The sequence below is a fragment of the Athene noctua genome, chromosome 1 (assembly GCF_965140245.1).
Source record: "Athene noctua chromosome 1, bAthNoc1.hap1.1, whole genome shotgun sequence".
In the NCBI taxonomy this organism is placed as follows: domain Eukaryota; kingdom Metazoa; phylum Chordata; class Aves; order Strigiformes; family Strigidae; genus Athene; species Athene noctua.
Window position 1 is genome coordinate 178,625,866 of NC_134037.1, and position 472,539 is coordinate 179,098,404.

At 39.2% G+C, this 472,539-nt stretch overlaps 4 protein-coding genes across 18 annotated transcripts; 3 read left to right on the forward strand and 1 right to left on the reverse strand.

Annotated features, from left to right (window-relative positions):
• The first annotated feature begins 6,035 nt into the window (after positions 1–6,035).
• BCLAF3 (BCLAF1 and THRAP3 family member 3) lies at positions 6,036–39,923 on the forward strand. 5 transcript variants are annotated; one of them, XR_012633669.1, is made up of 12 exons: positions 6,036–6,100; positions 14,244–14,316; positions 16,289–16,867; positions 17,211–17,876; positions 20,126–20,304; positions 20,986–21,100; positions 21,296–21,359; positions 22,164–22,282; positions 24,157–24,271; positions 30,302–30,397; positions 34,891–37,727; positions 38,901–39,923. XR_012633669.1 is itself a non-coding variant. In XM_074906320.1 (12 exons), the coding sequence occupies exons 2-12, from the start codon at positions 14,276–14,278 to the stop codon at positions 36,873–36,875; spliced, it is 2,160 nt and encodes a 719-aa protein (XP_074762421.1). In that variant the 5' UTR covers positions 6,036–6,100; positions 14,244–14,275; the 3' UTR covers positions 36,876–39,923. The 5 variants fall into 5 exon arrangements, 4 of the variants coding, with proteins under 4 accessions (XP_074762421.1, XP_074762400.1, XP_074762430.1 ...); XM_074906320.1 differs by having other exon boundaries at positions 34,891–35,046; positions 36,846–39,923; XM_074906299.1 differs by having other exon boundaries at positions 34,891–39,923.
• Positions 39,924–45,218: 5,295 nt separating this feature from the next.
• Positions 45,219–280,301, forward strand: SH3KBP1 (SH3 domain containing kinase binding protein 1). Of its 5 annotated transcripts, XM_074906362.1 has the most exons (20): positions 45,219–45,774; positions 73,052–73,209; positions 127,548–127,671; positions 160,840–160,946; positions 172,276–172,399; positions 177,702–177,776; positions 188,360–188,556; positions 212,510–212,585; positions 223,222–223,316; positions 244,140–244,241; positions 245,326–245,331; positions 247,747–247,798; positions 252,259–252,339; positions 254,786–254,948; positions 260,039–260,124; positions 270,846–270,955; positions 272,292–272,417; positions 274,740–275,011; positions 276,414–276,477; positions 278,505–280,301. In XM_074906362.1, the coding sequence occupies exons 1-20, from the start codon at positions 45,771–45,773 to the stop codon at positions 278,544–278,546; spliced, it is 2,064 nt and encodes a 687-aa protein (XP_074762463.1). In that variant the 5' UTR covers positions 45,219–45,770; the 3' UTR covers positions 278,547–280,301. The 5 variants fall into 5 exon arrangements, with proteins under 5 accessions (XP_074762463.1, XP_074762444.1, XP_074762453.1 ...); XM_074906343.1 differs by lacking the exon at positions 245,326–245,331; XM_074906352.1 differs by lacking the exon at positions 245,326–245,331 and having other exon boundaries at positions 73,052–73,203.
• Positions 280,302–292,312: 12,011 nt separating this feature from the next.
• On the forward strand, positions 292,313–382,988 carry MAP3K15 (mitogen-activated protein kinase kinase kinase 15). 2 transcript variants are annotated; one of them, XM_074906406.1, is made up of 29 exons: positions 292,313–292,783; positions 320,132–320,271; positions 323,628–323,651; positions 331,841–332,034; positions 334,470–334,638; positions 335,913–336,019; positions 348,769–348,939; positions 350,035–350,147; positions 351,176–351,335; positions 351,944–352,094; positions 352,479–352,586; positions 353,933–353,982; positions 356,919–357,014; positions 358,622–358,709; positions 362,502–362,635; positions 363,257–363,384; positions 365,126–365,256; positions 365,538–365,643; positions 368,902–369,059; positions 372,775–372,958; positions 375,505–375,682; positions 376,397–376,571; positions 378,283–378,468; positions 379,204–379,309; positions 380,393–380,603; positions 381,427–381,548; positions 381,724–381,785; positions 381,900–381,976; positions 382,456–382,988. In XM_074906406.1, the coding sequence occupies exons 1-29, from the start codon at positions 292,468–292,470 to the stop codon at positions 382,571–382,573; spliced, it is 3,963 nt and encodes a 1,320-aa protein (XP_074762507.1). In that variant the 5' UTR covers positions 292,313–292,467; the 3' UTR covers positions 382,574–382,988. The 2 variants fall into 2 exon arrangements, with proteins under 2 accessions (XP_074762507.1, XP_074762497.1); XM_074906396.1 differs by having other exon boundaries at positions 381,427–381,539; positions 381,688–381,785.
• Positions 382,989–383,119: 131 nt separating this feature from the next.
• On the reverse strand, positions 383,120–399,613 carry PDHA1 (pyruvate dehydrogenase E1 subunit alpha 1). 6 transcript variants are annotated; one of them, XM_074906439.1, is made up of 12 exons: positions 399,447–399,609; positions 397,665–397,679; positions 396,252–396,320; positions 394,496–394,669; positions 391,716–391,842; positions 389,292–389,383; positions 388,822–388,914; positions 387,245–387,400; positions 386,955–387,026; positions 386,018–386,085; positions 385,081–385,189; positions 383,120–383,569 (listed from the first exon to the last, which is right to left on the reverse strand). In XM_074906439.1, exons 1-12 carry the CDS (start codon positions 399,510–399,512, stop codon positions 383,405–383,407), a joined length of 1,206 nt encoding a protein of 401 aa, XP_074762540.1. In that variant the 5' UTR covers positions 399,513–399,609; the 3' UTR covers positions 383,120–383,404. The 6 variants fall into 6 exon arrangements, with proteins under 6 accessions (XP_074762540.1, XP_074762519.1, XP_074762549.1 ...); XM_074906418.1 differs by having other exon boundaries at positions 399,435–399,609; XM_074906448.1 differs by lacking the exon at positions 397,665–397,679.
• Between the last annotated feature and the right edge of the window lie 72,926 nt (positions 399,614–472,539).

A 472,539-nucleotide genomic window follows, 5' to 3' on the forward strand; every position in this document is an offset into this window, starting at 1 on the left:
CATTTATCTTATCGGTATGATCTCCTACAGCTGAAGAGTAGGTGATGCTCTTCATTCAGTTGATCGATTGGTCTGTTGAATCAACATGTTAAGTGTAAAAGCTGCTAAAAATGCAGGCAGAAACAAGAGAAAGAATGTTTAACCTTTTAAAATAATTATGTAAAGTGTAAGAAAATGGTTTCTTAACCACCAGAATAATTTTTGACACTGATTTTCTTCTTAGTTACCTTGTTTGTTCTCCAGTTTGTGTACATATTGGAGCATTTCTGATGATTCAGGACTGAGGTAGTAATGCTTTTAAACTAGGTGTTTGGTGATTACCTGAGGCCTGCAATTTTCAAGATCAAAATAAACGCTCTGGAAGCCCGTGTGTGATGTTCACTTGGGAGCTTTACAAGAATAGATGTGTATCCCTACTGAAATCAAGCCTTAATGATTTCCAGAGAAAAAACAACTATGATGCAGAAGAGGTTCAGTGAATAGAAGGAAATGGTAAGCAATGTGCTACATGCTCTACGAAGTCCTTGCTCTAAGATTAAGTTTTTTAAAGAGTTACATAAATAGCCCAAGCCAGCAGCTTTGCATTACCACTTTTATCTTCTTGCTGTGTCTAAAAGGAATAACTTGAAGTCAATCGCAATTGTAGGTGATTGATGTACAGGAATTGGACCCAAGTACATAAAATTACATAGCTGGAGAAAAAAATGAATGGGTGTGAGAGATGTTCACAATCGGGGAAATTACTCAGAGTATTTCCTCATTTTTTTCTAGAAATAACAACCACTCACCAAATTTAATACACAAGCAGCACAGTAAGCAGGATCAGGGCACTATTTGTAACATCGTATTAACATTATGTTCATACATCCCTTTTCAGAGTAACTTCTCTCTTTTAAAATAAAATGGCAACACTGTCTGAAATACCATTATTAAACCTTAAATAGACAGAGCTATGGGGGTTTATACCAATAAATACTATGGAGTTACTCCTAATTTCCCTGGAGTGAGGTCTCAGTCAGGAACAATTTACACCCCTTCCTATTTTTTCTTTTTCTTTTCTAAAACCTCTTACGAGTTCAAATACACAAATCCAAGACAATACAAATTCTGGTGGTTTCCTACTGGAATTTGTTTGTTCTCTGGACAGACTCTCTGCACTACAGCTGGCAGAGAAACAAAAAGTCCAAGGAGTCTTTTGGAGACTGAATGTGTGCAGTAGTGTGTCGGGGACAGCAATGAAGCACCACTGGCATGGGCAATGAATATAATCCTGGTCAGAAATGGCTAAAATTTCCACAGGTGACGACTGAGTCAGTTGCTTTACTTCTGGCAGGAAACATTTGTATTTCTAACCTAGGTTTTTACAAGATTAATTTATGCTGATGTTCTTGGGCCACTGGTCGGGTTTTAGGGTAGAGAGTGTCCTGTAGCAAATGAAACTGCTGGTGGATTTAGCAAATAAATGTTAATGGAATGAGGGAGGGGAAGCAGAATACTTTGTACATACTTACTACCACATAATTACTATTAAAATTCCTAAGACAAATCAGTCATGTCCACAACGTCTGTCAAGCTGGACAGTTTGAAATTTGATCTCTCTTCAGACTTCCCATCCTGCTGTTTCACTGCCCTTTCTCCTTCTGTTGCCTTTCCAAGATGTGGCTCTTGCACAGGCAAAGAATTGTGCCTCTGCCTTCCTCCTCAGATCCATCTGCCATGGCCTCTTGGGTGATAAGCCTATTTCAAAGCCTTTGCTTTTAAAATCCTGTCACTGTATTTATGTCACACGTTGGTGTTAATTCACACACTGAGATTGTTTTCACTGGTATTTCGCCAAAATCCTACCAAGTTTACGCGGGCTGTATGCCTAGCGGCAGCAGCTCATTTTCACATGTTGTTACAGGAAAGTCATGATAACCTCATAAATAAAACATAGGGGCATCATTACGTCATGAGAGCCCAGCCTTGCTAATGGCTCTCTTTAAAGAGTAATTTGGTGATACTATCAGAGCCAAGTCATGCCATCAGTCATCCTCTCACATTCCTCCAGGTTTTAATTAAACAATTACTTTACAGCTTTCCTTAAATTTCAAAGCTAAATAATGTAGGACTTATTTCCTCAATTAAGGAGGTAATCATTATCTGTTGCTCTGAACCGAGAATGAAAAAAATACCACAGTTTCACAGAAAGCTGTTAAAGTTCATATGACTGAATTTGTTTGGTTTTTTGCTTTATTCTGGACCAAATTCTTGCCTTGTCTGGATGAGGTGTTACAGATCGTAAGTTACTTTTGCATGCAACCTTAGGAGTTGACCTAAACACCAGTATCTCATTTTTTATAAAGTAAGAGAAAGAGTTGACAATCCTTTGCTGGGGATTTAGAGGTTTCGCTAATTTTGTTTCACTGAATGATAGAATTTTTTTATTATTATTATTAGAAGCAGCAAATAAGTAATGTTGCTGCAAAGAATTAGGCCGCTCGCTCTTGTTTCAAGACAGGAGATAATGCTTTATGGTTTGGCAAAAGTCTTTTGATAAAAGAAAAAACCACCTGGTTGCGCTAAGGAGTAGGGGTGGGTGAGAAGTGGAAGAAAGCATAAATATGAAATTCTAAAAGCAGAGATCAAAGTTAATGAAGCCATGTAAATCTTATCAGGAGACATAACAAGATCATGAAGTACAAACAAATCATTTCCCTTTAGATATGATGAGAGGTTGGCTGATAAAACCATGATTACCCTTGGATGGCAGTTCTTGATGGTAGATCGTACCTTTGCAGATGTTGACTCTGCCAAACCCTTTCTCACTGCTCCAACATGCTTTTTCCCCTTTAAGTATTACTGTCTATGGGCTCTGTCTGCAGACGCCAAAATGAATTGTTTATGACAACCGAGCTAACCTGCTCCCTACAAAGAGCTTTTAATTTCATTTATCTGCCCACCTCACTGGAGATGAGGCGTTCAGCAGCTGCTGCTGTGGCGGTGAGCCCTGAGCCCAGCAAGTAGGAGGGCCCAGGCAGCACTCTCCAGCACAGCTCAGGCTCCCTTGCTCTGCCTGCTTCTGTGCCTGACCTTGCCAGGGATCAAGGAAAGTTTCATTTCCACTTTTTCAAAAATTATTATTATTTAACATAATATGGTTTGGCAAAGTTCAGTGCTAATAGTAATGTTTTATGTGGAAAACAAAATGCCTCCTTGAAAGAACAGATAAGCAGGATCTGCCTGCTGTCGAGGGCTAGTTTCTGTCTCTGAATTCTAGGTGACTTCCATTCATCATTTCCAAGTATTTAGCATGCAAACCACAGCCAAGCTCTTTCCAAAGGGAATGTTTACTAAATGAAACATTAAAGGAATATGAAAGCTATTCTCTATTCTAATGACACTTAATTAGAAAAAAACATGGAAATAGATTAAAATAATTAGTCTTAATAAGCAGTAATTGCCAAGTCTTGTGCAATAGAATAGCCTTCACAATTTAGAGATGGGGAATAACGATGCTGTGGAACTACTAATAGACACTGCTTTGAATATTAATTTAATTTGCAAAGTGTGTTCTTGTTTTCTTAGACTACACGGTCCCAACCATTGAGACCCTTGTATACTTGCTATCCATCAGGATAAATGTATCAAGATCAAGACCATCGGAGGCAAATTTGAGTAAATAGGTTAATAATTAAGTTTAAAAATTTAGTTTTTGTAATGTAGAAGTTTATCATATGCATGCAGAGGTGGGTTGTCTGTGCTTAGTGCTTTGGACCAGTTGTTGCTTCAAGTGAGGTGTCTGCTTAGTTTTAAGTTTCAGGGCAGCGCTGTCCCTCCTACATGAACAGGCAAACCGCTACACCAGCTGAAGTAGGGAATAAAACCACATCTTTTTTCTCTTGGTTGGACTTTCCTAATCTTGGGAATGAAACTGTAGCTGCCTATAGGGTGATTATCCCACGTATTGTAAGAGGTATGCCGGACTGGTACTGGACATTATCTGGTTGAGCCCTCAAGTCTGGCGCAGTTTTCTTTGGGAAAGCGAAGATGAAAGACATCTGGTCACTTCAGTCTCACTTTGTCGACTGGAAACTCACTCTGGCCAGTTCTTACCCCGAGCTCCTGTAAACAAAAATATCAACATGGTAAAGAGGGAGCAAGCACTGTTCAGTACAACTTGCCGCTGTATTTCTATGCCATATAGTTCAGCAAATCTTTTCCAGTCCCTTCTAACTGAGAAGGCACTACCACTAAACTTAATCTTATACTTCTATATGCTTTTCTTACGAGAATTTCAAAGTGTTTTGGTGAACACAGGAAACTATTTTGTATGGCAGTCATGCGGGGGTCCTTGCGTTTGAGCTTGTCTATTAGAAAGAACCGAGCAGGATCCTGCAGACAAAGACAGCAACTAGATTTGTATCTGTGATGAGGGATCACTCAGTCCCACCTACAGCAACTCTGCCAAGGTTGAGAAGATGGAGATCTGAAGATAATGCTCTGCTAAAAGATCAGCCCTATAAAATGAGGGCAGGAAGATGTCAGCAGCTAAAAGTCTGAAGGACAGCCAAAGCGGGCAGCCCGTGCTGGTACTGGGAACATAAGGAAACTGAGAACACCCCTTTGAAGTACATCTAATTAAGGGGCCAACAGTAAGCAACCCTTCCTCACCACTCTTTATCCAGTGAATATAAACATCTAACTTCACCCTGTTATGCTGCAGTTTGACACAGAGTAAATGCAGCACTATGGCTCTGATCTGGATCAGAAATTTCAAGGCTGTGTAACATAGAATGCTGACTCTGGCTCTTTTTTAGGCTTAATTTGTTTAAAAAAGAATGTTGACAGGCTAACTCGGTTTTGGCAAGCTTTACACCACATCCGATATCGTCTGCCTCTGCTGCTGTAACGACACCGTATCAGGTATCGCCCCTCTTTCTGCAGCTACTGTAAAAATACAAAACCATCGCTAATTCTGTGCGTGGGCTAAAACAAAAGTCTGTGTCTGCACTGATCCGAATCAAATTTTTATTGATGAGTTGATCTGACAATGCACCAGATTAGTATTCACGATCCTTGACCAAGAGCCTTGGATGCCTACTGTAATCGATAGCGTTGGTGTCCCCTTTTACACTTGGCTTCGCCTGATCTTTAAATCTATTTCTCGGTGTTTCTCAACCATAAAAAGATCCTCTGTTTCCAGAGGGCTTCAGAACGTGTCCGTGTGCGCTCCTGCTGTTTACAGCTCCCGAAGAAAAACCTGCCTGACTCAAGCGCCGAACCTGTTAGGCCCGCTGGGCACCCCGACTGACGATCCAGGGAGGCATCCCAGTGGCCTGGAAAGGAGACTTCGAATGGCGGGGGTGGGTCCTGCCTCCCGGGGAAGGAGAGCGCTGCGGCGCCGCAGCACACGTTCGCCCGGGCACTCCAGGAACTTGGGAAGAGCCCTGGCAAGCCCACCCAAGCCTCGCTAGCGGCGCCTCAGGCCCGGCAGCAGCACCCCGGCAGCAGCAGGCCACGGCCTCGTGCGCGGCCTCCGCAGGCACCCCGCGGGCTGTAGCGGGGGTCTGACCCACCCGGCTTCTGGCCAAGCCCGCCCTGTCCTGCCCGCCCCGCCGCGTCGCAGCACAGGCCGGCGAAAGGGCCGGGACGGCACCCCCCACCCCCTCCCCCCGGCAAACCCCCGCGCTTCGGGCCCGACCCGCCGCGGCCGCCCCCGGGGGGGTGAGGACCGGCAGCCGCTCCCCGGGCCCGGGTGGGCCGCGGCACGGGAGAGCTCAGCTTTTCACGGGGCTGCCCAGCTGAGGGGCCCCTCGGAGCCCCTCGGGCCCCCCGTCCTCTCTACGCGGCCGGGACCGAGTGGCCGGCATGAAGCTGCCCGGGACGGGGCGGGGCGGTGGCACCGGGACGGGAGCGGCAGGGGGAGGTGCCGCCGCCGCCCGGCCCCGCCCGGCCCTCCTCTTCCGGGGCGCCCGCCCTCCGCCCGCCCTTTCTCTCCGCCGCACCCGTGGGGAGCAGCTGCGGCCGGCGCGGCCCGCCGGGACCCGCCCCGCCTCTTCGCGGGGCACCTGCTCGGGGCGGAGCGGCGGCGGCGGCTCCGGAAGCGGCCCCGCTGGCGGTGAGTGCGGGGGCCGGCGGCGGGGCCTGGTCGGGCCCGGCCTGGGGGGGCGGGGGCCTGGCCGGTGCCGCGGGCAGGGTGAGGCCGGGCGGGAGCCGGGGCCGGGTGCTCGGAGCCCGGGGGCGGCGGCGGCGGTCATTGTCCCTGCCAGCGCCGCCTGCGCGCCCCGCGCCGGACGGGCCCATCCCCCTCCCGGCGGCCGGGCGGGAGCGAGCCGGGCCGGGCCGCGGCGGCTCCGCCGGGCCAGGGATCACGAAGCTGCCGCGCCCATCGTAGGGCCCGCCGGCCTGCCCTGCCCGCGGGCGGTCGCGGCCGGCGGGGGGTGCCGCTCTCGTTCCCCCGCGCCGCCCCGGGAGGCGTGGGCCGGCGGCGGGTGCTGCGGAGACGGGAGGTCAGCGGGGGCTCTGATGAGCCCCCCGGCTCTGCTGGTGCCCGGGCAGCCTGGAGCAGCGGCCGCCGTAACCCGCCTCTCCCCGCGGGCGGACCTGTGTGTGTACGTATGTAGAGGTCCATGCGTGTGTGTTTTGCGGTACGAGGCACGTAGCTCAAGCGCTCGGCGAGGTTTGTGAGGGCCGGGAACAAAGCAGGGGGCAGGGGCCGCCAGCGGCCGTGGGGCCGGCGTGGCCCCGTGTCTCGACGGTTCCCGAAAACCGGGTGTTGCTGTGACCCGGCCGGGCCGGCGGCCCAGCGCCCCACAGCGCAGCGGGCGGAGATCGCTGCGCGCTGTTACTCTAAGGACAGCGTTTTCCTCAGAGGTGAGCAAGGCATCCGTAGCAGCAGTCCTTGCTTCTAGTAATTTATGTGTTGTCACACACAGATTTACAACCGTTAGTGTGTTTATAATATCTTAAAGCTGCACATGTTTCGTACAGCAACCATACCTTAATTTTAGCGTGTCTTTGGTTTAGCTTAATACATTTTCAGGATTGAGTTAAACCATAGCAAGATGAATTAGTGCTGATTTGACCCAGTCTATAGGGTTTTGATACTACTTTGGTTGATTTGGTCGATTATGCCCAATTATTCATACACATCTGAGGGGGCAGTAATGTCTCAGGAGGAATCAGTGATAGCAATCTCCTTGCTTGGCTCAACTCCATCCAGAACAGCAACACCTAATTTTTATTGCAGTTCTTAAAATGCCCCAAGTCACTTGTAAATATAGTTTAGGTTCCTGAATTACAAGGGTTTAAAACAAAGGCTACTCAGATTGCTGGGAGATTTTAATTACCTGCTTATGTTGTGTGTTTCTGGGCCTCAAGTAAAAATTAATCTTCTGTGAAAGTTTTTGCTGGGTGTGGATAGCTGAAGGAGGAGTGTGGAAGAGGATGCCAGAAAGGGAGGGGAAGGGAAGAAACGTGTCGAAGGCATGGAAGGATCTCTTCCATGGGTAGAGGCTACATTGTGGCAGGCTGTGAGACACAGGGCTGGGCAGAGAGGGGCAGAGAACATGGATGACTAAGTCTTTCCCCTTGTTTTCATCTTTCAATAAGGACTAATCAGAAGCTACAAGAATTTTTCTGTTGGGTTTTTTTGATACTGGTGTTGATGAGGTGAGCTGAAATTAATTAACTTCCTTTAACGACACACCCTGTTATCCTGATAAACAGCTGTCTGTCTTAATGAGTGTCCATGTACTCCTCCACATCTGCCTTCAGCAAAATAACTGGTATTTCTGCCACCGCTTTTGTAAGAGCGATCAAACCATCTCTCCACCCGCCTGAGCTGTGCTGAGATGGGCTTGATTTCGGTGCAGTTTTGCCTTGTGGGTGTTCACCTGTCAGGAGGTAAAGGTAGGCTGGGTTGGTGTCGCAGCAAGCTGGCAGGCGATGTGGTTGCACTCGATGAGGTTTGCTTTTCCTCTCAGGTGGCAGCAGGCGCTCGCTGTCTGTGGGGAAGGGAGGAAGTGTGCTGGGAGTCTTCCAGCAAGGGCTCATTTCTCCGGTGTGGCTGGGGAAGGCAGCCTGGAATTTCCGGCCTCCTGGCAGTGCTGCTGTGTGGCATTGCTGATTCTGAATAACTAAGACGTTTCTTTTGGTTTTCTAGTGTTTTTGTGGCTAAAGGTGAAAAAGCAAAGGTCTCCATTATGGCTTGTACATGTTGGAGAGCTTTCAGTAGGCAGGAGGTTGTGGCTTGTCTCTGGGACTGTGATGGGAGTGGATTTAACATGTTTTTGGTGTCAGCTTAGAAACTGGTAGGCAGAAGCAGCTGGGGATGCTGCTGTGACATTTAAGGCTCTGTAATAGATGGGTGTTAAAGGCCATTATAGAAAAGGCTTACCAATACATTTATGGGTTGCTTTCTGTAAAACACAAAAAATGTATGTTTGAGAGTGAAATACCTGATTTATTATGTGATACAGATTTATCCTGCTCAGTCTTTCCAGGCTGGTGTTGTAATCTGTTTTTCCGCAAAGGTGAGGCACCGCCTGCTAATTAGTGCCGTTAAATGGGTTAGTTTTAAATGAGAGCACCCTGTGCTTAAGTTACATGCTCAGATCTGCTCAGTTATTTTTATTCTTTTGGTCAAATGTGCAGGGGAATAATTTTTGGGTATCCCAAGGAATTGTTTAAAATTTTAGTGGTCTGTTAAGAAGTATTGTATGCTTCAGCTGGGCCTGAACTTTCTGTAACAGGTCTTTATCCTACTGGGAGTGTAAGGGGAGCAATGTGTTTATTTAGATAGATATGCTGTATGGCAAGCAGAGGGGAATGGTGCCTGAATGCTGCCACAGGGTGGGATGGTTACCTTTGCTAGCATGAGGTCTGGTTGTCTGTTAACGATCCTCAGTATTGGGATACTACCTGCGTAAAGCCTGCCTCCCCCAGCTTGTGCCAAAGAAAAATGATAAAGCTGAGGAGGAGGATGACACAAAGTTCACTAAAGCTGCAGTGACTCTGGTTTCAGGAGACCAGAGGGGACACTGTTTCTCAGCAGGCAAACTGGAGCATTGGAGCTCACCTCTCAGGTGGTGGCACACTCAGCAGGAGCGTGGACTTGCGGTGCTGCCTCCTGCCATCACTGCCCACTGTTCCCAGTCACAACTGCTTGGGGAGATGCTGTGGACCCGATCAGGAAACTTGGTAAGCATAGCTGGGGATAAAAAGATAGGATAAATCCTATTTATGTGGGATAAAAAGAGTGAAATAAAGGGGAAGAAGAAAAAAAAGGAATATCCCTGTCATCTCCCCGGTGGTGTCATCTCCAGGCTGTGTTGCCAGTGCAGCTGAGACTGCAGCGGTCTGGGGGTGCTTCCAGGCCTGCTACAAAATATTTTGGAGATTCAAAGCATGACCTTGGACATGTGGAAGGTGCTCTGAGAGTGATGGGAGAAGGGATCAGAAAGAATACTTGTTGAGTATTGGAGAGCTGAGAGGAAACCGGAGAAAGAAATTTGAATCTTGGTCATTTGTGTTGATCTCTTACCTGCTGTGTTGTCTAAGAGGGAATGGTTTAGAAATACCTAAGCCAAGTTTCATTTGCCTCAGCTGGGGTGCATGTGCTTGAGGTAAACAGCTGTTCTAGCTCATAGTTTTCTGACCTGTCACATGCATCCTGCCCTGAGGTGATGTGCCTCGAGTCAAGAGTCTATGGGCTGGCAGAGCTGTAACTCTGCTCCAGGCATCTCTCTGGTGCTGGGGCAATGATGCTGGAGCGTGAGGTAGGGTTGTGCTGCACATGTCATGACACCCTTCCTCCAGCCCCTGCAGGGTTGGGGGTGATGGATGAAAGTGCCAGTTGGGAGCTGTGGTTTTGAGGTTGAGGGTGTTTAGTAGAAAAATGGTTGAGAAATGGGTGTATCTGTGGCCTAGCGTGGCACTGGGAGCCACTGGCTGTGATAATGGTACTCAAACTAATCTGGGAAGCACTGAATAAAGGAGATTTGAAGTCCTGTTGCAGGTTCTCAGTTGTTTTTCTGGGAAATGTTTCTCTGTTTTTTTTCCTGGTCATTTGCTGTTGGAGTTGATAAGATTTGCCTGGAAGCTGGATGGGCAAGAACATACCAGGCTTGTGTCCTGCTTGGACAGTGGCTGGGGTGGGAACTGCATGGAATGGCCTTTCAATCAGCTATAACTTACCTACTAGAAAAGTTACCAGTTCTTTATTTTCTATTTAAGGATAGGGTAAACAGCTTTCTCTAATTGCAGGCTTCAAGATCTTTTATTTTTTTGGTCTGGATTGTAGCTGAGCTTTTAATTTGATTTGTATTTCTGTCAAATAATTGGCTGGATTGGTGTTTTGACTCTCAATTCCTGGTTTCTCTTTCTTGATAGACGCTGCATCAGTAAATACTTCGGTGTGTCAGTTGTAGCTTCTAATTCATCCCCACCTAGAAGTCAGTCAGTGAAAAGCTTTCAGCTACTTCTTACCTATTTGTGCAGTGAGAGTATCAGGGTGGTTTCTGCAGCAAGGGTCAATGTGTTTCTTCCTGTCGACTGTGTGACCCAGCCTATGAAAGACATGCTTATCCCTTCCTCTAAATGATTTGCAGTTGAGCAGTCTCTTAGAGGGGTGAGGAATGACATCTTCGTTCAACTACAGATGAAATGGCAGTTGAAGAACAGGTCCTTGATGGTGAGCACTGCTACTGTTGACCTGCCCTTTGTGTGTTCTGCATTGGGTTTCTTCCATGATCTGTTGTAGATGATGGAAGGCACCCAAAAGGTGTGTAAAGCAGTCCACGTATTTATGGTCTGTTTACAGGAGAGTTAACTATGTCTGTTCAGTCTGTGCTCTATCTGCAAGGTTTTAGCTGTTTGGGGCTTGCTGGTGTCGGGCTCTTTGCGTTAGGAAGAGCTCCAGTTCCCCTCCATTTAGCTAGATGACTGCTAGAAATTTGTGATTTCTTGTATTTCCTGATGGGAAAAATCAGGGAGATTGAAGATTGCTCTGTTCAGGAGAGCAAGTTGTTAAAAATTCATAGCCTTTCTGAAAGAATGTGTATTCAGGTTGGCACACCCATAAAATTTCTGGTCGTTTTCAAGATACTCTTTTCAGGTTTGTAGTTGATAGATACTACAAAACTTCGTACTTGTCAAAGCACTCATCTCTCAGGGGTGGAATCAGAGGGGAGCTGGCAGCAGTTTTGAGTCCATTTGTCTCGAGAGGGAAGTTGTCTGATTTCAATTCCAGAAGTCAAGGAAAAGAAAATAAAAGGTGGGGTTTCCATTAATATTTAAAAACTAAGCACAGATACTGATAACTCCTCTAATGAGTCCTTATTGTTATAACACAACAAACACAAGCAGCTCTATAAACCTAATAATAATTAAAGTTCTTTGTGTTTTCATAGTCACAGCATCCCATAGAGTACAGCAGGACGATTTGATGAAATTCAGAACACAGAGCATAGCAGGTCCTCGTACCTCTGCTTCAACATGACTTGGCCTTTCAGAAGCATCTGGATGGCTGACTGAGGAACCATAGCATTCAAGTAATTCTGCTATAGACAGGCTTGCTGCCTGGTACCACCCTACAAAAAAAGCTTGCTTTTTGATTTGCTTGTTGATTTAAAGCTGAACTTAGCAATGTTCTTACAAATTCTGTATAGATTAATTTTTTTAATTCTAGTATTACGCTGGGAATCTTGATTGGAGTCAAGTGTCCGCTGCCTTCATATGCTGCCTATTGCATCTTGAATCTTGCTGTGAGGAAATTGTATTGTGTGGGTCACTTTTTAGGAGGTGCATTGCAATAAACGAATGCTTTTCTTTCCACTAAACAAAAGGAGTGTCTTCACTGGTGATTACAGTACTCCTCTTTATCCTAAGCCAAGATCTAGGACATGCTGTCACAGTTTTGATGCGTTTAGTATGATTGTTTAGCCAGTCTTAAGGAAAAGGAATCTCTCATTATGTATGTACAGTTTCTAGCTTGATCGGTCTGCAGGGAAGAGATCCTGGCATATCGGGTCCTGTACGATGGTTGAGTGGGATTTAATGGTACTTTTGTCTTTTTGGTGTTTTACATATTCACTTGAAAATGAAGGACAAAATTCAGAGCTGTGAAGGGAAGATAGAAGGAAAGAATTTGTATGGCATATAAAACACTGTCATTTTTTAACGTTTACAAGAAGAGAAGGTAGTAGTGAAACTTTGAAGCTTGAGGGACGTGCACCTCTTTTTGAAATGTATTAGTGTGTGTGTGTTTCTGAAATACTGTTCAGTTTGGTAAGGTGTGTTTTTATGCGTGAGAAATAGGAAAGTATTTTGGTCACAATATAACTCTTCTTTGAAAAATAATATTTGAGTACTGGCATTGGAGTGTCATACTTAACTTTGGCTAGTATGATCTTTGAATAAGTAAAGGGCCTGAAATTAATTCACGCTATGTAGTCCTCAGGTACATCCTTTAGGATTTAAGAGGCAATGCTAACTTCAGATTTGAAAGTTCAGGGAACAAATACTATATGTTGTCTTTGGGGTACTTCGGCTTTGGTGGGTTTTTTTCTTCATCTCTTGCAGCACTTCTTAAAACTTCTTACCTTGTCTCTTGGAAAGATTAATTGCAGAGCAAATGGTTTTATAGTACAGGAGATGTGACATTTAAAAAAAAAAAAAAAATCAAGAGATTTCTCCAGAACTAAGCTATTGCTATGTCTTGCAAATAATTGTCTGGTTAGCTTATGGTGCAGCTTAATGAGCAGGAAGTGAATGTTTCCAGAATCAGTCTGAAATGTAGTAGATGGCTTGTGTAACATTCACCTGTGGTGGTAGGCATCAGAAGTTTGTTGTACGTTCTCCTCTAAAATACTGCTGGTTGGGCCATGAGCTAATTGTACAAAAAAATCAGATATAGCCAGATGTAATATTTTATTTGACCAGTTAGTGTGATGGGGGAGCAGGTGGCACTGGGTCAGGCATGTGGGTGCTCACCTACTTCTCCAGGTTTCTTGCATACCTTAAAACTTTCTGGTTTTTCTCCCCTTTTGATTTTAGTTGGTGAGGTGAGATTGTTAAAGAAATTATTTGAGCACTGGGAGTGTCAAAAAGGCCATACTTGGCCAGTCCAGACTAGTTTTCTGTCTCCATGAGTATCTGAGCAAATACTTACAGAAAATACCAGAGCATGTCTAGAGTGACATTGACCTGGGTGTATTCTTCCAGTTTCAAGTGTCTGGTTGTTTATTAATTTCAGAGCTGCTGTTGGATCTGCTTTTGTATATATTTCTGGCCTTTACCCATGCCTACAGCTGCTAATTACCACAAGATGCTGTATGTAGTTCAAATTCCAAATTTTAACCTGTTACCTGATAATTTCACTCTGCTTTAGTCATTGTGTTTGCTAAATAATGAATAATCATTCCATTCCTATTCACCAGTTATGTTACTGGGTGAGTTCATATATCCTTTCATCACGTGTTTTCCAAGTTCCTAGTATCTTTTTGCAAATAAGAGCAAGAAGGGTAGATTCCACTGATACTTTTATCATTCTTCTATAGCTCTTAGGAGAAGGGGTGCCCAGAGCTATTTCCAGGATTCAGGAGCGGTGCCTTCTATCATAGTGCATCCATTGTGTATTTAAATGTGTGTCTAGGTAGTAAGTTATTAACAAGTTAAGTATAAAAATGAAAAGTAATCTTTTGTACATGGATTTATTTGGATGAAGTGTGTGATGATACAGCAGTTCAGATGTGCTGGAACAGTTAAAGCTTGCAGGAGGTCTGTAACCATGTAAAAATGCCAGTGTATATTACAAATTTGAAGTTCAGAATGTAACTTGGTGCAAAAACATTTTTTCTTCATAAACTTGATTTTAAAGCTGTCTGTTTCTCCCCTCTGTTATCTATAGCATTCAATACATGCTAACAAATACAGCATTTTTTCAGTTGCTGCAGCTTGCTTGTGAGATTAGCATTTAAAAACAGAGTGAATAGGCAACACAACAAAATGGAAAGAGAAAAAGGGAGCAGTGGTCAAATATTTAAATCTTTATAAAGAAAATAAGCTGTATTTTAAGAGCAGCAATTAGGAGAAAAGTTATTTGCTTTAATGGGAATTGGAGGTAAAATGAAAACATCCTAAAAATATGCCTCACCCCAACTTTGAAGCATCTAATACTATATTTGATAAAAACAGCTGTCCCTGTTGCAATTTGTAGTGTGGTTCTGTTATCAGATTAGTAAACTGTATCATTTTTACAGCTTCAAGAAACTCATATAAAACGTGAGAGAAGATGACAAGGTCTAGATCAAGATCACCACGATGGAAACCAAGGTAAATATTTATCTATAACTTGTGTTCTGAAATGTAGCTCTGTGTGAGAATTATAATTAGGATTTAAAACTTGTGTAAAAGAAATAAAATTGCATCCAGAATTGCAGTTTGTAAAGTGTATCTTATAAATTAGAATTTGTTTTCCAAACTGAATACCTTCTGCGATTTCTTTACCCAACTCACAATTTTATTACAACTTCTAAGCAGGAGGTGTTAAGATTTTGCTGTCTTGTCAGGAGCCTTGTTCAACTTGCATGACTTGGAGCTACCCTAAGCACAAAATACAAGCATCACACTAGTTAAGATATTATTTTTACTCAAGCACCACTGGGTTCATTTAATGTCTAACTCACTCCTGTTTTGCCTTTTGGCCTACAGGGAGGGCCAGATTGACTGTTACAAAAAATACTTCTGAGTTTAAACACCACAGAGGCTTTCCGAGCCTTTGGGGCTGATCTTTAACATGGTTAGATGTGCCTTGCAGCATAATGCAAACTAAAAACACGGGAGTTAGTGCCCTTCTTTTTGGATACTAGCCTAGAAGTGTGTCATTGATGCTTGTCACCAAAATAACATCCAGGTTACTTCATGCTGCTAGTTACCTGCCTGATTTTTAGGACTTGGACTCTAAACTTGAGATGTTAAACCTAGGAGGCTGGAATACAATTTTAAGCTTTCAAGAGCTTGAAGCTACTTTTCTGATGGTTTTGGGTTGCTTTTCTAAACAGACTAAGTTGTGATGACCAAGACCAAGGGAGTTTGTTGGATAACACAGAAAAATGTATGGGGGTTTTTATTCGTTTTTAAAAAGAAATCCTATCTGCTTCCATGCTAGATTGATAGTTGTGAATATGTCCTTTGAGTGAAGGGCAGGGAGGAATGCCTCAGCTCTTATTAAAATGCAAGCCCTATCCAGAACAACGTGGTGTGGCAGCAGCAGTATGGGTGCTATTGGAAGTTAGCCATTAGAGTTTTATGAAGATCAGTGGTTCTGAGTTTGAACTCATTTGCAGAAATAGAGCAGGTAGTTACACCAAACTGTACACTTACAATATGTGTACAGATGTGACTTCCCTGCACTTTTTCAATTTACATTTTTTCAATGGTTTTATTAAAAAGTGTGTTGAGGTGTAGAGTGTATATTTGAATATGATCAGAACTGTTATGTCTGGGATTACTTTCTGGTTCTTCCTAGTGGCTTGTGCTGTTTTTATTTAAGGAAATTTTGTCTGAAATAACTCTTTACGGTTTGCTTTACTTTTTGTAGCTGTAGGTGAAAATGCAAAGCTGAGTGTGATGCAATTGGGTAAATCTTAGCAACTGAAATTTTTAATAGCAAAAGCTGCGATAAGTGTGGAAGTGCATATGTGTACATGTGACCTGTGCAGACAATCATACAAGAAGACCAAAACATCTTTCTTGAACTTGTTTTTTTCTGCAGGAAAAAGCCTACCTGTGTGACATTTTAAGTAGGATAATTATAATGTTTTCAATCAGGTTTTGGGGTTGTTCTGACATGCAAAGAAAACCTGAAAAGGTTTTTTTCTTTCTTTTTAAATTTTTTTTGGTGGTTCTTTACATGGTTTTTTTCCTTCCCCTTTTTTCTTTTGGCACTGAAAAAGATAGAGAATGCTTGAGAAGTGTGAAAATGTTTCTAACAGTTGTTTTCAATGTAGTGGAAACTTCATATACATGAAATTATTTTTAGTTTTACATGGAAAAAATGCAAAGAGAAAAATCATTGACTTACTATTGAGTGGGTAATTTTACTATGAAAACTTCCAGCAGAGTGAAAGTAAGCTTGATACTCTAGCCAGTCAAGTGACACTTTGAATATTCTGACTTGTGTTTTTATTTTCTTTATCAGTTAATTAAAATTGTATACTAAATGTTCCTTAGGGAATAGAATTTCTCATGAAGTGGTTATTTCAATTTTATGGGACTACTCAAAGTGAATTTTATTTTTCCTTAGGTCCTTATCTCCAGCATTTAGGAGTCCAGAGCACCATAGGCAAAGGCATGCTCATATTAATTATGACTGTGAATATAAAAGCTTTCGTAAGGACCCAAAGAAACCTATGCCTTGGAGAACAGAAGATGAAAAATATGGACAAAGCAATTCCAGGTTTGCACCTCATGGAAATAACCACCAGAGAATATATGAACGTAGGTCACCTTCACCAAACCTGAAAAGAATTCCCCTGGAAGATACTTACAGTTATAAACCCTACAGAACACATTCATCTGAAAGAACTGAAAGCAATAGGAGATGCCAGTTACCACCAAAATACTCAGAAATACCATATAAAGAGCATGATCGTCCATTTTACCAACACAAAATGGAAGAAAGATACATGTTTGAGCACTACAAAGTCACTGGAAATGAAAAAGGAATGAAACCTTTTCATAGACCATTAGGGGCTTCATTTAAACTTGAAAGAAAATGGCATGAAGATGGCTTGAGGCACCAGAGGTTACATGAAGAGAAGTATGGTCAGTCACCCAGAAGAGTTTCTGATGAATTTACGGCCAGGAGCTCTTTACAGAAGAGGTATAGGAATAAAATAATTAAAACCTGGGTATTGTGGTGTAAAGCCTCAAGTGAAAGTCTGTTTTCATTATAGTTGAAGATATCCACCTTGAAACACGTTGGCCACTTTGTAGTTTAATTATGGGCGACTGGTAGTAGTGAAGTATTTGTCTTTTAAGTAAATCATAATGATGGCTAGAGTATGAAAGGATAATATTTCCCTCTTAAGAGCCCCTGCACATCTGTACCTTGGCGTGAGGGATTATGGGTTAACTTGCCACGCATTCTGCTGTTCAACATTCTGCACATATAAGTTCTCGCTTTCTTCTCTAGTGCAAGTGTAAATTGCTTTATGTCAACACAGGTATCCTGAAGATCACGATTACAGAGAATATGGGCACACGTCCAAAAGGGCTAAAGAAATGGAGAGGTATGACGGTGGAGAAGTAGCAAGAAATTCCAAGTGGAAGCAAGAACGTTCTTTTCCACTGTACCAAGAAAAGGAGGAGCAAAGAAATCTGGGTGCCCAGTCCCACCGATCGGCTGAAAGGGAGTACTCGGAGGGTTCTGTCACAAAGATAGCCTATGAGTACAGTCACAAGCGGCGCAGGCATCTGGATGGGGAAAAGCCTTTTTCAGATGATAGAGCTCAGAAATATGTGAAGCAGGAAGACCAGAAATATGGTTCTTATAAGGGTGTCCGGAATAGCAAAGAGTTAGATTACTTTAGTGGTGGAAGAGCGAGACGGACTGAAGAAGGGCACCTTGAAGTACCTGTTAAATATAGTTCAAAGAAGGTCTGCAATGCTTGTGTTAACTCTTCCAAAATGGAGGTTGATCTGAGATCTTTTAAAAACAAACCGAAGGAAAGAGTAAGGAAAGAAGGGGAATTCAGGCAAAAAGTAGATTCCTCCGATAGCCAGCATGATTCAAGTCATACTGTTTCAGATGTGAAAATGTCAGATGTCAACTGTAGGAGGGAACATCTCACAATCAAAGTGGATATGAAGAAAATGGTGACCAAGTACAGGTATTGGTTTCCCCTCACCTCTTCTTCTTTCTTCCTGTTGCTCCACAGTTTATAAATACTGGCGGGAAGCCCAGTTTCTTTAAGTGGTAACCAGGACAAACTAAGGTTGTACCTTTAAAATTTTATTTCCTTTAAAAAGTTGAGTTGCACAGGCTGGAAACTTACAGCCTACCTCTATCAAAAACAAACCAAAAAAAATCCCCTAGCTCATTTCATGCAGCTGTAGTAGGAAATGCAAAGAGTACATATGCCTGAAACAAACCTGTACTTAAATGTTGCTTTTGATAAGAAAATGTATTACTTTTATTTAAAACCAAAACAATGAAAGCAGAGAAGCCTAGTCCTGTACTTTCTTCTGGAATATGATGTCATTTTTTTGACTGAGTTTCCTCTAAAAAACAGATAACATTTAAATTACATAAATCTCAAGCACATATTCAGATGTTCAAGATCTGAAGTTCAATAAAGCTGTCAAAAAATTAAGAGATCCATGGGTTATGTTGTTTATTGTTGTAACAAATGAAGTGGCAATCTGCTGATGCATCAGAACTGAAAAGCAGTAGAGTCTGCTTCCGTCTGTCTTGTGTAATACTTGTGGTTCCCTTTAGCATTCCCAATGCTGGCTGAATTGGAAAAAAGTGGCAATATTATGAAAATCTAGATGATGGATACATGGCAGAGGGTAAGCAGCTTGGCTTGTGTAGATTTTTGCAGGCTTTTCTGGTTTGTTACCTTGCTGTTGCAGGCAAGAATGTCATATAATGACAGTAATCCCTTTTGGGGATATCTTCATTTTGAAGGTATTTTGCCTTTTGTCCTAAAAACATCTGTATTAGTTTTTTCCCTTTCTGGTATTTCAGATACCTGTAATACAATAGTGTTACACAGACAAATTACTGTCTGCACATAAGGGGCTAATAGGAAAGACAGAGGAAAGGAAAGTGGAGTAATGCCTGCCCCCTCTCCTGTCTAGGACATGCATGTAACTTTTTCAATGACAGTTTAAGGAAGGTAATGTTACTTAATTATTATTGAGTTCTGTTGCAAGCCCACGGCTGATTCCTGTTATCTAGTAGCCTCTCGCTACTGTTTTCGAAAGCCTTGCATGATGAACATGGTAATTATTTGCAGACTGAAGAAACCACTTGTTGGTTACAGCTAATGTAATGGAAGGTTTGCTTTTGCAGCCAAAAGTGCTAAATACTTATTTTTTTAAAGACAAAACCACTAATTTTACAGAAGCTGATAACTGGAAATATTTGTGCTACCTACTTTAGGCATTTAACAAACACCTGACTTGAAATGAAACAGCTGAGAAGAATACTTTCTTTACACACTTGGGGAGCAGGTAGATAATTCAAATCATCTACAGTTGAGGTTGTTTGAGTTCCCTCTTGCATGCATTTATTTCCAGTTTACTGGTGGCAAATAGATGACTTCTGCCACCTGTTAGAGGCTATTACTGATACCATTTTTGTATGAATTTCTAGTCTTGTTTGCTTCAAATACAGGAAGGTCAGGCACGTAATCACTGCGGAATGCACAGTAAACAGTCTTTATCCTAAAAGCTTTTATGTGGGCTGTTTGAGTCCTCAGTTTATCTTTCCAAATGACAAGCATTTTTCTTGCAACAAGAACAGCAGGATTTTTAAAGTGTTAGTTTCCTTGTCAAAATAATTCTTAAGCAGCAGTGCAACCATTTGGGGCGTAAACTTACTTAGAATGAGTAAATTCTGACAAAAAGATGCTAAACATGTTCTTAAGTTCACACACTGCCACTGTGTAAAGCTGTTTCACTAGGCTCAAGTGATGATTCAGTTCCCAAAGATGCTGTGAGATTTTTACATCTCTGAACTGTTCTTGAACATTATCTGGTAGCTCCTTATAAACAGACACACACACAATTGCTTTCCAGAATTATACCGAAGTAATATATTAGGATCTTCATTTGCCTGTTTTATTTCTTAAGCTAGATGAATTAAGTCTAAAATTCAGATTGTATTGTGTACTTCACTGGAACAAGGATTCCTAAGAGTGTAGTCATACCCCTTTGTATTTTATCATAGCTTTTCTACCTTATGGCCTTATGAGGTTTTTTAATTTAAAAAAACCAACAAAATGAGGTTTCAGTTTCATCATTTATTCCTAGAATTAACTTCTTAATTTATGCCTTTATTCTACTTGTCTATTTGAAGCTTTCATATATAGTGAATTATTTTAAAGTTAATATCTGCCAATTTTTATTCTAGGACTGCCTCTAGTCATACTACAGAGAGACAGATGTCCCATGATCTGGTTGCTGTTGGCAGGAAAAATGAAAATTTTCATCCAGTGTTTGAGCACATGGAATCTGTAACACAAAATGTTGAAAATGACCCATCAAGAGAATTTACTCAGGAAATAATCACCATTATCCATCAAGTTAAAGGTGGCTGTAATATTTGGGGTATATGTATGTGTTTGCTTTTAATAATTACAAATACATAAATTTAATGAATTAGATGCACTGTCCTTGTAAATCTCAGGTGTTTGCCTTTGGCTTCATTTGTATTTTGACTTCATTCTGTATTGTTTAAGAAAATGTAGGTTGAGGATTAGACGGGTGGATTATGATAGTAAGATCTCAGTCCATAATAGAGGTGTAGTTGTGGAGTGTTAAGGTCAAAAGGATTTTATGCTAGTACTACTTAAGACTAACCTGCTTGTTTAGGAACAAGAGAGGAAAAAAGGAGCTTTGCTCCTTTAACTATGAGGTCACAACTTCCTAGTTATATGTAGTTTCTCTAATTTTTCAATTAGTGTTTAGACTGTTGGACCATGTTCAGTATTAAATTTTATTTATAGATTCTAGTCATTTGAGTACTACCATAACAGAGCTGACAAATAGTTAACACTCTAAATGAATTTTATCTTACTAAATAAGAAGGATGTCTGATTTGAGCTGGCCTAATCTTTCATATGTGAATGTTAAACTCCAAATGTAAACAGTTTGAAATTTAAGATCAGAAGTTATCTTGGTGTCCTCAAGAGTTAATCTTTTAAGATAGTTTCCCATTGTGCATTTCAACTACTACAAATAAACATTCTTATGTTGAATATCTCTTCACAGCAAATTATTTTACATCTTCTGACATAACATTACATGAACGGTTTTCAAAAATTCAGGATAAACCAGTTGCAGATATGAATGAAGTTAAAATATGTTTGGATCCAGAGATTCACAGGTAATTGATGTGCTTTTTTGCCTTAATGTATTTGCATTAAAGTAGTTAATCTTCAATAGACTTTACACAATGTAAAGTGTTTTTTCACTCTAACCTACCTGCCTGTAGTCTGTAAAGAATTCTGTGGTTGGTCAATAATGCTTTTGCTATTTATAGTGATGGCACTTGTATTTATGTAGTATTTTTGTGTTCCAGGAGGATTGACATGTCTCTAGCAGAACTTCAGAACAAACGAACTGTGGAATCTGAATCTCCCCAGGTATCTTGATTACTTTTCTGGCAAACAGTAAGTTAAAATTATACAGATGTAAACATTTTCCCTTGCTATTGGAACATCATTTTGACATGTTTTGAAGACCATTAGTAATTCTGACTATTTTGAAAGAAATGCACACTTGAGCATATTTACTGATAGCACAGTGGTGCAAATACACTCTGAGTAAAACGTGGACGTGTGTTCTCCAGAGTAGCTGGACTGTGGTTATTCCTGCTGCTTGGACCACTATTTGTTTTTAAATAGTGTAAACATTAAGTAGGTGACTGACATGTGGCTTTTGCACTCTGAGATTAGGAAAAGCCTCAGTGTCTACCCTGATGTTAGAATGGCCTGCCCTTCATGTAACTCATCAGAATGCTATTTTATCCCATGCTCTCATCCAGGGACTTAAGATTTTTTTGTCTTCCCCTTTCAAGCTATGCTTATTGTGATTTAGTTACCATTTTTTTCTATAGTACGGGTATGTGGAGATTCAATGTAAGAATAGTAGAACTTTAAGATTTATTGTGTTCAGAGAATTCATGTGACTCTTTTTGCCTTGGCAACTCCACGTGGAATTCCAGTGCTCTGTTCACTGTTTGGACACTTGTAAAAAGGCAGATAGTGCAAGAAAGTAATTTTTTGGGACTACTCTTTGTTGTTGTTTTGGGCTTTGGGTCCTTGGATGTGCAGATAGTTGAACTACTTTAACAAGGTTATATACCAGATGTAACCCTTGAAGGACAGAATCACATCAGTGTTTAGTTATTACTAGCTAACTTGACTTTAACCTTTCCTCTTAATTAGAACATGATGAGAGTGTTAGAAGATCCAAATGATCTACGGCATGATATAGAAAGAAGAAGAAAAGAGAGACTGAAGAATGAAGATGAGAGAGTCTTTCATGTAGATGATGTAACTCCAAGGTAATTGGCAAATAACAATCTTGTTGGCCAAAGCCTGTAGTTCTTTTATATGTTCATTTCTTGACCCTTTCACAGTTATATTCACATGTGTTGTGGTTCTTTTTCATAGTTAGTTCTTGTAAGTTTGACTTGATCTGAAATTCAACTAATGTACTTTGCAAACTACTCTAATGGAGTGTTACCTTGAAAGAGTTTAAACTGTAGTGGGGGAAAAAATATGAAATGAAAAGTTCAAGCTGTAGCACTGAATAGGAAGAGGGGAATAAATTAAAGAAGCTTAGCTGGTTTTGAACTCCTTGATGTGCTGTGTAACAACATTTTCTTGGCGTTTTGTAGTTTGGTAAAAGTATTCTAGGATTAATACATTGTTGTGTTGCCCTGTTTTTTTTGTAATGTCATGTGGAATATCAACAAAGAGTTGGAGTTTTTCTGATTCTTGGAGAATTTTATGAAGAAAAGCTAGATTGTTGAAATGGCTCTTTACTGCTATGAATTCCTCCAGCAGGTTTGTTAAAGGCATTTACCCCAGAGGTGTTTGCTAACCTCAGTCACCCTGTTTAACTTTTGATGTTGTGAGGTTGATTAGAGAGATGACTTGACTTAATTGTGTTAGAAATGTTGATTAAAGAATTGCTGTAATGTAATGAAATGTATCTACACTGTAGTCATGACTTGCAGATCACTTTTAATATGCTGCTGTTCATTTTAAATGCAGTCTATAATGGCAGATAGTGGCAATGCCCACATAGTTGGGAAAACTGACTTGTGAAGATGCAGAAGAAATATTTCTTGTATTTGGGATTCTTTAAACAACAAAAATAAAAGTTATGATGAGGGGGGAAACAGTAAAATATTTGTCTGTTGCATATTGCCTTTTATGTACCTGGGGCTGCGTCTTTAGTGTATGTTTGGCCTGGTTATCTGGGAAGGGTGGTTTTTTTTGCCACTTCTACAGTTACTGTCCTGCTTACCTTTTGTGTATGCTGCTCAAATTTCTCTAGTAAGTGTGGCTGTCATGGAGTTTGTGATGAGGGGTTACACTGTCAGAGTAATGTGGGCTAAGGTCAGTAATGGTATGAATGATTGGTAAGATTTTTTGAGACCAGGAATTTTTCATAGTTTACATATGTGATACACTCAATGCCTATAAGCTAGTCCAATATGCCTCTATTTTTGCCTTAGTAATTTATTTTGCAACTATGAAAACTATTTCTGTATGTTTTGTGAACTGAACTTCTGGTGGTTACTTTTCATAGTATGTTTCATTTAGAGGTTTATGAACATACTTGTATTAGCAATGTGCTCAGTTTAAAAAATGAACCAAACAAAAACACAAAACAACAAACAAGCAAGCAAGAGCCCAAAGCCAAGCACCCTTCTTGCTGAGGATGCAACTGGAGCATCTAGCTGTTTATCTGAGCTTCTGTCCGATTTGGGATTTCATTAAATGGAAAGTACTATAGAACTTTAAAGATAAAACTGCTGAAATGCAGAAAGCATTTCAACCGCCGGAGGGCAGCAACGACCAGCCATGCAGGCCTAGTTGGGTGAGCCAGGGAGACCCGATTTTCGTAGCAAGGATTTCAAGAAAGTAGAGTATCTTTTACGTTTGTCATTGCATAAGAGAATGCAGCTTACTATATAATTTTGTGCAATTTAGCATTAAGATTAATCGGAGAACTAGTGATTTGTTGAATGTCCTAGAAAAAAATTATTTAAAAACAGTCACTTTGCACTTCGAAGTGATACAGATGCTAGTCTAAGGTTATTTAAACCTATATATAGGGTTAAACCTATATTATACAGGGTTTTGATATGCTATGGCTTTAGATGTTAATTGTTCTCTTTCTTTCTCTCTCACACATACCCATCAGGAACCATCAAAACTGCAGTCTTTCAAAATTACAAAACTCTCAATTTGATGGCTTCCAAAAGCCTATGAGGTTCATTAAGCCACCTTTCAGGAAATTTATTGGGAAACCTTACCTGGTAAGCTTAAATGTGGAATTAATAACTTTTTAATTTTTTGTTCTTATGAATTTTTTTCTGCATTGTCTATGCTGATGTAAATTTAACTACCTGTGATGTCTTGACCTTTTAAATTTCAAGTGAGGCTTCATTATCTTTGGACTTTGCTCAACAATAACACTACGCATAATTTCACAAGTCTAGTGCAAGAGCACTTACTCAGATATTTGTTGAAGCATAGATTAATCCAAGTGAGCTAAAAACACTTTTATGACCAAATGCTGATACAACAAAAATAATTATTTTGCTTTTGCATACCTGTGCAGTACTCCATAACAACTTTGCTACTGCTTTTTATATCCTATCAGCAAGTTGGCTGTGGATGTGTTGCTTCAGAAAGCTAGTTTGGATTGGTATATTGAGTGAAATTAAAATATCTTTTTTTAACTAGTCCAGAAATAAGGTGGTCAGCTTTTGATCTCTTACTGAATAGCAGAAGAGGTCAAATTAAACTTTTGAACTAAATTTTAGATTCGGAATGACTGAACTTATATTACTTGTGGCTTTTTAAAAGAAGTTTGTACCTAATAATGCATTTCTTCCACTTACTGATGTACTACCTAAACTATAAGATAGAAGGCCTTATTATTGAGCAGATAACCTGAGATAATATTGAACACTTTGAGAAGAAGAATATTCTGCTGCATTCTAGTTGTCAGTGGCTGGAAGGGAAGATGTGAATCTTGTGTGGGTGGTGTTGTTACTAAAACAGTGTTTCTCATTATGATAAACGTTCTGGAAGGCTTTATTTTAAAAACAAATAAAAATGAGAAACAAATCACAGAAATAAGTGTTCCTGAGAATGGACTGTTACACAATAGAATAGCTTATCTGTGTTGATACTGTGTTTATCAAAGCTAGTTTGGGCACTTATTCTTTCTTACTCTGTCTTTCTGTGATGTACTTTTAATACTGAAATGGGCAAGATGATTATATTAGGTTTGGTAGAAATAAATTTCTCTTTTGAAAATTCGAAGTAAATGTAGTCTTATTTCCAAGTGTTTGTGTTTGTTTAACTTGGGGAAGGGATGAGATCAGAAAAGCTTTATTAATGTGTGCAGTATAATTCTAAATATTTTTCTTCTAGAGGAAACTAACATAAATTGTTGGGTTTTATATGTTGTAATTAATACCCTATGGACAGAATTCCAAAAGACCATGGAACTTCTCTGAGGTCCACCAAAAGTAGCTTTTATGTAGGCAGTTCTGACTATCACTGAAATGTAGCTGCCTTGCGGATATAACAGTGCATCTTTCAGTGTAAATCAGCACAAGTTTTTAATGGTAAGAAACCTACTTGCTCAAGACTTGAAAATGAAGTCCTCAGAAACAAGTAGTAATTGCTCATTAACTGTGTTGGGTCTGAGTTGATTTTCCCCATAGCAGTTCTATGGAAGCAAGTGTGGAAGTAGCTAGAAAGGTGTTGATAACACACTAGTGTGTTGGCTACTGCTGAGCAGTGCTCGCACAGCATCAAGGCTCTCTACCCAACATTGCCCTCTCGCTGGTAGGCTGGGGGTGGGCAAGGTCTTGGGAGGGCTTGGGACAGCTGATCCAAACTGACCAAAAGGATATTCCATACCATATGATGTCTCCTCAGCAATGAAAGCTAAGAGAAAGAAGGTGGAGGGGGGCATTTCTTATTGTGATGTTTTATCTTCTGGAGCAACTGCTACACATGGAGAAGCCCTGCTTCCTGGGCAGTGTCTGGACATTGACTGCTGATAGGAAGTAAATAATAGATTTTTTGTTTTCCTTTGCTTTTCCTTTAAACTCCCTTTATCTTGATCCATGTGGGTTTTTTCATCTTATTTTTTCATCCTCTGTCCTGCTGAGGAGGGGAGTGAGTGAGTGGTTTAGTGGGCACCTGACATCCAGCCAATTTCAACCCACCACAGTAATATAGTAATTGCAACGAAAAAGGGGGTTAGGTTGATATAGAAACTGAGTTATTGTTAGATGTCCTGAAGCTCCAGGAGGACTGCATTTTGATACCTTAATAGCGAACTGCAAAGATGCATTTTTTTAGTCCTGCACTGCAGTGAGGAGTAATCAATTCAGAACCAACAGTAGCTGTGAAGGATGGGTGTTACAAATGCAAGGCATCCTAAAGAAAGAATGACTCTTCATGAATTCAGCCATGCAGGAGCTGGTTTGCAGACAAGTAGGAAGATAAAATACTTTAGTTTGCTGTCCACATTTGTCAGTAAAAATGGAATTAATCAATGCTCACCACCTGGCTCAGAGGGCTTACAGATGTTTTGCAAATGTGCCTGCAGTACATTAATTGGCACTTCTTAATTACATACCTTCTTCTGTTTTTGTGTTTCTCTTCTTGTCTTTTAAATCTTATTCTGCTCCCCTTGTCTGTTTTCCTGTTTATCTAATGCTCAATATACAAAGTAATGCAGAACGAGGGTAACTTTTCCTGAGCAGAGCAGATCACTACTAATACAGCTAACTCATATCTGAGGCAGTACAAATAATTCAGCTGAATAAGCTAGCTTCGGTAGTGTGGTACTTCCTGTGACATGTACGTGTTTATGTGAGAATGTATGGTGCTCAGAATGCCTTTCCTTGAAGGAGTTCTTCAGGACTGGGTGCAATTGGAGAAGAGCTTATCCCGATGGGCAGTAGCTCAAGCCAAATCTCCATATGTGTAAGCTGGTAGCACTGATTTAATATTTGGTGGGGTTAAGTGGAGTGGCACCCAAGCAGCCAACTGTAATTTCAGCCACATGTATCCTTTCTGTGTTGAACAGGCATAATAAATTCAGAGCTGTGTGACTTTATCCACTACTACTTTGTTTGGAAATGTAATATTAGGAAAGTTGAAAGAAAAGAAAAACAAAAATGAAGTAAAAAGCTGCTTGTAGCTGCTTTCTGTGAGAGGGCAAATATTTGGAATTTGCCATTCAGAGAGCCTTGTATCAGAATAGTACAGTTCAGGTTTGAGCTCTGCTGAGCACCTTGAAAAGTGTAAGGACCAGGTCTAAAAGGCAGTGTTTCTGAACAATGCCTTGGGTTTAAGAAGTGGTTTGATGGATCACCAGAACACCGATGCTGGGTTGACCACACCTTTTTAAATAGGAAACATCCTAAAATGTAGGATATATTACTGGGGTGCAGCAACACGGGGGAAAAACTGAGGGAGCATTTGAAGTGTAAGCCAGAGCTAAGAATAGTTGTCGAATATGAAAGTAAATTTTGTAGTTTTGCTTGGTCTTGCAGATACTCAGGTAGATGTTGGTTCCACAGAGCTTTCCAGTTCTTGTGGGAAGCTGTTTTATGCTGCAGAAGAGGTGTAGTTATAGCACATTGTATTTGCAAATTTGTAAAGGTATGGGAAAACACATGGAAGAGTATGCAGCAGACATCTCTTCCCATTTTTACAGCTAAAACTCTCCTTAACGATTTTAAAAGCAAAGCAGAGGAAATCCAGAACAAAAACTCTAATCTTCAACATTCTTCTCAGATTGGTTTGCTCATGTTTACAGGTAAATATTGAGAGAAGTACATCAGAGTGCCAGGTTTCAGATGACAAGCATAATAATGCCAAGGCTCAGAAAATATGGTAAATATAACTTTAAAAAAAGAGCATTTGATAGGAAAAACACTGAAGCATCTTAAATTATAACACAAGATTTTAAAAATGTAATTTATTGAATGACTATTTGCATGTTTTTGTCTTTGCTAATAAAACTTCATTGAGGTTTTTTCACTGCTTGAGGAGCTGTGTGTAACAGCCTTGGTAAAAGATGGATGCTTGAAAACTGAAAGTCTGTTCAGCACATCATATCTGGTGCAAGAATGTTGCCTAATGTGAAAACAGATAATGTATTGGTCATGTTAAAATGTCCTTACATTAAACTATCAAAATGTGCTGTCAGCACCACTTTATGCTCTTCTGTTAAATGGATGATGCTAGTCATGTGGGTTAATATTAAAAGTGGAAATGGTTTTGACTTGGTTGGCCTACTTTTGGTATCTCATAATTAATTAATATGAACTTTTCAGTGCAAGGTATGAACACCTTTTACAGCAGGCCAGTGAAGAAGAGTGTTTCTTGTGGTAATATTCAATAATTGGAGGTTGAGCTTAAACTTGAGAAGAACTTGTGCCTTGAAGGTACAAGTGTCTGTCTAGCCTTTATTGTAAGAAATGTCCATCTAGCCTCGTGCCCTATTGACATAAAGAGATAGCTAAAGAGTATCTATTTGTACTTCCCTTTTTTTTTTTTTCATTTAAAACCTCTGATTTAGGAATTTCCTGAGAAGTAGACTGCTCTGTCTTGGCATCAAGTAGTTCTAATGTTTTTTTCCATGGCTGTACTTTAATCTTGAGGGAGGTGGGGATGGGGAGGAGTGTATCCATAGTTAGTTAAGACAAGCTGTGTTTTAATTCCAAAAGGTTTATTTTTAACAGGAAAGTTTCATTATTTTTATCTTGCTGAATTCTTATCTTTGAGGAGTGTATTTCAACAGGGAACTTCCTGATTTAGTTGTGTGTTCTATGGAGAAAGTTAATTTGATTTCATGGAGTATCTTCATATTCTTTGAATAAGAAGGGAGCTTGGAAGTTCCTGACATTGCTTTACCTCTGTGTTTAATTTTCCATACCTCTTTCTTCAAAAAGCCATTTTGACTACTTTATCAGTTCATAAAGTCTTACTTCCTCTCTTTTTATTCTGCTGAATCCCCTCTTGTCAGGGCAGTTTAAGATGTTAAATAGTAGGCAATAATCTCAAAAAAAAAAAGCTTAAATACCAGTTAACTTTTAACTTGGATTCTAACACCGATCTGTTGTGTTTATAGCACATACCACCACCACCCTCAGTTAGTAACAGTGTTAGAAAGTATATCCTGAAGTGTTCCTGCCACTTGAAAGTTTTTGCACTTTCTTAGAGAACAGAAATTCTGTAAACAGTAAAGCTTGTTTGCATTTATTATTAAATGGTAGTATATATAAAATTTAATGAGAGTTCTCTTAAGCTCTTTTAAAAATGTATTTGAAGCTGTTAAAATTTCCTTTTGAAAAGAGTTCAACAGCATTGAAACATTTGTGATTATTCAAGAATCGACCATAAACAAAGACTTAATTTGATTGCTAAGAGCTCATTTGGAAGTCTGTTCTGTCTGCATTACATGACTTTAATGTAGTATATAACAGTATGTAATGCTTCTGTAAATTGTATTCAATGGCGGAAGAAAATATTTTAGCAGTGTGCGTCCTCTAGAGGTAGCTGTCATGGGGGAAAGTTGGAAAGGGGCCCAAATACACGGGTAGGACAGTGGCTGGAGTAGTAGTCTGTTTTAGGCAATGATGGCTGTTTGACTGCAGCTGTTCAGTGTGGTGACACACAACAATTTCAATACCACTTGTCTATCTGACTTTTGAAACTGCGTGTTTGTGGCAGACAATCCTCAAAATGCTCTCCTGTAATACAGAGTTAAAAGTAGAATCTTCTAAGGACCAATGTAATGTGCTACATGTTTGGTTGCTGTGGTGGTGTGTGTAGTAACAGTGTATGTGTCTGCTCTAAAATACGCTAACTTAAGATGACCATATGCTAACCAGGGATATCCAGAGTACTAATCTCATTGCCCTTATTTCTGACTCAAGGGATGACTGCTATAGCAGCCTGTCTGCTACACTTGCTGCATGGAGATTGAGGCATCTGTTTGGGGGGTGGGGGGCAGGGGTGAAGAACCTTAATTGCATTGTTACCTGCTTAGATCTCTCCAAGAGGATAATATTCCAGTAGGATGCTCTGTGTCATCTTTGGCTGCTGTGGGTTCTGCCATCACTTCAGCCAGCCTGGACTCCAGGCCCCATGCTCCTGTTACTCTGGTTCCTTCAAACAGTGTCATTGTGTCAAATGCTACAAGAATGAAATGGTTGCAATATTTGTTAGTGTAACTTGGGAACTTTTTATGTTTTCTTGAATAACTTAATAACAATGGGCTAATAACTGTCTGTTTTTCCTACTAGAATTCTTACTATTCTTCAAAACCACGTGATACTTACCCTCACCGACGCATTAGAGGACACCTTGAAAATGCAGGACCCACCAGAAGGCACTTTAAGGTATGGATCAGCTTTTAGCAGATGTTACACAAAATGGCGATTCAATTCTGTTAAGTTCAGTAGCAGGAGACACATTTTTTTAAGGTATTAAATGCAATGAAAACTAGTGTTGTCATAGCCTAATTGTTTCCACTGAAACAATGGGAGGCTTAGCTTTCAGTAGGTAAGATGGCTTGCAATGGATTGAGCAGGGTTGTCCAGTATTACATCCATGCAGTTGAAGTAAGTTAACTGAAAAGTTGAGAGTGAGAATTGCAGAAATTGGACAATGACTAGAAAGCTCATCTATTCAAAAGACCAAGCTGGTCACTTTTCTTTCCTTCACTCAATGCATGTGGAAGCTCAAACTGTTTTGCAAGACAAGGAGATGTGAATTGTATTGCTTTCAAAATTGTGTTACTGCTATTAGCCCTTTGCTATAGGAATTTCTGGGGAGATAATCTCTTGTGTATACCCTGCATACTGCTATCTATGCTTTTTTTAAAAAAATTTAAACTGTGAAGCTTTATTTTCCAGGCCTCAAGATGGTAAAGGGATGGGCAACTGTGCTGCTTCTCAGGGTAGTGCAGTGGCTTTCTGATGCCTTTTGATTGTAAAATGTACATGGGTTCAGCAGAGAAGACAAAAACACTTTCTTCCTTTCCTGCAGACAGTGGCATGCTATGCATGGATCCAGTTGGAGCTCTTTATATTAGAAAAGTAGAACAACTACTTTGTTCAAATCTAAACCAACTTACACTAATTTTCTACCTTAAAATTATCCCTGCTTATTTAACAGATATGTTCTTAGGGTGAAATAACACACAGAGAAGATAGTAATCTTCCCTGTTTTGTAGATAGCGAAGTTGAAGTAAAGTTTTGATGGCTAAGTTAAGTAGCTGGCATTTTTGGATGAAATTGGGGGGGGGGCACTGTAGGTGTATGTGGTTTTGGTCCCCCGTCTCCCCCCTCCATCCCCTGACTAAACATAACTGTTGGATAAAAAGGCTTTCAGGCTCTCCCATTTAGGTGTGCTTTGCCCGTCAGTTGTAGTCAGATAGCTAAGCTAATGCTATAAAAAAATGTTAACTTTATTCTGCTGAAAAAAGTCTTTTTCCAAGATGAAGATAACAAGTTTAAGTGTCAGCCTGATACAACTATTTTAACATTTAAGGACATCATAGCATCTTAATCAGTATCTCCTCTGTCTTGTCAGCCTATAGGAGATGGAGGGATCTTTAGCACTGGCTGCCACGTCATTGAGGCAGTGTTAGTAGTTGATGTAATATAAAGAAAATGGAAGACGGCCTTCATTTACATCAACCTACAGTTCTGGTGGAGATTATGCAAGCTTGAAAGTGTCCACCTAAGTTGTCATTGTGCATATATATGAATATCGTCTGAATATTGCTGTATCCAATGATCTGTCCCATGGTGCTTTAATATTGTAGGGAAAATAGCATATGCACTCGTATGGCAGTTTGCTTATGTGTATAGCACATTTATCAGTGCCATGGAAACAGCCGTGCTGATTGACTTAATTTCATCTTTTTTTTTTTTACATTTCCTCCTGTGTAACATTCTTCCTTCCCATGCTGTTGCTGAAACCTACTTAGGAAGGTGATTTGACTATCTCCTGCACTCAGGAGACTTTCTTGGCTGATTATTTTAAAAAAAGCAAGATACAAACAAAACACCAGAAAACCATACAGAGTCACATTCCCTGCTATCCTGTCCCCTCAAAAAACTGCAAATTGCACCACATTTCTTCTTGCTATATAAAATGGGGGCATTTTAACTTAGGAAGCAAAAATGGAGATTTGCTTCAAGTATTTTAAAATCACATGTTTTTGCAGTATGTTAAACTTACTGGAAAAAAAAATTAACACATAGTTCTAAAGGGTTTGGAGAAATCTTATGAAACTTTAAAGGTCTTTTTTTGTAATGACACTTTGCAATGAATCACTAAGCCAACCTTTAAGTGGGTACATGCACAGTAATCTTCAATTCTAAACTTCACTCACTGTTTAACACAGTTCAGTGTCTTAATGGCTGTGCTGGGTTCACCCCAGCCAGCAGCTAAACATCACACAGCTGCTTGCCTGTTCTCCCCTCAACTCCCCTCCACCCCCAGGAGGATGGGAGAGAGAATATGGAGAGTAAAAGTAAGAAAACTTTTGGGTTAAGATGAAGACAGTTTATAAACTGAAGGAAAGAGGAAGAAGAAAGCGATGCAAAGGCAGTCACTCACCACCTCCAGCAAGCTGACTGATGCCCAGCTGGTCCCCAAGCAATGGCTACCTGTTCCAAAACCCTTCTCCTTAATTTCTGTTGCTGAGCAGGAGGCTATATGTCACGGAATATTCCTTTGTTCATCTTAGGTCAGCTGTCCTGGCTGTGTCTCCTCTTAGCTTTTTGCCACCCCCTACCCCAGCCTACTTGCTGAGTGGCAGAGTAGAGGAAGAAGCAGCCTTGGTTCTGTGCAGGCACTGCTCAGCAATAACCAAAGCACTGGTGTCACAGATCCAAAACACAGCACTATGGGCTTCTGTGAAGAAAATGAAGTCCATCTCAGCAGACTCAGTGCAGTGGCATACATTTGCTCATATGGACTTATTTAAGAGCTTTAGGCCATTGGTGCATAGGCATTGTCATTAGCATTATTTATAAAATAGTCTTAATGTAAAACTGGATGGCACTTTAGCAGATTTCTTTTTTCTTACTTTGAGACCAGAAGTTAATGATGTTTTCCACACGGCTTAGATTACCTCATTTTGCTCTAAGCTATGTTCGACTGCAGTACCTACATACCAAATGTATATATAGTCTGTTAACTTTGTCTACAGCTGATTCTGTTCAACATGAATAATACCCCTATTCCCCTCCCTGCCCATTTATGGAATATGTAGTACTTGAGGTGAAATTCTTAAACTGTGTGTAATCTCATTTTCAATATCTTGTACCTTTCCTATCTCTTAGTCTGCTCCTTTGCTTGTCATACAAATACAGTGGCAGACCACTAAGACCTCCTTTCTAGCCACCTCTGCCAAAGCAGAGAACCACAGCAGCTGGGGGGGAAATGGGAATGCTTAATCTTAACTATGTTCAGGGGCTTAATCCATCATTATAACTGATTAAAAATAGGTTTTCCCTATGGTAGGCATATACCTACTTCAAGAATTTACTTACACTTAGTTGTATTGTGCCTGGACTCTGATACTATTTCAGGAAAGGACACAGCCTTCTGCAAGTGTCCTCTGCCTACATGCACCATAAGAGTAACCATGAGTTTCTGATGGGGCCAGTTTCTTAGTAATCTCCTGTGCAGTAGGTGGGTGAAATGATTTAGGAAGTAATAAAACCTCTGCATTTGCATAGAGGAACCTCTGTTCTGTACAGTTCTTTCTAGGCTGTTTACCAGCCACACAGTGGAAAACAGTGGAAAAACTGATCCTAAACTTATTGCAACCTCAGAGATGTGATTTTTTTTTTTTTTCTTAAAATGATCCTTTTATCAAAAGGAGACCAATTTCACCAAAGTGATTAGGTCATGCTCAAGAGGGCTATTTCTGTGATATCTTTTGTTCTTTCCTACACTTCTGTAAAAGGTGTTTGTAAAAGATAATTTTATAGGGTCAGGAGGCTTTCTCTTTTTTTAGCTGGAAAGCCATTGTGTGTTTAAATTTAGCAGGGGTGGGGAAACTTGAAATTTAAAGGCTGAATGTATACATGAATGCTTTATGTCAAGACCACATTGGAAAACTTAAAACAACAGTACTGCAGAACTGAGACATTATGATACACTGGATTTTTCTTACTCTGAAGACTTTTACTGCCTATTTTGTTGGAGGTGTGAGTGCTTAGAAATGAAAATCTTTTTATAACTTTAACTGCTGTGATCAGTGTTAATCTTTCTGTATTCTTTCTGTATATGTATAATGCCATTCACCTGTAAGCCTTTTATTGTCTCTGTGGCCTCTGCTCCTGGTCCCACACTTGCTTAGTTTACAGTATTCCAGTCTGGAGGTAGCAAAGGCATAGAGCAATGAATGTAGGTTCAGAGCATAAGATCTCAGAACTATAGGAAAAATATATATACTGACTTCTGTTTAGTATGACTTTTTTAGACTCAACATGTGTGCGTACTGCAGGCCTGATATCTCTGAATTTGTTAGCAACAGTGAGATGTTGTCTTAAACTTTTTTGATGGTGGTTTAATTTCCTTAGTTTGAAAAAATGTCCAGATGTCGTACAATACATTTACTTTGTTGTATGAGGAAGATAATTTCATATGTTTTAAATAGTAAGTATAATACAGCAGTTCTTTGAGCAACATGGTGTAGCTAGTGGTCTGAGGAGTATTAAAAAGGGAAATAAAGGAAGGGGCTCTACACTCACAAATACATACTTCCGTTCATTGAGTACTGTTTTACACATGCAAACTGTTAATATAAACTACTGAGTTTTGGTGCCCTCATTCTGCACTTTTTTTCTTCCTTCTCCAACTCTCACAGAGCAACTTTGCAGATGGCCGTTTGCAATCCCATTATAAATCAGGCTTAGTACAGAAGGGTTTATATATTCAGGCTAAGTACCAGCGGTTGCGTTCTGTTGGTGTAAGGGGATTTACCACTAATAAATTCAGAGATGGATTTTTGAGGAAAGAAAAGGTAAGTTGGCTTAATTTATTTTTCACTAAAGCCATTTATAAAATGAATATTTGTATGATCCATTTAAATTTTTAAATCCCTATGGAATAACTTGGATGGGATTTTCTGGAATGTTGGCTCTTTGTACTTTACAGGGAAAGCTGGTTCTCCACTCTTACTTCCTTCCATGTTTGTTCCATGAAAACTTGCTGAAACTTCCTTTGGGTAATTGCAGATTAGAGGTGGCCTCTCAGATTCTGCAGTTGCATGTGTTTCAGTATTCTTTCCTTGAGTTCAGCTGATCTCTCTTCCTATTTACAGGAAGACAAAGTGGCCCTCTAAAAATATTATGTCCTCTTAGGCTATGGCTTTACAACTTGAAGGGTATAAATTTTAACTATGTCTGTGTTTCTCTTTGTTATGTTACCTTAAGTTAATCATGTGCCTTAAAGTACACACTGGAGTGCTGTTCTGAATAAAGCATCCTACAATATATGATGTCTGTGTAAAATGGTTTGATAGGCTCAAGGTGAAATAATTAGGTGCATCTGTTTTATGACACCTTTTGATATGTGGAGTGTGGGACAAGGATAATCTCAATCTGCAGAAAAATTTTTGAACCATATAAAATGCTACAGCTTTTGTCAGTAGTGAAAACATTCTAAATCCTTTATTAGAATTGATCAAGTATGATCAAAGTAGTATGAGGTTACTTGTGACATCAGAGAATTGGATTAGATGACCTACACAGCCCCTTGCAGTTCTGTGTTCCTGTGCAAATTCTTATTTGTTTTGTAATTCTGTGTCCACCTAGCTACAAGTAAATATACTTGCATAACTATTTGTAGTTGGATTAGAGTTCACTTCTTAGAGCATAGAAGCATAGGTTCTTAAGAGCTGTTTTCAAAAAACCCTGCAAGTTTACAGCCCCAGGGTGGGGGGTGGTGGTGCTGGTAAAACACACACCACACCCTTCCCCCCCCAAATCTAGCACATGCATCACATATCCCCCCCCCCCTCCAAAACCTACCAAAAAATACAAACCAAAGACAGACCACAAGGAAGAAAACCAAATACTTGTTAAATGGACAACTTGAGACACTTGTTACTGAAGTACACTGGTGAATGCCTTTTGCATTTGCATGGACTTGGAGAAATATGATCTCTGAGGGCTAAATTGAATTGGAATTGGTGGGAAATAGATGGAGAAGGATTTTTTCAAAGATGGTGACTTTGTAAAATGGGCATAGAAGTGCTGTAATTTTGTTGTAGTGAGATTTTCTCTAATTTCCAGTGGTTTTCTATAACTGGGTATTAAGGTTCTTGTCTGGAACCTATAAAGCATGCTTAATACAGTCTGGCTGCTGGAGATTAAGATTTGAGTTAAAGAAGTATAATAAGATCTGAATATTGATTTTTAGGCCCAATGAAGAACTTGAGTATCTTTGAGTTAAAGTAAAATAAATCCTGAAGAATAAGTATGACAGCCATTTTCTTAACAACATACTGATTGCTGGTTGGCTAATTCTTCAAAAACAAAACTGTTCCTGAGACTGTGGCATTTCCCTTATTTTGCCTGATGTGAGGATTAAACTCCTTGAGATTTGTTAAACTGGTCTTTGAACATCTTTATTTCACCCTTTTGAAATAATGATGCATATGCATTCTTTAAGGTACGATTTTTATACCTGGACTTTTTCAATCAATAATTGAAAGACTCTTGTATGTTACATACTATAATAATACAGTACTTATGAAAGCTGGGAGGCTTTATTTTCCACTGCTACAACTTGAAAGTAATGTTATTTTTCTCTCTGTAGGGAAACTTAAATATTGCCACAGAAACCTGAACTGAGGTGTGATCCTGAAGTTGAAACAGATAACACATCAAAGGGAGCATCTGTTCATTTTTTGACAACTTTGTCAAGACTTAAAATAGGATAAAGGAACTAACACTGTAACTTTCTTGATTACAAATAACTTTATTTTTCAGTAGTGGAATGCTGCAGAACTTTTTTACAGTTTTAATAATTGCTTTTAAAGTACAGTATTCAACTGAAATGTTGTAGTATGTACCTTTAGTTCCTCTTGCATACCAGTCTCGAGTAAAGAAGTCATTGAAGGGAGTCTTATTTATTGAATACTTTTTCTTCCAAGCATGATGTTACAGATGGAACTGGAGTTGTTATACCCAGAGGTTTATATGTTGAAAGTTTATTGCTTATGTAATAAAAAAAGGAAAAAAAAAAGTGCCTGAATTGTTTGGTAATAGCACATTAGCTCAGGATTTTCCAAGTAATGACCTTCTAGGTTGTGCAATAGATTTTACACCTCTGTTCAGTCATTTCTGTAAAACAGTATTTTGTATAAGTTTAGTTTAATAGTCTACTTGAGTTTATGTATATACATTTGTAAATTGTTAGAATGTTGAGAGAACTTTCAGTATTTGATTAATGAATGGTAACAGGCAGGTATGTAATGTACTGTAGCAGTAGCTTATAACTGCACTGAAAGCATGCTTGGATTGGTAGAGGATTAGTTGGTCTGTATTCAAAATTATTCTGTATCGTTATATTTTTTGGTGTATGACATTCTTGACCAAGCCACATGTTCTCTAATCTTTTTCGTCATAAATGACTTGGTGATTTCCTGGATTCTGAAATTGGGGCCTGAAGTATTTAATTACAAGAAAAACAAGAAACGTAAGTTTTTATAAGCATGTCTTCTAACAAGGCTATTCATAACAAACTGCTTTAAATGCAGATAGTTTGTAATTTTTTTCAATATCCCAGTAATTCTCTGAAGTTTACTGCAGTAGTTATGCTGTGTGCAAAACTCAAATGGCCAGACATGTTTTATAAGCAGCTATAAACAATGTTGTGCTTATTTCCTGTTTATAGCCTTTGCCTTAATATATAATATATGATAGGGTTGTGTGTATGTATTACAGATTTGTTGAGAATTTTTGTTGCTGTAAAATTAAAGATGCATAGCAAGTAGCTTTCAGAGATCTTCAGTAAAAAAGCTATTCACCATATCCAGAATATATGCATGCTAATCTATTTCCATCACTTCCAAGACAGTGTTAGCAATACCGAATGCAGACTAGTCTCTGTTTTGGGTAGTAGATCAGAATTCTAATACTGGGTAGAGGTATGTTCAGAGAAAAATATCTTTTTGGGCAGGGAAGGTCAGAATATGATTTCTGCATGCTTTTTTGGTAATGTTTTTTCCACAATGCCTTCAGTAGAGAGACTACATGAAAGTGTAGTTATGGTTCAGAACAGCTAAATAGTGTCCCTTAAAATTTTCATATCAGTGGTACGTGTTGCTTAGTGTTCACAGGGAATAAGCAAGCAGGAAGTGTGCCACATTCATTGATGTTGTGGTCATTCGAGAATAACACCAGATGGTTTGTTTCTAAAACCCATGTTCTCAGTTTAAATCATGATCTTTAATGATTCAGCTAGTTTTTTCAGTAACTTTGACACGCATCCACAAAATTGGAAACTAAAGGAAAGTAATTCCCTGGTCAAATAGAGGCAGGCACCTTTCTGCAGATAAGAAAATGTTTATTTACTGATGCTGTCAGTGATTAATCTGGAAAATCGTTCTGTGTAGATTTACTGGGAGATGAAAATAAGGAATTGAAACAGATTAAGTGAGTCAACCCAAAGCAAATGTGGCATAACTGCAGCTGAGCAGTCTGCTGGCAGGGGATTGCTGCATGTACCCTGCAGATGAGGGCAGGTTTACCCTCTAGCTGGCAAGCTATTCACGCTGCTCCTGAATGTGCTAAAGCACTGAAAAACACATAAGTGAAACTTTGTACGATACAGGACAAACTACTGAAGCTATATTGTCTTATTCAACAGGATACTGCTGTTACTGTAAACTTCCTGCAGTGTTCTTATTAAAGCCTGGAAGAGAACTCACTGAGCAAATGGGAAAAGTGGATACATGAAGAAACTTCTGCCATGGCAGTTTTGCTAACACTGTTGGGAAGTAATGCTGAAGTAATCAGACTTCAGTTAGTTAATGCTGCTTTAAACAGGTTTAAAAGTGTGACTGGCTCTGACTTTGTGCTTTCTCTTTTTTTACCTCTGCATGACTAGGTATCTGTAATTTATTTCTACAACTGTGAGCAACATAGTACAAACATTTGGGGGGTTTTGGCATGCTTACTGACCTCTTTTTTTTTTTTTTCCCCTTCCTACCTTTGGTCCCAAGATGAATGTCATGATGAAAAGTAGTCACTGTTTCAGTTATTTTACCATTTATTTAAGGTGATACCATTTGTTCAAATAACACTCTTTACCAGTAGCTTCACTAATTTGGGATTCTGTCATGATAATTTTCCTATTTTATAAAATCCATACAGAAATTGAAATCTGTGATTGACTTAGGTGCTAGAGGCACCTACTCTGATGTTACCTGGTGTGAGACATTACTATGTAGATATCTTTGTGAATTAGAGACTTGTCTACTCATAAATCATCTTATTTGTTCTTTTAGCACAGAAAAGTTCTGTTGTACTGGAATATAGTGTATTGAAGTTACTGATTGGGTTGTGAAGGCACAAGAAAAAGTGTTAAGTAGAAGAAAGGTCAATTTACTTGAATAACTCGGTGCCTTTCTGTATTGTGACTGCATTGTAGAAAACACCTGTACAAAGACTTAAGTAATATACTGATTATTGCATTGTTTCTAATGGGAGCACGGACTGGTAATTTGTTTAAAAAAACACTTTAAATGTGTAATCCTCAGCAGGAAAACAGTGTCTGTTGTATTAGTAAAGTCTGTCACTGCATTTGCATTGGAAGGGCAAGTTAAAAATGTGATTGTCTAAGAGCTTTCTAGCTTTGTTTTATACTTTGAAAATATAAATGTGAATTGCCTTTCTTTTGGTTGACTTGAAATGGCTGTTAAATGCTCATGTCATTCTCAATTTTTCACATGTGAAATTGTTTTTTTAAATGGATATCCAAAATGCAATGGATTTATTATGACTAGTCTTCCTTATAAATGTCTGAAATAATAAGTTGTTGTGATATTAGCATTTATATTGGTGATCCATTTAATCTTTCCATAGATTGGTTAGAATCCTCATTTTAAGCTTTGTGATGACTGAGTTCACATAGTTAACAAAATTCTGGGGCTAGTAAGAAGCAACACCTTGCAAGGCTTCTACAAGCCTGCCTTAACTGTAATAATTACATGTTTAAAATCACCTTACCTGATGGATTTAGATGGTCTTGAGACCTGGACATAACTAACTCAACTCAGGTAACTGATAGCAGAGGATGGGAGTAAATTCAGCTGATTGCCAGTTGTGTTAATGGTTTACCTGCTGCCTTTCTCTCCCAGAGCCTCAGGGTGAAATGCTGGTTTTTCTTTATATGAACTTAGTTGCTTTAAAAACAAAACAGAAAACAAGATTACACTTTCTTGTGGCATTATAAAGGGCAGGGTTCTCAAAACTTGCTTGTTACATGTTGTAATTTTCTGCCATGTCTTGGAAATGGATAGTGAGAGTTGCTTGGAGAAGATGATTAACGATTATAGCAAACAGACTTGACTTCTCGGTGTTCACCTTACAAGACTGTAAACACAGGGAGGTCTGTAACTTCTTGCTTTCTGAAGGGATACTTTCCCATGCTGTGTAGAAACATGCCTCTTGCCTTTCTTTAAGCATCTGAACAGCTATCCACAAAGTTCTCTATGGGAGAGCTCTCTAAAAGAAAGATTTCAGACTTGCATCCTAATGAATATGGAGGGAAAAAAAGGATGTTTCTGCGTGTAACTCTGGCCCTTGACAGACTTAATTCCATCGCTGCAGGATTGGGAGATAGGAGGTTCTTTAACCTCCTTACAAAGGAGGAAAGAAGAAAAAAAAAAAGCCATTTCAAGATCTTTGAAAGCCTACTTGTAACACTTGAGTCCTTAATAGACCTTAAGGATAGTGATGAATGTGTCTAAGTGTTCTGTTGCAAGCTTAGTGAGTGTAAATTTTCAGTGTTAAGATCAGAGAAAACTATTGTCATAACATGTGCCCCTTCCTTCTGTGCCTGATGGTTTTTGTCATTGGAGGGGTATTTGAGTAGTTATTTAGCCATGTGGTTTAAGAGCTCTATGCTGCCTGCCACTTTAATACGGTTTTCTTCTGTTCACTGTTCATTGCTCTCAATTTTGTCTAAGCAGTCTAAATCTTGTGGTTTTTTAATATTTCATTTTCTGTAAATAATGTAGTAGATGGCTTTTATTTTGTGACTGACTTCTCTTTTGTCTTTATTGTTGAGGGAAGAGACAGGGTGGAAACCATTGCTGTTCAAGTACACTCTTCATGGAATTAAAAAAGCCTCATTGTTTTGTTTTAAGAATAGCAGGACTTCCCCCCCACCCCCAGTTGAATGAGGATGTGGACTAATGTCCACTTCTAAGAAATATATTAATGGTGACCTTATTTATACTGTAGTTTCCCAAGGACCATCTGATGTGTTATGTACACATACAAACACAATATTTGAAACCTTTAATTATTTCTAAGTGTGGATAAGAAATGACATTTTTAAACTACTGAAGATGGAGTTAAATGCTAATGCATTTTAAGTCTGTAGTCTTTGGAGTATACAACGGTGCTTTTGACAATGTTATCCCATATTTAAAAGCCTCATTCATAAGTATATATTAAGATGTAGGTATGTTTATATGTATGTTTAACATAGTTTATATAAAATCAATGTAAATTTTGTTTCTACAGACAATAAATGTTTTAACAAAATTTTTACTTAAATTCAGTGATTTGATTCAGTAGTTAATGTTTGGTGTCATTTTCAAAGTATTTTTCTTGATTTGTGTAGCCACTGAATTTTTTTATATAACTGTTGCTTCTATATCTTTTGTTGCTTCTTTCTGAAATGATCCACATTCTAGGCACACCTTCTTGGCTAAAAGAAGCTCCCTTTCCAAAGATGCAAAATATGAATCTCCCCTCATTAGTAGCACAAAATAGATGACGTTTAAAACAAAAAATGAAAGCACATAGGTCCATCTCTATAGCATTCAAAATACTTAGCATCTCTGCCATATTTGGATTCTTGTCCTATAAAGGGCCAGAATGGGGGAAGGCATACACTTGCTTGGTTAACTTTACCAAAGTTTACATTCAATAAAATAGTGTGCATTTTTAAGAATTATCTTAATACAGTATCATCAGTCTGAGGTGAGAATAACCATGTTAATACACAGATCCCCTAATTCTAAGAATGAAGTGAAGCTAGAAGAATACACTTGCAGTGTTTAAAGGAGTTAATTTCCCCATTATTTACTTGTCATAATCCAAATCTGTTTTGATCTTCACTATATGTAAATAATCTGGTCTTTCTTTTGGTAACTCCTAATCTGGTGGTTATGCTTGAACTGGATAGTAAAGCAAAACTTCATGTGTCATAAATCTTCTGTGACAGAGTAGCTATGGGCAGGACGCGTTGTTACTTTTTTGCTCTCAGGAAGAATGCTTAAATAATACTTGGAGGGATATAATCATAATGCTTCCCAGCTATTAGACTACAGTCTTCAGAATTGATGTGGCTGATCATGTTCTGAAGTGCATGTCAGTTGCTGATTTTCATTGATACCACTTTAAAAACATCTCTTTAGCTTATCCAAGCAGTTCCTTAACAGGTAAAGAGAAGTTTCTTTTCTAAATGCTATCATGATTAGTATTAATTCAACTTTTTTTCCCCACAGAGGTAAGGTATCCAAATAATCCATTTTGTAATGTTAGTCTGAAGCCCCAGCTGAGGGGTAGGCTCTATAGGATCACAAGATCAGTCCTACAGAAATTCTTTGGCTTAGGAACAATGGGAAGCTAAATCTTGGAGTTACTACCACAGTGCTCCCCCCAGTTTACAATGAGTTTTTCTTATTTTCTGGAAGGGATGACCTGCTGTACTGTGTAACTGCTTTACTTGGGAAAGCAAAAAAATTTCCCATAGATTAATACAGCTGAAATTGGCAGTCTGTTTGAGAGCACCATCAAATTAGCTTTCTCCTATGCATTGTAAGACTGACATTGTGACATGACTACATTGTGTTATTCCTTGTCACTTTTACTACCAGCCCTGAAGAGCTTACAGAAGCAGTGCTATTGATATGTACATGCCAAGCTAAATTACTGTTATACCGTTTACTCCACCTTAAGCTATGCAGCTGCAACACTGGAAAGTCAAACTTCATATATTATCATGCTAGCAACAGAAATATCTTCCTTCTCAAACCAGGTTACCTCAGTTCTACTTCATTTGACATGCTTTGTTCTGATTAACTTTACAATTTCAGCTAGTTTGTCATAATACTTAAGTAAACACTGCTGCTTCTTATTTTGATAATTTCCCAGAATTAATCCTGTAAATTTTTCAAGTACTAGAGGTCAAATGCCATTCTGCAATGGGGAATTGTGGATTACAAACCAGCATTGTTTTGTTAAAGGTGTGTATGAATGAGTGAATGTTTGCTTTCTGGTAATGTGACTGGCTAAAAGATGCTCTTTGTATGTATGAAGATAAAGTGCTTTTTTTTTTTTTTTTTTCCCACTTTCCCCTTCTCCCAAGTCTTAGAACTCTGTCAGTGGTTTGTGACTTGGTGTCCCGGTATTCCTGAAAACCATACTGAGGGTGGTTCAAGTCTTTGACTTTTCAGTGAAACACTGGACTGGATGGAGGCTGTCTGTACCTAACCTCTTTCATTGCATTCCTTTTCATAGTTGAACTTGCTTTCCTTTTTTTCATTATGTTTAACAGTGATTTTTAAAAAAAAAAAGTTTTTATCTCTGTGAAGGTTTTAGTGAATCACAATCATTTTTTTCCAAAAGATTAGAATTGGAAAAGACAAACTGCATTATTTGTGGTGTTCCATTACTCCTGTGGCATGTAAATCAGTAACTTCAACCACAGCTATCAAAACTTGCTTTTGTTTTTCTAAAAAAATAAAAGTCAAGAATTAGAAATTCAGTGTAACTGCTTAAACCTCTCCTGTGTTTAAACTGTTCTAATTTTCTCTCAAACACTTCACCAGTCACAATTCTAAAAATGTGGATTTTCATAGCCAAGACCCCAGATGCTACCTCAAAAGACATCTATTCCCTTACACATGTCCAACCTTCAAAAAACTTTTTTCAAATGGACTTTCTTTGTATCTGGTTGGGAGCAGGGGCAGGAAGAATACAAAAATCTTATCCCTTACACTAGTGGCAGTGTTCTGTCTTCATAGTCTAACTACCTGAGGTTAGAACAGGCCTTTTTGCTTAACCTTTTCATTAATAGTGAAGGTGCTTGTGCTGTAAAAGATGTTACCTATACTTTCATCGTTTTATACCAGATTATACAGTTTTTAACTTGCTCTTCCCCTCTGCTATTAGTGTATGTTTTCTCCTGATGGTCTTTGCCTGGGCAGAAGGCTCCCCGCCCTCCTCAGGTGCTTTTCTGTCGGGAAGTGTTGCTGATCTCTGCGAACTGCTCGCTCTATTGCTCAGTTTCATCGTAGGCTGCGTTTCACATCTTCCCACACTACCCGAAAAGAACAATCACCTGCCACTCTGCTTTTTTTTTCCCTTCCGTCCCTCCCGGCCTCCAGAGTCAAACCTGTGAAAGGGCGGGAGGGAGTGTGGCGGCTCCCTCCGGTGCGCCCCGGGCCGCCGCTGCCCCCCTTCCCCTCACGGCCAGGGCCCGGGAGAGACGCGGCGCGACGAGGGGCACCGGCGGAGCTGCCGTTGCATTTCCCCGCCGCCCTGGGGGCAGAGCCCCGCGGGCACGGCAGGGCTGGGCCGGGCCGCGCCCGGCCCGCAGCAGGTGACGGCTCGGCGGAGGGGGAAGGCGGGTGGCAGAAGCCTGCGGCCCCTGCCTGTCCCGCTCCCTGGGAGCGGCCGCCCGGACCCCGGAGCGCCCTCCCTCTTTCCCCAGCACCGAAATAAGGCGACCTCCACCCGCCCGCGTCCCCGCCGCCTGCCCCTGCCCGGCCGCCGATTCCCGGCCCCAGAGGGCGGGAGCGACCCCCTTCCCGCCGCCGGGCGAGACGGGCCCGGGGCGCCGCGGCACCCCGCTCCCCCGACCCTGCCCCCGCCGGGGACCGCCGCACCGCTTCCTTCCTCCCCGCCCTCCTTCCCCCGCCGCCGCCGCCGCTCCCGGCGGCCCGAGGCGGCGCAGCGGCTCTGGCGCAGTCTCGCGACACTTCCCGCAGCGCCGAGCCGCGCCGCTCGCTCCAGCAGCAGCAGCGGCGGCAGCACCGGCGGCAGCCCGCGGCGGGGAGACCCGGCTGCTCCTCGCACCTCGCCCTGCCCTGCCGCACGCACCGGCCGGCGGGGAAAGGCGCCGGCCCCCGTCGCTCGGCAGCAGCCGCCTCTGGGCGCCCGGGCTCGGCCGCGCTTTCCGCCGGAGCTGCTCTGCCCGGCGGCAGCGGGGAACCGGGTGGCTGGCAGGAGCTGAAGACCGAGTCCCTACTCTCGCCCGATTTTTCTTTCTCTTTTTTCTTAATACATACGAATACATATGCTGCGAGCAGGACGCAGAATGCAGCCCGGCTGCAGCGGGTGCTGAGAGCGGCGGCCGCCGGAGGAGGGAGCGGCTCTGTCAGCAGCCTCTTCTCCTTCCCGTGGCGGCGGCTCGGGCTGTCTCGCTCCCTTCGCCGCGGCCAGCCGCCACAAACTTTCAGCCTGTTTCCGCCGCCAGGCAAAGCCCAGCTCGACATAAATGGGTGAGTTCAAACCGCCAGCTCCGAGTTGGCGGTGCTGGGGGGCCGGCTGGGGCTCCCGCCCCGGCGGGTGGGGTGCGCGCCGCCGCCACGGAGGGCCGGGGGCGGCGGGGAGGGAGCTGGCCGCCGCCGGCCTCCGCTCCTCCGCCTCATGGCTTTTAACTTCTCCCCTCCCCCGGCCGAGTCGGTAATTGTTTTCATGTGACAGGCGGAGGGTCGGGGTTTGCGGCGGCGGGGCGAGGGCCGGGCGCGCCGCGGAGCTGCCGCGGAGGGGGATCCCGAGCGGGGCTGCCAGGGTTACGAGCCGCACGGCCTCGCCGCCTTCGCGCCGGGCACGGCCACCCCCGGCGGCGGGGGGGCGGCGGTGGTGGCGCCGGGCCGGGCCGGTCGGAGCGGGTGGGGACGACACGAACACCTCCGCCGCGGGCGCGCAGGTTGCGCCCCTGCGGCCGAGGGGCTGCCGGCGGGCGGGGGGATGAAGGGGAGCGCGGGGCGACCTGTGGGGACGGGACGTGCAGCCCCGCCCCGCCGCACGGGGGCGGCCTTGGGGGCCGGGGTGCGGGGCCGCGGGGGGCGGTTGCGCTCGGCGGCCGCTGCCCGTGAGGTGGCTCCCGCGGGCTTCGGGAAGAGGCTGCGGCTGGTTGCCCGTCCCGGGGTGGGCAGCGCCCGCCACCTGTGCGGCGCGGGAGGCGCGGGCAGCGGGACGATGGGGGATGAATCGTCCCATTATGCGGGGCGAGGCGGCGGCGGCGGTGCCAGGCGCGGGCAGGCTGAGGGACGCGCCCCGGGGCGGCGCTGGTCCGCGGATCCCTCTGCCCAGCACGGTGCCCGGCGGAAAAGGACGGGTTGGAGGGAACAAAAGAAACGACCGGCCGTTGGTGGGCAGCCCCGGGTGGACCCACCGACCGGCGTCTGAAGGCGGCGGCGAGCGGTGCTCCGAGGCACCGGTGTTTGGCCGTCCTCAGGCCCCCGCTGCGCTCACGGTAGCGGCAACGCTGATGGACGGTGGGGAAGCCCGAGAGCGGTGTCACTAAACCGGCTGAATAGAACGCGTTTTACGTGGGCAGACATGTTACACAATTTTACCTGGTTTAATACAGTGATGATGGGAATAGAGGAAAAAGCCCCGTCCCTTTGTTCTTTGAGAGATCAGTTTGTGGGGTACTGCTAGAGTGCTGCACAGCTGCCGTACCTGTACGTTGCAAGATTAAGCGCTGGCTTTTCACTATTGACTTCCAGTTAGTCCTCCGAGTCAGGCTGAAATGCATTCATCCCTATGCAGCTCATCCAGCTGTATTGATCTGGGTGAACTCTGACGCTGCTGACAGTAGGCCGGCATCCCAGAGCGCCACGTTTAATTGGGTGCATTGTAGAAGACCCTGCGAGGGTTGGTTTGCCTGCCTGCCAACACAGCTCTCAACTTCTGTCCTTGGCAGCAACAGATACGATTTTAAACGTAGTGCTGTAATAAGGTGTAGGGTTTATAACTGCTGAATGGAGCAAAATACGTCTTCAGTAAGACATGTCACAGGATGTAATTTTAAAAAAATGTTTTAGTTTTCTTATCTTCTCTCGGTGCATTTATTTCTTATTAACTTTGTATTGTGATAGTCAGGTTTTTCTGAGTTCTGCCGAATCCACAGTCCAAATATTAGCCTCTTTTTAGCTTCACAGTACAAAAGATTAAGGAAAGCGATAAAGGTCCAGTGAAGTAACTTGCGCTGATAGAGCTCTAGAAAGGTTTTTGAATACTGTAACTTAGCAGTGAAGGCCATCTTTTTTTCCTTTTGCCCACCCTTCCCTCCCCTGGGCTGGCCATGATCGTTTGCATCTGGCTCCTTTAAACTTCACTTGGATCATGACTTTGCCAAAGCACTGTGATTCAGTCAGACTTTTCTTTGCAAAATGGGAGTGGAGGGAAGGTAGATGTGTTTTTGTTGTTGTTCATATCTTTAAATGCTAAGTGATCCTTGTAGTTTAAAAACCAATAAAAAAGTTGTATAAGAAAGTGAAGATATGAGTAGCAAAATATGAAAGCAAAATCTTTCTAGGAGATATCAGATGAAACCAGAGTCTTATTAAAAACATTTTTAACATTGTTAGCATTTTTGGAAGGTATTTTAGATGCGGAATAGGTAGATTCTTTATGTGTACTGCGCTGTTAAGATTCCTAATGTTTTATTTTGAAATTACTTGTATGCCTTCCATTTTAACCATTTATATTTTCTGTATGGCACTACATACTGTTATTACTTCAAGCCTGTGCATGTATATATATGTGTATATTACACATATGTGTATAGTAAAGTTCAGCGTATGGCCCCAAGATTTTTTACAGAACGTATGCCAAACCTTGTGAGAAATAAAGCTTTATTGAGGTTTTATGAGCTCCTCTATGACATTATAGTTAGAGTATTTTAAAGCGAATTAATTTTCACTTGGAATTGACTTGTCAGGAGAGTTGAGTGAAATAATGGTGGTATAGTTCTCTAAATGTAAAAGGTGGGTAAGGCAAAGACTTTAAAGGTAATTGTGAATACAGTGGAACAAGCTCAGCCCCCGTCCTTTAATGTGAGAAATGGAGAGGTGGTGTTTTGGGGGGATTTCTGTGTGAGTGATTGTTGTTTGTTTGGGGGTTTTGTTGGGTTTGTTGTTGTTGTTTTAAAGAGTACTTAGAATTGCATATGGTTAGAGAACTTCTCAGTCTCATTTGCCTGTGTCTCTCATTTGTGGGCTTTGCATGCCTACATCAGACTGTCCTCCTGTTTTGCGAGTTATTAGGCCTAGCATAAAGGACATGGCCAGCATAAAGATGAACCAATAACCAAATTGTACTTGATACAACAGGGTCAGTACATGGGTGAGCACTGGGGGTACAAACAAGTCAGATTATACATAATTGACATCAATCCCACTGACCCCAACAACACCACACAGTCAACAATGAGTGGAATAAATGGTGAAATGTAGTTTCCCATAGAAGGAACAGGAGACAACTGAGTCAACAAGCCAAATACATAAGAGCAAGGAAGCCACATACTGAATCTCTACACAGCCCACATTTAGAAAGGCCAGACCTGGCTGGAGCCCAGTTCGAGGGAAGCAGGAGGTCCTTCCTCAACAGCAAATTCTGCAAAGTGCATCCCCCTTATAGACAGGCACTGCCCCTTCCTGCACGTGGTCCCAGCTTTTATCCCTAAGTGGGACCCCTGACCTTTGCTTACTTAATTTAGACACCTGGGGCTCATTTACCCAATGGCTCTCCCTGCAAGGCCGCAGCACCCTAGAAGGAAGCTTAAACGCAAAACTCACCACCCCTTTGTGAAGGGCTGTGGGAATCACCCATATGTCAACCTTAATTTGGGGCTTGGGGTTGAAACCCCGGCATTTCACCTCCTGAAGCTGGTGGTCCAGAAAGCAAAGTAAGAAGAAGGTATGGTAGCTACTTGGGGAAAAACTGGTTTGAAGTGTACTGCTTATCAAATTTAGAAAATGCAGGAGTACAAGTCTCATTCTAGAGAGCAGTGTTTAACTGCCATCATCACAAAACAACTGATGTGTGCAGTTCCTTGTGTCATCTGGGACCTTCCAACTTCTGCAGCTGAAGGAAGATCCTTTTTTCTGTTATGAAGTCTTTGCTCATCTTCAGACTACAGACAGTTTAGTGCATTTAATGGGGTATGTGTTCTATATAATAATACTGCCATGACACTAAGCAGTTGAAGCCTTCATCATGGTGCTTGTAAATACCAGCTTAAAAGTAAACACTTTCATCGTCAGTATTCAAGGTGTTGTTAAAGCTTTGCTGTTGGGAAAGAGAAATAGAGGATACATTGCTTTTGTTTCTGTGAAAACACATTGATCACCTCTGCTATTGCCACAGTTAGGAGTTTGGATCCACAGACAGTCTTGTGCCCTTTGAACCAGTTAGATTAGTAGTGCTGGCAGACAGCTGTTGCCTGCATGGTTTTACGTTAGTGGTTGAGGAAGGTGCTTTGCTGTGAAATACCGCAGCTTGTTTGTACACACCAAAGGGATGTTACACCAAGAAGTAATGTAATAATAATAATAAAAAAATCTATCTTAGAGTCTGTTCTGTACTAGTTGCAATCCGTTTTCCTGTCTTTTTCCCCTCTCTTATTTTTTTTCCCTTTCCAAATTCTCCTCTATCCCCTGCCCTCCAGTTCAATCCTGCTTCCCTTGTAACCCCCTACGTTTTTATCTTTTTTCCCTCTCTCTACTTCTCTTTACGTGTTTCAGACATGCCACATCCTCCTTCTCCTTTTCTCTTATCGAAGCATCAACAGAGGGAGCACTCTGAGCACATTTCCTGCCTTTGGGGCCACACTGACCTCCAGCAAGAGAGCTCCGCTTGCATCAAAGCTTCTGCTTGGCCCTGTGGGTGTGGGTTGTTGAATGCTCACTCTAACGGGAGGCCTGGGGAGTTTCGCTGGTCAGCTCTCTAGCAGCTCTGCGCTTTTATGTAAAGTGAAGCGTTTTTGAGGCCTGAGCTTAGCAGAAGTTGTGTAAATTTCCTGTGGAAGGTGGTAGGTGTGTTTGTGGTTCTTGACTAGTCTTTGACATATTTTAAGTTCTCTCTCCAAAATGGTGGAGGTTTGGGAGCCTTTCAGCAAAATAGCTGTCAGATGTTTTTAAATAGGAATAGCATGCGTCATTCTTGTCATCCTTGAAAACAGTTGAACGGTTTCAGTTGAAGAAGGAAAGATCATAAGAAAGATGATTAGCATGATTTTTTTTCACTTTGAATTTTTTAATAAGGTTTTAAGCATCTGTAAAGTGGTTTTACATAGGATATGCTGTGTAAAAATCTTCCTCAACCTGTAAAAAGTCTTTATTCTCCTCCCTATATGGGGTGTTACTCATTTTAATTCTTTTGTTGTTGTTGGTAGGTTTGTTTCTCACAACAAGGCAGTTGCACTGGAGTTGTTCAGGATCAGATTTCCAGTTGTTTGGTGACAATATTTATACAGCCTGTGAATTTCACCATGGTCTGAGTTCAAGTGGAGTTTTCATAAAGTGTGATAAAATATTTTCGGTAAACTATATAAAATTTCATACAAAGCTAGCTGGGACAAAGCTCTTTTTCTTAGAAAACAAGAGCTAGTGACATTTCTGTCATAAAAGGTTGTCATAGATCAATATAGGGCTCTGAAATCAAGGAATATAAATATATGTGTATATGAAAAGATGATGGATATAATTCCTGACTGCACAGTCTTTTTTGTATGTAGGTATCTCTTCTGCTTACTTCTTTCAAGTAGCTCTTCTTTTCTCAGTGTCTCCAATATAGTGGTTTGTTTTGGGTTTTTTTATATTAATTGTTGCTTTTAGCTCAGAAAGTGTGATAAAGAAGAGAATACTTAAAATAGATGCTTTCTTAAAACAGAAGAATTATTCCTCTTTTTGTGCTGATCAAAGATGCATATGTAGAAAATTATGTTAGAGCTGCTAAGAAAAGGTATTTTTTCTGCCCGGGTTTAAGGAAGTATATGTAATAATTGCAACACTTTCTCAAGAAGCAGTTTTCTTTTTATATTAATGCTGAGCGCATACGTATTTCTGTTTAAACTGCTACTAATGCAATATATACAATTTATCTGTAATGTTATTCACATTGCTTCTTTTGTAATTGCTATTCACTAGAAGTTAGAAGGGGGCTTTTTGAGATACTGCTGGTAATCCTTCTACCAGCAGTGTATCAGAATTCATATAGCAGATCAGCATTGACCTTGTAGATAATGCCTTGACTCCTTCCCCACTTGGAGGGGAAGGGACACATGTGTTAGGAGGAGAAAAATGAGAGCTTGGTAATGTGAAATGAGCAGCTGAAATTTCAGGTCTGAAATGTTAGAGGTCGCTGAAGTGCTGAAAGCATGTTAGCCCTGGTGGGATCAAAGGAAAGAAAACGGCCACAGAGGTGGTATCTGTTGTTTTGTTCTGATGCTGCTGTTACAGAGCAAGCTCATAAAAAATGATGGATTTTGAATGGTTACTATCTGTGTTTTTTCTTTAAATCACAGAATGTGAAATCCTGGACCAGGGAGTGGATGTTTTCCCTGGATGAAAAAGCAGGAAGTTGCTGTAGGGCACATCTATATTCCATACACTGAGGAATAATGAAAGAATATATTAGGGGGAGGGGAATGAGAGAGGAGGTATCGAGATTCAGTAATTCGCCTAATGTAAAAGTAATTGCTGACAGTCTGCTTCACATGGAGAGGAAACACAACAAAAGCTTTAAGTCTCTGTGTGTGAGAGAATATGCAATACTGCAGTTAGTATTCATGGATTGTATTAACAAATGGAGTTTACTTCCCCCCCCTTTTTATTATTGATAGTTGAGAAGCATCAGTAGAAACAAACTCTTGAGAATGCAGTAGTAAAGTCCACTTAAAGGTGTATGGTGAGATGACTGTTGCGATGTCTCAGCTATGCTTTGTTCCTAACATAAGTTTGCCTTAGAGAAAGGAGTATCGTGGATGATGAGCGGTGGAGAGGGAAAGGATGTCTTTGTTCTCATTCTTAGAACAGTTTGCATTCCACTGGGGGTGTCACTGAGAATTTGTGCTTCTGTTTTAGGATGAAGAGTTGTCTAGAGTTGTGGATCAGAAATTATGTCTGTGCTGAAACAATTCTCTTAGCAACAAGGATAATGCAGTATAGAAAGCTGAGCAGTTATGTGAGGAAAATATCTCTAATAGTGTCAGTATAAAGAGGTGCCTTTTGAACTCCACCTCTGAATTTCACTAGAAGTCTTGTACAGAAGGAAAAAGTTCTTATTTATCTCCTCACTTTTTCATACTGTGCAGCTATATCACTTCTGATGATTGAAACCAGCTCACACGAAAACCACACCAAACCTTAAATTAACTTATTTGAAGACCAAAGTCAGCACTGGTGCACAACTCCCCCGGGGAGTTAAAAACTAACCAAACCCGGCAAAAAACCCCCAGCAAAATAGAAATCCCTAGGACCTTTTGTCCTCCACTTGCAGTTTCCAGGCACTTGCTTGTTAATTTCCAAAGCAACATGTTGGTGCTTTTTATTGATAACAAAGCCTCAAAATGAACACACACAAAAAATCCCTTCAGGGTGTTTGATTTGGTTTGGTTTTGTGGGAAGAAGTTCTCGGAGGTCGGTGCAAGTGCTGGTGCTATTCCGTGCTGTATTGACTAGCGATGTCAGCCTGGTTCTCTTTGTATGTATCACTGTCTTTTCACATAGCTAGATTTGTAAAGGTTTTATTTAAAGGTAGCAGAAGTATTAGAGCATAAATGATACAGATACTGAACTTTTCATTGTTGAGCCAAATATAAAACCATTCATTGAGAATTTTCATCTCAGGTTTAAATCAAATATGTCCTCTATCTGTGGTTGCTGATTCATCCTTGCCACTGGCAAGAAACATTTTTAATACTCCGGTAATTTGGCAAGTGGGTTTTTTTGTTGTTGTTTTGTGGGGTGTTTTTCTTTTTCCTGTGATAGGTTTGCGCAGCATTGAAAATTTGCTATCCTTGTGGCAGATATAAAACTGGCAAGCAGCAAGACCTCAGCTTAATTTTTCACTGTTTTTCTCATTCCTGCTGTTCTTTCTGTGAGGTCTCACCGAGCTCTTATTAAGTGTTAATGCTCTTCTGTCTATTTCCCACTGTAAAAGGGCACACCAGAAATTCCAAAGTGTGTCCAGAAAAAGACGCCTTTATTTTGGAGTTCATTGTGACAAAGTTTAAAAAACTTTCTGCTGTCAAATTCAGAATGTATATAGAAAAGTGGCTTGGCCCTTATGTTTCAAAATGTAAGGATTAATGACTTGCCTTGGAAGAGTGGTGATGCTTATTTATAAACAGTATTTGAATGTTTTATGGATGAATATTGATTACCTAGATATTTTTCTCTTTAATCAGCCATTTCCTATGACTGTGTCCTTATTGTCATCAATAGCTTTATGGAACAATATCATATCGAGTCCTTTCATTCTGTGCAAGACAATTTCCTATGAAATAGTCTGAGTACTCTATTTCAGAGAGACCAGAGAACTGCAGTCTTTGTTGGATACAAGTATCCAATTTTTCTGCTTAAACTATCAGATTAAAACAACACCACCACACAAACCAGCCAAAACGCCTCAGATAACTTCTACCAGAAAAATTAAACCCTAGAAGAACCTAGCTTTGTTTCCATCAGCTTTTAAATGACTGGGTGAAGGGAAGGAGAAATGGGTGCAGAGAAGAAAGCCCTCTAGTTTAGGTTAAGCTTGAGAAGCCTTGCCTTGAGTGCATGATCGAAGAGTTTGTGCTAGTGGATATTTCTGAACATCTGAGAGTAAGTACCAGTATTTCCAGGCAGGTATGGTCCTATTAACTGGGAAAAGAAACTTGCACCATGTGAAGACTGTCCTGGTAGCAAGAAATGTGTGTAACTTCATTTGCTGATACAATGGAAATTTAAAATCCAGTTCCAGAAGGGTACAAAATATCTCCACAAATTTGAGAGTCCTCATGATATTAAAGATTTTTTTCCTTGTTGGCATGCACCATGCTTTATTCTTCAATTTTAATTTTTGTTCAAGAAAATATAAAGCTGCCAACAGCTGTTGAGAGCACTGGCTTGGTAGTTTACAAACTTCGTGATTTTTAGATTGCTTGTGGGAAAGGAAAGGTTAATCACTATGCAATCTTGAAATCTAGAGTTGGTTCAGACTTAAATATTTTGATATTGAAGTCAGATGATTTAAACTGGTAGATCTGGCTGGTTTTGATACACTTCTGCACTTTTGTGGTTTTGTTTAATGAAACGGGCAACATTTAAGTTTGACCCTGTTTTAAGATTCTTAGCCATTTGCTGCATTGAGCTGATCATTTAACTAGTTCAGTCATTAATCTCGGTCTGATACTAGATCTTTTTTAATCTTGATTTCATTGTTAATTGCTGTATTCTTAATGTTGGGTACATGTTCTTTTTAGCTATTTTTGCTAGTAACTTTAACAACGTAGTTAATTTTTCCAGTGACACAGAACTAAAACTTTTTGTGGATTTTGTTGTATTTTAGCTAGTTAGCTTATACATTTGGCCAGCTTCTCAATCGCTTCTTTCTTTTTGTAGCCATCTGTGAGTCTTGTTGGTCATAGTGAGGCAGATTTAGCTAACTGTATAAAACTGCTCCAACTTCATAGAGGTAGCGTGTATTTAATAGAAGGATTTCTGAGTTTAGTTTACTGCTGTTTTATTGATTGAAGGTCTTAATACAGTAGAAAAAAGTACCTTCTGTGACTTCTTTCTTGCTTGACTGAGTGCTGCTGAAAGCTTGATGTGGATGTCCTGTATGATGAAAAGAAACATACCTTTGAACAGCCGTCTAATTTGTACAAGTAAGATCGTCTCTTTCTGTGGCAAGAAACAGCCTTTCAGTGGGGAGAGAAATGTTACTGCTACTGTTGCTGTCGTCTTTTGTTACAATTGTTTTTAATGTTCATCTGCCTGGACAGCTGCTATTTCCTCCTCCATCCAATAATCCCTTCTAAAGTGAGAAAGATCTTGATCTTTATTTTCTTTGAAATGTTATATTAAAGACCCTTGTATCTGCTGATCATTTCATTCATCAAATGCCTTTATTTAGCTGCATTGAAAAACGGTTGAAATACACTTGTCAGTTTTACTTTGACCACTGATGTCAGCTTGAATGGTCTTTGTTCTGTCACCTCATACTGCCTTTCAGAACTGCTCACTTTGATTTGCATTAAGCATGCTACTTATTTTAAAGACTACAATTTGTGTGTGTGAAGCACCTGTAAGCAGTGCTTTTGATTAGCTGACATCTCATCTCACTGCTGTTCATGGAAGATTGAGATAAGATGCCATCTAGTTCATGGTGAACTATGGTCTCACCATTCAAAGTCATCTGTGCTGGTTCCAGAGTCATGAGAGATCTGTTAATATATATTCCTCCATGGTATATTTCATAGTTTGTTCACAGTTGTGCAGAAAATAGTCTTGTTTGTTCCTGTGTGTTTCTCCTTCCTTCACCCCATTCTGTCAGAAATCAGTTGCTCCACTTCCTGTCACTTAAAGAAGTACATATATGCTTCTTTCCCCTTGTAAGTTGTGTTTTGTTGTTGGTTTGGGTTTGTTTCTGTTTTTAAATAAATCTACACCACTGTTTCTCAAGAAAGATGCTCTTCACCCATTTTTTTTGGTCTGTTCAGACACCTGATGCTTTGTTATCTTTTCATACATACTTCCTTCAGATTAATCTTTCCTTCTCTTTCATCTGTCTTTCAAGTGCACTACTTCTCTTTTTAGGAAATTTCCTTATGTACTTCACTTACACAGTCTCAAAACTCCCTATATTAAAATGCAAAGATATACAGAATTCTGAAGACAATCTGGTGTGGAATACAGCAAAATTGTGGGTGGTCCTTTATGAATTTTGCTTCAGAATTAGGGAAACAAGAAGCATTCAGCTGGTTTCCCATAAATACCATGTCAGGAAGGAGAGGGACTGGCTGTCTTTTAGAGATTATTGCTTTAGTCAGCAGAGTTTTTTCAGTCAGAATTGGTACCCTGGAAGGTAAATGCTTACATGTGTGTTATGTATTGTGTTTTGCTGGCCACATTTTTGGTATTTTCTGATGAAAGAGGGGTGCTTCTGGTGTGTGGAGAAAGACTGGTTGTGGAAATCAGCAAAGCCGAATTCTGAAGTCCCAATGTTTTTTAATTTGGAGAACTTAAAACCGGGGTGTTGCTGTTTTAAGTAGAATGTTAGTTCCTGTCTGTTCAAGTCTGTCAGTGTCTCTCTCAAGAACCAAACCCAAAAAGCTCAGCCTTACGAGGCAGAGATGTTAAATGCAAGAAATGTTGTTTCCCTCTCTAGACCCTCTGAAATGTAGGTTTGTATTAGTTCAGGCTTCTGATTTCCTTAGCTCCAAGAGCTTGTATCACTGGAAACCAGGGAAGGTCAGTCAAATTGATGGAATCCAGAAACCTTTTTCTTAGATGAGGGAGAAGTAGAGCTTTCTGCTTAGTCTTCGAAGAAGTGCTCAAGGTGGATAACATTCAGTGACAGTATTACCTCTGTCCTCTCTGGTTCTCTCAGTTGTATGGTTTTAACCTGCATGCTGCCTCCTGGATGCCATAGAAAGATTCTGTGCTAGCATCTGAGGAGGTTCTACTCATCTCTAGTAGAATCTGTCGTATTATTCCTTCCTTGTCCACATTATTTGTTCTGTTCCAGACAGTAGCAGTGTTGGTAACTGGGGTGGATGGGAGGAGGAGGTTTTCAGAAGAATAATTACTTATAAAACAATAAGGTTCATTGCTTATGTTTACTTGGGTTCCACAGAGTTCCATCCTGCTGCTTCCTCCCCTTTCTCCCTGCATCCTCAATGCAGCAATGGGCTCTTCTGTCTAAATGCTGGTTATTGTTTGTGCTTTCACTCCATAAGCTGCTCTGCTGAGCATTTGCACTGAACCAGTGCACAGTGGCTCAAATGCCCTATTGGAGCAATGCTGTCGTCAGGTCACAAGCTGTTCTTGCTTGCAATGAAAGTCAGTGACAAGCTTTCAGATGTACTGGTTTGGACTGCATCAGTTTTTGCTTTCAGGATTGTTCTGAGGAGGAGCTCTGTGTAATATCTCCTTCTTGGAGGTTTATTCTAGTCATAAATGTTAAAGAAGTTCTCTTGGGAGTGAGAGTTTCTTCAAGTGGAGGAGACTTCTTGAGGTCTTTAACCTGCTACTAGAGATACCTGTTAGAAGAGCTGTGTCACCTACTTGCAGCATAACCTCTGCTTTCTGAAAGGCATTGCCTTGTTCAAAATGTAGGTAATTTCTCTAAAAGAAAATTAAAATATAAAATGTTAATGGAAGTGCCTCCTTGCCCAGGCCTAATTGACACGTGGCATTTTGAAAAACAAAACAGAGAAGCTAATGGCTGTGATGTGAAAACATTTCTGTTCATAAGAGCAAAAAGAAGTATATTGGTTTTTGAATTCCATTTATTGTGACATCCGGAAGAAATTGCCTGCAGAAACCGATTTGAGCTGAGAAAACAGAGACATTAAAGATACCATCTAAATCTTATTTCTCCAGAATTGCATCCTGAATTCTAAAATTGAAATTTGAAAGCTTTTTAATGCACAGAGTCAACACATGTTTTCTGATGTGATTGTTAAGTTTGTCTGCCCAGGGGTTGTCTGGAACTTGTGAATATACACAGTAATATGTGTTCCTAAACTAGCATTATTTTTTCAGCACTATTTCTCCCTCAAGTGATGGTAAGAGCATAAAAGAATTTCATGTAAAGAGACAAGTTGCTAAGGATTATGATCAGCAGTCTTATAAGACTTCATTATTAATCAAGAAAAAATATGATATTGCTGGGTGGTAAAGGCGTTATTTTAATCAAATGTGTCCTTCCTCCAAACACTCCTACCCTACCTTCCATTGCTGCTCACATAATTGAGCAAATTAAGGGGTTTTTTTAACACCTTAGGTGGGTTTTAGATGGGTTTTTAGCATGATCCAAAGGTTAGTGGAGATCGTTTAATGCTGGCATGTAAATCTTGTATTGGACCGTAGTAGTGAAATGCAAATTACTTATGGTCTGAGCTCTTGTACATAGAGCTATGAGCCCCAGCACATCCATAGCTTTTATAGCTCCTGTAATGCCTGACAATCTTTTGTATGTGGAAGCATGATATTAAGTGTCTTTTCATTTGGCTTATAAATTATATATATTTTATATATATTCCTCCTGCTGAGGAGTGCCATACTGGGCCTAACCTTCCTCTAAATGTAAAGTTTTGTAGATGGAAATGCTTGGATTTATACAAAAGAGGGTTAGAACTAAAAAAAGAAAAAAGCTGATTATTTCTTTTCTACATCTTGTCCAGGTTCTCACTGTTGTACAACACATCTCTTTGTGACAGTTTATAATACATTGGTTAAAACATGGTGCTGGTTTGTAGTCTTAACAGTTGACAGGTTGAATCACAAGAGCTGCTGCTAGGGTAAATATTTTGCAACTGTTGTCTTTAAAATATTAGAATTCCATGAAACTGAGGGAAGACAACATAGCTTTGAAATTATTATAAAACACCATGTTTGTTTGCAGCTGGCATTGCACAGCAAAGGGCTGTAACACAGTCCAAGGATTTTGGCTGTATCGAACTATTGCTGCTAGCATTCTCTTCTTGCAGAAATTGTCACTTAGAACAGCAGAAATACCACAACAGGATGTATCTGTGCACCACTTTTCAGTCTAGTTACTTAATGTAAACCCGTTTTTATCAGTACTTTAAGCAAATGTGGTTAAAATGCAGAGGAGTATGTCATATTCTCCCCATCCTCCTCCTGTGCAAAAGGGTTGCTACTTTTGGCAAAGATGGGTGGTGATAGTAACAGTTTAGGCATCTATAGTAAAATCCTCCAAGCTCATCTGAGATCATATTCATAATTACACTCATGCTTCTAGTCTGATTGTAATGATGCTAGGTGACTGTTACTGTTCTAGAAGCTCTGAAGTTTTAGCAATTAAATGCTATGAAGTACACAAAATTAAGATTGTGAAGAAATTGTTGACAAGATCTTCTCGTGTTCCAGGGAGTTAAATGTCACTACATCATATTACTGAAAAGGTAATTGTTCCCTGGCTTTCCAGTTTTTTTATTTGTTTGACCTTCCACCTCAGTGCATTTCCATCAGCATCTACAAATGTTATCAAGGCAACTTTGGGACTAGAATCACGTGGCAATTATACTGGACTAGTACTTCTGAGTAATCTTCAACGGCAGTTACCTTCATGGCATCATCTTTTCTATCCTGCTTCCTTGTTATGTTGATATGTTCATTCAGTAGCAATTCTCATTAATTTAGCCAAATGGTAATTTTATATATAGTTCTATCTGTATTTAGGTATAATTGTTCTCCTTTTTGTTCTGAAGAAGTAACTAATATCTTTCCTAGCTTCTCAGTTGTCTGAAAATGTGATTAGAAACCACAGGAGTACCATTGCTAATAAGTTTTTATGAATATATAGTTTGTCAAATGGGAATTATTTGTCTTTGCTTAGCTTAAGTTACAGTCCTCTTCTCCTTTTCTATTTATTCCAACAATGGTTATAATCCTTTATACTTTTCAGAACTTTGAATTATTTTTATGAATAATGGAGGAGGCAGAAACTCATGTTAAGGTGATGTTAAATGTTTCCCTCCAAATTGAATGTCTTCCATTTCTTCTGGATGGCTTCTTATGTGCATTAGTATCTGAGGGGAACAAAAATATTAAAACAAGTGGACCAACTCTCAAGACAATTTTGCCTCTAAGAGGCACTGTATTACTTCAGTTACAGGTTAACACAATGTGCATCATCTATGAACTTGGTGACAGTGTGAACCAAAAGTAAGTTTGTTTGCGAATGATATATACTGGGAGCATCTGCTGTAGTTGAGGGTTATCTGGTTGATAGAACCAGTGAATTACAGTAAAATTAATCTCTTTCAGTAGCAACAGTCAGATTCTAGCAGCTTGTCTGAGGCAAGGACTGCTTTGCCCTGCAGGAAAAGATGAATTAATTTGTGGAATACAAGTGCTTCTCAGACTGCCAGCCACATGAGTGCCAAAGATTGTCTATGCAATCTTGCTCTTTAAAAAGGGTTAAGAAGACTTGGACCAGTAAAATCCTAACATGTATTGTATCCAAAATGGTATCTAAGGGGGTCTTTGGGACTACAGATGTAGCTGCTGCCATTTAGAATTACCACAGTGATCTTTCCTTGTTTACTCTGTAGTTGCATGTGCATGAACATCTCTGATGATCAGATGTGCTTTGGCATATTGTTTAAAAGTTTGTATCAGAAATACGAGTGTGATGTAATAAATTTTGTGAGAGGCAACTACTATGTTATGCCTAAGAAAAGCTTAACAAATTCGTAGTGTTTATTAGAAGTACCTGCCAGAAGTTGTATACCACGGAATAGTTATGAGGTGCATATTTTATATGGAAATGCCCCATGTATGTACAGAAATACAAACGCACTGACTTACTGTTGTTGTTAACCTAACTGTAAAGATTTTACCTAACTGCAAGATTTTTGTGATGAACTGTGGTCATACCAAATGCCTCTGCTGGAGTATAAAGTATTTTTTGTCCTGCTGGGTGAATTCCACTAGAATAACTGGGTGTTTGTGTTTTTTAAAGTTGGAACCAAGCGTACCGATCCCTCTTTGAAAAACAAAAAACTAGCTCTCCTCTTTTCCTGGAGGACAGCTCAGGCATTGTGTCAGCTGGAGTGGCTTCAGCTCTGCTGCTGCCCAAGAAGAGTCACATCAGGACAGCTCTAGACCAAGTGTTCACTCTGTCCTCCAAATTAGGTTTTGGTTGTGGTCCTCTGCACAGCTCCTTTGTTTCTGTGCCTCTGTGTGTGTGTATGTGTGAATTGCACGCAATGGGTCTTCCTCTCAAATGCTTTTTCCCATCTGATCTAAGTGCTCCATGCTACCTACTGCATTTCTCACGAGTGTGCAGACTGGGTGAAGAGACTTGTGGCCTGTGGGAGGGGACTGGGACTGTAACATAAAAAGGTCCATGTGCAGTATGACTTCAGTGGCCTCTTCTGTGACTGTTCTGCTCTTTGACAGAGTGATCCAGTGAAGATACTATTCTAGGACTATGACCTTTAGCTCCACCTCATTGTTTTGGAAGGGGAAATAGGAATGTACAAAGTAAACTGAAAGTTGTCTTAACAGAGGAGTTGCTATAGCATGTAGCATGGATTTAACCTCTTGAAGATTGACTAGTGCAGGTTTTCCTTCTGATACTCTGTCTTCCTCCCCTTCAAGCTTTTCTTTTTTATGAAGCTAAATCCTTGCAGATACTTTTAGCAGAGAGTATTACTCCTGGTAGTAAGTGTTGCAAAAGAAAAAATGTTAAAAAAATGAACAAAATTTGGAATTCATATTTCAAGAAAATTACAGTTCTTCAATAATTGCTTGCAATCAAGCAGATACAAAATAACGTTTGTTAATTTTTTATGCCACAGATGTGCTACAAAACTAAGAGCTCAAGCTTTCTTAAAAATCTCAGTTGCAATCTACACTTAAACTGTAAAGTGAATGGTATATTATTATTATTATTATATTGGGTTTTGTGTGCATTTCAGAGGCAGCACATGGCAACAGACATTTCCATTTTGGTAGAGTGATGCATCAAAGGGCTATTTAGTGGCTCCTTTATATAGAATTATAAAGTGCAATGATGAGATAGTTGAGTCTTTACAAACTACAGATTTTGTTCTCTTGTAGAAGAGCCCCACCTGAACCCTTCCTTCCCAGATGCAAACAAGCATTTAGTTACAGTCATCATAGAGAAGTTACAACATGATGCCTGCAATAGCTGTGTTGGTTTCAGCTAGGAAGGACTTTTGGAGCCCCAGGTGGGGTTCAGTGGTTATGCTGGTGCATTCCCCTTTCATCAGTGCTGTGCCATCTGCAGTAAATCCTGCCAGACCTTATATGAATCTGTCTTCCTCCTCTTCCCTCAAACATATTTGTACCACAGCATCCCACATACGATTGGCCTGCCAGCTGCTCAGTGTTCCTGAAATGAACAGTGATCCTGAGTCCAGAAAACAACAGTCTTTTAGGTCACATTTGACTTTCAGGCCTTCTAGCCCTCCACATCTAGGAAAGCAGTGCTACTGAATCTTTGAGTTTTGGTTTGTTGTGTGGGGTTTGGTTATTTTTTTGGTGTTTTTTTTGTTTTGTTTTGTTTTTAAATTTGAGTTCAGAATGTAAATCATGCTTTGTGATTAGATCTAATAAAAGGTACTGATTTTTTCCACCTAGTGGCTCCTAATGTTTTATGAAGAATTTCATTGCAATCTGCTGTCTAGCAACAATACTGATTTTTTTTTTTTTTAAGTATGCCCATAAGCACTGAAACCGTAGTACATTCGTTTATACCTACGTCTCTCAAACAGAATAGAACATTTGAAGGAAGACCTTGTCTAGCAAGTTTTGAGGTAGATGGAATTTGATGGCCAGATTGTTAACCCATTAGAAAATGTAATTAATGAAAATGTTGATAAACTAATAAGTATTTGCTACCAAACTATTCTTTGTAACTGTTTTATAAGAGAAATGTCATGTAACAGAAAGGCAGCACATTCCAACTTCTTGATTAATAGGTTCTGATAATTGATCAATTTACTGTAGGTGGTAGAGAACATGAATAGTCACTGAGACCTTCCTGTAGAGGCTTATGCAGTGTGACATAGAGTAGGATTGTTGTGTGATGCCTGTTCATGCTGTTAAGTCTTTGTTACTTCTGAACAGTTATCTTTATGCAAAAGAGAAAAGCCCTGTTGTACTCTCTTCTGAGGAAATGTAATTTGAACTTTTAAATTAAAGCTTTAGTGTAGAATATTTGAAGGTAGTTTGTCTAGTTTCAGTTCTGGTTTTTTGGGTAAGCCAATGCAACACGTGTTTATCATTCTCATGAAGCTGAGTGACTAACAAAAGTGAAAACATGAAACTTACAGTAGAGAAGCTCTTAACTCTTTGACTGCTGTGTCTAACTATACACACTAGTTTTAAGCTGTGCGTTTGTGTGTGAAACCATGCTGCTGCAGAAGGTGGTGTTGCCATATGGATGCTGTTACTTGGATGGAATAGTGCCAAGGACATTAATAACATTTCCATTGTGCCCACACATTTCAGATGTCACCAGGAGCTGATGTAATGTAGCTTTTGTTGTACAGTAGCCAATCTCTGTTTCTTTTCTTGATTCATTTTGTAATTGGAAAGACACTGTACAGTACTTGAAAATAGCATGAACTGAGACAATTCTATCTTCAAATATTGGTGGTGTTATTAAAGCAATGCTTATTCTGACTAGGTCAGTTTTAAGAGATTACATTTTACTTGTAATTTAAATGTGTCAAGGAAGCAAACTAATCAATGGGAAAAATGTATGTAATTATCAACAAAATCTTTTTGTTGATATATATGCAAGATTAATTTGGGGAATGAAAGGTGGGAATAGTTAAACTTTTAATCAACAGGGCTTTTCCCCGATATGCTTATTTTAAATATAGCTGAGAGGTTACATTTCAGTTCCTGGTTCATAGCATTAACATTTCAAATTTAGTATTTTGAACTCAAACCACTAAGTATTAAATTAAAAAAATCTTTGTCCCTGACATTGCAGTAATGAGTTGTACTGTGCCAGTCTCCAACAGGGTTGGTAATAAGTAGCTTTAATTCTCTTTCATGAGTTCTTATGTTACAGTTTGGATTGATGGTAATACAAGGCTAGGAATAGCTGATTGTAGAATGAACATTCCCCTTTTAGATCAAAATAAGATGAATAGCTTTTGATACTGGATTTCATTCCTGACATGAAAAATGCCTTCTTCCAACAGAAAGTCTAACAGCTACAGTTTGCAGGCTGGGGCAGGCTTCTCTTTCAGGCATCATGGAGTACAATATTTTGAAGAAAAATGCACCAAAAAGAGAAGCCAGGTCTGTCTGCCTCAATTTTGCCATTTTATTTTGCTGTTGGCTTAAAAGGGATTTGGGTTTTGGCTGTTAGTGTAACAAGCTGCTTACCTTGGCAGAGTTGGGCCTAAGACCAGCCTTTGTTGGTTAACAAATAAAATTAGTTTGAGCTCACTGTCCATGGAGTGTTTTCTCACATCATAAATCATTGGCCAGACTGGGACACTGTCTTAGTCCAGTCTCTGAGGAGAATTCTAGCACAGCACTTCAGGAATGAGGTATGTTGTACTTGCAGATGTGAAACAAAACTCAGATATGCTTTTTTCTTAGCATATCTAGATCAGTGTCTCCAGTATCAATCCAGCTTCCACGAAGACAGATTTCACCTCAAAGGAAAACAAAAAGATGAGGTTTGGCAGAATGAATTTTTCAAAACAGTTTGAGAAGGTGGCATGGTTTAGCATGCTTTAGAAAATAAGCTTGATTTTAAAACTGCAACTGCATGGACCTATAAATTCTAAAGCACTTTTAGGCTGTCATATGCTCTACAAGCTTCAGTAGTGTGATAAATGAGAATTTTGAGTGATCTCAGAAGTACCTTCCTGTCAGTTTGTCACAATCTGCACATGTTAGGTTTGCTCTTACTCCTCTTTCCAAACTGTGTTCTGGGTTTCCTTTGAGGCACTTATAAACATCTTAATTGTGTGGTCCATTTTTGGTGACTCATATGTCTCTAACAGTTTACACACACTTATGTTACAGTAATCAAATTCTCTGAGAGGAGACAGCTTTAAAAAATATTTATATGTGTTTTTTAATAAGTGGAAAATTTTATATAGAGAGAAGAGCCTGCACAGTAAAGGGGTTTTTATTTGTTTAATTAAACTTCTAGTAAAACAAAAGTGGTTGAACAGCTGCAGCTGTCTGTATATGAATTAGTGCAAAGCAGTCAGACTTCAGGAAGACAACTCCAGTGCCTCCACGCTACCCAAGCAGCTGTAGAGTCAAATCAACATCCATCTCCTTCTTGCCTTTTGGTCTCTCCTCATAAGAGAGAGAACATAATTAATAAGAAAACAAAACTATCAAGAATCATGTCAGTCTTACAGCCTTCTTAGAGCAAAACTGCAAGTACAGCAACAGGTGTTTTAAAACATGGGACTTGGAGAGTGGGAGAGTTGTTTGCCTTCCTTCAGTATGTCTTGCTGCAGTCTGAATGTTGAGGAGTGTTTGAGGAATCAGTAGTTGAAGCCAGCCTGAATCCCTACTCCGTTGCCATCACCCCCTTACAGCGCTCTAACCACCTTCTGATTGCTCTAGGGAGAACTCGGAGCAAAGCAGTATGTAATTGCATCCACAGCAAATGAGAATGGCATTTAAAAGCTTCCTACGTAGGAAGTAGAAATGACTTGCCATGTACAAAAAGCAGTGTATAAGCTGTGAGTCCTGAGAGCAAGTGCATCCTAGTAGACTGCTTAAAAATTAAGGGTACAGGGCCTTGCTGTCAAAAGATCTTTCCTGGGACTCAACGAAATTGGCAACACCCTGCTAAATAGTCTGAATTCTGCTTTTTTTTAGCCTGAGTGCTGTTGTGTTCTGTGGAGATTTTAAATTTTAAAATTAAAAAAAAAAAAAATTTCATTGATGTGAGACTTGGTGTGTGTACCTTGGTGCCTCTGCCTGAATCCAGTAGTCTTTGGAGAGATACTGTGTAAATACAACTTCTGAACCAACTTTACTGGTTTCTCTGGGGTAAAGTAGGCATATGTGGATAATATTTTTAGGGACTTTTGTTCATATTTTAGACATATGTCCTTTTTTTTTTTTTTTTTTTTAGTATTTTTTCTAAACTGGAATGGTTAGTTCAAGTTCAACAGATTCTCTAGTTATGTAACAGTTGTCACAGAAGGGTTCCAGAAACTCTGCCAGAGGTGGTGTGGAATGGCTCAGTAGTGGTGGTAGTATGCTGCAGGGCAGCTAGGTGGGTTTAAAAATTGGTTGGATGATTGAGCTCAAAGGGTTGGGCCTTCCAGATCTTCTCAAAGTCGTTGAGGCTTCAAGAGCCCAAACCCTCGACTTCCCTGAATGAATGGCAGGCAGTCTGTGTCTGTTGGGGTGGGATTGGAGATTCCCAGAATGACAAGTCTGGAAGCCTGAAGTTTCTTACTTCTGACACCAGGAGGAAGGCTCCTGCTCCATCTCAAGATCTGCAATTACATAACAGATTCAGTGCTCTTTTAGATAATGAGTCTGGGTGCTCCATCCAGTGACGTGCCCAAGCTAGCTAAACCTGAGCCGTGCAGGGGCACCAGGAGAAAGTGGGAAGTGATAATAGCAGGCAAATTCCTCGCTGTGGGGGATGGAGACTCCCATCTGCTGACCTGACGTGTCATCTAGGGAGGCTTGTTGCTTGCCAGAGACTTGGATCTGGAACATTGTGGAAAGACTGCCAAGGCTTGTCTAGCCCTCAGACTACTACCCCCTGCTGCTCTTCCATGTAGGCTTCAGTGATATTGCCAGGAATGATCTGGAAAGTATCAGTTGTGACTGTATGGCTCTGGGGTGATGGTCAAGGGCATGGGAACCTGGGTGGTTTTCTCCTCAATCCTTTTGGTGAGAGGAAGAGGTGTTAAGAGAAGTGGACAGATCCTGTGGGTAACAGTTGGTTGCATAGCTGGTGTCAGCAACAGGTTTAGTTTTATGATCATGGAACCCTCTTTGAGGATTGCATGGAAAAGATGAGATCCACCTGACTAAGTGGGGTAAAAGCATCTTTGCTAACAGGCTGGCCAACCAGGTGAGAAGAACTTTAAAACAGTCATGATGAGGGAGGGAGAGGATGACCAACAATCTTGTGAAGAAGTGATGGACCAGCCTGGCAAACAAAATGTATGTGGTGATGCAAACAGTAGGGACTGTGTAATCAACAAAACAGGACTGAAGGAGACCCTTCCCAGGCATACCTGTATAAACAAGGAACTGCCTTTCAGAATTACAGGGAAAGCTCTTGTACTCTTTCTGGGAAATCAGCATGGTTGATTGCCTCTCTGAAGTGTCTGTGCTCTCATGGGGTGTGAAGAAGAGGAATTACATGTCTGCATGGAGTTGCAGTGTTATGATTTCATTGGGATCATGATGATATGATGGGATAGCTCACATGACTGGAGTGCTGCAATTGATGTATACAAGTTCTTTGGGAAGGACAGGCTAGGAAGACGAAGGGGAGGTGTCCTTGATGCATAAGAGCTGCTGAAACACATGGAGCTCTGCTGTGGGACAGATGATGAACCACCTGAGAGTTTGTGGGTTAGGGTTAGAGGGCAGACCAATGTGGATGATGTTGTGGTGGGTGTCTCTACAAACCACTTGACCAGGAAGAAGTAGCTGATGAGGCCTTCTTCAGACAGCTGCAGTAAGGCTCATGTTGACAGGACCTGGCCCTCATGGGGCATTTCAACCATCCTGATATCTACTGAAGGGGTAGAATAGTTTGCATATGTCCTGGTTGTGAGCAATCCAGCAGGTGTCTGGAGCATGTTGACTGCTGGATCTCATATTTGCAAACAAGGAAGAACTCTTGGGATCTGAAGGCTAAGGGCAGCCTTGACTGCACTGACCCATGAGATGGTAAAGTGGAGGAGGGGGAAAAAAAGCAGAAAGCAAGATTGCAATCCTGGACTTGAAGAGGGAAGACTTTGGCCTGTTCAGGGATCTGCTTGGAAGAATCCCACTGGAGACAGTTATGGAGAAAAGAGGGATCCAGGTGAGCAGGCTGGTTTTCAAGGATCATCTCCCCCAAGCTTGATAGTGGTCCATCCTGACAAGCACGAAAACAAGCAGAGGTTGCAGGATGCTGTCATGGATCAACAAGGAGCTTCTAACAAAAATCAGACCTAAGAAGAAAGAGTACAGGAGGTGAAAGCAGGAAGAAGTGACCTGGGGTGAAGGTAGGGTATGTCTGTGTATGCAGGGATGGGGTTAGGAAAGCCGAAGCCCACCTGGAGTGGAATGTGGTGAGGGATGTTGCTGTGGGTTAACCCCAGTGGACAGTTCAACCCCACCCAGCTGCTCCCTCCCTCTCCCACAGTGGGATGGGGAAGAGAGTTGAAAGAGTAAAAGTGAGAAAACTCGTGGGATAAGATAAAGACAGTTTAATGGGGAAAACAAAAGCTGCTCATACAAGCAAGGCAAAATAAGGAATTTATTCTCTGATTCTCATCAGGAAAGCAGGGCTTCATCACATGTAGCAGTGACTTGGGAAGACAAATGCCGTAACGTCACATGTCCCCTCTTCCTCCTTCCCCCCACCTTTTATTGCTGAGCACAACATCATATGGTATGGAATATCCCTTTGGTCAGTTGGGGTCAGCTGTTCTGCCTGTGCTCCCTCCCAGGTTCTTCTGCATCCCCAGCCTACACACTGTTGGGGCAGTGTGAGAAACGGAAAAGGCCTTGAGGCTGTGAAAGCACTGCTCAGCAATAGCTGAAACGTCCCTGTGTTACCAACACTGGTTTGGTCACAAATCCAAAACATAGCACCATGAGGGCTGCTGTGAAGAAAATAAACAATCCCAACCAGCATAGATGTGAAAGACAAGAAAGGCTTCTATGGGTACATGAGTGACAGGGAGGAAGACCAGGAAAAGTGTAGGCCTACTGAATGTGACTGAGAGCCTTGTCACAGAGGTACTTAATGCCTTACCCACCTCCATCTTTAATAGTAATACTGGTCTTCAGCAATCCCGGGCCCCTGAAACCAGTGGAGAAGTCCAGGGCAAGGTATACCTACCCTCAATGGAGGAGAATCAGATTAGGGAATATTTAAACAAACTGGACATGTGCAAGGCCATAGCCCTGCTGGGATATGTGTTGAGGGAGCTGACTGATATTGGAAGGCCACTCTTGATAGTCTTTGAAGGGTCATCAGCATTGGGAGAGGTTCCTTAAGACTTGAAGAAAACAAATGTAACTTCTGTCTTTAGGAAGCAGGAAACCTTTTTGCTGAGAACTATAGGCTGGCCAGCCTCATGGTAACCCCTTGGGAAGTGATGGAGCAAATAATCCTGGAAGCCATTTCCAAATTTGTGAAGAACAAGAAGCTGGTTAGGAGTGATCAGCATGGATTTGTGAAGGGGAAGTCACATCTGACCAATCTGTTAGCCTTCTATGATGAGATCACTGGGGAGGGCAGTGGACGTTGTTTACATTGACTAGAGCAAAGCTTTTGGCACTGTCTCCACTACCATCCTCATTGCCACACTGATGAAGGGCAGCCCACGCGAGTGGACAGTGAGATGGGTTGGAAACTGGCTGAAGTGCCAGACGCAAAGGGTTGTGATCAGCATGAGGTCCAGCTGAAGGCCGGTCACTGGCAGTGTGCCGTAGGGGTGGATAATGGGCTTGATGCTGCTCAGCATCTTCAGTGATGAGCTGGGTGACAGGACAGAGCTCACTCTCAGCAAGTTAGCAGATGATGCAAAATTGGGAAGAGTGTTTGAGTCATGAGAGGGTCGTGCTGCCATTCAGCGAGGCCTCAACAGGCTGGAGAAATGGGCTGACAGGATCGTCACGAACAAAGGGAAATGCCAAGTCCTGCACCTCTCGGGGAATAGCCCCTGGCACCAGTGCAGACAGGGGCTGAGTGTCTGGAAAGCGGCTTTATTGAGAAGGACCCTGGGGCTCCTGGTGGACACCAAGTAGACCGTGAGGCAGCAATGTGTGCATGTGGCAAAGGCAGCTCCCAGCTTCCTGGGCTGGTTAGGCAGAGCACTGTGAGCCGGTGGAGAGAGGCGATCCTTCTCCTCTTTTCCTTTTTTCTGGTGAGGCACGGGTGGAGTGCTGTGTCTGGTTCTGTGTTCTCCCGTACAAGAGAGATGGAGATGGGGATACTGGAGTGAGCCCAGCAAAGGGTTATGAAGATGGTAGAGGGATTGGAGCATCTGACCTCTGAGGAGAGTCTGGGAACGATGGGACTGTTTATCCTGGAGAAGGCTCAGGATGGTGTTATGGATGTGTCTTGAATATGTGATGTGGTGAAATAAGAAAGTGGAGCCAGACTCCCCTTGGCAGTAGACAGTGAAAGGAGGAGAAGCAGTGGGCACAAACTGAAATACAGGACATCCATTTAAACATACGAGGAGCTTTTTAATCTTGAGGTTGATTGAGTACTGGAATTTCCATCCTTAGAAATGTTCAAACTTTGGCTGCACAAGGCACTGAGCAACCTGTGTTTTAGTTGCCTCTGCTTTGAATAAGGGCATTTGGACTAGATAGTCTGCAAAGGTGCCTTCCAACTTCAAATGTTCTGTGATTTTTGTTGTAATTAATGGGTACTCTACCTGCAAGCTGATAATAAATGGATTATCACCTGGGACGGACAGAAGGCCGTGGAGTACACTCTCCACACATCTGTGGTTGATACCAAATTGGTGGAACAGTTGATGTGCTATAGACTGGAGGGACCTGAGGCTAGTGGAACTCTGGTTGTCTAGCCTGGAAAAGAGAAAACTTGGGAGGGCCTAATAGCAGCCTTACAATACCTACAGTGAGGTTATCAAATAGATGGAGTTGGGCTCTACACAGTAGTGCATGGTGGGATGACAAGACCAATGGATGTAAACCGAAACAAGAAAGGTCCCAATGGTCTGTAGAGAGAAAACTTTTTTCCCAGAAGTGCAGGCAGGCAGTGGAACAAGTTGCCCTATGTGTCTTACCTCTCTCTGCAGAGGTTTTGAAGACCCATGTGGACAAAGCCCTGAGCACCCCGGTTTGGCCGCAGAGCTGCTCCTGTTTTGAATAGGAAGCTGAACAAGTGACCTCCTAAGGTCCCTCCTTGTTGGGATTCTAGAGGACTTTCTGCGAGAGAATGGACATGTGAGCAATCCTGCGTGAGAACAAGACTGATAAGAGCCTCAGCCGAGCAAGAATGCGATAAGGATGTGACCCTGAATGAGGGGGGAGAAACTCGACAAGACAAACAACCATCGGAAGGGGTTGGGACAGAAGAAGAAGTTACACGAGGCAGGAAGCCTGGCAAGGCTGATGTGGCACTTTGTATCCAATCATAAGAAGGTTTAAAGCGCGGGCTAAGTTAACTGTCCAATCTTGAGGACTTGTACTGCATGTTACTCACGTGTGCGGGAGAACATTATAAAAGGGCTTTCTTAGTTGTAATAAATAGGCATTGCTTGATCACATTGGTCGTGTGTGTGCTCAGCTCTCCTGCACCTCCTGGCCTGAATGACTGATTTTTCAGTTAAGTTCCAGGGGTAAATTTTTCAAGTTCTGTTTGCATGTCAGCTTGTAATGTGTGGTAGCACTCTTTCTCTTTTGCTCTTCATTATGTAGTTTAGCAGGCCTCGTGTGAATGGGTTTTATATTGTTTATAGGCTTCACAGAAGAAACAAGAGAAGAACATTATCAGCCATAGCCTTATGTCTGGGATGTATCCAAAAGTCAGAACACTCTTCTAGCTATGACTTGCAGGCTCTGGGTGAGGGAGATGTTTAGAATTGTGACTGTGTGACATTTTGGGGGTGGAGTGTAATAACTCTGCTTTTCTGTCAGCTTAATTCGATTTAGTGTGCAGGGCTTGTTATCAAGGGAGAACCTTTTTGTTGCCTGTTGTGTACTGGTTAGCTTTACTTTGTGAGGTACATTGCCTCTTTGCAGGCCAGATCTTGCAGGGTTTCCATAGCACAGTCATTTGTGCAGAAAGCAGATGCCTATTACTAGTTCTCATTTTGCTGTTTCAATGGTTGAAGTGTTAAATGTTTGCTGGAACATCCTGGGGCATGGCTTTCTACTACAGAAATCGAGAGTACAGCTTTATAAATATAGCTATCCTTGACCTTGCCAATCATGCTTCTCCTAGTAGATGTTTGATGAACCACTAAATATAACTATGACTTCCATATTTGAACACCCCAACTCTATTGATTTTGATTCTCCAAATGATTTTTTTCTGTCTTACGACTTCCCTAATTCTCTACAGTGACTCTGCAGGATAAATGGTAGGCTACAGGGACTTTGTGTGTATGGTTTCAACGGATGATGGGTTTCTCCCAGGAGAAGACAAAGACATGCCATATGGTAGCAAGCCTATAACACACCTCTGTTTGATAGCAGACGTTCAGAAGAGTAGGAGCATTTAATCTTCAGATCTCCTGATGCAAAATCACAAGTGAAAGTAAATTTTTCTCCCATTGGTGAAATGCTGTGAGAGCATGTTCATGCAGCAAGGCTCTGCATATCTGTATAAACAATAGTGAAACTCAGCATGATGCAAAAAATTCTTGATAATTACTCTTTAAGTTAGTAGCCATGTGTTTAGCAAAGTAGATGCAGTGGCTTGGAATGCTTACGGATTTGAGAACCTTTTGATAAATAAAATGCTTTAGAAGTCCTGTGAGCAAAAGGAAAATGTGGTCCAAGAAATAAAAATAAACTTTGTAATGCTGCCAGAGTAGATACTGCCAAAGCATCACAAATTAATTTCCTTTAAACAGTAGAGAAAAATGTGTGCCATTTGTTGCCTTAGCCATGATGGGCACTCCTGTGTTTTGTTTTTTTTTTTTTCTCCTTTGGCTTCCTCACAGCAATTCTCCACAAAATGTTACTACTACATGTTGCCTATTTGATATGCCCTCTTGGTTAAACTGAATATATGAGAATCTGTAATTGGATTGATGATTTCTTATTCTTTTCAAAGGCATGGAAACTTAAACATAGTCAATAATTATGCGTATCTGTGTTTCTCTTTTAGTGGAAGCAGTAGTGGAGTTTGACTACAAAGCTCAACATGATGATGAGCTGACGATCACTGTAGGTGACATAATCACCAATATTAAGAAAGATGATGGAGGCTGGTGGGAAGGACAGCTCAAAGGCAGAAGAGGTTTGTTCCCTGACAACTTTGTAAGAGTGAGTACAAAGTGGAACTGTTCTTGTGTGTATATGTTTTGTGTACTGTGCTATTCAGGCTAAATATCAGCCTTTATATCATAATATTTCTTATGTCCAAACCTGTAATATGTTACAGTAGAATGTAATGTTGAGGCACTGTTACAAAGAGAAGACGACATTATTTGCAAAGACAGTGTAGTTTTGATAGCCTGAAAATAAAAGTATCTACCCCTATATTTCTCTGCTGTTCAGTGATTACATTTGACTGTGGTCTGGAAACAAAGTGTTTCTTCTAGAACATCTTATATGTCATGACATTTGCATTATTTGCTCTTTTGTGTAAATAGTACTTCTTCTCCAGAGTGCTTTTTTAGGTTTTATAGAAGATTTTTGTGAATGCTTATTCCTGGCTCAATTAGATAAGAATAATTAACATGGATTTTTCCAAACAGTTGTGGAAAAAAAATCTTGACTTTGTATGTCATGTAATGCACGAAACCTGCAGTAATACTGATTTTAGGAAAGCTATTCGAAGTTTTAGAAATATATATATATATATATATATATATTATCTGTTTTTTCTTTATGGGGCATCTGTGTGTATGCACGTATGTCTGTACATATGAGACTAGCTATTAGTACCTCTGGGCCTCAATTTGTCATTGGAGACCTAGGCTGTTAGTTTCTATAAACCTCCATAAACTTAGCTCTCTGCTATGGAAAAGAACTACAATAAATTACATAAATAGGTTTTATGTTAATCTGTTACTGTAGCTTCAGAGGATCTTTGGGACTTTCCCCTTTCCAAGGGTATAAGGGTTTTTTTTTTCCTCCGTTTTCTTCTGTGTGAGCCTATTGTGTGTTTGGACATATGCACATAATGAAGTTACTTCATTTTGCTTTACTAACGCTGCTTATGTCAAGGTACCTTGGAGAAGTGGTTCAGAGGCAAACTTACTGAGCCCATAGCGGGGCAACATGGGAACCTCAGATGTTCCTGTGGGGGCAAACATACTCGCAACCTAATCCTTGTTCTTGTCGCTGCGAAAGAGAAAGAACAGCTCTGTGTCTGTCAGGTGGCAACAGTTGGGAGGAAGTAACAGCCTTAAGAGCTGAAAGGGAGTGGAGGAGGAAAATGAATACCCTGTTTCTTGTTAACCTCTGAAAATCTACACTTTGGGTTGAGGGGAAGAAACTGTTTTGGGACTTGTTGTGTATTGTTAATATTTTTCTGCTGGAACTCTGATGAACTGTGAAGTTCTGTGGGACAAAAGCAGACTTTCTCTAAGCTTTCTCCTTTATGATATTTGAAATCTGCTGATGATTTTAGGAGGTTAGGATTTAGTGCTAAATGTGGCCTATGAATTTCTGTTATGAAAGTATCATTAAGTATGAAGGCTTGCAAGTTCTCCCTTAGTACCTAATTTTTAAGGCCTCTCCAAAATGCCTTCAAACTGTGGCATCCTGTCACATAATTAAAAACTTTTTCTCAGTAGGAAGTTCTAAACCAACAAAAAATGTTTTGGATTTTGTCTTCTCATAAAATATCACTGCCTGCTCTTTGCTCCACTCCCTTTCTTTCTTTTTTTTTTTTAAATCAGCATCCAGGGCTGTTTTCTAAAGAACTAAAAACCACATTAAATTCTTCCTCATTCTCAGCTTGAACGCAAAGCCAAATACATTTTTCATAGTTGAGCATTCCCTCTCAAAATTAGGTACTGTGGAGTGGAAGATACAAACTTCCTAAAAGAATAGTTAGTTTGTGAATATCTTGAGTGAAAATCTTTATTTTTCTTCATTTTTTCTTGCGTAAATCTCCTTGTAAGTGGAGAGCTATAGTCAAACATAACAGCAGTCTCATTAGAAAGCTTGTTGAGCGTAACGATCCCGTCCACTAAGATTCTATGTAAACTTTAATTTGTGGAAAATTTTTTAACACTTGCATGCAGAGTTGAGCTCACCAGCAATCAGTTCATGCCCCATAGCTGTTCTCTTGTCAGCAAGGTGATTGAGGCAGGCAAAAAGGGATGTTATAAATGAGTGGTGGAGTTGAATGCAACTCCAAATTCCCATTGCTTATTAGAATTGATTGTAAAAGTAGTTACCTGAGAAAGTTACTCAGAGCTAAACTAACTAAATTCTTGAGATATTTTGCATTCTACCTTCAGGTGGAGGGAATAATTTCTCACAGAAAATATATTTTTCTTCCTGTGATTTGTTTTTCTTTCGAATAAATTCATTATGACATTCCAAAGAAACTGGTGAGTTTTGGAAAAACTGAATGTTGGGCTGAATTGAAACAACTGAATTAAGACAGTAAAAAGGCTTGAGTGGTCTCAGTTAGCATGTATGCATAGATTCTGCAAGTGCGAAGAAGAGATGTACAAATCAGAAATGGAAAAAATAGGAAAATGCAATATATTGAAATGTTTATGAAAAGATACTACAAAGTGTTACTCAGAAAACTAAAAAAAAAACTTTTTCAAGGGAGTACTAGGCTGTGAATGTGGAAAAGACTTTTGGAGTTGACTGTAGCAAAAGTGATTTTAAATTTCACAGAATAAATACAAATTAGGAGGCTGTTGAAGAGGAGCTGTCTGAAGACAGGTATAAGAAAGAAAGAGGAAAGGGGAGGTAGCAATGATATGTATGCAGTACATGTGCAGTTATTTTTTTCAGGGGACTTTCACTGTGAAGTTGTATCAGAGGTGCTTCCTGTGCTTGAATCTGCAAAACAACTGCGCTGAGCTTTATATATTTTTACACATACAGACACAAAAACCCCACAGATTCATACCCTTCTTATGCTCTGCAATTCAATATGCAAGGTTATACAGAAAAGGTATTTGCAATTTCTTTCTCTTTCTGTTTTCACTGCCTATTAGTCTGCAGCTATGATCACTTGGAAGATTTTGTGGGAGAAGTTTGTCTAAATATGAGAAAATTCTTTAGTCCCTCTTTAAGATTTAATTTATCTCTGTCAGCCTTGTAGATATCTACATTTGTTAGAGATACTGATGCTGAATTTATTGTAAGAAATGTATGAAATGCGTATCTAGTTTTTGTCTTTTTCTGTTTTCTTTCAGTTTTTCAGGTAGAGAAATTGAAGTATGAGTGGAGAATTACTTAGTGTTCCTAGTTGTCTGTTTACTCCTCAGTTACACAGTTGAAACAGAGGACATGGCAGGTGTGATTCGGTGGTGTTCATTTCCATTGTGTAATGTTGTTTTTCTGTATCTTTATAGCTTCAAAACTTCAACTTGAAATACAAAATCCTTACTTTATAACCAGAAAATAAAATAAATGTGCATGATGTGTAGTGTATTAAGGTGGTTTTTTTTTTAAATGCCACTAAGAGACAGGAGGCTTTTCACTTTTTCTGGTCTTATTTTAAAAATTTCCTTGACTAACCATGCTCTGCAGTGTAAAAATGTATGCAAGTGTGACAGCATCTGAGACAGTTAGATTTTGCTGATAGAAGATGAAGATGTAGAAAGCAGGAAACTGTGGTACAGAGCCTTGCTTGCCAGTTTTAATTTATAAACCCAATTCTGTGTGGGATTGAATAGTGTTATATAGTGCATTTTCTGCATGTGACAACCTTGAGGCTCGTCTGTACTCCAGAGGAATTGCCAGTATTGCTAGCTGAATTGGGGAGGCAAATTTATTTTAAAATTAGCAAGAAATGTGGTAGTAGTTATTTTTGAAATTGTGGTGTATAACTTGGGTTTTAGGATTGATGAAACAGGACAGGGGCTTTGTGTAACTGTACTACTGCCTCATATCAGAACAGCATCCTGGATTTCTTGTTATACAAGCAGAATACCATCTTTAAATAGTGTAAATTGTAGGATGTCAGGGATGTGCATGCTGAATCATAGGTATATGGTACAGATCCTTAGCTGTTGTTTGTAATTTAATTTTCTAATCTATATGTTTTGTTTGATTGGTTTTAATCTTCACAACCGGCCAGAGGTTGCAGGGGATTGTGAGTGAAACACAGGGTGATTCCTTGCTGAGACTCTTGTGCTTTTTACACACCCCACACACCCCTACCCGTCCCTACTAGTGCTTTCCTAAAACCTTTCGTAAGATGGGGCCTGTGCACATGCAGGGGCCCTTTACAGCCATAGGCTGGCTCCTGGGAGGGAAAAGAGCATATTCTCAATGTCCCAGAACACTTTGGTTCCTGCAGTACTTTCTGCTTCCCCGGCCCTCCAGCTGCTGCTTGGTACCACTCCTGTTGTCCTTCCCTCCGGCATTGCCACTGCACTTTCTGATACTCTGATACCGCTGCGCCTGCCTTTGCTTCAGGGCTTATAAGTCCTTATTGCCTTTGCTGCTCTCCTAAGTACTCTGAATACTATTAATTAAGTGACACCTGGGCCAGCTTTGCCTAAGTAGCCACTTCAGAAAGTTGTGACATCTGCCGAGGCACTGAAGTTATGTGCGGACTAGGGAAAACAGTGTTATTTTTGTCTATACCTGAAAAGGTAACTTGCTTTATGGGTCAATGAATTGTTATGGTGGTTTTTTACATGTCTGGATGGAATTTGCAGTACAATTACTGAGATTTTTTTTGTTGAAAACCTTAGTAGAATACTGTCTACATATTTGTTCTTAGGTAACGTGGGATCTTAGATTGTGGGATCCTAACTGTAATGAGAGCCAGGATTACTAGTTTCTTATTCCAAGTTCTGGGTATGGCCATTAAATTTGTTATGGCTAAATACAATTGGTGAAAGAAACTTTCAGATAGATGATAGATTCCATCCTATGAAAATACTGTCTCTGAGCTTTTGTTTCTGTCAACAGCAAATAGGATTTTGTGGGGAGAAATATGTGTTATTATTTATTATTGTTGCTGTTATCACTGTTACAATGGTGAACGCAAAACTAGTAAAACAAAGTCTTTCTCCCTCTCCCAGCCCACCTCCCTGACAAAGACACAGATCCACCAGCATGGTCTTGTACCAGTCAATAGTCTCTGACTTGTCAGCGTTTACTCTCAGGGAATTTAGCAGAGCAGCAGCAGCACTCTGGGCCGTCCTGGATGCCAAAGGCATGATTGAAAATAATGTCATGCCTCAACCTGTTCGTCTGGCTTCAGAGGCGGTAGGGTAGCTCCCAGTGAGGCAGCTGCCCTGAGTGTTTGGACTGGAAGTGATGTGAGACTCCCGACAGTGACAGCGGCTCTTTCCCATTCCCGGTCACAGGGAACGGGTGATATTCTCAGCTGGATGGGAAGGGTGCCCTGCTCATCACAGTCAGCAGAATGGATCCTGTATGTTTGTCATGGGGGCAAGTGTGGTGTTGGCTGTCCTGCGGTGATCAGTTTGTTTGATATGCTTTCATGCCAGGCTTTTAGGGGGGATTACTTGGAAGGGTGTGGAGGTGTGGAACAGAGAGGAAAGAAGGGTTGCTGTTTGGGGCTGTCAGCTGTTGGATGTTTTGTGGGAACCAGCATGTGCATGTTTTGTGAACGATGCAAAAGTGAGAGGGTTTTTAAATACATGCAGCAGTCATGCAGTGGACATGGTAATGTGAAGCTTCAGTGTTAGGGTTTTTATCAGCTTTTAGTGTCTAGTACTTTGTATTGCAACAAGTTATTAATAAAAACTGTCTGAAAAGGCAGTGGCTTAATTGTAATTATGTATTGGTAGAATTGGTGAAAAATTAGGAGTCTGAAAACAAAATGTATTACTTTTTATTCTTATGCGTGGTAATTGTTGATGTTTTTTTAAAAAAATTTCTTATTTAAATACATACTGCTTCACTGATAGAGTTCAGAGTAGGTAGTATAAATTGGTGTACTAAGGAGACTCAATTATTTCCTCTTTTTGCTCAGGTTTGTCTTTTGTGTTCTTAAAAAAGTCCCAGAGTATTTCTGTTTAGAATATGCTCATGTTTAAACTGTAAATTTTAAGAAAAATGCTCCTTTTTTTTTTTTTCCCCCTTCCTGAGGCTCCAAGCCAGGAGGAGGAGGAGAAACTAATCAGAGATTGAAATGAGGACTGAATGTGCTATCTAGAAGTTATATTTTCAAAGATACAACTTTTTTTGAGCTGTAATATCATAATTCTTTAAAGCAGCTTCAATTTCTTCAGAATTTATTTATATATTATTTGGCATGTGTGTTATACAGGGCAGTCGATGCAGTTTTGGCAATAACCTGTTAAAGTAGTTTCCGTAAGGATTTATAGAATTGGCAGGATTAGATGGTTAACAGTGTTTCTCCAACCTAGTCCTAAAAGGTTGGGAGGCAAAGAAAAGGTGTCCTGACCTTACACTTTCTCTTCCCTGAAGTCAGTTTCTTTTTTCCTGGCAGCTTTCCAACCTCCGGATGTTTTTATTTTCTCTGTAGCTTGTTTATGTGTGGGTGGGTATGTTAGTAATCCGTGTATTTTGATCTGATTCAGTTTTACACTTGTTTTGGCAATTGTTTTACTGTTGAAGCAAGCTAGTGTGAGAAACTCTTCTCTGTAGGTAAAGTCTGTAGAGGTGCTTAGCAGCATTTGCATACGAATGTAATGCAAAATGTACTTCTCCGGTTTGGGATTTACAGAGACTACAGCTGTGTATCTGATTTTTCCTGACAAGACTAAAAACCTCATTAGAATTCTTAAAACACAGTAACAGAAAACGCAACCTCCTAGAAACTGAAATTACAGTTCAGTCCCGCTGCTGTTTGAAGCTAGCATGAGAATACTTGTTGATATTTCCACCTTTCTTGCAATTTTATTATATAGCCCTGAGATGGATTCCCTCAACTTTAGGAAACATTATCTGATTTTGATGTTTTTAATGTTTGTTTGAAAAAAGGGTATAAGAGAAACAGTATTCTGGATGCCTATGGTGTAACTACAGCATTTAATAATTGTAATTATGAAAGGTGGTGCTTGCATTCAAACTCAGTTTGCCAAATATTCCATTTAGTTCATCAGAATGATCCAACCTGTATCTGGACTACATCTACTGATTGTCTTTCAGTTTGTATCACTTACTGTTAATGTTAAATAAGAATGAACATGAGAGCAAGAGGAAGATGTGGGAAAAAGGAAGCTATTGGGGATAAGACTAGTTGTTCTAACTGCTGCTGTCATGACTTAATGATGCTGTTTACTTCTCAATACTTCTGTCCTGGTCAAACCTGTAATTTATTAACAGTAAGTATATGTGTGTATGTTGGGGTGTTGTTTAGTGGTGTTGATTTTTTTGTTCAGGTTTTCTTTATTGGTTTTGGGTTTTACTTCTATGTACATGTGTTGTTTTCTTCTGAAGTATCATGCATTGACCATTTAACAGCTTTCATGCTTTTATAAAGTCTTTACCAGCTGGGATCGCAAAGTATTTGCATTATTTGCTATTGGTAGTAGTAGTTGACTAATTAGGTATCTTTGTATTCAGTGTCTGTAATTTCATCCTAGAATCTTTTGGGAAGCTGATGGTGGAGACAGAGTCCTTAAAGGGTGCCCCATGTCCTGCTATCACCTAATTATTCACTCTACTAGAATTTCACTGGCACTGTTAGTAAAATTAATATGATGGAATATATTAGAGCAGTTTAGGTTTACGATCAGCACATGTTGTTCTTTTCAGAGCTGGAAAGAGACAAGTACGTGTGAGTCTCTTAATCCTCATTTTTTGGCCGTTTAATACAGCCATATGAAATACATTATTGTTTATATATAGACACTGTGGTCATTCAGTTACCCTTGGAAAAGACAAAGGTGCAAGTAAACTACCATCATGTAATAGGATGAGTTAGTTATTCACTTTGACTTCAGACTCCTTCTTCGGTGATGGATACCTACTGCCAATAGTTGTGATGGGAGGTGTAGGGGATGGAAGGGAAGAAGCAAGTAGAGCATATATTTTTAAAAATAACATTGGTACCTCTCCCACCTAGGGAGAAGGAACAGGGCAAACGTGTTATCTTTACAGAAGGTGGTAATGACTTCTGCTTTTATTGATTTACTTTTTTTTTTTTTTTTTTTTCACTGGGAATATTGAGAGAAATAAATGCATCACAGGTCATTCAAGACTGTGCAAGGTATTGAGTGTATGTATCTGCTGCTTCACAAAACCTTGATTTCTCAATTTCCCACTGCATGGGGACTCATTGCAGCCTTTGAAAGATTTATTTAGTATTTGTTCTTCCACAGAACTTGCATTCACCTTTCCAGAGGCTATAGGCCAGTATTATCAAACACCCTGATTAAAAACACCCTTACAGCAGAAACAGTCTCTAAAACAGAAACTTCTTTCATAACTTTCGTGATTGCTTATGGTTATAAGTTATTGCCCTCATCTTGGCTGGTTCATGATAACCAGCTTAGCTAAGGCTTGGTTTCCATTTTAGACGTGGTTAGGTGAGTTTAGGTGGTCTGATTTATCTGTCAGTATTTACTTATTAATTGATAGCACAAAGCAAATGAAACTCCTTGTTATCATTTTAGTTGAAAAATTCTTCCTACTTGTAGCCAAGAGCATAGTGTCATCCAGCTTTCCTTTTGCAACCTGTGTTTATCGGCTTTTTGGCTGCTCAGGGGGTTTTCTTGGTTTTTGTTCCCTCACCCCAAGCTTCCTTATCATGCTGCCCCCAGGACCCTGCCAGCATGTGAGCAGGCTGCCTATCTTACTACAAGCTGCATGTTGTCTGCACTACGTGGCCATGGCATTTTAGAGACATGGTTCATACACTGTCATTAGCTGTTGCCAAATCACTGACCCAATGAATGCCTAGTAGTTATAGATAGAAGGTAAGATGAAAATCTTACTGTTTTCTTTATTCTTCCCTAATGTCCTTTGTCTCAATTTTATTGTACTGTCAAACACAAAGACAAAATGTAACCTGCTCCTCCTTTAAAAGTCCTCCTAAGAAGACCTGAGTTATTCTCCTTCCAGGTTGAATTAGAGAAATATATAGAGAAAAATACCTGTAATTCAGAACTACCATGTTAACTGTGTTTCATAAAAAATATCTAAAATTCACCTACCAGAAACCTACATACATGTCTCAATGTAGCTTTCAGCAAATTTTTTAATACTTCACTTTTCGTTTAGTGCAGTTTACTTCTAAAATACAGTTGAATATTTTCTATACAATTTGTTTCGTGGAAAAAAGTACTTGTAAGTGGAAGTACTTGAAGTGTACTGTTGTGCATGTACAAAAGGGCGTGTACGTGGGCAGCTTCTTCATTTTGCAATCTTCAGCCAGTTCATAATGCTCTGTGGTGTACTTTTATCTATTTACCTTTCTTTGACTCTGTGGAATCTGTACTCAATCTGAAAGCACCTGAAGGCCTATGATTGTGAATTTGAGTTGATCAGTTCTCATGAACAGATCGCCACAAATAATGATGGTTAATTCAAAGCCTAAACCTGTTTTGTTACTGATGTGTTATAAATGTACAGAATGCTAAAGCTATACTAAAGTCCTGGAAGGAGTTAGGATTTGTGTTAGCTTGCTGTGAGATATCACCAGTATTTTCCCTGCAGAAGGAAAGATTATTATGTACTTTGAAACATCCTTAACTGAACAGCTGAGGGCAAATCCTTTAAAAACTATTGTACAAAAGTAAATTCCCTGTACAAGTAGTTCACTGAAGTTAATGGAATGACTAGGAGCATACAACTGCTTGCATGCACAAATTCTTGCAGGGCTGAGCACCGCATTTCATACTCCTTAATTTCTCTGTGGTTCTGTGTTGAAAGCTTCCCAATTTCTGTATTGTCTGCCTGTGTGTTTTCAGTGGGTCATTTGAACTTCTGCAGCCTCTCAGACTGTGAAAATTTTTTAGAGAATCTATGCAAACTGTTTGGTGGACATCAGAGGAAAAGATTGAATAAGTGGAGGGAGAGGAATGCCTCATTAACTGTAAAATAAAAGCTCTTTTTAAAAAATATAATCCTTTTCAAAATGTTTTCAGCAATACATATGTGTGCATGTAGTAGACATGCATAATGTGTGTGTCTGGTATACAGAAATAAACACTAGGTCTAAAACCAGAACATACAAGTTAAGGTATCAGAAATTATTTTTAAAGGTACTTTTATTCAAAATAGAGAGAAAAGAAATATATTATTTGGTCTCATTCGTTAATTCAGCCTTTGTTTTTCCACTAAGCAATTGTACAATGCTGATCTTTTATATCTGAAACAGTTAACTACAAGGAAGTAGAATGTGTGTTTCTCACCATTCTGAACCTTGGTGACACTTGCAGAGATGTTCTGTAATATTGACGCTATCTCTTTGTTCTGGGATTTTTACCGCTTCACTGTTTCCTTAGTGAGTCTTCAGATATTTACAAAAGGGTAATTTTTATTTGGTTTCTTTAAAGTGAGTATACTCTACTCCCCAGCAGGCTTTTTTAAAGTTCATGTGTTTCCATTAGAGACTTCCTTTCTCTTCTCACTCTCCCACCCAGCAGCTTCTGTGTGGGTTTTATTTTCTCATGAAGCTGAAACTGGGCATACAAGTTACGGGGTTGAATAACTCCTCCAGGGCTTCCTTAGTTATGCCTGGAGTTACTTGTAATGTGCTGGTAACCAGCCTTCCCAGTCTCTGTACCATGTCCTTCTGCTGTCAAATTGCAGCTCCATGACACTGAGCACTATAAAGAATGAGAGAAAATATTTATTATAGCTGTGTTAGTGTTTTTTATTTGAAGACTGGTTATATTAGTGGAGGCTTTCTCGTCGTGCCTTTGAGCCTGTCTGTATTAAAATGAGCTAGTCAACTCCTGCCATTGAAGAATGTGTGTGGAGGGACAGACAGGGAGATGGGATCTGAGTTTTAGCAACCAACACCACCAGCATTTGCTAATAAGTTCTAACAGATGAATTTGTTTCCTAGTGATGTTTTCAGATGTCCATAAAGCGAAAACAAGATTTACAGGGAGAGGCTAAATTACTATCTCTTACTAGATTGCATTGTTGGAAAAATTGGTTAGGTTCCCAGACTCTATAACCCCACATCAGATCTGACAACAAGCAACAAAATTAAAGATAAATACTGGCTACAGACAATTATTTTTAGTTAAGGCCAATTAATACTAGCTGGTTAGACTGCTTGAGAGAAAAGGGAAGTTTGCATCATTGGACCATGGTACATAGGAGTGGGAGGAGACCTGAACTTGAAAATGCATTATTGCTACTGTGCTGCCAGCTGATACCATAATTTTATTGAACTTTACCTCAAAGTAGTAAATTTTTGCATTCCTGCTACTCTCAGGAAAATGCACATAAACAGGGCTTGTGAATTTGTGTCACAAATAATAATTCAATGAAAGTATAGAGTGATTAATTGTAAGTGCTTTTCTAGGTGTGCAAAAAAAAAAAACCCAAATAATGTAATTGTCCAGTAAAAATCATTTGGTGCCACCAACAGAGGTCCTTGACTTTTGTGATGTTAACAGCAGCCACTTAAAATATTTTTTTTTTTTTTTTTCTCTGAATGTGTGTGCCTTTCAGTGAAGACATAGCATGGTATGTAAATATTATCTGTTGTAAAAATACATACCATAAGATAATACAAAACCAAATTGTTCTTTATAAACATTATGGATAAGCAACCTCACTCATGATAGGAACCTGCATCTGTTTCTCTCTCTGTACCATTGTTCATTCATGGTTATAAGAATGTTAGTATAATGTATTGTCAGAGAGCTGCTGCTGTGAAGCAGCTATACAGCAAAAGTTTGCTTTAGGGCCATCTAGTAAACCCTGTACAGCAAGCAAATAGGCTATACCAGCAAAAGCTCAATGGGTTGAACCAGTTTAGCTAGTTCAATTAAGTCAATGGTGTAGGGGCTTCTGCCGGTTCAGTTACAAATCACACCTGCCATCTTCCTGCTCCAGCTATGCTGGCAAAAGTCTGCAAGTAGGTACTGTTTTAGGAAATTCCACTTTAGTTGTTTCTGACATGCTTAGTACATTGTTGCAGTGTAGTCTCTTCCCTTTTTCCCTTCCCCTTTTTTATCTTTCCCCCCCCCTTTTCTTCAAGGAATTTAAAGATATGCCTCTTGGTTAAATGTAGCTGCTCTTGGATATAGTTATTAGCCACCTGCTTCTCTACCTGATAGGTTTTCTGCATTCTGGGAAAACAGAAGTGAAAGTTAAGTTTGTATTCTGTGTGGGGGAGAAACAGAGGGTAGTTAGTATCCAGATTTTGGCAGATGTCTTAAGTTGTGCAGGATACTAGGATGGTATTTAAGATCCAAACTATTGCTTTATCATAAAGCACTAGCATTAATTCTATTATTGTATCCACTGTTAGCAGATGAGACAACTAGAAAAATGTGATTAAACAGTTTCTTTAGTGTTTTTTAAGTGAGTGGGATACCTACAGGGTATCTGGAAAAGCTTCTTTAAAATGAACCCATAGTAAACTAACTCCACTATACAGACCATCACAGGAAATGTAGCTAGAGCACCAAATGACATTTTTTTAAATGTTAATGAAGCATTTCCGTGCACTATAGAAACCATAGCTGTGTTAACACAAAACTGAGGTTGTGTTCAGTGGTGTGTGGCCTTGCAGCTTCTCTCTGCTGGGTGCACTTATGTGCGGAGCAAAGCTGTGCAGCTTGTACTGCGTTAGATTGCTTTTCATGCAAGCATTAAGGATGGCGTGACTAAGCAAAGTTTGAGGAAGCACAAGTTTGATCATGAAAGGAAGAGAATAAACAGGAAAAGACATGGCAGAAATGGATGCAGGACAAACCACTTAAATTCAGGCATCTCTGACAGCGTTGGAAAAAGCAGTGCTCTACTATCTGCCAACAATGTGGTGGATTACATGGGAACTTCTCTAGAACCTTGTTAACACCTCACTCTTAGCCTGTACCATTTCCTTCCTTTTGCTGTTTCCAGATTAACCTGTTGGAAGCTGTTCTTGGAAATGACATCAATACTTGAGTTTAGGAGAGGTAACTTCTCAGGTAAAATTCTGCCACACTGCCCTGCCTTGTGTTAAAGGTTGGTGTGTGCAGATTATGGTTCTTGCCAAAAACTGCAGTAGCATAGCTCTTCACAGGAAGGTTGGATGCTCTTATGTATATAATATATGGTCACTTTTTTTAATTGAAGCTGACAGAATGTATATGTTTTTCTAAAGAATACATTTTAATCTGAGAGGTGGCATTTTAGTTAATCATGGCTGTCTAAGAATGAGTGTTGGAACTGCTTGAATAGTTATGTCTTACATGACTTCATTTCTTCACCTTGCCCTCACATGGATACTTGGTTTGTGTTACAATTGATTGCAAAAGTAAATATAACTTTATTTACAGTGTTTCATTTTTGGGAGACCCATTTTATTCTATCAAACATCATTCAGTAACTCTAGGCCATATCTGCTTCCACAGTACAAAGCATTCTCCCCTCTCTGTCATTGCTGCAACCCAACCTGATATCTGAAAAACAAGTTCTAATTCAAACAAATTCCAATTCAATTCTAATTCATACATCATAAAGGTAGAGTAGACAGATCTGCTATAATGCCTAACTCAGAAGAAAATCTTGGAGAAGATTAATTCCAGATGGGAAATTGATCAGCCCTGGGAATGGCTACTGGGAACTAGCAAAAAGCAAAAGTAATTCATGTTTTCAAGAAGGAAAAGAGGAGAATTTGGGGAACTCAAGCTCCCATTGACCTAGAAGCCTTTTCCAAACCGAAGAAGGACAAGAAGCTGGTTGGGAGTGATCAGCATGGATTTGTGAAGGGGAAGTCACATCTGACCAATCTGTTAGCCTTCTATGATGAGATCACTGGCTTGGTGGAGGAGGGGAGGGCAGTGGACATTGTTTACATTGACTTGAGCAAAGCTTTTGGCACTGTCGCCACTACCATCCTCATTGCCACACTGATGAAGGGCAGCCCACGCGAGTGGACAGTGAGATGGGTTGGAAACTGGCTGAAGTGCCAGACGCAAAGGGTTGTGATCAGCATGAGGTCCAGCTGAAGGCCGGTCACTGGCAGTGTGCCGTAGGGGTGGATAATGGGCTTGATGCTGCTCAGCATCTTCAGTGATGAGCTGGGTGACAGGACAGAGCTCACTCTCAGCAAGTTAGCAGATGATGCAAAATTGGGAAGAGTGTTTGAGTCATGAAAGGGTCGTGCTGCCATTCAGCGAGGCCTCAACAGGCTGGAGAAATGGGCTGACAGGATCGTCACGAACAAAGGGAAATGCCAAGTCCTGCACCTCTCGGGGAATAGCCCCTGGCACCAGTGCAGACAGGGGCTGAGTGTCTGGAAAGCGGCTTTGTTGAGAAGGACCCTGGGGCTCCTGGTGGACACCAAGTAGACCGTGAGGCAGCAATGTGTGCATGTGGCAAAGGCAGCTCCCAGCTTCCTGGGCTGGTTAGGCAGAGCATTGTGAGCCGGTGGAGAGAGGCGATCCTTCTCCTCTTTTCCTTTTTTCTGGTGAGGCACAGGTGGAGTGCTGTGTCTGGTTCTGTGTTCTCCCGTACAAGAGAGATGGAGATGGGGATACTGGAGTGAGCCCAGCAAAGGGTTATGAAGATGGTAGAGGGATTGGAGCATCTGATCTCTGAGGAGAGTCTGGGAACGATGGGACTGTTTATCCTGGAGAAGGCTCAGGATGGTGTTATGGATGTGTCTTGAATATGTGATGTGGTGAAATAAGAAAGTGGAGCCAGACTCCCCTTGGCAGTAGACAGTGAAAGGAGGAGAAGCAGTGGGCACAAACTGAAATACAGGACATCCATTTAAACATAAGTAAGAATGTTTTATTGTGAGGCTGGTCAAACAGTGAAACAGGTTATCCGGACACGTGAAACCTTCACCCTTGAATGTAATTAAAAGTCAGCTGGTCACAGCCTTGAGTATCCTACTTTCTCTGTCCCTGCTCTGAGCCAGGTGGTTGGACTAGGAGATCTTCAGAGGAGTCTTCCAACCTCAAATGTTCTTTGAATCTGTAAAAAGAGTTAGTTTGATTACAGTACTTTGGCTCTATAGGGATTGCTGGACTATGGAGTAGTAAACAGAAGTATTAGTTTGAAGTATAGACGGTAAGACTCTGGGCCCACCTAGAGGCTATATCTTGTGAAGAAGTGATGCTTTTTCTGTATAATCCAGTGAAGTGTTGGTTTTAGTTTCCACTTTTATCTTTTAGTGAGCAGAATTTTTCATAATTCAATTAAAAATATGATGCCTTTCCCACTGGTTACACACACAGGCAGTTATGCCAAGGGTAAAGAATGAGGTTTTAGCAACATTACAAAATTGTGATTCTTGAAACACTTGAATAGGCTGAGTGAACTCCAGTGCCTTTAGTTGCTGGGGGTTTTTTTTCAGTTCTAGGTTTCTGTGGGCCATACTTTTATGTGTATCCCTTTCCCTCCTTCCTCTTTTTTCCCCATATCCCAGAACTTCTGAAGTGACATATCCACATTCTGTGAAAGACAGCAATATGAATTCAAGGCTTGTCTGATGTAAAATAATCAAGGGTGAGGAGTGTTTGGAGGGAACTGCTGGAAAAAAAATGTGTACAAGAAAGTACAAATAGCAGAATATTAATCACCTACAAGAGACAGATGTTACTCTGAGTAGCTTCAAATTACTTGTAGAGGGGAAAAAAAGTGTCTGCTTAACATGGGGCTGTGTGTGTGTATGTATAGATTTATTTATGAATGAGAGAGCAAGAGCATGGGTTGAGTTTGGAAGGTATCTCTTAGTTCATAGTTCCAGTCCTCTTACTCTTGCGGGCCCTGTATTTCACATTTATGAAGCTTCATTGTGTTGTTGCTGTGTCCAGCAAATGCTGCTTGAGAATCTCTTTACTCTCGTGGTTAGAAACATTCTTTTACACTTTATCCTAAATTTATTAATGGTCAGTTTTTACCACTTGCTGTTGTGCAAGCACTCTCCTTGTGAGTTAAGATGGCTTTCTGTGTTTTCCCCATGGTGTTTCATCAATCCTGTTTGCCCTTTTGCTCTTAAACAGCCCTTGAAGGTCTTTTCTTTGCTAGAGATACTGATGTAAGGTAGGCGCTCATTCTCTTGAGAATACTAGCAGCACTTCTCTGTATTTTATTTACAGCACATGTTCACATGCTGGACAGACACAACATGATAAAGTATTATACATAGTATTCCAGATTAAGCCTCAGTGTTGCATTGTATATTGACTTTGACCCATCCATTATCCACTTAATTTCCTCTCATTTTCACTAACCTGTAAATCAGTTCATGGATTTGTCAAATGGACTCAAAACCATGTGAGAAGCAAAATCTGCATGTTGTTTTGAAAAACATAGTAATTTTTAATATCTTTTTCTAGCTAGTCTGAATTGCTGTAACTTTCTCAGAGCTTCATCTCATTATAAGATGGATTTTTTTAGAGCTGTACATTAATGATTATTTTGGATTTATTCATGCCATCAAGATTGCTCTTGTCTCATTAGCTACTAGACACATAGTTTGGTCTTTTCTCCAAAACCGCTTTTTACTGGCTTCATTGTGTGCTTCTGTGTGTTAATTCTTGGGCTTCATCTGTCGGTCACTGAGCCACCTGCATGCTCTCTGGTAAGCAAGATGCAGGCTGGGATGAGTTTTGTTGAAGAAGTCGTACACTGAAGTGAGCACCAGGTTTTTCAGGTATCTGAAATAGCCTCCATTTCACAGTTCTCATAGAGCCATCTTTTCTATAGAACCCTCTTTCTTTTACTGCTAATTATAACCCTCTCTTATGAGTGCTTACAGTCAGAGATTTCCTAAACTGTAAGAGGAAAGAAGGATTTAATAATTTAGAGAAAAATGATTGAGTGAAAGGGAGGAGAAAAACTATTGTGGAAGACAATAGTTGTGATGTGTATGGGGCTTTATATGCCTTTGTGGAACAATTAAAATAATTTGGCTGCCAAATGAATCACACTCCTCTTTTGTCATTCATGGAGGGATCTGCTGAGATAGAGCCTTTGTATGAACAAGATCTTTCCAGATTAGAGCATTTGAGCAGCCTGTTTTGTCTTGAAGTAAAATTTATTTTCAGCAGCCATATTCTAAATGTGTTGTACCTTTGTGAGAGAAGTACAGAAAGCAAAAAATCTTACAGCAGAATTTTATCCCTGAGTTCAGTGACACTTTGCAGAGGTCAGGCCAGGATAGAAAATTATCTAGATTACATTTGAAAATGGAATCTTTGCCCCTCAGATTTTTAAACCTAGGACAAACTTGCAAGAAACTGGTATTAAGTTAGTATTAGATTTAAGTCAGGCAAATAGAGGAACAGTGAAATTGTGGTAGAGAAGCTGAGGGAGAATATTGTAATGACTGGGGCAAGCTTGCTGTTCTGAAGAGTTAAAACTGATGACCACTGTTAAAATAGGTAGAAATTTTAAAAAAAAGGATGAAAAAGAACAGAGTGCAGTGTTAATATTTCTGTTGAATTACTAACAAGGACTGAATTTGAAAAAGGTGATTGAAAGTGATTGAACCTGTGAGTTGGGGTGAAAAGGCTTGGATAGGGCACCATAGCTCAGGGTAATATGCTGAAAAATCTAAGTGTTGTGAAAAAAACCCAACAGTAAGATGAAAGTGGACTGGAGGAAATGCAGAGTAATGTTCAAACCTGGCATAACCTCTGCTGTGCTTCCTTTTTTTTTTTTTTTCTTTGGGGGTTTTTGGGGGTGTTTTTTCTTGTATCTTGTTCCTCAGTTATCACCCCTGTTAATAAGAGTGTCCCTGTGGCTTTCTCTCCAGACCATAAAGACTGTCTGTAAACCACCTCTACTCCACCTGTTTTACAGAGGTTTAGTAGTAAGAGAGTAGCAAAGCGAGTGAAAGTTGAGAACTGGGACACTGAGGTCAAGCAGAATGGCTCTTAAGAGCCACCCAGTAGGGCCCTCTGTCTATTTGTAGAGAGGATACCAGAGTTTTAATACAAGCAGTGAAGAGATCTTGGATTAAAAAATATTTTAAATTATATTAATAAGAATTAATTCTGACTGTATAAGGACAAAACTTTCAAAGTTGAATCAGTAAGATCTGTTCTGTCGTTATTAATGTGGGGTAGCAGAAGATAGCTCTTACATCTTTTACCTTTGCAGAGACTGAGTGTCATTCTGAATTCTCTTTTCCTCTCTGTGACAAGAGTGGTATTGAAATCATCTTCCTTGGTCGCCTCTATAGATCAGAGTTAATTATGACTACTGTTTTGGATAGGCATCTGCAAATGGTACCCTTGGAACGTACTGGAAACCTTTGTTGTTCAGGCTGATGAATCTCTGTGCTAGAGTAACTCTGCGTGCCTTCATTCCACAGCTAATTATAAATACTTCAGGCCTCAGGGCTGCAAGTACTCTGCATGTTAAGAACTGAGCACCTGTATTAATCTAACCTTCTTTGTCCTGAATACCTGGTTAATATCTAATTAATGACTGCATTATTTAGAATAGTGCATTTTTGTATCTTTGCCTTTAAAATGTTTAGTAATACCTCTAATACTCGCTTACAGTGAAACAGATATGTACATTCAAGAAGGACATTCACTCTGAACTTTTGCTAGGTGTTTAATGGCTGTTGTAGTGGCTTCTCTGATACCAGCATTTAACCATGCTGGTTAATAGTGTTTGGTGACACTCTGATCATAAAAGATGCTAAATAAAGCTTAATGTTCTGCAGTACAACACTACCAGTGCAGATGGCAAACAGCAGTTCACATTCTTTGTGAACTTGGACCGCTTACATAGTGTTTGCATAAATTCAAGCATGATGTGTGATGCAAGGAGAAATAACATCTAGTTGTCTGTTTTTAGAGGAGCATGCCAAAAGCAAAGCCAGTTATTGACAATGTGTTTCTGATTTGAGTTTCAGATATTTTTTTTTTTTTTTGGTAATACATGAATGATTCAGCTTGTTTGTGTGAATCTAGTGTCCCTAAAATGATCACATAATTAGTGTGATCAGAGGATCTACTCTGCTAGCTTCATGGAGCTTGCAGATGAACTAGAGCTTTTGGTAAAGAAGAAAATGCTACTTAATATGGAAACTATTTCACCCTTTAAAGTGGGATTGCAACAATTAGGAGTGACCAACAGTTAGGAAGATACTGTCCTACTGAATTCTGCTGCAATTAAAAAGAGGTACTGTCATCATTTTGCTAACCTTCTTGCAAGCCTTGTAAAAAGAACTGTGGAAGGAAATGTGACTGCTCTCTATTCTTGAGAAGATGCTGACAAAAGCAAGAAGAATGATGTAAAGGCTGCAGCAGTTTATTGCAGAAGCTATGTCTACATCAGTTTTGTAGCCATTCTGCTAAAATGGGAAGAGTAACTATTACTGTAGTTTACTGTCACAAAAAACCTAACCCAGAGGACTTACACATCTCAAAGAAGGCAGCATATTTTGCAATGAAATCTGGTAGCTCTTAAGGTGGTAAGATTCATCATATAGTGTGACAGTGATCATCTTGGATGAGCATCTTATTTTCTGTAGGAATTCTTAGAAGTTACCTTTTGTCAGGAGCAAAGTTCTTTTCTGTACTCTTTCATTTCTTGTAAGAAAAAAAAGGAGTTTCTGCCTACTCAGATAGGATGACCAACTGACTCACAAGAGCATGAGACTTCACTATACCATGTTTATTCAAATGATAGCCAGTCATATCAGACACACTTTCTCCACAGCATATTTCTACTTTAAAAGATCTTTAGTTAAATAAATGAAATATTTTTAAAAAATAATTTAGAATGACAGATGTAATGAAGAAAATTATCTACTTGCTTTTTAAAAACAGAATAAATCTGGAATAGATGAATTGACATCACTGAAGCCTGAGGCATAAGTTTAATTAGTTACTGGCATAGCTTCCACTACAGCTATTATGCCGTGCATACCTCAGGAAATGTTTGTCTCAGTGGATTTATAATGTCTTATGCTGCATGGATTTATCTTACCAATGTTAAAGAAATGAGAGGAAGTATTAAGGAAACTTTTTTCATTAATTCTTGAACTTAATATAACTGTGGCTCATCATCTTCATACTTTTTTCTTTCTGCACTTTTTAGAAAAGGGCTTTTGAATCTTTGCAGAGGCTTTAGGGATTTATTACACTTCTTGAACAAAATCCTTCTCAGGTACCAGAGCAGTTGTTTGTTTTCAGAGGAAGTATCTGCGTCTGTATGAGCAGGAATTTAGCATGGGTACGAAGCAGGAATCTGGTTTGGTTTTGTTTTTAACAGAGTGAACCTAAACCTGAGGTTTTTAGTTAATCTGAAAAATGCTAGTTTTTCCCCATTGCAGAATGGCAGCAGTTACCCTTGTGCTTTCTTGGGTCTGAATGTGTTTCAGGTTTCAGAGGATGACTGGGACTTTGCTCCAAAAGTAGTCATAGCAACCTCACTTGCAGGTGGGTTCCTGAGCACCCTGATGGGTGCAGGCCACTGAGAGTCTGCCTGGGAGCTTGTCCAGGCCCTTCACAAGGCTGCTTCTTGTGCAGAGCCACAAGCTGCGTTCTGCATCTGCACCCTGAGGAAAATGACCACTAGTGAGTCTGAAGGAATGGATTCTCTAATGGGTACTGTTTTATCAGGACAAGAAAGTGGTTGCTGGCATTCAGTCTTCCCAAAAGATTACATTTCCAGCCCCAAAATTCAAACTTAATTACGGCTAAAGTTTTCTATGTGCTTGTGCAGAATGTTATGGTCCTAAAACTGGAAGCTGTAGTTTCAGATCATATCTGTGATGCCAACTTGAACATACGAGATAAAAGGTATAAAGTTTCCTATCCCTGGGACAAAGGGGAAGATGAGATAATGTTAGAGAAGTATGTGGATCTTATGGCACTAGTTAGAAGGGGTCAATAAAGTAAAGTATCCTCTCTCTTCTGATTTGGTAGAACATGGAAAACTACTAATAGTTAGTAGGCAGTATTGTGGATTTTCCTTGTTTTGAAACTCCTTAAAACCAGCTGTAAAGAACACATCTTGAAATACATGGTTTTGGAGACTCTGTGTAACTTCCATGGTTTATGACTTTGCCCTTGACTAAGAAAGTCATGAACCCTGGAAGCCACCTGTTTGCCTCTTACTTCTTTTGAACTGTTCCAGTTGCACGGAAGTGGCAAACATCTGCAAGTCGTCAGCTACTCACAAACCTTGCTTTCACAGGGTGTGCCAGAGACTGTGATGAAATCTAGGTGTTAGTTGTGTTATTAACTACATTTAGGTAGATGTAGCCCTTTCAGGGTCTTGGACACCTCAGTCAATTTTGGCACAATTTTCCCCCCCAATCTGGCTGCTTTAATTGTGTTCAGGGAGCTCAGGCAGTTGCTTGTTTGTCTGCCACCTTTTTTTTTTTTTGACTCCTGAGAAGCAGCTGAAGGAGTCAGAGTTGTACGTTTCTCTGTTTTTTTTTTTAAAATGACTGTTCTCTTGCTCATGTTCAAGCTGAAGCTACTCTTCAGAGATCAAGGAAGACACAGATGAGTCATTCTCCCTCCCTCTGCAGTGCTGCAAGAAGTTACTTCTGGCTGATGGCCGAGCTCCTGAGACTAAGGAGAAGCGATAGGAGTCAGCTGGAGAGGCAGTCTTTTAAAATAGATCAGAGTACTTAAGTTTTCCATCAATGAAAATTAATTAGGAAAAATTATATTTCTAATATATCTTCTGTTAAAAGTCACAATTTTAGAGCACTGAAGGGCTAGAAAACAGTGGTTCAGGTTTGGGGATTAAGTACTAAGAAGATAGGATCTCTCTTTGGTCTGTGAAATTGTTAAAAAACAGTTTCCAGGCCTGGAAAAACTACTATTTGATATCATGGCTGCAATCCTGAGTCTCTAGATAGGAGCAAGCATGTATTTCATCAAGCCGTATGAATGTGGATGATCACATCGCTGAATGAAAGGTTGATTGTTTTAAAATAATTGTCAACAACCTTGTGACCTCATCTTTTGGTGTGAAAGAAGCCAAGAGACTTTTTTTTATTATTCATTGTTTTTCCCTAAATGCAAATCAAACAATAAATATTTCAACATGTAGCTGAATAAAGAGATGCTAAAGATTCAGGTGAATGAAGAACACATGAAAGATAAAAATAGAAATAAACATGGTCTTTCCTGTTGGGTGGCTTTGAATGCCAGTTCTGTCTAATGTCTTCCATGGTGGAAGCAAGAGAGAAGAGGAAAGAGAAAGGTAATCTGTAGATGTCTCGAAATCCTCAAAGAACCTGACATCTATAGCTATTATGCAACCATAGTTGTGACAGCTGGTCTTTGGGGTAGAGTTTACTGTAAGAAATACCTTTGCATTGTTTTGTTACTCCTGTAGACTAACCACATCACATACTAAAAGTAAACATAACAATTTAAGCTGTACAAACATCTTTGTAAAATGGTCACATGTGCCATGTATGGTTGGTATGAATTACTCTCCTTGGCTAGCTTCTTGTAACCACTGTAATTTACGGCTAATGAATGCAGTTCCTGCAGGAGGAATACCTTCTCTCCCTTGTATTTAGGGACATAATATACATTTTAGATTGATGGCATAGGGATCTAGTTGCTAAGGGGTGATTTGAGGGGCTGCAGGAAGCTCAGACAGCATGGCTGGGTGTTGCCACAGGAAATTTAAGTTGGACTTTAGTATTTAAAAGGACATGGCCATGCATCTTTATGTCCAAGGCAGTGTTCCTGAAGAGACAGCACTGTGACTGCAGTGGTGGACAGAGAGTAGGTGTACCTGGAGTGCTCTCATCCTCCTGTTGCCTTATTGAAGTTGTGACCTAGGCCTGATGGCTTCTGGAGCCTGCTTTATGTCGGGCTCACCACCACCATTGTCAGGTGGCGGTGAGCAGTGACTGTAACATTTACTTGACCTCTCAGCTTGGTACTTTTTGGTTTGCTGAAATTTATAGAGGTTGGTTCAGAAGTTTGTAGAAACTCTCTGAGAGTGTTATCTCTACATTTGCAAACTGTGAGAGTTCCTTGTCTTTGCTTCTTCCCCTTCTCACTTCCTTCTCCTCTTCCTCTTCTTGTGCTCTAGAGAAGCCACTCCATTGGGCAACTGTTTGAAATCTGCTCAGTGTGGACTGTCAGCTATAAGCATGGAGCAGTTTGAATTGAACTTGTAGTGAGAAAATGAAAATACAGCCTTATGTTTATCACAGAAGAGATGGAACACTTGAATGCTGCTTTGTGTCACGTTGAATATCTGTACAAGAGAGAGCATTCTGGTTCCCACATAATGGAAATGTAATAGATTGTAATTTTTTATTTTCTTGCTAATTTACCTACTTGATACACATTTTCATATTTTTCTTAAAAAGCAGTGCAGTGGTTAAGAGATAATGGTGTTACAGACAGGGATAAATCTGCAATTAGATTGGTGCTTTCAGCTGTGCTTTAAACTGAACTGTGCCTTTTAGAAAAGCACATTTTCTATTTTTTGTTTGGTCATAGAGAAATCAAAGTAATTTCCATTGATGTTGGGAAGTGTGTCTTTCTAATAAGTATGAGTACATGTATTTCTCATCATTTGCCAGGAAAGGAGGACCTTTTGGAACAGTTGAACTTATGAATTCCAAATTTATTTATTTTTTTTTTTTTTAAGAGAAGAAGCTATACTAAAACCTGATCAGTGGTGCACTGATGCAACTCAGAAATACTGCTTTTTTTAAAAAAAAAAAAAAAAAAAGGGTGTGTGGGAAGTCAGCAAAACAGCCACTGAGGATAGTCTTTTAGTGTAGGAATGTTTTAAAGAAAGTGAGGACAGTGAGACAGGCAGTAGGTCCTGGTTTCAGCTGGGATTGACATAATTTTTTTTCTTAGAGGCTCGAACCCATGACACTGAGATTAGCATTCTTGCTAGGGCATAGGATCTTGTGGTGCATTTTAAAGGATTTAATCTTACTGGGACTGTATGGAGGACTCGATTTAAGCAGTTCATTCCCTGTTCATACCAGCTATTCTTATTCATTCACTTCCTTATTCTTATAGTGCTGGTCTGGTTTCAGTGCGCTTCATGCAAGAGGTGGAAGCTGCCCTGTGAAGGAGGGCATCTCTCTGGGTGCAGTTGGTCTTGGGCATTCTTCTCCCACCCTCAGCCTTTGCGGAAGCAATGTATCAGAAAGGCTTTGCGATCAGTGGAAGTTAATATTAACCTGTGGCAAAGACACATGAGTTTGGAGTAGCCTTTGTCAGTGTATCTGTATATGCAGGTGGGCAAAACAACTGGTTAAGATGGGGTCATGCTTTCAAAATTCTCTTTGCAGGAGAAAGGAATAATCAGTCTTGAACAAAACCTGAGATGTGGGTGTGATCAGAGCTGAAGCCCTTTGTTTGGGGTTGCAGGGCATCTGTGAACAATGTGAATTTAACTGAAAATATTTCTATTTTTCACATAAATAACATAAAAATATCCTGGATGTCTGGGAATCAAGAGTTAGGGCAAAAGGCATGTGGGTGGCCTGGAGTCTGCCTGTGTTGGAAGATGGATTAGCTGGAGTTTTTATTCCTGTTTAAATATTTATTAGATGTCCTATAAAAAAGACCTTTTGAAAATAATTACGCAGACTAAAAGTATTCATTATGATACTACCCACAAAATGACATATATACTTAGCAGTGGAATGGCTTTGTGCCTTTTTTTCACCAGAAAAGTGCCTAGTAACTACTGAATGAAACCTACAATTAATCAGTTGGTTTGGGGAGTTCTCTGTTGTGGGGACTGGTGTGTCTTTTTTCTCAGCAAACAAATGATGAATTACTTGTGGTTAATTTCTGGATCATTTTGCTTAAAGGGAAGTCTGGTTGTTTTGGAACCACTTTGGTTAAAAATTAAATGTTTTCAGTTGTGGTATGTTGTACCAGCTTTTCTCCTGAATGGAAAGATTAACCAATTGTAACTACTTCATTCTGTAGTTTCAAGGTGAATTTTTTGTCTAGAGTAAAATCCTAGTCTCCACTCAAAATAACACTATAATACCTATTTAATTCAATGGAAACAGGACTTTACCATTAAATATGAGTAGATCTACTTAAAATGCAAGTAGGATGGTGATCAAACAGCAGTTGAAAACAGAACAAAGCCTAATGTCAAAGTAGATAACGTGTGTGTGTTATTTTGGATTTACTCTGGGTCCCAGAATAGATCCAGAATTCTTGTTATTTCAGTTTCCAAAAACCATTCAGCTAATGCTGCTTTCCTTCGACTGTGGAGTTGTACACAGAGATATCAGAAGAGCATTACAGATGTTTCAAAGTCTGACAGAGTACAGAGCTTAAAAAAAACCCAAAACAACAAAACACTGTCTTTGTGTGATGGTCTCAGTAAATTGTGGTTTGCTGGCTCCCTGCTTTTGGCTATAGCCATTGGAAATTAAGAAGCTAAAAGCAAAGCTGGCAGAGAGAAGAACCATGTGTGGTTTTTGTCTTGGAGCATGTTCCTGGCTCCAGTGCTGTCAGGAGGGGGTGAAGAAAAGCAGCTCTGGCGTAAGGCCCTGTTGGGCAGGGTGTCCAGGTGAGGGGCCTGCTGCTCTTGCACACCTCTGAGGGCTCTTCTTATCAGCTCAGCAAGTTCTGCTCTAAAAGATGTAAAGGTGGTAGTTGAGGGGTTTTTTAGAGGGAGGGTTTTGGCTTGTTAGTTTGATAGGTTTTTGCGGTTTTTGTGCATTTAAAAAAAAATATTTTCTCTGCTTCTTTTCAGATGTTATTCAAGATACTGCTGGTATGATTTAAAAAAAAAAACCAAAACAAAAACAAACACTAAACACCAAAAAAACCCAACAACAAAAAACTTCCTTCCTTGTTTAGCATAAAATTATTCCTGGCAGATCTTAGCTTATTTATTTCTCTTGATTTATATTTCTGATTAAATGGTTCCTTCCCTTCCTGTTATTTTATTATTCCTTCCCCTCCGATGTATTTTTAGAGAGCAATCATATATGTTTTCAACCCAGCAAACAGGCCAAGCTCTTTTGGTTTCCGCTTTCAAGTGTCCTCTCCTTTCCACTGATCCACCCAGCTCTCTTTGCTTTACCTCCGTAAGTGTGATTAGTCCTTTCTTTATAGCAGAATTGTACGCAGCACTTCAGGAAAGGACAGCTTACCTAGGACATAATATTTCTTTAGTCTTTGATTTACATGGTAACAGACTATTTTTCTACAAGGCTTCTGCCTTACTCCAGCCTTTTCTTTTTTAAATTCAGGCTCCTTATCTTGTTTCAGTTGCTTTCCTTCCCTTCCTCTTGGCTCTTTCTGCTTAAGCTTCAGCCAGTTCTTGATGTTCCCATCCTTGTCAGGTATGACTCCCCCATCCTCACTCACAGCTCTAGGGGTTCTTAAGCTTGTCATCCTTTTTCAGCCAGGCCAGGACTCCTCCTCTTTCCCTCCAGCTCTGTGTTTCCTTCCCCTCTTCCCCTCCTTGCATCCCAGGTCATCACCCTGAATTTGCTCTTCTTCACCCTTCACTCAGCCCCTTGTTTCCTTCCCCAACAAGTTATTCAGATCTATAAATGCTTTTCCTCCCTCAGTATTTTTGTTCCTCCAACTTTTGATCTTCAATTATTTCCTTCTGCTGCGTACTGCCATGGAGCCACTGGAAACACAGAGCTAAGGCTTAGCTTTGGTGTGAGCTTCTATGCTGGGCTTCAACCCTGCCTGACACAACTGAGAGCTGCCCTGAGAGGGAAATTCTTCCCTTCTCCTTGCAGTAAATGCACTTGAGCATCCCAGCATGTGCCGTGTGGTTTGCTTTAGGCTTGGAGAGAGGCTCCAGTTTGGTCAGTGAGGGTGAAATCTGTGGAGATTTTAGCAATTCTTTGTAAATCTGTCAGTTGTGTACTTTAAAAAAAATTTTCAGATTATTATTTTTTGCCATATCTGTCAGATTTTTATCTGGAGACTAAAAAGCATATTTCTTGTATAAATATTACCCATGGTAATATTTAAAGGCATGGTATATTAAAACATGCCTCAGAGTGGGTGTTTTCCAAAGGTTTAGGATTTTAGGATAGTTAAAACTACTTTGTCCTAAGCTATTTTCTAGAAATTGGTTCTTGTGAGAAATTAAAAAAAATTTTTTGATATTTCTCTTTTTAAATCTCATTTTGTTTTACAGATTTTTAAAAAACTTTGTCAACATAATCACTAGATAAATACAAGTTTTACAATAGGAAATAATTAGCAATAGTGGAGAGTACTACTTGAATCCTGTGCAGTTTGTACAAGGAAAAGTTACATTTTCAAAGGACAAAAGCAGGTCAGTTTTGTTGTTCAACTTGGTTTTTAACTTAAAACATAGCTTTAGAGAAATAAGAACCAAAGAAAACAAGTATTTGTACAAAATAAATATTTCCTTATTTTTAGTTCTAGCAAGGTATTAAAAACCCATAAAATTATCACTGCTACATCAACCAAATTATATAGCTTTGTCTTAATCCATGATGCATAAAATAAAATAAATTAAAAGAAAGAAAAAAGATCAGGTTCCAAATACAAAGTACCAACAAACAATTAAAGTTAATTGGATTTTTAGCTAGATATTCATTTATCTGTATAAAACTTATAACTAGTGACAGGCATAATTATCTCTGGGTATGATCTGTGTCCACATGCCAAAGAGTATTATGTGTTTGGTTAATAACAATTTATTCTACATTTGATTCTTCTTGTCTTATATTTATACTGTTCATACTGCGAATTAAGTAAAATATTATTTCCTAAAAATACTGTACTACTTGTCCTGTTCATGATGTAGTTTTTTCCCAGTTCATGCAGCATCATGTCTGTTAGCTCCTGAGTACTAGGGGTCCAGCTTGAAATGCAAATGGTGTTAGTGATGGAAGGAAAAAGAATCATGAAACAGCAAAATGTATTTCCTTATATGCTACACACACACACACAGAGAAATCTCCTGAGGTAACAAATAGATACAGTATTGACTGAAATATCTAATATCTGCTCACTGCTTGGCAGAGGTAGTACTGAGCTACCCTTACATAATTTGTACTGCTCCAGAGCCCACTAAATAGATTTAGAAGCACATAACTACTATGAGGGAAGTAATTCCATTACAAATATCCTGCTTCAATTTACTCCTTGGTGCAAACAGTTTAAAGATGTTATGAACAGCAGAAACAGCGATGAAAGCTAAAATTAGGAATTTTATGTGCTTTGGAAGTTCTGTATAATGAGACTGAACCTTTTAAATTTCAAATAAATAAGTATGTTAGTGTTAAAGGTAAACAAAAAAAGTAAATATGCTCATAAACAGATGAAAGATTTCATTCCACTTTTGGCAGTATTATGAATCCTTTTTTGTTTCTCATCAACATGGAGCCTAAGGTAGGGCTCCATGTTGATGCCCAAGCACCTATTTGCTTGCGCATCATAAGGACTGGTACAGAAAAGGGACTTAAGGGTCACACTAAGCTTTTTCTTTATGAGGGACTTCCCCTTTGGGAAATGGAGGCATATTTTTATTTCTTATTTTCTTTTCCACTCCAGTTGACATGCTGTCTGACCTGGCAGTAGCAGGGTCCTGAACTGTGTCTTGATTCAACCAGTGCTGTTAACTGCTGGATCCTTCAGTTAGACTTGGGGTGAGCTTCTGTCCGTGTTCATTAGAAAGGCTCTGCATGTTTATTAGAACAAAATGGTGCAAACCATTTGGGGTGATGAGGTAGCAGTTGACTGACTTTTTGGTGGTGGTGATAGGTTTGTTTTTCCCTTGAGATGGTGAATGGATCTGAATCACCATAATAAAGTGCTTCAGGGTTGTTTCACAATCTGTGGTTGCTTTCTCACTGCACATGAAAATAGACATTATTGTTGTTTCCATGTTCTTACAGTTTCTCAGGAGTCTGGGAATGCATTTGTCATCTCCTACACAGTTTTTTTTTAACCATTCTTTTTAGTTCTGAGGCGTAAGAGGTACTAAAACCCCCACATTTCTTTAGGCCTTCTTCAGTGGCCTCTGTCACTGTCTTTGCCATTTAATACAGGGTATGTAAAATCTACCATAGAGTACTCAAGATAGGGAATGGAGGATCTGGGTCTGGGGAAGGAGGAATTGTTCTTGCTGTAACTCAGCTGGGAGCTGAGGTGTTGTCTAATGAGGCATGTTAGTAATGAGGGAGACTGAAAGCAGAAATTCTTTGCATCGATATGGAATATTAACTTACCCATTTAACTGGAAAAAACTCCAAGATAACTGTGTCAGCACTAATTTTTTTTTTTTTTTTTTTTAGTATATAGGCTGATGTTATGAACTAGTATGTTAATTCTATTTTATGTTACTATTTACAGGGACATTTACAGTGTATTTAAAAGTATGTAAGTTGCAAAATACCAATATGAAGTGTTATTATGTTACATACACATAACCAAAATATTTGCAATGTACTCTGTGTCCCAAAGAAACAATTATTTCTCATCCTATGGACTCTCTAGTGACGCTGGAAGGACAGATGAGGCTTTTCTTTTCTGAATATTTTCAGATTAATGTGGCAAAGCCAAAGCTAATATAAAAAAGAAGTGGTAAATGTGTCAGCTACATACACACTAGTCTCCTTCCTGAAAACTTCATTTCTACTCCCACTGTTATTTGGGAAGGGGTTTCTGTGTAAAAGGCAGAAGTAGTTTATTTGGCCAGAAACCAGTTTGCTAGCAGGCTTACTGGGAGGCTGCTGTCTCTGTGGAGTTGGTGTTTCACAAATTATTTCTGCCCTGCACTTGCATTCCCATTCCCGCTGCTGCAGCTCACCCAGGTAGCAGCCACAGAGCTGAGACGGCGTGGGAGACTTTCTCCAAAGATCCTGGGTGTGTACTTGGGCTGATGGCACATGCAAAAACTGCGTCACTTGTCTGGATTTATGTGCTAGGCATATTAAAGTGGTTCAGGCGTGCTAGTGTGTGGTATATTTTTGTTCTGCTAGACTTTGAATGACGGTAGTATTTGTGGCTGTGGTGGTATGGAAGCTATGACAGTGCAGAATATGTAGTAGGGGATGAAGAGGGGGAGATACACTGTTTAAGCTGCATAATTTTTCCTTTTTTTGTAGTCTAGCACAATATGCTACATTCATATAACTTCAGAAAAAGGAAATTTGTTTGAAATTTTGAAGAAAAGGTTGCTCTATTCCTGAACAAAGAAAACTTTGTGGTAATGAACTGTTCTTGTGGATATCTTATCCACTCTTAAAAAAAGTATTTTCATAGTTTTTACAAAAAAATACATATTTCTAAAAATTTGGAGTTGTCTGTTTACTTAACTAAGATTCATTACTCTGAAGAAAACTAATTTGCTTGTCTTTGAGACAGTATAGAAAGAATCCATTAGGCATACTCCATGGTATTTCTGAAAATAATTTAAAAGGAAGAGGAGGAGGCCTACCTGAAGCAGCCTAGTGTTAACTGTAAAGGTCTTGGAAGTGATGTAGCTGAGCAAGATCTGTCAAAGCTGTGATGAGTTAATAGTGAAGAATATAAGTGATGAAATGCATTTTCTGTTGGTTGACCTTTTAACTTATTTGATATTTCTTCTAGTGTTATTTTTAAATGAGCCTTCCTTGAAAATATGATGCCAGTATCTTACTTAACTTTGTTTCACTCCACCTTCATCCATTTTTAGTGTTAGCTCCCCTTCTCCTCTTCTTTTTAACTTTTTTAAAGCATTTGTCAGATGACTAAATGCTGTCAGGATTATGAAGCAGAAACAGTGAGATGTCCCCTGTTGTGCCTCAGATTATTCAAAGTAGAGTAACGGGGGGGGGGGGGGGGGCAAGGAAGAAACCGGGGATAATATCCTGAAATATATCTTAAGAACAACCTGAAAGGATGGGCCATAAGTTTGGTGTCTTCTATGCTTATTTTGGAAGGGTTCTGGAACTCCATATAGTTAAGCTTCAGGTGATTGTCCATGTGAGATTCCTATTCTGCCCACACTACAAGTTTTTCCTTTCTCTGTAACTAATTAACTCTATAGCTGGTTCTATACATGGTGGTGTTCGCAGCCTGCAGAGTTAAAACTCTGTTAGTAGCTATGGCAGCTAACAATGATCCCGGGTGTCTGGCAGCCTTTCACCAATTCAGCAAATTTTTTACGCTGTAGGATTGGGTTCCTGGGTCTGTGTTAGCAGTTTGATTGTCCCTGCAGCTCCATTCCTAGCGCAGTAGGACAGCTTAGAGTGCATTTCCTAGTAGATTTAGAAATTTTTTTCTGTGTGGAGCCTGAACCTCCATATCTAGTAATAAAGCTTAAAAAAAACACACCCAAGAACTGCTGAGTGGAGAAACCCTAGCCCAAAACTTATTGCATGACTAGTTGTGGGTTATGGATACCTTGGAGACCAGCGGAAGAATCTCTGGAGTACTGCTTCCTATTACAGCCTTGATAGTAAAGTGTGGAGACTCCTACTTCACAAACATGGCTCCGTTTGGGTCTAGAGGAACCCACTGTCCTGGTTTTGGTTGGGATAGAATTAATTTTCTTTTAGTAGCTGGTACAGTGTGTTTTGGATTTAGTGTAGGAATAATGCTAATAACACACTGATGTTTTAGGATAAATGCTACTTAGCAACAACTAAGTTAAGGATTTTTCAGTTTCCCATTCTCTGCTAAAGAGCAGGTGTACAGGAATCTGGGAGGGAGCGTGGCAAGGACAGCTGACTTGAAGCAGCCAAAGAGATATTCCATACCATAAAGACATCATACTCAGTATATAAACTAGGTAGAGTCAGCTGGCAGGGTGGATCACTGTTCAGGGACTGGCTGGGTATCAGTCAGCGGGTGGTGAGCAATTGTGTTGTGTATCACTTGGGTTTTTTCCTTCAGTTTTCTTTCTCCTCTTTTTGTTATATCCTTTTTCATTGTAATGATTATTAATATTATTATTATTGTTATTGTTATTTTATTTTAGTTATTAAACTGTTCTTATCTCAACCCATGAGTTTTACTTTTTTTCCTATTCTCCACCCCATCCCGCTGGGAGAGGGGAGGAATGGGCAAGAAGCTGCATGGTGCTTACTTGCCAGCTGGGCCTAAACCACAACACTCACTTAATGCCTCATGGAAAAGAGAAGGGCAGGGCTCTCCTTTTGACTGCTGCTTGTATGCTTGGAGAGCTTTGGCATGATGGAATAAGAAATTACTCTGCAGGTTTTGAAAGGAAGCTTTAAAATGTATGCTCCAGTTTATGGCTTACCTTTCATCTGTTGTGTTGCTTGAGCAGCTGGAGAAGGCAACAGCTTATTAAATCCAAATGCAAAATATCTGGTTAAAAATATATATTTTTTTCATTACGCCAATTGAAGTTCCTTTCTATGTGTAATAGAGGGGATTGTATCTCTTCAAATTAGCAGTGATCTTATTTCTCACTTCTTTCAAGATCATTTTGAAAAGCAGAGGGCTGCCCTGGCTTTTAAAAGCCTGTTGCAAAAGTACTGAAAATACTTAGATAGCAATTGTATTCTTGCATAAGACTTGCATTGGTGAGGTAGTGTAATAGGACTGCCAGTGCCATAGACTTGATCTTTTGTAGGTCACCAAAGAAAGTACAGGTTACTTGCTTCAAATCAGTGCATGTAGGTGATAAGTACCATCATTCCTATGTGGAGACAGAGGTTACACTTTAAAATGAAGGAGATGCTGTAGCAGTGGTCTGTCTTGTCTGGTGCCCTGTTTCCAGCACTCAGCAGTAAGGGATAGTTGAGCAGAATAGGCAGTAGACACTTCTGAATTAACCCGACACACTAGTGTTTCTTGTTACTTCTCAAAATTGGAGTGTAAGACTGCCTTTAAACCATTTTTTTGTTTTATATATGATAACTGTATAACCTGCCAGTTCTGGGCTTGATGCTTTGAAAATTGAAGTGCTTTGAATATCTACCCCCAGTGGCCATCTTGCTCTTTCTTATAAGATGTAATTGCATTGGTTGAGTAGATAGATGTAATCTCTTTCTTTTATTTGTATGAAAATTGAGTTGTGGTCTAATTGCACTGACTCCTGGCTTGATCTCTTTTGCTCAGGAAAAATCTTTGAATTTTCAAGAAAAGAAAGTCCAAGCTCCTCTGCCTCATTTAAATTTCCTGTTGTCTTTGTGAAATCAGGTTTTCCAGCTAAGCTGACTGTCACTTATAATTTAAATGTGACAGAGGAGGTGGATTTGTTGACTGCTGAATTGCATTTAGTTTTATTGCCTTGAGAAATTGTAGGACAAAACAAAATTATAGCGATGGTAGGTTGGCACCCTCCAATCCGTAGGGTGCGTAGCATCATGTCTCCGTTTTTTATTACATCATATGGGAATCACTGAGTTGATGTTCACAACCTACCTTTTAGTAACATAAACTTCTAAATCCTGTAATTTGGATGATAATTTGTTTTCCTGAGCCATGGGTTGGGTGGGTGGGTATGTGTGTTAGATGCATATTACAGTTTGTACTTAGTCTTTTGCAAGTCTGTTCAGAAGAGATGCATTTCTGTTATTGAAGGAGGAAAGTTCTGTAGAAAGGAAGAAATTATATTAGTGATACTGTTTTGAAATGTAATAATATGCTAGCATTAGTTTTTCCAAGGCAGTTAAGTATTTGTGACTAAGTGGGCAATATATGCTGATAGAAGAAATGTACAGATAAAAATAATAATTAAAAAAAAATGCCTGTTGAAAAAATAGTTTTCAAAGAGTGAGCTTACTGAATTGGTAATGCCAATGAGATCTTTAACACTGCTTGGCCTGATAGAAAGTAATCTGTGCTGCTCATTGTACTTCTTAACTCCCTGTAGCTTTGTTTTCACAATTAATCACTTACAGAATCTATACATCAGATTGAGAATAGTCTATGCATAATCCTAGGAGAGAAATGCCGTGAATATGCCTCTCCTGCTCATTGCAGTACTGTGCTGTAATGGAGTTGAACTTTCCTCTGTTTACCACTCAGAATCGATACATACAAAGCTGCAGGTGCTAATTATTCTTTGCAAGAATTAGGTGCTAACTTTAATTTGCTGCTGTCACACAGTGCTGTAACTGCTGTCCTTTAGGACTCCTCTCAGGAAAGTGACTGGGCAGAGGTAGAACAGTTTATAATTTGTCCTTCATGAGCAATTTATATTTTATGTATTTTTAGACAAATAAATAATTTGCAAATTCACTCCCTTCTCCCTCAAAACCCTGAGTTCATCAAACAATTGTAAATAATACACTGGGTTTTAGTTTACCATTGTCTGCTGATTTATATGGTCCTGCTGTTCTAGACCCAGCGCTTAGTTTGTCTGACTTCTGGTTCCGTTAGGACATGTTTTGTATTTAGCAGCCTAATCTGTGGACTGGCTTGATTTTCAAGGGAGAGAGGAAAGGAGTTTCCCTTTCCACAGCCAGGTCTTTGACTGGAGCTGATGCCAAACCTGCTGGATTGTTAATTCCTGTTTCAAAGTGCCGAGTTCATTTTTGCATTACTTGAGTTCTTTTCCCCACTTTCCCTCCTCTTAAGTCTTGGTTGGTATAGAAATAGTGAGTTTCAGTGACAAACTTTTTTTTTTTTTTTTTTTTTTTTTTTTTCTCAAGTAACGCATATAATTAGGTGAAATTGTTAGCAGGATTATCGTAGACAAGCCTGTTACTGTAGGATTGGTGTCTCAACAGCAAAGCCCTCTATTGTCATAACGCATACTTACTGGCTGGAAAGGGTCTGTTAGAAGGGTGTTCATAGGGCTCTGTTGTAGTCTAAGGCAATTCAGAAAACGTGGTTCATAGCCTTTGCCAGTCACCAGCTTCTCTGGAAGCTTTCTTGCATAGTTACTCCAGCTGTGAATTTACAGGAGTACTTCAACACACCAGGGCAAAAACGAGTGGACTCCACTGGATACAAGGTGGCAACTACCCTGTACAAATGTTACAGTTTTTGGAGGCTTTCTTCCCACTCTGCTAGACTTGGATCTCAGACATTTTCCTTAGGTTTTGGATATAATTCAGCACATGTCTTTCCTTTTAAAAATAAACAGGACTTTATTTTCTTACCAGGTAGCCTCTATAGTTTCAGAGGGTGGAAGGCAGTGCACTGTGTGGGAAGACAGAAGACATTTATGTTGAAGGGTTCTTTGACTGCACTGCATGTTACCAAGTTTTCTTTTCCCCCTCATTTCTCTTCATTCCTATGTCCTACCCCACCCCCATTTTGAGGATTCCTCTGCTTTTTTGCATCTCAGCCAAAACCTTCCGGGCTTTCATGGCTGTCCAGTTAACCTAGCAGAGCTGATTTCAATCCCTTTAGGGCATCTAGCACTAAAAGGACAGTTGCACAATGGGCTTTTCTTCTGCCCCCAAGCAAACGGCATAGATAAAAAGTAAAGTTTGATTATGTACAGGCTTTGGAACTGGAATTTACACCTTTGAGCTCTTAATTTCAAGCTATTCAGGACAAAAATATTTTAGAAATTATCATCAGCTTGATATGGATATATTGTGAATAAAACCTGCATCTTCAAACCTGTATCTCAGTTCTTGAGGCTTACTTTTTAGTTGACAGTCTGTACAAAATGTTAAAATGGTAAACAGTGTTTCAGCCGGGTACATACACATCCAGCATAAAAGGTTATAAAGCTAATGACTTGATACTACACTGGTAAAGGTGACATCACTGCGACAGGCAAAAGTGACATCTGGCTGTGGTCTTGGATTTTGTTCTGTTTTCTCTGACATCCAGACGCTACAACTCTGGATTTACTTCCTCTGAATAACAAAAAGACATGTAATGTGCTTTTCTGCTATGAAAGTCCTTACAGATATATAGAGCTAACTTTCCATATGTAAAGTGACAGGATGAGAACTACCAAACATTTTTTCTTGCTGCTGTTAAACTCTGTGTTGTATCATTGCTCTCTGCCCTGCAAATAGAAAACTTCTCAAATCCTTCAGCCTGTTTTTATGGCCTGGTTGGAGTTACAGGTGATGTAGGTGATGTGCGTGATGTCGTGTTGCTACTTCTGCTTCAGACTGTGTGTGGAATTGAGTTCAACATTTTAAAATCTAAATAACCGCTTCCGTATTTTGTAGCATTGAAATGGGATAGCTTTTTCAAGAAAAAGATGTGAGAAAATCTGAGCAACTTTCACAGGTTTCATGACTCAGCTAGATTTCCCAGCTTTGTTTTACAATCCATTTGGACAGAATTTCTACTGGTCACTTTTAAATAATAATAATTTTCTAATGTATCCAACAGACACCCATTCAAACAGTGACTGGGGAATAGGATTGAAAGAATCAGAGTGTTCTTTGTTTAAATAATTAAATTAAAGCATCCACTTAATTGGGAAAGATTAGATTTATGAAATAAAGCTTACAAAATGAAATGGAGTGTAGATGAGTGTTAACTGAGTACTGTCTTGCCTTATACATTGTCAGAAGGATTTTGCATATGCCATGGCTTTTTTTTTTTTTTGTTATTTAATACACTGAACAGTTACACAGTTTCGTTTTTCATTTATACAAAATAATTTCCAAAGACACTATTCACTGTAGAACAGTGGAGACTGGAAAATATTTTGAATCAAAATAGTCTTTATGACACCTTTACTTTTGGACATCTTGTTAAAATAGGGAAAGAAGTTTAAAAGAAGTGATGTGAGAAGATGCTGGAGGTAAAATTTATCTGTACTCTCCAGCAGGTACTTTAAAAATTGCTGATGTTTAGAAACGTGCTGTGAAGATTGATACTAATTTTCTATGGTTTTATTCAGTTAACCTTATTGTCTGTGAGATACATATGTGTTGTATATGTCAATTAAGAACACAAGACAAATAGTTATGGTAATTCTTGTAATTTAATAGAATTTCCTCACTTATTTTAAAACTATGCTATCAGTTTTGGAGAGCTGGTAGAAGTATTTGATCAGAGATTCTTTCTGAAACCAAATTTAGCAGTATTTTTGTAATACTTACTTGAAAATGTAATTTGTGGCCAACTGCCACAAATTTTGAGTGAATGAAAATAAATATCCAAAGACAAGGACAGAGTTATGATTCTGTGAAAAAGAAATAGTATGCTTTTCCAGTTTTTCTTGCACACTTCAGAAATCTGAGTAAATATTTTCAGGTGCCACTGATCTATCAGGAAACCCAAGTAACTAAGTGAAAAACAGTTTTATTTTCTGGCCTTAGAAGCTTCTTTGTATAGAAAATGACTTTTGAAATTTAAATTCTCAATAGGGAGGACTGCAGAGATAAACTAAGACAAATAAGTAGATATATAGTAGTTCCTTGAGAATTGCATATGTGTCTTGTAAACATATTTGAATAAAAAGAAAATTAGAAGTGTGAGAGGGAATTTCATGTTATTGAAAACGGAACTGCTTTATTTTTCATTGCTGATCTGTGAAACTGTCATGCTGAAGATGGTGTTATGAGGTATAGGAGAACCTGATAGAAGAACAGAATACTATTGCATGTGGTAAAGAGTGAGAAGGGAGAAGCTGAAATACTGGTTTTGATTAACTTTGTCTTCAGCCTTTGTTTTACAAATGGTGAATGACTTCCTATTAAGTTGCTAATGGTATTAATGTTAAGAGGTGCTTTGTAAATAAATGGAGACCAGAGGATTCCTTTTGACTTGCATGTTTATGTAATAAATATTTAAGAATTCAGGAAACATGGAATTGACCATTACACGGTCAATACAGCCCTATTCATGCTTTTTTTGCTTTTTTTATGGCTGCTTCCAGTTATTGCACGTTTATTTGAGTGGGTCTGGCCACAGTGAATGTGAGATAAAGCTTATCTAGCTGTGGAAGTGAGTGATTTAAAAAAAAAAAAAAAAATGAAATAGATGATAAACATGATTTTAAAGGATTTAATGTGCTTTAAAATTATTGACTTTAGGAGCTTCTTGTAGCTGTTAGAATTGCAGGCTTTAGCAGATTGACTAATAATTACCAAACATGTTTGATCATACCAGTTACTTCTCTTCCCACTTTATAGATGAAGGCTCTTGCCCCAGCACTTCCATCTGTTCAGTGGGTTCATGTGACTCTTGTCACTGCTCACTCCCTGTTCAGTACTCTAGAAAAAATGAATTCCAAAGCAAATAAACTCTTTCCTTGTGCCCTGTAGTCTGTGCCAACTTAAATTTAGTGATAGCATAGATGGTAGATAACAAAATATGTGTTGAAAATGACTAGGTTTAAAATTACTGGTAAATACTTACAAATTCAGTGAAGTAGTCAGTGACTCTGCAAAACTCGTGTGGTGGAGGGACAGAAGACATATGAAAGGCGGTCAGCAACAAAATGTAGGATCAACCAATTCTCTTTAAAGGACTGACGGCTAAATGGAAATATTGTAACAGGCATGTATGAGTTTCATCTCCTTAAATGGGTACTGGCTACAGCATGCCTAAGTTTGTTTTCATTACTAGCAGGTGTACTGATCTACTGACATTTTGCCTATCTTCCACATCTTTACATTTACCACCACTTACAGATTAGTGAATGTCACCTTTGCACCTGAGCACTTGTATGTTATATAGAACAGTGCAGACACATCCAAACTGGTTTGTGTAGCACAAGCTTATGACTGCCTGCCCCCCTCCCCAGCTCTGTGTGGGGTTTCTTTTCAGCTGTGGACTTCAAGCTGCTTGCCAGACCCTTTGATTTAATGACTGCTGCTTGCTTGGTCTGCATTTGTGTTCCTCTTCCTCTAGTAGAACACCCTCAACAAGCCTTGTTTCTTCCCAGTTTCATATTGGGATTAAAAAGGATCACTTCTCCTTTTATGCTTTTCAATGTAGTATGGTGTGTATTTATCCCTGCTTCCTTTTCAAAGATCTCTGTACCAAGTCCAACACTCCCAGTTCTGGGAAGTGTCCATCACAGGCCTTGTCAAGAGTGGTTAATTACTTTCCTGAAGTAGTCTGTTAGTTGATTTGTGATTATAAGCATACTGTTAACAAAGCAGAGCACACCTTTGTTTTTGGTGGGTTTTTTTAAACTACTGCTATGCAAGTTCTCCTAGATAATATTTGTATTTTTCAATATTACCCCTTCTAGTCTAGGTCACAGTGGGAGAGGAACAGTGCATTGACAGCATAAGAAGTGCTGACAGGCTTTGGGTCTTGTTTTTCCTGAGGAATGAGCTTTTAGATATAGCTCGTTCAGTACAGATTTCTTAAACCACAAGTTGAGGTTCTTTTACTGATGATGTTCTGCCCTTTCCACAAATAAATGAGATTTTTTTTTTCTTTTTAGTTTCTTATACAAGAAGAATTGGAACCATACAACTCAAAGTTATGAGTTATATGCTGAATATGAATTGTAATTTGAAGTGGCTATTATGGCATATGTAGCATAAATATTTGCTCCTTCCTAATTTTATTCTGATCAGACAAGTTTTAATAGGCTATCAAAATTAAATTGAGTGTGTGTGTGTTTCAAATGCTTGAATATTCAATAAATTTTAATACAGCCTATGGAGAGTATTTTACATACAAGTATGAAGTATCTGCTAGTTATCTCCAGATAGAGCTAGGAGAGGGAGTCAGTGAGGGAGGTGGTTTCATGGTATGTAAGAGCTACATCTTAAAATGTCAGTGATTCTCTGTTTTCATTAATCTTTTTATAGTGTGATTGGGTGATTTTTGCTAGTCAATAGCCAGCCACATTTTTCTAATTAATTATTACACAGAAGACTGAGTGTTACTAGGTTTTGTTGTTTCCAAGGGGCAGAGGAAGTTACCCTCACTTAAAATGCCTAAAAAATTTACTGCATGACAAGGCCTGTTAAAATCAGTAGAATACCTCTGTCTAAAGTATACTACTTGACCTGGAGTAAACATGTCAAGAAGGGTTCCCAGTGAAAACAAAGGAACTAAGTGGTTTCTACTCTGAGTTGTCAAAGTTAATACTGTAAAGGTAAAAAAACCCAAAACCTACACCTGAATTTGAAGGTGCTTGCAGTGTAGGAGTTTAAATATAAATACATCTGGGATATCCTGTAATTCTAGAAGTCGTCAGAGTATCTGGGGGAAGAATTAAGTGTTGTTTTTTGCCTTTTCAATAAGAAATACAGTTCCGGAACAGGATGGACGAAGAATCCTCTTATGAATTGCCTGGAAAAAAAAACTACTCAGCTTTGCCTACAACTTCTTGAGTTCAGTCTTTGTCACAAATGGAAGGATGCTCCCTTCTGCTAAATGAGATTCCACCCTTTTTTTCAAGAGATGTTTGTATTTATATTAGTTATCCAATGATTTTTCTGATGGCTTAGTTTTCTCTGGTTTGTGTTTTGTATACAGACACATTTATCTTTTAGAGCAGAGAGCTACTTTCAAGGTAAGCTGCTGTAGGAGAACAAAAGCGACGTCATATATTTTCATCTATCCTGTCTTCCTGAGAGTCGTGTAAGTCAATATTTAGCAGAATTTCAAGGCATAGTTCTGCATATATATAATCGGAGACACAGCAGTTTGTTAGTTAAGGTTATGCGAAGTCTTTACTTGAAATGTAGGTAAGCCCTCCAATACACAGGAGTAACATTCAGTGTCTTCCCTCAGCCTGCAGCACTCACAGACCAGGAGTTTATCAACTGTTTTAAAATGTATTATTCTTTTCTTGATAAGTTGGTCAGCAAAAAGCCCAATTATAAAGAATTGCTAATGCTTAGATGAACTGATAGGTCTTCCTTTCACATATAGCATATGAATTTTTTTCCTCTTGATTCTTGTTTAAATTTAAAAATAAAACCTTCTGTATTAAGTTTTTAAATTAAAAAGTACTTAGAGGCAATTTCCATAGGAGTTTGTGGCTGCTGAAATCATGTTGTTTCTGCTTACTGAGTCAGTCTGCGTCATCATTCAGTGATGCTCAACAAGGCAAGTAGATTCAGAGGAGCCAGTCCTGGAGTTTATATATGGCCAGACTGCACCATTTCTTCATCCTTAATGACTCCTATGCACCTACTCTCTGCTTGCTTTCATTTAACTCTCACCTTCAAACTTTCCTTTCCCCTCAGCAGAACTATGTAATCGGTACTTTCATCTCTATCTTATTTATAAAGTTGGAGTTTTAATAGCAGTGAGCCTCATACTGGTACCACATGTCACATTAGGAAACACCATAAAATGGCTGGCTCTGCTTGGAAGGAGACTTACCCAAACAAACATCATACTTTCTCATGCAACTCTTCTTATCTGTAAACAGGAATCTTGCTGAGTGTGCTAGGGAGATACACATCAGTTTTTCTCATGTGGACCTAACCATAGTATATCCTCTACTTCTTTTTTAAATACAAGGTAATGAGCCTGTGTGGCTCCGATATCCATAAGTTTGTTTAGTTTCATGCTGGCTGAATAAACACTACATTGAGAAACTGCAAAGGTAGTTTCAGTATGATGCATTACTTCAAAGGTAACATGCCAATCTCTTTTGCAATCTTTCAGTAATTATGGGATTGAGTAATTTCAGGTGAGGATCATGGTCACCAAATCATCTCCCATCTGAGATGCTAGGCTGCACCTCTCATACAAATACCAATGGCATTATCAAACTCTTTCAGGCAGTTGTAGCACTTATCACACCTTTTTTAGTCTTGAGCAGCACTCTGCTGTTCTGGGTCAGTGTTGAGCATGGTTATTTCTACTGTTTGCATTCTTTAAACCTCCTTTCTCTTGGATAAGACGAAAATGTAGAAGGTTGTTCTGTTTGAATAGATTGAGCCATGCATCTCCTTTTGCCTGCTTGCTCCTTTTTCACTGCTGTAAAAGAGCACACAACATAAGGGCCTAGAGGTTCTACCATGGAAAGAAACCTCCACTCTACTAAGAGAAAGTAGTCTGAAGTGTACATGACAGCTGCTGTATTTCTCCATGTCAGCCATGGAATTTTTGAGACCTATTGTTTCAGCTTTGGGCCAACTTTCCCAGCTCTTAAGACTTTATGAATAGGGCTATCTTTTCTAAGTATCAAGTCTTTAGGATTAAGTCTAATACCTCCAAAGGAACATGTGACCTACTTTTTATAAATGGATTTCCATGGTTCTGCAATATCTTTTAATGGGGATTATTAAAATTCTTGTTCTGAATCTTTTCAGTTTCATATCTTTTCTTTTTTTTCCCCCCTCAAAAATGACCTTTTCAGTCTTTGAAGTAAACTTTTGCATACCAGACATACTAGAAAGAGAACCACCACTGAAGATGAGGATATCGGCAACATGAGAAGGAACTCAGAAAGCTGTACTAGACAAAAAGGAATCCACAAGGTGTATGGCCCCATTCCAAACTCAAGTGAATTAACCTGTACCTGTTGTAATGTTTGCAGGAAGCAAGGTGAGATTAAGAAGGAAAAGAATTAAATAACAAATGTTGCTTGACAGCTGTAAGCGTTGTAAGATTTGAGGAACATGGCTGTCAGAGGTGCTGAGGAACTGCCTCTGCCATCAGTTCTCTCTTGAAATTTTTGGTTCTTAGCACCAGGAAAAACTGGAATCATAATACATTTTCTTGTTAAGCTATGGCAGGTGGATGCCAGCAGTATTTATGAAGAGACCTCTAGCCCTAAACTGTCAGACTGCAGAAGGAAGAGTTGTTAAATTCTAATCTCTGATTTACAAATCTGGCAGTGCATACTGTTCACATGGTGTGTGATTTGAATAATGATGTGTCTACTCCTGATCTCATTAACACTGATTTAATCCAGGATCTTATTTCATTAATGCTTGCTAGCTTTCATACAACTGGTTATGCAAACAAACAAAACCCTAAAAATCCTGTAACACTGTAACTATCTTTCCTGATAAATATTTTCATGAGCCCTTTTTTCTTCTTGAAAAAAGTCTCAGCTTGTCTGAGGGAACTCTTTTAAAATACTGATGCATCTTCAGGAATCTTAATTTTAATTTTACATGCAGTGGAATTGCACAACACTAGCCCTGTCTACATAGATTCAGTAGACTTCTCTGCATAACCTTTATAGCTGTGTGCTGTAGAGGGCTGAGTAACTGGGTTGATTTAATAGAGTAGCATGTATTTGAAGACAAGTCTATCAAAATTGCGATAGGAATTTCTGTAATTTGCCCAAACCTTTTTATGGTACAGTTCTTCATTCTCTAATGTAGAATTATGTGATTAAAGACTTCTATAGGAATTCATACAATTTTTCCTGACTTGTTAATTGGAAAGAAAAATGGCTTTTTGGACCATCACCAGGGTTTTTTAAAGTGTGGTTTAAATGAATATTTTGAAATTCTGTGCAGCTGTATTTTCTGTATTTTGTATGTTTTGCATAGCACAGTGACTTTCATTCGGGTTTTGGGGGTTATTTTGTTTTTCTTTTTTGCTGTACAACATATCATTTAGAGAAGATAAATCCTTTCATTAAAAAATTCTTCCATATGATTTTAAACAGAGAATGCAGTGCACTGAATGAGTCAGTTAATGTTCTCATTAAAAAATCCTGCTGTTAAGGATCATCTGGTGCGTGACAGGATTCTGCATAAAGGATTTGTTCTACTTTGTCTCTCTCTGAACCTGGCTGTGTCATAGAGAGAGTTTACCAGGTTATCTAACACATTACAATTTGTGATAATGTATCACATTGCTTTTTTTGTAAGAATGTAGGTTGTCACTTACTTCAAACTTTATGGTTGTGAGAAGGAACAAAGATACAATCCTGGAAATTCATGGATTCAGGTAGTTTCTTGTATATCGTACTAACCTTGCTTTACGTGGTAATATGCACAGGGCTTTTTATACTGACAGCAGAAATATTTCTGCTATACAAAATATCCATTTTATCAGTCTTTAAAACTGTAGTCTGTTACAGCAGACCTTTTTTAATATAGCCAGGTGCCTGTGGGGGGGAAACCATTAACATGCTCAATTCTGGCATATCCCACTCTCTGCTCAAAGAAATGAGGAACAACATTACACTTTCAAGAAAAGTAATAATGCTTCTAATAGTTGGATGAAAATGGAGCCTTGTGAAAAGAAACTTTATTCTGTTAAAAACTGAAATTGCTTGAATAATTTCACTCTGCTGGAGCTGGACTAAGGGGAAGCTGGTTGAGAAGCACCTTTTGTGCCTCCCCACAGTACCTTGCCACAGTACTCACAGATGCAGGGAGGAGCATGCACGTGTTTCTAAGCACCTGCAGAGATATGTGTGTCTGTGTGTGTGTACATGTGTTGAGACCATGGGGCAGCTGAAACCCATACAGACTGTACTGTGCTATTGCCAAACACAGGTGAAAGGCAGGAGATCCAACTGATGAAAGCCTGACTGGCCACCCATTGTCATGAGGGTTAATGAAGATGTGAGAGGAGGAGGAGGGCTCCAGCTGAAGGGGCTGGTTGCCAAGCATCTTCCCCATAGCAATCCCTGCTGCAGCAGTGCCTCTTGCCCCAGATCTCACTACTCACATGTGTTGCTAAATATGTAAAGCAGAACAAACTCAACCCCAGGTTAAAACTGGGGAGGAGTGTGTGCAGCAGGGGTTCACTGGTGGGTGCTAGCAGACAACTTGGTGTCAGGTCAAAATAAGGTCACTTCCAGGTTATGAAACCCGCTGCAGCCAAACAATATGATTCTCTGTAGTGTTTCAGAAATGCAAAGCCTATATGAGCTCTATGACTTGTCCACTTTAATTTTTAGAGTCTTTTGGCCACCATCTCCTAAGTGCCTCATACATGGATGATAGGACTGTGTACCCCTGTTCTGCTGGCGAGGTGACAAGTTCTGTTTTCCACACCTATTTAATAAATTTAAAACATGCTTCTGCTTTTGTACTTCTCACCTACCTGGGGAACCTGCACATAAAGATCCACAGATTTACTCGCTGTCTTTCAAAGACTCCTTAGAGGTGTCATGTCACAGTGCTTACAAAATGCTGGTAAGTGCTTATGCACCTGGCCCATGCTGATCACTTTTGCTTCTTCATGCTTCTTGCTATCTGATGTTTCTGTTAATCAGTCATAATTTTTCTTACACCTATTTTAGATTGTAACATCTCAGGGAGAGGTACTGTCGTTTTTTCTGCTACCAAGGTGTAGGACTCATAGGTGCTGTTAGAGTACCTGATAGAGAGGAGATCAGGAACAGAGCATCAGGCCTGGAGCACTCTCCCCGCCTCAGCATGCCAGTGTTGGGGTCAGGATGAATCAAGTGTCTTGGAATGTCATCCAGCACCCAGCATATCATCTTTCTCCTATTTGCCTTTTTTAATTGCTCTAATTATAATTTTCAGCCTTGGTCTGTTAAGCGCATTAAGATGTAATGAATTGCTTGTCCTGGTGTAGTGAAGCTAATCACTGCTGTAGCCAAGCACATCTCCAAAACCCAAGACATAATGAGGAGAGGGTGTATTCTTTTTTCCTTCTGCCTATCTCTGAGACAATTGGTGTTATATATTTGGTACACATTTTTTAGAAATGTGCTCCCCGCTTTTCTTACTGTTGTATTCCTTGCTGTTTCTCATAGTCCCTTTTCCCTCTTTCCCCTTTCTTTTATTATTTTATTTTAATTTTTTTTGTAATTAAAAAAAACCAACACTAAGATGATAAAGGTGAATATGAGCTGTCTCCTTTTGAACCGAAGAATGAAGTCTGAGGCTAAGGGCATGGAAAAAGGAAATTTTATTGATCTGAATGGATGCACACTCATGCTCATATAAAAACAGAGCTGAAAGATTACATAAGACTTAAGAAATCTGAGATTTAATTTTATTATAAAACATGCACTCATCTTTCTAAAAGCACAAGGCTTTCTACATATGCGAGTGCATATCTTATCTAGAAGACCTTTTATTATCAGAAGTATGTACAAAAAATGTAACAAAGCTGTATCAAAAAAGGAAGAATGTGGAGATGCTTTAAAAGAGGAGCTCTGGTTTGTGTAGCATACTGGGCCTTGGTGCGTAGGAGAGGAACAGAGGAATTCAGGTGTGGCAGTGTGGCCTCCTTAGAGCTGTGGTAAGGAGGGCATCATAGCACAGGCATCTCAGGCTCGGGTAAACAAGGAACGTTCAGCCACAAATAGCACAGAGAAGTTTCAGCAAGAGCTGTTTGTACTATGCCTCCAGTGGCACAGTATTTTTGCCGTTAATGTGGAATACACTGGATGTAAGAGTTAATTTTCTTTTGTAACAACTGTTGCTTTGTCATTTCATAGTAATTTTGTTTGTTGCAAATTGTTTGCACTAAATCCAAACTATTAATTTTTTTACATACTTTTATGTGACCCAATACATTGACCCAAATGTTTGAGGTATTGTCTCTGTATTAAGTAAAGTTTATAAATAAAATTAAAAATAGCATTAATATTTTAACTCTACAAGAACAATACACATGACAGCTAGGCTGTGGAAGCCTTTACTTACAGCTATGTCATGAATTTATGGTTGTGCAGGCTAGGTTCTAGATGCCTACGTAAATAGCTGAGCAGTGCCCTGACAGGAAGCTTTGCAGCGTTCATGAGACCCTCCATCTGAGAAGCAAGGGCTTACCTGAGCAGCACTGTGGGCTTACCTGAGCAGCCGTGCAAGCAGCGCTTGTGACAGTATGTGGATGGCTTTCAAGGATTTTTGTTGCACCTGGAGGGAGCAAAACAGAAGATTGCATATTTTTTATGGAACACAACAAGAACAAAAGGAGGATAAGGCATTTCAGAGCCTTCATCCTTAACATCCTTTATTCTGAATATTGCTGCTGTTACTACTGGAATAGATAGACTGCTCAGCATGTAAAACTCAGTGAACAAATAACACTTTTCTCTATCAAGCCATAAATCAGATAGAAGTCATGTGAGACTCAGAAATAGGCTTGATTTTGAAAGCTAGATACAGAAACCAAAGAACCCTTTGAGAGAGGTTTAGGAGGCTGTGGTTTAGAAATAACCCCAGAACTAGGCAGTACTGCACAAAACAGGAGGCTCATGAGCGGCAACCCTATTTTTTTTCAAAGATTATGTCACATCCATGGCAGGCAGTTGCGAACAAGTTTCCTATAAACTTGGGATAAGCTGATAGTGAAAAGAGCAGAGAGGATGTGGAGTCCTGTAGTGAAACAAGAGCATAACTTTTGTCATGAGCTCATATGATGTATGTGTGCAACAGCAGTATGGGATCTGTGCAGCTGCTAGAAGCTGGGTGTCACTGCTGGGGAACACACTCTCCAAGCTGTCCTTCCTTCTCTCTTTGTTGATAGAGCCACTGATAAGTGTCTCCTGTCATGGACAGCTCATGGAGAGATCTCAGTCTTGGTAGTGGTGCTTGAAGGTCCCATGTTCTGCCTCGGTGTCTTAGAGCTGGTATTGCCCTAGAAAGGAGAAACCAAAGACTAGTGAATCTCAAGTAATACAGAAGCCAGGAAAATAAAAGCTAGGTGGTTTCTTTATTGTCTTTGAAAGGTTGTCATTTTGCTCTTTATGGAGTTTAAGGCTAGTACTATGAAGGCATAGTGGATTTTAGTGCTGCTACCATCTTTCTGGTTGAAAAGAATTTTCACATTGATGGTAGTTCAGTTACTGGGAAGGTTTGTTCAAACCTTGCTGCTGGATACATTGTTTATTTTGTAGTAGAACTACAAGAGTCTTGACAATACCAGAGTTGCATTTATTATCTAAGCTCATTTATAATTATTCAATAACTCTTAACTAGTTTTAGTGGAAGTGTCACAAAAAATTACTCAGAATGACTATTTCTTTGATGTACTCTGCAGCAGAGTTACAATTTGAGGTTTTAAGGTAAGTGGGTAATTGAATTCATATATTGTTTGAAGTTGCAGACATTGTTTGCAGGAAATCATGGTGGCAGTTGTTTCTTGAAATGTAAAGTATGATTTTTGAGAAAAGAGATTAAAGGAAAAGCATTCTGTATCTCAGAGGGGTCAAAGCGCTTCTGACGTTTCCATTGTCGTCTTTTGATAATTCAAATGTGTTGCGTGGTTTCCCCCTGGCTGCATATGATTCTGGGTTCTTATTCTTGCTCCAGTATTTTGCCTCAAGCAATGTACAGGCTGTAGATTTTTGAATTGTAAAAGCCTCATTATTTCTCAGCTTTTAACTCTTTCAGTATGCTTGTGTCTTGTTTTCAAAAAGCTTTGATTTTGTTTAAACCTCTTGCTTCTAGTATGCAAGAACTGGTTTTGCCTTTGCATGTAGAAGCCATAGATAAATCATCTTGTGGTCTGATAGTGATTTTTCTCGTCATTTCTCATGGCTCCCAACAACTATGAGGAATGTAGTGTTGGCTGTAGCATTTCATACCTACAGCAGCACAGAATAGTATTTCATTGACTTTACAGTCATGGAAAGGGTTACAGCAATTTCCTCAGATGTTTTCAGCTGAGTTTCCTGTAAAGGTCAGAACTGCTAGAGTAAAAAAATTCTCGAAACTTTGGTGTAGTGAAAATGGCAGAAGCTCTTGTACTTTCCTTCAGATTTGGTAACAGATACTAACTGTAACTTTTGTGACTGACCTAATTCAAGGATTTGCTGTAAGTTAGAGGAAGCTTTTTGATAGATGAGCAGAAACTTTAGCAGGTAGACACACAGATATAATAGAATTTTTCCTTGAAGGGTAATGAATGATGAAATCCTGAAAGCAAAGCTAGGTCTTGCAAACAATAGTAGAAAAATGGCAGGTGAGCCTAAAACTTTTCTCTTTGTAAACCGTTGACCACTGTTTTTGTCTCTCTCCAGCTTGAAAAGGTGTGTGTCATGTCAATGAGTAACAGCTTTTTAATTAAAAACATATGAAAGATGCTTAATTTCTGGATTTTATAGATTGAAACAGCCATTTAATAGGGTACAGGTACACTTGAATATGTTGTATTTTGCTATGTGATGGAGTTTCATCACACTATATAATTTGTTGTTAATATTTGATCATGTAAAACTCACAAGCTTACAAAAAATGTCTTACAAGTTTTCTGTGGCTCATACTGATATAGGATTGGATTAGAGAAGATCCAAATAAAAACAGCTGAAGTATTCTCTAGTATTTTGTGTTTCTTTGGAGAAACCATATTTCAGAATTTTCCAGAAGAAAATAATCTTTTCATGGTGATTTGGCTGTATGGTTGAAGCCTAGTTACATTATATTAAAAGGGTATACAAAGTGTAAGGGCCTGCAGAGTACTCTGAAATATGCTTACATTCCCATAATGTCTTTGAAATTATAATATTTCATCAAATCAGGCTTAAAGTTTATTTTTAAAATTTCGTTACTTTTTTCAGTATTTCTCAGATCAAGGATGCCTCTTCCAGGTAAGAACTGCTTATCATATTGGAATCACTCTGAAACCCGCATATACAAGAGGTGGAAGCTGTCTTAAAATCTATGGCGTCAAGGGGACCTGGTTTAGATTTAGTGGTTGAAATGTGAGGTCATTCACTTAAGGGCTGGGTTCCTGAGGCATAGTCCCTTGCAAATTATCTGCTAATAACCTGCAATTATCTTTGTGTGGGCTAGGAAAAAATGCAGCATTTTGACCAAGGAAATTTATACCAGGCAAATGTCCCCAAATCAAGTATCAAATAGCATAAAAAATTAGGTTTAGAGATATTTTTAAAGCTGTTAGCACTGTGAAAGCCTACCTCTTTGCAGGCAGGCTGTGTCTGTGAGACAGCTGCTCATTCTGCAGAAACATCTACAGATCGGAGGAGTAGGTGAGACGCTTGTGGTGAGGTGAAGAGCCAAGCGCTGCACTTGGGGATCCGTTTGTGCCCCTTCTCCTGAGGCTCTGTGCGGGGGTCTCCATGGGCATTTGTGAACTTGGTTCTGGAAAGGGATCTCTAGGTCTTTGAGTCTGGTCCAGCTAGTGTCACTGTGGGGATTCCTAGTGAAGGTGCTCACATGGTGTCCTTTTGAGGAGATTCAGCATGCCACAGATGTCCTGCAGTACTTGTCTGGTCCTCCCTGTCCTACCCAAGGGCAGATTGGCCCACAGTGTGTGGTGGTTGTATCTGATCAGGGTGTGAGTATATTTGCTGTAGTCAAAATACCACCAGAAGCCAGTGCAAGAATCCATAGTCAGGAAGTACACTGCAGTCCTTGCTAGGCAGACAGCTAATTCTAGGTTGATTTTTTTTCCAGTATTTTAGAGCATTATAATGTAGTAAAGTCTCTTGCCTTTCTTGTTTCTCCTCTCTTTTCATATACAAGATCCTTCTTCAAGAAACAGCAATCCCTGAGCTCACAACTGGATTATTAGTTTCTGTTCATCCTCCTCTAGTATTTAAATTCAGCTGTTCTTGAACTACCCATGGCAGCTTGGTGACTTCCCGTCCTAAGTGAAAGTTTGCTTTCTACTTCTTTATGTACATAGTATTTCTTTTAAAGAAGAAATTCCATCTGAAACTTCAACTTGAAACCAGAACCAAAAGTGGATTTTGCAATACACTGGGGAAAGTTTCCAAAAGCCACCTTTGGTACATGTGGGTTTGGAAGCTTTGCCTACTCTTTCCTCATGTGGTGGGCTTTTCCTCCGTGCAAATCTAGAATGAGGGGGTTAGGTAGAGAGATTTCTATAACAATTACTGATGGAGCACCAAGCTTTTAGGGCCATTGTAGTTGCATCATTTACCAAATATGCAAGGTAGTAATTTTCAGTGGGGTTTTTTTTGTGAAATAAAGTGAGCTGGCTTGGTGGCCAGAGTTGTTCGTGTTTGTTTTCACTCAATTTTTCAAGCAGAAATGCAGTTTTCAGTAAGGCATTATAGTGTTTCAGAGTAATGACCTTTTTTTACAGCAGGTAAGTGTAGGGATATGTATAAAGGGCTGTGTCAATATTTCTGAATTTAACAGCATTAGGGTCCCTTTCTTTGTCCTGAGGATAAGAGGCATAGCTCATCTCGGATGGCAAAACCTTCTGTCCTGCCCTTTGTCTGCCAGCTCACCTCTTCCACGTTGCCTGTTGGGAGCAGCCTGTGTGCTGGGTTATTCACTGGGCTGTGCCCAGGCACTGCATGGGAAAGGGCTTCGCAGTGTGGACCAGGAGGTGTATTAGCAATGAAGGTCATGGACAAGGCCAGTGCCCTACCTCTGTTTGGGCCACAGCTGAAGAAAAATCCCAAAATCCGGAGGTCCCCAAGGGTGAGCAGTGTAGAAGAGAAGTCAGTGCTGAGGCAGAAACAATGTACTAGAGGGTTGAGGACAGAGGGTATAATATTGGCACTAATGTTTGCTGCAGGCTGCAGCAGTGAGTCTGCTTAAGGTATGGGGCTTTTGTTTGGTTTTGTTTGTATGTTTTTAAATCTTGTGCCGTAGACTAAGACCAGGACTGAAAAGGTGAGCAAGTGGCTTAAAGCTGGCGTAACTTCTCTACTGCAGAATGTGTGCTAAGCTGCTTAGATATGGGCTTCCCATAGGGTATTGCTAAGTGTGAGTATGTTTCTGTTAAGATTTCAACTTAGCTGGGCGGCATTGGCTTTTGATTGATTGATTTCTGTTTTGCTGTTCAGAGAATTTTCCACTTTTCTTTTCAATTCCCTCCTGGATCTGTAATTTCATGCTGCTGGGGTTGATCACATTATATTACTGTGGGTAGTAGCTAGGAAAAATTATGACCTTTCTCATGATCATCAAAGGAAACAGTGCTGAAAAATCGCCCAAATCAGTACTAGAAAGGTATGAAAAAAGCAATTCTTAGATGATTTGGGTGACTGCAAGGTGCTGTACATTCTGTATGGATTTCGGCTTATTGGACACTCAGCACATGTGTCTGTCTTTTTTTTTCTATGAATAGTGGACAAGAAAGGAAGTCTAAGACTTCCCACCCTACAAACAAATGCCAGTGTTTGGGAGTGGCTTGTTGTATTCCTGTTGGGTTTTTTTTCCGGAGTCAAAACAAGGCTTCTTCAAAAAGCTGTCAGCAGCAGCAAAGGCACTAGAATCATTCATCTGGAGACTTGAGGGTACAGCACTTTCTGTTATAGCAGATAATTTTCTCTGTCACTTTTGAAGTTGCAAAAACTTTGTGAGTTTCAAAAATTGTGAGTTGAGGATTTAATTACTTTCTGACATAAAGAATGGGAAATAACACACTAATGACACACAGGAAGAAAGTTCTGGCAAGATGGGGTCTTCTGTAGGCTGTTGTCCTGTGGTCCTGTTCACAAGAGTGCTGTTTGACTCAGAAATTCTGTTTAAACTGTAGATAATTTTTTAACATACTCTAAGTTTGTCACCTAGCTGCAAGATAAATTTAAAGCTTCAATACAACAAGCTTCAGGTGGACTTATTTATTATCTGCTTTAATTTTTAAGTCTGTGAAAAAAAGCTTGTGGAATATTGTATGTATTAGTTTAGTCCATTTTTTAGAAAGCAATGTAACATTTTCTTCTAAATGCATGCAATGTTCTTAAATTATCATGTGGTTCACTTTTATACAAGAACTGCATGCAATCTTCTCAGACAACAACTTCAGAAACTTCAAATAGAAATTTGCTTTCTATGGTTTAGTGCTCATGTCTGATATGTTGGAAACCTAAATAAGATCTACAGTGCTTCCTGTGTGTGGTACAGTGCTGTGGGATGGTGGAAGTTGCTACTGCATTGGGATGTAGAAGAGTACAGTGAATGTATGAAAGTTGAAAGGGAGGACAAGAGTTAGAGGTTTTTACATGGGGAAGAATTTGTCTGAAGCTATCTCCTGTCCCTGATACCTGCTCAATGTAGAAGATCTTCTCGAATTTGCAGATGACACCAAATCATGGGAGCAGTCGACATGCTTGAAGGCTGGGCTGATGTTCAGAGGGACCCAGACAGGAACCTTAGTAAATCCAGCAAGGGCAAACACCAGTTCTGTCCATGGGAATGAGGAATTGCTGGCAGATCAGGACTGAGTCCTGATGGGTTTGAGAGCAACTCTGCTGAAAAGGACCTGGGGGTCCTGGTGGGCAGCAAGCTAAACATGACCCAGTCTTGTCACCTGGCATCAAACACAGTCAACAGCATCCTGGGCTGCATTAATAGCCTGCAGATTGAGGGAAGTGATAATCCTCCTTTCCTTGGCACTCATTAGTCCACATCTAGAATACAGCATCCCATTTTGTGGATGGGATGTGGATTTTTTGTAAAAGAAAGACATTGATAAACTGGAACAAGTTCTGTGGCTATGGAAGCTGGAGCACGTCCCATGACCTTCCAATACATAGAAGAAGGTTATCCGAAAGACAGAGCCAGGCTGTCCACAGTGGCACCTGATGGGAAGAACAGAGAAGAGATGTTGGGACTTGAAAAGAAAGTTTCAGACTATGTATAAGGGAATTTTTTGTCACTATAAGGGCAGTCAAGCAGCAGGTTGCTCATGAGCTTGTGTGATCTCTGTCCTTGGAGGTTTTCAAGATCCAACTGGGCAAATGGCCTTGAACAGCTCGGTCTGACACCAGAGGTGGCTCTGCTTTGAGCCGGAGATTGGAGTAGAGACCTCCTGAGGTCCCTCCCAGCCCATGTGGCTCTGCGATCCTGTCCTGGGACAAAGCTTGGTGCCAAAACGTAACTTATTTTCCTTATTTTTTGGTACATGCTTACAAACAAATGGTTTTGCCTCTAGTGCATCAACTACCTGTCTATAAAGTGGAGGTAATGCTACTTGTCTAGCTTAGTGGTGTTTCAAGATAAAATATATGAAAGGCTATGATATTTTGGATGCTTTGGCAAAATAGATACAGACAATGAAGCAGTTCGGCCTTCAAAGTCTGCCTAAGAAGCCGATACAGGAGTATTGTGCATCTTCTCAAGCACTAACTATGAAGTCCTGGAAAGCTGTTTTCTGTGGGTTTACTTTCATTGAAATTCTTTGTGTACTGCCAAAGAAGTTGATCACCTTAAAAGATAGTCAGCTGTGTCAAAATGTATTAGTGTTAGCAACAGCTCTGTCAGCAGGCTTTCTATATGCTTCTGCCAATTACGGTAACATTTGTCATATTTTCCTAGCTAATATTTTTCTTCCTGCTATCATTGTTTCTGGGGGCTTCTTGACAGAGGGGAAGCAGACTTAAATGCCTTTACATCAGGAGCACTGTACCTGGTTCTGCCCTGTACATCAAATCTACAGCTTATTGATGGATAAATTGAGAAGTTTTTTTATTTGTTTTACATTTTTTTTTACTGCCTATCTTTCAGCTTTGGTGATCTTTAGTAAGAGATTTGCAAAGCTGTCCTACAATTTTCACACATAAATAAGGAATTAACCTCTTTTTAAAAGAAACAAAATAATATTCATTGGAAGATTTACTGAAAATTAATTTCATTTTGTAGCATTTCAACTTACAATATGCAGAGGTGTATACACAGAAGTTTTAAGAAATCTTTGGAGCTTGAGATTTAGAATATTCTAATATTCTGTATACCTTTTTTTAACTGTTTCTTCTTTTTCTTTTCACTCTCCACCTGCCTTTTTTTTTTTCTGCAGGAAATAAAGAAGGACATGAAGAAAGAAAATACTGCCAACAAACCACCAGAGAAGCCTATAAATGAAGTTTCCAATGGAAGCCCTTTATTGTTGTCTGAGACAATTATTAGAACCAACAAAAAAGGTATAGTATATGGAAGCTTAAATGCAGATTAAGTTCAGACCTCTAAAAGAACAAAGTGTAAACCTTCCTTGTTTCTAGAAATAAAGCTAGAGTCTAACTGTAAAGGCATAGCAGGAATAATTTAAAAAAATTTAAAATCTCATTGTCCTCTTAGACTGGTATATAGATGCATGAATATGTCTAATATTTCCACATTAATTTGCACAGACATCCCTTTCTTAAGGAAATCCTTCCTGGATACATTTAATTAAGAAAAGCTGTATAAGGAGATTACTAAAGCTTATTAAAGTAAGAAACTGACAGCTTGCATATATGGAGGTTTTTGCATAGTGATGTCATACATTTATGTATTCATGTTCTATCTGGGACAGAGACTGGTTACTGACAGAGAACTTTAAAAAAAAAATAAAAAAAAAAAAGTGGAAAACATAAAGCTTAATGCATTAGTTTCCTGGGAAGTGTCTATCACTGTCTTCCATTTCAGACTGGAATGTGTGTTCTTCGTGTCTGGCTTGATTCCCAATGCAGATTCCTATGTAGGGTTTAGAGCTGCTAAAATGAAAGCCTCCAGATCTTCTGTCTCTTTCCCTAGCTCCCAGTCCTGCTCTCAGAAATATCAGAACAAAAGAAAAAACTGGCAATAGAAAAGCTGGATTTTTCTTTAGGTTATGTCTATGCTCCCATTTGTGGGAGGACAATTGTCTGTGTGCAAGAGATGGGCTGTGTTTTTTTTGTGTTTTTGGAGAATTCACTGGATGGTTTCTTGATTGCTGTCTTATACAGAATAATCTGTTGTCATTAATCATTGCTGTAATGTAATTTTCATTTTGGCATGTCTACTGTATTGTTAGGACTATGCATATGGAAATTTCCGTATTATCAGCAAATACTGTATTTGAGCTGCAGTTTGACTAGAGGTCTTAAACCTAAGGTTTGCAATTGCAAGTGAGGAAGATTTAATAATTTCTACAGAATGTATGACTTCCTTTAAAATGTGAGGGGGAGTAATGCCCACCTCTTTTGTAAGGATTTATGTCCTCTGAAAGAAAAAATTGGAAATAAATTTCAGAAAGCTTTGTCTTTTGAGTTTGTAATGTCATCTTGAATCTGGAGGCATGTCCAACATTTCTGCTTTGGGTCATAGGTTTTTCAAACAACAGCAGAATTAAATTACCAAGAATTACTCTTTTTCATGGCTGGTATACGGAACCATATGAGGAGTTGGGAAATTATCTAGGGACCAAGTCTGTTCCATATTGCTTCAGCTGCTATTTGGAGAAGGCTAATAGCTGTGGCAGATGCAGAGATTCGGTTCAGTCACAAGGGGATAACACTCCAAATATGATACTTAGAGCACAGACTTTCTCCTCTTCTTTCTTCCCTCTAGCTCAGAAGCTTTAAAGGATTCAGGAGATGAAGAAGTTTTCTTTTTATGTCTGTAGCTGGAGAATACAAAGCTTCATATTTATTGAAAGGAGAGAAGCAAAGACTGACATGAAGATCTGTAGCTTGAGGAAGGGGTTAGGTTTGGAAACAGCAGATTTCATATTAGGAAGTTATTGCATTGGATTTTGTTGGTGGGGATTGCACTTCTCATGGCTACCTCTACACAGTGTCAGGGTTATTAAACTTTTCATTTTGGCTGCTTCTCCACAGCTGTTTCCATTGCTGCAGAGAAAGCAGTTGCAGCATGCTGTACTCCAGCAGTACAGCTAAAGATGCATAACAAGGCCAAGAGAAATTCCCCTCTTTTTTCCTGGGGTAGGTTTGAGCATGGTGCCAAAGCAACCTTGTTTGATGACACAGTAATACAGAATCTTCTAATATCTATGTGGCACATCTCCTTGTGGAAAGTGTTGCAATATTTTACTGAAGAGGGAGCCTTTAAAGCCACAGGGATTATTTTCTTTTGAGTGTTCTTGTGCTGTGATTTTTATTAAACCCTATTTCAATCTGTTTACTGATAACTGAATGTGACCTGACCTGAAAGAGGAGGGTACTTTTCTTTTTTTTCCTCCATGTTGTTAGAAAGTGAGGAGAGGGATGCATTATCAAGGTCTTTAGTCACTCTTCAGCAGTGAAAACAGTAAGCAATATTATTTATTTGCTTGCGCAATGTAATCTTACTGCTTGGAACTTCAGAGCAGATCCAGTGGTGTAGGAGTGAAGCGTTCTGTGCTGGTCCATTGTTTTTATTACCAAGATGATGCTAAGCGCTTTTCTACTGCTGTGGTGTTATGTTGCGTAGCTTAACTGTTTAACTTGTTTGACCTAATTTAAGTGGCAGCACTTTAGCAGGCATCTACATTTTGCGCAGAAGAATCTTGGCCTCTCAGGCTTCTGGCTTGTAGAGAGTTTTTCCTTGAGGAATACTGACAAGTGTCCAACAGTGGTATTAAAGGAAAAAAGCTAAATTATTTGTAAGAAACATCTAGGTAGCTAAGAGGAAAAGAATGGATTTCTGAACAAAAAAGATATTTAGGATCCAACTTTATATCTTGTTTGTGCTAATTATTTCTAAGTACTATATTGAAATTAGGGCTTCTTATAATAAAATCAGTGTAAATTGAAATGTCTCTTGTAAAGGCTTATTTCGTCAAATAAGTAATGGACATTACTACTTCACTGGTAGTAGCCTACCTGGGTTAGTACTTCCATTACATAGTGAGGGTGGCAACTGATTTTTGTGTTATTAGTTGTAGATCACCATCTGTGAATCATTCAGATTTTTGTTAGAAAGGCAAGGAGAAGATGGAAGGATTTGATTTTGTCTGCTTTTCACTGGAGGCAGTAAAAACTGGAGTTCTCGTTCTTTAATGTTTCTTTGTTGACTACAAATACTAGTGACCTAATGGAAACAAAAGGTAGAAAAGGCTGCTTTGGTGTACATAGTTTAGGAAACTGTTACACTTGGCCTTAATATATTTGTGAGAGTTAATATTTGTAGGTATTTCCTCCCTTCACAGGGTTGTAAGTATGATCTAGAGGTTAGGGCTACACCTAAAAAATAATGGGTTTATTTTCTAGGTCTGCCACAGAGTTGCATTGTAACTTTTGCTAAATCACTTAAACTCTGTTGACCAAATTACCTCGTTTAATTTCTAAGATCAGGTATATTAATATATATTGATTTTTTCAGAGGGAGAGGTTTTTTCTTCTGATTTATTGCAATGGTATATCCAAGTTTATTCATAACTTCAAAATATTTCAGGTGTCTCTGCCTCAGGCTGCCTATTGGCAAAACCTTGGTTTACACCTGACTCAAAGATGTTGAGATCCGCTATAGCATGGTAGTGATGGCAATTAATATCTAGGAAGGTGAGCATTTTAATATAGTATTCCAGTGAGTTCATGCTTCATCTCTGAAAGGCTCAAAAAAGGAACGTTTGCTTGAGTGTAGAGGTAGGGTTAGGGAAATATAAAGTCCTTGTGCTTTCCCTGATAGTTGCCTCGGCTGCAGCAGCTCTAGGCTAGTTTTGATGGGTGCTTCAGGAGCTGCATTATCAGCCCCTGTCTAGGGAAAAAGGCCATGGCACTGCGCAATCGTTCTGAAGCTGTATGAATGTCAGCTGTGGTTGGCTTGCATATCCTTTGCCAGAACCTGAGAGGGATTATTTTTTTGCTTCTTCCTATAGTTCATATGCCAAAAAAAAATCCTTTCCTCATCAGGTGTGGGTTTTTTAGTGTATCTTTTGACTGCTTCAGAATTTTTGGTTGGCGTATAAGACTATTGTTCTAAAATTTTTGTAAAGCCGACTTAAAAAAAAAAATCCTTTTTTTCTATTTAGGATTGGTATTATTGCACCCTAGTAATAACAGGTTGGGAAAAGCTTTTCTTCCCTGAGAACATTTTCAGATTGTTTAAAGAAAGCAAAATTACTGCTATTGTTACTATTATTTAGTAATGTAAGAAAATTACAGTCAGGTCTTGGAACAGGAAAACACTGAAAGATAACTCTGTTTTTTCCTTAAATGCTTTTCCAACATGGTGAAATTCCACCTTTTCTAAGTTGACTTTCAACATCTAAAACCAGATCTGAAGTTGTGCAACTGTTTCAGATATGTCATAAATTCAGTACGTTCTTCATCCAGGTATAAAGGGACATAATGGAAACTTGCATGCAGTGAGCTTAAATGTTAAATGGCTATGGATTATTTTAGGGTAGTTTTGTTCTGTTTTTTAAGTATTCCGTTCATTGTGCTATTTTGTGTGTCTGGGAATAGGAGACCACTTGCATAGGCCAAATTGCAAAACTGGAGTAGATAGGCTGTATTTTGTGAGTAAACTAACAATTGATCTACAAGTAAACATATTTGAGGAGAAGAGATACTGCCTTGCCAGATGTGTTTGTTTTATATAAACTGTAAATGCAGTCTGCATTGCGGTTATTCAAGCCAGCAAATCTGGAACAGTTCATCGTGTGTTACATGTTCTTAATCAGAGCCAAACACTGCAATCAAGAACATGTTTTTTCTAGTTCTCCTGAGAATTATATATTTTACCTTCCACCCTACATTTAAATGATAAAGGGTGATTTGCATCCTATCCTAAAAGGGAGAGTTTTGTGAAAGTAGGTTTGATGATATAATAGGTTTATATTAATAACAAGTCTGTTGTATGCAAAATTGAGATTTGTGTCTATTTTTGTAAATTAGAGAAATGGGAAAAGTATTTTACCAGAAAAATGCTGCATCATTTGGTTCAATACTTTTATGATTATTTGGATATGAAAAGACACCCTATTTATTAAAAAGACAAGCTGTTGATAACTCGACATATGAGTATGTCAACTCTAAGCTACGATTCTGGTCGTATTTTTCAACAGAAAAGCAAACCTCAAAATTTCCTTCCTAAAATCTTTTCTTACTAAACCTAGTGCAAATGACTGCCCTAGTTGTGTGCCAGTCATGCTTGATGAAGTGTCTGACCCTCAGTATCCTCAGCTTTGGCTTTCCTTTCCAACACAGGAAGTTTGAAGGCATTGATCTGTCTTTTGGTTGGATTATCTTTCTGCTGTTTATATGTTCAGGCCTTCTCCACAGACAGGCTTTGGTGTTCCCTTGCAAATACTGCCAACTTCAGAGAAATTATAGCTAGCATGAAAAAAAAAAAACCAACCTTTTCGCTTTTAAGATCAGCTAATTGGTGTATAATCAGTATACAGTTTACACAAATATGCACAAGAACATACTTCTCAGCCTGTTAAGGTTAAATATGCACACAACATGACACAAACCCAAAATGAGACATAAAAAATTAATGGCACGGGAAACTCAAATTCAGCAAAATATTTATTCTTTGAGTTTAAATGCCATATCTGCATATGCATAAGTAGCGTCTCAGATAATACATGTTTCCTTTAAAGGTAGTTTCTTGAAAACAAGTACTTGGATAATTTTTATGCTCCGGTAAGCTACGCAGTACTAAAAGGTACTGCTTTCAGTTCAGAGAGGCGGAAAAAGACACTGGTTTGTGTTGGACATGTGGATGACAGCCAGAAAGAAACTTGGTGTGTGTGATGTGTGATCTGTGGGGGTTTAACAACTTTTTTCTGGATGCATGAGAGAAGGACTCTAATCCCTGCTAGAGGAAAGATCTCTACTTGGTGAAGTTCCCTTCTGATTATTAAAAACAGTATATTATTTTATACATGCCACCTATAGAGAATACATGAAAAAATTATTCTCTCTAGCATTTCAGTTTCATGATTCTCCCCTTTTGATGAAAATTAATTCTCAATTGTGAAAGTGAGGGGACACTTAATGTGCATGGAATATAGCTAATCTTGGAGCTGCATTTAGATGAGGGGTAGCTGTTTAATGTGTGAACATCCTTCCGTGCATCATGGGGCTATGCTTTTGGATTCAGCATCCTTTCATATAAATGAATTTATATAGTAAGGGAAATCATAAAACAGTGCAGTTTAAAATTACTGCGTTATCTGTCTGATGCCATGAGTTTAGTTCTTTTGGGGTTTGTCTTGTAGTTGTAACTATACTGTGAAATCTGCCTAAAATAGTCTTAGCCAGTAAAATAGGAATTTAGAGATAGGTGTTACAGTTGTTCGAAATTTGAGACTACTCTGTCGACCATTTACTTTTATTTTTGTCTAGAAGAAATATCTCAGTGTTGTGTTCATGGCAAAAGTGGAATGGGTGCTCACTCATTCTTTTCAAGCAGCTCTTGTTTACGAGTCCTATTTAAATAATGATTTAATATATTTAAAATCTAAACTTTTTCTGTTATGGTCATTTTCTGCCCTAGTTTTCAGTTAAGGTTTCATTATCCAGATTCCAATAGCTTATTCCAGTGGAAGAATTTATTTTCCTGATGTTTACTGTGCAGTGCCCCCATTATCTTTTTATCTCAAGTGCCTCCCCTTTCTTTTCAATTACTCTTTCCTCCTACTCTACAAAATGCACAAATGATGCACCCTGATGTAGCTTCTCCAGTTTTGCAGAGTTGAGTCCAGCCACTGGTGTGGGATCCAAGTGAGTAGCATGAGGCTCTGTGTAGGAGCAGCCTGTAAAAGTCAGGTGTAGAATTCCCTCTTGGTTTGAATTGGAATTCTAAGTTAATTCTATCCTCTGGGCTACTTCCGTTTGCCCAGATGGCTATCTTCTTGTGTATCATATGTTTAGCTCTAGGAATTCCATTATGGACTGCACTGTAAAAACAGTGGACAAAATTACAGCCACTGCATCAAGGAGCTAACTATATATACACCTGTGTGTATATACATATGTATGCAACAAGGTAACAGATAACCAAAAATAGAATACAAGGAAAGATGCATGATTTGGATGACTGCTAGCAGGCTAACTGTTTTCAGGTTTCTTGCAGACAGAGGACACTTGTTTTAATGACAGGTTTAAATCTGGACCTGTGTTTGGAAATTGGGAGGAAGGTATGAAAAAAAAGTGTCACAATGCTGGGTTTAAAATTTAATAGGCACTACAGGATGCTGACACCCAGAACAGAGAAGAAGCAGAAGATGACCTTTTCATATAGAGTCTGAAGAGATGTGGGAGAGCAGTCACTGATCAGCGTTCTGAGCAGCTTACAGATGAAACAGAGGGAGGTAGTTATGGAGACAAATGAAGACATGAGTTAGGTTTGTTGGTTGTTTTTTTTTTTTAAAATGTAGATCCAGAAGTATCAATGGGAAAGGAGAGATAAGTGAGTTTTTAAGGAAGAGAATGAGACGAAACAGGTGAAGGGGTGGAACAGGGCTACAGGGACAGTTGAAAGAACAAGGAGAATAAAGTCTTTTTACAAGTAATTTATGCAAATTATCTCAAAAATGCTTCACTTGAAGAAATAGTTTATGGAGTTGCATTTTCTCTTTTCTGAACACTTATGAACTTTTGTTTAATCAGTTTGTTTCCTTTCTAAAAGCTTTGCAATATGTTTTACACATCTGAAGTACAAAATGAAGTCGATATACCTTCTAACAGTTCTATGAGAATTTGATTGTTCACTCTTATCACAGTATATGATAACTGTCCAAAAGGTACTAGTCAGGAACAAATGTGTTGTCAAATTCAGGTGTAAAATGTCTTTCTGTTAGCAGTTATATTGAGATCTCCTTTAATGCAAGCCAAAACCAAATAATAGTAAATGCTAGAGCCATTCTTGTTAAAGTAACAACAGCAATGAGTTTGAAAGTTGCTCGTCTTAAAACTAAGTTTCACCATCACAAAAGAGACTTTATTTTTCCACAAGCTTCTTCAGAGAATTGTCTCCCTGCTGCCAGCAGTTCCCTCCTCACTGCGGTAGGATAAGTCCCTTGGCATCTAGCAAGGCCCAGCTGCCTTTGAGGTCTATCCCTGACCTGTCTCTTGATGGTAGTTGGCTATGTCTGTCTTCTTTAGCCTTCCATCTGGGTGGTGTGGGATTTTCAAGAACAGAGCAGCTAACTTGATTTGAAAATTAGCAAACCAACCTTTCACCCGTCCCCTCTCACAACTTTCTGTGATTAAAGAATGGCAGAAGGATGGGCAGGGTGGCTCATCTGAAACTTAGCCTTGGAGTGAGTCACTGGGATCATTTCCCAGTGCTTAACCGGGGGTATTTATGCCTCATATCTGGCAGCTGTGATAGGAGAGAGTCAGACTTCCAATTCTGTGGTAGAGACAATGAAAGCAAAGGAGCAATGCAGGGATACCGTTGTGGAATATAAAATATAACACTATCTAGAAGGAAAATTTGGGGTCAAGAGAGTATTCTTTGACTGTGCAAGCTAATATCTTTTCCATTAGCTCTGAAACTTTGTCGATACTTTAAACTGAGTCAAGAAGGCTTGTCTTATTCCTGGAGTTAATCTTGATGAAACTGTACCTGCTAATTTAAATACTCCCATCTAAGTGTGCTCTCACAGGCACAGGCAGATCCTTAGCTCAGTGCTACTTTACCTTTGCTTGCTGGGATGGTGCTGTGTTGCTTTTATGGGGACAGGGAACTGGTATTAGCCTTCCCTGCTGTGCTGGAATTGGGTCTGTGTGGCTGTTGACATCTTTCTCCCATTGCCTGTAGGTAGTGATAAGAGCCAGCCGTTCTATGGTAAGTTACGGTACTAATCAGTGTACTGAGGCAGTTGCAGGTTTCTGGCTCCTTTTGACAACCATAGAAACCTTTGAATGGTTTCTGGGGTTGTAGGTGAGAAGGAGGGCCTGTCAACAGCTCCCTTGGGTCTCCTTCAAATTGCTGGGTCACGTGACATGAATTGGAGACCTAAACAATTTATATGGATAATTGGTCTGAGAATTTGTTCTTAACCCAATAAGCACTCCTCTGTGAAGAAGATTTTTGAATGTATGTGAAAGTTAATGTAAACATATGCCTTTGCTTTTTTTTGTGATTGTATTTTTTAAAAACAGCTCCATACTTGTGGTCTCTGCACTGGAATAGTGACTTGTTCTGCTGCTGCTGAATCACTTCAGTGCAGGAAACTTTTTGACTTCTGTCTACTTGGATCAGAAGGAAACTACAGTCATTACTCAAGACCTTCCTCTTCTGATGAAATGGCATTTATAAACCCAAGTTAGGATAAACTTCTGCAGACAGTGGCAAGAATGTACACAGCAAAAATGAACCGTGCCTTCTGGTAGGAAGGATCATCACTGCTTTGGTGGTTTAGGAGAGCTGAGCAGAGAGTTCTGCTTAGAAGTATGCTGTGGGAGGGACCTCTGTGAACCAGCTGCCAGTCCGGGATTTGGTTAGGAGTGTGTGTCTGTGGAGGTGATTTAACTCCGAAAGCTCTTTGCACAGGCATTTTTCACCTGTTGTCTTGTCCTACCTTCATTTCCACCTGAATGTATGCAACATCTTTGCTGCTGGCTGCAAGTGACAAGAAACTATACGAAAGTGTTGCCCGTAAGGCACATTGTTTGTGCTGGTTTATGATCTGTGATAGATTCAGTGAGACATGTTGCTTCCAGAAGTTGATATAGGCTTTAAAATCTTTCTTCTGATAAAGTGACATGCCTGGAGTGAACTTGTCACTGCATTAATTTTAATTATTTTTCACACACAGTGTGAAATACTTCATCTGATTAAAAGCTTCTGAAGTTAGGAGTTTGTTTTGGTGTAACTAGATTTGAAATACACATAGAGTCAGTGTTGATAATGCATGACTTGGATTGTTCTGAGTAGGATGGCATTATTAGCTATGTAGGCTCTCAGTTTTCAGATTCATAGAATCACAGTATGGTTTGGAAGAGACCTTAAAGATCATCTATTTCCAGCCCCCCTTCCACTAGACCAGGTTGCTCAAAGCCCTGTCCTTCCCAGCCTTGAACACTTCCAGGGAGGGGGCATCCACAGCTTCTCTGGGCAACCTGCTCCAGTGCCTCATCACCCTCACAGTGAAGAATTTCTTCCTTACATCTAATCTAAATCTCCCCTCTTTCAGTTTAAAACCGTTACCCAGTGTCCTATCACTACATGCCCTTATAGAAAGTCCCTCTCCAGATTTCCTGTAGGCCCCTTTTAGGTACTGGAAGGCCCCTATAAGATCTCCCCAGAGCCGTCTCTTCTCCAGGCTGAACAACCCCAACTCTGTCAGTCTGTCTTCATAATGTGCTCCAGCCCCCTGATCATCTTCGTGGCCTCCTCTGGACCCACTCAAGCAGGTCCATGTCTTTCTGATGTTGGGGACCCCAGAGCTGAACGTGATGCTCCAGGTAGGGTCTCACAAGAGCGCAGTAGAGGGGGATAGTCACCTCCTTTGACCTGCTGGACATGCTGCTTTTGATGCAGCCCAGGATATGGTTGTCTTTCTGAGCTGCAAGTGCACATTGCTGGTTCATGTTGAGCTTCTCATTAACCAACACCCCTAAGTCCTTCCCTGCAGGGCTGTTCTCAATCCACTCATTGCCCAGACTGTATTTGTGCATGGAATTGCCTCAGCCCATGTGCAGGACCTTGTATTTTGCCTTGTTGGACTTCATGAGGTTTGCACGGTCCCACCTCTCAAGCCTGTCCCGGTCCCTCTGGATGCCATCCCTTCCCTCCAGCGTGTCGACCGCACCACACAGCTTGGTGTTGTCAGCAAACTTTCTGAGGGTGCACTCAGTCCCACTGTCTGTGTCACCAACAAAGATGTTAAAAAAATGTCTATATTATGTAGTTGCAGTGATTTGAGTAACAAGATACTATGCCTGTAAAGGTATATTTCTTGTTTCCACTGGCATGAAGTTTCCTAAATTTTATTCATTGAATACTTCATGTGTGTTTTACCTTAATTGAGAATTTTCTTCTTCACAGTCTACTCCCAACATTATCAAGGTGCTCACAGCATGGGAAGTTGTGCTGTTTAGTGGTGTATTGTACTATTTACCATATTTTTTATGGTTATCTCGCTGCTTTGCAGTGTTATTTCACAGTTAAGATGTACTGGTATTTTGTAGTAGCTCCTGTTCTATATCTTTCTGTATTCCCTTTTCAATTATAAATACATATTTGTGTCTGTTTCTTGCTTGGTATTAAGTTGTAATATCATCATGTTTAAAAATTCAAAGCATGTTGCTGATTATGGTTAGTTTCCAAGCTCATTGGTAGGGTGGTGGTGCTTGACAGGGGAGTGAAATATGGAAGTGCTGACAAGTGGCTGATTGCTGATTCTTGGCCCCAAGCACAAGATTGTGATACAAAAGATTATTATTATCTGTCACACAGCAGGAGCCGTTATTTCCTAACTTCAGTGCTGACTTTATTTAGAAACTGAAGCGGAGACTGGGCAGAGGTCCTCATGGTGAGAAGTAGCTCCCTGCAGATGCCCAAATTAGCTGGGAATGAGTTTTGAAGTCAGTGGGGGTGTAGTGCCACTAGCATGCTCCTCTGCCTGGGCTGCATCGCCCCAGTGAAGTCCCTCATGGTTTTAGCTGTTACTATAGCATCTGCTGGGGCTGCATCTTCATAAATCTGTCACTCTGTGCCACATACTATTCCCAAGAGTACTGGCACCTGCAAGAACCCCAGGTCACCAGTGGCAGCTCAGGATATATCTGCTTTCCCCCAGCAATACTTAACTGCTCCAGAATCTGTTTCTGATACGCCGTTTTCTCTAGGGACCAGATTTTGTCAGCTTTGTACCTGTATAGTGCTCACCCTGGCACTGTATTCATTGCTCAGGTTTCTTGAGTAGTACCCTACAGTAGATGACAGGAATAACACTGTTTAGTGATCAAAGAGGGTATAGTAGTGTTCCAGCTGTCCAGTAGCTTGAATTTAAGCCACCATATGCATTTAACCTGCTCTCTTCTCTAGGTCATGTATTTTCCTATTGACTGTCATCCTCTGTCACGCATTCATTATGGATATTTCAGTGGTAAAATAACCAAGTACCCTCACACAAGCTTCAGTCAATAGCACCAGATATTCCATTCACTTTAAATAAATATAAATGCTGTAGGTTTGTATTTCCCTACTTCATTTAGTACCACGTGTACCTTGTAGACTTCTGTCAGACTCTTAACCAGATTCCAGATGACCCTCATCTATACAGTCTGGTATCTAGCTCTGCAAAAGCTGCAAGATGCAATATCAGCCATTATTTCTTAATTTTGCAACTACAATCATAAAGCTTGGTATTTTTTCAGGCCTAGGAGTTCTCTGTTAGACTACTGACTCAGCACAGTGTTAACCTAAATTAAACGGGTCATGGTTACTTCTGGGAATTCATAAGAGGTCAGGAAGTGTACAGGAAATGATTTAAATTTAAAAAAGCTCCAGTGACCTAAGGAAAACCAAAAGATTCACTCACGTGCCTGGCAGCTATTGAGCAAATAGAGTAGCGGAAAATAAAAGTAATGAACGTTGAAAGGTTAGCCTGAGGCTGTAGTTTCAGAAACATGTTAAGCTAGCACTGCCACCAAAAAAAGAGCGGTCTTTCCTGTTTTCCTTCTTCCCATGTTCTGGTACAGATGTATGGCTGCATGGTGGGTCAGATTAGAAGAATTATCAGAGTTAACATTAAACTACCAAGAAAAATGCAGTGTTTGTTTTTAATAGCGGGTCAGTTCACAGTCTACCTCCTCACACTGCTTCATAAGCACTTGATCTCACAGGATGGCAAGGAGTGTAGCAGGAGCTGGGAGAAGCAGAGAGAGCAGCAGTGCTGCCTTTTATTTGGCTGCAGATGAAAATCATTCTAAAAGTGCTGTGAGGGTGTGATGACTTTTCAAACTTTTTCAAAGAATGTTCATGTTCATTTGATTAAATCAACTGCTAAAGAAAACAGATGCTCTCTTCTCAGTTTGTATGGTCAACTGTTGTTCTTCACTTCTCTCTTGTACTGGGAAGGTATATGGCTTGGTCAGTGTCTCCAAAAAACAACATTGCCACTGTATATAGAACCCTTCTTATACAAAATCCTTCTCTCCACCCTGCTGTTCATGTTGTAACCACAGAACCTTTCTGGAGATGGATTTTGACACAGCTGGCTTGAGCCAGAGGCCTATTTATTCACAGCTTTTAACTTTGAGGAAGTAACTTCTCATTCATGTACCAAGTGTAATGGAAAAGACAAGAGGAACTCGACAGCTATTTTTAGGAAAAGATAGTGTTTATCTCAGCAATGTTGAGACATTACAAAATTTAAACCTAGACAGATTATTTTTTTAAAAGGTGAAGGAGTTCCTTTTAATATATACCTCAATTGCCCTGTCAGTTCAAGTAGATTTTTATTTCTATGCAGAATGATACTCTCCTGTACATTGTATGAAAAACACACACAAAAAAATGGAAACTGCTAGTGCCATAAAAATAGTGAACCAGATAAAATGCTTTCAAAAGCACAAAGTGCACTTTGAGCACTTTTTTATTAATTTTATTTTCACAAATAACAGTAATAGTTTTACAAATAGAAGTAATATTATTGCACAAATGCATCATCATAACACCTGACACAGTAGTTGTGTAATAGACTCTGTATGATTTAGAAGGAGAGGGTGAGCAGATAAGTAGTGGTGGGTGTGCAGATGACATCAGAAGGGTTATCAAGAAGACAAGGTATGAAACCAGACTGTTTGCCTTTGCTGGGATCAGAAGTCTGGAAAACTCTGTTACAGGAAAACAGAACAGATAAAGAGAGGGCCAGTAAACTATAAGAAATTGCTCAGATAAAAAGAAGCCTTAGGCAGTGTCCTGTTGCTAGTTTATGAAGGTGGTCCAGTGCTAAGACACAGTGATAGTAGTTTGTGTGAGTATTACTGTGGGGTAAAAAGAGAAATATTAGGGAAAGATTTGGTGGCAGGTTCATTAGGGGTTCTTGGATGCAGGTGCATCCTTGCATAGAGTTAGGAGAGCTGTACAAATGATTTCAGGAATTAGTTAATTTGGCAAGAAGATCAGAACTGACATGAAGCCATCACTGCTCACAACATGTTGTCAGAAGTGGAAATGGTTGTGGCCCCATGGGCAGAGACGAAGGGGTATTAGAGTGAAAAGTCACCCATGTATGACATGCCCAGTTGTATCGTGGAGGGGGGAATCCAGGTTAGCTAATGGGTGAGGGAGGCTTGCAGCAAGCAAAGCAACAGAAGTGTTTGTGCGTATGGCTTAGAAGTTGGCATTTGGTATTATGTAGTAAGACTGTTATTTCTGTATAGGAGTCTTTCAGTGTCTAATTTAAAACCCACTGTAAACTAGCAAAAGCCGAAAAGACAAGGTAAATTAAAATCTTTAGAAAGATGGTTGGCAATAGATTCCTTGTTAGGAGACAGAATGTTTAATTTGTTAATCACTTACTATTCTGAATTTTATATGGGGAGTTAACATGCCACATGTAGAAAACAGAATAATGCAAATTAAAAGGCAGACAAGCTTTTTACAAGGACACAAAACCCAACAAGCACATATTCTGCAGTCAGGTTGTAAGAGGTTTTGTGCTGTAAAACTGGGGATACAAGTGTGAACTGACTGTCTGGAAGGAGGCAGAGTGATTAAAATCCAGCACATAAGCTTGGCTGAAGTATGTGCTGTGTTCTAGGGCTTCCCCACCATTTGTGCAATGAAATTCATTGCTTAATGCGAGAGTAGCACACTGCGCAAGTGGTCATTTGAAGTTCATTTGGAAACATCACCTTTGGGATCAAAGGATATTTAATGTGGGAGCAGACACTTTCTGGCTTTTGCAGTCTGTGCTGTAGAGGAGGCAGCTCTTCAGTAGCTGTCTCATTATGTAAAGTATTGGAGTAGATTTCCACCTAAGCTTTTCAGTATAAATACTGGTCCTAATATAGAGAAACTACTATTACTCTGAAGAATATTTTAAAAATAAACTCAGGGAAAGCAGACAGCTGGTTTGCACACAATACAGAAAGCTATGAGGATCTTGTTTTCTTCCTTAGTCTTCTTGTCTAGTTCTTAAACCCCAGAATGTAGTGTGGTAGATAGAACTCCTTTTGAAATAAAAAAAAACCCCTGAGTCCTTGGAGAGAAAAAGACAAATTTGTCTTAAAGAGATTCTTCCTAGATGCCATATATGTTAACGAAACCTTCCATTTTCAGATCCTATAGGAAACCTATTATAAAACTCCTTCCAGAATGTGAAGGCTCTGATGTAATTTTCTGAATCACATTTATTTAAAGTATAAAATTGGTTCTGTCAATATCCCTGTGTTCTGAGAAGATTGCTATTTGCCCTACAGGCCCATTTAAAGGAAGAAAGTGTTAAGAAGTTTAGTTTCTGCTTCAAGCTATACACCCTTGACGAAGAGGGTAATTTCAGTTCCCAGGAGGCAGACAGCATTCAGGGAGATGGGGAATGTAGCCTCCGTGTTGCTATTTCAGGTGCCACTCCAGGGAAGCCATCTGCAGAGACAGGCATATGCCCTAACCCCCTTCCTTAGTTTAGTGCAAAGGATCTGAGCTCAAATACTAGTTTGCATATGAGGGAAAAGAGTCATATTGTTATCATGTAGTAAAGAGAGTGTTATCCTGTGACAATCTGAGTGCCTTTGCTACTAGGAGTTTTATTCCAGTTTCCTAATGGGACAGATCTATTTTGAGAGCATCTGTCCATTTGCCCTCTTCCTCTTGATTTTTCTGAACCCTTTGGACATTACCAGCTAGAGTTGTCCAAAGAGTAGAGGTCTTTAATGCATTTAGAGGAACATAATAGTTCTTTTAAATTGAAAGCTGAATAGAGGAATATGACAGAAATTAGTGCTCCTAACTGAATGAAAACCTCCATTTTGAGGGGCAGCAGCCAGTGGCCAAGTCACACAGGTGTGTTGGCCAGTCAGTATTTATTTTGCTCTGTAGCAGTCCCAGCATCTACTATCATTTTCCAGCTGTACAGGTATAGGATACAGGTGGAAGCTGGGGCAAGGGTTGGTGGGTGTGGGTAGAGGTTGAATGGCACTGAATGTAAATCCATGGTTCTCCAAGCTTCATTAATTCTTCTGCTTATGACACAACTTCTAGAGTCTTTTGGCTGCCCTGTTCCTCATAAAAGCTCGTATAATTTAATAATATGCAGATATACATAAAAGTTTTGCATATTTCTAAGCACGCAAAACAATTTTTTTTCCACTCATACCACCTTTGTCAAAATACAAAGAGGAGTGACAGTGCTGAAGTTTATCATCCTGATTTCTCTTTGAGGTTAACATTAAAAATAAAGGAGTGGCTCTGGAGGATTTTTGGTACAATGGTGAAGGCTTCATTTTCCCTTGTATTTCAGTTACCTGAATGCAAGTCTTACAAATTAACAAGCAAGAGAGGAATGAAGAGCACTGAAGAGAGGCTGTCTGCAGCTCCCTAATGAAATGCCAGTCCTCAGAGTCTGCAGTTCTAGTATTTGCTGTTTCATACCAAGTGACATACAGTGCAGATAAGATCATAAGGGCGTTCAGTTCAGCCTGGTGAGCTGGAGGATGGGTTCTACTAACATGAGGTCTGTAAACAAGAAAAGGCATCAATATATGAAAACAAGTTTCTGCAGGTTTGCCAACAGCTCACACCTAGTTGCAATATTGTACTTTGCTCTCAGCATCTTCACGGGTCAGAGGCTGACTCACAGGAAGGAGAGTGCCTCAGAGCAGCTTGGTTGGATTTTAGCAATCAAGCTGTAGACAACGGAGATTAATAACAGAGAAATAATATAGAATCATGGGGCACATGGGGTTTAAAGTGTGGCCTTAAAATAGAGTGGCAGCATAGCTGAGGTTGAAAGACACCGGTGAAGGCGATCTAGTTCAACCCCCTGCTCAAGCAGGGCAACCTAGAGCCAGTTGCCCAGAACTGCCAAGTTGGGTTTTGAATATCTCCAGGGATGGAGGCTCCACAACCTCTTTGGGCAACCTGCGCCAGTGTGTGACCACCCACCTAGTAAAAACAAACAAACAAACCACCAAACAAAAACCCCCATTACCTATATTCCATTAACAACTTGAGATCCTGGCCCAGTCCAGTGAAATCCCTGCTTTCCTACTTTTATGATTGCTGGCCAGACAGCAAGACAGGAGCTTGTAGTCTTAAATGCTCAAGACACAAGTTTTAAGTTATTGCACAATGAAGCCACACCATGTCTCAGTGCAAACATACTATTCTATATTTACAAAGACTTTTTGGAGGAGAGTGCTCTAAAAAGTGCCATTGTACATGAAAGAAAAAGGTAAATGTGGACAGGATAAGAGGATGTCAGGAAAGGCTGGGGGGAGTGTATGGTGGATAGGGTGAGAGCATGAGTAGAAGTTGGCCATAGAGTCCTTTAGCCAATGCCAAAAGGCTGGAAGGTCAAAGACATATTGTTATAATGCAGTGTCAAGCACTGCTCCAGTGTGTCTGCCTCTCTTTACAGTGCTCTCCTATTAGAGCAGCATCTCTAGCATAGATGGCTCAGATACTGTCATGTGGTCAGCTGGTCCCAGTAATTCATTGCATCCTTTAACTAGCAGCTTTAAACAGAGAAGCTTTTGGAGGCTTATATGTATTACCTTTAACACCACATAACTCCTGTGCTGGACAGCCCTGGAGCACTTTTATTTTCAATTGCCTGTCTTGAAAAATTTCTTTGTGTGATCATGCTATCAGTCCATTTCTCATTTTCATTGTACAGTAGTCATTTAAAACAAAGAATATATGTATGTACACCAAAAATTAAAACAAGGAGAAAACTGAAGATGTGCAAGGTAACTAAGAGGTAAATACAACACTGGAAATAAAGGCAGGTATCATGAATAGAAGAAAACAATCAGTTAATGTGTGTTCAAAATTAGAAGATATCAAGGGTGCCTTTTATAAATAACCTGTTCCTGTATCGTTTGAAATCAGAGAAGCAGTCAGGAGGAGAGAGGGCACATGATAAATGATTCATTTGCTTGCCTCCTCCTTCAGGTTCTTTTCTTTGACAGCTTGAGATAACAGATGTCTTAAAGATTATTAATTCACAGGAAAATAATGCAAGATAATGGGCAGCCAAGACAGTATTCTGGTAGTCTAAATATTTTGTTTCTTATATTTTATTGCTTGTTGGATCTCAAAATATAGAAAAGCTTTTATATCAATGAATGACTTTGCTGACAAACATCTTGGTTCAGTGAGGCTTTCAATGACGAGAAGAGATTGTTCTGTATTAGGACTGTAATCTTCTGTTCATTGTGACTCAACCTTTTGTTACAGTCAACTGGGCATGGGGAAACGTGAAGACTGATTGTTGTGCTATACATTAAAAATAGTGCTTTTTGCAGAACTTTGTGATCATTGGTGAGAACGAATTTCAAAGGATGCTTGTCTTTAACTGTATGAAATCTTTCAAAGTTACTTCAGAACAGCCTGTATTTTCAGCTTCAGTAGGGGGCCATTTCTCTGCAGTCACTATTCACTAAGTTCTTGCCTTAATATGCTAATCTCTTCAGGGATCACTAACTCCCCCCACCCAGGCCTATATTGAAGATACCGAAGAATACTTTAACCTGCGACTTGTTACAGTAAAACTTTTGTAACCCAAACCAAACAGGACTGTGTATTCTTTGTGGGTTTCTACATTGAGAACACGCTGCGTTTAAAATATTTGAAGCAGAATAAGATGTGAAGTCATTATTCTGAGTCAGAAATGGGGTATTTATATACTCCCACTTGAAGAAAAAGGCTAGATACATTGCTGAATGTGGATTTCTATGCTAACTGAAGTGAAAACTGAAGGACTGACAGTTCTGCAGCATTTGCCAGTACTTTGTACTGTAAAAGAAGGGACTGTAGTCTCACAGTGAAGACCAAATAGTCACAGAATCACAGAATCAGATAGGTTGGAATGGACCTTTAAGATCACCTAGTCCAACCATTAACTTAACACTGACAGCTCCCAACTACACCATATCCCTCAGCGCTATGTCGACTCTACTCTTAAACGCCTCCAGGGATTGGGACTCCACCACCTCCCTGGGCAGCAAGTCATCAGATTTGTTGTCATCCCAGCTTCAGGTTAAACTTGATTTGTTGAAAAAGGAGATGAAACAGTGCTGTGTTTGCTTTTGCCTATTGCTATTGAGTCATCATCCTACCTTATCGCACTCTTTACTGAGTATAAATACTTTCTTTGTCTTTTTAAAAAGATGTTTAAATTGGCGTTTCAGTGCAGGCTTCAGCTCTCTTAGTGGGTTTTAAGGTACTGAACGTCTGTGACCACAGCGAAATAATAAAACAACGAAGTGATCTAAAAGCAGACAAAGAAATGTAATTTACTCAAAAAACCCAAGATTGACTTAATTAATAAGTTACAGGGATATTTCTGTAAATAAAAAAAGTATGAATTACCTCAGAGACAAATAAGTTAGCAGATGTTTTGCATGCTTCAGCATCTGTCTTCAGAGGCAAAAGAGTGAATTACACAGAGCTCTACATATATTTATGAGTCTTTCTTTGCAGCACAAAGATATCAGGTATCTTTTGTGTGGTGCTTGATTTAAATTTTGTCTGAGATATGGAGTCCTAGATTTGCTTTTGTTATTTCTTCATCTCGGGTATTGATAGAGTTTTCTCTACGCTTAAATAAAACTTTCTGTATTACTGAATTTCCTTACTCTCTGATTTTCAATAATGCAAACAGCACACACTTTATAAGAATAGCCAGGGTTCATATTAGTTCCAAGGTGCTGCTTGTTGTGAAGATATTTAGGCTGATATTAGTAGGTGATTTTATATTTACACACAACGGTATCAGGATATAGTGTAGCTCATAGCAGCTCTTTAAGAAAACATGCTGCTGCTCTTCATAATGTGCAGAGTAATTTTAGCCCTGAGGACAAATACAAGCCTGGAAGTGGAAGTTGTCTGTGGCTGCAGCTGTGCTGTGGGGATGTGTGTGAACACCAGGCATGACTGAGAAGCAGCCAGGGGAAGCAGGTTGAAATTCTTTGGTCGTGCAAGGGCTGCCTATGGAAGCTTCATACTCTTCCTGTTCCCCTTCTCCAAGCAACATCAAAGATTAACCAGAAAAAGCTGCTTTTAAAGCAAGATTCTATCAGGTTGTGTTGAACCTTTAGTTCAAAATCGTGGAACCTTTTGTACTGAGGGAGTCACTGACAGCTGTCTTCCCTGTGAGCACGTCTTCTTTCAATTGCTTTTGTGCTCGTGTGCTTTCCTTGTGTCCCTTTTTACTCTCTGTCAAGAAGCTCCCTTAGGTAAGACCAACTTCCAATATCGTAGCTTCAACATTTGAAGAGGTGTGTGATGGCACTGGAGTATGTACTTGGGCCTCTCTAAACAGATGTAAATACCATATTGAGACAGCAATGTTTCTGATGACTGATGAAGCAATTAAAACATCTGACTGTTGCATTTTTTGTAATATATATGAAAGTAAAGGTCAAGTCATGAATGATCAGTGGGCTGAGATGGCAGCAAGGTTTTCAGAGGCTTATGTGTGCATAGTACTTAAATGAGAAGCAATTTTATACAGGTTCTTCCAAACTGATGGAAGAGAATTGTAGGCCCATTATGCATATCTGTCCTGGTTTCAACTGGGATAGAGTTATTTTTCTTCCTGGTAACTGGTACTGCTGTGTTTTGATTTTAGTCTGAGAATAATGTTGATAACACACTGATGTTTTAGTTGTTGTTAAGTAACGCTTATCCAAAGTTACCCATGCTCTGCCAGCGAGCAGGTGTACAAGAAGCTGGGAGGGAGGCGTGGCCAGGACAGCTGGCCTGAACTAGCCAAAGGGAAAGTCCATATTGGTCAGCAGGTGGTGAGCAATTGCACTGTGCATCACTTGTCTTTCCTTGGGTTTATTTCTCTTTCTTTATTATATGCCTTTTCGTTCTACTACTACTGTTATTGTTATTAATTGTATTTCGTTGTTATTGTTATTTTAATTATTAAACTGTCCTTATCTCAACCCATGAGTTGTGCTGCTTTTTTTTTTTTTTTTTTTTCTCCTCATCCCTTTGGGAGGGTTGAGGAGTGAGCAAGCAGCTGTGTGGTGCTTAGTTGCTGGCTGGGGTTAAACAACAACAATATCTGTGACCATATACACAGTTGGAATACAAGGTTAAACCTATGACTATGTTATCCTACTGTCTTAATATATATAGTGGATAATATTAAGGAATACAGAAGAGGAAATATGTTGCTGGAAAATTATATACTAATTGTAAATCTTGTGGGTAATGATGTGCCAGGAGTATATTTTGAAAAGTTGTTTTTGGTTTTTTTTAATAGTGGTTGATGTTAGTTATGGAGAAGAAGTTACAGCAGAATGTTTTATTATATTGACATTTTTAAGCATCATGATTTGATGCATTAATCACACAGTCTAATGATTGTTCAGCCCTCACAAACATAGAGTGTATCCACAAAACACATTCAAGTGTCCTTGTTTTTTAAAATTGTTCTATTTCGTCATTGTAAAGACAATAATGCATCCCTCCAGGATTTCAGGGGTTATTTCTGTGTGATGGGTTGACCCTGTATAGATGCCAGGTGCCCACCAAAGCCACTGTATTACTCCTCTCCTCAGCCAGACAGGGAAAAGAAAATATAATGAAAGGTTTATGTGTCCAGGTAAGGACAGGGAGAGATCATTCACCAATTTTCATTAGCCAGTCTTGACTTGGGGAAAAATTAATTTATTACCAATCACAACACAGTAGGGTAATGAGAAATAAAACCAAATCTTAAAAACCTTCTTCCTGGACTTCCAATTTATTTACCTCTTCCCCCTGAGTGGCAAAGGGGGATGGGGAATGGGGGTTGTGGTCAGTTCATCACACATTGTCTCTGCCGCTCCTTCCTCCTCAGGGGAAGGACTCCTCACACTCTTCCTCTGCTCCAGCCTGGGTCCCCCCGGGGTCACAAGTCCTGACAGCAAACCTGCTCCAGCGGGGCTGCTCCCCTCAGGTGCTGACAGGAGCCTGCTCCAGCGTGGGCTTCCCACGGGGTCACAGCCTCCTTCGGGCACCCACCTGCTCCGGCGTGGGGTCCCCCACGGGCTGCAGGTGGAGATCTGCTCCTCCGTTCACCTCCGTGGGTGCAGGGGCCCAGCCTGCCCCGCCATGGGCTGCCCCACGGGCTGCAGGGGAATCTCTGCTCCAGAGCCTGGAGCACCTCCTGCCCTCCTTCTTCCCTGACCTCGGGGGCTGCAGAGCTGTTGCTCTCACATTCTCCCTTCTCTCTCCGGCTGCAATTGCTGTCATTCAGCAACTTTTCCCCCTGCTTATTTCTACGTTATCCCAGCGGCGCTACCACCGTTGCTGATGGGCTCGGCCTTGTCCAGTGGCGGGTCCGTCTTGGAGCCGGCGGCATTGGCTCTGTGGGACACAGGGGAAGCTGCTAGCAGCTTCTCACAGAGGGCACCCCTGTAGCCCCCCCACTATCGAAACCTTGCCATGCAAACCCAATTTATTTGGTCATTCAGGGAAATGAAATATTACGAGAGTAGCGTATTGTATAGTTATGAGCAACAGTGTTTGGACCGATCATGTAGGGGCCAGTTGCTGTATCACTTTGTACTGGCATCTTTTCTTGAGGTTGTAAGATGCTCCATAGTTTGGGTTTTCTACTTATGCTAGACCAGCCCCTGTTCTCTGGTGTCCTGACTGAATCTGCCTTAACTTTGAGTGACTTTCCCTTTTTACTTCTCATAAGGCAAGTATTTGGAGGCCCTTTTTGTCTCTTCCTTAATGTTGAGCAAGTCCTCTTTTTTTTTTTTTTTTTTTTAATGCAACTCAGGATTGTAACATCATGTAATTTGTTGCTGTCCGCCTTGGATACTTACTTGCAATAACAACCAGCTTTGTGTTAAAAATTTAACTGTGGAAGAGATTTTCAAGAAGTACTTGAAAGATGTAAAAGCAGGTGTCTTTCAGAGACAACTTAACCTTTTAGGTGCCTAAATATTTAAGTATGCTTGCAAACCTTTTCCATGTTATTACCATTTAATTATGTTGCTTGTTATGACAAAATTAGGCCTCTGGGGTAGACAAACAGGAATCTTAGTACTGGAACCAGAGGTTAGTCATTTGTGATAAATGCAGCAAGGGAGATCAGGTAGTAACTAAGAAGCTATTGGAAGAGACTGTAACTATTATTGAAGTGATCTGGGTGTTCTGCATATAAAAATATATTTATCTTTTGGCAACAAGCCTTTTGATTATCTTAACTATTCTGCCAACAATCCTGCCCAATTCTAGGTGTTCTTCAGCAGTGAAATGACATACCAATGCATGTGAAAGTTGAATTAAATGAAATTATATGAAATTAAGTTAAATGAAATGAAGATGTAGTCATAAGGGAGGAAAATGCTGCTGACATGCCAGCATCTGGATCATAAATGAATCGACATAGTATAATTTAAAAGTTTGGCCTGTAGTGCCTAGTAAGTTTTTTTGTAATAAAACTCAGTGACTGTTAATTTTAACTTTCAGTGCTGAGATACCTTTTAGGAAGCATGACTTCTGCTCAGCTGTCATAGAGCTAGTGGTGTCTGGGGATTCAAAGGGCCAGCAGCAGAAAGAATAATTGGTTTATTTCATTTTATCATATTTATTTATTGCTCTTCTGAACATGTATTCATGGGCACTTGTGCAACCCTCAAATAACAAAGTATAGCGTGACATGCACTTTAAAGCTGCAGGTTATTTTGGATTATAGCATTTTCATGATGGTAGCTGAGAAATAATAACAAATCTTAACACAAGGAGTGCAATCGAGGGCTCCTCCTGTTGTGTTTTCCTTTTAGCAGAGCTGAAGGACAGGTAGTTGTATAACCTTGCATGCTGAGCCTGGTGCATGTCAGCAGCCCAGTGAGCAGTCCTGCCACAGTTCTCTGCAAGGTTTTGAAAATGTCGCGGCTTAATTGCCATGGGAGAGACATGCCTGAGTGTTGCTGACCAAGTGACCACTCATTGCAGTGTAAATGTTGTAGATTCAGACCCCTTACACCAAACTGGGTGAGTCATTTTCCCAGTTTACCAGGACATCTCCTAGCTTCACGCTTTAGCTTCCTAGAATTTAGGATTTGTCAGGGCTTGTGTTCCAAGGCAAATTTAATGTAGTTTCCTAGGTTTTAGGAACACTGCTGAACAGGAAAATGAAATGTCTGCTCTGTCTGTGGATGTGTTAATGTTTTTTTTTTGTTTATCTTTGCTGCCTTTAATAGCTTCAAAATTGATATTGAAATTGTATAGATATTCTAGAGGAAAACAAGATTCTAGGTTAAAAATCTGGCTGGTGTTCTAAGCACCTAGTATGAAAGACAGTTTTGTTTGTTTCTTAAGTGTTGTTGATTTATTGCATGTGTTCATTGTGTAATAGCTCTCATGAGTGCAGCACTCAGAAAATTGGTTGCTGTATTTTTTTGCATCTTTTCAACATTTCTTGAGGTATTTGTTTAACATATATTGCCTGTTGGAGTGAAAATAAAATCTTCACAATGTTGGTTTTGGTTTTTTTTTCCCTGGTAAGAGAGGCTTACTTGAAACTGATGTAGCAGAGGTCAGAGTAAGACCTTCAATGTAATGTCATTACAGGGATTGAGAACCTGTCAAAAAGCACTGATACTCTGATAGCTAAAATATAGTAGCATAGCTGTTAGCATTCTTTAAGAAAAAGGCATACTTTTAAAGCTGTTCTGGAATTTATTTTTTTAGTTCAGTTGAACAGAAGTCAGCTTCAGTACAGAAAGCTGGTAGTACAAAGTTAATATTTTTGGAGATTACTGTGTAGGAATCCATGTGGTTTGGCCTCAATGCCTTTATTTATAGAGAGGAGAACACAAAGTAAACTGAATGTGCGCAGTGGTTCTTCAAATTCAAGCTATTTGCTTTCATTTACTTTATGTTTTGAAGTGCTACTGCGCATAGGCAATTTAAGCAGTGTGAATTATGTGATGGAACCTAAGTGGGAAAGATGAAACAGCAATTTATGTTTAGTTTTGGTTTATTCAATTGCTTTGTCTAGAGATCAATACAAAAAGCAGCAAAGAGCAATTATTTCAAAACCTGGCTAAGGGGATAATATTTTGGGATTATCCCATGACAACATGAGATGTATGCAATGAGAACAGAAGGAGAAAAGACCTTTTATGGGCCATTTGCAAATCTTGTTATGTTTCTGTTCTTGCATTTTGAAACTTCATCTGCCATCCAAAAAACAATATTTCAGGTTTCTGTATCTCCTCTTGTTCTTCAGAAAAGCTAATTTATTGCGACAGATATCTATTGCCTGCAGTATTTCCTAAAGCTCCTTATACAGTAATTTCATATCAATTGTATGCTAGCCAGTGTAACAAACTCTTTTTGTAATGTCTCCTTGCAAGTCGTCTTATGAGTATAAGAAAAGAAACCAAATGTACAGGCAAGTGCAAGATCTTGTGTTGGGTAATAGGCTTCCTCATGTCAACAGGTGCTAATTGCATAAGGGCGGGTGGAGAACCCACTTGCCAGGCAGTGGGACCTAGTGCATGTGGCAGTGAACTAAGTCCCAAAGTCAGGGATGACCGGGGCAAACCACCCTGTTGAAGTACGCCTTGGCTTGCCCAGCATGACAATGAGGACAGAAGCATTTACTGCTCCTTGGAATGTACTGCTTGTGAAAGGCATTAGACTAGAGCAACACATTGTTATTGTTGCGAATGGGCAAGAGAATTGGTCATTTGGCCAAAGCTGGTGTAAAGGCACCGCTTGCCACTGAGGAGTATTTTTGCATCTCTGGAAGCAGGTGAGAATCTGAGTCAGCTTGTCCAGTCTACCAGGACTGTGTAACTGCTTTTAAAGTACAGTTTAGAAAGCCTGTTTGAAACCCTATCACCAAGTTCAATTTTCATCTTGTGGTGGAGCATTTCACCTGTAGTGCTAATCCAAAATAATAATTTACACTGTGAAGTTTGAAAGATACAAGTACTAGAGCTAATAGGTTTGATGAACATACACATTTCCTGTTCTGCATGTGGTTGAGTTAATGTGTAGTTTAATACTGTGTTTTACACTTTCCCCCTAAAATATGGAGTATAAAATATGCAGACTGTATGGCAAGGACAAAGGTTCCTGTTGGAGTTTGGATTTGCTTTGTCTAATTTGCTGTGATGATTTGACAACATTCTTGATGTTGCACTTGCAGAAGTTTCTACTCCTTTTATATGCTTTTTTAAACTTTCAGACTCAGAAAGGAAAATATTTTGGTGGTGTATGGTTAACCTGTGCAAGTGTCTTTTGAGTTAGTTTACAGTTACTTTCCTGGCATTTCCTTCTGCTTTGGATTAGGCTTAAATAATGATCTTGGCTCCATAGTATTTCAGTTCTGTCTGTCAAATGCACAGACCTGGCTCCTGCTGGGGCATACAGAAGTGCTCCACTCTTCAGTTAATTAATGGTTTTCTCCTACAAGCACATGACCACTAGTACTATGTTGTTGCTGTACACTGCTTCCTGTAATTACTGCTGTTATGCAAAAGACTCATACATGACAAAAGGCTTGAATATTGCAGCATGTTTTTATCAAAAGAATGAATTCATTGAACAATATGAGGTTTGCTGTTATTCTGATGGTGCATAAGTGTTAAAACATAATGGTGTCTTCCAGGCTTTCAGGTTCCTCACAGACAAATTTTGGTCATAAAATTCAGAGCAGCTGCCAGATGGCTGAAACATGGAAGCGTTGCTGTGGAGTCTAGCAAGAGATAAACCTACTCCTCAGTAACAGTAGAACATTAACACTCTCAGAGTAATGTACTACTAGCAGTGATGGCATATTGCATTGTGGCTTAATTGTGTTTAATGGAGTCCTGCAATCTCCGCGATTCAGCTGCACACATCAAACCAGGGCACTTCCCAGTTCATCTGCTTGTAGGAAAACACAGTAGCTTTACATAAGCCCTTTGGTAGACTACTAGAAGTACCTCTGATATTCCATCTCCCCTCACCCCTCCTTGCAGTTTATCTTTCTCATCTCTGGTATATGAATGACACAAATTAAAAAAAAAAACAAAAAAAAAAAAAACAAAAAAAAACCACAGAAAAAAACCCACCTCTTACTCACCCTTCCTCCCCCCCCCCCCCCCCCCCCCCAATATTCACACCCAGCTTGCTTCTGTTTTCTGCTAGACAGGGAACAAACAGACCTCAGCAGGTGTGTTTTGTCATCTGTCCAAAAGCATTCACCCTTCTAACAGCATGAGAGTGTTGGAATTGACATGTCACATCCCAGGTCAGAAAAACACTGTCAGAATCCTCCAGGAAAAGAAGGAAATTGCATCTTGACAATTCTGGTGCCTTTTAAGATCAGAATTGTATTTCTGCTAATGGGTGGGTGTGAGATGGTGGAGTGCTTGTGTTGTGGAAGGTAGTGACAGAATCCACATTAGGATTGAGTGTAACTAAGACTTTATCTGAAGTCTCTTAACATTATCTTCAACAGACTTTTAAGAAAGCAATTGAAAAAGTTAATATTTTTAATTCTAACTAGATGTTTGCTCTTCTCAAAAACATTACAGAGGGTAGTGATTTTAAGATTAGTTTTTCTCAGAAGTAAGCTTGTAGCTCAACCTTTCTCTTAACATTTGCATTTTAATATACACAATTCAGTGATTTATAACAAAAAAAAAAAAAAAAAAGGTGATACAATAACCGTCTAGTCTGGCAGTCCAAAACTATACCAGAACTCCATCAGTACCATTAAAATCAGGAACATATAACCTAAAGGCTTATACATCATTTCTTAGTTGTCCAGTAGTTGTCTTTTGTCTTTTTGCACATTAAATTTAGAACTGGTTCTAGCTGAGTTATATCACAACACATCTTGTCTAACTGGGAGACACCGTGCACTGACCAGTTTTCTGCAGTTACAGACAGAGCTTTGAAAGCTGGGAGGATGGGAAATGCAACTGAGGCTGATGGGCACATGGTGTCTTACGCAGGGGAACCAGAAATAGAAGACAGGAAACTTTTCCTCTTATTTGTCATTTTCCTCCTAATAGACTTGTCTGAAAGGGGCTTTCTTGCCAAATGGTATTACTGAGTTCACTCCCTTTGCATCTACTTGAAGGGTGGCTGAGTGGATCTCAGTTTCCTTCCGTGGTTCCCCTGCGGCTGCCCAGCATGCCCAGAGTAGAGGGAAGTCCATGTGTCTGCAGGAGCTGCTACGTGCTTTGGTGTGTGTGAAATTTTTTAGGTGTGAGAGAAATGTCTTTAGGCTCCTCATGCTTCAAACCTTGACTTAGTTCGCAACATAACCCATGCAATTTCCATAGCAACACTCCTTTATTAAAAAACAATCATAAAAGAAATCCAGGCGCAGTTGGGTTGGATTGTTTGTCTGAGCTATGATGATATCGATATGTCTCTTTTTAAACCAGATCCAGTTGCAAAATTGTGGAGTCTAGTTTTGAAGAGATTGTCAGCCATTTAGGTCTACCTTTTGTCATCAGTGGGAGGGATGGACACTTGCTCAGTGGGTCTGTTCTCTGAAGGCTTTTATTGAATACATTTTTTTGACGCTGCAGAACTGTTTTATGAAAAGGATTGCTGTACTTGTTCACTTTTGGTGAGAAAAAAAGGTGGATTAGTATGTAGAGTTGATGGACCTTCTGTTAGTGACGTTAACCATGTGGTTTTCACTGACAGGACAGGCTATAAAGACATTGGCATCAAGTGAAAAGTAGAAACCACCATTCACACATGCACACATTTATATAAACATCTGTTTCATGACAGAGGTTTTAAGTTTAAAAAAAGTAGTTTGGATTTGAAAATTCCAGTTCATTCTGAAATGGTTTAGTTCCTATCTATTCTGCTGCTGCCGTACTTTTCATCTAACCCCACGTTGTCAGTTTGCAACATTTCCTGGGTCCTATGGCAGCATGGAAGTACCAGTGTGTCTTGTGGAGTGTTGCCTCAGCTTTTGGTACCCCTTACAAAAGTAAGCATTGAATGCCAGTGTGTTATCATTGTCTCTTGTCTTCACTGCAAATGCCAGAGGGGTGTTTAAATGTCTAGAAATCATGCTCTCTGGAGGAAGCCCCTTTATGGTCTCCTGCTGTCACCAGCAACCACACCATTTTTAAAATCTGATCAAACAGCACTTTGTAACAAATTAGTTTTGTGCCCTTGAAGATCTGTTTGTTTCAAGTTTCTAAATACCTGTTCATTCCTTTTTCTATCTGACCTAACTTTAGACCTTTTGAAATTAGATGTTGAGGTCTGATCTAGCCACACCAGTAGAAAAAGGCACTTCCAGAGAGTCATTCATCTGATGTATGTTAGTCTTCTGTTTTACAGTGACACTAAATACCCTCTGGAGGTATTAAGTTCTGTCCACTCCTGAATGATAGGCTCGGACTTAGACATCAGATTCAGGGGCACCTACAATGAGATAGGTAAATCTTAAGTTAAAGACCAAAATGAACTGGTTTAGCAAAGCCTGTTTACACTGTAAGCTACCAAGTTTTGCTCTGAGTGAAAGTGTTTGGGGAATGATGGGAGAAGCAGTTCACCACTCAGGGCAGGGGGAAGGTAGCCGCAGGTGGGGTGAGCAGGAGTTGGCAATCAACAGCTGCCGTAAGGAGGCAGCCAGCATTCCTCTTAAGGTGTTTGGTGACATGACACCTTTCATAATGCATGCAAGGTCCATTTTCTTTCCTCCCTTGCTCGATCTGCAGGCACTTTGTAAGGGTTCGGTGCCTTTGGCACAGTCCTTACAGGGAGCGGAGCTGAGTCAGGCATGCCCTGCGTCACAGTTGTTGAGATCTTGGTGCCATCAATTCAGATGCAATATGCTCTGCAGTCACTGGCTTCTTAGCCCCCTTGTATGTGTGCAGCAGATTCTCTCTAGCTGCCTGGTTTGCTTTAAGAACTGACTGCACCAACTAGGTGTGATTTTTTTTTTTTTTTTTCCTTGGAGGTTTATTGTAACTGTGTAAATGAGAGCCAGTACTTTATTACAAGGGTGACTGATGTTACTTCTGTATGATGGCTTGTTCTGAATACAATGTAGCTCAGTTAGTTTCTGACCTGCAGCTCACAGGTGCTAATGTTGTGCCACAGCTACCAGCCTAAAACTGCAACCAGCAGTCAGAGCGCAGTGTGGTGTTACCTGCAGAAGGTTACTTGCTACAGTTTATTATAAATTGCCCAGGAAGAGTTCACCGATTTTTGTTGTTGTTGTTGTTTGTTTGGGGTTTTGTTTTGTTTGTTTGTTTTTTGTTTTTTGGTTTTTTTCCCTTTTTTTAAGCCTTTCAACTCAGTGAGGATTTTGTAGCACACCTTTTCTGATTTTAAAGTATTGGCTTTATTACCTGCCTTCTCACCACACAGTAACATTTCACTTGCAAGTAACTCAGTTTATGCTCAAGTGTGGAGAAAACTGCAAAAAAACCTCTTACAAAATATTGTCTTCATCAGTTTGCAAGTAAGAAGAAAATGGATGTGATTAGAAAGTATCTGCAGTCTTCACTGCAGAATTGCTTCCCTATATGATTTAAAATTAACTTTACATCAATTTAGTTGAATTACTTATATTTTAAAGTCACAGTGTGCCATTTCATTCTCAAGTAACTAGCAGTTAAACCATAAACTGTGATAATACACTGCAGCAAGTGATAATAATAGCAAAAGGGGAAATGGTGAGAGAAAACCAAGACTTCAGAACTGCTTGTTAGTTGTCCCAGTTGGTCCTTCTGGTTCCTGAACATGCTGCCTTTAAGAGACTTTGTGCTAGTTAAGAAACAGATACAAAATTGATGATACTGAGGTGGGAGTATTGCATTTGCAAAATTAGAGTTTTTCTTTACTAAATTTTTGTATATGCACAGCTTGGTTACTCTGGCTTTTCCTATTAATCAGCTCTGTTTTCTTAGAAAACTCATACTGCTGTATTTCCCAGGTTGCTTTAGTGTAAGAAAAAACAGATACCCCTTGGCTGCAGAGCTCTTCACCCAACTTGTGCTCTGCTCAAGTGCTCCAAGCATTACCATGCATATGGAGTCCAGCAGCACCTTCTCCTTAAAACCAAGGGAATTGCTGCTGAATCTGTTGTCTTGCGTTAAACCAGAGAGAGGATCTGGTTGGTACATAGAGTCTATGCCTGTTGTTGGCGTGCTACTTTCTACTTAGGTATTTCTTTAGAGAAATATTTGGGATGAGAGAGAAAGCAGTGAGACAACCGTGAAGCTATTGGAGATAAATGCAGATTTTTACTAGGTTTTCTATACAGTAGTAAAAAAACTTTATGGGGTTGGGAGGGGGAAGGATTAACACAGGTCTATTATTAGCATCCAGAATTGTGTTTACTTCTTACTCTCTTAGCAATCTCAAAAATATTCTCCAGGAGTCCCACAATATTGATTATTAAATAGGGTGGCAACTGACATCAGGCAACATCAGCACATTAGTTGCTACTTGATGTTAGAAAACATAGTGGGAATCTTATCTTTAGGGAAAGTAGCCAGCGTCTTTTACACAATGAAAAAAACGCTCAGTAAGGAAGGTATGTATTATATTTAAGTTATTTTGAATGCAGCTGCGTAAAGTTGTCAATTTAAGACCATTTTAGTTTAGATGGTGAAGAATGAACAGTCATCTGTAGGTGGAAAAAAGAGCCAGTTTGAGCAAGTTTGGTTGCAGTGCATTAAAGCATTAATTTTAACATTCCAAAACCTGACACTCATGCATGATTGCAGTGGCTGTAAAAAATGTTGTCAGAAAGCCAAATTCAATGGCTTCCTTTCTCCCTTCTTTCTCTAGCTTTAACTAATAGATTAGGAAAAAAAAAAAAAAAGTTCTGTAACTTTATATTACTGCTCACCCTCAAACAGGGTTATCAAGAAATGTTACAGGGGAAATAATAGATTGACCGTAAGATTCATTTCTGTAATTTAATGTCAGATTAAGTCTCTTTTCTTGAACATTATTTACCTAACTGGTTTTGGTGTGTGTTGAGCATGTTTTGCAGTTAAGAGAAATAGCATAAGAGAAAGTACATTTACTTTTGTAGAGTGTGTACATATGTTTGTGTGGATATACGCATATAAATAATACAAAATAGTATGGTTTATCCATTGCACATCTTCTAGAGAAGAGAGTAATCAGTGAATCCTCTCTTCCTACTTTCTCCCCCTCCACCACATTCCAGCATGATTATGATTCATGTCAGTAAGTTGTCCTTCAGCTAATAGAGGCTGAGCAGCATGGTTCAGCAACTTAATTTAGGGAAGTTCTCTGATCTTTGCTACAAATTTTACACTATTGTATTTATATGTAAACCAGTGGGTCTGGCAAACAAAAGCTCAGGAACTGAATCTTTTCATTTATCTGCCTGTCTTAAAACTGTGGTGGCAGAAGGGTCAAGTAAGGGGTCTTACTCTTAGCCAGAGCTATGAATTTCCAGTCATGCATTCAAAGATGCACCCTCATTCTAGCCTGGACATCCAAGCTGAAGAGAAAGATGCGTGGTGACATAGTTTCCAATAGCTGGTTGATTATCAAAGTTTGCCTGTCTTAACCACACTAACCCAGTGACACACCTAGCTTTGGTGTCCTTTGAGATGGGTTTTCCTTCTTTTCTCTTTAATCTGATACTAGTGCATAAATATGCACCTTACAAATATGTGTGTATATATCCATACCTACCTATATATCTGTATGTATATATATATATATAAGTAAAAGAATATATATAGGAAAAGGTTAGTGAGATCTTTGTACACCTGTGAAAGAATTATGGAGAAAAAATACAGGACAAAATAATTAGTTGAGAGCTTATTTTCATATGAGCAAAAGCCACAAGGTTTTGGATCCGTCCCTCACCCCTCCAGTTTCTGGATTTGCCTACACCATGTGTATAGAGCATTAGTCTAGAAGAGAAGGTGTAGCAAATATACTCTGGATAAAGCTGTCCGTCCTGTCACTAGGAAGCACAGTCTATTAGTTAAATTTTGACTCTTGAATAATATTACAGAAAGGAAAAAAATCTCCACAATTTATTTTCATTTATTAATTGCACTGAATTATAAAAATGCTTGAAAGAAATAATATGCACCAGAAATCTTTTCTCCACCCTCTTTTTGTAAATTAATTTTAGGCAGATATGCTAAGCATTGCAAACATTCAGATTCTTTTAATAATGCTCAAAGAATAATATTTCATCTTTAATCATTTCCCCTGTCTTGTGTTTGGCATGAAATTTTGGTTTTGTTTTACAATTTCCCCATTTCCTTCATTTTCACCAGGAGAAAGAAACAGAAGAAGAAGATGTCAGGTGGCTTTCAGTTATATGCCCCAAAATGAAGATGAACTGGAATTAAAAGTTGGTGACATCATTGAAGTTGTGGGAGAGGTGAGCACATCTTTAATGGAATATACATACATGCAGTTCTGACATCCTGTCTTAGATACTGTGCAATTCTGACATCCTATCTTAGATACTGCGTATTTTGAGACCTAATTTAAATCAGACATTTTTCTTCTCTGGTATATTGACATGTCTGGTTTGGGTTTCTATTGGGGGTAAGGGGATGTGGTTGATTGCTTATGGATTTCATAAGGGGGTTGTTCGCTCTACCACTTCTACTGGTTTTACTTGATCAGTTGATGTTTCTGAGTTCTGTTCAGGGACTTTGTGCTGCAGGGCTATTGAGTTTATATCTCTGAAGAACCAAGGTTATAGCAGAAAAGATTTTTCCCAATTTTAGTAAGACAGCCATGGGGAAGAATTATCTTTATGGAGTTAAACACATTTAAGAAATTTACTTGAATCTCTCAAGTTCAGTCATGACATTCTCCTTTTGTCATCTTTAACAATTTCATTTTAGTCTAATCGGTTTAAAAACAAACAAACAAACAAACCCCAACAAATTCTTTAGAGACTCAAGATGCACTTATTTTGGGTGGAAAATGAATCCACATCTCTTAGAAGGAATGGGAACAAATTACAAAAACCTGGACAGAGGTACAGAAATTTTCTTTGCATGGGTGAATCTGGTTGCAGGAGCAAGGAATGCTGTTCACTTCAAATACCTTCAGTTTTTTTCTATTAGAGATTTTAGAAATATCTTCTTGAGCCTAATAGCACATGGACCAAAAGTCAAAATAATAGCATGAATCCTTGAAGTGGAATGCATTCACACTCATTTAGTCTTTACTTAGTTAGCTTTAAAAAGACCTTAGTCTGCTCAAGCAACCAATAAAAGGTGTGTTTCAGCTTGTATCATTTATTTGTAGGATTTTTTCTCTGTGACTCAGCAGCTGATAAGTCAACATTTATTTTTGTGTCAAGGATATATGATTATATACCTTTGTTTTCTTTTTCCTGCATATGTCACTTAAGAAATCAGTTCTAAAAGAATATAAATTCTATTGCGATCTACATGACATCCAGTGTTTTCTTATGAGAGATGAAATTCTCACATCTGAGTGTAAGAAGCTTAGTGATCACCGGTTTTCCTTTTACCTAGCTGTGCAAGCCAGCTCTATGCATTGTTCTTCCTGAAATCAGAGATGATGTGTCACTTAACTAACCTTATTCTGTCTTTAAGCAGAACTGTGTGGGGGATGTCAAGGTTGTAAGATATTTAAGAGCATATTTTGAAGACAGTGTAAACCCAATATTATATAATGAGTTTCACAGCAGCCCATGAGCTGTTTTCATTGCACAATTTGAAGTATATTTGACCTCACATGGCCACACAAATATATTCCATCAGTTGCCCTACTTAAAACTTTTAAGTCTTTCTCTTTCGAGCCATAAAGTGATGGAATAAAACCCCTTCCTAGTATCCAGCCAACAAATTAACTCTACCGAATGAATGGTATGATTAAATAATTTAGATGAGGCACTGGTCTTCCCTTATGAAAAGCATCTCTTGTCTTCTTATAAATTTGAACAGCTTAACTATAAATAACAGATTTTTTTTTTAACCCAAATGAAACTGAAAATGTTTGCATCAAAATTTAAAGATGTAGAACTTTAGAAGTGAAACATTACTGTACTTGCATGTGTGTGCTTATAGTTAAGGCCATGTTTTTTGAAAACCACTTGAATTGCTGATTACAGACTTTGTAGTCTTACACTCATAGCTGTACTTTGAATTGCTACTGTCGAAGAAGGCATTGACAACTTGCTGATTCTAAAGTTTAAGAAAATATATTGTCTAGGGCTGCTTTTTTCAGTGCTAAAGAATGTCATACTGGAATTAGTTTTACTGTAGTGTTGAAGAGGATTTCTCATGGCTGGCTTGAACAGTTGACCATAAGTAAAAGCTGAAGAAGAACAGCTTGACACAGGTGAGGCTGTGCCCTCTCTGACCTTACAAAATAGCCTGTTCTGTCAGCTACTGAAATAGAAGCTCTGCCTCAGGCATCGTCTGGTGCATTGATGCGATCCAGGACATTGACTCTTCTGGGTAGAACTAGTTCAGCTGGTGGAAGAGGGAAAAGAAAGGAATTTAGAGAAAAAGTTCTCAGCACCTCAGGAAGTGTTTTTATTTTCAGTCATGGTGCATACCAAGAAGTTGATGTTGAATACTTACTGCTATTACTTCCTCTTCTGCCCTTATCATAGTAGTGTTAATTCCTCGAAAAAGTAGGGCAGAATTTTTCTTTTGAAACAGGAAATTTACTTGATACAGAAAGCTGCACCAACCAATGTACTGATTTTGCTGTTTACCCTTTTGCTTATAGGTAATGCTGCATAAAGACTCCTTGCATTTAAATAGGATTCACACTGTTTATGTCATTATATACTCCTTATTTCAAATTATAAATGTTTGAACATATTATTTAAAAAATACAGCTTCCACATTTGTGAAAATGGAGATTTTTTTGCAAGGACCAAAACCATGCTGTGTTATTGTACAAACCCCCCCAAACAACAGAAAAAAATCCTCCCACACAGGCAACAGTTGGAGGCAATTATCACAAAATATCAATTTTGTTTATCATTACTCAAGATGAAAAACTGGACTATAGCATCTTCAGCATTATTTACAGTGGCTCAGTGGCTAATTGAAAGATTAATGGTCATTCACTTTCCATTTCCAGTTGCTTCTTTCTCTTACTCCATCTTTTTATTCATGAGTAGAAGGTCTCAGATTCCCACAGGTAATATTTTATTATATCCTGCTAATAAAGTTGCACCAGTGAATTAATTTGTTGTAAATTGACTTAGATTAATATTTTGAAATCTCTGTGGATTTCAGTTTAGTTGAAAAGAAATTGATTCCTAACTGACTTATAGGAAACTAAAATGGATATTGTTTATATCAAAATATCTATATATCTTTATGTGGGTATTTAACAAAAAATGTGTTTAAAACGATGCTTACGGTTGATAACTCATTAAACTTTTCCTGTTTCAAAGAAAAGCTAGTTCCTATTGTACTGTACTAATTTGGCTCCATCCTTAAAGAAATGGGTTCTGCTCATCCTCGAACCTGTTGAAGATCACTGTCTTCATCAAAGGGTTGACAGAAGGGAATGCAAATCTTCACCTTAGCCACCTCCATCAGTGCCCAAGTGTGTTTTCCCCAACCCCCAGTGAAAATGGGTTACACTGATATCACATGGTGACATGCTCGGGATGAGGATGTCTTCCCTTCTCCCACCTCTGCTTGAGGGCCCTAACCAAAACCTGAGGTGTAGTAGCATCTAAAGCTGCCCCAGATACTTCTTTCTGGTGCTAACAGATTGGATATTTTTTTAAAATGTTTTATGTCTATGGTAGTGATAGATACTATTGGAAATTCCTGTCGTGGCAGAAGTGGTTTGGGGCTGTACAGGGGATTGAAAGCCTTTAATAACAAGACTAGTTTTACTGAGGGAATCCAGCTTCATGAGCCACAAGACAGAGACTAGGAGAACAACCCTCCCGTAATCCAGGAGAAGATAGCCAGTGACGTACTACATCAGATAGACATACACAAGTCTATGGGTCTGGATGGGATACACCCGAGGGTGCTCACCAAGCCGCTTTCCATCATTTACCAGCAGTCTTGGCTGACCGGGGAGGTCTCGACTGATTGGAAATTGGCCAATGTGACACCCATCTATAAGAAGGGTAGGAAAGATGATCCAGGAAATTCAGGCCTGTCAGCTTGACATTGGTGCCTGGGAAGCTGATGGAGCAGCTCATCCTGAGTACCATCGTACAACATATGCGGGACAACCAGATGCTCAGGCCCAGTCAGCAGGGGTTTATGAAAGGCAGGTCCTTCTTGACAAACCTGATCTCCTTCTATGACAGGGCAACCCACTTATTGGATGAGGGAAAGGCTGTGGATGTTGTTTACCTTGACTTTAGTAAAACTTTTTACACCGTTTCCCACAGCATCCTCCTGGCAAAACTGGCTTTTTGAGGGTTGGATGGGCACACGCTTTCCTGGGTAAAAAGCTGTCTGGATGGCCGGGCCCAGAGAGTTGTGATGAACGGAGTTAAATCCAGCTGGTGGCTGGTCGTGAGTCGTGTCCCCCAGGGCTCAGTGTTGGGGCCACTCCTGTTTAACATCTTTATTGATGATCTAGACGAGGGGATCGAGTGCACCCTCAGTCAGTTTGCAGATGACACCAAGTTGGGTGGGAGTGTTGATGTGCTCGAGGGTAGGGAGGCTCTGCAGAGAGAACTGGACAGGCTGGAGCCATGGGCTGAGGCCAACTGGAGGAGTTTCAGTAAGGCCAAATGCCGGGGGCTGCCCTTGGGCCACAACAACCCCCAGCAGCGCTACAGGCTTGGGGAGGAGTGGCTGGAGAGCTGCCAGTCAGAGAGGGACCTGGGGGTGTTGATTGACAGCCAGCTGAATAGGAGCCAGCAGTGTGCCCAGGTGGCCAAGAAGGCCAATGGCATCCTGGCTTGTGTCAGCAATAGCGTGGCCAGCAGGGACAGGGAAGGGATCTTACCCCTGTACTCGGCACTGGTGAGGCCGCCCCTCGATTCCTGTGTTCAGTTTTGGGCCCCTCACTACAAAAAGGTCATTGAATGACTCGAGCGTGTCCAGAGAAGGGCAACGAAGCTGGTGCAGGCTCTGGAGCACAGGTTGTACGGGGATCGGCTGAGGGAACTGGGGGTGTTTAGTCTGGAGAAGAGGAGGCTGAGGGGAGACCTCATGGCCCTCTACAGCTACCTGAAAGGAGGTTGCAGAGAGCTGGGGATGAGTCTCTTTAACCAAGTAACAAGCCATAGGACAAGAGGTAATGGCCTCAAGTTGCACCAGGGAAGGTTTAGACTGGATATTAGGAAGCTTTTCTTTCCAGAAGGGGTTGTTAGGCGTTGGAATGGGCTGCCCAGGGAGGTGGTGGAGTCCCCATCCCTGGAGGTGTTTAAGAGTTGGGTCGACATAGCGCTGAGGGATATGGTGTAGTTGGGAACTGTCAGTGTTAGGTTAATGGTTGGACTGGATGATCTTCAAGGTCTTTTCCAACCTAGATGATTCTGTGATTCTGTGAAACAACAGCAAGTGTGAGTTTTTGAGATGCTAGGCTTGTCACCAGATAGATATCCTTGGAGGCTGTATATTCAGAACTCGCAGTACCTTCCTATTTGTTCTAAATAGTTATAAATAATTATAATAAGATCAAACATTCGTCGCAATAGATAAAATGCTTGTTGTTAAACTAGAGGTTTCCATAACTACGCAGACAGTGATACCCATGAAACATTAATTAACAGACTTAAATTAAAAGTATATTTGAAACTAACAAGAAATGCATTTTCATCACTGTTTACATTCACATTTAATGTGTGATTGATAGCTTTTTGCTTGTCATTTTCCTAGTTGATTAGCTATAACTAATTACAGTTGTCGCAAAATACAAGTGTAACTAATTGTCTTATTAAATGCAGATATCTGAATTGCAATTATGTTCCACCCTTAGACTTTCATGGGATGCCAGAAAATTAACCTGTAGTATTAGAGTAAGGTCATTTGGCATGTCATTCAGCAGTTCCGAGCCTGCTTTTATTTGGGATTAGTCTGCCGTCGTGATGCTATTTACTTTGTGGCCTCATCCTGCTGAGAAGTCAGCTTTTTGGCAACATGTATTGCATGGTGTGAAGCTCACAACTAAGTCTTTGACTGAGACATGCTGCAATACCACTGAGCTTATTCTTTGACTTTTAATTATCATTGCCACATATTACATGATCAAATCCTATCAGAAATTTGAAATTATAAAAGTGCACACTGAATTTTTACAAATCTGTTGCTCCTTTTGGGCAGGGTTGGTGGGATTTTGTTGTTGTTATTGTGAGATAAAGCGGCTCAACCCATTTCCAAGAACAGGATAAACTCTGGGGATTGACCTGGACTTTCCTTACAGTAACTTATTTTGACAGCTGTAGAGTTGAAAGGGGAATATTTAATAGTGGCAAGGGGATGGTCTGTGCCACAAGTACAGAACTGTATAATACTGCAAGAGAACAGCTGGGAGTGAATGCTGAGGTTCACATCCCTCAGTTACTTTTCTGTGAAATGCTGTGGTAAGGTGTTTTTCCTGATCTTTTTCCAACAGGTGGTTCACAAGGACTTCTATGATTACTGCTTGTTTGGTTAGTTCATGTGGCAGGAGGCTTTTTTGTGGCAACAAGGATGCAAATATCTCTGACTTTTTATAGGGTCATGTCAGTATTATGTGATTGCTTTTTCTGTCCCTCAGTTTCTTACTTAGAAGATGATGTTAAAAAAAAAAAACCCACACCAAAAACAAACAAACCCAAACCACAGAAACAAATGAAAAAAATCCCAAAGTACATTTTGACATTGTAAAATAAAGAACTCTGAAGCTGGAAAGATCCCCCAATACAAGGTACTTGTGCAGTTTTTAAATCTTCCCTTCTGCACCAAACAGTTTCCAGATGTGCTGTAGCAGAAACCCAAGGGCTGGTTCATGTCTCATGGGTATGTCTCTCTCTGAATGCACTCCCAGAATAAGCCATCAAGTGGCACTGTAAGCATCATCTTCTGTTGAGGTCTTGTTTCCAAAATTTCTTTTCCCGTTGGCAGTAAATATAATTTGTTTATTTTGCTTCTTGGGAATATATGTTTTTCATTTCCTTTCACCATACAATTGCTTTTGTCCTTCAAGCTCAAGATGTTCCATTAGAATTTATAAAATAAGGGATTTTTTTCCTTTGCTTTCTGTGTTCTAGTTTTCAGTAAGCAAAAGAAAATTTGTTGACCTTGGGCTTCTCTCCTTCCTGTTGCCTGCCTGTGGCATTGCTGTTATTCCTGGGACTGTGTTTTAGTTAGACAGCCCAGAAAGACTCTGTTGTGATCCAGGGAGACCTTCTTCCACCTGAAACCTTTCCTGAGTCAAAGCCTCCCTTGTTTGCCCTAGCTGAGCTGTAGGTAGTCTGTCAGCCTAACAGGCAAAGCTACCAGCTGTAGAAAAGCTTGTGGAACAGGCGGATACAGGAGTTCATTGGAAATACACTTTCGGGCAGTGATTCTAAAGAGCTAAACATTTTAATCAGTTAACGACTCTAGCCTATTAACTACATAGCGAGGTGTAAGCAAGCAGCTGTGGCAGTCCTATGTATTCTGACAAGCAATTGCTGGTAGTTGGCCTCAGCATTTCCTGCTCTTTTTGGGTATCCCATCCTGTAGTTATTGGCATGGCCATGCAGTTCCCTCAAGGGAAGGTACTTCTAGCAACAAGGTTTGTTGCACTGCAGGTCAGGCTGATGCTCCCTCTGACGCTTCTTTCTTTAAAGGGGAATCTTGCAGATTGTATTGGCCATGGAGAGAAAAACCTAAAGAACATTAAAAATAACGTTTCCTCACTTTTGGTATATCTTTATCTTGTAGTCCTAGTGTCCTGCTGAAGTGATTTTGTTTTCTTTGGTTGCTTTACAGTTACAGAATAAAACTGCATTCCCTATCTTAAATAGAACTATTATGTTTGCCTGAAGGCTTGAACTGCTGTCATATTTCTTTTTTCTATTTTTTTGTACATTAAACATGGAAATAGGCTGATTTCAATAAATTTTTGTTGATTTCTAATCAGCTTAATGTCCTAGCATCTGTACACCCTTTTGAGAACTTCTTGTTTGTGTGTCTGAATGTCTCACCCATATAATTCTCTGTTTATTTTCCTGTTTGTCCACTTCCACGGTATTGATTTTGAGCACTTCATTATTATTTCTTATTTATATTATTATTAGTAAGTAAAATTAACTACTACAGCATCTTACTCTCTTTCTAGTCTGAGTTGTTATTGTGTGCTAGGATCTCACAGTTTGATGAAACACTCACTTTCTAACAAAGTAAACCAGTATATTTTGAATTATTTTCATCTGTATTTGGTTTACAATTTCTAAAAACCTCATTCACATCAAAAAAGGCTCTACCGATCGAGTAGTTCAATTAAAAACAAAATACAAGTATTCTTTATTCATTGAAAATATTTAAAAAAAAAGCTCAATGATACTGCAAGAACATTTGAATGTTGCTTAATTATTATATAGATTCAATTTCCCTTTAAAACCCAAAGGCAAGGCTCTTTAATGGGATGCATTTCTCAAGAGAATATGCACCATTCTCTGGCGATATTGTTGTTCATATCTCATCCAATCACATCCAGGTGTTGGACTGCATATAGCTGACTGCTGTTGCATCTGTCTCTGCTCCATGAATGGCATTTACTGAGTTGCAGTTGGGTGCATTAATACCTCCCTAAACATATGAAGTGGAGTAATGAAGTATCTTCAGTCACTTTCCTGTATGTTGTTGCTCTTCAAATGTGGTGTGACAGCAGTACTGGCAGCCTAAAGGCTTGGCAAGATGAGGATGTGCCATGCCTCTCCGAAAGGCAGTGAGCAGATATAACACACTGAAAACACATCTTAAAAATACCTCTAGCTGTAGCCACTTATATTTGGCAGATTGGAAAGATGATGCTTCTAACTTAAAAACAAAAACTTCATTTTAAACTTCATTTTCAGGCTGAACTTAACAATTGGTGTGTCAGATATTATGAATAGTAGAACTTTTTTCTGCCATAGGGACACAGACTGCTGAATGAAATCCTCCTCGGTTTAGATTGTTTGGTTCAGCACATGAATGCTGGGCATAAATCAGGACCTAGATGTATAAATCCTGAAAGCACTTTGTTGTAATAATGTACTATGAGAATTTTACTGAGTGCTCCTATCTCCACATGGATTACCCCCATAAATAATGAATTTTCATTTGTAAGGCTTTATTGGCTGGGAATTATTGCAACATTTCAAACCATATGGTAATGGATTGCCCCAATTTGGGATAGCTAAATCCTCGGGGTATTTTAGTGTCTTAGTTTATTGTATGGATTAATCTCTAGCTGGTGTGTTTTGAGACTTAAAGGTATGTAGCATGTAGCTATAGTGTTTAAAAATACTTAAAAGGTGTTGATGCTTTTAATGAAAATTTCCTAATAAATCTTCGGGAGGCCCAGTTTGACCTGAATCTCTGATGTGTTGATAACATGCTTCTGCATTTTCTTGTGGAAAAAATCTGGGTTTTGCTTTAGATTTTTCTGAATTTGTCAAATTATTGAATGCCATGTTATTTTTAATTCTTGCAACAGCTGGAAGTCTTGCAATAAGCTAATGAATGCTGTGAGTATATTCACATTCAGTTTAGATTTACCTGTCTAAAAATATTTGAATATTTGTATTTCTATATATGTATATAGGGATCCATACATAAATATGCCACATAAAGAGTGCTAATGTCAACTTGTAAGAAAACTCTGAAGTAAGCAGGAGAAAGTTACTTGAGGGAAAGATGGAACTGAGTGATACTGATCACCTTATTTCTGTCAAGTAATCTCAGCATCTTGCAAATCAGGGGTCTTGGGAACTGTGTAATTCCCCTGTGGTTAATCTTCTGGTCAATCATCTAATGCAGTTATGGTTTAATGTTTAGCTCTAATCAATAGAGTGACCTGGGAATGCTGCATTAGAAATATTGAAGTATTTTTATAGCTCAAAGATTCTTGGCCATGTTGTATATTTTCTTTGTAATTATAGATCATATATAGGTATTTAGAGATATAATTTGTAGAGTCTACTAAGTGTGTGTCATGCAGTTTCAGTTTTCTATATGGTTTTTAATTTGTGTGGAGAGAAGAAAAGGAAATACTACCTTTTAGAGATTTTGATACTATAATCTGAAAAACCTGCACTGAAGTGATCGAGTGGTTCGTATGTATTCTATCCTCTGAAGTAGCAACAAGATAATAGCCATTGTTCCCAGAGTTGTTCTTGATTTGACCAATACTACTGATGCATTGGGCAGGAGAGGGGAAGCTTTGTCATGGGCAGATACTAAGATTAAATGAAAGTAGCTCTGCTGGTCTGAAACAAAAAATCAACCCAGGAGGAGAAGAAATGTGCTAAAAGGGTTGAAGATGGAGAGAAAGCACAGGAACCACTTCTGAAGTAACAACAGTTTTCTTTGTAGTAAAATTGTACATGCAGCTAAGTTGAAAAAAAAAAATCAACAATTCCTCTATAGTTTGAGGAAATATTTGCTTGTATTATTAAGAGATTTGTTTTCTAAGAACTTGAGATTTTAATGGATAAGTGATAGAAACAGACTTCTATAATAATTTAGTACCATTTAAGATGTGGGGTTGTTTTTTTAACAGTAAATGTGAACACTCTCAACTTGTAAAGTTAGCTTTCAATTTTCATAATTTTTATCGGGGGGCAGGAAGGAGATGGGTCAAACATTACTGGAGACTGTTGTGTCACAGATTGACCCTGACCTCCTCTGTCATTTTTTTGGTGAGTAGTGTCTGACAGATGAAAAGTATTTATCTGTTAATCATGTGTTTAGCTGATGCATGTAAGAAGTAATTTCTTGCTGTCCCATTACAACCTAAAGGCATCTGGTTTCTAAGTGCTGTCATTTCACTCCCTGACACCGCTGTTCAATCCTGAATGGGTTATAAAGGAGGGAGTTTGTAATTTTAAAGTACTATTTTCTCTTGAGATTGGGCTAGGAAGTATATCTCCTCCTTCTGACCGTATCATTATTCTGTATTTCAGTAGCTCTTCGTAAATCTAGAGTCAAATACACATTAGTAGCATTCTTTGTTCTCTGTAGATTTCTTACCGTAACACATTAATGATGTTGCAACATTCTTAATTTTTAAAATAGAGAATTTCTCATTTTGACGGGGAAGGCAGAAATACCCACATGATTTATCTTAAGATACCTGGTTTAGACTCTCTGAATAGCCCTTTGTAGGCATTTCTCTTTTGCCATTGATTACTTAGGGAAATTAAACTCTTATAATCTGCAAATCACATCCATTAAGAAGAAGGTCATGAATAGGAGCACAGTGTTTCTGAAAATTTAGTGATTGAACTGATAACCATAAAAATTGAAGTGTAGAGACACCATGTGCTCTCTAGTTATTCTTTTATCCTTTTAGTTAATGCTCATCCATGCTTCTGACTGCTGTCAGCACTGCTGAACATTTCCAGATGGGTCTAAGCACCTTTCTGGTTTTTACTTGGAAAAAAAATATGTTCTGGCTTGGAGCCTGTGCCATGTGCTCCTTACCTGAAATTAATACAAACTGTTCAAAATCATTACTGTCACTATTATTGAAAATCAAGTACATAATGTAAGTCTGTAAAGTGTTGCTTATGTTAAACCCCCTTTTTTATTTTTGTCTTGGTGCAGGTGGAAGAGGGCTGGTGGGAAGGTATACTCAATGGAAAGACTGGCATGTTTCCTTCCAACTTCATAAAAGAACTGTCTGATTCTGATGATGTTGGAGTAGCACAGGAAGAGCAAGTAAAGCCAAGTAAGGAAAAAAATATTATCCATGTTCTGTATATATGTCTGTGTCTTTACCCTGAACACATTGGTAAGGTAGTGCATTCTTACCTCTTGCTTGGAAGTGTTTATAAATGCCATGTTCATCATTTATGCTGTGAAAGGGTCGGATGGTGATGATGTGTGTACTTGCAATGCTACCTGAGTTGTAATATTGGCAATGCTCCCTGAGCTGTGTTAAGACTTGCCAAGCTGCAACAATCAAGAGGAGAGAAGGCAATGATGATGACTGGATTTGTATTCCAAAATAAATTACAAGCGTTTTTCTGGTTTTAGATGTGGAAACTGAGCAAAGTAACCAAATATCTACAGAGTGGATGTGCTTATTGAAACGAGGGATTAAAGTGCCATGCCTTCTATAATGACTCCAGTAGATTTAAGGATTCATAATTATTGGTGTGGGACATGCGGCACTTTTTCCCTCCAGGTGCTGAGCATGTTACTATCACCTCCGTCACCCACTGCCCCAGCAGCCAAAGGGAAAAAGGCCAGAACTGGGACATGGACTTTGTTCTCTCACTTACAGTGGGCCAGTACTGCTGCAGGTGAAAAGCATGTTTGGTAACTAAGTTTGCAATAGTATAAGCATGGTAGTGGGTTGTCCTATTTATAACATCCCTTGGAGAATAACGTGAACCAAAAGTATGCTGTTATATGAAATAGACGCTTGTTGGTCTTCATGGTTTTTCTGTTCTTCAGATATTCTTTTTATTTTTTAATTCAGTAGTCAATTCTGAATCTTTAGTGAAAAGGAAAAAAGTCAATTGTATTTACATATTTCAGGCTAATTCCACAACATCTGCCAAGGTCTTTCTGTTTTCAGCAGTGCAGATATTCATTACTATGTAGTGTTCTTCTGAGATCTCTGAACAGGCAAAAGTTAAAGGACTTCCAAGATCTTTGTAAGCTTATTTCAGCTGAAATTTACCAAAGCCTTTATAGTTGATTTTGTCAGTAAGAGGTAGAAAGTTATAATACTTTCTCTTTTTTTCTTTTTTTTCTCTCATTTTTCCATTTAAGGCAAATTTGTCACCTTTATTCCATCCCACAAGAAATAAGATCCTAAAAACCTGACTTCTGCATTGATGAAAATTTTTCATACTGTTTTTGTAACGGACTACCCATTCGTGTATAGTGGTACTGGTGACCTAGTTTTGTTGTTAGTGCTGCTAAAGATATTTACAGGTAATGTTCCTTCAGAGTGGAATGAAAATCTTAAAGAAGTTAACAATTTTGGTGTGATGGAAAGGAAAAAGGGGTGTTAAGTGAAGTTGCATATTTCAGTGAGATTGAAAACTGCTTTCTATAACCTGTGTATGCTACCATGAATTTTGTTCATTATAAATACAGTGACTCTTGGAAGAACAAATTGTGTAGATGTAGTTTCAGCTCTGGATTCTGTAGTGTTTGTTACTCTGTAAATGAACAAGGTAAGTGATACTGTTCAGGATGAAATAACTCAATTTTATCCATATGACTGAATGAATAGTGCTTTCTCAGGTAATTTACTTTATATTAAGCATCCTTAAAATGTCTTTTAACAAAAACATACACTGGTGTGTGTAAAAGCAGCCACAAAGCATTAACTTGTTTCATCAGCATCCATAATGACACGTGCTTAGTTCAAACTCAGTTTCGTGTGCTGGTTCGACTGTCAGTGGAACCTAAAACTTGTGATACTTGTATTGAGAAGATATTGGAAACACAGATACCACTTTTGTCTCTTTAACCAAATTAAAGATAACTATAGTTAAGAGATGGGTTTTCTTCTTTTTGTATGTAATCTACATCTTTTGAGGTGCTTTGTGGCTAGCTAAGATGATGTTTTATCAGGAACTATTTTCTAAACAGCAATGTATCTATAAAACAAAAGAACACTGTAAACCTCCTCAGAGGGAGACAGGGATTCAATTAATGTTGAGATTCTTATGGGGGTTTTACTACTTTTTAATTTATTTCTCTTAAAGTAAACTCATCAATTTAAGAACTGCATTTCCCTAGCAGTATTATGGGAAATACTCATCAACTCAGTTCTTTCTGTATGGTTTATATAATTGTTACAGGTGTTGGTCTCTAACACATGGTGATTTATGAGGCTCTATTCGGGTATACTGACTATCTGGATTTGAAAATCTCCATAATGAGATTGCAAAAATTTCAGCAAGTTTATACGGCTGACTAGGAATGATAATCTCATTTCAAGTATCTGTGCTTAGTCTTAAAACATAGCAAAATAAAACCTGAACAAGTAAACCCTGGAAGATTTGGACATCAGGCTAACATTACTGTTGAAATGCTCTGAATAACATCTCAAGGGTACACATTCATGCCTCTAGATCAACTCTTTCCTCTGTGGATGACAAGATATGGCAGCACTTAAAAGCTGCAGTAGCTCCTTTTTGTTTCTCTGGAAACATTGTTTGAATATGTCTGTATCACAGGACTTCGTAAGGCCGAAACCTTGAATATGAAATCTAGATTATTAAGTTAGCACTCAAGTGTGAGGAGCTGTACCTGCACATTGAACTAGAACCTTGGGTGGTCACTGAGGTTCCACACAGCTTCTAGAGTGGCCTAGAAAGGCTTGGGGTGTGGCTCTGCAATCCTGAGCAGCAACCTTGAACTCTTCAGCCAAGCTTGTAAAATGGATAAGGTAATACTTGGCAGGTTTACTTTAAGACTTGGGAAAGAAGCATGGGATCATTGGAGAAGGGGCACTGTGTAAACACAAGAGTATTTTTGAGTTAATAGTTAAATTTAATGCTTTGGTGAAACTTAGCTTGATCTTTTAAACACATTTTACTGACCCTCTCTAAAGAGAGCCTTTTTAGAAGGGCAAATGTAATTTTGGTTAACTCAAAGTGAAAGACATACAGAAGAGAAAAACAATGTAACTTGGCTTTTTAGGAATAAGATTAATAAAAATGCATATTTCTCCATCCTTCATTATGACCTACACAGGCCCAATGGGGAGAAAGGTGTTGTCTGATTTTACTGGTTTTGTTGTATCCATGTAAATTTTATGGCAGATCAGAGTAAATGGCAAGAAGGAATTATCTTAGTTTCTTTTCATGCTCTGCCATAGAGTAACCTCAGAAGTTTCTTCAGAACAAAAAGCCCCTTTTTTGCAAATGTCTGAGACTAGTTTTGGAAGTGCCCAAATATTTCTGAATACTGACAGTGGGACTTAACTTTGAAAGGGTTGGGAACCTGTGCTTCCCTTCAGATAGTGGGTGCTCAGCAGATTGGAAAGTTAGACTGTTACAAGATCAAAAGATTTGTGGGTTTGGGGGTTTGTTTGTTTTTAAAGTATTTGTCCCAGCTGTAAGGTGGCTGCCAAATTTTTTGTCTTCAAAGGCACATTTCAGAATGTAAGTATGGACAGGATCAGGTGGCCTTAGAGTAAATAAGAGTTCCTTGTTCTTTAAAGCATCCTCTTAAATTAAAACATTTCTTTGACTGACTGTTACAGCATAAACAGGAAGTATACATTATAATTTTATTACTATATGAAATGGATACATGAATTATCATATTACTTTCTAGATTTCTCAGATATCTAGTATTAATTTTAAGAATATTTTCAATACCACAACTTGTTATTACAGTCTGTTGAGAAGCAAAATTTGTCATGTAGGAAAATAAGTCGTGTCTGAGAGAGTCACAATATTAAGGTGATTATTTCAAAAGCATTTTAGTATGTTCCTGTCATTTAGAGGTGGCCTTTTACATCTTGCTGTCTCTTGTATGTGTCTGTTCAGGATTGCTAGGCCTATCAATCAATATTTTTAGAACCTGTTAGTGATGGCCACTGAGAAGTCATGTCTGCTGGAGTTAGAACTGATGATAGACTCATCAGCTGATAGTTCAGTCAGGCAACCTCCTGTATTTTGAGTTCTTAAAACTTCAGATCACCATTACTGTCTCTGGCTTTCCTCATTGTCATGAGGCTTAACAAAACTTTCTCTTAGCAATTTCTTAATTGTTGTTTGACTGTTTTAATAGCATTCTTTTAATGGAATTTTGTAAAAACAAGGTGGAAAGATGGATTTGTGGCTTTTTTGCTTCCTCATTGTGTAAAAATAAGGCAAGGAAAAGCTTTTGTTATTAATTAAACGGCAAGAACAAAACAAAAAACCAGCTTTTTACAATACGTAAATGAGTATAGGTTTTTATTTTCTGAAAGTCCAACAGAATGATATGCGGGGGGAAAAAACAGACATTTTAGGTACCAAAATGGGTGTGATGCTATGTTGGGACAATTCACACGTAGTAGCTATTTTGCTATAAAATTTTACTGAAGACATTAATTTTTATGATGGTATACCTAGGTAAGATTGGCAACAAGCTAACACTGGTATATTCTTGGGCTTGCCTGGGTACCTTGGGTTTAAAAAAACCCCTACAACACAGAAATTACTTCAGCTGCTCATGCTTTTACTTTCACTTGAATTTCATATCATAAATATCAGAGGATGAATTATCTTGATAATAAAGCTGTTACATTAAAGATCTAAGATGAGAAGCGGAAGTTGTTGGGGTGTTTTGTCATTTTGTTGTTTTCTTTTTAATTTTAGTATTTTGTTTTTGTTAATGTGTGCCAAGTCAAACACCTGATTAAGGTATTGGCTGAAAAACTGGTTTATTCAGGTTTTAGTGTCATATCCCTTCAACTAAGCATTGTTTAAGACCACTTCCATGTCCAAAATGTTTGTAATAAGTCATCTTGGAAAGATGCAGTATTTCTGATGCTCACAGGACCCTGGCAGATTAAAGAAATGTGAGTATTTCATTGCCCTGTTTGGATGTCAGCTGTGTTTGTTCGAGTGCACTACATTTGCATCAAGAGTGTTGAGCCACTGTGAGTACATCGTTGCAGTAATAATTTTTTTCAGGCTTCCCCTGTGGTATGTGAGGAGGCTTAATAAGACAGACAAATAATTTCATTTGCAAGTCTTGCAACTTGATGGACAACAGACAAAACCTAAAGAAAATGCATTCTTGTTGGACATTGTAAAGAACAGCTTTAGCAAAAACATGAGATTCTTTTATCTGACATACATGCAGTAAGAACATTTTAACTTCATGTACAATCAGATACTTTTGTTAGTACTCTCGTTGTTTTGCTAATGAGGCTTTAAACATGCTAGTGACTGAAAATACAGATTAAAACTTCTTCCTTTCCCTTCTTTTTACCATCATTCGATCTCTTCACCCCCACCCTGCCCCTTCTCTTTTTTTTCGTTTTTCCTTCTCTTGCCTGCTGTCAGGAAAATCTGCCTTTGAAGGGACAATTCTGTACAGAGTGGCACCGGCAAAGATTGACAGCTACAGACGCTATAACAGTGAGTGTGTTTCAAAATCAACAAGCAATAGCTTTAGTCCTCTGTATTTGTTTGATTTATCTACACTTGTAAAATGTGCCACCGCTACTCACTTATGGCTACTCTACATGCATATATGTCTGTAAGCTAAAGTCAGTTTGCTGCTGCTGAACTGCCTCGCCTTAATGCGATGAGAATGCCCTCCTCCCTTCTGTGCATGTGTGTGTTACTTGTCCATATAAGGTATGTGTGTAAGCCCACAATAAATCGTAAATTACACTGGATATTTGGGTCTCAGCTATGGATTGAAATTAAGCCCATTTAGTCTCATCATTTTTGCTGCCTGAAACATGAAGACTGTTGATAATAACCTCAAATCTTGGAATTAAAAGTCCTTCTGCTCTAAAAATAAAAGTTCCCATTGTGATTGCTGAATTCATAAAATACGCTTTGCTTTTCTTAAAGAACATTGTAGTATTTTGGGGTTTTTTGTTGTTGGATTTTTTGGGGGGTTTGTTGTTGGTTTTTTTTTTAAATTTACTGCATGCTCTTCATTTGGCATTCTGTCTTTGACAGCTATTACTCACAGCATTTTGGCTGATACGTTTTTTCTGCCAAAGAGGATAAAAGATAAAAAGCTACTTTCATTTCATGTTCAAGTTTTTGCCTTCCGCATTTTGGAAGCAGGGAACATGCTGCTTTTCATACGCTTTTACTACCCTGTTAAGACAGGATGTAACCATCAGATGCCAGACAGAGGAAGCAAGGAAGACAGAAATCTGTCCTTCCACCTGCTTCCTCATCGAGAAATCTAGCAGAAAGAGATCCTACTGAGTCACATTCAGTGTGACTAAGTACAAAGTGTTCAGTCCTGTCCTCCGGTGAGCAGGATGTTGTGCTAACTTTGGCATCTGCTTTCGTCCCAGACAGTTTTCTCTTGAGAAGATCCAAGCTGTGCTGCCCTTCTTCCTCCTTTCTGGGTGGGGGGTGTTCTATCTTGTACCGCTGAGTACTTCTGTCTTATGCATGTTCATTGCAAAGGATGAAGCAGTTGAAGTGGTAGTATTCTATTCTGATAACTTGCACTTACACTTTCTTTTTTTAAACAAAAGCTGATCTTTTTTTAACCACATTTGTGGATGTGTGCAGCTCTGAGTATTTCCTCATGGAGAATTATCTCCCTGTCTACCAGAATTCATCTCTTTTCTGCAGCTCTTCTCAAGATTCCAACTAAGCTCTTGCTCTGGCTGGAGCAGACCATGTGGCTGGTGGTTTTCACATTTTTCTGCTGCTACTCACCTTACAGTCTTCATGACTGCTTGTGCATCAGTCAAACTGCATGCTTCTTGCAGAGTTCTTAGACCATCATGTCCTCGAACCCACCTATCTGGTGAGCATAATAAGGATTTATGAAGTACATCTCCAGTATGCTTGACTTCTGACTTTAAGATCTAGCTTCAAATCAGATGCAAGGTCTGCCTTTGGAGACTTTAATTTCACAACATTAATCTTTCTGGGCAATGTTGCCCTAACATTACCTTTCACAGTTTTCAAGAAACCCGCTCTCTGTGCCCAGTCAATTTTCCAGTAAGAGTCAAATGGCCCTTCTCCTTTTATCGAGTCATTTAGGGTGAGCCTAAGTGAAGTCAGGAAGAATTCAGTCACCTTTCTAGTTGTGCTACAGCTCTGCATTTAGTTCTCCTTGTTAATAATACTGGCCTGTGGCTGTGCCATATCATAAAAAATAAATGTCATCAAACTGATTTGACAAAGTGCAGGATTGGATAGCTGTCTACAGGTATGCCTGATACCCAGCTGGAAGAAGACAGCTTTACGCGCAGTAGATTGTCTCACGTTGCTCTGAGCAAACACCCATCTAAACTCTATTTTTAAAGCTGACAAAAGAAGTCTTGTTTAATACTACCTCCTTTGGCATTTGGTTGAGACTTGCATTTTTTTTTCATGCTGCAGAGATGTTTTGCTTTCTCTGTAAAACTGCATCTCAGAAGATCAGATATCCAGCTACATTTGTGGCCTGTTTGTTGCTTACTGGGTTCAGAACTGAAACTGAAGTGGGCAATACACAAAATCAGGTCATCCAGGAAAGTTTTAAGCAAAATGATGGTTGTCATGGTTGATACTATCAGAGATGTTATCTCATAAATTAACATACAAAAGAGACGGTTTCTTTTTCTTCCTGCTACATCTATTGGCAGCTCACTTCCTGCATACTCCCAAATGTTCTTCCCAAAGTGTTCTTCCCAAACAGGCCTACTGAAAGGGTGGCCAGCTTCTTCCATTTCTTATCTGACCTGCGGTCCTTATTTTTAGACAAATATCTATGCACCTGTATTTTCAGTGAAAATCATTTGGAGGCATTCCACAGAATTATTTTCATTTAGGGATGTCTGTTTAAAACAACCTACAGCTGCTTTTATTTCAGCTTTCTGATTCCTTTATAAATTAACCTCAGTTCATAGCTTTAGACTACTTATGCCCAAAGGGTGCTTGGATTCACCTGTATCACATTGCATGAAGCATTGCTCAACTTCTGAAGCAAGCTTAGAGCTTTTACTTTACAAACACATGCTTAGTGCTAAATACTTTTGTTTTGAAAGTTGTTTTGCGACTGCTGTGTTTAAGAGAAATTTTCTTACTTGACCAAGGCCTGTAATAGCTAAACCCTGTTGAATTAGTGTGTAGCTGCTTCTAGAGATACCTTCCACTGAAATAAGCAAGATTGTCTCCTGCATAAACCCTCAGCCTTGCCTTCATACGCTGACATGGCTTTTTTGATCATTTAGTATGCCAGGCTTTGCTCAGTGATAATTCCAACTCCTTTGGCATTCTGCTCATCAACCTGCTGTCAGAAAATCTTTGCTACTGCGTATGCTGGGCCAAGAGAGACACACAGCAACAAAAAGTTACTTATTGTTTTGTTGATCCACAGCCCTCTTTTCTCTCATCCTGCAACTTTTCTGCACCTCCACAAAAAAATGCTTCTTGGGTTTCTTTTTTTTTAATTTACTGGTTTAATTTCTCTTTCTTCCTTCCTTCGCTTTCTTTTTCTTCGAAGATGCTATAACTGAGGAACAGGGCAGATACAATGCTTGATTTGACAAATATTTGCCTCTCTTTCCTTATGTGTGGATCCACAATGCTGTCAGTAATAGATATTAGATATAATGGAAGAAGATGAGACAGGATCGTTGAAACAGAAATATTCGTGAGTAATCTTAATTGTGTTTTCTATTGCTTCACCAATTTTATTTTATTTTTTTTTACCCTCCCTCTAATCTTTGAGGAACTATGGCTGGTGATAGCTCCAAGAAATCAATATGGTTGATGTATTTATGACATTATTAATCCCTTTTAAGTGTCTGAATGTGAGTGAAGTTAAATGAGAAACCCAAATGTGATTTTAGCAGTTCTGAAGAGAAGACAGTTACAATTTTTTATTTCACCTCAACTTCTTATAAATTGCTTACAAAGAAGAACATACATTAAATGCACAGCTGTTACAATGAAAAATGACATCTGAGAAGGAACAATGCTAAAATGGGGTGAGGGAAATTTTTATGATTAAAAATAAGCATCATGTTTTCTGAAGAATGAATGTATCCTTTGGGCAACGCTTTGGGGGTGGTGGGTGGAAGAGTATGTTGATTGGGGTGAAACACATTAAATCCTTCTGTTGATTTGGACTCCCACTACCAAGTGGTTTTTCATGAGTCTCACAATAGACCGTTTTTTGGTGAGTGGCAGGTAAAGAATCCTTTTGGCTGTAGTTGCTTACCCATCCTTTATGTGTAATAACATGTTCCTGTACTTGGTGAGAACAAGGGTGGTGAAAAATAGTTCCAAAATAAAGATGACAATGGTACAGTTGTAGAGCTCCTGAAAGAAGGAATGATTGTTTCTACTCACTCTCCCAGTATTCGAGGAAATGGCTGGGGATGAGGTGAAGCCACCAACTTCCGTATTGATGGCTCTGTATTCATGCTGCAGAGGGTGCTTGCGCTCCATTGCCCTTAATGCATGCTGCTACGTGGTGCTGGACACCGCTCCCCTTTTCCCTGCATGATTTCTTGTGCAAGCGTAAAAATTTTGGAGCTGTTTCTTATGTGGCAAGAACTGTTGTGCTAAGGCGAATGAACATGCTGAAAGGAAATTACAAAATGTTTAGATTTCACGATTACATTTTTTTCAAGGAATATAACTGAGAATAATAAATAATGACCAATATTGAGATAGTCTGCCTCAGCCATTTGTACATGTATACCTACTCTTGGTAAAGAAGCATAAATTTGTTTTTTGAAAGCATGAATTTATTAACCTTTAAACTATGAAGAATCAACATGGCTTTGTTCTACAGTAATATTTAAAATCAAACTTCCTTTTCTGGTTTATGATTTTTTTTATGACACTATGGAATGTTGTTGGATATGGCTTCAACAAAATACAGGACTTTGACAGAAAGGAAGCTCAAGATAAATACCTTATCGGCTGTGAGTATTTGTTCTGCCTTCACCAGTATGTGAGGAAAAGGAAGGACAGTTCCGGTTTCGTCTACTGCAATTGCCATGTACAACTTCACCTTCTTTGTCATTCAGATCAGTTATTTGGGCGTTCCGTGCTGTCATTCTCTAAATAGAAGGAAAGGACATATTTCCCCTCACTTTCCTTACTTTCCATAAAAGGCAAAAATTCCAATAAGCTCCATTTACACAGTTCTTTGTTCCATTAAACACAGTTGACTGCGTTTCTCTTTGGCTGCCAGACCAAATCAGGAGATCCATTGCATCGTCTCAGGTGTGTGTGCCTCTGAACAGCTGATCACTTAACAGAGCTAGCCTGAGAAGTGCTTAGAGCCAGAGCATCTGGCATAGTGGTCCATCTTTTGCTCAGTGCCATAAATTGTCTGCAGAGAGAACAATCCAGAATAAAGAACAAAAATCAAATTGCTAAATAACAGCTCGAAATAGAAAGCTCTGTAAAGCTCACAATATAGTCCCCCTTTTTCCTGCCATTTTAAGCTCTTTAGAAACAATCCGTTTCCTGCTTTGAATGGAGTTAATTTTATCACAGCTGTTTATTTTTGTTTTAACAGCTTTAGTTTACACAGCCCTTTATCATCCCTAAATATCTTTCTGATTTAGAATCTTGGTTTGATGCCAGCGCAGCTCTGGGGCTGTTGGTGAATTAAATCTAATGTTGCGGTCGCTTTTTAATCCCTGTTTGAACTAATCTGTTTTGGTACATTTCAGAATGTTACTCTCAAAAGACCCATAACTGGCATAGCAGGAGCGTGGTGTGTTTGAAATGTCTTGAGAAAACTAATCTTTCTTATATACCCATAGAGGAAAAAGTGTGTGTGAAGTGCGAAATTCCTCCAGACAGTGTTGTGAGAATTTAATCTTCATGAATACTAAATTAGCTTGCATTTGTAAGGAGCATGAAGCAGCACAGAATCTTAGAGCTCTAAGTGTTTTTAAATAGCAGTATGTCAGTAGTCCTGTATCTTCTCCCAGCCAAAAGGTGGGTAAGGTTGGCTCCTGGGAGTTTTAACTTCTTGCTGCTGATGCTGCCATTGTTCAGATTTCAAGGATCTTACTATAAAAGTGCACCCAATGCTCAAATTTGCGCTCTACCTTGTGGTGCTACAGATGATTCAGCAACAATAAATCTAGGTAAAAGAATAGTGTGTTTGCTTGTAGAGCCAGAAATGGGAGGTGACACCCCCAAAAGACTTATGTGCTGAGAAATTTTAAAGATCTGAAAAATTTTCTTACTATTAGGACTGGTGTGGTAGTAGGCGTGTTAGTGAGCACCTTGTTGATGTTATGTTCTTAGCTTGTCAGCTCTCCAAACGCTGACAGAGAGCTGGCAGATTCTAGAAAAGTTGCTGTTAAAAAAAAAAAAAAAAGTGGGAGGCCAGCCTCCTGCGGTTTTTATCCCATCCTAGCTATATTTGAAGTATTTAATAACTAGACTTAAAGAAAAGCAGGATGTGCTCAGTGTTTCTGTGGATAGCAGTTTACTGAGCTGCTGGCCTTACCTTAGTGCTCAAGTTCATAGCTCTGCCACAGCTGGTTCAGACTGCGTGGGTGTACCAGTGAGCAGCAGCAGATGACTGCGCCAACTGAAATGTTACCCTGCTTTTAATGTCCATGTAGCAACTTGACCTCCCTGCTAACTCTAGCTGCTCTTGAAGAAAATTTCATGTTTAAAGTTCATAATCTGACATATAGGTCACTGAGATTCCTGCTTAGTTCCCAGCTGTATCCATGGGCTACATTTCGTCTTTTGGGGAAACTATCCACCCAGCTCTGTTCTCCTACTAAGCTGTTTGCACTGCTGGCTAAAAAGGTCATGAAAAGCTGAAAGAAGAAAAATGTGGATTGTTGGAAGAGTAACATTTTTCTGGTTTATGAGGAGAGATCACTTCAGACATCCCTTTCTTGTGTAGGCAGGGCTGGGGACGCCAGTGCAGCCTCACTTGGCAAGATTGCTCCGAGAGAATTGCTGACATATATATCTTGAGATATATAGATATATCAGGGAACAACCCAATGAAAAATAAATGAGAGGAGAGAACTTGTCAGGCAGGTGTGGATATAGTGTTGCAAATCCTTGCTTGCAAGTTCTTTATCTGTACAAATCAGAGGTGTATATCTCATGTACGTTTAGAGGAAGGTAAGAGAGTCTCCTTAGCACATCTTTAAGAGTAGAAGCATGGTAGGTTCTTCTTTGTAGGACTGTTCTGTATTTAAGCACTGCACAACTGTTACTTAATGTTACCATAGATCTTCATTTTATCTAAATTGTTCTGTTTCCACTGCATATAGTCCTCCTCTTCTGTCAGTTTTACCTCTTGCCATCAGTCATGAAGCGATAAGAGCAAGAGCAGACTAGTTCTTGGAAAAGACAGGGATTTTATTGTTGCTTATTTGTTTAAGTTCAGAGGGCTCCTCAGTTTGTGTCAGTCAAAAAATAATAAATTATGTCATTTTCCCAGTTGATCAGGAAGAATTATTTTAACTTTGAAAGAGCTTTGTAAAACTGACCTCTGTATCTGGCCACTCAAATGCAGTTTAGTTTGGACAAGCATAACTTCAGTCCATTCTGTCCTCATTTTTAAAAAAAAAGCCAGACAAACCTGTTATTTCCTATGTTGCTTTCATTATGAGGACTGTATTCTGAGACAAAGCACGGTGACAGCATAGAGAATGAAATGATTCTTGGATTATCATCAAGCACAGATGGGTGATGCTAGGGAAGTCTTTTGTAAGCCTGAGGTGAGGTTTCTGATAGAAGGTGTGATGTCTTATCATAGAAGAATTTCATAAAAGATGAAGATGTCATTATAAAAAACAAGTGATGACCCAGAAACTAAAGCCTAATTCTTACAGGAGCCCCTTGGGGCTTCTACTTTCTCTCTCATGCAGGCTTCAAAGATCTGGAAGTCCATGTGAGACTTCTTGAGTAATTCCTGTAATTACTTCCATATTTTACTTCCATCCACTGGCCAAGGTCCAGGTCCTCTTCTCCCACAATTAGTGATGCAGAAAACCTATTTTAATTATTTATTTTAGCTTTTCTGTTCATTTCAGGGAGTGGCTAAGAGCAGTCGGGTTTCTATCAGTTAAAATTCAGTTACTTGTGGAGGGAGGTCTCTGCACTGCTCCCTCCCTCCATCACAGAGTAGTTTGAGGAGATTTTGACAAGGATGAAAGAAGGAACCTTTGCCAGAGCGTAATTTTCCCATCCCATATCAAGAAGATCTTTTGTTCTACAGAGAAACAGTGATCACTGTGATTTGTTTGAGTTTTTTGAATTGTAGATGTTTTATGATCAGAAATATTATTTGCAACTCAGTATAGTCGACTGGTGACCATTCTCTTTGCATTTAGAAGTGGTAAATAAAGTTGGTTCTAGCCTCTGTCTCAGCCAGGGCCCTAGTGACTGATATTTTGCAAAGCCAGGGAAGGCCTAGCTAGTAGAACTTGCAGCTTCTGTTACTGCGCAAGGCACAACAAGGTGTAGGAATAAGAAAGAGACAGTGACTTTGCTGTCTTGCCTGGAGAGATTTATACCTCTCTGGCTTACCCTTGCACCTCTGAGTGCCCCTGCATTGTGGAATGGCTTTGCTACAGATAACCACTCCCCTCCTGCCAACCACATCACAAAGCAGGGTTGCAGCGAATGATTGAATTCCCTGATTATTGCTTTCATGAGTTCTGGAAGAGAAGGAGCACAAGGAATTTACTTTGTTGATGGCAGGAATACGACTGTTCTTACTGCTATAATAAATGAGTGAAACCAGACTCGAAGTTTTCCCCCAGGCCCATCTTGGACAATAAAAAAGTCCAAGTAGAGAGATCAAGACCCCTGCATATTTAAGATAAGAATTGTAATACTATTATTTAGTATTCTTTTGAATTCCAGGGCTGCACAGCTTCTGGAACAAAAAACTTGTTCAATGGTATCTAAATTGAACACTCAGAGAAACAGAAAAATCACTTGTGTTCAACAGGTAGATGTAGCAGCCACTCAGAAGGCCAGAGGACCTAAGCATTTTGTTTAGTCTTTAGTCTTTTATTTGTTTCTAATTGGGATCTTCCTCTAATTCCACATTTATACTCCTTTCATGTTTCAGATACAGCAAATCCCAGAGCAGCATAGATAACTTTTCTGCTTAACGGTTTTGTTAAAAATCCTATCCTGACACATAATTTCTAATTTCATTTCCTAGCAGCACCCTGGTGTTGAAACTAATTTAACAGATGAGCCCCTTGCATCCTGGATCGTGAAGTTGTGCCTGTAGGCCTCAGGACTTGCACTGGTTTCTGTGGTTCACTGGAAAAGCTTAAAGTAGGCCTTGAAGAAGATGCCATGGTTTACTGGGTAGTTGTGTTGCTCAGCAGTGAATTGCCAGGAAGACAAGAAGTCCCCCCCCCCCAAAACAAGTTGCTGCTCACTAGCATGGCAGAAAGTTGTTGGATGGAGACTGTTAAAACCAAAGGCATCACTTGATCTGGGGAGGCAAAAGCAAAGGGTTCAAATGGTTAATATTAAAAATTTTATTCATAAAGATTTTAATTTACTTCAAAATATTTTTTTCTTTAGGTAATTCCTCTATTTGGTTTTGAAGGGTTGTTCTAGTGTAGGCTAGAAATTATATTCAGATGCTTTCAGCTCAGGAACACTGCTTCATTCTGTTTGTGTTGCTTATACACATCAGAGAACTGTAGAAACTGGGGCACGAGGAAGATTTTTTAAAACTTGCCACATACTCCACAACTTGCAGCCCTTTTATAGGGATCCAGTAGACTTTGCCTGATCTTAGTGCCATTTCTTTCCTTTTGGCAGAAATACAGATAGTTTTGGTGTAACATTACTTGCTTACCAAAGGGAAGAAGGAAAGAGTTTTATGTATAATCTCTACTTATTTTAGGTGTCCAGGTTTTAAAGAAGAATCTTTCTTCTCTACTGGCAGCCACTTATTATGAAAATCCATTGCAATCATTTTGTGGACATTGATATAAAAATAGTTAAGAAGATAAGCTTACTTGAAACTTTTCCTTCTTTGACTTGTAAGGTCCACATCTGTGGCACCACAGATGCTTGCAAGGGGAATGTGAGGATTTGAGTTTGTTACTAGGTAGAATTAGTGCTGTAGTAGCAGCAATTGCTTTGGTTTTCCTGGAAACATAGTTAAGTCAATCTATAATGCAGGAAGGAAGATTTAAATGATCCAGGGGACTGTTTCAATTGGAGGAAGCTTCAGTGGGTCACACTTGCTGCCAGTGGCTGGCCTGATTCTGCACCATTCTGTGAAGTGGCTGAAATATCACCATATTGCATCTGTGGCCTCTCCTATTCAAACAGCAGATATTTTCAGATAAGTGCAGATAAATTTTCCTATTCACTGAGAGAAGTAATGCAAATCAGAATGTCAGTTTTGATTTATTATGTTCCTAGAGGATAGTGTGCATGGGTGCTTTTCTTGTGAGGCTGTCTATGCTGCAGAGATTTCATTTTCAGCTGGGAACATATTATGCAGCTTATTTGATTGCAAATTTGTTTGAACAGCTTTCAGCTTTATATTTCCCAGTTAGGTAATGTACCTTTAGATACTAATTGCATAATTGGCTTGATTTGAGTCACACGGATTAAGGTACAGTGCGCCTGGTCTGACTGCTTGTTAGCTTTAAGTGGCTTTATACAATATATGTACAACTGAATTTAACTCTTTCATTTATTGACTTGTCTTCCAAATAATTTTTATCTGAGGAAGAAGGATTTTCTTGGTACTCAAAGAATGGCCGTCTTCATTCATGAAGTTTTGATGCTGGAGTATGCATGTTTTGTGGATTGGTGTAAGTTCTAACTGGTACACCAATGTGATGAAATAAAGTGATTTTTAAAACTTGAAAATGAACGCATGGCACAGAGAGCATCTTCTCTACTTCTCTACCTGTTTCTTGTGGGTTTGTTTTCCTTTAGAAGATGGTGGGAGGGATCATTTTCCAGTCACAATCTGTTTTGTAAATATTGAGCTTCACACCTAAGATTCCTTCTTTTATCCTTCCATTTCACAGGCCTAAAAGATGCTACAGGCTCTGAGAGTGATGGTGGTGACTCTTGCAGCACAAAATCGGAAGGAGCCAATGGAGGCACGACAATCCAACCCAAAAAGGTCAAGGGTGTTGGCTTTGGAGATATCTTCAAAGACAAACCTATAAAACTACGGCCAAGGTCAATAGAAGTTGAGAATGACTTTCTCCCAGTAGATAAGGTATGTGTCATTTCTTAATTCTCTCTTGGTGTTGGTTTAAAGAACTTTTCATCCTAAAGTTCTAAATTCTGTCACTGGCCAAAACTTGAAGGTTTATGGTCATTATTTCCTAATCTTTCTGTGGATAAGATTCTGGGTTTTTTTCTTTTGCCATGCACCAGAAAGTGAATTCCAGTGAGGTTAGTTGCCAGCAAGAACTGTTACTTTGCTTAAAGATTTACTTCTCTGTTCATAATTCCATCTGTTTAATTGGCTTTTTTTTTCCTAAGAAAATACTACTTTAGAGAACAAGACTGGAGAAGCTTTTCAGGCTTTCAGTTACTCACATTATGGTAAAAAAAAACCCTGCTAATTCTTATATAAACTAAGAGGGAGATACTGTCATTGTGCCATTAGTTTGCTTAAAAAAAGAAGATGCTTTGGGAAATACCTAAATATCTCAACTTAGTATTGGATTTGCTGATTTAAAGGATGCTGTTTGTTTAAAGGGATTAGTAAAAGAGAAAGCATATTTTGTATGGGTTTTTTCTATATGACATTAAAAAAAAGTCCTGAGATTAATGTTTGGCAAAAAAATCTACTTTCTGACAAATAGAAACAGACCATCTTTTAAAAGAGCATTCTTTGTTCCAAAGCCTCACTAAGTAAATTAGAAATAGAGAGAGGCTAGAAAGCAAAATGATACATTTCTAATAAACTGGAGGAGGTTTTAAAAAAAAGGAAAAAGGATTGATCACTCTAAGGTATGTCCATTAGAGAAACAAACAAAAAATTTGCATTTATTTCTAATAAAGTAACAACTAAAGAAAAATCTGTGAAATCCTTCCTATAAGTCAACAGTTAAATTTTCATAGGGTTACTGTTGTGCTGAGAAGTGTTAGGAGGCTTCCACAGCCTGGAGTTGGGCTATGGGCATAGTTAATGTGATGCATTTTCTTTGGCTCCACAGTGATTTTAAGAAGCTTTTGGGCAGCTGCTCTTGTTCCCTGGTGCAGCAGCTTCTCACCCTTTGAGTTGTGCTCGTCCAGTTGTCTGTAGAACCAGGTACTATAGGAATTACATCTTTTGGCCCCCAGAGCTTTTATTTTTTAACCTAGATCATTTCAGTGACCACATTTGTAGCACATCGCCTACCCCTACTTCCACCCTGAGTGGTACAGGAGAAGGGGAGATCTTGCAGTGACATGGTGGAAACCTTTAAGTTTATGCAGAGGGAGATTTGGTTAATAATTCACAGGTGACTGCAGTTTGCATTCTGTATAAGGAGGGTAGTGAAGAGCTGGGATAATCTAAGTAAAGGAAAAACCTAGATTGTATTACTGCTTGACCATTGTTGACTTCTTCAAAGCCTGCATGGTACCTTGCTTGCCTTCTGCTTCTGGGTGGGCTTGTTAACTCATGTGTGAGGCTTTGTTAATGTGCAGGGCAGGAGCAGCTGAGCTGTATTCCAATGGCACCTCATCAAAGAAGCCCCCCTGGGATGCAGATAGGGACAGGTCAGGCCTGGTGGCGTGCACTGACCTCCCTCCTTCGAGATTCAGGGAGTGGGGTAGAGAGCAGTGAAGTCAGCTTTGCATAGAGCCATCATGGTGTCTTTCTGCAGCATGGTTTGTTCATGACCCTTACAAACTGCCAGTGTTTAAGGTGCGAGAGTGGGCTTTATGAAAGCCTTCTAAGTACACTGAAAAAGAATTTTAGCAGAACGTGAACTTGGTTAATAAAAGGTTTCTTTCTTCTTTTTTTTAACCTCATTTTGGAGGATGTTTGTTGTTATAATTTGATGGCTGCCTGCAATCTTGTACTTGCAAGTCTTCCCTTACAAGTCCCATGTAAGGAAAATTGCTTTGTATATAAGAAGCACCTGATAGCAGGCAGACTTAAACTCATGCATAGCCATACTTAAACCTTTTTTTCTTTGGACTCAGGACATCCTGTAGCATCAGGAAATGTGTATTTTAGTAGTACAGTTCTACAAGAGACGAGTTTTAAATTATTAATTTCCCACATCTAGGTATGTAAAGGAAATACGTGGTACAGGAAAATCAGCTAAGGTAAACACACTGTTGTCATTTACATTATAATAGTATTTATAATTGGTGTGTAACATAAGCATTCACTTGTCAGGGTGATGCATATATAGGCACTGACCAGAATTCAAGTGTTGCACAAAATTCAGTTATTCCAAGTCTGATATAGGCAGATTAGGATTTCCAGTTGATAAATCCCTGTTAATGCCACAGGATGGATTTCTTGTGTTTGCAGTTTACTATAATTGTAGCAATCTCTACAGTAGTGATTGTAAATGGGAACTAATTAAAATAAATTACATATCCCTTGAACTCTGGAGTCCCTCCTTTTAATGTGAAGTGTTCGCAAAGTGCTTATGAAGTGGTCTTCATTCCCTGAAGGGGAATCTTACTCTACTGTATACTAATGAGAAGTTTTACCTTTGTTTTTTCACAAAGAACAAATGGTTGTGCAGCATAAGTCATTTGTTACCCAGCTAAAAATTAAATACAGAATTTTCTGAAAATTTCTAAAATTTTCCATTCTACCCGCACAGCTTCCTTCCTGTGTCTTCAGATTTCACTTAAAGTTGGTATGGTTAGTGGAAAACAGTGGATTCATTTTTGTAATCACAATCCCTTATTTGTGTTTCAAGTACATAGATAACTAGAAGCAATGCTTCTTTGCTGTCATTGCTTTTTTTGCTCTCTAGGGTCAGGATGGTTAAACTTTGAGCCATGCGATTCAGAGGCTTCAGCACTGTGGTCTTTGCCTGCTCACAGCGCCAAAACGTGATTCACTCACACGACATTTGGCTATGACTGCAAAACATTAACCTCCCAAGTACTTCTCCTGGCTGCAAGAAATTCCTTCCTTGTCATTGCCATGTTCCTTGACATTTAATGCCGTCCGAGAGCAAGAGAATCCTGGCATTGTTTGTCATTCCAAGCAAGGTCATATTTAGCTTGAGAGCTCTGCATACCAGATCAAAAATGTTGCAATGTATGATGCAGAATGCCAAATTAGTATGAACTTTTCTCTAGCAATGTATTTTTTTAAGGGATCTTTGTCCTGGTATGTGCTTTGCTTATTTACAAGTAGCCTCAGTTTTTCAACAATTTGTTCAAATCTTTTGAAGAGGCAGAAACAATGCTTTCTTCAAGTCCTTCTTTTTCTTTCTTCAATACTTTCTGAAGTTTGGAGACCCTAAAATGCTTTCAGTTGCTTCTCCTTGATACAGTTACAGATGAATCATGGTATATATTACTGTAATGATACTGTTATCTTTTTGATTTAAAATATTTAATAACAACTACTGATTTTCCTTAAAGCATCGATAAATTAGTGTGAGGATTTTATAATGTGAGATTACTTATATCAAGATAATTCCCATGGAAACTGTCAGTCCCATTTATGGAAGAATCAACAGGGTCTCATTTTGTTGCCATTATCCCTTTGTGTTCTAATGTGTTTTCAATTTCATGAATCATAAATTTAGATCATATTTCATGCAGAGGTGATATGAACTATTGGGGTGTTAAGAAGGCTTTTACACAAATACTGGTAGGAGTATGAGGGCAGAAAGGATTGCTGCCAGTGAAGCAGAAACAGATGCCATTAGGCTCTCCTGTAAATCACCAGGCAGTTTGATGTGCTTCAGGTGTTTGGCCGGTGGTAACAGTGGAAGATATAGTTGCCCTTGTCTTTTAAGGTGATCAATAAACTCTAAAGGCAAAAGTGAGGAATTGTGTGAAACCTCACTGGTTTTCTTGGTGTGCAGAATTCATTGCTTTGCTGTTCTTCGTTCTAAAAATCACAGAAGCAGATAATCCTAGGGAAATTAATGATGCAGTTGTGAGAGTTTCATTTGAGCAGTGCCATCAGAGCTGTGCTTGTTTTAAAAAAATACAGGAATCAAATATTTATGCTTTATAGTCCTTTTCTTTGCCTGTTTGTGTTAATAAATCGACCACTAATGTATAACTAGAATCAGGTTCCTGAGGCTTGGCTCTGTCAAATTCCCATTCATGATCGGTGTAAGTGAATTAATTTACAATGCTGCATGTGGCTGAAGACATAGCTTGCTGACAGATGAATTCTTAGAAGAAATACAGCATGCATGTAGGTATGTTGTGTCTCCTGAAAAAATTCAGTGTATCACTGTTAAGTAACACAAATGTTACGGTCAAATGGAAATGCCTGATTCACATGTTCTCCTTCTACTTGTGCAGCTCTGAGACATTTAAATAGGTATTTATGCTTATTTCTTTTTTCCTTTTTCACTTTGTAGTGTGTCAGCTTGTCTAAAACTTCTCTTTCTAGGTTGGACTTCCTTCCAATATGATCCATATGTGTTTCCATTGTTCTAACAAGCTATCACCTTTTCCTCTCATATATCTAAAAATAAACCTCTAAAAGCATAGGAAAGTTAATTCACACAATACTTTCCTTAGTCTGAATTTACTGTAGTGGGTTGGTCAGTGAGTTGAGGCTTCAGCTGAAAATGCTAAAGGATGTAATAGGTGAATATAAAATAAAAAGTCTTTAAAAGCCATTTTTATCTTTCTGAAAACTGCCTTTACTTCAGAAGAGACTATTATTTTTTACATTTTCCATTTGAGGTATATTTACTGTTTTCTTCAGGCAAGACTTTCATAGTGGGCTAGCAGTGGTGCATTTGAGCAGAGCTACATTTCATTTCATTTGATGAGGTCACATTAGTGTTTGCCAGAACTTAATGTAAATTATATACTCAACCATCAAACTGGGGAGTCACTGTAATGATTTAATATGAAGGGGGAGGCTATCATGGCTCTAGGTCCAGCAACTTGTAAGATCTAGTTAACTGGTGTTTAGGGATCCTTCTCACTGCAGAACACTGAATTTATACAGAAATCTTTATTTCTGTATATATTTACTATGCTGGGAGTGGAGAAATGGAGAAGAAATAATGGAAGTAGACACAAGAGCTATAAGGCCTAGAAGCTCATGTCAATTATTAAGTCTACCTGTCCTTTGTAATAAGGTAGAAATTTGTAAACTCCGAGACTGAGAGCTTGCAAGGTCTGAGTTTCTATTTTGAGCTGGTGAGCCAGGGACCCAGAAGCTGCGGTGGATGTGTTATGCTGACAGTCACGTCTTTGCCATATCTGTTCTATCAGTTCCTACCTGGTAGCTTGTAGAAGATGTTTCCCCCCTTAATTTTCAGTTGTCATTTAAAAAGAAATCTTCAAGAGGTGCAAGTCAGAGGCTCCTCCTGGCATTTTTAAACCGGCTAATGGTGTGCCCAAGCTCCAGCAGCACTGCCCAGCAGCACCCATGGTGCATGGCCAGCACTGGCCGCAGGTGCTGCACGCATCGGTCTGTGCTTGCCTCCATATCGCACAGCTGGCTGCTAATTACTTTCCCCTTGGATGCCTTTAGAGGTGCTTGCTCCCCTAACAGAAATGTTGAAGCCAATGTTCGAAATACTGAGATAATGAAAAAATAGATGTGAGCAAACTCACCTGGTACTGAATACGTAGGCTATTAAAAATGCTTGCTAAGGCAGAGAGCATGTGATACAAGTATCAAATGTGTGTAGCGCTTAACACTTGAAAACACAGGTTTCTGGCATTCATTTATTCCGAGACAGCCATCAGCGATGGCAGCGGTGATGGCAAGCATCAGCAGTATGCCAAACTCTTTAGAAAAAAGGGGAAGCACTCAGCTGTTCAAGCAGAATTTGTGTTTTGCTTTCAAGTTGCTGTCTCATATAGTCTGGAATCCCTGCCCTTACCTTTATTCACATGCCATCTTGTGAGGAAAGCTACAGGGGAAAAGAACCCTGACCCCTTCTGCAGTCGTTATGAGAGCCAGGCTGCCTCTGGCGGGGGCTCACTCCTCACTGGTGTAACTTTCCATTCCTTCAGTTCAGTGTGGAAACAGGATTTACGTATTTCTTGCAAAAAATTATGCAAAAAAATAGCACACGTTTGCAAATGCTGGCTGATGTTTATGGGGCGCTGTGGATGTTATATGGCATATTGTTATCCTTTCTGGAGTAACTAATTCACAACTATTAAGAAGGAAGGGAAGGGAAAATATGGCTGGCTTGTGAGAGGAGAGTCAAAAAGCAGCATGCCCCTTTTCGGGAGGCTGGCTCTCAAAGCAAGATCTGTTACCAAGGAAATAGAATGGGAAATGGAAAATTAAGCTTGAAGGGAGGAACAAATGTGATAACCTTGGCTGGCAGCAAGTCTCTGCTGGGTCACTAAACTGTGCTACGTGAGCGAAGCGTGACTCCTGATCTATATACTTCCTGCCCTTCCCTGCTATCCTATTAGATTTTTGTGTTTTCTCACTTTGATTTGTAAAATGTTCAAGCTGTCTGAAGATAGTATTGGTGACACATTTCAGCTTTTACATGAGTCTGAACTAGCAGTTTTTGGTGGAGAGGTTACCCCCACAATGGTTTGTGCTGCTTGTGACATTTTTTAGGTTTTTGTTTTTAATAAAGACTCTCGATAAATGCAAGATAGTTGTTTGTGCCACAAGACTTTACATGTGTGTTGGTAGTCTTTATTCAGAAAAGATTTGTCTGTATGAAAGAAATACATCAAGCATATGCATGAAAACCATTTTCAACTTATGTTCCTGACTTGAGCTACTTGAAAAACATCTAAAAACAGAAGCAGAGTGGTGTAAGAAGCATTGATAGTACCAGAAATTACTCCTAAAAGTAACGTGGAAGATCTGGTCTGATCTCCTGGGGGAAAGCACTGGGGTTCTGCCAGAATGAGTACTCTTGGAAGAGTGTTTTCTGGGAGGGAATACTCCTGATTTTTCAGTCATGGTTTTGATTAGGAAATCCTAGGATGCTTCAGTCTGAAAAACAGGATGTGTAGGTTTAAGCTAATGTAATTATATTTCATAATAGGGACAGAATAGAAGTATGTATGTTGTAAATTGCTGTGGATCAGCTGATGACTGATTGTTTGCTAAGCACAGTAAATCTCTGAATTTAGGTTGAGTCTGTATCATTACCAAGCCTTATACCCCCACAATTTAAAAAGAAGAATTGTTAAAAAACCCAAAATGCAGTGCCTTAATAGTTTAAAATAAAGCTAATTTCCTGAGTGCAATAAAGCTGATTTCCTGAGTGCAAGACATACTTGATGGAGACATAAACTGAATTTGTAGGAAAGGTTTGTCTCCTATTTCAATTTCATTGTGGAGAAAATGCTTCAGAAATTAACAGTACTGACATGCAAACTAGCTTTTTTGCTGTCTGATGAGCTTTGAGAGAATTGGTTCATGAATTACGACAATATAGTATGTCTAACAATAGCAGTAGAATCTACCTAAGTAAAATCTAATTGATATAAATTGATATAAGAAGATTTAAATTAGTGTGTTCAAGACTTCAGGAATAAACAGTTTTATAAACTGTGTCTTAGTGTTTCTAAGTGCAGTGATTTTTTTTTTCTTGCTCCACTTGGATTTTGTTAGATGATGTAACTTTGATTTTTAATTGCTGCATCTGACTTGTTAAGTTTCTTAAACTTTGAAAATATAAAAATTGTAATGAGATGACATTTGATATTCTTAGCACACATGAACTATGAAAGTTAAAAAAACAAATACTGTTATACAAAAAAAAATAAAATAACCCATCGGACTTTGGAAATGACATAAATAACTTTCATGCTTTCTGAGATACTAAAAAGATTAATGAACATAAACCAAACTGTATATAACCTGTAAACTACCAAGAGTAACATTTATACATTAATCCTTTGTTTATCATCTATTTAGCTTCATTAGTTTGTGGAATTTTTCTGATTTTTTAAAATCTTCCATAATCAGGGATTATTTTTAAAAGAGTCATACCTGATTGTAGTATTTATGCATTTATATACGCTCAAATATTGTATAAATTATAAATGTGTTACATATTATTCTTCTCTCTTAAATTAAGTATCAATAATTGGGTGTTTTCTGGAACTGATAGTGATGTACTATCAGTTATATAATAGTTATAAGTTATAGTGATATAAGTTTAAAACAATTTGTGGTTGGAAAGCAGAAATCTTCAGGAAGAAGATTGCTGGCTCACTTAGGCCTTCAGACTTTGCTCTGAATCACTCCTGAACCTGTTCTGCAGCATAGTGCAGGCACGGAGAGAGCAGAGATGTTGCCTTTTCTGTGAGCCATCATTTCTTGCTCATTTCCATTCTTTAAAATGTACTGATGTTTTTTTCTGGAATCTGTACTTGCAGTGATAGTCCTACTCAGAGATTTGCTTTCAGTATAAGGCCAAAGGGGACCTCAGAGATCATCTAATGCAAGCCTCTTGGCTGGATTAGGACCAAATATATATAAATAGGCCCTGGGGATGGCTGTTTTTTTTAAAAAAAGCATCCAGTAAAGAAAATTGTGTATCCTCCCTATGTTCTTGTATTTCACTGTTGTAGCAGAAAATATATTGTCATATCCTGGCTCTGCAAGTTAAGCTTTTTCTTGTTCTTTTTTGTAGGAACAGAATGTTGAACAATTCATTGTTCTCCTCTTTAAAATCTACATACCATCTAAGTTTATCATGTCCTTCCTTACGCTGGTTCTCAAAACTAGAGAGAAACTTTTTTTTTTCTTTTACCTTTTTAATGTATGAGTTCAGAAGCTTTTTTCTTATCTCATAATTGTGTTGGCACTCCCATGAGAATGTCTCTGTAGAGAATGGGCTGTGTGTGTATAGGGAATGTGTGGAGTGTGCATAAGTATGTCCTGTTTGGATGCGTTTGTGTGTCTGAATAGTATATAAGGGCAGATGGAAGTGAGATTGTATAGTGTCTTGTGGCTTGCTTAAATAGAAATTTTTAATTTCTCCCAAATTATCTGAGAAGCCCATTATTTCCTGTTCCTTTTCAATCATTTTAAGGTTGTGAGGAGGTAGTGTTAAGAATTTGTGAGATTTTCATGGAACCGACTATCATCCTAATGATGTTTCCATTTCTTGATCATATTCCTTTAAAAAGCAAAAGCCAAAACAAAGGTATAAATGACATGAAATGTCAGCTTTTTGTTTGTTTGGGTGTTTTTTGACAGAGAGACCAATACATTCAGAATTTGTCATAAGCTTATTTCCCTGTAGTGTTACTTGCCAGGCTTTCTGTCCGCGCTGTTCACAGAAAGGTTGTACATCCTCACTCACATTGCCTTTCCTAGCCGCCGGTCCCAAGAAGCCAGGAGAGACTAGGCTGGCTTGGGAAAGGAGGAGAAACTTCTTGTTGCAAGCGAGCAGAGGTAGGAAAAGCTCCAGATTTCCTGTGAAATAAACAAGTGGAACCTTTGTTTCCCCGGGATGGCCCGGAGTGTGAGTCAGTGTCAGGGCTGGGCTCCCGCGCTCGCTGAGCTGAGCTCATGCAGGGAAGGGGCAGGACTCCAGCGCTCTTCTTGGACACTTTGAGCTGCTGAAAGGCAGCTTGGCTTCACAATGGGAGAGGAGGTATTTCTTTTACTATTAGTTGGGGTTTTTTTCTGTGGCTGTTTAAAACTGTATTGTAATATATATTTGGCAGAGCACAGGGTTCGACTGCAGGGTTCTTTGGTTCTTCTGCACACTTTGTAGATGCTGGGTAGGTAAAAAGGAATGAAGGAAAAAGAGTGCTGGGGATCCTGAAGTCCATTTCTGCTATAGAGGACCCTATTAGAATAGGGGGTTACTTTCATGTGAAAACATATTCTGTCCTGGCTCTGCTTAACTTTTTTTCCTTTCAGAACGTTTGGCCATTAAACTTGCACAGATGTTTTTTATTTCTATATGATTTGGTTTCAATTTTCTTACTCTAAAGGATAATTTAACTTTACAGTTAGACAAGGCTAGCTGCACAGTCTTTAGGATGTGTTGTTCTCTCAAATGTTTGCTTGGTAAACAAAAATTCACACACGCACCCCCTTTTTTTTTTTTTTTTCCTTCCCAAATGCACTAAGAAATCTACACTTCTTCTTTTGGGCAGAAAAAAGAGGAGGGGCTTTACTAATTCCTCTTCTGAGTGAGGTGACATTTGGAGTCTTTTGTACAAATGAGGAAAACTGATATGAATGATTTTTGGAGAAAATGATATTGGGAAAATAAAATCTAAATGGAAATTATTCTTTCCTTCAAGAAATTACAAGGAAAACTGGAGTCAGCTGATGCTTGTAAAATTTTATAGAAAGCTGGATGGAGACACACCAAGTAAACTGTTTAATGATTTGCAGATACTTTGGGGACTTTTAGTAGAAAAATGTAAATTTATCTCAACTTTGGCTTTTCACAGCTGAAGTCAGTGAGCTGTGTGCAGAAATGAAGCTACAAGTTTTCTGAGTTGCTTTTTCTCATAAAACGTGCCCTGTGTATTTCTTTTTTTCTGCCTTAAAAAAAGAAAAGAGGAAGAAGGAAAGGAGTAGTGCAAAAGGATTGTAGACTAGCCAGGCACTTGGTGGGATAAAAAATCTGTAGGCCAATTTCTACATTGCCTTTTTAACTCCTTGTTGCATGTGTTTCTATAGGAGGTCAGTGGCATTTTGTGTTTCTAAAATAGTTTTAAATACTATGGACGTGAGCTTATATTATTTAGTTGACTAAGTGCTTCTTAAAAACTTCCTAATAAAAGCCAAGGAGGGAGAAAGGGACTTAGCTCCTGGGGAGGAAGTCCTGATGCAACAGTAACTGGTAGCCAAGTACGAGCTGCTGGTGCCTGCTTTCTGCTGGGCACTGGGCTACTTGCCACACACTGGCCACCCAAAGAGCAGTAGACCAGCATATGTACAGCTGACACTTTCTTCTCCAGCAGTCTCTGTACCTAAAGCACTTGTTGAAAAGAAAAGCTTAAACACATATTAGTCATTTTCCATTTGTGTTTTGAGTTTCAGAGCTTCATTCAAAGGAAAAGAGATGCAATTCCAGTCAGCTGAAAGAGAACTGGATGGGGAAAAAAAGCTAATGCAGTTTGCTTTGTCACTTGTTGCTCTGCAGTTTTCCCTGTAAGCCTTTAAAATAAAAATATTTCCTTGTTTTGCCTCAGTAACTTCTGTCTTGATTTCAGTGATGCAAGGTGGGGAAAACAAAACCACCAAAAAAAACAAAAACCAAAAACAAACAAACAAAAAAAAAGATAATCTGGGGAGAAAAAAAGAAATATAATAGCAAAGTGGAAGAAATATTTGCTTCAAGCAGTAAGTCTGGGACTATCTGCATGACAGTATGGGTTTAGTCTTTGTTTTAAATCATTGAATTTGGAAAATACAACTAAACAGCTACTTGGCAGTATGTTGTCAGCATCATAACTTCCACAAAAGAGGAAAGAAATATCATTGCCACTTTAAAAAAGAAGATATTAAAGAAGGCCATTGCGTGTTTATTGTTTTCCTAGATTTTTTTTTTTTTTTTGAGAGAGAGATGAAAGTAGCTGCACTGCTTTCCTTACTGCTGCAAAAGGAAGTGGAAATCCATGTAGTGGTTGTAAGGTTCATTAATTTTTGTACAAGAGACAGGTTTCATAACAGCAGTTTCTAAGCTGGATGGTACAATCTGGATCATGCTAGTTACTGGCTGCAATCTAGACAGGCACAGTTCTCCTGGGAGAATAGGAAGGAATTTCATTCACTCAGTGCAAACTGACTTAAGGATTCTTCCTAGATGAGATAGAAATTAATTGTGTATTGCACCTGCAAATGGTAAAATTCCTGGCAAGAAGTGCAAGGGGACATGATCCTTTACTTTTTTGTGAGCCACAGTCAGTAAAAGGGGAAAATAAAGCGGTGAAGAAAGAAGACTTACCTGCTCCAAAAAATACTTTCATTACAAAAGCACATTCTAGCATTGCAAATCTGCAGCTTGAGGAAGAAAAATGAGCTTGGTCGTACAGCTCATTTTGATGTACATGCTTTCAGTGCTTTCAAATGAGGCAGTTGGGAGCGTGCTGCGTGGGTTTAATTCTGTATTTGCTTTTTTTTTTAATTTAATTTGCTAAACTGTTTTTACTCAACAGTGATTCTGATATGTCTTGCTCTGTTTGTTTCAGTAGCAGGTACCTAATCTAAACTCTTACATTCACTTTCTCACCATTAACCTTTCTAGAAGGCAGATTTTTAGTTAATTAATGGTTTGAAATGGACAGCCTGACAGCATCAAATGTCAGGATTCCAAATTTTACAGAAATATGAATGTTATAAAGTGTATAAGTTAAGATACATAGGTTTCTCTCCTGCACATCAAGTATATTGGTAGAAAAAAGCTTCTCCACTCCCCTCCTTGCCCATAATTTGAAATTTTAAGAACTTCTCAAAATACCAAATTACAAAGCTAAAGCTTTGTACTCATCTGCTGATAGAACAGATTTAACTGTGGAGAATAGTGATATAAAATGCAAAATGTGCACTATTCTGCTCTCCAAGCTACCAGAGTTTTGATGAAAGTGACGTTTCACTGTTGATATTCATTCGTGTATTTGTTCCTACCTCCTTTTCCATCTAAGTAGTTAAAACAAAGATTTTGCATTGCATATTTTACCTACTTATTTCTTTGACCGTTGTTTGAGATAGCACATATTTCTCTGGTGACTTGCATAATGCTAATGAAGATATTCTTCATCTGTGGTCGGTAGACTGCTGGTGGTCTGCTGAACACCTGGTAGTTGTAGTGCCTGGATAGCTGGATGGGACATTTGGTGCTGGCTCAGGTCATTTCTTAATGGAGCTCAACAGCTGGAAACAAGAACTAAAGTAATTTTCCATTTAAGCAGTTTTGAAATCGCTGAAGAAGTGTTTTGTAACTGTAAATGGGAAGTTAGAAATCTGTGAAAGTCTCTCTAATTAGATGTCTTCCCCACTATAAAGGTTTGAGACTCTCCTTTTAATGCAAAAATCTAAATCACATGAATGTGGAGGATAGAAACAGTTATAGCACAGCATAAACATCAGTATCATCACTGAACAGGCAGTGTGTATTCATCCACTGAAATACTGAAATACTGTGTGGCTGAAGACACCTTAAACCTGTAGGACTTTCTCAAAGAAAGAGGCAGTTAAAACCTTTTCAGACTGCTTCACAGTCACATTTATTCAGGAGGTTGGGAGTTGTTACAAATGCTTTGCTGATAGTGTTGTGGAAGATGTAGTCCATCTTACCGGTCAGAAAAAGGTTGAGATGGCTAAACAGGAAATGCAGATATCTATTTCTGTACTGTGGGTTTGTCTTTTTCGTTACAGTAGCCAACTGGCAATCAAGTGTTTGCTTTTTATAATCTTATAGACTCATAGTGGGTTTCTCTGTTTCTGTGGGAACTACAAAAGATAGCCCAAGAAAGCAGATATACCTGCCATAAAGCATTTTCTCCATTGAAAATTTTTGTAGTGGCTTACAAACCAGGGGATTTAAATTAATGTGTAAGAGTTACTGCTTTATAATTTTGAAGAATTTTCTATTTTCTCCACATATATCTTTGTTATTCCTATGGTTTTGTTTCCCTCGTGAAATCAGGCAGTCATGTTTTCATTGCACTTTAACATGTTAGGATGTGTAACTCCTGTGAAAGAGTTTCACTCAGCTGGATCACATGCTGTGGGAAGGAGTTACCTCCCTTTGTTTTGAATGTAGTACCTGCTAATTTAATCTGATAGCCCTTGATTTTTCTTACTGGAAGAGATAATGAGTTGGTCCTCCCTAACTACCTTCTTGATGTCCTTCCCGATTTTTATAAACTCCTGTTAAATCACCTGTATCTTTTGTTTTGATCATTCTTGGTGACTTTCTATCTTTTCCAGTTCCTTTAGGGGCTGAGGTGGGTTATGTGTGAGAGGGAAAGGAGGTGAGAATGGCACACAATCTAGGTGTTAGTTGAATCTATACAGGATTTTGATAACACTTTCCATTGCTCTTTATTCCTTTTCAAAGTATTAACAGCTATGTGTTTCAAAATCCGTAATTTCTATCTAAAGATAGCAGTTTTCGTCCACATGTCTGATTTTACTTCCTCTGAACTGAGTTTCTATCTTTCGGCCTTTCTGGATCAACATGTGGAAAACAAGAGCCTTGATCTAGATTCCTGTGGGACTCCACTGGTCACCATGATGAAATCCGGCCTTTTGTTTCCTGCCTTTTAATCAGTTACTTATCCAAGTTAATCTTTTTAATAAAAGAACAGTAAATTCTTTTCAGTCTGTATCTCAGTTTTAGTTTTCAGTGAGCACTTAGGTCACAATTTCAATCTTCTTCAAGAGTCAGGACCAGCAACTTCTTTGTTTGTGTGTTTTAATGAAAATTGCTGTGATTTGGCCATGCAAAGTGGAAAAGATCATACTGGATTTGCATGAAGACAGCATTGTATTGCTATAACACCGGTATTTATGGTTAGATAGCTGGGTTTATACAGATAGCTACAAAGATAGATAGATAGATAGATAGATAGATAGATAGATAGATACATACATACATACATACATACATACATACATATAGGTAGATGGACACATATAAATAGATACATATAGGTAGATAAAGGTAGTTCTATAGAAAGATTAGCTGGCTGCTGTTCTGGCAGGTAGTATGCATGGACTACACAACATATTTAAAAATAGCTATCATGCGATTCTTTTGACTGAATTTAGATGTCTGTGATTTTGCTAGTTACTCAAGGTTTTTCCACAGTCTGTAGACTAAAAGACATTATTAGGACATGACCCTTCTTATCCCAAAGGAGAAGTCCAGATCAATTGCATGCTAAAAGGCCTGTTTATCTCCAGTGACAGAAGTGAAGCCTGCACTGACTAGCCCATAGGTACACATCTGGCTCATAGATTATGTTTAATTGAAACAAACTCTATCTTGAATAACTATTTCAGAACGACAACATACTGTCATTTTACACCTCCAGGACAAATCCAACTGTTGTACTGAGAAGTATAACCAGATCAACACAGCAGAAGTCAGGGTCTGTATGAAACCCTACATTTTAAGATTTCCTAGATTTTGACTGGCTAAGTAAGGAGTGTGCTTAATATCATTACAATAGTAAGTAATTGTGAATAACATATCAAATAGTTAAAATTTTATTAATGCAAGGTAAAAACAATAATATAAGTTTAATTGCAGCATCTCGTGCTTTCTCCTAAAAAAACACACACCCAGAAAATCTACCAAAGAACTTATTTAGTACTCTGATCGTTGTTTCTTACTTATTCTTCCTTTTTCTTTTAAATAACTCTTCCCAGGAGAACAAAATAAAACATTTAATTGTTGTTATCAAATAAAATGTGAAGGAGTAACAAACTTTGAGCCATCAAGGAATGTGGACATACATTGATAAAATCATCCTGGTCTTCCTTTCTCCCTCCCCTTTCTGCTGTATGTAATCCTTCACAGTGGTATGCCAAAGATAGTACAGTCTTTATTTTGCCTTGAACATTCAGAACTACATAAATCACTCCTGTCCTGTTAAGTGATTTTATAAGTCTTCTCCGTAAGTGATTTCCAAATACTTTTTGACTTAAGTAAAGCACCAGTATCTTCTGTCGTTAAATATTTCAGAAGTTAGTTATTTTGAAAAATAAAACAGTTTTTAATCAAAGCAAATGCCTGAAGAATTCAAAGCACTTGTTCTTAGGCTTGATGTAGTTTAAGCAGTTTAACTGATGAGAAGAAGCAATTTGCTTCTTTTGTCAACTGTGAAAAAGAAGTACATCCAAAGAATAAGCATCTATGATGAATCAGAAAACAAAGCCCCAGCAAAATCATGTTTTGTTCTAAAATTTCCCATCTTCGGGGACCTCTGTACTGTTTCCTTTGCCCTGTTTACTTTCCTGCTTGCTTGTCTGCTTGGATTCCAGTGCCGTGACAGATACAGCAGTTGTAAGATGCTCTGACATTCAGTACTCTATTTCTAGGGCACCAAGTGATCTGACTGTGGTGTAATTTAATCACAAGCTGTTTACCATTCTCTGGAATGAGAATTAGAGTATTGTAGTAGGATTTACACTGACATGCTATTTTTGTCCCAATTTTTTTTTTCTTTTGCATTCAGGCAGTAACTTTTATATTTGGTAAAAATATATCAGTTTCTGTGAGAACACTGAAAAACATTTTTCCCCCTTTAGTTTTTCAGTAATTCCAAAAGCCTTTAACATTCAAGCAGAATATATTTTTTGACTACTTGAACATTGTTTTCCTCTGAAGCAGTGCTGGCATAGTAGCCAGTTCCCAGAGGACTGATGTTCATGAACAGTTACAGGTCTTCTACCTCCTCACTTTTGACTTCAGACAACTTGTCTGCTTTGTCTAAACTTGTTAATTGTGGTAAGAGTCATGCTGATGGATGAAATGTTAATTTTCAAGGAGCTCCAGTGCGATGAAGGCTTTGCTCTTTTGCCTTGTAGGACCAGGATTTTATTTGGAGGGACATTTTTTATTTAGAGTTTTGTTGGTTTTGCCTAGACAGAAAGAATTAAGGTGCCAGTGGTTCATATGCCTTTCTCAACATGTAAATACAGGGTTTTGCAACCTTGTTGTAGAAGAGTAAAACCTTTCACAGGTAAAATCTTTTTCAGAAGAAAAAAAGGATTTATTTCTTTACAAAGATAGGCTGTAATTTAGAAGGCCTATGTTCCTCCAAGTCCAAAAGTCATCTACTGTAGACATCAGTTGGAAAAAACTGACTTAAGTCTGCTGCAATATGGACTAAGTGTGAAAATGTGTTTTTTTCATGCTGTCTAGTAGAAGGTAATATAGCTTGACTATGTGCAAAGAAACTATAATATGAAATTTAAAAATATTTTAATTGCTTTGTCATCTGCATTCTGTGAAGTATTTGTCAGACATCCCAGTAAAAAAATTTTGTGGGCATGTGCCACATCTGATCCTGTGATCAGGGTGCCCATTCTTTATGGAAGCATCATCTGGTATGTAGAGCGGAGTACTTGAGTGTTGTTTGTATTTTATCTTTTTAATGATGTAAAGGCCAGCACTACCACAACCTTTCCTTGGGTTGCCCTGAGCATGGTCAAAATGTGATATTCTGGGCCCAGGAATTATTAAAGCATGCTGTGAGATGCTCACCATGTGTTTCCGATGAGCTTAAGCTGGTATAAATGAGCACTGCAACTGAGAGTTGCACCTTACCCCTATGGCCATAAATTTTCCTGCCTCAGTTCTACCCAAATGTTTGTACAGCTGTTTAGTGAAGCAGATAACATGAATACTCTCTTTTGTTCTTCCTTCCCTTCTGCAATACTTTTTATCATGGATCAATTCCCTCCTTTCCCCTGGCAGATATGCTAACATCACGGCAGAGGGGAGGAGTGATGTCAGGAATCCGAAGCCAAGGGTGGCTCCTTGGGCACATGTCCACCTTTGGTGGGTGGATTTGGGCAGCGAGTGGGCTATTCCCTTTCTCTTGCTTACAGCAAGGGAATTGTGAGAATCCAGTTATGAGATGTCCTGTCTCTGGTTGTACTCAGAGTAAACTAGGAGCAGGAGAATAAAAAGGATTTTGTGCTTGCGACAGACTGCTTGTAGTTGAGGACCTGATGAACACTTGTTTCCTGTCCCATTCATTTCCCTAACCTAGTTTTAAGGAAATTGCCCTGCTTTGTGGCAAGAATGTCCTCATAAATTATGTCAGTAGGAATGCATGCAGCTTGGGCAACTGGGGCTCTCTATATTAGCTGGGTGTGCACTGGGCAGATGTACCTACCTGGTTGGTATTAAAGAATATTAATAATTGTAGTTCAGGAGCATATGGATTTCTACCAAAGGATAGCTGGGGAGAAGGTAGGTACAGAGAAAGAAGCTATTTTAGATGACTAAGACAAATGCTCAGGTGGGTGCTTAATCATAATTTCCCTAAAGAATTTTTGTTTTCTTTTTAAAGGTTACTCAGAATTTCCATTACCCTCTTTGAAGTGCCATGCGGTGATCCTTTAGGAAAAGTGTTAACTCTGTCCTTTTGGGAAACCCCAGGATAGCAATACTTGATCATGCTGTCACAGAAAGTACTTTATATGGAGTTGAATGTTGGTATCATGGGAAAAACTGAAATCCTGGACATTTCTCTTATTTTGTATCTGACAGAATAAGGACATTTTGACATCTGAAAGCCTTTGGGGTTTTTATATTTGGGCTCTTCCAATTTTTTTTTAATTTAAGGTAGACCAGGTGGGATGGATAAAGGAGATGATGATAATCCTTAAGCACTTGAAACATATTAGAAAAAAAGAAATTAAATTGGCTCCCCCCCTCATAACACAAGCATTATACATAGTGAGAAGCTTGTTTATGCTTCCATTAATCCAGAGCTGGAAGAATCTGGTGACCATTTCTACTTCTTTGTGAAAAAATGTTCTGTTACAAAATGGACCATCAAAATACATTAAAGGATACAGCTTTTGTATTGTCACTAATAGTGGCCTTGGATTTGCATGTAAATTTATAGATTAAAAAAAATTCATGCATATAAACAACATTCAAAAATACTAGTTGAATGGTAAAAGGAAGTATTGTGATTAAAGAAACATGTCATGGTTTTTCCCCTGACCTAATCATTGAGGTTTTCTAAAATTCTAAATGTCCTCAAGATACATAACTGTCTTTTCCTCCCCTGTATAAAACAGTGCATATTGTTATATTTTCACTATTCAAACTGACAAATGATGTTAAACTTTAAAACATTATCTGCTCATACAGTCCATTTTTATGACATCTTTAATGTCTGATATATTGCTTAAGAATATCTTCATGGAGTTACATTTCAGTAACAGTTCCAAAATATTTTATCTAGGGTAAAGACCTCAATACACTTTCCAGAATAAATACTAATTCTGAGTAAATATTTTTTCCTTATTCCTCTAAATGAACTGTTGCTTCAAGAAGCCTATTCTTTGTTAACAGAGAGTCAAATAAGTGTGTTCCTTTAATGCAGAGAAGGGTAACAAAATCTTCTGTATGAACCTAACTGGTGTACAAGTGAATTCAATTTGAATTTTCAGATTAAATGTTCTAGAGACACAAGACCTGAATAACAAAAGTAAATAGATGAGTCAGTTTTCAAGACCAACAGATAACCTTAAAATATCATGAAGGAGGAAACTTGATCACAGGTCTACTTTTCTTCCTCTGGCCAAGGTTGTATAATTGTAAGGAAAGGCTGTAGTGCCCTCAAGTGAGAAAAACTTACTTGTATACTGCCCATTACGTGCTCTGCTTCTCTTGCGGTATTCTCTGCTGTTACAGGGATTGCAGGCAAGCCAAAATACATAAATGAAAGGAAATGAAACTGTTTAGATTGTACCATGACCTCATTCACAGGACTCTATGTGCCACCTCAACCACTTTTGTAATCACTGTTAATTCAGTATCAGAGGAAACTGGTCTGCAGTGATAGGGATTTGCAGTGTACCAAAATGCCATCTTCTGCTAACAGAACCTGTTATTTAATGTTAGACAATCCTTCTGTTGGCTTCATAAAACCAAGTGTTAATACTGGCAGGTTGCTGCTAAATCTGTCTCATCCCTCTGAGTATCTGTACACCAAATCATGGTCATTATTCATGCTTTTATCAGCTGTTTCTGCAGCAAGAGGGCACTTGATCCTCTTTCATCTTTAGGATTCGCTTGTCAGGCGATTAGGGGGATTTGTGTCTGACAGCTAAATAATCTAATTATACTCGCCTTGCAGAAATAGTATGATCAAAATCAAGTGGACACAAGTTATGTTCTCTTGTGTGTTGGGAGTCAGCATAGGCTTGGAGTCAGAAAATACGAACTCTGTTTCCACCACGTGTTTCTTGTGTGACAGGACTAAGCAAGTCAGATATCTGCAGAGTAATGTAAGTGGAATAAAGCTGACTGCCACCATCTAGAAATGAGATTTATGGTAATCCGCATACTGGAGGAGGGTAAAGGAAAACTAAAATGGTACTGTTCAGGAGTGTCTCTGAACCACCAGGCTAGAGATGCAAAAGCAGGGAGGAATGTGCTACCCTTTTTGCTGGTGCTGAAACCATTTTGCAGCCAAGAATTCAAGATATACAGGGCCAGAGAGAAAACACAGAATTTCCCTTGTCTTTGCACCCTGGCAATTAGGACAGTGCTGGGAGGGTGTTATTATGGGTGTTATGGTTCATGCTGCAGTGACACTTTATTGCAAACATTATTGACAGAATGATAGAGTTAGGTAAATGAAGAGAGAGGGTTTATGCTGGGAGATGTCAGGAGATGCTGACAGGGTTGAGGATCCTACTCTTGGATTAGGAGTGTCTAAATTCCCCAAAAGTCTTCAAGTTCTAAATCTTGGTTTGTGCCTGTGTCCCAAAGGGGTAAGATCTGCTTGCTTCTTGGGAATATTGAGCCTGATAGGTAGGAATGAATTGGGTAAAAGACTAATGTGAAAGCAGCAGCATAGATCAATGTGTCTAGAAGGGCTTAGAGGACTTTTTTTAATGAATTGACCTTCTTATGTAAAGGAAGAACAGAGGAGGAGAATTATATTGAAATCTTCAGTTCATCCCAACTAGAGCGTTTGCTCCTATGTTTCCCCTTTTAGAAGTAAAGGTTTTGATAAATTATGCTGGCCTTCACTGGAGAAGAGACCAAAATACGCTATAGTAACTGATCCCTTAGAAGAAAAGTCTATGTTATGGAGATGTGTGTTGGATCAGCAGGAATTTAAGTTGGGCTTGCTTGGTTCTCCTGGCTACTAGTAAATTTGGTAGATATTTGACCTGCATGGGAGTATGAGTGATGTAGAACAGTTGGAAAGTCAGAAGGAAAGATTCTGGCTCATATGGGAGGAGATATGTCTGTCTCCCATTTCTCTTGTCAGAAAAATTGGTAACCATGATAATATTAGTTGATCTGGGACTCCCATCACACAGATCTTAGTTGTACTTGAGGTTTTATCCCATTAAAGCAGAACCATCAGACTTAACAGATCATAGAGGTCTCTTAGAGGGAGCAGTTTCTTACATGTTTGCTAATGAACAAATGGGTATTATATTACATTTCATGGAACTGTTTTCAGAAAGTAGTAACAAATGTTTTCCATGCATATATATGAATCAGTGTAGACCAATTGTAAACGTAAATCATAATTTGAAAAAAAATTCCTTTAGTACCATTTGCAGGAAGAGTAAAACATCTTGGCAGTGCAGGTCCACCTGAAACCGGTCTTGCATGGTTATCCATTTTTTTTCTTTTTTTCCTGTCAGTGGTGCTTGTGTCACCCCTATAAATTCTTGAGTGCAATCCCCTTAAAATTAAAGAATACCTGTTCCACTTTCCTTCGCCTGTCCCTGTCCCACAACAAATTCAGGGGTCTTTCCTCACTGGAGAGGGTTCTGCATAACCCTCATTTAAATTGTTTGAATTAGGACTTTCTGTATCCTTCTAGTAGATATAGACATTCCTTCCACTCCTTATCGCCGAATTCTGGGACAACTTTGCTTGTTCCGCAATAAATGATCTTTGGATCTTGTAGGTCACTGTGATCTTTCAGCACATTCCATGTGCTACACCAAATTTTGCACTGCTCTTCTTCTATCCATAGATCTCAAGCTATTTCTGTATGTGCAAAAAGAGTCATGTGTTCAGCCACTTTGCTCCCTGGGCTTTCTACCTTCTCTTCTGAACAAACTGCGACTCATGCAAAGACTGCTTTCCAACGTGTCTCATAGCTCCCAACAAAAGAACAGCCTTGTTTGGATGGTATTCTTTTTTCTGTTCACAAGGAGTCAGTTGGTTCCCCATGCTGATTTATCACTTGCATGGGCATTCCTTCTGAATGAGCAGATGAATGAATGTTTTCAAGCATTGCACTTGCATCTGCTTTATATAAATCAAGAAATTACATTGCAGCATGCCCTTCCCACTGCGATGCACTAGTTTCTTCCTCTTTGCCCATGACTCTTTTGCTGTGATTTTTAGCTTGTTAAATGTTAGCTTCTTGTGGGTTTATCTGGGTTTTGGTTTCATAGCATGGGATCAAAGATCCATACATGATAAAGCAATTACCAAATGTTTTCCTTTAATTCATTGTTCTTGAATAACAATTTCATCTTTAAAAAATGAAAAACTCCCCTAAATTAAAGGTTTTGGATATTCCTTTAGTAAGCATTTCTTTCTGAGTTAGATAGCAGTGCAGTTTAGAGAACATGCTTTCATCATTATCCAAGCCATTTTATGAAGGAGAACTGTGAATAAAGGTTTGATCATGAATGAGCATGTACTGAGATGTACAGCTATCTTGAACTGCTCTGTTTGCCTTTGAACCAAAAACTGTCTTCCTGGTCTTGCTTTCATCTTGAAGGCATTCTGTGCTTTTATCTGTATAAATGCCCGGTAGCTTCAAATTCTTCTTTATATCTTTTCTAGTACAATTTTTATTGCTTTCCAGCTAGACCTGAGAATCAGCTCTTCATCATCATCCTTCTTGACTTTAAGCTTCTTCAGCACAACCAAGTCATGCTTTTTTCTTCATTTTTTCCTCTCCTGATTTGCAGGAGTCCATCATCTCCTGTTTTTCTGTTACCTCTCTGATCACTGCTTCAGATAATGCTTCTCATCTCGCATTCCCACCTCAGCAAAGAAGTTGTGAGGTTCTGTAGAGTTTTGTTGTTGATCTCTCTTCTGCAGCAGTTTGCAAACTCTGGATTGTAGGTAGAGTTGCAAGCTCATCAGAAGGTCAGTTGTTTCTGCTGCCACCTGCAAGTTAAGTTGGAAGAGGACACTTTTGGGGATTGCAGTTCATAGTTTATCTTACTTGTCAACATAGATTCGATGACTGTCTCGTACACAACTCAAAACTACCTCTCTTCCAGAGATGCTCTTTTTGCCAACCTAAAATCGCTGTGTATGTATTTTACTCCTCTTCATAGGTGAATTTTGACACAGTTAGTGTACAAAATTACTAATATGGAGCTTTTCATACTCTATACACCTTGAAATTTTTCAAGTACTTGAAGCACGGTACTCCTATTGCTTCATTTATTGACCAGTATTTTTCTCATCGTCCCCAAGAGGTCCTCAGTGCCTTCAAGACTAAATCTTAGCTGTCTTTTCTCTTAGCTTTTACTCAGAAGGTCACTGGAGTATGAAGGAGGTTCTGTGGTGTTTATGCATACCTTACCAGAAAAGGATGTTGAACTACAGGTAGGGCTTTTAGGTACTCTTATCTGTATAAACAAGTATTAATTACACTTAACGTTCTCAACTACACATGGATGGGATTTTAAAGCTAAACAGCTTTCTTGATAGGGAGAAGAGCTGAGTGAGAGAGGGGATAGCATGCATATAGTAATTGGTGAAGATACATAAAGGTGAAAATGACCAATTTTATTTTATTTTGTTAGGGGCAGATAATACTTGTTTATTGTTCTTTCGGCTTACCTGTCTGACACTGATTATTGTAGTACTCCTCTGTAAATTAGTTATTTTTGCTCAAAATAAATAAAAATGGGAACCATTTGAGGAGACGTTGTCAACTTAAAAATCACACTCAGTCTAGAATGACTGAAAGAATGCTCCTTGTATGGACAGAAGTCAAGGGGGTTTTTTCCCCCACTCTTCTTTCCATTTTACTTTTGGTACTGAATATCACCTTTCCTTAGGTAACTTCTTAACATACTCAGTCCACCAGTGAAACTTCTGTAAGTCTTCCCTGAAACTGTGTTAAGAGGATATTGTATAAAAATGTTAGTAAACATTTTTTTAAAGGGAAAATTTGAGGATCACATTTTACGAATTCTTTATCATTTAAAAACGAATCTGACACCCCACCCCACCCCCAAACTGAAGTATAGTTTCATTTGCCTCTGTTTCTTTACTGTCCTTTTTCTACTCCTCTAATTTGTATTTCTGCTGCAGTTTTTTATGTTGTCCAACTTTTAACTGAACATGCAAATTTTAAAGGAGAATAATTTTATTTTTTTTTTTCAGAGTGTTGGGAAGAAATTACCTCCAGCCACAGCAACTCAGGAGCCAACAAAAATAGAAGTGGACAGCAGAACAAAAAGTAGGTTTCATAATATTTTCTTCTTTGCACTTTGTGCTATTAAGACTCTTAAAAACAAGCTGAACACTTTTCTTTGGTTTTGACTAGAAGAGTGTCCTTTATATATGAAAAGCGAGGATGCAGATATATTTAGGATAAACTTTGAGTAGGTGATATATAGATAGAATGCTTTGTTTCACAGAATCCTCTAAGTTATTTTTGCTCTGATAATCCTACCTTGAGTTTTCTGCCACCAAAAATCAAATTAAATTACATGATCAACTGTCAGCCTTGAGGGTACTTTGGAATTAATCAGGGTTGAATGAAATCCAACTTCAGGCTGTAACTTGTAGGTAGGTCATAGAAATATATCCCTGGTTGTGAGTGTCCTTGCTTTTTTCCTCTTCTTTCTTTATGTAGCAGAAATAATCGGTGTGGGTGGTATACTTTGTATGGGAAATAAACAGTGTCCAAGAACTTCAGTTCTGTTTTCATCACTACAGTGCTCAGGAAACAAAAAGCAATAATTAAATCTTCTAGGCAGGTCTCAGGACTGTTCTAGGGAGGCATATGTAACTAGCTTACCAAATAACTTACGTATATATTCCCTATCATCTTTTGATTTTATTTATATAAAGTTACAACTAAATGTTATGGATTCTGGTAGAAAAGAATATGAAGGGAGAGAACATAGTCATACCTTAGAAAATAAATTGAGTATAATATGAAGTGTTGAGTTTTTAAGTCATGTACAGTCCTTCTCCTTCCCTGATGTGTTTATCCTTTTAGTTAGCAGATAACATTTTGTCTCAGAACTGAAACACATGCAGACATAGGAGGGCAATCATCTGGAGCATCAGAACAGGGGCTGAGAGAAGTGTATGGTTACGACCCGGTTTACCACATGTTTTCAGCTCAGAGTTGCAAAAGCAGCTTAAAGCAACTTTTAGTGAGTTACTGTCCATTAGGTGCACCACACTAATTGACTTGCTGTGTCCTCTTAACTTGTTCCCCTTGTGGCACCAGGCTGTTAATGGTAAGTACTGCAAGAACAAAATTGCCCTGAGGAGATGAGAACTTGAAACACTGAACAAATGGGCGAACTGATAATGTAGAGCAGGGCTCCTGAACCAGCATGTTTTGGAATTACCTTTCCCAGCCTCCAGCTTGAGCAGGTTAAGCTGACCTGAGTGTGCAGGTGCCATTAGAAGGGGTGGTCCTATGGGCTTTCCTACCTGCAGCACTAACCCTCATGTGATAAGCCAGCCTGGGAGACAGGTGCCTCTTTCCACATCAGCTCATACTTCTGACAGCTGAAGCTGATCACTATATCGCTTCCCAGCATACTGGGGTTTCATATTTCACCACTTATAAATGAATGTGGAAACCTTCTAAACAATGATTAGAGAACTGTACCTTCTACAGTGACACATTGAGCTCAACTTGGCACAGAGACACTTCTCCATCAATGCTTTTGGGCTCTGGTTGGTTCTTCTTTCACCTATTTACTGTTTCCCTCAGACATACCTTTTTGGTCAGAAAATCCCTCTTGTTCTATTGCCATCTATTTTCACCATGGTTGTGTGCAAACATCATTCAACATCCCTTTTGCCAGAACTGGTGAGAAGGGTGGTCTACTTATTTGTGCAGCATTTTTGCATGTTCTATGAATTTTACCTAAACTTTACTATTTAAGACATTTTACCTTTCCTGGAATCTCTGGGGCCTCAGTAGAATTTTTAGCATCCCTGTTCTTGCTTGGGAAAGAGAAGCATATGTGTAGGATGGTCTGATATAATGTAGTTATATATAATTGTCTTAGCCTCAAATAGTATCGTAGGAGATACTTTTCAAGCAGGTGAAGTTGTCCTTCATTTAAATTGAAAAACCTTTCAGTGAAAATGAAACATCCTTTAGTCTGGTTTGGTTTTTTGATATAGGCAGAGGAATAATTTTTTCATAGTACAGTTAATGTCTGATAGTCAGATGTGAGGAGTATGATCAGTCTGGCATAGGACTATGTTCTATCTAGTATTTGTGATGTCTCCAAAACTTAATTTTTGCTTTCTCCTAAAAATTTACCACAAACAATCTTGAAAAAGCACTGTCTCCAGGAAAGTTTGCCGTCTCAGAAAACTGGTGAATGTTCTAATTGCAGTGTTCAGCATAAAAGTATAGTTTCACCTTGGACCTCAGCTACTTTCACTTTTGCATGGGATGGTAGTGTCCCAGTTTTCCTTGAAGTCTTTAATTGCTGAGCAAAACAGATACTGTGCCATTATCCAAATAAGTGTCAAGAAACAGAAAAATCCATAGATTAAGCCCAGTATGAAGAGGGGGCTTTTGGATATATGATGTAGATTCCCTTGGGATTACTGTTTAAGATGTATGCTGCAAGCAAGAGAGAAATTACATTGGTAGAGGAATAACACAATTTTTCATTTTCCACCTATTTCTTTCCATGACTGGTGCTATTATTTCTTAGTCTCAACTGGATAAAAAATGCACTTGCACTGTTAAAGAGCCTGCTGCGAGAGGAAATGAAGCAGTAGCATCTTCCCTCTCTGCCCAGAGGGGCTTCAGCATGGAGTGTTGGTTGCTGACTCTTCCCACATCTTGTTTTGAGTCTGCTTTTTTCCTATAGCTTTTCCGATGCAATCGGGCAGTGATTTGCAGCAGGGCCCTTGATGTGCTTACCATTAGTACATGCAAGATGGCCTAAATTCTGCAATGGGATTTGGTGAGAGCATGACACAGATCTGTAGGTTCTATAGACACATCTTGTATCCATATGCCATGTAAATCTCCCTAAAAAGAGGACTTAGGATTTAGTGGAATAAAGAGATGAATCTTCAGGGCCAAAGCAGACAGACATTTGGCTCAAAAGGAGAACACAGTGAAAGCACAAATCTTTACAGAGGTTGAGTGGTCCCTTGGAAAACATCACTAAACTTTCAGGAATAAAAGAATGCATCTTTGAATAGAAGAGGGGAGAGCTGTTTGGTTTAGATCTATGCGTGTCTAGAGTTAGAGGGGAATTATTCTGCTGTTGAATTTCCATCTCTCTTGTGTAGCTGGGATGGCACATGCATGCATGTGTGTTTATATTTCTATCTCTAGTGTGAGATATATTGTTTTTTCTGTGAGGTAGCCTGCTTTTAGTTTAAGTGGCTTGTGGTGAAAAAGCTGTATTGTAGAAAATATATATGTTTTTAAGTAGCTCTGCTGGATTCTAAAATTCAACAAAGCAAAAATATCCACAATGACTGAGAGCACTAATGCAGATTACTGAGATTGCATAAATGGAGTATAAATAATCAGACAACAAAACAGCAAAGGCACTAAATCACAGAATGCATTGACCATGGCACTTAATTTGATTTCTCCACTCACTGTTTACAATTTGTGTTAACCCATTGCATAGGAATACCAAAGCAAGCAACCAAATCCTAGCAAGCAATTAATCTTTTTGTATGATAGTAGAAGGTATAAGGAGTAGCTGAGTCTGGATTAATGGGGCTCTAATTTGTTCTGTTTCTATTTTTTGTTTGATGAGGTAGTGTTTTGACAGTTTGCATTTCATGAAGTTCTGTGAAAATATTTATTAGTGCAATCCATTTATGAGCCTTGAGTGTAGCAATTATTAGTAAAACCAAATTCTACTGAATGTAGCGTTTGGATTATTTTCATCTGGTTTGTGTTTTTTGTAACGATGATGTAATTTTTCACTTGATTTTGTACATTTTATTCCATTTCAGAAATGTTTTATGAGTGATAGTTAAAGAGAGGAAGCTTAAGCTCAAGGAATACTCCTTTAATGGTGCTCGTTTTCTTCCTTAGTATTACTGTTTATGTCCACATTGATTGGTTTATGATATAGACTTCACCAAGGGGAAAATATTTAAGCCTCAAAATTCAACTATACAGATCTGTTGTTTGTTTAACTAAAAAAATAGAGTCAATTTCCAAAAAGTTAGAAGAGTGAATCCAGTCCAGTGGATGTGTTAGCTGAGATGGAAATCTTGTGATGGAGTGCAGCAGTTCTTGCCTAACAATAAGGAAGCAGTAGCAGAGGTAAGAGGAGGAAATTATGTCATCCTGGCCTAAGAGGAAAAACAGATTCCAGAGTCACTGTCCCCTGTGAAATTTAAGCTTGGAGGTGTGTTTGTGGACTGCTGTCTTGACTCATCATAAGAGTCTGGCAGGAGAACAAATAGAAGAGGCATGCTTTTAAAGTGAACAGGGTCCACTGATATGGTAAATGGAGTTTGCTCAGTTCTGGTTTGAACAGTATAATATTTAACCAGGCTCTCAAAATACAAACAGATTAATTTACCTGTTATAGTACTTCAGGGCCCCAAGTCATATAGAAGGTCTGTACATTGACATCAGTGGTTTACACTGCAACTGTAAATACATATTGAGCCACTGAATTCTGTGGGTGAAATACAGTGCTTGCGACAGCCTAGGTAATGAAGCAGCTGTATTCTGTAGGAAGGCTATCTCTTGCTGTTGTTCTCCCTCTTTGAGGCAATGATGGGGGGGTGGGGGTGGGGGGGTGGGCTTGAGACTGTATTAAATAGGCTACATTTTGAACTTGGAACAGACTGTGGGACATAAGGTGCTGAGCAGAGATGCGTATTAACTGCCTCTTTGAAACATCCAGTTCTTTTTAGAGGATAGCCACTTTATAGTGTTTAGGATGGTCCTGAGACTTTTTCCTCAACAAATTGTGGGCAGTGACAGACCACTTGTGATAAATATCTAGTTCTTTGCTGCTGTTTTTTCTTCTACCTTCTGAGCTATAAGGATGATGCTGGGAAGGAGAATTACATGTCAACCTGGGCCCTTGGAGTCTATCAGAGAAGCTATCAGTGGGTTTATTCCTCCTTCCAAGGGACAAGAAGAGGAGTGACATAGAGAAGATGCTTATTGTTGTGTCATTATCTGTTGGAAAAGTATAGTTCAAAAATCACAGGATGTAGGCAAGGGTACTTATTTTCAAATGGGATTATACTTAGCGCAAGCTCTCTCAGTTCAGAATACATTGGGCCAGAAGCTGAACATCCTGACTTAGATCTAGCCTGAGTTGTAAAATATGCTGTAAGGTTTATCTGCTCATTCAGTTCCCTGAGCAATGCCCATTGCCTATAGCAGGTTGTTCTCCTTTGTTAGGGAGGAGCTATGAGTTTGCAGGGAGAGACTCTGTGGTCTGACAGAGTCAATTATTGCTGAATTAATAAATGAGAACTGAATAGCTCACGAGTATAATCTTTCTTTCCCCTCTAATTGTTTCCAAGATGTCTGCTGTTGGCAGTTTATTAGCAGGTATATTTTTAAGATGTCTTCAGGTCAGACGGAAAAAGAGAAGCTTCTGGAAGAACCATCTGTGATGTATAAACCCAGCCTTGGATGTCAAATGTAAAAATGAGATTTATCATCTACAGTTGAGAGATGCTTAACATCGGTATCTTGGTTTGAAGCTTCATTTTGGCTAAGCCTGTTTACCAGGCTTGTAATAGGATATATTATTTTGACCTTTAGGTTTCTGGTCATTTTTTTTCACTTGGAAAATCCCCAAATTCAGCAAGTTCCAGTGTGGTCTCTACAGTGCTGTATCTCAAATTAGTATTTCCTTTTGTCTTGTCTTCCTTCCTATCTAAACACAATTGTTGAAATTGAATGCTTCAGCATCCTCTTGTGGTATTGTGCTCTGATGAGTAAGGACAATTTTAGTACTGAAGTGACATAACCTATTAGATTCTTCTCTGCTTTTATTAATCTGATTTTAAAGGTTCATATGATTTTGAGTCCTGTTGGCTTTACTTTTACTTACTCAAATCACGTTGGTCTACCATTCCCTTAGGAGAAGTTTGAAAGCTGATTTTGTCCAGTCAGTTACATTGTTCCAAACTGTTTTGCTGATTAAGGGTACCAATTAAACTCAGACACCAGAGTGAAAAGAGCAAGCGTATTTTACTAGAAATAACTAAATAATAGAATAATACAGAAAACATACAGTAAGAAAAGACAGAATAGTGCACTTAAACAAATAGGAAAATACAGGGTAATGCATCAAATCATTTCTACCTGAGAGAGAGGGAATAGTGATTAAGAAAGATACATCAGCATTTGCATATGTTACCATCACCCAGATCCACAGTCGCTGGGGAGCCCCGGTTACAGCGAGGATTTTGGAGAGCCTATGCCATCTACATACCCAAAAATCAGCAAGCCAGAATAGCTGGCACCTTTGTTTTAAGCAGAAATACCTGGTTTCAATCTCACACTAGATTCCCCCAGAGCCTGGCCAGGGCTCAAGGGAGAAGCTAAGGGAGTTTCCCTGCTTATCTAATTGGATTATGAGCAAGGCCACACATCAGGTCACAGGGCCAGACAATGGTCTCCATGACCCTGTTGTTTTATCCACACATAAAGAAAGATAATGATATATTCAAGACAGCTACATCTTCCATACATATTTCACTAATGATTACATACTGAGTTAGCAGCTTCGGCTCAGGGCCTGTTTTTCATGCTTCAGTACTTCCAGTTTTACATCAGAATAGGTGGTTTGTTAGTATAATACCTTAGTATAATATCAGATACTTAGTATACTTACTATAATACCTATTAGCACAATGGTTATCAGTTATAAAATATACAGGATTCATCTGTAGGTCACCTCTGGCTTGGGCTTATTGTCCAAGCCTTAGCACCTCACAAACTCATCCATGCTGCTGAGACCTAGCAATGTTGCAGCATGATCCACAGGGTCCTTGTTAGGCAGATGAATGTATTGATGTAGTGTATGTCAGTGCAAATTGCACTTAAGGAGTCTGAACTTCTACTGCACCTAAACCTTGAATATTTTTCCATGGCTGTGCCTTTACCCTGTGTTCTTGTGCCAGACTTCAGAGCACAGGGTGGCCATGACCCTCCTCCAGCTCGCTCTTACGCCTCTCACAAGATTGTCTCCTGGCTCTTTGTGAACTGTACCAGTGTGTGGCTGAGTTTAAGATCTTTTTTTTGACATTTTTCTCTAGTTTAATTCCTTGTTCCTCTGCTATCGGTGTATTAAAAAAAAGATAAGAGCTTGGTCGGGAGGACAGACAGGTCATGCAAGAACAGAGTTCTTGACATCAAAACTAGAAGACAAAGATGCGCAGCCATTTGCTATGAGTGAAAAAACTATTAGTTCTTTGATTAAAGTGTTGCTGCTTTTGACAGCCACTTACTGTGAGATCCACATTCATATTTTAAAGGAAGAGTTAAAAAAAAGAAAAATAGAGAGCATTTATTTTCCTGATTATCAACTGACTTTTGTCAGATGCTGAAACCACAGGCCTCTCTCCACTCTTGTCTGTCAGGGTCTTTATCTTGAAAGATGATTCAAATTCACAGTCTTCAAATAGCAAGGGGGAGCTGAGGGAGGATTGCCTGTTACAGGACTCAGGAGACATGAGCTCCCTGGACACTTGCTATTCAAAATATTCTTTAATCTGGGATTCATCCACACCTTGGGTGAGACCTGCACTGCTGTCATCCTTTCAGAATAGTGCCATTACTGTGGTGTAATGGCTGTTCTCTGTTGATGAGCTGTGCATTGTGCTTGGCTTCCCACCTAATCTTGAGATTACAGTGTTATTGAATGAAGGAACAATGTATGTACTTGAGAATGGACATTCAAAAATGATCCTTCTTGGGTCCAGGTGGTGTTTGCCTCTGAGAACCCATCCTGGCTTCTGTTCGATGTCCCCAAAAAGAAGTACTAAGCTGTTTCCAGTAACCAGGGACTTCCCTGAGTGTGAAGCACTCAGCTTCTTAAGTACAGTATTATATCTGCATCATCTCTGTACTAATTCACTCAATCTGTTATTTAGCAAAGCTGTTTTTCAGGATGTGGATACCCTCAGAATAGGAAAAAACACCCCCATGATTATTTAAGGGAGAATACACACTGAAGTGTAAAAATGTGCTGAATCTCATGTTTCTCTTACATGCTTCTCTGCATCTACCTGACCTAGGTCAGTATGTGTCAACTTTCCACCAGCTTTTATGTAAGATGTTATTATACTGTCTTGAAGACAAGATAGTGAGCAGATGAAACATCCTAGCTGGGTCAATGAAGAGAGATCCAAACCCTTCATTCACAATGCAGTAAACTAGCAGCTAGACATCCCTTTCATCACCTGAAATCTGAGTTGTGACCCGGTGGCTCTCACATGCCCAGTTGTTTGGCAGTGTTACCAAACGTTTATTTGACAATGTTCCCTGCTCTCAGAAACAGTGAAATAGGCTTATATTTCCCTTGCTCATATTCTTTTCAAAAATCGTATTTGTTGTCTTCATCTGACTCACTTCTTTAGAGACATGAGAGGGGGTATGGTGGATTGACCCCAGCCAGCAGCTAAGATCCACCTAGCCACTTGCTCCCTCTTAGAGGAGAGAATAGGGAGAGCAAAAGCAAGAAAACTCATGGATATAGACATTTTAAAAAGTGAATGAAAGAGCAAGAAAAGAGGCAATGCAAAGGCAATCAATTACTACCTACCATGAGTAGACCAATGCGCAGCCGGTCTCCAAGCAATGGCTACCTCACAGACCAACAACCCCCAAGCCCACTCTTTTTTATTGCTGAGCAGGAGGTTATATGGCACGGAATATCCCTTTGCTCAGCTCGCATTAGGTGTCCCAGCTGTGTCCCCTCCCAGCTTCTTGCTTGGCCCTGGCCTACTTAGGGGCAGAATGGGGAAAAAAAAGAAAAGGCCTTGGCGCCGTGCAGGTATTGCTCAGCAATAGCCAAAGCATTGGTGTGTTACCAGTGCTGTTTTAGTCACAATCCAAAACATAGCACCATGTGGGCTACTGTGAAAAAAATTAACTCTATCCCAGCCAGACCCAGTACAGAGCTGGACCAGAAAACCAACTGCTAATAATCATGGATAAATTTAAATTTTTGTGTTCAGGACAATAAATCTGTGAAGCCTAAGAAATTCTTGTTTACTTGAACCAGCAGCACATAAAATTCATGCCGTTTCTGAGTGGCAGTGCGTGAACTGAAGAGCTTTCCTCTTCCCCATTAGTACTGTTTCATTTCCCAGGCTGATTGTGCTTACAGACAGCAACCCTTCACATGCATGTTATTTAAGGCTGATGTTCCTGTCACTAAACTTCAGCAGTTGGGATGCAGCTTCTGAGTCGGAGCCCTAAGTTTTGGTTTATTCATGTGAGCTTGGTGTCTGGTCTCCCATGGGTCTCAGTGGAGATCTGTCAGTGGTGTCCAGGGAGTTCAGAGTGTGATCCAGCTAATCAAATGTAGGTGTCTGCTCTTAGGGTGAAGAGCTCTCTGTCTTAGGGTGAGAGCAGCTCTCAAGGCTTCGCTCACTTTAGTGACTTGATCTTTATCAACAGCAGTGCAACCGTAGGCACTGACATTGTTGTTTTCTAACATCAGGTGCCTGAATCTGAATCCAGATATCAGGCTCAAGTAGCCTGAATCTGGAGCTGTTTGAGATACCCCAGGGTATTTTGGCTTGCCTCCAGCTGCCAGGCCAGAGGGACCTGGCTCTCCCCTAGGTTGTGCATTGTATCTGCCAACCACGTGGGTGTCTTACATACCCACAAGTGTCTGAAATGGCACTTAGTGTCTGCGCAGCTGAAATGACCTCTCTGGTGAAGCCTTAAATACCCGCAAGTGTGATAATGCAGGTTCTGCAAGTACCTGTTTCTCTGCATCAAACGTGACAGTTGACTAGAGGTAGAGGTCATCAAAACTGAGACATCTGAAGTGAGGTGAACACTTCTACAAAGTCACATGCCCTTCTACAAAAGGTCCAGTAATTTCTGTGTTTCTTTGGTCTTTTTAAACCTGCTGTCTTAGAGTATCACATATTTTTATACATTATTTAACAGCTGCAAAACGTATTCCCTTTTTATTTGTAAGGCACATCGACATACTTGTCTGTTGCACAGCAACATATTGTAAGTAACTTCTTTTTATGACAACTGCTTTTTATGATTTCTGAGTAGGAGTGCTGGCTCCTGTATTTTCCAGATGAAAGTTGAGATGATGCCCTTATTTATAGACAGTAAAGGGAAAACGGAAGAGGAAACTTTAGACTGATATTCAAACCTCTTTATGTTGAGTGTACAGAAGGTTTAGTTATTAATGCCTTTACATTTATTAATGTATTATTTATTATTTTATCATCTTTATAGGTTCAGAAACATCTCCTTTCTTGCACACCAGGGGATAGATAAGCAATGTCAACCTACTGGGTCCTTTATGCTTCCAATTTATGCAATATGGTGGAAGGCTGTACCAGAGGAACTATTGAAGCAAGTGTCAGATACAGTCTTACTCCAAGGGAAATGGTTTAAGGCAGGTTGATGTCTGGAGCAATTTTATCTGAGATAATTGTTCTAGGGGCTACAGAGCTGACTTCCTGGATAAAGTGTGTGGGAATGCTTATCAGTATGCAGTTTTTAAGGTATTTCATACTGTTTATGAAGGTCTAAAATACAAAGAGAAAGATGGCAAGAAAATAAAGCAACATGAAGAGACACTTGTGGAACATTTTATGAAGATTTTCACCCTTGGATAAGCAGTTGCTATAAAGTGAGAATTTATCACAATGAATGTTCTTCCTTTCAGCTAAGGAGTATTGCAAGGTGATATTTCCATATGAAGCACAGAATGATGATGAACTCACAATCCGAGAAGGTGATGTCGTCACACTTATCAGTAAGGTAAAAGAAATATTTTTCTCCTAAAAGCAAGGATTAAAATCGGCATCATTCAATTGCCATAAAACCCCTATTTGTGCCTTTGACAGTGTCCTTCCTCTTGTGCTTTAGAGCCGTACCTTGATAGTGTTAAGTGAAAAACAGCTCTTTAGTATACAAGTTTATACAATTAATTTTAATTTGAATCTGCTGGCAGATCTACATAAATTGTAAATTCATTTCTGTAACAAACATACAAGCCTAGAGAATAAACTGGAAGACTCAAGAAAGCAGTGTCTTTGAGCATCTCTGTTAGGTAGATGAGTTATCTTTCTTGTAGAAATTGTGAATTAGACTTTTTCTGGGTTAGGTGGAGATAATGTACCTAAATTAGCTTAATGGACTAAGTATTTATTTAAAATGTAGCCACCCTTAACATTATGATAAAACAGAAATTGAATTAAGTAATTTTAGATCTGTGTTCTTTTCTTTAAAATTACTTGAAATTAAGATTAGAAATTAAAAACCAGTGTCAGGATTTATACTAAATATCCAAAAATTATACAGTAAGATTGTGAGTAAACAGTTGGTTTTCTTTTAGAAGAGCTGTGTACCATGTTACAAATTGATTTTGTTACTTGTACATGTTACTAGAATGGATTATAGTTTAGGTGCACTTAATTTCCTGATCTTGTTTAAAGACTTCACAGTTTGTTTAAACGTTTTTGACTGCTGGACATAAGTATTTGGGGAGAAAAAGCTATGAACTAGAAGGGACTATGGATTTTGCATGATGAAGACGAATTATAATGACGTGCACAATATTGCTGATGTTGTTTGTGCTTATATGAAAGTAAAAGAATGAATTCTATAATTGATAAATTTCATAAGAAATTATTACTAGACTGCAATTTGGCACCTGGGTGGAAAAACCCCAAAACCTTGGGAAATTCATCTGGGGCAGTGTTTGCTATATACTACGCCATTTGCAATCCTAGAGGACATCTTTGTCCTGAAGAATATACATGTAACTGAGGAAAAATAATCAGACGTTTTGTAGGAAGAGAAGCTGCACATGTAAAAAATAAATTGTGTACATTAAATATCCTTTAATGACTTGCCCTCAATTACTTTTTTGTTTACCTTGTCTTGAAAACTGTTTGACTTTGCCTGTTTTTAGAATTTTTTTCTTAGAATTTTTTCTAAGAATTCTAAGAATTTTTTCTAATTCTTAAATTAGAATTTAATAGTGTCTGTGATCATGGAAATTGCTTTTAAGATGTTGTTCCTGTCCAAGCTTTATTGCCCAGGTTGGTTTAACTCTCTGAGACAGCTGGTCTTCAGTGTTCTTCAGTGTAATAAAGAGACAATTATTTCATTGATGTTTCAATATGAGATTTAATTTGCTTACTTTTTCCCATTTTCTTCTTCCTGCTGCCTCTGCCCCCACAATGGAAGGATATTTGTCTTTGATAGTAACTGAGCTAATGATTTGACTGAATTAATCAGTTTTCCCAACCGTGCAATGAGAAGTTTGTCAATATATTCTCTGTCCTTTCTACTCTCTAGCCTGATGGTATCAAGCCACCGCAGACATTTTATTCACTTTTCTTCATTTTTCTGTGGTATATCACATGTCTCTGAAAAATTACATAAAACCATGCCTCTAGAGAGTGGGGGATCTCAATGCAAAAAGGCTTGGAATTTTTCCATGGCTGCTTTTTTATGCTGTGTTTGAACTAATCTGAGATACTGAAGAAACAGTGCTTAACAAGCAGTCACTTTGCAGGTCCTTTTGTGGTTTGCAGACCTCATTGCAATCAGACTGGTGGGGTTTTTTCATCTGTTTTTAATATATAGTTTAAAAAATAAAATTCAAGTGATGTGGAATCAGGGTCCCTGCTGTAGAGTTCTGAAAACAGTGGGGTCTCCTTCATGCTCTATCATGTAATATAGTAACTCCATTTTAGTCCAAATCATCTGAAGCAGGTGTCTGTTGTAATATTTCTTTCAGTCAGCAATAACAAAGTCAGCCTCACCTTTCTGCCCACTAATGGCTTCTGCTAGAGAGTTTCCTTTTACCTGAAGTTTAAGTCACCATGCTTAGAGAGTCCTTTCCATAGCCAGTTAGTGATCCATACTAAGAGGAATTAAATAGAAATGTATGGAGTACTATTACTATGTTTTTGCTTTGCTATCAGATTACAGAGGGCTTTTTTAATCTGTTGGCAATAAATTGTTTAGCAGGGTTTGCTTTCTGTGCTGGAGAGGATTAGACAGAATATATTCTTCCCAGTTAGCTAGACCTAAAGAGAGAAGATTGTTACCTTTAAAGGAGATGTGTGTCGTAGTACTTCCTACAACCACAGATGCATTATCATAAAATAACGTATTTTGTTGAAATCACTAAAATCAGGAAGTGATATAAATTCTGGGTATGAAAAGTCCATTGCTAGGCTAATCTGTTTTCACACAGTCATATCTATAGGAATGTTGAAGACTTACAATTTTAGCTTGTACTGAATTTGCATTTAATTAAAACAACAGCATTGGTGAGAATGTGTGAAGTGGTTGAAGTAATGAGTGAGTGACACAAGACTGGGAGAGAAATCTCATGAAAATAATGTAAAATGCATTACAAGAATCTTAAAAGCATGAGGATAAGATAGGACTTGATAAGTGCTAAGAGGAAGGGAAATGACCTAAATGAGCTAAATGGTAAATTACTAGGAAAGCCTGTGTATTTGTGCACACAGATGTGAGAATATATGCGTGAGGAAGCTGTTAGTCTGATATGCATCTTAAAATGCTAAAACTTTATTTTGTCGAAAGAATTACTAAGTAGTATCAGTAAATGCAGAATTCAAAACCACCATTTTAACAGTGCCCTGCAGATAAAAGGGATGAGATTGTATCAGATCCCTCTCTTTTTTTCAGCTAAATTAGTTATAAAAGTCCCTTTGTAAAATATCTGTTTAATATACAGAACAAACATCTTTTTTCTGTCATGGCCTTTGCAGAATCTGTTTCAGGTTCTCATTCTGTTTTGATGGATGTAGAGGTCTTGAATCAAAAGCTGATCGGATCCTTCCTATAGGCCTCTATGATAAGGGAATTTGAATATCTGAGGTTTTTTATGAAATAGCCAAAGCATATTTTGAATGGATTTGCTGAATCACAAGTGACTTCCCTAGTGACTTGGAGAATGTGCTGGTAAGTTTTGTGTAAACACTGAAGTCAGTCAGTAGAGGCTGATCATTTACTAGTCAGAATGGTATGTATTCTGGGAGATATAAGGGGGAGAATGGCATTATGCGAGGATGTTAGCCAAAAATAATTGCTGATTAAACAGCATATTGAGTCATTTTTTTATAAACTGCATAGGCCAAAATCATGGAAAAGATACATGATGAGTCCAAACATGTGGTGGTAACTGTTGTTTTCTCAGAGGTTAAAATTTACCTAAAAGACTAAAAGAAAAGTAGAAACAAACTTCATATAAATGTATTGCAAAAATTTCCCTAAAAGCTTTGTCTCTCCCGATTTTCTCTAGTGAAGCAAATATCCTTGTAGATCCATAGAAGAGGTTTTATTTATTAATTACTGGAAATTAAATTGGACAAATGGTAGTACTTTAATTCCTTTGTGTAAAATATTTAAAGATAAAAAAACAGATAAAATATTGCCCAGAATTTTAAGGGAGGATAGAAAGTTCATCTTCAAGGCAATAAAACAGTAGCCGTGGTAGCTCTGCTTTGCAAAAAGGGGTCTAAGAAAAATACACCTTTGGAACAAAGGGAACAAAAAGCAAAATACAGTGATTTTACTTGTACAGTTAAGGCGATTGTTGTGCAATTTGATGATAAGATACATTCATAAGCTGAAAGGTATGAATGGCAAGAGGGCATGAGATTGACCCTGTAGGTTAGTTTTGGTAACTTTTTTAGTGTCTTCAACATGTTTCTGACAGCGTTTGGATAAGGACCAGAACACTGGTAGTGACTGCACAATGCAGCTGAAGGAGAGTGGCAAACAGATGTTTTATCATGCTCAAATATTGATTTTGGAGATTTTACTTGTAATAAGTAGAGTTGCTTTTAAGCAACAGAAGATTCACGTGACATTTACAACTGTCATCTTGAAACTATTTTAGGATTTTTCATTCCAGCACTTTTAAACATAGCTACTGTAGGCTACTTTCCAGTGTTAATAAAGACTCTTCGGGCAAATACTACAAATTTCTTAGTAGCTCTCATAAATTCTGACAAAATGCATAGGATTCTGGAGTTTTCACTGGCATACAAAAAATGGCCTCTGTGAGGAATCAATAGTACTAGCTACATAATTTCAAAGCAAATACGTCAGGTACATACTGGCAGCTGTGCACTCATTTGAAAGCAGATTCACTTGCAAGAATGTGAAAGATTTGACTGCACTGCATCAATCTACCTGAGCTCTAGGCAGTAAAGTCCACTTTGTTCCCAGGAATTAAAACAGTCTGGATCAATAAAATTAACTACTTCAGAAATCATTGCTAATTTGAAAAGCTGATAATTATGGAAAAGGATCCTTACCTGAAGCCTTACTATCAGAGTAGGTAGCAGAGGGCAGTATCAGTGGCAATTCTGGTAATTCTGAATTTACAAGGTATTGAAATTGATAGCTATCAATATATCAACTGGAATAATAACCTTGTGCTTTGCTCTGCATATCCCACCTGGCTTTCTCTCAGCATCCACCTACCTGGATGGCAAAGCCTTTCTTCTCCTGCTACAGGCTAAGAGCCAAATATGTGACATTAGTGGTAAGAATGTGTTGCACTGAAGTGATAGATGAACTTAGTAGGGGGTCCTTTCTGATTCTGCAAAAGAGTTTTCATGAGGAAGTGAGTTTCATGAGGAAGTGAGTTTCATGGGGGGCGTCCAGTCTCCTTGTGTGTTCATCAAAACTATCTGAAGGATTAATAAGGTGAAAAAGAAAGCATCAGTGAGATACAGCCTTCCAAAATCTTGTGGATGCTTTTCAAATAGTACTGGGAAATCGATGCATTGATATCATGAAAGACACAACAAGGTAACGCCTGTCACTAGTGAAAGACTTTCCTGACAAATTATCTGCTATTTAATGACAGTCCAATTTTTAGTGCTTCTGTGTTGGGGTAAAAAAGATCTATAAACCTAGTTTCTAAAAATAAGCATAATGGCAATCATTTTTTGCAAACGTAGTAATTGCTTTTGGTGTTGTTATTAATAATTTACTGTGAGTTTTGTGGTTCAAAATGCTGAACATTTGGTGATTCCCTGCCCCAAAGTACATGCCATCAAGTGGTAAGACAGAGAAGTATGTACAGGCAATTAGAACAGTATAAGGAAACAATGAAATGGAGTTCAGTCTTGCTAGTCTCTTTAATAATGTTGTGTTTTCACTGTTGCAGTGACTGCTCTGTGTGTTTGACAGTGTTAGAGTATGGTGGAATCTATCCTTACGCAGAGCGCTTAATATTTTTCAATTCTTAGGATAGTTGTTAGGCACTTCATTTCACTCTCATTGTATTTCTAGACAGTTGCCCCAAGTATGGCCTTTTTGCCAAGACAATTCTTCCAGTTTTGTCTCTTATGACACCTTTAAATGCTCATCCTGGTGCAGGACGTAATTGTCCAGAGCACTTTCTTGAGCTGAGTGATTGCCAAGGTGAACTTGGCTGGGTAGGGTTGTGAAGGAAAACAGCTGCTCCGATGGATGCAGGAGGCTCCTAAAGGGATGAAATTAGTAAGTGCTATGTACAAGAGCCTTGCCAGTGGGTTGAGGCTGTGAGCAGGGGAAGGAGCAGTAGCTGGACAGTGTGATAGAGGAGGACACTAGCTGATACTTAATTGGACATTTCACTAGGTTGTGATGTCACTAGGATAGAAATTTATCTGGTGCCTGCATTTGTTTCTGTGGGGTTTTTTTTTCATTGCTGAGTTGTTCTGTATGCTTTTAATTGCAGGTGGCACACACAAATTTTAAAGCCCTTGGTTATAGAAATATGTGGGGGAATTAGAAGAGTTTCAGTTTTTCTTTCAGTATGACCATTTGCTTGGTAGACAGTATCAATCATTTTCCATATTAAGATGAAATTTTTGGTATTTTCCACTCTATGGGTAGAAAAAGGAAGTGATAATATTTGAGGTCATTAAAAATAAAGCTAATTGGCCAAGAAAACAGAAATTTTCAAAGCAGAAGCATGGTGGCTTAAAAGAAGGGAAGAATTTAGTCATATTTCATTATAGTCATTCTGGTAATTTTGATTTTCATTGATAGCTAAAAGCTTTTATCTCATTTTCAGAAATGAGTCTATTAATATAACAATATAAAAAAAATTAGGTTATGCAAGGGAAAGTGTAATCTGGTTTAATAACAGATAAAAATGGGTTTCTGTCAGAGCAACACAGTGGATTTTTGTTGACACTAAATATTTGGTCATGCAGATGCCCCTATTTGGGGTTTTAATACAAGATATTTTGAGCATTTGCAACTTCTGCAACAATGTTGCATATAGAAACTGAAAGAAATACAGTAAGTAAACATCAAATAATGTCCAGCTTGCTTTAAGAAAGCTTTTATGATGTTTTCTGTTTAAAGAATAGCATGTAAGCAATAAAGGCACTTAACTGCTTGCCTTTGGAAATGAATAGGTTTTCCCCTCAGAGAGAACAATACCATAAAGGGTCTTGGTGCATGCCCTTTTCTCTCCTGAGATAACCATGAATTATTCAACACATCTTTGGCCAGACCTAATAGCCATACCTAATCTGCTTTCTATGTTCTTGCCCCCTACATTGTGCTCAGCACCAGTTCTTCCCCCAAGACATCCCACCTCCTTAGCTGATTGAGAAACCTGCTCATACCAAAGTTGCTGATTTCATACAAGAAATTATTTTGCGAAGTGGCCATGCTGAGGGTGCAGTTTTACATGATTGATAGTAGGTGGCTGCTGAAAGGGGTGGTTCTGCTCCTGCCCTTTTGCCTTGCATCTGCCAACGTTGCCACAGGCCATGCAGGGATATGTGAGTAGGGAAGGGTGATACAAGGAGCAGGACTGCCTCTTCAGTCAGCAGCCTGCCGAGAGACTGGCTTAGCAGTAGGGTCACTATTCCCTGACCTGAAACCTTCCTCTGAAGGTTTTGACCCCATGGAAATGAGAAGATTTGGATTTTTGTGGGGTTTTAAGCCACAGTGCCGTGTGGGGTGGTAGCTGGAGTAGGTCCCGCAGAACGAGATGCTTTTGGCACGCTGCTAATGTGTGTGGCAAGTGCTTGGGGGTAAAATTTGTGTCACTCGATAGGATCATGACTGTTTCCTCATGTAAGTGACATAAAGCCGTTATATAAAACTTGTGGGGACGCTGATGATCAAATAAATATGTTCATTTTCTAAAATTATGTGATACATTTGGTAAGTTATAGGGAAAACAGACTGTGAGTAATTGTCCTTTCATTTTTCTTCTTGTCTAGACCTTGTCCTTGGCCAAGACTTTTAAATGTTTATAAATAAATTTTTAACACTTATTCATATCTTGCAGCATTTCTTGGCTGCTGTGGTTGGCAATGGGGCGTTAAGTAAGGTCTGTGTAGAGATAAAACCTGACAATATGTTTAATAAGGTATCAGGTGCAGCTCACATTTCACTGGTATCTTTAGAAACATTACTGAAACACTAATGTTTGAGTGGAGCATTTAAATAAATTGTGTATACAGGGGAGAGGGGAGCAGCTAGCACTTAAATGTTCTTCTTGTTAGTATATTTATATATTATTTTTTTAAGTATGCACTGAAGTTCTCTTTTCCTGTTCTTGTTATCACTGATAATAGTGCTACAGCAGTGCTTTCAGAGGAGGGGATTCTGTTGTTCCTGGGAAGTCCCAAGTTTGAATTTTGACAAATGGAAGGTCATGCCACACTAAGCAGGTGAAGTTGTAGGATCTCCCATGCATGCAGTGCTTCAAGATTTGCATTATTTGAAAAGAGTTGGGTTTATTTCTAAGTATGTTTAATACAGCCAAGATAATCTAAAAAGGTGACATTTTAAGATAAAAAAGGAAAGATTTTTTTCTGCCTCTGCTTACAAAAGATATGACTGAAATGCTGAGGTGTCTGGAAAACTGTGATTATTAAGCTCACAATGTGGGCATTAGGCTCACTGCTTAGCTTCATCCTTTCTTTTATCCTGAATATTAGGTTCACCTGCTGGTTTGATGGTATTATCTGAAGTCCAACCTTTTTGGGGTAGGGAGAGCTATTTAAAGGGAAACTAAAAATGCACATATAGTGCCAAGTAATTAGTAATTGTAATTAGAACCCGGGTCCTAAGATGTCTGTGATCTAAGTAGTAATAGCATTAAATAATCCTTCAAATGTTTTGTTCTATGTTTTTATAATCTTTCTAAATACAAAAACTCTAATTATGTAAATATTGTATCTTGGATCATCAGAGGCATAAATTATGTCAGTTACTAGCACTATCTTTCATTTTTGTGTTGGCTAATTTGGTTTTAATTTGAATATTGAACTGCTAGAGTTTTATGACATGGAACATATTTATTTCTCCATGATATTCTGCTGACTAAACATTGCAAGTGAAGTGAATCTCCAGAAGAGATTGTTTTGTTCAATGAGCAACATAATTTTTCCTGTTTGTACAAATATTTCATGAAAGCATTTCAGCTTCATTACCGATTAAACTATTTAGTCACAGAGTGTAAAGTCAAAAGGTTAGATCTAGCCTGAAACAGATTTAACAGACAAAATGTATCTGGTCTGCTAGATCCTCTACTCTAACATCTTGGGTACTGTAGGTCAGTCATTATTCTCAGCCAGTTTCTTTTCTGAAGGGCCCAATAACCTGGACCAATTCTTGAACAGACTGTGTCTTCTGGAGAGAGGTATTTTCTTGTTGTGCCTTCCAGTAAAAAACACTGTCTGGAAAGAGTAGTGTAACCACAGCTGAAATAATGTCTGATTTCTGACAGTCTCCCATTTCCTTCCATAGAGTGTTGTTAGTAAAACCTTGGAGCTTATGGATAAAGAAAAATTTAACTCTTTGACTTCTTAAGCATTAAAAGATGCAACTGGTGTTATCAGATATATGTCCCTATGGCTTGGGCATGAGAGCTGACAGGAGCTGGGAAGGATCTGTGCAGAATTTGGGGCTTTTGGGACATAGGCTGAGGTCCTGAGCAGGATAAATCCCTGGGTTCAGGGCCAAACAGAGCCAGTCTGGGAGGTTTCCTCTCATACTTTTCTTTCAGTATTTCATAATCTATGAGTACTTGCAAGAAGGTATATGTATGGGGAAAACAGGTGTTCTCCAGGACTGCCTCAGAAGACTAATTTATTGTCTATGGTACTCTCTTTTATCTAAGTGATCTTGGATTAGGTAGTTGTTGAGAGATTCATTATACTTTATTGCCAGATTTTAAAATTATGTTTCTGCTGAGGAGTACTTGATTACTAAGTAGATGCTTTAAATAACAGCCATTTTCTTCAAAAGTATTTGAAAAATTTTGCACTATACTGTAAGGTCTCAATCCCAATAACTAAGTTTAGGAAGTAACAAAGCTTGATCATTTTGAATACAGGCTTAGGTAGCACAAGGTGGGTATAATGTATGCTGCTGGAGAGATGCTTTCCTTCATCCATAGGTATTTTATCAAGCTTTGTAAGAATTTATGAAGACTCTAAAATTGTTTTCTGACTTTTAAAATAAAATTGAATTTTGAGAATATGCCTTGGTTTCAGCATCATGATACTGAATGTAGTAAGAAATTTTAAAGAAACATTCCTGAATATTACTAAACTGCTTTTTTCACCTAGCTTTAACGTGATTTTGTTGTTTTCCCACAATGACAAGGTTGTATTAATGAAAATCTGACATGGTGTGAGGTCAGGTTTTGTTTAGTTCATTACAAAGTTACTAAAATAATACTGATCTTTGACACCTAACCATATATTTAAATCAAGGCAGTTACTCAATAACAGGGTAAAAAAAAGTAGAAATTTCCCCATACATTATTGGTTTTGCTCAGTGATGTTATACACCAAATTTAAAAATCCCAGACCCTGTCCTGTGGCCTTCTCCAGCATTTGTGAGAGTTGGGACCTCTTGGCCCAAGCGCTGCAGTTGAGCCTGCAGTGCTTCCGCACAGGTGCACTGCATGGTGTGCTGAATGACAGAGCACTTGTCCTTCAGATTTGTCTTTCTATGAGGCCTTTAATCCCCAAATTCAGAAGCCTTTATGTATTACCTATATCTCTGCGTGTATGGTTGATATCTTGAAAAGTGCCGTAGACACATTTGTTCACATTAAAGCTGGTTTGTTTTTCTTTAAATTATGAGGTTGGCTATCAGTTGTTGAAAGACTGCTACAGACATGCTAACAGTGAGGGTAGTAGCAATTTAATGTCTTGCTGCCAGCATAGCGGAGTTCACAGAATCACAGAATCGTCTAGGTTGGAAAAGACATTGAAGATCATCCAGTCCAACCATTAACCTAACACTGACAGTTCCCAACTACACCATAATCCCTCAGCGCTATGTCAACCCGACTCTTAAGCATCTCCAGGGATGGGGACTCCACCACCTCCCTGGGCAGCCCATTCCAACGCCTGACAACCCCTTCTGGAAAGAAATGCTTCCTGATATCTAGTCTAAACCTTCCCTGGTGCAGTTTGAGGCCATTCCCTCTTGTCCTGTTGCTTGTTACTTGGTTCAGGAGACTCATCCCCAGCTCTCTGCAACCTCTTTTCCGGTAGCTGTAGAGGGCGATGAGGTCTCCCCTCAGCCTCCTCTTCTCCAGACTAAACACCCCCAGTTCCCTCAGCCGCTCCCCGTACGACCTGTGCTCCAGAGCCTGCACCAGCTTCGTTGCCCTTCTCTGGACACGCTCGAGTCATTCAATGACCTTTTTGTAGTGAGGGGCCCAAAACTGAACACAGGAATCAAGGTGCTGCCTCACCAGTGCTGAGTACAGGGATAAGATCCCTTCCCTGTCCCTGCTGGCCACGCTATTGCTGACACAAGCCAGGATGCCATTGGCCTTCTTGGCCACCTGGGCACACTGCTGGCTCCTGTTCAGCCGGCTGTCAATCAACACCCCCAGGTCCCTCTCTGTGGCCCAAGGGCAGCCCCCGGCATTTGTCCTTAGTGAAACTTCTCCAGTTGGGCTCAGCCCATCGCTCCAGCCTGTCCAGTTCTCTCTGCAGAGCCTCCCTACCCTCAAGCACATCAACACTCCCACCCAACTTGGTGTCATCTGCAAACTGACTGAGGGTGCACTCGATCCCCTCGTCTAGATCATCAATAAAGATGTTAAACAGGAGTGGCCCCAACGCTGAGCCCTGGGGGACACCACTCGCGACCGGCCGCCAACCAGATTTAACTCCGTTCACCACAACTCTCTGGGCCTGGCCATCCAGACGGTTTTTTACCCAGCAAAGCGTGTGCCCATCCAAGCCATGAGCAGCCAGTTTCACCAGGAGAACGCCGTGGGAAACTGTGTCAAAGACCTTCCTAAAGTCAAGGTAAACAACATCCACAGCCTTTCCCTCATCCAATAAGCAGGTTGCCCTGTAGTAGAAGGAGATCAGGTTTGTCAAGCAGGACCTGCCTTTCATAAACCCCTGCTGACTGGGCCTGATCATCTGGTTGTCCCATATGTGCTGTGTGATGGTACTCAGCATGAGCTGCTCCATCAGCTTCCCGGGCACCAATGTCAAGCTGACAGGCCTGTAATTTCCTGGATCATCTTTCCTACCCTTCTTATAGATGGGTGTCACATTGGCCAATTTCCAATCAGTCGGCACCTCCCCAGTTAGCCAGGACTGCTGGTAAATGATGGAAAGCAGCTTTGTGAGCACCCCAGCCAGCTCCTTCAGCACCCTCGGGTGTATCCCATCCAGTCCCACAGACCTGCATGTGTCTATGTGATGCAGTAGGTCACTATCTCCTGCGGAGGGTTCGTTTTCCCAGTCTCTGTCTTCTGGTTGAGGAGGCTGGATTCCCTTAGTACAACTGGTCTCGCTATTAAAGACTGAGGCAAAGAAGGCATTAAGGACCTCAGCCTTCTCCTCATCACTTGTTACCGTGTTTCCCCCTGCATCTCCCTGGTCTTTTTTTTTTGCTACTGACATAGAAACATTTCTTGTTGTCCTTGATTGCTGAAGACAGATTGATTTCCAGCTGGGCTTTAGACCTCCTGATTTCCACCCTGCATAGCCTCACAGCCTCTTTGTAATCACTGTGAGTGGCTAGCCCCTTCTTCCAAAGGCTGTTAACTCTCCTTTTCTCCCTGAGTTGCAGCCAAATCTCCATGTTTAGCCAGGGTGGTCTTCTCTGTTGCCGGCTTCTCCTGCAGCACCTGGGCACCGCCTGCTCCTGAGCCATTAACACTTCCTTCTTAAAGAGTGCCCAGTCTTCCTGGACCCCTGTACACTTCAGGACAGTCTCCAAAGGGATCCTGTCAAGCAGGTGCCTAAACAAGACAAAGTCAGCCCTTTTGAAGTCCAGGATGTCAATTCTGCTTCCTCCTCTCCTGGCCTCTCAAAGAATAGAGAACTCTTATTTTGTGATTGCTGTGCCCTTGTCATCCTCCAACTGCCACATCATCCACCAGTCCTTCTTAGTTCACAAAGAGGAGATCCAGCAGGGCACCTACTCTGGTCGGTTCACTCACCAGCTGTGTCAGGAAGTTATCTGCCACATTCCAGGAATCTCCAGGACTGGTCCCGCTCTGCTGTGTTGTATTTCCAGCAGATGTCTGGGAAGTTAAAGTCTCCCACAAGAACAAGTACAAGCATTTGTGAGATTTTTCCTAAATGCCTATAGAATATTTCATTCACCTCTCTGTCCTGGATGGGTGGCCTATAGTAGACTCCTACTACAACATCTGCCCTGTTGGCCTTCCCCCAGATTCTAACACAAAGACACTCCACCCTGTCTTCACTACATGAAAGCTCTTAGTGCAAGTGTAAGAGGTATGCATGGCTTTCTGAATAATGTGATTTTACCGGCTCAACATTCTTCTGAATGAGAACCAACTTTACAAGGGCACAAGGTAAGCAGACATTTGATGAATACAACTGCCAACTGCTGGGATTTTTTTTTTTTTAATTATAGAAGGAACTGCGTATTCTAGTGGAGATTTCTGTGAAAATGTGTTATCCTACCAAGAAAATTTCACTTTTTCAAACCCTGCACCATTACAGTATATCTCAATACTCTGAATAGTCTGAATTTTTACTTTGTAAATTTAGCTTGCTAGTTGTATATTTTACATTTAGTAATCTCTAAATCTTAAATTAAAAAGATAATTCTCATAGACCAGTTTTTTTAGGATGTAAATGATGACTATGCATCATGAGCATAAAACTTGTTATCCAAGAGTACGCATTCCAGAATATGTGCTTTGCAGCTACCTTTCCTGATGACCTGCTTGTTCTTGTTCTTGACATTGCCTTCTATTCTAGCTATAATGATGACATCTGGATGGTGAAATGTTTCTGTATCAAAAACTTTTAATCAGGAAAGCTAAAAATTGAGCAGTTATGGGTTGATGTTAAAACCATGGCTTCATATTTTAGCAGTATTACAAAGTAGCAGCATGTTGAGAGGACCAGCCCATGCAGTGATCAGCTCCCTCAGAAAAACAGAAGTTGTATTTATAGATGAGAAGATTGGCCTCTTCAAGGGTTTACACATCTGCCGTTACAGTCACGGATAGAAGAGAAAATAAATACATAGCTTGTTACTTGCTTTGGGACCTTGGGGAATAGGAAGAACTTCTCATTTACTTTTACCAACAAAAGCCTTCTGCTTTTCTAGGGGCAGCTTGGAAGGTAGGTTAGGGAGGGGAGAGATGAATTGGTGCCACAGCCCTCTCTGAAACGGTCAGTTCTAAAGGCAGCAAGGGATGAGGGTGCGGGTGCTGCCTTGAAGGCCTGGTTGCTTTGGAGGAAAAGGCAGGAAACATCTTTGTCCCTAAAATAAATGGAAAACATGGCTGAAGCAGTGGATATTACCTGCCATAAAACTGTTCCTGCATCTTTTGCAACCTTTTGTTACGCCCCTTGTGTGCAAGCTGTGGCGGTGCTGTGCTTCATGGAGTGACTGAATAGGTTATTTAGGCAGGCCCTACCAGCCTTGCTCAGGTGCTCTCAGGTTTTCCATCTATTTTGGTAAGCTGCAGAAGTTGCTCAGTTTTTGGTAGATTCCCAGTGAGTATCAGATGGCTGCTGATGCTGGAGAGAGCAATCTTGAGTGCATTTGCAGCTGGCTTCAGCGATGATCTTGATACAAGCCCAGTGGGTTCCTGAACACAGACAAGAGAAAAATTATAATTGTAACTGAATGGAGAGCCAAGTAGCTACTGTTTTTTATTTAAGTGATTAAGAACAGTCTCGTACTACATAGTAACTCTCCTGTAAGTGGCTTGAAGGTAAAAAAAAAAGTAAAATAATGCATAGTAATTGGAAGAAAGCATAGATTGGTGCCTGTCCGACATGTAAATTATAGTAATCTTCACTGATTTTTAGAAAAATAATGGAAAAAATCCACATCATGAGTTTTTATTATAAATATGTTCACAACCAGAAGTGCTGCTTTCCATTTTCAGAGAAAGTGTTGGTTGCCTTTGTGATCCTTTCATCCAGCTAAGTCCTAGAGTGCAAGTAGTAGTGTGGGCTAGAAATAAACCTATCTGTAATAACCAAGCCTGTTTTTTAAGAGAAAACACTTTTTATGAAGTAAAAACCCCCTCTGTCTTTGGAGTATGTGTAACTTTTGCCTGCTTGGAGCAGAGGGAAAGGTTGTGAAGTCATGAGCTTTTTCGGGATGGAGAGTTCATTCATGTTTGCATGACCGGGCAATCTATCATCATCAGGCTCATAGCTGGGATACAGCTTGGCATGAGAGAGATGTCACCTGCCAGGTGTGAACTTGCATCTTTTAATTTTGTTGTCTTTAATGTGGTATCAGTTAGTAAAGTGAAGACCGAGTTAGCAAGGGACTGACTGACAGCTCTGCCTTACCAACCTCCATTGTCATCTCTTTTACCGCCAAAGAAAACCAGTGATGGTGTTTGACTGAAGAGAAGTTTGTGTTCTTGTCTTGCGACCAGCTGTACTCCTAGGCTGGGAAGATGACTAGGGCTAGCATCTTGTCAGTAGTGTCTGTCTAGGTAGAGCTGCTTCTGTGCTTCTGAGTGGAGTATTTGTAAGACTACGTAGTGTAAGGCACCTTATGCTGGAGCTTTTTGTTCAGTCTCCGCCACAGTCTGCCTTTTTACAGTTGGATTGAGAGCACTGAGGGAAGGAACGGCACGATGTTTGTTCTAATATCAGAGCAGCAGTTTTGCTGCTAAGGAAAACTATTAATATAGGATACTGTGTGCATAAGAGACCAAGCAACGTTGTGATTCTTTCACCCAGAAGAGGAGGAAGCACGACTTGGGTGTTCTTTGACTTTTCTTAGCCAATATGAGAGTGACTATAGGATCACTGCAGCTGCTGAAAGGAAACTAAGCCATGATCTTATACTGTCAACCCTACTTAAGTATTTCACTGTATTTCATTACATTCAGTAACACTATGAAAAATCTGGTGCTCCAAATGGAAACTTTCTTTGCCCGTATTTTAAAATATCTTTGCACGATTTTTATCTGGTCTCTCTAGTCATGCATCTATCTCTCTTTCCCCACCCCCACCCCCTCTTTTAGTCACCACAGACAAGTTTCAGAGTGAAACTGTGTTCTTATCTTTCTTATCGTTGGTTTAGGGTTTGTGTTTTATTTTCTTCTTTTCTGTTGTTTTAATATTCCCTTCTGCAAAATGTCTGTTTTTTCCAGATGATTCCCTCCTACAATTTTCTTCACAGCTTGACTGTCTCACTTCTAATTACATGAAGGATGGTTCTCTCCCTCTTATTCTTTGTCAATAAGAGGACTGGTGTTTTTTAGTTCACCTGTGTATACCCTTAAAATTGTTGGCAACATGTTGACAAAAGCTAGTTGTATTCTTGTTTTCTGGTAGTTGCCATTTCTCCCATGCTTGCTCTTTCATCTTACAGTATTTTTCTTACTTACGTAAGAATTCCAGCTCAGGTTGGCATTTTAGTACCTTATGCTTTGTGTAATATTTATTTCTTATAAAGTTTTAAGAATTTTTAAAGTTTTATATTTTCTTATAAAGTTTATTCCTCAGTACCTCTGTCTTTCTCATCAGTATGTTTTGCCCAATTCCTTACCCTAATACTTATCACCAAATTAATGTTGCTAATAAATCCGGTGTATTGAGTTTATTACCAGTTATTTGGGACCTGCTGAGCTTGGAATTAGAATGGAAGTTCATTCCACCATAGAAGAGCTTTTCAATCCTCCTTTCATTTTGCCTCGCCTCCCTCCCTTTACTCTGTTCTCTAAAAAGTAATTTGAATTAAATTCATCAGAGACACAATTTTGGAACAAAACTACTTCACTGGAAATGAGGATAAAACCAAGATTTGTGTTTCAATGAGAAAATGCTAAAGTTTCCCTCTAGATTTTTTTTTTTCTCTATTTCATGAATCTGCCTCTGCCTGAACAGTGAAAACAGGCTTGGCGATCTTTTTGAATATTGATACTGGATTGTAATAGCTTGAGACCTTTTGTATAAAATCTGCATATTGAAATTACAGCCATTTTGCTGACCTTCAACACATGAAGATATATTAAAAAAGACAATATGATTAGGATTACATGGCTGATGGAGATCTAGGAGTACTGGAGTAGCTTTAGCTCAATGTTCACAGGCAACCACATTGTTTTAATCATGTTGCCTTGATTGTGCTTCATAGCTCTGTCATTTGTTAGTGTTTGAGGCAGCTTGTGCAGCTGTAACTCAGGTGTCCTTGTGTGGTGGTCTGTCTCATAATGAAGATGTACCTGCTGCCCACATTGTACATGGGCTTCCAGAGGTTGCTAAAGCATAGCAAGCCTGCAGTTGTGAGTAGTAGGAGGGCACCACCACTGAGATTCTTCACCAGATCTTTCAATTAAATTCTGAGATCTCTTTCTATCCTTTTGCTCAGTGACACAGAAGCCTCCTCTGGTAAATAAAGTAAGTGAGAAAATTAAAGAGAAACTGCCTAAATATTTACTTACTGTATGAAAATCCAGTGTGGTGGTTGGCTGCTTAAGCCTGAGTGACAAGCTGGAGAGCAGAAAAAAGCAAACCTGCAGCTGTTTGAGATTAAAGAACATGTAACACAAACAGCGTCCTCATGAAGACAAATGAGTTTTTAAAAAAAAATTGGATACAAAATTCATGTGTGTTAATAAAATGAAGAAGTAGGAGTAAGATCTGTGTTTCCTAAGAACATAAAAAAATCTGACCTAAAAAGAATATATGTGATGTTGTATGTTGTTTAGTCAGGATTAATAGCTAGCACTAAGCTGTGCTATCAGTTGAAGCACAAGCTTTTGATCCCTGGGCACTTGAATTATTCTTAATATTTTTCAAAATCTAAATTGGGTCATAAATGTTTTGGCAATTTCAGATTAGTGGCATAGGGGATGGAGGGCATTATAAAACACGCCATGTGATAGAACAGTTGAGTGCACTGATTACTAGGCTGCGCAAGTAGATAGAGCCAAGTGGCAGGGTGCCTTCACATCAGGAATGAGGGGCGCTGGCTCTGCGGTAAGAGTAATAATATCCTGCACAGTGCCTGCCTGTGCCATGCATGACTAGCTGATTATCTTGGTCCTTCATGGAGCCCGGTATTCACTCAGCAGATATTTTGAAAACATCAGCTAGTCAAGAATCAGTCCTGTTCACTAACAGAGGTCTGACAGTCTAACAGAGCTGGTAAATACCTCCTAAATAATGCCTGAAAAGGTCTAGAAAAGGTAAGAGTCCTTGGTGAAGGTGGTCACCCTGCAAAAGAGAAGGGAGAATGCAGGAGAAAAGCACAGATTGAGCATGAGAGAAAACAACTAGAAAAAGAATGAAATGATTGTTCAGTGCCTGCATTTGTAGATCAGGAACAGAATACATCAGAGTAGAACTGAGATATGAGGGGGCGGGGGGGAAACCAACACCCAAAACAGACGTGATATAAGAAGCCAGGCTATTTAGCTTGTGTATTTAGTTAGTGCATACTCTATCTCAGGAGGTGAGGTGGGCTAAATAAGCTAAATAAAAAGCCTAGAACAGAAAAATAACTAAAAAAAACCCCACAACAAAACATAAAAGCGATGATCTTTAATGCTAGTCTGTTTTCTCTCAAATATCATCCAATGTTTATGTGTTATAACTTAGAGAAAAATACCAACAAATACAATCATTGTGCACAATATTTTTAAGACTTCTCTTGGTATTAAGTACACCTCATTATGTTAACTTGCATTATTCTGTCATCCCTGTAGCAGCTGAAACAAATTATTTCAATGGAAATGTAACAGTAAGGCTATTTTGCATGCATGTATTATCGTGCAATCTTTTATTGCCCATTCACATTCAGATTATTTTCAGTAAATTCCCTCTCCTATTTAAACTACTGTTTACCTCTAGACAAAGGAATACTCATTTTCACTTACTTTTTCCCCTCTGTACTGCTGCAGTGTGCAGATGCTTTGTAAGCATTTATCTTCAAAACTTTTCTAAAACTGTGAGAGCATGCTATGATTGTTCCTAGGCAGATGATGAAATGAAGATCAGAGTGGCTGTATTTTAAAGTCTTTGCTCATTTTGGGTACTCATCTTGAAAAACAGACCAAATCTGTCTTTTAATGAATATTTAACATTCTGTTCCCCTATACACATGGCTACAACAGTGACTGATTTGACTGTGTGATGTTTTTAACCCTAGAGCTTTTACATGTACTGAACAACAGGTATGCCTTCACAACCAAATCGTGTAGATAAAAAGTGTTAAGACATGCAGTTTCACTAGGTGTTTTTAAAGCTATTTTCTCACACCACAAGAATGCTAAGCTTCTGTACCCCTTGATTCAGTGCTGTTTGTGGAGAGATGTTGCTTCATAGCATATATGAAGCTTGTAGTCTTTGGCCTGTTTCATTTGTTTCTGTTCAATTTTTATACCATTGTTCTCTGCGAAAGTGCATGTTTTTTCCTCTGCCTTTTTCCTAAACTGCCTGCCCACTCTTGCCTACTTTTGTTATATTCATACTCCTCTGTTCCTTCCTGTCCCTGTATTCTGGTGTTCCAGATGCACAGCTTTTTCACTCTCTCACCTTACTGAAAAGCAGGAAGAGACAGGTGATTGTAATGAGCCAGCTTTATACATTATCATGCTTTTTTCCACAGCCCAAATCAAGTCTTTGCAGGGAAAGAACCACTCAGTTTCTGCAGTAGTGAGTAGTGGAGAATCCTCACTGCAGGATGACCTGGAACAGTGACCATGCCCCAGGCTAGAACTGTTAGACCTACGTCAGTACCACTGAGTTATTCAGAGAACACAGCTGCTAAATTTTAACCGATCTCTTCTGAACAATGGTGAAATGTGATTTTTTTAAAAAAAAAACAAAAGTAAATTAAATCTGGGAGAGTTTCCACAGGGTTGTATTAGAAATGTTGGAATAAGAACATCCAACGTGTTGAACTCTTCAGCAGTTCCGTTGTGGCTCTGCTACCAGGACAGCTGGATATACCTGACAGGTGCAGACGGTTTGGTTAGTCCAGATCTGTAGCTGTGGAAGCAGTGATGCTTAAGGCTGATGTTGCCAGGTGATGTGAGATCCAAGCTGTAAACCAACCCTGTTTAGCCCTGGGTCTCATAGAATGGTGGGATCCTTGATGAGTGTCGTGTCCAACCCATGCACTGTTTGTGGGATTTCACTTTTCCTCATGTCTCAGGTGTGTAATATTTATTGTATGACTCTGAGACACATGAAGATTTAAGTCTACTGCTCAAGGATAGAAAGGTTGGCCAGCCTGGTGCTGAGAAAACTGCCGAAATTGGCTGAAATGGTTTTAAGACTGAGCAGACAGTGGGTCACTTTCCCATAATTGTGTTTTGGAATTGGTTCACCTACAGCTTTCAGGGTAAAAGAATGTAGAAAATCTCAACTGGAAGTGTTCCCTTTAGCAACACAAAAATAAGTGAACATAGAGCTTAACATCCAGGATTTAAGAAACAGTTTTAACCTTCTCTAAAATGATTGTGGATTCTGTTACTATTATTATTCATTACCAAAATAACTGTACTATTTTTTTCATCATTTAGACTCACTGATATAGTAGTTCACTTATTGCGAGCATTTAGCTGTACGTTGTTTTTCTACACACTGCGTTGTGCTACTCAAAAATGCTGCAGAAAAAGGTGATGCTGTTATTGATCAGGTTTATAATGCCTTCTTAATTGGACTGTGATTAAATTTAATAATTCTAATGTGTCAAGCTTTTCTTGAAAGTATGGGAAATAAACGAGCATTTTTACCTCCTGGGATGTACGGTGCTTAATTAAGTTATTTTCTTTCTGTGAAATGAAGTCAGAGAGTAGTATCATACATGCTCAATATGCTTACCGGTTTAATAGATCAAATGGTGAAACAGTGTTTTGCTTTAAATACAGACAAGCTCTTGAGCTCTTAGAGCATGTTTATTGTTCCTTCCTAGCTGCTCCCTGTGATAATGTAATGCAGGGTGATTACTGGAGTTTTATCTGGTAGATTACCCTGTTAACCTGGCACTCCAGTAAATTGTCATGTTCTAGCAAGAAGGCAGGACATTATGCAAAAGAGCACTTCAGTATACAGATCTGTTCAGCACACAAGCATATCGTGGTTTTCATTTTATTTTACTGTTTTTTAGGATTGCATTGATGTGGGTTGGTGGGAAGGCGAACTCAATGGCAGACGAGGTGTGTTTCCAGATAACTTTGTCAAGCTTCTTCCTTCTGATTTTGAAAAAGAGGTAAGCAAGGTATTCTTTCCTTTTCACTGTAGAATACAGAATGAAAACGAAGTTCAAAGAAATTCTTTCAGATATGTGATTTGACAAAGTTTTACTTCTAACTTAATAACAAAAGTCATTAAAGGAAACAAATTTCAGGATTACAAAGCATCCATGAAGAGAACATGTGGCACTCAAAGTTATGGAGTTTCTTTGAAGGATGTGGTTGGCCCATCCAGTCAGCCTGCCTCCACTATGTTGCTCTGAAAGTCCTCTGTCCTGTGTTTTAAGTTTGAGAAAGAGAGGAACTGGAGGTCCCAGGGTAATTTACTGAGTCAGGTGATGCAGTGATGACCAGAATTGTTAATTCTTCTCCATTGTTTTTGTGGTGGAATATGAAAAGTTAGTGTATCATCTGCATGCTGATGGACAGCATCAAGCACTGTTCCAGAATGAAAATGGTAAAATTTTAACTGTGAGATTTGAAAGACAACAGTGAGTTTTTGGTATCTCAGAGGTATGTTTCCTTACCTCTCTCATAATTATTAAAAAAGAAGGTATAAAATCAGTGCAGAAGCCTTTTCAGCTTCTATTTATTTGAAAGAGATGGCATTGTTATTTGCCAAATATTTAGAAATCCTGTGGCTTCCTGGAAAAAAGTAATGGATTACTTCTCCCAGAAGTCCATTCCATTTTTAGGAACCTTTTCAGTCGTCAGTGGGATATTATGAGCTTGCTGTCAGGCTTTTGTTGAGTATTTCACAATGACAGTGCAAGCTGTCTGTGATAAAACTGAGACTTACTGACACTGGGCTTCAATCTTTGGTAATAAAACTGGATGCCAGAGGCAAAAATTAAATAACTTAGAAAGCTTAATAAAGCAACTATTAAACATCTAACAGAAGCTAACATGATAATTATTGAAAATGAAGTTAGAAAAGCAGCAAAACCTCTGGGAGATGAAAACGCAATTTCATAATAGAGTGTATATCCTGGCTTTAGGCCTAATAATAAAAGAAGGTGATTTCCAGAAGAGGCAAAAATCATAACATTGTGTGTCTATTATATTAGAAAAAAATCTTAGTCTTAACCATATTTTTCACAGGGAAATGTATTCAGTCTTCTTTAACTTATAAATTACATATCATAATTACATTACATACATTAATTACATACTACATTACATTACATAGAAAGTGTTTCTTTCTTCAGAGTACAATGAATATAACTGGTAGAAAAATACTCAGACACATAGAAATTGCAGCTAAGTTTGCTGTAAATGTGAAGAATAAAATTTTATAAATTTTTAAAATAGCACAGATCTGGTGGCCACATGAGTAAGTAACTAGTAGGACTATAGACTGTTGGTCTTTGCTTGAATCTGTGCTAAAAGGGAAGGAAATAGATACTTTTCCAGTGTTTTTTTCAGGTATTTTCTGATGTGATCCAGAAACCTTGGATTCCATCCCATGGTCTGAAAGTATTTGTTGAAGTATTTCTTCTGCTTGTTGAACAAAAGCTTGGGATCTTTTCCTGTCTCTTTGTTCAGTCCCCAGTTTTCCAATCCTGATTCTTTTCCACACATGGCTGTTTGTCCCAGGCCTTTTCTATTCACTGCCTGGTCCCAGTCTCTGCCTCTCAGGTGGTCTCAATTACAGAATTTTCCCCTGGGCTTACTACCTGAGTCTAAATCACCATCTGGATTTACTTTCTATCCCTACATCAAATTTTTTTTATCCAACTTGTTTTCCTCTCCCCTCTCACTCTTTGTCCCTGCTTGATATTTTTGATCTCTTCTTTCCCAACCAATTCTGGTTTCCTTTCTGTTGGCTTCATTTCTAGTCTGTCTCCATCAGCTTCCTGGTTATCCAGCCACAGACCCTTGTAATTTCTCCCTGCTTCTCCATGTTTCCCTCAGCAGTCTTAAGGCTCCTTCACACTACCTCCTTTCTGATCTTTGTCTGCCTTTTGGAAACAATGTATTTCCCTCATCAGCCTCCAGATAAAGCCACATTGTCTAACGAACTATAGGATCCTTTCTCCTTTGTCTTTATCTACATTAGTGATTTAGTTTTAATCAGGAGTGGGATTTGTAGTGAATCTCTCACTTGTCCATCTGCATTTGCTGTGCTTTGGTTTGCCTCAAAGACAGCTCTCAGGGGACATGAACTAGATCCTTTCAGATGAAAACTAAGCCAAAAGATGTGTGAAAGGAGTGCACCTCATGTATCCCAACTGCTGACCTATGGGATCAGGCTCACACCACTCCAGAATAAACCCCCAAATGTGTATATTGCGCCGTTGGATCCTCAGGACCAACTATTTCACTCTGCAGCCATTATCAACCAAACTCCCAATTGCTGTCACAAGACATTTGTTGTCCCTGTCTCCTTTCCACATTTTTCTGCACTTTTCTTCATTTAAACCTTGAACCATGCTACCTAAATTCTTGAAGAAGTGTCTCTGAGTGTGTAAGGTGTACTCACTGTTCGTGGATGATAACCCACCTCAGCCAGTCTGGAGAAGATCACTCTGCACTCCTCAGTTCTTGGCCACAGTTTTCTCAGGTTAATGACAGGAGGTGGTCTGGTTAGGATAAGGTGGTAGGAGAAAACCGAGGCTTGAAGGATGGCAACTTCAGAGATTTAAGCTGTTAGACTTACTCAGTCTGTGCAAAACAGGTTAATTTTTTTTCTCCAGAGATTAAAGCATTTGCTAGATTTGAGAGAAATTGCCAGGAAGGGGGAGTGGCAGGGTCTTAGCCTTCATAAAAAACCTACCCCCTGTCAACATTCAGATCAAGACTTGAGAGTTCTAGGGCAGAGCCTGAACTGAGCCACTCCTCCACTAGCCTGCAGGGGTAAGAGAAACGGTTCTGGTGCTGATTTGGGGGTCATGTTTCTTAGCCATACCATTGCAGATCTATTAGGAAAATAGGCATAACAGATAAAGTAGAAGTAAAAAGAACAGATTGGTTGGAATTTATTTCATTTCACCAAACATCTAAAACTCTTGATAACTGTCTTTCACAACTGGAGGTGTAGAAGTATCATAGTGAGTGAATACACTGTAACCTTTGCAGCATTTCCTGCGTTTTGCGTTTTTGCTATTTATGAGTCTGAAAAAACACTTCAGGTTTTGCCACAGCTATCTGTTTATTTGTGTTTGTTTTTTTCCAAAATAGGCTGGAATATTTACAAGGTTAAATCTCAAATAAATAGCTTTACTGATGTAAACCAACATTAATGTATTTCTCTAATCTTAAGGCACATAAACTGGACTTTTTCTTTACCCTCAGCAGAACATTTCAATTGCTAAAGTAGAAAAATGTGATTTTATTTGTCAATGCTATTTTCTCTCTTCAAATTTATTTTAATGAAGTTATTTCAGGGGAAATATGTGACAGATCTGTAGTCTCAAGACTTGTAATTATTAATGCTAAGCAGTGTATGATTAACTCCAACCTTATGAATGAGATTTACAGGCATTTTGACACAATCTGTTTTCTTCCCTTATTAAATTTTAGAGACCGAAGAAACCACCACCTCCATCAGCTCCTGTCATCAAACAAGGATCAGGTGAGGTACAGCTGATTTTGTACAGCACGTGTCAGTGAGAACATCTCAATCTAAATTAAGTGTATTCAAATTTATATAGAATTCATTTGTATCAAAACTGATAAGCAGAAAGTGTCTAGACAACAACTAATAAATCGGATTCAAATGGCAAAAGGTGATAACTCTGAAAGACTGTGATGTGCTTTTAAAATTTATTGCAGGCAGCCATCGGCACCATTTTAAAATAACATATTTTACCCCTTCAACGTGTTAAGTCAGAGCGAGCAAGATACTTCGGTTTTTAAAAGTTCTCTGGTTCCATCCCTTGACTGAAATTGGTCGTGTGCATGTCTTTGCAGTATAGACCCAATATGTTGGAGTCTGATAATACTTGCAGGAGGAAACTGCATTCACTTTACACCTACAGATCTGATTTATTCCAGAGATAAAGAGCTTTTTTGCATATCTATAAGGTAGTGTCAGAGAACGTGGCTGTAATACAGTGGCCCCATCTGAGTTGCAATCTAAATCTTACAGATGTGCATGAATGCTGGAGCTGCCTGCCTGTCTCCATGTTCTGTGCCATAATTAGATTCTTGGTTTCTGATACTTTATAGCCGTAACTATAAAACTAAAAGGAATTATCCTGAATCTGGTTATCTAGATAATGGTGTTGCAAATGTATTAAGGAATTTATTATGTTTTCCAAACAGATGAATGCTAGCAAAGCTGGTTTTGAAATATGTTAGACTGAATCATGTATAAATCCAGAGAGATGACACCACTTCTATTTGTACTTTTAAAACAACCTCTCAGTACAAACTTTCAAAAGTGCCTGCGCAATTTATTCTTTCTGTGAAACTTAGAAACAGTTAAAGTATCTATGCACTTGAAAGTTCTGACCTCAGAAACCAAATTCCTGTTCCATTCATGTAAAATCACAAGGCATGGGATACTCTCAGAGTTTTCATTCGTATTGTAGTTGTGGTGGAAGCATAACTATGGCTGGAATTCTTTAATCCCTTAACTCCAGTCAGTTTGTTAAAATTCTGCAGCAGCACCACCTCTTCCCCCACTGCTGGCACACATTAAAAAACCAAAACGAACACATCCAATCTAGCAAGATTTTTTTTTGTCAGTGTGGTCTGTTCCAGCTTTCAGTGCTTTAAAAAGTAAATTTCCCTCTCCTACAGTCTTGATCTATTAATAGAGGAACAAGTTAGACCAGCGTACAATTTACTGTGATCAATAGGCTATAATTTAACTAGTTTGAATTTGTCAAGCAGTTCTTTGACTACAGAATCATGGCTATAAATATTTGGTTTGCTTATTGACACCATGGTTTATTCCTCATTCTGTCTTGAGACTCCTAAAACCACAAATTTTAAGATCTGTGAGTAACAGTGTCCAGAGAGAGCAGTATAACTTTGCCATCTAGTGGTGGTTGCATACTAAAGATGTCTTAGTGACAGCTGGTTACAGCCTGACATATTTAAGAAAAGCTCTATAAAACATTATGTTTATTTCAATTTATACTCCTATAATTAGAGGATAATACTTTTAATATGTTTGTACCTGTTTATATCCAACGCATTAGCTGTGTCACCATAGCAGGATAATGTGCCCATTTTCAGAAGGAAAAATGGATGCATAAAGGATGCAGACAATTTGACTAAGACCATCTAAGTCTATGGCAAAGCTAAGGCTATTGCTGTTCTTTGTTTTCACACTCAGTCTTTGACAAGTCCTGGCTGATTATACACAAGAGTTTCTTCTGATATGTATTTAGAGGTGAAAATCATCCTGTATTACCATCCTGACATCCCCTACTTTGTCAAATTACCACTTTATTGAGAGGTTGTGGTTTAACCCAAGACAGCAACTAAGAACCACGCAGCCACTCACTCACTCCTCACCAGCCTGTGGTGAGATGGGGAGGAGAACCAAAACCAAATAAAACTCATGGGTTGAAGATAAAAACAGTGTAATAATTGAAATGAAAAATATAATAAAACCAATAAAAATAAGGAGGAGGAGGAGGAGGATGAAATGGAAGATAACAAAAAGAGAGTGAAATAAAACCCAAGAAAGACAAATGAGGCACAATGCAATTGCTCACCACCCGCTGACTGATGCTCCAAGCGGCAATCTGCCCCCATCTCCCCAGCTAACTCCTCCCAGTTTATATACTGGGCATGACATCATATGGTATGGAATATTCCTTTGGCCAGTTTGGGTCAGCTGTCTTGGTTGTGTCTCCTCCCAGCTTCTTGTGCCCCTCCAGCCTTCTTGATGGCAGGGCATGAGAAGCTGAAAAATCCTTGACTTAGCATAAATACTACCTAGCAACAACTAAAACCACAAGTGTGTGCTATCAACATTATTCTCATACTAAACCCAAAACTCAGCACTGTACCAGCTACTAGAAAGAAAATGAACTCTATCCCAGCCAAAGCCCGGACACAAGATCTGTATTTTATACATCCCCATGTCAGGCCCTACTGTTGATAGTAGGTAACAACTTCCAGTAATGTTTCTGCATATTTAACCAGTCATAGTGTGATAAATAAATTGAGAACTGTCAGTTGCAGCCTAAATAATTAAATATCAGTAGCTTTTGATGCAGAGCATGAAATCATAGCAGAGAATTAGAATTGGTCTTTGTAGTACAAAAAGCACATATGTAAAGGAGGTGTCCAGTTTGTATTATATAGCTGGAAGTTTGGCTGTATTTCCAAATTCTGCACCACAGTAGACTGCCAGGGCTGTCTGCACCGGACTGCTTTACAAAGTAAGGTGAAAACTGAAGAACCCAAGTTTGGAGCATGTGTCCCTTACATAGTCATTGAAAAGCAGTAGGCTTTCACTGGGTAGCTGAGATAAGCAGTACACCTGTGTCTAGACTGGAGTGTGGGAATGCACTTTTGAGTCCCTCTGGGAGCTGGTGTGGAGTTCACCAGAGCTTCCTTGCAGGTGACCTTCTCCTGGGAGCTAAGGCAGGATCATGGGGCCTGCCTGGGTACTGGTTAATTTGGGGATCACAACCCAGGCAGGGAGTACACCTGAGCCTGGGAGCTCCTCAGTGTTTGTAGGCTCATTCTTTTAGACATGGGCTGAGAATGTCCTTCTGTATGTTAATGGCGGCTGTTAATCTTACTGTAATTGCGTATATAGACTTGTGTCTCTTTTTGTCTTGAACACAGTAGTATGTGCAAGATTATCAATATGTTGACTTGTGCTTTGCATAACTTCTGTTTAGAAAGGCTTTAATTGGTTTCTAGCAACAGTTTCTCCTCTCAGGAGTGAAGCATTTTTCATAGAATCATTTAGGTTGGAAAAGACCCTTAAGATCATTGAATCCAACCATGAAATGGCAGTTCAGTATTATTTACAAGTGATACAAGTGTTGCCTGTCCAGCAGCGCAGTTATATAAAAAAAATGGCTGGTGATCACCACTGATGAGTACTGATTTCTAGGAACCATCTGCAGAAGAGAACTGCAGCAGCGTATTCAGAAAATGTAAATGTGCTTGAGAACTGCATATAATAGAATAGTATGAAGCAAAAAATTGCCTTGTGTTCCCTGCCCTGCCTCCTCTGCTTTTCTTGGATGTCGTCTGCTGTAATTTTTATTTAAATACTAATAGTGTTACCTAAAGTAGTTTTCAACACTACTAAGTTGAAATGGCATTAGCACCTAGTAGTCAGCCAGTGCAACAAAGCCAATATAAAGTATTTCTTATAATACAGGAACTAGAAGATTGCATCTTGCATGTGCCAGGAAATTTTTGCAAAATCTTCCCATTGTTGGTGCCACAAGTTCCCATATTCCTTGTAGCAACAGAAGTCAGTATGTCAGGGTCTCTAGTACAGAGTCAGAAGGCAGCAGAGGCTTACACCTCCAGGCTGAAGCTGTCAATTAAAATAGTCATGCAGAGTACTGTCAGTACTACTATTCTTATCCTTCTAATATGTGGACGTGAACAGCTATTACTAGAGGTGAAAAAGAGGGGGATTTTAACTTAATGTAAAATAAGCCCTGTATATTAATCTATATTAAGTATTCTCTTGGCAGAAATGCCCAATTAATTGATTTATTCCTAATGACTCTCTGCACTGTTGAATTGCTCTTCACTTAAATATGTTGACAATGATAAAGGATCTGTCCACATTTAAAAATCTGTAGTTACTGAATTTTATTTTACTTTTATTTTTCACAGAATGATCTCTGAAAGTGTCTATTCTTTAGACGTGCATGCTTTGGTAACTGAACTTGACTGTGAAAACATTAACATCCAGTTGCTTTTTTGTCATTATGGTGTGAGCAAATACTTGAAACTAGATTTATGTTCAGTTTTAGCAAGACATTTTCAAATTGGAGAATGTAAAAAGCCTTAGAAATGGCAGAATTAAATCTTACGTGGCCATATATGCTGGTCTGTTGATTTGTTCAGAATTCCAAATTTTCCTTTCTTTGTCAGGTACCACAGATCGAAAGCATGAAATCAAAAAGGTACCTCCTGAAAGGCCAGAATGTCTTCCTAATCGAACAGAAGAAAAAGGTATGAAATGTGCTTTCCTGCCTGCTCTTTGCAGAGAGATGGGAAATAGAACCAATGCACATCCTCATTTCCCAGTCTATTTTCATCAAGTGTATTGTTTGGATCTTTGTTTCCCACTCTGGTGGATGTGTGATGATAAGCATTTTGGAAATCATCTCATTGTTGCTTTTGGACTAAATTCAGCATATTGAGTTGTGCCAATCCAGAGCTGTTAAGTACTTGCAGCTTCAACTGAAGTCAAGGGGAGAGATGCTCTCAATACTTAAAATGCTGACTAAAAATCTCTGTCCTCAGTAAAACCCTTGATCAACTAAGATACCCCAGATTAGTATGTACTTTTTTCTTAACATCTATATGCCTTGCTTCTCTATTTAAAAGCAAGGTTGGTGGTTTTCCTGCGTTACAGGGGGGTTTTGTGAAGATATAGTCACTAATGCTTATGAATCACTCCATTATCATAGTCACAAAGGTCATAGGCAAGCCTATGAAGAAATGGAAAAAATCTGTCTTTAAAGACAGGTTTGAACAAGAAATGGGTCACAATACCACACAGAGCAGTGACAAGCAAATTTTATGGTTTCATTTAATGGTTTCATTGTGTTCATTGTGCATTCTGAACAGTCTGAGGAAAATAGTTACACTGATTCTCTAATTGAAGATGGTGTCAAGTTTCATACATTTAAGTGGACTATTAGATTGTACAGATAAGTTTGTGAGATTTCTTAACTTATAAGTATTCAAGCTTGCAGTCTTTTAAAAGGAACGTGTATGCACATGACTAAATGTGTAATACGCAGTTATAATTTAGTGACAGGATATTCAGACTTTGCAACAAGATCTGTTTCTGGATATATCTCTTAGCACTCTGACAGCAGTTTTGTCTACGTATGTTTACTTTTGGTTATGTGCACTACTTCTCGTGGTTTTCACTATTTCTCATGGTTATCTTAACAATAAAACCATTTGCTTTCTGTTTCTGGATTACAAAGCCAGCTGTCAAAATGGTGGAAGAAGTTTAAATATGTTACTGTCCCAGGGTGTAAATAACTGTAACTTTCCTAAATGTTGAAAAGAGGGCTTAGGAGTCATGCCTACATTTCTGGAGTACTGGGGAGTGGCAGAAATTTCTTGGTGTGAAGTGGCAGCAGGGGTGGCACAGGAATGTTCTTTATGCCATATGTTGGTACATCACCCAGCCTTTCCCTCGTACATTGTTTAGATTCCTGGACACTGACATGGTATAAATTGTCATAGGAGTAGGTGTGTAAAAATGACACAATACACTGTAAAAGTTTCAATGTTGCAGAGGACCCAACGATTACATCACCTGAAAATGTACTGAAAAAGGGCCTGTGAACAACAGTCACTTGATTATTCCAAACCTAATGTGGATTGTATTTCTGGTGATTTATTCCATGTTCCTCACAGACTTGAAACCTAGAACCCATTAATCAGTACCCTGTAACATTCCCAGTACCTCCTACATATATACAGAGGTGTAATATTCATGGCATATCATCGTGTTGTCAAGGGAAGTGAGGTGTTGACATAGTAGGATACACAGAGAGCGAAACTTCAGCCCCTTTGAGAGTTTTGTCCTTTCTTTAAGAAGAATCAGGTTTCCTATGGTGTGGCAAATGTGTTTACATGTTTGTTTTGTATTATGAATTTAGAGCATATTATTTGCAAGAGTTAATTATGTGTATTGTACTTTACACACTCACAGGCATTATGTGTTTGGCATTGGATATTAGTATTGTGGAACTTTCTAACTATGCATAATCAGTTCTGCAAATGATCCAGTTTTTCACTGGCAAGCTGAAAAATTCAGCATGTCAGTCTGTGCTTACAAATATAAATAAAAGGTCTGATTTTTCTGAGGGGTTTACATCCTGCCAAACATCGCTAAATTTTAATGCTTGTATTTTCATTTAACTGTAGTTCACTTGAAACACAGTTCCCCCCCCGCCCCCCAAATGGTATTTCTTTGTTTGTTCAAGAGATGTTAAGAATTCCAGCATAATTATTTTTGTGACCTTCTAACTTAACATTGTTTCATATTAGAATTTGATAGATAGAATTTGTGTTCATGGGAAACTGTTCCATGTGGTATGTAATTTTTTGACATTCTTATTTTAGAGAAATAAAAAATAGCATTTCCATTCAGACACTGCACACAGATATCGGCCATGAGGAATTACAGGCAGAACAGTCAGGCAGAGCAAAGAACTGATTTGTGGTAAACATGTTACTTTAAATAAAGAATGATTTAGGGCAGAAGTGGAAAGGAGATAAGCTTTTTCTTTGTATACAGTGTAGATTTCATATACAGCATAGTCTTTGTATATAGTTGAAGATCTCTTGTTTAATTGTAGACTTATGAGTGCAAATGAATTCCACTTAATAATATCTGTGTTCTTTTTTTCTGGAAATAATTGATTTAAAGAAAGATCAGAGAGAGAGCAAAAACAGTTAGACTTGCAGAAGCCTTCAGTTCCTGCTATACCTCCGAAGAAACCTCGACCACCCAAAGCAAACTCTGTGAATAGACCTGGTACCTTGCCTCCCAGACGACCAGAAAGACCAGTTGTGCCTGTGACTCATACAAGGTATTGTTTTTCCTCTGTCCAGTGCTTTTGGGATTAGTGGAAAAAACACGCATTCAAAGAATTTAGATTTTACAGTGAATGTCACAATTGATGTCATGGTAAACTATATTTAAAGAACAAACAAAACAAAACGAGAAAAGCTTTCTAGTTATCTGGCTGGATCATAACTATCTTCTCAGGAGTAACAGTCTTAGACTGATGAACACGTTGTTACTGCAACATCACAGTTTCTACTGCACAATATGTGGGAAATATCTGCATCAGTATATTGTGCTGATGTTGACTTTCTTATTTTACCTCAAATTATTCCAGTTTAGCTGGAGCACTAAGTCAGTGCAAAAGTTTGGATTGTACCAAGGAACAGCATTAGACAATCCACATTTCATATACTGTCAGCTTGGTTTCTGTCTGTTTTCTTTGATCATTTTAGATCAATTTTTAGCAAAATACATGTGTTTTCATAGAATATTCTTTAAGCTGGTGCCACTGCAGAATACTGCTGTCAAGTATTATGTTCAAATGTTGGTTGTTATTCTATAGTTACACCGTGCTCTTCATCAAAAGTGGTTACAACCTTTGAGGAGCACTGAGAAATTGGATTTACTAACACAACTCCCTTTAATCTCTGCTAGAGCTTGGAAAGGCAGAGGTTGCAGAAACTAAAGGCCTTGCCCATAGTCCCAATCAAGTCTAGATGGCTACATTAGTCATCAGGATCCGAGCTGTGCACTATAGACTTCCTTTATGACTAGTGCATAGAAATAGGTGAAAATCGGAAAAAAGCAGTTGCCTAAAACGGACAAGCTGCACATCTTGCAGAAATACTAGAATATAGGCATAGAAATAATTTTACCATTGTCGTGTTAGAAAAAGTAGCTGCCATCGAAATACTGGAGTTCAAGTATAGTAACGGTGAATTAAATACCAGAATGGAGTATAGGGTAGAATGGAATAAAATACAAATCCTAGACATTGGTTCCCTTCATTCGTCCACATATGGTTCATTAAACAGATGCTCTCAGTGTGAAATCTGAGACACATAAAATACAAAAACGGTGCCTTCCTTGCACTGCCAGTTTCATCTGACTGACGTGTTTTGGCTGTGCACCTCTAAGAATTTAACCCTTCTATCCCGGTGCCACTGCCACAGCTTCTTTTGGACTTGGCTTTGAACATGCTTGTCCAGTTCATCCAAAACATAGTCCACACCTGCTGGGCACTTGGACATGCTTGGAAAAGGAAGTATTTGCTATGATTTAGCTAAGTGATGTTTTCTTGATAAGACCAATACATACACTAATGTTCAGTTCACTGGCTAGGCATGGAACAGGGTAGCTATTCTTTTGTTTTGTTTTTGCCTGGAATATTTTAAACATATTACAGATATTTTTAACATTTAGAGTTGTGGAAGGGTGTTTTATTGCTCTTCTGTTTTCCTTTTTTCTAAGTACAAAATTATATAAAGAAACCATGCATTTTTAAATATATTTTAGTTTTTATGTTAAAGTAAAAAAGCAGATCTAAACAGTACCCTGTTATGTTCTTAATTGTCCAAACTCTGCTATGTCTAGCACAGATAAAAATGCTTCATTTTTTTTTTAATCTAACACCATTATATTTGACAGAATTTTAGTTGTAACAGTAGTTAGATTAAAACTTAGATGGAAAGATTATTTTTAAGGTTATTACGATGCATGTTGATGATCACAGTGCTAGCAGTTTCCCTATTAATTTCTTTATCAGATAAATTAATGGATTTATCTCATATAGCTGTTCTGCCTGGTAAGCTCTAACTTGTTAAGAGTGCCTTATAGGAAGAGGGCAGAAAGTTCACATAGTGAAATAATCCATGGCACAGACTTTAATTACCTAAATAATTAAGAAATGAGAAACTTCAAATGGAAGCAGTCACTTCAATAAAGGTAGGGGGTTTTTTAATCAGTTCAGTTTAGTAAATATTTTTAAGGCCTTCTGGTATGGATTTCCAGAAACAGCATACCTAAGACAATTAGAATAAAGAGAGGTTTTGCTGACATGTAGTTTAACCCCGGTGGGCAGCTCAGCCCCACGCAGGCTCTCACTCATTTGCCCACAGTGGGATGGGGGTGAGAATCTAAAGGGTAAAAGTAAAAAAATTTGTGGGTTGAGATAAAGACAGTTAAACAGATAAAGCAAATGCTGCACGTGCAAGCAGAGCAAAATAGGGAATTAGTTCACTGTTTCCCATCGGCAGGCAGGTGTTCAACCATCCCCAGGAAAGTTGGGCTCCATCACATGTAGCAGTGACTTTGAAAGACAAATACCATCACTCCAAACATCCCCCCCTTCCTTCTTCTTCCTCCAGCTTTTATTGCTGAGCACAATGCCATATGGTATGGAATATCCCTTTGGTCAGTTGGGGTCAGATGTCCCAGCTGTGTCCCCTCCAGCTTCTTGTGCACCCCCAGCCTACTCACTGGTGGGGCAGTGTGAGAGGCAGAGAATGCCATGACATGGTGCAAGCACTGCTCAGCAAAAAGGAAAACACCCCTGTGTTATCAACACTGTTTTTGTCACATATCCAAAAGATAGCACCATGTGGGCTGCTATAAAGAAAATTAACTCTATCCCAGCTAAAACCAGTACATGATCCTGGGGTAAAAATTGCTGTAGTTATGAAGTGATGCCTGTGAGATTTCCTTGGCAGCTGCTGAACAGAAAAGGACTTTTTTTTCTGTCTGAGCAAGTGGCTTGCATCTTATGTATCTCACTGATTTCTTGTGGTGATGAGTTTTTCCATTTAAATATAATCTTCATTCCTTGGAGGCAGGTTAGGGCTTCAAGGGCAATAGAAGAGAAAAAACATGTGGGGCAGAGAATAGCTGTCAATTTGCTCCAAAGGCTTCACAGCTTATTTAGACATACCTTTGATTATACAATTTACAGATGAGTCAATTCTCTGGAGTAGGCAAGCCATAAAGACCTACAGAAAGTGCATTTTTACAATCAGTCTAAACCAGTCTGTGTCCATGATGCTGCTACAGGGGCAGGTTGCCCCTCCTGGCAGCCTGTTCCCACAGCCTCCTGTACATTAGCACCAGCATTTGCGCAGCTGGTCAGCCATATGGGTCAGGGAGTTGCTCCAGATGGCAATTAATCAGTTTGCAGTGGGTTTTCTATTAGTGTGGGGTTTCTTTCAGGCTGATCATCTGTCTGATGAAGCTGACAGCCTATCTGCATGAGCACGAGCCGAGGGAGAGAGATGCTGTGTCCAAGAAGGAATGGCTCCAGTCCTTTCACAACAGTATGGATGTAGATTGGCATAATAAGCCTGTTGATTCTTTCAACAACAGAGTTGGGGTGTTTTATGGGGTTGTTGTCATATATCTTGGTATCATTTGTAGTGAAATGATAAATGTTGTGACTTTCAGCCCTAAATCACACCATCCTAAGAATCTCCTCCAAAAACATACTCATGCATTTCCTAGACCGTTTCCAAGTCACATTAGTGCTCTCAGTTTTCTGGGAAATATATATGTGCAAAACAGAGTACGCAGTCAGATGCTCATTGCCCAGATAGCCAGGAAACTATGTTGCTTCTTACAGATTTACAAATATCTAAACAATTTTTTAAAAAAATTTTAAAGACCAAAAGATAAGAAAACTAATTAATCAGGTAGATCACTTGGAGAATAACCTTAGTTACCATCTTGCCAATTAATACATTTTTCTAGGAATGTGTTAAATTTCTTCTGTTTCCTTCGTGGTACAAACTGCCTGCCATATTGATAGCTGTGTAACACTAGTTTGGTTTTCAAGTCATAAACTGGTTGTCTATCTTTTTTAGTTGATAGAACACTTGTCACCCTACCACTTTGTTTAACAGGATGTTGTTCAATTAATCTGTGGCTTCCTCCATTCTTTAACACCAATTTTCAGGCTCTTTATCACAGCCTTCCTGAAGTCTGAAATAGGGTTTCCAGCCACTTTGTGTTTTGCTCATAAATGGCTGTCATGAGTTGAGGTTCAGACCATCTGTCATCAGCTTATGGCATCAAAAGCAGAGACAAATGAAAAAATCAATGAGATTCAGGAGCTTGCTATGTATTTGACTGTCAATGGCTAATTATTGCTGTTCATAGAAATGCACATCTGCCTGGGTTGCTGGAGGAACAGATCTATATTTTTACCCATAATTTGGGTACCTTATGTACATCATAATTTTTACAGCACTATACTGGGAATAGTCATTGTGGAAAAACTATGATATTTGTTAGGTGACCTGCTAATGATGGTAAGTACAATTTATTGCGTCAATTGAACAGTGCTTATCACAGTAAATGTCACAGGGGTTTGTCTTTGTGACCTGTGCAAAGCCGAGCTACTTGCCTGCTGTTGGCCCTTTTTTAATTGTTTCAGTAGTCAGATTATTTTAGTAAATTTAAGTAGTTGTGGGTCAGAGAGTTCTACGAAGAAAGAATAATCGCGTTGCTTATGTTTGATCTGCTGTTTGGTTTAAAAATAGTGCCTCTGTATAAACTATCACAAATCTTGACACTTGCCTATTCCAAAGACATTTCAGATAGATTGGTTCTTTGGACCTATGGAAACAATATTTATAGTCTAATCTTGTAAGCAATGTGCAAAAACGTGGTGGAGGAGCTGCATTTATGAGTAAATATTAGGAACCACTGAAATGCATGATGGTAGCTTGAAGTTTTCTTTCTTTCTGCATTATTCTAGATAGTCCGTCGCTGTAGTTTGTGCAAGCCAATTAATTATAAAAAAATAACAAGTAAGTTGTTGAAGAATGTCCCTTTGCCCTTAGGCTTCCTTCATGTTGAGATGCTGTGAACATCTGAAGAATTATTCAGGACACTACGGTGTCTAAAATAGGCTTTTTTGACAGGTGTTAAGGAGAAATGAGATAAGGTTAATCCATACACCATGTCTGCTTACTGGACATTGCGCTCTCTGACATACTGCTATTACTCTGGTGCTACAAAGGAAGAATATTTCACTCTCATTATTAATTGCAAGTTAGCAATCAATTTACTGTAACCTACACAAACACCCAAATAAAATATCTCCTCTTCTTGATCCAAATGCAGGAGTGATAGTCCAAAAGTGGAATTAGTGGGCAGTACAATATCCAGCACTCTAGAGAAAGACTCCTCTGAAAGAAGCAATGACATCGGTAAGTTATAGTGCTTTTTATAGTTTGCCTAAGAAATTTATGGTGTAAATGTCTGCTTTTTAGTGACTTTGCTATGATCCAAAAGGCAGATTAAGGATTTGGCAATGAATGTGAGTGCATTTATATAAAATTTTAGCTGCAGGATTAAAGGATCATTTCTGCTTGACTTAAAAAAGTTTTGTTGGGGTTTTCTGTTCAAATAATTTTTGAAAAAGAAAATATGGAATGGTGAGATATTTTGAATAGGAGGGATTTTCTTATTTCTGTTTAAAAGTCTGAAACAAGTGAGAAGGCCAACAATAATAAGTCATAAGTGTTTAACAGATGTAATATTAGTGCTGCCATATGTTTAATGCTGCAAAAGATTGTGGGTTCGGTGCAGTTTGTAATCTTTACACTTTCCAATAAAAAGGAATAAAGACCAAATAGAGACCAATCTGAAAAGTTTTACTGAAAACACCAATGAAAAGAAGTCTAAATTTCTCTTATTTGTGTTCCTGCAACACGAACAGTTTAATCGGGAAATCACCTGGAAAGGAGTAATGATAGGTTATTTTTCTCTCTTCTCTCGCCCTCCTTCCTTCTCAAGTTTTGCAGTGCAAGAGATGTTTGCTGGGGTGGGTGCTGCAGTAAGTGGCACTTGTAAAGCAAGCTGCTCTGACTTCTATTCCAGGGCTGTAAGCAAAAGCGGCCACAGCCATCTTCTACCTCCACTCAGAAATACGCTTGTTACAGCTGCTGCTGTCACTTTCCTCCGCAGCCGCAGCTGTGCTGCCAGAGACTGTTTTTGTAAAAGGCAGAACCAGGGTACCTTGCATGTGTAAGCGTTAATACTTTTCACTGGTGGCATTAAATGTTATTTTGGTGCAGTGATTTCTACCCAGACTGCTTTATAAGTAAAACTTTTCTGTGAAATAGTATACTTTCAACAGTCAAACCTGCCTTTTCTTTAGACTTGAAAGTGGAGGTTTAAGTTATAGATGGATTTTAATTGCAGTGTAACAATGAAATGCTAAATTGATTTCACATAGGTTTATGAGCTTTTCACCATCCATATGTCTGCTTTTTCTTAATCTTATGCTGTTGCTATGGTTCATGATAGTAACATTCTTCTGGAAAAGCAAGTAGTGTGTTTTTCCCAGATTTTCACTTGGGATAAACATTGGAAAGCTAGAAGCTTGTGATAAATTGCATGAACATTTTTATTGTAGAGATTAATATCAAGGAATGGTACGGAAATGCAGTCAAATGCTACCATTTAGTGTTTGTTACCCATGTTTACAAATTTGCTTCAAAGCATGTAAGCCTTTGTTTACTTGAAAGATAAAGCTATGACTGCAAATTCCATATAGTGGTGTGATGGAAGTAAACTTTTAAAATCCTTGTTCTAGTTGCCTTGGAATCACTAATAGGATAAAAGCTTAGACTGTTTTGTATTTTTTTGTTGTTGTTTTTTGGTTTGGTTTGGTTTGTTTTTTAACAACCTGTTAAAGGTTAGGTAGGAAATTTTATTTATAATAATTTTTTTTCATTTCCAGAACTTGGGGGGTGGGGGTGGAGTTGTGTTTGTTTGTTTGTTTTTAATGGAGAATAGGAGCCAACAAGAGTCCATAAACCAAACCACACAGATATGTTGCAAGGGTTTAGTTGATGACCTCCTGCTACCACTAACAAGGGGAACCTCTTGAGCCCGAGGTTAAAATAGTGTGAATACTTACAGACGTATAACTTGATAGGGTCAAACCAGAATGGCATTTACAAGGGCAGATCTTGTCATTCTAGCCTGTTAGACAACTCATTAAAAGAAATAAATAAATTATTATTTTATTATGAAAGTGTACCCAAAGATCATAACTGTTAGAAATTTTCAGGAGGCTTTTGATGGCTCATGTAAAATATTGTTAAAGAAATAAACAGCTTTTTAAGAGCGGGTAGAACAATAAATTAAAACTTAAGCCAAAACAATTCACGGTGGATTAATGTAATTTACTATGAGGAGAGGTTTGGAGTTCAGGACAGTTTATGGGGCAGTGTAATTGGAAAGATTTATGATAAATGTGTTAGATGTTTATTTATTTACAAAGACAAGAATGAGTTGGAGAAATCTTGTGGCTAAATGAGTGGTTAGTAAAAATGATGGATGAGCAAGTAGAGTTGTCCAGTGTATTCCAAAACACTAATGGATCAGGCACTATGAGTCCAAATAATATTTAACTGTGATATGCGTTACCAGTGTTGCCCCAGTGTCATGGACTGTGTGGGGAGGACAGCCTCAGCTTCTACGAGCTTCATTCTTCCAGTCAAAATGGATCTGATTAAATCTACCATTTGATGTCTTTTCAGTGATCCAAATTTACAGAACAAATTGGAGTGAACCTATGTGGCAGACAAGGTGGGGCTTTGCAGTAGCCTTTGAAGAAAATGGAAGTTAAATGGCCTTTGCAGCAGCTCGGGTGTATGACCATTCTGGTTACTGGGCCTCTCTTTATTCCTCCATTAGTCTCAGGCACTTAGAGCTCTTGGGGAGGGCAGAGGACACAGTAGCAGTCAGTTGCAAGTTGCCTCACCCTCTTTCATGCTTATGCTAAGTGCTGATGTTGAGCCTTGGACTGAAAATGAATACTGCAGCACTCTCTTGGCTTTTTTGCACTAGCAATATTAAGCTGGGTAAAGGTTGTCGCTTTCTCAGTCCTATAGCCAGTCTGAAGCTCTTGTTCCTTCATTCAAAGCAGAGATGTACAAAAGCACTGGAGAGACAGTTTTGATTATAAAAGCAAATCATACTAAAGCTGGATAGAGAGCAGTTTTCCATTTTGTGAAACCTTTTTAAGGATTTCTAAGTTTGTTCCTTTATCATGACGAGACCAAAACCTTTATGACAAGGGAAGAGAAGGTACGAGGTCCTTCCATATGCCATCTCCCAAAAAACAAACACATAACCAGCAACAACAAAATCAGTAATTCTATCAACAACTGAGAAGCAATATGCAAAGGGGAATTGAGGAATCCAGGTTCAAAACCTGTATTCTGTCTACGTCCCCTATTCTAAGTCACTGTCTTAAACATTGCTTGTTTCGGAAACGGCATTTTTCTGTTTATTTTCCAAGTAATATTCCCCCAGTGGATCAGTGTTTTGTAACCAGAAAATGACACACCTTTAAAAACACATTTAAAAACATTCTCACCCAACTTTGCAGGACAGGAAAGTCACAAATGCTTGAACCAGGCTGAAGTGATGTGTAATACTTAGCATAACAGTGTCAGTTGCATATATAAAAAGTTATTTTTATGTAGATGTTAGCTCATGGCTTGATTTCACTAATGTGTTCTGCAGAGTTGTGACTTGACATTTAAATTGCCTGTTGATAATACAGCACTGATTACAATTTTGCAGTCTGTACTGACAAGAGCAAGTCCTATTCGGCAACGTTGCTGCTGATTGTAGATATAATGGCAGCTTTTACTACTGTTGTTCATGCCTTTGCTTCTTTCCACAATCCTTACAAAAACCATTGGAAAACTAGTCTTCAGATTATATTACTTAAGAGGAACCATTCCCCATTCCTCCTCACTTCTTTTGTTTTCTTTTTCCCTGTTTTCAGTGATGCCTTTATTTTACTTTCCACACATCTTTCATCCAACTTTTCCTATTTACATCTCTTTGCCATGGGTAACTCTTCTTCATTTCATGAGGGTAAGGCACTTTTTTTTCCATTTATTTTCTGTCCTGTCTTTGATTAAGTTGACAATACATAACCAACAAATACAAAAAGAAGTATTTTGTAGAACACCTAATGTATACATGGCTATTACAGGCTTTTTTGAATTAAAAGTTAAAATTGAGTGTACTGTGATAGAAAATCTTACACCGTAGCATTGAAATGAGAAATCATTATTGTACCATAAGAAATTTTAGTGAGATAAGTGACATGTACAGTTTGCACATGTTTTGTCAATGCTGCGGTTTCATTAACCCATTCTTACAGAAGATGGAGTCATTGAAAAGTTTAATGCACATATTTCAGTCATGTCCTTACACATTACAAAACAAAAATATGTAGCAACATGCTAGGATGGTTCTCTAGTCTGAAAGAGGCAAAAAAACCCAACAAAACAAGGATAGAAATTTGAAGGGCACTTACTGTCTCTCAGTAGAAAGTGCACAGTCATGTCACCCAAGACTTTGTCTCCAGTATCACTGTGGTTGAATCACATTAGTTACATCTGTTGTAAAGTCTCATGTACAAGCAACTGTTCTGGATTGACAGTGGCTTTTTGAGCTTAGTTTAAAATGCTTCTAGAGCCGCATAAGCTACACTGAAAGTAAACCCTGTTCTATCAACAAAAGAGCAGTCCTTGTATAGAATTACACTGATTTCAACAACTTAAATTCATGCCTTGCATAATTTGACTTTTGTTTTTTCAGATTACACGTTTCTTTGTGAAATTACCATGAAAAAATGTTGTATCTGAGGATCAATGCAATGACAGGAACATCTAGCACATATAATAGCTTACGGGATCAAAAACTAATGCTTCCAGAAAATTACTGAATTATTGTAATTAATTATTGGTATTGAGTTATTTCTGAAAGTCAGGATTAATCCTAAATCTTTTGATTATATATATACACACACACTTTAGAATCCTACAATCCTGAAACAAGTCTTGTCTATCCTAATTGTGCTTGCTTTGAGATCATCTAACATTGAAGATCTTATGGATTTAAGCTAAGTGATTTAAAGAATAAGTCAGTAAGAAATAAAAATGATACATCTACTGTAGAAATGCTCGGTTAATCCACATGAGAAGCAGTTTCTGTGCTTTGCAAAAAAGACTGAGTTGCACAGGTGCTTCCCACACAGAGCTAAGTGGACACATCTTTCCAATATTTTTTTCTGGCCCCTTTACACTTTTTACATAGTATTTATGAAAGCAGTTAATAACCTTTATCAGTGCTAACATAAGGCACATCTGCCTTCATTGATTCCTGCTGAAACATATAGTGTTGGTATGAATTTTCTTAAGAGATTCCCTGAAAGCTGGATAACATGAGTCCATTTTTCAGTATTTCTTCAGACTTGAATCTTCAGAGTATTTGCTCTGGTGGATCATAGGGTACTGGCCAGACCCACATTATTAGCTATACTCTTTTTATGTCCAGCCAAGGGACAGAACTTGCCTGGAAGGGTAGTTAAAAATACCCTACTTGAGAATATCTAATATACAAACAAATTTTTAAAATCTTCATTGTATCATGTTTCCTTGAGCTGCATTTGCAGTTTTTCTAGAGCTGTAATGTGCTCATATTTCTTAGGGGAGGTGATCGCTTCCTCTGACTGGAAGAAAAAGTGATCTAATGAGATTTGGCCCATGCTAGGGAAAAAGATGAAGAATATTTCCAGTAAAAGGTTGTAGAATGGAGCAGGTTTGTCTTTAAATCACAGTCTGTAATACTGTGAGACATTATAATTATTTTGCCTGAAGGCACAGAGCAAAAGTAGGAAAAAAGCAAATACTGATAAATATAAGGGTTGGAGGACAAAATGTGACTCATATAATGAAGACTGAAATCTGCCTAAACCAGTTATTTCTTTCTGTGCTGCTGTTCATGTTCATTTTAATAGAGCGAAGCAAAGGAGCAGAATTACCCAACTGAGTTGTTATAATATTTATGTCACTGAATCAAAATCACCCATAAACATAGTTGAGAATTGTAAATATCGTAATCAGGGATATGTTAATGGTCCATTACATAAATTAATAGGTCTCTTGCCCTGGAGAGTCCAGGAAAAGGCAGTAAACCAGAAATTTAAATCATTCTCCATGTGTGTCAAGTTGAAGTGCCTCAAAACAGCATATCTATTTCTTCTAGCACAGTGTTCTTGACCTTTCAGTTCTTTCTTGGCATCTTCTGAATTGTTAAAAATAAAATCCTTATGAGGGCACTGGCAAGTGGTTAGCAAAGCTCATTACGGCAACTTTCTACATTCAGCTATTGAAGCAATAAAAGTCAGGGTTGAAATGGGAAAAGGTGATCGTATACTTTAGGAAAGGTGACTGTCCAGTGGCTGTCCTGGGAAGCTGGGCAAGCTAAGTTGTTTCCCTCCAAAGCACAGAACCGTGCAGGCAGGCCTCCCCAGCACACTGCTGTTACACTTCTGAACACAGTAACCCTGTAGCCAGGGAGCCCTCCTGCTAGAAGTGTATTACCCAATCTTAGAAAAGAGTCTGCAGTTCATTATGGGTGAGATTCTGCTGCCCTTGACACTGGCTAGGAACACGGCAGTGTTCCTGGAAGGGTACAATGCTGTTCTACGTGGAGAGAGTAGTAGATTCTGGGCATTGAGGTAGTGAAAATAATTGTGGTCTTCTGAAAATTCCCAGTGATATTCAGATTACTATTTGAGTTGTTTTTTAATTAGTGCTGTATATTGAATGGACATTAATTCAAAAGATGTCATCTGCAGTATCTCTGTCTCATTTGATAGCTCTCAGGATTGTTATATTTGAAGAGAGTGTATATACCATTTCACAAGCCTCTTATCAATCTTTTAAATGAATTGAAGATGATTATGAAATGAAATCTATCTCTGTGGCTTTTGTGACATTAACTTCTTCAAGTGAATTGCATTGCCACCTTTGCCTCATTTCTTCCAGACCTGCTGTATTTCTGTTCCATGAAACCTCGCCATTAGCATTCTGAATGTCTTGATTCTGCCATTATCCATCTCTTTCCATTTCATTTTTCTCAAGGTGAAATCACTCTGCTAATTCAAAAAGCTTTCTGTCCTCATTATGTATAAATGATGTTGCCCAAAGTCTAAAATACTTAAACGTAAGATAAAGTTAAGGCCTAGCCACATTTTGTGCTAGAACAGTCAGTGCAGGAGGGGGAAAGGGATAAGGAAAGAAGTATAACCATTTAGCCTTTTCTTTGGTTTGGGGATTGGGAGCGGGGAGGGGGGGGTCAGAATTGAAGGTTATTTTCCAGGAAGGTACAAGTCTAATGAGCTGAAAACTTTTTCCTTACAAGATTGTTTTCGTGAATCCAGCTATTTTTTAAAAAAAAGACGAGCATGTTGTTTTAAATAACCATGTCTTCAAATGAACACAGCAGTGGGGAAATACATCCTATTCCGAACTAGCTTGGAAGGATACCAGGGAATAATTGCACAGCTAACATTTTTCATATTAATTAAATAAGTTTGCTCAGTAACCTGGACTTTTTATTGTGTGTGCTACACTAGTATATTAGACTTACTCTGATGTCTTTCCTCCCATCTCATGAATTACCAGCTTCATCAGTCAGACAGTAATAATGATGAATGCATCTATTTATAGAACAAATATCAAGTATTTTTTAATTAGGGAGTGGCACTGTTAATTGATGGGTGCCCACTATGTTCTGTGAGTTCAATGCAACCTTCCTTACTGTTTGTTATTATAAGACACAGAGAAGGCTGGACCAATGCAGAGTTTAGGTTGGTTGGATGCTGATGCTGCCTTACTGGCAATTAACAGGGCTGTGAATACAGTAGACTGGACTTTATTTTTAACGGTGTTCCATTTGTCCAGGTCAGGAAGGTTTTACGTTTTGCTTAGTATGTAAATTTGAACTCCCAATTCCTGATAGCTATAGAAATACAGACTATAATAAAATCTCTGCTTTTAATGACATCAGTGAGTATAATACACCCATATAACCTTGCTTACCATCAGCAAAAAATAAACAAATAACCAGTACGAGTTGAATGCATTACTGAATCAACAGTATAGATGACAGTTAAGTCAGAGATCTGTTAGTGCTTATGTTCCTCATTTTACTAGTTACCAGTTTACTAGATGGGAATTTTCCTGAATGAATACCTCATGGGTGATGACCGTGGAAGGTGGTAATAACTTTAGATGCAGAGCAGATTTGGGTGCGAGAACCACATCTAAATAAGGAGAACGGAGAACAAATGGGGGAATAAAGGGCATATGGAAGTACAGGGAATGGATTTGCTATTTTGCATTGCACCAAGTGTTGGCCCTTACACTTAAACAGAATTTCATTTATAGTATCAGCTGAATGGCTGTGACTTCACTAGTTTGGCTGTGGAGCCTTTCAAACCTTCTCTCTGCTCTTTTTTTAAAAATTCAGTGCAGGTTTAGGCTGCTTTAGTTTATTTTTCTAGCTATCAGAAATGCATTCAGAAGTGGAAAAAAATGAGGATTCCCAGTATTTCTTGATAATAGAAACTTTGCACAGGAATGTTCATCTTTCATGGTATTCATAAAATGTGTGGAGCAAATTTTATCTGCAAGTGCTCATGGGTCTCAAGGACACAAATTCATACACTTTTTTTATCGATACATTTTACAATTTAAACGTGAATATTTGATTATTGTGATCGAACACAGAACTCTAGGTAAATACTAGTTTATTTAAGTCAAAGAAACACATTGCCTTCACTATTTTTTTTATTGATGGTTTTTCATATTAGTGTACCTATCTTTTATAAGAACAGAGGAAGGGACAGTGGCATTTACTATAGAAGCAACAACACAGAGAGGGGAAAGTCATGCACTGAGCCTTCCTAAACTGCAAAGTAACTTCAGCCAGTTTGCTGCCCCCCAAAGCAGTAGTCTGCTCTTCCTCTAAGTTTTAACAGCTTGTATCAGTCCTCTGGTGCTGCTACTGATCCTTCCTTGAGCATGGGTATTTGTGTGGCTGGGCACATGCTGTTGGAAAATGAGCTGGATTAAAACTAGCTCAGGAAAAAAAAATAGTAAAAACAGTTAGGTGGGAAAGCGTGGCTGGGACAAATGGAAGGATTGCTTCAGCCTCTGTTTGTACTCATGTGTGTGACCTTCGTTTTTATAGATGAATGTATGGTTTTGATGTCAGTATATTCTTGCTGTGCAACTTAACAAAGTAATGTAGTGGTGAAAATGAAGACAATGTATTAAAATACATCACTGATTTGCTGTGTGATCTTAAGCAAGTCATTTAGCCATCTCATGCGTCAGCTTCAAACTGGGTATTACTGGAAACCAGCTTTTATGTTTGCATGTTTTTTTTCACCAGAAAATAAATTTTACTTCCATTTCTCCTCTCCTGAAACACCAGAAGTTCTGTAGGACTCCAGATGGGTTTTGTGCAGTCTGCTAATGTTAGGTCATTTTTAGTTTAAAAGCACTGTAGCCCCATCTGATACATTGGGATAAAGTTGAGGCTTTGGATTGCCAAATTTGCATTGACAGAGTGGATGACCTACCTTTGCACACAGGCTGCAACAGTCAATAAAAGAGCAGTGAGACAAATACATGTAGAGGACAGTGGGGTCACTGGTTATATATAGGAAGAGTTGCTCCAAAAATAGAGTAGTATTTGGAGGTGAATAACCTTAGACTATTTCAGGACTATTGAAAGAGGTCTCTTTTTTTCTTCTTCTCTCCCAGAGATGGAAGAATACTGCTGAATAAGGGATGTCTGATCCCATTTACTTCCTATATGCCAAATTATGAGTACTTGGAATCAGTTTAAGTGTCCTTCAGTGCATATAGTCTACTGAACAGACCCATTAATTCATTTGTTTTTCCATTGTGTAATTTTGTATGATGGTTGTAATACAGCAACAAAGCTAATTCTTCAAGGATTTGTTGTTCTGTAAGAGTTCTGAAAATTAAGTGCCCAGTATATGTATTAACTTAAAAGCTATTCCTTCCTACATCTGTGCAATGAAAAATAGTCTCTGAGTAATGGATATCATTCCAATGTTTGATTCATGTCTGAAAGTAATTTTACAGAATTTTCATTTATCTTGTCTGAAGTACCTCTTGTATGTTGTCTGACTCATTTCTGCTTAACGTATGCAGTAGTGCATTTTGAAATGGAGGTGAGTGAAACTGATCTAACCCATAAAATAGATGAATGGTGTTAAGCCAGTTGGTTCAGGCATGTAATCACAAGCTGTGGTATTCCTTCAGCCTTCGCATCATTCTTTCACGTAAACATGCTAACACGTGGCTGGATTCAGGAAACACTTTCCCTGTGCCTTTCACTAAACATGGAGACAGTCAAGACTGCATTCCAGCAGGCCTGTTTTTCCTGAGCTCAGTGCCACTTCAGGAGCCTGTTGGAGTTTTTAGTTACCATAGCTTCTGGACTACTGGAGATCTACCTCTCACCTATAGCTACTGAAAACTATGCTGCCTCCAGCTGCAGGTGTCTGGGAACCTACAGATCACTTCCAGCGTGTTCGTTCTCTTTCTGTGCTCCCCTAAGCAATTACTGCAGGTGCAGTGCTGACTGTACAGTTCTTGAGACAACCTGTGCACTGTCGTATGTCTCCAGTTATTCAGGGAAAAAAATTACTAACCCCTTTAATAACAAGATGGAAATTTTGAAACTGTTTATTCCATGCCATAGGACCCATGTTGCCATTTAGCTTTCACTATGCCAAAAACAAAGCCAAAGGCTCCTCTGTGCATTCCCCCTCTGCTTTTATTATGTTTGAGATGGAAGGGTAATTGTGCTTGGCAAGGGTGACTGGATTACAGCTGCCTTTGACCTCCAGGTATTTAGTGCCATCATGATGCCTAGACTTGTGCAGAACACTGTGACATGGTGGGGAAAAGGGGATTTGACTTCTTTGAAATTAGAAAAAAATGGTGATTCTTTCACTTTGAGGACAATTGCCAGAAAAACAAATCAATTCTATTTTATTTTTAAGACTTGGAAGGTTTTGACTCTGTAATACCAATTGCTGAGAAGCTTAATCATCCAACTACAACCAGACCAAAAGCTACTGGCAGGCGACCACCCTCCCAGTCTCTCACATCTGTAAGTTAATTTTTCTTTTCTTTTGAAAACACTTTTTTTCTGATCTTTTTTCCCTCCTATTTGTGTACCCTGGTGTTTTTACTACAGTTACACAGCCACTCTTTCACACGTACAGCAAGGCAGCGAGATGGAGCTTGGAAAATGAGTGTCAAAAGGCTGCCAGTGTTTTGAATACTGATGTTTAAAACACTCCCTCCCTTAAAAGATTTGTACCCACTTATTTGGGTGCTGCCAAGTATTCCTCGCCAACCATGACTGAGGCCAGAAAAATCCTTTATACAAGTCTTTGGAATAAACTAGATTGTGCTAAGTATTAAGGATTTTGAAAGTGTTTCCCAAAAGAAGCATCTCCCTTGGTTTCTCTAGGACATTTATCAGATTTCGAGGACAGACAGTTTCAGCCTTCAGCAGCTCTCCTTGAGCCATCATGTTTTTCTTCTCATTAAGCTCACAATTGTAAATATAAAGGTGATTTACATTTCACTCTCTAATATGTATCTTTAGACAAGTTGATCTCATAAACCATACTTTGGAAACCACTGCTTAGTTTTCCAGTGTCTTTGCGTTTGGGACTTTGTTTCTGTGGTTTTTTGCATTCTGGAAGATCAAAATGAGAGCAAGTACTGATGTTTACTCAAGTTCATGTTGCTGAAGAAAAACAAAGTGGAGGGAAGGAAAAACTATTATTGTGAAACTAATAAAAAACAAAAAAATGGGGAAAGTTTTCAAAATTGACTATGTACATACATGCAGAAACATAAAAGACAAGATCAAAGATCTTTCTTCCCTGGTCAGATCTATGGGGAAAGGAGCAAGGGGTGGGAAGAACCTTCCCTGTTTGCACCTTTTACAACGAGGCCAAGCACAAGGCAGCCCTGCAGTGCCAGCAGTGTGCACAGGCAGTGGCAGCGTGGATCCTCTGAAGAGCAGCAAAGTGAGACCTGCACTGAGCAAAGTCTTGACAGAGCTGCCCAGGTGGCAGAGCTGGCATCCCCACAGCACAGTGCTTGGCATCCTAGCCAAGTCAGGTACAGCTCTTCTTGTGGACAGGAAGGTGCCTTCATCTTATGATACAATGCAATGCAAAGATGTATTGTTCAATTCAACTCTTATTTCATAAACACTTTGAAAGCATTCTAGCCTTGAAAACACGATGTAAAAAAAGAAGGGGGGTTGAGGGAGAGTCCTTATTCTAAGTATTGCTACTTTGAAAATGGTAACTAAAAATAAAGAGTCATCACATACATGTTTTTCTTCTTCGTTTGTTAAATTCTTGTACAATGAAAAGACCTGCATTTTTCTTCCTCTCTTGGGGTGTGTGTGTTTGTCTACATAGTCGTCCCTCTCAAGCCCAGATTTCTTTGACTCACCAAGTCCTGAAGAAGAGAAGGAGGAGCATGTTTCCATTACAAACAAAAATATTGAAGTGTCAAGGAAATCAAGAACTGTTACAATATCACAAGTAAGTTAATTGGAATATCTCTGCTTAACCTTATCATATGCATCTTCATTTTTGAAAACAGTATTCAAATACTTATTTTTCAAATTTAATTCATCACCTGGTAACTGGCCCTTTAGAGAAGCTTAAAATGGCAAAGGTTACTAAAGGCTGTTCTGTGTTTGAAATGCAAGTCTAAAGTGAATTGCACAGTTAAAATTTCTCCATAACCATACTGTGAAAAAATCCTTCTAGTGTAAATACGTCACAGAATCGGAGAAGCTAGGGAAATAAATTTTAGAAACAAAGGCCCTTTCTTGCAGCTGTAAAGTAAGTTTATGTTAGAAGAGTCTGTGAGCAGAGAAAATACAACTCTTTGACCCACTCCAATAGTATATGAATTTAAATTTGCAAGTGTAATCACTTTTTATACTGGTAAAATTGTATTCATTTTGTAGGCTTGTGCCATTCTTACTGCGTAGTGTTAGAAAACTGTAGGATAGTCAGATATTATAAAAGGAGTATGTAGATCAGGCTTTAGAGGTTGGAGCTATTTTTTTTAGTACATAAGGATACTTTAATAAGACAAATATTAAATTCTAGTAGTCTTAAAAGTATTTGAAAGATGAAGTCATGCCCTTCTATGATCAAGTTAGAAGGATCATGTTTTGCTATATAGCTCCCTCTTCTGGAAGCACTTTTGTTAAGAAATGCTCTTGGGCCAACATTCATAAATTATATGCTGGATGTAGATGACTGCTATCAGAAAGGAGCGCTTGAGGCTTTAATGCTGATAGCTACATAAGATTTGGAATAAGGTGTTCAGTGTGGACAACTCTAGTTGTGCCTTGCTCACTTGCTCTAGGTTTGAACTCAGACTGACATCTCTTTTCATTCCAAAGGAAACTTGCATCTACTGATAAAAGGATTATTATCTATGAAAGATCTGTTTATAGGTACACATTACTCAAACACATGCACATATATATATATAAAACGTTAAAAGAATAGTATTAAGGTCATGAAGTCAAGCATTCAAGACACTGGAGTGATTCAGCTTTCTTGTGGTTACAACATCATTTTTATTTGTATGGTCACACTGTTTTTTCTGCAGAACACTTTTTTTATGTGGTGCTTGCCCAGGACAGATTCTGTTCTCAGTCATGCTTGTGTAGCGGGGAAGGCTGTTTTTTGCAGGACTCAGTGTATTCTGCTCTTCCCTCCCCATCACATTTTCTCCTAATTTTCATCTGACCACCAACTTTTCTCTCAGTTACTTTGTCCAGCTAATGCCACCACCCAAGTCCCCAAGTCATCACTTACAATGTCTTCTTCCATTTCCCTACCATTTTTTCTCAATATCTTACCCTATTTGCCATTCAGCTTCAATATTTCTTTTCCAAAGATAGAGTTGGAGGGCTGCCTCATGCTTTTTCTTACTCTTGGCCAAGTCAGATTTTCAGGTACTTCTGGTAGCTGTCATATAATGCACACGTTAACATTGCCAAATAACAATACGATAAATAATTAAGGCTCATCTTACTTGCCATTGTGATAAGACATTTGTTCTGGCTATGCAGTGAAGTCATGTATCGTAGGTGGACTTCAGATTTTCTATAGCTTTTCTACTAAGTAGAGCACTGGATTGCAATTCAAGAAGCATGGGATCCTTCTGAGCTAGCGACATGGTTCCAAGGTTAATGCTGAGTTTTTCTGTTAAGTTCCTGGAGGAAAAAAGAGCCCATTGGTAATTATGGGGATTCAGAGAAGCTTCAGAGGACAGTACAGTACATCTACTTCTTATTAATGTATTATAATTTTGAAGCCAGAGGATTTTGTTTTTATATCATACTAACAAGCAAACTTAAGGAATATTTTGATGGTTTTGTAATACTAAGGGCGATGTTGGGTGTTGAAGATTCCTTCAGTTGTTAGTTGATGATTGTAAATTTAATCTGAAAAAAAGTCAACTTGGATTCTTGGTCATGCAGTTTTGTGCTCTGTGGGAGATGTCCATGGATGTAGATATGTTCTTACAAACTTCTGAGAAACATTGAGCATCTATCCCTGGTTCATTTCACTGCTAGGTCTGAGGTCTTGGAAATGCTTGTTGCTGACTGTAGCAACTGCGGAAGGTCTTACAGAAGCTGTCTCAGCTTCTGCATCCCTCCGATGTACATGTACAAGCATAACGACTGTTATATTTATCATGCTTTGGCCAAAACTATCTATGTTTGTCTATGGACCTTCAACATTACTGAAGAGCAACAAAATACTTGACATTTGTTAAAGGTCTGTTTTTCATAAGCTTTCTCCAGACATTAAATGTTACTCTTTTTGTTGCAGGTGTCTGATAATAAAACTTCCTTGCCTCCAAAACCAGGAAGTTTGGCTAGTGGCAGTAGTGTACAACCTTCACTATCCCCTTCACCGTCACCTGGATTTCACTCAATTGCTATGGGAACAACAGGCCACAGGTCAAATTCCCCATCCCTGTTTGGTACTGAAGGAAAGCCAAAGACTGAGCACTTGAGCCAAGGTCAGACTGCCCTGGAGGAGCTGAGAACACAAATCAAGGAGCTAAGAACCATCATTGAAACCATGAAAGACCAGCAAAAGTAAGTACTACAAATAACAGCTGTAGGTGGGATGCATCTGTTCATGCATGGTGGTGGCATTTTCTTCTTGAGCTTGACATCATGAATGTTACTCTACACAGTTTGCCTTCGTGTTTGAAGGTGATTTTCATCTGACAGAACATGTTTGGGGTGAGAAGCTCAGGAAAAAAGACTGGCACTATCCATCTGTAACACCTTTTATTTTTCCTGTATTATAAGCAGATGTTTATGGAGTGTTTGAAAAGTTAAGTTACAAGCTATAAGCAGTGAATAAGGTTCTTATGTTGTTTTATTTGCCAATAACTATTTGGGAACTCATGCAATAATCTTAATAAGGGGTGCATTTGTTCTGGTTTCAGTACCAATTACTATAAGCTCATAAAATTATTAAATCAATTTGGTGTTTGATTGTTAGCACATTTTCCTGGTAAACTCATATTACAAAAGAAGTAATTGAATTGTGATTAGGACATTTAAAGACCTTTGTATTTATGACCCTGAATCTTACTATTTTAGTGTTGGGCATCTTTATTTTCTATAAGCTGCTCATTTTTTAGGAGAAGAGAAATGGGGGCCAGCCTGTAGCTTTTGCTATTCCTGAGAATATTTAATGTTTTGGAAGCTAAACCTTCACTTACTTTGTCAGTTGTGTGTAACCCAGGCAGGAAAAAGAAAAGGGAAAGCAGCATGCAGAGTCTGTGGCGGAACAGAGGTGTGCAGGGATTTTGGGAGAAGATGTGGGAGGGCATGATTCAAGCTGGATCTAGCGAGTGAGCCCCACAGCTTCACCTCTTAGGCAGGCCCCTGCTCCTCTGGTCTCCCCGGCCCTTCTTGCAGGGGCTGCTTCCACCTAATGGTTTCTGTCTTAAAGCTGAGATCACTCAGTGGGAACCTGAGAAGGTGTCTGCTCCTTACAGCTCTGTTCCCCTTTCCCCCAAAGAAGGGTGACAGCAAATCCATATTTGGGATCATGAAGTCTTACAAGTGAAGCCATCGTATTGCTGGCATAAACAGCTTTTAAGTGGCTTAAGTATGTGATAGCACAGGCAGGATTTGTGTTACCAGTTCCCATAACCCACCAACAGCCAATCCATCTACATGTTTTATGGAAAAAAAGGGTGTTAATACAGCTAGTCAGAGCAAAGGCTATGGGTGCAAGGCTGTTAGGAGCAAATGTATTATTCATTAGCCATATGGGGTGTGGAGGTACTGTCCTTTTGTAGAGAGTCTTCCTTCTCTGTAGTATAGCATATAGTATACAAGAGTATACTGACTGTAATGGTTGTTCAGAGGAAAAAATGTAACAAATGAAGCAGGGAAAATATGTTTCCAAGAGGTGATCTTTTGTATTTTACTAGTTTAATCATTTCCATTCCAAGATCTTTTTGCATTCTTTTAACAGAAAAGAGATTAAACAGTTGCTGTCTGAGTTGGATGAAGAAAAGAAGATCCGTCTACGATTGCAGGTACTTAAATTATTTATAATGTTACGGAAGTATTGTTGGGTTTGATTTAGCCTCAGGTATGGGACATAAAACTCTTCTGAGATGCTTAGATTCCAGTGAATTAAAAACTACTGACATTTCTGAAAAGGATATATGTGTTCCCTTCACAGTATTGCCAGTCTGTGTCATATATATTGCAATACCAGCTTCTTACTGAAAAGCCTGATAATTATCTTAAAAATTCATCAGCACAAGTAGACAATTTTTTTTCTTAAATTAAACACAATATAAGATTCAAACTATGATATTTTTTAGTCTCAGTTTTAATGGTTTGATTTTGTCACAAATGAAATCATGTCTTTTCTAAATGCGTTGTGCTCTCCTAAAGCTTTATATTTTGTAGTAGGCTTATCTTAATGTTGATATGCTTGGAATATTATTTCATATAGCAAGATTTTTATGTCTGCTCTACAGGTTGTACTCAGGTTATCTTTACTAAAGCATCCTAAACAATATAATTGGAGGTGCTCTGATTAAGAGCCCAGTTACTGCTACCACAGTTTGTGTAGTGCCTTAGCTCTAGATGTTGTCAAGTGCACTGCCCTGCTTGTGTGAGTCATGGAGCTGGGCCTTTGCGGGAATCATTGACTGTGCTGCTTTGATATGGAATGACATTGAAACTGCTTTTCTGGGTTTCTGAGAGTGATTTGGGCAGTGTCCTTAACAACGTGCTTTAACTTGATCAACCCTGAAGTGGTCGGTTGCACTAAATGATGATTGTAGGTCCCTTCCAACTGAAATATCCTTTCCCAAAGTGGTTTAGTATTTATTATCTTTTATATTTTTATGGTATAGGTCAACTGTACTTCTTTTTTGTACTAGGGAAAGAAAATTGAATTATAATTTCACTGGGCTATTCCCGCTCAGTAAAGTGCTTGGAAACATGACAGAGGGTGGCAGAACTGGGGACCATAGTATCTGTTCTTCAGGGCTGCCTAAAAGGGCTTTCTGTGTGCAACCACATAGCAGTATGGCTTCTGGTAACACACAATTCATGTTCAGCTAAAATTGAAATTTATTCAGATAAAATCAATGAACATATTTAACAGCGGTAATTGATTTAGTCTAACAGGCCAGACTGTTCAGAGCTCTGGAGTCTACCTCCAAGGATGGCTTTACATCTTTATACAGAGATCTGCATTGATGGTTTTAAAATTACAGTCTTGTAGCTGTATGCTGTTCCTCCGGTTCGAATGTTGCTTATCCTGGTAAACATTCAGATGCTAGCCAAGGTGGCATTCTTAGCTTTACATGAAGATGAGAGTTCAGTAAACAAGAGTTGCATTAGTTTAAGAGTGCTTTGATAGTCATAGCACAGCTCTCAGTCCATGTATTAAAGAAGACTGCCTTGATGATACGACACAGTTGAGCACTGTGGGTGTGTTCGAATAAATCTAATAGCCCTGCCTCAGTGTTTCCAGCATCTGTCAGAGGGACCAGGTGTACAGCTAGGGCTGATGATGGTTTCAGCCACATCCTTTTACCACATGACTGTACATCCGTCAGAGCCCTTAAGGTGCCTGGATGCAGGCTTGATGGGTGTAGAAGGCAACCGCCATCCCTATAGTAGAGAGGCAATGGGTTTTGTTCCTCAGCTACCAGTGCTCATCGTCAACAGTTCAATTTACTTGTGCTGGGTGTAAGCGCAGCAGCTGGTGCGTGGACACAGTGCTCATTCTGCAAGTAATTTCTGGCAGCAAGATGCGTGGCTTGTAAAAGTTGTCACTTAAAGAGTTTGAAAGGTCGTGCAGTATATTCAATGACTAAACTTGTCAAGCTCTGAGAGGAGGAAGCCGTGAGTGGTCATCTTATGCAGCTGAGGAGGTCACCTCAATTTGTGAAATCTGTGGAAATAAGAGTTTGTGTAAAACCCATACTCGACACCTGTGGACAAGATGGAACATGTGGTTTTCAAGGGGCACCAACTGTGCCTCAGTTTGTTAAAGCATCTAATTTCATCACAAATATTTCTGTTTGTTTGTTTTCAGATGGAAGTTAATGACATAAAGAAAGCTCTTCAATCAAAGTGAATACTTGATAGATGGAATGTTGCATTATTCTTCATGACTGAGACTCAAATTTATGCCCCAGCCAAAATAACTTTGTGCCAAATGATTTAAGAATTGCCTCAACATCCCTTTATTTGAAGGATTAGCACAACAGTTTTTGATAGCACAACAAAAATACCACCAACGAGGACAAAATTCCCACCCGAAGCAGTGCTGTGCAGCACTGGTTGTGACTGAAATTGATCTTCTTGTGCTAAAGGCTCTCTACTTCAAGATCCTAGGTGAAATGAAAACTCAGGCAGTTTAGTCCATAGTGGTACTATTTTGATGATATTTTTCCATAAATAAAGTGTATTTCAGATTATCTGTTTACAAGCTTTATGATTTTGACTTTTGGTTTTTAATTGTCTTTTGTCACAGATTTTAAAATGTTTGTACTGCATATAGCCAGGAATGAATGTTACTGTTGGGGCTGGAGGGATTATTTTTGCTTCAAGATAGAACAGCCTACTTTTTGTTATGGTTTTAACTTCTGTTAAATATGCAATTTTATGTCCCCAGATCCCCTACAATTTAAACTTACGTTGTGTACAGTAATGTATTTACAAGAAGGAAACAAACCAACAGAAATCTGGTCTTTGCAATGATTTGTGCCTTTCTTTGCCACACACTGACTGGAGCCGGTTGCAAGCCGGGTCTCCCTAATGTAGCTACCACGACAACTCCTGTCCCCAGTGTCCAGCGGAGGTCACCTTCTCAGTGTACAGCTGCTCAGTCAGTAAAGCCAGGTTTGTGCGAGGTGGCAGGACAAAAGGGCACAGCTGAGAGCAGCTTTGTCTTGAGCAGCTGTGGCTTTTTAGCTTTCCTGGTTTTGATAGGCCTCTTCCTGAACCTGAATGTTCATCTCCGCTTGATTTTCATTAGATGATTTAAATGCCCGCCTCTGTCCCCAGTTTTGCACAGAGTGAACAGAATATGCATTATTAAAGCAAAAATAAATAAAAGTAATCTATAAAACATGAATAAAAAGTTGTATTATTTCATGCACAAGGTTCTCTATCGTGTGACATTGTTTCATTTGCTGTTTACGTGTATTGTTTTCTACATTATGTTGTACACTTATAGACTGATACACTTTGTAGTCCTGTTTTTGCAGCAGGACCTTCTTTTCATCATTTTATTGAACCTGATGCTTACTTCATTTCTTCCAGTTTCTCTGTTTGCTTTCATCCTTTCAAAATAAGGTCTTCCATTTTTCTGTTTGTGTTTTCGTGTGTTCTTTTACTAGCCACTGAGTATCTCATACCTCATCAGCAATCTCTGTTGAGTTTATACAAAGTGTTTAAATAATGGATATTTTTGCATAGCGTGGAGTGAGTGGGTGAGTGATATTGGTGATGCTTCGGAGTGACAAAAAAAAACGCACAAAAGATCTATTTGTCATCTCATTAAATGCTGGAGCAGGCTCCAGCCAGCATATCGTGTATCACAGCTAACCACCCTGCCTGTCAGAAGCTGGATGAGATCTAGTGTTCCGTTGGCAGGTCACATTCACACATGCTTGGCAGAGTTCCCATAATCTTTTTTGATACCCACAGATACATAAAATACACACTCCACCATACCCAAGTCTCGCTTTATGGGTCTCAACTGGCAATACAGAACCTCTCTGTCAGAATGATTTCCTCCATCATAGCATCTGCTTCCATTGTAACAGTGATGTCTGAGATTGACAAGTCAGATAGTGAAACCTGAGATTTTTTTAAAGTCCCAATACGTTGCTCAGTGTACTCAAACAGAAGCACTAATAAAATATTTTAGCACTGAAATGCTCTTACTTAACATTCCTAAATAACTGCATTAAAATATTTTTGTACAAAGAATGGTAGTCCCACTGTAGCTTTCCAGCAATAAAGATTTCTAGATTACTTCCATACTTTTTGTGAAGTTAGTAGCAGAGTTAAGAGAACACGAGGAAATGAGGAATAAGAAATAAGAATTCTGTTTGGGTTTGTAGTCATACATTTGCAACATGTATCCAGAGATGAACAGCTATGGCTTCCTAATTGCATCCTGGAAAGAGATAAACTATTGTATCTGTAGTAAATAAGGTATTGATTCCTGAATTGTACCTCAGAAATAAAAGAGACATCTCAGAAGTGTTCCCATTTTTTGGAAAAGAAAGTCTGATTTTTGCACAGTTTCCTTATATCAGACTACATTTTATTTTCCTCCCCTTGAGATGATAATTTGTCATTTTATAAATCCAAGTTAGACGTCCAACATATCATGCTTTGTAAAAGAAGGTTAAATAAGGTTTTGTTAAAATTCTTTGTTTTGAAAATTGATTATTCTGAAAGAAGATAGTTTATAGAAATACAAGCTCTTCTTACTGCATTTCATTATAATAGTAGAAAGTATTTCACATAAGACATGGATTTTCCCTTTTTAAAGAGGATCAATTATGCATTAAACCTGTGCATATAAACTGCTACTTTTTAAAATGTTTGGGTTTATATTTAAAGAAAAACAGAAAATGCTGGTGAGCTACAAAGTGATTTTGATGTAAAAATGATTAAATATTGTTGCTTGAAGAGTTGTGTAAAATGACTTTTCATTAATATGCACACACTGATCTTGTGACAGACTTATGTGTAAAAGTCAGGTGTGAAACATCAGGCTCAGGCCTTTGGATGATAATATGTAAAATCTTGATTTGAAAAATCTAGGTTATTAAGAAAACAGTTTTATGTTCTCTTTATGTTTTTTTTTTCAACTAGAAGGAGTATTTCTTAATATGAGATCATATTACTTAGCACAAGAGTTCTACATGGATGTAAGATGGTAAATATTCAAAGTGTTTATTAAGTTCTCTTACTTAAATTTCATCTTCTGTATTTTTCTTATTAACAATCCATTTGTAAATGATCAAAAGGGTTAGATGAATCTGTTGTTATGCCAGGAAGTCAAAGGATTGAACACAACTATATGCAGTAAAATTTTGTTCCTAGATGTATAATAGCTAGCTGCCCAGTAAATTTTGTGAGCTACTTTGCGTATGAAACATCCATAGGAGTGCCGTACTCTGTGACAGCCAGGACTGAAATCTGCACCTGTGCAAGCAAGGTGAGAGAGCGCTGTAAAACACCCTCAGAAATTCATATTCTGCTGAAGCTACAGAATTGTTTGATATGTCTTGTGGAGTTGACTCACATGCGAGCAGGCCCCGCTCTCCCCCTGCTCACCCTCCACGCCAGGCTGCCCTGCTGCAGGGGCGGCTGCCTGGGGGCCGCATCGTTACCAACCCCTCTGCCCAGCACCCCGTGCATGGAGTCTGGGCCAGCACAAAACCACGTTTGCTGCTGCAGGGCTGACATGGTATGAAGATAACCGGCGTTCCTGTGAATTCCTTGGCCGTGCCACATTGCGGTCATAACTATGCCAGCAGCTCTCACACTTTTAGCCTTGCTTTGGGGCTTTTATGGTCCTATGGGCCTGCCTTGGGAGCAGGGGGAGGCTGTGGCAGAGGTGTTGAAGTTCGTGGGTAGCACAAATACCGAAGCGCCAGAAGCCAAAGAGAGAGTACAGCTGGGGTGGGGGTGATCTGCCACCCGCAAGAAGGGCCAGTCAGCAGCTTCTGCTGTGGTGCAAGAGGTGGGGAAGAGATGGGCGGTGTCTGCTTTGCCTCAGAAGAAAGGTCCCTGGGGCTGGAAACAAGACAGGCATGCGTTGATGAGGAAGATGTGAAGGCTGGTTAGAAAGAATATACCTTTCATGCAGGCGGGCTGTGGTTCAAAAGGAATACTGCTTAAAAGTAGAAACAACCAACCATTCTGCAACTTCTTGCATTGAGGAGGCCTTTCGACTGTATCGGGGTGGCAGTGCTGCTGGGCAACTGCAGTTCCCATAGGCTTTGGCAAGGAGCGGGTCCTCCAAGCACTGATTTCTTTTCAGGGCAACCTCTGGCTTAAAACAGAGCCAGAGAGGGTGGAGCTGAACTCCCCACACTAAACATCGGTTAATTGTATCCATGGTTATTAATACCCTTCAGCCAGAAATTGGATTTCTCTTGGCACCTTTGGCCTCAGCTGACTCTTGAGCTGGCCAAGGGATTAGCAGCTGGTTGCATGCCCCCGGTCCATTCATCCCTGCTTCCTGCAGCTGCTTCCCTGCTCCTCCCCCCCCACCGTGGCCCCTCCGCTCCTGCCTTCAGAAAATAACCAACTTCCTTAGGTCACTCAGCCCTGAAGGTGAGGGGGTGCCAGAGCCTCTCGGCCTGGAATAGAGCAGCTGAGGAAGCAAAAGTCACTTTTCAAACATCCGTGGGAAGCTGTGGTGGTGTGTGCGCTCCCAGGGACTGAGCGGCCTCAGCACCTGCCAGCCTGGTGCCCGGCAGGCCAGAGCTCTGGGCTGTGCTCCCCTCCACTTTCTACTCGGTTATCAGACCCACTCAACACACTGTTGTTTGGTGTTAGCTCTTTTAATTAAAACGATCTGCTGGCACAAACTTTTATAGGTAGCTAGTGTAAACAGCTGGCAGCTCAGGAACAGATGCTTGAGAGACTTTATGCTGCCAGTTAGGCTTTTCATCAACCAGCGATGCAGCTGAGTTTCCCCTTTCAGTGCTCACAGTTCCACTGTTCGACACTGTGGGCGTCTGGACTGCAAACAGCTAAGCTAACAAAATGGCTTAATGCTCTTGTGCATTTTTTTTTAAGTATTAGAAATTTAAGCACATCTTTGAATGTGTTAATTCTGTAAGATGAAAAATTTAATATGTAAATTAATTTTGTTGAAATTTTTACCCTGCAAACTGGAGTGCTATCTTAGTGTATTTTAGCAAGTTAATTAACTGTAATTTTAGACAAATCTCTAGAACCATGAGAATAATTGTTCTGACACATTGTAAAGGTTGCAGTAGAGAGGCAGGGCCTACCAATCTCTCACCTCCTCAGATAAGTAGGTTCTGAACTCTCTTACCGTCTCTTTTTGTGTGTAGGAAAAGCAACTGGAGAATGTAGATGATGATAGTCACGGGAAAACAACTGGCTTTTATCAGTATGATCTTTAAAATTGTAATAGCCTGTTCCTCTTGGAGGAGAAAGCTTGAAAATTAGAGTGACAAAGCAAATTAGATAAGAATGACCAGTCTCCACAAGCAATTTTGAATATCAGAACATTAAGGAAGTATCTGATTTAAAAACTTTCTCTAATAAAACCCCATTCACTTCACTGTGCCCAGACCTGGCATTTTCATTTGCTGGGAGATTGTTTTCCTCAGTACCACAAGCTCTTCCCTGCATGCTTCATCCCAGCTAGTGAACAGCAATCCCGTTTCCACAAAGGGACCCATCAGGCTGCTTTTCACCTCCTTGGGTCACATCAACAAAGAATTTGGGATTTTGTGAGAGCACTTGTGGGGCTCTTCTTAGAGGTAATGAAAATTAAGCCAGGCAGCTGTCCCTGCTCCAGGGTGACCCACCACCTGGGTTTATCCCCTTCTGGGGATGGCTTTTGTTGTGAAGGGCACAAGTGCAGGAGGTAGCACAGTTCACAAAATCCGTACACCATGCTCTTTCTCCTAGTACAAAGTACCAAAAAGCAGAACAACAGCTGAGGAAGGATAAGTAGAAAAGTAGGTGCACCTGCCTGGAAATTGCTGCTGCTAGGTAATTTGGCTACTCTGGATTCAAAGAGACAAATTTGCTGAGCCCTGCTGGAAGCACAGATGCAGACATTTAGCAAATAAAAGCACAAGGCAGGGGGAAACATGACAAATTTTGAGACCCAGGCAGAAGCAGTGTCGGCTGGAGGAGGCTAGTTCATTAATGGATGGCAAGTCTCTCACTAGAGGTTGAGAGTGTTTGTGCTGTGATTACACAGTTGTGCCTGGCCTGTCTCACTGATCTCAGAGGAATGGAAAATTTCTGATGCTTTGACCTGAAGCACCTGTTCCCCTCAAACTCAGCTCTGTAACCTGTGCTTGGGGAGCTCTAACACAAGAAGCATGCCACGTTACTGCAATGGCTACTAGCTTCATTACTGGACTTGGACTAATTGAGATATGTTAAGGTCAGTGAGGCTGATTCAGTCAAAGAATTCAGTCTGATTCAGAGCTCCCAGATGCCAGCAGTCCAGCAAGTACCTGTCACCAATGCATGAGCTGGAACAACACCTCTCTCTCCAGCTGGGTGCAAGTCTGGGGTAAGCCCGAGTTCTCACATTTTCACTCACCTTCCAGGTCCCCTGACTTAGGCCTCATGCTTTCTCATGCATGTGTGTGCCAAAGTAACCACCTTATAGTTTACTTCGTTGTTGCTGTGTGAATAGCTAAAAACACTCCTGAACAATACTGAAGTCATTCACAGTTCTCCAGCTGGATTTGAACTTCTAGAGAAAACAAGGCTGTCGGGTAACAAAAAGGATCATCTTTTACTGGTGTTTCTGGAAATCTTACTGCTATCATCAGCTCAACTCTTTTCTTCAAAAAGTTATTTGGATTTTCCCAAATCAAAAGAAAAGGTAGACGATTCTATTACAAGGCTATTAGCAAGGCATTGGTTCATACAAAAAGGTCAGGAATGCTCTGTACTTTCTAGGCATCTTGGATTAGAACAGAAAGTGAGTTGTTATTTAACTTGTTTTTTACTGCAAAGTGCAGGAAGAAACTCTTCGGTACTTTGACAGAAATGTGATTTGACACCATGATGGGCTGAAGGTCTCACAGCATTATAAAACTTTCCTGGAATGATTCCTATCATACTGGCAGATAGATCTCTGTAAAGGGACTGCATTTGAGTGACAATGTATCTGGCCATAAAATTTTCTAACTGTGCAAGAGTGACGTGTTATTTGGCAGTGGCTTTAATAGACTTGAGCATGTGACACTGCTCTAGCAAAGCATAAATGTAATGGAAGTTGACAAAGCAGAGAAGACAAGTGCCTGGCATCGCACCTTGCCTCACACTGTGTAACCAGGAGAGCTTCAGGACCAGTGGTAGACTGGTGTGCAATAAGTATTAGTACACTAATATGTATCCCATCATTAACACTGCTGAGAACTACGCCTAGCCAAACCCAAGTATTAAAATCGGACCCAAAGCTAGTAAGCTCACACTTACAAAGAAAGGACATCATGGAAGCAGAGAAAATAGTTGCCAGTTTTGGGAAAGGCTAGCATTGCGCTCTGCCTCACTAGGTGCCTTAGTGGTGCTCCTACCAACTATTGCCTGCTTTTCCCATAACTTTTCACACTCATAGTTCATGAATGTGAATTATTTACCTATTTTTTAAAAAAAAGCGCCCCTATTTGGCACATTGGTAGATGACTTTATGTATCAAGCTCATATTTAATAAATGTTGCAATTTCTTGATTGCCTTAACAAGAAGAAATTGGGGGTGCAATTTAAGGATTCTTACTCAAGTTGTACTAGATTTCCATATTTGCTTAAATATATGAAGTTTTCATTACTACCTATTATAAAAGCAAGCATTGACGTAACACATGAGGGGTTTTTATTTGTCACTTGAAAGCGATTCTTGCCTCTTTGGATCCCTTTTCACAGTCCTAACTGGTAATATCAAACCCATTGTGATTACAGATATTTTAAATGCTTTTAAGCAGCATTGCCAGCTTTCCTTTTGCTAAGCATCTAAGCCCCGTGTATCCTCATGTATCTGGAATCTACAGCAATATAAAAATTGCCTAAATGTGAATAAAAATGAACCACGTATTGTAGTCCTCTCCATTGTTTGTGTGCATAACCATGTTGTGTTCCCTGCCACAGTCACAACAGAACGAGCTTGTTAAACTGGAATAAAAGTGAAGACTCAAGTGGCCTTTATCATGAATATTTCTTCAGTGAGAAATAACGAGAAACGCTAAAAGTGGGAATCTTGTCTTAAAACAGTATGTAAGAACAACTGCAATGAAAGCACCAAGCCATGACACATAAATAAGTCAAAGATATTTTGATCAAGATGAAAACAGGAAAATTAATCAGGCCCAGTAAGAATATTTAATCTTCTGCCTGTGCAAACATTGTAAACCTGATCCTATGAAGTTGCTTTTTATTCCTCAAGGAAATGTGTATTTCTCACCCCTAGGACTTGCAACATTGGAGAGAGACCTAACATGAGGAGCAATCTGTTAGGTTTAGGGCTGCGAAAGAGAAAATATTCATCATGTCAAGATTCTGTACAAGTGGAGAAATCTGGGGCTGATATTAAAGTATTAATATGTAGTACTTGCATACTAAAAATCAGAATGATATAGCAGTCAGCTGAGGACTCCATCCCCCTAAGTTGAAAGTTTTATCTTTCCCCAGGTTTTCCTGAGGTTTTCTCTAGCATTAGTTATTTTAGTGGGGGTTCAGGGTCTAAGGGTGATCTTTCTGGATGGGAGCCAGCCTGGCTTGGTTTTCTCCCATCTGAAGTATAAACTAGTAGTTATTTGAAATGTGTTGAAAACTGTATATAAGTGATTTTCTGTTTGACTAACTGATTAAAGATTATATTTTGAAGAACTTGAGTTAACTTCTGTCTCTAAGCTGGCAGTTTGCTCCTCAATCCCTGAACTGAGTGAGGAATGCCAGAGAGCAACAGGTACTTAAATCAGAACAAAGTCTTTAACCAGATTGTATAAATGCACGTGCCTGAGTCTTGAATAATTAATCTGATCTAGCTGTCCGACAGAGAGGAATAATGTAAATAATACCAACTGTCAGCCATATAGAAGCCATGTGAGCTCTCTGGATCAATGGAGATTCAGGGAAGGTTGGGGGGTTTATTTAGCCTTCTCTTTGCTACTGTATTTACTGGTGGGTTGTTGGTTTGTTCTGGTTTTTGGTTTGGGTTTTTTGGGCTTTTTTGTTATTTCAAATGCAAACAATCATCTGTAAGTGATATTCTGGCTTTGTGGAAGGTATTGAGAAGACCTGCATAATTTCTTCATGTCTAGCCTGCACTCCTTAATCATTCATGCTCCCAAAGACTTGCCCCGTAACTACTCAAAATTCAAAGGCAGTAACTTTTGATTAGAGTGCTGAAAACTAAAGGAGATGAGGAATTTGGAATCAAAACCAATTTTGAAATTGGTTACATTTTGCTCTGTATCCTTGTGAACACACAGAGCATATGTGTAAAGTTATCATCCTCCAAGGCAGGCGGAGAGAAAAGAAAGAGAAAGGTCACCTTCTGACAAGCCTTGTATTTCACACAGGATGTCACTCTGTCCTTCATTTGCAAGGGACAGTGATGAGGAGATGCAGATATGTTTTCCCGTGCAAAGCAGTGGATCTGAACAGAAAGCTGTGAGAGGGATCATATTCTTTGACCCAGAGGTCATTTTCTTTGCCTTCATTCTTTGTCAGTAGGTCAGATGAGCTTATGAGGTCTCATGCTCTCCAGTGAAAGAAAAACAAGAGGAATCCCTGAGATCACTGAACCCAGTTCCAGTCTTGGTTTGGTGGCCACGGTGTTTTGACTTCACATCACTCTGAGGCACCCAAGTTTCACCTTGCAAAACAGGTGTGCTTTGCTGCAAGTCATCTTTTAATGCTTGTACCATTTTTTAGGCCTCTTCAGGAAGCTTTTCTTCAAGAATTTTCCATGTTGCTTAGCTTACATCGTACTGAGTTAATATTCTGAATCTGACTTTTGAACAAAATCAAGCAGTTTATTAGACTTCTTTGGGAGAATTCACAGCATTTTAATTTAAACTCTTGTAAAGCTTCTGCATAATGACTTTAAAAAAGAAAACATCTTTTGTCTGGATGCATGCTTTAAAAAATCCTAAAATCTTATCTTCCTGTTTGGTAAAGAAATTAACTGTTTACCCCCTCATCCATATGACAGCAGCATCTGTATGGTTACCTGAAGACCTGCTCACTGTGAATGAAAATAAGTGGGGTGCACAGTAACAATGGTAATACCAAAAAGCCCAGTAACAAAGTGTTTGCTTGGAATAGTTTAAACACCATGAATTGCATTATCTTGTGGAAGGCTGTACAGTGTCTTGACAGGAAAGACTTCAGACATCAAAATATTTCCGCTAATGCCTGACCTTCACAATACAGAAAAAAACCTCACACCTAGGATACAGAGTTCAGGCTTCCTGGATGTGTGTTGGTGTGAGGCGGCTGTCGCCCTGACAGTGCTCCTTGGGAGAGGCTGTCCAGGACGCTGCCGCCTGGCCCCTGCTGTCGGCTCTCTGCCTGGTGCGCAGAGGCGGGAGGGAGATGTGCCTGTGGCCAGGGATGCACCCATGTGTGAGGCTGGTGCCCGTGGACAGACTCCTGGGCACCTCCACACCAGGTGTGATGGATGCCCAGGACACTGTGCTGGCGGGCAGGCTTCAGGAAATACTGCCAGGGCACGGGCGGGTGGATTTGCACTGTGGAAGAACAGCTCAGATCTGCAGGTTCCCTATGGACCTGGGTGTCTTCTGATTTACTTGGTATTTACTTGAACCAAGAGATCTTGGCTTTCCCTGACCCTGGGTCGAATGGGAGAGCCCTTTTTGTAGCTGAAAATGTTGGAGTGCAATGAAATTACAGTCTGACTTACGCTGCCAGTTACACTGTGTGTTTTCTTTAAAAGATGGGAAGCTAAGGTATGCTGTAGCTATCTATGCATCGGGGGAAAAGGTGACACGTCTGCCTGTGGAGTCAAACTTTATATAAATTTACAGCTCAGCTTTACAGTTTGAACTGTAAGTTTGTAGCTCTAGGAGAAAAAGAAATGACCCGCTCCCCCCCTAGCCCAGTTATGTCTAGAGAAACAACTGCTGTTCAGGGATTTGCAAAATGGAAAGAAAAAAAAAAAAAAAGGTGGCTTCAAGGACATCTGTGTTCTTTGGAGCACTTTCTGTCTTTATGAATTGCAGTGCACACATTGTTACACTGCCTCTGGTGTCTAAGTGGTAATTAATATTCTGCACTAAGTGGACTCGATAGGTGCAAAGCACTGTCTGAGAAAACGTAGGCATCATATTTATGTCACTGTATAAGAAGAAATGTTGCATTCTCAGGTTTATGCTTGGTTTTTTTAGGCTGGGTTCTGTGCAAAGGCAAAAGGTCTGGAAAGGTATGAAAGCTGAAAGTTCACTTCTGACCTGGACCTTTGAGTAGGCAACTGTGGGGGCAGAGCGGCTCTTTTTATAACCTCATTACTGGACCACGTTTCCAAAAGACGAATGTTTCACAACTTACCTTTTTGTTTTCTAGATTTAACATTTTTTGGTTTGCACAGAAACAGTTTAAATATCCCAAAACATGAATCTCCCATTTATGTTTCTATCTTAAAAAAAAAAAAAAAAAAAAAGCTAGGACAAACTTTTTCATACTAACTCTGAACAAATTGCACCAGGTTAAACTACTGAAAATGGATATTCAGAACATGACAGCTTGTTAGGAAAAACACCCAAGGAATTGTGAGGATACTGTTTAGAAGACAAATTAATATAATTGAGAAGAGGGGAAAACATCCTTTTCTTAATTATATTCAGATAAAGTATCTACTAAGAGAGACTATCACTCTGTTTCAAGACCAAGAGACAGACCTCTCAGCCAGCAATTTAAATCGGTACCAAATGTTAACAACTGCAAAGTGAAACCCAACGACACGTCTTAGATCTAAAACAAACTAGATTTTTATAATCTCTAGAAGGCAGAAAAGGCTTATTTATTATGTCTCAGTGGTATCCCGCTAAGCAATTCCAGCCTACATATTTGTTCTAAATTGACGCTTCAACAATTTTCACGATTACAGAAAGCACCACACCATGCATCTGTTGTTCTGAACCCATTCAACTGCAATTTGGTTTTTGCATATTGCTGAAAGCCCGAGAACGTTCTTGATCAAGATAAATGCTTTCCTGTGCAAATAATCCCTTAACTTTGCCAGTACTCATTTTTAATTTCACATTTTAATACCAGCAGTTCAACCAAACTTTCTTATTAATGCAAAAAATACAAAGTAGAGTTTGTATCGGGGAGGATCATAAACGTACGGGATAGTGGTTTTTGTTGGTCAAAGGCTTCAGTGCGCACACTGAGTATCTTCTAAATGCAGATAGTCTTTTAGTCTTTTCTGCTGTTACATCAGCTAATTGGTGCATTACTGGAGCAAGGCTGAGTTGTCATATAAAAAGGCTTACTCTTGCCTAAAGACAGAAGCTGCCAAGAATGAGTGGGATCTCTGGTGGCTATGGCGATCATTCCTCCAAAGCATCATGTACTAGTGCTTTTGTCAAAAAAGCACATACACCCCCAACCTATGGACCAAATCCAACAGTTTATTTGCCCCTGTGCTCCAAAATGAGAAATAGGTTTGCCTCTTATATTATTCATCCACATTTTCTCGAAAATCCTTCTGAGCCGCTAAGCAAACATGCACAGCGCTATGCTATCCCAACGCTGGAGAGCTTCTCGGAAAGATTGGCTACTGCAGCCCCTCTTGTGGTCACCAAACCATGGTGCCAGGTGCCTAAAGAGGAAAATACTGTGCTGTAAGTCTCTGGTTGTTGCTTTTGTAGTTTTACAGTAAAAATATTAACCTCTGATAGCCATGAGGAGCCACGCTGCAGCAGAAGGTGAAGACGCTGTTTAAAACCTCTACTGTCGCACTGAGTGAAAAATGAGATGAAAAAGCTTTCCAGACAGGTTTACAACTTCAAATACAGAGTTGCTTGAGGACTGCAGTTTTCCACTGTTCTTCTGACGGCCGGCAGGCTGTGACTTCCGTAGTGTGTTATCGGTGTCCTTTTGACTGTCGGGGTACAAGGCCGAGACACAAGGTTACCCACACACTGCCTGCTTTTCACTTTCACTCGCTGCATAAATCAGCGACACGCCCAACAGCAGTGCCAAAGCTGAGGCTGCCATCCCCAGTTTAGCGAATGAGGAAAATGTGTCAGGAAATGGGATGCTCGGAATTGATTTTGTCCTCATAAAGCAGCCAGGAGTTGCCACAGTGTTTCTAGGAGCTGATTTTGCCACAGTCGCGGAGGATTTTAAAGAAACGAGAAGGAATTTAAGGGTGAACTATTATATCCAGACTTCGGATACAGTTTGTCTGTGGTCAAAGTCATGGTCAAAACAGTAACGGAAAGAAGCAGCAGCGGGGGAAAAGCGGTGGCAGGGCGAGCCGGGGGAAGAGAACAAGTTGCTTCTTAGGACACAGAGCGGCTCTAAGATGCCATCAGCGGACAGACCCCGGGTCACGGGGGCGCCCCTGCTCGCGCAGCCCGGGAGGAGGCAGCCCCCCAAAAGGCGGCCGGGGCCGAGCCGCCTCCCCGGGGCGGACGGCGGGTCACGGACCCCTCGGGGCGGGGCCGAGGCCCCTCACGCAGGCCCGGGGAAGGGGGGGGGCGGCAGCCGTACGCGGGGGTTCCTCGCTGCTCCCCGCTCGCCTTAACGTCCCGCCGGTAACCCCGGGGGTTCCCGCGCGGTGCCACGGCGGGAAATGTCAGCAGCCGCGGCGGCAGGACGGGCCGCGCAGCGGGCGGCGCGCGGGGGCACCGCTCGCCCGGCGAGGGGCGGGGGAGGGACGGGAAGGGATAAACGAAGCGCGACCGCCCCGACGGTGCCACCTCCTGCCCGGCACCGCTGCTCTCGCGGGGGGAGCGGGCTGTTTGTCCCGGGAAGGCACGGCGGGGCCGTCCGGCTGGGCCGGCGAGGGCGGGGAAGCCGGGTTGCCCCGTCCCGTGCGGGGAGGGCGGCGCTGAGCTCCGCTCCGCGGCGGCCGCCCTCACCTCGCCCCCGTGCCCGCCCGCCGGCCGGGGAGCGGTGCCGCCCGGCCGCAGCGCCCAGCCGCGGAGGCGAGGGGGTGGGAGCCGCCTCACCCTGCGCCGCCGGAGTTTGCCCGATTGTTGGCGATGGGACGCGGCCCCGCCTGAGCACCTGCCGGCAGCCACCCGCTCCCCTCGGCCCTCGACGCCGCTATGGAGAGCCCCGCGGGCGGCAGCGCGGCGGCGGAGCCGGCGCACCCCTCCGCGGAGCCGGAGCTGCCGGCCGCCGGCCCGGCCGAGGAGGCGGTGGCGGAGGTCGGCGCGGCAGCCCCGCGGGCGCGCTGCCTGCGGGCCGTGTACGTGCTGAACGACCCTCCCAAGGCGGGCGGCGGGGCGCGGAGCCCCGAGGCCGGGGCGCGGCAGTGCCTGCTGCGGGCCTGCGAGGCCGAGGGGGCCCAGCTCGGCACGGTCAACTTCGGGGAGCTGGACTTCGGGGAGACGGCGGTGCTGGACACCTTCTACGATGCCGGTGAGCGGGCCGGGCTGAGGCGGGGCCGCGGGGCGGGGGGTCACGCTCGCCCCTGCCCGGCGCCACCTTCCCGGGGTGTGCGGGGTCACGACGAGCCCGGCCGGGGAAGGTCGGTGAAGGTGCGTGACCGGGGAGGCCGGAAAGGAGGGGGAGCGGGACAAAAGTGAGACTGCGAGGGGAGTCTCGAGAAAGGATGTGGAGACAGGAAAATGGCCGCGAGGGGCACCTCAGGTAATGGGGGCAAGAGCCTGGTCTTCAGGAGCATGCCGCACATGGAGGAGGTGTGAGAGAAAATTCAGGCCCTTATGCCAGCTCTTTCAGTCACCACAGTGTGTTACCCAGCAGGACTGCGCGTCCTATGGTACCAACCGAGCGTTAGGGAGTAGCAAAACTCTTGCTGGCGTGTTTTACTAAGAAGCCTCTTCCAGCTCCCAGCCAGGTTGGGAGCTTAGAGCAAGACACAGCCAAAAGCCTCTGGTCTGGCTTGGCCAGATACTTCATGTTCACCGCTCTAACTCCAGACCTGAACAGGGAAACTGGCTTGCGTTCAGCCAGCAACAGAGTGATCCGGCAATGCTCAGAGCAAGGGAGTTAGAAGTGTGCCCTGAGGGGGAAAACTTGTGAGTATTGCGGTTCTGTCCAAGTTCAAGCTGGTGACTGGCGTCTGATGGTTCTAAAGAAAGCTGCTGTACCTTTTCCACTCAAAAAACACCTGGTTTAGCACTATGGCAGAGAATCGTGAGCTTTTTGAGCAAGCAGAGGAAGCCCCCGAGTCAATAGATATTATTAAAATTAATCAAGGTGAGTATGTGGACACGTTGCAGACACACAGACATACTTTTTCTCATATCCATATGAGCTGGCATTAGGAAACTGGGGGATTCACGGGCTCCGAAGATAGAAAGTGCCGCTAAGTCCATGTATAGTCTGTCTTTCACAAGAAAAAACTTTGTTTTGCTCATGAGATGTGTTAAAGAATGCTTCTTAAAAGTTTAGTCTTATTTTAAATTCTCATATGATGATGAGTCCATTTCATCCCCTGATAAGTCACCCAAATATTGAGGAAGCTCACAACCTTTGTTGTTGTTGGGTTTTTTAACTTCCCATTCAGGGGATTTTGTTACATCTCTGCTAGCAAGATTGACAAATGTGTAATAAATATGTTCTTTGTGTGTATTAGTACGCAACCAGGAACTAGCGATTTCTTTGTATATCCCCAGTATTTTTTGTAACCCTTCTGAGGGTAAGCATAATAGTGTACTCATCAACGCAAAATTATTTCCATTTCTACTAATAGTCCTATTATTGTATTACGCACACACCTTCTCTGCATTGTACTGAGAGCTTGAGACAGTTATTTAAAATGTTAAGTTGCTGCATTCTGGAGTGAGCACCTCTTGTCTGGAATGTGGCCTACCTTTGCAAACTTTTGCATTCAGGTCATCTTGTAGGACCAAGATAATTTTATCAGTGATTAATATCACTTTGTAATAGTAAGATGCCTGGATACTTCTGCAACCCTCTTATGTCCAGCACACACTTTATATCATTTTTAGTATCCATTAAAGGTTTATTGAATAATTATGAACCAGTAATTGTTACAAAGGAGAGTGTTCAAAATAGTCTTTGTATGGATTTCTTTCCAGTAGCAACATTTTGAGATTAGCCAGGGGAATAACTTTTTAATCTGTAATGTATGCCTTTATTTGGCACTATTTGGTCAAAGCATCTTTTAATGATAAGTTACGCGTATTAAGAGAAACTTAATTGTATTACCATAAGTCACTTTTAGCAACCAGACCTGCAAGCTGTCAAAAAGCAGAGACATTTATTTGTCTGTATATACTTTTTTGAAAACCATGCTGAATGTGTTAGTATTTTAGCATTAATTCATTGTTAGGCATCCCAAATTAACTGCCTTAACTGCAATGTTACCCTGACAATGCGAGCATCCTTAATTTTTTTTAAAAATGGTGTTAAGTAAAAACAATTATTTTAATTAAGCATTTATGTTGCTTTTCTGTTGTTTTAATATTTTAGTAAGTAGCTCTTCTAACATGAACATTTTTAATAGCTTTTTTATTCTTGTATTGCTCCAGTTATTGTTTCTTTTTTAACTGAACATCTCTGTAGTTCCCTTTTATCTTTTTTAGAAATAGGCTGTAATGACATTTGCCCCATCCTTTGGAGTTTTCCCCAATTCCTGTGGTATGTCTAAAATTGATGTTGAGAGAAATCCTCAGTCAGAACCTTTAAACTTCTGAAATTTAATGCTGGCACATTGAGGCAAAGTGTCTTTATCTTAGTACTTGCTGCTTCATTTCCTCCTACTACATGGTAGTGATGGGGTAATTTCTGGTTCCTTTAACAGTGTCATATGGAGTAATTGTATCTTCCTAGTTCTGCAAAGGGACAAAAAGTATCCATTGCACTTTTCACTTCATGGGATGGTTTTGGTTTTGTTTGTTTTGTTTTGTGGTGGGTTTTGTGGTGTTTGTTGGTTGGTTTTTGTTGGGGGGTTTTTGTTTGGGTTTTTATTTATTTATTTATCTCGTTGGTATCAGCTAACAGTGGACCTAAATTTCATATTGGATTTTCATTACCATGGATTTTAGTGTGCCACCTCTTTCAGCCCTCATTTTGTATACAATGATCTGTCATTGTTTCCTGAGAACTTTTGTTAACACTCATCTTGTTTTCTTGCTCTGTATTGTTTATTGGTGGGTTCTCCCTTCCTCCTGTTTTTGAATACATATCAAGCCATTATCCAAAAATGATGAATCTGATAATTGCTCATATATATGCAACATTCTTAATTTGCTACCCTGCAATTTCTTTAATCTTTGAAAAATTGGTCCTTTTAAATTTCTATATTTTATATATACAGTTCATTGTTGCCATATTATTTTTTTGCAGGATATGTGTTGGATTGGGATGATGGCATCTATCCAGTTCTTAACCAAGAACATTAAGAATGCGTTTTAATATGAGCAATCCTATGGCTCATGATGAACCTTCTGTGTTAGGAAGTTACTGTGTGTTTACTTCTAAAGAGAAGATATCTAAAAAAGTTTTATTACTGCCTGTGTAAGATATTGAGCAGATGTTTCCCAGACTGAAGATATGTATTATCATGTACATTTACTTTCTGTACACCATGGGCAGAACCTTGAAAAGCAGTTCCTCTTGCTCTGAGAGTGAGAATTTTTTAAAAGATGCTTGCCTGTAGTGATCTCCTGGTTTATTGGTTGGAACCTTAACCAGTAAGTATCTAATAATGCTTAAAGTGAGGTCCATCTCATTGTGAATAGTAACACGGGGTCTTTGTTAAAATTTTCCCTTTTTCCCCACTCTGCCTGAAATGGTAGCTGCTTACTTAAAGTCATAAGACACCCCCCACCCCACCCCCAAGCAAGGTTATCTATCTTTAGTATAAATCTATAATACAGTGATTCTTGGAATTGGTACCTTTGACAACAAAAGCAGCAAAATTTAAGGACAGAGTGCAAAGAAAAAGATCGACAGGAACCTCTTTTTCCTGTCTACAGGCACATTAAGTGATTTTTCAGCAAATCACTGAGAAGAGAGCTGCAAAACCACCTGTATTCCATAATAAGAGTATGACATCTCTTTTCTCCTTGAGTGTACTCATTCCGAACTTCCCATCATTTGAAATCTCATCATGGATGGAAGTGTGACTTATGCCTTTAGTTAGTTATTGCAGACTAGTGGGTAATACAGAATGACCCTCATCGTAAGAAAGCACTAAACTTTCTAAGATGCTTCGCTAAAGGGGAACTACAGCATTTCCAAGAGCAAACTTAGAACTAATTGTGAAATAAGGGTTTGATAACCGAAAGATGAGGTCTCTTTGCTCAGTCTGTGCTAGAAACAAGCTATCAACAAAGTAATGGATGTTATGCAGAAGCTGATGATGGCATCTACCTAACAGAGAAGGAACAAAGATGTTTGCATATATTGACTGTATTTCTGGGAAGAAAAAGAGACAATATTTTTAGACTGAAAGCCACAGATTCTGGGCATTAGTGTAAAGCTTTTTTGCATAAAGTAAAGCAATTTTACACAGGAACAGTGAGCCTAGGAGTTAACTGAGGATTTTTAAAATTCTTCAGAATTATCCCATGCAGGAAATCAAATCACAGGCACTGTAGTGCATCATAAACAGCTTAAGAGACATAGTGAAAAGGTGAGCGTGGCTTGGTCAGTGATGTTACAGGTTGAGTGATTCAGCCTCTTTGTGCTCTTACCATAGCTGCAGAGAATCTTTCTGTTCTGGATGTACTAAGAAAGCGAACATGATGTCAAACTTAAATGTCTGACCTGTACCTATGGAAGGGTGATGCTAGATAGAAAGAGATGCAGCTTTTACTTGTCTACCTGAAACTTTATCAAGGCTTATTGCCTGAAGTGCCACAGTATTTGGCTACAGAGTTAAGTGAAGGAGTGGCCTCTACAGTTGTATGAGTTTTGGATATTCCCATTTTAGTTCTGTGAAATCCTGTTTCTGTAGTTGATCATCCTTTTACCTCATGAGGGATGTACAGCAATCTGTTTTGAGGCTTGGAATATTTCTTTGACCATTTGACCGCAGCATTTAGAGATGACTGCAGTCACTGAAGTTGGCAGGATGAAAGTTGACAGAAACACAAGCTAGAAAGGCTGGAGTACTGGGTAATAAAGCTAAAAGTTTGCCTGAGAAAAATGAGTATTCCTCTGACAATCCAGGAAACTATGTCCGTTCATATGTGAGTGTAGTGGAATATTTTGAAGTCTGTTTCTGTTGTTTTGCTATGTATGAACTTCTCCAATCAACATCCTGCATGATAAGGCAGCCCCAAAATACCTTATCTGATAAATGTCTTTGCAGTCCCACTGTCACTCAGAGCCTCCCAGACTTGGGAAGGGGCCCACACAGAGACTGGAACATGGGTCCTCCTTCTGTACTGTAGTTGGACCATTCACCATAACCCTAATTTCTTGTCCCTGAAGTTATTTTTCTTCATAGAATGGTTTGGGTTGGAAGGGACCTTAAAAGATCATCTAGTTCCAACCTCTCTGCCATGGGCAGGGACACATTCCACTAGATCAGGTTTGTCAAAGCTCTGTCCAACCTGGCCTTGAACAATTCCAGGGAGGGAGCACGTTACACCATGAAGGAATCATCGCTGCCTGTACGGAGGTGCTTGCCCAGAAGCCCTCTGCCCTCTGAAGGCCAGTGTCCCCACTTCAGAATTGGCAGGGATGCTTCAGCTTCTTCAGACCAAAGGCTAGTATGTCAGGGTATGGTAAACATTTGTCACTAGTTTAAGCTGAGCTCGAGGCACATGCTTGTCTTGCAGACTCTGCTCCAGGCATTGTAATCTCTGACAGGAAGGTGAGAATAACAGCTGATGGCAGTAACTTCTTAAATAAACTTCAACAAACCTTCCTACTGCAATTTATCTTTGCCCCTGGGTGTGACAGTGAACAGTGGGGGAGGGGTTAAGGGTTAGTTCTCTGATGCTTACCTCAGCAGGCAGGCTTTGCTGTTTTTCTGAGGAACACTTAATATTTTTCTTTCTTTTCCCCTGCAACGGGCTCAATGTGTAGGGGTGTATTTGCTTTAAATCTCAGGAGATGTATACACCACAGAATACAGAAACGTGAAGAGAAGTAATCCAGCCATCTTCAGAAGGGGAAAGTGGTGGCTGAGAGGCTAAGGCTGCCTAGGTTGGATGTTGTGCTGCTTTAATACTACAGCAGAGCTATCGGGGACCCCATCTTTTATCTCTGCATGGTACTGCACACCTAGTGTTACTATAGGTGTGTCCAGCAAGCTCTGCACTGTGTGCCATTGAACTCAATATTTTGATAACAAGACCCTATAATACTACCAGTATTGTAATCTTTTTATATCCAGTTGTGTGAGGTGAGTTTTAAATGAAGTAACAAGCCTGATTCAATCTATCAAGTCTATATGTTACTATGGTATGATACATCCCAGGTGCTGAGACGTGCATTACATTCAAGAGGTGTGTTTTGCTTTGATGATACTAGTTGGGGTCTCTTTCCAACATGAAGTCTTCTTGCAGAAATGCTTATTTGTGTTCAGAGGTTTGCATGCTTTTGCTCAACAGTAGAGAACAGTATTTTTTTTTTATCTGTCACCTGTGGAAAATGTCCTTCTATTAACTTTGTTGCTTTTTCTGTGTGCAACCGGAAAGGCTTCACATTGGTTCAAATTGTGTGTGTTCTATGAAATATCTCCTTTACTGTCAGTTGAATAAGCTTAGAAGCATGCAAATAAATAACCATACATTGGCTATGCAAATAAATAACCATAAATAGGTTTATATGGAATTCATTAACTTTCCTTTGGTATATTGCCATGGGCCAAATACAGTATCAGAACTGTATTCAGAGAATGATGGAGGTTGTAAAAACAAAAAGAAGAAATAAATATATATTTATTCTCTAATGGGGAGAGATTCTGTTTTATTCTCCTTTTGGAACATCTCTTTTTAGTTGTAATGGGTCATATGGAAAGAAATACCAACAATTCAAAATGAGTGTGAGTCCTACCTTTTAATGAAACTTCGAATGAAGTTGTTTGCATCTCTAAAAATCTGGTGCTAACTATGCAAATTTGTATGTCTCTCATTGTTCCAAGGTGAGATTATGTACATGTGCATGCACTGTCTATGTGATTAATTTCTGTGCCATGACTTTTGGATAAAAGAAAAAAAAAAAAAAAGAATGCACTCTTTCCTGTTCTTTCCTTTGCATGAAACAAACCAACAATAACAAAACCAAAAAACAACCCAACCTACAATTTTCCATTTTCTTTGCTTGCCTTTCCTCCTGAGTTTAAACATTAAATCTGAGAAAGCATCCCAGAATATGACTGTGAACTCCGTGTCACAGTGTTTTGTAGCTGGGAACACTACACGTGTTTCCAGGTGTTGAATCAGCCAAGAAAGAATCTTCTCCCTAAACATAATACAAATTGTGTGTGTTTCTGTTTTGGTTTAATTTACTCTGCAGTAATATTTTTTCATCCTATGATTAAAAGTCTTATCGATTCTCACGAAACAGACGTAGACAGAAGCTTTTATGCCCATTACAGCCATTACAAATGATGTAGAAAATGTGAACATTTAGAGTTATTCTGAAGAGATGAATGATTGTATCTATCTTGAGCTGCCTTTGATCTAAAGACTAATTGTTGTCACACAGCCCTTGAAAAAACTGCAGTTAGGATGTTTTTTGTTTTATCTTGTTTTTTAAATATTGCTTTAAATTTGTTTTGGGAAGTGAAACTTTTCTGGAATTCTTCATATAGTAAATGTCATTCTGATTGCTGAACAACCCCAACTCTTGCAGCCTGTCCATAAGGGATGTGCTCCAGGCCCCTGATCATCTTCATGGCCTTTTCTGGACCTGCTTGAGCTGGTCCATGCCCTTCTTATGTTAGGGGCCTCAGAGCTGGATGCAGTAATTCCAGGTGGGGTCTCACAAGAGCGGAGTAGAGGGGGAGAATCCCCTCCCTCGAGCTGCTGGTCATACTTCTTTGATGCAGCCCAGGATATGGTTGGCTTTCTGGGCTGTGAGTGCACATTGCTGGCTCACAGTCGGTTTTCCATCCACTACTACCCCCAAATCCTTCTCTACAGGGCTGCTCTCAATCCACTCATCACTCAGCCTGTATTTGTGCATGGAATTGCCTCAACCCATGCACAGGACCTTGCACTTGACCTGGCTGAACTTCATGAGGTTTGCATGGTCCCTTCTCTCAAGCCTGTCTCGGTCCCTCTGGATGCCATCCCTTCCCTCCAGCGTGTCGACCACACCACACAGCTTGGTGTTGTCAGCAAACTTTCTGAGGGTACACTCAATCCCACTGTCTGTGTCGCCAACAAAGATGTTAATCAGTGCTAGTTCCAATACCCACCCCTGAGGAATGCCACTCATCACCCATCTCCACTTGGCCACTGAGATATTGGGCACAACTCTGAGTGCGGCCATCCAGCCAATTCATTATGCACTGACTCACATTACACTTGCATATTAACAAATGTTGATGTACTCCCTAGTTAATAAGTAGCTAATGTTCCTGGTTTGCAGCCATAAAAGCTTGAGGTAAAGCTCTTCTGATGTGTAAGGAGTTGGTGCAGAACACGGGTGAGAACTCTAGACTTTTTGGCTTCCTCGATATTCTACTTAGAATGGCCTCAAGCTCAAACTCACTGGCTGTCCACACTGGCTACAAGCCTGTTCTCTCAGCTGATACCTGGGAGCATACTGCTACATCCAGGCACATGGAGGAGCAGCCCCAGCAGTGGGGCTGCTTGGGCTTGGCCTAGCTGCTGCCTCTTTCCACTCTGCAGTGATGTTACGTGACTGAAATTAGGCAGGCAAGATAGGTATAGGGTCTTTCTTAGGACTTCAACGTGGTTTGCCACCTGCAGGTGAAATTTGTGAACGTGGTAGGCTCTGTTTGCCTTGCACTTCAGCATGGACGTGAATTGCTTTAGCCTCAGACTACCTTTGAACAGCAATGGGGTTGCCTGAGGCTGAGCCAAGAGAGGGAGTGCAGCTGTTGCTTCATCCTGCTCCCTGGCACAAGCTCGCTAGAAACAGTGTAGCTCTGGTCTCTGCTGAGGTCAGTGCGATTCAGCTGATGGGCTAAATGTGTTCCACAGTATGATTTCACCCAGCCTGTCTTTTTTCTCCCAGGGGTGCTGCAAGTACCTTCACCTTTTCCTGGGAGGTTGGGGTGGCTATAGAGGCATGCCAGGAAGAAAAACTGCATCGTTGTAGTCTGCATGGACTCAAAGCTGGGACATGAATTCTGATGCTTAGAAGTGTTGGGTCACTGTGCCATGGTAAACTGTGCTTCCTTTTTTTCATCCTTTGTAATATTCAGCCTGACAAAGTAAATGATTCTGCTGTGGTGTTCAGGGTGGAACAGGTAGTTCTGAAACTTTCTGAAGTTCTGAAACGTTCTGAAACTTCAGTTCACCACAGGTAGAACTGAAACTTTTCAGATATTCACTGGTAAAGCTTCTGAGCATTTAAACTTTGGTCTAAGTCAGTAGTTCAACAACAGTTATGCCTTGGAGCTCAAAGCCAAATATGATTCACAACTTCAAGAAATGTACTCCAGCTTTTACTACATTGAAAGTACATGATCCCAGCCTTGGTAAGCATGATCTTTCATTGGCTGAAACGGACTCTGATGGCAGGCACAAATCCAGAACAGTACTGACACTGTTAAGACTATGTCCCTAGCTTTCTGCTGATCTGGGATGATATTGCTAAATCCAGTATTAAGGGAAGTGCTCTAGTTTATCACAGCTGAACTTGGGTGCACATACTTGTGTCTCCTGTAGTATATGCTGCTTTTGTGCTTAAAGCAGCTTAAAAATTCTTCAAAATCTCTTTAAAGTAAGAAACAAAAAGTAGTTGTAAATAGAATCATCCTGAAGTGCTTTTTAACTCTACTTCATTCAGTATAATCTTTTTTGTTTAATTTTGTATCAAGTTATGGAAGGAAATGTCTGGACTCTCTGCTGTTTATGTTTTTTCTTCTGCTTAGGAAAACATGTCTGCAGGCACAGAACTGTAGCTCAACCGCTGATGGTCATTGGCCTCTCAAGAATTTGAGAAATGTTGTTCACATAATAAGTAAAGCTTTTGAAGTCTGAGCCCCAAACGCATTAGTTCTGGAAAACAAACAAAATCCCATGTAAATCAGCATGATAATAAGCGTTCCCTAAAATTCTTCAGTTTCCTACTGGTGTCAGCAGTGCTTTCCATGAGCAGTGGTACTCCACTGCCTCCAGGCCTGTCAAAAAGAAAGAGTTACAGATTCATGAAACTGATTGCGGGGAAAATAACAGGGGAGTTACTTTGTTTACACTTGGGATGGTGACTTATTTGCACTTGTTTGCTATAGTCTCTCCTCCCCTCCCCCCGTGCTTTAAATTTGTTACAAATATTTAGTAGCTAGCTCAGCCAGTAGACGTTGTATTGAATCGAGTGTCTGCATTAGCGGTCACAGAAGGGCTGCAGGCTTTGTCTAATGCAGAAAAGTATCTGCCCATAACAATTCCACGCAGGTGAGACTAGCTGTATTAACCTTCCTGTTGCTTTAACTCAAAGCAGTTTAAAAAAAAAAAAAAAAGTTTGATTGTGGTTTTTTTTTTTTTTTTTTAATTCTGTTAATTTGTGTGTGTGTTGAGGGGAGAGATTTCTTGTTAGTTTTGCCTTTGCTGTGAGAGTGACAAGATGAAACTGGAATTGGGAATTGGTAAATGAAAACAGTACAAGTCTGTATCCTATCTGTGTGTTGCTTTCTAACTGTGGTACAGCAGTCATCTCTGCTGCTCTAATCTTAGTCATAAAAATTTGCAGGAGAAAAACTAATGTTTACAATGGCATTACTGTTTGGCACTAGGCTTCCTTACTTAGAGCTTCTGTGTGCACGATCTTGTTTAACAGAGTAACTGTCTGCTTTTATCAGCATCATCTCTGTCTTTTGTGGAATTATTTGTTTCAGATATTTTCTTTGTAAACAGATGCTTGAAATGCTTCAGTCTTTTCAAACCCAGTTTGAAAAAAGGACGTGATTACCAAGCTCAAAGCCAAACATTGTGCTTGTTTCCTATTACTGTTCATGGTCCTTAAGATAACTGACAAATTATGGTTTGTTGTCAGGTGAGGAAAGTATCTGAATCAGAAAGATTGAAAGTCTGAAAATGGTTGAGATGGATTTTTTTGTTTTCATGGTAATTAAGTTTTCGAGTTGATAAATTTTGCTTATTGTAATAACTACAGAACAAAACTAACTAAGTCTTCATATTGTTTTTGGAAAACCAGTAACTGCCTTGACTTTCTGGCTTGCAGTCAAGGCACAAAAGAAAGCTTGAATATTTTAAAATAATAATAATAATTATTATTATTTTATCCTTTAATGTCTCTTCATATTCCTCATTGTGCAGTAGTCACTGCCTCTGAAAAGATATAGTACAACTTCTGAGAAGAATAACAAGTTAATTTCATTAACTTTTGGTATTTTGGACAATTTTAAAGATGAATATTCAGAATTTAGGATCTTAAATCTAAACGTTCTTGCATACTGCTACCATGACACATTTGCAAGGTACAGATTAGCAATTTACTGTTGACCCTTTCCTTCAATGACTTCAAATTCGACTTTCCACATTATAGTCCCTGATAGTGGTGGCAGTTGCTGTTCTATCCTGCTTGTTTAATAAATCTGTGGGGCCTCAGTACTGACTATGGTAGTTGCTCAACCCTAACTTTGACTTGTGTTTCATCAAAACTAATAAAGCTTTAAGGGTTCATGAAAAATGAATGCTGCAATATGTCAAACAGATCCCTTCTCTCTTCTGGAGCATATGCTGCTATTCATGAAAGTAAAATATTCAGTCATACTCCCTGAACACTTTTAACAAATCCTTTGAAAAATATGCTGATCTTGTCTTGTCTTGCAAGCCTAATACCTAATTCTAGCTAGTGAACAGCAGCCAAACTCTAGTTTCAAAGGAGGAAGCAGTAAAAGCCCACTTCCAACAGCATTTGCCATCATCTGATAGCCTGCATGTCTCATAGTCATACTGCAGTCCAGAACACAGTAAACATGATAGTTTTAATGGTGCGGTGGCAGCCTTGTGACTAGCCTGGCCACAGATAAGAACTGTGCTGTAAAAGCACAGACCCTTGTTTCTGGCTTGGTCCATAACTACATGGCAAGCTGTCAGAGCACTGACTCCGGGTATTCTCCAGCAGAATTCAATGAATGTGTAGCATTCTTTCTTTGGAAGCAGCATAAACCAGGGAGCTACATTGTCTTCTTTCATATCTTTGAGGCTGGTAATAAGAAAATCATGAGATGTACTCAGTTACCAAACAGCACCCCAGTGATGCTGATTTTTTACATACAAGCTGCCACAGTTAATACCAGTGCTGTGATTATGAGAACTTCATCTTTGCATGAAGGCTAGTTTAGTCAAGTGAAATCAGACAATATCAGAACTGATGGGAAGATTCTGCTGATGTATGCTTAAGGTATATAGCCCATGTGTATCAAAATGCTTCAGGACTCTGTACAGTGTTTGGATGACCTGATAACACAAATTTCCAAAACATTTTCTTTGAAACTGCTTGCCATCTGAAAACTTCACTGCAGTAATTCATGTATTTATTTTTTCCTCATTGCATCTGAAATTTCACTTGTAAAACTAGCATAGACTCTAGTGATATAAAATTCAGCATTCTCCTGGCTCCATGGCTCAAGCCTCATTTACAGTCATGGGACTGTAAGTTCTTCCAATCACTTGCAATTGTCTTTTTCTGCCAGCCTAAAGTTGTAAACTAATTTTCAGAGTGACTAATATAACAAAAAGTAGGGTTTTTTTCACTGCTGAATTCTGATCTGTGACTTATAATACACTACACTGTGATCACTGGGGCAATACAGAGAAGTGGTCCTAGGGTGAATATGCATGAACTTGGGCTAAAGCAGTCTGTCTTAGTATTATGGCCTGGCACCCATCCTATCTACCGAAGGTACAATGCACAGAATTCAGAAATCTTCAAAAGGGAAAATATGCTTAGTAGAAAAACTTGCACATTAATAAAGCAGCTTACTGTTTCTGACCCCCCCTTTTTTTGTTTTGTTTTGTTTTGTTTTGTTCTTATTCTTCTTTGCTGTTAATCCCAAAAGCTGACTATGTCTTTCCCCAAAATAAGAAGAAAGGGATGCTCCATCAAGAAGTGCTAGAGATTTCATGAAGTCTGTTTGGGATCTTGGACAATTAAAGTACTCATAGACTGCTGATTTGAACAGCAGTGTAAAAACTTCAGCTGTGGATTCAGCTGTGTGATAAATAGAACATTGAAAGAAGACAGCCTCAATACTTGTAGAGTTAAATTTACGGGAAAAGAGCTAATCTATCTTGGGATTTATTAAAAAGAGAAAAAATACACCATCTAATACTTAAACTGAGATATTGTCAGCATCTATGCTGGGATTCATCTTGTGACAACATTGTATGTGTGTATATTTTGAGGTGAACCACCCTACACTGCATTTAATAATGCTGGAGACCATGTTTATAGGCTTGAAATCACAGTTTCATATGATTCAATGTGTCTGAAGAATCACAATTTGGAAGTACTAATATTCCTCAGACTCTACAGAGATCCTGTGATGATTAGCTTTGGGTATCTTACTTCTAGTTATAACCTTAGTTAAAGGAGGGGAATCTCGAGTGGATCCACTGTGATAACAAACAACCTGTGTTCATGCTTAATATCTCCATGCTGTAAGTAAGAATGTATACTGTATTTATAGGATAGTTAAAGATTAAGGAGATAATGGATATGACTTGCTTTGGAAGGCCAGCTTCTACAGAAATTCTAGATTTTTTGATCACTACCTAGTGCCTTGAAATAGATTTTTCTCATTTTTTTATGACTGTTGCTTATTTTGGAAATTACAGTGTTCAGTAGTACATAAGGATTTTTTTCTGTAGCGTATGCAGTCTTTTAGGCTGGCACATAAAGCTCGTACTGTTTACAGAAAAGTTAAAAATAGCAGATTGAATCCACATCTGTCCAGCATCCAGAATATTAAATCAAGAATTCTGTATCTATATGTGAGCGCAAGTCTCTTGGTTCACGGAAAATGCTGTGGCTTTATGTAAACTTTATTTTCATTTGCACTTTAATAACATTGCCTTTCCTCAGTTAACATTTTCTCTGTGCATAATTTATTGTGCTTTTACGTGGGTCCTAAATGACAGTCTGGGAGTCTATCAGCATGAAGAGGAAATCTGTAATCTAGTTATGAGGTGGGATACCTCAGTTTGGTACGTACAAGTTCCCAGTGCTAATGATGGAGGTGTCTCTTGATGTTTGTTTAAAAAAAAATATTTGGGAAAAAGAAGAGATTCAGAGTAGGGAAGTCTGATTTATCTTCATATGCTATATTTTAAATTCTTAAAGAAAAGAATAAATAATCTTAGCTTAACCCAGATTTATGAATTTGAGTGCACTGAAATCTTTCTTCTTTCCATTGTAATGCCTTTTATTTTTATTTATTTTCTTATCTCTTACATTTCTTTGGGGAGAAGATAAAGCTCAGCATAATTTTTTTTCAAATGTTTTTGATATATGTTGTTGGCCAGTGTGCGACCTGTTGGAGATGTGCAGATTTGGCAGGTTTTTTCTGCACCCCAGCCAAGGTATTCAACATTAAATGATGGGTGACTCTCAAGTGGTTTAGTTTGGATAAATGTCTGAAGGTTCGGAGCTTATCTAAACTTTCTTGGCTTAGAAATTGATTTGCCTGCAGTTGAGGAGGAAGGGACAGCCTTTCTTGTTGAATTTTGTACTCTATTTCACTTAGACCAGATTATCCCATAAGTGATTTTTTTTTTTTTTTTTGATATCTCATTCCCTTTCATTGCCTTTTATGACCCAGTGTAGGAAGTGCAGAGTTGTAGGAAAAGTTAAATAAAGTTCACTTTTCTCATTTTTCCCCCCAAACTACAGTTTGAACTAAGGTTCAAGTTAGGTTCAGGGTTGGAGTGTTTTTTCTGCATGTTCTCTCAACTGGCTAGCTCAGCTCTAGTAAACATTGCAGTGGAAATAGTCTCATGTGACGCTTGGCACACTGCTAGTGTGTCGGGCAAGTGCAAATCACCTGTTTTTAATATATTCTGCTGTTTCTTTTCTTCTCTTCTCTGCTATTAAATAGGACAGAGAGATGACAGATTCTGTAGAATTAGTAGGCTCTTTAACTTGCAGAGAAATTTTAGGAAATAATGTTATACTTAATGACCTGGTGTAGTGAAAAGTATGTATCATGTGAGACATCTACTTATTATGGCTGCCTAGCATCTATGACAATATTTTTAATATACTGAGAGTATACAAACAGGGAAAATTATTGAACAGGTATCTTTCTCAACTCATCTGTGATGGCTAAGTATTTTTGTAGTGTCTTGTATATATAGATTTGGAAGCCTTCTTCAATCACTGATAATGAATTTGGGGAAAAGTGAGAAGTGAGTGACTTCTGAAATCCTAATTTGCCTAATGTCTGTGAATAAAAAAAAGGAAAACAAATCTAGGTTATCTAAATACTCTGAGAAGTTTTGGATGCTGCTTCATTAGTATTCATTTGAGTATAACGATTGAATGAGCACATGGGAAGCACAAGTATGTGTCTTTTTTGAGGTAAGATTGAGGTATATTGATTGCTGTGTAGATGCCTAGGTGTTATGCAGATGGAATAGTACAGATGCTAAATCAGAGACTATTTGAGCTGTAACTCATGCCAAGGTACAATTGGATGATAGAAGGGAATAGCTTAGGCAAAATATTAGGAAATTTTTTCTCTCTAAAGGTATTGGGTTTGTTACAAACTACCTTTAAAATGAGGATTCTGTTTTACTAAGCCACCTTTTGGGTTCCAGTGGGGTATTTTGATTTCCACCCACCCCCCCACCCCGAAAATCAGAATCTTAACTGGATGGTCACAAAGTGCATCTCTGAAATCTCAGGTTATGTGACTAGGCTAGCGTCATGCGGCAGCTGTGGAGTAGAAAGAAGAAGGGATGGAATTCAGTTTCACAGGCAAGCATTCAGCTGCTAAAGTCATGGTATTGCCGTTTCTCTTTCTGCAATCTTGTCAGCCCCTGTCATGGTGTCACTACTCATCTTCTGCAGCCACTGAAGCGGGTGGGAACTGCTTTGTCCACCACATACCCCACAGTCGCTTGTCTGCTATGAGCTGTGGTGTTTAACAGAAGTTTCTTAGAAAGTTAAGATTCTTCAGTGTACTCTAACAATAATTAGGTAGGTAGTATATAGTGTTTCACACTATATATATTGGCTTTTTAAAGGAAGGATTGTTTTTCCTGAAACTTGCAGTGTTTAATAGTTGTTGCTTTTTATATTATACATGGTCAAATGATGGATGTCAACCTGGAATAGCAAATTGCTCTAATTTACTTTTTGTTTTTACTTTTGCTGGGTGCATGCTTACAAGGTTAAATAACAGCCACTGTAAATTTAAGTACTTTGTTTTGGAACTAAAGAAATATGATTATAAAGTAGTGTGGATGACCATATCTAAGAGGTGTTTGTGTGTGTACTATCTCAGCCTGGTCTTTTCCACTACTTACAGAATTGGATATTTTTACTTACAGATGCAAGTGTGGGTTTTTTATATGATATGTAAAAAGTAAGTTTTCATTAAATTAAGTTTTTAACCTTTACTTCTTTCAATTGTTGTAAAGTCTAACAGTTTCTTAAAGTACTTTTTCAGGAGGCTAGCAGGAAGCTGGTAGCTGATACCACTCACAGGACTAGATTAGCTGCAGAGACTGTGCTTCTGGCTGCCTAGTGTACTAGCACTGAGTTACGCAGAAATTATCAAGTTAAATATAGGTTGAGGGATAAGGGGAGGATAGAATGGGAAGAGAGAGAATCAGAGACCATCGGTCATGTGAAAGAGGTAGGAGTTGCATGCAGGCATAAGCATTTATCTGCCTGAGCCATGAAACTGCTCAAACAGCTAAGATCCAAGTGATGAGATCTCTCAATTTCTAACCCAGGAGCCTGAAGCCTATAATTTTACAAAGAAGTGATATAAATATTGACCACCTGTGCATGGCACAGCTTTCAGAATTCATTTATTAGAAGCGTGCAGACCTTGGCAGGACCCATCTGATATCATAGTGGTTGGTAACTGAAGAACTGTGACTTTGATTGTGGTCCCAGAGCGGGTAAATTTTCACAATGCTTCTTCAAGGAAGGGTGGCTGCACAAAGAGGAGTGTGCTGCATGAGTTTCCAGTGGCAGTGTGGGTGGGCATTCTTTTTTTTTTACTGTGATCTCTCACACCACTGTGAGTTAGCTCCCTTAGACTTGAGGCTATGTTTTTCCCAGAACCTCACAAGCTATGGTATGAAAGAGGAAAAAAAAAAAGTGAAGTCTGTTACTAGCTTTGTTATGAATGTCATTGCCTTACAGGGAAATGTAATGTTTATATTTGGCTTAAAGGTAATTCTACTGAGAATTTGTGTAGAAACTTCATCCATAGGCCAGGAGGATACAGTCAGTGCTTCAATGTAACTAAACAATCAGATCATATGAGTAGCAGAAAAGACTCTGGGCTGAGATAGTACATGCAAAAACACATCTTAAAGAACAGTCATCCACATACCTGTATAATCATATTTATTTAGTTTAAAAACAAACAGCATCATAAACTGGGATTCACAAATGAACTCCCCATTTATGGACAATTCAAGCAAGAGTTAGGTGTTCCAGGGACTTCTTTGGAAATCTTAGCTGAGGGTTTGAATTGTGACAATCTTTCCTCTTCTTTCTCACAGGCAGAGAGACTGCAGGTATAGTACTGATGAGGAAGAGCTGTAGTCCTCTGTTGGCCACCAATTTGTTGGTCAGCTGAGGGGAACATTTACAGGGAAATACTTGCTGAGATGATACAATTCTTGACTGAAATGCCTTAATGGTTAATGAAATTCTTCAAAGCAGAGCTGCAAGACTGTGGAGGGAGTTCATAGCACTGAAGACCTTCAGTGTGCATGTCTGCAGTTGGCTTTGACTCCCTTCATAGTGGAGAGAAACAGGCACTTCTGGGCTGCAATTCATCTCATCCTGAAGTAGACTTGTGACAGATCAGACAAACGGTGCTCTAAAAGTGCTTTTCCTCTCTCTGTGTTGACAATGAAAGGAGTCAGGACTGGCTCATCTGAGACCAAACATCTCCCTTGTGACTCTGACCAACTCATTGCTGAAATCTTAGCTTTGGAAGGAGCAGCATTTCATGAGGCTAACAAGCAGACTTCCAGACAGCCTGACTTGTCTGACAAATTTCTGGTTTGGTGCTTGGAAACACTAAGGCTTCTTAATTTGGCATGAGAGGATGTTTAACATTGGCCAGAAACAATAAGTTCTCTAACACAGTCTCAGAAATGACTGGGTTGTTTTTAATGTAATATTTTATAAAGGAAAAAAAAAACAAAAAACAAAAACCAAACAAACAACAAAACAACCTGAAGCAAAGACGCAAATTTAAAAAGGACTGACAGCAAAGCTTTGTCATGGAAAACATTAAACAACTTCTCAGCTTAGGCATGCACTGTTTACAGTGAATTATATATTTCCTAACTTCGACGCTTCAGTATTACAAGAACAGTTCTTTGAGTATTAGTTTTTTATTTCCTTCTTTCCCTAAACTGCCAACTGTACAAAATACTAAAGTTTTCTGCTCTCTTCTGAATGACAAGTTATTTTCAGGTGTCTCACTGTTCCAATCATACAATATTTTTCTCCTTCATACTTGTGCAAAAGCATTAAAAATTCATTCTAAGTTTGGATGCCCTATGTATTACATTAACTGCATTACTTTTCTTCCTGCACCAGTTCTTGTGGGTGCTGGTTGTATTCTGTTTTGGTAGAGTCTGAGAGACTCTTTAAAGATCAGTTAAAGAAATAATAAGCACAGGCATGCTCTTGACACAAATCTTGCTTTTCTGGATCAGTAGAACTGAATTCTTATTTTAATGTAGTGCCTTGCCTTGTTTGAAACTTAGTTTTACTGTGAATTTAATTATATTTAAGAAGCATCTAATATGTTTCTTAAAGCTTTTGCTTTAAGCAAATCCTTGCTTCCATTTAACAAAAAAGTTCCTAATATGCAATTTCAGGGGTAAGAATTGAAAGCTTCAGGTGATGTATCTAATGAATAAGAAAACCCCAAAACAAAAATAAATGAGAACTCAAGTTACATATCAACCACTAGAACTGGCAGTGTTGCTCACCTGCTGTAGTTTGTTCTGTTCCTTTTAACTAAAGTGTAGTTCCTTGGGTGATTTAATTTTTAGAACTGATGATTATTTTAATATTAAGGTATATGGCACAAATAGTTTGTCATAGTTTAGAAAAATGAATAGTTTTAGATAATCGTTTCTCCTGAGTTGCAATAAATGCCACTGGAGCATGAAAAGTATGTTCTAGTTCTATTTTTAATGTGTGTTCCATGTACCAGGGGACAGATGAAAGATGCAGTATCTGAGTACAGCTGTAAAGCAACACCACAGTGCTAACATGATTAGTGTCTCTGATGTTGGGGTCTGAATGTAACCCTGCTAGGAGTTCGTTGTATGAAATGGGTACTCATACAGAGTTATAAAAGCCAGAGATGAGGATTACCCCCTCAATCTTGTCCATGCTGTTGTTTTGCATGGTTGTCTGATTTTCACTGTATCCTGTAGATTGGTTTTGCTGGATGGGAATTGCCAGTGAATGTTAGAATGTCATATGTTAGTAAGATAGCCTAAGACTAAAATTTTCAAATGTGGCTGCCAAAGGCTGGTATTTAAAATTGAAAGGACAAAAGGTTACATGTGAGAACTGATCTCACAAACAAGGTTTCTTTCTGGTTATGACTAAAGTAAATATTTAAAGCAAATATAGTTTTTGCATTCCTTATTAAAAAGCTTTCAGGCTCTGTGTACGTGTTGCTGTGCTGGTTTCATTCATTACTGGTTTCACTCCAGCTACCTGTGCCTCTGCTTCTTCCACACTGAATTATTCTGCTGGCTGCTTCTTTGGACTTTGCATTTCACCACCTGCAGGATGGCTATCCAAAAAATGCTTGTTCCTGTGCCATTTCAGGTCACTGGGGGGTATCCCAGTGGTTTGAGTGGAAGAAATATGAGGCACTTTTATAATGTATACATGAAAAACAAGTGTACCAGTTTCCTTAGTGTAATCCAGGCTACAGTTTTCTTTGGTAAATTCTAACCATTCTGGTAGTTTTAAAACTGCTGTATTTCAGCTTTTTGCCTTGGGAGTTGAGAGGTTTGAGTTCAAGCATTCCAAACTTTTTAGGTGTGTAGGAAGGAGGAGATGCCTTGCTGGGCTACATGAAAGGACTCTCTAGCATGCACCCAGATGCTGTGGTTAGGAACAGACTTGGGTGTCAACTCTTCTTCCTCCTCCTCCTCCGTGTTGATGTGCCCACTTTCCAAAGGCAGTGGGTCAGCTGGCCGCCTTTGAAGTGCCAGTTGGACCACTTTGCTTAACACAGCTGTTCCCAGATTTGTCTCTGGAGGTGGAATGCTGCCAGTTTTAGTGCATTTGTGTGTTTAGTGGAGCAAAGCAATCATCCTAATTGTTGCAGTTAGTAACGCTGACATGTAGTGGAAAGGCTCATCTGAAAATTAAATTTTTTTTGGTTTCTAGCAACAGTAGGTCTCTGGATTTGCCTGGTCCTTTCAGGAAAGTTGTTTAACAGCCAACTTTTCTTAGCCAAGAATGCTGCTTCTGCTCAGCTAATACATAGTTAACATTACTTCTTCAGCACTCACAGTATTCACATTCATAGAACAGAATGACTTCATGGTGAAGGATGTGAAACTGCTTTCCAGAGCAAGATTTGACACGCAGGAAGGAAGAAATGCAAAACAAAGGTCTGATTTTCCCAATTGTGTTTGCTGTTCTGATAATATGGGCTTTTATAAGGGCCCCGATTGTTATTTTTTTTCCCCTCACCTTCCATTTTGCTAGGTAAGAGGAGCAGAACTGATAATTTTAGTGTGTGATGCGCCTTTCTCATCAGTATCTCATTTTGTAACATAACACCTGTGACAGATGTGGGTAAGATTAAAGCCACAACTGAGTAAAAGGCAAATGACAATATCACTCTGAAAAGATTAAATTAGAGGTGTTGTCTTGTTTTTGATAAAATAACCTGTGCCTGAAATTGCCACTTTACAACAGTCCTTTGTTTTCCTGAGCAAATAGACAAATGATGGATGAGCACATTTCAGAATTTTTGCCATTTTATGCCCAGGTTTTCAGAATTCATAAAGCACCTAACAAATCCATTAGAGCTGTCAAAAGTGAGATATATCAAAGTTTTAGATTTTGCTTCATTTTCTAATGAGTGGGTGTAGATGGGTAATACACCAGAAACAGAATCTAATTTTCTCTGTTGTTTTCCCAAGATAATAATACTTTAAAAATAGTTAATTAAAAATTATTTGGCCAATAATAAAGTTGTCTTCTTTTTCCAGTGATTGGTATCATTAATAAAACCCCCAAATCTCACTGTTTTTTTCTTCAGCTCTTACTATATGTGAGCAGAAAGAATCTTTTTTTCCCAAATTAATATGAGGATTCATACCTAATTTAATTTTTAAATTTCCTGTCCTTTCAGTTCTCAATTCCCTTCACCTGTGAACCAAACACTTTCCAAAGGAAGTGCCCTCACTGTATCAAAAAGTTTCAGACCTCCAGTGTGCAGGATTGTGTTTCCTTTTCTGAATCAGGAAGTAAACTGAAACTTGTAGTCAGACTCCAGCCACAATAGAATTCTTGTGCAGAAGTTGATTACAGCTTGTAAGAACAACCTTCCTTCTTAAAGGTGCTATGTAAGCAATTTCTAAACTATTAATTTTAGTATTTATACAAAAGTGTGGTACTTGGTTTTAATCTATACAAGAAATTAATCTTAGCCTGAAATATATGATATGTTTTTTTAAATGTTATTTAATGCGATTATAACATACACAAGTCTATATTGCAGGATAAATCATTATTGCCTAGTTGGTTTTTATTTTTTGTGACCAATTCTGGCCCTATAGCAAACCAGTGAAGTTAGCAAAGTTCATGGTGTAATACTGCAAATTTGAAGAGGTTGAATTCAAATGCTCTTGGCTTCAACCAGAAATTCCTGAATTTAGAAAAAAGTTGCATATTTAGGTCTCACGGGACTTCTATCTTCTAAGGCATCTTCTGGCTATGCTAAAATTGGCTTGTGTTTAGTATCTAATGGAAGGCACTGACAATTTGCTGGTATAACAAACTATGCTGAACCTTAACAGTTCTATTGGTAATTACTACTATGCCTTATAGCCTTGAGCTATTCCCTCTCCCGGTTTTGGGGAGTTAAGGGTATGTTAAAGTTGAGAGTGTTGTGCTTTTTGTTTTAGTTTAAGTAAAAGCTGCAAAGGGTTCCTAGTTTGCAAATATGCTTCAAATTTTACCATAATTGTTTCCCTATAAATACTTCGGTATTCTTTCCTTTGAAAGACCATGCAGTCATGCAGAAAAAAAATTGAATGTGCATCCGGAAGTTATGATTCTTGAAGATAGTTCTTAAGATTTTGTTTTTTCTTTAGGAGCACCATTGTTCTTCTGAAGAATAACCTTGAAAGATTCCTCCAGGGGTTTTCAAGGATAACACGTTTATTTACTAACTATAAAGGACTGGAAATAGCTAATAATCTGAATAATAGTTATAATAGCTAATAATCTGAAGGTTCATAATTTACCAGGATGCTAGTGAATAACAAGGGGCAGAGTTCTGCATTTTCCACTGGTAAGGTTTCTATTATCGTGTTAAGTGTGGGGGTTTTTTTAAAATCTATTATGTATAGATAGGTTCCAAATGCTTAAAAAGTAATGAATCCATAATAATGGATTAAGGTTCTTGCTTTCCACATGGATAAGGCTAGATGGAGGTGAGTCTTAGGTTAGAAGCTGAAAGCAGTACAGGCTTTTTCTGACTTTTTCTTCTGTTAGGCCTGCTAGATTCCCTTTAACTTTCACCATATTTCATGCTATTTCTTACTTTTCTCTTGTTTATACTTTTAATTTATAAATCCTAAAACCTGGTGCCAAAATTTTCCTTTTGTTATGTTATTGCTACAAATGACATAAATCATACAACAGTCACATGAAGACTTGTGATTTACTTAGATCATTAAATTATTATTATATATGCACCTTCAGGTGCATTCCAGATAGAGAAATAAGTCCTCTGGTTCTAACTTGTGTAATAATGTTTTTCCTGTTGAATTATTTATTAGTTTCATAGTCTCCTGTTTTACTACAAGTAATGATCTCCAATCTTCATTTCAATTATCATAGTTATTTATCTCTTCCTGTGTCTGGTGTCTTAAGACCCACTAGTGTTAAAATATGTAAACTGTAGAATAAGAAATTATTTATGTGCCATTTGCTGCAACAATGCAAAGGCCTAATCAAGACTGTACTAGTAATACTGATTATGTTAATGCACTAAAAAATATATTGTTTTACAATGGAAACAAAAGCTTATATATATGGAAACAAAAGCTTACATATGAGTATGGAAACATGAACTGCAATCAGATACTTAATAAAGTGACATCAATTATTGGGTTTGTGACAAGAGAACTACTTCCAGGATGAAAATAGTTTCATGTGCAATTACGAGAGAACAAAAAGGGTTGAAGAGATTTTTTAAGAAAAAATGAGGAAGGACACATTTTTATGGGTATGTTCTTTTGAATGTGAGTTGCTGATGCAGAAACAAAGCTATGAGTTTAAATGTTCTGTTCCAGAATCATCCAAAATTGGTGATGTACAACGTTAAGCACATCCCCACCCCTCCACACCCTCTGGTGGATGCATTGTAAAGATCTTTGTACTTGATTTTGAAATCCTTCTGTCTTTACAAAGGGGCTGGACCTTCCACTGCTCTCTTTCCTTCTGAACATAGGAGACCATATCCACTGGTTGTTTAGACCTATGTGAAATGTTTCATTATTTCATAAAATTCCTCATTCATTAAAAGAATTGATCAAAGTTGGCATTAGCTCCTGCTTCACACTTGTCTATAATGAAGGAGGTTGAACCTAAATTTGGAAGGGGAAGCCCAGTAGTATGTTTGGCTAAACCAAACATAGGGAGTTGAGGATGAAGTGTGATAGACTTCCTTTTCTATTCATAAATCAAGATCTGTGAAGTAGATACTAGTGTTGTAGTATTTATTTTTATGCATCTTTGGAAGTTTAAGGGAATTCTTATCTCTTTCTCATCAGTCATAAGTGGTTGAAGTGCAAGGCCCCATGTCTGTGTTTAAAGAAGTGTAGTTGAAAGATTTTAGCATAAATCATAAGAAAAATACAGGACAACTGAAACAGAAATATTTGTAGTGTCACATATTAGCATTGTTTGTTGAGCTATTCACAAAACTGCCTACACCAAGAAGAGAGATACGGTACTGAAAAGAGTAGTATTGGGAAGGGTGCTTAGATCCAGTGATCAGTGACACTGACCACCATACTCTCAGCACTGCGTGCACAGGACACATCTTGGGGATCTGCGTCTTTCATAAACATTTATGGTTGGTCATCTGTTCTCCACCCACATTTTCATTCGTTTCTTGGGCTCACTAGACTCAAGCTACATTTCATTAGCACATTAGTAAAGCTGGTTTGTATGTAGATCTCTTTCCTCCCTGCTCCAAGCCTGCTGCTGTTCCTGCTGGAGAGGGTCTTAGAGAGCTCCCTGGGAATGCAGCTTCTCATCAGTGCTCGAGTCCACAGCCACTAGCACTTCTGATGCTCTGCTTCTGTTCACTGTCATTTGCTTCTGTGTCATCCCTTAATTCCCTAGATCAGACTGGATCCATTCAATTACCTTCCTGGTGCATTTTTTCACTTGCAATCATATTTTTGTGATAGCATCTTAAATCTCTGCTAGTCTTCCATTTGTTTTTATTTTATTTTACCTTCTTCCCACCTGTGTTCATGAGGTGTGAATAAACAAGAAAAACTCAGCTCATAAATCTTCTTTTATCAGTGTGAATGAATATCTATGTGAGGAATAATTACCATTTTTAATGCAGATACTTCTGTTCTTATGTTCATTTAATGTGTGTCTGATACTACTTACATTTGTTACCTAGCAGCAGTCAATAGAAGACACATTTCAGTTGTAGACTCTACATGTGGCAATGAATTGTGCATAGTCTTGTTTCAGTAAACTGTTACAGATCATCGCTCACATTGTATTGTAAAATGCAGTATCTGTGTGCTACATGAACACTTGTCTTAATTCTTTTACCAGGATGGTGATTTTGATTTCACAGCACTCTGGTTCCACATAAACAGTTTATACAAGCACTAAAACCAGTCCAAGCTCTTACACCTTTTTTTTTTTTTTTTTTTCCCCTAGATGGTATTGATTCTAGTTCTGTTTGTTAGTTTGTCTTTTGTTTTATAGATCATTTATGTTTTCTAAAATTATTTTGTAATATTGGGGTAATCTAGATTTGGATGTGTTTATGGAGCAGCAGTTTGTGTGACTCTACAGTGTGCGGTACACTAAGAATTTTGTCCATGCTGTAGAGAGCTGGCTAAACAGGAACTGGGAAGATCATCAGTAGGAGGTTCCACAGGAATAAGGGGATTTTCTCATATTGCTGTGATTTTGTGTTGGAGTTTTGGGGTTTTTGGGGGGGAGGGTGTGTGCCTTTTAGTGGATTTTGTTTGTTTGTTTTTTTGGGTTTGGGGTTTTTTTTTGCTCTTGAATGGTGATGTTTTGGTCTTAAGGCAGGTCATTGTCTTTGGACTCAAAACATTCCTTGTGCTTTAACAGGGAGTTTGTATTCATTGCAGGTTTTTCCAAGAACTTGCCTACTAAGTACAGGGTATTGATTCTTGTGATGTGTAACCTTGGTAAAGCCTAGGTAAATGGACTGCTGTGTTTGGATTTTATACATCAGACCTGCTTTTAGATTTCTTGTTTACTAGTAGCCCACCATTCTTTGTCATTCCCTGTAGGTACAGACACTGTTTGTTACCCCTTCAGAGGTGTCGAATGTTCTGCCCAGCTGCACTGAGTCTCTGGAATCTGTTTTGAACCTCCGACTCCCCTGTGGTTTCAATGCCAAGGCTCTAGTCTTATGAATACTTTGAATTTAAGTTCCTCCATTTATCCCATAGCAGTGAAAGCAGGCAGACATATAGATACAGACCTTTAAAAAGTTTTAAAGCAAAATTTTCTTAGGCAACATAAAGGATATAAGGATCAAGGAAAAAACCTCAGCGTCAAGTGTCCTCTTCACCAGTTACCTCTTCTCTCTGTACTGACCTTTAGGCTTATATGAGAACCAAATGTTGAACTCAGAATCTGTTGCTTGCAACTCAGCTGTTCTGCATAATATGAGGGTTTTTCTCTTCAGCTTTCTGTATGGGTCATCCTTCACTGATGTAAATTTTTTTACTTCCATTTCTGACAGGAATACTACCGAAGAGCAGTGGAAGTCTTGCTCTGAGTACGTGTGGTTGAATCCCCTCATCTTGAACATCCTGCCTATAGCTTTTAAGAATCAACTTTCACAATAATTTCTTTTTCTGCTGTTTAGAAATTTCCTGTTCTCTAAACCTCAGCCTCTTAAGACAAACTCAGTCTCACAGTTTTCCCATATTTTCTGCTACATTATTGTTCTTAGGGGTGAAATGCTGGGGTTTCAACCCCAGGCACCAAATTAAGGTTGACATATGGGTGATTCCCACAGCCCTTCACAAAGAGGGGGTGAGTTTGCCTTTAGGCTTCCCTCCAGGGTGCAGGGAGAGCCATTAGGTAAATGAGCCTGAGGTGTTCTGCAGTAAGTAAACAAAAGTCAGGTGTCCCACTTAGGGATAAAACCTGGGACCACTTGCAGGAAGGGGCAGTGTCTGTCTGTGAGGGGGATGCACTGTGCAGAGTTGCCTCTTGGGGAAGGATCTCCTGCTTCCCTGGAACTGGGCTCCAGCCAGGTCTGGCTTTTGTAAATGTGGGCTCTGTAGGGATTCATTATGTGGCTTCCTTGCTCTTATGTATTGGGCTTGTTGACCTGGTTGTCTCCCATCCCTTCTATGGGAGATTGTATTTCACTGTTTATTCCACCCATTTTTGGTCGTGTGGTGTCATTGTTGGGGTCAGTGGGATTAATATCATTTATGTGTAACCTGATGGACTTGTTTGTACCCCAGCGATCACCCATGTACTAACCCTTTTGTGTCAAATACAGTCTGGTTGTTGGTTCGTCTTCATGACAGCCATGTCCTTTATGCTAGGCCTGATAATTGACAAAACATAGGGGTTTCACCTGAAGATTTGGAGCCTTCCATCCTATTGGGCACTCAGGTTGTTAGTCCTAGTTGAGAGAGCAAATGCAGAACTGCTTCTTCACCTGGGATATTCCTGATGCAGTGATTTCAAAACCTCAAGCAGAATTCATAAACTCTCAGTTACTGTAACACTGTGATAATTTCCTTATCAGGTTCTTATCTCTTAAGTAAAATTTACTTCTAACATGAGAAAACTATCATTATTTGAATATAATGATTTTGTCTGTTCAAATGCATAACTTCAGGATTTATTTCAAATCCTATGTAAGAATAAAATTGGTTTAAAGATCATTATTTTTTTTAGCACTTTCTCCCCTCCCTCTCATTTCAGATGTTGCAGTTGTGGACATGAGTGACATTTCCAAGCAACCATCACTGTTCTACCACCTTGGTGTACGTGAAAGCTTTGACATGGCTAATAATGTTATACTCTACCACGACACTGATGCTGACACTGCTCAGTCTCTCAAAGTAAGTTTCTCACTTCAAAATCTGTTTTATTTCAGAAATCTCTTTAAATACCTGATCCTGCAAATGTTTGTGTTGTTCTGAAACTTACACTGAATGTGATTTCCTGATAGCTATGTAACAAAATCATGGTAAGAAAAACAGCTGCTAGCAATAATAGTAATGCTAGAATAGTATAAAAGCTTCTTTAAGAAAAGATCCATAGTATGGTACTGATTTTGCTTCAGACAGTTAGACTTGGAAGTGAGAGTGAAGGTCTGGGGTTTTTTTCCTTCCTTTGCCTCTTTTAGAGTACATTTTAAAAATGTTATGTTCTGTATAATAATGACACCTGAACAAGGACTGTATTGCAACCTACTCCTACTATTGAAGCACTTTCTGTCAGATAAGGTTTGTATCTCCTAGGTGCTGAGTAGCTAAGACTACAGGAATCTCCTTTTTATTGCTGTTTTAAGATTAAAAAAAAAAAGAAGAGATCCTCACCAAATCTTTTTATAGGCCTGTTGTTCATTTTTATAGTAGGGTAATAACTGCTATACACTCAAGTCCCGAGATTGCTGGTTTGGGTGCAAGTTATATATTGTGGATGTTTCTGTCTTTCTCAGTGCAGGTTCTCTTTGGTTTAGATCACATTTAGACTGTCATTCTCTGTATCGTCACCTACTGCTGCTTTTAATATCATCCATTTTCCTGCTACCTTCACTGAGAGAAGCATTTTTCATGCTTTGTGGGTTTTTTCCTAATTTTGAGTTATTCCCCATTACTACTTTATATTTTTCATACCTCTAATGTCCAAAAATCCTTTGTGGAATTCTTCAACCTCTCTTGGTCCTGTAAAAATACTAAGTTTAATCTTAATTTTGTGTGAGTCTCCTCTTTTCCCAGAAAAGCTCTGTTCTGTCACAGCTTCTCTTTCTTCTTTTCTGCTCTCATTGTCATTGATTTTACTCCAATGTGTCCTGTGTATGTATCCCATACTTCCTTTCTTCAGGTGGTGTTCCACATACACATTCACACTTTGTGTGCTCTGGAGTCACAAGATCTCAGAGTTGGAGCCTCTCACACTCTGCTCAGAGAGCCTATTCGTACAGATATGCACTAAGGCATACTTGCATGCCCTCCCTTCCTCTAGGTAATCTGGGTGGACAGGCATACAACTCTTTATCCTGCGTCAGTAATATACCTGCTTGCGATGAGATCTTTCATTTTTATTCTTCATTAACACATTTTATGCTATCACTCAGATATTCTGATCAATCTGGTTCTCACAAGGATGTGCCAAAGTTTGGGAAGTACAGACTAGTCATCTTCTGTTTGTCTCTGCCCAGTGAGGACCTCTGTGGATGGCTTTGATTTCTGCACTTTGTGCCAAGCCCATAGGCAAGCACCTGCTCCATAACTGGAGTGCTGAATGACCTCCAGGGTTACATCTGGATCTTCAGGTTGATTGTTGCCAGAACTTGCAAGACTGCTCTGTCAGTTCTGGGGCTTTTTTCTAAGGATGTAAAGCTCAAGGGCAAGTCTGGGGGCCTGGAAACACTGGAGCATGACTGGCTCACTTAAGGCTAGAAAAGCCATTATCTGCCTTAATCTCTCTTCTGCTAGGAACTCTGTCGGTGTCACTGATCTCTTCCTCATCTCCCAGTTGCTTGCATAACTTCCTTGGTCTGCATAGATCCCTAGCATATCTTACTTTGATATCAGAAGGCTTAATTTAAGTTGCTGAAACCAAGCAGAGGATATCCTCTGGATCAAGTTCTAGGGTAGTTTAAGTGGGGCACTCGGACATGGTTCAATCATACCTTGATATCCTTGATACCTCTTCTGCAATTGAGCCCCAGTTCAGTGTTGGATATCATTCAAATATGCTAATACACCTTTCTTAGGAATATTTCAGAAGGTAGAAAGGGATTGTTCTTGGAGTCTTTCAGGGAAGAGCAGGTCCTGACACATTTCATGGCTAAGGTCCTGGACAGTTCTCAGAAGAGTTCATTTCTCCCTGCTGAGGAAGATCTTTATCTGCAGTAAATAAAGCTCTACTGAAGATACTTGCTTAACTAGGTAGACATATCAATTTTCAGATATGTGATATTTCAGTGTCTAAGCTTTCCATTACTTTTGTTCTGAGGTATTTTATTTAGCTTAAGGAGTTTAAATTGGTCAGTAATTCTGTTTAGCTACCTTAATATGTATTTTTTGATCATCTGCTGGTGTTTCTTTATTGTCAGATTTGAGTAATTTGGTCAGGTTTTTTTTCCTTTCAGGAATGTATTACTTTACTTGGGTCTAGGTTGCTGTGCTTGCCTCTTAAGAGTGGCTAGCCTAAGTGTTACAAAGGCAGCGTTCATGGTTGCTATTACTTCTACTGGGAAGATCTGTGAAGATCTTTGGCAGCCTGACTTTATATAGCTTATTTCTTAGGACCCATCTTGAAATTCTCCCAAGAGTTGCCTCTACAGTTTCACCAATGTTCTTTCCAAAACAAGCTAGTTCCAAGAATAGAAAAGAATATGTAATACAGATTTCAAGAGGGTCATATTTGCAGAACTAAACTTCTTAGATGGTCCCTGACATTTTGTCTGTTTTTGAGGAAGAGGGTGCATTTTGTGCAGCAGTTGTCCAAGTGGATTTCAGGCTGCCAGATGTGAAGTTGCTCAAGGAGAATCATCTTAAGTTGTCAGAGAACTTACAATTAGATTTTATCAATAACCTTGCTTAGAAACAAGTCTATATCTAACGTTTGTAGCGTAGCTTGCTTGGACATCTCTTTAGTTTCACCAAGCAGTGTTCACTGAACATGCAAGCCATCACTAGGAGGAGGAGGAGGCTACTTGCCAGCAACTGGAAGTCTTTCAGCTCTGGTTTATATGTTCATTATCAACTGCCCCATAGTTTCAATATCTCTCTTTAGATTTGGGGTGAGAAACATTAGGGTGTAGGAGTAGTGTGTTGGTCTGTGCCCATCCAAGTAGGAAAGGGGCCTAGGTATCTTAAGGGTACTCTTCCAGGGGAAAAAAAAATGTCCAGACTTGAATGATTTATTTTACTAATTCCTGGATTATGGCTGGCTATGTGGAGTGCCCAGTCTGAGAAAATCTAATTACTGGCAAGTACAACTTTCTTCATCTTTTGAACCTTCTGGAAACAGGCTGCTTCTCTGAATCATTATTTTTTTCCTAATCTGAAGCACTAAGACTTTTCTTGATGATGTTCTGTCCCTTTACTTGGAATTTGCTGCTGTAGAAAATATGGATTATGATGTGAAGAACATGTCTGTGTGCATATGTATGTATTTGAATTATTGGAAATAATAATCACCAGTAAAAATGAATAAATATTTTCTCCTTTTTTTTTACCAGGATATGGTATCTCAGAAAAACACAGTAAGTATTAAATCCACATTCATTTTAAAACACAAAATGAAGATACTACATTTGAAGCAAGTCTAATAACAAAGATGACATGCATATATATGCTCTGTATGATTGAAGGAAGTCTGGTTTACCTACATACAATTCAAACTAGTGGAAATCTTGATGACTTCCTTTCCAAATTAAAGCTAGATTAAAAAATTACTTTTCTTTAGAAGTTCCTTTTTAAGTTCTATAAAAGTGCCAGTAGATATGTTATATATGTAGTTTGATAGATCAAAATGTAACCTCAGAAATTCAAAGTCTCTTTCTCCTTCTACCACTTTCACCCAATTGTACAAATGTATATCTGTGTGTGATGCCTTAATGGGCTTACTCTTGTATCTCAAACAGCTTTGGCTACTGTATACCCATTCTATTCCTCACAGATTTGACTTTGGGAAATAAGCTTTTGCATTCCTAAGTAAAAATAATCTTATTCTTAATGCAAGTAAAACCAAACCAGTAAGTAAGCCTGAACCAAGATAAAATTTAGTGGTTATTTTAGGCTTAGTGCAATATGCCATGATATCTTGGACAGGTGTATTTTTTGTCATACTTCACATCATGTCAGTGGTTATTTTCATTAAACACTCTACACTTGTTTTGAGGACTACTGAATTTGCAAAAATCTTAAACCTCCATTAATTCCTTTCTGTGTCCCCCCATTCACCATATACTTTATTTTCTTCTGAAGAATATAGAGCAAGAGTAAAATAATGTTCTTAAGAGTTTGCTAATAATTTAAAATAGAACTAGAAAAGATAGTGTATTAGTCGCAGCAGTTTATTTTGAGCTGCTCTTTATACTTGGCCACAGTGCTGCATGTAGGCTAAAGATAGATCAAGTTTAGCATGCGAGTAAATAAACCCAGGTCATTTTCCTGTCTGTCTTGGTGATCTTTGAACTAGTTTCACCTGTGGGTTGTGAACTGAATTTACTGGTCTGTAGTTCTATGAAGGATGAGGCAGATTTGCTTGTGAATGCTACTAAGCATCAATTGGTGAATGATCAAAATGTCACAAGCCTGTGTTTTCACCTCCAGAGCAAGAGGGAGAATTGTGACTGAGCCATTTTGTGGTAATTCCAGAAATGGAGTAAAGGCAAAGAGGACAGTGGCAAGTTCAGCATGGCGTGATCAGATAGCAGCCTTGCAGTCTTTTCTTTTGGCAGATTCTTTCTCCCACAGAGGGAGGTATTTACCTTCATGTGGAAGAGAAGAAAAGATAGATCTGGTGACATGATTTCTACAGCAGGACCTGGTATTAGACCTGTAAACCCCATGTGGCTAGCAAAAGGGGCAAGGAGGCATCCTGAAACTAGGATCCAGATCCCTCCTTTAAAAAGGAGGGATTGCCTAACCCACTTTCTTCAAGTGCTTAAATGAAGAAAACAATTGTAATAAAATACAGAGAGGAAAGAAAACGACTTTAGATATCAGGTATGGATTCTTGACCCTTTTGTGTCATTTGAAGTTGTTCATACTCTTTTATCAGATGAATGTTCTCCCATATTGCATTCTTTGTTTCTCAGATCAGAAATTACAACAAACTAATTAACAAGCTGAATAGTTAATAGGTTGAAACTATATTTTTCTAAGTTGGAGTTGTCTTCAAGTAGACAACTGCTTTCTTTCCCCTCCTTTCAGACCCAGCGATTTGTCATGAGAGGCTTGCGGTTTGCCTTTGCCCCAGTACAGTGTCACTGCTTCATTGCTTGGTTAAATATTTTACAACTGTGTGAGCAATATCTTGTTTGAAGTTAATTGCTAATGAAGGTTGCTGTGCTAGTTAAGTAGATAAAAAATTGATGTGAATTTACTGTGTCCAATCAAGTACGTAGTTACATAACCATTTCCATTTAAATGCTGGATATTAGATACAGTAGTTTAATACCCCTGTACTAGGGTTTTGTATTCTTCTTTCACTTTTCCTAACTGAAATGTGTGGGTGTACCTCTGCCGTAGCCGTGGAAGAGCTTAAATGCACTCTTCATTAGGGTCTGGATAGATACTCAATCTACCAAATCTTTCCCCAACCCAGAGGTAGCCACAGGAATGCTATTGCTGGTTTTATGAAGAGACGTCCTCTCCATGTCTTAAAAGCTCTCTGTCCATGCATCTGCACTGTATATAAAGGAAGGGGGACAACTGAAATTTGCTACCAGGCACAGCACGTCATTTTTCCAGCATCATGAGTGAAACTTTCTGTGCTGGCTGCTGTAGATCAGTGATTTCTCTGAGGCTTCTCTGCCCTCACCCTTGCTATTAATTCTGAAAATCTCAAGTCATGTACAAAGGTGCAAAAAAATCATCATAGAACACATGTAGAGCCATGTTAAAGATGCAGAGAAGATGAATGTCTAGTGTGTTGTCTGGAGTGATTTTCTTTTGTGTATTACAAGTAAGCCTTGAAGAAAATGAATGTTTTCATTGTAAAAAAAAACAAAAAAAAAACAAAAAAAAAACAAAAAAACCCCCCAACCAAACAAACCACCGAACCAAAACATATTATTCCAGTTCAATGTTAAGGAGGAGACAAGAGCAAGGAAGCTGAACAGAGCAGAAAAAAAAATGTATAGAAAAAGGTCAGCAATTCATTCAGGATTTGGCCTGAGTATGGCTGATCTAACAGTGAAAATCAAACAACAGCATGCTGTGTTGGTGTTAGTCTGAGAGATTTAATAGTTTACTGTCTGAAAAAGGAGTGTAAGAGTAGGAGAACTTCCTTCTTTCCCTCCACCATCCAGGAATGAAGTTTTCAGGAATAAGATAAGATGAGGAATGTGATTCAGTTCTAATTGACTCTCCCAATCAAGCAATTAAAATTCTGTATTGATAATTTATTGCATACTTGGATACAAAAGAAAAAAAAAATACTGGCTGTGAGTTCAGTTCCCAAGAAAGAATTGCCCTGGTATGAAATTCCATGTCAAATGTTGATGTCCTATCAGTTAGATTTCTTTCTGTAGAGCTTCTCTGATCTTTGAGGACTATTTTCTTCTGGTTTTGCTGAGGGTGTATGCACAGCTTCCAAGTTTCTGTCAAAGTGATCATTGATAAAATAAATTGCAAATATGCAGTCTTGCAGAACAGTGTGTTTTCTGTGTCATTATGAAAAAAACAATGTTTGAGAGCGCAGTAGATACTACTGGACTGTAGGTAGAAGAAAATTTATCTGTGGAAAATGGGCTTGTGCTTTGGAGTTTCTTTAGATGTCAGATAAAAATTGGTTTACTAGAGAAATGAAATGTCAAGAATGCTTAAAAAAAAAATCTTCCCCCAAACCAATGTAATAGGCAAAATCCATGGGAAGTCATTCTGTTTTGAAGCAACCTTTTGTTGCTAGCCTTTTTTTTAATAGCAAAATTTCCTCTTCTTTGCAGAATTTTAAGGAATGGTGCATAAAAGAAGTCCAAGACTGAGTGAAGAAAAAAGTGTACAAGCGTTTTTTTTAAAAACTGCTGGAGTCGGGAAGCAAAATGTACAGTCCTTCTGGCAATAGTTCTAGCATTGGTTGAATGCAGTTTGAGATACAGACTTGGATCCATTGAGTTTGAATGTGGCATTGAAAATACAAACTAGAGCTTCCCACTCTGGAAAAGTTATATGTCAAGTACAGAATATAAGGAGAAAGACTTAATAGTTAGTTTTTCTTTAGTTGATGGTATGCCTGAAGAAATTTTAATAACTCGGTTAATTGCTTTCAGGGAAGGTCCCTAAAAGAAAATAAGCTGGCTATTAAACCAGAAGTGTTATTATAGTATACTTAGGCCTGTGGGCCTGATGAAGTATTTTCAGAGATTTGAATGGGGTTTTTTCATTCAGTCCTGCAGCAGCTCTTATAGTAAGCAGAGAATAATGTCTGGGCCATGGAGGAGTTATTAGCAAAAATTCTCCTTGATCTAAAGGGAGCAGATTGCAATTTACCATTGCCACAAGGAATTTCTATGTTGATAAAAACCACTTTTTATCGTAATTGGCAGAAAGTCTTTTCAGAGTTTGGGTAGCTGTATAAATTAGACTGTATCTACTGTTTCAAGGCAATGAACATTTAAGAAAACTAAATAGATTTTGGCACTTGGACTTATATTCTCCAATTTAGTAGCCCCAGTGGATTGAAATGAGAACCAAGACTCTAAAGTATGATTACATTATATGAATTTAATAATCTGAAGAAGTAGTATTGCAGAGTAGCTTTCTATTTTTTAAATTATTTTTACAATATATATAAATCTGTATGATATTTAATGATGTATTTATTAAAAAGCCTGAGGCAGCAGGAGGATTAAAAGAGTTTGCAAAAGGGCACAGAATAAGAGGAGTAGGAATGACAGTCACTCTTCTTGTTGGGGGAAAATAGTACAAAGGCAATGGGTAACACAGTAAATACTACTTTTAATGTTTCTAATTATTAAATATGCAACTGTTATTATTGATGATAACTAAGGCTTTTAAAATTTATTTATGAAAGTTTTTATAGAAATGCCACTATCTCAAGGGATGCATATTTAGTAGTGGTTGGGTTATACTAAACTAATCGGGTAATGAACCTGATAGGGTCATAAAAGTAAGACTTGAAAGCATCTTAATGACGACCCAAGGAGATTTATAGACAAATCATGTAGACAGAGAAAATCTTACATTCTGGGTGGCAAAGTATTGCATTGTTTTCTTGGCCTTGTAAATATGGACTTGCTATAAATATCTGTATTACTTTTCTGTTGTTTCTTTAATAATTTGTCTCTTCATGTGTTGTGTTTGTCTTTTTGATTATTATGCTGTTTTGTGGTGGTGTTTTCCTCTTTGTTGTTTTATTTCAATTTGGAGTAGGTTGTCAACCACAAAGCTTTTCTTCGGGTTCAAGTCCCTCCTGAATACCACAGTGGTAATCTGATAGGCAAAGTATGTATCACTTTAAATCTGCTATGTGTTGAATAGATATGCCATCTTATTACTGTGTTTCTAGGCATTTAAAAATGTATGAGGATACTTTAAGAATAGTGCTTGGCAGGGTCTTTCCTTCAAAGTGATTGTAATTTTGGAGTACTTGTTCCTTGCAAGCTAGATCCCCAACATTTAGAATGTTTGGCTTATGATAATCTCTCTTAGTAGTCTTTACATAAAAATGCTGCCTATATTCAACTTTAGAAGAGGAAGTATTTTTTCACGTTTATCATATCTTAGTCATCTGTCGCAAGATGGATAAGAATGTGATGTCATGGAAAAGTACTGTAAAAACCTTAATTCTGAAGACAGCAGTGCATTAAACTCCCTGAACACTCAAAGGTTTGAGTGAATGCAGTTCATTTTTTTGTTACCCTACGTGTTTTCCTTCTCACTGCTTTGCAAGGTACAGTAAGCACTCCTAATACTCTTGATGCTTCAGTAAGTGGCAAAATGAACTGTATGGCTCCAGTAAAATAATTGTGCTATTAGCTGTGCAGGAATAATTCTCTCTCTAAAATTGCAGAGATTTTACTCAACATTGGGAAAAAAAACCCCTTTAATTCTAGTGTAGTGTGTCAAAGTGACAGTTGCACTGGAATAACTGTAGCAGTACAATTAAAAAAACCTGTTTAAGTTATTAAGGTCAAAAGTTTACTTTTAACAACATTAGCAAAATGTTTAGAGAAGTATTTTAATACAAAAAACACTCTCCATTCAACCTGTCTTGCCTAGAACCTAAAAATGGCCTACATGGGCCTAACTTTCAACCCTTCAGCAAAGGCTTAATTCCTTTAACCATTTTCCCCTGAAGAACAGGTCTGTCTCTCAACTTGCATTTATTTCCTGTTTTTTTAATGTTCCTAAGCTTGTGGCTCTTTTTGTGTTAGATTTTAAAATGTTGTGAGTGAATATAAAAGTTTAATTGCTAGAATAGTGGGTATATTCCATTTGCTGGAAGATGAGCTATTGAGATTTTTTTTTTTGTCTACTTGTTTCTTTGCAATTCTTGTCTTATTTTATGAAATTAAGTTAATAAGTGTCTTTACTAATGCTGGAATGAACCAACTCAGCATACAGTCTTTATAAGATATGAAGTTATAATTCTATTACAATTAAATAAGTAATAATTTATAGAGTATATATATTTGCAGCTGGAATTGCTATATATGTTTCTCCATACATACCTGTGCCATTTATTTATTATCTTAAACAGCAATAGTTGCTCTATGACAGGACAGTAATCTTCAGTGATTAGCTTTTGGTGTCAGAGGCCAGAATCCTGAGTAGATGATCAGAAGCAAGGATGGTATTTTCAGCTATGTCTAACCCTTGATATCATAAGGAAAGTAGATGGACAGAACAGGTTTTTTATGTAATGAAGATAAGAAAAACTCTTTTAGAAAGGCCACACACTCTGTATGAAGGGCCTTTATAATATGTAAATATAGAAGCTAGAAAGTTGGAGCTCGTTGCTTTTCAGACAAGGTGATGTGCTCAAATATGTGCAGGGTTCCTGACTTCTGCACACAAAAATGTTTGTCATGGATAAAAATGGTTTTAATTGCATAGAATTTACTATGCAAAAAGAGGCAAGAAACCTAAGTCAAATAGAAGAGATGATGGCTGAATAAGATTAATACTGTGTTTCATGTGTGTCATTTAATTTTTTTCTGAAAATTGCTTTGCTTTTTCAGTAGATAACTACAGCTCTCCTTGCATCACAAGATACATCATACTTTCAAATTAGATTTTTTTTTCCCATTGCAGGAAGGGCTAATTCACTGTTACAGGTTTAAGAATAGAGTTTATACACAAACAGCTTTTGTGTTGCACTGAACTCACTGTTTATTTGAATAAACCAGACTAAATTGTTTTAAGATACTGGTGGTTTGCGTTGAAAATTTTCTGACTCTTTTAGTAGGAGGTTAAGATAACAATTACATTGTTTTAACAGAGATACAGTACTGTAGGGTTTATGAGGAAGGACTGTGGCTTGATCTTTATCTGTTAGAAGTAATTTAAAATTCTAAATACTTAGATCAGCAACACGATGTACTGATACAGGTTCTTTTCCATCTGTATTTTTAGTAACTGCCCACCCTACATTGTTACATCCTGTGAACAGTTTATTTCTCCTGTCTAGTTTATTAATGCATATAAGAATGTGCCATCTTCATATCCATTCTTTCCATCATCTCGGCATTCTGCCATTGTTCAAGGTGACTTTAAATGGCTATGGCTTTACTGCAGGCTTAGATGATATGAAAAAATGAAAGGTATGATTCTGCTGTACATGTTTGATGCCTTGATATCACCAAGGTAATGGTCAAAGGGTATTTAGTGGTTGTTGATTGTGTTAGATGTATCTGACCCATGCTTCAGTGCTGCTATCTAGTTACTCTGAAATGCGAAGTTTACTTTTCTTTTAAACAACAGAGAATTGTCATAGCTCAGTGGGATACTGGTGCTTCTAGTAGCTGCAGAAAACTTTGCAGTTGTCTGAGCAAGCCTCCAAAAACCAGGAGTTAAAGATTCTGAACTTGCTTATTTGAGGCTCTGAAGGGCATTTCCTGTTTCTTCTCCCCTTTCAGCACCTTGATCATGTTTACACTTTTTGTGTGGTATATTAAGGATTTTTGGTTTTTACTTCTAGATTTTTCATGTTAAAAGTTTTACATATATTATAAAACACTTCAGAGTTCTGTTGGTTGGTTTGGTGTTTGATGGCAGCATGAAGCAGATGTTTTGTAGGTTCCTCTGGATTAAACATCTCTACAAAGTCCTTCCAGTGCCTATATTTCTGTTTCTCTTTGTGGGTAACTCTGCATCATCTCTTTCCTAGCACAGAGTGAACCTAGAGGATGCAAGTACATCTCTGACCCCAAAAATTTGGGAGCAGAAGATTAGCTTGTAACTGTCAGACTCTATTAGGATCTGTGCATCACATAAAAAAAAGAGAACAGTTTTGTTGTCTTGTCACTTAACAAATCTGGAGCCTTATTCCCCACTCTTAATATTTGTAATTCTTCCACAGAAAATGCATGGAATTTAATGCTTGCAAATCTTCTGTTAAGCAGTGTGCTAAAGCTCCACAGTGCACCAGCCCTAATCTAGCTGGGTTTTTTGACAGTAAAAGATTCTGTGTATATGCAAACATATTTCGACTTTAATTTGTTTTCTAAACTGTGGCTGATTTTTTTTTTTTTTCTTCTAGGCTTCCAGTGGCAATTATTATTTTATTCCGTACATTGTCACACCTTGTGCTGACTACTTTTGTTGTGAAAGTGATGCCCAACGAAGAGCTTCTGAGTATATGCAACCCAGCTGGGACAATATCCTGGGGCCACTTTGTGTCCCACTGGTGGACAAGTTCGTCAGCCTTCTCAAGGATGTTCATGTTACATCATGGTAATTTTGCAACACATACACCTCCAGAACCTTTGATATTCTCTTTATGATGTTATGAAAAATGATACAGAATTTCTAGTAACATTGATTTTATTTCTTGTTTTTCACTGCACTTAACTGACTGTAAAAAGAAACCGCTAACTTTACTGCTTTCTGTGTTGATGTCCTGCAGCTGTTGAAGTTAACTAACCATGATATGCTAGAAAGTGATTTATGGTTACTTCCTGAAAGGTCAGTAAGCAGAGGCTGTCCATGGGTAAGGTAAAGTGCTTAAGTATAAGTAACAGTGTATAAGGTTGTAGTAGAAGTTAAGATAACAGCCTCTTCATAGAGTTCAAAGCCAAAGATTGTCCTTTTCTGTTGCCAAATAGGTGCATATATATGGCAGCAATGGGCAATCAAATGTAACTTCCATGGTATTGTTTTTTTAACATTAGCCTTCTGGTATCACCTAAAGAACACGATACTGTTCAACCACTTCAGCAAGGGACTGTTACAGTTTTGAGGTTGGGGCTGGAGATGGAAACCTCACTTTCTCAACTGCTCACCCAGTACTTTGCAGCTAGTCTGGTTTTGTTTGTATTTCTGGAAAATACTGGGATAAACTGAGCTTCTAGGTTTTCTTTTTCCCAGTGTCTGAAGCATGAGGAAGCACTGAAGGCCCTTGGATTTCTTTCTCTTTCCCCATTGATGTTCCAACTGAGTGAAGGGCTTGCCTAAAAAACTTTTCTTGCCTGGTCTCACTCTTTGAATCCCATAGATCACCCTGCCCACATGCAGCTTTTCTCTTACACCTCCACCCATGGCACATCTGCTATTCTCTGGCACCTTGCCTGGGCAGTGACAGCGATATTGCTGGCTTGAAGTGCAGGCTGCCTCCTGCTTCTCCAAAACAGTGATAGAGGGGAGGCTACATGTGGGCAACACAGGCCTGCTTTGAGGAAAGGGACAAGAAGGGCAGAAGCTCAGTAAAGCTGGTCAGTGTACAGGAGAGCTGTACTCAGCAGTGCAGACTCATGAAACTAATAGCACAGTTGGTCCTTGTAGTAGTCAACTTTGGTACCACTTGCCATTTCACAATGACACAAATGCTACCAGCTGTCCAAAGCTACCTGTATACTTTGTCTCTGACACTTATGATCAGGCTTGTGGGTGATTTTTGGTTTGATACTTGTGTTCTGAAGTCCTACAGTAAATCTTCTTTTTTCTCTGCCGTTTCCAGTCTGAAGTGCCTGAGAAAAGGATTTTGTACAGCTGCAGAATTAGACACTGTTGTGGTAAATCCCTGTGAAGAGGAAGATGTAGCTAGATGATCCCTCATTTGTGCCAAAAGCTTGAATAAATTTAACAAGGTTAAGTGTTGCATCATCCTTGAAAGTGAGACTTCCAAGTCATTTGGATACTTTTGTAAAACATTACCCAGTATATCCCCCCTTTGGTTTGGTTAGCACAAGAAGGACTAATTATCATTAGCCTGGTAAAAGGCGATGCTGGATAGAAACCTGAGATTGGAAGTCCATGGTGAATTAGGCCTAATCTCCACTGTCAGTAAACTATTACAAGCTTTCCAATATTTCTCACTGTGACCTTGCTGCTGTGCATTATGAACATATATTATATGTTAGATATAATGTATTAGACAAACTTAGCTTTCTTTGCTATGTGTAGGGATTATACTAAGCAAAGCTGAATACTTTGCAGTACTCATTTATAAATGAAAAAGGCATTGTATGCACTTGAGTATCTGTCAGGTGACATCTGCTAACTTCCAAACTAGACTCCAAGAGGTGCTCCAGGTAGTAGCCTGTCCAGGTGGTTTATGACTGTCATACTGATAATGTATATATGATTTTGCATTCTACAAAAACTCTGGTGTTGCATTGTGCACTGATGTTAGTGTAAATAAGATGAACTTACTGGGGGCTTTTACACAGATCCTTCCCACATTATGTATTATGTTCCTCAAACAGATTGCAACTAAATCAGCTTTTGGTGGCTTGTTTTTGTTTTAGTTTTTGTTTGAAAACCTCTTTCCTCCTTTTGTGATAAAATCCTATACCTCCTTGATATATCACACTGGTCTTTCCTCTCTGTGTCACTTCATTATTCCAATTGCCGCGTCCTTTAGGATACAAAGTACCACATCTGGCATGGTCAGTAATGAGGCAAAGAAATGCCCCATTTTTCCTGTGTTGATAAAATTATCTCACAATCCTGGTTATAAATGTACTGATATATAGCCCCACAGTCTGAGGTGGGACAAGGTAGCATATTTATAATGAGTTAATGAAAATTGTGGAAACATTTGGTGTGCACCTCAGTCTGAGGAAATAGTACTTTTTAAATTAGAAATTATGCTTTGTATTAGAAATATAACCATGTTTCTTAAGAAGTATCTAACAGTCTTCTCATATGTCTATCTTTTATTTCTTTAGTGCCTATTATAAAGAAACATTACTAAATGATATTAGAAAAGCTAGAGAGAAGTATCAAGGAGATGAACTGGCTAAGGAGTTGGCCAGGATTAAGCTTCGTATGGATAATACTGAAGTCCTGTCATCTGACATTGTCATAAACCTGCTTCTTTCTTACAGAGATATTCAGGTATGTTCCTAAAGACTAGGGAAGATTATTTTACCATGGGATTTTGTCTCTTGTTTGTTCTTCTATACTTCATCGTTTGTTAAACAGTGATGCAAAACTGACACTAAATGGTTACTGTATTTAACAGTTTGACTTGATTGATGGGCAACTTAAGGGGCTTCAGACTCTTATTTTGCCTGTGAGCAAGAGACACAGATTAGGTGACTTCCTGAGTCTCCTCCTTTTTGTTTTTAGTAATTTTTAACCTCCATCAGGGGAAAAAAAAAAATAAAATCCCTACTAAAAGCAAGATGTTTGCTTTTCCCTTTTCCTCTGTCACTCCCAAAGTCAGATTTATTAAGAAACGAAGAAAATGCACTTGTTGTGACCATTGTATTGGCCAGAGGTGCCCAAGTTGAGAACCGTCACTCAAAGAATTTTAAAATATAACTTCACCTTTTTGTCTTGATTTTATTTTTAAATTCTGCTTTTGCTAAAACACTGCCTGCATACTGCATTTCCAAACTGACAATCTATGTGTTTGACATCCCTTTTAAAATATACTTCCAACCATTCTATGAATTTTTTTTTCTATCAGGAGGTAAATTGGGTATTTCATAAATATAAATGGGTCATGAGAGCAGTAGGTGAATACATCATTCTGAATTACCCAACTTTCCATTCTGAGATGCATATTTTCCTGCAATGCTTTATCCAACCTCATTTTGATTGCCTCTTGTGATCATTTGCATGCTTTTGAAAGGTCGTCTCCGTTGTAATGTAATAATCTCAAAACATGTTTTGACCAAACAAGTTAAGTAATGTGAAGCCATTTGTGGTGTCAGTAAACTGGCCTCTTCAGCAGTGTGTAAGCAGATTTCCCCTGAGAAACCAAAATGAATACACAACTGGCTGACATACTGCAGGATGAACTGTGCTTGAGTTTGTGATGACCTGATGAAGTGTCATTCATCAGAACTCCTTAATAAGGCCTGAGAGAGCCAGACCCATCACCTCTTCTTCCTGGTGCTGGGAGTGTAATCGATCAAACTGACAGAGGGATTCAGTAATTTGGGCAGTGGCACTGAGGTGAGGAAGAGACAGATACTGACATGGATAGACAAAATCACTGTTTAATTCCTTACACAGAGTTTGTGCCTGGTTCACTGACCCTTCAAGGAACAGTCACCTGAGATACCATCTAGCAGTCATGATACATTTTAGTCTAGTGATGCTTTCCTCTGCTTTCAGTTTATTTTCTTTTCTTTTTTTTTTTTTTTCCAAATTCATACCAGGACTATGATGCTATGGTGAAGCTGGTAGAAACACTGGAAATGCTTCCTACCTGTGATCTGGCAGATCAACACAACATTAAATTTCATTATGCTTTTGCTTTAAATCGGTAAGGATGATTGATTGAGGCTGTTTCATTCTATTGCTGTTCTATATGGGCTTATATATAAATTTATAGTGCAGATAATACCAAATTCATTTCCCTTTCTGCACACACTGATATTCACTATGGTTAATTTTCCTTAATCTCGTATGTCCTGTGCACCAGGACAGCTTGTAACTTTTGAAATAATTGTTTTTCAATTTATATCCCCCACAACCTGAGGATCTGTTCCAAAGGTCACCTGAGTAATTGTGGAAGACTCCAGTGGTACCAATGGGTTCTTGGTCAGGCTGAGATTGTTTGTTTATTCTGAGTCACTGATCGTTCTGAATGTCTTGAAAAGTTTAGCATAATAGAGTTATGGGTGAGTTATTAAAGTAATAGGTAACAAGCTCTGCTTGATCCATGAATACACATTCATACAGCTTCCTTGAAAAGCTGAAAGGTAATCTGGACCCACAGGCACACTGCTAGATTAGGAAGAACAGAAATATTTTTGAACTCTTCTAGTTGGCTCCAGATTTCTGTAGTGCCTATGTATATTAGTTACTTCATTTGCAAAGAATTTATATTAAGATTGTATAATAGAAAACAGCTATTATACAAATAAAATAACATGTAATAATAAAACCAACTGGTTAAATGAAATCCACATGCTATTAAAAATTGTGACCTGCAATCTAGCTAAAAATTAGGACTGAGCAGTGTCAGGATGGCATATGTATAAGGGTTTAAGAACTTAATAGATCTACAAAAGCAGTTCCTGTGGCATTTTATGGAGAATGATAATTTGATATTTTCATCAGACTTAGGAGTAACTGCAAAATCATTGCTCAGAAAAATATTGGATAACACTGTGTCAGTTCTGTCAGTTTTCTCACAGCATTTTATAGATTGTGTTATCTAAAAAAAAATAAAAATTTCTCGAGGAACCATATGCAAGGTCATGTATGTAAGAACAAATAATGCAATATATGCCAAGAGGAAAGTTCATAGAAAACTGATTTTTGAAAAGGAACTGATGGTTTATTAATGATCTGTGTGATGGAATGGCAAGTAGCTTGAAGCAATCTTTGAAAGAATGTAGTAGTGAGTAATACAGAGTATATGGAGTACACAATATAGGTGCAACTGATACTGTGCATAATTCTAATGTCCATGCTTTTATGACAGCTAGCTATAGGTGATGTTTCTTGAAGGCTGGAATTAAGCCTATTTAAAATGCCTTTTTTAAAATTAAAAAATAAAAGAAAAACAGTAAATTCTGAGAAATGAATTGATTACAATGAGAATTACCTCTGTGAGAAGAAAAGTATCAGTGCCAGACAGTGGCCAAATATCTCAGAAACAGATGACTAGACCCATGTTTGGAACCTTAACCCAAATTTAGATGAAGATGAAGCCTTTTTCATAATAAGAAGGATAAATTATTAATATTTAGCTCTTGATACCAAACATATGAATGAACATATAATTCAGCTTATGTAGGGAGGTGAAGACTGGATATCTTGATTCTCCACTCCTGATATCATGGACAATTAAATCTTAGGTGATTAACCATCTACTGAGTTTACTGGTTTTGCTGAAGTGTAACTTTCAGAAAATTTTGATCTGAATACATTAAGACAGAGAGAATCCATTTATATAATTTGCAGATTGCTCTGGTGTTTATCATATCTAATGAAATAAAATTTTCTCATTAGGCTGTTTAACAATAAAAGGAAAAAATGCACTTTTGGTATAAAATTTTTAATACAAGCAGTATTTTAAATTAGAAGCCAGTGTTTTGACATTTCTTCAATTAAATTATAAACCATGTTCTTGACTGTATAATAATTGTTTTTATTGAATATTGTTTTTATTATTGAATGGTTTTGCACCTTTTTTCCCCCAACCCCTAAAAATTGCAGGCTTGATCTTATGAAGCTTCTGAAATTCAAGTCTCCTTAAGATATTATACTGATGTCTTGGGAAGTGGTTTCAACAAAAAGGATTTGGCCCTATTTTTCAGCAGTTTGTCCCAACTTTTTATTATTTTAGGAATTTGACTCAAGATATTTGAATTTTCCAGTAAGAAAATCTAGGGCCATGCCTTGTCCTTAGTAAAATATCCTGATATGATAATTTTTTACAACCTTTTGATTTAGATGTGCATAATAAAATTGGCAAGCTTCTTTGCTCTCTTTATCTTCAAATTCTTTGTATTTTGAGCAGCATGTGAATGTCATGCCATTAAATCTTTTGTTTTGGCAATGCCAGTAACACCCTGCTAAGACAAGACAAAATGAATTGCTCATAAACTTGCTTTCCTTACCGACAGGTTTCATTAAACTGATCCCTTGCCTGAACCAGCATGAGTCTCCTTGTGTTCTGGGAACAGTTTGAACACTTCTGTGGAAAAGTTTTTTTTTTTTTTCAGAAATAAATGACCAGTTTTCCATCAGTATGAATGCAGAATTTAGCTTCTACAAATGTTTTTGCCTTCTTGAAGCAAAGTGATGGGCAAAAGTCAAAAGTTAAGCCTTGAACATTTTCAGAACAAGTCCACTTAGTTCAAAAAGACCCCTAAAGTGTTGCTTTTAGCATCTTACTGCATGGGATTTTTGAATAATTTATTCTGTTTTAAAACCAAATTATTTTTAGCAAATTCTATCAGAATCTATTTGTAAAAATATAGAACAATGTTTTCTCTTAGTATCCTATTAATTTCAGCACACAGAACAGTATTAATGTTGCTCAGTCCAACTGATTGAGCCTACCAGGAACAAAATAATCATAAGCAAAACAGAATTAGCAGCTGTAAGAATATCTGACCCTGCAGAAGTTAATGTTTGCTTAATTTCATTACATTCATTAAGTGTTCCAGAACTGTGATCATAATCAACAGAGAAAGTCGTTAATTTATTTCCCTTTGGAGTCTGTAACTGATTTCTGTTGACAATTAATTTCACTTACCATTTTCAAGTCAGTGTCATTCTAGCACTGCATAGAGCTAACCATGTGGCAGGCAAGGGGCAGAGGATTGCTTCTGGAGGCCTTGGGTCTTTGCTGGTACATCAGGTGGACACAGGCCCAATCTGAACCACAACTGTGTGCAGTTCTGGGTCCTAGTTAAGTTGTGCTGAGGGAGGGGGCAGGGGTGCTCTATTTTAGATTCAGCACCATTCCAGCCTAGCTGTATGTTGTCTGGTTCAGAGTGAGCAAAGTAAGCCGCCTGGGCCTGCCTGCAGAGTACTGCGCAGAAATGTCCTAAAGCACTTAACTACTGCCTTATGTAGGGGAGGCAGATATTTTCATGCTAATTTCTGGTACCTGATTTGCATAGCAGGTTTTTAAGCACAGCCCCTCTTCTAGATCATCATCTTTTTCCCCGGTTTTGATTTCAGAGCAGACCATTGAGGGCATCTTAGGTTTGTTATCTCTTACGTCTAATAACAGAGGCTAATAAAGGATGCTTGCAATGACAGGCTTGTGTTTGTTTCCAAGCCTGGGCTGTCTAAATAGATCACCTTCCTGGCTGCTTGTTTAGAAGTCCCAGGGAGCAAACAGCCATTCCTCTGCCAGTGTCTTAAACTGATTAATTTTGATTCCACAAAAAAGCAGAGCAGAGTACTCGATCTCTTTATGGACATGTGTTGGTTTAAGATGTTGTTCCATGTTGCCTGTCAGCTGAGATTTAGGTCTGATTGTATCTCAATTTAGGCATAGAATGAAACACATCTTTAGGTATAAGTTGAGCCCACATGTGCAACACAAACATTTTCATTTATTATATTCAAAGTTTTGGTGTGAAGTACGATGCTGTGTAATTGAGAGCTGGGTATTTCAGATGTAGATGGCTGGTTACTTCAGTCCTTGCTTGGGAGGCAAGCACTCACTGTGTGAGGAGAAGATGAGGCATGGGAGCTGCCATGAAAGGATATTCTCAAAGTTCCAGATCCTTGAAAGCCAAGAAATTTCTGAATTAAGGTTGCCGTTTTATCTCCTCTGTTTAAATGTGTGTCTAACTGAAGGATATCTAATTTTTTTCCTTGAGAGCTTTGCATTGTGTGGTGCACAAGAACAATTGAAGGACAGCTGGTCAGTATCTTAACATTTTGTGTCGATCTGCTTGTTAAAGGTGTAACAGTGCTGTATGATAAATAAAAACACATTCAGTATATGTCACAACCCTCCACCCCACACATGAAGCACCATTAGTTCCTTATGGGTCCTTTCATGTTTAATGTTGCAATACCTTGTACTTTATCACCATATCACAGAGAAATAAATCAGTGGTGTTTACTTACATTTACAGATGTGGAACTAACATGCAGATACATGAAGTCCAGTAATTAAAGGTTCTTAAATTAAGGTGTCCACAGTGTGATTTGTCTCTTGAAGTATAAAGCATGATGAACCATTTTAGAACCTCATTGTCTTCAACAATCAATGTAAATGCACCTTTATTAATTAGTCTTCAGGCTTTCAAGCTAGTACTCCTCTAAAATGAAGACTGAACATTTCTGTGGTAAGTCTTTGGGTGAAGAGACTTGTGTAAAGCTAGAAGAAAAGTTATGCAGGTTGGCCTCCAGCTGCCTCAGGTGTATGGTTGTCCTTTCTCCTGCAGCTCCCAGCCTCTGCTCTACCTGCATCCCAACTCCTGAGGCAGGGGCCTCAACACCAATAGTGAGTGAAAGTCCATGGCAGAACTTCATAGTAAATCAGCTCTTGTATGAGATGACCACTACTCATGTTTCCTTTAAACAAAACAAACCAAAACCCACACAAGCCCCCCCCTCCTTGATCACACAGTATAATTTTATATTGTCAAGTACACATATGGGGCCTGATTTTATGTTGTAATGATGACCTGAATTTATGGTTTTTTTCTGAGGTTTTGACGTTTTTGCAGTTTTAAAGAGTGTTCTTGTGTGTTATGCCATGGCTGGCATGTCACTATGCTGATTACTTTTGTCCACTGTGCTTTCCTGTGTGAGTCACAGCTATAGTTCAAGGGATTGACTCAAGTTAATACTGCTTCCCTTAGGACCTGGCTCTTGCCAGATGAGCTCTTTCATGTACTGCTCTTATAACTGAGGTCTGCTGAGTGCTTTTATTCATTAATTTCTAGATTCACACAGAGGAGCTGGTCAATGATCCATTTTTTGTGGAAGCTTTCACCCTGGGATTTGATGTCTTACAGAATCTAAATGTGTGAACACATCCAACTAATACTCCTCTAATAGTTAACTTTCATGAATATCTAGTGCAATGCCTGTCTTTATTAATCAAAAGAAGGTAGTGATATTACCTGCATGTATGGCATGGTGTTAAAACTGGTTCTTCAGTATTACAGCTTTTTTCTTCCCCCCTTTTTTTTTTTAATTAAAAGCCCCCAAGACTCTTTTCAAGGGATAGGAACATATAAAGTGATTTAATATGCTTTATTAATATATCACATATGCATGTATTTGTGCCTTTTGTGTTTGGAATCACAATATTTCAATGTTTTAAAGTATTGCATGGATTAATTATAAGCAACAGTTACATTTTTGATCCATCTGGGGAAAAAACCCAAACCAAACAAACAGTGAAAGAAGATCTTAAAGTGTTGTGGGTTTTTTTTTAAACCTGCTATTGTTTTCTGGCAAGTCTTTTGTAGAAAACAATAACTGATACCACATTTTAAAAAAACAATTTATAAAATATCTTCTCTTGTTTTAGAGTAAAAAGAACCATTTCCTATTCTATGTTTTATATTGCTTCAAATTATCTAAAAGCATTGAGCAAATCACAGGAGCAGTACAAATCATGGTCAAAACCAGTGGGACAGGGAAGTTTAGCAATCAATTTCTATGAATTTTACTTGCTTGTAATCAGGTTAAGAGAGTAATAAAAAAGGATGCATTTGTTCTTTATCGTTTTATTTCCTGTTGCTGTAGTGTGTATATATATAGAGTAGATAAATTACAGATATTTTTAGTTAATTCAAATGCTAAGTGTGCTTGTCAGCTGGCTGTTTGCTTAGGACTTACTTCACTAATTTAGGGCTGCATGGCAAAGTTTTTGATGATTCACAGTACACTTATGTTTGAGTATTTTGCAGTTGGCCTTATTTACCAGGACTGGAGTTACCAAGTTCTGGAAGCTTGCAGAGGCCAAAGGGTATGCCAAATTCTGTTCAGAACAGAGTGGACTTTAAAATCAAACCCAGCCCTGGCATGAGGCCAGAGCTGTGAAAACTTCAGTCTCTTTCCAAGTTCTATCTTCACTTATATTAAAATGAGTTAAGTTAAAATGAAGATGAGGGCAGCTGCAATCACTATTATTTAACTCAGCATGCTGTGTTTTAACAAGCTACATATGCCAATGCAACATTAAAAAAAGGAAATTAGTAAGTGAAGGATGTAACAGGGTGCAAGTAGAAAATCACTAGTAATTGTGAATAATGGTAGCCATAGGAAATTATTCCCACTGAAAAACGCTGGATTATTTAAAATGTTCTGTTCTGCAGTTTACTCAGATTTAGTAAAAAACACATCAGGGGGTTCCTGATTTTATGTGAATGGCTTTCATGACACACCTGAAGTGTAAATGAGGGGGGGAAAAAAGCTGGTTTTTTCGTTGTCATATCTAACTGGAGACTTTCAAATTTAGTTTCAGTCTCAAAGACCGATTTAGGGTCTTGTTTCCCTCGTTCACGATTTCAGATATTGAAGGTTCTACAATCAAATTGCAGCCTCAATGCATGTGTCCTCACGAATTAGATTCTTGATTTAAGTGAGAGTGCAAATGTAATAACTTTAATTCAAGTTAGTTGTTGTATTCCTCAATAATTAAGAAATTTTAAAAAGATCTTTCTTGTTATAGGTTTCTGTACAGTTAGTAGCGGTTCAGATCATCTGTTATGGAGTCATTAAGGCATACTTAACTAACAGTGTCCTATTTTTATATAAAAAAATTAAAATGCATATTTTATTATTAATTACATATTACTGTAAACAAAGGTATTGTACATGATAATAAATGAACAAATGTATATGAAGACCAGTTATTTTATGAAAGGCTGTGTTTACACTGACCAATCAAGTTGTGTCACTGACATTTCCTCTGCAATGTGACAGTGAGACCAGGGTTTTTTTTAATTGTAATATGTGAAGTAAATTATTGATAGCTGCTTCAGGGCTGAAATCAGAAGATAAACAAGATTCATATAGAAATAGAGTGGAAAAAGCTTATTACTCTTTTTGAATGTACTATTCTATGGGAAATGTTTTCAGAATTGTTTGTTATGGTTTGATTTATTCCCCTGTGCATTGCTCTTCAAGAAATGTTTGCTTATAGAGACCTTAAAATAATAAAAGATCAAGTCAATAAATCAACATGAAATATAAAGGAAGCCAAAGGTGGATTCCCTTGAGCAAATTACTTTTCACTGACTTATGGTTTTCTGTAGTATGTAGTCTTACCCAGCTAGACAGATGGAAGCAAGCCATATAGGGGAAGATGTGAACAAAAAGGTGAAAAAAAAAAAAAAAAATATTATATCAGCTGTTACTTTCAAAGAGAGCTAATTCTTGTCCCAGTGAAATCCATGCTGTTCCTGTTAACTTCGTTGGACAAAGACCTGCTTCACTGAGTGTAGTTCTGGCTCCTTAACCATGCTAATGCTTTAAAGCTGGTAAAACCATTCTGTGAAGCAGGAAGAATTTTTGTTTTAGAGATATTTAAGACTAGAACTCCTTATAGTGACTGCAGTGGAGAGAAGGATTCAGAGAAGGCAATGGATTTGAGGGGGAAGAAAGAAGCTGTAAAATCAAAAAGAAAAAAAAAAAATTTTATTTTTGCTCTAAGGCAGTGTTCTTCCAGGTGAGAGGTTGTGATATGAATATGATTTCTGGATGATGTTTGAGAGGTAGGGGAGAGAAACAGCATGAAGATGGCCTTACTGGCTCCTTCTAGTTCCTTCTAGTCTAGATTCCTGTCTGTGACAGTGATCAGCAGCACATACATTGGGAAGCATATGAAAACAGGAAAACGCATAGTGATAGATCTCCCTAAATATTCCCACTGCTTCCACCAACTTGTGGCTCAGGGACTTCCGCAGACAGCAGTGATAATTTTTGTGTTTGTCAAGTAAATTTGGGAAGGGAAAAGGAGGATAGATTTGTAAAGAGATTCTGCTTTCTGCAAATGATGATTAATTGATGTTTTTGTAACCTCTCTCCATTAGTACAAACTCAGAGAAAACTTGTACAAACTGAAGCAAACCTCAACAAATTAGTCTTGTACTTTGAATGGGGAGAGGCTTAGAGGACTGTGGGAGTGGTGGATGGGGATAGGACTGATTTGTGAGGGGAGTGTTTCTGGTGCCATTAGCCGTTTATGGATTTTCAATCTGAGAATATCTCGGATCCCTTAAATATCAGTAGCTACGGAGGAAGCCGTGAGTATGACACAAGGAAAGAGCATGAGCATATGCTTTAGGACCTACTGCTTGGTGGTGTAGTTGTTCCCCATGGAAATAAGCAAACATGTCTCAGCAGCATAGAGTATCTCTGGGCTTCTAAATCCAAGCCACAATTCCAGTGACTAGAGCTGCCAAGTTATGGTACAGCATCTTCCTTCTGAGAGGGAGAGGAGAGTGTGAAGAAGTGGGGATGGGGCAGAGCGAGATGTAAAAAAATCCTGTCATAACTTAGTGGTAGAAAGTTTTTAAATATATTGTGCTTTTTGAAAGAAGCAGTATTGCTCCATTTTACAACTTGTCCCTTGGCTTCAGAGAAAAGTGTTTGCATTGAATATCTCTCATGGATACGAATGTCTGACTCCAAGCTTGGGTTAAGACAAAATATGACAGCGGGATGGGGTGGAGAGCAGCAAACTAGAACATGTGATACAGAACTGAAGTTGCACTGTAGCTTGACCACACCTCAGTTCTGCTTGTTCAGTATATATATGTATATGCCCATGCTTAAAAATTTATTTTTATTATGTGCCAAGCTGTTTTCATCAGGCTAGTAGCCCTGCAGAGTGATTCAGAGAGGTAAAAGAGGAGTGGATAGTTGGACAGGATGGGGAGACAGATAAAAGAAGCTTGTGTAGACTGGGAAGTGAGAAGATTGGTTCTGTGATTAAAGAAACATGGTGGAGTAAGTGGACAGGTAAATCATGTGCCAGTACTGCAATGAGCAAATTAGCACATTGGCAGAAGAATCAAGGAGCAGTTTCTGGAGGATGCAAACTATCAGGCAAAACTAAACTGGCAACAGAACACTGAGACTAATGGAAGTGATTAGAGGCTATAAAGGTGTCCTGCAGGACAACATTTTTTTTTTTTAGGAAAAAAAGATCTCTATGTAGTCATTTCTGTTTGAAAAGCCTTAGTTAATTGAAGCTTTTTCATTAAACCATTCTATACCATTGATAGTTCTCTCTGATTTTTTTTTTTCCTAATCCTAATGGTTTAGTTTCTTTCTCAAATACAGCCCAAAACTGTACATAGTACTGAAGATTAGTGTGCTGGGGATTTTTAAAAAGGCATCATGTTGCTTTTAATTTTTACTCTCCCTCCATTTCCTTTTCATTCCTAGTATTTTGCTGGGGGAGGGGGTGGGGGATGTGTTTTAGCAGTGTTTTATTGAGCACTTGCATAATTGCCCTAGTATTTAGAAACAGCTCGAAGATCTCTTTCTCTGTCAGTAGCTTTTGCAGTTAATGTGTTCACATAGTTTAGACTGTTTTTCTCTAGTTTCTGTGCAAGTTTTCGCAAGGCAGGATTTGTAGGGAGAGAATTAAAATGTGCTAACAAAGAAACTAGTGGGGGAAAGAATAGCATTATTAACAGGTCTCCCAAGGCATGTACTTTGTTTTAATATAGTTTCTAAATAAATTGTAGTAGTAGTCTTTTTTCTAGCTCATTTACCATTAAAATATATTTTGTGAAGGTAAAACTGTATTTTGAAAGAGTTTTCAGATTGTGATTAGTGCTTTTAAAAACTACTCCCCCAAACCCAGACAAACCATAAAGAATAACTCATATTTTCACTGCACGTGTATGTGGACTTGTTTAAGGTAGGATGCATCTTATCAGACATGGAGAGGCTAATGGATTGTATGTTGAAGAGCTCCAATGAAAAATGCCTATTTCAAAATTGTATTTCATTCCCAAAGTGATTGGGTTGTGTGATACCATGAGGAACATATGTATTTGAGTGCAAGCTGGCCTGTAATTAAGGAGCAGTAAAATGAATTGGTAGGGTCCTTTCTGTAGCAGCTTATTGGGATTCTGCTCTGACCTTGAGGGTTTAAGGTAGTCTTTTTTACTGTGTTGATAACAACACAGACCTGTTTCAAGACACCCTTAAAGAAATTATAAGATGTCAGACATGCAGATCTGACAGTGGGTGTGAAAGAAGAGGTGAAAAATCTGTCTTGGTCTAGCATAACAGGTTCTGCATATTATCCAACAGTAGTATATTTTCATATTGCCTTCGAGAAGTTGTTTGTAGCCTAAATTATGAGAATTTTCTATGGTTGTTTTTTGTTTGTGGGGTTGTTTTTTTTTTTCCCTTGGTTAGCTCTCTCTTTTGAGGATAGCTTTAGAAGGCGATAGCTGTTCCCAAATTTATAGATTATTGTAACTGGTATGTTGGGTTTGTATTGCTCAATGGGCATCAAATTATGTTGTGAAAAACAGAGTTTAATATAAAGGTATCTGAACTGATTTTTGTTTAATAATATCCTGTTAGATTAGTGTATACTTGTCATGTGCTAAATTTTGTTTACTTAATGTATTTTTAACAATGATTTTTTCCTTATCTTACCTTGAGAAGCCTTTAATTTTATTCTGAATCCTCTAGTACACTGTTTATTTAGGTCTTGGTCCTTTGAAAAGCTCCTGGTATTGTATTTGGTGTGTACAGGTTCATCCTTTGATGTCCAGAAGTGTTAATCTGCCACAGTGTCCTCTTTTAAGCAGGGTCTTCTTTTATGCTCTGTATTTCTTCTTTAAAGTTATGCTTTTTCAATCAGTAGATAACACCTCTTAATATCATTAATATTTAACCTGTTTTCATACGAGGCAGTGTTGAGTCAAAATTTGTCTTGTCTGGGAAGCAGTGATTTTTTAGTTTTCTTTTTTTTCATGTGTAAGTACTGTAAATTAGGTACTACTTGTGCCTTTCTTGTATCTTCTGCAAAGGCTTGAACCTGCCAACTTCTGTCACACATTATACATGACCTAGGACCTGCTGGACTTATCTTTTAGAGCCTAATTTTGTTCTAAGGTCTGTTTACTCAACTTTCCCTGTGTTCATATTAACAACAGTGAAACTTGGGTACTATTACTGAGAGAATCTGGTTAGTTCAGAACAAGTTTGGTTAGAGTGTGCTGATCTGTGCAGTGGATTTACCCCTGCACTTCTAAACTTCTGTTTATGTCTTGTAAAACTGAAAAAAGATACTAACTTTCGCCTTGTGTGCTCATTAGAGAAGACCAGTATTAATATTGGAACAACACTCGATCTGAAGAAAAAATGCTTTAAAAAATGTTCAGATACTTGCTGTGAAAGTTTACACTCTGCTAGTGACATCAAAGGCAGGATAAAGCCTGCACAACTTGCTACAAATCTCTTTAATCTCATTAGTTGTTCTCCATCACCTAACATGCACAGAAGTTTTGCTACAGATGTGTTGTTGGTCTTACTGCATCAGATGGTGACTTAAGGAACTGAGCCACTTTACAGTAAATATTAATCTTTTCAGGGCATGCAAATAATACATTTGATGGAAACTATTACCTGCTACTGATATTGCTGACAAAGTAATCACAGTGCTTAAGCCTATTCCTGGAGACCTAGGGTAGGGATCAGAAAATTGTAAACAGTTTTGAAAAGGAGTTGGTAAATATTTTAAATTTGTCTGGTGATTAAAAAATGTCTTGAAGAGGCTATTAAACTCTTAAGCTGTGTTTGCATTACTCTTGCAAATAGACATTTTTGTTTGTTTGCTCTAAGTGACTTTTTGCAATTAATATTGAATTCTAAACTTACAAAAGCAGCAAAGGGAAGCAAAAATTCTGATGTGTTTAATAATAATAAGGAATGAAAATGTTATTTAATCACTGATTTCTTATTGATATGATTGTTAAATATTTGTCAAAAGAAGCTGTATGATAGCTGTTAGTTTTCCAAATTTTTCTCTAATCTGAAGAATTTTAATTAAGAAAGAAATGCAGTTCAGTTTTGCCCTTTTATTCTTGTTGTAATTCAAAGGCCCCATGTTGAGCTTCACCATTCTTTTGTCTAACATAGGATTTACCTGGCTTCTCCTGTACTTAGTATTGCCTGGTATTGGTCATATGTGAATGAGCTGTCAGCTTGAATGTTGAAAATGGCCAGTTTTTCTAAGTATTGTCAGGAATGAACACTAAACTTGTTTATCATTGCAGGATATGCAGAGTCTGTCTGCTTATACAGGGAGAAATCAAGTTAGATGGCACATTTATTTCATAGAGGAGTTCTGGGCTTAAATCAGTTCTTATGTGTGCTAGAAGTAGAGCCCCCGATAGGAGAATACATTTGTTTTTTATCAGTCAACCAACCATCATACATCAATCTAAATAAAGTCAAGTCTGTATATAGTCTATATAAAGTCAAATCTGTAATGATGGATGGCTTGGGGGACAGATGGGGGAGAATATTATTCCACCATCTTGCAGCTACTGTTTCGGATCTGAACTCATTTATTTTATTCTCTGTGTTTATTTTCAGAAGAAATAATGCAGGTGACAGAGAGAAGGCATTACAAGTTATGCTTCAAGTCCTGCAGACCTGTGATCACCCTGCTCCAGATATGTTTTGCTTATGTGGAAGGATCTACAAGGATATGTTTCTTGATTCTGACTGTAAAGATACCAGTAGCCGTGATCATGCCATTGAATGGTAATAGAAAAAAAACCAAAATAGCTATTTATAAAAGTTTTCAGACTTTTACTTCTGGTTACAAAAAGCAGAGCTGTAAGAATTAGAAGATAATCATTCTGCTTACCTCTTGTTTTCACAGTCTGAGTAATTGGTGTACTGAGCACCAGATCTTTAGTTATGTGTTTCCTTGCTTCTCTCTTTAGACAATCATGAATATAGAATGATACACTTAGTTTATTGGGACACCCCCCCCCCCCCCCCCCCCGATGATTCACCCCTGTCTTTGTAGAGAAAATATACAATTAATCTGCTTCAAGGCCAAAATGAAGTACAAGTGAGACCATGGGACTTGCGTTGGTCATGTGTGCAAGGATGGATTCCACACTGGATCCCCAGGAAATGTAATGATCTACTGTGTATAGGGAAAAATATTGATAAACTGCATTATGGATTTTCTTAAGACAGTAAGGCTTGTATGTGCACACAGGCTCTCACTGACCTACTCTTCACATAGGTGTGTTTGTATAATCATACAAACTACTGCTGAGTACAATAATGTTAACAATGTAGGCTTGTACTGTAACTGTTAAATACTCCCCCCCCCCCCTTTTTTTTCCCCCCCAAATCATCTCAACATGGTTAGTGCAACATGGATGGGTAGTAGTGAACTTAGAAGATCAGATGGATCTCTTCATACTGCACCAGCTAGTGGTGGGCATTCAGCCTTTGTTAGCTGTGTCTCAGTTACCTTTAATGACTGTGAAGCTTTAAAACAAAGGTCTTGGAGCTTTTTCTTAAAACTTGCACTGAAGACTAATATTTCCATTGGTTTTCTCATATGAATAATATAATAAAATTGGGTTCTATCGTATTTAAGAGTGTTGCAGTAACCAGTTTGGTTTATTTTCATAAAACTACACAAGGTGGAAGGACATAAAACTAAGCAGAAGTTTTTCTTTCTCACCAAAAGCTACTTTCTTTCAAGCGCTCCTTGCAAAGAGTGCCATTGGTACCAGCTAGCCGTACAGTCCTTACAGTGAATTAATAACTTAAAATACCTACCAAAACTTTGCAGTATTTCAATTCTTCTATACACTTGACTCTTCTCTGCAGGTATCGCAAAGGATTTGAACTCCAGTCAACTCTGTATTCTGGAATTAACCTTGCAGTATTGCTACTTGTTGCAGGACAACAGTTTGAAAGCTCAATGGAACTGAGAAAAATAGGTAAATAGTCACACAAAGTGGCACAGACAAGTTTTTTGAGTCTCTCCCTATGAAGAAAACAAAATGCTTATAGCGACGAGTTGCATAGACAGAAAGGTGGTTCAGGCTTTTTTGTGGCGGGTCCTGGATGGCATTCTGAAACACAACGATCATGGAGGACCATTATTCTCCTTGTTGCTTTGGAGCAGCTTTCCAGTAACTTGTCCGATTTTAAAGGGTCCCAGAGATGGGAGAGGAACGAGGAAGGACAACTTCAGCACCATCTGTAAACTGCCTTTACTGCACCACAGAGATTATCCATTGCATAGCCAACAGGGGACAAAGACAGGAAGGGGTGGACTGTAGCCGAGCTCTCCTCGGGGTGCCAGGGGAGGATGCACAGGGCTTCTGTTGTCCCTGAACTGAGAGATCCACAGCAAGTATTGCCTGGAAGGATCTACCATGACAGTAACTAGTTGTCTACCTAGATTCACATCTTCCATGTAGATCCTAACTGAAACGTACCACTATACGTCTGTAAAGAAATCATATAATAGAAGCAGATACACAATTCTTCCTAGAAAGATAACAGTTGAAAATTATGTTTGGAATTGAATCCTTTCTGAAACACATGCTTGAATCTTAAAGGGAAAGAATGCAAAGGTGGCTTTAAATCATCCCCCTGGCCTTACCCTTGGGTGAACTTGCATAAGCCTCTAGCTGTTGATCTTGTGCAGTAGATGCAGATCTTGAGGACAGAGATTACACTGAGAATCGGGAGGCAGATAGACCACACAGATAGCACAAGAGTTTTTTCATCACTGTGTGTGGTAGGACTTCTGGCTGTCTGAACTGTATTTGGGATGTTATTTGCACACCCAGCCTTTGTGTTGGGCAGTGGTTTTTTTCTGGGGAAAACTTGCTTCCTTTATTTTTATCGCTAATGCTTAATTAAGTCTTATTTGTTTTTTACTAATAGACTTATTAAAAAAACACTTATTAGTGTTTTGCTAATAGAAAAATACGTTTTTTTAATTGAAATTTTACAGGTGTACGATTAAACAGTTTATTGGGAAGAAAAGGAAGCCTAGAAAAAATGAACAATTACTGGGATGTGGGACAGTTCTTCAGTGTGAGCATGCTGGCCAATGATGTTGGTAAAGCAGTACAAGCAGCAGAGAAACTTTTTAAGCTGAAACCTCCAATGTGGTATGTGGTAGAAGGCTGTACCTCAAGTGCCCAAGTATGGGGAATACACAAATTTAAAAAAATCTTGTAGTCACTTGGATAACAACTAGATTTTTCCATCTTAGATTGCTTGTAACTTTGACTTTATACTGTTCTTTTATTTTGGGAAGGATGGTAAGAAATTAAGTTACCCATCACTTGGGTTTATATCCTATCGAAGCACATTTTTTATAAGAAAGAATTTGGAAATTATTGATGATTCCTTGTGAAATGATTGTGAAAAGACGCATTATTTTCAGAGTTTAGCTATCTGCTGCTTCCCTCATCTACCGTCTTCTAGCTCATAATATCCTGTCTAATCACCATGTAACTACTCACATAACTATACCCTTTTGCAAAAAGATCTTGTTCATGAACATCCATGTGAGCTTATGACTTAAGATTTTGACTAAACTTGCTATTCTTTCCAGAAATCTGTAAAAAACAACACAATCATTTCTGTTACGGTAGCTTTTAAAGTAAAATAATTTTGCAGTTAATTTTTTGGATGTATACATCAGTTAAGTGGTTTTAGAATCTGGTCAAATTTTGTTTTCTCTCTGTTAACTCACTAATTCAATACATTCTAGGTACTTGAAATCATTAGTTCAGAATCTGATGTTAATTCAGCGTTTCAAGAAACTCACGATAGAACATTCTTCTAGACAAGAAAGATTGACTTTCTGGCTAGATATAATTTTTGAGGCAACGAAAGAAACAACTAATGGACTGAGATTTCCAGTAAGATGTTATGTCCAAACAAGTTTTGTATGTCTTATGTTTCTGGATAGGATATAACAAGAATTGGAAGACTCTAAACACAATATTTACATACTTATCTGCCTGTTATTTCATTGCATGAACCAAACCCGTATATTCTGCTAATCTTTATAAAAAAACCATTTAACCCACCAGCCTAAAAGCATTCTAAGAAATTCTTGTGATAATACTGTTTTGTTGTACATAGGAACACAGCTTCTTCCTGCCCTGTCTTGTCCTTCTCTCTCCCCCTGGAAATTTTTTAGGCCTTACTTTGAGATTACCCATTTTCTACATCAGAGCATCTGAAGATACTGTTGCTTATTAGCTGCTGTTTTATTAAGGAAAAATGTGCTCTCTCTTTAGGTTTTGGTGATAGAACCAACTAAAGTATACCAGCCTGCGTATGTTTCAATCAACAGTGAAGCTGACGAGAGATCTCTCTCTCTGTGGCATGTCTCTCCCACTGAAATGGTAAAATTACTAGCAGATGTGTTTCATGAATGCTGATTCATTGTGCTTAAAGTCACTCTTTTACATGTAGATTTTGGAGCACTTTACAATCATCTGAAGTTTGCTACATTTCTGTGATGCACAAGCCTCAATATCTATTTTATGCAGATATGCAAGTTAACTTCTTACAGAGAAAGTAGAAGGAGGGACCATGATTAGAACTCAAGTGGTTTTGACCTCTAGTTCAGATTTCACTTGGCCGTGTCTCTTAGAAACACTTGGGTTATTTGGTCTGCTCATAATATTTCTCATTATAATTGTGTGATTTTTATTAAGATGCAGCTCAAAGATAGATAAAAAGTAAAGATAAAGCCCAGTATTGTGTTTGATGTTTTAAGAATTTTTAAAATTTTAAAATTATAAGATTAGAAACTAGAAAAAATGGCAGCCTGTGACAGATAAGTGTCAAGAGATTAAATATTTGGTGTCATGGATTATTGGATAAGGCACAGGAGATTAGGAATGGAGTATAGACACAGTTATAGACAATGTAATCTTTTAAAAATGAGAAATAATTTCAGTTTTACATTGAAAGACTTGAAATCTGGAATGTATTTCACCACCTCTTCATATCAGAACAACATAGGTGGAGAATAGTCTAAAAATGTAGAGAGGCAAAGTGTGGAAAAGAAGGATCTAAGAGCAAGAGAAGACCACATAATTACCTGGATCTGTGAACTTCTTTTCCAGTACACTGTTCTACTTCACTACTTCGAGTGAATGTGTCTGACACAACTTTGCTTTATGGAACAAATTCTTGGTGCATATCTGGCAGTCCTAAATAAGATCCAGCTATTACCTAGAGATTTATGGAGGGCTACAGTCCTAGTCACAGGCTGTCCTTCCTCTGCTTTGCCATGTGCTCCCTGGGCCAGAGATGTTGGCTCAATACCTCTTAGGAGGATGTATGATGTTTCCTTTCCCTTCGAGCCTAGTAAGGCATGGACTGCTCCATGTTTAACATGAAATGTTGATGTATTGCGTGAAAACATAATGTCTGGTAAATTTTTCTTCAATATTTATTCTTCAAATTTAATTTTTCATGAGTAAATGTGGCCTTTACTTCTACTCCGTGCCACTTGTATTCATTTTCCCTCAAGTGAGTAAAACGGTAATGTATGGCCTTTCTTTACCTATACATTAATCTGATTTGAAATTGGGGGGGGGGGGGGGGGCGGGGGGGGGGGGGGGGTATGCGTTAAAGAAAGGAAAAGAGACATGTTGTTTTGCTTACCATGCTGTGACTTTGTTTTCAATAGTAAGTCAAGGTTAAACTCTGGTTGATTATACCTCTTTGTTCTTTACAGAAACAGATCCATGAATGGAATTTTACAGCTTCTTCCATCAGGGGAATAAGGTTTGTATGTCAGAAAAGAGTTAAATGTTATTTTGTTTATGTTTTATATTTCCCTGAAGTGGGAAGTCTAGATTCTGCCTTAAATCTCTGCTTTACGTTGTTTATTATAAAAGCTTGTTCTGTCCAACCTGCCTTGAAATGTCAACACAAAAGAGTTTGCCCCTCCATGTATGGGCAGAGCTGGGTGTGTGGGTGTGTATTTTCTCTCGTAGACTTCCCTGTTTTCAATTTTGTACCTGCTTTTTATGTATTTTTTCTAAATATTTCAGTGAAGTTATTGCCATCTCTGCATTTTAAAACCTGGAGGACAGAAGGAAAGAAGAGCCTAGAGCTCTTCTTGATTCTTTCCATAAGTGAAAGAACATTTGTCTGTTTTCCTTTAAGAAAAGAAAACCATGGTACCTCTTTCCTGTCTGGATTTCAGAAATGTTACTGATATGGCTCTATCTAAAAACCTACTAGCTAAAACTTGGATTATTAGAGAAATGTTAAATGAGGTATGGACATAGTTTGTGCTAAGGAAAGAATTCTGGAGCTGGAGGAGACTGCTAGTGGAGTTTCTCAAGGACAAGCCTTTAAACAGATAAGGTAGTTCCATTTTGTGATGCCTAGATTAATGAAAACATTAGTCACAAGTAAATGGCTCTACATATTAGTAGAAAAGAAGATCAGAATATTATATAGAAAGAATAGGATCGTTCTGAGAACTGAACAGCTAGAAAAGAATCACGTTTGATATTAACAACTGGAAAACACATTACTATATTGAGAAGGTAGTTTATATATCTTAAAGTGGGCTACTTTCCTGCTGGAAAGGTGAGAGGCAGAACAAGAGGAGAGGAAACAAAATGAAACCTGTCTGTACAGCCTGGCAGTGAGTCAGTGGCACTCTTGCTCTCTGCATTATGCAGGCTGTAGCTAAGAACCAGAAGAGCCCTAAGTACAGGGAACATGAGGTGGGCTTTTGCCCTCTCTGAGTTGGTGGATCAGGACTTTCTAGGGATGAAAATGGCTGTTGTCTAGGGCCACTTGTGTGGGTGCATAAATTTAAGTGCTTGACAAACTTTCTGATTCAAGTACAAGCATAAATTTAGATACCTAATGAGTTCTGTAATTCTCAACGCAGAGTTTCTGGGCCACGATTTTGACCATAAGCACTAAGTTTTAGGTCCCAAGATCTGTCTTCTCTGAATGTGTATAATTTGCTTAACCAAATAAGCTCAGTGAAAAATATTTCTCTGAATAAAGTAAGTGATGAAAGCCTACAGTTGTGGATTTGAACATAGATTGTACCATAACTTCAGTATTTCCTTCTACAAGCAGCAGGTTTTGATTTAAATTAATTCAATGTGATACTTTGTTTTACCACTCCGGTGCAATGTGAGTGGATGTGAAGTTGTCGTTACTGAAGTCTGTGGAGCTGATTGAGCATAACTTAGCATAACGTTTCTGAAACATATTAATTACCTTCAGTCAACACATTGCACAGAAATTAATCTTTGAGAAAGATAACTTTTAATTAAATAGAAGCAAACAATTAATTTGCTTCGATTCTTAATCACTCCCGGGGATTACAAAGCTCAAAGAGGCAATCTTTTTAAACTTAGTGGAATTAGATGTTTGCTTTGTTTGTGACAACTCACAATTGCTATACTTTTGAAACTGCATGAGTTTTAGTAAAAAAATGTAGCGGTCTCAGTTAACTTATACTCTGTCAAACCCCTTAAACTGTACTTACACTAACCAGTTCATCTTACATACCACATGTGTTACACTGTTTATAATACAGTATTGTTATTTAGATACTGTCTTCTCTATCCTATATTTGCCCTTGGAAGAATCATCTTGCTTTGTCTCTTTGTTCTTGTGTCAGGTTAATCCACCTTGATACACTAGAAATTGCTATACCTGAACCAAGCTACAGATTGGCATAGTGTATTGCCACATATTTCTAAAAAAATATTCTGGCAAAATTCTAATTTTTTGGAACATTTGTCAAAAAATGAGATGTTACAGCAAGTTGAATTTACAACATTCTGCGACTTTACTATAGTCTGCTGTAATGTGTTTTAACTAACTGGCTCAACAGAGGCTAATCAAAATCTTAGAGTATGACTAAACAAATCAGGCAAGAATCTAATCAATTTTATTAATTTAATGCACAAAAATAATGACAATACCCTAACAAGCATTACAACTTGGCATTTATGTAGAATAATACTGAAGTTCAAGTGTTCGGAATGATATGAGATGAATTCCTAGATTTATTTTTGTATTGATATTATGTTTTATGGCCTCTTCACTTTTTGCTTCAGTGCATTTAGATGGGATATGTGTGATACTGGCAAGAGAGAATATGCAATAAATAATCACTTTGTAAAAATTATTGCTGCAGTTTGGAGTAAGTATTGGTCATCCCAAAACTTGTTTATCAGTATTAAGGCCACAAAATTATATACTGTGAAGGATCTGCTACATTGTAGGTATTTCCTAGTTCAGTTTTACTGTAAGAGTAATGGAATTATAAAAACCAGAAATCCTTGTCAAGCTTAAAAGGAAGGCTTTCCTGATAGTTAGTGTCAAAGAAATTCACTTTCCATTGAGGTGTCATCAAATATCAAGAAATCTGATGGAACTGTGTAAAAATGGAAGGGGATGTCAACAACAATCAAACCTCAAAAGACTTCAAACAAATGAGTATTTTACAAAAGTAAGCAGTAGCATAATTATTTTTCAAACTGGATTATAGAATATATAAATAAAGCTTCCAGTCATAAGGAAAAGAAATATAATCGCATACTACACCTCTGAGGTAATTAGCTGTGAAAGAGATGTTTGCTAAGTGTTTGTAATTTTTTAAAAAAATAACTTCTTCTCACTCTATTTCTTCTAACAGTTACATCCAAAATAATATTTTCTTAATGTGAATTTTACAGTATTTCCAAGTTTGATGAACGATGTTGTTTTCTTTATGTCCATGACAACTCGGATGACTTTCAAATCTACTTTTCTACAGAAAACCAGTGCAGTAGGTGAGTTCAGTTTGTGTGGGTATTGCATGTGGGATCTGTGTCCCAAATAGAATTGATTTAGTCAAGACTGAAAAATGACATTTTTGTTTGAGGAAACAATGATTTATTTCTTTACTTATTTTTTCTTGTTGAAGAAGCAATGAGCTAAACTCAGTGATATTTAAGGTGATGAGAGCAGTGTCCCATTACACCTGTTGGCTGGTTCTGATCAGTTTACCTACAAGTCATTAGGTCTGAGAAGAGGCTTAAGTGACATTCTAATTTATAATTGCTATCTTCTTTTTCTGTGTCTTGACTGTGCCATGTAAGGTACTATATTGGTTTAGATTCCCTTATGTACTTGTTCAGTTAGATATAAGAACAACTAAATGTAATAGAAATTTCTAGCTTATATTGTGTCACAGGTATTTTACTGTCTGTGCCTGTATTCAAATACTTCCTGATGCTGTCTCTAAACAGTAAGCATACTAACTGAATTTCAGGCCTAAATCTTTACAGACCAAATTCTTCCTGGGACAGATATTTGGCATATAAACCTTCTGAATGAAGGAGGAATGACTTGTTAATGCACTTAATATCTGGGGTTGGATGGTATATTTACTTTTCTTGCAATAATTATTATTTATGTATTACATGGAATAAGCTCAGGTTAATAGCTTTGCAGAGTGCAATGGGTAAAAGATAGGAAACACCAAAATTAATGCTACCTGCTCAGCCTTAACTAAACATCGTAATTTGTGTTATGAAGCATGGTCACATTTTTTATGCTTATTCAGTGGACAACAGGAGTCTGTTCTAGACATGTGTCTCTATTAGTCAGTGAAAGAGATGTGAATATTTTATACTAATTTTTAATAATTGTTAACCATTTGTTACGGAATTTGGAAAAAGGTGAGTGGCTCAGGCAGGGAACTACAGAAAAAGATGGTCTTGTACTTAAGGATCTCCATCTCATCCTCTCAATGAAATTAGCCAAAACTCTGTTCTTCAAAACATGTTACTACTTTTATATTCTTGGCTTTCTGGATGCCTGACTAGAAACCACAAAATCTGCTTTTCAGAAATACTGAGTAATCACACTTGCAACCGAAGTCCATAGCAATATCTGAATTGAACTGAATGTAATAAAATTCTCATCACTACACAAAAGGAGAACCACCCAGTACACCCAGTATCATGTCTCAAATTTAGCACTACTGAATTGAACCACTGATATCCAATACTTAACTTTTTAATATCTCAACTTCTTTCTCTAATTTTATTTGTAAAGTCAAGGCCATGTAAGCACTTTCGATCAAAGTATACAGCAAAAATATTTGAGTTTGATCTACCAAGATTTAACTATGCATTTACAATGAGAAGCAAGTATTGGGTTCTGCTATAGCAAATAAAATATTTTATAAATAAATAGGCTTTTCACTGTATGTTTGATGTTCTTCCTCATTTAAAATAGGATTAATATGGAGAAAGCAAGTAACAAAAGAAGCCTATGAACATGATAGTCACTTTGTTGCCTTGAAAGCAAAGCCCACTTTGTGAAGAATCTGTTTAATCTCCTTCTAAAAGGATATTATTCTTTGATCCTGTGCTATTTATTGCTTTTTTAGATTCTGTGGGTTGGTGAAAGAAATCTTGTCTGATGCAGTTGGCAGTACTTTGGAACTAGAAGGAGAAATAGATGGAGACACATTGGAGGTATGTCAAGGATAAAAGATCCAAGAACTCTGAAACTTGTTCTTGGTCTTCCCTGCACTTTCATATCAGTGTACTAGAAAGAGAGTAAATGGTATTTATCTCCTTAATTGTATATGAGATTTCAACTCTCACAAAACTCTATACAAGAGTTGCATTCATTTGAAAAAACACATTTTTACTGAAGTGAGCCTATAACTACTGTAAACTGCATAAATCCCTAATGAAGGCTGTTACTGATCTTGTATTTGTGTTGTGAACAATCTGTAGATGAGAATCATCTGATATCAGATGGCCTAAGTGCATAGAAAAGATAAGATATTAAATAAATTCTAAGAAAAAGCCTTTTAGCAAAGGTAATTCAATTTTTCTAGATGGTATCTGATACTGTTACTACTCCAGGTAATTTCATTTAACAGACTTTTTCTGTCACAGAGATTTGCAGATATTTAGGATCAGATTAATCCATTGTGCTTTTGGCTTATCACTGAGACATCCATGTTAGGAACCTAGTATCTGTAGGCTTTCTTTATAAGCAGTACAGAGGTAAAAAATAAAACAAAACACCTTGGAAAGGCTTATTCACATTTTATGTAGAGTCAAGCTAGGGTAGGTGAATCCATGTCTTCATAAGACACATTTGCTCATGTCCAGATTTGTAGCACTAAGTACATATCCTGTGCTTCTGTTTGTTTTGAAATCTGAAAAGCTATCATAAAAAATAGGTTGTAACTTTTATTTGTGGTCAAGCAAATTCAATCAATCTGATTAATGAGTGTAAAAACCCTACTGTAGTTTGTTTGAGCTGGGTCTCTTTCTGACCATGTCTAATGCCAGCAATTCTCTTAGGCTTGCAATTCAGGGCAGCTTTTTATGATAGTGAACCTTTTGTAGTACCCAAGGCTTCAAAAGAGGATTTAGACAGTAGAAAACTCTCTACTGTACTGTTGAATGTAATTGCATATGGTGGGGAAGATGAGTCTTTGCACTGAAGTTTGTGCATCATGGCCACAGAATTCTCCCCTCAAGTGAAAAGGACAAGATATGCACATCTATCAAACCCAGCTTAATACATACACCTATGATCTCAGCCTAGGATCAGGGCTTTGCCTTGGAAAAGACAGGGTATTATCTATAGCTGCAGATTTTACATTGCATATTGATGTACTTAGCTAACAGCAGGACAATCTCCAAACAACACAGTCTATGCAACTGTATAATTATTGTCTCTCAGAGGAAGTGAGCTCACTGTCTTGAGCCTTCTAAAAACTGCGCTGGAAGAATCACTTGAGCATGCACAGCAGGAATCAATCCTGCATGAATCAATGGCATATGGAGAATTGACTACAGAGATTAATTTAAAATCTTTAATCTGTATAATTCTATGTATCTTGACGTTTTCACAGTTATCACCTTGTACTCACTGTTTTAGATCAGGACATTAAAACAGAAATCAAGATACAGAAGGGGAGGACTAATTTGTTTATCTTATAAATGAGCTGAGACACTTACTGTCTTTCAGCAGACTGAGCTCTTACATTTAAGAAGAGACAACATGGAAAACACAGCTTTGTATGGCCTTGATGGGCTTGACTAGCACAGAGAAAGCAAAAGTTCTCACCATTAATAAAACAACTGTTTATATTTGTGAAGAGTGAGAAATAACCTTGGGCACAGTTTGGGGGAAGAAAGTACGATTTCAGTCAAAATTCTTATGAGAATGTTGTCCCAAAGGGTTGTGCATTTTGGATTGCAGTATTATTTGAAAGCAACTACAGTTTAGTTCTACAGCTGACTAGCATCTGGAAGGAGGGTGAGTTTGGCAGTCCTTTCTACCTTAGGGTATTTGCTTTTGGATATTGATGTTGAAGAAGTTCCTATGACTTTAAGAGTACCTGCTGTACCCCAAATAGGATATCCTAGAGGTCAGACAGCTCTACCACATTCATACAGAAGGTCAGCTATGAACACTTGTTCACATGACTAATAGTTGAATTGCACATCCAATGGATCACATATTTGGATTTTTGGCAACCAGCAGAAACCAGTTCAATTTTTGTAGCTGTTGGAAAGAGTGGAGGCAAATGTAAAGTGGCATCAAGTGTATATGAGTATATTAAACCATCTACTAACTAGAACTGAACTATAAATCTCAGTGATTTTCATGTATCATAGGACCCAGACAAGTGAACATAGGTTTCTCCACAGTAATTATAGAGTTGGCTTAGGACCAGTCTGTTGCAGATAGGGTTGCTGTCAATCTTAAATTCTGCAATGTGACTGCTGTCGGTTTTCTGCACAGTTTTATGTCATATGATAGCTGGATATGCTCCCACCAAAGAACCCGACAAGTTTTACATATGGCGTTTTGGGTTAGTTATGCCTATCATATAACAAGATTATGTTATGAACTGTCAAGTGCTGAAACATGGAAAATGAAACTGTACTAAGACTGTGCTAACTCAAGTTTAGTTCCACTGAGCAGAGTATGCTGTTAGGATAAACGACAGACGGTTTTTCTTTAGCACCTTTTATACAGCAGCATGAAACTTGCCATCTTTGCTGAGGTGAAGAGGAGGGAAATGTCAGTGACACATGGACATTGAAATACCAGAGCTGCAATATGAACTGGGAAGACACTTCAAAGAAATAGATCTCAAGGCTGCATTCTGTATGAGAGTCTTATTGGATGAAGCAGAAAACGTGGTCATTGGCAGAAGTGTCAGTAGTTATGGCCATTGTAAAAAAGGTTTGGGTTTTGTTTTTTTCAATAGAGAATTCATATGAAACCACAGAGAATACCCTGCAGCTTTCCCATACGGGGCATCCTCTTGGATTTGGGAAGATAGTAGGGGACATCTATGTACTCTTGATAATATCTGAGGCTATGAAACTGTCCAATTCCTTTCTTAACTCTCTGCAAGAGTGCTTTTTGCAATGCCCTTTATCAGTTCCCTGATTTGAATCAGGGGTGTGCTGCTTAACCCAACTTCTGTAAGAAATTTGATTTTATTTAGTGTTTGGGATGTACTTTCATTAAGCATCATTCATCAATAGGCTTCACTGATTTTTTACAGTAGGAGAGCTCTGTGGTAAGATCACCATATGGGACAAGACCACGAGTGGTGTAAATTAGTGCAGCTTTACTGAAGTCAGTGAACCAGCAGTGATTTATTCAGCTGACAATGTGACCCAGCATGTTTCAGCAGCTGTGGAAACCACCACTTCATATATTTAATCATCCTTAGAGTAGATGAGCATTCTTTTTTACCTTTTAAAAAAGCTCTTAATGAGGGAAATATGTCAGAAATTATTTTTGCTGTGGCTAAGCTCGAATGAGAGTTTAAGGTCTTAAAACAGTGTCCATGCACTGTAATGAGATCGTCACTTTTATCGATTTATTAAACCACTGGTTTCAAAATTATAGGTTATGTTCCATACATTTACATATTCTGAAGTCTCTGTCAGCAATTCTTAGAGAATCTTAGAGACCACAACTGAATGTGACAGCACTGTTTCGATGAATTTGGTTTAATGCTGTGTTCCTTGTTCGGGTGAATGCATTTCAAAGTTGGTTAGGGAAGACTGGTTTGTGAAGCAAATAACATGAAAATTTTACAGGTTGTGTAATGCACCAGGCTGGTGGGTAACCTCCTGTGCTACAGCTGTACTGCAGTAACTACTCTGTGCTGTGCTCATGCAGTATTGTACAGAACTGCTGTTAAAGCTCTCTGTAATGTCAAATGTTAGTGATAACAATTTCTGTGCTGCTTTGTTTATCTTTTCTGCTTGCAGTATGAATATGATTATGATGAGAATGGTGACAGGGTAGTTCTAGGGAAAGGTACTTATGGAATAGTTTACGCTGGAAGAGACCTTAGCAATCAGGTCCGAATAGCCATCAAAGAAATACCTGAGAGAGACAGCAGGTAAGACCTAGATTATTGTTCTATATACATTACTAATGAAACTGCAGTTGTTTACAGAAAACTTCACTCTTCTTATCATGTGTTTCTATGTGGTTAGTTTATAAAATCCCAGTATACTGAAATTCAATTATTATTTCCTCCTAGTATTCAACAGTATCTTTTTGAGAATAAGGACTTTTTAGAAAAATTATGATATATACCATAAATAATACAGTTTTATAATATATATATATCTCATAAATTCTAGAATAAGACATATTTTGGGTTTTAAGTTGCAGTTGTATCTCATTTTTGTATTCTTTTTGGGGAGAGGGAAAAGCATTAAAAGGAGCTTCAGACACAAAGACATTACTATGTAAATGATACAGGAGAAAGGCATGTATGAATTTTTTGAGGGCACGTTTCTCCTTCAGGGTTCCTCTGAAGTCTACCTCTGTACTTTTTCTGAATAGGCAGCCAGTTACACTGCATTTTGAAGGTCGCAGACAAGATGTTTGCTGAGAATTGCATCAGCATCCCTAAAATCCATTCTGTTTGCAAACTAGCATTTAAGTGTAGCCTAGAAACTTTTCCTGCATGATGAGATAATCCTTGATTTTATTTTTTTTTTTTTTTTAATAGGTATTCTCAACCTCTTCATGAAGAGATAGCACTACATAAATATTTAAAGCATCGGAACATTGTCCAGTATCTTGGATCTATTTCAGAAGATGGATACATTAAGATTTTTATGGAGCAGGTGCCAGGAGGTCTGTATCATTCTGAGCTTAGTCTCTCAAAGGAATCAAAAGTAGTTGGGACTCTAAACTTAGTGAAAGCCAATAGATGTGCACTTAATATGTTTGTGCATGGTATATGGCTTTTTCTCTTGAGACATTAACTACAGGTGACATTCTTCTCATATAAAGAATAGATTTGAAGTGTACAGGTCCCAGTACCCTCCCCTTTCTGTAATAATTATAAGCCTAGAGAAAAGTAATTGAAAGTATTTGGTCAAACAGTCCTGTGTTATAAAATAGAGGAATTAGAGCTGGATAGTCCATTTAGCCTGAGCATCTGAATGATGACTGAAGCTTTTAGGATAAGTTTCTGTTGAGCAGTACCACTGATTGAGCAATGAAGTATTATTTTGTAACCGCCATATACAAAGCACTGCTATTTTCTAGGTAGATCACGGATAAAAGTTATATTCTTCCCATGCTCATAATTTCCAATTTTTCTCCGCTAGCCTTCTCTACATTTTAAGATGTGAAGTCCCTCTATATCCTCCTTAGGTTTTATTTTCATCTCCCTTTTCCTATTTGCTCTTCAGTGTCAAGGATGTGTCAGAATGAGTGTTAAATCCTTGTATAAATATAATTTGCAAAATAAAAACATAAATAAGAAAACCAGGTTAAAAAATTCAGGTTTTCTAGGGAAAGTCCGGACACAAACATTCAAAGTGTAATTAAATACATCTGGGGCATTCAACATAGGGAAGTTGTTTAATTTTTTTATTCCTGTGACCTTCTCACCTGAAAGTTGAGACACTCTCTCTTGACATGTGCGGTGCATGCAGATGTGATGAGTTTATACCAACACTTCCACTGTTTTCCTGCACTTGTTAAAAGCATTAGCTTTTTTTCCTGTTCATATATGCACAGTAGAGTGTGCTGTGATTAGTTGCTAAAGTCAAGAAATTATTGAACAAATTCAGATATTTTAAACTCTGTGGATGGTTTTAAAAGGAACCAGCTGTTCAGATAATGCAAGATTCTTTGAGGAAACTTCACTTCAGAAAGCTGTTGGTGTGGACTGAAAATCCCTTCAGCTGAATTTGTCTGGCATTAGGTAGACCCACTGCACTTAGTTTATTATGAGCAGAGAAAGCAAAACTGTCTTTATTTTGCTTTGTGATTAAAATATTTGTGTTATTCAAAAAAAAGATTAGATTTATTACAAGTAAGGGAAGTGTGGATGACCTATCTCCTACTCTGAACATCCATTACTTGGTTTCTTTCAGGAGCTTTCTTTCCTCTGCCTGAGTATTTCCAGAAGTTAATCCCATATTTTCAAGGAAAAGACTCTTTCCTCTTTTATTCCCCTCTCCCCACCTCGATTATATCAGCTTCTCTTTACACATGCATGCAGTTCATGAATTATAGTGTATAACATCATACAATGTTACCTTTAGGCTTTATTTCATTAAGGGCTAAATGGTTTCTAGTCCTAGTCTTCCAAGTTGTTAGATTGAAGTGAGAGGGATGCATCCAGCTCTGTCATAACATTTATTCCTGTCATGGAGGTGGAAGATGAGCTGGCAAGAAAAAAATAACCCATCAAGAGCACCAGCAAATTATTTGCTTTGAGGCATCTAGAAAGAATTTGGCTTAGTTGTAGATACTGCGTTTCTCTTGCATTAGGATACTGAGTAAAGGCTTAATCCAGACTCAAAAGTTTCATGTTAATTTGGGGATTCTGCTATCTTGATACACTTTTTAACTCTTGTAGGCAGCCTCTCAGCTCTCCTAAGATCTAAGTGGGGCCCAATGAAAGAACCTACAATTAAATTTTACACCAAGCAGATTCTGGAAGGCCTTATGTATCTTCATGAGAACCAGATTGTACACAGAGATATAAAGGTACATTTTCCTTTAGTGTGTCTTTTGTGATTTGCATTTTATTTATTCCAGTTAGTTTTACTCTAACCTGAAGTAGAATTTTTAATAGGATTTCATGGAAGCTTAAAACAAAAGGAAAGAATAAAACAAGCCCTTCTCCCTGGTGCTCCTGGAAAATTCCTTTTTAGAAAGGTATATTACAAAGATAACTGCAAACTTGAAGGAGTATTGAGATAGGGATTTGGAATCTGTACTCATCTTTCTCCCCTCTCTGCTACCTCTCTCTCTCATCCAAACCACAGGGGGATAATGTTTTGGTCAACACCTACAGTGGCGTCGTAAAGATATCTGATTTTGGTACTTCCAAACGGCTGGCAGGAATCAATCCATGCACCGAAACATTTACAGGTGAGACTATTATAGCAGTGTATAAGGGTTTTGATGATAGATTTTGAGTTAGTGCCAAGAGGCTCTTTGGATTTGTGATGAAAACATGATTTTGTCTATTTTCAGGGAAGAGTGAATGTGAGTGTGATCGCCCTAAACACAGGCTTGCTGTCTTTATTTTTTTAAAATGTAATTTTCTTCCATTTTACTTTTTAAAAAAACTTAAGTGTAATGGGGTAATACTTTTTCTTCTAAGTGTTTTTCATTAAGTAACAACTGATATCTTGCAATTACATCTGGAAACACTTGAATACAGCAACTTTCTCATTTCATAATCTTGATACTAGTAACTCATGCATGCACACTTTCTTGAAGTATGTCTGGAAATGCAGAAAACCAGACACAAACTTATAAATACTTTCAGTTTTGAAGCATTGATTATAAAACCCAGCCAACTGGCTAATTTGTGTTACCAGCAGTAAAAAGAAGAGTTTACATTCAAATACTAGGCTGATATGTTACAGAAAAGCTTTCCTATACAACAAGGTAGTAAAAACTTGCAGTATTTAGGGAAAACAGAATTTGCTGAGTAACAGCTGAAGCTCCACATTGCAAAATGAATATATGGTCACATAATTACTCAGTTCTTTTATCAGTAGAGATATAGAGGACATGATGTTGTCACTTGTTATGTAGCCCTATGCATAGGCTGATATCACAAATCACAAGCCTCATACTGGCCTGCAGTTTAAGTAAATGGTACACAGGCACAACCATCAGCCATGTGTGTATAAGACAGAAGACAACCTCCTCCATTTCAGTGATAATCAAGGCTTCTCACTACCTGTCTGGTGCTGAGTCTGCAGTTCCTTCCGCTTTCTTTCAAAGGAAGCCATGAAAATAGAATTACTAAGATTCTGAAATAACTTACCTTTCTAAGCTTTTTTTGCTCATTATTAGAAAGCTTGTGAATTGGAAACTGAGCCTATATTACATCATGATCTGAACATGGCACATGATGTCTGCATCAATATTTGATGAGATCAACATCTCATTAGGTGCAGGCATTTGAAACAAATCTACTTCCTGCAAAGCTGTAAAGATTTTGTTTAGGATCAAATTGAGTTCAGTTAGGAGTCCTTTAAAGGAAATAATAAAAAAATTTGTTTGGAATCCTAAGTGCAGCTTTTCAATGTTTTGTTAAGAATGAAGATCTACAAGAAGCAATCTCTTCAGTTTATAGATGCGACAACAGGTAGATGCATAAATGACAGTATGTCTGAACAGAGCTGGTTAAATGCTGACTTCTGAAGCATTCCTTTAAAGAGTCTCACCATTTTTTCCAGACAAATTACTCGACAAATAATTTTCTCATGAATCATCTTGTTTCTACAACTGGATGGATAATTCTCAGATATGTACAGGTCTCTTCTTGTATCTGGAAAATAATACTTTCAGGTTTTGCCTGCGATGTTTGTCCTTCCCATTTTTGTTAGTATGGTTCACTGCAGTCACACTCCATGGGATAGAGATGCACTGCCACATGCTGTGATGTATAGATATACTGTGCTGCTCATGTCTGCAGGATGTTCTGAAAACTTTATATAAAGGATGTCTGTAAGGTAAAAGTTGAAGTCATGAAGGAAGACCCTTTTGTGGCTATTTAAAGTCATAGTTCAAAATTTAATTTTGGCTCAGGAATCCACTATTATGGCTGATTGCTGTTATGGTTGGAGCAGATACTATAGGAAGATCATTCTGTCTTTGCTTGTGTTTTACATACTCCTTAGTGGGTTTTTTAGCAACTGGTTGTTTAATTAGAGATAATATATATAGAAATGGTATCTGAAGAAAAGTCACCACACTGTAATAAAAGGAAGTATAACTTTCCTTGTGCCGCCTTTCTTTGTTCTCTTGAATGTTTGCAGCCCTGTTTCTGTCTCAGAGATGTAATTTACCATGAGAATAAATATTTTACTAACGTTCTCATTTTGGATTTAAAATCAGTAAGCAGGTAGCTATAGCCCAGAGGGTCTTAAAAGGTCTCTTGCAATTTGTTTTGTTCCTTAACTGAATACATAAACTCTGTGGGTTTTAGGCATTGTGTAATATAATCACATGATTTGAAGAATCAGACTTCTACTGGTTTAAACATTATATCCCTCCATTCAAGACATAGCCTGAGGGCAAAGCTGTGGCTTGAACTTTTGTTCTACAGCAGTCACATTTAATGAACATAGTAATATCCAATCCCTTTTATCTTCACCAGATGTCCTTTACTTAATAGTTCACAGCTTTACCATAGTGTAATTTTATTGCATTCTTAAGAAGAAAAATAAAAATGTCATAACAGAGCTTGTAGGAATTCATGTAGAGAAAGTACTTCGGTGTTTGAAACACTGAGAACATCTATAGGTTTCTGTTGTTGGTGTGGACTGTCTTCCTGTAAAGTCCTCTTGTTAGCTGTGTTAGTGAATGATTGAGTATCAGTGATTCCAAATTGTCCATATTTTATTTAATTTTTACTGTTCTTTTTGATTATTAGTATAGCTAGTATTACAGTCAGTCTGCCTACAGGCAAACTTTAGAGACATTCAGATTCATCTGTTAAGAGCCAACTATATAGCTTTAGAAATTTCAATAGGTGTTTATTTGTCTTTGTTTTTTTGGTTTGGGTTTTTTTCCCAAGCACATTCAAAAGATTTCCTGGAATTGTGATTTATGATGTGTTCCCTTATTTTTTTAGATGCCATGTAATTGACTTACCTTGATTAAAACATTCATTGTTTCCATGTATAACTTGAGATTCTTTAAAAAAATTATCTTATCTTTATTATATTTGCAAAAATACCTTCCTATCAAACTAATGTTTTAGAATTCCCTGTTACTAGTGTTCTCATTATAGGGGTAAACATATGAAAAATTATTCTCATGAAGACTATCTGTCACGTTTCAGGTTTTCATCACCTCTTACATGCATAAGCTTTACAATTTAGTGTCTGCAAAAATGTTTAACATAATTTTACATTCTGAGGAAGCATTTGGATTATGTGGCAAATATACTTTAAGCAGTTTGAAACCTTTTATTAGAAAAGGAGGAAAAGACAGTTTATAGAAAAACCGTAAGTTTTTGTCTCGTTTTCAGTGCTGATATGGGAAGTCAAATATTTCGGCTATACAGGTTGCATTTGACAATTTTTGGCTTGCTTAGTGGTACGTTGATTCTCTTTAATAAGAATGAAGACTATAACATTTGACTGTTCTTTTTGCCTTGACTAGGAACCTTGCAGTACATGGCTCCAGAAATCATTGATAAAGGACCACGAGGATATGGTGCACCAGCTGATATCTGGTCACTAGGTTGTACTATTATTGAAATGGCAACAGGTAAACCTCCATTTCATGAACTAGGAGAGCCTCAAGCAGCAATGTTTAAAGTAAGTACAGCTTTTTTGCTATAGAGTTTATGAATTTTCAAACACTAACTTATTTTTTTAATTTAATTGGTAGTAACCTTTTGTTACACAGGTTGTTTTGCACAAAGCCACAGTCTGACCTGTGTTCTTAATTCTTGCTGAATGATCCTTCTCTGCTCTAAGCTGTATTGCTCGAAGGGATGATCATTTATTTTTGTGCTGAAAATAGGTCATGACTCAGAGCAGCAAGCTGAAAAATGAGCAAAGACTTATGAAACCTAATATTCTCTACCCTCTTTTATCATCTCCTGCTCTTGGTTTATGATTTCCTCCTTGGCAACCAGTCTCTCCAGTAATGTCAACCAAGTTATTTCTGCTCCTTTAAGTCTTTTTTTATAAGCCTTTCTCCCAGAGTATCTGTTTGCCTTCTCTTTCAAAGTCCCAGCCTCCGCAACATGGTAGGAAGCTATGGTGAAAGGGGGTGGGGCAGCTAACTTTCCAGGATGCCTGGTATGCACTGAATGAGTAAAATACTCTGTATTTTACATGCTAAGTCATTTGGATCAAAGCTACCTCCTTGGTAAACTGTTGCCTCCAGTACTTTGTTTCCCTTAGTATATCTGTTTTCAAATGCACAAATTAACACTTTAGAATGCTTCAGGTAGTTTTGATAATAAATGTATTTGAAAAACGTTACTTGTTCTAACTCTAAAACTATCAGTAGTGTAAAAGCTATGATGTAACGATGTGTCAAATATGCAGACTGAAAATTTTTGTTTCTTCCACTGGTTTTCAGTACACCTTCAGTAAAGTACCTAAGTTTTCACTTATGCTTCAGAGTTATCATTCTTATAATGGGGAAAATATCACACCCATAACCCAGCAAACTGTTTTAAATTGTTGATATTCTTAACTCTTTTGTGTCTGTTGTTGAAAGTCACTGTGTGAACTTTAACATAATTATTAATGGAACCATGGTAGCAAAATCAAATCTTTATCAACAAGTATAGTAAGCTGGGCTGCAGTTCAGTATTGGCACATAATGTCATGCGTCATACTGGGCTTATGAGTTGTCCCATGCACCACAGTTAAAAGGCAAAGAAATGGATGGTTATGGGTTTTGATGTAGTTATTTCAGCAGTATGTCACCTTGGTGCTGTCAGCTCGTGACACTACCTCAAAGGAAGCTGCCTGGGTGAACATGGTTGGCTCACTAAAGCTTTCCTGAGGGAGCCACGGAAAGAGACTTTTTTCCGCATCGCTGTAAATGTCAGATACGTTTCTGTTGGCAGATGCCTTTTTATCTTATGTATCTGGCACGTAGTTGAACTGTTCAGTGATGTCTTTTTTTTCAGCACAATTTATTGACCTGTCAGGAAGTGCTGGTTCAGTTCTGGGTGCTTGATGAGCTTTATGCAGGCTCAGGAGGTGAGCTCTGGCAGGATTGTGCATGTCTCTGCATCCTGCCCATAAGTACCTCCAGACACAGAGCTGTATTCTGAAGTCTCAGAACTGGCATTTGTAAAAATACATTTCTTACCCTTCTTTCTTCAAGGATGTGGCAGAGTTTTTAGCATTGTTATTGCAGACTGTGTTAATGTGCTACAGACAGGCATTTGGTTTTGTTTTCTGTTTCTTGGCTCTGCTGGGACCTGCTTGGAACTGCCTCTTTCTGGGCACCATAAATTGCCAACTGTGGTTTCTTTTTGCTGTGTGATAAAAGTAAGAAAGCTGGAAGCTAGGTTTGAAGCCAGGAATTAGACAGGCTGACTGGGCAGGCGTGTAAAAAGAGCAGAAGCCTGGAAAACTTGGGATATCAAAATTCTGAGGTCCTCATCTCCACACATGCAGACTGTAGTGCATAGGGCAGGTGAGGAGAGGAAAGGTCTAAGTCTGGTTGTGCAGTCACTATAGAAATTGCAAATGGCCGAAGAGTTGGACAGAGTAGAGAAACGGTGCTAGAATGAACTGAGAACTGGCAATAACTCCTGGCTGATTGTACATTGTGTGGTATTTCCTCTATGAGCATAGTATGTGTGCATCTGGTTCTGTGTGAAAGGAGTGCAAACAAATGACATTCAGTGGAGATAAACTAACGTGGCCACAGAGTTTCCAGATGTCTGGGGCAAAACTTACTCCCCTTGAGCCACAGAGATAAGATCAGAGACATGCATTCAAATTTCCTGGTCCTGGTTTGGACTGTCCTGGGTTTTGTTTACTGCATGAGGGTACAACCTGGCACCAGAGTGCTATCAGCTTGTGGCACTGCCCCAGCTGAAGCCGGCTGGGTGAGCCTGTCCCCAGCATGCACAGGGTGGAGTGGGCTAACCATGGAGACGCACATGTCAAGAGCAGTTGTCAGAGCACAGCAAGAAGATGACTATCTCTTTCTCTGCTCCAAAGCAAAAAGCTTGCCAGGCTGACGTTTCGAAGGGGTGAAATTATATACCCCATGTATAAAGCACTGTCCAAAATGCTCATGGGGTTTTACAAATCAGATAAAGATGCTCCATCAGACAAGGTAAATGTATAGATGTATCCCGCCAACAGGACATAACATAAATTTATTTCTTTATTAATTCAATATCTTTATTAAATACATCAGTTTAATTATAGCGGTTAGCAAGTGGCGTGTATTAAAAATGTTACATGCAGGAAATACTGAGTTTTACATGTACTTAGAGTCAGGGTTTGTAAGGCCTTAATGCATTATTAGCGTTTTATATTCTGCACTGTCATTTGAACAGAAGCACAACTGCTCAGCATTTTTTGCTTCAGCCTGCATTGAAGCTGAACCACTAGTGTGAGTGCCTAATGGTGCCACACTGTGTTAATGCAGCTGTATAATGAGATTATTTAAAAGCAACTGGCACTTGTTTAACTGCTAGGCTTCTATCTCCCTTGAGGCTGCTATCTTTCTGCTTGTTCTCCAGAGCCTCTTTTATGTAAAGATGCTGAGACTACAAGCCACAGTCTTGCCAGATACATGCCATACCGTGCACATGTATTACACAACTATCGCTTCAAAACATTTGTGCCAGATTAGCATTAGAGAATAAGAAGGCAGTGAAGGAGCTGGAAAAATCACTAGGGAGCAGCCTGTAGAAGCACGTTTTTCATTACTTAAAGCAAGAGTGGGGGATCTTGTTAAACCTTCGGACATCATGTGATTTTCAGTTAAATAACACTGAGAGGCAAGGGAAGACATCTGGCCTGAGTGCTGGGGGTGGTGACAAGGTCTGGCAAGGTCACTGTGAGCATTCATACAAGGAAATTTGGCAGCAGCAGGAGCAGAACAGGTGCAGGCCCCAGGCAGTCGGTGCTAGAGGAGGAAGTTATTCCTGTTCCTGGGCACAAATGTGCTGGAGGAGTCAGCAACTGAGAGACATGGTACTGGGCAGGGGTGATGGGAAGCGTATGTGATAGCTGGAGGGATTTGTGACTGGGAGGAGATGCAGCAATTGAAGTGCTTGGTGTGGATAATATCCAGATCCTGAGATTGCCTGAAGGTAGATGGTTGATACATCCATACCTTGACATTTGTGTAATACCACATGGATATTCATACCATATTTGCAATGAAGTGAAACAGGATTAAACCTTGTTGTCACTTCACTGCTTTGATCACTCCTTTTCCATGAGAATCAGCAAGAGTGTGAGACCATACTATAAGAAAGCTTTGGCCCATGGTCTTCCAGCAGTTCTTTAGTAAAAATAATTTGTGTTTTGTTTTCAGGTTGGGATGTTTAAGATTCATCCCGAGATTCCAGAATCACTGTCTGCTGAAACAAGGGCCTTTATTTTGCTCTGTTTTGAACCTGATCCTAGTAAACGTGTTACAGCATCTGATTTGCTCAGAGATTCCTTCCTGAAACAAGTAAACAAGGGCAAGAAAAGCAGAATTGCATTCAAGCCTTCAGGTAAGGAGTTATCAGCCAAATTAAAATCAACATCATCATTAAGTGTTACATAAAAGATTGGAATCATTAAGCACTCTTTTACAAAGGACATTTCTTGTGCCAGGAAAGCAGCAGGAACTCAACTGTTGAAAGGGCCTGTGATTTGCAGTTAGACATATTTAAATTTAACAATTCCCACAAAATATGGTGTCTTATTTTGCAGTTTGCTTGCTGAAACCTCCCAACCAATTTTTCTTCTTCCCAGTCATAAATGCTTCATTTACAGTAAATTAAAATTAGAAAAAATACATTTGGTGAAGATTTTCCAAAGCAATTCTACATTTTAGATTCAGTTATATACACTTCAGAGATCTGAGTTTTATAGGGTAGGTGTTTGGCACCTGAAAATGGGAGTCTATTAGGTGTTTGGATCTACATGGATCAGCATTTTCATACTTGATACATAACTTGGAAATCTGGCATGTGGGTGCTGAATTAGCTGTTTAGCAAGTTGTTTTGGTTTATCTGCCTAGCGTGTTCCTCCCCCCCACCCCCCATATCAGCCACTTTCTCATTGATAAGATAATAAACCTTAATATAGACCTGCCAAATAAATCATTAGTGTTTGAAGGAACTGTCCATTTAAAAACAGGCAAAGCCGCTGGTCTTGCTGCTTCTTTCCCCTGTCTGCAGACACATGCACACACGCCCAATGCAAACTGAAGTGCTTCCCTTTTTGAGTTTTTGCCCACTCAGCAAGGAACGTTTGAAAGAATTGAGTTCTAAGGGGAAAAACTAACAAATAGTTTGCAATATCTAGCTGAATTGGGTTCCGCAAAGAAATGGGCATCATCTCTTGTCCTGAGGGGCACTGAGAACTGCAGCACCTGCAGTTACACTGGGGTAATCGGAGAGCTCACATTGCTCAGCCAGGGCAGTGGCAGTCAGGTGCTGTTGACAGGCTGCGGCCTTCTGCCCCACTGCAGCAGGGCTCTCCTGTGGCCTTTCCAGCCCTTGCCTGAGGACATTTTCCTGGAAAAATTGCGTGGCATTAGAAAGAGTGGAGTTTGCCTTGTTAACTACCCTGGAAGCAAGAGGTGCAGCTGTCTTCTACACAACCCCCACGCCTGCTTTCCTTCCTCTCTCCTCACCCTCACTACTGAGGTTATGGAGCTCCTTCAGATGGCCTGAGGATCTGGTGCTGCAGGGTTAAGCACTGGGCTGCAGCAAGAAGCAAGCTCAGTGCTGGCCATGGGCATGACCAGATTGGGCAAATGCTATAAAAACTGTCTGTTGGGTAAGGGGAGGGAAAGGCAACACGGCCACAGCCACAAGTGCACTTGGCTGTGCCAGAGCTGGGGAGCGCTGTGCTGGCTGCCGCAGCCATTTCCAAGGGGAGTTTGGGGGTGTAAGTCAGGTCCTGGCCCAGCAGTTGCCTGAGTCTCAGCTGCAGCAGTTCACACTGTCTCCTCCCTTTACTGTTTCCCTCACTGCGAATTTCTTCAGGTCTGCCTCCACCTTTTCCATCCTGTCTCTATCCCTTTTTTCTTTCCAATAATAAAGACAGCGCAGAACATATTTCAACCCTTACTCCTGGGACAGCAACTTTCAATTTTCTGTACTACTGAGACGCCTTGAACCAGTTCTCACAAGGTGATATATATTGTTTCATTTCTGTGACTGTTTAACCTCAGCCATTTGAACATCAGTCATGTACCATGGAGTATGTCAGAGCTCTCTGAACAACTTCTAACTTCTAGCTCTCTTCCTCCCTCACCTCCACTTAATTTGTAGCGACAAGCATCAAAAACTTTTTTGATATTTTAACTTCACGGATGTATGTGCTTTGAGTTGACAGAACTTCCTTACCTTTCCTATCACACAGCTGCAAACTGGCAATCAGGATTATAGCAAGCTCTCAATATCTGTTATTTTTTTTATTTCTTCTTACTTTCAAGACGAATTGAAAAGGGACGAGAGATGTTCTTCAGGCTAGTGCTAAGAAAGAGTCTCCTTACTGAGGGCAAGGGGACATGTGAGCAAGGCAGATGCCTTAGGAGTTGGAAACAGAGCAAATATCTGTCCGTTGCCAGAGTCAGGCAGAGGTGAGGAGGACAGGTAGCAGACTGCTCTCTGCTTAGGGGTGTGGCCAGTGCAGCAGCTGATGGTAGCCTATTGCTGTGATTCAGGCTCTTTAAACAGCTGTTATCCAGTTGTACCACTTTGTGAGACCAGCACTAAGGGGGTGTGTGTGTGTGTATATATATATATATATATATGTGTGTGTGTGAGTGGGTGTGTGCAAGAGAGTGTAACGAAATGGTGTTTCATCTGAGTATCTAGTTGCTTTGCTGTTTTGGGGTTCAGCAGTTAGCTCATTCACACCTTCTGTGGTTTACACATATAATGATTTTGAGTTATATTGCTGCTTTCTATCAACAGTTACCTCTCCCTCAGCCATTTTGCAAAATGAGGTCTTGATATCACTGAAGATGATCATGGCTGTTCCAAGCACATTGCTCTTTCCTGCCTAGTTCTGTTACATGTTTTACAATGTCTGTTCCTAGACTACAATCGTAATACATCCCTCCCGCTGCCGATCCATGGAGAACAGGCTGGCAGTAGCAGCAGTGAGCATGGCTCTGTTTCACCAGACTCTGATGTACAGCATGACGTGTTTTTCGAAAGGCCAAAGAGATCCATTTCAGAGATTCAGACAAAACATCCCGTTTCCCATTTACTAAGGTAAAGCATTTGCTTTTTGCTTAACACCCGTGAGAGATTACATGGATTTAATTCACATTATATTTTATCTGAGAGCAACTTTTTCACATAATGTCTAGATAAGCAGGCAAGCGAGTTGCATAGGCAAGTTACCAGTTAATTCAAATATTGTTTATATTTAATTAATGAACAATGATTCCTTCTCCTTAAGATTTCCATGTATTAATATACTTGTCCCTCCCCAGTGAATAGATGTCAGTCTTATTGACTGGGTGGGTACGGATTCAGGAGTTAGAAGAGTTGGCCCTTCCATGTACTCACTCAAGAAAATGTGAGAAAGAGGCAGCAGAAACGTTCTGTTTCTTGGTTCTGGTGCTTGGAGAGCACAAAACACTTCCAAATGTATGGGGCCAGAAAAAAAAAAAGAGTAGTTACCTCAGTCCAGGCTTTTCAGCGTTCCTCCCCAAAACTGAACCAGTGCTGGGTGAGACTAGTGTCAGCTTCTTAGCAGGATAAAATCAACCTTGTGCTTTTGTCTTCAGTGGGGTATATACCTACTGAGGATCTGAACCATCTTCTATCTCAGAATTAGTGTTTAACAGTCTGATCAATCCTCTGCTGTAGTTTAACTCTCTTAACTTCTGAAGTATGTATCCCCACTCACTTCTGACAGTACTGCCGTGTCACTAATGCTGAGGTCTCTCTTGTGGGTGTGGGGCCCCGTTGCTGATGCAGCGTGCCTGATGAGAGCTCGGCCTCAGAGGACAGGAGCACCTCTCCTTCTGTTGAGGATAAGGATTCTGGTCTGTTTCTGCTGCGGAAGGACAGTGAACGTCGAGCGATCCTATATAAAATCCTTAAGGAAGAACAGAATGAAGTTGCTTCCAATTTGCAGGACTGTATTGCACAGGTAATTTTGCTTCAGCTCTCCTTGTCAAAAAGGAAAAAGACAAGCTAGGTAGTATCATTCCTTTTCTGAAACCTAATAAACGAAGGTGCGTGGATTGTTCCTGCTGAATATCTTTAATCTCTGAGATCTGTAACTATGTGAGCTGTTTGCTATTGTCTGAATGGATAGCAAAAACCACCTTTTGCCTGCTGCTGGGCTCTTGGTTTTTTTGGAGCATTTGATGTGGGGTTGGGGGCCTGATGTTGGTGGGTTGGGTGGTTTTGATGTTGTGTTTTGTTTTGGCATTGTGTTTTGTTTTGACTTTTAAGGACATGGAAATGGAACACCAGGTAGTAATAGGTATCATTTGCTTTAAGGTTAGAGAACTGGTTAACAATTGTTAATTCAAAACATACATAAACTAGGTGCCAAGAACACAGTACCTGAATCTTAAGAAAGCTAAGGCAGATTTTCTGTAGAGGGAAGGGTTGAGTGGGTAGGTCTAGTGACTGTAAGGAGGAGCAAGAAAAATCGTATATTTGGTTAACCTATAGCCAAGCAATGCCACACACCAGTAATAGTTGACTGCTTAGCCTTTTCTTCTTAATGTCTGCTTCTAATGTGCCACTGGCATAACCTGGTCGTACCAAAGCTATGGTTTTTCACCTAGGTTGCATGTACATAAAGGGGAGCCTGTGGACTTGTGGTGTCCTTTGGTCTTGGTGCAAAGGCACTGGGTGCTGCTTCTGGGGAAGCTCTGGTCCAGCCCAGCCCAGGCAGCCGGCTCCATGCAGCGCAGGGGTTTGCTTCCTCCCATGAGTCCCTTCTCCTGCAAACTGCCCAACGGTGCAGCTCGGCTCACCCCACGCGACGGGGGCTCCTGTAGAGCTTTACAGGCCCAAGAGAAAGGCCCACAAACTCAGGCTGGGGCGGCAGCTGGGGTTAATTTCTGCTCTGAGCTTAAACTGCAAAATAGCTTATAGCCTTACAGAGGACTAAAATTCATATGTGAGATCTTAGTCAGAAATAACCAGAGCTCTAAATATTTTCCAGGATAAAGGATTATTTAGTAACAGCAAGTCCTACCTCAGTCTCCAGCTGTTTTGCAGCACTGCTGTAATCATCTCCATAATTTCTGTAATACTTCCTTTACCTTTTAGTTATACAGGTTGTTCTTACAAGGCACTTGGATTGCTTTAACTGTGGGGGTTATGGACAGCAAATCATAGAATGAATGCTTAAATCCTATCACTGTGCAATCTTAGACATTGTTCTGACTTATGATAAATGTATATATAAGCATTTTTTTTTTGCCTGTGGAGATCAAATGATGCATAATTAGATATAAATCCAGATTCTGCTTACTGAAAAGATCGTATCTGAAAAATTTCTCTATCTCAAGCCACTCTGCTGTTTTTATGGAGGAGTGCTGCCCTCTGCAGTACATTGCAGAAATGTGCAGGTATTCTCTGGACCCTCTTCCCTTTGTGACAGCCACAGTAGCAGTAGACTTATTTTTTGGAAAATAGGAATTACTATTTAAAAAATTTAAGTTAGAAAAAGGTAGAAAACACAGGTTTTTCAGAAACAAAAGGTCTGTGATTTCTGTGCATCAGTGTGAAATATACATGAGCAAAGCTATAAATTGTAACCCTAAAAATACTAATGCTGCTAATTAGATGTTTAATGTCTCTGGAATTTACTTGCTATACATTCATTATCTTTTCTCCAGAGTTCTGAAGAACTTCAACTTTCAGTGGCCCACATCAAGCAAATTATTGGGATTTTAAGGGACTTCATACACTCTCCAGAGCAGAGAGTGATGGCTTCTACCATATCCAAGCTGAAAATGGATTTGGATTTTGACAGCACTTCCATCAATCAGATTCATCTGGTGCTGTTTGGGTTTCAGGATGCGGTGAGTCCCTTGCCTAGTGCAGGGTGAGAGTTCTTCCTGGACAGCTTCTCCACTCTTCCTCACCCCCCTTTCTTCTTACCCTGCTCATGCCCAACAGCCATTTTCTGCCCCAGTTCCTCAGAAGCTCACGTGCTTGCTGGGGGAGGTGGGAGGACGTGGGCAGCATGCAGTAGACAGTGACGGTGACTGATCTTATGGAAAGCTAAGGAAAGTCTGAAGGTGTTTGAAGGTCAGGTTTTGCCTGGTGACCTGTGGATCGCCAGTGCTGAAGATTCCCTGGCTCTAGGAACAAGCCTGGGGTGTAGCCACGGGCATTAGATGAGCCCTTCAGAGGGGCAGTTGGGGCTGGATGCAGAGCCCTGGTGTATTGGAGCCTCAGTGAGCTTCAGGTGGGCACTCCCGGGTAGGCCTTGAAGCCAAGGCAGGTGGTGCTTGAGGTGCTGCCCCTGCGTTGACCATAAGCTCTGGAGTTTGCTCTAGATCCTATGTTTATGTCCTGTTCTACTCCTCCTTGTACCGTAGAGGGGCTTGAATGTCAGTCTGGGTACGGTTTGAAAGCTCCAGCCTAAAACTGTCAAATTTGTTGTGTAGACTTTCAAAGGTGGGAGTGTTTTAGTAACTCAGGCAGTTGTTACTTTATAAGATTTCATCTGACTGTTGAAAAACAAGCTTGTCTTTCCTAAGATGTAAGCAGATGTTGTTTGCAGCTACTTTTACTTGCTTATTTATTTATAGGTGAACAAAGTATTAAGAAATCATTTAATAAGGCCTCACTGGATGTTCGCAATGGATAATATAATTCGCCGTGCAGTCCAAGCAGCAGTCACTATTCTTATTCCAGGTAAATCTAAGCAGTTTAAAATATATGTTTGTTTTTTTTAAAAGATTAAGAAAGGCGGGGGGCGGGGGGGGAGGAACCTGGCTGTTTGCATATCAAAGAGTTATAGCAATTGGACCATCTTAGATGTTTAATCTGTTAGCTAGCTTTTCTAGTAAGAAGATTACTCTGTACACCATTTCAGTGGCATCCAAGGTGGGTAACACTGCACAGGTCTGGTTGTCTGTTCGGCAAAATGGTGACTGAGCTGCAGAACAGATGCAGAGAAGGGAGTGCATTAATATGAGGAGGAGTATGATTTTGGCCTACAGACGGAGAGTAGGAAAATTCACCACCATCGAAAAGGAGGAGGATAAATGACTAAGAGCTGTCTAGAAATAAGTCCAAGTTGGAAATCTGCAAGTAGTTTTGTAACTCTTTGAAGTGCTAAGCCCCCTTCCAGTATGAAAATGTTCTGAAAGCACTTGGTGATGGTGAGCCATTTCAGTCCAACTTTGCTTTGGCTTTCAAGCCAGACTGGCCACATTTCTTAGGGCTTCATTTGTAGGAGAAAAATGTTGGCTGGTCTGTGGTGGAAAGGGTGGCCACCTCCAGGAAGTTCTGAGAGAACTGGGGTTAGAAATGCTACCCAGAAGAGAGGAAGCATGCTATAAAATCTTAGGTCAAAGGCATTAGGGGAAAATAACTGGGGTTTTTTGTTGTTTTGGTTTTTTTTAAAGAAAGCTTTCAAGAGATTCTCATTAATGCATTTATTACCTATCGTCTTCTTGTTCATTTAATCACAAATACATTTGTCCCCTCTCTAGCTGTCATCTACAGCTACCTACCCCTACTGATATGCCACAGCAGAGCTATTACAGTGCCACTCATACTTACTTTTGAGTTAATGCCAGAGGATCTGTGGTCCAGCTTGTGTAAGGCTTTGCTACTCCCCTGCTCAGTATTGCAATAAACCCCACTTACAAACAGTGCCCATGCTCGGCTGAAGCTCCCCTACCTGCAGCAGTAAAGAACAGACTGCACTCTCTGAAGACAGACTTGTCCAAAAAAAAAAAATCTTACTCTTACATTATTTCCTTTAACCAGAGCTTCGAGCTCACTTTGAGCCAGCATCAGAAACAGAAGGTGGGGACAAGGACGGTGATGAAGTGGAGGACAGTTTCCAGCCCACTGAACAAAACAGTGCTGAGGATCAAGCCATGACATCAGGAGTCAGCACCCTTAGTTCCATGGTGTCACATGAGGTGCAGCAGCAGCTTAGCCTGGAGTTGAGCAGACTTAAGCAAGAGACCTTAAGGTAACCTGCCTAGACAGACTGTGGATTTATTTTCAGGCAGTCTTTGAAAAGCTCTCAGACGTTGCTTTCTGCAGTGACGTGTATGTACATAATAAATACTGCTCACCTCCTACGCTGCCTCGTGATAAAGCAGATCTTCCAGGAAAACAAATGGATACAGAATGTGCTAGCAGCACCGGTATAACAACTCACCAGCCTTCAGTACAACTTTTGTTTCTGTGTAATTAGTTTTTTAATTGCAGAATGTCAGGTTGGATTTCTACCGTTAAGTAATTTGGCTTGTGCGACTGTGCCAGCTTCCTTCCTGCCTCCTTGGCTGGCACCTCCTGCTAGGAGAGGCCAGAGCTGCCCCACAGGCCCTGGGACAGGCCTCCTGCTCATCAGCACAAGCAGAGCCCCAGCCCTGCTTCTCATGGGCTACAGCTGTAGGCTGCTGCCAGCATGTTAACAGCTGAAGGTCCCATTCTTCTTTTTGGAGGTGATGTTAATCTGTGATCAGAAAGTCCCTGGTAAAACATTGGTGTTATACTCTTCAGCAGTAAATTACACTATAAAGGCAGCAACTCTGCCCAGGGAGGCTGCAAAAACAATAGGAACAGAATTTACAACCTATTTACTAAATTCTGCAAAGATGAAAGCCTCAAAGTGCCACAGCTAAGCTGAGTCTGACAACCAAAATGAAATCTGTGAGCCATGAAATATGTTACTTATGACAGTATCTCTCACAGATCTCTGTCCTTTGTGGTCATTAAAAATGAAAAGTATTTTATTTCAGTTAAGACTTATTCTCAGTATGGTTGTGTTTGATCTCTCATGCTAACAGGCTTTTGGAAAACCTCGTTCAGAAGGAGAAAGAGTATCAGTCCCTCTTACGACAGTCTTTGGAGCAGAAAACTCAGGAATTACACTTGCTTCGATTAAAACTTAAGCCTGAAGGTATGAGGAGATACTGCATGCTTTGACAGTTGTGCACACATATATAGAGGATAAAAGACTGTCTACTTTAAGCCTCAGTAGTCTGAAAACAACGACTTTTGCCCTAGTTTTGAGGTGTATTAACCTATGCATTTGTTCTCTGTTAAAGACTCACAATGGTCTGCAGCAACTTTTAGAGAGAATGCAGACCCTGAGCTCAGGAACTGGCTAAAACAACAAGGAGCAGACCTGGATGCCATTAAGAGGGTAAAAATAACCAACCCCCAAAAATCACCTTTTAAAAAAGAAGTGAGTGTATTCATAATTAGACGTTTGGTTTCAAAGAAGGAGTATTAATTTAGGAATAAATTTGCCTTTTAGTTTGCTGAAGAAGATTATACACTAAGTGCTGTCCTTAATGATATCACTAAAGATGATCTGCGGTATCTTCAACTGCGGTAAGAAGGCACTTAAGAGCTTAAAATGGTTTGTAAAAAAACTTTTTTAGCTTATTCAAATAGGTCAGTGCCAGTTCAGGGGCAACTGCTGTGAATTTTATCTCTAATTTTCTGTTAAACTTTCACATCTTAACTGGTGCAGTGTAACAACTACACATAGGGTGCTTCAAGCCAGCTACATTCTGGCATTTATCAAGGTTGGGAGCTATTTCTGCCCCCTTTGGGACAATGTAATCAGATGGAAAACAGGCATAAAGAACTTTTTTCTTACCCTTTGATTCAAGTCCTTTCATCATCATTCTGTTAACCCCTGGCTTGCCTGGGAGAAGTTGAACACTACCTTAAAGAAAGGGTAGTGTTTTCTCTGTACGTTCATAACTGGTATATCCTTGGAATTTCTATGTTATACTTCTTGCTCCCTTTAAAGTAATGGAGATGAGGGCATTCTCCCTAACTGTTGTCCATTCTTCTTCCTCCAGGGGTGGCCTTCTCTGCAGAATTTGGAATGCAATCTTAAACCACCGACAAACATCTGACAAGACCTCAGTACAGAAGGTTAATGCTTCAGGAGAACGTGAAATGGGAATAAGCAAATGAAAAATACATTCCTAACACTTAAATTATTAGATGTGTATATATATGTGTATGTACAGTGGCCTTGCAGTTTTTGCACAATTATGTAGCTTGTTTGGACATGAGTGTAGGACACAGTGAATAGTAACAGCTTTTAAGTCCATATCAATGCACTTTCTTTATGATCAAGTACTGCAGAAGTCAAATGCCTACCCACAGAATATAAAGCATTAGCTGAGAAAAAAAACCCTTTTCTGCAAAACAGGTACCACACCCCTGAACTGGCTTTAGCGCTGAGAAATCTGTGAACTTAAACCCTGTTACAGTTCTGCTGGCTGATGGTTTGAGCAGGGAGGGCTATGCCAGAGCATATGTCACCTCTTCAGAGATGATTGTATAGAGCTTTTCATATTAAAGCTACTCTCATAGAACTGCTCAGAAAGGCCTGATGTGACGTTTTCATTTAGTAAGTTTTCTGCAGCAAAAAACACAGCATCTAAATGGCAGTTTTGGTGGGCTTTCGGGGAAAGTGGTTCATCAAGAAACAAAGCAAACTGACCACTAGAGAAATGTTGTTAAAGTTTTTTATTTTTTTAAACTGTACATACAGCAATCCAAATAACTCAGTAAAGCAAAGAGATGGCAATTTAAATAAACTGCAGCTTTCTCTTAATTTAGCTCTTTCTGAAACAACATTCAGTGTGTTTAAGAAAATCCATACTGACATGGATTCCCTACACATTTCCTCTTTTGAAAGAGCTTTTAAATAAACTTAAGGGTTGTTTCTGAGTCAATGTAGTTCCTGTAAATGCATTCACTTATCCTTCTGAATAAGTTACACCAACAAAAAGGCCTTTAGCTGACAGACTTGTACCTTATCCACTGGTTTGGGCCACGCACTTCGAAGGGTGGCTCGTTGAAGTAGATGTGGTTACCTAGTTCTTCCAGTGGTGGCTCTGGGTCAGTGGTAGCAAACTGAGCAGCTTCCTCAATTTCCTTCCTTACTGCCACATCAATTTCCTAAACCAAAAATTGATGCTTATTAGCAGACAGCTCAGAAAACTCATCATAATATTGAATTGAAATAAACACAATCATTAAGTATTGGTCAGAATTAGTGAGTGTTAACACTACCTTGAACATAAATGAAAAACCTGTGAAAACTCCCTCCCTCCTAAACTGCAGCATTTCTACCTTTTGGATAGCACCAGTAACTTAAAGCTTGAGGAATGTGACACCACTGAGCCTCTACATTTTCAATTCTGATTCTGGGAAAACTGAGTGTGTTGATTTTTTAATTTTTTTTTTAAACAGAGGAGTTGACAAAAGTATTTACAACATTTGCTTAGAGGGTTCTCCTTCACTACGATTTTTCACTACTGATGGTTTCCCTCTCAGAGACCTACCTAGGAGGGGGTGTTGGAAGTGTGGGAAAAGCAAAACAGCGAAAAAACTTCAAAACACACATTTTCTTAACACATGGTCCCAGAACAAACATGGGACAGGATGGTGATCCAGTGATTTGTATTGCCATGACACCAAGGAGCAATGCGAAGTGAGGTGGAGGCCACACAGTCCCATGCTTCCACTTTTCTCACAGAACATTTGACATGGCTACGCAGATTTATATCCTGCTCTTCCCCTTCTCTCAAGGACTGTTTTGCAGTACTCTGCAGACCTTATCTCTCATTCTTCCTCTTTTTCCACAAAACCAGCACACACCTTGCACCAAGGAATGTGCCGTGGTGTTACTCAAGAAACAATGGCTTGACCACAGTCCCACCCACTTGTATGTGCATACTTAAGATAAATACTACCCCGAGTTTGTATCTTAATTTGGAGGGACGATAATCTGATACAAAATCCAAGGGACAGATCAACGGGTTTGTGCTCCTCACCCCACCCGCAGAAGGGATGTCTTTTGGTAGGATTTGGGCCCTTGGCTATGCTGAGTGATTACCCAGGAATTGTGTGCAATTGCAATCATTTTTTGTGTGTAGTGCTAATAGCCAGCCTGAAGTTTGTGCATTTATTGTAGGCAATCTCAAAGAATCTGTAGATGTTGCATAATAATAAACTGTACTATTCATGAACCTGAGTGCTTCTCTTGAATGCAACCAGACCTACAGCATATGGGCTGTTTGTGCATCTGGTGTCAGGCCTGTAGTTCCAGCCCCAACTGGCATACCGGTTAAGAGGTATGTCCAGCCACCCCTACCCCTCTAATCTCTGAGAACCATCTAGAACGCAAGGGGATTCATCTCTTACCAAATTAATTCTTTACCTTAAATGCAACAAGGGGGTTAGTCGAGAAAGCCTGGGTAATTTTAATTTCTACATGTTAGTATATGACAAGAGCTGTATTTGAAACACCCACACACAACCTCACAGCACTGAGTTAAGTGACATTAAAACAAACTTTAAAGACCTTCAAAGAGCAAGTGACACAGGCTGTTCTGCAATGTGCTTTTCAGAGATCATTAGTGTGTGAATGCTCAAGGGCTTGCTTAAATAGCAACTAAAAGCCATACCTTTAATTCTTCAATGCTAGCAAGGTTGTTGTTGACCATTCTGTCCTTCAGCAAAGTAATGGGATCACTTTTGCTTCTTACTTCTTGAATTTCTTCTCTGGTACGATAGCTGGGAGCAAGACAAGCAAAGACATCAACTTCTTCAGTGGTAGCCTTGAACAGAGGTCAGGTTCTGGACACAGCTCAAGTTGTCAGGAATACAATGAAAAATACAGCAACTTTTATCACTCAAAGGGTGGCACAGCCACACCTAAACCATTTCTTAGCTCTGTAAGCAGCAACTGAGCTGAAGTAGTTCCAGACTTGAGTATAAAGTAGGCAGGGAAAGGGGAGCACTCCCAGCCTGACAGTTACTACAAGTTACTCTGTCCCATCACTGCTAAGGGGGGCACCACATGAGTTGCTGCGTTTCTCCAACTCCCTACAAGTTCCCAACGAAGCCTTGGGACACACCTCTACTTCACAGAGGTCAACTCAGATTTGTCAGTTGGTACAATGCCTGAGTGTTCCTGGCACCTGTACGTTTGTGTTTTTAAGAACTGTTCCACTGGACTCCAAATTATTCCTATAATTTTATTTTACAGGATTTTAGGTACTCTAAAAGCCTTGAGAAAGCATGCTGCTTTTCAGTCAAAGCTTAATTAGAACACACCATAAAGTCACACTGAAAACAGAATTCATTAATAGAAAGTACAGAAGTTTAACTGACTCTGCTTGTTCTAAAACTAAATCTCTTAATACGGCAACTAAGACAAATTTGTTACATGGCCATGGATTATCAACTGAGCAAGGAATGATCAGCCTGCTCCCAACAATTTCATCATAACCTTTACATGCACTTCACAATGGATTTGAACTCTGAATCCTAGAGTTTCAGGGTTTTGACCATCAACACTTCCTGGTTTTCAGTGAATGCCGAGAAAGAATGTCACAGTACCTTATTCCAGGGTCGCTCATACTATGGCCATGATAACGGTATGTCTGTAACTCCATCACAATAGGACCCTTAGAAAGAAAAAACAATACAGAGAGTGTTACCACCTTGAATGACCCATTTGTTGTTATTAGCAGCAAATACTTGCTACAGGTGAATTGCACCAGTGATGAATGATTTTGTTTCAATGCTTTTTTCTCCATGTAATTTACATAACATTACAACTAGTAAAATGAAACAACTCTTTTTAAATGAAAGTCTCTGTTGATTTGTAAGCACTTATTCTCATGTTCTTACTGAGCAGCATTAAACAATTTGTTCCCTTCCAATATCATTCCACCATAACTCATGACGACTGCTTCAAACCGCCTGCTGTTTCACTGCAAGATTGCATCTCACAGAACTTTTCTGTATGAACTTTTTTTTTTTCTTCTGTTGTAACATCCCAGCACAAACATTACTTCACCAAATATTAAAAATCTTTAAAACCAGTGTAGCATCCTTGGCTGACAGACACTAATGCTGACTCACAAAACTTTTACTTCACTTTCCATTTGTTGTAAATACAGAATCATTGCCACTTTTCTTGATGCTTCCCCTAATTAATCTTTCCACAAAGAAAACAACTGCCTGACAGTCAGAACACCTTTCATAACAGAATTTAACTGGGGTAGAAATGGGGAAAAAGATGACAGAGCATTAGGATATATATTTTTTTCAAACGCTTGGTTGGTACCAATTGCACATCAATAAATTCTGACAAAATTTAAGAACCACTCAATTGCTTACAGGTTCAATACTGTGGAGAAAAAAGGAAATGAAGGTCAAATAAAGTTTCAACAGTGACTGGACAAAATGGGCTAGATGAGCAACTTTTTATGCAGCAATAATCAGGCTAAGAATTTCACCTATGGAAAAGGAAAGACAATAACAGACTTACTTTTCCAGATCTACAGTAGTCAGCTGCAAACTTTGCTGCTTCTCGAACGCAGAGAATATCCATGCCGTCCACCTGGTCAACAGAAAATACAAGGTGAAGCCAAAAAATGCCTAACTCCAAACTTCCAATTTCATTACTTCCACAAGTGCAACAGGAATTGTTTCAAATTTTTCTACATTTTAAAAAAAATTTATATTTGTAAATAATACATATATAAGTATGGTGCAGGTGCACACAATGCACATCCCCCCACTTCCACCCCACTCAAAAAAAGCTGTGCCTGTCCTCACCCTGAACCCTGGAATGAAGTCTCCTCTTCTGTAGTAGTCAGTACTGGCTGCAGCTCTTTCAACCGAAGTTCCCATTCCATAGCGATTGTTCTCGCAGATAAAAATACAAGGCAACTTCCATAAGGCAGCCATATTGTACGTTTCAAATATCTGGCCCTGAAAGAAAACAGCAAGTTACATCCAGACAGGGAGCTGAGCCTTCAAGCACTAGGCTCTGCTTAAAGTCATTCAGTTGCAGATGTCTAGCTAGGAGAAATGTTAATACTAAAAGTGATCTGAAACCAACCACTTCTTGCAGCGTGGCAGGAATAAGAGAGGCTACACTATATAATGTAACTTTCACCTCAACTAATAGTTTCTAGAACTTCATTTTTAAATCTGTATCAATATCTGTGTTAGGGTAGCACAAAATCTTCAACTGAAGTATTTCAGCAACAGTCATAAAAAGCTTCACAATTGATTAATCTGGCAGGATGCTGCTACAAGCAAAGTAAAATAACAGTTCAACCACAGTGACTGCATCAGCCTTGTTACTCTAAGTCAAAGACAGGGAAAACCAAGAACTGAGATCTCCACCTGTGTTTTAAAACCAAGAAATTATATCAGCAGTACACTCTAAACCACCAATTTCTTATCTGGCTTAGTGGCTCTGCTGATAATATGAAGAGACTGGCCAGAGTGTCAACACTAAGTGGCTCTGAAATACGCTGTCCTCAGCAACGCACGTTATATACTTTTCCAATTCAGCAGCACTGTTATCTCCACTGCTATCATTCAGAGCTCTCCTTACAGCAGAGACTTCAACACATCACAGGTAGTTGAGCTATGTGTAACTGGAAAGAAGGTAACTGGAAACCCCTCCTCCTGTGAGTTGTGCAGTGTTTACACAATTAATCATTAGCCCCACTCACTCCCCGAATATCTCAGCATTCCAGAAAGGAAGGAGCTGAGCAGCTTTTCCTCCACTCCAGCGACTGTGATAGAGTTCAGAATGGGGGGTAGGGAAGGACAGACATTTACACAGGTTCAAAACATGATAAAAAAAAAATCCAAGCACATGCTACATTCCTGATACATAAAGAGCATCTAGCCATTAAATTCTTAACTGTTCATCTGAATCACCCCTCTGAGAACTATACAGTTCCTGAAACACACTCCTACTTAAATGCCTTAGGCAACACAAGACAGAGGTGCTAGCGTCCAAAATTCACAAAATGCCCGGCCACCTACATGAAGCTTGTCTCTGTGAACAGCACTTCACACAAAAACCCTAAGAAAAATTGCCGTGGGCGGTAGGACAGAGGGTGTACATTGTCTTCTCTCTCTGGGATTGCTTTTTCAGCATCAGCAGACTGCTTTAATAAAGCATCCTGGCAGCAGGAAGCCCATCACACAAATCTCAGCCTAAGTTCCAGGTCAGACATGTCAGACATTGCCCAGGTTGCAGATACTACACTGACAGGGCAGAAGGTGCTCTCCCACTGCTCGGTGGAAAGGCAGAGCTCACAGTTCACAAAAACTGATCACCCACAGTCACACTCCTCTTCACACAGCTGCACTATACAAAGCTCGTTTACCTGATTGGCTGCACCATCCCCATACAGCGTCAGACAGATTTCGTTTTTACCAAAGTATTTACAGGCCAGTGCAATCCCAGCTCCAAGAGGCACCTATCACAGAGTACAGGACAAACCAAAATTTTAGAACAATGTTCAGAGGAGTTGGAGAACAGGCAGCTTGTGAACTGTAGAGAGACATTTACACTGTTAGAGATGCGCTCAACAATCAAGTTGTTAACAACCCACTTCCATTTGTTCCCATCTGGTTTACAGCCAAAATATAAACATTAACTATCTGCTCAATTTGATTCATTTTCGCTACAGTTTACAAAACGGTGAGCAAACCAGAATAAAGACGTAACAGATTTAATATCCACAGAGCAATGGTATCTGCATACAAGCTCACACCACAAAAACTGAGAGGAAACACTGGCACAGGACATGAGCCAAATTCAACTTGTGCTTTGAAGTAGAAGTCACATATATACCTGAGCACCAACAATACCATTGCCACCATAGAAGTTTTTGGTATACATATGCATTGATCCTCCTTTTCCCTTCACACATCCTCCTTTTCGACCTGAAACATGAATAATGAGCAATTTATTTTTTCGGAGGAAAAAAATACTATACAAATGGGAACATCAATTCCTAAAGATAGTAACACTAAGACCATGTGGACTTAAGCCACAGTGGCCTCTCCCCAAAGAGTTTACAGTTAAATGCATCACGAAACAAGTAAGAAAAAGGGGGAAAAAAAGACAATAATGAAAACATAATTCCAGAAATACAGAATGAAATTAAGAAAAAATTTTAAAACCAACCAAGAAGTCAGTGTCCTATTATACAAAAGTACTTTCTGATAAGTATGTTTGAGTTTTAATAGCCAACATGGTCTGTAGTTCTCATATATGTAACCGGTAAGAAGTATATACAGTCCTTACTACTTTTGGCTTCTGCAATAAAGTTATGAACACTGTCCCAAGTTAGTTGCAATAATCTACACTATCCTCCCTGTGACAATAACCAGAAGTAAAAATTACAGATAGCAGATTAAAAACCAAACAAAACCCAACAACCAACCAACAGCTCCCCAGGATAAACATCAGAAAGTCACCTAGCCCAGCTTTATTTAAGCTGCACTTTGAAGGTAAGTTGTGGTCCATGAAGCATTACAACAAACCCTGTTTAAATAAGCTGATCTAAGAACACAGAATTTCTCATCAGCCCAGTCCACTTCTTATACTAATCTGCTTTGTTACTAGAAATAAAATAAAAGCCTTTGTGGCTATCAAGCACATATTGCTTGGTTGGCTTTTTTGCCTTAGCCTTCATGTTTATTTTAGAAGTTGAATGCTGGATCCTTCTGAATTTGTACTCCTCTGTCTTACTTAAGAGTGGATCATTTTTATTATTGATCTTTCTCACACCTTTCATATGCTTATGAATTGGTTTCCTGTAAGATTTTATGGATTCTGTCAGCTAAGGCCAAAAGAATCTAATTTTGAATCAGAAAACTATGTTTCTGAAGTGTAAACTTAACTTCAGTAATCTCCCTCCACTTTTTGTACAATCCTTTCTTGTATTTTTCTAAAGTATTTAAGAACTCCCAATTGAACAATGTCACTTTTTGCTATACTTTCTACTTTTCTTAGAACACAAAACCATTTCTCAGGGAATCATCAATTCTTCTGAAAAGTCCTTTTCTACAGTTTGTTTCCTGTAGGATCTCATACACTAGTTTTATTTTGGGTGACTGCTTCTTGATCCTTTGAAGACTTTTTTAATTCCATCATTTCCTGGTCATTGTAACTCAGGCTGTCTTTCAGTTTGGCATTTTCAGTCAAGATCTTTGTTGGCAGCTCTAGCAGCACTCCTCTCTAGAAACTTGCCCCAAGCACCATTTCTTGCAACAACAGTCTCTGTACTGCAGCTGCTCTTTCCCAATTAAAAGAACTCCACTAAAACCAAGCACAATGCTATAGAAGATGTGTGTCATGAAAAGAAATAAAGAAAAAATCCCCCACATCATTACTGCTGTTTGTAATTTTGGGGCCAATAGTAGACTTCAGTCATGACAATCTTCTCATTTACTTTCTCTCATATCAATATCCAGTGACACTTGGCAAGTCAATCATCCACTAGATTTTGGGCTTTTGTGCACGTTATTAATATACATTCTTAACATGCACATACACTCTTAATATACGAAACCATAATTATTCTCTACCTCCAAAAAATGCTTTCCTATATTAATGTTTCAAGTATGCAAATTCTCAGATCAAGTCTTTATTACATCAATTTCATAAAGGCCTTCAAACTCCTTGTTCATCTCTTAAGAGTTCAGCAGGCTGACCTTCTCTTCTCTTCCCTGCTCTACCTACGACCCAAATGCAAATAACCACCTCTCCCTTCCTGCAAAATCTTAGATCCGTCTAGATTACCATTTAATATTCTTGTTATGATAAATTTTCCAAGATCATGCAGTTTATCATTACAGGCCGTGTCTACCAGTCTTCCTAAGATGTCAGCAGCATAATTCTGAAAATCCAAGTCTGTCTCCTGGGGAGGGTAATGTCCTGTGCTATTGAGAACAAATGCCCACCACCATCAAGTTCCATTTAAACAAACTGCTGCACCACAACAAATACAGCACATGGTATTGAAAAAATTTTTCCGAATTTGTGCTTTAGAAGTACCAGCACTTAAATATTCCTTATGACTTAACATTTTATATAATTTTATAATAAAAAGTGGTTGCATCATAAAATTATAAACTTGGTTTATTCTACTGTCACTAAACTGCTTCTGAAGCCCAGCATACTTTGAGCACCAACATAATTTTGAATTTGAATATAGAATTCTGACACAAGTACAGCAGCATGCAAATCCTCATTTTACTTAGCACAAACCTGTAAGTTCAGCGAGAATTTCTCGAACAGGCACTCCTCGTGCATAGGTAAAGCCATGAGCTCTGTAAGCAGTTATCACATGGTCTGTAGGCTTTATGGCAGCTTCAATCCCTACACAGCAAGCCTCCTGTTACAAAGGAAAAGTAAGCTTAGCAATGAAGCAAAGCAAACAACTTGCACAGTCGACAGCACGGCAAGGGATAGCTAGGAACCCCATACATCAAATATCAGCAGAAAACAAGAAAAGCACAGATACAGGAGACTGCCTTAAATCCAAGGGGCTGCAGGCCAGGAGCTACAATAGCCTTGGGCTCTAAATTCCAACCTGATTGTGACTAAAAAAAGCAGACAGGAGGGGAACTAGAAGCTCCAAAAATCTGTGGAATTTTCTATGAATACTTCCAAATGAAGCATCAAAACAACAGCAATTCAAAAATGGCAGGGGAGCATGGACAGACCGCAAAGTTTTGCTAAGTTCATGAAGTTCCTTCTCCTGGCTGTTGATTTTTAGTGTGCACATGATCCATGAGACACTGGAACAAAAAACATCAATGAAGCTTGAGGAGGAGGATGTGGGCCACCAAATGTGCTGAATTTAATATGCTGTAGCTGCTCATTGCTCACATTCAGCTATCGTCAGCTGCACCTTGCCTTCTCTCTCTTCCTATGGCTGTCCCAAGATCTCAGGGATTCCCTTGTGTGCTAAGACACTGTTTACAAAAAAATAACAAACTAAATCATCCATCCAGCTACAGCTTTATAGAATCATAGAATGGTTTGGGTTGGAAGGGACCTTAAAGATCATCTAGTTCCAACCCCCTTGCCGTGGGCAGGGACATCTTTCACTAGACCAGGTTGCTCAAAGCCCCGTCCAACCTGGCCTTGAACGCTACCAGGGAGGGGGCAGCCACAGCTTCTGTGGGCAACCTGTGCCAGTGCCCCACCACCCTCACAGTGAAGAATTTCTTCCTCATGTCTAATCTAAAACTATTCTCTTTCAGTCTAAAGCCATAACCCCTTTTCCTATCACTACACTCCCTGACAAAGAGTCCTTCCCCATCTTTCCTGTGGGCCCCATTTAAATACTGGAAGGCCACTGTAAGGTCTCCCTGGAGCCTTCTCTTCTCCAACTCCCATAGCCTGTCCTCAAAAGGGAGGTGCTCCAGGCCCCTGATCATCTTCATGGCCTTCTCTGGACCTGCTCAGGCAGGTCCATGTCTTTTTGTTGGGGACCCCAAGAGCTGGACACAGCACTCCAAGTGGGATCTCAGGAAAGCAGAGTAGAGGGGGAGAATCCCCTCCCTCAACCTGCTGGCCACACTGCTCTTGATGCAGCCCAGGATATGGTTGGCTTTCTGGGCTGTGAGTGCACATTGCTGGCTCACAGTCAGTTCTCCATCCACTACTACCCCCAAAACTTTCTCTGCAGGGCTGCTCTCAATCCACTCATCACTCAGCCTGTATTTGTGCATGGAATTACCTGAACCCATGTGCAGGACCTTGCACTTGGCCTTGTCAAACTTCATGAGGTTTGCATGGTCCCTTCTCTCAAGCCTGTCTCGGTCCCTCTGGATGCCATCCCTTCCCTCCAGCGTGTCGACCGCACCACACAGCTTGGTGTTGTCGGCAAACTTGCTGAGGGTTCACTCAGTCCCACTGTCCATGTCACCAACAAAGATGTTAAACAGCGCCAGTCCCAATACCCACCCCTGAGGAATGCCACTTGTCACTGCTCTGCTCTTGGACACTGAGCCGTTGACCACAACTCTTTAAGTGCGGCCATCCAGCTATTTCCTTATCCACCAAGTGGTCCATCTGTCAAATCCATGTCTCTCCATTTTAGAGACAAGGATGTTGTGCAGGACAGAGTCCAAAGCTTTGCACAAGTTCAGGTACATGACATCAGTTGCTCTTCCCTTATCCATGAACGCTGTAACCCCACTGTAGAAGGCCACCAAATTTGTCAGGCACAATTTGCCCTTATTAAAGCCATGCTGGCTGCCATCAGTCACCTCCTTATTTTCCATGTGCCCTAGCATAGTTTCCAGGAGGATCCACTCCATGGTCTTGCCAAGCACAGAGACAAGACTGTCTGACCTGTACATCCCTGGGTCTTCTTGTTTTTAAAAATGGGTTTTATGTTTCCCCTTTTCTAGTCAGTGGGAACTTCACCAGACTGCCACAACTACTCAAATATGATGGATAGTGGCTTAGCCACTTCACCTGCCAGTTCCCTCAGGACCTGTGGATGCATCTCATCAGGTCTCAGGACTTGTGCACCTTCAGGTTCCTTAGATGGTCTCAGACCTGATCCTCTCCCTATACTGGGTTGTTCTTCATTCTCCCAGTCCCTGCCTTTGCCTTCTGCATCTTGGACAGTGTGGCTAGAGTCCTTGAGGCAAAAAAGTTGTAAAGTCTCTCAGCCTTCTCCATATCCTGGATAACTAGGTCTCCTGTTCCCTTCTGGAAAGGGCCCACATATTCCCTAGTCTTCCTTTTATCACTGACATAAGAGCTTTTCTTGTTGCCCTTGACATCCCTTGCCAGATTTAATTCTATTGGTGATTTGGCCTTCCTAACCTGATCCCTGGCTGCTCAGGCAATTTCTCTGCATTCCTCCCATATTACCTGTCCTTGCTCCTACCCTCTGTAGGTTGCTTTTTTGTGTCTGAACTTTGGACATTGTACATAAATACTCAGTTCTAGATTTACTCTCCACTCTACTGAAATCCCTACATTAAGTAAGACAATATAAAACCTCCTGGAAGAAAATTTTTTACCTGACCATCATATAAGTGGCAGAAGCCACGAATTATCTTCTGCTTGTACAGCTGGTCAGACTTCAGCTCCATGCGTCTTATGGTCTGCATTGTCTTGTAGTAATGGAGCCCCTCCTCTCGAGTCATCACTGCTGTGGTACTAGGGCCTTCTTCCAGGCGATGGAGGTCACATTTCTGCAAAGTTGAACAAGCAGTCATTTCTTGAAAGTAATTCATCCTATTTATGAATACCCCTTAATTTAATGATATGTCATTTTCAAATTCAGATTTTAATATCTTTTTAAAAAGAAAGCCAGCAAAACCTAAATTCATAGGTCAAAACAACTTTAAAGTTTGTGCACTATTTCCAAATTCAGGGAAAAAAAATCTTTTCTTTTAATAAAGACAGCTTTCCACTCATGAAATGAAGCCTTGTAGTTCCTACTAGCAGTAGATGAACTAAAGTCCTCACAAAATACAGGAAAAGCACACTTCCATGAGTGTTGCATGACAAATACTTGGTAAAAGCTACAGAGACTTGGCAAAGAGACAAGAAAGACAGTTTCCTTTGTTAAACAGTTTGTAAGATCTGGTCCTAAGACTGGACTTCACCTCTTCTAACCACCACTTCTAACAAGCAGTAAAAAAACCACTGCTGCACCAGCCACCCTGCCACCATGTGTACAGTACATCCTTCTCCCAGAATATGGGCTCAACACAGTTGCACAAAGGGCTGATTTTAGGTACCCATACAAAACAAAAATTAAAAAATAAAATTTAAAAAAATATTCAGTCCAGTGGACCAAACCAAACTACTCTGCCAGTGCAGACTGCATGGCCAAAATACTGCTATACAGATTAAAGATAGTTTATGTTTAACACCATTAAAGCAAAGTCTCTCCAGAGCAAATCCACTGACATCTAGATGAATTTGATATAGCATACATGCACGCTACTCTTATGACAGCTCTGCTTCAGAGTTCAACAGAAACTGAGGAGTCTTGAAATTGACACAGGACCAAATGTTAAACCTTGTATCTGCTCAGAAAAGACTCCTTCATATAAAGGTATTTTCTCTCCTGCCTGTGAAACAATTTTAATACTTTAGCCACTCCCTGTTTGTCTGTGGCTGTAAAGGAAAACTTAATCATTTCTTTCAGAGTTTCTTTTATCAATTCCTGAATGAAAAGCCATTTCTTTTCAAAAGAATGGAAGAAACACATGGAAGTGTTTCTTTTTCCTAAAACCTAGCCATTGTGGAACACCAACAGATTGTAACACACATTTTTTGAGCAGCACCAAGTCAAGCATTAAAAAGGATACCATATTTTTCCCTCCAAAATCCATATGGACCTCAATCAGTGGCACATCTGGGATACAGCACCCAAGGCTCCAAAAACAAGAGAGAGATGGAAAGAAGGGTAGACAGCAAACACCAGCTATTTGCTTTAAAAGCATTAAGGAAACAAAAATACCCTTCCCCACAGAACAGAAAAGGTTCTTTAGCTCCTTTGTAACTCCATTCTCACAGCTGCACTGCAGTATCACAGCTGCAAAGAGTCACAACTTCACATTCTTAAGAAACAAGTAACATTACTACATACTGCCAAGCACAGTACTTCCAGCTGCCTTTAGAAATCAGGCCAGAGTGAGGGGTTTGGCTCTGGAAATTGAAACAGTATTTTTCTAATTGAAAAGAAGAGGGCAAGTCCATCACATCAAGATCCATGACAAGTGCTGACACAGAGTGCCAGTAATAAGTATTCAGCTGCTTTACCTTAATTTCAAACGTAGCTTCACTTGCAAAGTCTGCATAGTTACGCGATGCTACCATCACTCGAGATGCCTTAAAAAAAACAAACAAAACAAACCACAAGCAATATTTAAATATAGTTATCAAGCAACAGTAGGTGAATTTTCAAACAATTTCTAACAGTACTTCCCAAACTGAAATAATTTGTGAATGAAACTCTTCAGTGGCATACCCCATGAGAGCTTTTATTTTGTGCATATGCACTAGAAGTCCTTAAAAACCCAGTATTTAAATTTTAAGATTACAAAAAGAGAAGTCTAAATTTGTAATACCCTTGATTAAACCAAAACCAATAAGATTCAGAAGACTGTGAAAAGCATAAAAATCACAGAAATAAGTATTCTTCCGTTCACATTCCAGATTGTCTGTATGAGTAGAGACATAGCCAATGAAGATTTGATGGCTCTCTGCGCTGACTGGAATTTTCCCTTGATAGAACAACAACAAAAAAAAAACCAAACCAGCAGCATTTCTGGAATATTAACTACTCTTACTTTTTCCTTTCAGTAGGAAGAGAAGTTGGAGGAATGCAAGGCAGTAACAATGAAAAAAGAAGGTATCATTTAAGTGGATAACAGCACAGCCACTACTTAAAAATGATATGGAAACATAAAAGGTTACACACCTTTTATGATACATGAAATAAAGAGCAACAGAACAGGTAGCATGGTAGGGTGATAAGAAGAATGTTTAAAAATACACTACTTTTCTGTCTTAATGTGCTCAAGCTATTAATTAATGAACAACTGGTATTTTTAGATAACTTCAGTAAGTTTCACTGAAGCATCAGATAGGATTCTCATCTGTCCACACATGCCTGGTGGCACAGCATAAGGAATACACTACATTCTAAGCAGCAAAATTGTGTCGCTAATGAAGTTACACATAAATTTCAGTAACTTTTTCAACCATGGCATTCATGTATATTTGGCTGAAGGCTCATTGTTTCAAACTTTAGAGAATATCCAGGTCAGTGTCTCGAAAAAAGGTCCGATAAGATATAAAACTTGGAAAAACACCGAAAGAAATTTCTCGATCCATCTTGGTTACTTATTCTGTTGCATATTTGATTTAGCAATCACCCCCCCCCCCCCCCCCATCAGATTAAATACTTGACCAAGTTTTTACACTGTTTATTACAATACCTCAGTATTATCAGTGAGGAAAAGCTATTTCACTTCCAGATCTGGAAGCACACCAAGAGTTTAGGAATCACAGAACGGCCAAGGTTGGAAGGTACCTTTATAGGCCATCTAGTCCAAACTCCTGCCCTGAATACAATGTAAAAGCAACATGGAGGAGTCTGTACAAAAGTTCTAATACATGGCCAGCATATATACAAAAAACAAACCTTGACAAGACTGATTCAGGCCTTACCTCACTAACAGCTCCCTATGATAGCAGCATTTGGAAGTGAGGAAAAAGGAAAAAAAAAAAAAAAGGTAAGTAACTAAAACAATTAAGGGAGAAATCAGCAAATTATTAGCCAGCTAGAACACTGTAAGAGGTAGCCTTCTTACAGGTAAGCTCTATGTCACAGAAATTCATCTATACACTTTGCAATATGCTCAAAGCATATATAAAATGCTACTTTATGGATTAAGTCTGCTTCTATTTATTTGATAATTTATATCTTCACTATAAATGCACAGGAACAATTCAAGACGAGTATTTACATACTTGCTAATCCTCAGGATCCAAAAGGCTATGTATAAATATATCCAAACCAGATCTAGTTTAGAGTTCTATTGAAATGCAGTATGTCAGTAACAGGCCAAGTACCTGCAGTAAGGGACTAATTTTAGGCACCCATATTTGAAAATTTTAATATAGGTATTTTATTTGTAAATCAGAAAAAACTTTTAGATATATAGTTCCAACACACACAAGAAAGATCTTCTGCTAAATCTGCTCTCTCATGTCGTTCTCACAAATCCAGTCACCCACCTGCTTCTTCCACAAGAAGCGAATGCTAGGTGAGCTACTTCAGAATAAAGGTACGGTAACAGATTTGCTCGCAATGGCAAAAAGGCAGCTGACTTCCGATTACCAAAAAAGTACCATTTGACACTAACTTGATCTTGACTACTTTTTTTTCAGTGGGGTTAACTTTTTCTTCATGACCACAGCCATTATAATGGAATAGGGACAATGAAAAGGTAAAAGTAAGCTCCGAAGATTTTCCACACAAAAGAGATAATACACAACAAATGATGCACTAATGCCAAAAAAATAACAAAATTTGAAAGAAATTCAGTAAGACATGAAAAGAGACTTGTTTGAGCAAAACGAAGCAGCTCAGAGAAAGGTCAGATGGTTGAATTTAGAATGGAATGAGAAGAGCATGTTTACCCCCTGTTTAGGATCTGACCTGTACTGGCAGTGAAAATACAGATAAATAAAGGGCCCAAAAAAAGGTTTCACAAATTAATCAGAACATTTTATATATACTAAAAACCCCGTATAGCAAAGAGATCGGACAGAGGGTCTCCGGGCAGGGCAGCTATAGCCCTCGGTTACCAGGCGGCCGATGCTGCAGCAGGCACGGCCACTGGGCCGCCCTGCCCTCCCGTGGCAAGGCGCGGGCTGCCCGTGGCACGTTTGGCCGCGATTTTAACGCCGTGAGGGCAGAGCGGCCCGGCCCGCAGCTCCCGCCACGCCGCCTGCTTCAGCGCCGCTTGGGAAGACGCGACAGACGAGGCCTTCACACAAGGCACTTATACAGCGAGCTCCTGCGCGCAGCAACCATTTTATTTTCAGGCGGGATTTTACACAGAATAGGGAAAAAAAACCCTAGCAACCCTATTTTTTAAAAAAAAAATCGTTTATTTTGTCGCCGGAATCAGGTAACGGGGCTGCTGGCCGTTACACCCAGCCTATTTCCAAAGGACAAACTCGTGACCCCGCCGCAGCAGCCGGGCCGGGTCACCGGGCCGAGCCTAGCGCCGCCGCTGCCTCCCGCGTACCGACCCCGAGGGCCCGGACACGCCGCGCCCCCGCGCGCCCCCGGCAGGGCCCGCGCCGGAGGGCGGCGCGCTGAGGGCTGAGGCGGTACCGGCCACCGCCTCCCCCCGTCCCGCGAGCGCCCCCCCGCGCCGCGCTCGCTGACCCCCCGCGTGCCGGCCGGCAGGTAACGGCCGCACTCACCGTCCTCCCGGCGGCGGCGGCGGCGGCGGCCGGACCCTGCAGCACCCGGGAGAGCGCGGCCAGCAGCATCTTGCGCATGGAGCGGGGAGAGGCGACAGTGCCTGGCGCGGACCCCCGTCCTCGAGTCTCCTTCAGGCGCTGCCGCCGCCCGCCCCCCCCCCGGCCAACCGACACGCCCCGCAACGGGACAGCGCCGTCCGGGCCTCACTGCCGCGCTGGGCCGACCGACGCCTTTCCCTGCGTCCCGCCGCCGCGGCGCGCATGCGCGGGGCTCGGCGACGGGCGGGCACCCAGGCGGGGCCCCGCCTCTCCTGCCGCTTCGCCCCGAGGCCGCCCCGCTCGGGAGCCCGGAGTGGGGGTTTCTGGCGAGCGTGCGGGAGAAAGGACGGTGCGGAGGGACAGCGAGACACCCCCCCCACACACAGGTGGGAGGCGCTCACGACCCGATCGTCGATTGTGGGAAAGCGGCCCTGGACTCGTGCTGATCTTGGCCGGCCTGATACGGAAAGGAGTGGTTTGGGAATGTCGCCTCTGCCCCAGCCCTGCCACTTTCCGCAGCGGTAGTTACTGCCTTGGGTCGGCCCTCCACCATAGCTGGGGGTTGTGACACAGGTTTGGGTATTTCCCTGCTCTGCCACACATGAGCTGGTCTTTGTGAGAGCGATCCCTGACTGATTGTTATACGCATACAATAACTAAAGTGTTAAAAACAGTTTTAAATTCACAGGCATCCACCCCCTGGGAAATACACAATAAAGTTAAGATTTAACTACATGTTGAAGAGTCCCCTCATCACATCCCATCTGCTGATCTCTCCAGCCAGCCTCCCCTTTTCTTGCCACCCACTTACAGGCTCACCTGAGGTTACACACTGGGTTGCAGTGGAGTGCCCAAACCAGGTTAACCACTGTTGCTGCTGTCCTGGTTCCACACTTGGACGTTGGCTCCAGCCCCTGCTCTGCTCCCCTGAGCAGTGCTGACAGCAGTGCCTGCATAACCCTGTAGCTGAACACTGAAGAGATCCAGCTGAAAGGTAGCACCCTCCACCCCAAAAAAAACCCCAACAGAAACTGAATTATGTTCCCCCGTTGAATTCATAAATGCTTGTGTCTGCTGAGTCCTGAGGGTTGCAGAGAGCTCAGTACATTTGCAGCACAAGTGGTGTTTAAGGCACCGAAAATACGTTCCTCAAACTACACCTTCAGCCTCCGTCAGAGAGGACAGAAAGTGGGCATCTATTTCCAAAACACAGCTTCCATCTGGATCCCCACTGCACTGTTCACCTCCTTCCATGGCTGCCCAGCTATTCTAGTACACAGGAATACTAGTACACACTAGCAGCCAACGTGGTTTCTTCCTCATCTTCTCTGTAATGCAAAGTAGGAAGACAGCCATCTCTGCAGACAGATGTTACAAAGAAGCCTACCTATACATTTGGTTAGTGGTGGATTAGGAATGCAAACCCAGGCTTGGTATCAGCTTGCTAGAGGGCTGAAAATTACCAAACTTTCTTCAGCTTTAAGTACAGGCACAGCAATGGCAGTGCTCAGTATCCTACCTTTGTGCTGCTGCCCTGAAGGCACTGTGAGGTACCCTGTGACTTGGCACAGGCTGAAATGTGTAAAAGAAGCAATATAAAGCTACCACTTTTCACATCTAATGGATGAAAGCCTTAAAAAATCTGAAAATAATGTCACTTTTGCAATCACTCCATGAGTAGACGGTGCTGTTTTCAGTTGTTACTAGGGACAAAGGAGTTCTTGTTAATACACTGGTAAAGGCAAGTCTACACAGGGGCTTCTTGTGAAGTAATTTTTGGCATGCAACTTGTAGGAAGTTTTAATTTTGCAAGTCAACTCTGCACTACTAAGCAGCTTTAGACATCATTCACGAAATAACAGGAAGAACGACAGCAGCTGGCCTCCAAGAGAACAAAAAGCAAGGTGAAAAGGTTGACGAGTTGCTTCAGAAGGCATTTTTCCTAGAGTATCCTTAGGCCATAGCACTTCCCCACTTGGAAAGCAGGCACAGGCTTGCTGAAGATGTTGTTCTGCAGGCAGGGAGTGGCTGTGCAGCTGGAGGAAGCATTATCCCAAAGGTCTGTGTGGGGCTTTCCCCAGGGCTGCCGAAGTACTGCGGCAGTCTGAGAGGTCGCAGGCCACTTCTGGCTGGTGTCGGCATCTCTGCCTGGAAGCCTGCAACCTGCACTGTTATCAGTCAGTACTGCACAGTCGTGGAGAGATTACTGATGGATTCATGTGCACCAACTGTGTTCAGGACACACCATTTATATTGGTGCGACTCATGAAACACAAACACTTCCAGCGTCCCCTTAGCCTACTCACGTTTATAACAAGGCCAGAGGGCACCTGGGATGACTCCTGCTATGTTCAGGTGGCAGGATTTTCTTAGCAGCCTGTGTCACTAACCTGCCAGGGACAGAGTCAGGAGATGGGTAGGGAGGAGCTAAAGCTTAGAGGCATTCCTCTGGCTGGCTGGTGGCAACAGCTCCCTGACACCCCTCACAGGAGATGCTACATTTTGGGAGAGAGATGCAGAAAAAAGGGTCTATATGATGACCACAAAGAGGCCACAGCAGCATCAGCAGTGCCTCTTTTCTTTCCCTGATGCTTTCCTATGAGGAGGGGAGACCAACTAGGAGAAAGAGCACCTCTAAACATGGTGCTTAATTTGTGTTGCTGAATCTTCCTGCTGCTCACTCCCTCTCTTGTCCCTGGGCCTTGTTCAGCTTCCTTGTATACTGTCTTCTCTCTGTTGAGACCAAAACTCTCTTCTTCCTCTACCCACAGTACCTAGTGCTGTTTCTTCCCTCTCTGTCATTTTGAACAAGCTGTCCCTTGTCCTGACTTCTCCACCGCAATGTCTGTGTAAGATTTTCACCCCTCCTACCATCTTCTTCATACCCAGCTTTTATTCTTATTAATACATTTTTTTTTAACACCTCTCATTTGGAAAACTGGCCTCTGGTCTGAGCTGGAGGGGTATGCAGCGTAGGTGGCTTGCACTGGGGAGGATGGTAAGGCTGTCAGAATCTCCTGCAATACATGGCAGCACAAGGATTGACTGCTTTAGTCTGTAGTTTTAGCATTCTGTAGATGAGGTTCATCTGTTTTAGCGAATGAAGCATACTGGTATCTGTACGTGAGACAGAAAGCTTGTGGTAAACTCACATGTGGCTTCTTCACTAAGAAACACTATGAAGTAAAGGTTTCAAGAGATCTATGAACAGTTGTTAACTGTGGACATGGTCCTGCTCAAAGGAAAAATTACTATTACAAGAGTGCAGTCAAGCTTATTTCAAGTTCAGTTATCTAACCATTCCTGCTCCACATGAAAGAAAAAAACTGAGCAATTTTTATAATTACGCATTTATAGACTGATATGTTATTAATGCTTCTAGTAGTCATAGGAAATTGTTATTTTTGGTGGGAAAGGATGCATTTTTGTCCTCCCTGGATGTACAGTAAAGCACTGATCTACGTTACCTCTGCAATTTTTTAGTTTTCGTGGTATTTCACTAATATTCATATGATTTCTCCCTTAAAAACTCTTTAAAACATCCTGAAATTATTAAATTGTCCCATAGAAAACTAATGCAGAAAGCTAATTCATGAATAAAGTAAACAATGAAAAGGAAAACATAACAAAGTCATAAGCAGAGAATGACACTACAAAATAATACAATGAAATGTGATTATGTAATATTTCATAATGGAGCACCTTGCCATGTGTGACTCTAGTATTACCACATCAGGGGTGTGTTGCATGGCAGCTGGCCAAAACTCATTGTTTTCTATTGTTCTGGGTGTGATCCTGAAATGTTATCATTTTTTGGATTGCAGCTGCTATTACAAATGTCTGCCGTTGGGTTAAATACAGAGGGGACTGTCTATCTGCATCCAGGTGAAAGCAATCCTCGCCTCATTTCAGGAGTCAGAAGATTGCTGCCTGATTTTTCCTCTTCCTGCACCACCGAAGATCTAACTCACAGAAGGTGGCAGTGTGGGGGACTGATCTGCAGCTGCCAGGACATCTGCCACAGAACAGCTCGTGGTCACACCACGTCAGCCTCATTTCCTCTATGGGGGCATCCACACCATGGTGCGCTTGCCCAGGTCTCCTGTGTGGCACCATATGGTGGACCCTTAAATTGTAACAACTACTCTTCATGTTTATTTAGTTCAAAATGCTTGAAGCAAACTGAGGCCAAACAGCAGCCTGTCTGAGTGGCATCTGAATGGCATTGTGCAGTGGGACTGCGCTGTATGCTCGGTGGTGTGGGAATCTGGTGGCATGGTGAGATGGCTCCTTTTTGGAGGACTGGCTGGGAAGGATGGTGGCACAACCTCATCCATGCTGGTCACAGGCAGCAGCTTCCAGGACTGTGCCCTAGCTTCTTCCTAGGAGGAAGCGGTCAGTTAGCTCCAAAGGAGAGCACACAATTGGATGAACCGACTAAGATGTGAATGACTGGGAACCAGGTCACGGGACTGAACTGAAGAATAAAGTTATCAAACAAAACAGATGTAGCCTTGATTCCTTTACCATCTTTAAAGCCAGAATCACCAGCTTCACTCCAGATGCAGCCTGCAGGTCTAAATATACTACACACTGTTTGAAACCACTCAGCGGGAACAGTCCTTTTTCTCTCATTATTCCTTCTTTGAAGTTTTCCTTTGTTTTATCTCCTCACATTTTTCTCTGGTCCTCCCCTATCTTATTTGATTTTCCTGCCCAAATGTTTCGTCACTCTTCCTCTCCCTTTTTTCAGGTCCACATTGCTCCTCTGCATCTCTCACAAAGATGTCTCTCTTTTGCTCTTTTGCCTCCCAACCCTTCTGACTAATTCCCATTCTGTCCTACATTTTTCAGTAGTTCCTGCTTTAGACAGGAATGCTGCTCCCAACTTACTTTTAATACCGAGATGTGCAATCAACATTGATGGGGGAATTAGAACAATTAATTTCACTGTCAAAATCCTTCAGATGATTTGTTTTCTTTGGAGTATTTGGAATTTGGAAGAGAAGTAGTTTTCTAGGATCTTCCAGATGTTTTGCTTCTAGCATGACAGAAAAATGGATTAAGAAAGTATCATTTTGTTTGTCGTTCTGATTGCTTTCCTGCATTATTATTTGAAAAACACTGAAGGAGCAAGACGCCAATGAAGTTTAATGTCATTTTTCATGTTTGAATTATTTATCCTTTTATGCCATTCCTCTCTGTGCTTCCCATTATGTTACTTTTTTGTTGTTGTTGTTTTTTGTAATCAGTATTATAGCATACAGAGAAGCACTACTGTAGAAAAGGCTGTATTCATTTACATAGCAAACTCCTAGGGGAAAAGAGATGTTACCTTGCTCTCCTGGGTAAGACCAACTACTGTGGAGTTATTTGAACCTAATATTGATCAGTTTGAAAACTGGGAAGAAGAGAAAACAGATCTGTTTTCTGTTGTTGCTGGATCTTGTTGGTATGAAAACCAAATGTTATGTCTGGGACTCAGTTCAGTCCTGCATTTTGAAATCATATATGTCTTTCAGCTATATGCAAAGGTATAGTCTTACCCAAGATCAACATCTTAGACTTTGTGTCTGCAAGGCTCAAGCAAATACTCTAAACAAACGTTTTGTGAAACCTCTGTGTACATAGAAAACTTTTTCAAGGAACCAACTGTTCATGCTTTCTACACAGGCATCCTTACTCTGCTGTGTTCTGTTTCACAGCACCTCAGAGAGAACATTCCTATTGCTATAGCTCTTTGTAACACCTGCCTTTTTCATAGTGGCAGAATATTTTTGAACAACACTCACTTGTGAGCCACTGCAATTACAAATCCTTGACTGCAGGATTGTTGCCAGCCCTGTTGCTCCCTGCCTGCCTTTTCCTTGCTGGGTTCTGCTCTCTGCTTCAGGTAGAGACTACTGATTTACATCCCGTCTTTCAGACTACTCTTCCAGTTTCACAAGCAACTCTGCGTTCTAACCCTCTGCCCTGCTCCATTTTATGTCTCCCCAGAACTAAATTGGAGAGTCTGTGTTTCCTTCTCCCTGCTAATACGAAAATTGAATAGTACAGGCACAAGGCAACTTTATCAGAATTATGTTACCAGCAGAATCATAGTTAGCTATTCTTTGATTATGGACTTTTTGGAGCCTCAGTGTAGAAGAAGAGGGCTGTGTGGTCGAAGTGCCGTCAGGCGGCACTGCAGCCCAGGGATGGGAGCGCCTCTGCCCTTCCTCCAGCCTCCGGGAGCGGACCCCAAACTGCCGGGAGGCCCAGCAGTGCCTCAAACGGTTTTAGCAGTGGGGCACTGGACGTTGCTTAGTTACTTGAGAAAATAATGCTAGGATAATATTAAGGGAACAAACTGAAAATAAACTGGTTATACTAGAAAGGGTGTGACTTCTTGGTGTTGCTTCCCCAGTTGTATCTGTTATGTTTATTTCCTCACACTGAGCCCAAGGAAGGGGATGCTTTAGTACTCAGTCTATTGCCATTGCCCCCAGTCCCCTGGCTCTGTCAGGGGAAGGAGTGCCTAGTTTAGATTTTTCCTTCGATAATTTTGCTGTTTATCTGATTTTAATGAAGCTCATAAATATGAGCCGAGTCAAATTTATACAATCCTTCTCCCCACACTCCACAACTTTACTGGTTGCAAAGCTTTTTGAACCTCTGCAAAATCTAAGCCAGTCCTATGGTATACAGTAAGGGTCACATGTCACAAAAAAACCCCACCCTGAGTATGTGTCATGACCATTTGATACCAGACATATAATCTGAAGCTATTTTGCACTAAGCCACGTTGTCTCTGACAACCCTTAGCAGATTCTGATTCATCCCTTGCTTACTCTAATTTTGTGATGATACGATGCCACTTGCTTTAGCATGCGTACATCTGGATCCATGTGCAGAAAACCTGCAAATAATTATAGGAGAGAATGCTATACTTATGAAAGCAGATCGAACAAATAACAGAATTAAGGATGTTCTTTAATTTGGCTTCCTGAGCTTTGACATTAAAATATATTCTTGCCACTTCGTGGAGAACTCAGGAGTAAAACTCATCTAACCTCACATTTTCAGAAATTATTTTCTTCTGCCATGATTAAGTGCATTCAGAATTATCATTGATTATGCAACTAAGACTGCATGAGTAGAATGAACCCTGTATTATTACTTTGTTCCTAGGTTTTAAAATGAAATACAGCTTTGTTGTAGTTGAATTCAGTGTCACCTGGTCCTGAACGTGACAAGGAAATGGCTACACAGTTTTCTTCTAAATGTTTCTTTCCTCAGTAACATTAAATGGGATCTTCCATACAACTCTGGCCTAAAAACTCAGAAGATTTGATTGTCTTATTGGTTTACTTTTGGATGTTAGATTTTTGCTTGCATTACTAATAGTCAGGAAAGTCCTGAACAAAGGGCCAAAAGCAGCGCTAGCCCAAGGCTTCTCAAGCAGTTTTGGGGAGGTTGAGTTGGCTGAGAAAAATTTGGAGCTGTGTCCCGGGCTAGGGATAGAAACGAGTGAAGAGAGCCATAAAACTGTAAGGAGAGCTTTCTGGAGCTGGGTTTGTGGCTCCTAAGGCCTGGGTGGAGATGGGGACCACAGACACCGTGACCTGCCTGAGCAGCACTGCTGCCCCATGGACTTCTCTGCCAGCAGCAGCAACCAGTATGACTTTTCTGGGCCCTGGCACAAGAGAAATAAGCAGTGGGGCCATGATAGTCTTCTTGCATCTGTCAGTCAGCTGTCCTAGGTAAATTCCACTTTTGCCCATGGTTGTAGTTGACCCTGAGCAAAGATGTCTTTTTATTCCAGCTGTGTATCTCCTTGATGTGTTTCCCTTGCCTACAAATACTAGGAGTCTTTGCCTGAAGGGCCAAGGTGTGCTGCAAACATAGACTTGCTTGCAAAAATATTTTCTAAGGAGTAATTCACTGTAAAGCCACAGGAAAGGGAGGAAAAAGGGAATGTCTTTTCAGAAAGCAGGTGGAGGCTAGGAAGACTTGCCTATGTCTGCCATCTTGTTGAGAACAAGATTTACCCTACTAGTTTTCAGATTATGGATCTTCTCCAGACTCAATGAAAATCAATGAGAAGCTTCCTATTGATTTCTGGATGTTTTCAGTCAAACCCATCGTGTATTAGCTTTCAAATATATCAATATGTGTATATCTGCAGCCAAACATACAAGCCTATAGCACTTTGGCATAAAACAGTCAAATCATTAAAAGATTTTAAGATTGTGCATCCTATGTTTAGTTTGGAAGTGCACAATTAACTTCAGCTGTACTTAAACGATAAGTAAACATGAAGAAGAGTTCATGTTTGAATTAAAATTATTTTTAAGTGTTTGGTAATTTTACAGTGTCTGCCAAATAAGGCAGAATTTATTTATTTTTGTCTGACTAACTTCAGCTGCTTTAGAGTCCCATAAACTTTATACAACAATTATGCTTTGGATCTTTTTACTATACAGTACCGCGTCCCTTTGCTCTACTTTTTCTTCAAGCATCTGTCTCCTATTTCATATGACAAGAAGTGTTCTTCCAGATCCTTTGCCAGCAAGACTCCAGTATTCTCTTGATGGTGCCATATAATGCAGCTGACGGCAAATTTTCTTTCCCCTTAGAAACTTCAACAGTCACTCATTTGTTTTAAATTATATTTGGTGGAACATTTCCCATCTTTTTTTCAGATGGCTATTTTTTTTCTCAAACAAAGCTAATACTTCAAGTGAGTAAACTATTTTGATTTAGATATTAGCCAAATAAAACAAACTTGTAAAATTCTGCTAGCCTATTTACCTGAAGCAAGTACATTTTGGTGAGGAAAGGAACTGTGTCAGTTGGATGGAGTGGTTACAGGCAAGGAAAAGTCACGTGTTATATTTTTCTACGTCAGCATGACAGCAATCTTCATCAAGGCTCATAGCAATTTGTTTTAGTCTCCTATGAAATGGGGTCATTTTTTTCCCATTAATTTTTCATCGATTTTTCAGTGAGAGCAGACAAGCAGACTGAACATCTGGTTTCTTCAAAAACTAGAATATGTGTTTTTTAAGATTTGCAGGCTGGCTTGTTTTTTATATGCATTTTATATGGGGTTTTTTCTCCAGAATGTAGCTCCAAAAAACATTTTAAGCCATTCTACTTGCAACATATAGTCTGCTATTCAGATATTCAGCTCAATCAATGCTTTAAAGAATCTGAAGATTTATATTGGAGAAAAGATTTGGATAAGCCTGTGTCAGAACACATTATGACGACACATCAATTTCCAGTAGTAATGTTCATCCTGAGAGAGTTCTAACAGGGAAAACTTAGAGATGGCAATCACCTCTATCTGTGAGGAATAGGCAGCAATGAAGCTAGGGGATGCACAATATTAGAATATTATTTTTACCTAATTTTCACTTAGGTTGTTGAAATGGAGGAAGACAAGACTACTTATAATTTTGGTGTATGGGATCATGATAGTGTGGCCACCAACCACTTGAAAAGCTAGTAAGGAAAGAATTTGTGAGAGAACATTTCTCAATGGCTGGAAAAGTGTTTGGGACAAGTGATCCAGCTGGCTGACCCAAACCAGTGTAAATGCTGTAGATTTCCAGTGTGGATTTTTTTATAGTTCTTCTAGGAGAAGTTTAGCTGAAAGAGCAGATCAGAAAACAGAAGCAAAGGAAATCTGAGCCAGTGTGAGTTTTCCTGTTATTTTTCCAAACTTTTTGAACACGTACATTTGGTCAGCTGAAGAGCTCCCTCATTCGTCCTGCACGCTTCTTTCCACTTGTACATCAGAAGAAAGGCCAGAGGTTGAAATATAAAATGGTGGTGCTTCAGAGTGTTGTATTCAAATGATTGTCTTTCTGGCTTGCCTTAATCTGGTGCTGATTTTAGTATTTAGATTTTGCACTTGGCCTACCTATAACTGAAATACTTATAAAGACTCATGTAGTCTGAAGGTTGCTTGTTAGCTATATGTTAAAGAATGCTCAAGAGCATAAATTATTCCAGGAAGGGAATGGAATAAAATACTCAACAATTTGCCTCTGGATTGACTTTTCCTGGACAGTAGATAGGAATAACAACTTCATTTCTCCAGCACATCCAGTTTTGATTGAGCCATGCCTCTGTTGCTAATTGCCTGTGCCAGCAAAAGGCGTATCACTAGGAAGTCCAAAACATGTTTCAGAGAATAGTATGCCTTGTATCAGCCTAAATGTTTGACACTAAAGGTGCTTTCCTGCCTTCATAAATGGATGATTTTTCTTCTTAATATGTTTGAATTAGTGTGAGTGCCACAGTGACACTGAAATGAGCACTCGAGGCTATTACTGTAGCATTTTATATTAAAGACTGCTTTTTTTAAAAAAAAAAGAGAAAAGTATTAGACCCATGAAAGCCAGGGTGAGACACTGTCACCCTCTGAAACTCATTACTGCTTAGATCAGGGCTACTTAACTGTTTAGTGGGACAGATGCCAGTTTTGGGCACATCTGCTGTCCATTTGTGCTGCTCTCTCACTTAGATGGGATTAATTGCTCATCAAAGAAAGGGCCTGAGCATGTGCAATCACAGTAGGATAAGTCTGAACTGTTAGAGGCTAAGTAAAATCATCCCAGAAGCTGCCATCTGCCTTCTCTGATCTAGAGTTTTACTCTCTGGTATTATTTCTTACCAGACCTTGGTTTTGCAAGGCCGTTATTCCTTCCATAGCTGTAAAACTGCTGTAACTGAGCAGGTGAGCGCTTAAGGAGGAGAGATTTTTGTTAACAAGGTTATCATTCAACATCAGGGAAGTTGCAGTTAATTGTGATTCCTTGTAATACCAGATGACCAATCTAAGAATATAATGAGTCTATGAGAAATCCAAACACCCTCAGAATGCAAGTTTCTGACAATACTTCTTTTCAAGCCATCGTTACAAGGACATTAATTCTGAAAACAAAGTCTTGCATCTTCTTGCATGTACAAACCTTCTTTGTTACCAGTGGGATGTTCATATGCAAGAAAAGCTGTGGATCTGTCTGCCTGCCCTGAAGGCTTATTGAAAAATTAGGCAGACAGTTGATTAGATTCTTAATGGATTTGAGCATTCAATGTTGTCAAACTGAAACTGAACATCATTAAAAGCAAAATAAAAGTAGCCATGCTTTTTTTATAAACCCATAATCGTGTAGTAATCCATGTGCAAACAGTCCCTTTGCAATTAAGAATGTAATGTTACAAATATCACTAGTTCTATAAGAAATGGTCACTTGGGGGAGTAAAAACAGCAGAGCTGAATCCATACATTTCAGAGAGTGTGGACAAACTCAGATCGTAGTGAAAACTGATTTTGAGATTACTGCCTTTTTTCTGATGTTATTTCTCTTAGCAGTTTCACATCTGTCAAATCTGACTCATATCATGGAAATGCTCTTGGACTTTTGCTGGTGGGAATAAGTCTTATGAAATTGTATGCAGGTAATGCTGGAATGTCTTGATTTATATTGCTCCCTCAAATGGAGATCCATTAAGAATAATTTAGAAAAATCCATGTTTTGAATAGATTTTTAAAAAAGATCTTCTGTCATATAGAGATACTGAGCTAAAGTTAAATCAAGTAATCTGTGTGCCAGAAGAAATTCAGATGTGCTAACACAGGTCCCTATCTTGCTAATTTGAGCTAGCTTGGGCATTTTTGCACAGCAGCTGTGCTTTGTATGTGCATGTGTGTGAACATAAAATGATATACAAACAGTGTGGATCTCCCTCTAAGAAACTAGGTTTGAAGGTGGCATTATTTATCTTCTTAATTAAATGAGAACTTTCCGTATTTTGTAGGCAAACTTTCTCAGACAAGAATCCAATGCACACAGAACCAGAAGAAGAAGGCAAGAACAGCGTCCCACCCATCCACACAGAGCATAAAGACAGAGCAAAGGCACAGAGATAACAGTTTCCAATAAATGTCTGTCATGCAAACCAGAAACAATGCCAGTATTAGGAACACATACAAAATCTGCCTTAAAACAAACAAGTACACAAAGATGCTACATTGGCAGATGGAAGAGGACAGGTAATACAGTGCATGAAACTGGAGAATGTATCTAAGGACAAAAGGTTAACAGTGATGATATGTTTTTTTCTTGGGGGTCATTCTGTGACAATAGCCATCCACTGTGGACAATAAAAGCCTGTGATTTCATGCAAAAATGCATACTAGAAGTAGCATTTAAATGGGAAAGAAATATAAATTCAAAATTACTTATAGAGAACAATTTAAGATTAGAAACAAAAATCATGCAAAAGAGAAATCAGGACCATGGGGCCAAATTAAAGGTTTCACAGGTTTGCCTGAAAAATGGTGGGGTCATCTTACATAGTTTCATGTAGACAGAAGTGAGGCATGCTGTCTGAGCTCATTATTTAGGCTTTATGGTCACTGAAGAGAGGTAAACCATCCTACAGAATAGATCACTTTGCCCTAAAATATCACCAGTAAAATAAATGGCCCTCTGGAAGAGACTGCATTAGAATATGTACTTAATATTAAATGGGCATGTGTAGGGGAGAAGAATCACATGTAGCATGATCATGATAGAAAAGAAAGGGAGGAGTTAAACATTAGTTTGTACTAAGTAGAATAAACCAGAAAATGTTAAAGGGACCCTCTCAACCATGAAAACAGATAACTTAGCTTTAGTGTCACAACTTAAAGCAATGCATGCTTACTATGCCTCTAGGATTAGACTCAAGTTCAGAGCAAAGAAAGGTTAGTAAGTGGATTTCATAGAATAATAGAATGGTTTGGGTTGGAAGGGACCTTAAAGATCATCTAGTTCCAACTCCCCTGCCATGGACAGGGACAACTTCCACTAGATCAGGTTGCTCAAAGCCCCGTCCAACCTGGCCTTGAACACTGCGAGGGGGCAGCCACAGCTTCTCTGGGCAACCTCTTCCAGTGCCTCACCATCTTCATTTCATTGGTATATTTGTAATCCTTAAAGTATCAGAGGATATTACAGTTTTTGCTCTCTCTCTTTTTTTTTTTTTTTTTTTTTTCATTTAAGGCAAAAAAGAAGCACAAAAAGAATCCAGGAATTTGGCGATAGCCATCTTTTGCCTCCTCCAACAGTTTCTGAAATAGCATTTTCATTTCCTTTTTCATAGCTCCTGTTAAACAAGCAAAACCAACAATAACTTTTTAACTGCACTCTCAATGGATTTCAAAGACTTTTCTTCTTTGGTGTGGCCAGTGCTGGAATAATGTAGATACCTCTAGTGGACTTTTTTAAAGTGCGCTAAAGGAGAAGGGGAGTTTTACCAACTCTTCACACTCTGACCCTGCCAAATGCTACATAGGCTGAAATTTGCACAGGAATTTGGCACTGTCAAATATATACAGACATACAGAAATCTTGTTCATTCTTTATTATTCTTTATTATTATTAAAAATATTACTGCAACTATCCTCCATATCCAGCCAACAATGGAAAATAGATCTATGGGAATGCTGAGCTAAGGTAATCTTGATTCCTTGTATTTCTGTACATTGCTTTTGAAACAATCTCTTCTCCCTGTAGTCAAGGGCAAGGGTCTACATTTACCTCCAACCTGTTACTTTTATTTTGCACATTGCAGTAGAGACATTCTTGAAGTACATTTCAAAACATGCAGGTTTCCCTCCCTTAAATAAATACATTGGATCACTGTTATTGTAATAACTATCCTCTATGGAATCTGGACCTGGTTCCTTAGGCTGGTACTTTGTGAAATAAAGTCATTCCAGTAACAGAGGGCCAGTAAGAAAGAGGTAAGGATATATCTGATCCATAGCTTTCCAATCTGACAAAGCTATATGATCAGCATTTTTAAACTGAGGATTATACCTTTCTAAAAATCTACATTTCCAGCCTCTGGTAGATAATAAGCATAATGGAAATCAGAGTGAAGTTCTCTAGCTTGCCAAATTAGCTCAAATCCTGCAAATACTTTTGCTGAGGCTTAACTTTACATTCAGAAAAGCAGCCCCCATTATGGTCTGCTCATATTAGTAAAATCAAGCATATGTCTAGTGGTTGCAGAGTTGCGGGGAAGGAAAGAGGCAGGATCAAAGGAAATCCTAAATTGGTTCAGTCCCTTTCATTGTGTAACTTACAAATTGGATTGGAGGGAGCTTTCATGTGCCATATGGTCTAATTTGCAACAGGATAAATTTCATCAACACCTACAAGAAGTCCTGTTTCTTCTACATATGAGAAGTGGCACAAGATAACATTCTCTAAGCAACCCCTGACCCTTGGGCTTCTTATACCAAAAAAAAAAGTTTCATACAACTGTAAAGTTTACATCTACTTATGATTTAGTGTTCCCTCTTGGGACACAGCTGATATACAGAAGAGTCATCTGTCCATTTGAACCGGGAATATCCTGCCTTTTCTAAGAGAAAATTAAGAAACTGGTACAGAATGGAAAGCATCACCTTGGGTTACTTTGAGCAGATCTCTGGGAATATCTAGTATTTGTTAGTTTGTCAAAAACTTTGAGTCCAGGCTTTTTAACCACTTTCTAGAAGCAAAGAAATGTGGAAGATTCATGTCAAGATTCAGAAGTACTGTTAATGTTATGTAACAGAATTGTTATTCTTGCAAATTTTGCATTTTGGGGTATTAACCATGCAGACTTGGGAAAGGTTTCATTCATCGCTGTGGAAATACAAATAAGTATTAAGAAATACTTATTATAATCCATGCTTGTGTAAAATGGGAAGTAAGGAATCAGGAAAATTATTTTATCTTTGTTTACAGTGCTGATACTGGAATACTGTGTACTGTTCTGAAACCCCTATGCAGAAAGAAAGTGAAAAACAAGTCACTCAGAACAGATATAATGCTTTACAGTGATAAATTTAAAGAGCACAACCTGTTTATATATACAAAATAAGCTTTTCATATATAAAATATCACCCTTGATGCTTTTACCATGGGCAATCTAGTAGAGAAAAACATAACAAGAACCAATGGTCAGAAAATTTGAGCTACTAGAAAAAAAGCACATATATTTAATAGTGGTGATAATGACACCCAAATAAATCACCAAGAGGTGTGTGGCATTCTTCATCCTCAAACTGAAATTGTCTGAAATGCTTTCCAGAGCTGAGCACGAGTTAATAGACTCAATATATGAAATGCTGCATGCCATTCCACGGATGACATTATGCAGGAAATCAGGCTTGTGGTGTAATAACTTTACTAATCTATGAATCTACAAGATTTTGTCGTCCAAATTCTGCTATTCCTGTGGACTTTCTTGCAGATTTCAATACCATTATTAATATTTATCAAAGTAACAGAGATAAATTGCAAATATTTTCTACTCTTTAGCCTTATGTATTGTCTCCATATGTTGAAACAGAGAAGGCAAAATCATTTCATTCCATTTACTGAGGAAGTGTTCTACCCGAGAGTGTCGATGAATCATAGTTTGTTAGGGTGGCCCCTGCAAGTCTGCTTGAAAGAAGTGTTCATGAGATTACTGTGTTTGCAATTTGCCCATTAGTGGTAGGATAAAAATAAGTTTCACAGCTGTCAAGTTTTATAGAGTCATATGTGAAAATATTATTTAGGGAGGTCAGAAAATGAGATCAAGCAGTTACTTTAAACTGAGAACAAAAATAATATATTTACTGACCATTTTATTTCTGATATCTCACATAAGCTTTTCATTAAGCCTAAATTTGACTGTTAAGGGAGCAAATGTATTTTGTCATATGGTTTTATTTTGAGGAAATTATGGCTCAATTTTAAGACATTTATAATAAATGTCTTAAAGGAAAGTTGGAAGGAAAATAACATTAAATCATATTCCAAACAGCAATTCCAAGACAAAGTAATAATTAAAATTCTGATTATTAATATGTATATTTATTAAGACAAATATAATATATTACATTTGAGGTTACCAGCCTGTGGTTGGAGCTGTAGATTTATTTTTTAAAGCAGATGGCATAATACCTGTGATGCAAAGTGAGCTTTCATTTTGTTCTCAGAAAAAAATGTCCAAAGTATCTCTGAGTGCACAGAGAATTACACTGGTGCAAAAAAATCTACCCTAAGGTTTCATCTGGTCGTTGATTTATGAACTTGGGCTTTAATGTTGCTTTAAAATAGAAATCTAAAATTCATGCAACTCCTTCCACAGACTAGTAACCTCAAATGCATCTCATTAAATACACTGTGTTAATAATTTACTCAGTTTTAATCATTACTATGATTTGCTGTTTTGGATACAATTTAATATTACTTTTCCTCAAATTTGCTTTTATAATGACTTAAAACTGAGCCATAACTTTTCCCCCAAATCACATGACAAAATATATTCAATTCTTTACTAATCCATGTCTAAGAATTTTTCATGCAACATGAGCTGGACCAGTTTGACCAGTGAAAAATTTTGGCCTTCTACATCTGTACCAGTGTAGTTCCCAGTGCAATCAGAATTTCTCCAGACTGATGCTGGTTTTATAAGGGCAGAATGAGACTCACTTTATATATGAGGTATTATACCATTGTGCATATATATCAGCGAGCAACAACTTTTTTGAGTTGTTGACCTTTCATAGTTTTTCCAAGGGGAATACAAATTCCTGGATAGTCAATTTAAATTATAATACCAGTACTCTTGGGGTTTATAGTCTCATTTTGAAGACCTTTCAGGAGCAGTCAACAAATCCTCAGGGGTCTGTGGGACACAGTGTGAAAACCACCACACCACAGGCTACTCTTAGAGGAAATAAGTGCCAGTCTACACTGTGACTGATAGAGATCTCTCTCTCTGTTCTGCAGGGCACAAATCAACCTCAGCTTCAGCTCCCTTCTTTCCGTCCCTGCAGTCACACTGGAAGAGCAGGCCTCCCGATCCATCATGAAGAAAGCATAACTAAGGTACTTATAATTAAAAATGCATGGAAGAGCGAGAAATCTGATTCCAGAGAGTTTCTTATTTCCAGTCTCTGAACAGAACACACCATTTTAGAGCCTATTTCCAAAACAGTGTGCTACCTTTTCAGTGCAGGCATTGACTCACACTAAGGAATGTATTCCATTACAGCCTTGCTGGCTTGCACTCTAACTTCATGTAGAACCAGTTAGTTGCTGTGGTGACAGCGACCAACAAACAGAAAAAAAAATACATGAACTCTTTCAGGACTGGTCAGAGCAGTTTAATGACAGCATCCATGCTTAAAACTTTCTTGTTTTGCTCTCTTTTAAAAGGAGACTCAAAGGCCGTTTGTATCTTCTCCTGAGATATTGCTTCAAGCATCTTGGAAATTTCTGCAGCTATAGAGACTGTAATCTATAGCCATTATTTCAAGCAAATCTGGATTTTACCTCCCTAATAACAAACAGAACCACAGTTAAACTTGGTGAAACCCCCACTGTCTTTTGGAGAGGTACTTGAAGGCAGAATGTAATATTGTTGGTGCAGATAATGTTCATCTAGTGCTGAAGTCAGTACAATACCTTTATAACCTGAAATCTACTATAACATTCACTGGGCGTGTTTGGAAAATAAGGTATGATAAATGTAACATTGCATTGTTTTAAAAGAGAGGTACAAACTCCCTGAAAACGTACAAAAAATGAAGGTCATCGTTATCTTCATTATTGCTTTCATTTTCTAACTTTTTAATAATTTCAAGAAAGGTATAGTGTGGGATGCAGCCTATGAAAAGGTGGAGATTTCTCATTTTAAAGAGGAAAAAATGTTTTACAAGTTCATTATTCAGTTTCGAGCTTGGTAATATTTAGCTATCCAGATGCAATCCAGTGACAATGAGATGGGTATAAACCATGGTTCAGGTTACTGCAAGGATGCTAAATTGTTATCTGCTCTATGCTGAAGGAGATGGAGCTTGAGGGAGAAGATTACTTAGGGTTTATATAGAAAGAAGGAGATTCATTTATCAGGAGGAGATTATTGTGTTCTCTTCCCTCAGATTATTTTGTTAAATTTGATCAATAAAGAACCAAGGAAAAGATCTCACTACAGGCAAGTTTGGCGTTTGTTCAATCCCTCCACCATTTATAGTGACTGCTAAAAACTGTGATTACAGTTTTGTCTATTGAAGAGCTGTGAAAGAACTGAGTTTCTCTTCTTCTCTCAATATATTTTGTTTTAGAAGAGTGTCGCTGTTAAAGCTGGTCGTGAAAAACTGTTTCTAGCTGTGGAACTCCTGGACCTCCTGGAAGTGTCAGTAGAACCCAAGCAGATTTTCAACTGAATTACAGGACCACAGCACAACCCAGGCTGGACATGACCTCAGAAGATCATCTGGTTCAACCTTTCATGGGAGAGGGAGCCTAGATGAGATTATCTAGCACCTTGTCCAATAGGATGTTGAAAACCTCCATTGACAGGTACTTCACCATGTCCCTGGGAAGGTTGTGCCAGTGATTGATTGTTCTCACTGTAAAAAATTTATTTCTTAATTCAAGATGAAACCTCTGCTGGTACAACTTGTACACCCTCTTGTCTTCTCTATGCAGCTCCTTGTGAAGAGAGAGAGCCTCTGTCCTCTTTCTAACTGGAAAAAGATCAGTCTAAAATGGCACAATTCCCTCATTGCATCCACCCAGCACTGGAGGATTCAGAGAGACTCTTCGGTTGCTTCTTGTTTGCAGAAGCACCTGTGGAAGGGGCTCTGGGTAACCCCAACAGAGCTGCCAGCATCCTGTGCTCACAAAATTCTCCGGGGCACATGATGGCCACCCACACCAAGAAGATGGCAGAGGGCTCTGAGTGGGTTCAGTTTCATCTGCAAGGAGGACCTCTGGGATTAGTGGGCCATCTGAGCTCAGCCAGAGGTCAAACATCATGAAAAAATACAAACACAAGGTACCACCACGTAGGTACCCACTGAGAGTTAGAGAGTGCCTGGGCTCACTTGCCTCAGAGGAGGGTGACTGTGGCAGCGTGTGCAGGCACATTTATGCATATGCATCGATCTGGCATTGTGCATACATGTTGTTATTCTCATATACAGACGTTATAATGGCCTAGACATCAGATCCATCTGCCATGAAGAACTGTGCATGTACAAATCTACATGGAAAAAATAGGCTTCCTATGGCATGATGTGAGTTGGGCGATTTTGGCTCAGAACTTATACTTACATATATGCCTGTAAGTACATATATTTCTATGCATGTGTGAGTCTGTATAATTCATTAATATATGATGTATTATTATTATGGTTAGATAATTCTAATCCCATTACTTTTATTGCTATATTTGTTAATTTACCAGGTAACCTCAAGAGACTTTATTAACATTGGCAGGATAAGCCTAACGGCTGTTGTGATGTCTAGACAAAAGGAATTAAAGACACAGCAGAAATACTTACTCAATATTTCCCTTCTGTGGGAAGTTTCTGTCTCACTCTTACAAGCCTTTTAATGTAACTTTATTAAGGATTTAATGTAATAACCAATGAGTGCTGTAATGGAATAAGTGTAAGCATTTTACATGTATTTACAGTTGGCTGGGCAGACTCTCCCTTCCTAATACCAAAGCTTATTTAATGTTGTGGGTTTGAAATTAAACCAGGAATGTTAAATCTGTAGGACTGTGACTGCAAATGAAAAAAAAGTCACATCAGTTAGACTGGTACTATGGAAATCCTGCACTATTTTGAAGAGAAGGTAAACACACTCTTTGAACAGCAGCAGTCAGAAAAAGGAAAAGGCAAGAACTTGGCATATCTCTGTGTGGGAAACATACTTCAGGGAAGATCCAGGGGTCCATAGATTCTAGGTCAGAGAGGACCTTTATGATAGAAATCTTGTCTGAGTTCCTATCAAACCACCAGACAGAACATCCTGATGCATCCTCCTGTCATAACTGCTGCAACAAGAGAGTTAATGGGAGGAGGTGCTGACTGCTCTCTTTCCAAACTTATGCCTTGATTTTTCTTCTCTTACATCTTCCAAGTTATTTACATTAAGGTGTCTTCTACAAAAACAATCTGAGATTTGTGACTGAAGGCCAAATGAGAATATTGTCATGAGAAAAAGTCAGGAGACAAGAGAAATGAAGGATAAAAGGGCAGTTCAGACAGAAGAAGAAGGATCTGATAGAGTGAGGAAGTTCAGAAGAATGTGAGACGGAGAAGGGATATGTCACAAGATAAAGAGGTTTTAAAAGATTTCCATACTTATGAAGATTGAGCTGAGTGAAACTGGTCCGAGTATCCAACAAATAACTTTGTCAAAATATTCACTGTTGGTTCAGACTCACTAGCCTCTCCAGTCTGGGGCTGTGCAGGAGGTGTTTTGGTAGGACAACTTAGTTAAAATGAAAGACAAAACCCAAGAAAAGCCCCATACATTTCCAGCAAGATCTGTTCCCTGTTATTGCCTTCCCTTCTTTCTGGAGTGAAACCACCTGCTTCATCTCTCTCCTTTTACTGTCCATCCCAGCTTGGAAGATCCCACATCACACCGTGGGAGGCTTCAATATCTGCTATGTCACAGCTTGGCTCTGTGCCTACATGCTGATGGGATTTTGGTCCTGTTGCTTCCACCCCATATCTTCCTCTGCTACCACCATGGGCACGTTGGCCTTGTCTGTTATTCTAACTGCTACACCTTCCTCCATTGATTGATCACATATCTTAAAATGTGAGGACAATGAAGAAAAAATAAATGTTTCTTGGCTCATCCACTCATCTTTATCTTTTCCAGGAGAGAAAAGAATGTAGTCAAAACCAGAAAGAGGAGGAATTTAGATGACTAAATACTGAAGTTCTGTTGTCCAGATCTTTTGATATAGAAAACATAAACTAAAGGAGTGATACATAACTAATTAAAAGAAACACAGGCGCAAAGAATGAAACAGAAGTGGAGAGCTTGCAAAGAGATACTTCATCTACATATGCTGTATTGTTGGGAAATTTAAAGATCCATTTTGTTCTGAAAGCTAGGAATACTTTTCCCAAAAAGATAAAACCAGCATGACCTAGACAATGAAAAGGCTTTTCCCTGACCTTACTAGAAAAGACAATCAATAGTGATTTGGAGGCTGTTTGACAGCCTGGAGCATGAGGCTTCAAATGATCTATTTTTTCTGGGCTTGATTTTGAAGTTAGAGACTTCATGTCAGCAAACCTCAGAATGCATGTAATCCAAAGCAGAGACGCTAACCAATTTACAAATGCAACTAAATACAGGATTGTTCACAATGCCTATGTATACTGAGATAAACTGTACCCAAAGTCTTTGTCAAAGACACTAAATTCTCCAACATTTCCATATAAATTCTTAAAACACATCCACATGTCAATATATATTTGTTATACACATGTTTTTAAATTCATGAAATGAGGAAAAGAATACAAAAGTAAATAAAGATGCCTGAATGTTTTCATAGCCAATTAATTTAAATTTAATGATCACATTTCCTGTCTGATTCTTGCACCAATGTTGAAAACAGGTATAACAGAAATGCTGTGGTAAATTTTGAGAGCCTGAGATAATAACATGGATAAAAGCTTCCCCTACTTCTCATATGGTCACCCTATTTGTACATTTATATTTTTCAGGGGAATTGTTTCAAGATGTCTGTAGATTCAAGAAGGCAATATATAATCTTGTTGATTGGAGGTATTCTATTCATGATGGCAAACAATAAATATACCTCCCTTTGTAAAGGCGACCACTTGGGTCATTCAAGACCAACTACCTCCATGGAGCACTTTTCATGTAAAATCAGCTGTGAAAGTAAAGATTCTTGGGGGGACTAGAAAGAAAAGTTCTGATTCTTAAGAATGTTTCTGAGTAAATAATTTTATTCTTGAGTGATAAGGTAGTAGGTCTCTCCTGCTACCCTATGAAAATGTTAAAAATTCAGCAAAAAATATGTCTATAATACTTTACATCATTCATAACTAGAACAAGTTCACTGTGTTCTTATTCAGTCTTTTCCTCTTGTAAGTGGTCTAAAAAGGTAGTATGATCTTTGCATCATTCTTGGATGGTGCCCAAATGGAAAAAGTAGGTAAACTTAAAAACTTAGAATAGCCAGTATAATCTTCAGAGAAACGCTGGCCAGAGGCACCTGTGTATACCTGTCCTTTGCCCCGTTCTCTGAGAAAATCAGTCCAACCTTCCCTAGTGTCTGAACACTTCAGGTTTTGCCCGTTAAACACATTTCTGCTTTACAGATTGTTTTTCTTCTTAGCCAAAGTGAAGTCTGGAATTTTCCTGGACTGCTCCAATCCTGAAAAAGTGCTATTAAAAGATTTAGTACAGTTAAGGGACAAATAAGTTAGTGTTAAATATATAGTGAAGTCAGCTAAAACTCTGCTAACATTTCCTACAAATCTTAAGTAACATGTAAGAATCTTTTCTCTCTGCTTTTGAATTCAAGTTCTCAAGGCAACTCCCAGCTGTAATACTGAGGGTATCTAAAAGATGATTCTTCTGCAGGTTAGCTTGCTCTGCAAGCAACAAGCTCAGTATCAATTTCCAGGGGTATTCTGAGAAATCAGAATGTGTATAGTATTGAACTAAATATTTGTTTAGATTCTGTACAAAGCACTCAAACCTGAAACTTTCAGAGTATTAAAAATACTGTTTTTTACTGACTGTTCTTGGCAGACGTGGGGGTAGGCGGCATCCTGCCTGTTTTCCTGGAAAGCAGAATGCAAGTACCCTCTCCAATGCACTGTTTACACATAACTCTATGTAGGCAAATCTTTTAATTCAAATAGGCATTTAGATTCAGCTAGTCTCTGTTTCAACCAGTGCAATTCAGAACTGTTTTCTGATCAGCAGGTCTCCCCAAAGATACCCCTGTACCTGTTGTTGGTATGTCTGTTCATCTGATTGTATCCCCTGCCAGTTCAAATCACAGTAGTTGCACCCCCTCATAGACTTCAGAAGCAGCAGCAGCTTTATGTTTATCTCCCCCACTTCTGGGACATGAAGATGCCTACAACTCCATAGCTTGTATATAGTTACATGTTGTGGTACTGCTGCTGGTTGCAACCATTTTTCCATCAGAGGGGGTTTGTTTTGCTTTATCTGTCTTCTAAACACCAGGCAGTCTGACTAAATAAGACATCAGTAACTGATTGCGCTCTATTATAAAGACTCCAGCAAATATCTCAAACTTTACTCCCTTTTCCCCCTAACAGTGCACAGGGCTGTCTCTGTAATCTGTGGATACAGAGGTTATTTTATCAATTACAAGTGTCTGGATTATAAATTGAATGTAAAAGTGATAGAATATTGGTGCTGTATGGCACATTAGACAAGTTATATGAATTATGCCTTGCCAGGGCCATACACCATTTTAATTTTCAGTTCTCAGTTGAACTAGTTTTCTAAAGATGACAGTGTATGCTTTCTTGGTGTCATTCTATCATTTTATAGTGCCAAATATGCATCAGTGTCCTGAGCTCCCTTACCTGATTACTTCCTTTTCTTAACATACCGGAAGCTATACACAATGTCACTGCTCATATGAAACCTAACATACAGATACATGGTTATAAATATATATGTATGCATGGAACCGGTTGATCTTAGCTATGCTTTTTTTCTAAACCACGGTTGTGGATCTTTTAACGTTGCAGCATTGAGTCATCACCACTGTGGTACTTCTAACTGGGATTCCAGCTAGCACTGACTGTTCCTTCTCTCTCTGACAGGGGTCTGTGAAGATGCTGTGGTAGCTTCTTGGTCTGCTAAAGTGCTGTGTTACTGGCTACTGTGTCTCATCCTCAGCAGTAGCTCTGGCACTCCCATGTCCTTGGGCAAGGTTTTTTTTCATTGCTGACTTTTTAAAACAGTACCAGATGTCATATAGTCAAGCCCCAAGATGTGCTTTAGTCTATGTTTATCAATGTCCTGAAAGGTGTTTGTATAAAATCCAGTTTTCTAACACTAATACTGTGTTCAGTCTGCAGATATTTGCAATTGTAAAAAAAAAATAAAAAATCTGTCACTATGGAATACAGAGACAGTGTGTTTATTTGTTTGGGGTGAAAGTAGCGTGAAGTTGAGGTATTCTTATATTCTTATATAGTTGTGTGTTCTTATATAAACCACTGGAATTCATTATTTCTCTCATACCATCTATGAACTTTAGTGAGGCCCTCAGTTTTTCAAACACATCTACATTATATATATGTCCTTTGTTTAGTAGTCATTATTGCATACTGGTACTTCCAAGATGCTTGTTCAGATAGTTTAACTAGACAAATATTTCCCTATAAGCAAATTCCATTACAAAAGATAATCTATTTATCTTCTCTTCAAACTGCTTTCTGATTTTAAAATTTAAAAAAATCAAAATAAAGGATGTCAAATATTGGGGCTTTTAGATTTTAAATAACTGTGAAAGTTGGCAACACTCTGGAATAAGAAGTTTGTAGTACATCATGCTTCTATAGTCCCTAACCTGTGATTTCAGACGTTTCTGTTTTGGTCTTCACCAAAGCCTTAATTCTGTAGGGAAGTGAAATATTCCCTGACAAATTTTGTTTTTCTGAAAGCAAACTGTTGCTATAGCAATATCTGATGTCTCAAATCTAACTACAATGGAGGCTAAAGGAGAGCAAGATATTTTAGAACATAAATCATCCCTTTAAAATCACTGCACATGATGTTCAATAAACAAAACAGGCTAGAATTAAATTTAATTGAAAAGTATCCCATTACTGAAAATCCTCTTTCTTTAGAGGAATCTACCATCTCACGTTTTCTATTTTAAAATATTTGCATCTCTCTTCCAGGGGAAAAAGTATGTGTATTTTCTTTACCTGTATTCTTACATATGTGTAATTTAGCAGATTAGGTTGGCCTTGGAGTACACAAGGAAGCCACTGGCCTGGGTTTGGCTTGCCTAGATCATGTATTCTGGATACTCCAGGACAGCTGCCCCACACAGGAGGGCTAATGGAAGGGAAAGAAACTTGTTAGTGTGAAGGTGGCACTGAATTCCCACCTGGTGGCTGGGCACTCCTTCTCAGACAGCAGTTCCTCTTGTACTATAACCCTGACTTATCGAAAGTCCCCTGGTATCAGTGCAATGATGGGGGGGAGAGAGGGATTGGCCAATACATGTGAGTTGTTTTACTCTTCACAGAGAAGTTTGACCAGCTGAAAAGAAATCTGTTATTTCTTTTGTGACTAGATATAGCATTGCAAATATTTGCCTTCATCTGGTATCCCAGCCTACAGCTGTCCCCGGCCTGATGGGAGCCTCCCGACTCCGTCTCCCTTCCCACCAACTAAGTCATACGGGCACTGGACTGAAATATTCACAACATTTGAAAATATCCATATACAGGTCCATACCAACTATATAATAGAGCATGGCTCTTGGACATCCTCAGACTAGCAGCAATCTAGTCAGCTTTAAGACCAAAGGCAGTATTCTGTCAGTGTGGACTCTGCTTAGGTTAATTAGCTATGCTAAGAAGTAGGGCTAATTTAGCACAGGGTCAGTGTTGCAAGCTACAGAGCTTTATGTAGCATGTGATGCCACACAGCTATGTTAGAACTGTTGGGAGCTAGTTTAGAGGTTTTTGCTCCGTGCTGTATGGCACAGCGTAGACATTACCCTTCAGTCCCAAAGAGTGTGCAGTGATGTGCAGTGGTACCATGAAATAACAGGCCAAGTCATTTGTACACCTTCACCTCCCTCAATCTCAGAGCTGGATTTTGTAACGATTCTATTGAACGCTACTCCACAAAAAAGCACTGTCTGTGCCAGAAGCAAGGTGTTACTCAGCATCCCGGCAGACTCTAGTCAAGGGTGAACCGTTGTTTTCCTCACTTTTTGTTCCCAGCAAAGAAGGCAAGGAGAGTGCAAGTAGCCTCCATATTACACAGGAGCTGGCTGAAGTCTGCATGTTGGTCTGTCTGACTAGGGTAGTGTATCCCTAAGAAGGAGTTTAAGAAAATTCTTAGATTGAAGAATTAGACATCAAATTCAAAAAACCCTGTGTTTTCAGTTTTCAGAGTCCTGATATTAATGTAATGAATGACAATAATGAAAACATTTTTCTTCAACTGATAGCCTAACTTAAGTACAAACCACCATCAGAAATAAGTAACTTCCTCCCATGTTTGTATAGCACAGGAAATAACTGAAGCTCCTGTAAATGTGCCACACAGTCATAAGGATACACTATGAGGTAAGTCTTTGCTTTAACGAAAAGAGCTGTAAATATTTATCCAACTATAAAAGATAAAGTCATGAACATATTGACTATATGGGAAGTAAAAGTTCTCTTCTTAAATATAGTACCTCAAATCTGAACTTTTTTCAACTAGTAGCTGAAAATGTATTTTCTACCATCTAAGGGGTGCCTACTTTACATATTTAAAACACAAAGCAAGTTATGGATAAACTGTCAGCAATATAGAGTCACTAACCAATCCAGAAATCTATTGCATGTAATTCATATAATGAAATGGCAAAGCATATCTAAATAGAGCAAAGCACATTTGAGTAGTTTAATGATCAAGTAGAAATAAATAGCTTTCACGAAGTATTCTCTCCTTTTGCTAAGACCCATCAATCACTTGAACATCGTTCTGCTGTCAGCTTGTGTGCCTCATAGAGAGACCAAGGCTGAAAGGCACCACTGTGGTCCATTCTCCTCTCCAGGACAGGGTTAGCTATTCTTAAACTATTTCTAAGGGACTACTTTGAATACATTTGTTAATAATGGAAATTTTTATACGCCATGTGTGAGCTTCCTATGTAGTTCTTATTTCCAGTCCCATTCATAGTTTATCAAATAATTTTTTCCATGAGTTCATACTATTCTGTGTGCTTTTCACATAAATAGAGTTAAAATAAAGTTGCCAAGGAAGCAAGTAATGAGTATAGTTAAAACAGCCTGAAGTGCTTATTAGCGTTTGACTCAGGTGATGGAGTGAGAAAAGCATTGTTGAGGAGAATTTTACTTGCCTGAATCCCAAAATGAATTGCTTAAATGCAGCTGTTCCCATGGTGTGCAAGAAGTGGTGGATGGCCTTGTGGAATCTCACACCAAATTTTGTAGATTCAGATAGATAATGCTAAATAGAGCTCGTGCTTAAAAAGAAGATATTGTTTGAATAAAACCCACCATTTTGATTGATGTGCTCAAGCCCATTAACAAAGATTGGAAAAACTAATGAGTTCCTTGGAAACATAACACATACCAATATTCTGAAGATATCTGGCAAAATAGTTCATGTGCCTTTATATTTTACAATATTAATTATTTTTTTTAATATGCTGTTATTTTTTGCATTTTTTTCTTCTAAATCTATTCTAAGGAGCACAATCAGACACTAGCAACAGAGCAACACAATTCAAATTATCTTCTTAAAGCACTGGAAGTGATTAATAATGAAGGAAGATGGCTTACAAAAGGTAAGACTTTCAGTCTCAGGATGGGTGTGCCTGGACTCTGAGGTAACCATATTGTTGTGCAAGAGGAACCAGAATGAGTTCACAAGGAATCCTCTCTGAAGAGGCAGTGTAAATATGATCTCCATACTGTTATGCTCAGGTATTACTCCTTGGCTTTGGTTAGTTCCTTACCAGCGCCTTGGAGCTGGTGTTGTGCATCTCAGCAGTGCCAACAAGCTGGAATGAGGCCACCCCAAGGATGTGGGGCTGAGGCTTAGATGCAGCAATGTGGGGAGGGAGGCCCAAATGGGACAGTGTGGATGTAGCCCTTGCTGCCCTGCTTCCCAAAAGGCAAGGGCTGGAGGTTGGGTATCTCAGCAGTTGGGAGGCCCGCGCCAGCTTATCTGCAGTAGGAGTTGCTGAGCAAGGCAGGACCTGGAGGCAGCAGGGCAGGGTGAGCTGGTGGCCATGTTAGGTGACAGCTAGCTCTGCCTGCGCCACTGTGCTGGCTGGGAACCCACTATCATCCTCTGCAGTGCCCTCTAGATACTCAGGAACAAGATTTTTTACTTTTGTTCCACCAAGCACAGGGTCATCCCTTCTTGCCCATCAGAATATAGGAAAAGGAGACCCAAATAAAGGAACTGCTGCTGTTGGCTGCCACCTAACCCTAGAGTTTTCTGTATGATTGCTCAAACAGGACTTTCATTTTATTTTGTGGTTATAGGGAAAGCAGCAGTCTGCTGCCACATTATACCCCTTTACTCCAAGACCCTGGCTGGTTTACCCTTTAGTGGTATTCACAGTATTTCCAGCTATCCCACAGTAAGCTTACCTTCCTCTCCATTCCCATTGCCAAGCAAAGGTGGTTTCTCAGGGGATAACTTCGCAGTTGCTGCTTTTCCCAAGAACATTTTACTCACTTAGAGGAAGCGCGGATTGATTTTTTTTTTTCTGTGTCCTTCTGCATTGCCTTAATCTAGCTAACAAGAGGCAGGCGCCTGCCAGAGGCATGGCTGCAGCACGGACGCTGTGCTGGCTGGCTGCCATTTTGTGCCAGGCGGCCATGCTGTGGCTCAGCCCCCCACCACCTCCCCAGCAGCTGTTCCCCCTGGTGGGGTGGCAGGGTTGAGGCCCTTCGCCATCCTGGCCATCATGCCGCTCGCTGGTGGGCCATCTTTGTGTCCGAGTGTAAAATTAACTACTGTCTCTGTGTGCTCAGGGCTTACTTCAAAGCCCTTTGAAATTGATGGGGATTTTTCTAGCCACTTCAAAGGGCCCTGGCTCATAAGCATACAGAACAGGGTGCACCAGTTAATTTTTAAACTCCCATTACCTGAAAACTTCTTGTAAAGTGTACCGGAGCGTAGGGCTGGGGACGATCTTGCTGAAACCCTTGGCAAGGCGCAGCTGAACTACTGGGATTAAGAATTTATTTCTTTAATATTTATCCTTCTATGCCATGCACATGCCTTTTAATCATTCATTGTAATCATTTACCTGTGTTTTCTACTGTCCTGCACATTTAGTGCTTGATCGTTCCCCTTGCGACAGCCCGCCCTAGCAACACACGGGACCCGGCGAGGCTGTGAAGCATGCAGGACTTCCCTGAGCTGACCTTACATTTCTGAGCAGCCTGGAGGTTTAGAAACCCCTTCGGTGTCTTAGTCCAGCCCGTACCACCACGTGGGCAGCTCTGCAGGCAGCTGCTGCTGCTTTTGAGGGCAGCCCACGGGCAGTGTGCTCCCTCAACAGGGTGGCCATCCCTCCCTGCCTCTCCCAGGGCACGGCCCCCACACTATCTCACCCAGTGCTGCTTGGGATGCTTACTGTCACAGGATGGTTACCAGCAGGATGAGGAGAAGTTATTCAATGGCATGTAAAGGCTCCTATTATATTTAGCTCTGGTTTGTGAGGTGTAGAAACATATGGTGTGAAATTTAAAAATAAAAGAACTTACCAAACAAAATAACCCCAAACATAACACATTCCCTTTATTTACTTTCCCAGAAGAACTTCTTGTCTTTGTTTTATCCAAAGTCCTCTCCATCCCCCATTCTACATCCTAGCTCCAAGAATAATAAAATAAAAGAATTTGGATAGTAGTTTTTAAAGTAGTGAAGGTAAACAAAATAAATTTTATTTAAATAGCAAGGAATAAATAAACATATCTCTAAATTAAATTGTAGCATAGTCTCCAAAAGGAAATAGTAGAAATTAAATTGCTTGAATAATTTAAAACTAGACTGGAGAAAGCACTTATTATATGGCAGAAAAGAAGCCTGCCTTGGCAGGAGATGGAGTGGATGACTTAATAGATCTTTTCCCTCTCTAGCGTGTATTATTGTATGGTTTATTACTGTAGGTTACTCAATGTTAACAATGTTTAGTTTATTTTCTTAAAACTGCTTACCACAGTGTATGTCTGTGTCATTATACCTTATTAATTATCTTCAGTTACCAGAAAGGCACTGGAGGTGCTAAGCAATTTTAGGGCTGCATATGTGAGAAGAATGGCAAAGCTATCCACCAGCTCCATAATCATCCTAAAAAGGCATGATATATGTCACACATCACTATCATGCTTTCTGCATCATCATAAGTTACAGCAAAACTCTTTGTGGAGTGTTTTCAAAAGCACTGAAATTGGTTTTGTACCACTAAACATAAAGTTCACTTTGCTTTAATTACCACAGTGTAATGTTGCGGTGCTCTGAGAGGGGAAAATACGGTCTGCATTGCTTCTAAAGTGGACCCTAGATAAAATACTATATTTCCTTTAGAAGTATTTATATATGACATTAAAAACAACTGGCGCCTGCTGTTCTATCTTATTTGGCCGCAATGGGACTTCACACCTCCTTACGTGAAACACACGGAGAAGCATGTGGGCAGAGATACTCCATTACAGGTTTAGGAAGTGTTTATGGGACATTGGGTAAGTCAGAAGGGAAATTACTGGGAAAAGACCAGACATAAACCTAAACAAGAACTACACAGCTATGACTACACTCATCATGAAATCTGTATTATTAAGAGGACAAACACTGATCAGATAAACACAAATGATTAAATATTGGACAGCCTTCCTTTGTTCAGGAGCTTGACTAGATTAACTCTAAGAGACTTACAGGAGAGAAGAGGACTCAGTTTAGAGAGGAGGAGATGGGATACACAATATAAAAATCTCTAAATATAGAAAAGAAAAATGATACAGCATCTTCTGCATGTTTCTTCTATGTAAGAACAACAGACTTGCAGAAAGGGAAGCATAAGTTAGACACATGGAAAATCTTTCTAATAGTAAGAATACTGAAGAACTGGAATATTTTGCTTGGATACTATGAAATTCAACAGATGTCAGACAAAAATCAATTTAGAATGATTTAGGTGCATTTGGTATTACTTCAGGCCAAAGTACACCAGATGATTTCTTTATGCTCCTTTCAGCCCTGCTGTTTATGCATTTGTGAGTCAAAGGAGAAGGCATGTATAGAAAGAAAAATCCTGAGAGGATACCGACAAAAGGACATAGGAGACATGGGCATGGAAAAGACATGCATGCAATTATTTATAATATTGTCTAATTTGGAAATTTGTCATGCTAGCTAAAAAAGACAGAAATTGGCATTTTGTAACCATTACAAAATTTTTCAGTTGTCTTACTGACATTGTAATCCAGAGCACCTACAAGAGGGGCGTGCCAGAAAGGTGCGTTTACAGAGATACTGAGAAGTCTGCACTAGTCCTAGACTGAGGGTCCAAATGCTCCTGTAGTGTGTAATTTAATTTCCATGAAGGGGTTACAGACAGGGCTGTGCTTAGCAGAGTAATGACGATGCCAGCATAGAAGAGGTGTTGTTACCTTGACAATTTTGCAACTGTTAAAAAGAATACTTGCCCAGTATTTCACAAACTCTCTTCTTTGTCACACTAGCAAAAGTTTTTGTCAGTGTTTTTTGACCATGTTGATGTGTAGTGGCTTTTGGCATTGGGCACATTCCACACAAAAACAGTCTAAACCATTCCATTTTAATATCTGGGTTATCACAGAGAAAAGTCCTCTTAACCCCTGAGTTATTTCTGTTCCACAAACCTTGAATACAGCTTCAGGCTATTGGAATTTCACATCTACAAATGCCTGAAATAGGCTGAAATAATCAGTACCAGACATGTCATGGATCCCTATCTCATTCATCCATATTTTCAGAAGATCCAAATGGAAATGTAGTACTGCCTAGAACAGAGAAGCAAAATACTAGCTATATTCACGGATGATAAATCTGATTTTTGCCATTACTAAAAGCTGTTTGGGCTTTCTTTTAAAACTTTATATCCTATTTTGATAATAATCAACATAAAGTGCTATCTGTTTTGGTGAGAACATGGGCTTTTGGGGTTTTTTTTTACTCCTTAAGTACTGAAAAATTAGCTGCTTTTTTTTTTTTTTTTTTTTTTCCCCTTTACATGGGATTTATGTCTTCCCTTGTTTTACTGCTCTCCTTTTAGTTCCCTGTGTTCTCTCACTGGAAATCCTACCATAAATAACTGAAAACAAGCTATTCCCTCATCAGAGCTGCCACCCTTTACCAATATCAACAAGCATAATTTCCATAGTGATGAACTCCATAAAACGAAGCAGAAAACACCCCCCAGAATGCTGTCCATTCTCCACTGTGCCAAAAGCCTCTAGGTCATTGATCCCCACAGCTCTGCGAGTATTTTTTCAACAGCTGCTTTTACTAGCCAGGGGTGAGATATTTGGAGAGCTCCTTGAGCAAAATAAAACTGTTGGTGGCACAAACAACTTGGAACAGTGTCAGTCTTATTTTTCATATCTCTTATTTTTCCCCTACACCCACTAAAGCCGTTGCAATACAAACCTCTCCTTAAAGCTGCACTATGCAAAACAATTTGGCTGTTCATGTTCTAGTCCCATGGGGTTCAAAGCCTATTAATAGCAGCAGATTTAACTGGGGTTTTCTGGAGTTACATGTTCACACCTGCCTTTCTGTTTTGTTTATGGTGTTTCTTTAAATTTTTTTCTACCGTAAGAAAATAAACTGTACCAAAGTTGTCTAGGTTGCGAAGTACATCTCCAGAGATGATCAGAGTGCTCCTCTGATATTCCAGAGGAGAGTAAGTGATGAAAGAGGTGAAACTCATCAGGGGCAGGTGAATCTTCTTAGCTGTATGTCAGAAATCCTCACATGGCCAAGAACACCACAGAAATTCGAGAGGAAAGGAGGCTTTGAGCATGAGTCACAAGTAGAAGTTGCCTGTGTCTCCTGGGAATGGCAACAACGCAGCATGGGTGGGTGCTGGGGGCAGTGTGCCACTGGGTCATGGGTGGAAGACCCAGGATACCATCCCACAGCCTCTGATGATTTTTTCCTGGAGGTGGGAATTTGGATAATTTAGTGCTAACACAGTAAAGTGATGTAGTCCTAACCTGTGGTCTGCATTTGAGCTGCTTACAAAAGGTTGATGTCATCTGATTTACACTGTAACAAGCCTCTCTGATCTCCTCTTTTACACCTAAAGTAACAGGAGGGGATTAACACCAAAAATTGTCTGTGCTGTACTTTTTTATTTACAAGTTTGAACAAGTCACTTTGGCTACTCTGGTTTTGATGAGAGTAAGGAGCACTCAAACATAGCCTCTTAAAAAAAAAAAAAACAAACAAAACCCAAAACCCAACCAAAAAAAACCCCCAAAATTAAAAACTAAACCAATCCATGCTTGAAAAACAAAATTAATCAAATCAAATCAGAAGTGGGCTAAGGCAGAAGTTGGATAATTCTTAAAGCTGGCAAGCACGTGCTACTGACTGAAAAGGGTGTGTCTTCGTGGTTTAAAAAACCCTGTACTTAAATAACATTTAAAGTACAAATCATGAGAGACTGAAAAATCATTTCCGTGCTTGCTGCAAGGTATGTGCTAAGATTTCTCACAGAGGCTAATGGAACCACACCCCTTCTTATCACACATGGTGTGGTCTGGAAGAAACTTGGGAGACATGCTATCGCAATTATTGGCCTTTTGCTGAAGCCATTAGTATCAGGGAGACAGTAATTGTCTGGAAGCCACAACCAAATTCTTAACAAAGCAAAAAAACTCGAGAAACAGAACAGTGTACAGTCCTTGTAATCTGAAGGGAGAAGAGGTGAAAGCTGGAGAGATGAAACAAGAATTAAGGATTGACACAGAAAGAGAGACTTAAAAAATACCTTAAAATTGCAAGCCTGGGAATTTAAATTCAGAACTTTGCCTGACAGTAAAAGTTTTGAAGTCAACACACATACTTATTTTATGATTATAATACTGCTCAATTCTAGTGTTAAACTTCCCATATTTGAAAAGCAAGAAGTACCTGTCTCCAGCTGTGTCAATGACCACCTCTGTGTGCTGGCCCAGGAATATTTCTCAGTTGGTGGTTCTGAAGGTGTCCCAGATCCACATAAAAACTCTGTATTGCTGTGAGCTGTGGGACTACATCTGGGCCTGTGTATTCTCCAGTATGAATAACTTGAGCAATTCATGCGTATTGCTGTGGCTAAGGACCACATAATCCTTTTTTTTTTTTTTTTTTTGCTAACAATCCTCTCCAGCTCCACAGGTACCAGCCACCTTCTTAAACAAGTTAAATTTGTACCAAACCTTAAAGGTGCTTGCTCTTTCAGGGTGGAAGAAAGGCTGGTGTGGCCAAAAGCATGCATCTTTTCCCTAGGAATCTCTATTAGTCTCATGAAAAATATGACTTCTCCTCCCAAAACTTGCCTCAAAACGTTTGTATTTTCATCAGCAAGTCAAGGGCAGATTTTCATTGTAGTTTCAGCTGTCTCAAACAAAGTATTGCCACATACTGGACACACAGAGATGCAAAGATGTGCAGTAAGACAATGAGATGAAATGCAAAAAATGCAGTGATTTTATTTGTAAAGATCGGGGTCTCAGAACTTTGAAATATTATAATTCCAGTATTGTATTCACTCCCTTAACCCCACCTTACATTCCACTTAAGCTAAAATTTTATTTTCGGCTAGACTGTACTTTCTTTAATATGGACACAAGATACCTACATCCCGTACCTTCTGCCTCACACAAAAGCTGGCCACAGTCTTGGACTTCTGTGCAGCAAGCATTTATACATCAGATGAACTTTGTCCTCTTCAGTTACATGTCATTCCTAGTCTTTTTGCTGTGTAAGAAATGCTGTATAATACCATCTCCTAGAAAGGTATAACTTCTACAGCTAATATTCCTTTGGAAACTTTTAAAATACTGTCTTTAGACATAAATTTATATATGCTGTTTATATTTAGAAGTGTGAGTGAAAAAGAGGTGCCAGCACAAAAATCTCCTTATTATAATAAAGTTTTTCTCCAAGTGTTATATAGTGATCAAGCTTTCCAGGATTAATATAAGATGGATGTATCTTCACTTTACATCATTACCACATACCTGCAGCTTCCAAAGTATGCTAAATGCCCATTGGAAATAGTAATTATTTTCCAACTTTATATTTCCTAGATATGAAATATTTCATCAGAATTAATTTTGGAATATAAGTCCATTTTTTGATCGTTAACTAGAAGGCACCAGCCCTGACATTTGGTAAGATACAAGATACTAATTCAGATAAAACACTTCGGTTTTAATTAATTAATTAGAAGAAAGACGCAGATTGTTTCAGATAAACTAATGCTAATACTTCTAGGTCCAATGTTGTTGTAAGTGGTATAGCTCTGAATGTCTTGATAGTTTACGCTCATGTCTGAAGCCATTTTAGACTTCATTTTGTGCATGGTGCTATGTTCATCCACAAGCTACATAACCAATTGCCTGCTCTACAGGAACAAACTATGATTTTTCCTAAATGTAGAGCATGAATTTTTAAGCTGCAGAAAGAACCTGTCCCAAGCATGGTATATAATTTGAATAAAGAGGCACACTTTAGGCATAATAGGCAATTAGCAGATTTTGAATAAGGAAAGGGAAGACATATGGAAAAGCAAGTTTCTGATTACACAGTTTAGGAAGACATATGTGGGATTGTAGCTAAAGTGACTCTGTATTTCCCATTGTTTTAGTTTTTATATTCCTACTTTCAGTTTCTTCCATAACCTTTTTCTTTAAGAAGTTGAAATGGAATTTTTCATGGCAGGTCTCTTCCTCAAGTTGAACTTCATGATGAAATTTTCAGGTAACATGGTTGAATTTTCAGGTTAAACCTGAGAATTGATGTCAAAAGAGTACGTTATTTTGCCAACACTGAGCTTGCCAACAAACAGAAGAGTTTAAATATTCTTGTGCTTTTTTCAAGGATTTGAGAACAATAAAAGCAAGATTGTTGTTTCAAGAAAGGGTCTTCTACTTCCCCCAGGGTAATTCATCTAACTCTGACACCGTGGCAACAGTTCATGGATCCTCAGCGGAAACACTGTCATGTGATAGGCATGTTCTTCAAGAATGTCATCTGCACTGAACACATGCCATCCACACAGTCAATACATACGTAACGGAGCTTCAAATATGCCATCCTAACAGGATGATCAAGCAGATGTTAGGGCCAAAGAGTTCTTCTGTATCACCAAGGGCTACTATGGCACCATATTTGCAGATTAAAAAGGGGAAAATCATCTCAGTGATCTCTTTGCTGGAGAACTGACAGTATGGAAGTAAAACCAAAGACATGATTGCACAAGGGCAGGCGGAATAAACAGGGTGGGGCCAAAGACCTGAGTCAAGCTGAGCTCTCTACAGTCCTCTGCTCTACAACCTGTTGGCAGCATATACTGGTCTCTCATCTCTTTCCAGTGATTGCCACAAGTGGAGGATAATAGAATTTTTCTGTTGCCTGCTATTTTGTTTATTCTGGAAATAAACGTCTCTGCTGTAGATCTGAAGGTATGAACCTTATCAGTAGTACAGTTTGGTGGCCTGCATGGCTCCATATGATGATAAAATTCCCAGTTCTCTTTTTTTAAAAAAAATCTTTGTTCCCTCCACATTTATACTGCTATATTTAAAACACTGTGTTAAATGAACCTGTAAATTTCAGCCAAGTGTTCCAGACATTACCAGACTTCACCTTTCTCTGCTGAAAAATTTCTTAATGGGAGACCTCTCTCTAGTTGCTGTGTTGAGGATCCCATATAAAACCTAAAATGAGCAAGTGCTTTGTGCTAAAATAATCACTGGTGCTGCCTGGTGGAAGACAATGACATTTCACAGTGATGTTTCAAAATGTGGGTTGTTTTTTGTGTGTGTGTGTTCATTGAAATAAAACCAAAACCTTTCAAAAATATTTGAAAATACAACAGCATCTATCTGTTTTGAAATGAAGAGCAGAGAGATTTCTGAAGATGTGGCTGCTGGGAATCCTACCTGAAAAGCAATGTACTGCTTGCTTTGGAGCATATTTCTTATGATGACTCTGAGGATCATGACAAACCCAGGTATGTAATTTTTTGCAAACATTTCTTTTTCAGCCAAACAACATGTTAAAACAAAAATTCATTAAAAATATTCTGACCAGGCCTATTTTCCATATGCTGCAGCCCTTAAAAGAAACTGGTGGCTGCCTGAAATATTATATTTGGTCTATATGATGGACTATCAACAGCAACACTTCTAGCTAAGTAGTCAAGGCCCATCTTGAGTCTCCTTTTATGCTCTTTTATGCCTATCAACATACATTATTGAATTTTAAAGAAAAGTATTTTATTTTAAAAATTTGTCTGAAAACTATTCCTCTTCAACATTTAGAACAAGCACAACTTAAAGCAGAACCATATGTTTGCATTAAGAAACTTGGAAATTTCATACTAGTCACAGAGGCTTGTTATAGAGAGACATGTAAGACTTCTGAAAAGCTACTGAGAATATTGAGATAGGAAGATTCATACATGATGCTCTTTATTGTGTAAACTTGAGCACTTTTTTGCTTTGTCTATTTTATGAGTATTGAATCACATAAACACTTTGGGAAGGAGAGAAAGAAGATACTTTCAAGTGTGTTGGAAAATTTAAATAATAACACTAAGGACTGCATATCAAACAGGCACACTTACCCTGTAATTAATAAAGTCTCTTCCCAAAACAAAAATAATTCAAGGATTTGAGTCTGTGGAAGTGCATAATTAGGGCTGAGTTGTATAGACCTTCCCTTTAAGGTCTTTAAGGTCAGCCAAGTCCACCACTAAACCATGTCCCTAAGAAGCACATCTACGTCCAGAGATGGTGACTCCACCACTTCCCTGGGAAGCCTGTCCCAATGCTTGACAACCCTTTTGGTGAAGAAATTTTTCCTAATACTCAATCTAAACCTCCCCTGGAGCAACCTGAGATAATTTCATCTCATCACTTGTTACTTGGGAAAAGAGACTGACACCCACCTTGCTACAACCTCCTTCCAGGTAGTTGTAGAGAGATAAGGTCTCCCCCCAGCCTCCTTTTCTCTAGGTTAAAAAAACCCAGTTCCCTCATCCACTCCTGATAAGAATTGTGCTCTAGACCCTTCACCAGCTTTGTTGCCCTTCTTTGGATGTGCTCCAGCATCTCAATGTCTTTCTCGTGGTGAGGGGCCCAAAACTGAGCACAGTATTCAAGGTGCAGCCTCATCAAGGCTGAGTACAGGAGGACTATCACTTCCCTAGTCCTGCTGACCACACCATTTCTGATAGAAGCCAGGAAGCTCTTGACCTTCTTGGCCACCTGGGCACACTGCTGGCTCATATTCAGCCGGCTGTCGACCAACATCTGCAGGTCTTTTTCTGCTGGCAGTTTTCCAGCCACTAAACAGAACTGGCCCCAATGCTGAGCCCTGGGGAACACCACTTGTGAATGGCCACCAACCAGATTTAACTCCATTCACCACAACTCTTTGGGCCTGGCCATCCAGACAGTTTTTTACCCAGAAAAGAGTACACCAGTGCAAGCCATGAGAAGCCAGTTTCTCAAGGAGAATGCTGTGGAAAACAATGTCAAAGGCTTTACTAAACTCTAGGTAGACAACATCTAGAGCCTTTCCCTCATCCACTAAGCAGGCCACCTTGTCAGAGAAGGAGATCAGGTAAGTCAAGGAGGAACATGGTCCAGAAATTTTCAGTGAATACACAGTAAAAAACTTTAACAAGGTTGTCCCTTCACAATAACAATTCATGTTTACAGGATAAAATCACATGCAGAATAAACATGCTATATTCTCTGTGGTAACACCAACAGTTTTCCATCTTCATTAAGGATTGGTTGGTCCCAAAGTTTTTTACTATAGTTACTAAATCATATTACACATTCTGGTGTTGACAGGTCTGGACTTCTTCCAGAATGCTATTGATACAGAAGTCTGCATAATTTCTGACACTGGCTAATTTTTGAACAGTGCTGTTTATCTGTTTTTTAGAGACACAACTGCATGGCTTTATTTTATGAACAGGATGCATTCATTTTACTAGCTTGCATGTGTAATATGGCAGGATATCAAAATTACTAACTGGATAACCAAGACAAATGGGAAAACTGAGTTGTTCAACTATTCTAAACTCTGGGAATAGTTTAAAAAAACATTTCTCCTGGCTTGTCTGTCCTTGATTCTATTCACTGCCTTCTTTCCTTTTGTCTGGGCAGCAGTGGTTTTCCAGGCAGATGTTATTACATGTCCTGAGGCTTTTTACTTAATTAACCTCTCTCCATAGCCTATATGTAGCCAAATGAGATCTCAGGAGTAAATTAGTTGTTTCCTTCTAATCCTTTGAATATACCCACAGTTTAAAATAATAATTTTACACCACCTCTTTTTGCACCTGTTTTGTGGAAAAGAATTTCCTTAAAACTTTATTTTAGGAGAAAGTTCTGGTGAATCCCATGTTCAAAGCAAGACCCATCACGATGTCGCTCATTGTTAAGTCTTGATTAACCTTCCCACTCAATTGCTGACTCACTATCTTTCCAGAATGTGCAGATATTTAGTTTCTTTCTTTTTCCGGAGCATGCTCTGTAGAGCCCATTGCTGTAGTATCCAAGCAAATTTTCAACATCAACAATAATATTACCAATACAGTAGAGTTTTTGTGACATCCTTCTTTTAGGGTCTCAGACTGCTCAACTCAGCCATCTGAGCATTCACACGAAGCAAGTAAGTGCTTTCTTGTTGTTTGCCACAGAGTGAGACAGTGGGATATAGCACTGGGAAATCTCTTACTGCAGGTCTGCAAATGCAGGGCAATTCAGAAGTGGTATAAAATATCTAAGCATATTGAAGGCAGAGCCAAGGTCTGCAACCCTTATGTAGACAGCTTCACAAGACCTATTTACAGTCACATATTTGATGCTAACAAAAGTGAACCAGTTGGGGTAATTTTTTTAAAAATTCTGCGGTTAATCTAATGCAGGTTTTCCAGCAGTTCAACCATATCCATAAATAAATCAGAGTTTTCCTTTCCTTGAAGTCCAGATTCAGAACTTTTAAAATAGCACTTATTTAGGCTGGCTGTAATCTGAAGCTCATCCTTGATGAGGCTGTCAAAAACAGGATCTGATGCTTCAGCTTGATTAGTAAAGCAGACATCTAGTGATCTTTTGCTACTTTATGCTCTTCAATAAACTTTCAAAGACCAAAAGATATGCCTTAACACAAACCTTCCTTATAGAAGCCTAGAGATAGAGTCTTTCAAAGTCAAATCACAGAATCACAGAATCATTCAGGTTGGAAAGACTCCTGGGATCATTGAGTCCAACCATCAGCCCTACTCTACAAGTTCTCCCCTACACCATATCCCCTAACATCTCATCCAAACGACCCTTAAACACATCCAGGGATGGTGACTCCACCACCTCCCTGGGCAGCCTATTCCACTGGCTGACCACTCTTTCTATGAAAATTTTTTTCTTAATGTCCAGTCTAAACCTCCCCTGTTGCAGTTTAAAGCCATTCCCTCTTGTTCTGTCACCAATAACCTGTGAAAAGAGACCAGCACCAACCTCTCTACAATGTCCTTTCAGGTAGCTGTAGAGAGTGATGAGGTCTCACCTCAGCCTTCTCTTCCTCAAGCTAAAAAGTCCCAGCTCCTTCAATCTCTCCTCACAGGATTTGTTCTCCAGAGCCTTCACCAGCTTTGTTGCCCTCCTCTGTACTCATTCCAGCACCTCGATATCTCTCTCGTATTGAGGTGCCCAAAACTGGACACAATACTCCAGGTGTGGCCTCACCAGTGCAGAGTACAGGGGGACTATCACCCCCCTACTTCTGCTGGTCACACTATTTCTAATACAAGCCAGGATGCCGTTGGCTTTCTTGGCCACCTGGGCACACTGCTGGCTCATATTCATTTGCTTGTCAATTAGAACCCCCAGATCCTTCTCTTCCATACAGCTCTCCAGCCACACCTCCCCAAGCCTGTAGCCATGCATGGGGTTGTTGTGGCCCAAGTGCAGGACCTGGCACTTGGCCTTGTTGAAGCTCATCTCACTGATGTTGGACCACCAATCCAATATATCCTAGTCTCTCTGTAGTGCTTCCTTATCTTCATGCAGATCAACAGTCCTGCTTAACTTGGTGTCATCTGCTAATTTACTAATAATACACTTTATGTCCTCCTCCAGATCATCAATAAAGATGTTGAAAAGAAATGGTCCCAACACCGAGCCCTGAGGAACACCACTTGTGACTGGCTGCCAGCTGGATTTAGCTCCATTGACCATCACTCTCTGGGACCATCCATCCAGCCAAATGACTCATTGGGTCTCTGGGTCATTAAACTTCAATGTCATGGCCATGAAGTCCCTCTTCCTTCAGTTCACTGCAGCCCTTCATGTTGCTTTTTCCTTTCTTCTAGCTCCCTTCTTCTTTATCATCTTTTCCAGTTGTCTCAGCAAAGGGTAGTTGTATTCAAGCCTCAAGATTATCTCTGATTTTCCCAGAACAAGGCTGATCTTCTGGGAATAACCTTGCTCTACCTATCTGATCCTAAGAATGCTGCATCAACATAGGTTTGCATTTCCTGAAGCTTTCCCTGGAAGATCCAAACACCCATGTATACACTGAACTTCAAATGCAAGTAGAAATAGGTGAAAAGTCCTTCAGCAGAAAAAGGCTTTTTCCTCCCCTCTACAATCAGTGGTTTCTACACAAAGTTTTTTTCCAGTCAGTATGAAATTGCAGCCCAGTGTCCAAAAAACACTTTTGCTTGAAATGTCCTGTCCCTCATTCCCCATTTTGTAATACTCAAGTTAAAAAAACCAAACAAACACCACCACCCCCCACCTTACCCCCTGCCCTCCATGAAACAGGGTGTCTTTATAACACTGTAACAGTTATTGCTGATGTCAAGGATAAATCCTGGTTTCCATTAATTAGAAACAGGCATGAATCTTGTCTCATCAGTGCCACTGACAGAGATTGCTTCATTGCTCTCTGGAAACAGTCATGGCTCCCAGTGTCCTGCCATCTGGCAGAGAGTCTTCCCCATTACCAAATGATCACTGGGCATTTCTTCCTGTCCTCACCCCTGTGAAGAACACCCCATTATTCTTTAATACACAAGAGGTGCATATTACAGTGCTGTTAAGGTGCTGCAGTTTATATTTTCACTGTGGATTTGGGTGGGGAATGCTTTGTTGTTATTCACTCATCTTGAAATCACTCTTAATGCACACCAAGTTAGCCAAAGTTGTAAAGAAAAGCAGTCATTCACTGAAACCAAGCAGACCATGCAGCTTAAAAGGCTTGCAAAATACAAAAATGAAGAAAAGGCTATGGTTGAACTAGCCTACCAGCCTTCCAGCTCACGCCTGCCTCAGCACCTATGAGGGAGAGCATTGGATAGGCAGTCTGACTACACTCTGAGAAGATTTCTGGGTTGTCTGATTACTAAGGTACAGACCAGGTATTACACATCTGTATTCTAGCTGCCAAAGATCCAGAAGGCTTCTCCTTCATCTTTTTCTTCAGGATCTCCTCAGTCTGGCATGCCGGAAACAATTGCTGCCTCATGATGCTACTGCCCTTGGAAACAAGTGGGTCTTCTCATTAGTGTCCAGGCACTTCTCTTGTTCTGTAACCATTGTACCTCTTGGTACCATAGCTGCACTCGGTCAGGCACTACCCAGAGCTATTTATCCTTCCACCCATTTCCCAACAGAAATGAAAGAGATGAGTGATATGAAGGAGATATGTTTTGATTCAGGGAATTGCAGGAGGAGAAAATATGTTTAATGCTGAAGGTAGCTGCTGTATGGCAGCTTCCATAAGAGTGAAAATTCTAGTTCAGTCCATGTGCCACATGGCTTAGTTTTCTATCTTCTTCAAGAGCCAGCAGTAGAACATTTTGAGCAACCACTCAAAGCAAACTCCCTTTTCTTTCGTGTCCCAGTACTCTAGACTTTATTTGTTTCTCAAGTGATCCCTGGCCTTATTCAGTAACTCCCAGGGTGGATCTCTCTTCCAGGTACTTGGTCTGTCCCTCCTGAATCCACATAAACTTCATGAACCTACATGAAGTTTCCATGTGGTCCTGAAAAGGACAGTGACTAAAGCTCTTGCAATGCGACAGTGGGCAGACTATATATGGGTATATATGCCCACATATAGCTGTTGGTCCATGATGTCATTCTGGCACCTAAAAAATGCATGTATCATCACTTTTCTGGTATGGCTACAGGATGAAAATATTTCATATCAATACTTGTCTGTTATTATACCAGGAAATATCAGTACTTCAAAACTGCTATGTTATGAAGTACCAGAGCAGCTCAACTTCAATCACTCTTGAGTACAGAGATGAACTGGTTTTTCTGAGTACTCATCTATGTAAGCCTAAAATGAGTATAATAGTACATATTTACCATAAAGGGACACTTCAAAACAAATTAATATTTGTGAAGCATTCATAGTGATAAATGCTATAAAATTTTACATGGAAGACCTATTTTTAGGAAGCCGAGAGCATGTAGTTAAATACATTATCACAGTACCTTCCCACAAGAAAGCCAGGCAAAGGTTATACAGACTGCCATATCCTATTGTACTCAGTGAAACCTTAATACTTGATTTTCAGTATTCACAGAATCACAGAATCATCTAGGTTGGAAAAAACCATGAAGATCATCTAGTCCAACCATTAACCTAACACTGACAGTTCCCAACTACACTGTATCCCTCAGCGCTATGTCAACATGACTCTTAAACACCTCCAGGGATGGGGACTCCACCACCTCCATGCACAGCCCATTCCAACACCCAACAACCCATTCTGTGAATGAATGCTTCCTAATATCCAGTCTAAACCTTCCCTGGCAAAACTTGAGGCCATTACCTCATGTCCTATTGCTTGTTATTTGGTTAAAGAGACTCATCCCCAGTTCTCTGCAACCTCCTTTCAGGTAGCTGTAGAGGGCGATGAGGTCTCCCCTCAGCCTCCTCTTCTCCAGACTAAACACTCCCAGTTCCCTCAGCTGCTCCCCGTACGACCTGTGCTCCAGAGCCTGCACCAGCTTTGTTGCCCTTCTCTGGACACGCTCGAGTCATTCAATGTCCTTTTTGTAGTGAGGGGCCCAAAACTGAACACAGGAATCGAGGGGCGGCCTCACCAGTGCCGAGTACAGGGGTAAGATCCCTTCCCTGTCCCTGCTGGCCACGCTCTTGTTGACACAAGCCAGGATGCCATTGGCCTTCTTGGCCACCTGAGCACACTGCTGGCTCATAATCAGCTGGCTGTCAATCAACACCCCCAGGTCCCTCTCTGACTGGCAGCTCTCCAGCCACCCTCCCCAAGCCTGTAGTGCTGCTGGGGGTTGTTGTGGCCCAAGGGCATCCCCCGGCATTTGACCTTATTGAAACTCCTCCAGTTGGCCTCAGCCCATGGCTCCAGCCTGTCCAGGTCTCTCTGCAGAGCCTCCCTGCCCTCGAGCAGATCAACTCTCCCACCCAACTGGGTGTCATCTGCAAACTGACTGAGGGTGCACTCGATCCCCTCGTCTAGATCATCAATAAAGATGTTAAACAGGAGTGACCCCAACACCGAGCCCTGGGGGACACCACTCATGACCGGCCACCAACTGGGTCTAACTCCGTTCACCACAATTCTTTGGGCCCGGTCATCCAGCCAGCTTTTTAACCAGCAAAGCATGTGCCCATCCAAGCCATGAGCAGCCAGTTACACCAGGAGAATGCTGTGGGAAATGGTGTCAAAAGCCTTGCTAAAGTCAAGGTAAACAACATCCACAGCCTTTCCCTCATCCAATAAGCAGGTTGCCCTGTCATAGAAGGAGATCAGGTTTCTCAAGCAGGACCTGCCTTTCATAAACCCCTGCTGACTGGGCCTGAGCATCTGGTTGTCCCGCATGTGCTGTATGATGGTACTCAGGATGAGCTGCTCCATCAGCTTCATGGGCACTGAAGTCAAGCTGACAGGCCTGTAATTTCCCAGATCATCCTTCCGACCCTTCTTATAGATGGGTGTCATATTGGCCAATTTCCAATCTGTCGGCACCTCCCCAGTCAGTCAGGGCTACTGGTAAATGATGGAAAGCAGCTGAGGACTTAATTAATTCCTCTGAGGACTTAATTAATAACAGAGATGAATCCAAGTTACATGGTCCTGATCCAAATGTAGCTGAAATCTGAGATAGCTCAGACACATGATTTCTAAATAAGAATTGTCAGAAATACTGTGTTCCTCTCTTCCAGCCTATCTGAAGTCAAAACAGTCAAAATAAATCTCCACTGACATCATCAGAGGAGTGCATGCTAGTGTCAAAATTCAACAGTAGGTATAAATTCAATTCCGCTGCCATCTTTTTCTGCATCAACATTTCTGTCTTTGACTTCTTTTTTTAGGACTGGCCCATACTTAGAACGAAGCGTCCCAGAGCACGAGGTAATTCTGTAACATAAAGAGCATATTATTTCTGCTCCTCACTGGGCGGTTTCTAGGAAATTGAGTTGCATTCTGAGAAGATGAGCCTATCGACCTATGCTCTTCAGCAACACACTGAGATGCTGAGTTGCCATTTGGATGTGTTAGCCCGGCTTTCACTGTGATTCACAGTTGGAGTTGCGGGAGCCTTGAAAGATGCTTTTTTCTTCTGTCCCCTAGCGATATGGATGACCTGCCCTGCTGTCTAACTGAGCACTTTCCTCTGTTCCAGTCCCTTGTTCACACTGTAGCATGGGATAAAGGGCAACTGCTGTGCTAGTACACTCCTAAAACTGCCTCTGGTATGTGTATCTCATGATAGTTTTGAAGATACTGAGGCATGAGAAGAATGTGAATATTTTAGAAGCACATTTGCTGTGTTATTAATATTCATTCAGTGTGAATCTAGTGCCACTCTCTGTAAAGGTTTGTGTACATAAAACTAATAAATGGCAAAAAAAAATAGAGATTTATGACAACATGTTGTTAAGTGTTCAACAGATAATCACATTGCTTATTTTCATGGTATATAACCCTCTGGTTTACATATCTTCTTGTATGGTGCTTGTAACAATCTAATATAAAATATAACCAAAATGTCTCATTACCTGAACATGGAAGTCGTAAATTAAAATAATACTCAAGAGATGAACACCTCATTCCAGAAGAGAATAATATATATTAGTTCTAAGTGTATAAATGAATTTGCATATCTAAGAACAGCTCCAATTCTTCACATCTGCCCCAGTGTCACCATTGTCTCTATATTCTGTAAATTACTAAGAATTGCAACACCAGCAGCAGGCCTTACAAATACATTTGCTCATTTGTACATCATTAGTGTGCCAATAGCCAGCAGAAATTGAGCCATCAGCACACCTTTTGCACATTTCAACAGTAAAGAAACTTAACCTTAAAACTCTTTGCACTTAACTTATCCATTGACTGGTGCATCTATAAAGATCAGCCAACATTTTCAAGGCTGAGTTATAATTTATAATACTTTATTTTGAGAGTGAGACACCTAAACAAAGACTGATGTGCAAGAAATGCTGAGGACACAATAATCAGGCCCTTCTGACATTTCTTGCATTGGGCATTTGAGTCATATGATAAACCCCTGAAATTTCTTAGCACCTTTTATATTATGATAGTGATGTTAATTACCAGATTAAGGTGGTACAGAGCATGATACATGCTGCAAAAATATTGATTCTTTTACTTGTTTAAGGTTAATCCACAGGATTCATGAGACAGTATTTGTAGGGTGCCACTGATTTTAGAATGTACCTCTAAAACTACCAAGTTTTCCAGAAATTCATTTATAGCATAGGCTTCATAACAGAAGAAGCCTCCTTTTGCAGAAGGAAGGAAAAATGTAGATTCCTGGGGGCACAGAAATAATCTTGTTAAAGGGCAGTATTATACAGGTCTCCTGTTGGAATTTTCTTGCATAAGTAACCTCAGTGAAGCTATGCTTTTTAGTGTTGATCAGTGTGAAAAAGAGGGTATGCATATTTCTGAAAAACAACCAGTAATAAAAATAACAAATAAATCACATTCAGGCTGCAGTAAGGATTCCTTAAAAGGTAGTTCAACATAATTTTGTTTAGGTCTACCACTTATCCTCACTGTCACTTGTGGGAAGCCACTATTTTGCAATTAATTTTTGCACCTGCCCACAAAGAAAGAAAATATTTATCCATGTGTGGGAAGTGTCTTGAGATCTCTATGTGAAAAGGATTGTTCAGATGCATATAATATCATTTTTATTCCAGTATATATGATGGAATTTGTTCCACAATTGCTTTCTTGTTAAAATTTTCATTAACTTTTGTGAGCGTCTTTCTCTTTGACTCTCCTCTGTAAGAAGTGTTGCTAACAATGCTTCTTTGGGCGATAAATATGCTTCTCAGTGGAGTCACATATGTAAGACTGGCTCATATAAACAGAGGTTTACAGGACAAAGTCACGACCTGGGCATTCAACTTCCATGCTTCTTGGACACCTTCCCACAGAACACACGCAATTCTGCTCTAAGCACATAGCACCTACATTTCCTTCTGATCTGTTCAGCGCCCTGCTAAAGCACTGCATAACACTCAGAAATCTGTCAAGTTTTCCTCCACCCAAGCCTACTTGGAAAGACCCCTCTGGACTTCACTTGCACAGATGCAACCCTGAGTGTAGAGGACAATTAACAAAACACCTTACCTGAGCTCTCAGGCTAGCTCTGTGTAAGGATTTGATTGTGAGAGATACACACTAAAAAACTTCAGGTGTTATTGTAGGCAGGAGAAATTACAGAAGGAGAGATCAACACTGGTTTTAACTATTATGCATATATGTAAGATGCTGATTGCAGTTAGTGGAAAGATTTGAATACTTCAACAATCTTTGGATCAGATCCTACTTTTTTTGGTAACTTTTAGTACAAAGCTTTTGATAGTACAAAGTAAACTGGTTTAAGTATTTCCTGTGACTCACTGAAAAGTAAATGAGCTATTTAGTACAACTGCTATGTTCATTTCAATGGGTATAATCTAACACCAGTCTAACTACATGGACAGAATTAGGTAAATCACTACTGGGCTAGTAACAACTGATAAGATAATTGCTAAAACACCATTAACAGGAAAGCAGTCGGTGTAAAAAAGCAGTATTGGATCAATGTTTATTTAATTGTTGTGTGATTTCAGTTCTGGAACCTTGTTCCTTATTCTTACCTGCCTAATTTAAATAATGAGATGCTGTGTGCTTCTCTTTGTTACAGAGAACATTATTGCATGCTGTCCTCAATACACAAGGAAATGCCTGAGATACAGTTAACTATGCAGTAATTCTATTAGTAAAATTAAGAAAATTTAAGCTAAAAGTATGTTCCACACTTAATAAAATGCAGAAAAACTCATAACTGAATTTGAATGTCTTCCATCACAGCTACAGAATAACCCTGAAATAAGAAAATGTCCCAGGTATCCTTTCAAACAAACTGCAAACCCAAACTAGGATCTCAAACTGACAATGGCTTCTCTGGATAATTACAATGGAAGATGGAAATTCTTTTTTGGTATCCTGATGTCATAACACATTATTAGATGTATATATAAATATAAAAATATAAATACAAATATATAAAAAAAATATATATAAGAAATCACTTTGATTGTATCTGGCTACTATATAAAATGAAAAAAGTCCAAAGCATTTTAATGTAGGCCTCATATTTTATAAAATTTCATAAAAATAATAGAATTGCTTGCTGCTGAAATAAGAAAGTGCAACCAAAGTTCTTAACATGTAGGTGAATTTTCAATCAACAGAAAGCCTTTCCTGTGCTTGCTAATTTAAGTGAAACCTGAGCCACTAAAAACCTAGAAAAATGTCAAGGTCATTGCCAATAGGTTTGATTAGCAATAAAAAAGGGACTCAACAACACGCTAATGGTATGAAGACATTAAATATTAAAAAGGAGCTATTGATTTAAAGGTGCCATCACTACAACAAAGTAGTAGTAGCTATTGACCAAATGGTAGACTCTATGTTTCTGACAATATGTCCACCAACCTATTAGCATTTATCAGATTTTCCCTGTTGTCTTGTAAACTTGTTACTTATTCTGTTTTGTTTTGCAATGCTTTTTTTAATCTAACTTTTAATAACAGAGAAAAATAAGAGAATGATCTTTCCAACCTGTTCAAAAATCATTACAAACACTAATTTATGTGTTTAGGAATATGTAAAAAAGGCAGCAAATAATATATAGTATTCTAGGGACACCTTTTTTATATTCCAGCTCCCAAGAAGAGGCATCAGTGCATAAATACATCCTAGGTGCAGGGATGTGCATCTGTGAGCTGCAAGTACACATACCTTTGCCGAACTATGGAGATTTCTCCAGGAAGACAAGCCGCAGGAGACGGGAAATCCTACCAAGAAGATGAGTTATCCCTTTCATTGTTCACAGGAGTTTGGACTGCAGAAAGGGGGAATAAGTAAAGAGAAGAAGACCCTGAGCTGGTCTTCCTCTGCTCCATTCCCAAATAACTTACACGTTTTCAGCAGAAATGCACACCTGCAAGACTTTAGTACCAGTTCATACAACAGAAGCACATGCCATGGGCACTGGCACATCATAAGAAGATGGCATAATCTTCCCAAGCCTAAGTTTTACCTAGAGAGTAGGTCATTCAAAGGTGCACTTATTCTCTGGATAAGTATGATGCATTCTTGCCCTTCAGTTTCATGCCTCTTCTCCATGCACTTACAAAAAGAATGACAATGTGAAAGTCACCTTTCTGATAGACTGAGCCTCTTGTTCATTACAGGAAGGCATGAATTAGTTCAGTGATTTCTGTGGGGTTTAATTCTTTGCACAGATATGGAAGAACTGAGGAAAATCTAATTTTATAAAGTGTATGAGTTTCAATAAGGCCAAATGCCGGGGGCTGCCCTTGGGCCACAACAACCCCCAGCAGCGCTACAGGCTTGGGGAGGAGTGGCTGGAGAGCTGCCAGTCAGAGAGGGACCTGGGGGTGTTGATTGACAGCCAGCTGAACAGGAGCCAGCAGTGTGCCCAGGTGGCCAAGAAGGCCAATGGCATCCTGGCTTGTGTCAACAAGAGCGTGGCCAGCAGGGACAGGGAAGGGATCTTACCCCTGTACTCGGCACTGGTGAGGCCGCCCCTCGATTCCTGTGTTCAGTTTTGGGCCCCTCACTACAAAAAGGACATTGAATTACTCGAGCGTGTCCAGAGAAGGGCAACGAAGCTGGTGAAGGCTCTGGAGCACAGGTCGTATGGGGAGCGGCTGAGGGAACTGGGGGTGTTTAGTCTGGAGAAGAGGAGGCTGAGGGGAGACCTCATCGCCCTCTACAGCTACCTGAAAGGAGGTTGCAGAGAGCTGGGGATGAGTCTCTTTAACCAAGTAACAAGCAATAGGACATGAGGTAATGGCCTCAATTTGTGCCAGGGAAGGTTTAAACTGGTTTATTAGGAAGTATTTCTTTCCAGAATGGGTTGTTAGGCGTTGGAATGGGCTGTGCATGGAGGTGGTGGAGTCCCCATCCCTGGAGATGTTTAAGAGTCAGGCTGACATAGCACTGAGGGATATGGTGTTGGGAACGGTCAGTGTTGGGCTAATGGTTGAACTAGATGATCTTCAAGGTTTTTTCCAACCTAGGTGATTCTGTGATTCTATTCTATTTATGTTTGAAAAGCTAAAACACCAGTGGAAATTATAGACTAACCAAACTCCAGCAAAATGCCAATCCTATTTTTTGTTGGTTAAATGTGGTGTTTTGTATGTCAGTTTCAAATAAGTTATCTAGCTATACTAAGTTAGATGTTTCAGGAAATCATCTCAGATATTCAGTTAGTCACCATGAGGTTATGTATCTGGTACTTTTAGTCAAAGAAATATATAGATTTAATGTGAATTAAAATTAAAATTTTAGTCTTTAAGAACTATGGTGGTTTCTATTTAGGATAGCACAATGAGAGAATAATGCACCTTGGTGAAGGCTGGAGCTGTCAAAAGGAAGCTTTAGGAGCATTTTGGGAGCCATTCTGCAAAAAACTTAAAATTTGAGATGTTATAAGTAGAAAATTTCAGGGTAGACAGACAGGTATTTCCCTATGATTGTTTGTCTCTGCAATATTACTAATCAACTGTGGTTACAAACTCAGTGATCTTTTAGGTCTAACCTTTATGTTGGCACTAAGTAATCTTTAAACTGTTTTACGAATCATCCAGTGCAAACATTAAAAACATCACATAGAGTGCATATCTTTATTATTATTGATGATTAAACTAGAAACATCATGGAAGAATGCTACGGATAAAAGAAATTCAGTTGTTAGAGTTGGAGCTTGCTAGTAAATTCATGGCAGCAATTTCATAATATGAAAATTCAGATATTTCACAGAAGACCATAAATAGTGATTGCCAGAAGAGGGGATGTTTTGTGTGATTTCAGAATATGGTGCAATGAGATGATCTATACTGTTACATGAAAGAACAGAGAAGCCTGCACGTTTGTCTTTGAAATGAAATCCCTAAATATTACACTCCATTTAATTAATGGACCCATTTATGTAAATTGAATTAAAGAAGTTCACAAATTTTGTGCTAGATTTCTGCTCAGGATGAATTTCTCTCTATGGGACAGGGAAATTTCTTCCTGTGTTTTTCAGTTTTGGTTTTGTTTTAAACGTTCATACTGCAGCGTTGATGCTCTCCTGAAACATCACGCCTTGAGTGTTTACCTGTATGTATTTTGCATTTCAGGATGCTGCTGAACAAGTGGGATCAGACATATGGCAAAAAACATAAAACAGTGTTTTAAATGCTAACGCTTTCTAGAACCAAGATGAGCATTCTCATTATATTCAAGGGGACTACTCACACATAAAGTTAATGGATGCCTTAATGCTTTAATAACTCTGTGTCTCAGTGAATGTCTCAGATAAATATCTAGAATGTTACATGGCATTTTGTGACTTTACTTTGTAACTTCTCAGTTTGGGACTATGGGGGATTTTTTGCATGCTTTGTTTATACCCCAGTGATAGGAGACTTTGTGGTGTGCCGAAGTGCAAAATCAATGTAATGCACTTAAGGAAAATAAGTATAAATAGAAAATATTAATATAGGAGTGGATTAAAGCACTGGACAAAATAGTAGAAGAAATAATTCCACAGTAGCAGTGACGTGGAAGTGATGAACTATCTTTTAAGTCCATTAACTCTGTGACTCAGTGAATCTCTCAAATAAATACTTAGAACACTACATAACAGTCTGTGACTTCCTGCTTTTTTCCTGAGCCTCTAAAATAATGTGAATTTATATTTGTCACTTATTATTTTTAACTCCAGATGTTTTTAGCATCTTTTCTCTCCTGGGATTGATGTGACAGAATATATAATGTCGAAATCACTGAGGAAGCAATACACTCACTTTAGCCTCACCTTTGCCATCACTTGTTCATTTGCAGCTGTGGCACAGAGACTGCTGTGATGAAAGTAGATGTGGAGCAATGTCTTTAGGAATAAGATTAGAGGTGGTTTAGTATGTTATATTGCAATGTGCGTGCATGTACAAAAATATCTGAAACATGGTTTATTTTCATATGATAAAAGTCTGTAAACATGTTGCTGCCACTGTACATTTTGCTTTGGCGTTTAAATGAGGCCAAAATTAAGAGAATAAGGTGTTAGCTGGGTTTCAGAAGAAATGTTCTGTGGGGTACATGATATGGTATAACAGTATAAAGAGTTATACATGCATCAGAGTGAAGCATGCACGCAGACCAAGAGATAAAGCAAATTTAAGTTTCAGCTTTCCCACAGATCACTCCATCAAAAATATGACAATGATGATTTGCTTCTAGATTCACCTAGGGAAAGTGGTCAACAGGTCATGAATTGTCTGGCACTGTGCTTGGGAGACATGCACAGTGAAAACTTTTTGGACTACACATCCTTAATGGCAAATGACACCCCTGAAAGGACATGCTCAGGGAAGGAGGCTCCTTGAGAAGCTCGGCAGGGCTGACATTTTTTGGAGAGACTAATTCTGTAGATTCCCTTCTAGCTCAGCAGAGGCCTTTTCCCTGCTTCATGATGTGGAGCACATTCAATTTTTCCACCCAGCGGAGTCGCACAGTGGAGCCAGCTGGCGTATGATGGAGTAAATCCCTGCTCATTTCTGCACAACACAGTCACCTGCATGTGCTGGACTCCCATGTCTCTCCAAGTTATCCTAAGACACATTTCTGTCATTTCCCCGTTGCCCTTGCCACCACCATGCATGCCAGCCATGCAGTTCACAGCAGAACAGTCCTTGCATGTACAAACCCAATCCAGGTGAGCACTGCCTGGCTCACAGGAGTCCTTGAGTGGTGAGTCATGCTCTAGAAGAACACCTTCTCCTTTATCTACTGTTTTTATCCTTTAGGGCACAAAATTTTAATTAAAACTGTCTGTTTGTTTGTTTTCATAGAAAATAATACAGATAGCAAAGCATCTTGTGGGAAATATTTGCCACCCTTAAGAAAATCAGAAAATTTTCAGGATGCTGCAAGCTGAAACAATTAGTTATTTTTGACTGAAAATATTTGGGGTTTATGATAAAGTATTTCTACTTTTAAAAAGGTTTTTTTAATGTTTTTGATGTTCTGACCCATGGACTATCAGTTGTCTCTTCTAGTATGTGCCAAATACCATAGAACAAAAAAAACACGGAAGAAAACAATATGTTGGACACAGAAGGAATTTGCCTTAAAAGAAGGACACAATCTTTGTGTGTGTACCTACTTCTAATAAACATTAGCCTTTTTGTAGAAAGCTCTATGGGATTGTCTAGGGAATTTGATGTAACCTGTGGTTAATCATTGATCATCCTCCTATGTAGAACTGCATGACTTGGTGAGTAGCATATAGGGGAAGAATGTAATAAGTAAATATTTAGCCACTAGCTTATTATTTCCATTTGTATCATGTAAAGCAAACAGTAGTGTGTACAAACTGTCACTTCCTTAATAAGAAAAAAAGGTAGTAATGCCAATAAAAGGGGATTTTTATTACAAAGTGGTAAAGTGGTTACAGATTTCTCATGCTTTAGCTTCACTTATTAAATTAAGATTCTTCCATTAGTGTGTGGTTTAGTTATTGCCTTTGTTTGCAGTACAGTTTGTATATTTTCTTTGAAAAGTGTTAGAAACAATCGGTGGAGGAGTTGCCTTAAAAATAAGACATGAGAAGACTTTAAAACTACCTCCAAGTATATAAGAATTAGAGCTTCAGAAATGTTCAGGGAACTTTACCTTGGGATGGTCCCTGCTAAATGCTTTTTCCAGTATACAATATATGCGCTTCAAAATGTTACATGCTGTTATTATGAAAACAAAGAGACTTACGATGATCTCATTGCATGATTTATAATTATAAATGTAACCACAGATGCTTCATTTTCTGAAATTCCTCTCGAGAATCAAAACACCAGAAGCTGATCTTAGCACCTGCACCCAACCACAGCCTTGGAAATATGTGTCATTATATAATCAACATGAGCAAGCCATTAAGTCAAAATTGGGAACACCCAAATTGGCTGTGCACTCTCAGATGGAAAGAAAAAGAGAGCACGAGTATTGGTGTGTTATAAAACATACACAATTCAATTTTTACTGAGTAAAACGATTAAAATATTAATTTAAGTGATTATAGCTGTAGCTTAAAACTTCTTTTACAGTAAAATGTAACTTCAGATATATTCTGGTGCACAAACTGTGTCTTCTTTTACAGAGTACATGTTCTAATATACTCTAATATAAAGCAGTAAGAAACTCTTTCAAGAACGATACTTCTGATGATTGTTCAGTATTTGATAATCATCTTTCCTTCATCTGTTTTAAAGCTCTGAGGCATCTGGGCAACTGGAAAATGTTGTTAGACATATGTGACTAACTGCATACCATTAATAGTGGAGAGCCAGTAGTCAAATGAAATACTCTTTGAAAAAAAACCCACAACAAACAAAACCCTGAAATTTATTTCCTAAGCAATTTGGCACAAGCCTAAGGATAGCAAAATACGTTTACAGTGATCATGGTGAACATGTGAATTATTCACAGGTAGGAAGAAGATCTTTTTGTGAGAAACCCAACCTCATAAGCCTCATAAGTACAAGAACTTCCTAGCTGGAACTAACAGTAACAACAGTGTTCTGGGTGTCCAGCAGTTATCTCGATTCACTTGAATTAGCTTAGTGGGAGTGTGAACGATCTCAGTCAGGGAGAGACAGGCATCCTGATCTGACCAGGAGTGCAGGTGACCTGCTTAAAATCTGCTGAACTAAGCAGCATCCCCAGTTCAAGCATCAGCACAAGTATCAGCCGATGGCCACCTACCTTCAGTTTAAGTAGTGCTTAACAAGAGTTAGAGACACTGTCTGGTGAATGAGAACTGCCCCAGGGAAACACTTGAACTATACCTTAAGATAAGAATGCATGAAAGGTAAGCAAAACTAGCAAAGACCAGAACAGATATAGGCTAAGATCATATGATAAGACCAATGATAGCAGAAAGCTATATATATGTTGCTGGGTGGCCTGCCCAAGGTGGAAAGATTTCCCGCCCCCTTTCCAGAGAGATTTTGAATAAATCTGCCAGTCCTAAAAACTACATAACTCTGAATGGTGTTTGGGTTCTCCTGCACTGGTATTTAATTTCATGTATCCCCACCTCCATTATAATGCGTTAGCTTTTCATTTACTTGTGTTGGCCTAAAAACATAGAGACGAGGTGATTATTTTCTTTCAGACAGTTAGATGAATGTAAGTCTTAATGGAATAGAAGTGTTTTAGGCTTGGGGTATTTTTAGTCTGGAGTATTATGTTCCCTACAATAGTTATTCCTGAACAGTATGCTCTTGAAGAAGCACTGGAAGAACCTGTTTATACAACACTTTCATGGGCAATCCCGTGCCATATTTGGCCGATCAAGTAAAGGAAAAATAAATCTGTAGAAAGGACTTTACCTCAGTTGCCTTGGTACAAACTGTTTACTTTTTAACAGTTTTCCCAGCACTCAGTCTCTGATCCATAATGCATTTGAAACTCCTTTGACCATGGTGAGCTAGGGCCTTATTGTTGATTTTTTATTACAAGTAATTTTATATTACAGTATTTTATTGTTGCTATTTAACTACAGGATATCTCATTAGTTATATGTTTATGCCAAGCTGCTACCCATGCTATGTCATATAATAACTTCGGCATAACAATTAAAAAGGTTTAAAAGAAAAAGGACTAGGGGTTTTTTCCTCAACCAGATAAATACTGTTTATGCTTTTTTACACACCCACTTTAGTGGACTTTAAAAAATTGTTTTTTGCAGTTAATGCAGAAAAAAGTACACTGAGTTTCTTCCCTGAGGTTGTCTGTCCAAGGCTAAGAAAGCTTGGATGAGAAACCCCCCCCCAGGCTGAGTTTCCTCCTCCAGCCAGCTGACCTGCGGTCATGCTGTGGCTGATGGGGATGGTTCCTTCATTCCGTTTTGCCCCAGGTATGATTTCCTACCGTAACACCAGTGTTGGCAGCAGCAAGCATGCAGTACATGGTTGGCTGGCTCAAGCCACTCCTCTGACAGCTATGTACTTTTTTATTTTCAGCTCTGCTCATGGGCTGGTCCATCTTGCCATGTGGCTGGGTGCTGGCTGGTGCATCTTTTTGAGCCATCCCCAAGCAGAAGTCAAGCCCTGACCCAGAGGTGAGTACATGGGATCCTGGCCATGAGGCCACCAGAGAGGGCTCCAGTTGACACTAAGTAGGTGTTGAAAAGGCTTCGTTTTGTTGGGGGAACGCATGGGCTGGCCACAATTTCCAAAGTCTGGGACACCACACCCTCAGGCTCGCTTTTGCGAAGACAGCAGCTGTGCAGTCCAAGGAAAATGGAATGAGATGCAGCTGCTGGGTCCAGAGGCGAGCTCTGCTCTGCCACTCCCTAATGCATCCCAGAGGCCGTCACAGCTTCAGAAGCTTTCCAAAACATGTTCCTAACCCAGATATGATACCCTGACTCTGGGCCCTTATCAAATGTTGATTCACCTTGAATCATGGATGCATGTTGAATAAATTAATTCATTTATTCATTACAAATATGTGAAATCACCACTTATTACAAAAGCAATTAGCTTTCAGTCTTGTCATTTATCCTTTTCAATTGTCTCCAACTCTTAAATATCTTAGCCCACATGAGAGGCTGGAGAGATTTATAACATATTAAAAGCAGGAGTCTTTTTACAGCAATCAGCTTGGGGAAGGTAGGAACAACAGACTTAAATTCTTTTTCTGCGTCCTGTTACACCATAAAGTCGTATTAGTTTTATATTTATTTAGAAAAAAAAAATCTCCCCAGTGCTAAAAGCTCCTCTGCCAAATGTTACAGTATACTGAAAAACACCTCAAAGTAAGGATTTAGAATGGAAAGACTAAAGACTGACACACCAACACTAAGAATGCCAGAGGCTCTGCTCTTATACTTGTACTCTTGTGCATATCTTTCCAAATGAAATGGATTTGTCAAGATTATTAAAGTTGAACACTGACTGTGGATTTAATTTCCAAAGTTCTGGAGTAAAATATCCAGCTTAACGGAGCAGCTGAAATCTCACTCTCCTGAAATCAATGAAAGGCTTGAGTTTTGCAGCTGTGCCTGTGACGTAGAAATTTTAATAGCTTTAGAGAAACAAGAACTGAAGTTGGCTCATTCAAATTGTAAATACAATTTGATAATTATAGTGTCTGTGATCTCATGTAATAGTTTTTCCTTCATATTGCAACATTTTTGTTTCAGTATTTTTATGTTGGCTCACAACTTTTATTTACATATTCTGATGTACCACAAAAACACTACAAAGTCTCTGAAAATATTTTCTGTCAGTAATTATGGGATGCTTTACTTTTTTAACCTAATCATATTGCAAAACTAATTTGTCTAGTTTTAGAAATGTTCTTTTTATAAACTTTTTACTATACATAATGGAGGCTGCTGGTAACTTGCCAGGAAATAAACAGCTAGGAAGAGATTGTTCAAAATGAAGAGCATTTTAGCAAATACTGGTTTATTTAGTTAAAAGCTGAAGTCCTCAGAATTCTGGCATTCTGTCATGCTAAGCCCTATGTTAAATCACATGGATTTTTGAATTTCCAAACCCGACAGTCACTTTCCTTAATACTTCATGGATATGATCATAATAAGCCACGATCCTTGATTGTTCTTGGAAACTCTGGCAGAGATCAACAGGGAAGCTGTACATATAATGTTTCTAAAAGGAATTATACAATTTTCTCAGTTTACCAATATGTGAATTACAGAAAATGATGATGATGATTAGATTAGAGGAAGAACAGTTGCCCTTTAAAGCTCTGTAAAAAAATCCCCTGTTCTGAACTGCCCCCAGATATAGTATCACCTTCTGCAGTCTGAACTGCAAGTGGCGCACAGAAGAGAAACTACGGCAAAACTTATATGACACGCTTCTTCTGCACTAATTGGTATTTTTGTTAATGTTCAATTATGTCAAGGTACATTTAGATAAAAACTGAAACACAAATAACGTACCTAAAGAGAATTTTAAACACTGATATCACTGGGTGATTTTTTTGAAATAGCAAACCAATTTAGAAGGAAGATTATGAAAATATGCTATGAATGTTAAAACAATTGATTTATTAAACAAAGTGTATGTATAGTTAGGTAACTGAAACAATTATTTTGGAGCACCTTCTATGGGCTGGATAGTTTAACCTGTCTCAGCCCTAAAATCCTGAAAGTCCTAAGATTAAAAAAAATCCTAAATCCCTTTTCAGGCTGTGGCCAAAATTTTCAAAGTAAGTAATCTTCCTGTAACAGAACAGATTTAGGCATCCACATCTGGATTTAGATGTCTAAATTAAACAGTCTCTTTTTTGCATGGGAGAAGGTCAATGACAAGAGCAGGCATTTGCCATTTCAGAGATCCACGTTTGTTTAGGTGCCTAACGTCAGGCACACAGAGCTGAATAGTCAGATCAGTGCACAGCAGAGTGTGTTAGTTGCCCCTGCAAAAATTGCCATGGTGGTTACCTTGCATGTTTTATTTTAAAAGATAGAGTGAATGGCTTACCAGGTGGAAATGCCAAAAGGACTTGACTCGTTTAACATTCTTGCAGCTCTTCATCTTTTAACCAGGTTGACAGTTTTTTTCTTTGACTATTAGGTGTGAGTGATCATAGAAATACCTGGGTACCTATCGTTGCTGGAGAAATTAGTTCTACTAAGGGATGGAACTTAACATCTACGTAACACAATTTCCCCAGTCTCCTAAAAACTCCATAACTAATTCAAGATGGTGGGTTTTAGCAAGGTTTTGAATACAATTTGGAAGCAGCCAACATACTTTACATCTGCAGTTAGGTCATTATGCTGTCACTTCAAAAATCTTGGGCAGTTGTCCAAGAAAAATCAGATGACTTTAGATATTATTGTGAAATCATCCAATTATTCAAAAAATGTTAGAAGTTATCTTGACACCATGAGATATCACTGAGCCAAGAAGATGTCATGATTCGAATACACTGTAAATAAACTAACTTGTATTTTGTGCAGGTCCCAAGTTAGTTTCACAATACCCCTTGGAATTGTCATCAGTTACTGACAGGAAAGCTTGCAAAATTCACTTGTTAAAAACTCTAATTTAGGAGACAAGGATGTCATCAAAACACAAAGATCCCATTATTTAAGAAAAAACTAGGCCAATTTATACTTGACTGTCGATCCTCTGTGAATGAATTCTAGGTATTTACATGGCCTTATACTGAAATATGAGGTTTATAAAACTTTGGTAACTGTTCCAGTCCTATGGTAAAGCTTCCCTTACTGGGTACCTGTTGGACTCCTGTCACACCAGACCATGGTCTTAAACTTTGTGAGCATGACTATGCCTCAGCATACATTTTCATTTGTCTGCAGAAGCAGAACCTTGCTGTCTTCTGGTGTTTGTCATCAATCTGTAAACTGACTACCTCCTCTGGGAACTGTACTTCTTCTCAGAGGGAACTGACTGGCTTCCCAGTTCTGCTTCTACTTAAACAGACAATGATGTCTGTGGAAAAAACAATAGGCTGCAGTAGCTTCTCTCCCCACACAGCATTCAGTGCTTTATGGACTACAAACATGGGAGTAAAGGGGAAGTTTCCTACAGAACCTTATCTCAGGTAGCCTCCTTGCCTCTGATTTGACCTAACCTGTTCTTCTTATCCCAATGGCCTCTTGTCTTTAATCCTCTCTACTTTTGATTTCTTGTGTACATACTGTGTGGGCAGGGCTGTGTATGAGAAAATACATTACTAACTTGCTCTTTACCTTCCTGGTATATAAAAACAGACTTCACAGAAGTTTCCCAATGAATCACTTCTTCCTTTAGCAAGAAGCAGATCCACACAGGACTGCAATCTACCCAAATACAGTGGGATAGAGGTCTTTGGGTACAGATCAGAATTACCAGGACTCAGGTCATCACCACACATGATGAGCGCCTGGAAACAGTCTCCATCTGGCAAAAGATGAGAAAGGTCTCAATCATTGCTCAAGCATTCTGATTCTTAAAGAAGAGAAACCTCTGAAATGTAGAGTCTATATACAGTGAGGTGATTTTACTGTGGATTAACGTCTCCTATGAGCATTTATTTAACGTCTGTCTGTCCGCAAAATGAAAGGCTCAGATTATCACTAATCGTCACATGCTTTTATCACAAATATTTTAATTTAAAAATTTATCTATTCTACGTATTAACCTAGCAATATTTATCTTCCAACCTCTTACTATGGCCTGGTAACTTCACTTTGGGAACCACTGACTTAAGGAATCAAATACAGGCCCAGATGTCTTCAGAGAGGAAACCTGGAACAACATGCATTTTCTTCTTCCATTTTTGTTTTACTGAAGTCAAAAGAATGAAAACACTCTCAAATCCACCTTTTCATGGAAAAAAAATATAAGTGGAAAGTGATGTGGTAAAAACTGTGATATTGCAAGCACCTTTTTCTTCTGCCTGTGAACTAGACCACAGTGTCTTACAGAAGAAAATACACTGTTGTTCTGGTTTTTTTGGATGTCCAAAAATTAGTAAATTTGTTCTATTCAGGCATGAGGTCCTGCCTGACTTCTCCTCCCATGCAGATCAAAAAGTTTCTAAGCACCCATGAGTGTTTTACAGGGTTTGCAATTTAGGTACTGTTTCTTTGGGACGTAGGATACAGATGAGACCGGGAATTTAGTCATGTTCCAATTACTAATGCATACATTAACTGAATGTAGGGTTTTATTTGTACACCTTTTTTGAAGGGATATCTTGTGCCTTCTAAAGTCAATCTCCATACAAAAAGCCTGAATACTAAATATTGGGACTATGTCCTGATATAGCACTATGTCCTGAGAAAGACATATTTCATTACCAAAAATTAAATTAAAATAAATGCCATGGGCTTCTTAAGAACAAGCCTGCTTCTATGATTGAGCCCTCAATAAAATTTGAATATATAACTACAGACATCTAACTGGCTGCACATTTGGTGCTCATTATTTCAAAAGGGAGGAATTTGCTAGCAGTTACCACACAGTGTTATCTGGCGTTACCACTTTCACTAAATTTAGAACAGGAAATGATTGCATTAACTGACACAGCAGTCCCATAAGCACTTCAGACCGAGCCTGCCACTGAAAGGAGTGGCCCTGCCTCATCCCCACCCCTGCTGCTCCCGGCTGTTGCCCCAGAGTCATCCTCCGCTGTTCATCCAAAAGCATTCTGTATGGTCCTTCACCCCCTGGGCTGAGGCACAATCTCAGGTGAAAGCTACCCTTGCAAGCAATCCCAGTTCACTGGGTGGGTATGAGAATAGCTGCACTGGTACAAAGCAGGATGTGATGTGGAAAGGGGAGAAGGAACCATGGAGATGGGCAACTGGAGAAAAGCAGAGGATGTGGTGCGCTGGCTTAGCCTGTCTTAAACATCACATGAAACTGCAGCAGCAAGCATTGACTTCCACTTCACACATGCACAGGGAGTGAATTTCTTTATAATCGTATATCTATATTTATTGCTGAGGAAACTCACAGTTATTTATTACAGAAAAATAACATCAGTACAATTCAAAACACAGTTTCATCTCTGAAAATCTGGTAGTTTGTGGTTAGCATCCTTTCACAAAGAATAATGATTCAAGGAGTATCAGCAGATCTCTTGATCCTGCACTCTGCAGTGAGTATGACCAGCCTGAAAATCCATGAATAGGGAGTGGGTATACCCGGGGAATTTACACTTGCCTTTCTTAATGAATTTACCCACAGAGACTTTCTGTACAGTCCTTAATCACAATGGCCTTTCATTGCTTACTTTTCCCTGTAGAAAACTTTGTGAGGACTTTCTGAAGTTAAACATCAACTTATTGCTAAGATAAACCTGGATGTATTTCCAGGCTTTGTAGTTGAAAACACGTTTAAGCTTTGACAATCATTCTTTAAAATGCTTATTACATTTTTCCAGCACATTTCTTGAGAGTTTTCTCCATCCAGAGGTGATTGTAGATTAAATATCCTCACAGCTATGTCCCTATTAATCTTCATTCATTCATCTGTAAAAATTATATGTCATTCTTGGTCAAGTTGAAAGTAGCAGTATTAACTCCCAGCTCTCTATTTCATTAATGCTCCAATAATTCAAGTCATTCAAGGGTACTTCTCCGTTCAAGTTTGGTGAATACATATAGTTGCATACATATGTAATCAAACTCACTTTGTTTTCACATTTCAGAAAAAGTTGATTAATTTATGGGTTTATGATGCTAAATAAAGGCAAATCAGAGCTTTTAATCACATTGATATTCACGTATACACTTCTAAAAAAGAAGCATAAATTCACATACATATTAAATATTGTATATACCTCTGACAAGGAGTGATACAAGTTTTGTGGATGTAACTCAGGCTAAATTCACATTTTTACAAAAGCAAACTGAAAGGAGAATCAAGCATTAATACTGCATATGAAGGCTGATAGATGCATATTATTATCATATTATCACATATGAATTACATATTATATAATATCTATTATATAAATTATACATTACATGTGGAGAGATACTTACAAGCCAAGAGCTACAATATTGCAAAACAAGTCAGAAGAAGAATCCAGGCAGCAAGATCAATTCTTCCCAGTAGATTACTTTTCTGTTGCTAGGTTTATTTTATCTTAAGATAAGCAGTTTCAAGATTTTTGTTTTCCAGCTATTAACTGTGAAAATAAATTCCCGTCATGCAGGAACACTCAAAGTATTTTTTTTTCCTCCTGGTCACATCACAATAGCTTGAAGACAAAGCTGCAACATCTGCTACCAGGATTAGATGAGTTACCAGGGCCTAAAGAATCTACATTGTCTTTAGTCCGATAATATCTTTATATTTCAATAGCTGCATCTTTTAAACTACAATTATATTTTTAATGGAACACTGGAGAGCTAGTACACATAAAAGAAATCTGAAGTGTCAGCAAACAAATTAAATGGAATTAGAGATAATCAGCTAAATTGAGAGAAACAATTTTTTATTAGCTTTGCAGAAAACCAGCCATCTTTTCAGGCTTCATGAAAAACAAAGGGCCATTTCTGTAAAGCAAATTGTAATTATTGGACTTTGAAATGTTTTCTTGGCAAAATGATCAAGTTAGGATGTGTAAATCATGCTTTTCAACTTAGGTAATTTGTGAAAATACTTCATTAGCCTATAGTAGAATTTTATTGCCATAGCAGTGTGTAACTGCCACATGACCCCTAATAAATCTGTTGTTTCAGCAACATCTTGTGGCAACAGGGCACAATAGGGCAATAGTCTGTACCCCAAAGTGTCAGTCTCTCACTAGAGGATGTCTGGGGGTCCATTCCCTTCTCATTCAGAGCTGTTCTTAAATTGACATAACTTCACGGAGCTTGGAAAACTAACTCTCATTTACCGTTGTCTGAAAAGCAATACTGATCTTTAATATGATGCCTTGGGTGTTGGTGGCAAGGTGTTGGTGGCAGGGAGGCTGCATGTGGCCTCTGTGCAGTTGTTTCCAGCCGGCTCCAGTGGACACACTGCAGGGCACAGCTGAGCCCTGCAGCAAAGTTGGTGGCACCTCTGGGAAAAAGTGTTTAAGAAAGGGTAAAATGCCACACAGTAGTGTGAGGAGTGAGGAAATCCAGTGAGACAAACAGCCCTACAGACACCAAGGCCAGTGAAGAAGGAGTGGAGGACGTGCTCCAGGTGTCAGAGAAGAGACTCCCCTGCAACCCCTGTAGGAGGTCACAGTGGAGCAGGCATATCCCTGCAGACCAGGGAGAGGGTCATGGTGGAGCAGATATCCACACTGCAGCTCCTGGAGGTAGATATATCCTGAAGGCATGGCAGCCCACAGAGAGTCCACACTGGAGTAAGTTTTCCTGACAGGATCTGTGTCCTGTGGTGGACCCATGCTGCAGCAGGGAAAAGTGTGAGGAGGACAGAGCAGCAGAGGAGAACTGTCCTGAACTGACCACAGGCCATATGCCCTATCCCCCACCCCCTTCACTACCTGGGGGGAGAAAAGAGAGGAGTTGGGAATGAAGAAGTGAATTTGAGCCTGGGAAAAACAGAGGGTTCAAATAATGCATTTTAGTTTTTTCCTTTGTTTCTCACCATCCAACTCTATGTTACTTGGCAATAAACTAATTTTCCCCAAGTCAAGCCGAGTCTGTTTTGCCTGTGACAGTAATTGGTAATTGATGTGTTTGCCTTTATCTTGACCATGAGCTTTTTCATAGTATTTTCTCCCCCGTTCTGTTGAGGAGGGTGAATGAAAGAGCAGCTGCGTGGGTGCCTGGCAGCTGAAGAAGGCCAGCCCACCATATGCTTTATGATAGTTTCTGTTACCTTTTACAAGCCACAGTATCTGTTTTCTTTTACAATATACTGACACTTCTTAAGTGTTTTTAGTGCAGCTCAGACCATGTTCTCACTTCACAGTGTTGCAAAATATGGAGCTTGAGAACTGCGCAGGTATTGCAGAGAAAAATACACGCCAGATGCTCGCTATGATTTCTGGCTTATCTTGCCTTAGTGCCATTAATCATTCTTACGCTTATTAAGACCAATACAGTCTCTGGAACCAACAGACCCCAGAAATTACCTTGCAAATGTTATACATTTGAAATAAAATTATTCAGCTTCAAATATTTTAATATCAGGAAAGACAAATCTTGAAGGTGACTCTTTGAAGATATCATAGAGCTAAGTTAATATTTTAAAGAGCCAAACATTAATTTAATATGACTAATTATTTTGAAATTGAAATTTCTGTGGGGCAATATTTTAATGTACTAAACCATTGGATAAAATGAAAAATGTACTTAACAGCAAACAAAGAAACCACAACTAATATGTGGCTAAGAAAAAACTTAGCAGATAAAAAAGATGTAAGGTACCCAAGACTGTATTGCCATCATATTTGTAAATATGATTTTCCTAAGGTTACTGGAAGGTATAAATTTAGCCCTTATATTACTGGTGCGAAAGACCTGTCAAGACCAGATCTTATGAAGTGTCATATATGATCCCTAAAGAATATGAATCTCAGTGTGCAATGAATTTAAGAATAATTAGGAATGTAAGGCCAAACACAACTACCAAGAAAAGAATTTTAGATTCTACTGTCTGAGTACAAACATCCATATTCTTGCTTATTTTTTCATTATACTTTTCTTTTATTCCACAGTATTCTTGGAAAACTGAAGATCATTGTTATATCCATTCTGGTCTGCTCCAAGCAACTATCCTCATGTCAACCTCAGCAAACTGTATCTTTCTGAAGCATGTTCCAGGTGTCAGCTGACATGATGATCTCAGCTGGTCATTAACTTTGTTTGGCAGTATTATTTTCAGACGTGTAAAATTGTCATATTTTGTCCCTTTTATTTATCTATTCAGTTTTATGGCCACAGCCATGGATATTTTACTGACCCAGGAACCTGGCACAATCAACTGCCTTTCCAGGTCCATTTCCATTTGAATGGACCTTTCTGAATAAAGAAGAATAAACAAAACTCCTCCTTAGTGGTTTCTTTGGCAAACCAAAGAAATTAATACAAATTGTCATAAAGGAGTATCTGCTCAAGACTTTTCTGGAGGTACAAGGGACCGCTATTGGGCCTTACCTGAAAGGCAGAACAAAGTTCTGTCAACATTAGTGAGGGGTATTTTGCATCTTTGCAAAAATTAATCTATAATCAGTACATCAATGAACCAAAGAATGAGATAATTTAGAGAAAATAATCACAGAATCAATCATTCAGGTTGGAAAAGACCCTTGGGGTCATCAAGTCCAACCATCAGCCCTACTCTACAAAGTTCTCCCCTACACCGTATCCCCCAACATCACATCCAAATGACCCTTAAACATATCCAGGGATGGTGACTCCACCACTTCCCTGGTCAGCCACTGTCTACCACTCTTTCTGTGAAAAAAATTTTTCTAATGTCCAGTCTAAATTCTAATTTATCACACAGAAAAGATCCTAAAAATAAAGTCATGTATAAGTTGGTTTTCTGTGGAAATCTCTTGTTTGTTCATGAAGAAGAATCATAGTTCTTCAATTCTGCCACGTATCTCAGGTTAAAAGTCAGACTCAGATGCCATTGAACATGAAAAGTACCCAAGGTAGTCATCAAATATTATCCTAAGCAATGCATACCTCCTTTCTAAAAGACAGGACTAGGTCCAATTCTACATCCAAAATGCAAATAGAAAGAATGAATTTCATCTATGTTCAGGAGATTTTCCCAAGACCTAGTAATCACTTAAATAATACCTAAATCCTCAAAACAGGCATTTAACTCCACAAACTATGTGTAGGCTTTCTCCTGGCATTCTGAACAGGAATGAATTATACTTGAAATGCATATGCTATTATTTGGGATTGTTTACCCAGAATAATATAAAGATTCAGGACCCTGATACATTTTATTTTAATCTTGGAGGTAATATATTTCAGGAATTATGTGACATCCAAATCAGGCTAAGTCAGAAGGTGATAAAAGGTAATTCCCAGGAAAAAAAAACCCAAGAAAACAAAAGAAAACATACATCCCCAAAACTCCCAAACAAGTTTAGGGACTACAAAAAGGGAATGTTGGCAAAAAAATTATAGGAGATAGTTAACATGTCATATTGATATATCAATTATGATGGTTTCAATTTTACTTTTCTGCACTGCAAGTCTAGTGCCACTATTTTCCCTGTTTCAGCTGCCTGGTCTCAAAGCTACAAGACGGGGCAAGGACTTGATATAAATCACAGAAATATAAGCAGAACTTAGAAACAAAACAAAATTTGAGAGCTCTGGAGCAAAATCTGGAGTTGCATAAAATTATGAAAAATTCTGAGTTTGCTTTCTCTAAATCTGTATGTTCCAATAACACTACATGAAGAGACAATACTAGTTTGTTCACAAGTTTGTTTGCCACTGTGGCAAGGTGGACTGTAAGACCTAAATACTTTCTCCTGAATATCTTATAATATTCTCTGCTCATAAAATAAGGTTAACCTAAACCGAAAGCTTAAAGTTGCTTGTTAGTATAAAGAAACAAAGCAATATCAACTTTTTTGTAATATGATGTATAGGTATATGACTACTTGCCTCAAGGAGACTGTAGGTAAGAGTTTAATGCTGTGAAAGACAAGGAAAGCATTCCTCCAAGTGTAAAAGACACAAAAGTAAGGACCTGTATGCTTAGTAAAATGCCCATTTGATTTGAGTACAATAATTACATGTGGATCAAAGTCAACATTAAAGTGAGTTGTAATTATGGAAAGCTGGATTTAGAGGAGTACAATTCCATGGCTGGCCAAATTACTGTGTTTAGCTGAACATCAAAATAGGGTGGGTAGGAAGAGAGAATATAACAGTGAACTGGAGGTATAAAAAGTGGTTAAGAATACAATATAATAAGTAATGTAAGCAAGCAATAGGAGTAAGTAAGGCTTCAGGAGTGGAAAAACATTTGTAGAAAAGATACAATGGTCTAGAATCAGGCTGACAGTTTTCTTTCGAAGGTTTTACTCCCTTAAGCTCCATGGAGATTCACTGTGCTTATCCTAATGGAGGCTTTCATCTAGATAAATACATGCAGTATCTGAAAAACAGGGAAAATAGCAAAGAAGCCTGGAAGAAGAAAAGTCAAGACAAAAATAATAGTTAGGGGATTCAATAAAGAAAAGCTCTACAGCCAAAAGGTTTTAATTCTGTAAATTAAAAAAGGTTCCCCCCATGACACAAAATGTAATAGCTTCTATTATAAAAACATGTTTTATTCAACTAAGTCATTCCAGTTGGAAAAAAACTACTTTTTAAAAATAAAATCAAGTTTTGTAAAAGATTTAGAACTTTTAAGAAGACATTCCAAACTGTTTGAGGAGACAGGCACATAAGGGTAAAAGACATAAGACATAAATTTCCTGGCACTTGAGGCTTTATGTACTTCTTTTTTTATCTCAATCATCCAGTATTATAGGTTGTTTAATATTTAATGTTGCAAATTATTTGACCTAGGTAGAAACAAGAAGTGGATTTTCTGCACAGAGCTTTCAGAACATCAGTCAAATTACAACTAATGGCAGTGCTGAGGTTTATTAAAACTCCTGTGGTTCACTTAGCCAAAGAGCTTTCTGACACCACCAAGAGTGACATATTACCATCTCTGTTAACATTTTAAAAGACTAAATAAAAATATATTTTGTATAAAACAATTGATTAATACAGAAAAAGGTTCAAATATTATGTCCAGTCTATAGATGAACAACCAAATTGCTGTCTACCATTTTATTGTCTCTTTTCATCAGACATCAGACATGTCACTAGTGATTTCAATGTATCCCAGATGAAGATAACTAGCCATATCTTATGTGATGACCCTTACCATGTGTAGTATTTGCTTCCAACCAGATGAAAGAATTGTTGAAACATAGCTGACCTGTAGCTGGTTGTCTAGCTGCACGTAGCTTGTTCCAGAAGTTGTCGCTTGAATAGCACTTTGAAATTCCAGTCTTCACCTCAGAAATCATTTATTGTGAAGTTTACATACACGGAAATCTTTGGAAAGCTAGGTATCTCCTTTGCCTTAATACTCCTACAGAATACCAGTACTAACAGTCAGGTTTGTGACTCCTGTGCCCCAGACAAAGCCACGGAGGAAGGGCTCTTCTGAGCTCAAAATTTTTAAGACTCGTTTTTCCTGCCAAATGCTCTAGTATGATTAAAAAGAAACTTTGTGAGACAGATTTATGCCGGTGTAAAATCAAAGGCAGCATGGATTAGTTGACCTTTTCAGAACTACTTTCCTCACTTCCAAACCAGTAAAAGATTGAAAAATGGACGAGTATGAAAAAGAATATGGTCAGTGGCATTAAAATGATAAGAGCTGAAAGTTCAGCAGAAAGGTCTTCCAGAAGTACTGCAACAGTTTGCTAAGGTTTCCCCCAACTCCCTGATTCGATCACTTTCTGTAAAGCATGAGCAGAGTTCAATACTTCAAAACAGGAGAATAAATTATAAATGTGGAAAGAAATCTCCTCTCCTTTGGTACATCCAAAGCAGGCTGTCTTCCCCACTGATCCTCGAAACATCATGGTATCTCACATTTTACTCTGCCTGCCACCATCTACCTCTTATTTTACAGCTGATATGCACATTCTTTGTTTAAAAGATATACCAAAGCCAAGAACAGAGTTTATACAGGACAGCTATGAATACAAATTTACCTCTCCAGAAAAGAAGAAATAAAAGAGTGTTGTCAGGGAGGAAAGGCCTTGTCATGAAAGCTAAAATCCTTTCCCTAATATGTGAAAGATACACATTGCAAATCATATATTGGAAAAGCATTCCCTGATTAAAAATAAAAATCAAAATCCTTCTCAGTTGCTTTACAAGTTGCATAGACCTGGGAAGCAACAGGGGTATAGTAACCCCCTTGGATTTAACAGTTCATGCTATGATCAGGGTCTTACTACACAAGAGCATTTAATGTGGAATCACTAGAGTCAGTGTAAACTTACAGAGGTTAACACAGGTTTTTTGCAAATCAGGTTTTGAAAATGGAAAAAGCAAAAATGTGAAATATTGCCAGAATGAGAATTTGCCTGCCAAGATCCACACAAACTCATTTTTTATGGACAAGTTACAACTCCTTTAAAATGTTTGTTTAATGGAAATACAACTGTTGGTACAATTTAAAGAGAGTGAGTGCCATAAATAGAGAATTGAAAGGTTTTATAGTTCTTTCCAGGTGTTCTCTTCAGAATTGCTTTCCTTGGCAACTCCTCTTTGTAGTTTCCCATAATGTTAATTAGCACCTTGGTCTGGGCTTTTGGGTACATGAGCCTTTTGTCACCTTCAAGATTTTTACAATTTGAGAATTATTGTCCTTTGCTTGGTCAAAAGTGTATTTTTATACTGAGGGAAAGCATAGTGTCAGCAGCAGTTCTCACAGCATCACAGACTGGGTGAGGCTGGAGGGCACCTCTGGAGATTGTCTAGTCCAACCTCCTGCTCAGAACAAGGGCCACTGCAGCTGGTTGCCCAGGACTGTATCCAGATGGCTTTTGAGTATCTCCAAGGATGGAGACTTCACAACCTTTCTGGGCAACCTGATCCAGTGTTTGATCACCCTCACCATAAAAAAGTTTTTTTCTGATGTTTAAATGGAATTTCTTGCATTTCAGTTAGCAATCCGTTTACTTTTAACTCCAACAGGTAATAATGAAGGCTCTCAACTCCACACAATGAAGCACTGCCTGAAAACATATGCAGAAAGTGAAGTACTGAAGGGCTGGTCAGCCAACAGAGCAGGATGCTCATCCTGCTGTTACATATAACCACTCACTCTTTGTACAAGTAGTAGGAAATTTTGCTAGACAAAACAGCATCAAAAGTTTCTCTTTTCTTTTGGCCTGTGTACCTGACAAATTGCTTCCCACCTTTATCCCATTTTGGAATGTAAATGCAGTAGAGACACTGAACTGGAATACTGTCTGATATAACATGGCTGCAAGTCTGTAAGCAAGAGAACCTGCAACATGGAATTCAATAGAGCCAAATAACATGTCGAATGTAAATATCGCTTAGTAACAATACAAGACACAACTCTATAAACATGTTTTCTTTCAAAAACTAGTGAAATGCATATTTCTTTGGTGAATTGAAGCTTAGAAGTTAACCACAGAGATATATTATTAGTTTAATATCCTTCCTGGACCATCAGTAGAGAAGATATTAATATGTCTTTTCTTATGAAGAAACTGCAACAGTCAAAAGAGAAACTTACCCTGGGTGTTGTACTTAGTATTTGACAACATGGGTAAAATCACAGCTGGATAGACTAAACCTCCTTATTGAATGATTACATATCTAAGAGATTTCTTTTACATATTGGTTCAGTTAACATTCAGCAAACACTGCACTCATGGTATCCACGCCTATATGCTACTTTCTGACAAAAGAATATTAAGAAGTAGTTATTCTATTAAAATGTTAGATAGGTATATCTACTCCAAAGACTCTTTTCTAAGATATGGATTTGTTGGTCAGGCACAAATTTTGAACAGAGGCAGCCACTTTTCCACAAATGAAGTCTCAACTCTGTGCTAAATATGTGCAGTTTTAAGATTAGACTTAAGATCCTCCTCCCTTGATATATTTAACTCCTTTCAGCACCACAGCTAGTCTGTATCATTTCCTTATCCTAAAATTGCGTACTCGTCATTTACATCTTTGCAATGCTGAAAGCAGAAAAGAGACCAAAAGACTCACAGATTATTAGTTAATCTTCAGCATTACCATCTGTTTAAAAAAAAACACTTAACCTATTTTTTTTTACCTAATAATCTGTAATTTACGTGACTCATAAATACTACGTAAGATTACAGAAGAGAACACCAGTGATTTTTAGAGTGGGCTATATTTGTATATTAAACAGGCAAGTGTAACCATTTTAACAGCTTCTTTGTACCTCCAGTCGGTTTCTGGTGTTCATGGAAACCTGTAATGTGGCAGACAAAACCCCACAAAATCTAAAACCATTATCAGAAGGTCTTTCTGCTTTGTTTTTAAATTGAGTAGGTTTGACATAAATGGTGTTACGTTAATGTCATTCATTGAAATGGTAATTCCCCAAACTTTATGCTTAGTTCTTTTTAAAGGAATAATCTATTTAAACTCCCTGGGATTGACTATATACATATTACAGGGCAAAGCAACCTCCAGTCCTTTGCACTCAGAATAGGAAAGGAGTAGGGAGAAGCAAGCACAGGACAAGGCTGTGCTGTCAAGCACCTTTATGAAACAACAGCATCCTACTGTCAGGGCATAAATGAAAAGACAAACAGACAAATGAAAAGACAAACAGACCTCGTGTCTCCCACCACCTCTCCCGTCCCCCTTCTCTCATCAATTACTTGTGTTTTTTCCTACTGAGACATGAATTACATCACCAGAACAAGTCCCATTTGGATACATAAATTATGAACATGAAATGAATGCTGCAGTATGTCACAGTAATGTCTTATCTCTCTAGGAAACATGCATACATACACACATAAATAAAGCGAGAAAGAGTGTAAAGAGAAAATGATAACTCCCAAACCAATTAGAAAGCGCATTATGAAATTCTGGTTAACATGAAGTTAATGGGAATTTAGGTACTGGCTTTGTTGGAGTCAGTGTTAGGGTTTCTACATTCAGCATTGTCAAACACAGGTGAAAATGAAATGCTTGAATTGCCAAGCCCTTGAAATGCAGTATTTCTCTACTAGGAGGATGCATGGCCAAATTATATCAACACCCATTTATGGCATCCATGTTCCCATTTTCGAGTTAGTCACCTTTTGATCAGCAAATTTCTGGAAAGTATTCCAGCTCCAGGAACTATTATCTTTATCCAAGATGTTATTAATATGATAATTTTGCCTGGGGAGAGACGATTTGCCTCCTTCTCTCCAAGGGAGTATCGTTCTCTTAAACCTGCATATGTCACCTGCTCCTCCTACTAAACCAGTGTTCAGTATTGCACAAGCGTACAATAAAGGAGGCATTGAGCAATCTGAATTAAGACAACCCTTTTTTGGCATTTTCTCAAAACCGTGACAAAACTAATGG

What these genes read in the sequence shown, in the direction of transcription:
- BCLAF3 (XM_074906299.1), top strand. Translation starts at nt 14,276, where the DNA reads ATGACAAGGTCTAGATCAAGATCACCACGATGGAAACCAAG. An exon ending in TCACCACGATGGAAACCAAG is followed by an intron (nt 14,317 to 16,288) that starts GTAAATATTTAT and finishes ATTTTTCCTTAG; the next exon opens with GTCCTTATCTCCAGCATTTA. An exon ending in CCACCAGAAGGCACTTTAAG is followed by an intron (nt 30,398 to 34,890) that starts GTATGGATCAGC and finishes CAACTCTCACAG; the next exon opens with AGCAACTTTGCAGATGGCCG.
- SH3KBP1 (XM_074906362.1), top strand. An exon ending in GTGCCTGTGACTCATACAAG is followed by an intron (nt 254,949 to 260,038) that starts GTATTGTTTTTC and finishes ATCCAAATGCAG; the next exon opens with GAGTGATAGTCCAAAAGTGG. An exon ending in CCTCCCAGTCTCTCACATCT is followed by an intron (nt 270,956 to 272,291) that starts GTAAGTTAATTT and finishes TTGTCTACATAG; the next exon opens with TCGTCCCTCTCAAGCCCAGA.
- MAP3K15 (XM_074906396.1), top strand. Translation starts at nt 292,468, where the DNA reads ATGGAGAGCCCCGCGGGCGGCAGCGCGGCGGCGGAGCCGGCGCACCCC. An exon ending in ATGTCTCTCCCACTGAAATG is followed by an intron (nt 352,587 to 353,932) that starts GTAAAATTACTA and finishes TGTTCTTTACAG; the next exon opens with AAACAGATCCATGAATGGAA. An exon ending in ACAGAAAACCAGTGCAGTAG is followed by an intron (nt 357,015 to 358,621) that starts GTGAGTTCAGTT and finishes TTGCTTTTTTAG; the next exon opens with ATTCTGTGGGTTGGTGAAAG.
- PDHA1 (XM_074906418.1), bottom strand. Translation starts at nt 399,512, where the DNA reads ATGCGCAAGATGCTGCTGGCCGCGCTCTCCCGGGTGCTGCAGGGTCCG. An exon ending in AAGCTACGTTTGAAATTAAG is followed by an intron (nt 394,670 to 396,251) that starts GTAAAGCAGCTG and finishes TCAACTTTGCAG; the next exon opens with AAATGTGACCTCCATCGCCT. An exon ending in AATTCTCGCTGAACTTACAG is followed by an intron (nt 389,384 to 391,715) that starts GTTTGTGCTAAG and finishes TTCATGTTTCAG; the next exon opens with GTCGAAAAGGAGGATGTGTG.